Source organism: Carassius auratus, chromosome 7 (assembly GCF_003368295.1).
Source record: "Carassius auratus strain Wakin chromosome 7, ASM336829v1, whole genome shotgun sequence".
In the NCBI taxonomy this organism is placed as follows: Eukaryota; Metazoa; Chordata; class Actinopteri; order Cypriniformes; family Cyprinidae; genus Carassius; species Carassius auratus.
The window spans coordinates 7,369,926-7,946,641 of NC_039249.1; the positions used below are offsets into that span (position 1 = coordinate 7,369,926).

A 576,716-nucleotide genomic window follows, 5' to 3' on the forward strand; every position below is an offset into this window, starting at 1 on the left:
CCCCTTTCAACTAATTGCCCAATTGCACAGCCTTAAGAGCGTGCATATCATGAATGCTGGGTCTCATTTGTTTTCTGAGAATCTACTGAACCTACTGGTAACTTGTTTGCCACGTAGCAATAAAAAATATACTAAAAACCTTGATTATTCTGGTTAGTCACATTGTACTGCTATTATTTTGAACAATACTGTATAATAAAGTGACCTAAAAAGCCAAATTCAATCTCATATAACTTAAAAACAAAATATTTAAAACAATGTGGATTTACTTTTTAAATTGTAGCATACATTGGCATGCAAAAGTTTGGGAACCCATTGCAGAATATGTGAAAAATAATTTTAACAAAATAAGAGAGATCATACAAAATGCATGTTATTTTTTATTTATATAATATATTATTTACATATAGTCCACAAGACAACAAAAAAATGGCTGAAATTATTAAAATAGCCCCCTTCAAAAGTGTGTGAACCCTTGGTTCTTAATACTGTGTGTGGTTACCTGGATGATCTGCAACTGTTTTTTTTTTTTTTAAGGGTTGTTCATGAGTCGCTTGTTTTGTTCTGAACAGTTAAACTGAGCTCTGTTCTTCCATGTCCTGCAGATTTTTCAGTTTTTCCAGCAGTGACTGTATGAATTTGAGATCCATCTTTTCACACTGAGGACAAATGAGGGACTCAAACACAACTATTAAAAGGTTCAAACATTCATTGATGCTTCTTAGGGGTTAAAACTTTTGAACAAGATGAATATGTGCAAATTTTTCTTATTTTATTGAAATATTTTTTTTTCTTTTTTTTGAAGCAACAGAAGAAAATCACAAAATCATACAGTCACTGTGTGTACATAGCAACACTATGAATGCAAATGTAATGATTTCACTCAGCCTACAGGTTTTAATGAAAGCAAAGATGTCTGAAATGTACATCTAATTTATTACATTACTAAATAATAACCCAATTAATTACAATAAGTAATACATGTAAAAAAATGTTTTAAAAAATTAAAAATTTTAAATATTTTAAATAATACATTCTTAAACAATAATACACTAGCCATTTGGGGCCTGGAGTGTAATTTGAGCTTTCATTTAAAAATAAATACGACAACTTCTACTCAGTTTACATATTTTAAAAAATTTAAAACATTGATGTGTCCACAGATCCCTCATTAATAAATAGGCAGAACAACATACTCAGTCAAAATATATATAAATTTAAATGAACTAAATAAATAAATGTATGCAATTAGCAGACGCTTTTATCCAACGCAACTTACAGTGCATTCACGCTATCAATTTTTCTATCATGTGTTCCCGGGGAATCGAACCCCCAAACTTGGTTAAAGCTTGATAACGCACTGCTCTACCACTTGAGCTACAGGAACACTAAATGTAAATATACATACACCTCAGATGTCTCTGGGGAAAAAGTGATCTTTGAAAGGATATTAATATATATTAAAGTATATATATTTGTTAATGAGGGATCTGTGAACACATCAATGTTTTACACACACACACACACACACACACACACACACAGGGGTGTTTTTGTGTAAAGTGGGGACATCCCATAGGCGTAATGGTTTTTATACTGTACAAACTGTATATTCTATGGCCCTACACCAACCCTACTCCTAACCCTAACCCTAACCCTCACAGGAAACTTTGTGCATTTTTACTTTCTCAAAAAAACTCATTCTGTATGATTTATAAGCGTCTGGATAAAAGCGGCTGATAAATGCATAAATTAAATTTTTAATTTAATTTAATTTAATATATAAACACATACACGCGAACTGCAATGGAAGGCGCACACGCCGTTGCTATGGTTACTTCCTGTTATGGTTACTACGTGAGTGGCAGGTGCGTTTAATCTTATTAATACGTGTAAATTACATACACGCATTTGTAAAGCATTTTAAAGTCCCTCAGGCTTCCTTGTGAGACAGTATTATTCTGTAATATTTCCACCATGCTTCGGAAGCAAACACACTGAGATGTTTAGAAAGAAGCGAGAGAAGAAAGAAACCGTATGTTGTTTGGTTGAGGTAGGTCACATTCTTTACCGCGCTGTTCAACAGCTTGCCAGGGCTTATGAGGGAGGTGTGTGTAGCCCACAAAAACAAGATCAGTGAAGCGGGGGGGAAGGGGAGGAGGTGCGACTGTACTTACGGAGACAGGTTAGGAGGAGCCTGACAGGAGTAAATACTACAGACGGTGGAGGCTCTTAGGCCACTGGTGCTCTGGAGATCACCGGAGGCGCGAGCTGTTTTCAGCGCAGACATTCAACTAACGTTACCCAAAGGCGTTTAGAAGGAGTCCATGCCAAAACGATGCATGCTTTGTCTTTGAAAGCATTGAACGAGGAAGCACCAGCTATTTGATAGGTAACGTACAGGAAGAAGGAGACATTTATGAACAGGGTGTTCTCCTGCGTCGCGTTTTGGTTTAAACGGTATATTAAAACCTGGACAACCTTCACAGAGTGCAACAAACTGACTTTTTTTTTTAAGTAACGTTAGCGACTGGAGTATTATTGAAGTTTTTTTTATACGCTCGAAATTAGTGCTGTGTTTGGATTTTTAACGCAAGGAAAGGAAATTAACATTCAGTTGCATCGACAGTATCTTGCCTTATTTTAATTGTATTGTAAAGCCATTCACGGCTTGTCGCACATCTTTTACTCTGCCACTACACGCAGTATTTATTGACCCATGCTTCAGAGCAGCCTCACGTTGATAAGAAAGGAGAGATAAAGGGCACATAGCATATTTTGGGCGAGATAGTATACGGGCTGTATATGTGTACATTAGAGTCTCTATCTGAGATCTGACCAGCGGTACGCGGCTCTAGCATCACCGCTCAACATCAAGGACTGAACATCTCAATTAACAACATGACGGATGGACCGAGACAAAGAGGCAGCGCAGCCCCGAGCACCAGCGAGGATGCAGCCGCAGACACGGCCAATGCCGCAGGACAGTCATCGGTGGCGCTGAAGAAGGAGATTGGTCTCGTCAGTGCTTGTGGCATTATTGTCGGTGAGTGTTCTGTTGTTCCTTTAAATAGGCTATATATTTCATAGGGGTTTTTGACGGATGTAGTAGCATGTGCTTGATTGGATAATGCTGAATGAATCTGAAATCTTCCAGTCTGCTTCTTTCTACCCCCAAACCTAACCCAGCCCATAATATATTCCTAAAATCAGTGGAAAATGATAGCTTATTGACAAGGGTGTTGAAGACCCTATCCCTGATTGTAAGACTAAAACAGATAATTCCTGAAATGTTAAATCTCAATTTTGATTGGTTGATTGGAATGCTGTTACAGTTGAACAAAAACTATAGATCATTCTCTTGTAGTGAAATATTTACAATGTAATGATAACAAACACGTACATATAATAGAAGAATATTATTTACTCAAGCAACAATGAAACTTTCAACAGATTTGGGAACTGAAATGTTTTGGGGATGTTGTGGCCTAGTGGTTAGAGAGTTTGACTCCTAACCCTAAGGTTGTGGGTTCGAATCTCAGGCCAGCAATACCACGACTGAGGTGCCCTTGAGCAAGGCACCGAGACCCAACTGCTCCCCGGGTGCCGCAACATAAATGGCTGACCACTGCTCCAGGTGTGTGTTCACGGCGTGTGTGTTCACTGCTGTGTGTGCACATTGGATGGGATAAATGCAGAGCACGAATTCAGAGTAAGGCTGTATGTCACATGTCACTTACTGTCACTAGCCTACCTTTGCAAAATAGGCGTGTGCTTTTTTTCAGAATTGAACATTATGGTTTAAAATACATATGAAACAAGAATTTTACATTTGCACCTGCCAAACCTTTGCCAAATTAGTGTTCTTTTATTAAAAACAAATGAATAAATAAAGTCAGTCAAGTCGGTCGGTGGCAGAGAATCCACGAAGTAAGTTGGAAGTGAAAACAGGAAATGTGACTGAACTTTTGTTAAATTGTTGGTTATTGTCGAGTATGTTGCAGAGCAATTCTCATTTATTTCTTTAGGCACGCAGCATTAAGCTTTAATAATATATCTGATTTAATGATAGGAGTTGATGAAAAGTAAAACCAACCCAAAATAATCCCTACCCACTTTTTAACTAAAGCTATATATGATAATCCTCTTCAGCAATCTTGATCAGGTCACACATTCACATGCTCTCAGTCGCCCCACGTGAACATTATTATCAGGTGATTGCCACTTTGGATCCATCAAAGCTTTCATCAAGACTTTGTTCTTTGTGTGCTTCATTAAATTTATCAGAATACTTTATAACTGCTGCCATTCTCATCCTTATCAACCCCTTCAATGCGATATTGAACCCTCATTTACCTGGAAATAAAGCATGGACCTGAAAGTGAAATTTCTTTGGGTTTTGTTTAGCCCCAATTTTGCATGATGATTTTGCTGGATTATTAGAATGGAAAGGAGTGCCAGGAACATAATTTTAGAAGAGGAAAGGTTAACAAATCTTCTGTAGGTGAATGAAAGAGTAAGAGATTGTGAAATGCTACAGATATCAAAGTGCAATCTGGCCTCAAGTGTTACAAAGAGATTGTTTTCGGATTCAGAACATCATACATCATGCTGTATGTATGTATGTCAGGATAGATCAACTCAATTAATCCTCCAGTAAGATGATTAAAATAAAATCAACATGAAAATCATTGTCATATATAATCAGCATTGAATATAATTGGATTGTGTGCTCGACTTCAGCAAATAAAACTAAAAGTCTTGATCTTTACTGTCTTTCTCAGTTGCAGTTTGATGTAGAACCGAAAACCAGTGTTGATAGTATAGGGTTGAAATGAAACAAAGTTGAACCTATTCTATTTAATGAGAAGAGACAATGTTTTGTTCAAATGGCTTGCTTCATTTAACCCAGTCTCTGATTTTTATATGTGAATTTGTAAAAGGGAAACATCTGGCTAGCAAGGCTACAGACCCACAGAAACAGTTGGATCAATAGAGGCATGAAAGAAAATCAATAGGACAGTTGAGAAGGATTCACTTCAGCAATCATGAGAGCAAGAGTCATAAATAAATACATCACTGCACAATATATGAGCCATGACTCTGTACAGTGATTGACATGCAAATATGATAAGCTGATAGCAGTCAGTTCACTGTGGCCCCTTTAGCGCCACCATGTGCAGCTATAATGCATGTAGGCAATCAATGACCTAAATCCTGAACAAAGCTGCAGTCTTGTTAGCAAAATTTCACAGGCAAAAACCTTATTGTCTATTGTTAAAAGTGTAATGATATATGAAGCTTTCTGGTCATGCCAAATTCACATGACCAACTTAAACCATTGCGAAACCCATGTGAGGAAATCTTTTGCCCTCAAGTGAAATTCCTGATGTGTGGATTTGTTAAAATAACTGGATTTTGTCTGTGAAAATTGGCCAACAACTGCAGATGTAACGACACCTTAACAATGCTATAATAAATGTAGCACCATAATACGATATAAAACCATAACACAAAACAGTATTTTTTAAGCTGGTGCAGCTAAATTGCATGCATGTTCTATTTTGTCTGTGAAAATTGGCCAACAACTGCAGATGTGACGACACCTTAACAATGCTATAATAAATGTAGCACCATAATACCATATAAAACCATAACACAAAACAGTATTTTTTAAGCTGGTGCAGCTAAATTGCATGCATGTTCTATTTTGTCTGTGAAAATTGGCCAACAACTGCAGATGTGACGACACCTTAACAATGCTATAATAAATGTAGCACCATAATACCATATAAAACCATAACACAAAACAGTATTTTTTAAGCTGGTGCAGCTAAATTGCATGCATGTTCTATTTTGTCTGTGAAAATTGGCCAACAACTGCAGATGTGACGACACCTTAACAATGCTATAATAAATGTAGCACCATAATACCATATAAAACCATAACACAAAACAGTATTTTTTAAGCTGGTGCAGCTAAATTGCATGCATGTTCTACAGTAAAATGCCAAATGACACCTTTGTATAAAAGGGCTTTACACTGAAAGATGTGACTTCTATGTAGTGTTTGACAAGGCTTAGCACAGTATGATTAGATCAATGTGAGTGGATTGACAAACTAGAATGTTAAATCAGGAATTGCTGCTGTGTTGCCGGTGATGTTTGTGCGGTGAGCACTCACTAGGGAAGCAAAAGGATGCAGTATGAACAGGAAATCCATCCACATTTTTTTCCGCTTTAGTCAGCAAAACTTCTCAATCTACAAGTGTGCACAATAATCTATCAGCCCCTTTAAGGAACACATCTTAAAACGTGTTGATGTCCACATTTCACAGCTTCCATATAGTCAAATAATACTCTAGCTGGCTGAAACCAGATCAATCCCTACATGCTTTGGCAATAGTAAAAGATACCTCTGATTGTATAAAGTTGTGTAACTTGTACTTTGAGGTCATGGGACATGCTGAAATTTGTGATAATCATATCTTGACAGAGTTTTTTCACAACAGAGGTTAAAGGAGAGAACTGAAAAGGGAGTTCCAAAGACAGAAGCTGAATGATCCAGTCTAGTCATAAAGGTTTATGGATATTCTTTTAGATGAGATTATTCTGTGAATAAATCATGACAGCAGTGGTTACAGAAAAGAAGTCATCTGATTACTTGTTTACAGTGGCAATGTTTAGCAGACACTTGCTGTTGCTGTGATATCCCGACAGGAAAACCAAGATTAGTTCCCTTACTTAAGGGCAAAGAGCTTTCCAGCTCACGCATACAGTACCTGAATTTCCACATAAAGCAGTTTGTGTAAAAAGCCCAGATATGTAGTAGGGAAGATTAAAGTATATACCACATTTATAGTCCATGTGCAAAGGAAATAGTCACTCCACAGACTGACTCACACATTAAATCGGCAGGTTTTGCTTAAGAAATCTTTTTACCTCTATCCATTTTGCCTGAGTCACATGGGAGTTTACCTTTGACATGGTTTAAGAGCACTTCACATGGATTTGGTGAAAATGCACCTTTTTAGAAAAGTGTGACTAGTTGTGTGTGTGTGCCTTTAAATGCAATGGATTAGTTGTTTTAAATTAGATCTTGTTTTGTTGTAGAAATGGTGGTTTACATTTGCAGCTTATGGCATTAATGCAATGAATGCAGAATTCATTATCTCATAAAGTGCAGTGACCTCAAAAAGTAGTTGGATGCTTAAAAGTGTATGAAAATCTTTGTATTGTATAACAAAATATCTAACCACCTGGAATTTATTTTATATGACAAACACTCTTTTTAAGTATCTCAGCTCGAGATGATTGAACAAGAATAGATATATTTCCCAGAATTAAGACTAAATGTATTGTCGCAATTTCTGGTTGTTTTGTCTGCGTATATATGGAAGTATAAGTGAAATTAATTCACACTTTGTTTGATATCTTTTGTATCTAATGAAATGAAATTTAGACATTTTTATTGTGAAAAAAGTGTCTAAATATGTTTGGGGTCAATATATGTATCACAAACAGCAATGGATCACACATTGGTGGTGTACTACTGCACTTAGTGCACACGTTTTTATAAAGCTAGACAAATACACACTCCCCCATGTATTTGCTGTGTGTACTCGCTCCATTAGTCACACTGAATACTAACTCAGCAAATTACAGTCTGCTCTCTGTGAATCGTTCTCACCACCTGCTCTCTCTCTCTTGATTCTCCCACCTCCTTGCTTCTCTCTTTTACTCTGCCTCACTGACATTTCCTTTTGATTTATACACTGTCCTGCTTTTCTTCAGTTTTTTTTATATATCACCTATTTTCTCTTTAGTTTCTCTTTTGCTGATCTCTATATTTCCTAAAGTGTGTCACACTGTCATCTGATCAAGCCTTGCTATTATTTTATGGTGCATAAAAGTAGGGAAGTAATTGTATATTTATCAGCCAAAATTGGGAAACTATATGTGTCTGTCTATTTTCAGATTCAGATCATCATCTAGCACTAATTTAAAAAGATAAGAGATAGATTAGGACAAAAAAATCTATTAAAGAATGGTTTATCTTAAAGAGCACGCTGGAGTGAATTTCTGTGTGCACACAATTATAGTTTTGTGTAGTACTGCGTTATAATTTACTTTTTCCAGCAAAGTAGTGTAGATTTATAATATGGACCATACCATAAAAATAATTATTGACTTTAAAATGTATATCTAACACATTTCTACAAATACAAAATCTCTTTTTAAATCCTTACTCAAGATAAAGTCTATTTCATTCAAATGGCTTTTAAATTGGAGCACTTAAGTAGATTCAACCAGACATACATTAGGCATAGGTCTGTTACACTTCATCAGTGCTTTTTTGGAGTTCATGGTGAGAATTGAAAGCTTATATAGTGAGATGGCAGGTCCAGTTTTTTCTGTGTTCTCAACGTCTTTGTTTTACTCTTTTACAGGTAATATTATTGGCTCCGGAATCTTTGTCAGCCCAAAGGGAGTACTGGAAAATGCCAGTTCAGTGGGCCTGGCCCTCATCGTATGGATCGTCACAGGTGTTATAACAGCGATCGGCGCACTCTGCTACGCTGAGCTGGGTGTTACTATCCCAAAATCTGGAGGCGACTACTCTTATGTCAAGGACATCTTTGGAGGGCTGGCAGGGTGAGGTTTTCAGCCACACACTGGTTTTAATATTAATTCCAGAGGCTACTTCTAAACAGTCAGAGTCCGAAGTCTATATTATTTCTAAAAGCTGTATCCACTTTTAATTTTTAAGAAGGTGACTTATTATTAGTAATGGAAACCTTAGTGTGTAAGGTCATGACAGTAAGTCAGAATAAGTCAAAAATTCAACTTCAAGAAAGTCATCACGGACAAAATATTTGTTGTTACTGTGGACTTTTGAAATTGTAATGGAATGTGCAATAAATATTACTATTTTCATGTAAAATCATAAAAAGCGGATAGCTGAAAACATTCTGAATGAATGCCTGTAATCTCCTTTCACTGAGTAAGCACCATTATCTTTAATTATATTGTAATTAACTTGTTAACAGCATTAGCATTGCAGCTGTCAGGTGAAGTAGTTCTATCTGCCTTTAGAAATGTATTATTCCACTAATAGGCAGTAAGCAGTCAGTCAAACCTTACAGCCCTGGCTTTACTCGCATGCCAACAACCATTGCTTAGCACGGTGACTGCTCTAATGAATGATACTGCCAGTGAACAGCCATTAGCTGGTGACTCAGTCGTGACTCGATTTCACTCAGCAACCACAAATGATGGTGATAAAGAGAGTCTATCCTAAGAATAAAGGTATTGCTATATGCAAATAGCACAATGCCTATCACTAGCTAAAAAGAATCATGTTATTACTATTATGTGTTTTTTCTTTATATCAAACTAAGTTAAGTAGTTTTTTTAACATCAGTGTTTTTTTGTGCTACAGGTTTCTGCGGTTGTGGATTGCTGTGTTGGTGATCTACCCCACTAATCAGGCGGTTATTGCTCTTACCTTCTCAAACTACGTCCTGCAGCCTCTGTTCCCCACCTGCTTCCCCCCAGAGAACGGTCTGCGTCTGCTTGCTGCCATCTGCTTGTGTGAGTACCAGAAGGAGAAACAAAAGGTCTCATTGTCCTGTTATTTAGGAATGTTAGGGATTTTGACATGAATATCACAATGACTATTGATATTGCTATAAGTCCACCATTTAGAATTTAAAGCCTACTGTACCTAGTAAGCCTTGCCAATTCCTCGTCACCTGTCCTGGTAATGCAAATAATAAAATGCTGTTAAGATACCATTAACACAATTATTATTTTAATTTTTTTCATGTTAATGGCTGATATTATAATACTGTACTTTAATAGAATCAATCATTTTAAAAGCAATAAGTAAATAAAAAAAATTGGGTAGCACTTTATTTTACAGTCCTGTTCCTTGTGTACATACTATGTACTTATTATAGTAATTACAATAACTATGTAATAACTAGGTACTAACCCTGAACCTACCCCTAAACCTAACCCTAACCCATGTAGTTACCTTGTATTACCAGAACTTTCTTTGATAAATACACTGTAAGTACACTATAAATACATGGAATTACACGTACTGTAAAATAAAGTGCAACCAAAAATTGCATTTTAAAGAGGATATGGCTTTGATGTGAAAATATTTTAAGGTTATCTGAATGTTTTGAAATTTATTTAGCATAAATCCTGCATTTTGAATACATTGTTTGATGTTGTTTACCTCCCAGATGCAACAACAACTTACACAATCACTATTTCCACATCTGCTCTTGATTCACTTGTTCACATTTGTATATTTTAGACATTTTTCTCTGATAGCGCATACACATGTTGCTGCCGGGAATGGGAACTTCATTGCATCCTCTTATGTTTGACCATAAGGTCAAATCACGCTCAGGTGAAAAAACATTCAAAGCCAGGGCAAGAGAAACGGAGTTTGGGGACTGACAGAAAGAGCGAGATGAATTGATGTGTGAATGAAGAAGGCCGAGGGGTCTTATCCTGGGAGAGTGGACAGAAAGATTGTGGGAAAATGTGCAGAGGATAGAGAGGGATGAGAGTGAAAGAGAGAAGGATGTGTGAAGACGAATGGAATGATGATTTTCAAGGCGTCAAGAAGCCTTGAGCGTGGGCTTTCTGCAAACTTCACACGTGAGCTACAAATACTGCATGCTATATGTAGACAGACAAACAACAGAGACCCTATTAAAAGAGAGAGTGAGAGAGGTCAAGAGAAGATATTAAGTGATATTTCACCTTTCTTCAATAAGTTTACATTTTAAGAACATGTGCTTAGTACGTTTAGTTATTAATTTAATAACATTTCATAACCTTTGTCCTTTTATGAATCTGAGTCAGAATTATCTATTTAACTTTTTGCGTGTAAACCAGTAGAATCTCTTTGTCCAGTTTGTAGGGTAACAGAGCATATCCAGCATTCATTGTGTAGGCTCTTAATGTAGGGGGACTGTATCAAGATCAAAGTGTTCTGATCTGAAGTTTTATTTTTTTTACTGACCAGATGTGTTCAAGCTGTTCTGAAGCTTTTTTAAGAACAGCTGAAAGTTTAGCCTTTGTTTTGTTTAGAAAACGACAGGAAGTATATGAAAGGGCAAAAGTGGACACTATGGCACAGTTTTACAGTATGTCCCTACTCTTGTACCCTACTGCTTTATACCGTTTTACCTCCTTAATGCCTTTTGTGTCTAGAACAGTACAGCAATTCTGAGAAAAGTTTGTCTTTAAGTGTGCGCACAGCTCTCTTTCAGAACCAGCCTAATGGCCTAAAAGCCACACTCTTTAGACAAACACTGTTGAAAAAGGTAGTCAGAAAAACTGCAATGTAAGACAGATCAATCCATTTTAAGTTGGGATGCTGTCCCAACTTCAAGACAGTCCAATTGGTTTTAAAACAGAGCCCATTGCGTTCAACAGGCTGTTGAATGAGAAACGTTATTTAGCACATGTTTGTACTTGCATCAAATCCAGGATATAAAGACGATAACTTGTTAGTAGAGAAATTCTGGCCTTTGTGTGTGTGTGTGTGTGTGTGTGTGTGACCTCCACTGTAAGCAGCTTATTGCAGTAAGATTACTGTGGTCATAGGAATGTTTCTGCATGTTTGCGTTAGCACTGTATACTATGTAGTGCAGACTTCACTACCTCAATTCTGTAAAGAAACAGTCTGTAACTTTCTTAGTCCTGTCTCTGCTTATTTTTCTTTACCAAAAGAGTTTCACAAACACCACCTTCTAAGACATCCAATCTAGTCCATTTCCCAGAATGCATTTCCCTTATCTCAAGACATGACTAGGCTCTGTCAAAGGCACATCATTGCTCTGTACAGCGAGGCAGTGTTGCTTTTACACAGAGATAAGACATAAGGATTACACCTCCTTGCCCAAAGTTTTGTAGTGTTTGGTTTGACTAGTTCCCTTCACATTAAATTAGGCAGGGTGTCGCTTTGCACTGTTAAGCTGTTTGTGTCTCATTATACAAATAGTAATTATCAAGGATTTTGTGTAACAAAATACACCACTCCACTTTACTTGCAGTTGACTTGCATTGTAATGTCAGCGACTGTCGTGACTAGACGCTGTTCCAGGTGTAAACAGTTTGACACTGAATGAGAGCCTGTAATTCTCATTGTTTGGCCACACTTTACACAGTCTCAATTCACGCCCAGTTACACTAGTTTTGTACATAATTGCTCTATTGATAGGTTAATCAAATATACATAGAAATAATGGTCTGTTTAACTACCTATTTTGGTGGGAGATTTGAATTACTGCTTGTGTACAAGTATATCAATAGCATGTAAATTCAAAAGGACAAAGCTTAACTCTTATTTACAAATCATGAGGCAGCCTTTTTGCATGTCTTGCAATTTCTCAAAAGTGCAAGACTCAAAGTTTACTTGCATGCTCAGGTTTCTTGCGTCCCTCTGGTTTTATGACCAAATATGTCTGTCACATGCCATCAGAAGACTATGCATGTGACCGTGAGCGTTATTTATTAGTTAACTTTTTCATCAGAAGTTTAAATAAGTAAAAATTTAAATGAATGCATAAGAAAACATATTTTACATGTTGTAACTATAACTTTTTGTCCTGATTTTTAATCACCTCTTAATTTTTCAAAAGCACAAACATTTCATGTAATCTCTTTAAAAAATGTTTTAAATAAAAACATCTGCTTAATCAGTAAATGTAAAGGTAAAATATCCTATTATCATTATTTTGTTCTACCTTTTTTAACCTTAATTCACATGTCTGTCTGTCTCAGATGTTGTGGTGCATTCAAATGTTTATACATATATTAAAAAATGATCCTCAAGGTCTATTCTGAGCTTATCATTTGTGTATCATTTGATGAATTCCTCATAGCTGAAAGCATTATTTTATAATCCTTTGGCATACTAGACTGCTCAAACTGCAGGGCGCCATTAATCTCACCAAAGGCTCATAATGTGTGTGTGTGTGTGTGTGTGTGTTTCCAGCCTTGTAACCCCATGTCTTTGTGTTTCAGTGCTCCTGACTTGGGTGAATTGCGCTAGTGTGCGCTGGGCAACACGAGTACAGGATGTCTTCACTGCAGGGAAACTTCTGGCCCTCATTCTTATCATCATCATGGGCATAGTACAAATCTGCAAGGGTAGGCACCATATGCCTCATTATGTGTGTGTGCTTGTTATATATTACTGCCCATTCATGAAGGTCTGTGCTAAATGTCAGAGTGCACGCATGTGTACGTGTACGTGCTGAGCTTGTTCTTGTGTGTATGTTTGTAGAAGTGGGCATGTGTGACTCCCTTTCCTCTTGGGCACATTGCTTCATCTCTAGTAGCTCTGTAAAATCTCCAGAAAACTAAAAGCACAGCACTTCCCCTCTGTCTCGTTGTCTCAGCAGAAGTCACTGGGTTTAAACCATCTAATAAAAAATAACACTGATAATGCAGCCTTTACAGCTGATGCGTCAGAGAGGATTTAATAATGATCACACTGCATACGGTCTGTTAGCTCAGACGCTGACCTGATATTACTAGAGTGACAGATGTGATTCCACGCCAGATCTCTAAAAAAAACCTGGATTTGGGTTAGTTGGCACTGGCTTCTCTTTAATGTGGGTTTTCAGGGTCACATATATTCTCTCAGAGAGGGTTCAGAGAATACATGTGACCCAAAGATATGACCCTAGAAATGTGGAATTAATGCTATGGCTTAGGGAACAAAAAGATTGTAGGCTCGGAAAATCCAGCCCAAACCAGTTGTAAGTTTTGGAACATGGCAGCTGGTTTCTAACTGGTTCAGGCTGCTTTAGGTAGATTACTAGCTGGTGGGAATCTGTCAGAGATGGTAGACCATATTGATCACATGCACCTTTGCTCGTACCTAGTTTTTTAATAGTCCAAGATGGTCTCCCAGTTTAGCAAGCTTGATCCAGCTGATTTTAGCTTGATTTACATAAACTTACTACAATCACAATGATATTTTAGTCCAGAGAACTTGACCTTCATTTGCTGTTTTTGTGATTACTTTAAGCTGTTTCAGGTGAAAGCTTTTCTAAAAATAACTACGATAAACTAGCTAATAAACAAGGCATTTTGTAATGATTATCCCTTTTAAATATTTCATTCCTATTGTTCTCTTTCTTCTTTCTCCAGGCGAGTATTACTGGTTAGAGCCGGCCAATGCTTTTGAGCCGTTTCAAGAATATGATGTTGGTCTGATCGCTCTAGCATTTCTACAGGGGTCCTTTGCCTACGGTGGCTGGAATTTCCTCAATTATGTCACAGAGGAACTCGTCGACCCCTATGTGTAAGCCAATTCTCATCCAAAGAGCTTACAGTAATTTAACACTGTGTTCTCAATATTTAATTAGCATTAACAAGATACAAGTTTGTAATATCCAGCAGAGAACCACATAATGGATCAAGAGTTGGAATGGTGTGTAGTATATTAAACTGCACAAGTAGAAAATAGGATCACTGCATAATTTTACACAGTGCTCTGAAGTGGCATCTGGAATCTGCCTGTAGTTGAAATAATGCAGTGTAATTCTTCTGACTAATACCTTGTGTTTTTTATTTTTCCTTACAGGAACCTTCCCCGTGCTATTTTTATCTCCATTCCCCTTGTGACCTTTGTGTACGTTTTTGCTAACATTGCTTACGTCACTGCCATGAGCCCTCAGGAACTACTGGCTTCTAATGCTGTAGCAGTGGTGAGTGACCTGTGTCCATTCTTCCAACTCAGACACTACCAGATTGCAAACTTAATAACTGATTTGCTTTATGCAGATTCTTTGACATATCTACCAAAGTATCAATATTTAAAGTTCTATGATTGATACTTGGAATGAGCTTTTGATGCCATCCAGTATTCCATTCAAACAGATATATCAGACTCAAGAATCTTCTGCATTCAGTTCTGATGACTTTCTTAATGCGACAGCACAGATATAATGGACATGTTAATGCATGTATTCGACATGTTAATGCTCTGCTTGTCTCTCCCTCACCGCTCTGTTGCTCTCTCCCAGACGTTTGGTGAGAAGCTTTTGGGAGTGATGTCATGGATCATGCCCATCTCTGTGGCCTTGTCCACATTTGGGGGGGTCAACGGCTCCCTCTTCACCTCCTCTCGGTCAGTCCCTCCCTCCATCCATCCATCCATTCATTAATCCACACATCATTCATACACAAGCGTCAATTATCTATCTATCTGTCTGTCTGTCTGTCTGTCTGTCTGTCTCTCTGTCTGTCTATCTATCTCGTTTCTGTCTCTCTGTGTCTTCACACACTCGCTCTAATGACTATACTAGCATCCTAAATAACAGTATTCTTGGGTCCTCCCCACATTGTTCAGGTTGTTCTTTGCGGGAGCACGTGAAGGTCATCTACCTAGCTTACTGGCTATGATTCATGTGAAGCGCTGCACCCCAATTCCAGCCCTTCTCTTCACCGTGAGTATTATATATACCCCCTTCTCCCTCTTCTTTATACCTCACTCTCACTTTTCTTGAGCATGAATGGTCTTCATGATGTTGTGACATCAAACACACTCTCTTGCTCTCTTGCAGTGCATCTCAACACTTCTGATGCTGTGCACCAGTGACATGTACACACTCATCAACTATGTGGGTTTCATCAACTACCTCTTCTACGGTGTGACTGTTGCGGGGCAGATCGTTCTGCGGGTTAAACAACCAGATATGCACCGGCCAATTAAAGTAAGTCCTAAAAATGACTAAGAGCCAGTGTTAACAAAAACAATGCATATTAGCAAGTTTTCGCTCATTGCTTTCAGTAGTTGTTTACTTTTTGCAGAAGACTTACCATCTGTTATCGACCGGTTAATCTGTACAGCAAATGTATTTATATTGCTATAACCTTCGCATCATGTTAAGATTATTCAGTTCCAAGTATATATATATATATATATATGTCCCATATAAGAGAATTCTTCCTTCTGACTGCTAACGTTACCTCTGCTACTCACAGATCAGTCTGGTGTGGCCTGTCATCTATCTGCTGTTCTGGGCCTTCCTGTTGATTTTCTCTCTGTACTCGGAGCCTGTGGTGTGTGGCATTGGCTTGGCCATCATGCTTACTGGAATCCCTGTTTATTTCTTGGGCGTGTACTGGGACAACAAACCACAGTGTTTCAATGCATTTGTTGGTAAGTTGAACACAGTTCAAAGATTGAATTGATAACATCACCATATTACGTCTGATGAGAAACCATGTACCTGACACTCTAGTAATTTATACTTTTATGCAGCAAAGATGCATTAAACTGATTTATAATGATATAAAAGATTTGTATTTCATGTATTTCTATTTATCAAAAAATCCTGAAAAGTTGTATAGTACTTAAACTGAATTCCTTTTTTGTGTGTGTTTTTAGACAAGATGACATACCTGGGTCAAAAGTTTTGTGTAGTGGTCTACCCAATGGAGGATGAGAAGAAAAACGAGGAGTCCGTAGAGGAGATTGAACTGAAGGAACAGTCGGTTCCACTGTCAGCTGAGGATGAGCAGACATCGAAATCAGCTGACTGCTGAGCAGACATATGGAGACACACTTATTCACTCACATACGGGCAGCCAGATTTATTCAGATAGACACTGGAAATGATTTTTCACATACCTCTGTATTTTTCCTTTTCATAAAGAGGGGGTTGCACTGGAGTGCAGTGGCTAAGCTCAGGAGACGAATGAACAGAGACTAGCTGCTCCACATGTCATGTGGTTCTGCTGTAGTCGTCTTATACAATGTTCTCCGTTCTCTCCAGTTTGCTAGTCTCTTAGCAACTGCTTTCTACTCCATTGGCTGTGCAACAGAATTACAACATTAAAATGTGGGATGACGTAAAGCTCTAGAATGTATTACTTATAAACAGTGGTTTGGAAGGGTCAGCATTTTTTGAAAAGACCTTTCTGAAACATTCTTTTTTCTACAAGAATAAAATTCCGTTTCATTTATGCTAAAAATGCCAGAACACATCATGGCTTCGACTGAAATGGTGGCAGGGTTCATTTTATTTATTTATTTATTATTTAGTACATTCTAATGTTCTAATTCTTAACCCCTCTTTATTTTTTTTATTTTTATTAGTTATCTCCCAACACTCCCAGGAATAAATGTTTTTATAAGCCAAAGCTGTATTTTAATTTGACATTTTCTCATTTCAAGTGTATTTCATCCCACCAAAACACTCAGAAGCATTTCTTTTTATATATTTTGATATTTTTGATTGTCCTGTTCTAATCATATTCCTTTGTCATTATGATTTAAAAAAAAACACATTATCTCTCTTTATTGAAGGAAAGCTCTGGGATCTTTTTTAATCATCATATTTTTAAGGCCTATATAAGAACCAATTGTGGTGGTTCAGAGTAGATTTCTACAAGGTTACTCTGGTACATATACAATTTAAGCTCTTCTATTTGCCTTAAAACTTTTACATTAACGGTATAAAGTTATTATCACTGTTGAAGAGTATTTTTCTTTCTGATGTTTTTGAAGGTAAAAAGTGTTCAGTGAAAACTTAAAGAGGCCGTTGTGAAATGAAGTGTTGCAATGGTATCTTCATTCTGTGTGGACTTTACACAGAGAATATGGCTCCTGGAGCCACGGTCGTAACCCACAAGTTTGCTTTCATGCAGCTTAATTATTTCACAAGTATAAACACAAATATGTATTCAAAATTGCAGAGCGTTTGGTTATACGTGGTTAAAAAAAGAAAAAGAAAAGAAAAACAGTAGTGATGCATAGATAGTGTCTGTGATGTAGCTGAAAGCCTGTGAGAATGTAATAGTTTTGGTCCTGTCATTTATTATGTGAATATTCGAAAACTTGAAATCAGTTATGTCAGAAGAGCTTGTTAAATCAGTCTTATAATGCACAATATATTATAACTGTGATAGTAAATGTTAATGTAGGTGCAATACAAGGGACTAGAATCAATCGATCAAGCTAACAAAGTCTGGATGATTAAATGAATATACTAATAATTGAACTACACACTTTAATGGAGAGTCTTAAAGATAATTAATTTTCTAATAAAATTACTTCAGATATATTCATCTGTGTAAGTAAATAATATATGCTCAGTTCAAGAATACATGATTAAAGTGTTCAGTATGTATTTCACTTGTCCATACAAGCGTGTAAGGCTTTTTAGTGCTCACAGGGTCTTTTTATTGTGCCTCTGTATTGATGTCACACCTTTACCAACATGTGAAGACTATGGAAAAGTGCAAATTGTTATTTTTTATTATTATTTTTGCAGATCTGTAGTGTGTAGGCGCTGTATAAAAAGCAATATATATCAGTGAAATTCATTGCACATTCATTTTGCATGAGCTTTATCCCCCATAATCTTTAACCTTCATACTTAACACGAGAATCACTGCCTTTTGGTTCCTCTGTCAGGTAGCGAAGAGGTCTATAATCATCCATTATTGAACTGACTGCGTAAACTTATGTATCATCAAAGGTGCAGAGCATCTTTGGTTGACGTAAAGCTGCTCCTGAGCTGTGCCTCAGTATCCAGCACTGCCTACTGTGTGCTAAACACAAACACTATGTTTATTTTACATGGAAGCTGCGACTCTTGATTGTGCTGCAATATTTGGCTTTCCTTTCCACGCACACACTATCATACAGGTGATACCAAAAGCCATGCAAAATGAATTCTGTCATATATTTGATTGTCACATTTGTAACAAATGATTGATGTTAATATTTGGAATGTCATCACAAATAAAAATCGATACGAGAACGACTTTTATAGATTATATGTACAGTTTAAATTAAAGCATAAAGACTATAAAGCTCAAATGACCACTTACACATTACACAACGGGGGGTGAACTGTTTGTACCAGAGTCTTCTTGTTTACTATGTTTTGTATTTGTTTGAACAGTATATATTAAAATACAAATAAATCTATACGCTGAACAAGGGAAGGCTCGTTTATTCAGTCTGATAGGAAAATCTGTGCTACACTGCCACCTACTGCAAGTTAGGAGAATTTCAGATTGGGGTCATATTCAATATTTTCACAGCTGTCACATCTGTTTAATAATGTAAAGGTTTTTCAACTCATTTATTTACCACATGGGTTGCGCGTTACGGTTTCTCTCAGTCACTTTGGCTCATTTTGAAACAATCTTATTTTCTAACTATATGTGTAATTGTTTTATGGGACATCACAACTATAGTGCATGTCTGGAACATATAATTTTGTGCTTCAAAACCTAGCTATTGTGTCAGTAAATTGACCAGTCACCAAAATGAAAAGTTTTGTCATCATGTGGGCCAAACTGGTCAAAATGTTTAGATTTTTGTTTGTTTTTTGGTAGACAATCGGGGGTTTTAAATGTTTAAATCTTTGTCATATACAAATGTACTTTTTGTTTTACTTTTTTGTTGACATTGTAAGTTTTGTCTAGCTGAATGCTTCGGAGTATCACACTGACATTTTTAGATGCAGTTTTTAACAGTAGATAAAAAATTTGCAATACACCAAAAAATAATATGCATATTAATATATAATTTTTATGCAAAATATTTGGATGCATACATTTTTATTGGTGTGATATATGTAAACAAACTAAACATTTATAGATCTCAAATATATGTCTGACAGATTTTTCAAAATGTAAAGAATCATATTGCATGAGATTTTAATTTCACAAAAAATCTGTAAGCCATGTGCATTTAGTTGTTGTGCAAATAGTAGAAAATGGCACTAGCTTTTTCTGCAGATGTAATAAAACTTGTTGTTTAAATGAATAGGTGTGAACATTTATTGATTGTTCAGAAATCTGACTTAAAAACTTGAAAACTCTTTAAATGACGAAAGAATAATCACTGTTACATGCTTTAATGGTTGCATCCATTTTTATTGACAAACTGATACTTCAGTTTTACCTTGATTTTGAACATGTCTTGTAAACGTAACAATGATGCTCTTAACAAATTAACAAGGAGTGGCATAAACAGGAAAAAGCTGATGGATATTCCAACAAACAAAGAATGCAGTGGCTACCACTCGTCTTTCCCGATGGTTCAAATGGTTTCTGGTGACATGTGTGATCGAGTACATATCTAAGGTGGCTATGACAGGGCTGGCGGTTACACAGATGAGAGGAGGCTGCTGGGATGCTGGTGGACCCATCCACCTCTCAGTGCAAGAACCAGATGCAGCACAGAGCCACCCTGGATCTTGTAATCAGCTGCCGTTTTCTCATCATTCCTGAGGCGAAGAAGATTGAGGGTTTAGAATAAAACTACATAAATATTCAAGAACATGATTTAATGTGTGCATAAAATGCATTACATCTGTTTTCCACTGTAGATAAGTCTCTGTTGCTGAGGTGGGATTCCCTCTTTCTCCTCCACTCTTTCTTTTATTCTCTCCACCTGAATAAAAAGGACGCATCGGTGCTCTTTACTGTCAACTAAGGGTTCTTCTGTTAACATTCACTGTAAATCATAAAGTATTTTATTTGGTACCTTGTCTGTGGGCTCGATGTCGATCTCGATTTCTTTGCCAGTGAGTGTCTATATCAAGAATGACGACGATTAACGTTAATTCGTTTACGTTAGACATCAAATTTCACTCTGAATGGGTCTTTTTTTTATATAATTTACATACCACCGTTTGTTATAATATTATCTATATGTATGTCATACTGTAGTAAAATGTTGTTTGGTGAGAAATGCCTTGCTGTATTAAATTAAATTATTACACTAGCTCAATCTAGAAGCATCCTGAAGAACCGGATGAGAACTGTACTGAATGAAAGAACTGCTCTTCGTACATTAACGTTACTTACCTTGACTTTAATTAGCATTGTGGCTTCGTCTGTTTTAGAAATACATGCAGGGAAATTGAATGCGAATGTAATTAGGCTATGGTGGAAGAAGTTCAGACACCTCTAAATCAAATTATTCCCACAACTTCACCACCGAGCTTCCTGCGTCACTGAAAAATAATTCCTACCGTTCTAAGCGTCTGTAGGAAACGTTCCGAGGGTCCGTGTGGAAAATAACGGCATTCGCTGCCAGTTGAGGATATAGAACTAAGTAAAATTATTTAATTTATTTATAATTTATAATTTAAGTACAGTATCTTACCGATCTAACTCTAAATGACAAATTATTTCACTTGAATTTAAACTGACCGGGAAAATTTTAATTTGCGACTTGTATTACGACAGTACGCTGCAAATCAATCGTTGACTGTAGTTTTTCGCTGAGCGTTTGAACTTGAATTTGAATGCAACCAGTCAGCATAAAAACTACACTACACGCGCTAAACATCCGCCCTCCTAAACCGACCGCCTCCAACTCGGAAACCGGTTTCATTTTCTGCCATACCGCCTTTAAAGAAGGTGCTCATCTGCAATTATAGGTAACGTTAGGGCAATATTTATTTTGTAGCCTGTATATATAAGGACACGTGTAAAATTGTTTGTAATGAACAGAAAAAAATGTTGAGAAAAGAATCACAAGATGACAGAAAAACAGCACAATTATGATTTTGTGGCCTAGATTATCTGACAGCCAAGACATGTGCAGAACATAGAACCAGATGTGAAACATTTATGAGTCATTTTATAGTATTATTTTTTATGATGCATTATTTTTCTCTTCTGTCTGAAATTGAATAAATAATTGGTATTCTGAAATGTGTAATCCTAGAGTTAGAGTTTTTATATAATTATGAAAGAGGATGTTTCCTGTCTCACCCTTTATAACCCTCCCCTTCCTCCCTCCTCATCCTCTGCAGCTCTCATAACTGAAGGACGGAATGTTTTTCTTTCCTTGTCTTGTGTTTTCTCAGGCAGTGAGATACGGTTAGAGCAGTCTCAAGGTCATCCTCTTCAGCAGTCATGCCACGCATTGAAAATGATATCAAGCTCGACTTCAAGGACGTGCTGCTTCGACCTAAAAGAAGCACTCTCAAATCTCGCAGTGAGGTTAGTAACTCTAAGCATGCGTTTATTTGCATTCTAGATATCATATAGATAGAGGATTAGTTTGGTCTGTGGCCTCAGTTTAATTTATGTTTCATTGCACCCAGACATGTTGTGCAATGTCAACTACATTTTAGGTTCACTTTCATTACTTTTCGCACTCTTCTGTCCTTCATCTGTTTCAGGTGGATCTCATGCGCAGTTTTACATTCAGAAATTCAAAGGGAAGTTACCGTGGCATTCCCATTATAGCCGCCAACATGGACACCGTGGGGACTTTTGAAATGGCCTCAGTCTTACATCAGGTGTGAATGAAATCTACTCCAATTTCACTAAATTATATGATTTTTTGTGCTCTTTTAAACAGACTGCAGGTTATATGAATTATTGTATTTTTTTGTCATAGTTTACTCTCTTTACGGCCATCCATAAGCATTATTGTGTGGATGACTGGAAGGAGTTTGCATCCAAACACCCAGAATGCTTACAGGTGAGCAACATCTTTGCTAGAATATAAATCTACACAAAAATCTGAAGACTATTTATATTTCAATTATTCGTGGTGCTGTCTTTGTTTCTCCAGAGTGTAGCGGTCAGCTCGGGGACCAGTGATGGGGACTTTGAGAAACTGGGGGCCATTCTGTCCGCTGTACCTCAGATTCAGTACATATGTGTGGACGTGGCCAATGGCTACTCTGAACACTTTGTCAACTTCGTGAAAGACGTGAGGCAGAAGTTCCCTTCACACACGATCATGGTCAGTTACCCAACAACAGATCAACATTTCATTGACATTGTGACAGTCATCTTAATATTTTGAAATCCATTTGAATTTTGTAGGCTGGTAATGTGGTCACAGGAGAGATGGTCGAAGAGCTGATTCTTGCTGGTGCTGACATCATAAAAGTGGGCATTGGACCAGGTGACATCATCAGTTGTCTGTTGCCACTGTTTCGGATGGTGTTCTTATTCATATTACACCAGTTTCACACATATGTTCATGTGTGCAGGATCTGTGTGCACCACTCGTAAGAAGACCGGTGTGGGTTATCCTCAGCTGAGCGCAGTCATCGAGTGTGCTGATGCTGCACACGGCCTGGGTGGACACATTATATCTGTGAGAGTTCTTACATTAACCCTATAAAGCCTTACATTACACTAATTCTATAGCCTCTAAATCATCAATAAAAGCCTGTTACACATAGTCTAGTACAGTGGTTCCCAAACTGGGGTGCGTGCACCCCTAGTGGTGCGCAGACTGACCACCAGGGGTGCGCAAGAGAATGTTTGTAATGGCGGGGAAAAAGATCGCTCTTTATTATTTTTATGTATTTAACTGAGGTAAACTTTACATGCAAAGGTTTTATTAAGAAATAAAATTTCACATTTCACATTACACACTACATTACTGTATAAATTACAATTGATATAATTTCATTTTACAAGCACATTTGTGTCACAATAGCCCCGCCCTGTTCTTTTAGTTCATATTAGGTGCTAACTGATAATTTGTTCATTTTTTCACTTACTACATTCAACAGAATGGACACCTGGGGCCGGATTCACAAAAATCTTCTTAAGAAATAAATTAAAATATTAAAACGTTCTCAAATATATTCCTAAGAACATCTTAATTTTTTTTCTTAAGAAGAAATTAACAGCCGTTATCTGAATAAATACATGTTGCTGCTAAACTCACTCCTGTAGATTACCCTAATAATCATGATCATAAGCACGCACCAGACTGTATATTTTTGTTGCGACTTTGAATGGCGCTCAGCTTCATGTTTTTAATGCGGCCTGTTTTTGAACAGTTACTTTTAAAATAGCCTGTCTTAAGCTGCAGCAATATGTTTCATAAATTTTTGTGTCGTGTTTTTGCACTTTCATCTGAGTGAACGCTTCCGGTATTTTAGTCCGCGCTACAGCAAATGCATCCTGCGCACTCATATGCACCGAATATTGCCAAAGATGATGTATTAATAAGCTAAAATTAACCCTGACTCGTTTCAGGGTTGCTAATGAGTTTTGAAGTCAGCAAAAAGCAGCGTCACACACAGGCTAATCATGAGCGATCATGTTTACATTAACAGTCATCGCTGTCCCTTCAGAAAACTTGTGCACATCTCTAGTCCTCCTAGCTGTTGCTGTAATGTTCAAATATAACAATTAATTTCAAATAACCCAATAAATTAATTAAATAATTATTATTATTTGGATTTAAGACAAGTCTGGGGCTGTCCTAAATTTAAGAAGATTATCTTCAACAATCTTAAGAAAAGATAAGAATATTCTTAAGATGAATTTTTTTGGGAATACAAAATATCCTTAAGTTTTTTCCAAAATTAAAAAATAAGAAAATGGAAGTTGAGAAGAAATTTCTTCTTAAGAATGTTTCGTGAATCCAGGTTAAAAACGTGTATATATCATATATATTTAATGTATATGATCTGTGTGCAAACATGCAGGCCCATCCATCTCACAAAAAAAGGAAGTGATCTTTTATTATTATTATTATGTTTTCTAATTTACAGTGAATATTTGTATTTAGTTATTGCAATTAAAAGTGTGAAATCTAACCGGAGTAAGGTGTTGGGGGGTGCTTGACAGGTGCCAAACACTAGAAAGGGGTGCATGCTGAAAAAAGTTTGGGAACCACTGGTCTAGTACAAGCCTTCTGTCCTCTGATTGGTAGCCTCTGACTGAATAATTCTACAGCCATCTTCAGGATGTGTTATGAAGTAAACATAAGAATAAGCATAATATTGTTCTTAATATTTAAAGATGAGCGTTTATTGGACTGAAGCAGCTTAAGTTTACTTGGTTTTCCATATATTATGTTTTAGAAATGTCATGTTAAAATGTAGGTGTCAAGTATGATACAAGAAGAATGTTTTATTTTATTTATTATTATTTATTTATTTTATTATGTTTTATTTATCATCTTTTGATCAGAAAATTAAGCTTTTAAATGTCATTTACTATATCTTATTATTATTTTGAAATATAGTGACAACTGATATTTATTTGCATTTTATGTTGGGGTCTCTTACACTGTTTTTCATAAAAGCCTGGTGTATTAAATATAGACAAATATATATATATATATATATATATATATATATATATATACATATATATATATTTGTATATATTTAATACAAATATTATTAAAAAAATGTATTAATTTGAAAGTTCAATAAACTTTTCCTGACATTATGTCAGGCTTTATAGAGTTAACAGTGAAGAGTAACAGACCATGCTGCCTGTGTGCTTTGTTAATATATGAGCTTTGATCATGTATTTGTGGGATCTGTTTTTCGTCTCGCTGTAGGATGGGGGATGCACCTGCCCAGGCGACGTCTCCAAAGCATTTGGTGAGTTTTGGTAACAATGCATTGTAATAACACCATAAAACAAGAAAGCAAGACATTTCAGTAGCCAAAAATGTTGGATTCAGACATTACTTGTTGCCTTACTACCTTTGAATGCCACACTTTTTAGATGTTGCTCACAGCCAGTGTCACATTAGGCTTGTATTTGATCGGCTAAACTGTGTGACAGGAGCTGGAGCTGACTTTGTGATGCTGGGAGGAATGCTTGCGGGTCATTCTGAGAGTGCGGGTGAAATCATAGAGAAAAACGGCAAGAAGTACAAACTGTTCTACGGCATGAGCTCAGACACGGCCATGAAGAAGCACGCAGGAGGTGTAGCAGAGTATAGGTAAGATCACGAGAAACGCTCTCGTGCTGGAGCCTGTGGGTTGTTTTATCTGGTGGTTTGTAAACTACATCACACAAATATTATTTGGTAAATTAGCAGTCAAGTTATCATTAAATAGCACTTTATAAAATACAGATTGCAGCAATGCATTTTAATAGTAATATACAAGAAAATAACAGAATCAATGCTACAGATTTCTCCAAATATGATTTAAATTCTGCTGTAAGATGTTTTAAAAAGACAGTAGCATTCATCTCAAATCATTTATAGTATCAGAAGTCAGTCCTCATTATTAAATCGAATAGATAGTTTGATTTACAACTGCAATTTGATTAAAAAATATAACATTTTTGGACTTTTACCACTCTTGAGTTGATTAATATTTATTGTAACTTTTTGCATTTTCAGGGCGTCGGAGGGTAAAACGGTTGAAGTGCCTTTCAGAGGGCCTGTGGAGGGGACGGTGAGAGATGTCCTGGGTGGAGTTCGTTCCACCTGCACATACGTGGGTGCTGCTAAGCTTAAAGAGTTGAGTCGTCGTACCACCTTCATTAGGGTGACCCAACAGCTCAACACAGTATTTGGTAATGACAATTAAGCCAGTTTAACCAGGTCCATATTAGGCCAAATTATTGCCAAATCCGTGCAGCGGTCATTTTATTCTCTCTGCAGTCAGATGCACACATGCATATTCACTCACAAACACACATATACCTCACATCATCATTTAGTGTTATAACGAGTATTTATGGGCTCGCACAAAAGCTTTTGAAATCAAAGGCTTTCCCCAGATGCTGTATTAAGGCCTAAAGCAACTGCATGAATTTCAAATTATTATTTATTACTATTTGAAAACTTCTCATTTCGGAACTAACTGTTGAGTTTTTAAGGACACTGTAATACCAACTTCTTACATTTTAGTCTTATACTATATTGTAGTAACAGATGAGAACATACATTTAATTTAACTTATTACATTGTACTGATAGTATGTTTATGCAGTTGATGTTTTAGTTCATCAAAATCTTGAGTTTGTTTTCTGTTCATTTGTCTAAACAACCTCTGTTAGAGCCGTATATTTTATCCAGAAAATGCGGGTACAATTTTAGACTTTGTTGTAGATTTTATCTCAACGTCTCAATGCCTAATTTCTTATATTTATATGAGATTTTCTGATAACATTATGATTTCTCATTCTGTTTTATGGACCAACGCAGATCCTTGAAAGGATTATTAAAATATTACTGTTATACAATATGCTTAAGACCTCCATTATGATTATGAACAACCATTATATTATAAAGAATATATTTGAAGACCATGATGAAAGGGTATTTTGTTAACCCTTTTAATGGATTCTCCTGTGATTGTATGTACCGAAAGCGGTCATATTACACAATCTTTTCACATCAGTTACTATAAAAGTATATGCATGGTTTTATGCATTTTCTACTTGACTCTTAATTAACCTTAATACTTTTGACATTCCATCGCTGTTTGTGCTCTTATTGATTGTAATTTAAAGTTGCTGCTGGGGTCGATATGAATGAGTGTTAAAGAAATAAAATTTTCCCCACTGAAAACCATATGGTCATATCTTTATTACATGCTGTTAAATAAATTTTTATATTTATATTTTACAGAAGTTCAGTTACTTCAGAGGTAAATTTTTATAATATCATATCCCTGTATTGTATTGTGAAAATAAATAATTTTAAGCATCTCTAAAGAATGACTTGTGCAGTTTGCTTTGTAGGTACATAATGTTTAATTTATTAAGCAAAGGAAGTATTTGTGTATAATTTGAATACAAATAAATATGTTTGTGATTATTAAGCCTTTGTTTGTCAAGGTTGGTGTGAACATTCTTTTATTATGCTTAAGGTTTATGAGCCATAATTTATGCACAACACATCAGATACATAAAATGCAAATACAAATCGGATTCAACTGATTCCATAAACGTAATAGTAATGACTTTATGAATTTCTTCACTGATAAAATAGATAACTTCAGAAATACAATAACAAATATAGATTCTACAGTGTCTAATACTTCAGTTTCATCCATCGTACCCAAAGATAAACTGCAGTGCTTTACAACTATAGGACAGGAAGAGCTAAATAAGCTTATCACGGCATCTAAACCAACAACATGTTCATTAGATCCTGTACCCACGTAATTACTGAACGAGTTGTTACCTGTAGCAGAAGAACCACTTCTCGATGTTATTAACTCATTGTTATTTTTAGGTCACGCCCTAAAAACATTCAAGCTGGCAGTTATTAAACCTCTTATTAAGAAACCACAACTAGATCCTAGTGAACAATTTCATATCTTCCATTTTTGTCTATAATTTTAGAAAAATGCTAAATTGTGCTCCTTCCTGGAAAAATAAGATCTGTATGAAGAATTTCAGTCATGTTTCAGGCCCCACCATAGCACAGAAACTGCACTTTTTAAAATTACAAATGACTTGCTTCTTGAGTCAGATCAAGGCTGCATCTCATTCCTAGTTTTACTTGATCTCAGTGTTGCGTTTGACACTATACAGGTCCTTCTCAAAAAATAGCATATTGTGATAACAGTTCATTATTTTCCATAATGTAATGATACAAATTAAACTTTCATATATTTTAGATTCATTGCACACCAACTGAAATATTTCAGGTCTTTTATTGTTTTAATACTGATGATTTTGGCATACAGCTCATGAAAACCCAAAATACCTATCTCAAAAAATTAGCATATTTCATCCGACCAATAAAAGAAAAGTGTTTTTAATACAAAAAAAAGTCAACCTTCAAATAATTATGTTCAGTTATGCACTCAATACTTGGTCGGGAATCCTTTTGCAGAAATGACTGCTTCAATGCGGCATGGCATGGAGGCAATCAGCCTTTGGCACTGCTGAGGTGTTATGGAGGCCCAGGATGCTTCGATAGCGGCCTTAAGCTCATCCAGAGTGTTGGGTCTTGCGTCTCTCAACTTTCTCTTCACAATATCCCACAGATTCTCTATGGGGTTCAGGTCAGGAGAGTTGGCAGGCCAATTGAGCACAGTAATACCATGTTTCAGTAAACCATTTACCAGTGGTTTTGGCACTGTGAGCAGGTGCCAGGTCGTGCTTAAAAACGAAATCTTCATCTCCATAAAGCTTTTCAGCAGATGGAAGCATGAAGTGCTCCAATCTCCTGATAACTAGCTGCATTGACCCTTCCCTTGATAAAACACAGTGGACCAACACCAGCAGCTGACATGGCACCCCAGACCATCACTGACTGTGGGTACTTGACACTGGACTTCAGGCATTTTGGCATTTCCTTCTCTCCAGTCTTCCTCCAGACTCTGGCACCTTGATTTCCGAATGACATGAAAAATTTGCTTTCATCCGAAAAAAGTACTTTGGACCACTGAGCAACAGTCCAGTGCTGCTTCTCTGTAGCACATTTCCTGCACACGCCTGTGCACGGTGGCTCTGGATGTTTCTACTCCAGACTCAGTCGACTGCTTCCGCAGGTCCCCCAAGGTCTGGAATCGGTCCTTCTCCACAATCTTCCTCAGGGTCCGGTCACCTCTTCTCATTGTGCAGCGTTTTTTGCCACACTTTTTCCTTCCCACAGACTTCCCACTGAGGTGCCTTGATACAGCACTCTGGGAACAGCCTATTCGTCCAGAAATTTCTTTCTGTGTCTTACCCTCTCGCTCGAGGGTGTCAATGATGGCCTTCTGGACAGCAGTCAGGTCGGCAGTCTTACCCATGATTGCGGTTTTGAGTAATGAACCAGGCTGGGAGTTTTTAAAATCCTCAGGAATCTTTTGCAGGTATTTAGAGTTAATTAGTTGATTCAGATGATTAGGTTAATAGCTCTTTTAGAGAACCTTTTCATGATATGCTAATATTTTGAGATAGGAATTTTGGGTTTTCATCAGCTGTATGCCAAAATCATCAGTAGCCTATTAAAACAATAAAAGACCTGAAATATTATAGTTGGTGTGCAATGAATCTAAAATATATGAAAGTTTAATTTGTATCATTACATTATGGAAAATAATGAACTGTTATCACAATATGCAAATTTTTTGAGAAGGACCTGTAGATCATGACATACTCATAGATCGATTACAAAACTATACAGGTATTTAAGGGCAGGCTTTAAGATGGTTTAGATCCTACCTGTCCGATCGCTACCACTTTGTTTATTTAAATGGGGAGTCATCTCATTTATCACCAGTAAAATATGAAGTGTCTCAAGGATCTGTCCTAGGTCCTCTGCTATTTTCAATATACATGTTGCCCTTTGGTAATATTATTAGAAAACAAGGGTTTCCACTGTTATGCTGATGATAGTCTACTTTATATCTCAATGAGACCAAAAGCTATTTTATGCATTCATGACCTCTAGACTGGACTATTGTAATGCACCACCAGGGGGTTGTCCTGCATCTCTAAACAAGCTACAGGTAGTCCAAAATGCAGCAGCTAGAGTCTATTGCAAAGTTTAAGAGCTAAATGGAAAAAAAGCTCTACCTCTATTTTCTTGAGGTATAGCTTTTTTTCCATTTGGCTCCCAAACTCTGGAATAGCCTTCCTGATGTTCGGGGTTCAGACAAAGTCTCTTAGTTTAGATCTAGATTAAAAGCATATCTCTTTGACCAATTCTTGATCAAATTCTTTAGCTTGGGTTAAACAAATTCGTTTTCCTTGGTTGGAACAGCAGCTTTGCTAATTATGTCTCTATTTGTTTCTCTGTTTTGCCTGGTTACTAGGATGTACACAAGCTTCAGTCTGGATCCAGAACACCTGAGAAAAGATGATGTCACCCCCTCAGAGGACCTCCGATGATGCCAACCCTCAGACAACATACAGAACTACCAAATATTGCTATAAGTGTGATTGCATCGTATAATAATTGCTGTTAGTGTTCATCGTCTGGTTGACTATGTCGTGTAATATTTTTTTTTTGACACGTGCACAGTGAGGAAAAGGTGACACTATACGCTTTCCTTCCTCCTGCATTACACCACAGCTGCACTGAGAAAACACAAGACACAACACGTACGTAGAGGTGAGCAAAACATCTTATTTGTCAGTGAAATGAATTCCTTTTTAGGTGTTTGTTCCATTGGTGCATCACCCTTGCTTTCTGATCATGTAAGAGCAATTGTACTAAGGCTGTTATTTGAAAAGACACTTTCAAATTTTATTTGTATCTTCATGCAAATCTTTATTGTAATACAAATTCAAGTGTATGTTGTATTTTACGTCCCATATCAAAACCAGTTTGACAAGTTCAATTTGTTTAAAAAGGAGGGGCAAGGTATCTTGTGTGTTTGTACAATCATTTGGGTTTTTATTTTTCTCTCACCAGCGATGGCTTCTTCCGTCAGTTCCCAGGTTGAACAGTTCCTGTGTTCAATATGTCAGGATTTCTTCTCTGACCCAGCAACCATTCCGTGTGGACACAACTTCTGCATGGAATGCATCACTCAACACTGGGACAGCAGTATGAAGACTGAATGCCCGCTTTGCAAGAAGGACTTTCACTTAAGACCAGACCTTGGCATCAACAGAGAATTCAGAGAGCTCACTGAAAGACTGAAGAGAGGAGTAAGTCCTGTCCAACCTGGTGCAGTACCCTGTGATGCCTGCACAAAAATAAAGAGAGAAGCTTTGAAGACTTGCCTGCATTGTGAAGGATCTTTCTGTAAAACTCACCTAGAGCCTCATAACACTGTAGCAAAATTGAAGAAACACAAACTTATCGACCCTGTGAAGAATCTGCAAGATTATATATGCACGAAGCATGAAATGCCTCTGGTGCTGTTCTGCAGAGATGATCAGAAGTGTGTGTGCCTGTCGTGTGTGACGAAAGACCACAGAACCCACAACACTGTTCCTGTAGAGGAGGAAAGTGAAGAACGGAAGGTGAGAGATGATTAATCTGTGTCTGTGCTTCAATGGTTTTTCAACTTTGCTGTAAAGAAATTAACATTTTTGTCTACAGTCTCAGTTTGGGAGAAGACAAGTCGAGGTGTATTCCATGATTCAGAGCAGATTGAAGAAGATTGAAGAAATCAAATGCTCGGTAAAGCTCAGCAAGGTTAGTCTTGTTCATTGCAAGGTTTTATTTAATGTGGGAATGATCCCATTTATTATTTACATTTGGCAGATCCAAAGTGATTTCAATTTCATTTAAGGTATACATTTTAGCAGTTCATTGCACTCCTTATTCATACCTGACCTCCCAGTTGTGGCCAGAATCAGATTTAAGGTTTAGATGGTGGCTTTCAAATCTGGAACAGCACATCCTTACCTCAAACCTACAAGTCAAACCTACAAGTGAGCTAAGGTAGTCTTGTTCCTTCACAATGAGTCAAAAAGTCACTCTCCAACACCCTTTCTGTTCTTCTCTGCACTAGTATGAGCTGTGGAGTGTTGAGACCATCACATCTTTCAAAAAGTAGCTGAAGACAGACCTCTTCCACAAACACTTTATGCTGGTTGGAGAGTGACCAGTGCACTTAAACATACACTCACACCTCACAAAAACCTTCTCTGCATTTTGCCTCTTCTCTAGCTTGCATCCGAAATGAGTTAAGCAGTAATAAACCTCTTTTGAGAGCCACTTTAGATAAAAATGGCTGCTAAATGCATGAATGTAAATTTGGTGGCCATTTATATATTAAGACTGAACATACATTATCCTTTACTTAGCAAAGCTCAGAAAAAGAGAGAGCAGACATTGTTGAGCTGTTCACTAGTCTGATCCGCTCCATTGAGAGATGTCAGTCTGAGCTGCTGGAGGTGATGGAGCAGAAGCAGACAGCAGCACAGAATCAGGCTGAAGAGCTGATTAAAGAGCTGGTGCAGGAAATCACTGAACTGGAGAGAAGAAACACTGAGCTGGAGCAGCTCTCACACACTGAGGATCACCTGCACCTCCTACAGGTCAGTGTCTCTCTTACTGCTCACATCACAGGACAACACTTAACACGCTGAGAGATTCCTCTCTCTCTCCTCCTTTAGATTTATCCATCCCTGTGCAGGCCTTTAGACACCAAGATCTGGACTGGGATCAGTACTGACACTCATCTGAAGGAGGACGCTGTGAGGAGAGCCCTGACAAAACATCAAGAATTCCTCAGTAGTGCAATGGTGAAGATTACAGGAACTGGTGAGCATATGTTATGTTCAGTATTTTGTCTAGAATTTTTGAATATTTAATTTAATTATTTTGTAAGTATTCAACACCGTTAAAAGGTAAGACTGACAGTAATCAACTGTATAATTTTTTTCCACAGAGCTAAAGAGGCTTGAGAAGTTTACAGGTACAAGTCATCTATGCCATTTTCCTACATTCGAACACAAAAATGTTTACCTTTCTGAATATATTGCGGGCACTTTTAGTCATATGAACTATTAAAACTCTACTTGAATTTGTCAAACTATGTCCAGCAGTTGATATACATGCATGGTTAAAAAAAAATTCTTCAATGACACTGAAAAAATAATGTCAGTTTTAAAAATATAGTAATGGATATTCACATTTTAATACTGAAATTCTGGGATAAGTGTAAATCAATAAATACTGATGATGCAGGGCATTTGAAAAGTAACAAAAATCAATGATAAACACAGGGCAAAACATTTCCAAGATAATTTTAATGGGACGAATACAGGAAAAGCTGACAAAAGACCAATTTACTATTGTTTATTCCATTCAATGTATATGTTAAAAATGTCTGCTAATTATTTGTTCTGATCTCTCTCAGTGAATGTGACTATGGATCCTGAAACAGCTCATCCGAAACTCTCCTTGTCCGAGGATGACAAACAAGCTGGACATGGAGAAACACGGCAGATTGTGCCGGACAGTCCATGGAGGTTTGATACATGTCCCAGCATCCTGGGGAAAGAGGGATTTTCTTCTGGGAAATTTTATTTTGAGGTACAGGTGAAAGGGAAAACTGAGTGGGATTTAGGTGTGGCGAGGGAGTCTGTTAACAGGAAGGGAATAATAACTCTGAGTCCAAGGAATGGACTGTGGACTCTGTGGTTGAGGAACGGAAGTGAGTATAAGGCCTGTGACTGTCTGTCTGTCTCTCTCTGTCTGAAGGTCAAGCCCCAGAAGGTGGGTGTTTATGTAGACTATGAGGAAGGTCTGGTCTCATTTTATGATGTGGAGTCCAGGTCTCATATCTACTCTTTCACTGGTCAGGCTTTCACCGAGAAACTCTATCCATATTTCAGCCCAGGCTTTAATCATGGAGAAAAAAATTCAGCCCCACTGATCATTTCACCTGTCGGAAAGAACAAGTGTATTTTAGCCAATTATTAACCATTTGGAATTAAAATAAAATAAATGATGGAAAGAAGGAAGGAAGAATGACTGTCAGTGTAATACATTATTATTGTATTTTGCTAGTAAGACCACTTTTTTTGCGCAATGATGTTCCAATTTAAAATAAAGATGATACGATCTTTAAACTTACTGTTTTGTTGAGAATTTGTGATGTTTTGGATTTTTACATAACTTATGACTTATGTTTTGCTGTACATAAATACATATAACAATACAATAGCAATAGCATATAGCAATACATAAATTCAACAATATGTTCCATGGATAGCAACAATATATTGTGTAAAGTTTAGACACATTTAATTTTAATTTACATTTTTCTTCTCATACTTCTTCTCATCAACGATTTATATAAAAATAAATTTTACAACTTTTTAATAAACACGCACACACACACACACACACACACACACACACACACACACACATATATATATATATATATATATATATATATATATATATATATATATATATATATATGAATTTATATAAAATTAATACTAAAATAACACTGGTTGACGGTAAGTACTGGCATTAGAAATACTGAAAATGACAACACAATCGAAAAAAGTTAGCAGAGGATGGAAACCTTTCTTTATTCAGTAGAGATGGGATGTCAATGTGTCAAAATCTATACAGTGCAGAACCATTTTATAACTTTTACATTTCATCTCTATCACTGTCATCATCTGTATAGGTTTAAATGGTATTTAAAAGTTACAAATTAATATTAAGAACATCTGTATAAATCCTTGACCTTATGTTGTATTGTATTTAATTGTATTGATGCGGTGCCCAACCGCTAGATGTCAATCAAAGGTTTTTTTTCTTAAAGTTTTTAGTATTAAGAAAGTGAAACTAATGTTTTCTCGATTTTTTGTTACAGAATGTGGTAGTTTTAATCGGACAGATCATCGCTGGTATGTTTTTTAAAGATGACTCTCTGAACAATGAATTATAGTTAATGTTAATTGTAATGCCTTAATTGATGCCACATAACACTGATTAATAAGTTGTTTTATGAAATAATGTCAGTTTGCATTCGTGACAATGTCGGAAAATGATTTAATCGTTATTACAATGTGTGCCTATTAACAGAGCGAAATCTTTCAGCAAAATTGTAAACGTACTCGGTTTAATGCTTAACCACAGGATGACATTATTGAGTGGAAATCTTTTCTCGGTTGTTCTGTTTTAGTTGGAGGCATCCGGTTTCGGCCACACTGCGTATTTAGAATAAAATGCAGTTTGTTTTTCTTCCAAAAAAAATCTACCTTCTCACACTTTGCCAGAAAGTATTGGGTGCATGAAACTATTTACATAACAGCCGTCTTCCATTTGATTAACCTGTGATGCTAGGCTCGCTGGAAATCTCGACTTTTGAATGGACATGTCATTTATATAATTGTTTTACCTTGTCGTATTTGTCTGTGTCATTCTTATAACACAGATTAATTCTTTCACTTTTAACCTAACTAAATAATAATAACTGGTTATGATTATTGTGAAGGAGTGGGAAGGCCGACATCCATTACGTGAATTCCTTTAACAATTCCCCAATAGTATGTTCCTGCACAACCGGAGGCTGCAGATTCAGGACCGCAGATCTGGGCCGCAGTTCTAGGACCCTAGTTTTTCCTTACAGCGCCACCTACCGTACTGGCCAATATAGCGATGGCTGCAGTTTCAGGAACGCAGTTCTAAGTTACTTTGTATATAGCATCAATATATTAATCTCAGTAGCATGTTTTTAAATGTGATTTTTGATTCAAAATGCAGCAGAGTTAAATTACTAAGTGTGCTTTGAGTCACAATTTTAAATTTAAACATGAATTTACACAAAATATAAATGAAATATCAATTTTGTAAAATTGTTGTATATCAATGTTAAAGTAATTAAAAAAATTAAGAACCTTAAAAGTCTTGAACTGTCTCTTGAATTATACAGTATATTGATTGACTTCCTTAAGGTGAATTAGCTCATTATGAGGTAAGTTAAAGTTGGAATCAGCATATGGAGTCACTAAATTACTGCCAATATTTTAAAAGTTGTTGAGAGGCAAGACAAGACACAAGAATGATTCAAGAATGTTTATTTATATACATATTATATATATATATATATATATATATATATATATATATATATATATATATATATATATTATAGTTCAGACCAAAAGCAAAGAAGGAGAGTGATGGGGTGCTGCACCAGATGACCTGGCCTCCACAGTCACCGGACCTGAACCCAATCCAGATGGTTTAGGGGTGAGCTGGACCGCAGACAGAAGGAAAAAGGGCCAACAAGTGCTAAGCATCTCTCGGGGAACTCCTTCAAGACTGTTGGAAGACCATTTCAGGTGACTACCTCTTGAAGCTCATCAAGAGAATGCCAAGAGTGTGCAAAGCAGTAATCAAAGCAAAAGGTGGCTACTTTGAAGAACCTACAATATGAGATATTTTCAGTTGTTTCACACTTTTCTGTTATGTATATAATTCCATATATAATTCCACATGTGTTAATTCATAGTTTTGATGCCTTCAGTGTGAATCTACAATTTTCATAGTCATGAAAATAAAGAAAACTCTTTGAATGAGAAGGTGTGTCCAAACTCTTGGTCTGTACAGAATTTACATGTCATTTTTGTGACAACATCACAACAGCACCAAAGTGAACCCCTTTTCCATCAGTTGCTGCATGGATAGAATGGCTGTAGGCTTCAACTCTAGAGAAAGAGAGAGCGAGAGACAGAGAGACATAAATAAGAAACATTTGTTGGAATATATATATATATATATATATATATATATATATATATGAAAAGTGAAAGTCCTTGCAGCATGTGGTGCATCTCTTCAATTCGGGCAGGGATTTCCCTTTTTGATTGTTATATGTATCTTGGAAAAGTGAGAGTGTACTTGTTAGAATATTTTGAGATCATGAAAATATCCCTAGTGCCTTTTTTAATCATCTGTCCTACAATGAGCCTAATCGAATCCATAAAATCACTTCATATTGGCCATGCAGAACATGACAGAAACTAACACATGATAGCAATGTATAACTGTATGTGGAATAGACCTGCAGATTAGACCAAATTGTAACAAACTATTAAAATTGCCAAATGCCTAATTTATCATTGCAAAACAATGCCAAAACAACAGGCTAACACATACTGCAACTAGGCAGTCAGTGCAGTTTAATTCTGAAATATATTTATACATAAATATGGTAAAACAACGACTATTAAGCCAGTATTCACACTAACACATTAAGCTGCAGGTAAATCTTACAAACCTTACATCAACCATGCTCTTGTCATCTGATAAATTTAATTAATGTGCAGGCTAGATTCACTTATAATACTTCGTAATTAAAACACAATTATAATTTATGAAATCATAGCCACGAATTAACGTCATAGTAATTAATAAAACTAGCTCACAAATTCTTAATTTGGTGGGAATTAATTATTAATTCATAGGTAGCAGTTCTCACTATGTAAACTTTGCACCGTTTAAACGTTATAAAATAAAACTTAATTAAATATCGATACTCACCGTCTGGTTGCTGTCCACGTCGTCCATCTTTAATCAGTGTTGATTCAGTACAGTAGGTGGCGCTGTCACAAAAAACTAGGGTCCTAAATCTGCGGTCACAGAATTGCGGTCCTGTAACTGTAGCCTCCGGTTGTGCAGGAATACCCTTCTCCAATTCCTTCGTCATGTTTTGCTGCTTAATTTTTAATGAATATTTGGGTAAGGAGAATTACCATTATTATTTATTCCAAGTAATTTCCCCATTTTCCAGTTATGGATCTCAGCAGCATTTCTCTTCTGCCTGAGGAACACAAGTGTCCAGTATGTCTGGATGTGTTCACTGATCCAGTCTCCACTCCATGTGGACACAACTTCTGCAAAAGCTGTCTGAAACAATGCTGGGACAACAGTCAGGATTACAGATGCCCTTAATGTAAAGAAACATTCAGCAAAAGACCTGAATTAAAGAGCAACACAGTTCTTAGAGAAATTGTACATCTCTTTGAGAAAAACAGGACAGGTATGCATTTATTTTGAAGTTCAAAAGTTTTTTTTTTTTACATCCCTAGTCTCTAAACTTACTTTGGTGTGTCAAAACTAACTGTACACAGTATTTGCTAATTTCAGACCAGAAAATGTGCACTACAAAATTGAAATTAATGCATTTCTTTTGCTTTCAGCCCAGTAATGCATCAGCGGTCCATTATCTGCACTGTAAAAAGTTTAACTATTATTTACTCAATTTTTTTGGTGAAACATTTTTACACTCAAAAAAATTGAGTAAATTTTAAAGCTGTGAAATCAATGAAATATACTGTTTAAATTGAGTAATTGCCAGTAAAAAAATTAAGTAAATCTGAATAACTGAATTACTTTATATGAGAAATAAAATTAATTAGATATAATCAAAATTATAAAACACCACAACTGTAATTCTATGTAAAATAAACAAAAAATATTGAGTAGATATAATTGAAATATTGGATGAAATTTAACCAAACAAATGTGCTATGTTTACTACATGTAAAAGTTAATTTAACTTAATATTGGACTATAAATTATCAACATTTTTTACACTATTTACCCTTTATAATTAATATAATAAAACCAAATAAAGAAAGAAACACATTTTTTATTGAAAATTTATTTGTCAATTAAACATTAGACAAAGTCTAAAATCAACCTTTGAAACATTTTATCCATTTTAATATTCCAGTAGATTGCACAAATTAAAAACTGTAAAGTAGCCATAAGGGAAATGATTAAACCTTATGAAACATTTCATCCATCTTAGTATTCAAGTAGATTACATGTAAAATACGATAGCCATAAGAGAAATTACATCTTACTTTGTTCCTGGTGCATACCAGCCATTTGCAGTCACGCTCAACATTAAACCATAAAAAAAATAAAAGCAACACTTCAATATTAAAGGGATAGTTCACCCAAAAAGATGATGTTGTCATAATGTACTCGCCCTTAAGCTGTCCCAAATCTGTACGAGTTTCTTTCTTCTGTTGAACACAAAAGATATTTTAATGAATGTTGGTTAACAGATAGTTGAAAGTTGCCATTGACTTCCATGGTAGGAAAAAAAAAGTATACTATGCAAAGTCAATGGCAACCTTTAACTGCGTTAACAAACACTCTTTAATACTTGGCTGAATGTTACATCACTTCAATTAAAATATCTTTTGTGTTCAACAGAAGAAAGAAACTCGTACAGGTTTGGGACAAATTGAGGGAGAGTAAATTATGACAACATTTACTTTTTGGGTGAACTATCCCTTCAACAGAATTAATCCGATAACAGAAACACTTCCATCAGGAATACCCATTCTGTGGGATGATCATGAACCACTACTATACAAGAAGATAATTTTTTAACCTCTGAACATTAACAGAGTTTTGGAGGATCCAGCTCAAGAAACAGTTTTTGGAACAACTCAAGTGAGTACAGTTCCTTCTCAAAACATTAGCATATTGTGATAAAGTTCATTATTTTCCATAATGTAATGATAAAAATTAAACTTTCATATATTTTAGATTCATTGCACACCAACTGAAATATTTCAGGTCTTTTATTGTTTAAATACTGATGATTTTGGCATACAGCTCATGAAAACCCAAAATTCCTATCTCAAAAAATTAGCATATCACGAAAAGGTTCTCGAAACGAGCTATTAACCTAATCATCTGAATCAACTAATTAACTCTAAACACCTGCAAAAGATTCCTGAGGCTTTTAAAAACTCCCAGCCTGGTTCATTACTCAAAACCGCAATCATGGGTAAGACTGCCGACCTGACTGCTGTCCAGAAGGCCATCATTGACACCCTCAAGCGAGAGGCTAAGACACAGAAAGACATTTCTGAACGAATAGGCTGTTCCCAGAGTGCTGTATCAAGGCACCTCAGTGGGAAGTCTGTGGGAAGGAAAAAGTGTGGCAAAAAACGCTGCACAACGAGAAGAGGTGACTGGACCCTGAGGAAGATTGTGGAGAAGGACCGATTCCAGACCTTGGGGGACCTGCGGAAGCAGTCGACTGAGTCTGGAGTAGAAACATCCAGAGCCACCGTGCACAGGCGTCAGGGAAGCAGCACTGGACTGTTGCTCAGTGTCCAAAGTACTTTTTTCGGATGAAGGCTAATTTTGCATGTCATTCGGAAATCAAGGTGCCATAGTCTGGAGGAAGACTGGGGAGAAGGAAATGGCAAAATGCCTGAAGTCCAGTGTCAAGTACCCACAGTCAGTGATGGTCTGGGGTGCCATGTCAGCTGCTGGTGTTGGGCCACTGTGTTTTATCAAGGGCAGGGTCAATGCAGCTAGCTATCAGGAGATTTTGGAGCACTTCATGCTTCCATCTGCTGAAAAGCTTTATGGAGATGAAGATTTTGTTTTTCAGCACGACCTGGCACCTGCTCACAGTGCCAAAACCACTGGTAAATGATTTACTGACCATGGTATTACTTTGCTCAATTGGCCTGCCAACTCTCCTGACCTGAACCCCTTAGAGAATCTGTGGGATATTGTGAAGAGAAAGTTGAGAGACGCAAGACCCAACACTCTGGATGAGCTTAAGGCCGCTATCGAAGCATCCTGGGCCTCCATAACACCTCAGCAGTGCCAAAGGCTGATTGCCTCCATGCCACGCTGCATTGAAGCAGTCATTTCTGCAAAAGGATTCCCGACCAAGTATTGAGTGCATAACTGGACATAATTATTTGAAGGTTGACTTTTTTTTGTATTAAAAACACTTTTCTTTTATTGGTCAGATGAAATAAGCTAATTTTTTGAGACAGGAATTTTGGGTTTTCGTGAGCTGTATGCCAAAATCATCAGTATTAAAACAATAAAAGACCTGAAATATTTCAGTTGGTGTGCAATGAATCTAAAATATATGAAAGTAAAATTTTTATCATTACATTATGGAAAATAATGAACTTTATCACAATATGCTAATTTTTTGAGAAGGACCTGTATTTGTGGGTCTTGGGATATCTCAAATCCAATGTGACTCCCAAAAGATAGCAGCAGGCTCTGCTGAGATTCCCAAGATTACATCGCTGACTGCCCCATTATTGTTCCGAAGGATGTAGATTTTTATGACCTCCTCTGACAACTCTGCTTGTACGAAGACGGGTAGATCAGCTGAACCCTACAGGCATATTTTAAAGATAACTGGTTAGAGCAAACATTCAAACCTGAATGTTACAAGAAAGTGACAAATACACTAAACAATTAGCACCTGAAGAAGCAAAAATTCTGTTGGACCATATGATAGGTAAAATCTCAAACAAAGTTTACTAGGGGGAGGAGTTGCAAAAATTAACAGCATTCTTCTTAACAAGAGGACAGGTTAATTTTCTACATAGGGACATTTATTTTTAACAATAAACCTAAAAGAAAAATGAAAAGAGACCAACTGCGAGCTTCTATGCTGTAAATCAATGCTATAGGCTTTCATTGAGGTCCGCATTATTACAACCAATTTCTTTATAAAAATGTTTAATATTTAAGTAAAATGACTAACAAAATGACAAAAAAGCTTGTTTAATTGCACTACTTGAAAAAAAAAAATGCATTGCATTAACCCTCACACTCAACCCTTAACCCTCTAAATAATTATATGGCTTAGTAAATATTACAGTAATATTTAACTTAACTTAATAAAATCTCTGAATATCGTTTACTTGATTATACAAAAGATGGCTTTCCTGTAGCTCAAACAGTAGAGCATCGACGCTAGCAAAAATTTATAAGATTGTAAATGTGTACCTTGAAATGCAATGTAAGTTGCTTTGGATAAAAGAGTCTGCCAAATGCATAAATGTAAACATATTTACTGACTAAAAATACAACAGTTAATTTTATCTAAAATGTACAGTTATATTTTATTTTTTCTACTAAAACAATTTAGTATTTGACTAACAAATTGTTTATTTATAATACACATAATATATTTGTGAAATTTCTATCAAACTAAGGATGGTAAATTAAACTGATCTGTTTCAGGGAACAACAATATTACTTAATTCAAATCAAAATGAATATATTTAAACACACTCTTAAGAAATTTAGTAAGTTTATTCAATTAAAACAATGTACCCCTCCCCCAGCCTCCGCTGTCCTTCAATACCCACCAGGTCTGGATTTGTTGTGGAACAGCTGCAGTGACTGGAGTAAATGGAATGAAAATTCAGCTTTAAAATATATATATATATATATATATATATATATATATATATATATATATATATATATATATATATATATATATGTATATGTATATATATATATATATATATATATATATATATATATATATATATATATATATATATTTATTATATCAGTCTGACGAGTAACCCTAAAAAAATTACTAGCCAAATGGCGATAGAGGGTAGAGGGGGATAGACGGTTGTTTTTTCTGCATTTTTTTATTAAATAAATGCAAGCTTAATGAGCTTAAGAAACTTATTTTAGAAACATTAAAAAGCTTACTGTTTTCAAACTTTTGACTGATATTGTATGTGATCTAGGTTTCAGTGCACTAGAATGATTTTACAACGGAGCAGGCCTTAAACTGGCCGACTCCCTATAGAGGTCGGGATCGTTGCGTCACGTCGCAATGCATTGTGGGAATCTTGGTACAGAAGTAGATGTACTGTATAGTAGGCATTAGGTAACGTTGGTCATTTGGTCATTAATTTTGATTATTTTTTGGAAAATGGTTCAGTATTGCTGTATTGTGACCTGCTGTAATCGGTTTCATGATCGACAGGGCAAACACCTCGTGAATCATATTAGTTTTCAACATTTTCCTACTTGGAAAAAAAACACAAGGTGTCTGAAATCACCAAGAGGCGTCAGATGGCTTGGGTCGCCACTGTACGGAGGGAAACCATCACCTTCGATAATATTATAATACATAGTTATGGTGAGACATGTTGTGTATGGTCTCTCTCTCTCTCTCTCTCTCACATACACAAACACAAACTCAGACACAAGCACATTACGTTTTCTCTAGTTTTTGGCCAGTAAGGGAGTCAGTTTAGTGTCTGTATTTTTTGTTTAAACATTTTCTTTTGACCCAATCCTGAACTTAATTTGCTTTTTGATATTTTTGTGCTGACTGTATTTAACAAATTTGAAAAACTTGTTTAAAAAAAAAAAAAGAAATTGGAACGAACTTCAAAATAGGAAGTTACGCAACTTGTTTTGGTGAATGGTGGGCTGTGTCTGAGGTGAATGTTCGTCAATATTATACCGGATTACAGAACTACCGGATGAAAACAGTGGATTTTTGCAAGGATGATAGGTGAGTAATTACTCCTGAAGTGTAACAAACCCGCATAGACGAGCTTCATAGCTCGCAGAATCTGAGAAGTGTGTGTGTGTGTCACCACTGATGCTTGGTTAATGTTAACATTTCCTTAGTGAGAACGATTGTTTTCTCCACGTTTAATTTGCAGATCCATTTGTGATCTGCAGGTGAGCCTCCAGTGACTTAATTTTTTTTAATTGATCGGAGGTGTAAGCGCTCTCTCCACAGACCCGGTAGGAGAAATTATCAGGGAAACTGAGGCTTGGTAAACTTTCATGTGTTCATAGGGATTGATTCCGCCTACAACCTCTTTTTTTTTTAAGTAGCGTTGTTTGGCTTCATTATTAAGTTTGTCCGTATAGGTATAGGCAACTTTTTTTTGTCACGTTCTATAACTTTTTCTGGAGACAGGCTATTATCTTATTACAAACCTGCTTTGCGATGCCTCTAAAATGGCCGCCGTTACCCACAATGCACCATTCCATAACGTCTACGCCCGAGCTCTATAGTGGGAGCTGATTAAAACGCACCAGTCTATGTTATGTCCACGCCATTTTAAATACTTTTGCATGGCATATTTGTAGTGGTGATTTAAGAGCTCATACTTGAGTTCATGTAGTAATTATGATGTTTTACAAAAACGTGACAGCTTTTTACAAGACAGAATGTTGTCATTTGAAAGTTCATAAATGATGTGTACAACCTGTAAGTTGTACAGGTTGGAACCTGTACAAAATCGTTTTCCATTGGGCATGTATAGTTATAGTTGCTGGACCACGGTTATACTTATCGTTAGACTTTCAAATGGCGGTTGAAATAAACAGTGATCCAAATAGTACGAACGCTAACCCACTCAAAAAAAAAAAAAAAAAAACCTTACATACATATGGCTGCCCCACTAACTAACTTAGAAAACTACACTGTTATGTACACGTACACACGGTCAATGTTTAATCAACTTTTGAATAAAGTATTGCAAATATACATAGTTATAAAATGACTAACGTTACTTACAGGAAATTCGAGTAATGCTGTTGCTGAGAAAAGCAGTCCTTCAGTGACAGGTGCCTCTTGCTTGAGCCGCGAAACTTGTTAAACTTCTTAAGATGACGCAAAACACAATTGTTAGGAAATACTTATTAATTAACTTCTGAATTAAACATTACAAACATAATTATTATTAGCTGGCTAAATTACATAACGTACCAGGATATGCGAGGAGTGCGGCTTTGCCGTTGCTAAGGAAAGCCGTCCTTCAGGCGACTTCGATTAAGCTACGAAACTTGTTGAATATGACGTAAAATACAAAGACAATTGTTAGGAAATGCTTAATAATTATTAACTTTTTAATAAAGTGTTACAAACGTAAGTAGGATTAGCTGACTAACGTTACTTACCGGGAGTTGTGAGGGGTATGGCTAGTCGACTTAGCTGCTGAGGAAAGCAGATTTTTTTTTTTGTGATCACTTTAGCCGCGAAATTTACTCAATTTATTTAAACTGTCATTTATTAAGCTGGAACTTTATTTAGGAAAATTGATTGGAAATACTTAATAATTTTAGTTTCTAAAACAGATCAGTACAAGTAAATAATTATCAAATATTTCTATTAGAATTCACCAGAAATATTGAGGGTATATTAAAAATATAATTAGTTAGTTAAATACTTATTTATTTTCATTACATAAACTTAAATAATATATGTTAATTTTAGAGAAATTATTTTTTGGATTTTTAATTATTCTTTTTAACCTATCCCACTCAAAATATCACTTAAATCATTTCAAAAGATTTTATTAAGTTAATATAGCTCTTTATTTTTGTGAAATTTACTAAGCCACTGAATTATTTTTTACAGTGTGAGGAGCTCCAATGTTCCATCTGTTTGGATCTATTCAGTGATCCGGTTTCCGCTCCATGTGGACACAACTTCTGTAAGACCTGCCTGGAAATGTTCTGGGACAGCAGTCAGAAATGCATCTGCCCATTTTGCAAAGAAACCTTCGACGCATATCCTGATCTAAGGTGCAACACAGCTCTTAGAGTGATTGTGCAACTCTTTGAGAAAAGCACAGGTAAATATATTTGTATTTCCAATGCATTTTTATATTGTGAATTTTAGTTAGTAACATGCTTAATTTGATAAGAAACAGAAGTACGGTATAAAATAAGCATTCGTCTTGTGATATCATTTTAATATCCAAGAGATGACATATTTGTCCATGTACTTGAGACTTCAGAGTTCATTTTTGCACATTTCTAAGGCTACAAAAAGGAACCCGTGATGTTTGAATATTCACAACCGTTAGAAACGGAGGACCAAGAAGAGACTCTGTGCAAACCTTCAGGTAATCAATTATAGACATCTCCTATTTAGAACTAAATAACGGAGATCTCCTAATTTTCTTATAAAGATATATTTCAAATATAAAGATGCTAGTATTTAACATGAAGTATATCATTACATATCAAATTGGCTTCTTTGTATCAAACAGTTTGCGGATATTTTAGAAACATTTATTAATATAAAATTTGTATTGTATTTATTTTCACATAATTTATTACATTTTGTTGTATTGTTTGAGAAGTATTTTTTTCTTTTCTTTTCAGAAACGGCTTCCTCAAGCAGTGTCCTGACAGAAAACCTCAAGTGTTTGATTTGTCTGGAGCTGTCCACTGATCCCATGATGACCCCATGTGGACATACCTTCTGTAAGGCCTGCCTGAAGGAATTCTGGGAAGGCAGTCATGGAAACACATGTCCATGCTGTAAAGAAAATTCCACCAAGCGAGTGGATCTTAGACACTGTGAGCGTCAGTTGTCTCAGTCTGAAGTCCTGATGTGGCAGAGCTCTTACCTTGAGCCTCATGAGAAAGTCATAAACATGAAGCAAGTCATGATGCTTGACCGTGTGGAGGATATCAATCCTAAAATAATCCAGAAACCTAACTGAGCTCTGGAGATGTTCTGTGGAGGTGATCAGACATCTGTGTGTCAGTCCTGCACTGAGGGAGACCACGAGACTCACAACACAGTTCTTGTAGAAGACAAGAGTAAAGAGAAGAAGGTAACATGATCATTTATTTACAACAACAATAAACGGTTATTAGAAATCTTAAAACACACTGGATGATGTAAAGCATCTGTATTTTCCCTTCTCATCACAGACTCAGGAGATGAAGACGCACAAACTTGTGCAGCACATGATCCAGGACACAATGAAGATCGATCACAAAATCAAACACTCTGAAGTGAAAATGAGCAAAGTGAGTCTTACATCATATTAATTTTATATTAAAATGAATGTCAGTCCATATTCCCAAAAACTTGTCCTAACTAGGGTTGCAGGTGCAGCGTAAAAAAATATTTTATGATATACGTGTTTGATCTGATTACCACATTGAGCTCTGCACTGATCTGAAATACACCAATGAGAAATGTCAGGCAGGGAGATCATATAGATGTATTCTTAAAGCACTAGAATCATAAAGTCATTTCTGATATTCACAACACATTTTTAAGAAGTTTTTGATATTACTATATTGAGCTGTATGACTGTATTCACCCCTCTCACCACAGACTCCGGAGATGAAAATGCTCACGATTGTGCAGCAGATGATCCAGGTCACAATGAAGATAGGTCAAGAAATCAAACACTCTGAAATAGAGATGAGCAAAGTGAGTCTTACAACATATTATTCATTTATTAAAAACGTTTAGCTGTGATCCAAACCACTTGTCCTATTCAGGGTAAAACTATTATTATACTATGTATTATACTGTGTTATTATATAACTGTGATATTATATTGATTTGTGTGTTTGATTTGATTTTTAATTAGAAAAATGAAGAGAAAGAAGACAACTTTGAGCTCTGTGCTCATCTGAAATACTCCTTTGAGAAATGTCAGGTACTGAGATCAAGTAAATGTATCCTTAAAGCACTAGGATCATAAAGTTATTGCTGATAAACAACACATTTTTTAATATCATTATATTGATACACATTTACACAAGATTTAAACATGTTGTAAAGCTTATGTTTGTTGCTCATCTCTTACAGATGACATTTTTTGATCACTGGGGGAAGACCAGGATGTAATCTGTCATTTCTGCTTTCATCCTTTTCTATCTACAGAATGTTGCCTTTGATGCCTTTTTATTATGCCCCTTTTTACAATATTTAAGCTAAGTCTCTGGTGTCCCCAGAATGTGTTTGTGAAGTTTCAGCTCAAAATACTCCAGAGATCATTTATTATATCATTTTGAAAATGCCTATTTTGAGTGGAAGCTTATAGTTGTTCAGGCCTGTCTCTTTAAATTACAGCTCGGACCTGCTAGTGAAGTCCTTAGCAATGCATATTAATAATCAGAAAGTAATGTTTATCTATTTAAAGTAGGAAATTAACAAAATATCTTAATGGATCATGATAATTTTAACAAATACTATCTATTGTCTATTGCTAGAAATATACCCCAGTAACATAAGACTGGTTATGTGCTCAAGGGTCATTTTTTCATTCTGTTCTGTTTTAATGGTTTGTTCATATGTCAAGTACGTGATTGTTTGTATTTTTTTTTATTTTCAAATATGCTTAAGAAAAAAAAAAGAACAAATCATAAAAAAAAAAAAAAGCTTTATTGTATCTCAGTATGTATTAGCATGTATAGTTTAGATGAAGAGTGTAAGCACTGGCTTCCAAGCATTGCTGTTTGTCAGTGGAATGACTTGTATCTTGCTCAACTGGTCATGTCTGGGATGACGCCACCTGTTTTTTCCAAAATGAGTAAAGTGAGCAGGCAGAAAAAAATGTTTGAGAAAACCCTTTGGAAATTATTTTAGTTTGCATAGAAATTCCACACCTTGAAATCACTGTTTGATTGCAGCTGTTTTAGATTTTGCTTGTTTACTCACTATACTGTAACCACATCTGAAAACTTTTGTAATCTTGTTGGCTGAATAAATTCTAGGGATCACATTGCTGTCCACTGACTTTTGTATGCACACATAAAAGCGTTCCAAGACTTTAAATAATAATGGTATATTGATTTGTACATGAATGACTAAATAAGCAGAAAAGGGCTAATGGTTTATACAAAAATTAAATGTTTTACAATTAATTAATATTAAGCTTTATTTTTATATAAGCTATACATATTACAAAAAAATATTTAAATATTATAAAATGTTCTTTGATATTTCAACAGAAATCATTTTTTAAAGTGTTTAAAGAGTTAACGTTACTCCATCCCCCCAGATTTTTTTCTTTTATATTAATCACCCCCATGATGTAAAAACTTAGTTTGCCTTCAGAACACAATTTAAGATACTTTGGATGAAAACCTGGAGGTTGTGACTGATGTGGAGAGACAGAGGAGACAAATTGTTGAATAAAGTCATTATTTTTGTATTTCGTCGCGTACATATTTTTTTTTTTTACTTTTTGAATCCTATTATTTGTCCACTTTTGGTTCAACAATCAGTTCCTTCTGATGCATTGGGTGGGAGGCGTCTGTGGCCTGAATGAAGGCTCACTGGCAGCATGTACTCTGACCCTGGCTGATGAACACTTCCTGTAGATGAGCACTCCAGCAGACAGTAGAGAGAAAGCAGATATGATGCTCAGCACTGCTGCCACAATGACCTCTGCCTCAGACACTGTGACGGAGGAGCGATGCATGAAGCTGGGATGAGGAGTGGACATGTCTTTCTCCATCACATCATCACTACTATACAGAAAAGATATAATAACTTATAGAGACACTCAACTGCCATAGAAACATGTTGTGTTTTGAATTCTGTAACTGTTGACATATTTAGATTGCACATAAAACAGTTTTAAGATCTGAAAATAAAAGATTAGAATAACCTCTCAATGGATGTGCCCGCGTTTATTAGGTCATCTGCCTTTTGTCTTGATGTAGGAGGAGCTAAATCAGAATATTTACATATTCTGTTGTCTGGACAGAAGATTAAACCCTGATAACCAGACACCTACATGATTTGGAGACAGAAAGTAATAACATATAAAAAGGCAGCCGAGTGCTATGTAAAAAACAGTAAATGTTTAAGTCATTACGCATATCACAATGAGTTTTGTCACAAACCTCGATGCTCTTTCCTGCTGGACAATCCAACCAATCAGAATCCATCACCCGAATTTGATATTTGTTTATTCCTGTGCACCTGTGTCTGTAACAATGACCTGCCACCGCTGCACTACTGGTCACGTTATTCTAATAAAGGGAATGTAAAAACATTTTTACAAAATTAAAACAGCCTTTAAAAGTGAATCTACTGTTGTAAAACTGTATAATTTGACATCTTTAAACATTTATAAATATTTTTGTGAGATGTGAGAACATGTGGCACCAGTCTGGTGAGGTTGGAAATAAAACAGCGGCTGTCCGAGCCATAAATCTCTCCACTCCCTTTCATTCCACTCCCCTGATTCTCCTCTTTCCAGCACTCACTCTGATGGAGAAAAGTGGCATTACACATGAAGTTTAGTTATAATGACAACAAAGTGAGACACTTATGAAAGAGAAAGAGAACTCTAAACAGAACACAGCAGACTCACAGCATTACCCAGGGGTTTGAAAATCTGGCAGCCATCCAGGTACTGATCAGTAAGACACTTCCCCTTGTGGAAGTGAAGGTAATGACAACCTAATCCACTGGGAAGAAAAGCAAAGACAGTGCATCACATTCACTACATTTACTCTAAAAATAAAATAAAAATTATTGAAATATTTGAACAACTTTACAAAAGCCACAATTTCTTAACAAGCCCACTTTCCAAAACAGCAAAAATACAACTTCCTTTAAATACTTTACGTTTAAATATTATTCACAAGAGCATTATTTGTTTGATTACCTGTCTTTACAAAAGAAAGCAGAAGAATTGCAGGTAGAGACCGACCCAAACCGATGGCCTTCACCTAAAACAAACAGAAACAGACCAGGAATGGTAGATCAGTGGACACGAAAGTGGACACGAAAGTTTTGACTCTAGCCTCAACAAGTGCATAATATTTATCTTAATGCATGTCAACCAGCAGAATGGACTCAACAGTGGACGTCTTACCTTCTCCCCACACCAAGCTCTGAGCTCGACTGAAGTTCACTGAATACCAGCCCATGTCCTGGAGGGCAGCAAGTGTGATGGGATCGATCCGAATCAGTGACGGTTCCACCAGTAAAGCTGCCATAATGGAACCCTGAAGCACACGAGTCTCCCAGTGTGACGAGAGACCATCTGAACCAGCATCCTGAGAGAAAGAAAGATGGGGAGGGGATGTCATTAAGTATATCATCTGTGTTTTACATTAGGCAGCAGATGTTTACATCAAGAAAGGTAGATGCAATTACACAGAATGATAGATATTGTATATACCAAGTAAAATAGAACATATAGCATTTTGTTCACACTAAGCTTGAACAGTGATATATAATATAGATGCTACAGTATAAATGGAAATATGTTTTCTGTACCAAAGGTATATCATCAACGCAAAAATGAGCAGGAGGAGTGAAAATAGCTTTTTTCCACAAGTCTGTGTACATGCATGTTATTATAGTAACATGTTTTTATTTAAAAACCTTAGGGTACCTTGAAAATGCCATAATTTACACTACCATTCAAAAGTTTAGGGTCGGTAAGATTTATAATACTTGTGAAAGAAGTCTTTTACATTTTCAAAGACTGCAATTGAAATACAGAAAAGAAAATGTAATATTGTTAACTATTATTACCATTTAAAATTATTTTAAAATAAACATACTATGGCATAAAGTATTATGGCATATATCAAGGTATCGTGATGATACCATTACAGTGGCATGTCACTGGTACAGTAGGGTTTTGTATGCAGTGGGTACCTTGTTCTCTAGCGGAGCTCCAAGGTCAGGGTGGGTAGAGTTGAGGTGTTTCTGCATTTCTCTGATCACAGTAGGAGAATACAGTCTAACCTGGCCCATCTCATCTGTGCTGGTCACCTGACCATGAGACCAGCAGTATACGCCAGCTTCATAACACATACACAATGATGACCAGTAAATGCATAACATAACAGGGCTACGATGAACACCATACCTCTATAGATATTTAATAGATATACCCATTCACATAAAGAACATTTGGAAAAACTAAAGCAGGGTTACCTACCCTGAGAGGAGAGAGAACAATCCTTCCATTGGCTGAAGAGATCTTTACTGAACCCCAACACGTGGAAGAGCTCATGGATCACTGTCTGTACCAAAACAAAATAACAAAGAGTGAATGCAATCTCAATGTTTCTGTTTTTTGTTTTTTCAACAGTTCACTCTTGTCAGACACACTCACTGTCACCTGCACAAAATGCTCATGTGTGTATCTTTCCATACTGAGTGTCTCTCTACAGATGATCATGGCCCCAGCCACAGGATGCCCCTCTGAGTCGCTCTGACAGTGAGCAGCATAAGCCAGTATACCAGACTAAAGAGATAGAGGGGGAAAATATTACAGATATTGTGAGACAACCTGCAATAATTGTAATAAACTCACTATTTTATGCCCTAGTGAAGACCCTTTTAAAAAAAACTGTCATTCAAAACTGTCATTATTTAAAGACATATATTCTAGTCAAGACCAATTTTATAGAAAGACCATTTAAAAAAATTGTTCACTCAAGCCCACCACTCGCTTAATTACCTGCCTGTGCAAAACAAGGTTAACACAAAAATATACAGATCTGAGAGAAATCCCAGTGATCGTCTCTACCTCTGCTTGGCATTTCTCTGTGCTGTGAGTGAACACATACAACAGGAAGTCAGTCTCAGGAACTCCAGTCCCCTCTGACCTCAGCATTGTCCGGACTGGGTGCTCAGGATGTGGATAAACAGCACAGCCATTCAGGTGCTCATCTGGGATCTGTAAACAGGCCAGACTGAGCAATAAGAGCAATATTATGAGTAATGTGTGTCTATGTCTGAAAAGACTCACAATTACGCCAAGGCAGCTCTCGAATCTGTAGTTTTCATTGGCTCTGCCACATCTGAGGAGAATGACATATGGTTGACTAATTATAATAACACATTTTTTTAAGTCAGAAAATATCTAGATTCATATTACTACTACTTACAGAACAGACACATAGACATGCATGTAAAAGACATGTAAAACATACTTCATGTGGTTAACAGTGCTGCTGTTTCTCCAGATGAACTTGCAGTATTTGTTTATGTCTCTGTTCAGCAGCAGACTGTGTTGAACTGGCCTCACTATGAACAAAACATCCACATAAAGTTACTAAAAAGAAAATATGGGATAAATGTGGTATTTATGTTTCACTATACATGTTTTTTTTTGTACTTCAAATTAAAACACCACACACCTGACAATAAACTTGAAACTTCACCCACAGCCTCATCGACGGCAGGCATTAATCTCTCTGACTCCAATTCTGTGAGGGCGGGGCTTTCTGAGGGGACCCAGATCTTGATTCTGATTGGTTGTGGAGCCGTCATGGATTCCACATGTATCTCTGCTCTTTTAGGTCTTTGATGTTTCGAACTGTGGGGCGCTGGATTTTCCTCTGACGTAGTTTCTCTCATAGACCAATGAGCAGAGGCGTATTGACCAGTGGGCGGGGACACAACTTTGATTGATCTCTGAACTTGGTCAAAGATGCACTTCTCCCAAGTACATGGAAACCATGGCAACAGTAAAATGCCAATACAAATACGAGACTTAAAAAGCATTATTTACTATATTATAAAAGATAAAGAAAAGCACAATTAATTGATTAATTTTACAAATCCTTAAGTGATATTAGCAATTAAAAATCCATGATAAAAAAGAAAAAAAAAACTTGTATAGGAGATACTTTAAATTATAACCAATTATAAACTTTTAATAAATTTTCTTCGAAAAAGAAACAAGTCTAAATATAAGTATTAACACGACCGTCCAAATGTTTTTTTTGTTATCTGAATCTCTATCAGTATCATTACTCCAGTCTTAAAAGTCACATGATCCTTCAGAAATCATACTAATATGCCAATTTTATGCTCAAGAAACATTTATTGTTATTATCACTGTAGAATCAAGCTTTGCTGCTTAGTTCTTTTTGTGGATATCATGTTGCATCTAAGGGCTTTGATGAACAAAAAGTTCAATAGAGGACTTCTAAATGCAGCAATATAAATGTCTTACAGCCATTTTTGATCAAATTAAATTAATTAGTTTTTAACACCAATGTAATTTACAACATATGGAACCTTTTTTATCACAGAGAAAAATAATCAATAGATCTCTCACCAGCACAGTATCAGTCCTTCTGCTTGTATTTGGAGATAGTGAACTAGGACACCTGCATTTCTGTTTGTCTCTTTCTCTTGTGAGCCGAACGACCATGTATTCCTCCTCAGGATGTAAAGAAACTGAGCCAATGACTAACAATGCAGGCTTTGGTGTGCAAATAAGACAGTCACCTCTCATTGTTTCACCTTTCAAAGAATAGTCACCTTCTCCACCTGTAACACTTGTCTGAACATACAAAGCTTTCTAAAAAAACACTCTAGTAATGTTTAGATCTGTGTTGACCACATTCACCATTACTTTACAGATTATTATTTTATTTTTTTTACATTCACAGCAATTTTCATAAACACAAGAAACTAAGCCATAACATTAGAGTAGACACATTAAATCACACAAGGAAGAATAAAAGTGCAAATCAGTTTAATCTTTGCAAATTTTTCAGATGGTTTAGCAAATATATACAGTGAAATTCATCCTACTATCATCAATTAAGATAATTCCCACCTATGTCTTTCTAATGCGATCACCATTCAGCAGATGAGAGTTCAACATTTCAGCACTGAAAAATACATAGATTAAAAACAACATCAACAAGGTAAAAGGAGTGAAATGATTGATCATACCAGCAGTTGAAACAAAGTGACTATAGATATGGCACTACAACTGGTTGCCCGTTTATTGTCCACTGAGCCAGAAAAGAATGAAATCTAAAATTTTCATTATGTAAGACATATTAGAGTTATTGAGATATATATATATATATATATATATAGTGATGTCATTCAGGTTGGTGGTGCATATGGAGGTGCGAGTGAAACCTCCAAGGATTGTCTAAATTGAGTGGCTTACCACTTTTAGCTAGTTCATTCTCTCATAAACACACACACGCACACTCACTCACTCACAACACACAAGTCTTTATTATTAAGTTATTGCCACAGTTGCCATGCACTACCATATACATAGCAAGGATGAGTTCTACATCTGTGTAAACGTTTGTGCAAGTGTGTTTGGCCCTACGTGCAAGCACATACGCGCAAGCACATACGCAGTCACATACTGTCTAGTGATGTACAGGAAGCTCAATCAAAGGCACTTCTGAGGAACACACACAATAAAATATGTGGCCTGTAGCACTATGAGGTAAACTCACATGTATGTACATCGCACAACCATGTCTGCAGATATAATAATAAAAAAAATAATAAAAATCCTATTCTAACTAAAATCAATCTTTTTAACCAACATCGCGGCACAGGATCACACAGAGGAAGATTTCGTAAGCCAGCTGGGGGAGACTCTTTGTGCAAATGTTCGTCTATCCACACTTTAGATAAGTGCACAACTAACACAACAGTCTGCACACAGTCGCTTGTCAAATATCTCTGACACACATTAACGCAATACTTTTTCTCTTAGGTCAGGAAAACAGATGCTCTAATACAAGTTAAGGCACCAAGCAGCACAAGAAACAAACATGGTAACGCTTACGTGCTGAAAAGAGAACGCCAGGAGAGCAAGAACAAGATGAAGACAGAACCAAAAAGGACAGGAAAGAATGAGTCGCTCATGTTAGCATGGGCACATCATCTTCAGAGGTTGTGTCATCAGACAGAGGAATCAGCAGCACTTCATCTTCAGAGGAAGAAGAGGAAAAAGAGGGAGATGCAGAGAGAGGAAGAGAAGTAGGGGACGGTGAGGGTCTGAAACGGGAAATGCTCCACCCCAGACTGTGGAAGAGAGATGCCAGGTAAGGACTGCTTTGGGGCACAGTGACGGGTGGGGTTTGTTGTGTTTCAGTGACTTCGATTGGCTGGATAGAGAAATGAGGTGGGGGAGAGGGAGGAGGAGGAGGAGCCTCTGCTTGCTGCTGTGTTGCTGTCTGTAGGGATAAAGCTAGTTTTTGAGGAAAAGACTGACTGGCTGCTCCTGTAGCCACTGAGGAGACTCCAGAACTTGACTGACCGGGCTCAGTGCTAGAATTAGCAGCTTCTGTCTGTTGGGAGGAAGAGGCGGTGGTCTGTGTCGTCCTAGGGGCAGGTCGAGGAAGTAAGCCCCATCTTCGTAGGCGGCGCACAGCTCTGCGGACAAACCGAGGCCTGCGTCTCCGCCGCAGAGTGGAAGCATTGTCTTGCCTGAGGAGCTGTAGTATGCCTCTCAGGGAGAGTGAGGCAGACTGGGAAACAGAGAAAAAGAGAATTGTGGAAACGAAAACATGCAAAAGTGAAAAAATTCAACACAAAAACACACAAATAAGAGAACACAGGCTATAAACACTTCTGTTCATAAAAAAGAAAAAAGAAAAGAACAAGTGAGTCTCTTATGCTCACTCAGGATGAATTTAGTTAATAAAACTACAGTAAAAACAATAATACTGTCAAGTATTATTACAATTTAAAATAACAATTTGATATTATAATATACATTTAAAAATGTAATTTATGGCAGTGATGGCAAATGTTTCTTTTTAGCAACCATTACTGTTACATGATCCTTCAGAAACTATTCTAATATGCTGATTTGGTGCTCAAGTAACTTTTGAAAATATTTTATTATTATTATTATTATTATTATTATTATTATCAATGTTGAAAGCAGGCTCCTGTTTAATATATTTTATTTATATATTAAGCAACTGCTTAAAGATAATTTTGTTTCCAGTACAGTATTTAATTATTTGATCATCAAACACTATAAATGTATTTACATTTTTCAACTTAATGCAGATAAAAGTTGCTTAAAAATGTTAATTTCTTTAAATAATATATACCTTTATAGCAGAGATAGGCAACATCGGTCCTGGAGTGCTGCTGTCCTTAAGAGCTGTACTAAATACTAAAGCTACAGTCATGTGAGGTTTTTTTTCAGGGTTGGAGCTAAATTGCAGGACTTTGGCGCTCCTGGACCAACTTTGTCTATTTTTCCTTATAAGATTGTATAAAAATGTTATTAATTATGTTTAATTAATAATAAATTATTACATAAAAAACGTGATGAACTACATGTTTTTTTATCTTGATGCAATATAACAGTTAAGAGGGATCCCAGCCTTCTACCTCATTGGGGTTCTCAGTAGGGAAGTCTTCCACTGGTGGAATGATTCCCTGAGCAATCAGCTGACCGTAAGAGGGCGGGGCCTGCTGCTGGATCAGTTCAGCCTCTTGCCGAGTGATTGGTGCGAACATGCTGAGAAAACAAGGAAACCGTACACAGAAATACTGTCATTGAAAGCTACTATTATGACATAATGACATACTGATGCTACTTTAAAAAAAATAAAATAACTGACATTGTTTAAGAATCGTCCATCTAATATTAAATAGTTATTATCTGGTTTAGATTGTTTTACCTGTACTCTCGAGTGCGTAGGGAGTACAGCTTGCAGGTGCAGCCCATTGCGATGACTAGCAGAAGTCCACAAACTAGGCTTCCAACGGTAGCTGCGGTTATGACTTTTCGGGGCAGGGTCACAGTGCAGTTAAGCTCATCTGTGCCATCCTTACAGTCCACCTGTCCATCACAGCGCCAGCTCTCAAACACACACCTGTTGCAATTATTAAACATTGGCAGATTTTAAACACAGAGGCAATCATCTGGTTGGACCTGGTTTGGGTCAGTAATATATTTTTTAATGAAATTAATATATTTAGCAAGGAACAAAAAAAAAAAAAAAAACTAAAACAAACAAAAAACAAATGCTGTTTTTAAACTTTCTACTCATTAAAGAATTTTAAAAAATAAATCATGGTTTCCACAAAAACATTAAACATAACAATTCTACATTGATGATAAGAAATTTATCTTAAGCAACAAATCAGCATATTAGAATGATTTCTGAAGGTTCATGTGATCCTGAAGACTGGATTAATGAGTTGAGACATTTGCAAATATGATTAAAAGATGAATATGCGACAAAACTACAGAATGTCACATTTTATTATTAGGTCTTTCGACACATACATGTTTTACCAAATAAAAAGGACAGCTCTTTGATAGTTCATCCCATTATTTGATGTGAGCATAAGTATTGGAACAGTTGAATTTAAGAGAGATGTAAAAGATTAAAAGCTTATATTTAGTTGCAGATCCCTTGCATTCAATCAGAGCAGTGAGTCTGCAGCACATAGACATCACCAGACTCTTGGTCTTATGCTTTGAAATGCTTTTCTCCAGGCTTTAATGCAGCCAATTCCAACTGTTGCCCATTTTGGGGAGTTTCTGTCTATAGTCTCTTCAGCTGGTGAAATAAATTTTCAATTGGATTTAAATCTGGAGATTGATTTGGGCAATCTAAGACTTTACATGTCTTTGCCCTGATAAAGTACTTGACTGAACTGGCAGGGTGTTTTGGGTCATTGTCCTTATCCAATATGATTTGCTTTCTAATGAGTTTGGTGGCAAGCCAAGATGATTTTGTGCCATTCCAAATTAATTCGGCTACTGCCATCATACATTAAATCATCATTAAAATGAAGAGGTCCTGTTCTAGAGACAGCCATGCATACCCATGCCATGACACCACCTCCACCAAGCTTTACAGATGATGTTGTATGCTTAGGATCATTTGCGGTTCCCTTTTTTCTCCACACTTTTGCTTTCAAATCACTCATCTATCCAAGAATTCCATTCAAAAACTCTACTGGCTCACATTTATGAAGAATCCTGCCTTTACATTTCTTCTGTTGATCAGAGGTTTGCATTTGTTTTTCCTATAGTTCTAACTGACTTCCTCTTTTCTTTTAGCATCCAAGTTGCTTGCTTTTCTTTCAGAGTCGGCTTCCTAGTCTTCATCCTGGTTTGTGTATGTCATCATCGAATGCAAGACTTAGAATGCAGAAGGAATGGATATAACTGAGAAGACACATTCTCTGCTTTTAATATCTTAAGAATGAATGCAACAGGACACAGCTGAACACTTAGAAAGACCAGTAAGGCAACTGTTCCAATACTTATGCTCACGTCAGATAGGGAGATGAAACTCTAAAAGTGATGATCTTCTTAGATGGTAAAACATCTTTGTGTTGAATCACCCAAAAATAAAATGTGACATTGTGTAGTTTTGTCTCATATTAATCTTTTAACCATATTTACAGATTTCTTGACTCCACAGTAAACAAAACAGTCTTTACTTTTCCTATACTTATGGAGGGTACTAAGAGGGTACTATATATATATTATTATTATTTATTTTTTTTACAGGAGTGTATACTTGTTAATGCACATATACAAACCTGTCACTGTCGCAGTGAAATGTCCCAGGCTGACAGATGGTACATTCCCTTTCATCAGTCCCATCCGCACAATTAAGCTGGTAGTTGCAACGATCATGAATCGAGAAACACACTGTTCGTCCTGTCAGATGAATTTCTCCCATCCCACACAGGAAGTGCCCAGCCGGGCAGCCCCAGCATCCTTCCTCATCCAATCCTGTTTCAGGACAGTCCCAGTGTCCATCACAACGCTGCTTTGCAGTGTAACAGCCTCCCATTGATCCTCCACAAAGTTCTTCCCATGGAAGGCAGTAATCCTTGATGCGATAGGTCGCATTAAAGCCCCGCCCTTCCGCTGAAGGCTCCATATGGTAAATCAGCGAAAGCAAGCCGGTGTATGACTCCACCTCCACTGCTTGGTTATTGGATACATCGTTGATCTGTAATAGCCAATGAGAGGGGGTGCAAGACTTATCACAGGGCTAAGTGGAATGACAATTAAAAGAAACAAAAAGATTGGGATAGAGGAATCTGCGTTGATCAAGCTACATCATCTGTCACACAAAGTGTGAAACTCACTGTTTTGATGATGTTGCCTGTGCCGTGGGGCTGGTCTGTGATTGTGATCATGTCTTGAGGACCCAGCTCCAGTTGCTGAAGCTCTAATTTGAGTGGTCGTGAATCCTGGGGGTCAATCGTCCACACACACTTCACCGGATGTCCTGTTTGTACAGGCGGAGTAAACGAACCATAAAATGCTTCCAAGTATCCCCCACATACATCATCTATGGGTGGTTCAGGGCTAACATAGTTACATCCGTCCTCGTCAGAGCCAAGCTCATCACCCACACCAAGACATTCGACTTGTCCGTTACACCGCCACGATGCAGGGAGACAACGTTCACTGTAACATTCAAATTCCCATGGAAAACAGGGACCTGAGTCTAGAGAAATTGGGAAAAGATTAACGAACCCTGTTAAATACTTACCAAAAAGCTATTTAAAAAAAGGATTTTACAGTCTCTCTGGATAAAGGCAATGAGAGGAGAGGACTGTGTTTCACTCTACCTTTAATATATGAAAGATGGAACCCTGTTTCTGGGTAGATATGAGGGAAGAAGTGGTGTGTCACTGTAATGTTTCCCCCTGACATCTCAAATGGTGCTGGAAGCTGAGAACCACAGAATTTGGCTGGAGAGCCAGTGAGAGGAACCACAGAAACCCATTCCTGCCCGCATCTCATTTCAAACTGGGAAAAACTTCAAAAGAGATGGACACAAAGCAAATGACACATTTAAGGGATTGTTTACTTTGTACGGATCAAAGCAATCTCTCACCTTGTTAACAACAAATGCCATTTATTCACTTATTTACAAACTGAGATACGTTCATCATTTAGCTGACTTCACATTTTACATTCATATCATTCTGTACAGTATCACGAAACACAAAAGCTTCAAAAGGGTCATATGTTGCAATTTAAATAGTTTCTTTCTCTTTGGAGTGTTACAAGCTCTTGGTGCATGAAGAAGCTCTGTAAAGTTGCAAAGACTAAAGTCTTAAATGACTCTGCCATGCCCCCCTAAAACAGCTCATGGAAAGATGAAGCTCGCGATTATGGAAATGGGCATTACATTTCCGATTAGTGCTTGTGGTGTTCGGCTAATCACAATGCACTGGGTCAGTTGGCCAATCAGATCAGACTGGGCTTGTCGGAAGGGGGAACTATGCAGAAAATTATGTGTATATTTTGTAATACAGATGCATATGGGACACAAAACTGGAAACACTTCAGGAGTTTTGAAGTCATCATCGGTTGGTTGAATTCGACAGGATTTCTGGGAGAAATCCGTTTTCTTTAATGTTCCGCCTGGAAACGAAAATGCTTATACTTGTATACACTTATGTGAAAATATATGTGAAAATTATATGTGAAATATATAAAGTTTGCGGCATATAATCTTTCAAATACATGCAAGAGTTTTACACGCCAGTCTGTTATTGTGGTGACATTTCCATGCCCCAAAACATGACGCTTAACGAAAAACAAACTGTAATTGGTTGTTTGACATGTCAGTCATGACATGGGCAGGCCTTGCCCAATGAAAGCTGCCATGGATTCCAGACCTTCAGCTGTCAGTCTAAAGGTCTGGCTACACGAGACTACCCTATGACAAACCCTTATCCCAACCATATAGTAAGGACATATAGTTATTAAATTACTTATTACTTAAATGTACAAATACACTGTAATAAGGACACCTTAAAATAAAGTGTAACCAGATTTGGTTTAGGGTTGTTAGTTGCTTGTAATTTTGAGTAATTTTCTGTTATCACTGTAAGTACATGTAACACATTTAATGAAGACATTGTATAAAAACAAAAGTGTTACTGCTTTGATTTCTGGTGTATGAAAGATCACAAAAAAATGTCGATAAAATTCTGCTGGTACCTGATGATGACACGCTCCCCAACTTTTGAGGTTATCAACCAACTGCAGTTTGATGGATGGGAAGGCCAGGCATGGTGGGCAGAGTTACGAATCTCTCCTTGTCTGGATTTTAGTATTTTGGGCAAATGATCACAACGACCTGAAACTGACAGTTAAAGCAAAGACATCTTTAAAATTGTGTCACATCCCAAAGTCTTTAAATTTCTATGTGAAATTAAGAATTTGATTTATTGGAGTTCTTTGAGAACATAGTTTGCACATGAAAAGCTGGGATATAAAACAACAAAATACTCATTTAAATATATAAAAAACATCTAAAGACCCCCAAGCTTTCAAGCAGGAATTAAAAGCCAGTCATATTGGGAGAAAAGGTCTATTGTCTAATGTCATTTGCTTAGTTGATGCACACAGAAGCCACTTTAAAACCAATCAGCATTCTGTATTTTTATTGCTTTAAATACTTGTTGCAATACTTTCACAATGACTATTCTGGTTAGGAATGTTGCATATTTAACTGGGACATTGGGTGTGAATTAAAACAGTGTTCAGACATGTCAAGCTCTTACTTACCAGCACCGAAGGACAGCCCCAAAGTATAAGGAACTGTCAGAGCAAAGACACAAAAGTTGATCACATAAAAAACAAGGATTGCTAACAAGACATTTGTTCTGTCTATGCGTGATACACACTCAAGGACAAAATCATGATATCTTACCTGATAAAAACAAAACACATAAAACGTAAAGGCTGCGGGAAACAGACATTCTAACAAGCCAATGACTGTCGTTGTCTCATAAAACACAAATTAAAATACAAATATGGAAAAAAATATGGTCAGTAGATCCATCAGCTCGCCACAATTACAGGCACCATCATCACCAAAGCGTCTTGTTGGAAGTGTTCAGCTGTGAAGACAAAAATAAATTACCATAATTTACACAAACGACAAATGAGACCTGGAGCTCAATGCGAAGCTCGTTTTTGGTTTCCAGAAAACTGACTCAATCAGAAACTCATTGGAGTTACCTCGACAAATGTCAACATATGAATTAGACGTGATTGTCTGTGACTGACTAATAAAAACGCGTAAAACGTCTTTAAAAAGGCTGACTTCCTGTCTCGCTCTTTTCTCAACAGTGACGCAACTCTAGGCAGAGTAGCAATGCATTGTTTAGATACGAAACAGTCAAACTATTAAATGACATTTTATTCATATAGTCAAGACATGTCTTTGATGGAATTAACAGGCCAGACGACCAGCGTCTAAACTAACGCATTGTTCCGAAAGTTTGGTTTCCGACTTCAGCCAGCCGTTCTCACTCGCCTGATTTTAGCTAACGCTAGCTGGCTTCCTGCTAACTTGCTTTACTTCATAATAGGCCACTATTAAGAGCTGATGTCATGAAATAAACCATTCGTAGTTATTTAGCTTTGTTTCACTGGTAATATTGTTTTATAACTTCGTCTTTAGCATACCTTTTCTCCTTCTCTTTTGTTGACATTGGTTCTCAGATACTTCCGTACGTTATGGTCTGTCTGTAGGAGACAGTGCATCACCCATCTACGTCTCTGTGACGCTCGCCGCTTTCTGCTGGTAATTTTCAGCTTTTAACACTAGATGTCATTTAGCGCTTTATTTTCAGCATTGCCATAAGTTGATGCAAGTAGGCAACGCTACAATTTTTTACATCGATATTAAGTACACTTAAATTTCAAAAGTTTAAACGCAGCCACTTTATTCCACATATTGTGATATTAAAAAATAATATTTGCAAGAATAATAATTATTATAAAAGTGTTTCTGCATCCAGTGGCAGGGAAGATAGTAGCCTAACAGAAAAAGTAAGAATATAGGTCAGGGACAGCAGCCAGGAAAGTGTTCAAATCCGTGACTTTTTAATTCAATTCAAGTTTATATGTATAGCGCTTTTTACAATACAAATCGTTGCAAAGCAACTTTACAGAAAATTAAGTTTCTACAATATTTAGCATATCTATTGTGACTCATTTTATGTATATATGGCAGAAATGTACGGAAAAATCAATTAAATACATAATCAAACATACGATGAACACTATTAACAGCAATTATTATACGATGCAATCAAACTTATAGTACAATTTGGTAGTTCTGTATGTTATTTGAGGGTTGGCATCATCTGAGGTCCTCTGAGGTGGTGACATCATCTTTTCTCAGGTGTTCTTGATCCAAACTGAAGCTTGTTACCCTGTGGCAAAACAGAGAAACTGAAATTTAAAGAGAGAAAGTGTGTTTTATCCCCAAACATTATCAGGAAGGCAATTCCAGAGTTTGGGAGGCAAATGCAAAAAAAGATGCAGGACAATGCCCTAGCAGTGCATTACAACAGTCAAATCGGTCATAAATGCAGGAACTAGCTTTTCTGCATCAGAAACAAGTAACATGTTTCATAGCTTGGCAATGTTTCTAAGATGGAAGAATGCTGTTTTAGTAAAATGGGAAATATGATTTTCATTCGACAAGTTGCTGTCTAATATAACACCCAGATTTTTGCCTGTAAGTGATGTGACCTACGGCCAAGTATGGTGACCCATACTAAGAATTCTTGCTCTGCTTTTAACCCATCCAAAGTGCACACACACAGCAGTGAACACAGACACACTGTGAACACACACCCAGAGCAGTGGGCAGCCATTTATGCTGCGGCACCCGGGGAGCAGTTGGGGGTTCGGTGCCTTGCTGTCAGTCGTTGTCAGTCGGTTGTTCGTTATCTGGCTTGGCTCAGTGTTCATCTTCAGTTCTCTCTTCACTGCAGTTCAGTCAGTGTACTATTTGATTACATGAATTACTCCGGGATATTGGTTTGTTTGAACTTAGAGGGAGTGTCAACCACATTAAAAAAGTTAACAGCTTAAGTCATTCGTGAATTAATGCGTATTTGAGATGCAAACCGTTTAAAACGATTCAGTTCGATTTGGTGAACTGAATGATTCGTTCGCGAACCGGATATCCAGACTGCTTTGTTTTGAACTCTCTCTCACAACAGACACGGAAGAGAAGACAAATGCTGAATAAAGTCGTTGTTTTTGCTATTTTTGGACCAAAATGTATTTTCGATGCTTCAACAAATTCTAACTGACCCTCTGATGTCACATGGACTACTCTGATGATGTTTTTCTTACCTTTCTGGACATGGACAGTATACCGTGCACACAGCTTCAATGGAGGGACAGAGAGCTCTCGGACTAAATCTAAAATATCTTAAACTGTGTTCCAAAGATAAACGGTGGTCTTACAGGTTTGGAACAACATGAGGGTAAGTTATTAATTACACAATTTTGCTATCTGGGTGAACTAACCCTTTAAAACTCAAACTCCGCCTGAAAGTCTGGCCGGGCTCGATACTCCTCCCAGTGTGCACAGACAGATCGTAAAAGAACCACGTCTCCAAAGCCGTTTGTGGAGAGAGAAAGATCAGCGAACAAAAGAAAACGCAAGATGAGAATATAGAGCAAAACTAAGACAAATAAATTTCACCTCTGAAAATAGTTTTCTCTTTTTGGGATCCCTTTTTAATTTTTGACCATTCGTTAATAATGATTATTCATACTCCATAGGTTAGGCAGAAGTCAGTTATTGTTATTCTTTTGTACTTTTTGAGTTTTAAGGAAACATTTTCACTATTGGAATGGTCTGAGTCAGGAGAATCTGCTGGAGAAACTTAAACGAGAAAACTGTAAGAACGGTGCCTAGAGCATTTTTTTGTGTCCTTCAGTGTTTTTCAGTAGTCTCGCGCATTAAGGAATGTTAGCGCAACTCCAACCATTACTCGCCCTCACCAGCATATTTCTGGTGCAAAGTGGGAGCAGTGACAAAGAAGTCAGACCAGAGGTAATTCAACATCCACTGTTTTTACAGTATTGTGTGCGTGTGTGTGTGTGTGTGTGTGTGTGTGTGTTTCTTTCCACTGTCTGTCTGCATTGCTGGACACAGATGCGCTCAGATGTTTCCGCGTATCAGGATTTCCTTCATGAAGTGTATTCGTGTATCTCATAATTCACTGCTGAATACAGATGAGAAGAGCTGTGTCTATCCAGACCCCTAAATATCAGGTTAAAACAAAAAATGAGTGAGTCAGAGGCTCCAGGACTCCTATTTAGCTAGACAGGGTTAGTTATTAAAGTGGCGCAAGTCTAGTTTTGTGGTGTCTGTCCTGCATTTTTAGGATCTTGTGTTTCTTTTGTTATATCCTTTGACTGAAAAACGGGTAAGTTGATATATTAGTAGCTTTATCAGTTTGTTTATACACCCAGAGGCATCCTAATGTCTGCTTCAGAAATAGGCCTGTTAGACACATAACTGTGAGTGGGAGAGAACGACTGACTGTTTTTCAGGACGTTTTGGCGTCTCTGTTACAGATGTGAGCCAGGAAATCTGAATGGCCTAAAATAAAGAAAATAAGATCAGAGCGAGGATTTAAGACATTTTAATAACTGTCTTTAGTCATATCCCTTCATATCCCTACTCTCGCACTCCTTCACATTTCTGAGATGGTTGAGACATGTACCCAAGGATAGTATGGAAAAAATTCAGCTCTGCAGATTCCACCAAAGTTTTCCAAGATGATTACAGTCTCCTCATGTGAGGGTCGCATGATCGAAGATAAAGGTTGCACAAAGGGTTTAATCACAGATGCCAAGTGCAAGTGCAACTGCTGTTACTCTTCAGACTTTTGGTTTACCTTTAACACAATATAATATGCTTTTACCATAATGTGTATGTACAAACATTTTCCCCAAGCATTTTTTTTTTTTCATTTTGTTTCAGGAATTCTGAACGAATTAACTAAATGCATTAGGCCTACATTAGGTATATTATGACTTTTCCAGGAATTGCTAGGGTTTAACAATCCCTCAGACAACAGCCCTGCACTTTTGCTGTTGTTACAGGTGCTGTTGTTTTGAATTCTGTACTTAAAAAAAAAGTAAGAAAGAAATTCAGTTTTATTCCTTATGGAAAACAGATGGGTATTGCCCCCCTCTCCAGGCCATAGACGAGAGATGATGTATTTCTTTAAGTAGTATTACAGATGCAAAGCATCTGCTGAAACTCTGCTGAATCTTTCAGACCTTCATCAGCTGAAGCTTAATATGGATAAAAATAACTTTAGATGTTTAATAAGATATAAAACAATTAAGCTCAAACAACATAATCTCTCTTTTTTATAATTGTATAAATAAATATTTCCTTGGAAAAATGATGCAGTTCTGCACTATGATTATGTGAATTAAATATGGATGATAATCTCGTGCATCTGTAACTGCTGGAATTAGGCAATTCACTTCTGCTAATTGGTAATACATTTTTGCTGTGTTCTTAGATTAATAGCAATTGAGAGAACTGAAGTTTTTATGATTTTTGTAGATATGAGAAGTATTATGCTGTATTAATATTAGTTAGTTTGCTCAGTTAAATGGGTCAGTGATCTGATCCTCCACATGAAGATGCAGAGTGAGACACGGGCACTAATGTCTAAAATTTTCAGTTTTTTCCATTGGCACAGACAAAGAGGAACTACTGACTCAGTCCTCCTGTCGTGCATTCAGACTCACCTCTGCCCTCCTTTTCTTCTTTTTCTTCTTTCTTTTCTTCTACCCTTTGTCTTTAGAATTCTAACTTTTAATCTCTAAAATCTAATTTTTTCCCCCTTCAACCTATTTTTTCTCTCTCTTTAGCCATAGTTTGCTCTTTTCTTCCCCTTTCTAATACCTCAGGAGCAGCAGATCAGCTGTTAAAATCATAAACTCAGCTTTTCCCCCGTAAGCGTGGAAAGTTTGACAGCAATGCTTTCTGTAGAGAAACTATAAGAATCAGGGATCAGGATAGTTGTGGCCTTGTGGGCTGTGCACAGTTTAGTGTAATGTTAAAACTGCACACAGCCTACCAGAAAAACAACATGCTCCACTTTCCCAAAATGGAATGTGTTTTCCCATGTTGCAACACCATAAAATGATGAAATTGTTTTTCAGAAACAGCCATCTCAGGAAGCACATAAACTTCTTTACTCCATTAGTTTTAAAGGATAGCGGATTTATATTTTTAATGTAGCATTTGTTAGCCTTGCTGGCATGTGATGTCATAGCGTGTGCTTACACTTAACCTCACATCTTCTGAACCTGCCAGTCATTATCCTGTGTGAGTTAATGGTTACTGTTAAAATCTGTTCCCAGACCTGTGCATGATGGCAGTGTCTGTCTTGATTATTACATAAAGGCTACCTGTCTGCATGGTAATAGCTGATGCATGGCCACACAGTGACTCGCTCTTCCTCAGTCAGGGGAACGTTCTAAATAGAACCTTTGACGGCAACCGCTGGGAGTTCCAGGCCAGCAGAGCATGCTGGGATTGCTGGCAGCATTAAGAGAAGACCTGGGGCTTTTCGGGAGGGAGAAGAGTGGCCTTCAGAGGGAATAAGAGAGAGAGAGAGAGAAAAACGTTTTCAGTGTTTTTACAAAAAACGGGGTGCGTCACCACAGCGGAGCCACCAAACACAGAAAGCACTCATACAAAAAAATGAGGAATTAAATCACAGACTGAGAGAAAGAAAAATGGAGCAAAGGGTGACCAGGTTAACACTACACTTTCGTGTTATCCCAATCTAGACTTCCTCGACCGATATGGCAAGTGTTGACATGTCTCAGTGGAAACTCTGAAGTTGCTCTCTGGATACATTTCCTAATCAGTTCTGTATATATAATATGCTAAAGTATATATTAAGGCAGCTACACAGTTCTTGTGCAGCAAATTTTCAATTAGTAACAATCAATTGAAATTACAATAAATTGATCTATCATTTTGATATGCATATATTCAGACAGTTTATAGGACACTTAAAATGTGAAGTGAACTACAGTATGCTGTCTTTGATTAACATAGTTAAAACATACTTAACATAACATACAAACTTTGCTGTCAAGAGATATCCGGAATATAGTTGTAGAAAGTGATAAATCAATCTCAACACTGACAACAATTCAGGGGATTTCTGTTTTTATGTAGTTTCAAGCGATTCACATTTCTCAGTATTTGTGACTCAGAAGGTACTTGAAAGTACGTATTTGTAGTTTCTCTGCCATCATGGTCTTCCTTCTTTTTCTCTCTTGCCTGTTCAGAAGAAAGAAAGAAAGAGAGAAAGAAAGAAAGAAAAAAGAAAGAAAGAAAAGAAGGGAGGCAGTCTGAGGTCACAAGGATTACTGAAAACTGCTTGTAATTTTTGCTGACACTCTTTGTGGTTGGAATGGAGACATTGGCTGTCTGATCCTTAAAATGAGACTTTTACCACTGAGTCTAACAGACAGTCACTCCTAAACATGTAACTTTTGTGTAAACAGCCCAGATAAGCCCATTAGGTTACAGCTATAGCTATAATCAGGGCCATAACTACCAAAGACATGAAGAGGACACATCCCTCTAGTATTCAGAATAATGATTTGTGGGTTTTAAATAAATGATTATTAATATATATATATTATTATATATATTATTTGTTTTTGTTGCAAATGGACATAGTACTTAAGAAAGACTATAAACCAAACATGTTTCTTTAAATTTAAGTTTATAAGCAAAGCTTACAAAAAACAACACGTGAAACACATTAAGGCCTTTGTTGCTACATAATTACATTACCATTGTCGTCTGACTAGTTGTACATTTTGAGATATATTTAGATTTTATGTGTTTCATTTTTTGTTAGTGTTCCTTTTTTGGTCTCTATATAAATAGAAATGTAATATATTTAATATAAACTTGTACAACTGTATAACTTATATATATATATATATATATATATATATTCTTTGACGTATATAGATACAGTATATTAAATAATATGTAGTAATAGGTTCTTTGAAACCAAGATAGGCTTTGTCAGGTTTAGTGAAATTCTAGTGACTTTTCTTCAGCAAATATACCCCTAAAATTATAACTAGGTTGGAAACACACATACATCCTTAAAGTTAAATTAGGGTCATAAAGTCTCAGACACACAGTTACTCACAGTTACAGCACACACTCCACAGTTAAAGCCTTTAAGATTCTCGAGCATCCACACACACTCTCTCACCCACAAAAGTTTAACCAGGTCATAAGCACACACACACACACACACACACACTAACACACATCTTTGTGTTTGCACTGTGGTTCATCACTCATGTTTGTGGACTTTGGCAGGTTTGTGTACAATTAAATTTTATAAATTCAGACAGCATGTCATGTGGATGTGGTGCTGCACTGAGACATTTGGAACAGTGAGTACACCCACAACATTCAGCCCAAGCTTTAATTCGTTGAGGTCACCTTAAAAGCAGTGACACCTGCACTGTTTCATGCTCTGACACAAGTGATGTTTTCCAGAGAAACTTTTTTCTGTGTCTCTGCACTATATCACTTTATTGTTGAGTTTGGTTGATTACAATGATAAAAAGGTATTGTAGTGTAGCTGCATGTGTGCTAATGCGACGTTCATCCTCTCTCAGGCATGGCTCCAGCAGTATGGGTATCTTCCTCCTGGCGATGTTCGGGCTCAGGCAATCCGCTCTCCTAAATCCATCACCACTGCGATATCCACCATGCAGAAGTTCTATGGCCTCACTGTCACTGGCACTATGGATCCAGCTACTCTCTCGTAAGTCTAGCCCAATCTATCTCATACATTTATTTTTAGTTAATTATAACTGTTTTAAAATAATGTGCAATGCGTAACTCAATAGTTATATTATGTATGTCTTTAAACACAAATGGATGGAGTATGACCTGATAGGGCTAAAGGTATAGTTCACCCCAAAATAAAAATGACATCATTATTTTCTCACCCTCATGTCATCCCAGACCCAGAATTTGTTTAATTAAACATGAGAGGTTTAAAAAAAGTAATAGGTTCAATAAAAATAAATGACATTATTGGTGCTCACTAAGCTTCCATGTATACCAAATGTGTATGTTTATTTAGATGTAAAGAATAAATGGACAGAATTTATATTTTTGGGTGGACTTACCTTTTAAATATTTGATTTGCAACTGTTTTCTTAGGTGACTGAGTCAAATATTCTTGAGTGACTTTATGTCTTACATTAACATGACGTTGTCAGGGCCATGCAGCGGCCAAGGTGTGGAGTTCCAGATAAATTTGGCTCTGAACTGAAGAGCAATCTACGAAAGAAGCGCTATGTTATCCAGGGCCTAAAATGGGAAAAAAAAGAAATCACTTTCAGGTATGGAACTCTATTTGACAAACTAAGGAGAATATTAATGATACATTTAATGCATATACTGTTGCCCTCTATACACCTGCCATTAACACTTGTACATAAACAGTAACTGGATACGCTTTAGTTGGATTACAATTTACACATTGCATTACAATCCTTATTTAAACACTCAAAACACATAAATAATGTTAAGCATCTTAACTACATTAATCTGGTTCTTCTTTTACAAAAGTGGAACAAGTTATCAGATTTTAGGGACATATATATTTTTAAAACTGTTAGTTTCACTTCCTTTCCTAAAAACACACACACACTTAGCAAATAAGCCCAAATGTTTTCTTCTCAGTATCCAGAACTACACTCCTAAAGTGGGCGAACAAGCCACACATGAGGCCATCGGGAAAGCCTTCAAGATCTGGGAAGCTGTGACGCCACTCAAGTTCCGTGAAATCCCATACAGTCAAATCAATGGCAAGGTGGATAAATTTGCAGATATCATGCTTTACTTTGCGGAAGGCTTTCACGGAGACAGCACTCCATTTGACGGTGAGGGAGGTTTCTTGGCCCACGCGTACTTCCCTGGTCAGGGTATTGGAGGTGATACCCATTTTGACGCGGCAGAACCTTGGACAACAGGCAACGTTGACCAGGGAGGTGAGCAGAGAATAAGAGAATGTGGAAATGTATCTGTCAGCAAAGCAAACTTCAGGCTGGGCTTGTAAATTCAGTGATTATTTATATTAAGAGCATTGTTGTTCTGCCTTTCTTTTAGGCAATGATGTGTTCCTGGTGGCAGTGCATGAATTAGGTCATGCTCTGGGTTTGGAACACTCAGGCGATCCGTCTGCCATCATGGCTCCGTTTTACCAGTGGATGGACACTGAGAACTTTGTGCTGCCTGATGATGACAGACGTGGGATCCAGCAAATATACGGTAGTCAGTTACATTGCATAAATGCATTTAGTTTCATTTATTTATTATTATGTTCATTTCACGAGCCAAGTCATTTAGAAAAATGTGAAAGTGTATAAATTAATTCAAAAGAATAGCCAACATAAAATAATGTGTAATGTGTAATAAATTATTAAATTGCTAAAACAATTGTAGATGTCTAAATCATTTACAGTTAAGTCAGTATTTTTTTGTGAAGACATTTAAACAATGATACTACAGATGCAACAAATACATATTATAAATAATATCTGTTGATATCTGTTTCTGTCTTTGAAAATCTTTGAGTATTTTAAACAAATGTTGAATTAAAAGAATGCATTATTCAAAATATAGTACATTTATGAATACCTGCAAATAATCTACTGCAATCAGTACTCTCCAGTGTTTAGTATTTATGTATTTTTTATAAATGTATATTTGAATTATTTTCATTTTAATTTTAGATCAATTTGAATACTTTTGTATGTTTGGGAATTTTTATTAGTTTATTTTTATGTGTATATGTAGTTAGTTATTTTATTTATGCTCACCTGTGTGATTCAACAGGCGCTGGCTCTGGTGAGGTGCCCCATCCTCCGGCCCCCCGGCCCCCTACCCGCAGGCCAGACCGGCCTTCCTTTGGCCCTGACATATGTGAGGGACACTTCGACACCATCGCTTTTCTCCGGGAAGAGATATTCGTCTTCAAGGTACAGCTGCATGCAAATTAAGTTTGTGTGTACATACCATTATGTTTTGTGTGTTTTTAACATCGACACCCTCTCTACTCCACAGGAAAAGTGGTTCTGGAGAATGCGTGATGGTAAACCTCAGCAGGGTTATCCCATGCCCATCGGACATTTCTGGAAGGGACTGCCTCCCTCAATCAACGCAGCCTATGAACGATCTGATGGAAAGTTTGTTTTCTTCAAAGGTGCGTCCATCTTTTTTTCACCTCTCATTGCATTTCTGGTTTTGATAAGTGTCACAAATTACAATAAAGCTTATTTTTCTGTCCTCTATATAGGTGATAAGTACTGGGTGTTCAATGAGGCCAAAATGGAGGAAGGTTATCCAAAGACTTTCAAGGAGCTTGGCACAGGCCTACCAAGAGACAAGCTGGATGCTGCTGTTTTCTACACACCCACTGGCAACACCTACTTCTTTAGAGGAACCAAGTACGTTTCCAGTGTTTCTCACCATGTCTCATTCAGTGTAATTATAACTCCAATGATTTTGAGTCATATGGTAAAAAACCGCTTCCTCTTCTTTTTTGTGAACCTCTACCTTTTCTTTTATTTTCATCATTTTTCATACATGGCATTCTTTTCTCTTTTCTCAGATATTACCGTTTCAATGAGAAAAGCAGATCTGTGGATTCAGATTACCCTAAACCCATCAGTGTATGGCAAGGAGTACCAGATAACATCAAAGGGGCCTTCATGAGCGGAGATGGAGGTACAGCAGCATTTGTTCTTCTGTTTTCTTCCTGTGGGTTCTTCACCAGAACCCAAACTATTTGTTTATAAAGAACTTGTATACCATTTTAGAGGTTTAGAAATTTAGAGTCACTTTTACTGAATCAACTTCTTCCACGTTTTTTCAGCCCACACTTATTTCTACAAAGCCAATAAGTACTGGAAGTTTAACAACCAGCAGCTGAAGGTGGAGCCAGGCTACCCCAAATCGGTCCTGACTGACTGGATGGGCTGTGAAGGAGAAGAGCCCAAGAAGAGGCTTGGCACAGATGAGGAAGTGCTCATCATTGAAGTGGACGAGTCAGAAGGCGGAGCCATGGGAGGAGCCGCAACCATTGTCATCCCTCTCTTTCTTCTGGCCTGTGTGCTTCTCACTTTAGGGGCTCTGCTGTTCTTCCGGCGCTACGGCACCCCTCGACGCCTCCTCTACTGTCACCGCTCTCTGCTCGACAAGGTTTAGAGACAAACACGAAAGGCAGGGAAGAGACAAGAAAGAGGGATACAAGTAGATGGCGTTTGGAAAGATTTTGAATGGAAAAATGTTATTAGGATCAAGTGAAAATGAATGTCAGACTGTAAAGGTGTGCAAGCAGGGAGAGATGAAAAAGTAAAGGATGTGTATCGTATGCTTTTCTATTTACATGTACTTCTCTGCCATTAATAAAAAAAAATCAAAAATGTAGTGGGAGATAAGAGAGACCGACAAGAGCCCCCATCCATCTCTTACATGGTTACGGTTTATCAGTGAAATGCACTTTTGTTCCTTCAGCCTTCTTTTCAGTATACAATCCCTCCTTTTTCCTCTCTGAAAATCTCCCTCCCCAGAACCCAACTTGACTCCAGCCGGGCGGCTGTTTGATTGAAATGTTCTATATTCTAAATGATCTCACTTATGATGCATTAACGCAGATTTAGCTTTTTTTTACATTACTGATCAAGTGAAAACCTCCTGCACCCCATTACGTGCCTTTGCCATTGAATTAATAGTATGGAAGGACTATTATAATTGACCTTCCTTGCACCTTTTATTCACCTAAGATATTTGCACAAAGTACGGCTCGACTATAGAGACCTGCTGTACGTGAAAGGTCAAAGGTTACAGGTCAAAGTTCAGGGAGAGAGAAGCCGAGCAGCTTCTGGAGTTGGCCAGTTTGAAATACCCCTATAGAGCAGAGCTGACAATCCATTTCAACTCAAAATACTATTGTTATTGTAATGTGTTCGGTACATTTTACTATGATTAACTATGTCATTAATGATTTCCGTTGTTATTATAACTATGGTTATTGTTATTATTGTTCTCCATGTGTAGTCTTACCTATTTTAAATTGTCATTTCAAGTCCTGCTGGACACAGGCAGAATGTGACTTATTACAAATTAGCTTCCGATCTTTTAATGTCAGTATTAAGGTTGGAAAAATCCAGTTTCTATAATAAGGTGAGATTTTCTAGCTCTCCACCTGGCAGAAACAAATGGAGATTTATTTATGAACAGTAATGGTGCTATGGGTTTTCTCACTACAGACATCAGTATTAGACATTTCTGAGGTAATTTTAACAATGATAATGGTAATGATATTTATAATGATAATGATATAGAGTAAATGTAAAGGAGTTACTTTTTTTCATACTTTTTGTACCTGGAAATGAAAATGAAATAAAGTTCATTTTTAAAAATTATTCTCTCTCTTTTCTGGACCTTAAAAATACATTTTCACATTAGTATAAAATCAACTCACATACACTTTTTACTTTTGCTTTTCTGCTGAAAGTTCAGTTTTTATTTATTGATGTTTTTAATTTATATATTATTAACATCTTATTTTAAATCAACATTCAAGATAAATATATTGCTTATATACAAAAGCTCAATGGACACCTAAGTCATAAAGAAAAAAAGAGGTACTGTCCCAAAGAACATTGTTATGTGAAACTGTATATGAGATTTGAGGACCAAAACTTACAGTTCATGAATGTAAATATATCAATATAGTAATTAATGCATAGATGTTATTATGCTTGTTATAGAAAACTGATGAGTGTCTTATGTGTTCTCGTATTTGGGAAAAACAAGAGACCGGAGACAGTTGACTGTACTTTCTAGTGAAGGAGGAGCATTTGCTTCTCTTCAAAGTATCCTAAAACTGTTCCAGCTGACAGAGTCAGAAAAAACAGCGCCCTGCCATTTCCGCCTCCCTCCCGTCTTCCCCCTCCTCATTTCTCCACACAGCAAAATTGTTCTCTTTTATGATGCTTTTAAATGAACGGCCCACCACAAACATCTCTGAGCTGTTTTTTTTCTGTCCCCTCCCTTTCCAATCTCTTTCTCTTTCTCCCCCATCTTTGAATCCCCGTTCGCTGTGTTGCTCTTTGTATGATTTTTAATAGCTACAGTGGTGAGCAGGTATTAATCTGATACAAAATTGCCAGTTCGGCATAATGATGACATGAATTACCGATGATTACTCTGTATTTGTTGCTTTTGTTCTGTCTCTGGCACACTTTATCCTTCTGACAAAATGCCTGCAGAAAAAAAAACAAAAACAAAGAAAAACATCCGTGTTTGATTTTCTGGAAATTGTGGCTGCCCTTATTAACTTGTTCAGCAAGTAGATTACTAAAACATGCATATATTAATTTACATATTAGATTTCTACTGAAACTGTGTCATCTCTGTTCATGGGATGGACAGATGAGCTGAGCACAGGGCAGGAAGTCTGGCTCTGGTCATGGTGGTGTGAGAGAGCTCTGGCAGTCATGTTTGGTGAGATTTCGTGGGGTGGCCAGGGAAAAAGTACACAAACGCCCACATACACGCTGAGCTGGCGAACAGGACGTGGCCTGGACAGTTGCTTGCAATTCAGACTGTGTATATGTGTTTTTTGTAACCTACATTACTATAAACTTTACCACACACTGCTGACTGAGAGGTGAACAGAAGTCAAGAGAGGAGCAGAGGAGGGCAAGTTCAAACTTGTGTATATGGAAAAAATGGTAACCTCCAATTGTTACCTTAAGGACCTATTTCTACCCGATTCAACTCATTATTACATTTTTTTTGTTTGTTTCATGTATTTAGGTTGATACGTTCTGTTTAAATTAAAGTCAGATTTCCAATTTTTAGGTTGCCATTTTCCCCCCTTGTATGCCTATATATAACACTATTAGATTAGTAAGGTCTGAATCAGCAGCCACAGAATTATGTTGAAAAAAGTATATAGAAGGGCATGGTATTAACTCATACCCCTTGCATGTTTTTATATATATTTATATATTTTAATTTTTTTTTTTGGGGGGGGGGGGGGGTAATTTCATAATTATTCTTTTAATACAATGACAGTATACATTGGCCATATCTTCAGCTCTGAGCACTTTTGATTTTTATTAAAACTGAAAAAATTTAATACACTTTATTTCTTTTTTTGTTCTATGAAAGTCACATTAAAACTGGTTTAGAACGTTTTTTTTAACCATACTTTCATAATTTATTTGTGCTGCTTTACAATGGCCTATTTTTGAAGTTCTTTACCATGTCTTTTATGTATATATTTGACATGTCATCTTGAAACGTGGAAAGTCGTTATGAAATTATTTAGATGAACTAAAAACTATGAAGTCAAATTCACTTTTTATTGTATAAAAATAATTGAATAATTGAGAGCTATTTGTCCTTTAAATTATCACTGTTTTGACCTAATAATTTCTTTCTCTCTTTTTTTAATGAACCAAGAAAAAAAGAGTGTCATGACAAGAATGAGAAAAAAAGAGGCATAAGATATATGATGAAAATAAAGTGAAATCAAGATAAATGTCACTTTTGAGCAGAATATTTTAAATTGTGTGTCATTTATAATCAACCAAAATCTTTCTATCTCTGCCTTAGACATACTTCTGAAGTGTGTATTACTGTATCCAAACCCAAGGCCAAACACATAACCATAGCGTTGTCATATCCTGTTAGGACCCACTCCAAGACACATACAGGCCCCCAGTCTGCCATCCTGACACACTTTTGCCTTTTTCCCTCTTTTTTTTCTGTATGCATGCTAAAGGACTGCACAGTCACCTCATCTTTCGTCCCTCCCCTCCCCTCCCCTCCCTATCCTCTGCTCTCTTTCTCCTCCTGCACTTCAAAAAAACATCTGGATCTCATTCTGTGGAAAACCAAAACAACATGAGAGAGCGAGAGATAGAGAAAGGCGGAGAAACGAACAAAGGAAAAAATCTGTTGGTGAAAATCAAACAATATGAAAAAGATCAGCATATAAAAACTCGCCTTGATTTGTGTCAGTGCCTGTTAACAATAGTATTTTCTGAATGACACAGACCAGGAGACAGAGATGGATAGGGTCAATAAAACTTAAAACTATAAAATATATGTAATCATAACTGTGGTTTTGAAGTATTCAGCGGTGTGAGAGAGATCTGGGGTTTCTGTTGTTTTTGTCAGCTTACATCTTAAACAAAACTTTCTCATAGTGCTGACAAAAATGGTTGAATCTGATCCAGGGTCCAGTAAAACACCAGAGGAAAAAATCTGCAGTTCAGCAACTGGAGCCATAATTATGGAGAGAGGCTGCTGAAATCAGCAGGAAGACCTGTGTGTGTGTGTGTGTGTGTGTGTCTGGAAGAGAGAGAGAGAAAGAGAGAGAGATCTGATGTTTCCAACACATGTAGATTATATTATGCCGTATTTCTCTATTATATTACTTAGATGTATATTTTGCCTCTGTAAATCTAATACTTTATCTTATTTTATTTTATTTCTAACTTATATACTTACACCCATCCATTTTGCACTACATGCTTAAAACTTTTTATATATTTTTATTGTTACAATTACTATTATTTGTCTTACTGTTAATACATATAAGCAGCCCAGCTGCAACTGCTTTGGCAATACAGCTGTATAGTTTTTGTCATGCCAATAAAGCATACTTAAATTGAAACTGAATTGAGAGAGAGAGAGAGAGAGAGAGAGAGAGAGAGAGAGAGAGATCTCCTTTTATACTGAAGACCTAAGTACTAGAAAGAAGGCGAAGGTAAAGGCTACTGTTTAGAGAATATTAAGCCTAAAAATCCCCTATATTTCAGAGCCATACTGATTGATTTTCAAGATTCAGAGGTTCTCTGAAAAAAAAATAGGAAAGTGAAATGGCATTTTGCGGCTAATATAAAGTAGAGTCACTATAGCAACACCCTTAATTACTTTCTCAGGCAGGAGATGGTATGGCAATAGTCTCATCTCGATGCTAGTCTGTACCTTGGAATCCATTTTATAACTGCAAGTCTGTCAAAGAAAACAACAACAGATGGCCACAGAAAGACTAGCAAAAAATAATACAATTAAAAATATGAACACGTGGAAGCTGAAAGAGGGGGAACATGTCCGTCTGGATTATGTGCAGGAACTTTTTATCCCTCGATGGGAGAGACAAGGTCAGAGACAAATGGCTGCCAGAAGATCAGCAGCACGAGCACGGATGGAGAAACACTGCAGCCCAGTGGAGTCACAGAAGATCGCATATTTTTTGACACGTTTTAACTCTAAAATGTAATGATACATTTCAACCCCTTTTGCCATATTAAGTGTATGTAATACATACAGATTCAGTTTACGTAAATACTTCTATATAGGCTATATATATAACATTTCCACAAAACAATATTAAGTGCACAACTTAATAACGAAAATGAAAAAATAAATGAAGAAATAAGCGTAATACAATGATTTCTGATTCAGAACAATGATGTGACAATGAAGACTAAAGTAATGGCTGCTGAAATTCATATATATTTCCACAACACAAATTAAGGTTGACTTCTTTTGCCATTTAGTAGGCATATCACCCTGTAGCCCAAGACTACTCGCCCACTGAAGCTAAGCAGGGTTGAGCCTGGTGTGTACCTGGATGGGAGACCTATAGCCCTGGATTTCAGCCCAGGCTGACGGGCCTCAACTTTTTTACGCTCATAGGGCCGGGTTTTGGCCAATTTTCACATCATAGTTCAGGCGCGAGCTTATATTTAGACATCCATCAATTAGTATAGAAATGTTTTTTTGGAAAAAGTAATTACCGTGAGGGGTACATAGTAAGGAGATCTGAATTGTTTACTAGTGTTTTCTGAGTCCATGTGGCAAGGATGAAGTTGCTGAACCTGACTTGACATCTCCTTAGATGTGCTTTTAGAGAAAAGTGCATCTTTACGGACTATGATTATAATGAAAGAGTTTTTATTTTCGATTTCTTTTATTAAGTGATTTAAAGCATTTTACAGATATATTTGTCATGTCTGTGAGGCATGTATTTGTGGAGTTTCGGTTCATTTTTGTGAAGGTCTCCTATTAAAGACCGAGACGGCAGAAAGCATGGGTGTGCATATTAGAGCTAATCACCATGTTTAGAATGAAACCATATTTAAAAACATAATATTATTCATTTCATATCATAAAATATAATTTTGTGTTACTACTGTAAAGGTATATTCAATTATTATTGGATCTTCTTCAATTCTTTCTGAATCTTTACTTATTTAAACGACTTTGGTTGTGGATGTTTTATATTAACATTTTAATGACAGCATACGTATTGAAATTTTTTTTTTTTTCAAAATAAGCAGAAAATAGTACAAACTTTTCTAAAGTGATTGTTTTGAACAAGTATTAACTTAGACATTATATATAAAAATATTTATATATATATATATATATATATATATAAAGAGCAATGATACATAAGTGCTATAACAAGTCACAGTTAGTTTTTTTTTTTTACTTGTGACTAATGATTTATTTTCACACAAAACCTGTTGCTCCATTAATGTATAATATTTTATGTCTGCAATTATACATTTGACGCACTGAACGGCGCATTTTTTCACACAAACAATTGGATATAGCGCACTTCTATCTAGGTTTAACGTTTAAAAATTGTTTCCCTGCATTGTTTTATATTTGTTCTATAGATTTTATTTTAGGCAAGTCGTGATGATTTGAGAAGGCTAAGTTGATCAAACAGCTCACTGTCTGCCGCTGGCCTCTTGGTTGTTACTTTAAAAAATACAAAAACATATTTAACTAACAAAAATGCTCCAGACATTTTTGTTGACTTACAATAAGTCTTTACAGCTTTACAATAAAAAACAGTTTTATTTTCTACCACTATGTATGTATTGTTATAGTGCGTTGGTGTGTTTAACAATAAAAACAGAAATCACACCCAAGCTTTTTTGTCCTGAAGTATCTTTATTTTTTGTTCTTTAATAAATTTCCTTTAGGTTTTAGCAATAAGGATTTCACATGCTCTTCTTTCTGTTTCTCCTCTTCTTTCTTCTCCTGCCATCGCTTCATCCCTTCATCCACCTCTGCACTGAGATACACTGCTCTCCTCTAAAAGTACACACAAATGGAAACATGCGAAACATTTCAAGTGTTTTCTTTAAATGTTATACAAGCAGGAATAAAACAACAATCCAAAAACATAAGTCTTACAGCAAACTCTTCTCTTTGCTTTTGTCTGCGGATCTGCCCCTTCAATGGAGGTGCAGGCCTTCCATCTGAAAATCACATAATAATTTACACAAATCCTTGTCAGCGGATTTATATTCTCTTACAAAGATTCACTGCTGACAGTGTTTTGACAAATGCCGTATACAACTGACACATACAAAAGAACTGACAGCAAAACAAACTTTTAACAAAATATCAAATAAATTTCACCTGCATATGACCAGTCAGGCAGGTCTGTTAATGGCCCATATTCTGATCCACTGCGTGCCAAACCATTTCTGCAGACAAACAGGGAGCATGACAATGAAGCATGTAAGAAAACAAAACACAGGATTAACCATTGCTAATAAAAATGTACGCAAACGACCTGATTTATTCAGTATTAATTAAAATTGTATTCAAAACTGTATAAAGGTTTATTTAAACATTTCTCCATTGTATCACCAACATCCATATTTATCAACATCCCAATTAGGGTGACGAGACGTCCCCTTTTACTGATGACAGCAATGGTTTTTGGTTGTCCCTGTTTTATGGCATTTTAAAAAGTGCTCACAAATACAATGTAAATATAGAGTGTAGGGCTGACATTTGTGCAGTGATGTTACATACTAATTATGCATGTTAAATTATGCATTTTTTTTGTGTATACTACAAGAGGCATAAATGATTGCTTTGCACACAATATTAAATGTTCCTGAAACCTCCGCCGTCCGTAACTCCAATATGAATGATCAAATAAAAAAAAATAAAAAATAACTTATACAATTTGTAACTAAACAGTTACACTTGCAGAATTATATTTGCATTAGACACAAAATAGCCTAAAATGCTAAATAATTAGCCTAAATTAAGGCTAATAAAGATCCATTTCCAAAAGCATAAAGATAAAATAACTATAATTGTATACTTAAGTTTGTGAAAATAAAAATATTAGAAATGTTCTCAGTTAGAAAAGGTACAAATATTTGTAAATCACTGTTTTTTTTACCAAATGTTCTCAATATTATGGTTTTATTTTTGTAGTGTCATAATTTTTTTATAAATATATATGTTTGATTTTTGCAATAGTTACTATATTTTATTATCTGATTTTTTGTGAATTGTAGCAAAAACAGAGTGTCCATCTGATCCTCAAACATCATTATAGTTGTTAATTATAATATTAGTGTATGGAACCCACAGCAATTTAAAAACAAATGTATTGTCCAAGTTTTTTCATTTGTAGATAATCACAAGTAAGATCTCTACAGGTGAAATCACATGCGAGATCCACACACTAGGAAATGACCCCGGTTTTTATTTGATAAAAATCTGGTCACCTTAACCCAATCACATGTTTAAGAACAATTTGTTAATGTCAAACTGCAGAGGGAAACTCACTCCAGTCTCCACTTCTTTCCTGCGAGGGTCACACACGACGATGAGAATGGGCGAATAGACTGCCTCGACACTGAAAATGATAAGTGCAAACAAAAATGACCCATTAGGAAAAATTTACTGTTCACTTATCAGCTGTTACTTTATGACAGAGTACTAACACCATAGACGTTCATTAGCACGCTGGCTCATGGCTTGCTTTTACTACAAGAATAACGTTTAGACGCATTCCTCATAAACACAATGTATGTATTCCAACAAAGGTTCACAAAAGAAATATTCTGCTAAATATTGACTAATACATAGCCTCACCTGCGGTGCAAAACGTCCTCAAGGATGCTGCCATTTTGGACTATAGCAAACTACGGCAAGCACGAGGTACAAAATAGAGCCTCTGCATTGGAGTACGGCGCCGTGACTTATTTCTACCAGTAGATGATGCTGCAGTAACATTAAATACAACACAGACTCACCTGTTGAAAAAACTGCACTTAGTTTATTTTTAGTCTTTCTAATCAAAACTTGATCTGAGGACAAAAGATAACAAACTAAAATAAAACAAAGGCGTTAGAACGTGTAACCTGAGAATTCTTGTGGCGCTTTTATGTAAACAAATGTGTCCTTTTGGTGTTCGAAATAGAACGTTGAATGAACTTTAGAATTTTTGTTTTTAAAACCTGACTTGAGTGACTGACTGACGTGTTCTAATTCATTTAGCAGTTTTAAGATTAGAAAAGCTCTTGTAAAAACTCGACACAGAGGCGCCTCAGTCGGAAGACCGACCCTTAAACACCTTCCGCTTCGATAATAAATGGATCCCTTCATTCCTCCTGTGTACGGGCTCGAGCGCTGCTGAGTAAGCGCTGAAACATTCTCACGTGCGCTCCAGGACAAGTCCCCACTCGCTTGTGCGCGCTCCCACAAAACCGCAGGAGAAGCTGCAGACGAGACCAGAAGGGGAGGAGGGAGCTCCGGGGTAGGGAAAAAAAACAGGTTTTAAACAAAAGAACAGCACTGGGTCTTTTTAGGGTCTCGGTGGGATTGAATACAGTAACCATACGACAGCAGGTCAGTTGTCACCGGAATTTATGCCACTCGGTAACTATGGAGTAGTGAGAGGCATTTTCCGGGAGGGTAGAAAAGAAAAAACTGTTACATTGTTGCGCTCGCGAAAAGCACACACGCAGCCGACTCACGCTGTCCCAGGGAACTTAGTGATATCCCTCCGCACATTCCACAGCCTAAAGGCACGGCACGACCAATTAGGCCTTAGGGTTGGAAAAACGACACAGAAAATATGTAAGGTCTTCGAACCATTTGCATGTTTACAGGTTTCCGTTTTTTAAACGCTTTGTTTAAAAGTCGAATTAAATTGATTTTTCGTCACGTGTTGCCACATTACGTGTAATAAAACACAAGGTGTTATAAACAAAAGAGAGATGGTTTGATTCATGACTGCATTCTACTTTCGTTTGAGTTTATTGTCTTATTTACAGACAGTTGACTCGTATATATTTAAGAATTAAACCACTCATTCTGAGCCATAAAATGCTTATTTGTCTTTTTGTTTTAGTCATTTGATAAATGTGTGCGATTATGTCAAGGTTGTTTGTGTAAGTCCAAACAGTAGGCTGAACCAATGGGCACAGCCTGTTTAAGAAGTTGGGCGCTATTCATGCGCGCTGCCCGGGGGAAAGGTGTTCCGGTCGGGAAAAAAAGCCACAGAGGAAGAAGAAAGGGGGAGGAAGGGAAAAATTTGGAAAGAAAGAAGCTGTACGTTGAATATTTTAGCGCAGTTTTCCGGCGTGGAGTGCGCAGTCTGTGTTTATCTCTGCGAATATGTTTTGGTGAGCGCTATGAGAACTTCCTCCCTTCAACTCGCTGCAGCTGGTTTTGTATTGTTACACGCCTTTGAAGACTTCCACTTCTGGGGAATAATGGTCATTTTCTTTCAATCTGGACTGGGCAAAGTGGAAATCCTGCGGGACAACAGGAGGCTTTGATCTGCCTTGTACTTTTTTTTTTTTTTTGCTGAGGAATAAACGCTTTTGAGTTCCCGGATACGGACGGCTCATTTATCTGTAACGTACTGAGAAACTTTTTTAAGTTGCTTTTTTGAAAGCCGCTAGTTGAGTCAGAAAGAGGGCCGTGGTGTATCCCATAACCTGTGTGTTTTACTCCGACACAATCAAAGGAAACCGCGTTGGAATTTCTTCAGTATTCAGGCTCCTTTCTTTTTTTTTTTAAACAACCGGCAGCGACGTTTATATAAATCCACAAAGAACCAAGTAGTAATTATAAGACTTGCAAGTGGTTCCGACAACAGTGGAGCAGTGTTGCGGATGTGACTGCGAGACTCCAGCGTTTGAATGGATCGGTTCTGCGCGAGTCTGGGAGCGGAATTCAAGACCCTTTGAAGCCTGACGGTAGTTTTCACACGTTCATTTACTCACTGCTGAAGACAAGGCCACAAGTAGCTGCAAAAAGGATCGCAAACAAATGGATGAACATGTTCCTGTTCACACGCATGTTGAGCAAATTTATCACAAGCAAACAGTTTGGAGACAAACCGTTTGTTTTCAAGTCTAACTAGTACGTCATGTAGCCTGCGGAAAATGTCAGTGTTTTTATTTATCTTCAAAGTCACATATTTATTTTTGTAGAACATCAGAAAGTATTATTTGTTTTGCTTTTTTATTGTTATTTTGTTATAACCTTTGGATGTCACGTATCATCTGCTGTTGAAACACTTGAATGATGCTTGTGCCCACACTGTATTTCACTGTATTTATGTAGTACACTATTTAAACTGTAGTTGTTTTCAGGTGGCATCTAAGAGGAATTCAATTCGTACTTTATATTTTATATGATAGTTGATCGTACATTTAAAAACACAATGGAACGTTTTGGCAGCAAACTGAAGCAAAAGCTCAAACTGAGTGACTCTGGAAGTGTCAAATTCAGCAAAAAGAAAAATGACTTGGCCAATGCAAATAACAACAGTAACAATGCTAATAATGGGACCTTGGCCCAGATCAGTGCACCCGTGAGCACCTCTCAGTTCCCGCTCTCCTCTTCCTCCTCTGTAGAGGTGTGCGGCCAGTCAGCAGGAAGACCTGGCAAAGTGGCCGCTTCTCAGAGAATTGCACCCTCGAATACCACCTCAGCTACCGTACCTGAGGATTGCGGGCCTGGGATCGAACATCACCCGTCTACTCTCGCCCCTCTGCGGCGTCGGTCGCCCCATCAGCGAGCATCATGCTATTTACCAGAAGTGGAACGGGGCAACTCGCCCAGAGGTGAATGTGACCCACAAGGGGCGTACAGCCCGAATTCTCGTGAAGCCTTGAAGCAGCGGCGTTATTCTCTAGAGCTTCAGCAGCTCGTTCGCCGCCAGCAGCTTCTCGCCCAGCCTCCTCCGCTGTCGTCTGTACCACCTCCGTACCCGACCCACAGCTCGGCTGCCCGTTCATCCACAGTGGAGCCCAGCTTCCTCCACGAATTAGAGCGCCACAAGCGCTTGTCTCTGCAGGAAGCTCTGTTCTACAAGCGTTTGAGCTCGGGTGGTGAACCTTGGGACATCGGGCGACCTGCTTCCCTCTCGCACCCCCCGCAGAGGACCCATGACAGCAGCATAGGAGGGTTCTTTTTCCCCCCTGCACCAGCGTTGAGCCCCTGCTCCTCTTTTAGCTTACAAGAGTCTGTGTTGGCAAGCCCTCGCTCCAGTTTTGCGAGCAGTACTGCTAGCGGAGGAGGCGGAGGTGGTGGGAGTCCCATGGGAAGTCGGTGCAGCAGTAACCGGACCAGTGGCATTAGTTTGGGCTACGACACCCGCCATACACCTGTGCCCACCCAGCAGCTCCAGCTCTCCTCGACCCAAGTCGGTGGTGCCACCTTTGGTCAGGCGTACTCCATACAGGTGTCCGGGAAAACAGGAGCGCCCCCAATGGAGGTTTGGAGGGACTGTCTCGAAGGGGTGTCGGGAGTTGGAGGAAGTGCACAAGACAGCCGACACTCATATCCACCCGCGCTAAGCACAAACACTGTCACCTTCCACCGAGCAGAACCAGAATGGGGTCCCACTGACCAGCGGGGATCAAGAGGCGATGGAGTGGGCGAGAGGGCAAGACACTCTGACTTGCTAGGAACCCGATACCAGCAGGAGCTCACCCGCCTGCTATTGAGAGATGCTGCCCTGGAAGGAGAAGCTTTATTTGGCGGCCTGACTTTAAAAGAACAGCCCTTGTCTGCCACCATCCTATCCAGCTCCCTATCTACTCCAGCCCCAGGAGGAGCTCCAGGGACATCCCTGGAAGATCAGTTGGCCGGAAGGGAGTCAGTATCATCTGTGGATCGACAAGAGTACTTCGGTGAGATCTCAAACTCATCCAATTTGGCTAGCTTGTTTATGACTAATGATGTGTGTCTCTCTGGCAGTAGGTTGTGAATGCGTGTGATGTGGTGAGATGAGGACTGCTTCGGACCTGCTAAAACATGCAGACATTCTTGGAAGCAAAAAGCAAGACATGAAACCCATTCAGTCAGACCTTAAAAATACATACTAGCCCTCCATATTCAGGCTGTGTCTCTAACTGACCATTATAACTAACTCGCGAGTCACCAAGTGAATATATAACCCCTCCACCCAAGGCTACACAGAATTCTGAACCGACTCCAAAGGCAAAAATATCTTCCTAGAGCGAGCATAGTGATTATGTATGACCCCAAATTACAGGTTCTGTGATACATTGGTCATACCAAAGAGCTATGAGTAATACAGTAGGACAGGCTCAGTTGAAAGGAGGGTTCTCTCTGTGTGTGTGTGTGTGTGTGTGTAAGCGCTTTCGGCTTTCAGCCAGCCACAGTTTGAGTGAGGGTGTGTTCATGTGTGTTAGCGTGCACTAGCGTGTGCTGGCGTGTGCTTGTTTAGCTCAGGTATTTGAGTCCTGAGGGAAGGCTCTCTCACACACTCAATTGTGAGGGTTGGGTGTGTGTTTGTGCCTTCTGTGTGTGTAGCGCTTTGTTGCAACAAGGAAACCTCTCTGTTGTCTGAAAAGCACCTGTGTAAAGTTGAAGACATTACCTCATTCCGACACATTACAATGTCTAATTCCTGCATCCAACAGCCTATTAGTCTTTTTTTCGAGTAATGAAGGGGTTGCGGAGTTCAGATGCATTGATGTGTGTACTGTTACTACAAGAAACAAACCCACTGGCTGGAATTATGGGAGAAGAATGCACCAGTCATGCGGCACAGACACGTATTTTTGAGTCCAGACAGCTCTGCCGCCTGCGTTTTTATGTAATTGGTATGATTGGATGATGACCTCATTGTCCTAGATAGCCACTGCAGGTGTATGTGTGTGTTGTGAAGCCTCTGATGCATCTGTTTATAGTGTACTCAAACAGTGTTTGTGGTTGTATTCTTGTTTTCAGGTACATGTGTGAAGTGTAGTAAAGGTGTATATGGTGCAGATAATGCTTGCCAGGCTCTGGACAGTCTCTATCACACCCGCTGCTTCACATGCGTTTCCTGCGGTGAGTTATCAGTCTATAATGCAACACATAAGTCATATAACCAAAGCCAGTATTTCAATACCTCTTCATTTGGGTCTGTATCTCTCATGCTGCTCTGAACAGCTTCTTATCTTGTTTTTACTTGCAGGGCGAACACTCCGCAACAAGGACTTTTACAACGTCAATGGCTCGGTCTACTGTAAGGAGGATTACATGGTAGGGATGACTTCATGTGGTCTATTTCAGTACGTGTTAAGGGGTTGAAGCTACTCTGAAATGATTATTTTTATATTCATGTATAAAATTAAAATAATATTTATGAGAAAGATATTATCCAAGAGCACATCTGGTATTCCATCATTTTCCCAATCTGTCTTCATGACAGTTCTCAGGCTTCCAGGAGGCAGCTGAGAAGTGCAGTGTCTGTGGTCACCTCATCCTGGAGCAGGTAGGTGTTCTCTGCATGAGGTCAGTGTCAGTGTTAGAAGCTTGTCTAGGTTGAGTGTTAACTCTCTCTGTTTGTATGTGTAACTCAGATCCTGCAGGCTCTAGGGAACTCCTATCACCCTGGATGTTTCCGCTGTACAGTCTGCTCAAAGGCTTTGGACGGGGTGCCGTTCACAGTAGACTACCTCAACAATGTCTACTGCGTCTCTGACTACAACAGGTCTGTTAGTGAACCGTGTAACAAGTAACATGCCAACAATGCAATTTGTCTAACATTACCAACTGCTCTTATGCTCTTTCTGCTAGATTTGTTGCCATTTAGGTTTTGTTGCGAGCTAAAGAAAGCTGCAATTTTTTTTTTCTTAATAAATAGTGTGGCAACAGTGCAACTGATCTCTTGAAAAACACTCATTATCAAAGTGTTAGAGGCTAATGCATTACATAACGTGGATTATTTTTCTATTTACTGATAGAACAATTGAAAATATGACTATTCCCTGTAACATAGTCACTAACTGCAGCACAGTGTCTATATAGTGACACACAGTGCAAACAAACTACTGTTCAGAGCAATAATGGGCATGTCGTGCAAGAGGGGATTAAATTGTAAAAACCTCAGTGGGCAACACTGCCACATAGATGAACTTCTACCTACTGTCCAGTAAGAATAAAAAGAGAAATAATGATTTTTTTTTTAAAGGAAATTAATACTTTTAAGAAAGGATTCATTAAAAATATTGAAAGTGACAAAAAAATAGATTTACTGTGTTACAAAAGATTTCCATTTCAAATAAATATTATTTTGAACTTCCTATTCCTCAAAGGTTCCTGTAAAAAGGAAATCACTGTTTCCACAAAAATATTAAGCAGTTGCAACACTGATAATTATTTTTGATCATGAAGTCACATTTTAGAGTGATTTCTAAAAGATCATGTAACACCAAAAATTTGAAGTTTTTAGTGAAATAATTAAAATTCCATCAAATAGTAACCAATTTATTTGAATTTAAATGTTAGCAGCTAATAGTTTTGCCTGTTGATTTGAATAAACTTATTCACAAAATATATTTTCCTCTAGTCAGCCTTTAATTCCCATAATACCACGTGTTTGTTATCTCATTGCTGTTTGAATGCAACATCCACATCGGGCACATCCAAAACTTTTGCATTTACAAGGTTTTTTTTTTTTTCAGGCAATTTGCTCCCAAATGCGCTGCCTGTTTACAACCCATCTTACCTGCTGAGGTAAATGATTCCCTAGTAGTCCAGCAGATACTTTCAGATCAATTCAGGAGAAAGATTTTGATGGCATTTGTGTGTCTTTCAGGGCAGTGAGGAGATCCTCAGGGTGGTGTCGATGAACAAAGATTATCACTTTGAGTGTTATCACTGTGAGGTGGGTATTATGGAGAGTAGTTTGGATAAGATGATTGTCATCATTTGCTAGCATACCATGTTATGGCACAGGCTTGTAATGACCACAAACCTCTCGTCCTCTTCTTCAGGAGTGTGGGAAGCAGCTCTCCGATGAGCCTGGATCTCAGTGCTTCCCTCTGGATTCCCATCTCCTCTGCCACTCTTGCCACATGAGCAGAGTGGGCGTCACACATAACCTTCCCCCTCACAACACACACTGAAATGAGAACTAATGTCTCTCTCTTCTATGCCAGCTGTATTTTTTTAAGATATTGAGCGGGAAGAAAATGTTTTCTCTTGAGACTTGAGGTCATGATACATTTCAAATGCAAATCCCAGTCCTGATAGACTACATCACCCCTAGTGGCTGGGAAATGCAGCAACTGAATCCTGCTGAACAGAATATTTCTGAGTTTAAGATTATTTTTGCCTGCTAATTTCATTGCTAGAGGGAGTCGAATGATTACAGAACAGTTTTACTCCCATATCTGCTGTTTGCTGTAGAAAAACAAAACAAAACAAAAAACCAACAAGGGATATATATATTTTTTTGCTTAACATTTTTCTATATTTAATATCACTAGCAAATATTTTGCACTTAAACTTGTTTAACTATTAAGAGATTTGTAAAAGTGATTACAAAGAGATTAAAAACATTCCTGTATCAGTTTTAATAAATCTTTTCATGTATGAAGTTTTGTTTTTTGTATAATTCACACATTCAATTAAGAAATCAAATACCAATGACTTTTGTTTTTATGATAAAGCACCTAAGACTTACACAATATCTCGAACAGACACACTTGTATATAAGCACATGCAGAACATATGTAATCAGTTTAAGCTTGTGAAAACTTTAAAAAAGTGCTGCAGAATCTCTCATGACCTCGCCGTGTCTTAAATACACAATCTTCAGTCTATTTGATGTTACATTCACTCCAAATGCTGCTAGTTACTGCTGCAGCTATTCTTAGCATTTAAAGAAAAACACACACACAACAAATTCCTTCAGTTTGTTTTATTATTGTTTGTACATTCTGCACATTCAAAAAAAAAAATAATCCAAAAACAGAATCTTTTGAAATATATCTTCAAAACTACAACATTAAAATAATATTAAAAGGCCTCTTGCTATCTTCTCTATAAAGGTTAAATTTATACCTTGTCTGATTCACAGAGCTGAACAGTAAACAACTTCATAAGACCAGGTTGGGGGCGCAAAAAAAAAAAAAAATTATGAGAACAGACGAGGGTGGAGATGAAAATCTAGCAAATGAATCTACAGTGTGGTTCATAGCATTGGATTTCAGTAGTCATTTTAATAATTTTACACAAAATAAAAATAAGAAACCCTCAGTGAGATCAGTGTCGACAGCAGGACCGGCTCTTCAACTCAACAATGGCCAAACATCTGGACAGGGGACTTGATTTAACAATTTGGAAAAATATGAATTGAATCTGGATACAGTGAATAAAAAGAAACGTAATATATATATAAAAAAAAAAGTCAAGCCCCATAATTACACACTTTTATAAACAATCCACTAGGTAACGCACTAGGTAAACTATAGATACAAAGACATGAAGACTATAGGGTGGCGAGAAGGAAAATCTGATTTATATAGTCTCATATAGTTTCTTTTGACTTTGGTGCTTGTGAGCTATAGACAGCACACCAATACACACACATATCCATAAGATTATTTTGAACTTTGAAAAAAAACATTCAACAGCCCTTCATTATGTTTAGTCCAGTTTCATTTGAGATTTAAGGATAGACGTTTTGACCGTGCTGAGTGCCTGAGATGTGTGCAGATGTGCACAGCGGCGAAACACTGGTGACATTATCACTGAGAAGACAAAATGTTAAAGGGACAGTTCACTCAAACCAAAATGGTCATCATTTATTCACCCTCATGTCGTTTAATGCCGTTTTCCTCTATGAAATGCAACGAGTAAATATTTCCTTTGCTTATTTCAGAGAAACATTTTGTATCTTAACTGATACAAATAAAGTCAATGAGATCCAGTTGTTTCAACTTCCTTGTATGGATGAAAAACCTGAAACCTTCTGTTTTCAGTAAAAAAGAAAAGAAAAAAAAAAGTTAGGAATGACATGAGGGTGAACAGATGATAAAACATTCATTTTTTGGGTGATCTATCATCCACGAGGCATTCATCATCCTTGGAGCTGTCATGTTGAGGACTCTGATCTTCCAAACCCTTCTCTCTCTCTGCACTCAGTGTCGTCTGTCTCTGGAGGAGATGCTACAGCTCTGTGAGCTTCTGCTGCCCCCTGCAGTTTTGGAGTCGCTACCACGGCCCCTGTGGACATCTCTCCTCTTTTCTGCCTCTCTGCCCCTCTCTTTCTCTCTTTCCTTACCTCTGTCTCTCTCTCCCTCAGTCGAACGTCTCACAACACCTGCTCCTCCTGTGTTCCCTCCCTCTCTGTCACGGCCTTTTGCACGCTCTCTACGTTCTTCTTGTTTTTTGTCCTCTTCCTCCTGGAGTTCCTTCCTTCTCTTCTCGCGCTCTTTTATGCGCTCCGCACGCTCCAGAGCTCTTTGTGTTGCCTGGGAAAACAGGGAAGACTTGAATAAGGGGGGGCGGGTGGTGGGTTAAGTGGTCTACGTGACTTAGGCTAGAGTAGGGCTGGGCGATATGATGAAATATATCGTCTGGACGACAGAAAATGTCTATCGTTTTATATAAGGCTCTATCGTTTACGCCACGATAAGGCATTTACGGCAGAATTTTACGTCAAGATGCACCTCACGCAACAGCATGCACGCTGCAATACATAAACAAACATGGAGGAAGATGGTAGTAGACGCGGTTCAGACCGGGGTAATTCTCAACAAAATGACCAGCCAACCCAAACCGAGGAGCTTGTACCTAAAAGAGGGGCGACTTCTGTTGCATGGACGCCTAAGGGGCCGTTCACATATCGCGCCTAAAAACACGTGGAAAACACTAGGCACGCCGCTTTTTCCTTTCTTTCCAAAGCGCTCGGGCAGTTGCGCCCCTGAGGCGTCTGCCTTTGCTAAGGAACCATGACGTGCTCTCTCCATGAGGACGCGGAAATTTCAGCAAAGGATAAATGGATTTGCAGCTCTAAAAATCGCTTGCAGTAGCTCTGCTACTAAATTTATTTCAAAATGGCAATCCATATACAGCTATGATCAGCTGTTCCCTCATCTTAGCTGAGCTTTCAACGTTTTTACGGGAAAGGATGAAGCTGATTGGTTAGTTCTTGTCACATGACCCACGGTGCGCTTGCGGCATTCTGAAAAGTTGAAAGGTTTTTAACTTGATAAAACGGGCGCGTCGCACCGCGCTTCCATTATGACCGCGCATACCGCGCGCCTACATTGGAAATAACGAACTTGAGCGCGCAAAGGACGAAATATGTGAACGGCCCCACAGGCTTTTACCTGTGGCACAGCATATAGCCATAGCTCCCACAGATGGAAGGAGATCACTTCTGCTGTTGCCAAGCATATCTACACGGTCGATAATAGCGGGTTGAAATATTTTAATGGCAGGTGTTAACATGACCAACAGTCTTGCTTGAAAAAAAGGTTCTAAATAAAATAAATATCTAGTCCATACTACCTTTATTTGTTTTGTATATAATTTCAAACTGCATTTCCACATTGCAAATTTATATAGACTATTCATAAACTGAATTAAAAGAAAAAATGCTATATCGTTATGTTTATCGTTATCGGATTATCAAATGAGCTATATCGGGAAATGAAATTTTGGCCATATCGCCCAGCCCTAGGCTAGAGGAAGTCATACTGACCTGTTCTTCTGTGAGAGGTAACCAGTATATACAGGGAGCTGCTTTAGTTTTGTGGAATAGGTCATCAAGAAGTTTTACAGGAGGCTCTTCTGGTTTATCTGGAGATCAAAGGGAAGACAATGTCAAATTAAGCCAAAGTAGAAAGAATATGTGATGTCATTAAACATTTCAAAAGATTTCGTTTTTCTCACCTTTCTTCTCTGTTTTCTTCTCTTTGCTCTTGCCTCTCTCTCTGCGTTTTCTGTCCCGTGATCGTGACCTCCTCGTTCTTTCCCGGTCATCCTTCCCGAAGTCCTTGACTTTATCCCGGTCCCACTCCCGTTCAGAACGAGTCCTCTCTCTCCTCTCCATTGCTCTTTCCCTCTCTGCCCACTGGTCTCTCACAGCTGCAGCTCCTCCATCTCGCTCTTTTGCTCGTTCCTTCTCTTTTTCGTGGTTTGCAGGTGGCAGTGGGTGATGGGCAGCAGGGCGGGCTGAGGTTCCTGAGGCGTGAGGGTCATGACCTTCAACTGCACGCTCACTGGACACGATACCTTTATGGAAGTCCACCTGGAGACCGAACAAAATACAACAAAATGAGAATGGTGTAAAGTTTGATTATAATAAGAGAGGATGAGCATGACTACAATAAAGACAGGAGCAGCAAAGAAAACAGTAGAAACAGATATAGGCAGACCTCATCCTGCTCGCAAAAATCCACACGTAGTACTTTGGGATTACTTGTGGGCCATTTCACACCATGCAGTGCTTCTCGAGTGGCCACAGCTTCTTCTACAGTGGAGTACTGAGAGAATATGACAGATTTGAGGTTAAAAAACAAACTAATGGCATCAGGTGGCACAATATAATTTCACTAATGAATTATGAGATATCACAAGGATAAACAATGCAAAATAAATAACACTACTGCTGAATAGTCTGTGGTCAATAAAATTTTTTTAATTCAAGCCTCTTATGCTCACCAAACCTGCATTTTATCACTCATACAGGCCAAAAAAATAAATTGTAATTGTGAAATCACAAAATATCCACTTAAATTTAAAGCAATTTAACTGATTCCTGCATTTTCAGCAGTCTCTATTTAAATAAAAAAAAAAAAAAAAGGAAATTTCAATCATTTTTGTTCATTTTATTATGTCCTTTAAAAACAAAAAAGTGTTAGTTTCTTTCAAAAAACAAAATCTTACTGATTCCAAACTTTTGAACTTTAGTGCAATGAAAATATAAATAATAATAAAATATAATAATAACAACAACAACAACTTACTGTGACGTAGCAGTGAGATTTGATCTTATCGATCCAGAAACCCTCCTCCACCAATGTACCAGTCCGGTTTAACAACTCCTTCAGTTGCCCTAAGGTGAAAGGTCGCACCTACAGAGAAACAGTTCAAATCAGGGGTCAGAAGGGCAACTAAACCTCGAAACTCAATCTAAAAACACAACAGGTGAGCGGCAATATTCGTATGGTCAAATTATTTTTGAATCAAATTAACTCCAACTTCAGTGAGTAGTGAAATGACAACGTGATTTAGTGCTTACCAGGTTGCAGACGTGTATGATGTGGGAGGTTTTTCCACGAGGAGGAGAAAGCTGGCGACCAGTCCTTATAGGGTCATCAATAGTTATGGACACACCTGATTTCTGCTGACTGATGGAGCGTCGCACCAAAGAATCATTGGGAGTGACTGAGAGAGAAAAACAACAATGTATAATTACAATTCTACTTACTACTAAAGTATGTTAAGATTACTTAAAAAATGGAACCAGCAAATCATGAATGGTCACCTTTTTTGGACTCAGCCTCCTGTATTTCCATTGAAACATCAGGGGACTTCTCCGGTTTCTTTTGTTTTTCTGTCTCTCCTTTAGTCCACTTCTGCTCTTCTTCATCATCCTCCTCCTCTTCCTTCATTTCTTTCTGCCCATTCTCGTGTCCATCAGATGGGACAATCTGGACCAAAGATACAAAAAAGGTTCACTGAATAGTAGAAGCAAACCATGAACTTTAAAAGACGATGACAAAATGCTTTTTTACAAAAAGATCCATTCCAAAACCAATAAAGCATTTAACTTTTTAAGAATGATTTAAAGCATGTTTAAGTTATTACTGCAGTACTGTGCCCTGGTGTTCATAGTACCAAAGACAAACCTTTAAGGCACAGTTCACCGAAAAATGAAAATCTGTCAATTTATGAAGCCATACATTTTTCTAAACCAGTAAGAGTTTTTTAAACATAAAAGATGATATTTTGAAGAATCTGAATAAGCAAACAGTTGCTGGTCTCCACTGACTTCCATAGTAAGGGAAAAATAAACACTACAAAAGTCAATAAGGATTCTTTGGTCACCAACATTCTTAAAAGCATCTTCTGTTAATTTAAGCAGAGGCTATTAATTTATACAGGTCTGAAATGACTTGAAAGATTATTACTGTATGAGCTATCCCTTTATTATTTGTTTTGGCAGCTACAAGTGACAAGCCTTTGTCATGCTCACCTGTGTCACTGTGCGTCTGATCTTGAGACCCTGATCCTCTTCCGGTTCCTCTCGCTCACGAGGCCCAGGTGAGTCTTCATCCCCAGAGAGACGCCCCTCATCTGGGTGAAGCTCGACCACTGCTTCCTGTAGGGGCTTGATGTCTGGAATTAATGTCTGTAAAAGAGTTTTGTAGTTAACATGCCAAGTTAGGTAAAATTACTCTTATGCAGTACTAATACACAAAGCTGGACAGCAGTATGTCCAATGTCTATATATTTAATATTTACAACAATTAAACTTGAGAATACTACATCACTGAACCTGTAACACTGAATTTATTCAAGCAGGCAAGCAGGCTGTCAAAAACAGGTAGTGATTCATCATGTATCTGTTAAGGTAATGTGGGAGCGGTCTTGGATAATTTACCTTCAGCGATTCAGTGGTGATGCTGATTGACGGCTTCTTGGCAGTGACCGCTGTACTAGAACCCCACCTTCTTTTTCTGCTGGCTCCACCCACCGGCTCTGCCTCAGATGACGCAATCTCCGTTTTACCTAGTGCCAAGGAAAATTAAACACCAAATTGCACAACCTAGAAACAGATCCAGCTGTAACGGTTAAAAGAACATAGCAAAGCTTATTATTCCTAATTGGCCTTGTAACTTTTTTTTACTGGTATGGTACTGCAAATTAATTCCGCTTCTTTATGCAAAGAAGAGCATGCTTTATTGTAATTGGAATGGGGTTTATTTCAACAATATGCACATCACATGACGTTGCAATGCACTGCTTTCTTTGTAGAACCTAAATAATAGGATGGATTGATGTTGGTAAAATTTAATTCATTTTGCACTCAAGCCAGAATTATTGTTTGCACTTGAAAAAAAAAAAAAACTTTGTAAGGACAACATCCTGCCCCATTAACAGGTTAACTATTCAGATCGACAGGTTTTAATACTATTTCGTTGTTTTGGAGGAAACACGCCGAATGGGCTACCTGCTAGCTACCTGTCAGTGGACAACGGGACAAAAGTAGTAGCATTTTGAAGACACTTACTGCTCAGGGAGATCTTTCGGGCAGCAAACGATTTTACAGCGGAGCTCTGAAATGAAATAGAAAGGAGGAGAAACAAGATCCCAGTGGATGTGTGGAGGAAGAGCCAGACACAACAGACATTGGGAAAAGGAGGGGAATGAGAGAAAGGAGAAGGGGAAGAACAGATGCACAGCTATCAGTTACACCAATAATGTACAGTTGCATTGACAAACTGAGGCTTTGAGAATCCCATCATTATTATAAGCTTTCTGAACTTTAAAAGTCCCTTATTTTTGTTATTGCTTTAGTTTTTACTTTAACATGACTTCTGCTAACACATGCTTGACCAAATTCCCTACTTTCCCATATGTACTCTAAAATACAGGATTACTAACACCCTCTAACCTCATTATTAACAAAGCAAAAAACCTTCTTTCCACTTTAAGTAATTTAAAAACAAATACATCTTGGGAAAAAGGGTTTTCCTGGTACCATTGACACCTGATTCCTCTCTGGCTTGGCTATGGCCCAACCGCACAGCAGTGCGCACTGTATCTAGGCAACAAAGGTCCAATCAGAGGTGGCTGCTGAGTGAGGGCGAGATACGATCACAATTGAGTGTGCTGATTGACCAGCTGACAGGAACTGCACTTTGTCTCAATAGCTGTTTTTGGCTCTTGTGGTGAGAATTTGTTTAAAATGGTCTTTGAAAAAGTCTTTGAAGTTTTTGTTGAATGTTCAGGAAGGAACGTAAGTCTGTGGCAAAAAACTCCCGGTGTCCACGCTAGCCGGGGAGACGGCATCCACACTATGAAACAACAAGATCCATGTGACGTTTGACAAGCCAAAATCCTGGGTATAATCCGTCAAGGCATTTTATCATTGCCATCAAGTCCTTTGTACACACAGCCTGCCACAGCCTGTCTTAGGTTCTCACTCTGGTGCCGTCCACAAGTTCATCTGGGAATTTGGGTGAGTAACGGCAGAAAGAGGAAGGTTTTCTTTTTCTCAAACAGCCAGGTACAAAGTTCTTTGAAATATTCCATAAAGTCCATTTGTATTCCAAGTCCTTTAAAAAAAAAAGAAAAGAAAAAAGGCATGGCTGTCGATAAACTGATGAGACAAATATGGAAGGAAAAACTGCTTGTAGTAAATGAGTCCATAAGCCACGCTTCATTGTCTCAGATTGTTCGACTAACTGAGATCAGTCCACAGGCATGTGAGAAATAGCAGATGTCTGCGTAATGAGTCTCTGCAGATATCAGTTCATTCAAGTACTGAAGTGTGTGCAAAAATAGCAGGGGGCGTCAAGACAGCTGTGTTCCCATCATGTTGACAGGAAGAGTCCATCTGATGCTTGTGTTTGGCCAGTGTAAACGCTCTGAAAAATGTCTCTGTTGGTGAGCATCACTCTTTCTTTGGCATACTACGACTGACACCTCCCCCGTCTCACCAGCTATTTTGGCTTCTCTTAAGCAGTCCCATCAGGAGGCCACATCAGTTTTGTATGACGAGGTAGTGGCCAATGATCCAGCAGGTTCCTTCAGGCTAAGTGTGCAGTGGTGACTCTGGGGGCCTAGCTCAGGTACAGCCGAGACGCTTGGGCATAGCGGGGCAGGTGATGGAGGTGGTAGAGGAGAAGAGGTGGTGGCGGTATGCAGGTACCAGTATGAGCAATGGAAGAGGGGAGGGCACCTTCACAACAAAGCAATCAATGGGATTTTAAACCACAAAACAGTCAAACTACCAGATCCAGAGATAAAGACAAAGGGAACAAGAGTGAGAGACAGAGTGGAAGAGAGAGAGAAATAGCTGGAAGAGAGAGGACAGAGAGAGACTAGAACCTACATCTCAAACTACATGTTGCCAGTCTATCATACTGCGCACTACAACTCAAATACACACTGCGCTGTTTAACTAACACTTAGGGCACACTATGACAAGGACTGTTTTATAAAGGGATGATTTTAGATCTCAAAGGAGGGGTATTAGTCTGAAAACTTTCGAAAAGCAGTTGCCTCTCTAAACTTTTCTAAAGCACCATTGCTAAAAATATTTCATAAAATAAAAATCGTTAATCTCATTAATCACCTGACTAGTTTTAGACCATTTTAACTCATCTTGACATCTTTTAAGCAACAAAAGGATTTACATTAAACACAAAAAGGCATAACATCTAAATGTGTTAAACTGCACTTTTAAAATTAGCTCTGATTCATCCACGCTCACACACAATGAACTCAACAGTGTCTAATTTCACACATTATTAGCCATCCACATCCCCCACACACTGCTGCTACATAGTAAAAAGGAAAAACAGAAGAGGATAATGGCAATAATAGTCTAACATCCAGTCCTACATATAATCTAAAGACAGACAACAAATGTGAAATCACTTTGACTCCAAAAGATTCCCCTAGAACAGCCTTACAAACTTCAGTCATGCCTCCCTATATTTCAGGCTTATGGTTTCCACTGGATCTTCATTCTGTGGGCCTTCTTACCTCCTCTGGGCGGGTGTTGCTGGAATCTGCCCCCTGGTGGTCAGACTGTTGCATAGCACTCTCTGAATGAGAGTGGCCCTCCAGTTCCATGGCAACTTGGCCTGCAGGCTCAGAGAGAGCTTCCTGCTTTACATCCCTAGAGAAAGAGTCAGCGAACAAGAGTAAGGGAGATAGAAAGAGAGTGAGGGGTAAGGTGGCTGAGGCTGGTTGATCTGGGTCACTAACTATAAATAACTGCCTGGCTACATTTTTTGCATTATTGACACACTATTTTCTATTTAATACTGTAAAGTTGCTTTGACACAATCTGCATTGTTAAAAGTGCTAAGTAAATATAAGGTGACTTGACTAAACGACTCTCACTGCCAGCATCACACATACATACATGCATAAGATGATATATGCCATGGTAGAAAAACTTGAAAACATTGAGAGGGAAAAACAAATACATGCGTATCTTGCAATTGGCTGACTGTCATCAACACATTCAAAAAGACATGAAAAAATTAGTGGGTAGGAATTGAGACATAACTGAATTGTTGTACAGCTAGAGACGTAAAAAACTGAAGATTAAAAACGGGAATATAAATGCAGTGCATTTATTATTCACAATACCACAGATATGTAGAACAATATATACACATCTCAGTAGGTTCATAAAAATGTATCGTCACCACAGTCTATTAATAATTCAAAAGTTACGATAAAAATCAAGCAAATGGCCTCTTGGAATTATAGAGGTTCTGCTTTCTGGCCCTTGAGCATAGCACAGTTTTCAACACTGATAATAAAGGTTTACTCAGCACTAAAACAGCATATCCGAATGATCTCTGAAGGATCATGTGACACTGAAGACTGGAGTCATGGTTGCTGAAAATTCAGCAGTTCAATCATAGGAATAATTGACATGTTAAAATATTTTAACATGATTACCAAAGTTATTTCAACTTCTTTAAAAAAATATATATAATATATATATAATAGAAATAACCTTACTAAGCCCAAAACCTCTGAAAATTTAGTGTACATTTGATGACCTTCATAACAAACCATCAGCTCTCACAATAACATAAGCATTTAAACACATATAACGGACTTGTCTGAATTATATGAAACACTTATGATGTAAAAAAAATGTAAACCATGTAAACCATGGCAAACAAAGCACTGACAGGGAAAAAGATTCATTGTCTCCTGACATCGCCATAACATACAGGTAATACAATCAAATTCATTGTTCAATAGATAACCAATCCCTCTCTCTCACACATAAACACACCTATGCACCACACCTTGACACCGTGGTCTCTAGAGATACAACAGCCCTAATGCCATTTGCTCTGAAAAACTGCCACAGGATTCTCAGAGCACAAGGCTTTCCCTTTGTATAAAAGCAGTCAACACATGCTGAGGGGAAGGGGGACGGGTATCCAGAGCCCCCGTGGACAAAAAAGCCAAGCGCTTAGAATACTTAACATTTACACATGAATGCGAAGAGGAAAACCTGAAAGACGGCCTTAAACTGAACTACACTGGCCTCAGAGTTCATTTTCCATACATTAAGACACTTGCTAACAGTTAATGAGGAATAATTTATTCAGACTGACTGTCAAATAATAATCATATACAGAATGACATTTTTCAAAGTGTGATTTCTTTAGATAAAAACACATATCTGAGATTTTCCATCACTGATGTCATTGCTCACTAGGGAACATCCCCTTTCCCCTTGAGGACTTCCAATGCCTAGTATATGAATACATTTCTTAAGATTTGCTTCCTTTAAAGAAAATAGTTGAAACCTAATACACTTTTCTATATGGACCAAGCAACTATCATTTGAAAAACAAAACTTTTAGCACAAGATCATTCTTAGTGTTTCCTGACCACGCGGTTAATTTCAGCATTAAGTAACAGGTTTACTACGCTTAACTGCTTACATAAATTGTTACACTGTTAAATGGGCTTAGGTGAAATGCAAGCCGAGTTAACATTGTTTTATTCATAAGATGAGATGTTGAAATCCTTTTCATCGTGAACATGGGTATCTCCATGACTAATTTAACACTACACACATCTATCATGATTAAAAATTGCTGACATCCTTAATGAATACAAGAGCCTAAACAAGACCCCCTTCCTCCGATTTCATGACCAAAACTCCTGCGTTTCAATCCTTTTCAATCCAATCTACTGATATACCCATAAACATTCTTTTTTGGGGGAAAATATGCACCGTTTGATTCCATTAAAACGTTATGACGCCAAACATTATATCTTGGTGGGCAGCAAGCAGCTCACTGGGGTTTAAGACACAGCTAAAAGCCCTCGAGATTTCGAGAAGGAATCAAAAATAAAATAAAAATGTTTATTTTCACGTTTAACTGAAGACAATACAGGGTCAACAATACAAACACAATCGCTCGATCGATTGAGCTCATAGTTTAAATGTCCATCACCTAAACGATGCGCCTAAGCAGCGCTGGAGGGCATTTCTAGAAACCACCTCTCCCTCTCAACCCTTACCCGTTTTTGTTGCCGTCCGACAGCATAATGTCAGGCTGTAACCGGGACCGCGACGACCGATTCTTTACCGGTTCTGCCGGTCGCGGATGCGTAGGAAGAAATGTGCGAAGTGGACGCGCTGCAAGGCTGTGCTTTTTTTTTTCTTGTGCAATGCGTCGATATAGTCACGGCGGCGCTCACAGAGCAGCCATATTGAGCAGCGCTGGGGAAGTAGTACGAGCAGGACCCCTCCTCCGAGCCACGCCGGTTGATAGGCTGTCGTATAGAACGCCTGATTAAAAAATACAACCGCCCTCTTATTTCATATTCCAAAGTCAAATGAACTGTTACGTGGACTGGGTTTTAAAGGTTTTCATTTAGATTACCTTATTTTCTGACTGCTGAACGTTTCTTACAATTAAAATAAAGTTTGTGAACCCTTAAAGGCTCAGTTTTTAATCAAAATTATGTCATTATTTATTTTCGTATGCTACATAATTGTAATTTTTTTCCGCCCTCAAGTTGTTCCAATTGCTTATTGTGGGGACAAAAAAATAAATAAATATCTTAATTTTATTTTATTTTTCACAGAAGTAAATAAAGTCATTATTAATTTTTGGGTTAATGTATCCCTTTAAGAATTGTCTTATTTTCTGCATTTACAATAATTGTTATCAGCTCTTTATCAAGTACATAATAGCAATCCAAGTTAAACAAATATTACACAAATGTTTTCATATTCAACTTTTTTATTGACCACAACTGTTGACTGTTTGGCTGGAAAATAAAGTATTTTGTTAACACTTCAGAATAATGTTCTATTAGTTAAAGTATTAATTAACATGAAAAAAACAATTAACCATACATTTATTAATGTATTTATTAACCTTCCTTAATGTTAATGAAAATGCATTCAATGTTAGTTCATGCTAATTTACAGTGAATTAACTAATGTTAACTTAACAAGCAAAATTTTGATTTGAATAATGCATTAGTAAATGTTGAAATTAACATTAGGATTAATAAATGCTGTAGAATGATTGTTCTTTCCTTAGTTCATGTTAACTAAATTAGTTAACTAACATTAATTAATGGAACCTTATTCTAAAGTGCTACCAGTATTTCTAATAGGTTTGACGTCCAGCATGCTGGGTAAAAATGGAAACCATATAAGTAATCCATGGATGGAAACACATCACATAGTTAAGTATTATTAAATGGAGTAATTGACCAAATGTCCTGATCCACACTTCCACAAATAGCCAACTGATGATGACTGATCCACACTTACTGAAAACATTGAGTTGATTTCTGCTGCTAAAAGTGGGTTACTCCAGATACGCAAAGCAAAGGTTCAAATACTTTTTCACTCTCAGATCACTTTATAATGCATTATATATTTCCACTTTTTTGTTTTATTAGGACCTCTTTATTTGGCCAAATGACTTTGAGAACTGATCTCAATGTATATCAAATTTACGCAGAACTACAGAAAATTATTTAGCCTTTTGGGTGGTCCTGCATCTAGACAAATTACAGTGTTTCCATGGATGGCAAAGGGGAGACAATAGTTATGAAAATCAATGAGGTGTGAAAGATAGTTTCACTGAAATGTGTGACTTGAATGGCAAGCATCCAACACCTTTTGACCAATGAATTTTTTGCCTTTTCCAGTCATTTGAGCTAAAATGGCAATTAATAAAAAAACATTTAAGTTGAACCATGGTCCTAGTGCCGAACCGCGGTTCAACTTAAATCTGACACATCTGTAATATGGTTTGCTATAAATAACACATAAAACAAACAGGGTTCGGCTAATGCATGTTTCGGTTAATGGATGTGCATTCTGGCTTCCCTATACATTACAACAACAGCAAAAAAAAGAAAAAGAAAAAAAAAAGTTGACAATTTACTCAGTCTTGTTCAATGCAAATGCTGGAACTCATGTAAGCTTTGCCAGTTTAAACATTTAAAAGCCAGAAGACGTGGGTTCGCGCAAATATAAACAAATATAAAATTCTTTCTGAAGTATTGTTTAAATGGACAAATTCGCACAATTTTTTTTTTCAAAATGCCCATCCTGGTAAGTATCCTACAACAGACATAGCCGGTTGAACATACTTACATTGTTCAATTTCTGTACTTAAAAACTAAATGTTAGACTTGCCTAAAAAAAGAAAAAGAAAATCAGTTTTTTTTGTATCTTTACTCTTCTGTATTTATTTTTGCTGTTGCTTGTAGTTAGATTAGTCTTAAATGTTTGCCTAAAAATAGCACACACCGAACCGTACCAAAACTGTGACTCTACAACAGTGATACATACTGAACCACTAGTAAGTTGAACCTTTCCAACCCTATTTTGTAGCATACAGTCACAAACAGAATGAGAGCATCCACTAAAAAAAAAAAAGTCAATTGATATGCAGACTGTTGTTTATTTGAATTCTGTCTCTCTTGAGACAGCTTGTGCTGTGACACACCGGTCATCTGATCGCAACTTGGCGATAGACTTTTTGCACAAATAATTATTTTGTGTGTGTTTTGTGGGGAATGTGGCTGTATCTGTATGATTAGCATCTTTATGAGAGGACATTAGCATGTGAAAACTGACTGAATGACCTATCAGTGTGAATGCTGTCTATGAACTATCATAAGAGTGTGACTATTACTGACTATATGGCAGGCCATCTGTATTATTACCATCTGTATGACCGGCCATCTGCATGTGATTACTGATGACATACCCAGCAATCAGTGTGAATGCTGTATGTCTGGCAAACAGAGTATGTACTAGACATACAAAGCTTCTTTTTTTTTTCATTTTTACTCAAATTATTCTTATTGCATTTTTCTAGTGCTCAAATAAATCACTTGTACGAAGTCTAATTTATTTTTAATCCAAAAAGTATGTAGTGATATGTATAATGACTCAAGTAGTTTGTAGAACCCTTACATTTGTAAGTGTTACATTTTGTGGCTATTTTTCCTCAAACAGGGGGTGGGGGAGACTAGACATAGTCTCACAAAAATGGCTGTAGGAATTTAATTTTTTTTATGGTATCTTCAAATTTGAAATATAAACTCATGAGAAATATAAAAAAATTAATTAATAGGCCTATAATAAAAGTGACAAATTGTTTTCATAAAAAAAAAAATATGCGTAACATAGCCATTCGATCGTACTGGTGCCTTTATCAAAATAAAATAGTCAACCCAACATACAAAAGGTTACTGATCTAAAGGATCTAATCTAAAAAGGCCTACCGGAACACAAAAATCTTGACATTTTCTGGAACAGGATCCAGCAGGATCAAACTAAGTACTGGTCATAATACTCACACAAAAATGTCTGATGTGAGCAACATTGTTTTTTGCTTCATCAGCTCCGGTGGAAGTTCTCTGACTGTGCAGCACAACCACACGCGCCAAAGTTACGTTTGGGATAATTTTATTTTAAATGCCATTATGTCAGCTGAAAACACTGCAATTTCATTTTAAAATACAACAGCAAGCACAACAAAATTTCAAGAGGCACGTTCAGCAGTCTCCAATTCCAGAAAACAGTCAAAATCATCTCAAACATACAGCGCGCTCTCTTCATTTTACCAAATGATCATAAAAACATCTATTAATTTTATAATCCTGCTACTAGCATTTTATTTAAACTAAACCCCCTTTAATTCGGGTGAGAAAAGGTTTGTTTTTTTTGAGTGGGTTTTGTGCATCCTGTCATACCGGTGACTGCGTGTCGCTGCAATGGATGCAATTTTGCAGCATTAAGGTTAACGATTAATCGATGAATTGATCGATAATTTCAATGACGATCGATCATGGAAAAGATAGAAAATTGACATCATTATCGACTCCTAAAATGTCTTCTTTCCTAATTTACCTACCGCATTTTCCGGACTATAAGACACACTTTTTTTTCATAGTTTGGCTGGTACTGCGACTTATAGTCAGGTGCGACTTATTTATAAAAATTAATTAAACATGAACCGAGAGAAATGAACCAAGAGAAAACATTACCGTCTCCAGCCGCGAGAGGGCGCTTTATGCTGCTCAGTGCTCCTGTAGCCTACACTGAGCAGCACAGAGCCCCCTCTCACGGCTGGAGACAGTAATGTTATCTCTTGGTTCTAAATAAATGCGACTTATATATGTTTTTTTCCTCATCCTGACGTATTTTTGGACTGATGCAACTTATACTCAGGTGCAACTTGTAGTCCGAAAAATATGGTAAATTGAATGTGTATCACACTGTTGTCAGGAACTGTTACCATTCTTTTTTTTTTTTTTCAGGTGTGAGTGGGGGTGCAGATTAGCAGACTAATAAGCAAGTTGAATTATACACTGAAATAAATGTTTTTTTTGTACCTGTACAATACAATGTAACTGTGTCTATGAAAGACTTTACTGACCTTGAAGATTGAGCCTTTTTTTCATCATCTTTTCTGTTTTCTTCCTCACCCTGGTTGAAATGAAGAAAGACAATTTTATCAAAATTCCAATTAACAGTAAATTCATTGCATTATGTACTTTTTATTGTTTCTAGAACTCTCTGTGTTTGTCCTCAGATCACACTAGCAGTGTGAGAAGTTGAGCTGAACTCATGTACACCCAGTCTGATTGGTGCATCAGTATTAGCATGGCAGAATCATCATCAGAACACAGTAAAGGCAGAAGTAACCAGCAAAATTAAAATGCATAGGTCTGATATGTGGATAAGCCAATTACGCACCTTCTTTTGGGTGGTTGGGCTGGATTTATCCTGTGAAGGAGAGCTTGAAGAGTGAGAAGATGAGGATTCTGAATCGGTGTCAGATGATGATGACTGACGTCGTTTATGACCTTTCTCTCTCCGTGAATGGTCTCTTGTTGTATCCATTTCTCCTTCTTCAGATGTAGAGTGTGCAGATTTTAAAAACTTTTCACTCTCTTCTGCTGGTTTAGGTGACTGCTTCGGTGGCCCTTGGTCTAAAACTTTCACTTCTTTCTCTTCTTCGTGTTTTGATTCAGGTGTTGTTGTAGAGGCTTCTGGCTCCATAGCAACAACTTCAGAGCACTTCGGCGCTGATGTGAGCACTGACACCTGCTCAGGCTTAGAGGATGATGTAAGTGAATCAGGTGGTGGGACCTCTGAGAAAATGTGCGGCCTTCTAGTTGGGAAAGTGGTGGGTGATGTCAAATGTAATGGTGCAGAAGTCTCATCCACGTTCTCATATTCTTTTTCCTCACTTCTTTTTTGCTCATCTCTCTCCTCCTTCAACTCAGATTCTTGAGTATCTTGTTGAGCAGTGGGTACTGACACTGACACCTCTGACCCGAGAAGCTTCTGAGCTGAGTCTTGCACTTCTGCTTCACCATCCTCGTGCTCTTCAACTTCCATCCCTCCTTCGCCTTCCATCCCTGCCTTCTGTGCACCACCAAACACGCCCTCCGATTCCATTTTGCGGACCAGCAGGCTAAGTGGACCAGGTCTGCGTGTGGATGGGGGTTCTGGGCTACTGGATCTAGAACTGGAGCTGGACTCCTGTCTTTTGAGGGATGGAGGAGAGACCATGCCTGCCCCTGGAGCAGCACCTTCTGCTAGGCCTGCTGCCTCATCTTGGTCATGTGGGCTCTGTTTGGGAGTGTCAGGTAGCGGGAAAGACAGCTCTGGAGGTGGAGATGGGGGAGGAGTAGGTTGACGGAGCTGCAGAGGTGGCTGGAGGACTGGTTGAGGCTGGGGAGGGATGTGCTGCGGTGGTTGAAGCTTTCTGCGGGATCGTTGGGGGACTGCAGCTGGTGGAGTGTGTACAGGAGGAGCCCGGACGTTCTTTTTCCCATGTGAGGTAGGACCCCATTCATCGTCTTCATCACTGTCGTCATCATCATCATCCTCATCATTGTCATCGCTATCCACTTCAGCACAAGCTGCAGCCCTCGCGGAACGGCTGAGCTGCAACACTGAATGAGCAGGACCTGCTTCGACCGGGGCCGTTCCCTCTCTTTCCTGGGCACGGGGCAACATGAGAGGCAAGCCTTGACGCTCAGGTTGTCCAACGACACGCACAGACAAGGAGGCAACTGCACGTGGAGGAGAGGGTGTTGCAACCTCCTCATGGCCCGGAGGGAAAGAAGGATGCCAGATCCTCCCAGCTTTAGTGTCGGGTGACTCTTGAGACACTGGAACAGGGCCTGTATCCAACCTTTGTGATCCCAATAAACCCGGGTCCTGTGGCAACCCTCCTCCTCCACCTGCCTGGGTTGCAGGCAGATGAGAGTGTAAGATGTGATGCTGGAAAACAATGAAAGATCAAACACATCCATGAAAACTGTGAAGATGTTCCCAGATACACACTTTTTAATTAATTATTTAGTAGTGATAATGTAATGCAATCTAATAAGTAGGGCTGGTAAGTGATTAAAATCTAATTTTTATCTAATTCACGATGTGGTGATTAATCTAATTAATTGGACATCAAATTTGGAGAACTTACTCTGAAAAAAATCATTTAAAAGTCATTGTTGTGTAAAGCATCAAAAAGGTAGGTTCAGCAAGAAATATTTTGTTTTATAAAGTATATTACATTTATTTATGATGAAAGAATTTTAATTTTTGGTTGGGTGAACTATAACTTCAATAATTTATTTTCTCAATTTTATTATTTTTTACTATGAAAATGTTAAATTTAATGAAATTATACAAAAAATAATAAACTAAAACTACCAGCGGCATTACAAGATGGAAATATAGACTGGAAAATATATTTACACTTGCTCTATACCCTACTTTCATGACACTGACTCACTGTGGAGTTGAACGTTTTTATCTTAACAGCTCTTAACTCCGAAAGTGCACCTGGATGGTTAGATGCATGATGGGCTAGTATACATTTATTTATGCATTTAGCAGGCACTTTTTCTCTAAAGCGACTTACAGTGCATTTAGGCTAACATTTTTTACCTAACATGCTCCATGGGAATCGAAGCCACAACCTTTTGTGCTGCTAACGCAATGCTTTACCAATGAGCCACAAGAACACAGCAGCGCAAAATATAAGGTAATACTGTTTACTCAGTTACAAATTTGACTGATAAATGATAAAGAGTGATAGCCCCTTTTGTATTGCATTGCATATGAGGGATGACAGATTGATAAAAAAGACATGCTATTTGTGACTAGATATTTGATACTTTGCGGTAAAAGTGTCTCTCTGATCTACTTTGCCCTATCAGAGCGGCTCCCTTTAATTTTTTTGTAAATTGTGAAGACCTCTGACAGTCTTACAAACTGTATCCAGTATCATAAGAATGATGGGTTACATTTTGTTTTATGTAACCTTTTCACAGTTTACACAGGGCCTGCTGTCTTGTCTTTTTGGCTTGTTGTTTCTGATTGCACTTTAACCTCAAGGGGGAAATCCATATCAAATCTCAGAAGGTAAAATCAAAACAAAAAGTTACAACTTGTTCTTTGTCATCTGAGTAATGATTTTAATTAGGGGGAAAAAAATTTGGGGATTTTTTTTTTTTTTGCCATATCATCCAGTCCTAAATTTTAGGGACCTTTTCTAGGCTCCATCACGCAGTAAGTTGTTACCCTGCCTTATATTAGTCATCAATCGACTGTATGAAATGGCAGATGATCCACTTAGGTCTGGGGCGAGGCAAGTGTGTTAATTGCGTTATTTTTATCCTTAATTAATCAAATTAATGTGTTACTTACCAGCCCTACTAATAAGCAATAATAAGAGCAAACTTCCTAGTATTTCCTCAGAGCACACTGCAAGTGTGAGGAGTTTAGTTGAACTCACTTACACCCAGAGTGACACATTCAAACTCTGGTGCATCAGTATTAGCATGGCAAGCTCATCATAGGAAACTCTCTACTGAGTCTACATGATTGCATATATGTGGTGTAAATTCTAACTGCTTGAATAGAAAACCAATGCTGTCAAAGCAGGCAATGATTTTTCTGGACAGTTCCCTAATCAATACATCTCTAGTATATTACAAGCCACAAATCAAATCACCATGTGTATTTTCTGATCAAATAATTCTGATAAATAAATCGAAGGCACAACTACATCAAATAAGACTTTACTTTGTCCAAACATTTAAGTCAGTTTTATACAAAGACTAAGTGTGCTTACTCTCTCTGGTAGAAAGGAAGAGCTATCTTTGGTTGGTGTGGGTTCATCCTCCTCAGGACCAGCAGGACTCTGGGTCTCTGAAAGCAGCATATTGCAAAGGTCATTTATAGTTTATATAGTAAATATATATAGTTAACATATATAGTTATGTACTAAAGTTTTTTTGAATTTGAAAAAAAATGTAAACAACCTAAAGTGGCTGAAATTGAAAGCATAAATGCAGGAGTAAGTCAATGCCCCTATGAAATCCTTAATGCAGAGGTTAAAAATTTAATCTAATGAGCAAACAAAGAATACCACTGTTGGATAGCCATTAACAACCACCTAGAATTTCCTCAGAGCACACTGCAAGTGTGAGAAGATAAGTTAACTCACTTGCACCCAGACAGACTGGTGCATCGGTATTAGCATGGCTGGCTCATCACTGGAAACACTAAATTAGTGTATGAGACTTCAAACATTATGCATCACTGTATGTTATTACACCAGGCACAGATGGTGTAGTCGAGTCAGTGTTATAACCTGCGTGTATATGTTCATGTGAGTCTGCTTACCATCTGCCTCAGTGGCCTCCCGGGCTTCTCTCTCCAGTCTCTGTCGGAGGAGCTCCTGCTGTTTGGCCAGGTACTGCTTTATAAAGCTGTTCTGACTCATCTCCTCTCCAATCTGATACATACACAGAGAGCACACTCCAGTCAAGGTCATCCCATTTACAATTCTTGGAGCCAACAAGCATGACAAACTTGCGGTAGTCGTGTAATAGACGTTCAGACGTTATAAATGACAGATTTGTGTGCTTGATTTATGATTAAAATTAATAATTTATGTGATGCCCTGATGGAAGTCTCAGTAATTCCATAATTCAATTTAGCTTTTTATTATTTAGAAAAGTTGTATGGATTGTCAAGTAAACCGAAGTTGACTACAGGTAAATGTGTTCCTTTATTTAAAAACATACTAAAATGCCTATTATTTAATAAAAAGTAACGACTATCAGTCAAAGTGCATGTTGTATGCAACAAGTTTAAAACCATGTTGAAAATGTAAAAGAATAAGAAAAGAATACATCAATACAGTGAGCTTTATAGAATGCCGAAACATTTTAAACACAGAAAACTATAATTTTATAATCTATAAATGACGGAAATTAAATTAAAATGTCTTCCTTACCTGCGAATTGGGCTGAAGACCAGTTTGATGGGTAGATGATCGTTGGAGATTCTCCAACATAAGAGCCTTTAAAAACATAGCAGATGATGCACATTTAAATACAGATGTAGTCATGCACATTAAACCCAGTAAACGAATGAACAGTATTTTTTTATAAACACTGTCTGTTCCTAAATCCGATCAAGCATGTTTCTTGCGATACAAACCTATGCAATACATTCTTAATATAAAGAAAAGGTCCGAGAACTTCGAAAATATCTCACTTACCCGAGCAGCACACCATGACCGCTTTCGGTTTGATACACGAGAGAGACTGAAGACGCGTCGCTGAATTAAGTGTTTATATTAGAGGTGACAGTGGCATTAGCCTTTCACATTATTCGCTACATTAGCACATACTTAGCAGATGACTCCGTTAATCTGACAGTTTACCGGTCGTCATGCTAACCGTCGATGGAAAATAGGCACTGAAAGAAAAAGTCTCTCACGTGAATACGATTTTGATCAACTGAAAGTGTGAAATACTCCGACCCCCTAAAACGCGGCATTTATAACCAAATTAGTTTTAGTGATTTACATATAATAGCCCACAAGAAATGCCCAAACTTGATTAACGAGCGTTTGTATAATTGTAATTCCAATAAATGTAATTCCAGTTTACATATGTAGAAACTATAAACTACTGGTTATTTCTAAAATGTTTATAAATGTGCAAGTGTCAAACGCGAATCCAATAACACCACACTGACAAGCGCGCGACCCACTGCAAACATACGACGCGCGGGCACGACGTCAACTCCGAGACCTCGGCTTGTCATGACCCACAGACTGTTTATAAAGCACCCTTTCTGCTGTATTATCTCAATTACGTGATATAACTGCACAAATAAAGGAAAGCAATTGCCGTGCGGCGCGGTAAACGATTCAAACTATCCACATGCACGCGACGAGCATTCCCGCTCTCGAAGCAGCGATACTTGGCCTGTCTGTCGCTCTCGTCTCCTGCTCAACTTGACAGCAAGCGTAAGGTTTAAGCCTGCAATTTGACCAGACTCACCCCTTTCAGCCGTTTAATGAGTGCATTTTTCTGTCCACTTTTGGCGAGCCCTCTTTGCTCCAGGGCGGTTTTTAAATCCGCCACACGAAGCGAATGAAGCGGTTTGCCGTCTAACGTAACATCCTCGAGTTCCGCCATTTTGCTTCACGAACTTCTGGGGCCGTTCACGAGCGCACTATGCGCGCGTGACCGAGCACTGATCTCCGGAAGAGAGGGCCAGATAGACATGAAAACAGAAACAAGTGGCTGCGCTTGCAAAAACGGGCATGAACAAAGCTTTCAGCTCTGCTCCATGCGATTTGTAGTCTGCATCCAGGATATTTAAGTTACAACAACAGTTTAGAATTGCACTCATTGTGACCCCTGTGTCCTTCAAAACACAACACAAGCAGAAGCGCATGGCTTAATTCAGTTTCTAAAACCATCCTAGAATCTGTCAGTTTGCTAGTCTATCAGGTTGCTCAATTGCTGGATTAGGTGGGTTTTCAATATTGTTCACCTGGTAAAGGTTGGAAACCAGTCTGTTCACAAGATAAACCTCGACTGTTGGACTAGTTAGACCAGCAAAGGCTAATTATCACTGCAACATAATCAAGGAAACACATTTGTGACCCTTGACCACAAAACCAGCCATAAGAACCTCAAGTATATTTGTAGCAATAGCCAACAATACATTGTATGGGTCAACATTATAGATTTTTATTGTAATCATAAAAATCATTAGGATGATCATGTTCAATGAAGATATTTTGTAAAGTTTCTACCATAAATATATCCAAACGTAATTGTTGATTAGTAATATGCATTGCTAAGAATTTCATTTGGACAACATTAAAGGCGATTTTCTCAATATTTAGAATTTTTTGTTTGTTTTTTGTTGCTCCCTTTTAAAAAAAAGAGAGAGAGAAATTTGACCCTTAAGACTGGTTTGGTGGTCCATGGTCTAATTTTAAACAAGAAAAATACGACACAGGACAAAAAAACTGAAATAACCACAACTTTGTTCAGTAACAAAAATGTATTTTGAAGAATCTCAACATTTGACAAGTACCAAAGACTCCCTAAATGCAAAGTACCTGTGGAGTGTGTCTTACAAACAAAACGTCAAAATGAACATCGACATAATGTGAAGAAGCACAAAATATGCATGTCAAAAATACATTCTGGTACCAAATGAAAAGAAACATCACATTCTTAAAGCAAACTTTGAATTATTAATGCAAAGTCGCGTGAAACATCCCTGGTTATGTGTGCATATATTTCTTTAATAAGCAACTTAAAGCCATGCAGACATTTAACAAAATCAAATAAATATAACTATATAGGGCCATCAAATCTAAGCATTACTATAAGCACTTAATTTAAGAACTTAAGATAAATGAGTCTTTTGAGAGGAACGCTAGCTTGAGGACTTCTATAATTGAAATGTTTACATATACATAGTTATTTTTTTTTACAGAGGGACATGATAGCTCATTCAAAAGCATAAAATATGATGCCTGTCTGTCTACCTAGATGTATACTCTGAAGTACCTGTTGAGGTGTTGTATTTGTTTCTTTACTTATCCAAGTGGTTTGTGTAGTAATACTGAAAAAGTCCACCTGATGGCACTTCGAGTCAACTAACACACCAACACCAGAGGAAAGCATCTACATCAGCTCAGAATTCAATTCACTTGACTGGACTTTTCAGCACTTTTGAACCACTTTATAATCCACTTTATCTATTGTGATAGGACTGACAAAATAGGTAAAAACTAAAAAGGCCACTTTTTTTTTTTTTTCCAAAAAGGCAGTAATAAAGGGAAGGCTCCTTGAGATTTAAACTGACATTTTTCTATGGCTGAATTATTCAATCGCAAGAGCCAGTGAGTGTAAAGATGTAAACCGAACCAAAGTCGAACAGCAAGAATAACACTGATAGCATCGTACCGGTGGCCAACATGTAAATCCTGTATATAAAAAGTGGAGATGTGGGTATTTACAGAAAAAGATGGCGGAAGGAGTCATAAAAAGTGAGCGGATGCTGGAATTAACAGATGGAGGAGTGGGCCGAGATACAGAATATGAGGGTGTCTTGTAAACATTACGATACATTTATGACACCGCTATGATTTTCCAAGACAGGAGGGAAACAGGTGCATGTTTTAACATGTCTGAGCACTGTTCAATGGGTAAGATACACAAACTCAGTCTGATTAGACCCAAGCCTGTTTGAGTACAAGATACTGTAAGCACCAGCATTTCGACTGCCACTATGGAAGCTACTAGATATATATTGCCGTTTTCAGAAATGCTGCATAGCCTGTTTAAAAACAAAAACCCTGTATGATATTTATTGTGCAAGAGTTGTTGCCCAGACTGCTTCACCGTTAAGATGCCTTTGTGAGCATGTGAAAAAACAGACTGTGGGAGTGTGAGAAATATGGGAAGAAAAGATAAATGAGTGAAACAAAGAGTGTGAAGAAAGACGCTGAATGAACCTGACAGACAGGTTTATCTCTGAATCAGCATTGTGGGAAATTCTCTCCCAAAATTCAATAAATTGTTGTCTTACTCATTCAAAAAGTACCGTTTTCTTCATGTCTGTTTAAATAATCGAGCATTCCTTCTTGTTTATAGCATTTGAAACTAGGTTAGCTTTATCTGTTTTGGTTACATGTGCAGCACATCTGAAACCTCGTGGGCTGTCAAATTACTCACTTCAATCTCTATAACACCAAGGCCACTTCACATTTACAAACCAACTGAATAATTAGACCAGGTTACAAGAGCAGCCTTAAATACAGAGGATCACTTTAACCTCATGGACGTCAATATGGTTAAGGGGACAAAATAAAGCTATTAAAATGTGCCTGAGGTTACAAACATCTTCAAACAAAACATCCATCAATAAGTTATTAAAACCTGTAAGTGTGCTTGGCACCACAAAAAAAGGGGGAAAAAAGATATAGAGACCAGTATAAAGTGTAAAAACCAACACAGGCAAGCAGATACACTCCAACATATACTCACCAACTGTTTGATCATTTTATCACTGTTGAACTAACACAAGCAGTGACACACTTCTGATGAATCTTCAAAAAATGGTAATAATAAGGCATTCCACTGAGAAAACAAGGTTAAACCGCCCACAAATAACATCAAGATATCTCAGCTAATCGCTGCAAAAGCCCAGAGAAGCCAGCTGCATGCTGGGATAGATCAGCTACTCGGTCCACCATTTCTTGCGTAGCAGGGACCGAAGGATAATTCTGGGCTGCACCCTTAGTTGCCACAACAACAGCCTTCAGAGCTTGGCAGAGGCGTCCACTGGAGGTGGTGACCTGAGGAGACAAACAGTGTCTGTGTGTGAATGCATTTAAATAATGTCACCTGCTTATAACATCATCGCTGGAAACTGAGCCGTCAACATGTTTACCAAACGCTTGTCCACTTCATGCTGACTATTGCCCATGGGTTAGCAACCGTGAATCAAAATTTGATTTGTTGTGGCATGAATCATTAAGTTCATTCACTGGTAATCAAGAATTTGTGAAATAACATTTCTAACCAGAGTATCTATGTTCTAACCTTTGCTCTGAGGTCTGAAGAGCTTAGTAGCCGTGCAAGTGTATCCCCAATAAAGACAAGTTTGTGTGCGGTTACAATGAGACTTTTCCCCCTGGAGACGAAGACTCGGGGTGGTTGGTTCCCTTGGACACTTGTGAACAGAGAATCCATTGCATCGGCCAGGCAAGAGAGATGAGAGAGACTTTGGGAGGAGTAGAAAGAGAGTAGCTCTGAATCCTCTAGAGACAGAGAGACTTGAGGTGATGGACTCATCTGGAAAGAAACATAAGTAGAAGTTATTCCTACTAATGCACAAATGACATAGACCCTAGCCTCCTTGATGCCTAAAATAGCGTAATTAGAAGCCTACATCTGGCATTTCAGTGTGTTATACTTAAAGTTTAATTACGCTGAGTTTGTCATTTGGAGTAGTTTAACTATGACTTAATGAATGAGCTCTGTTTAGAGTTGAATTCCTGCAAAATGTAGAAAATATGTCTTGAATGTACATGTTTATAGTTCAAATATTGTCATTTTTATATCACTGAACAAAGATATATACATTTATGCATGTACAATTTCAAATAAAAATGTTTTTAAGTAGTTTTTTACTCCGGAAGTCTGGATTTATTTGATTAAAAATCCAGTCTATCATTAAAGTAATACAATTTAAAACCACTCTTTCCTACATGAACCTTGTCACATGACCCTTCAGAAATCATTCTGATATGCTGATCTGGCGCTCTTTAGTAACATTTCTTATTATAATCAATGTTAAAACAGCTGTACTTCTTGTTATTTTTTGTGTAAATTGAGATAAATGTATTTCTGGATCCTTTGATGTATAGAAAGTTCAAAAGAACAGAATTTACACGTAAATATTAACTGTCACTTTTTATTAATATAGTGTATCCTCGCTGAATTAAATTATTTATTCTTTTTTTTTTTTATCTCAATGAAACCAAACTTTTAAATGGTAGTGAATTGAGTAGATTGCAAAGTTTGATCCAAATCAGTCAGCAATGGTGTCTGATTAAGGTACTATTTAAGTGTTACTATCTTTCTGCAAAGGCTTTTCTAGTGTTTAAAAGACTTACTTTATTATCAGTTGCGGTGATAAGCTGTGAAGAACTGTGCTCTGTATGGGTGTCTGGTGGAGGCTCTGGCTTCCCCTAAAACAGAGCAACAAAAATCTAAATGTCCACAAAAAGAGAACTGCAGACCAGAGAAAAGTTTCAACAAAGACCAATACAGGCACCAAAACATGAACAGACAGTAAAAAGAGAAGTATTCAACACATAAATACCAAGTTGGCGTGAAAGTTACTTTGTTACGGTAACTGATGTTTTTGTTTGATAAGTACAATGCTTCAAGCTTCTGCCTGATAAACACTTTTGTTCATCCTTAAATAAAAACTGACACAATAATATTAGAGTGTAATGAACATTTTCTCTTTTTATGTTTGTATGCTCTAGTTTACGGCATTATATCCATCCACACTCCACAATCTTTTTATAAAACAGGTGTCTAACCTGCAGTTTGACGTATCCCACACTATCACCTACAGGATATGACGGCGGTGGTGTAGGAGTCAGGCCGATTCCTGCATACTCATTCCCTTGGTCCTCATCCTCCATTCTTCCCACAGTCTGGGCTAAAGAAACAGGTGCCGGGGCCATAGGGAAGGCAGGGGCTGGCGGAGGAGGCAGCGGTCGTTCCTGGATCCAGCTGCCCTTCCGTGATCCCATGTCCCCTGTGATTGGTTTGACCTCTGCCACCGGCAAAGCAGGAAGAGGTCTCCGGGACAGAGACTCCTGGGAAGGTAAACGAGGCCGTGCTTGACTCTGTAAAAGAGAGATGGAGTCTTCAAGGGCACAGCGGACCATCGTGAGCAGACCGTCGGCTGGAGGGGCAGTGCCACACACCGAAAGGGCAGGAAGGAGGTCAGAGAGACGGGACCAAGCCTGCTGGAGAACAGGAGGAATATCACCAACATGCCCTGCCTTCCAGACAGAAAGGATCTCAGCCAATGCAGAGGCGAGGTCTCGGGATGGGGTGGTGGCGACAGAGGCGGCGGTCAGAGCAGACTGGACTAGAGCCGAAAGAGATGCTTTCCACTGGATGTCCCCGGAGCCGGTGCTTGACACAGATAAACGGCATGTTGGGATTTCCAGAGTGAGGGCAGGCATGTCATAGATGCCTCCATCAGGTTCAGACACATCTTCGGAGGTTAAGTCTTGCTTTCTAGGACTGGAAATCGAATAGGTACGTCCATTTCCCACAGTCTCTGCAGTTAATCCCGGCATTTCGCTTGCCTCCAAGGGTAAACCAGGAAGACTGGGAACACTGTACACATCCTCATCCCCTGCATCTCCAGCCGCAGCAGCTGATCCTGGAATGTTGTAGGTTTGCTGCTGATGGTCAGAGGAGGAATTCAGGGCCAGAGTGGGAACATCATAAATCTGAAAGATATGAAAGTGTTACTCACTGTTTACTAATTCATAAAGCGTTACAAAAGATTTTGGAACCATGACTCCATTCAGCTGTGCAAATTGTGCCATAAAGCATGAATCAAGCTTTTTTATGACTGTTATGTGGGAGTCTCCGCTACTGTTCAATTTAAGACTGAAAAAATAGTGCATCATACACTAAACAACTGAGGATCACACACTACTTAACTGTCAAGTAATTCTGAACAGACTCATTCCTAAATGTGACTTGTTGCTAGGAGATGCATGACAAATAAAAACAACATGTGTTTCATAATCAATTAAAAATATTAAACAAGCTTGATACAGTCTGAAGCTAAAAAGTCTGTGCTTTTCATACACTACAGGATTTTGGATGAAATATGTAAACTCTGCCGGAATCAGTAAGACTAATTTGCCATGTGACTGGTTCCACTTTGACACTGAGTAATAGTAATAATAATAATAATATATATGGATTAAAAGAGCAAAAATCCCCTAGAAAACATGATTATACATCCGCTACATTTATTTACAGTTGATTCTCTTTCCACAAGCACCAAAATCCATTGCTGAGGATTCAGTGAGGATTAATAAGAAAAATGAGAGAGGGAAAGGGGAGAGAAAGATTGTGGGTGGAGGGCTTGAATAGAGCCACACGGGTCTGGCTGATCTGCCCAACCCGACAGACTGCTGTGACTTGTGTGAACAAGAGAAAAGTGTTACATGCCATTAGCTCATAGAAGAAAAAAGGTGTGGTTTAAAAGCAAAGGAATAGGAGAGGAGTGTGAGAATGAGACACAGAGAACAAGAAAAACAACAAGAGGAAAAACAAAGGAGAGATCATGTGAAAATTAGGAGATTGTATGTAAATGTAAAACCTCTGATATTTAAAAGTAGATGATCTTTTTAGCAATTTAATTTCAAAAACACATTCTTTTGAACTTTCAATTCATCAAAGAATTCTGAACAGTGAAATTAAGAACTTTTCTTTAGCATCAAAAAAGCTTATTGAAATGATTTCTGAAGGATCATGCGACATTGAAGACTGTCTGCTGAAAATTCAGCTTTGTGTCATAGGAATAAATTATATTTTAAAATACATTAAAAAGGAAGACAACTAATTAAAACTTTAATGATATTCGACAATGTTAATGTTTTGATTATGTATTTTTTTATCAAATAAATGCAGCCTTGCCTAACATAAGATACTCCAAACTGTTGGAAACAGTAGTGAAGACACATTGAATTAGTATTTGATTTCTATCAAACTAATGAGCATTGATAACACAGTGGCTCATGATCAACCTCAATGTACTACTTTAAATGTGTGGTAGTCCAAAAGAAATACGAGAGCTATGAAAGGAGGCATGATTTTCAGTGAATAAAAACGTAGGTTCTGGTCTGTTCCTCACACAGATCTATAATATGCCTTCCAAAGACATTGCATGGATAATTCTATTGTGCTTTTCGCCTAATTTTTTTTTTCAGGAAGACAACCTCTGAGAGCAAGATCAACATTCTGCCTTGCATTTGCTTTTGTGTTTGATTTCTTACCTCTGAGCCATGGTCGGTGTGTAGTGGTACAGCGCGAGGGGTGTTATAGATCCCATCATCCTCCTCAGAAGGCACTGCAGGAATTGGACGCTGCCACCTATTTGTAGGAGGTGTATCATACACCTGAGGAACACAGGGATAAGCATTAAACATTGCATACTCTCCATTATTTCCTCAGAGAAAAAACCTCTGTCTTCTGCAGAACTGCAACCTATTACTTTTTTCCAATCAAGTTCTCATTTATCTCACCTCCTCATCCTGAGAACTTGCACTCTCTCTCTTGGTCACTGTTTCACTGTTCTTCTTCATCTCATCCACTTGCATGTGTCCAGTTTTACTTCCCTGTCTCTCTTCCTCCAGCATGTTTGTCTGCGTGGGTACAGTGTTGGCCTGGAGTACAGGGTGGGTGATTGGAACCGAGTTAGACTGAGGTAAATCCTTCCTGGTCACACTTCTAACAGGGGGTGCTGGAGGAGGTGGTTTGCGACCAAAATTTGGGGACCCCGGGACTCCTGACTTTCCTGCCCTGGCGAGTAGAGGGGATTCTCTCAGGCCACCCTGGGCCAGTTTTCCTCGACTAACTGGAGGAGTTGAAGTACCACCCTTTAGGGGTCCTCGGGCCGGGGGAGGTGTCTGCTTCAGATTCTGGCCTGGGGTTGAGGCTCCAGACACTCCTACAGTTCCAGCGGGGTGTTTGCGGTCAGATTGAGGGGTCCTGGATATGGCACCTCCAGGTGGGGTTGGGGTTTGGTACATCCCTGGGGCATCCTGGCCAGTCTTACTCTGAGAAGGACTAATTATAGAAGATGGGCTGCTTTTAGGTATCATCCCATCTGTAAGTCTTGAAGTCATTCCCGATACACACTGTCCTGCCACTGGGGCACCACTTGTCGGAGTCTGATATAAATTCTCACTGGTCAACGCAGCGACAGCTGGTCTAGGCACCAAGTAGCATCCATCAGAATTACCAGCCCCTGCATCCCGTGGACTTAAATACTTAGCCTCCCCTGCTGTTTCAGCTGCAGACCTGGGAACAGCACTTGGAGTGAGGTACACTGAATCGGATGTCAGTGCACCTTGTGGTCTGTGCTGTGCTGCCACTGGCGCAGGTGAGGTGGGAGTCTGGTAGAGGGTCCCTGACTCGTCACCCCGTCCTCTAAGTGAGGGTGAGCGGGGTCGTGCCGCCACAGCCACATCCCCCCAGTCCGGACGAGGCCTGGTTCCAGAACTAGAATGTGATCGTGGTCTTCCTCCATCAGAGTGACGCAGCTCTCCAGACCTGGCTGGGACAGGAGCAGTCCCAGGGCTCTGGTACACCCCTTCAGCTACGCTGGGTGGTGAGAGATACACCCCATCTGGATCGTCAGTGCTCAGTCCATTCACCCTGCTCTGCTGGCTAGTCGATAGACGGACCGAGTCCACACTAGGAGCTCGTCGGGGATCTGTACCTGTGCTTGTAGCCGGAGTCTGAGCAGTTTTGAGGAGGCGTAAACGGTTGGCGGGGGCAATTCCTTGGCGGCCATGTAGGGAGCAAAGCCACCATCCTGGTCCGCCATCCTGCTCCTGGTCCAGAACCATCAGGATATCACCTTTGCGAAACGCTAACTCCTCTGGGCTTTCAGCAGCATTGTCAAAAAGTGCCTTTGCAAGCACCGTCTACAAGACAGTAAAAAACTACTTATCAGGAAAAGGAGAAGAAACTAAACAAAGTTTTAAATAAAACCGATAAAGACATAAATCACCTCTGGACTAGCTTATTTTTTAGTCTAGCTTTCTAGTAAACCTAGCACTTTACTATTTGACTACTGCTGGATCTGTGATGAATTGCTCAGGTTCTTCTACTGTAATTTGCTTCGGATTAAAGCATCTGTTAAATGCATGAATGTAAATGTAAATGCGACAAAGGCAGCAAAACATAATAAATTCCTGCAATGTCCTTCAATGGGAATAGGCAAGGACAGCAATATATTTCACTGGACTGCTAGCAACAATGTAATTCAATTGTTGTTTAAAGACAATGTACTCAGTTAAACTGAATTAATTTGAGCCTTCAACTAACATTCAGCTGCATTGTCTTAGTAAGGGAAATCAAAAAAGGAAATAAATAGAGGATCTAACCTGGCCACTTCAACCAGGTTCATCAACCTGTGTGACCAAAACAGTTTGTTTCCCCATTTACTTAACAAACAGAACTACCACATCATCACAACAACACAAGGACGATGAAGGCTATGGCCAACGCCAAAAAACCCTAAGTCTCATAGCTTTAGCATTTAAAGAACACACAAATATGGCTTAGATTAAGAAGCTTAAAAGATGGTCAGTGCATAGCAATTTAATTGCTGACCTAAATTCTTGTCATACATAGAGCCTACAAAAGAACTGCTCATTTAAATGCCTCTGAAAAGGGCAGTGCTTATGAGCTGTACAGTTAGGAGTGAGTGACGTTATGAATTTAATGGGTTGCCTCAAGGTCTTCTGTATTCAGGACACCACACTTCTGCCTTCATGGGTAAATCAATATTGATAGAGAGAATGCATAAGTAAGGGCAGAGGTCTGTGATTAAGGGAGAGAGAGAATTAGTGATTAAGGGAAAGAGGCGCTGAGTTGATGATAATGAGGAAGACTAGTGGGGGTGGGGCTCAACATCTGTCCCCCAGTTTTAGGGCCTTTTGTCATCTCCTTTTCTACCTCTAAATTTCCCTTTCATTCTCTCATTCCCCCGAGGGGATGTGGTGCTCTGAGGCAAGCTGAGCCCCGGCTCCCCCTCCTCCATATTAGCAGTGCATATGAATATTAAGGACTGGACAGCAGAGAGTGTTTTACAGTGCTGACTTGCACACACTTACCGAGAGGGACATGATTGAAGCTGGTTCTCCGCAGTTTCTGGATGTGTTAATTCCAGATGGGCTCACCACACAAACTGTATCCTGTTCACATGTGCACTGTGTGACTCATCTGCATGTTTTGCAGATCTGGTTTTCCATTAACCTGAACTGTGCAGTGGCGGTAAATACGATGATCCAAAAAAGATTAATTTCTCAAAACCATGATTGCCGTCCTATGCATTCTGTGATTTTCATCACATCTGTCAGTTGCCGCACATATTGAACCTAGAGGATCAAAATAAAGGCATTTTAGATTAATCTTAATAGTATAGTAGTAGTGTGTTAGTAATACAGAGTTCATTCTCAGTCAGCTGCAGCAGCTAAACTTGTCAGACCAGCTGTGGGGCTCCACCAAAAAAGATCTTATTTCATGGGAATTTGGCTGTTAACTTTTAATTACAGCTATAATGTGGTATTTAAATCTGCCCACCCTTACTGGACAGAGGATTTTTATAACTTAGTAATTATGAGTTAACATAAGTGAAGACGTTTTTTATGTTTATTTCTTGTTTATAAAGTTTTTTTTTTTCAGTTTAAAGGAATGAAACATAAAATCATTTCAGTAGCTGTGGCACAGCCGCCTACTAAAGGCTAGGACACTGGCCCTTTGATAATATGGTTATATTTATTTTTATTTATTAAAAAGATGGCAAATTATAATCATATCTACCTAGCGTATTTCAAGAAATTTTGCTAAATTAAACCACACCAGGCTGCAACAGAAAAAAAAATCACAGTCCTAAGCCACGTTTCGTTTTCCATCCAATACATCTCAAGGTTTCTTTTATGCAGTAGAACCCCAATGAGACAAACAGAGGAATACATAAATGAATAAATAAAATAAAGAAAACAAGAAAAACCCGAATTCTCCGGATAAACCAGTGCAAAAGGCATTAGGCATATAAATAACGTTCTTTCAAAAAACGGGTTGCATTTTAATTCAGTCACAAAGACGCAAACAAGCGGCGATCAGCCAGTGTAACAGCCTACGTTAACTAAATATGAAATGCTCGTCTTACCGTTCACATGTCTAGAAAAATCATCTGGAAAAACAAAAGTAGGAGTCAAACGTCGCAAATCATATATTCTCAAAAGACTGCAATGCACGGCTGTTGTTTTTCTTCTCTTTCTTTGGGGATACACGTCTCGCTCCGCCAGGCTTCGCCCTGCCCTGGCCTTCTTGGTTTTGAATTACAGTTGAGCGCATATGGTCGCTCCCCCTCATTGTGCCCAACACAGCACGATTCCTACAGCGCTTCACGCCCTCTAGTGGAGGACTCACTCTATCTATCTATCTATCTATCTATCTATCTATCTATCTATCTATCTATCTATCTATCTATCTATCTATCTATCTATCTATCTATCTATCTATCTATCTATCTATCTATCTATCTATCTATCTATCTATCTATCTATCTATCTATCATTTGTTTTTAGATACATTTGCAAATGCTGCTTGTGGTTACAGCTGCCTCTAATGTAAACTTCTGACCAATTTCACATTAAAAAAACTACACAGACTAGGAATTTACTCTTGTAAATTTCTTAGGATGTTTCTGTCAGATCAGAGAAAAGACAAAAAAACTAATCGTTACTAATTTAAAAATTAAAAAAAAAAAAAAACTAATTTACTAATCGTTTTAAGGTAAGAGGTTGCGATTAATTTATTTTAGCTACATTTAAATAAACTAATTTATTTGACTAACTTTCAACTAAGTTTATTTAAATGTAGCTAAAATAAATAGTTTGCAACCACTTACAATATATATATATATATATATATATATATATATATATATATATATATATATATATATATATATATATATATATATATATATATATATATATATATATATATATATATCTAGACTGAAAATGTTTAGCATAATAAATGTCATATTATCTGAGATAGACACCTTGAACAACAGGAACTGCACTGAACAAACACAAAGCTTTGTTACAGAACAAAAGGACAGGGTCGCTGCCAAGGTTTCTGATAGTGCTGTTTAAATATTTGTTGACCTCACAAAGTGCAAGTGATCAGGAAAGCACTTTTCTGTTCAGCTCCAACCATATCCTATTTTTACTAAAAGCACCACTGCAATAATCAAATTAAATGCAAAACCAGCAAAATAAAATACTTAACTAATATATGAGGTGGATTTTTAAGAATGAGTGGTTGATTAATTTTAATAAATAAATAAATTAATATTCCTTGAGACTAGCATCTTCCTCCAGAGGGCGCGTGAGGGCTCAGATGGATCAGAGAGTTGATTCCTCCACTGAACGATATTACATTTTTGGGGGGTATATTTGTACACTAAAATGTAAAACATTAAATCATTTAATTCAAAATCTTAATACCCGACATAAAAAAAGAAAAATATGGCCCATAAATTTATACGAAATCATATTTAAAAATATCCAGTCAAGCTTCCGGTAATCGCACTGATCTGTGATTGGTCAGTTCTCACAAGCGCTGTAGAAAGTTACAGGAACCACGCAAAATTCGCATCTACTCTCTACTTGCTTCTTGGCGGTGTGTGCAATAGTTTACACCTGATAAATGACACCAGAAAAACATTAGTATCCATCAAATTGCACATAAAATCAAGAATGACCTGCAATAGGATAAGAAATACAGAAGTGTATTTCCAGTCCAATAAGAGACAACTTCCGGACCGTTTATCACCGCCCTTTCTCAGACCCATAAAACACAATCTACCAGTTTATAATATTTCTACGGTAATGACGTCTGAGAGACGTTGAACTTTATTACTTGCAAAGTGCCACCAGAACAGCAGGCCTTCTCTGCTCGTAGGTAAAGCTGTATTTCTTCTTAAGATATATTTAACAATTCTATGAATATCATCAGTTTATCCAGGTTTAAAATAACACGATTCGCTCTTGGCTCACTTCAATAATAAATGCGTTGTTGTGCAGTTAACGTTAGTTCTGTTTAAGTAACATTTAAGCAGGATAACTTGATGGTTTTTGAAGTACCTCACATGAACTCTTTTTCACTTGAAATGCTTGTCAAGAAATGTAATTAATGTTAACGGTAAAACTATCCTGTGTTGCTGTAACTGTGTACACAAGATGACCTTTAACCCACTTAGAAATTATGCAGACTCTCCTTTTGTTTTTCTCAAGACAATGTTGAAGGCTGTAACCAGGTGCCTTTGGTCAAATCCTGTTGCTGGCAGAAGAATGATGTCCCATCACATACCACAGAATTTGTCAGGAAAAGTTGCTATAGTAACTGCATCCACAGATGGGTATGATTCTTTATTTACATTCTTGTCCAACTGTTCTTTAGTTGCACATCTTTGATATGATATATAAGGGTGTGTAGCTGTCAATACTAAAACATATGTAAATATGTCAACATGCATCCTAAATATAATGCTGACACACCCTTGTACTCACTGATCTTCTCAGGATTGGGCTCGCGGCTGCGGAGGCTTTGGGTCAGAGGGGGGCACATGTGGTTGTGAGCAGTCGACGTCAGGCCAACGTTGACAAGGCTGTGTCCCTCTTGCGCAGCAAAAATATAAAAGTAATAGGCACCACATGCAATGTAGGGAAAACAGAAGATAGAGACAAGCTCGTTAACATGGTGAGGAGTTTCTTTATCACTCTTTTTAGTAAATATTTTGTAAACATTTTGAGAATCATACTGGGGAATATAAGCAAATGTTATGAGGAGCCCAAAAGTCTGTGCAAACTTGCCAACGTATCATATATTTTGTGTAGAAATTTGATGTTAAAATGCTGTTATGTACTTTGTTGTTGCAGACAATTGAACAGTGTGGTGGTGTGGACATACTGGTGTCTAATGCAGCGGTGAACCCGTTTTTTGGGAACATATTAGATTCCACAGAGGAAGTCTGGGACAAAGTATGAAAAAGTTATTAGCCTTAATTAACTTTTTTCTATGGGTGAATGTCTATCAGTATTGACTTTCGCTTTATGTCTATCACAGATACTTGGAGTGAATGTGAAGGCTTCTTTCCTTCTAACCAAACTGGTTGTGCCTCACATGGAGAAAAGAGGGTGAGAATTCAAGGGTGGGGGTTGGGTCTATATATATATTTATTTTTTATAAATAACCTTCATATCTGAGCCTAACTAAGGATCTTTTCATTTCCAGGGGTGGGTCAGTTGTGATTGTGTCTTCAGTCGCAGGGTACCAGCCAATGCAAGTATGGTGTTTACTTGCTCTCATGTAAAATTTAATCATGCAACAAACCTTGTCAAAATGAAGTGATAGCACTGAAGTGGTTTCTTTAATTGGGTTTAACGTTATCGGCTGTTTTTCATTCAGCAATAGTTGATAGATCCCCTTGCTATCACTCTTTGACTCCTAGGGTCTGGGCCCCTATAGTGTGAGTAAAACGGCCCTGCTGGGTTTAACTCGAGCGCTGGCTCCTGATCTCGCCCAAAGTAACATCCGGATCAACTGTGTCGCCCCTGGCATCATCAAGACACGCTTTAGTGCTGCTGTAAGGATTTCCTACACATTTTTGACGGCTTTCATTTTCAGAGCTTCTTGGAAACTCGTCTTCATTTAATTTTAATTTATAACACAAATTATGGTCTTTACAAAGTTTGACTTTATGACCCTTTGCTTTTGTTCTTTTGTAGCTATGGGAAAATGAGGGTGTGCTAGAAGAGTTCTTGAAACAGACGAGCATAAAAAGGTTTGTACAGTTGCTGTAAGGACAATGAATGAAATGGCTTTTAAACTAATAGTAGAGGAGCTTCATATCTAGAATTGCATGAGCACGATAAATTGTGCCAATAGCATTATGCATCACAAAAAATATTACATATTATGCTTTTTTTTTTTTATAGGTAAAGTGTATGAATTTATTATTAAATGTCATTCCCATTACCTGTAAGGTAGCATTGCAGTAATTGTCCACAAGCTATTCCTTCCTTTTCATAAGCTTTCTTTTGTTGCTTTCTGGTGAGGGGAAACCTGATTCTTATGTAATGTCTTGATCTCTTAGACTCGGACAGCCAGAGGATATAGGTGGTGTGATTGCCTTCCTGTGCTCAGAGGAAGCCTCATACATCACCGGAGAGACCATCACTGTAACCGGAGGCATGAACTGCAGACTGTAAGAGGAGCGGAATGGAAGCAGTAACAGTAATCATGTACTTGTACATCAGACAGAAACCTTCTGATTCAGTGACCTAACGCAGCTGTAACAGCTGGTGTAGAAATTCTTAACACATTTACAAACGTTTAAATGTAATAAAATGATTTTTTCTGATTTTTTTATCGCATTCATTTAATCTTTTGATGTATACTTTGCCACACATTTCAACCAGTAAATTGGCTTTTCCAGTCATTTTGGAATACTGTTATTACTATTTTTAGATTTGAATGATACAAATGTTTACACTAATTTTAGCACGTCATGTAACAGAAATAGAAACTTACATGACTTAAGATGTTTCCAAGTTTTCTCTGATGGAGGGCACATTATTCAGAATGATACATTTCCAAAAAAGAAAAAAAAGAAAGAAAAATAGAGCAAATACATATTGCAGTAAGCACAATTCTTTATTTAAAATATGACATGTAACAACAACATAATACAACATGATACAGATAAATAAAATGAATATAAGTGATTATAATTATTAATGCGCACTTCGTAAAAGCAGGTAGTTTTCCTTGGTTGCAAATGTACTACATGGCAGAGACCTTGTTTTTTATTATATATATGTATAAAATCTAAGACGTCTGACTAATACATGCATTATCTATAACAGCAAACACTGCAGCATCAAAGTTTTTAAGCAAGAATGATGTTCCAAAAGTGCATCAATGTCTGCTTCCAGGAGACATATTGGAACAAAACACAGGATTCCAGAACTCCCGAAGTGTGGGCACATACGTACCATTCTTTGTTTTGCAATACTGCTGACTGAACACCTGACAGGACATTTCAAGAAAAAGTCAGATTCACAGTTCAGCCACATATTATAAACCTAACCCTAGAATCAAGAATTTGGAAAATGTATATATCTTAAAAGGCCATTTTGGTAAATTATCATTTACATATTGTTCAGCAATCAATTAATGCAATAAACTTGTGCAATGTCAATTTTATGGAATATGGATTATGCTGTTCTAATAGAACATACATGATTGGTTTAAACACTAAATAGGGCCACATACACAAAGCAAAATTTTCAAGCTGTTGCCCAGTAAATCAATTCCTTGGAACCGTTTGCTTGCCTGATTAACAATTCCACTTGTCGGTTCTCCTCGTTGCAAATGTGTGATGACATCACACACGCGCTGCATTGTTTCGGTTAAAAACGGAGAAAACATGGCATTGAGGCAGAAGCACTCTAAAGTCTGGATATATTTCACGCGAAAAGATGACAATACAGTCACTTGCAACAGTTGTAAAAGTTCCATTTCGCCGTGTGGGGGGTGGGGGGGGGACTACCTTAAATATGCAGAAACATTTGGCCACACAGCATGCAATTCATTTGCAGGACTGTCACGTGTTTGATACACTACTACTTAAAGAGACAACAAGCGAGTCAAGCAGCAGCGGAGCTAACGGGACGACATCTGTTATTAATGCCGAAGGTAACTTGTCTCCAGGCAACTTGTAAGCATTTCATTGTGTCAACATTTACTATACGGATAATCTCCATTTTCATTGTCCATCAAATTTAGATGATGATGATAATGTACAGTGTCTTGCTGGCTCGGAGGCTGCAGCAAGTATCTGTCGTGCACCTCTAGCTACTTTGAGTATGTGCTTTGTTTTGTGTCTTCTGATCCGATATTAAAGCGGGTTAATACAAAAAAACAAATTTGTACTTATTCCCTCACCAAATGAGAACTGATTAGAGAAACGATAAGGAATCGGACCGATGAGCAATATCGATAATGGAATCGGAATTGTTAAATTCTTATCAATCCCCATCTCTAGTCATAAAGTTTAGTTCATAGTACATAAACAGTTCTCTGTAATCTACCGCAGGGCTGGTAAAAGCAACTAAGGTGCAGAGACAGATTTGTAAAAAGAAAGACACGTACCTCCTTCTCTGTGATTTGCTAACACCACTCCTGGAGAACAGAGACACACATTGTAGACTCGCTTTCAGTGGGAGCGAAGTCACTGCATTAATAACTACTTGCTCAGTTTGGACCTGAGTGACACTAACATGGACTTAAGCATAACTACCAAAGTCCTCTGTGAGTAGATGACACAAGTAGAGTAACAACTATATTTAGCTAGTGTGTATGTGGCCACAAGAACCTGCTGTAAATCCTGTGCAAATACTCGAGAAGCTCTACAGGCTGAATTAGATTAAATCTACACTCTAGTTGCTGGTTCTACGTGGTGGAACACTTTTGTTTGGTTGTCTGAATCATGTAGATGCATTTACAAACCTTTCTCTTGACACTGTCTGTTCTCTCATCATCAGAATCACCAATGATGTCATCTGATGACTTAACTGAGGGAGACGGGGAATCTAAAATGAACGCAAAACTAAGTTACACCTCTGGCATATAAACCCCCCCCCCCCCAATTTTAATTTTTTATTTATTTTATGTACTTACCTGAACTACCGACTGGAAGATGCAGAACAAGGGGAATACACGGAGAGCAAGTAGAAGTTCTTAAGGAATAAGAAATTCAGATAAAGCTTAACAAAATCTTAATGGTTTCAAGTTATTATAATATTAAAATAAATTGAAATAATGTTCTTACGGTCTATTGACAGATAAAGTCATGTGTTTCTCCGGTGTTGGCGTTGAACCCATATCAATAAATTTCCTCTTGCGAGTCACAGAGTTGCTGTTTCCCACACTGTCTTTTGAAGCAGTCTTGCTTGGAGACTTCGTGTTTTCCTTCTCATCAGATGATAAATGATTCGGACAGACAGGAAGATCGTTGTAGTTTAATCTGGGAATGACAACTCTCAGCTGGCGCTTCATGCAGGAAATGAGGAGAGCACTCATTTCTGCTTCTTGCTGTGACTCGATGTCCTCAGTGCTTCTCCTAGTGGAATATTTCCTCGTATCATCTTGCCCTCTTTTTCCATTTCGGTTCTTATTTTCAATCTTTTTGGGTGGGTGGGTTGCTTTCTCACTACTCCCCTTCTTACTGTTTATTTCTTCTTTGCTGCCCTCCTCCTCTTCTTCGCTGCCAGATGACTGAGTGATCACTGTGACCGACATATTTCCCACAAAATACTCCTTTTCTGGATCCTTCTCCAAAATCTCTTTATTAGAACCAGATCTGATGATTTGTTTGCTTCTGGTAGTTCTGGATATCTCAGTAATGGTTTCAACTTCTTGTCCTGAACTTGCCACCTTCTCATTGTTTTTTTGGAGAGCATCATTGGAAATGGACCCAATCACAGGTGCAACCTGTGACTGGGTTTCCTTCGCTGTTCTCCGAGTGGTTCTGGGCGTTGACGGGGAGGGATTTGTGATCATGCTGGATAAGCGAGTGGATTCTGACTGGATGGTTTGCAGCACTCTCCCCGAAAGAGGAAGGGAAAGGGAAGAGAGGATCGCGTCACCAGTAGACGAATGAAGAGATGCTGAAACAGAGAGAAGTAAAGAAAACAGAGGACAAAACAAATGCTTAGTGGCATAATAGGAAAGAATTTAGTCTTGTGCTTCCAGCAAATACTTGATTATTCAATTTCCATGACTCACCTGTGCCGAGGTGTCCGAGACATCTTTCATGTTGCAGCAGAGTCCTGAGGAGCTGGGGCTGTGATGCAGAGCGCGCACATTCCTCCAGAACAGCAGGGGCACCACTGAGCCATGAGACTGTCTGAATAATACATCACAATACAAAATGGTAAGCATAAACAAAACAGTGTTCCTGTCCCAAATGGGAGTATTAGCCCTTGCATATATATGTATAAGTATATATATATTAATACAAACTAAAAATGATTTTTTTCTGAACTTATTATGAATTTTACCTGAGCAAGATCTGGAACTGGTAATAGTTTATCCAGTCGAATTAGAAACTCCCACAACAGCTTTTCTAAACTGGCCACATAGTTTCCTCCATAGTGAAGATGGAATTCTTCCTGAACTCAAAGATAAAACCATATCAGTTGGCGTCAATACAATTTTGCATTGGAAGATTTTTAGGCATGTACCAAATTTAGTCAAACAGTGGCAGATAATTTAGAAGTGCCTTCTGTCATTACCTTCATATCTAAGATGTTTATATAAAGTAATAAAAAAAAAAATTAACCTTGAAGAACTGTTTTCTGGCTGTTGCATTTTTCAGGAGAGAGTTCACCAGGGTCTGGAAGTTGCGTTTAGCTTCTTCCACCTTTTGATCCTTCCTCTGAGGATAAAAGAAGGTACAATCCTTGTTGGTGCATATAACTCTTGTGAAATTATATGCAAAAACCACTATTTTAACTTCTAAAGAAGCTAGGTGAGAATAGAACTATCAAAATATTATGAGACAAACAAGACTCAACACCAGTGTCAGGGCCATACTCACCGTTCCGATGGGAATGGAGGAATCCTGCAGCTTGTGCAGCTCCTGGAGGATAAGTTGAGCATCAGGAGGATCTGACTGACGAAGCTCTTCCAAAATCATCTTAGGTTAGCAGGATAAAAAGCAAAGAAATATTTTTACTATTTACAGACTATAAAAATAAAAAAGTCAAATAAATCTTTGAATACAACAATAAAGTTTCAATATGTGACCAAAGAATACTTAAAGTATGGCAGCACAAAAGAAGATCGCTGGAAGTTTTATTTTTTATGTGACGTAGTACTTTTCAGCAATCTCACCAGTGCCCGCAAACCCATTGTCAGCCTGGCCTGATGTCTGTAATGAAGCAACCCAGGTACAGTCTCACAGAGTGATGTTATGGTCTCTTCCAGCTTTCCATAATGCACTGCATCTCTCTGCAGCATCACCTTCCACATGGCTGCAGACATCAGGCGTAAAGGTGGAGCAATAAGTTGCAGAGCTGACAGGGATAGAGGTACATCTGTTGGAAAAAAAGAAGAAAAGAAAATATCTTAAGCAATTATAACAAGCAAAATTTACTGAAACTCATTATTATCATTATCATCAAATTAACTATATATACAGAGAGAGAGAGAGAGAGAGCAAAAATTTACATTAAAATAATGTCGTTTTTAATATTGATTTATATTTCGGCATTTCAGTGCTGAAAATATCAAATTAACTACCCATACATACATTCAAACACTGACTCTGTATATTTAAAGCTCTGGTTATCACATCTTTAGTTAGACGTGCGTTCCGAAGTAAACACATGAACTGGAATAAATCTGCACAGAAAGCCCCTCACGTCTAAAGACCATAGACAGTAAAATAAAGACAGCATATGGAAGTTACCACAATGAAGCAGATCAGGTAACTCTCGTTTTAATATTAGTTTATTACAAGCTACACTGCGCAGACCCACCTTCATTCATATTGTTATTCGCTGTTTTCATTGTCCTGTCCGTCCGGAAAATAAACAACTCTGCGGATTTGGAGATGGCTTTCTTGATTCCTGAACTTAATAAAATCTCTTACACAGATCAAACAAGCAGTCATCAACAACATTCAATTGAACAACACAACGTGATAACGCTTAAGCCTTCTGTTTCTTGATCTATATTTACAACAAACACGCTACGTTTATAAAAACAACGGATGATTAATAACAACGTAATGAAAGTCGCGGTGGGAAAACACTTCTCGCGCCAAAATGACGAAATACTGTTTCCGGTGTGAAGTGTACAAAGACGATTTATTTTTTATTTTTTTTACTTAGTGGGCACAAACGTTTGTAAAAACTGTCTTTTAATTGAATGCTGCTACTGATCTTGAAAATATGCCATGCTTTATTTGTTTTAAACTAAAGTTATACACTTTTTTCTTAGCTTTTTTGATATGACGTTTATATGAGGAAGTTGTTTTGAGTTTCAAAATAAAAGTCTTCTAATTTAAAGTACTGCAGAATCCAGATGAAAATGAAGCAGATGCTTCCAACGCATTCCATAATAATTTCAACTGACAAATAAAATATCTATCTATCTATCTATCTATCTATCTATCTATCTATCTATCTATCTATCTATCTATCTGTGTCTGTCTGTGTATCTATCTGTCTCTGTAATTTCAGTCTTAATTTATATTTTTTGTAAAGTTAAAAAATAGGATGCACAGACACATTAAAGCAATGGTTTCAACACTATCAGGTCTCACTGCTTATTACATCATTCAAACCTTGGCTCTGCCTGTAGTATACAATAGTGGTGGAAATTATGATTCTTTCTAGTGATTCGTTCATTTTCAGTTCGTTCACCAAAATGATTCGTTCAGAATCGTTCACTGATTCGTTCAGTGACCATTTCTTCGTATTACACAAAATAAGCCAGCAGATGGCAAAAAAAGTGTATTATGTTGTTATGTCTTAAGTCAACGAACGTATTCACTTGCTGCAAAAACTGATCTGGCTTTATTAAAATGTGTGTATAATCGCATTCAATATATAAAGTCTAATTAAGTTGTTCAGATGAACAAAGCACAAGGTTTTCTTGCCTAAATAGCATTTTAATTGTTTGGTCAGACAGTTTGTATATTATATATTCACATTCATCAATCGTGGATTAAACGTGGAGTTGCTAAATATCAAAACAAGCGTATGTGCACAGTACAGTACCTATAACTGCGCTTTGCATTTTTGCGAGATTGACATGCTAAATGGCAGACTGACCCGGTTTACTCTAATTCATTTCGTTCACGAACGAGATAAGCTACCAGTTCATTTCATTCACGAACGACTTGTATCCGTTCATTCAGCTCGTTCACGAATGACATGTGTGCCAGTTCAGTCATTTCATTCACGAACGAGATTTACTAAATCATTCAACTCGTGCACGAACGACATGTGCTTTGCCGATTGAGAAACGTGATTGGTAAACGGTTTGCCAGAATATACCCTGACCATCGGGTCAGTCATTTCATTCACGAACGAGATGTATCATTCAACTCGTGCACGAACGACATGTGTGCCAGTTCAGTCATTTCATTCACGAACGATATGTATCAGCTCATTCAACTCATTCACGAACGACATGGGTACCAGTTCAGTCATTTCGTTCACGAACGATAAGATATCTAGTTCAGACTCATATGAAACTCGTTCATTGAAGGGCGTATTCGTTCACTACATTCAACAAATCAAATACTCTGTCACATCTCATACTCGAAGGCTATTGGCTCGAGGTTGAGTAATTCTTTGACAGGATGAAACAGTTGTTACCCGGTTCACTGAGCTGCGCATGCGCTGCTTATAGCGCCGCGCTGCTGTGGAGGGAGGAACTTCACTGAACGGGAAATATGAGTCAGTGGATTACGTGAACGAGAACGATTCGTTCACCTAAAAGATTCGTTCAAAAAGAACGATTCGTTCACGAACGACACATCACTAGTATACAATCAGAGAGGAGACCTTGCCCAATGACACAAGCTTTCAGAGTAGATCATCCTGCAAAGTCAAAGTCCATTTGGCTAGCAGCACAACACATTATTGTCAAAAAATATATTCTCCAGTAGCTGTGACTCAGTATCACCAGTTTACTTCAAACAGTCAAACAGAGTCAGAAAAGACTGTAAACAACTGGCACTGAGGTGACAGGCAGAAGACCTCAACCACCAATCATAATGGAAACAACAGCCTCCCTGTTCAAGTAAGTAGCACTCATTTGTTGTTATTCAGTACTGCTATTTACAATAGATATATTCATCTTTAGAAACATATTTTGAGTAAGAAGCTGCCACATACATTTGATCAAAGTTATCAGTAAATATATACATATTGACATATTTAGTTTCAATGGTTTTGTCGGAGTTTGTCCTTGGCTTTAATACTGGACTTTAACGGTTGGTCTTTCACAATACTTTTGTTTCACTCTATTATCAGCTCTTTGGATAAGACAGAGTCTGATTACATCCATGCACTGTCTGTGCTTCTCTCACTTTAAAGCAGTCATTGATTATTATAGGAAAAGTGTTTTTTTGTCATTATTTTGTCATTATGAACTCTCTTTCTAACATGAAACAAAAAAAACAGGATTATGAAGAATCACATTGGTTGGTCTTATCCATGCAGTTCTAAAAAATGAGTAGGCCTAATGTTGATTTCAGACTTCAAACAAGACACAAAAACACCAAAGTGTTATAAAAGATATTGGATAGCTTTGTGTTATTACCAGATCGTAATGTACGTTATAACCCAATGATCTTTAAGAGATAATCTTTGCTTTTAGTGAGCTGTGATCAGATCAGTAAGTTACTCAAACTTGAAAATCAAGTAGTCTGATTTATCGGCAAATTATACAGACAAACTTTGTGAACTGGACAATTGAATGATAAAATAAAAAGAAACATTTGTTTACAAATGAGGCATACCACATGACAGTGTGTAAATAATGAAGCATTTGAGCATTATCGTGCTAACTGTTCCTTTAAGTGAAGTTCTTTTTCTACACCGACTCTTGATAAACCCATTTATGTACTCTTATTCTATTTCCTTTGGCGTTTTGCCTCCTCCTCATTCCCTATCGCTCTTTCTCTCAGGTCAGTGTCTCGGCGGGTTTGGTCGCCCCCTCAGCGTCCATTCAGAGTGTGTTCCTGGGACAGAGAGGTCAAAAAAGGGGTCACTGCTGGAACTTTAGAGGAGCTCAAAGAGAAGGTACAAAGCGAAACATCGTTCAACTGGAAGTTTTGCTACTTACCTTAAAGGGTCTTTTAGATTTAGAGACACTGCTTAATAATCTCACTTCTTGGGGCTTGCAGTGGTTTAATCTTTGTGAAGCACCCCCTACCCTGTGTTAAAGCTCATCCAGTTTTCTGGACATCCTATAATGACCAGTCACTTATCATAAACGCTGTTGTGCATTTGAAGATTTGGGGGCATTTTATACTGTGATTCTTACCTCAGGCAGCCCAGGCTCTCTTGATATCTACTGTGCTGACTTTGGCGTGTGAAGAGGATGGGACAGAGGTCGACTCAGAAGAGTTCCTCTTAGCTCTGCCAGACAACACTGTTTTCATGGCCCTGACACCCGGAGAGACCTGGAAACCTCATCCTGTATGTATTTTTGTTTATTTCAAATTTTCATCTGGAATCATTAGTTGCTTTTGCTTTTTCATTCACTTATGAATATTGTGTCATTTGTATCGTACCTTATCTTAACTTTACCAATCCCTCCTAGTTACGCCAAAGAGGTGGAAACAAACCAGGTGAGAGTAAACCAAGTACAGGGAAAGATATTGCTCAGATCACCTTTGACCTTTACCGTACGCACCCCAAAGACGTATTCGGCTCACTAAATGTTAAAGCCACATTCCAAGGGCTCTACTCTGTCAGTGCAGATTTTCAATGCTTGGGGCCAAAGAAAGTCCTGAGGTAAACAGACTACAGGAAAAAACTTAAGCATTGTTATGGTTTGTTTTACTATTTATTTGTTTTTCAAGCCACTGAATTGTATCATGCACTTTTGCTGTCTTTCAGGGAGGCCCTCAGAGTCATGTCCACTCTACTCCATGCTGCTGGACAATTATTGATCTCATCTGCTGCTGTAATTCGCCGTATTATCCATGGGGCAGATCTTCTTCAAGCCCAGCATGGCAAACCTATAGAGTATTGAGAATAACTGGAGTATAAGGAATAACCAGAGAAGTAGGACATCAATCCGAGATCACAAAAAATGTAAAGAGGGATGTTTTTTCTAAAATATTTCCTAGATAGGTTTATATGGTAACACCACTAAGGTTCATTTTAACATGAATGAATTAGGTATAATAAACAAACAACAGTTAATCTAGGCAAATGTTCATGTACACACCACACTTCAAATGTTTGGGTTCAATGTAATTTATTCCACTGATGATAAAGATTAATTTTTAGCCATTTTTAACATCCATACTCCAGTCTCGAACATTACAAATCATTTTTAGAAATCATTCTAATATGCTGATTTGGTGCTCAAGAAATATTTCTTGTCATTATCAATGGTAAAACTTCTGTGGGAATCATGAAGAGACAAAAGAACAGCATTTATTTGTTAGTGGATGCATTAAATCTAATGCATTAAATTATGTTAATGGACTTTATTGTAAATTGTGAAGTTATACTTTGCTTGTTTAATGGAATATTGCTCCAGTTGTTTCTATGAAAACTGCCCTTAATGAGTTTTTTATTATTATTATTCTAGGACTACCCAGTGTTACTTATTCTATGTGTTTGACCTTTATAAATGTTTATTTTAACTTTACCAATACTTTATTCATTATGTTTACGTGATGGACTGCTGTATAATTTTATCTTTCTCATTCTGTAAGTCGCTTTGGAAAAAGCATCAGCTAAATTAATATATGTAAATGTACATATGAAATTGTCATAACAGTGAATGTTTGGAAAAAGAAAAATGTTTTAAGATCAATTTATTAAGTAAAACCAAACTGGTACAAAAAGCTTCAGCACAAAAAAGGACAGTCTCTCTATAGTCAGCTTACTCAATGCATAGACTAATAAACTCCATATTAACACTACTTAAGATTATAATTAGTCTTCAAATAATAATAATAAATCACAAACATTTTGATTGGAAAAAAACAAAAAACAAATCAAGCACATAAATTGTGTAGTATTATGTCAGCATAGTGTTTCCATCAAAGAAACATATCGGTGTAGCACACTGTGAATCTAAAAGATAGCAGTTATGCTTATAACTTTAAATACAATTGACCTTTGTAAAAGCAAACATCTACATATCTAAGCTCAAAGTACAACTTAAACATGAAAATGGCAACACACATGCATTCGCTCTTGTTTAGTCACACCGAGAACCACAATGAATAGAACTCTGATAAAACAGGCCACAAAACAAAATACATTGTGCAGTCATTCAGTGCCTTGCCATACACAGTTTTGTGTCAGTTACTTTAAGGTACATATTCTAATACTAAATATTTTTGATTCAAGTAAGATGCTTAGTTTTGGAGATATATATTGCATAACAATGTTGTGAGAGGTTCTACCAGGCCCTGGATCATAGCATTAAACTGGGATGGAAATATCCAGACAGGTTAAAGGAGAGAGAAAAAAGGTTTTGTGTAACATCTTTGGCAGTGACGTGGAATTCATTTTCCACCTTTCTGCACAGCTACAAATGCCATCACAAACTGACTTTGCTTCAAAGGTCAGAGTTCACCCTCAGGCACAATTGGGATACTTCCCCTTATAAGTTCATTCCATCTTGCTGCTTCACCCAGTCCACCTCCGTTAATTAACGCAGAATCGCCCAAACTCAACCCAGAGCCCATGTTTTCAAATGAAAATCTCCCCCGTGAATATTTCCCGCCCCTTTTCTGTTGTTGCGTTATAACATTGATGATGCGTTCCCTCTCCTCTGAGGTCATCCAGCGCATCTGATTGTGCTTGACATGATAACGCGTGTCTCCATACCACTGGATGATTTCTGTCCGCGTCAGACCCGTCTTCTGCTGGAGTATTAGGTAGTCATCGCTTGTGGGCCACTGGCAGTCCAGGAAGCTTTGCCGCAAAATTTCTAACTGTTCCCTCGTCTTCTTCCGAAGTCGCACATTCGGTTCTACCCGACCGCGAATGAATGACGGAGAAGGAGAGGGAGACGGAGAGATGTCCGCAGAATGTTGTTGAACAGAAGCACTGCCATCATCAAACTCGCCTTCATCGCTTGCTACCTCCTTGGTCTCATTCGATTGGTTGACAGGTCCCTCATCATCAGCCAAGTCCACATCGACCTCAAGCCCCACCTCAGTGTCATCAACCTCATAATTGTTGTAAAAATCAGCACTCGGTAGATCATCGTTCTCCGGCTTGTTCTGAGAGTTCTGCTGCCTTAGCTGGAGTGACCGATTGTGCTTTACGAGCTTAGCTAGCCAAGCCCTGCCGTTCCTGCGAAGCTGATAGCGGCTGTCAGCGAACCATTTGCGAATTTCTCGCCGATTAAGTCCAGTCATTCTCTGGAGCCGCTGAACTTCACCGTCAGATGGCCAAGACTTCTGTACAAAACTACGGCGCAGGGCCATCAGTTGCGCTTTCGATTTTTTCCCTGGTAAGCAGGGTACAGACTGTGAAAGCTCAGGGAGTTCGGGGTATGACATTGCGGCGTGTTGGTTGTACGATGAACGTCCAAATGAATCTAGCAGCTGAACTTCAGTATTGCGAGGTGGTGGTAGGTTTCTACTGTCACTTTGGAATTGGGGATTCACTTGAGGAACTTGTGATGTAGGTGCAACGTTTTTGTATACAACATTATTGCAGAGCAACTGCTGTATGTCATTATTGGATTGGGAAGCATTATTCTGGCTAAAATGCAAGCGGTTTTGGTTGCTGATGATGTGCTGAGGAACAGTCCGGCTGGGTTTAGGCGTCTGGTCTCTCTGCTCTACATGGGCAACTGCTGCAGGTGGCAGTTTAAAAACATGCTGAGGATCCTCACGTCCTAAAAATTCCTCCTCGTCATTTATTTCCACACACTCCTCAGCTACTGCTCTTTTCTGAATGTGCCACAGCTTGCGTCGCGTCTCTTGGATGTCGTCGTCAGCCCAGCTGATCCCGTAACGTACCCGCTGCATCATGAACCACGCTTTAACTCGGTCTGGCGGTAACGCACACTTTCGAGCTAGAGCGCTCGCCTCCTGCGACGTGGGGTATGGGAATGCATTAAATGCTTCTACGAGTTCTGACACGGCATCCAGCTCGTGGACCTGCTCTGAGCGGACCCAGATAAGCTTTAACCCCTCGGATACCAGTGGAAGACAAACCAGGTTAGTCTGGTTGTGGGTCGATGTGCCAGAGGAGACTGTTTGCCTCTTTTGGCAGGACTTCTTGGTCCCTGAAAAGCAGGGTGACTTCTCCTGAGGTAACTTGGGGGATGAGCTTTGCGATTTTTCAAGAGCAGGTGAGTCATCCATCTTTTCTTCCTGTTCCTTGGGATCCACCGAGGATGAGGTCTCATTTGAGTCTTCGGGTGTCTGAAAGGCAGGAGATTCTGTTCCCTCAGTGGTGACTGGCTGAAAAGGGTGAGATCAAGACATATGAATATAAAATGCATCAGATAAGAAATCCTCTCTTATTGGCTTACAGTTACAACGGCACAAATGGTCATCTGTTCTTACTTTTCACTAGGGATGCGCCGATCCGATATTCATATCGGTATGGGCACCGATACTGCTATTTTTTTGTCGAATTGGGTATAGATCATGGCCGCGTTCGGTTACGACAGTTAGCTTGGTAAAGTTCACTCCAAGATAATTTTGTTTTCCCAGTATTATAATTGATTTGTAAATAAATATCTATGATTTTTTATAAACAACTTTATCTTCTTGCTGGCGTTTAATGTTGTTTTGTTACTTGCTACTGGGTGTCTGTGAGAACAAAACACAGGCGTAGAAAATACTATAAATAGTTTTTAACGTGCACAGTAACTGAAATTTAAAACTGTTAAAAGAAAGACTCAATAACTGTTGCACAGATGTATCACACTATGCATCAATTTATATTCCCTTTGTGTCTAGCACTTTTTAATGCAAAGCGATGAGTGCCAGGCAACCCTGGTCATCAAAACAAAACCTGTCCAATTGTGTTTTGAGGGGGGTTCCCGAAAATAAAATAATAATCATTTTTCGCCAGTGATCCTCCAGTAAAATTCTCATTCTAGGGGCTAAATATCACGTTATTGGGATCACTTCAAACCACGAACATGAAAAGCAACCCGCGGCAACAGTGTTAAAATAACCCAATTCCACGGGAAAACCATGAACTTGGTAACATTGGCGGTGACTCCATGTTGCTTCAAGCACTTCAGTCTGCACACCGGATGCACATATTGTAAGTGTATTTGTTTTGTCATATTGTATCTTTCATGTTTTACTGCCTTATTAAAAAATATGCTATACATTTAAAAGAAATCATATTTAGTGCAACACTTTTATTTGTTCCCCAAAAAAATGTTTTTTTCACTAAATATTTGGATTTCTAAAATTATAGTGCACTGATTCTTCTAGAATAAACTTTGCTGCCAAAGGTAAACATTGAAAATAACATGAAATTCACACATGAACGAGAACACATGGCTTTAAACTTCAAATTTTATATATATATATATATATATATATATATATATATATATATATATATATATATATATATATATATATATATGGCCTTGGACCACAAAACCTGTCTTGTGTGTAAATTTTTCGAAATTGAGACTTCTACATCATCTGAAAAGTGAATAAATAAGCTTTCCAACGATATATGGTTTGTTTGGATAGGATGATGTTTGGCTGAGATACAACTATTTGAATATCTGGAATCTGAGGGTGAAAATCACCTTTAAAGTTGTACAGATGAAGCTCTTAGCAATGCATATTACTATACAAAAAATGAGGTTTTGATATATTTATGGTATGAAAATTTACAAAATATCTTAATGGAACATGATATTTACTTAATAGCCTAATGATTTTTGGCATAAAAGAAAAATCTATAATTTTGACCCATACAATTTATTTTTGGCTATTGCTACAAATATACCCCAGCCACTTAAGACTAGTTTTGTGGTCCAGGGTCACACACATATAATTAATTTAGATTAAACACTCTAATATTCCATATAAAATTAAGCATTGGTGGCATTTGTGATTGTTTTCAAACAGGTTTCCCTGCTCACTCCACCTCTGCCATTGGTCAGTCAAACAGATAGCACCTACACAAATGCACACCACTGATTGAGCAAATGACATTTTACCACAGTATTTACACTTTTCATGTAAGAACAATATTCTTTGTCTAGTAAATCAGAAGGAATTTTCATTTAAACACATATGCCTGAACTCCATTCAAAGCATCTCTAGGTGTTCACACAACTAACACAAACTCATGCACATCGATACATGACAAAAGACAAAACTTTACTTACTTTATCGTTAGCAACGCTCTTTTCCAGTTCACCATTTAAGCAGGGTGTCTCCACATCTCCCACCCGCTCGTCCTCCGGGGTTTCACATCCCTCGCCCCTCACCGAGTCCGAGAGACTGGTGACAGGGTGAGCGGTGTGCAGGTGCTGGCTGAGGCATTTAACGTCTTGCGCTTTATAACCACAAATCCGGCACTCGTAAGCGTCCTTAACATCTCCTCCAGACTTTACCGCTGGATCTGGAGGTGAAGAGTGCGTCCTTGTGCTCTCGGACTGCGGAGCTGCGCACTGCTCCATAGCAACCTATGCACAACCGAGCCAAGACGCAATTCATACAAGCGAACACAGAGGATAGGCAGTTAATTTTCTCCCGAAAAGTCGGTATGCAATAGCCTCAAGTATGCAACGAGTTTCATTGGAATAAAATAGTTGTATTCGGAGTCAACATGCAATGTTAAAGGCTGATTCCTAATTTATGGCCACACTGGTCTGAATATGGAACAAAGGCGTGCTAGCCAACGTGCTAACACAAAATCTTGTCGTGCTGGCTTCGCACAGATGCATAAAAAGTAAAAATTGACAGTACAGACGCAACCCGGTTTATTTATTGGTTTTCTGATGTAGTTACTTGAGAAATAAGGCAATTAAAAGCGTCATTCCGTGCTGATCGCACTCGCCTTCGGGTCGCACACTAGCCCAGAAAACTGTCACAGGTTTGGTTTGTCGCATCCTAGGAATGTGAAGCTAGAGCAGCTTCAAAATAAAAGTTCATTGACAACTGCTCTCTTTTTTGTTTCAAGAAGTTTTTTTGCGATGGTAAAATAGCTTTTCTTTAACAAAACACCAGTAACTGTATGTGCATACACATTTTGCGCACATACAGACAGATACTGAAGATGAATTAAGAACTGGCTATATAACAGGCTTATAAAATCACCACTTTCAGGGATGTCCTCATTTACACTGAAAAAAATATATATAAACGCAACACTTTTGTTTTTGCCTTCTTTTTCACGAGCTCAGCTCAGAGATCTAAGACGTTTTCTATGTACACAAAATACCTATTCATCTCAAATATTCTTCACAAATCTGTCTAAATCTGTGTTAGTGAGCTCTTCTCCTTTGCCGAGATAATCCATCCACTTCACAGGTGTGGCATATCAAGATGCTGATTAGACAGCATGATTATTGCACAGGTGTGACTAAGGCTGGCCACAATAAAAGACCCACCTTCTCTAGTGCTTCTGACTAATCCTGTAAAATCAGGTTCCTCTTGTCAAAAGGCCAGCAAATGCTCAGCTCATGGCAAGCTTGTGGAATAACTGCCTGGATGATCGCGTGCTGGTGTGCATGTCTAGTGCCATCTAGGAAGGACATTGGCTGCATAACATGAAGACGCTTCAGACTGCCCATGTGGAGCTGGTGGGTCAACTGAAAGAAGACTTAAAAGCCATGGCTCAGAGGCAGAATCAGGCTAAACGGCTGGAAAAGTGGCACAAAGACCAAATGCAGGCTCTGTAGAACTGTGTTGGTCAGCTGATGGAGACTGGATCAACCATGAAGGATCCGGTCTTCACGTGTTTACAGACTTCAGTGTCAGCCAGACTGGGTGCACTTCAGACTAAACAGTGAGCTTTCAATTTGGCTCTAGAGGGAGATGATGATTTCAGCTTCTTGCAGAAATTTGCCAGTGTACATGAAGCTATGATGGAGGCTCGCACAGTGGATCTGAAACAGGGTTTGGAGTCAGGACCTGATCGCACTAAATTAATTAAGATGATCAGAAAGGATGGAGAAATTATTGTGGAGCAGGTGCACAAACTCCAGAGAAGGTTTTTTGCTTTTGCTGATCCTAAATTCCACTCAGTTATTCGGGATGATCAAAATACAGTCTCAGAACTGACCTTTGACCCTAGGGCCTGAGATGACACTATCTAAAAACCTTAAAATGGTATTCTTCAGCTTCTCTGCCAGAAACCCCTTAGTCAAACTGCAACCAGTGTTGGCCCGAATCTGACCCACATCTGGCCTGCATGGATTTGACACAGGTCAGATGTGGGCCGGATCGGGGTAACCCTACGTTGCTGTCTGGGCAGACCAAAGCCCAGGCCCGTACAGGAAACAGACTCTTTGTTGCCTGCAAACTAAAGAAGGTGTCAGTCTGCACTGGTTCCTTAAAGGGGGGGGTGAAATGCTCATTTTCACTCAATATCCTGTTAATCTTGAGTACCTATAGAGTAGTACTGCATCCTTCATAACTCCAAAAAGTCTTTAGTTTTATTATATTTATAAGAGAAAGATAGTCTGTACCGATTTTTCCCGGAAAAAAAATGAGCGGCTGGAGGCATGACGTGTGGGCGGAGCTAAAGAATCACGAGCGCCAGTAGGCTTTTGCGTTGAGAGCGTTTGGAAGCTGTGACATTACCGTGAGGAAAAAAACATCATCCAAAACAAACCTTGGCTAACAGTCAGATTCAGATGTATATTTAGGATCCAGAATCAGATCCAGAGGCTGAAATTTAACAAGAGCAGCATCAGCAGCAATGACTACAGCAGGACGTCTCTATGTGGTATGTACTGAAACTGTATATATTTGCTTAGCGGTTTTGGAAAATGACTAAGTTCCACTTTATGTCGTCTTTTTTTTTCTTTTCTTTTTTTTAAGCTGTACATGTGGAAAGTGCAGTTTGATGACAACATCGCATGTTGTTTACTTGATGTGCTTACGCGCTGATAGCTAAGTAAACAACACAGTGATATTTGAAGCAGTTTTACTCACCGCCTGCGGTTCCAACTCACGATCATGACCCTTTTTCGTTGGGATTGCATCATCCTTAAGAAATAAACGATACGCAAATCCGGCGTCAAACTGGGTCTTGTTTGTAAAACAAGCATCTTCGAAATGCAGGGAACAAACAAAAACACTTGCACAAATTCGTTGATGCTCTGTAAAAAATAAACTCCATCCACTGGTCCCTTAATGCTGTTTTTTTTTTTTTTGGTAATCTGTGCACGGTTGTCTTGCCCTGGCAACCAAAAACACACTTCTTTTGTGACATTTCGCGACGCTCTCGCTCTGATCAGTGAATGTCTGTGCTCTCAGTGCTCTGCTCTACGGGAGCGCGCGCTCTTCCGGCAGAAGTGCCTTAGGACTCATATAAGGAAATTCCGCTCCATCTAACGTCACACAGAGCCATACTCGAAAAAAAACTTTCCGTAACTTGTGACAAACCGGAAGAGGTACAATTTCAAACGTACAACTTAATTTTTGAAACTTTGTCCATGTTTAGCATGAGAATCCAACTCTTTAACAGTGTAAAAAAACTCCGTATGCATTAAATAGCATTTCACCCCCCCTTTAAGCTCTCTGAGCATTTTGACTGGACCATCACCTTTGTGATACCAAAGCCGTGAATGGGAAGTATTCAGTGGTGTATATGGACTGAAGAAACCGATAAATTCTCTCTTATCTTTAAAATCAGAAGATGCAACACAAAATAGACCGAAGAGATCTATTTTCAGACTTATTCAGAGTCTCCATTCCTCCGTGAATTCCATGTCACTGGTTCATGGAAGGTGGAAGTGATCTGGGACTATGCTTCAAAGCAACTAGCCTTTTACAGCAGAAATAAACATACCAAAGGTCTTTTACAGAGTAAACTAAGAATAGAAATACAGACACATACTTTGTCCCTTTATTACTTTTGAAAACATTACCACAACTCTACAAAACACACACAAAGAGCTCCATCGGATTGCTCAAACCTATCCCAGGATGTCTGAGGGCCAAGGCAGTTTTTATACAGAAATACTTTGTGTGCTCAAACAATAATCAGGTAGGTAATAATCAGAAAATAAAATGTCAAAAGTGTTATTGGTTTAATTTGTTTTTCAGTTGTTTTATTTATTTTGAAGAATATTTTTTGCTTTAAATTTTTTATTATTTGTTAATGTTTTCTTGCAGTAACCCATTTCTTGATTTGTGTTAAAATAATTTAATATTTTTTTATTTTTTTTATTTATTTTTTATTTTTTTTGAAAAGTCATCATGTAGGTTAGGTTGAGTTCATTTAGAATAATCATATATCAAAAACATAATTATATTATTGTGAAAATGCATACTAAATCCTAGTTTTCTATTTTGTCTTAAAGTGTATCCAGTTGCTTAAATGATAAAGGAGGTGAGGAGTTAATTATTACAACTGAAATATGCAATTATGAGCTCATTTTTTGCTTATATTTTTATTAGTCTAAACTTCTTGTCATCCACTTTCTGGACGAAGAATCTCTTGATATATGATATATTCTTATATATACAATGTATTTCCATCTTATTTCCAACATATAAATTTATCAGTAGACAATATGTAGTACTCTAGGAAGATGTGTAAAGAGTCACTTGAAAAATCCTCATATTCATAGTGGATGAGATTTCTTATATTTGTTGTGTCAAACTTTACACCAGTATGTCACTTTTGCTAAAAGTATATTACCAGTGGTGCGATAATTCTTAAAATCAATGATCATGTTTAGAATAAAATATTTTTTAAAAGTAAAGGGCAGTTACTCTTTCAGTCCACACACCACACATCAGTAAAACAAATTCTCAGTCATTCAAGAATTGTGTGATGTTAGCAGGTTGTATGTGGGAACTTTGTCTTCCACCTATAAAAAATAAAGTCCAGTTACAAATAAGCTCGTTTTGACACTCTGTGACCTGAGCAGATTTAAAAATTCACTGTTTTAATTATGGCTTGTTTATTAGGTTATACATTTTCACAACAGATTATACTTATGACTTGTTAAGGGACTAAAAACATCACATTGAAATGCACTTTACAATAATTTAAGAGGCAGTGATGAAAACAAGATGTCAGCAGTGGTTGAAATTTTTCTTTTAAATTAAAACTGATTTATCATACTAGACAATGCATGTACGTACTTAAACTTTTCTTTGCAAAGGCTGTAGTAAATTAACATGGGTTTAATTCCCAGTGAACGCAAGACCAGAAAAAAATTATACCTTGAATGCAATGTTTTTGATACATTTTATATAATATATATTTCAATAATTTTATTTTTATTTTACATTTATAAGTCAGTTTATTCACTCTTTGAAATCTACAGATGAGACGATCAGTGGGGCAGAGTATTTGTTTTTAATGTTTGTACATGGGTTTAAGATCGGATAGAGATCCTCAGTGAACCACTGATCAGAGAAAGAGTAGATATGAGTCCTGGACTCCACATCATAAAAAGAGACTAAGCCTTCCTCATAATCCACAAACACACCCAGCTTCTGGGGCTTAACTTTCAGGGAGAGAGAGACAGTGGGTCCTGCACAGGCACTATACTGGTTCCCATTTCTCAAGCGCACTGTCCAGTAACCATTCTGAGGACTCAGTGTGATCTTCCCCTTTCTGGTAATGGATTTTCTGGCCACTCCTATATCCCAATCAGTCTTCCCCTTCACCTGCACCTCAAAATAAAACCTTCCAGATGAGAATCCCTGCTTTCCCAAGACATTCCCACATTTATTAAACCTCTCAGGGTTGTCTGGGACATTCTGTTTTTTTTCTCCACGTCGCACTTGTTTCCCATCTTCAGACAAGATGAGACAATTATGAGCTGTATCTGGATCTAGTGTCACATCCGCTAATGAAAATGAGAAAATAATTATATTTACATTATGTGCATATTGAGAGCTGATACAAGACTACAGATGCCAATGGATTAAAAACAAATATTCCTTTCTTACTAACCTGCATATTTCCTTCTCTTTGCGAACTCTAAAGAGACAAGTTTAATTTTTATTTTAAATGTGTTTAAAATAAATCTGGTCCACACAAAAATTCCACAAATCACCTTAAGATAACGATGCATTTAACAAAAAAAATTATCATGAAATTAACCATTTTAGTCACAATGTCTGGTGCAATTGATGTAACATAAGCAACAGTAAATTCAAAGAATAAACCACACATTTAGATATTATATTGAATTGATTTGTTTTTGGAATAATGATGACCTATTAAAAACATAAGCTCACCTTTTTGGATCCTCCTCAAATAGCGTACTTAAAAAATGTAAAGATATGAATAAGATAAATAAACATTATAATTGTGCAACTATTTCTCAATGGTCAGATGCAACTACAAAATTAAGAGGCTTTTAAAAGCTAGTTATTTTTTGACTGAAAAAATGGACATCACCTCTTCTTATGTAAACAAAGGTAGCAACTGCAACTGCAGTAATGATGCTGAGAACAACTGTAATTGATATCCAAATAACCGATGTTCTCCAAATGTGAAAGATCTGACCTGTACAACAAATGTGCATATCTGTGAATAAACTGTAATGAATTCTGAATCATTATGACCGCGTGACATTACCTTGGAAATTTGAGAAAGACCCAATTCATACTTACTTGAGACAATAATGTCAGTTTGCACCATATGATGTCTCAGTTTGATTCTACACTGATACTTGGTTTCACTGTCACGTACAGTGATCCTGCGTTTCACGTTGTAGCCCTTTGCATCTTTATGTGTCTCTTCAGTATCAGAAGCCAAATTCTCTCCTTTACTGTCCAGCCACTGAAGCTCAGGTTTAGGGTTCCAACCTTCACATTCACACACCAGACGAAGCCCTCCTAAATGATCGAAATCCTCTACAATGATCAGTGGAGGAGTCCCTACAGCTGCAGAAATTTAGCAGAAGAATAATTCATTAATTGTACTTGTAGGGTATATCGCCTGCACTTTTGATTTCAAAAGCACTGTAGATCAGAGAGAATATTTCTGAGACTTGTAGTCTTAGTTATTGGTTTTCTCACCTCCAACATCAACACTAACAGTGATGTCATCATACCAGGAGTTGGACTCAATAAAACACTTGTAAACTCCTTCATCAGAGACTTGGACAGATGAGAGTTTGAGTGACGCGTTTCCATTCTGCAGTTCTGCTTGGAACAGTTCTGTTCTTCCTCTGAAGTATTGGTTCTGCTTCGTGATTTTGTTTTCACCATTTTCATAGAGATACACTATTGAGTCTTGTAGGTCAAGTCTAAACCATTCCACTCTCATGTTTACAGCACTGGTGTTGGGCTTGATGGAGCAGGGCAGGATCACATCTTCACCAGTGAGAGTAAAAAGAGGTTCTGCAGGTCCCACAACATTATACACCTCTAAGACAGAGAAAACCATGTCTGAATTGAACGTAAAAGGACACCAGTTCATTTTTGGATGTATAAAGGGTTGAAGTAAAGTAACCCATCTATTTCCTCGTAATGCTATATCTTCTGCATTTTACATGACTATAGCAAATACACAAATACATGCACACATAAATCACTCTGATCACAGAACAGCTCTGCTGTGGTTTTATTTGCAACATTAAATCTTGAAATGCACAATACTGTCTGCTTTTTCTTTAAGGTGAGAATGATTACCTGATCTTAAATCTGTAACTGCACAAAACATCAGCGCCACACCAACCAGCTTCATCCCTGCAAAGAAACAACTGCTCTACTATACATAAAAGAAACAGAATGCCTTTTATTACAAATAGTTTGGTACATGTTAAATAAAATAAACACAAATGATTATATTTAGTGAAATACTCACCTGATTTGTCTCTTGTAAATAGTTTTTAAAACACTTGCTATCACTTTCTCTTAGAGAAAAACCAGTCAAACCAGAAATCACACACTCAAATGCTTAAAGACACACACACATTCAACATTCAGCGCATGCACTCTAGATGCCTATACTTTTCGGTTTCAGTGACCTTTTTGTTAACAAACTAAAACTATAAAAAATGTGTTAAATGAAATAAGAAATGATCAGAAATGTAAACTAAAAAAACGTGAACAAAATGGAAAATAAACTGAAATAATTTTTTTTTTTTACAAAAAGCACAAAACTAAATGACTAAAACATAAGCTAATGTTAAAACAGATAATCTAAAACTAAAAGCTTATTCAAAATATTAATGAATATTATCACAGTACATAATATTAAAATGTCACTTGGTTTGTGCAATAAATCTTTGTTAATGCAAATAGATCAGTAATGCTTTGCTACTACTTTATGACTGATAAATCTATATGCTACTTATATTTTCAGTTTCGGAGCACTTATATTCATCTTTAGGTGAGGTTTATTCAAGCCAGCAAATAGAAAATGTACCAATAAAATACAATTCTGCAATAATTTATTCAACCTCTCTTGATCCAAACCTGTATGACTTTCTTTAGCATAACAGAAAAAAAAGAAAATTAGAAAAATGCTTGAACTGTTTTAGTTACTATGTAATAAATCGTATGGTATACAATTTGAGGAATTTAACAAGATTTGAGAAAAAAGCACCAACAGAACTGTTGCCTATTTAAACACCTCTTTGTATATGAATTTCTGACATATTCATTTTCAAAATATTGGACCAGTCTTTGCTTTTTCAGTATTTTGACCTGCTGAGATAGTAAAGAGGTCAATAAGCAAAGTTTTTTTCTCACTTCAGCAAATACTTCTCTTGAGTCATACAGTAATCTTCATATGTTTATTGAAAGCAACGGTTGTAACTGAACTGTCTCCAGTTCTTACTGATGGTCCCTCTAGGGGTGTTCAGTATTGTTTGCACCGGCTGGTGTTGCGTATTTTGAATGTAGGGAAATACGCTGGGCATGAATCTTCTGCATACACTTTTGCTCCAGCAGCAGTTGCTGTCGATGAGTCTGCAGAGCGTCCTGCTGTTTTTGTAGAGCTAGAGCTCTTTGGAAAAGGAATTTATACTCCTCATGCAGGCTTTTTTTCTCCTGAAACACTTTATTTATATAGGACATCAGGGAGTGAGATGCCTCCTGGGAAAAAGAGAAAGAAAATATCCTGACCTGGTAACTTATGGTGATGTAACTGTACAATTATACTGACTGAATTCACAACAGGAATCACTCACCTTGCTGGCTGATATAGTGAGAGCATGCACAGTGTCTTCTGCCTGTTGCTCACAGCTCTTCTTCTTTTTAATGAAGTCCGCCTTGAGAGCCACCAGAGACTCTGAATGATGACACTGCATGGTAGACAACTCCCGCTCCAGCTCAGTGATACGACATGACTGCTGCTCTTTTAGAGTCTACAACACATATAATACATAAATACATATGGAAAAAACAATTATTCCACATCAGTGCAGTATGAAAAATTATAACAATTTGAAAATGATGACACAAGTTTCAATTTATTTTTTTAGAAACTATTCCACAGTGTTAATGCAGGGGTCTGTCAATTGATCTCTCATATGAAAATGTGTGTTATAAAAAATGATGATGATTATTCAAATGGATATGCAATGCATTATTATATTTTATAGATATAATTTGTTCCATTTGTCTATTCATCAAATGATGCTTAGTTAAAAAAAGGTAGAAGATCCTACATATATAAAAATGGATGTGAAAATCCAAATGACATTAAATTTTAACCCCAGTACAAATGCACACAAAAAAATAAGAAAAAATATCCTGCTACCTTAACCTCTTTCAGGTCTGCAATTTCACTATTTAGCAGGGCCAGCTGATTTTCCGTCTGCAGGATCTCCATCTGCAGCTCTGAAAACACAACCAACACACATCTGAAGTGCAACATTTGATGTTTTATTAGCATCTAGCGAAGTACTGATTGCACCCATTTGTGAACTGATATGTAACCAAGAAAGCATGTGACAAATTGCGTCTTGAGACATTTACAGCACATTGTAATCACACATTTATTCTTCATATTAATTTCCTGCACAAATGAATTAACACTTGTCTTACCACTGCTCTGCTCCTCATGTTTGTCCTGCATGTTCTGTCTCTGTCTCTGGAGCTCCTCAAGTTCCTCGTGACTCTGATCACTCAAATTCAATATTGCATTCTGCCTCTTCTCTGCTCTTTTAGACATATATGACATGTACTCTTTCTGCACAGTACAGAGAACAAGAATGATCTGTAGTGTATATATCTGCGAACATGTTATATATAAGCAATTATGTTGATCCGTGTTACTTTTGAGAACTTACACTTTCAATACGGCTCTGAGCTATCTCAATCTGAAGAAATTCATTTTCTTTTCGTCTGGAGTTGATTGTGTGTTAAACTAAATAAACTTAGATGTAAATGGACACCTTTTATATCGGTCAGTTAGAGTTACTGGGCTGGACTGTATTAGGATTTAATCATTCCAGTTTCAAAATAATTGTGATGGTACACTGACTTCTAAAAATGGCTTCTGTTTCTTTCCCACAAAACTATATACAATTGCTTTAATAGTATAAAATGGTTAGCTTGTCTTAGCTGGTTTAAGCTGGTCTAGGTGGTTTTGCAGCCTGGGTCAAGATGGTTGGCCATCCCCAACCAGATGCAAGTGAACTCCTCTAAAACCAACAAACCAGACTTGTCTGGAGACAAGCTAACCACGTTAATGTCGTTTCAGTGAAGAAATATGTTTCTGTTTGTGTAAAAGGATACTTTTGTTCAACTCTCCTCTTCAGTGTGCATAGGTTTTCAGTTAGGGTCTCATATCTGTGGGTTACAAAGCAATATTAACTAGACTGATGTACTGTCTACATCAAAAGTGATTCACCATGTTCTTTACATCTCTACAGAGATAACTCACTCTCTGTGTAACAGCCTCTGTCTATCTTCCTGTCCATCGCTCTCCGCCGAGACATCTGCGTCCTGCTGGCTCTTTGACTCGCTTCTCTTCTTTGACGACATCCTGAAAACACCTAGACAAAATGTTTACTCGCATACAGCACGACAAAAGGACTTCTAATGTATTAAACGTTACTATCCCAACGAAGCTTACCGAGTCAGTCTAACGTCAGTTCTTCATTCTTTTCCGCTCCCGAAGTCGGTTGCACCGTGTAACCAAGACAACCATAAATAACATTCGCCGAAGGAGCCAGATTCACAGCATACATGTATACACGTTTGTTTTGATGATTTTTAATGAAATAAAATCGTACGCGATTCATAATCAAGCATAATTAAATGTTATTTCAGAAAATCAAATGCGAAGAGCATTGTTTGAAATGTGTTATGTTGATGTGACACAGACACACGCTGGCCGCTAGATGGCACGATATGCTCTACTGGAGTCTGGGTTGCCATGCCCGTATATTATAAGCTAATATGTATTTTTTTTCATAAAGTATTTTATTATAATGGGCTAATGCAAGTTTTTATCAGATTTACTGGACTCATAATTATTGAAATAATGTGCTTTGAATTACTTTCAGAAGTCATTTTCGACGCTTTTTGATAAACTCGATCACTTTAAGTAGCAGATTACATAACTGCAACTCTTATAACATAACAGAAGGATTTCATCCTTTGATGCGGATGCTAATAAAGTTTTCGTTTTTGTTATAGTTATCCTCAAAGTTATTGTTTTTGGTGTGAATGGATAAAAAAACATTGCCAATTTGATAAACTCGATCACTTTAAGTAGCAGATTACATAACTGCAACTCTTAGTCTTATAACATAACAGAATGATTTCATCCTTTGATGCGGATGCTAATAAAGTTTTCGTTTTTGTTATAGTTATCCTCAAAGTTATTGTTTTTGGTGTGAATGGATAAAAAAACATTGATAATTTAAAATGCCTTTGCTATCAGCCTCTGTTGCTGTTTAAGCCTAGCTCTACAACGTCGGAGATTGACTGAGGGTCAGATGTGAAATATTTTTATTTTATCTGTATATAGCTACGACATAGCTACTCATTGAAAATTCATCATTTTAACATTTTTGCCAATTATATTTCACTTAACCAGTGATTCAGTGATTTTGTATGATTATTTTAAGCTAAATTAAGTAGCTCTTGCTTATTTTAGACTTTTTACTTTTTTGTTTTTTTTTAATCGACTCCAAGGTTGCTTGTTTGTTCTTGTGTGATCTGGCAACATCGCGTAGAGTGCTTTGAGCGAATAGACGGGAGGAGGCAGAACCGAGCTGACAGAGACGAGAAACGTCCACGTTTGTCAGTTTGCCAATGTTTGATTACTAGAAAACAACGCATAACAGCAATAATAAACGCATTTCTTCTCTCATCTTCATGCCTTGCCGCTTCAGCTCGCATGCTCAGTGTGTGTCGGAGGAGAGGATGCGCGGCTGAAGACTTCAGTCCGGATGACAAGGCGCGGAGAGACTGAAGAATCCGCATCCTGAGCATCCCGACAGACAATCACAGCGATGATGGAGGGGCCACACGAGTTTTTATGCGGTGTTGTTGAGGGTAAGTTTAAGAAACATCATTTATCTTGGTGCTTGGGTGGGAGCCATAGATACGACCAAAGAGATACATGAGATTTATCCGTTAAATGTCACGTCTAACGTGATTTAGTGCGGTAATGTATTGTCAAACCGTTATTTACTCAAATTATTTACGGGAAAAAAAAAAACAAGCGCCAAGCTTTAAAGACACATATACTTAGCCTCTAAAATAGCCAATTTTCTAATTTATGGGCTAGTAGGGCAATTCATCTTATTAAGGCGCCGTGGAGCATCCTGGGTATTTATTTCCATATTTATACTGGACTGTGATAGGAAGCAGCTGGCCAGAGACCATAACACACACACACGCACACACACACTTTCAGTTACACACACATTTCCGTCCCCTGTGCACACACAGGTATGTTGTGCATATCTCCTAATTGGTCCCTTACTCTTGTTTGCAGCTCAGTGTCACATTATTGGCTCAGTGGGTGATTTGTCTTTTTTTCTCCTGTGGAAATGTCACCCTGCTGGATTCCAGTAGCTTTTTCTTACTGACCCACATCTGTTCCACAGCTGCAAACTTTAGGACCACACTGGCATGAATATCTAGAATATGTGGGAAAGAAGAGAGGAGACACACTTTGTGATCTAAAAAATAAAGGGATATATACTATGTAACAAATCTATGTCGTCATTTATATCATTACAAATTGTGAACAATAGTATCACCCAGCTTTCTATATAAAGTTAGATATCTAAGTATATCCAGCTATATCTGCATACATACATAAATACATCAAGTGATATATACTATACAGCAAATTTGGACTGTTGCAGAATGTAAACTTTATTATTACCCAACTGTAATTTGCTAAGTACAACTATAAAGTATGATGATATTAAGATATCATTAACATTAAGGTCATGTTTTTTTTTCTGTGCACTTGCCTTGACAAATCACTGCCAGAGGTGGGTAGATTAATGACAAATTGTAATCCATTACTGATATAACTATAACTGCAAAAATTGTAGTTAGTAACAGTGAAGAGCTGCAACAGATGCTGGTTTGTCATGTTACAGTGAAAAGATGATGAATGTAGAACATCCAATTTCAGTCGTACTCCCCAGTTGTGAAGTTTAAGTTTCAGACGTCATGAGACAATATGAGATTTCAACTGCATCTTATTTATATACTGAAAAGCACTATACAAATAAAATAGACTTGTCTTGACTTGAATAATCACATTAATAAAGCCAGACTGCTGTAAAATAAAAGATACACTGAGTTTCTAAATAGAATTTTTCATTCTGATGGCCAGAGCCATACATTCCATACAACATCTTTCTATATAAATGTATTCTATACAAATTATTGGTTTGTTGTTGTTCACATACCAGTAACCAGTCATGCTATATTCATAATTACTGAAGCAAATCAAGCATGAATATATGCGTGGTTTGTTTTTCCATCAGAATGGCTGGCAGCATGAATAATAAATAATAACCAACCGCTGTATTTCCTAATGCAGCAAAATCTAATCCTAGAATGCTAGAGCAGCGTAATGATGTGCGGTCCCAAACACTTGTCAGTGCCAAATTTTATAATTGCTACAATAATTTAATAAATATTAAATATATATTCATTTACACATAAATATTTAACTTCATGAATTACATGAATTCTGTGTATCTAAATATTTTACTAATTATTTTAAATGTTTTCTGCACAAGCAAACCATCAAACAGTGCACAATGTTGCAGCAAAAAGTCTGTGCTTGCTTCAAAAAATTTTTCTCATTTAAGCTTATTCTGGCCAAGTATTAGACGGAAAGAGTCCACGTGACCAACTTGTGAAATGACCAGCCATAAAGTATTCAGAGTGAATTCAAGTAGTGCCATGGCAGTCTTCATATTTAGTTTATTTGTTACAGAGTGCCTCAAACAAAGCTTTGCTTGGCTACATATAATCCTGCGGTGCTTCCCAGTGTCCACCCCTAGCGATGGCCCTGACTGTTATTACATAACTGGTCCAGTATAGCATGAAAGCTCCAAGCCCATAATAACAGTCTGCCCAAAATCCGTCTGTTTTGAGTGGGTTGCAGTGAAGAGGAGGCAGAAAAGAACCGAAATATTGAAGCTTTGTGTGATGGTTATGAAATTCTGCCTTGTATAAATGGAGAACAAATCACGTGTGTGTCTGCATGTGTTAAAGGTGTGATTTATCTGTATATTGTACTCTTTAGGTTTCTATGGGAGACCCTGGTCAATGGAACAAAGGAAGGTGCTATTTCAGTGGTAAGTATGGGATGGGATGACGGGATTTAACTTTATATGCATTGTATATCAGGGACACCAAATATTATATATCTGCATTTGTGTAATGTAAAATGGGATATTTATTTGGATCAACATGGTGGCATCATAGCAGTATGGGGGGCAGCACAGAGCAGCTGGTGCGGTGCAGAGGTGTAAAGTCGTGTAGGCAGAGAGACAAATGGCTTTTTATGACTAATGACTGGACACTGGAGCCAGCATGACTCCACTGAGCCAGTTTCACACTTCTTCATACATTAGCCATGGTGAAGTCAGTGGCAAGTCCATTTCGAATCAGAGCATGGGTGAAGTAGAAGAAAAGAGAGAATGTATTATTATTATTTGCTATATTCTTAAAGGAATAGTTCATCCTAAAATGACATTTTGCTGAAAATGTGCTCACCCTCAATATATCTGAATGAGTTTGTTTCTTTATTGGAAAAGAATTAGAGAAATTTACCATTATAGTGAATGTGTGCCATAAGAATGAGAGTCCAAAAGCTGATAAAAGCATCACATTGGTAATCCACACAGCTCCATATTTGTAATACATAAATCAATCATTAGGGTGTTTTAGATGTTAATTGATGGATGGAATGTTGTTTTTATTATCTGTTTGTACTTTCATTCTCATGGCACCCATTCACTACAAAGGATCCACTTGTGAGCAAGTGATGCAGTGTTAAATTTCTCCAAATCTGTTTCGATGAACAAACATCTTGGATGGATGGTGAGTAAATGGGAAGTCGTGGCCTAGTGGTTAGACAACTCCTAACACTAAGGTTGTGGGTTCGAGTCTTGGGCCGGTGACTTTACCACGACTTAGGTGCCCTTGAGCAAGGCACTAAACCCCTAACTGCTCCCCGGGTGCCGCAGCATAAATGGCTGCCCACTGCTCCAGGTGTGTGTTCACAGTGTGTGTGTGTTCACTGCTGTGTGTGCACTTTGGATGATTTAAATGCAGAGCACGAATTCTGAGTATGGGTCACCATACTTGGCTGAATTTCACTTCACTTTAAATATCCTGAAAATGTTCGTCTTGGGGTTAACTTTTTGAGGTATCTCTGCTGAAAACACCATCTTTTCATTATGGTTCAGCCTGATTTAGTGCTGGTCTAGCTGGTTGCCAATATGGTTTCCAACAAAAATGAAGCTGTTGGCCAAGCTGATTAACCTAGGAAGTCTTCCTGTAGGGGACAGCAACACATCAACACTTAAAACAAGTATTAGCTGCTGTCCCGTATAGAGTTCTTGCTCCCATTCTGTCAGAAAGCAGTTTTTCTCTCTCTTGCTGCAGCACTAATGAACAAGCTCACACTTTACTCAGTGAGCTGGCATTAACTATTTTCCTTCCTTTAAGTTTGGTAAAGCAGATTTTCTTAAAGGGGGGGTGAAATGCTATTTCATGCATACTGAGTTTTTTACACTGTTAAAGAGTTGGATTCCCATACTAAACATGGACAAAGTTTCAAAAATTAAGTTGTACGTTTGAAGGAGTATTTTTGTTCCAAAAATACTCCTTCCGGTTTGTCACAAGTTTCGGAAAGTTTTTTTCGAGTATGGCTCTGTGTGACGTTAGATGGAGCGGAATTTCCTTATATGGGTCCTAAGGGCACTTCTGCCGGAAGAGCGCGCGCGCTCCCGTAGAGCAGAGCACTGAGAGAGCACAAGCATTCACTGATCAGAGTGAGAGCGTCGCGAAATGTCACAGAAGAAGTGTGTTTTTGGTTGCCAGGGCAAGACAACCCTGCACAGATTACCAAAAAAAACCCAGCATTAAGGGACCAGTGGATGGAGTTTATTTTTACAGAGCATCAATGGAGTTGTGCAAGTGTTTTTGTTTGTTCCCTGCATTTCGAAGATGCTTGTTTTACAAACAAGGGCCAGTTTGACGCCGGATTTGCGTATCGTTTATTTCTTAAGGATGATGCAATCCCAACAAAAAAGGGTCACGATCGTGAGTTGGAACCGCAGGCGGTGAGTAAAACGGCTTCAAATATCTGTGTTGTTAACTTAGCTATCGGCGCGTAAGCACATCAAGTAAACAACATGCGATGTTGTCATCAAACTACACTTTCCACATGCACACCTTAAAAAAAAAAAAAAAAAAAAGACGACATAAAGTGGAACTTAGTCATTTTCCAAAACCGCTAAGCAAATATATACAGTTTCAGTACATACCAGACGTTGTTGCAGATGCTGCTCTTGTTAAATTTCAGCCTCTGGATCTGATTCTGGATCATAAATATACGCTGAATCTGACTGTTAGCCATGGTTTGTTTTGGATGTTTTTTTCCTCACGGTAATGTCACAGCTTCCAAACGCTCTCAACGCAAAAGCCTACTCACGCTCGTGATTCTTTAGCTCCGCCCACACGTCACGCCTCCAGCTGGTCATGTTTTTCCGGGAAAAATCGGTACCGACTATCTTTCTCTTATAAATATAATAAAACTAAAGACTTTTTGGAGTTATGAAGGATGCAGTACTACTCTATAGGTACTCAAGATTAACAGGATATTGAGTGAAAACGAGCATTTCACCCCCCCTTTAAACTTGAAAAAAGATTGCGATTCCCATTCATTAAACACATGGTATATGGCATACACACTATGTGAAATATTACTGATTTGTATATCTATATAGCCTGTTCTGATTAATGCCTTTGGTTGTGATGTCCAAATCAGTAGAATTTACATTAATGTACAATGGCTTGGACATGACAGAAACTAAAGTGTGTGGGAATCCATCTGCACAGGAAGAAAGGAGAGAAGCGAGAGAGTATCCCACCCACACACACAAGTGAAAGAGGCACTGGTCCAAACTCAACCCTGGATGAAAAGATTAATAGTGCAGGCGAAAGAAAGAGAATGAGAACTTTTACACGCTCGAGTGAGAGTGAAGCGATTGTGCTGATGCAGTAGATGAAGGGAGAGAAGGAGGAGAAAAAGGAAGTGGGAGAGAAAGAGTGAATGATAAATTCTGTCTGTGCATTAGCATTTTAAATAGGTTGGAGAGGGAGCGACCCAAAATTAGCTTTGTGTATGTGTGTGGGTGAGTGAGTTTGCACATGCTTGCTTGAGGTTAACCTTTGGGGAGGTTCTTTAATATTTTAGACAAGCACTAGCCTCAATCTATTTAGAGAGTCTGCTTTTCTCCTGAGACACACACAGACACACTCATTCTGTGGTAGGCAACGATGTAATATTTCATCTATAGTTAACTCGGTTTTTGTCTGAAATCTTGATTAAGATGCTAATCTGGAAGAAACCCATCCTCTGAAACAGTCATTTTACAGATCAGAGTACTTGTCTTATTGAGTTTTAGAAAATAACACTTTCATCACTAGTTTATGTAATGTCCACTAGCAATGTCCAACAGTTTATAGGCTAAACATCATGTGCCAGTTTGCAAAGTTGAATTAAATAATATTTTTTACAATAATTTCGGCAAATGTACAACTTGATTCTACATTATGTAGAATAATGTTGAATAATATCACTGGCATGTTGGTTACCAGATATAATAACTTTTGATATATTTAAAGGGACAATTGCAAAATTATTACTTCACTCATTATGTAGATTGTAAAAATTTAATATTTTATTTATGATTTGGCATTTTAAGATTTGGGTTTAAAGAATTAAATAATCTGGGGCATGGATGAAGCAATAAAATCTTAAAGCCATTTTTTATTTTAATTGCAAAAGCATGGCAAAAAGTTCTTAAGATTTCTTAATGTTTTATTGAGACCTTTACATCACAGAAGTTCCCATGGGACTTGAAAGTTCAAGTTAAATCTCTGTATTGGTAATAGTGCACATTTTATGCAGAAATCATGATCTTCATTTAATATTTATTTAGAGGCTATTGCCATTGCCACCAAAATTATATACTATATTAATATACATTATATTAAGAACAACACTCAAATATCACACTGCAGATAAACTGGTTCTGTTCATAAAAAGGTTGAATTCATAGATGGGCAGACCATTCACTTTTTTCCTCTGCAGAGGAATCGACCCTTTGCTGTTGTTAAACTCACACTCCTTCCCTGCAGGAAATGCGACCCCTTATATTATTAATGATGCAAGATCAATAAATGTCTCTATTTTCTTCCTCTCTTTCTCCCTGCTGTGCCTTGTGCTCTTCTTACACAATATTCTCAAAACATGATTGAAAATCTATTTGAAATTCTGAAATGATTTGTCTCTTAATGCACCCTTTCAGGATGCAGATGTGGAGTTTGAACACATATCTGTATGGTCCTAAAGATGATCTGAAACACAGGTTACTGTGGAGGGAGGTTTATTCAGCAGACGAAGAGGGTAAGTGTATTTATTTATACAAAATATTCATATATATTTCAGATTACAGTATATAGAAACACTGGGTTAAGGTGTTTATTTAATCTGTCTATTTTAATTTCATCCTTTTTTTTCCAGCTAAAGGCTTTAATTATTTTTTATTATTACTGCCCCCAAAATATTCATATCTAGAAAACATAATCTGAGCAATCAGAATATAAATGGTTGGTCGTCTTAGCAGAGATTGTTAATGTATTTCTAAGAATAAGATTCCTAAATTGCAACAAAATCACATTATTATACAAACATAATGGTATTAAATTGTATTTTGCCATCATATGCCCTTACAGTTATTGATGTGAGCTGCAGCTGTGTTAGATTTTCATATCTTAACCCAAATGCCTTTTTCAGATAATTACCTATATAAAAAGATACATTTTTGCCTGCATTCAGTATAACAGAAAGTAGTGTGATTCTAGTATGGTATTTGTGGCACCATTGTGGCCGTATCACACCTGAAAACCTTTCACGTTTTCATTCTCTCTCCATCTTTCTGTCACGGTCTCCAGCTCAGTTGAAAGCTTTGGTGTGTGAGGCAGAGTCGAGGGGTTTGACATTTGTATACGCTCTTTCTCCGGGTCAGGACATTGTCTTCTCCAGCTCTTGTGACCTCACACTGCTTAAACGTAAACTCAGACAAGTAAGCAAAATCGCTTCATCTCCCTCTCAATTTTATTTTGCTTTCTTGTGATGAAAGACACATTTACACTGTTGTTCTATTTGACTAATATGTGTTAGTTCATCATTGCCACTATTTCTCCACTAGGTGTCAGACCTGGGCTGTCAGGCTTTTGCCCTCCTGTTTGATGACATCGATCACTCCATGTGCCAGTCAGATACAGAGGCCTTTTCCTCATTTGCTCACGCCCAGGTTACCGTGGCCAATGAGATCTTCCGTTTCCTGGGGGAACCACCTGTCTTCCTATTCTGTCCCACTGGCAAGCTAATACATACATATGTCAAGCTTAGTTCATTACAGAGCAAAATTCAGTTTAATAAGGTGGCACATTTACTTAATGTTACCTTGAAGGAGTAGTTCAAGCTAATATTAAAAGTTGCTTAAGATGTATTAACCCTCAGGCTATCCAAGATGTACAAGAGTTAGTTTTTTCATAAGATTTGGAGACCTTTAGCATTACATCAGTTGAGTCCAATCCATCAATTAACATCTTGTAAAGTAAAACCTGTGTGTTTGTAAGAAACAAATAATTCATTGAGGCATATAACTTTAACCTATAGCTTTTGGCCAAAATATCCATAATCTATACTTTGTCCTTTTACATCAAAATTCACTAACATATATGCTAAGAACAGTTTTGTAGTGTTTTTGTTTCAGAGCAGTTCTTGATCTGTGAATATTTCTCTCCAATTTTCAGACTAGACTCGAGAAAGCAATGATTTAAAGTTAAAAATGCCTTATTGAAGGATTTATTTAATTAAAACACACAGCTTTTACTTTAAAAGACATTATTTGATGGACTGGAGTTAGGCAGATTACTTGTGTATTTTTGTGATGCTTTTATCAGCTGTTTGGACTCTCATTCTGACGGCACCCATTCACTCCATAGCATCCATTGGTGAGCAAGTGACGTAATGCTATAATGGTAAAGTTCTCTAAATCTGTTTAAATGAATTCACATTTTGAATGATCTGACACCGCTCTTCCCATCTTAAAACCTCATCCTCTGTGCCTTTTTCTTACATTGTTCACTCCTTCTTTCCCTGAAACAGTACTGTGTTTTCTCTCTAGAGTACTGTAGTTCTCTGTGCACTCCTAGTGTGTCAAAGTCTCTCTACCTTCTGAAAGTTGGGGAGGATCTTCTCCCTGGCATCTCTGTCATCTGGACCGGTGAGAGACGTTCTCAGTGTGATGATGCATACTCAATGAGTGTCAGTTTGTAACAGAAACCACACTTCTAACATTCACATATTTGATCACATCATTCTCCTACAGGAAATAAGGTGATATCACGGGAACTGAGTCCTGAATCACTAGCTGAGGTCCAGTCGGTGCTTCGAAGGCCACCCCTTATTTGGGACAACCTTCATGCTAATGATTATGACTCCCGACGTGTCTTCCTTGGGCCTTTTAAGGGCCGCCCCCCTGGACTCAAGGCCCATCTGAGAGGTCTGCTGCTAAATCCAAACTGCGAATTTGAAGCAAATTTCATCCCTCTGCATACCCTGGGAAGCTGGTATAAAGAAGGAAAGGAGGAGGGGAAAGGTGAGAGCAGAATGGAGGATAGAGAGGCTTATATGTTGTAGTATGGCTGTAGTTATGTTAAGATTATGAGATTGATTCCCAGGGCATGCAAAATCTGATAAAATGCGGATCTTGAATGGAATGTAAGTTGTTTTGTATAAAAGCATCTGCTGCTATAAATTAATGAATGTAAAAACGTAGAGCGTTTAAACATTGAATGAACAAACATACAGTAGCACTCAATAGGAGTATTAAATATTCTGCCCCTTGCTGACCTAGTGTAACCTCTGTAGGTGATGAAGAGGCCTATAGTGTGGATAGAGCGTTGTCATCGGCCTTGCAAGACTGGATGAAGGAGCTCAGCCTTCCTCTGCAGCCTGGTAAAGCATCCCGAAACATCTATTTAAAAAACAAAACAAAACTTTATTTATTTGTAATATATTTTCATTTTTATTTGTTAAGTCATAAAATTGAACAATGACTGAAAACATTTTTATTAACATTTTATTCTTTTATTAACATTTTAGTGCTATTTATAGTAATTAGTCATATTTGTAACTAGCATTTATTTTTTTTATATTTTAAAATTTCAGTTTTACTATTGTTATGTGATTTTGTATTTTATTAGTTGTATAAAAAAAAAAAAAAAAAAAAAATATATATATATATATATATATATATATACATATGTATTTCTTTTAAGCTTTAATTTCTGTTTTATTTTCACTTATTATGGTACTTAAACTTATTTTATTTCAGCTAGTTTCTATTGATTATTAACTGATTATTGTCACAAAGATCTGTAAGTGCTGACATTACTCACTGTTTCTTTTAGGTCGTCAAGTGAGGCCAACAGACCTCAAGCCCTTAACGCTCTCTGTTAAATCAAAGTCCTCCGATAGCTCAGACAATCAACGTGGAGCCCAGCCTAAATGTCCCATAACCTCTTCCCGGAGCACAGGGGCACTCGCTAGCGATGAAATCCCAGCAGATCCTCTTATGAGCCAGGATCTGAAAGCTGGGGAGAACCAGGTCTCCAGGAGCTTCAGCCATGAAAAGATCTCTAGAAGGGGATTGTGTTCTGGGAAGGTTCCTCTCAGCGAGGCCCAGGTCCAGTTGCTTGTAGGCCTGTACTACCTGCCTCATGAACATGGACCACCTGCTCAGAAACTGCTGCAGGACCTTACCTGGCTCAAAGCCAACTGTCACTGCGTCAGTGTCAATGGCAATGGCAAGAAGGCCTCACCACAGAAGGTGAAAAGATCCTTTAAAAAAAAAATATTCACTATTAATTAACTTGTCATTTGATATGTTTATAATAAAGTTGATGATATTGAGATTTTAGTAATGATTCATCATGAAAGTGGTATTTGGTTGAGGTTTTTGTTCATTATTTGTGCTCTCTCAGGTAGAGGAATGGCGTGACCGTGCAGGCCGTTTCCTGGCTGCGTGTGATGATGTGGCTTTACTTCACGGTGCTGTTGTGAACAGCATCAATAGGGCTGTTCTCTACGACCTTTACCCTTACATCTGGGACTTGAGAAACACCCTGCTGGTGGCCAAGGCTTTCATCTGCTGGCTAGGTGAAAGAGACAGTAGGGATGATTTGATCTTGATGATATTTTCCCGTCATGTAGGCCTTTTCCCCTCATGTGATAAATAAAAAGTGAGAAACCCATCTCCCATCTTCTCACAAGCATATTTCCTTTTCACAGAGGGACGTATACTGAGTGAAGGTTCTCCACTAGGCTCCTGGAAGAACTGCTTCCACTGTGAGTGTCAAACATGCATACATCCTATACACTGTAGCGTATTCATTTCTGCATATTTAGTTTTCTAAAGTCTATACTAGCTTTGTGTGAAGAAAAGAGAGAAATGTAGAAATGTTCAGAAATGAACCATGTTCTGGTTTCATGTTAGTGTACACTTCTTTTCAAATGACTGGTTTAAGTAAGTAAAAAAAAAAAGATATATTTAGCAAAATTGTTGCAAAACATTATTTCTATTCAACATTCTATTCAATTAAGAGTTTTGGAAAACAAATATTACAGTTTCCACAAAGTGCTTAAGCAGCATAACTGAGCATAAATGAGCATATCATAGCTTTGCAATCACAGGGATAAATTAGATTTGAAGATTAAAAAAAAGACATTTTTGTAATAATGTTTCACAATATTGCTGTTTTTATTTTATATCAAATAAATGCAGCCTTAGTGACCAATTCAGAAATAATGAAAAAAATTACCAACTCCAAGCTTTTGAACAGTAGTGCATTCAAACAGTAGTATGTTCAAATATCGTTCATCAAATATATGGTGCATCTAAAAATCAACACATTAAACGTCTTGTAACCACCTGAAATATGACACATTTGAATGTGTTCACAGTTAAGCAACACAAAATGATTTGTTTAAACCTACTGGTTCCTGCAGTGGATTGATGTTTGGAATTGTTCACAGGGTGTGGGGCTTCTTCGGGGGCGGAGCTCCATGGTGTGGAGGCGGAGCCATGGGTGTTTAAAGGAGGACTATCTGGAGAGGTGCAGGTAAGAATAATATAATTAATGCTTCAGTTACAAATTAGATTAGATTAGGTTAAAGGATCAGACTGATTTTTTGCAGTTTTTCACAGTCTTCCTTGATCTTTTCCTGTCTTGCTCTTGTTTTGTCTGTGTCTGGTGTTGGTGTGAATCAGATGCTTCTGCCTGTGGGGACCAGCAGTGAGTTGTTCAGTCACCCTCCCCCTCTGTTCCCCACCTCTCGACTTTATAATATACGGCCATTCCAGCAAAAAGACAAGGTGACTCGAGCACACTTGGTAACCACTTGACTCAATCTCATTACACATTTCTGACTATTCTCTTTGTTTTTTTCCCCACAACTCTAGGTGGAGCTGTACCGAATGGTGCGTCAGTTGCATCAGAGGGGTAAAGGGAGCCAGGATGCTGCCATCTCCCATCCAGATTTCATTGGGGACAGGCAAGAAAAGCTCTCAAGCATATTATATGCATTTCCTTGTTGTTTTGCAGTCATGAGGTATATGAGAAATATCAGCCTCATTCTGGTGTGTGTTTGTGTTTCAGGTGTCTGGGTGCGTCTCTGGCCTTGTGCCCAGAGTACAGCCTGGTTCTGGAGGATGAACTGGGTGTATGTGGTTGCGCTGTGGGTATTCTGGATGTCCGCTCCTTTGCCAAAAGATGTCAGGCCTCCTGGCTACCTGCTATGAGGGACAAATATCCTTCACGCCCCCATGGAGCGAGTGGACATACTGCAACAAAGGTAAGAGTTAAAGCTAAACACACAAGCACACTTATTATACAGTACTTTTAAAATGGTGCATTATAGTAACATCTAATCCTGACACTTTCTCCTCCAAACCTCTAGGAGATGCTGTTGTATTTCCACGAAGAACAGGACTATCCAGACTCCCTGCTGTATCATTTCCCATCTCAGCTCAGGCTCGAGGCTCTTCCTGAGCTGGTGGATTGTAGCGTCAGTCGTAGCCTCCTCACAGCCCTGCTAACGGCCCTTAAAGCTAACGGTGAACTAGACTGTTTCCAGACTGGCTGATAGTGTCATCAAGATTAGCCTTGAGTATTTCATTTCTCTTTCTTCCTCAGGTTCACAGGGTGTATTTTGCGAGGTCCAGCCTACAGATGGATTACGGATGGAATTTCTGACAAAGCTGGGATTTCTGGAAATCCTCCGTGGAGAAGCACGGCCTAGAGAAGGTGTCGTTTTGGGGAGGCTGTTATAAGCAGATATCTAAAACACACATGATCCAGCTGAAAGGAAATCAGATTTCAAATGAACATGTTGCCATGTTTGAAGCTGGAGCTGGGGTTATAGTTGTGCTTAGAAAAATGATTGGGCTTCGTCCTCTGGTGAAGCTTTAAGGTCTATTCCCCAAAACAATCAAATAAAAAATAAACTAAATGCATTTTGCATGCCAAAATCAAATCCCAGGTCAGATGTAAAAACCATATTATACTATGATGATCTGTTATTTTTGAAGGCTTTTTAAGCATTTGCATTTCAGAGAATAACACAAATTTGGCATCAGACTGATTCGTTTGGTTTGTTAAAATATTTGGTTTGTGAATATTTTATTTATAATAGTACAAGCCACAATAAAAATGTACAAACACATTTAACAAAACAACCCATGACGCTGGACAGTAGGTCTGGGCTTTAGAGAAATGTAGGTATATGGTATACGTTTACACTGAGTAGCTGTGGGACTATCAGAGATTGTCTATAGGCAGTTTTTGTGATTATTTGAACATTTCTTGACATGTATTCACATTGGTCTTAGTGTGAACAGGCCTTTAGGCTTTATGGTCGAAGCTGGGAGCTTTGTGAAATAAACATTAGGGACAAAATGAGAACGTAATAGTGATCACTTGTTTACAGCTTCATCTTCGTTAATCAGCATTCAGTGTGCTTTCTCGCTGAACCATGCATTTGGAGCTCTTATTGGTTCACATAAACTTTTGGTTCTGCATTTTGGGATGATAAAACTTGCTGTTTCTTATTGCGTGTGTCTGTGTTGCAGCTATGGATGGATGTAGGAGCAAAAAGCACAATTTTCCTCTTTTATATTCAGCACACACACACAAACTTCACCTAGCCAGTCATGGTCAGGCTCACAAAGCAGACTCCTGAATATTGTCATGAAATAGACATGAAATCCGGAAGCTCCTGGAGTGTGCTGAAGGGACCCTGACCTCCCAAGATCGATGAATCATGATGCATCTCACAGGGCTTTTTATAGATCTTTCTTTGAATGAACTCTCTTTTTCTCTCACACATACTCACTAATCTTCTGAGAGGCTAAATTATTGTTATCTCTAGCTACCTATCTTCTGTCTTTGTCCCTTCACACACACACACACACACACACTGTATGCAGGTCTGTCCACACATTCAATAATATGCCTTTTGATCTTTAACCAATAGCCTTTTTTAATCGCCATGGCAATCATAAAAAAACATAATAAATTAAATCTGCTTTTTGAACCATTGATTTGATATCGTTTGATATAATCTCACTGATTTGAGATTATTTGCTAGTTTTTGTACATTTATGGTTAAAGACATTTGATTTTGCATGCTAACTTTACTCTCCACCCATTTTAGAGCACTTTCACTATTTCTGCAGGTTTTAATGTTGGAATTGTGATTTGTACACTGAAAGGTTTCAGCTTAGATAGTAATATTTAATGTGAAATTGTTTGCATTTAATGTTTTTAAGGATTATGGTACAGTACAACTGCAGTTTTTGTAATAATGGAATAAAATGTGTTTACAGCATCATTAAAACCTTTCCTTTCTCGCAAAAGGTCTCCTTTTTTTCCCCTTTTTCCTTTATGTCTATGTTTGGTCCATTAGTATTTACAATATATTCATTTCATGACCTTAGTTAATTCAAAAGTCTGTGGTTGGTAAGTTTTTTTTTCTATGTTTTGGCTGCATTTGTTTGATAAAAACCAAGAGTATTGTTAAATATGAATTCAATTATATATATATTTTTCTATTTTAATGTATTAAAAATACAAATTATAAATTTTGATATCAGTAGAATTTTCAATCCAGTACTGCAGACTTTAATGTCACATGGTCCTTCAGAAATCATTGTAAAGGCTGATTTGGTGCTTAAGAAACTTGTGTATTATCAATGTTGAGAACAGTTAATATTTTTGTGGAAGTTGGTTTTCATGATTCTTTGATGAGCATTTATTTGAAATATAAATATTTTGTAACATTCTAAAAAATATTTTACTCTTTCACTTTTGATCCATTTAATGCACCCTTGCTGAAAAAAAGTCATTTCTTTACAAATGTCATGTGCTGTCACAGTTGGATATTTGTGTATTTATGTAAACACTATACATCAGTGGCATTCGTATTGGCCGCAGACCATTGCTTGTGTGAGTGCAAGTTCTGTTCTGGTGAGGCTACTTTTCCAGTAGGAATTCTGTATTCTTTGAGGTTTTTTCCTGTCAGCAACAGCATCAGAGTTCCTGTCAGAGTAGCAGCCCAACTGCTTGCTGGGAGACCCAACTGCACAGGTGAGAGGGAAACAAACAAAAACTGTCTGAATACAGAGATGAAACCCAGAGGGTGTGTTGGACAGAGAGTGCATATGTGTGTGTGTCCACTCACAACTCCTAGCAGGTTGCTCAAGGCGATGTCTGTGTAAGCTGAAAGCAAGGCTGAAGAGAGAATAAATAATTTAGCTGTAGAAAAATGAAACAACACTACAAAGAATGTTTCTGTGCATTTCTCACCATTTGCAATAGATAAGAGATGTGTTCTCCAGTTTAGTATGTAAAACACTCCTACAACCATGCAACCCAGAGCACCATTAAACCCTGAGAGACCAGAGTACAGAAAGCTGTGCTGCACTGACATAGACAGACCTGCAGAAGACAACAGAAAGAACTTGAGTCCATCCAGTTATTGACCTTGGCTTAGGGGGTCAGAGCTTTGCTAATGTTAGACTAATGGCTGGTCAAACCTGCTGCTTATTCTGGCCAAGAAAGACGCACTTTGACAGGTTTGTTTTCTTTCATGTGCAATTTAGGGGCTGGAATATTACTACAATAACAGACTGGGATGTTAAAAATAATTTAGACAGAATTTGCGATAGCCTGCAGCAGGGATGACATATTTTTTGTAGCCCAAACCCGTAAACAAGTTAGCATTAGAACTTCTGGTTCCATTATCCTGAAATCAATGGTTTTTAGGTTAAATGCCTGGTTATCATGATGAACAAAATGTGTAAGAACTTCACAAAGCTTATTTTCTACAATAGAAAAAGTCCTTTTGGGTTTTTGTTGAGGGAAACAAGGGTGATGCTAACTTCCAGGTTAGCCTACAGAAATATTTAGCAGCTGATGGTAGAGCTGTAGCCTGTATCATGCAAGCAAAATGCCATCAATGGCTCTGGTGATTGGCTAAAACTAGTTTGTGTCTGGAACAGAGTGGCCTGTGAGTGAATACGACAGCATCACATTCTCTGGGACTGCATGTAATAGACCTATTTGAGCAGCTTCCATTGAGGCAAATATGAATAGGATCCTACTCCTAAGAAACTCTATTCAGGTATTTTGACTTCCTTACCATGGTTGTATACTTCTAGCTGTATACTGCATAGTATTGACTGAATTGCCTACTATGCGAACCCGTAAACAATGTGCAACAATAAAGTTTTCTAAATGTATTATGCTTCATTGTCTAAAGAAGGTATTATGTATCTTATATGACATACTTGGTCTTTCTTATGGGTCAGTTATTGAATTTCTTTGGGTATTTTATAAAATAATATTTGATATCTGGTGTGCACAAATATATTCCGAGGTTTTGGGTCCTTGATTGTAGTTCTGATTGTGAACTGAAGGTGGCGATGTATATTCATTACAGAATCTAGTTTCCACTCTTTAGTTGCTGCCCATGTTCCTGTCCAAGCCTTCAGACTTCACTCACCGCCCACCATTCCCTAGAGCTCATCATCTCAATCTGTCTCTCTCTCTTTCTGCATTTTTCCACAGCATGAATCTATTCGTTAAAACTCAAGAACATGCCTCTTACGGTAACTGATAAATATATTTCCTTGGCTGCATGCTCATATTTGATAACTTCTTTGCCTAACTACACCATTAAGTCACCATTTGTTTTTCCTGACCATGGTACAGCTATACAAAACTTGCCTTTCCATGAATTGGGTATAGACTGGATCATTTTTTGTGAATAATTCTGTTAAATGCAACCATCCATTTGTCTATCTTCAAATGTAACAAATCATTTGATCATTTAATTAAATGGTGTTTATTGTTATAATCATGGATTTTAATAGACATATTCAGCATATCAAATATACACTATTGTACTAACAGCAGGTTTTTCATTAAGGACACATTAAATTGAAAAGTGACAGGAAAGACATTTATAATGTTGAAGCAAATACTGTTCACTTGACCTTATTAGTCATCAAAGAATGCTGCAAAAACAGTATTACAGTAAAGTTTACACTAAAATATTAGGCAGCACAACAGTTTCAACATTGATAATAATAAGAAATGATCCTTGAGCAGCAAATCAGCATATTATAATGATTTCTGAAGGGTCACGTGACACCGGAGACTGTGATAGATTCATAGCTTCGTCACACTGATAAATTACATTTTTAAATATATTCAGATAGAAAACTGATCAATTGTAATAATATTTCACAATATTACTGTGAATATTACAAATAAATGCAGCATTGGTGAGCATAAGAGACTTCTTTCAAAAATGTACAAAAATCTTACATCCCCAAATCTTACATTTGTAAAAAAAAAAAGAAAAGAAAAGAAAAAGAAAAATTGCTTAATTAAAAAAAGTCCCTGTTTCGTAATCTGTTCATGGAAAATGGCAACTTGTGAATGCAGGGAAAATGAGCTCCAGTGCGAAACATTTGAGTGCATCCTTCTGACTGCACTTTTGGGACTCTTTATGTTTCATTGTTTTATAGCGAAGGACTCCTAATAAAGAGCTCTGAGATGAAATCAGCAGCAGCAGGAAGAACACACCCAGAATTCTCTTCCCCATCTGAACAGAAAGGCCATGTCACCCAGAAGGCTTGTAGCATTTGTTCACTCTCTTTTTTTAATCAGATGTTTGTTTCCTTATTATAAACAATTACATATATATATATATATATATATATATATATATATATATATATATATATATATATATATATATATATACTGGTAAACATCCGTAGACAACATTCTAATAAAACAGATTGTGTTGTGTTGAAAATTTATATTTCTACTGTGGGGTTTCATGATTAATGTGTCACTTAAATAGTCTGAGATTTGAAGAATAGATATAAAAGATTCATTCTCCAGCACACACACACACACACACACACACACAAAATCTTGAGTGCAGAAGGGAATCAGGTCTTCATTTCCAATGCAAATGCTCTGAATCACAAGGCATGCAATATTTTTTTGGTGTTTCCATAACTCATCTCTGATCCGGTTATATAACTCTTACAATACACTATGCTGCAATTCTATAAACTAAATTTAACATCTGTGACCCAGAATGGATTCATTATATTCCTAGTTTCAATATCTCCATGGTTACGGGCTCCTCTTGTGCATCCGTGTGCGGGATCATCAGTTGTGAACCCGTGTTAACTTCAGTGGGTTTATACTGTGAGTCATGTAGAGAGGACAGCATGAACAGCCTATCGTCTAAACACCGGATCTCATTATCAGTGGACCACACTTCATGCTGCGGGACAGGATTACTAGTCCCCATTCAGTTTTGATTTAGTGAAATCTTTGGACAAACATATAAACCCCTTTTAGTTCGATTGCGTTTCTTATGTCTCTTCTTCTCTACAACTAAACCAAACCTCTGAACTTAATATCTTTGGTGTAGAGGGTCCTGAGAATTAATTGTAGACTTATTTTGTTTTGGATTAGACTTAGATGAGATGAGATGAGATGAGATTCATAAGAAACATATTCTTTGAAAAGGATTTTATGTCTTGATCTAATTGTGAAAGATTCATCAGGGCTCTTTATTCCAGTTAAACTCCTCAACTACCTGTCATACAGAAACTATTTTCTACACTTCAGTCAATTTCCAAAGATTTACGAGCTCATTATGGGTATAATGAGGAAAACTGTTTTGGCTTGTCCCAGAAATCATGCACTCTAAAAACGGCTGGGTTATTTTTTAACCCAAAATGCTGGGTTGAGTCTGTTGGGTCACTTTGTTGGGTTATTTAATTTCTTTTTAAACACTTTTGGGTAGTTTCAATTTACCAGGTGTTGGGTTAAACCTGCTGGGTTGCGTCGCTGGGTTGTTTCAGGCCAGCGCTGGGTTATTTAACGCGCCTTGAAGATGTTTAAATCGCTCCCCAACGGTCATTTTGGAAGAACAACGGGGCAAAGCCACGGCTTTCAACTGTTTTAAGGTAAGTTTATTTAATGTTTTCAATAATAATTATTTTAAATTGGCAGAATTATAACTTTTTTTTTGCAGCAACAATACTGTTAAACGTCTACAGGCCAACATTATTTACGTTAAATGATGAACTGTTTACCTCAAACGGCCAACCTACGTTACGCGACTCGCATAATCGTTAAGGTATCTGAGACGACAGATTAATAGTTTTATTAAGTTTCAGAAAGTGACTGATGGCTGAAATATGCGAATACCTGTGAAAATAGAGGAAAAAGTAGCTTCTGACACTGAAAAGCGAATTTGATATTTAAGTGAGTCAAATGAGTTCAAAAAGTGAATACGACTTTCTGCTCTAATGTAAACGCCTGCAGTTGTCCATATCGACATTTAAATCATACAAATTACGTACAATATAGTCGGACCGCAGGTCTAAAAGAACCGACGACCCAGTTCAAGTAAACCGGTTCAGTAATTCTCGAACAAAATGATTCCCGGAAAAGAATCGACGTCTCAGGGCATTTCAAAGTGCGCGCACGCACAGCGAGTGACGCTGGCCGCGTTAGTGAAGTGATTTGATGTTTTTGTGGTTTATAAAGTCTTTTTACATACAAATTATAATTCAAAATGTGTTTTTTTTTCCTGTCAGAAAAGCGCATGGATACATTTGTGAGAGAAAAACTGGTCGAGTGCAGTCTTATTGAGGCGTCTAACGGTAAGTTCGTGTTTATTATACATTTTACATAATTGTTTGTCTGTGATAATCAACTAACGTTAACCCTCACGTAACTTAAACGCACATATATTTTTATTTCGTGCTATAGTTAAAGCTGCACCAGAATGTACCTAATTTATGAGCGTAAACATCATATATTAATTTTCCAGATCGTGTTTTTGACTTGTCCTTATCACTTTGGTACATCTGTAAGTTTTTATTTATGGACTGTTTTACCTACGTGACTTGTCATAGAAATGTCTGTTTGCGCGCATGCAGTGTGATCTCCCTTATCTGTGCCAGTGACTGTGTGTGTTTGATATAGCCAGCATATTAACATAAAACTGTGATTTATAATGACTGGAGCATCCCATTGATTAGACAGTTTGAAAGCACACCTTTCAGCCAATCACTATATCATATTCTGCTTCTGTAAACCAACTCATAGGTGAATTTAACTCATAATCATGATGGGTCAATTTCATGATTAACTTCACACAGTTAATTGAACTGAATCACTGTTATTAAAACAATTTGTATTTTTTCTTTTTTTTCAACTTTATTTTAAAGGTTGGAACAAACATGGAATTCCTTAACTGAGCAGAGTCCACAAAACCCATGACAGCAGATCTCTCAGGCATTGATCATAATCAATGGACAGGTAAGGATATTCTGCACTATTTTCAAAAGGAATTGCAAATTGTATATTTAATTGTATTTTTCCACATGTGGACATATACATTGTGAAATAGTCCAAACTCAATTGAAAAGCATTTGTATTTCAGATGCCTTACACAGAAAGCTGTCAATTTGTGTCAAGGGTGGGACTATACTATGGGGCGTGTTTGTATTGGGAGATATTTTGTAGTTTTTACCCCAAATCTCTCACTGTTTGCACTCTGTTGCACGTCAGCAAACAACATTGCAGTTCTACTCTTATTTACCTAGCTGCATCTTACCCTATATTTTATACCTCAGGTGAAAAGCATTTGGTTAATGGTGAATATTGACTAATAGTACCATGTGGCTCTAACGGTTAGCGGGTGATAGTAGCTGCATTTGGGGTAAAAATGACAGAATTATTTATTGTGTGAGGTGCCCAGAATATAGGGAGATCCGGTCCGGTCTGTTTTTTATCACACATCTCTCGGAGCGGCAGCTGCCTTTAGTAGTGCCTTAACCTCCATTGTTCAAAGCATTTGGCATAGTTGTCTTTGAGTGACGTCACCTCCCAATACAAACACTCTCCATAGTATGGTCCCACCTCTGACAAAAATAGACAGTTTTCAATGTGAGGCATTGGAAATTCAGATGCTAAAGATTCCATTTGAGTTTTGGCAGGTAACATGTGCGACACAGTGAAAAAACAGACATGGTAATTCATAAAACCTCATGTACTTGTTCTTATGTTGCATCTATGCTAACATTAGTCTGTTTCTCTCTTATTCCAAGGTCACCGTAGCCACCAGATCCAGTCGGTATCCAGATCAGAGGGTCACTGCAGTCACCCCGATCCAGTACGTATCCAGACCAGATGGTGGTTCAGCACCTAGAAAGGACCTCTACATCCCTGAAAGACAGCGGAGACCAGGACAACTAGAGCCCCAGATACAGATCCCCTGTAAAGACCTTGTCTCAGAGGACCACCAGGACAAGACCACAGGAAACAGATGATTCTTCTGCACAATCTGACTTTGCTGCAGTCTGGAATTGAACTACTGGTTTCGTCTGGTCAGAGGAGAACTGACCCCCAACTGAGCCTGGTTTCTCCCAAGGATTTTTCTCCATTCTGTCACCGATGGAGTTTTGGTTCCTTGTTTTTCTTTAGTTGGGGACAATTAATATCAAGCGATATCATCCACTTGATTGCACAGAGGGACGATAAATCACTGAATCAATGACGAATTGACTTTAACTGAAAACTGAGTGTTTACTTTTGTCCCTTTGCATTATTACACACTATTTTCCTATTTAATACTGTAAAGCTGCTATGATGCAGTATTTGATCAATATGACAGGCTTATTACTCATAATACATGGAAAATACAGCTACAAACTGACTTTGTTTTTCCATTTGAAATTTGGCAGTCACTAAACTGAAACCGTAATTTTTGTTCAGTGTTTTTGAAACAGTGTTTTGTTCAAGATTTGCAATTGTGTTTGGATTGTCACAATTTGTCACATGTGCAAAACGCAATTGAAAATATAATTAGCAATTCCTTTTGAAAATTGTCCTTCCGTAGACAGGCTCTATAACGGAGTACACTGCTCTCAGGGGTAGATCTTTGCTTCAGAGCTTAAGTGTTTGACAATAGTTCACCCAAAAATGAAAATTGTCACTAATTATTCACCCTGGTCTGAAAGCTCTCGAATATCAACGAAAATATCTTAACTTGTGTTCTGAAGATGAACGAAGGGCTTACGGGTTTGTAACGACATGAAGTTGAGTAATAAATGACAGAATTTTCATTTTTGGGTGAACTATATGTTGAACTACCCTAAGCAGTGCACATCTACCTAAGTAGGAGTCTTTATATACTTGATTATAAATTTAAGGACATCTTTAAATGATTTTAAATTTAAAGAATGTTAATTGTCAATGTCATTTCACTGTGTATTTAAATAGCTAAAAATCTCAAAATGTAATAGTTAAAAAGCTAGACACAGGTCATTCAGAAATAATTTTCTTATTTATTGCAACTGTATTTCTGTGATTTTTATTTATTTATTTTGCATTTGCTGGAAACATAAAAAGGGAAAATTCCATGTTGTTTGTCATTGGTAAATATTTTTGAATGTCATATGGCATTGAAAATATTTTTAACAGTCTAAATAACCTGTATTCTTCATTATTTATTAGTCCATGATTGCTTTGTTAAGCAAAAGTGAAATGAGAATAACCCAGCAAGAATAACCCAGAATCATAAAAATGCAAACCCACAAATGGTAAAAATGACTCTATCTTGGGTTTTCTAAATAACCCAGCATGCTGGGTTAAAATGTGTAAACCAGCATGCTGGGTTACTTTAACCCAGCATGTGTTCTGTCCAATATTTACCCAGTGCTGGGTTGCCAATTGGGTTATTTTTAACCCAGCCATTTTTAGAGTGTGGCTTTAATTATGTTCATTACTTGAAAATATTAAGGAAATCTAAATTTAAGCTTTATTTAGAGCCAAATTCAAAGAAGGTTTACAAAATTACATACCTCATTTAAATTAATAGGAAATAAACTGTTTGTTTCAGCTCATGAGGTTGACCATCAACATTATTTAGGATATCAGATCAGAAAACAGTACCTGTACAATAGCTTGATCGTAATTGGGAAGAACTCTAAAAGAACACTCTTAAGAAGAGTGTCTGTTTCTCTGTAAGCTTCTTTCTGGTAAAATACAGATGTAATTTCATACTGTGTAAGAGGAGTTCTACACCAGGGAGAGAGGAGTGAACCATTAATCGATTAAAAAATGAGGAGAATGGGATGGTAAGATGAGTGCAGGGATAAGAGTGGTATTGATTGGATGGTGAGGATGTGTAGAGAGTGTGTGTGTGTGTGAGTGAGGGACGGTCTTCAGATAACGGGTCTTTGGAAGTCTTACATTCAGGGCGGGATTACAGTTCCCAGAAGTCCCTCTGGCACATGTCTACCCCTCATGCCCACACCCCCAACTTCTGAAAAAATATTATTTATTTTGCCCCCCAAAAAATTAGATGACGTTTTTTTTCATGTGCATTGAGAAAGGATTAATTGAATTTAATTAATAGAAATGTAAGAAATTCAACAGTACTTTATAAGTCTAGAGGTAAACTCTGTATGTGAGAGAGATGTGTGAAAAGCCACTTATGCTTACAAGACTGCATTTATTTGATCAAAAATACAATAAAACCAGAAATATTGTGAATAGTTTTGACTGTTCTCAGTTTATTATATATTCATTGATTTATTTTATTTAAGCATGTGAGACTTGATTCATGTAATTCTTCAAATCATTCGGATTTGCTGCTCGAGAAACATTTCTCATTATCATAAGAGTTGCATACAGTTGTGCTGCTTTTTTTGTTTTTTTTTGGAAAGTGTGATTTTTAAAAAAAATCATATCAGTTATTCAATCAGTTAAAGAACAGCGTTTATTTGAAATATAAATATTTAATAACATAATAAATGCCTTTTAATCAGTTTAACCTTTAAAGAATCCATGCTGAATGAAAGTATTTATTTCTATAAAAGACTTTTGAACAGCAGTGAATGCACCGAGGGCCGTGATGTTCAGCTTCGTTTATCAGTCTCAGAACGTGCGGCCTGAGACTTTAGAGGCCCCAGACAGTCTGAAGCACGGGCCCCATCGGCCCCATCCATAATCCAGCACTGCTTTCTCTCCATCTGTCTTCTACAGTTCAAACCCTCTAGCAATCTGAACCCTTTCCAAATTAAATTTAAATGTTCTGCTGACACACAGACAAGGTAAGAGACAAGGAAAAGGCAGAAAAGGCATTCTTCCTTTCTAAAATCAACCCCCTCACTTCTACGGGGAATAACAGACAGTTGTCTCACAAACACGGATATACTGCTGAGTCCCTGATAAGCCCAAAGACTCTTCACTGTTACTTTATGGAATATTACATGAGAGCTTTGAAGTTTGTGAGTGTGAAACACACTGCAGGCGATGAAATGAAACAGTGTGTGTTATGTGTGTGGGTGTTGTGCTGGGAGTGAGGTATCTTACATCAGTCTCTTCTACCTACTCCTCTCTCTCTCTCTCACACACACACACACACACAAAAAGTCTACCCAACCTCTGTAGTGTCTTTGTGTCTGCGATGACTCATATGTCTCTGTACGGCTGTGTATAGAAAATATTAAGGAGAAAGAAAGACTGTCTGTTTATACTAGAGAGAGAATGAGTGAAAGGGTAAAAAACACCTTCCATGGTCTTGAGGTGGTAAACGTGACAGTAAAACTGGCTTATTATCAAACGGCTGGTGCAAATCATTATCTTCTGCATAGTTGGCATTTGAGGAAATCTGTTTGCAGGCTGATTTAGCTGAGTAAATCACAGCTACACAGCCAGAATACTCAGCACAAAGCCCTGGAGAACCCAAGATTTGGCCAAAATGTATGATTTGTTACAATTATCTCTATCCCACATCCTTCCAAGCCACTATGCAGATGCTCCAAAAAACTAATTTAGTATATATTGCTACGAAGTGTCTCTTTCATAGCTCAAACGCTTTCTCATATTATGTTGAAGTAACAATTTTGAAAAGAAAATAGATACCTTTTTAGCATATAGAAACAGCATAGAGCTTTATAATGAATGTGGATGGCATAATTCAGATAATCTGGTCTTGGATTTTTTTCTGAGAAATGTTTCATATTTTGATCTTTGACTTGTCTGGTTTACATTCAGTCATGTTGGGGTCTTGGAGAAACCTTTGAGATATAATTTCTTCAAAACACTGTTCTGCTGATATTTGCTTTTAATTTCTGACTCACCTGCCATAGTGCTAATGCCAGAGCCCAGGAGGGCATAGACTGCCAGGATGGGTGAGAAGAGGAAAACAGCACCCAGGATGAGCAGAGACGGGCCTACAGTCCCACATGCAAAGATCTGCCCTACGCCCAACACCACCCCCTGCAGGAGCTGATGGGAACAGCAAACACACCTCTAGATGAAGCCTAAATACATTACCAATGTCTTTACCGTATTTTGTGGACAATAAGTCGCACCTGAGTATAAGTCGCATCAGTCCAAAAATACATCATGATGAGAAAAAAAAACATATATAAGTCGCAGTGGACTATAAATCGCATTCATTTAGAACCAAGGACCAAGAGAAAACATTACCGTCTCCAGCCGTCAGAGGGCCCTCTCGCGGCTGTAGATGGTAATGTTTTCTGTTGGTTCATTTCTCTCGGTTCATGTCAAATTAATTTTGATAAATCGCAGGACCAGCCAAACTATGAAAGAATATTGATATGATATGATATTACATATCAATGATATGATATGAAATATTATATGATATTACAAATCAATGCATATGAATGTAAATTTATCTTACCATGTAAAAATGTGGATTAAAATAAAATTTGAATGTTTTTGAAAGAAGTCTATCATGCTCGCCAAGGATGTATTTATTTGAATAATAAAAAAGTAAAGCAAATAGAAAGTTAAAGAACAGCATTTATTTGCAACAGAAATGTTTTGTGACATTCTAAATGCATTTGATAATTTTTGAATGGTAGTGTATCTTTTTATTATCTATATTAGTTTTTCTTAAAGACTATAAAATATTCTTTCCTGCTTTGATATATTTTCTATTGAAACAGGAAACCGACGACATATCCATTGTTATAGACATAATTAAAATTATCCTAAATTATGTTAAAAGATTGTTTTGTCAGCTTTTACAAGCATATAGATCAAAATCTTGCATGTTTACTGATATTATACCCATCTTATTCCTGTCACAATGCTGTGCATGAATCATTTGATGACTCCAATTTTAGAAGCCAATTTTAATGGGCTTTTAACTCTTTCACATTTAATATTTATGACAGCGAGAGATAAAAACAGATACATATATAATATAAATATAAAATTATATAAATATAAAAATTATTCTCCATTATTTCTGTCAGCCCTGTACACCCATCATTACTGGATCAAGCTGTTTCCATGGAGACGTGGTAAAATCACAGATACTATTTAGTGCAAAAATACATAAACAGCCCATAATAGTCAGCTGCTTTAGTGTGTCAGAGAAGGCAGATCAGCCCAATATACCCTAATGTCATTCAACAGACCAGAGTAATGCAATAAATATGATCATCATCATGACATAACACATCTAAACACACACACACACATCTCAGGAGAGATGTGAAATGGAAGCATGATGAAGATATATGGAGGAATGAATAGACCACTGTGTGTACAGATAAAGGAGGTTAAAGAGGCAAAACAGGAAGATGGCAAATAAAAAGACAGAGCTATGGCAGAGCGAGAGTGGACAATATAATTAAATCTAATCAATAAGATGGCAGGAAAGATATTTTAAGAGCATGAATGGCAAATAATTTTTGGTTGCCTTTTTAAATCACCATGTTGCTGCAATTCTGTTTCATCCACTCACCTGTGGAACATGGAGTTGAGAGTGGTTGGTGTTTTCTGGCGCCCCTGGTGGCTGGGCAGGATGGTTTGGAAAATAGGGGTTAGAAGTGCCAGTACAGGCCAGATACAGCAGGATGACTGTGTTAAAGGGGAAGACGCTCACTGGTAAATCCCAGCGATCCAGAACTGGAGCCAAACTGCTGGAAAGAAAAGTCCTGAGACAGGAGAGAAGAGGGTTGTTTGGGTTTGGAATGGTGAGCAAATATTTGTTTCGTCTTTTGAATGCGACAGAAGAGAACAAAATAACGTGTTTCGTATCGGTGAATTGGCTTGTATGCATCTTACGTTGCAGCTCCACCGAGACACACAGGCAGCAGAAGCCACCAGTACCAGTCTCCAGCCGAACTGAACACTCCCATTAGCAGAGCCACCAGCATCCCATTAAAACCATGAAGGCCACTGGATACCTCCTCACTGCAGGTTAGGATCACATGTCAGACTGGAATCAACATGTCTGCCATGTGCTTAGATAAATTGTGTTTTTCAATAGACCAGGGGAATACTTAGATGCATCATTAGATGCAGATACAGTGTGTTTTCTGAGATAAGTGTGTTTTCTGTGTGCATGTATTGCTTTAGAGTGTATTGCTTTAGAGCTGTATTATATTTATTCTTTGTTTGTTATATCTGCTTTGTTAAAATCATCTCATCATCACTTGACAACAGACTGTTTTCACACAACTGTTTGTCTAAGCCGCAGCTGTAAAAGCAGTTTGTGCCTCTGAGATTGGTTTTTGTAGGTTTGCATCTGTTGTAACTGCTTGTGTTTGTGCATTCTGTTGTACATAATATACATAACAATACATGTTTGTTTTGGCCTGAGTATACTTTTATTTGTGCATTTGTGCATGCAAATGTAATTTTGTGCATGTGTGGGGGTGAAAGTCCTCACCGGTCCTGTCCCAGGATTATAGCTGTGAAGGTGGAGGCCAAAAGGCCAAGCATGCCCAGCAGAGCCTGCCAGGGGCTCTCCAGCAGCAGCGCTGCCAAAATCAGAGCTCCACTCAGGGGGTTGTTTAGTAGAATCACACATGAGATCCCACGCAAAACCCACTCAACCAGCTGCAGCGGGAAGAATTTATCTGGGAGGAAATTGAGAATTCACCAAAAATATTCTGTCATCATTTACTGGTGTTTCAAAACCTATATAATTTTGTTTCTTCTGCAGAATACGAAAGATGGTTAGCAGAATATGTTAATAGCAGGTATTGATGCTCTCTTCACAAAATAATGTGGACGGGAAAAGTGCTGGGTAGTAACCAATTCCAAACTGGATTATTAGAGTATTACATTTTACAATGTTCATAATCAGATTACAGTTACATTTTTATGGATTACATGATTGCAGATTATTCACACAGTGGCAGAATTATTAATCATTTATTGATCTGAATGTTCTGTACTGTAGTGTAGTGGTCTCTTACCCTGCATGTGGGTATGTAATTGCTGCATTTCTCCAGTGCAGTACAGCAGGGCACTGACGAAACGCTGTTTTAGGCCTCCGGGCTGCTGTGGTGTGTTTTTTCCAAAATCCATTTAAATTCTGAAACCATGCGGCCACTAGAGAATTTCAGTCTGAACTCTGTCTAATCCAGACTTCCAATTTCCTACACTGTTCTCTCCCCTTTTCTCTCACCCTCTCCCCAGGCTTTTTCTTTCAGACATCCTATGTTCTGTACTCTCTCACTTCTCTTTTTCTCTCTTCACATGTGAAGGTTAATATTATATCTTATTGTAACACATTATCCCCGACTAGACAGAGATGGACAAAGTTCAGCTGTAGCATCTTCTGTATTTCTCTGAATCATCCATGTTTCTGTTACCCTTGTGTTTAGTGCATTTCTTTTAAGATCTGGTCTGTATTTCAAGCAATTGCAGCGTGAAACAACATATTGGTGTTTCTGCCTTAATTTTTTTTCATTTAACACTTCAGTTCAAATCAAACTAATTTTCTCATTTTTATTTGAATCCAATTGCCTATAAAGTCCTGTCTTTTAAATATGTAAAAACTAATAATGCAATACACAGCCCAGCCCATCTTTATAAATGAATAGAGATAAAAAAAAGTAAAAGAACAGAAACAGAACTTCATTCATGTGTTTGTATTCTGTGACTGCATTATATAATCAAAAGGGGCCCACAGTTCAGTGTCTTTGACATGTCTGTTACAACATAAATAAGTCCTGCCGGAACAAAAGAGGTTTACTTTTCAGCTTTCAAGGGGTCAGTGAGTAAGCAGTTTGTAGTCTAAGTGAGTCAGTCAACGAATGACGTAAACGTGTTTCTGTTTAGAGCTCTAGAGGGAGGCGGGGTTAAATAAATAGATAGATAAATCTCAATCTATCACTCATTTTCAATTTCTTGTTATTTTTTTACTCTCTGGTGTTCAGTCAGCGGTTGAATTATTGACTGCAGTCAAGCTGAATTACTGAGTGCCAACAGAAACCAGGCAGAAATACAAAGACACCCACACAAGCACAGAGAGGAAAAGCAGAGAAGTAATTGTCCAACCTCTTCTGATGCTGCTTATGGGATATTTGTGAATAGCATAAAAATGCCCAACATGGCCTGGACAATCACAGCCTGTCTAAATAACTAAAAGTCAACCAACTACTCACAGTCAGGTCTGCATGAAAATAACAGTGACTATAGGCATGTGTAAGCTTTCATTTCTCTATATGTAATATGAAATAAGCAAATTTGGTTGTATGTGCAGAGTTGTTTCCCAATCTCACTTTCCTCTCTGTTCACCTTTTAAACTCTTTTTTTTTTCAGTCATCAATTTTTCAGTAGGAGCATCTGTGTGTGTGTGTGTGTGTGTGTGGGTTGAGGAGACCCAGAAGCAAACACGCCCTTCCATTGATTGATAGTCACCCTGACTCAAAGTCTCTGAGGTTCTGACTGATGAAGAGATGGATTGTGGGAGGCAGGGAGAAATCAGAGCATATGTTGAGTGGAAAACGCTAGAGAAATCAAAGCAATGAATGCAAACTTGTTGTTTTGAGTTTAGTATGCATTTTGCACATGCTAATGATGGCTTAATATATATAGCAAATTTTGTGTATATGTTTGGGTGCGTGTGAATTCTTTGTGAGTGACACAGAGGACATTGTGGTTTGCGATTTGAGTGACATTCTCCTTGCGTGGACAGAACTCGTCGATACTCAGTCATTTACAATGTCTCAGGCACACACACAGACACAGAGGCTCTAATTGAGGATGCAGAGACTGTCTGGCCAGTTGTAGATCGTTAGCCCTGCATGTGCTGGAGTCAGAACACTTTTATCTGGCTGTGTGGTGCAGTGGCCTCGTGATCTGTGCTCCAGTTCACCCCACCCACAGAGCTCACATCTGGGTAAAGCTGCCATGGGAGGCCTCAAGTAAAGCTGTATGTGCTCTTTTCTTAAATGGATTTCAACCAATTCATCAGCCTCATGTCGTTCCAAACATGTACTTTCTTCTTTGGAACACCAAACATATTTTTGATAATGAACCTGTGTTTTGTTTTTAAGACATACAATAGAAATCAGAGGTGTTCATGGTTATTTTGGACCCCAACGACTTTCATTTGTGTTCTGCAGAAGAAGAAAAAAAGTAATTTCGATGTTGCAACATGAGAGTGCGTAAATGGTGACAGAATATTCATTTTTGGATGATCTATGTTTTTTAATCGCACTGTTTCTAACTTATGTGACATTTTAAAGTCCAACTATATGATCTAATCCATGGATTCTCAAACTTTCCTGTGAACCAAAGTCCTATATGATCTAACTATTTACTTGAAGTACAGAGATTTCAATTTAGTGTTTCAATATTTCAAGAAAACATTTGATATGCAGGTACACAAATATAATTCTTAATTTTTCATTAACTCACAAACTCTTGTAGTTCCCCCACAAAACCCCATTTTGGAAAAACTTGATCCATTCAGAGTGATTTGCAGTAGTGTTACTTTGGATTTAATTATGAAGAGATTAAACATTTCTCTATATGACATAAGTAAGACATATTGTGCATTCCTCTATGTGCTTATGTTTGTTTGTATAGAGGAGTGTAGGTGGTGTTGGTGAGTTAGAAAACACTAAGCAATTGACATTGTTTTACAGGACTGCTGCTTTTTAGTGCGCGCACACACACACACACACACACACACACTGTTCCTCAGTGTCATTGATTGAATAAGCAGCACGCCTTAAAGGTTACACTGACAAATCCAGACAAATGACATTGAGAGCTGTAAGAGTCTGGTTCTATTTTATGGAAATGGCTAAGCAAATGTTCTTTCGCATTATGTGCTTCTCTGAGTTTCTTTTTTCTTTTTCTTTTTAAAGAAACAATGTGCTTGTTATATATACCTGTACTCGACTTATATAATCCCGCACTGTTATATATTCCTTTATACTCTACTATTACATTTTTCTATGATGTACTTGCAGTTTGTTATTCAACAACATGAGTTTTCTTTTATTTTTTCTTCTTTTTTTTTGTACAAAATTGTGTTGTACCCTAAAGTTTTAAGTCTCATTTTAGGCCAATTTTGTGATTTATTTGTGTTTAGCCATTCAGCTCCACAGCCAGTGTTTGTGTCCTTTTAAAGGTCAGTCTTGCTAGAAGCACCAAGCACAAATTAGGTTCCATAAAGTACAAGGAAGAGATAAAGAAGAGAGGTTGGGCTGGCCGATAAGATCTGAGGCTAATCGATAGAGGATATATGATCTGGTTCAGTTTTCAGCAGCAGAGAGAGACTAATGTTTGCAGAGAGAGAGAGAGAGAGAGAGAGAGAGAGAGAGAGCATGAACGTGTGTGTGTGTGTGTGTGTGTGTGTGTGTGTGTGTGTGTGAGAGAGAGACAGAGAGAGAGAGAGAGAGAGAGTGTAGTTTAAAGAATGTATGCCACAGCCGCTGAGCTGACTAATGGCTGTTCATAGCAAGTCTTCAGATGACCACAGGGAATAGATGAGTTGAGGAGGAGAGATCGGAAATGAGATATGGATATGGATAGAAAGAGAGTGAGATGGTGTGAGAGGACATAAATTGTTCAAGAGTCCTTTTACCACAAGAGGAAACTGAGAAAACCGTTTAAACCCTGCTGAACTTTTCTGCCTCCCCCAATCTCTCTTTATCTTGCCCTTTATCTATTTTTCTTCACAGGAAATGAAGACAGTTTCTCTTGGTCTTAGCCTTAGACGACACATCCCTGGACTGACTGCAGTAGATTCACTGGTCATTTGATGCTTACTGCACACAAAAGTGACAAGTTTCAAATGGATTCGCTGACTGATGCGTAGCTTCAGGGAGTTGGAGGGCACAGGCTGTTATTTTGGAATCAACTTTTTCAGATTTACATGTCCCTAAATGTCACATAGAATTATATTCTCCTGTCTAGCAGGCAGTTCTTGGCCAGAATAAACTGCAAAGTGGGCCAAACTATTAGACTATTATTGCTATAATTCAAAACTTTCTCACTCTGAGACTCTCTTTACACTGCTCTAAAGAGAGATTTTTGGGTAATCTCAATAATCCACTATAAAAACTTTCATCCATTAAAAGCTCTGAGAGAATGTGGGGGTGTATTATGTCCCTTTCAGTCATGCAGAAGAGGGGCATCTGCCGTGACTCACACTGCTAGTTCTTCTGGGCAATGGGACAACTTCTCACAGATGTAGATGGAGCTGTGCTTCGCACAGAACGGGCTGGGAACCAAGGACACTTCTTATTCAGAACTGGCTTTATATAAAACAAATGAAAAATACTGGAAGTGAAATCTGTTTGGTCTTCGGTGATGCGGAGGAGAAGAATTGTTGTAAAAGTCATTGTTTTTGTTTTCTTTGTGCACAGAAAGTATTCAAGGCCTAGGAACATTGAGTTACATGGAGAGTCAGAAAGCTTTCGGATTTCATCAGAAATATCTTAATTTGTGTTTAGAACGACGTGAGAGTGAGTAATTAATGACAGAATTAGCATTTTTGAACTATACATTTAGGGTCATTGCTTGACTACGGAACAACTGACTCGTCTGGTATAGTGAATCAAGTATTGCTTATCAACCAAATCCAATTATTTAGAGGAAAAAAAAACATAGTAAAAATGTTTAACGTTGAGACATTTTAATTTCTTTAGCAATGTTGTTTAATATCTAGTTCTTATATGTACTAAAAGAATCATTAATATAACTGTCAAGAAACCAGATCCAGGGCTGGAAACATTCTCTATGATCCCAACTCTCAGATCCTTTACAAAACACATGGCAGATCAGCCTTGGAGAGCAGCCTGGGGTTTAGAGTTTTTATGTGAATGGAGAGGAAGCAAACAAATCCTGGGTGAGTCTCGTTGATTTGCCCTTTCTCTTTCTCTGTGTCTCCATCCTCTTATTCTAGTGACTGGCATATGCTTTCCTCGGAAGTGCAGCTGCCTGGTATTCAAATCACACACTATCATTATCGAAAGACTTATTTACCATTTTATGTGTGTGTGTGTGTGTGTGTGTGTGTGCTGGGCTGTTTGTGTGCTGGTGTGCCATCCATCATGTCTCCCAGCGTTTTGTGGGCGCAGCAACAATTTGTCATGTCACACTCCTGCTAGTTTGATTTTGGCCTGCCAGGCATACTTTCTCAGAGTAACGACTGCTCCCTCTTTTTTTCACTCACTCCCTCCTTCCATCTATCCTCCCTCCTTCGTTCATTTACCCTCTCCGTCTCCATAACAACCAAAGTTTAGCCTTGACAGTTCAGTGGAATGGTGTCTTTTCTGTGCAGAGTTCAGTAATTCCTACTCTCTCTCTCTCCCTCTCTCTCTCTCTCACACACACACACACACACACACACACACTCTCTCTCTCTCTCTCTCTCAAGTGCAACGGCTCTGCCTTGTATTCACTGAGAATCTCAAGCTTCTTTGCAGCCTATAGATCTCCTTCACACCGCATCTGACACACATACACAGAGCTTATGGAGTAGTCTAGATTCAATTTGTGCTGATACTTGCTGAAGCGTTTGATAAGTGTGGGATGGTTCATCTCTGAAAACTGGGTCAGCATAATTCATACTTGTCCCTCTGAGACATAACAACATGTGTGTGCATGTGTGCGTGTGTGTTTGCTCACGTTTTGCCAACATTGTGAGGATCAAATTTCCCCACAAGGATAGTAAAACCTGAAAACACCTTCATAGTCCACAAGAAAGATATCTTAATATAGATGATAAATAATGTCTTTAAGAATATGTAAAAAAAAAAAAAAAAAAAAAAAAAAGCCAGAAAGGTTTGCATGATATTTAATTTAAGGGATGTAAAATATTAATTCCGACATCTGCAGCTATCAGCCTAAACATTATATGTAATGAAGCCGGAAAATTATTCTTCATAAATTATTCTAAAATGTTGATTTTGTTCTCATGGTTCTCATTATCATCAATGTTAAAAACCATTTTGATGCTTAATATTTTTTGGAAACCATAATATATTTTGCCAGGATTCTTTGATTCAGAATTGTTTTTTAAATCTCACTCACACCAAACTTTAGTATATCATGGTTTTTCACAAATATTTAATTATAAAGTTTGTGAGGGATCATGCGATACTGAAGACTGTAATGGCATAATATAATGTATGTAATTCCTACTGAAAATTCAGCGTTACCATAACAGGAATAAATTACTTTTTTAAATATATGATTTTATGAAATAGTTTGGTTGCCATCTAGCCAAAAGCTAGAAGGATTCATCCTTTCAGTAGCAGTCTTTTGTAAAATGTCTCTAATTAAAGGTGGAATTGATATATTTCTTTGTGTGTGTGTTAAGAGAAGAATGAGAGCCCTTTAAAGGCTTCTGTGGTTGTTTAATTGTCATGGCCGTTGAAGGTCATGTAGTCCCAGCGGTATGAGTCAGCAAAGAGCTCATCCAGTGGCCCATCATCTGGACACATTCACCTTTAATTAACGACATTCAGACCAAAAAATAGCAAATCAGTTTCCTTCACTTTTCATTTACGTTTTTTTTTCCCATTCATCTAATTTGTCTCTTAGACTGTGTCATTTTTCAGTCAACCCATTTCAAACATTTTAAAAGCAGTTCAGCTTCCTAGAAACTCATTTTCCTGGAAATATAAGGCTGTTATAGAAAATGTGATTACAGTTTATTTTAAGGTCCAGTTCTTCCTAATAAAAAAAAACATTAACTATGACTTTTGCCTCGATAAACTTCACTTGTTGGATCCGTACAGCCAAATGTGACTTTATTTACTATCAAATCCTTCTTTAGTGAGGCACCCTCGGTGGTCAAAAAAGCTTTAAATTATTTTTACTCCAACAGAGTACAGGTGCTTCTCAATAAATTAGAATGTCGTGGAAAAGATAATTTATTTCATTAATTCAATTCAAATTGTGAACCTTGTGTATTAAATAAATTCAATGCAAACAGTCTGAAGTAGTGTAGGTCTTTGGTTCTTTTAATTGTGATTATTTTGGCTCACATTTAACAAAAACCCAACAATTAACTATCTCAACAAATTAGAATACTCCATAAGACCAATAAAAACATTTTTTTTGTGAATTGTTGGCCTTCTAGAAAGTATGTTCATTTACTGAACATGTAATCAATACTTGGTAGAGGCTCCTTTTGCTTTGACCACTGCCTCAATTCGGCATGGCATGGAGGTGATCAGTTTGTGGCACTGCTGAGCTGGTATGGAAGCCCAGGTTTCTTTGACAGTGGCCTTCTGATCATCTGCATTTTTAGTCTCTTGTTTCTCATTTTCCTCTTGACCATACTCCAAAGATTTCCTACATGGTTCAGGTCTGGTGAGTTTGCTGGCCAGTCAAGCACACCAACACCATGGTCATTTAAACAACTTTTGATGATTTTGGCAGTGTGAGCATCCTGCTGGAAAATGAAATCAGCATCTTCAAAAAGCTGGTCAGCAGAAGGAAGCATGAAGTGCTCCAAATTTTCTTGGTAAACGGGTGCAGTGACTTTGGTTTTCAAAAAACACAATGGACCAACACCAGATGACATTGCACCCCAAATCATCACAGACTGTGGAAACTTAACACTGGACTTCAAGCAACTATAAGCTTCTCCACCCTTCCTCCAGACTCTGGGACCTTGGTTTCCAAATGAAATACAAAACTTGCTCTCATCTGAAAAGAGGACTTTGGACCACTGGACAACAGTCCAGTTCTTCTTCTCCTTAGCCCATGTAAGACTCCTCTGATGTTGTCTGTGATTCAGGAGTGGCTCAACAAGAGGAATACAACAACTGTAAGTGTTTGAAAAAAATATCATCAGAATATCAACATGCCTAATAATTATGCATGTGGTGTAAAGTGTTACAGAAATTTTTTATACTTGTACACTATAGAGGATTTCTTGTACTTATTCTGTTTTTGTTTAAAAAAAATTTTTTTTCACAAATTAATTAATTAGCCAGTACATTAAAATCTGTTTTTGATTCACCTGGTAAAACACAGTAAGATAGCAATGATTTTTTTTTCAGGTTTTATTTGGTAGGAAATTTCGTCATTTACCCACAAACTGGGGTAAACTAAAGAACATGAGCTGCTGAAAAGCTTATAATTATTCAATCATAAAACTGTAAAATTAAAATTAAATAAAAACACAAACAAGGCCATTCTATATTGTGAATACTCTCTGTATTCATTATGACACAGTATAATTTTTTAGAAAGAAACATTTAAAAGAGAATTTTTTTAAAAATCTTTTTTTATAATTTAATAATAAAAAAATGATGAACAATTTACCCTTGTTTAAATAATTTGTAATCATGTAATCCATGGAAAAGTAACTGTAATCTGATTACAAGCATTTTAAAATGTAATATTTTCTAATTACAAGTACTTAATAAGTAGAATCTGATTACATAATCCAAAATACATATAATCAGTTACTACCCAGCTCTGTATAATAAAGCTGATACAAAAACACCTCTGCATCTCTCACTAAACCAGCCCCCAGCTCTTGTGTCTCTCTCTGCTCTCTGGTTCAGGCCAGGTGATCTCTAACACTCATAGTTACATTTCTGCTGATCTGAGAGCAGTTTTCCTTTTCCATTTTCGGTAATAATAGATCTGAATGGATGACGCAGTGCCTTAATTAGCATTTTACGTCCTACTCAAATGAATCTCCTGAGCTTGTGATGACAGTCTCTGGGGAAACTCGCCTGTGAATGAGAGTCTCTGTGTTGTGTGTGGAGGTGTTTGGGTGTCAAGCCTGATGAGACAAAAATAGAAGATCCAAAACTTGTAGATTTTGTGCACGGATGCAACACGACCAACAAATGTGTCATCAGTGAGTTTTATTCAATACCTCAAGGAACTGCTGTGTGTGTGTGTGTGTGTGTGTGTGTGTGTGTGTGTGTGTGTGTGTGTGTGTGTGTGTGTGGCCTTAGGCCCATATCACAGTGGTCCATATCTTTTCTGTGGTGTAATCTTATTTTCATCCATTTAATAATTGATTTCTTTGTCGAGACAGTCACTGGCTGCTCTGAATGCCAAGAAGTCAGAGCCGACCTCACATGTCTCTCTTGTACATCACCCTAATATTTCATCAGGATCCTCCATCAAACGCACAGACTCAGTGTTCTCTCATTTTCTTCATCTCTTTCTAATCCTTTCTCTTTGCCTTTATCTCGCTCCCTCTCTTTCATTTCCACCTTTCTTCTTTCTATCGGTTTATGACCATTTCAGTTCCAACAGTTCTCCAGTCAGAAAACCATCCTATTCTACTTGCACTTTGTATCCTTTCATCTATTTCTTTCATGTTTTCTCTCCCATTTAAGTTCTGCACTTCCAAGTTTCACTTAAGGTTTATTGACATGACAAATGACAGCATTTTGTATTGCAAAAGATGTAGACAAAAACCTCCTTGCTTCATTCACTCGCTCTGTTTCTCAGCAGGGAGACAGCAATCCTTTGTTTGTCATTTCATGATATACTGCCGCATTTAAAATGCATGTCCATTACATTTGAGAACTATAAAAGATCCCAGCGTGCAAACACACGCACACAGTCTGATTCACAGCTGGATGTTGGAGCTCCCGCAGAGCTGGACTGGACGGGGTGTGTCTGACGGCAGCAGCTGCTCTCTAATGTGGACGTGGCTGGTCTTTTCAGATACTAGCTTTGCTTAACATAGAGAGCATTTCATGGATTAATCATTAAAATCTGTATCCTGTAATTATAAAATAATTTCAAATTCATTTATTACAAAGGAAGTAAATCTATTAACATATTTACTGACATATCGCTCAAGACTTACTGATATAAAAATCAAAGTCAAATTTATTTTTCAGTATTTGTTTATTGTACAATGCACACTTTTAATATTATGCCTAAAATGTGTTTTAATGTCATTATTAGTGAGGATTGAAGGATCTTTGAATAATATCGGTCTTCTAAAGCAAGATATTTAAAGTATACCTGTAGTACACTTGCAATGGTTCCACTTTAGAACAATTAAATATACTTAAGTGTGTCTTTAGTTCGGACCTCAGCTCTACTTCTGTACAATTAAATTGCTTTAAGCACCAAATTAGTTAATTTAGCAGTCTTCAGTTATTCCAGTTTAGTATACTAAAAGTACAATTGCAGGGTAATGTTATTAGTACATAAATATGTAAATGTATTTGCAGTATATACTGTATACCATAACATATATGTATTTCAAATACATTTCAGTGTATTTACTTTTCACTAGGGTCCACACTTTTAAACATACAAAGCTTTTAAAGCATTTGACACTTTTTAAAACAACCTAATGTTCAAAGTCTTGGCAAACATTACTGATTAACAATATTGAATTTCTTTAAAGTTTAATTCATTTTTATATCTACCTCTTTAAATTCAAACCTCAAGCCTCATTAATTATATTAATGATTAAAAAATAGATATTAATTAAATAGAAAGAATATGTTGCTTCCTTAAAATATTTAGAAGAAAGTTACAATCCGATTCATTCTTTCTGTCTTTAGTCCCTTTAAATAAATTGCATGTTGCATTCAAACTAATATTTATAATTTACCTAATTCTTGTGTATGTTTGTACTTTTATGCCTAAAGTATAACATTGTTAGCTTAGCAAAATGTGCCAATTACAAACTGTCTGCCTACCATCTGCAATTCAGATACTGGAGATAGAGTCCAAGCTCTCTTTTGACATTATTCTCTCCATTTTGTGTGCTGACAGGTGTGAAGGCACATCTGTCTGATGGATCGGAGTTTGTGTGTGTGTGTGTGTGTGTGGTTTGACCATTGCCCAGCGCTCTTTATGCTGATCTATTCTCTGATGTACTGTATAACTGGAGAGACAACAGCTGACGCAAAATTGTATATTAACTTACGTCAGAACCTTAGTCATCTTACAGATTTGCATGCACAGCACACACACATATTTCACAATTCCTGTCACTTTATGATTTCCCCCTCTCTGCCTGTCCACTAATTTGTAACGTTTCTCTTCTAGCCTCAGCATGACATTTTCTTGAACTGTCACATTCATACAAACATCCGTGTGTTTATATCAGTACATTTCTTTTGCCTTCCAATCTTCTTTTTAATTGTCAGTCTTGAATACATTAAATGTGTCTTGTAGATAAATTTGACCTGAATTCGATAAACATAACTGCCCCTTTGCATCTTTATTTGAGTGTATGTTTGTCATTTTTGAGTGACTGACTCTTAGCTTTTTTGTCACTCTCTCACAAGGGTATGTGAACCTGCTTTTATAAACCTGGAGAACTGACACATCAGTGTTGTGCTCAGTGGACTGACGTTGATGGCTAAGAATAGAGCTTTAGCTCATTTTGCCACCGATCCAATAGAAACAGAACATTCAGGCTCTTCTTGGTATTCCAAGCCTTGGCAACCCACCCACAGGTTCTGTGAGGATAGAGTTCTTCCTGATGCCAAGACGCTATAATAAATAAATAATATTACAATTTAAAGTAATCGTTTATATATATATATATATATATATATATATATATATATATATATATATATATATATATATATATATATATATATATATATATATATATATATATATATAAATGTAATTTATTCCTGTGATGCAAAACTAATATCCTTCTGATGCTGATTTGGTGCTTAAGAAACATTTCTTCTTATTATCAATGATTGTGCTGCTTAATAGCAATATAAAACTTTTTATAGGATACTTTGATGTTTAGAAAGTTCAAAAGAACTGCATTTATTTGAAATAGAAATGTTGTGTAACATTAGAAATGTCTTTTTATAAATTGCTACTTTTGATAAGTGTAATGCATTCTTGATGAATAAAAGTATTATTATTATTTTAGTTTTTTATGTCAAATTGTTTCCTGAGAAAATGTTATGGATATTAGGTATTTTACTTAATCTGTATTTTTCTCTATAATGCTTATCACTAATATTGATTTGAATGTGATGTAAACCACTGACTCCTGCTCATCACAGTAAATAGTATTCTAAATTAATATTGCTCCATCAGATGGAAGCAGTTTAGATTAACTACAACATAGGAGAGACACTGTATTTCTTTCTCAGAACTGGATGTTTTATAGTAATACACATATACATCACTTCCACATTCTGTCTCACACTCCACTGGAAATGAACTAACATACACACACACATACACAGTAATGTACACACACACACATTCACACACACTGCATGCGGTCCTGTTCAGTTCGTGCAGTCGTCCTGCAGTAACACATCCGTCTCTGCTAGTTTGTGCCTAATTTAGGCTGCTTCCACACCATGTTAACTTACAAAAACGTCAAGCAGAAAACACAAAAACGAACCAAAGTTGAGAAATCAAGTATAAAAGGAAGAGAATAAAGGAATTTTAACATCTGAATAAACAAAAGATAAAAGCATCTCTTAAAAAATAAACAGGTCATTCAGTTAATTTACATCATCACATTACCAGGACTTTCTTTAATTTTATCGCATAATGGAGTATTATTGACAGTGAGTAGAGAAGAACAGCAATAGCAACATGACATTCCGTACTGTACAATGTGGTGATCGATCAGGTTTCGAATGAAGCATGAAGAAAACGGGCATCTGAGACAGTCTTTGGAATCATTAATTGGTCAGGTTCAGCTGCCGCCTCCCCCTTTAAGAAGAAGCCCCACCCCAATGATATGACTGAGATCAGTTGATTGACAGAGGACATTACTCGCAACAAGTCCACAGTTCAAATCCTGCCCACTCAACCATGGATTTCCAGTGACAGTTCCTAGGCATCTGTTGGCAATGAGACCAACAGAGCTAGTCTTCGGACAGCGCGTGCCACTTAGCGATCTGTCGGCGCGGGTGGTCGCAGATCTCGCGCCAGTGCTCGCCAGCGGTGCCGGGGGAGGAGGTGCCCAGGAGGAGTCGGCCGATGACAGGTGTACGGGACGATCTGTCGGAGTCCAGCAGGAGGAGCTCCACGCTAGTGTCTCGCAGGCCGTCTTCTGAGGGCAGGTCGAAAACGAAGAGCTCATTGAAGACTGGATTGGGGGCGCACTTTTTCACATGTGTCTTCTTCTTACACACTCGCTTCTTCCCCTGGAACAGGTTCACCTTCACATAAGGATCTAAAAAAGACAGCAGGAAGAGAAATAAACAGAGTGAGACAGAAATCAATTCTTCAGTCGATGCACAGAAATGATACATTGTGCACTGGAAGATAACAGACGATACAGCTTAAGAAGTGTTGATCATGGTCATTATAGTTGACTGAAACCATAGAAAACAACACGTTACTTGAAATGAAATAAATGTAACCTAAAATAAAATATACAGTATAAATAAAATATTTTAATTATTATTTAATCTAGCTGGCAAGGCAAAATTTCTCATTTACTTTTACTTTAACTATTAAAATGTAAAAAAAAATTCAAAGAAGGATAAACTGCAGGATCACCTATTATTATTTATATGTATATATTATTATTATCATTTTTATGAATGATGAAATTAATATTTATAATATTATTGATATATCAAAACTAACTTAATTAAAATGACTTTAATAAAAACCTACAATCAAATTGTGGTTATTATTATTATTATTTTAGATTTCCTCAGTAAGTATTGTTTCTTCAAAAAACATGCAGATCTTGAAATGTCTGGAATCTTTCTCTCTCTCTCTCTCTCTCTCTCTCTCTCTCTCTCTCTATATATATATATATATAAAGAATGGTGCTTCAGCTAATGACAGCTTCTATCTGACCCGTGCTTTAACCTCACCTGAGGGTCCGCTGGAGTCAGTCTTGGGCAGGTGGCGGGCTTTCAGTACCACTACAGTCAGAGTACTGGTGGTCGACTGATAACACAGGGATAGAAGTAGCTCTCCTCGACCAGCACTCCTCTGAAGATAAAGATAAAGAACCGAGACATTTATTTGTATGTTCTTGCAAGGTTTGGACACAATCAGCATCACAAAGCCCAAAACAACTTCTTTTTATGATTTCACATCTGGCCAGCTAACGCTAGGCAGGTTTGAGAAGACAACTTCTACGTGCGTTAGGGTTACGGGCAACTGACTGTGAATCATTGCCTTGGCACAACACCAATGTATGACTCCAATTATGTGTGAACACGGCAGCATGTTGCCTTGGCAACACATCAGCAGGGTTCTGCTGCTGCCACGGCGATGACTTGGAATGCTTCTCAACCGATGAGGCATAATTATGTGTGTTTAACTATATGCAGCCACAGTCACCAATGAAAGATAATAGCTTTCCTTTCATCTCAAATGGAGTGAATTCTTATGCACATAACAGTGAAATTGTGTTGCCAAAACAAGATTCTGTCAAAGATTATGACTTCTGCCCTGTTCACTATTATTTTAATAAGGCATGTGGCCTTTCAGTCCTCAACAAAGCCTTTAATGCATTTAGGAGTGCATTATATGTGACAAGAAAATTGGTGAAGACTCTTTGTTAACAGGTTAGTTCATTTATTATCATCCTAAATACATGCAGTCAGTATTTAAAGGCAGGAACACTGAGTCATGTGTGGTTCATTAGTGGGTCAATTAAAAATTTACAACCTGTGGGCCTTAAGATGGATGGATTTATTGACCCAGTGGACAAACAGACACCATTAATTGTTTCTCTATTCAGACTTGGGTGTGCCACTGACTGTCCGCAGTAAGCAAGACCAACTACTGACTGTCTTTGACTGTATCTATATATAATACATTGTTATTATAAAATAGTTTTTTTAATTTATTTAAAGACATGCATATTTCGGTATATAAATGTAAATATATGTAAAAAAATCAATAAATTTAAATATATTTAAATTTAAATATATGTGAAAATTTGATCAAAAGAAATATAATTAAAGCTTTTCTTACCCTGACATTCCTTTTAATGATGTCTCGGCTCATGAGGACGCGCCCCTCGGATAGGTCGATGTCAGCCAGAGGGACGAGGGTCTCTCCGATCACTTCGTCACGTGAAAAGCGGTCAAAACTCAGCACCATGAAGTGCAAAGCCAGCTGGGAAACTCTTGCATATGGGATTCCATAGAAGCTGAAGGTCTCGTCGAAGGCTGGGTCCAGAGTCTTCCTCAAAACGCGTGTCTTCACCTTGTGCTTCTTCTCAGGCAGCAAGGTCAGCTTGATATAGGGGTCAGAGGTCATTGACTGTTCATCCGTGGGAGACAATCTGTGTGCCTCCTTGATGTGAACCATGAAAGCCTTCTTCTCAAAGTTGTACTCAACCGAAAAGTAGAGTGTCCCCAGGCCACCCTCTTTGTCCTGAGATTTCTCCACAGCTGGTGTCGGTGTCTGACTGGACAGAACGCTTTCTGGAGTACCAGTCTCCTGGTTACCACCTGACCCAGAGCCTACTTGCAGAGAGGGGATGTCCAGGTCTGGGGAGCTACGCACCTTGAGTTGGAGGGTTGGTGACTTGGAAGGGAAGTTTCCGTTAAGATCTCGTTTCTCCAGGTCCAGATGGAGGTCTGATCGCCCACCGCTGGGACTGAGGGTCTGTTTTCCATGTGCTTCTGTTGTCTTTTCTCCTCCAAACTTATTCTTTCCATTCAGGCTTTCAGGATAGATGTCAACTCCCTTCAGCATGTGAACAAACTTATAGGGTGGGGTCTTATTACTAGCCTTGTTGGCTTTGCGCTGACAGCAAATCCATGCAAAGATGGAGACGCTGAAGACCAGGCCAAACACACTCACCACTGCCACGCTCACAGGAACCTCCGCTATTAATAAAACAGGAAATTGAGGGGAAAAAACACCAATAATTTATTTATTTAATAAATGGATGTAGACTTACTGTTGCCATGATATATTAAAATACCTTCAATGGGGGAAAGTACAGAGATAATATAAATTGTTTTGCATCTGAGGCAACACAAACACTGTCATATGTTGACGTTAACAGTTAAAGCCAAGTAAAACCATGCAAAGAAAAATAATGCCACTTTTTCCTCAGCGAACAAGATCTCAGGAGATCACAATCTGTTAAATAATGGCAGAGATTACTATTTACATTTACAAAGAACTGCTCATTTAGATTAAGCTACAAAAGCCTGACAAGCGTCAACCATGTGGTAGTGCTGTAGTGTCTGTGTATCTGGAAATTTCCGTTTTCGTGGTGGGTCCAGCACCTCTCCAGTGGATCAACTAAGATGCTCTGTCAGCCTTTTGTCTTTCTCTCAGAAAACAAATAAAGTACTCTTGTGTGACCAATATTTTATCACCGAAGGCTTCTAACAAACATCTCAACGCGGTTATGCATCTTCACCAGTGATGTCATAAACTACTAATATAATATTTATGCCTATCCTCGCGCATCAGGGAAAAGCAGTTTTTTAACCATGCACAAATACCATATGTTCTCCGAAAATGTTAAATAATAACAATTTACTCACCGAAATGTGCTTCTTCCGTAGTCACTGGTGCCATTGTATGCGCGCGCTCTGTCCAAGGTCCTGAAAAGATGCTTCCAGCTCGCGCTGCCGCTCACGATTCTTCACGCGCGTTAAACTCGCCCTTTCGCTTCAGGCGGAGATTAGAGACACGAGACTGAATGATTTAATGCTTGTAGTAGATTAAAAATTAACGTCTGTTTATTGTCGTTCCAAAATAAACAGAATGAGCTAGATTTCCCCCTTTCCCAGAGGTTTCCTCACACCCGCCCAGTGCTGATACTCGCTGCGCTATGAGTCTGCCTTACAAGCGACGCCCCTCCAGTGAGTTCATCGCTTCTGACGCAGTTCTGACGAACACGACGCCTGAAACCACTGCCCTGCGCACTGATACCAAACACAGGCCTCTTAATCATTGTGATTGCCAAGGGTTTATGGCGTATGTGTGTTTTCAAACGTATCTGAAGCGGTCTTTGTTGTGGTACTGTTAACGGGAAGGACTGAGCTGATGACACTTAATTTCATTTGCACAGGCCCATCACTCTGTTTGAATGGAGTAAACACATGAACTTATCTCTTTTATGTTTCCTGGAAGTGACATTTGATCATAATAATGTGGGTAATAAAGTAGTCTGCCTTAATAAATATCATTAATATAACCTTGACTTATCTGGTTGGACATATAAACTAATAGTGGACTTGTTTGTTTTTTGTTGTTTTGGCAGTGATACATATGGTCTGGTGTCTTTTAGGCCCTTATTTAATTCTTTAATAAGTTTGTCATTGGTAACAATGTTCCTGTCCTTATTTAACATCTGTTGAATATGCTCATCATTGAAAATCTGATTTATGGTGTCACACTCAGAGCTTTCTTCATCACTTTGAGGTTTTACTTAATAATATGCAGAAGGGACTCTACACAAAGACACAAAATGTATTTGGTTCTTCAGTGGTTCAATGCCTATTTAAGTCGCTATATAGCCCCACTGCCATACAATATTTAGTTAGAGAAAGGATTAAAAAACAACATTAAAATAAAGTGTATTTCCTGAAGATAATATGGTTCTCCACTTTTTTGCCCCCAAGGAAATATTCCAGAGCCCACACATGAGACTTTTTGACCTCAGAAAAGCATAAAAGTGATTCAAAACAGCTTTTGCCATTGTAGTAAATTCCCCTTCATAGCAACCAAATGAGAGTGGAGTAACATATCTAAAATGTAAGGAGGAGAATGGGGTCCATTTGGCAAAGGTGCTGTATAGCACTTACAATGGTTCTCTGATGATTACAATCCAGTGAACCACTTTTATTCATCTAAAAGGCATGCTGAGAGCATAAGATGTTAAAATTGTAAAATTATATTTAAATAATCTTACTCAGCTGTGATACAACGTGTAAACTGACATCATTTTATTAAGAAATTTATCTCATCCCCAATGCTTTTTATTTAAAAATCTTTTTCATCATAACAGAGAAAATGTAGCCTATTTGAGGAAGCTCTGAATAGACAATTGGTGGCTTTGGGGTCAAAAAGGTTGAAAACCTCTGGTTTAAATGAAGCCAGATGAACTCCATCTTGTATTTCTAACTGGACACTGATTACAACAACAGCCACCACAAATCATCATCAGCATGCATTCATTTCCTGAGTCACCTTATCAGCAGAACCTCCAGCCGCTGTATTAACAGCCAAACTATATTTCAGGCAAGCAGGTTGGTCTAGCACACTCTTTCTAGGTACAGAATTTATAGTAATTTCAGCTAAACCTTTTTATCCAGAAGTGAGTACACAAGGGCAGTCTGCCCGAAGCAACCTGAGGTTACATACTAAGCTCAATGGCATTGCTCATAGCTCACTCTGACTCAATCAGTATCCTTTTGATTAGCAAGACTACCATAGACTCTAGTCAGGGACAGAGTACACATTCATGTTTGTGCAAGAAAACAAAGCTGTGAGGGACAGATGTAGAGTCTGTTGTTATTGTCACAGCATATGCTTTACAGAGTTGTTAGTTATGAGGATTTTGTTTAATTTAATTTTTGTATTTTTATTGTTGTATTAGCAATCAAAATCAAGTAAAAAAACAAAAAATAAACACACATCAACCAAAAACCGAATTAGCAAAGAATTATATATGGCGTGTACGCTGACTAAGGTACATATCATACACATCTACTCCATTTTAGCATTGTACTTATTCAGTTTTGTTGTGGCGAGAGTTACAGAAATTTATCAATAAAAATATTTAGTGTTCAAGAACAAACAGTGTTCAGAAAACATTTACCGATGTCCTTCAAAAAAAAGTGAAAGTGACGTGACATTCAGCCAAGTATGGTGACCCATACTCAGAATTCATGCTCTGCATTTAACCAATCCAAAGTGCACACACACAGAAGTGAACACACACAAACCGTGAACACACACCCAGAGCAGTGGGCAACCATTTATGCTGCGGCGCCCAGGGATCAGTTGGGTGTTTGGTGCCTTGCTCAAGGGCACCTCAGTCCTGTTATTGCCAGCCCGAGACTTGAACCCACAACCCTAGGGTTAGGAGTTAAACTCTCTAACGACTAGGCCACGACTCCCCCCACCTTACTTAAGGGTATAAACATTGAACACTGGTGGTGTTGTATTGGATCATTTTAGTATGCAGAACAGAGACCTGAATCAATATAATTTAAAATTGAATTGAAGATTAATAACCATAGTATTCATCTATTTTTTCATGTCACCCTAAATGTATGAGATCATACTTATTTATTAAAAACAAAATAGCATTTACAAGGCAGAATCTTTTGTGGAAGGCTAAACACAATAGAACCATATTGACTCCACACAAAATACATAACATAAAAAACATACTTTAAATAATATAACAAAATAATTATAATATAAAGAAAATATAATTACAACAAGAAACAAACAAACCCGTTTTAATGCCTTGATTTTTCATTTTACTATAAGGGCATCTGAGAAGTATTTTACACAATTTCTAAGTATTATAAACAAATAAGGAGATTAAAAATATCTACATTTATGTATATTTTGCTAATATTATAATATTATTAATCAAATCGTAAAACAGGGCGCTATTCCGCACATTAGATTCGCACTGCTTTACAAAAAGACTGAGACAAATTAGATGTGTTCTGTATCTTCAAAGGAATGTTTGCATAAATGAATGTATGAGATCACACTTCTGGCTCGTCACCAACAGTCCACGTCACGGACAGCGCCTCGTGCTCTGTCTGTGGGTCGTTTAGGCGACACTGACATCTGCTGGTTGATTTGTTAAGTGACGAAGCCTACAAAACATAAGTTCACCATGACTACGGTACTGAATTTAAAACTAAAATACATTTTTTAACACATTTAATGAGATAATGAACAAATTAATACATCAGTGGATCACCGTTAGAAACACATGCCGTTACTTTAATTATGCAGGCAGAGCTCGCGCGTGCGTAAGAACAACGGGCGCGTGCGTGAAGAGGAAGTGAGTCTCTCCAAAATGGCGACGACCATAGAGGGTGGCAATGCAGGAGCTGCAAATAAGAAAAAACACCTCGGAATCCCCGAAGCAATATTTGTGGTCAGTGGGAGTATATGAAAAATAGTTAATTTTCATGTCCTTGCTGTCGACATTTTCAGTTGGTGTTTAACGGCTTTCTTTAGTAGAAAGCGCCCTGCTCTTCTCCTTATGAGGTTTAGGCTTTGCTTGCTCATATCTTGAAGGTGCAGTGGGCTTTGAGTGACAGATAACACACGATTAATCAGTATTTAAGTACTATATATATATGATGTGATTCATTTAAGGAATCCCATAAGATGTTGTTAATGATATGTGAACTGTAACTGTGCTTCTGTAGGAAGATGTGGATGCCTTCATGAAGCAGCCGGGCAATGACACAGCAGACGCCGTGCTGAGGAAGCTGGATGAACAGTATCAGAAATATAAATATATGGAGCTCAATCTGGCTCAGAAGAAACTCAGGTTTGGTCATCTATTCTACGCTGTAGAGTAATAGGCAATGATTAGATTCTGTGTCAGTGCTAAATGATGTTCTTTTTTTGCAGAATATGTCTGTTTGACTGGCTACTAGTTTCCTTGCATCATTGCAGACTATTGTTGTTCTTTTGTTATAAGGAACAAATAAACAGTGATTTATTACTGCAAAAAAAAAAAAAATCAATTTAATTGCTCATAGTATAAGCATAAAATATTATTGCTAATGAAACTTCACTGATATTTTTTGTTGTTGTATTTCTTAGGTTGAAAAGCCAGATCCCACAAATCAAACAGACGTTAGAAATCTTACGGCACATGCAGAAAAAGAAGGTGAGCCCATCACAATATCTAGCTCCCATATCTCCATATATGCAAATGGTTGGAGGAGAGCAAATCAAAGATTAACTCTCTAATGCCTAAACATTTGCTTTTAAATTAATGTTTTGTTTTCTGTCACTCACACTTTGTCCCATCTGTATTGTTTGTTTTCCTGTTTCAGGACACTACAGATCTCATGGAGACACATTTTCTGTTGGCTGATAACGTTTATTGCAAAGCCTCTGTCCCACCCACAGATAAAGTGTGTTTGTGGCTTGGGGTAAGTGTTGACTAACATGTGTCATTGTATTAATAGTGAACATGAAATAAGCAATTGATAATATTTAATTTCTTAAAAACACCAGTTTACAGATGGATAAAATCAGGCTGCTCTTGGTTATAGAAATACATCATATTATGTAAATAAAAATAGGGTGGCACTTGAATATTGCTGTTTGACACTTTCAGTTTTCAAATACTGCCTATATCTTTTCCTTTTTAGAATATTGTGCAGCTCAGTTGTGTTGTAAGAGGGTTTGTTAAGCTTAAGCTCCTCATGAACTGATGAAATATGATTGGCAATGTGTCACATGCCTGTCTGTTAATTGTTAATATGACAAACTAGTTTATAGCTATGTTTTTTGTGTTTTTGTGCCAGGCTAATGTCATGTTGGAATATGATATTGATGAGGCCCAGGCACTGTTGGAGAAAAACTTGGCCACAGCTTCCCGGAATCTGGACTCTCTGGAAGATGACCTGGACTTCCTCAGAGATCAGTTCACAACCACTGAAGTCAGTATCCTTAAAAAATGGCAAATAAATAGAGAGACTCAGGTTTGTATTTGTTCTTTTCAGTAATAATGTGCTAATTTTCTTAGTTCTTTACTTATAATATTTTAAATTTGTCTTAGTTGAAAATGTAAATGCCAGATCAATAGCGTAGATATACAGATTACCATTCAAAAGTTTGGTTTAAGCAAGATGTATAAATTATTTGTCTAAATATTTGTCATTTATTTGATAAAAAAATAAATGCAGTATTTGATGTGTGGAGCGGTGGAGAGCACTTAGACACTTCCTTTTGTTGCTTGTTATCAAATATGTAATTATAAATCTTGTTTAGAGTTAGCAATGAGGCCAGCTGTGAGAGATATGGAGTTATGCACTGCTCTAATTTGGTGGAAAAGAAGTAATAATGTCATAGCTATAATGTGATTGGAAACGAAGACATCTGTAGATTTCTTTCAAGGAAGAACTCCTTGGTTAAATCAGATACAGACCATAAGTGCCACCTGTTCTCACCATCTGCTAGAATCCGTCAGTGAAAGTTTTGTTGAAGACTCTTGTGTCATCTAAGTTTAACATGTTCTTTCAAGTGGCAGTGTGAGGAAATACTTGCCAACGTTTTCAGATCCCCCTTAACTGCTACTCTCCCAGATATGGCACGTGTTTACAATTGGGATGTCAAGAGAAGGAGCAAAGACAACCTCCTCAAATCTGCTGAACCGTCCTAATAGAGGAGGCTTAGTTTGGTCCCACCCAAAATACTTACCCATCAGAACATTCACCGCCATGTATCTGTTTGCACCAACACCAACTGTTATCTATTGATTTATTACTTTTTAAAGTATTTTTTCAAGTAAAGAGGTGGAAAAAAACAAACAAGTAATAATGGTAGTTTTCTTTTTTTTTTAATGATGAATTATTAGCTGTTTAAGAGGGGGCCTCTCTCTCAAAGGTCTACACATTTGTCTTCCTCTGTGCTCTTTTTCCTCTCATTTGTTGTCTGGTAAAACTCTGACATTTCTGTTCTGTTGAAGCGAAACGGTTTAACCTTCTATGGACTTCAAATTTCTTTTTGTTGATTTTTTCTTGCCAAATCTTGGTGAGATCTTTGTCAAAATGCAGCATGCAGAATATCAGGGGACATTCATTTATCAGCCTCCTTCCTTCTCCACTGATGTCTGTTTTTTCATCTCTTGTCCTTCATCTGTACTCATTTGTCACATTGAATCCATTAAACACTGAACAAGGAACTAATAATGAAGCGATTTGGGGAAAAAGGCACAAAATCGATGAGATGGTCTGTGTTTTTAATCTGCGTACAGTAGCTTTTTATAATTCCTCATCTGATTAAAGTTTTGGCAGTGATCGGGATGACTAAGCTTTGCTGAATCCAACTAATTAAATATGTGCCTGCAAATCTGTCCATTTCTTTCAATCTTTGACAATCACTTATGCAGTACTGAAACTAAAAATTTTGTCTTGCAATTCTACTGCCTTTTAATTACATGCTTTCGGAGCAGTACACCAGTTGTAATTATAATATCATCATTGAACTATTCAATGGCCCTCAATTCCTACAGGCCACGGGTGAAATGTCAATTAAGTTATAATATACAACAAGAACATTTTTTGCATGTTATTTTAATTTGTAGTACATTTCAAGTTACCTTGATGAAGAGGTACAGGGTGTCTTAAATTCACTGAAACAACAGTGTTTGTACAGCCAGTCCTTGCAAATCCACATAAGCCACAAAAAGCTTATAGAGCAAGCCAGTGGTCAACCCAATCCAAACTCCTCTTGTTTGACCCCGTCTCAGCCATGTTTTGAAATGGCTTCATGTTATCTAATGATGTGACAGATTAACTACATTTGTGCACTGTTATGGACAGTATCGACCAACATATCAGATTCGAGAAAGTGGCTATGGAAATATTTATTAGGGGTGAGAGTAAAAGTGAAGAGCAAGTCATTTAAAAAAGTAAAGATAAAGTTATAGATGAATAAAGTAAGGGTTAATTACGTGGTGATGCAATCTCTATAGATACAGATGTGAATGTGTACAAGGTCAATGGCCCTCACTGGGCACTTAGAAAACCTATAGGACGAGCTTGCTTTTTCACATTAGATAGTACTGTACAATCACAAGCTGTGACATCAGAAACACTCTTTGGGATAAAAGGTGTAAAGTACAACTGATTAAGGTTTCTTTGTAATTCTGGTGAGCACCAGAGGCCTCTAGTGGTAATGTGTGATAAGTGAAATGTTAATATTTGTAAAATAATGCATGTTTATTAATCCATCTTGGTCTCATGGATCTACTTTTAATAGTTACTTATGAATCTCAGCATTAGATCATAAAATTACTCTTTTGGGTGATATGATGGATTATCATTTCAGGTGACGTTTATCTCGCACCATTTCAATTATAATGGAAAATCTATTTTTGTTTCATATGGGAATCATGACAGATTGTGTGTTTCATGTAGTATATTGCAGTATATCTCCTTTCTGTTTGTCTTTACTAAAATAATCAGACATTTGACACCACCAGCAGTCAAATGTTTCAAGTCTGAGATCTTAGAGTCAACAGAAATGCATATCTCAGCATTCATCATTTAAGTCAGCAAGTAAAAATTGTTTTAGTCCGTTATCTGCCCCATGATACAACCAATAGAAGATACCTGGAACAAGCTTGTTCTCGATACTGCAATGTCTATAGCAAGAGCATCTTCATTTGGGAAGTCTAACTTTCGTGGCTCAACAGAATGAATGAGAGATGTTACAGTTAAAGTGCAGATATAGTTCTGATTGGCCTTTCAGCTGGAGTTCTGCAATAGCCTTTTATTCTTAACAGTTCAATTCGTCCATTTACAAGATTGTGGGATTAGGTAAATGAGTAAAGTAATATAGAAAAGTGAAGCAATATGGCATGGTGGGACTCATTTAGACATTCAGCAGGCAGGAAAGGGGTGATAATCATGGAGTTGAAGACTGACACTGTGATTGGAGGAAGTGGGGTTGTTTTGTCCACCAGGGCCCAAATGTTTGATAAGTACCAGTGTGGCGATTACTGACTCAGCAGAAACACCGGCGGTCACCCTTTGTCACTTCTTCTGACGAATGCACCACGTTCGGTACGAACCCGCTCTTCACTCCCTCCCAACCTTCCTGGATTGTAATCTCCCCACTCTTCACCAGCTCGAATATATCCTGTGTTAGCTCTGTAAAAGCCCTCTCCACATTTATGGCATCACGTGCTGAAGTCTCCACGTAGCGCATGCCATATGCAGCCGCTAGCTTCTCTGCCTCTTGCCGGCTCACCTGACGCTGTGGTTCCAGATCACATTTGTGGCCGACCAGCAGGAAGACAATGCTGTGGGGCTGCACATGGCTGCGTGCCTCTTCTAGCCACTCGTGAACGTTCTGGAAGGAGCGACGGTTGGTTATGTCAAAGAGCAGAAGACCTCCCACAGAGTTACGGTAGTATGCTCTGGTAATTGACCTGAAGAAATCATAACAAAATGAAACAATGTTCCTGAATTTGAATTGAGGTAATATACAGGATGCAGAATTGCAATTTAAATGTAAATGTAAATGTAAATGATTTATCCATGAATATGTATACATATTATTCTTAATTTTAAATCAGATTGTAATGACTCCAGCTTTTGGTAAAACAACAGATTAGTTGGAATTTTCACAACAATTGCTAGATATTAAAAGCCAGTCTAAATAAGGTTTAAGATCAACTTTAAAAATGCCCAGGTCAGTAATGGTGCACATATCAACAGGAAGCTTATTCCAGAGTCTTGGCCCAGCTAAAGAAAAAACCAAGTCACACCAGTGTTTATACTGTGACAGTGGGACTTCCAGTAAAAGGTGATTTGTTGACCTAAGAGCCCTGTTTGGCTGACGAAAAGCCAGCATCTTAGTTACATAAGGTGGGGCAAGACCATTGAGAGCTTTAAAAACAAACAATAACATTTTAAAATCAACTCTAAAAGAAACTGGAAGCCAGTGGAGCGAATAAAGAATTAGGTTTTTGTGCTCATGTTTGCGTGTGTTTATAAAAATTGGGCTGCAGCATTCTGCACCAGTTGAAGGTGCCTGAGGGATGAAACAACAGCATAAAGCGCATTACAATAATCTAATCTTGAACTGAGAAAAGCATGAATAGCTTTCTCAAGGTAAGAGCAATTCAAAAATGGTTTGACCTCGGCCAAAACACATAGCTAAATGACCATGCTGTCAATTTGTTTAGAGGCAGCATGTAAAGTGAAAATAAAATGGGTCTGAGAATAGAGCCTTGTGGCACCCCGCAAGAGACAGAAGTGGTGGAGGAGGACGAGTCCCCGATCACTACAGAAAAGGTTCTACTGGTCAAAGATGAAGAGAACCACTGAAGTGCGGTACCCTGAATGACAACAAAGTGATTAAGGGTGAGACAGAAGGACTTCATGGTCCACTGTAACAAAGGCCGCCGTGAGATCAAGTAGCACTAGAATAACAGGGCTCTTGACATCAACAAACCATGCAATATCCTTGTGCACCTTTAACAGTGCAGACTCAGTTCCATGTTGCAGTCTGAATCCAGATCGGAATTTCTCAGAAATAAGAGTTATTTTCTAAAAAACAAAAAAACAACTTTTTCTAAAACTTTTAAAAGAAAGTGCAGGTAAGAAACAGCTCTGAAATTAGACAAGACTGATGGATCCAGATTAGTTTTTTTTAAGAAGAAGCCTAATCACAGCATGTTTGAAAGAGGGACAGGTCCTGAGCTAAGACATATTAATGAAAACCAACAGAAAAGGCCCTACAGTGGTAAAAAACCTCTTTTAGCAGTTTGGTTGGAACAAAGTCCAAGGGGCAATTTGTAATTTTCATTTGTTGGACTACTTTATTAAGGAATGACAGTGAGACCAGTTCAAACTGTTCAAACACCACAGAATGTGCTGCAGAGACAGCTAAATCAGTTCCAGAGCTCTTACTCTTGAGTTGTCTGACAGATTCCACTTTATTAATAAAAAAAAGTGAAGAAAATTCTCACAAGTGGAGACTGAGGCATAAGTCAGAGGACAGGTGCGTGGGTTCACAATAGAATTAATTGTGTTAATCACCCCGGGACAATGCATACTATTGGTGATAATATTAGACAAAGATTTCGACTTTGCCTCCTTCACAGCCCTCTGATAATCAGAAAGACAGCCCCTTAATATTTCCAATAACACATGTAATTTCCCTCTTCCATCTTTACTCTACCTGTCTACAGCGCTGCCTAAGGGCACGGTGGCATCATTTATCCAAGGATTTGCTCTTAGCTTGGTAGATATGTGCTTATAAAAGGCAATAGAGTCCAAGATTCCGGAACAGGTGGAATTAAAAGATGAAAGAAGCATGGCATGCAGGAGAGAGATTCACTGAGGGCACAAAGTTTAGACTCCATAAAAGCAGCAGTAAATTCTTCAGCTGTTGAGGAGGTGAGAATACAACGATAAACATGGTGAAACAGGAAATTCAATAATAATGGGGAAGTGATATGAGATGGCAGTCTCAGATATTTCAGTAAGGGAGACAGAGAACCCATGAGAAATAATAAGGTCCAAAGTGTGTACAATAAGATGTGTGGGTCAATCCACTAATTTAAATAAATCAAAAGATGTCTGGAGTTATTTAAAATCAGTGGCCAACTGATCAAACAAACAACAAACATGGATGTTAAAATCACCACAAATCAAGAGTAAGATGATCAAACTGTGTTTATAAGAAGTGGAGTGTGGATGTACAACAGAATATGTCCTGTAAAACTAGAAATGAATCTAAGGAAAGGCGTTTGTGTGTTTGACAGGAGTGGATACAACAGGAAATGTAAACCTGCAACAGAAGGCAGAGATGAAAACAAGGTAGATGGATGTTTTTTTTTAAAGGCATCAGAGTGAGACAGTAAAAAAAAAAAAAAAAAGGTCTGAGCTTGTTTAGGAGTACTGCTGGATATGCACTGAGCTGTGAAGGGTGCCGAGGGGCCTCTGGATTTACTGACATCACTTTAAGTTTGTGACACTGTAGAAGGCAGTGATTTGCCTATATTTATGTTTCCTTTTTGAGTTCTGCGAAAAACTTTTGTTAGTAAAGAGACCTTGAGCTGCATTGATTATATAGTATCTGATTCACCTAGGGTGAATATATATATATATATATATATATATATATATATATATATATATATATATATATATATATAAAAGAATCAGTGGTGTGTGTATCAGCCTGTCATCAAGTCTGGGAGAAATACATCAGCACGGATACCATAGAAACACCAGTCAGGTTGATGATAGGGGCTCCTGATCAGATAAGCTTGATGCTTTAACTTAATAAGGTGGACGTTTCTCTTGATGTGTAAGCAACTATTTGACAATGTGCAATAGTTAAAAACAGTTATATTATTTATATATATGTACATCTTTATGGAATTTGGGGTCTATAGGATTTTAATTTTATGAGGTTAACCTCTTAAACAACTTTATATGTAGTCATCCTATGAACAATCAATAAATGATTGGACAGTCAGGCTATTTACAGTGATGCAGAATAATGAGAACGGTGTATAATGTAACATAATCCAAGATAAAGATTTACAATACCTGAAGCGTTCCTGGCCTGCAGTGTCCCAAATCTGCAGTTTAATGCGTTTCCCAGGTTCAATCTCCACCAGGCGGGAGAAAAAATCTACCCCGACTGTTGGGTCCGACACTTGTGCGAAACGGCCTTCTGTGAATCGCCTAATTAAACATGATTTTCCAACAGTGGAGTCCCCAATAACAATCAGTCGAAATTGGTAAAGCCAAATTGCTTCCATGTTTATTCAGGTCTGTCAAAGCAAAAAGAAGAGAAGTGAATTAGATAAGCGATGACTGTCCAGGGACAGAACAGAAAAGAGAAAGACCTGCATTCTTATGTAAACCTGCTTTACCAGTTTGCTTAAAGGAGAAAATAGAGCTTTTGTAACCTGTGGGAATTGAAGCACAAAATTATCCTTTCAGAGTTTGATTTTCAGGCCTGCATCAGTTACGATAAAGATCTAGTGGTGTATTCTTTATCTATCATTAAAATACAGCTTAAGATGTGACTTCTGTATGATTGCCATATTATTTTAGTATTAACAGAATGCTTTCTTTCAGAAAATGTAAGGATATAGGCTACGCATAATAATATGTTTTAATGCATGTGTTAGAATGTTCTTAGTCATGTGCAACTGAATACAACCCGTCTTACAGTAACATGACCTACTGACAGTAGGCTATGTGATGGCAGTTAGATTACTGTGATTTCACTGAGGCTCACCTTTGGACTACAGTAGCTGGCTAACGTTGGCCTTGTCCTAATAACGATTACTAATTTAACTGATTTAACAAGCGTTGTCTTTGTGTCGAAGCATCTGTGTAGGGTCCTTATTCGGTGCTCTTTACTTACGTTGTTTTTGTTTGGTCGGTTCAAAGCTGCCAAACGGCAGATTCCATAGTCTTTAAAGGATTGAAGCCTCTTTAGATACCGCAGGATGAAACGACGGACATAAACTATTTACATAACATACCGAATAATAAACAAAACATTCGTCTCTACGAAAAATCAGACAAACAGGTGCAAACCAAACAGCTCCGTGTAGGCGGTCTGTTTTGCTTAGATGTTGCTGAAGATGAGTCGGCGTGCTGTTGAAATGATCCCTGCCTTGGTCAAAGTCGCGTAAAAGTCAAAGATGATTTATGCCTGTCATGTTTTGGAAGATGGAGAAATGTTTGGATGTTTTGTGCTGATGAAATGGAAGCGACAGTAGAATCATCATATAGCCTGACTCATCCCGCATCAGCACCAGTACCACAATCCTCCTAATAGCAGTCGCAGACGGTAAATATTTCAATGCTTTCTTTGTTCGACTTACTTATGTTTTTTCATATATAATTTAATGCTGATCTTGGGGAACACAGGCCTACTTATTTTTTATTTATTTATTTATTTATTTTTTACATATAAATGCATCGATGATATAGGTTATCAGTTAGCCTGTGCCAGATTTGAATGTTTCACTAGACTACATCCTTTTGTTAAAACGTTACAAAAAGTAGTATAGGCATATTCTACTCCTTCTTGGTTAACTATCTTCCAGTTAGCCTACTTAGCTTAAGTAGGCTATACATTTTCTATACGTACAGTACAGAGGCATTTACTTTTCTTGTGCGCCATCTATTTCAAGGTTTACGAGCAGACGAACCAAATAACCAGTATGACGGGAGTTGTAGTTTATTCTCGAAACGAGACTAAACCCTGGACTAAAATCTCCAGTCCTAAAGTTCAGTTGGGCACACTGTGATGGGCTTCTTGAACAGATCAGCAGTATAGGATTTGGCTTGAATGACTCGACAGCGAATCCACAGCGCGATGAAAAGTTGTCGACAGTCAGACAAATGAAGTGCGAAACTTCTCGGCTCTTGAAGAAAACATTTTTTCAAACGCACTATTTGACAGCTGTAAGCGCGCGTCCTCGACTCCAAAAACACGCAGTGAATTTATTTATTTTTATGGTTCACGAAAACCGTTGTGAGAATTCCGTCCAGCACGAATTTAATTTTACATAACACAAAAGCTTTCTTTCTTTTTGGATCAAAGTGTCATGTACTCTAGGCTGCTGACATGCAGCAGGAGAGGTTACTCAAAGTCCTTGTCATTGGAGATTTAGGTGTGGGGAAGACTTCCATCATAAAGCGTTATGTACATCAGGTTTTTTCTCAACATTACCGCGCGACTATCGGTGTTGACTTTGCTCTGAAAGTCCTGAATTGGGATCACCAGACAGTCATTCGACTGCAGTTGTGGGACATCGCAGGTCAGTTGTTTAAGCTATGTTTAGTTCCTTGTCTTTGCCTGCAATGTTAATGATTGTCACTTCTTTATCTAAAAAGTCAACAGGCTTATGTAAATAAATGAGCATATGGGTAGAAAGGAGCCTTCTAGCGATGTGACATGACGTACTGCGTCTTAAACTATTCTACACAACATTTTCTGATTCTTGTATGGCTATTTTATAGTATTATCCATGCCATTTTGGACCTCAAACTCAAACATTAAAAGATCATGCCTATATGATATCTGTCAGCTACCTACATTTATACATAAAAGGCAGCTGTTTCGGTCGTCTTAAATATATCATCAAAAGAGTGCCAAAATCTACAGTAATCCACTTTGACTTTATATTTACTGTTGAAAAAAAAGGTCAGACAAGTTTCAGCCCTTTCTAACCTTCAGTTTCCTAGCACTGATGTTTTTTTATTGAATGTACACAGTGGAAATGCATCACATAACATTATTAATGTTAATCACACACAGTTAGCTATACAGAAAAATGGAAAGAGATTCTAAAAATGTTACTGGAGTAATGCTTTTAACACTTGGCTTGGACAATTCCCTACAGTCCATAACATGCCTTGTTTGAGATTTTCCTGCTCTCAGCTGGTGTATGTGATGCCACAGTGCTATGAATGATTCTCTGTGTTTATACTCAGAATAAACTGAACCAGGGACAGGAATCTGTCTCGTGTTTATATTCACTGGTCTTGTGCTTATATTGGTCTCATGTGAGGGTCCTCAGATCACCTCCTGGTGGAAAACACACAAACACATCAGCTCCAAAACAAAACATTCACACAGTCCATTTAATTCAGAATGCCTGACAGACTGGAAAACTCCGAAATATGTTAACATAATTCTAAAAAATAGAGATAGATTTTTAATTTTTTAAGGGTCATGATTAAAACAATTAATGTTAATTTAACAAAAACTGGAAAGATTTACATAAAGGTTTCTATTAGCATATTTAGTGACAGTATTATGAGTGGCCCCAGTGCTCCTGAGCTTGAATTTAACTCAAGAGTATCTGGAAGATTGCATGACAGTCATCCCTAATTGAACCCAGTAGTTTTATGACCTCACACAGGACCTCACACAAATTCAATTTCAAGGTACTCCACTGTGAACCCTGTAAAAGTCTAATTGGCCTCAGTTAGTCCTTAGTATTTGCCATGATAATGCATTAATACAGGTTAGGTCCATTTAAGATCCTCCATAAAATAACTTTTCTTCATTGTAAAACCTTGCCAATCCGGTCATGTCTTTTTCTATTTGGTGCTATGAAATCAGGATTAAAATGTATGTAACCTTGATGATGCAAGAGTTGGAAACAATGCGGCACTTTAGGTGAAAGCTAGTGCTCTGTGGAAAATGATTGTGGCGTGTTCAAATGGAAATGTACATGTCTGTTGTAACGGCCACCTAATGTTATAATGTTCATGACATGAATGTTGTATGCCTTTAAGATGACACGTTACAGATTTTATAAAAGAGTAGTGTGTTCAAGTTAAAGTACAAATTTAGCCATTCTAAGAATTTTTTTTGTGTGAAAATATTACCAATACCAGTACAAAAATGGAACAAAAATGACTTACACTTAGATGTAGACTGCTGATAAAAACATCATACACCAGTAATCCACACAAGTACAGTCCAAAACTCTGAATGTACATCATCTTTTAATTTCAAAAAATCATCTTGAATAAATCAGAAGAAAAATATGCAAATATCAAGCACCGTATACACCGAAAATAGGGAAAATAGTTCTAAACAATTATCGGTCCATGGATTTGTTGAGAGGACAACGGGGTATGGACTTTATTTACTAGAAGAAGCATTATTATAGATAATAGAAGTGCTGGTTTAAAGTTAAAAGGCCTAAGTTTGGATGTGTTTCTTACAAACATGGAACATGTTTTCCAGTACACAGTACATTAAAGTGACATGATATTCAGCCAAGTATGGTGACCCATAATCAGAATTCATGCTCTGACACACACACACCATGAACACACACCCCCAGAGCAGTGGGCAGCCATTTATGCTGCAGCACCCAGGGTGCAGTTGGGGGTTCGGTGCCTTGCTCTATCACCTCAGGGCACTTCAAACGTGGTATTACCAACGCAAGACTGAAACCCACAATACGGTTAGAAGTCAAACTCTTTAAACTCTAGGCCACAAATTCCCATTAATTAATAGACTGGAGTCTTGTGGATTATTGTGATGTTTTTATCAGCTGTTTGAAGTTTCATTCTGACGGCACCCATTCACTGCAGAAGCTCCATTAGTAAGGAATGGTATGGAATGGAATGCTAATTTTATCCAAATCTATTCATATAAAGAATCAAACTCATCTACATCTCGGATGGCCAGAATGTGAGCAAACTCTGAGCAAACGTTTACTTTCGAGTAATCTATTCCTTTAAATAACATAGAAACTATCTTAAAAAAAAATTCCCCTTTTATTCTCAGGACAAGAGAGGTATGGCAACATGACACGTGTGTACTACAGAGAGGCTGTTGGGGCGCTGGTGGTTTTTGACATGACTCGTGCTTCCACCTTCCAAGCTGTGTTGAAATGGAAAAAAGATCTTGATTCTAAAGTCGCCCTTGGCAATGGGCGTCCCCTACCAGCTGTCCTGCTGGCCAATAAGTGCGACCAACAGAGCCATGGTTTGTGTTCCAAACTGCCCAAACTCGACAATTTCTCCAGGGACCATGGTTTTGTGGGCTGGTACGAGACGTCTGCAAAGGTACTGATTATAGGCTATATATTTTAATATATTACCCTAGCTAGTGACTAGATGCCTTTTTGAAAAGACATTTCTATTCATATGATATTTTCCTATTTTTAACAGGACAACACAAACATCGATGCAGCCATCATGTGTCTTGTAGAAAATATAATGGCCATTGACACGGAGGCTGTTCCTGTGGAATCAGACCCTAGTGTACTGATCCTCCCTGCTTTTGATTATAACCTAAAAGAGCGCAGTGACTCTAGCTGTTCTGTCTGTACAACATTCCAGTCCAGCAGAAAACCCCAAAGTGAATTATAGGGTGAGAAGATGAAAAGAACACTGAACAGAGTGGGAAAGAAAAATATAGAGAGAAAAATAGAGAATGGTCACACCCTTAGTTGGGCCTTCAGATTGAGCTGATGTAAGATGTCGTGGCAAAGACAACACCATGAAGCCTTAACACTTACATGCACTTACATTTTCACATACCAAAAACAACAGTCATCAATAAAACATGCAGTGTTTACACAGAGTTTTCTCTGATAAATACTAAATAAGGCTTTTGTGGTTATACTGCAGCAGAGTAGCTGTGTGTGCACATTTACCTCAATTTTGTGTCTATTAAAGCCTCTGACTTGAACTCTGCCTCCATAAAAATGTGTGCATGCATTTGTGATCGCGTAGGGTGTGCTATTTTAAACAGTCTACAGCAAGCTTAAACACGATACTTGAAGCTCTAAAAACACAGTTAAATATTCTATTATTGCTTATCAACTTAAGCTAAATGCAGATTCCAGATGACAATATCTAATCTAACTATGTTTTTTCTTAAGAGATATACCTGGACCTGACAATTTTTCATACATAATAGCTGATACAAAATCATTTTTGTTTTTCATTTTGTATACAAGGTTTATATCAAGGATCAAGGATGGTGTAAGATCTTGAAATGATAGCGACTTAAATTCAAAGTTAAGCAGTCATGTGCAAGCAAACAAAATGAATTCCATTAGTGTGAATAATCAGCGGTGGATTCACACAGCCAAGTGTTATGTGTGTGCGCCTGCGTACATATGCAAAAAACTGAAAGCATCAGCATCAGACATGTAATTGCACAGAAGTGTCTCGGCTGACACTGAGGAGTCGCGTGCCTAGTGTTTAAATGTGTCTCTGACTGTTTGAGTGTTTTTCATGTCATGACCCATATGCTTACTGTCTGCTCACAGCAGTAATTTTGCACCATGTCTAATTTGTCTGACCTGCAGTGTTTATTCATCAGCACCTTCCATCCTTGCTCCAGTGCCCATAATTTATGGATCCCCATAGCTCTCTTACTAAATAGGTTTCACTTTTTGACATGATCTGAGCAGGTGTTTTGGACTGTGTAACTCTGCATATATCTTGTAACTATAATTTAACATCTCACAATACAGTCATCAAATTTACATTTTTTATTTCTCTCTGCTTGTTGGACTGCTTAAGTGGTCTTTGCCACGTAAGAGTATGCCACTTAGAGCATGTCTAACAGTGACCTTTACTAAGCCTACTTTTTATTCAGCAGACCTGATGATGAATATTTTTATGGCAATGTATACGTCACAGTTTGTTTCAACAAAAAAAGAAATGGCCTTGTGTGTCACTGAACACACTCCCCATTTTTTTCCATCTCCAGTCTTGCTGTATTAGCATGTAAACATTTTGATATATAATAATAAGAAATAATACAGTAATTAAAAGGTATGCAATTATTTTATATATTTTGATTTCTTTTTACATAATATTAAAAAGATTTGAAGTTGTGTCCCCAGATTATTCTGCTTTCATCTTAATTCCCTTTAAGGGGATGCTACTTTCTGTAAATAATAATTTAAGAAATGTTTTAGGCTTGTCAGAAGGAGGCAGTTTTAAATATTCATCATATTCCATTTTATACAACAAATAATCTGGTTATAATAACAGAGCTAGTTATTATAAATTACAATGCACAAACACAATCTTCGAGTGACTGATTTAATGATGGAAATTGCTCCATTTCATACAGTGCCTTTTTTGACATTAGTCGCTTCAGAAGAACCCTCAGAAAACCGTAAACTTGCGGGAACATTATACAAATTCTATGCAATGCACAACTGAGGCGTGATTTCATAGCGTTATGTGCAAATGAAGACTTAAGATGCTTTAAGACTTTGAGAGGTACTTGCACGTTATCATTTGGAACAGTATGGGGTGAGCTGCAAGGGCTAATGATCGAGAGACCATTATTTCACGCCTATAGGAGTACTGTGTTACATGTATTGTATTGGGGGAACGTGAATAGGCAAGCGATGAGGATGTTGCTCCTTCGACGGTCCAGCAGAAGGATGTGATAGTGTCGCGGCGCGTCGTCGTTACGGAAAGATCAAAGGGAATTCCGTAAAAGTGTGTTGGACAGCAATCTGTTTACAGCTTTCGTGATTATCGAAAGGTTAACGACCGTCGGGACAAAATCATCTTTAAAAAACCGCGAAGAGAGGCGGTGCAAGATGTTTTCCTGAAATCAAGTTTGAGCAGATATTTTGGTAAGTAGCACTTTTAAGAAAAACGTAATGTCAGAAAGGGTTCGTCAAAAGTAAATTGCAATTTGAAAAAAATAAAAAACAAATAGATTTAAATTGATGTTTTGCTGTGTTCCCAAAGATGATACAGCCCTGCGGGAAAGTCTCCATAATGTTGTGGAAGGATACAGAATTGCTGCTTCTGTTTATTTTTCCATTGATTTCAGGTACAGCATTGGATCCTCTTACTTATAAAATATTATTCATATGGTGTGTTTATTACTGCCTTTTATTAGACAGTCAGCTGTCTTGCTCTCTATTAATTAACATTTAATTAATAATTAGTGATATCTTGAAAGTATCTTTTTTTTGTTCATTAACTTTGTATCTTTAATATTTCATAGAAGTGTTAATCAATAAGGAGTTTCAGTAGATTTTAGGGTGGCTTGACAATTAAAAAGACCAAACATTCAAATGAAAACAAAATGTATTTCTCCATTATTACTTACACTAACACTAATACACAGTACACAATACATGCATGTTATATATGTATAAAAGAAGATGGCCCTATTCTTTTAAAATATATTAATGAGATACTTTATTGTGGCTGGTGGATATATTTGGAAAATATACACAGAATAATAAATGTGCATTATAAAATAAAGTACACAAACTGACAGGTAAAGGTTATTTTGCAGCAGAAGGAAAGATATTGCACACGTGATGCTATAATTTGTCTGATAAATAAAGTGCTAAATAAAACTAACATCTCATCTCTTCTCAATTCCCAGCCCAGAACTCTGAACTACCTGCAGTGATGGACAGTGACATTCTGACCGAATTTGCTTACCAACCTGGGCCATCGTACCTGAGTCTGATCCTGCTGGCTCTGACCGTGGGACTGTCCGGCAGCGTTTACCTCTGTGTGCTGCGGTACATTTGCACCGGCTGCTGCCAGCCTGTAGTTGTTGGACCTGAAGATGAGAGCATGTCAGGAGTGGTGTGATAGCAGCTTTGGTTTGATTCATGACTGTGAGATTGGTATGTGTGTTGAAGCACTTATGCTGGTCTTCTTGAGTGGTGAAATAGACATCAGTGTTCAGACGTTCACAAGGCTTTGCCATATTTAAGTAATATGGTTGAAAACAGTGAAAATCTGGTCAACCATTCCTGTTAATTTCGACATAAAATTGCAACTTATCAATCAGAGATCACTGAAAATCTCTGATTAAAATGTTATTGTTTTATTTTAGTTGAACAGCGTGCAGATTCTTGTTGCAGTTTTCCATTTCGGTTGTGCACCTGTTGAAGATGTTTTGGATTTGCATATTTCCTCTCTTTACACATTGGTTTAGGAATGTCCCTATGTTTTTATTTTCCATGTTCCTGATGAAATACTTAAATATAAATTACACTTTTTTTCATTCATGTAACAGAGCTGAAGGGTCATCTAAAGGACATCTGAATGTTTAAAATGTAGGATAGAAATTGTATAATAAATTGCTTATCGCTTGTTGCGCATTAGAGATAAAAGCAACTGCTAAATGAATACTTGGAAATGTGAAATTCACAGCTCTAAAGCCTGACTCTATGTTGGTAGTAAAGATCTAGGGAGACAAGCATTTAACTATAAGGATGACACAAGTGTTGACCGAATGAAAGGGAGAAGTAAACCATTTTAACAGGTTTTGGATGGTCTGTCAGTCAAGAGAAATTGCTCACAAATCCTCTGTAGTAGAACACACTGTACTTTAAATGAAGGCTATTAAGAGCTTTTGTAAAAACAAGGTAAAACAATTATGAAGCCATATGAAACCAAATTTTCAAATTTTTGGGGGCCATAGATTTTAGTTATTTTTTTATTATCTAATGATCCAGAATGTGTTTTTATAATGAAGTCATCCAGTGCAACTTTTCATTACATGTATAAGCCCAATTTGAACCATATTGTATTATTTTTATGTCAACATCTCTTGTTTAATTAAGTAGGATGCTCCCTGAGCAAGTGATGAGTCAGTTGCGGAAACTGTTGCCAAGGGCTACTGCTGGATCTAGTTGCCATGGAAATAGTTGCATCTGTTTTCCTCTAGATGGGGCTGTCACATCATCTGATCAGGTCAAATAACTGCAAGCCGCATTCAAAATATCTGCTACTTTAGATGTTATAGACATGCTTTTGTAGATCAGTTTAATGTTTTGTGTTTTCTAGTGTCAAACATTAATATTCATTGCAAATGCATTGTCTTTGTGTATATGAATATCACACCATGGATATGTTTTTAGTAATTTGATAGTAATTTTGACATTGATGAAGAAAAAACAGGTTTACTTACACAAATGTTGTCTTTGTTAATCATAAGCTCAGAGCTCACTGACATATATTTAGAGTGTTATCAGTTTTTAAGCAGACTATATATAGCCATAAGTTCAAATATTTACAGATAACATTTCTAGAATGAGACATGTTTTCATGTTCCTCCCAAATAAAGTCAATGCTTGACACCATTGTGGTTTTGCTCTTTAAACCACTTCCTCATACAAAGAGGTGTGTTTAAATGTTGCACTTCCCCTCTGAAACATTTTCTTTTGCTTACCTCATGTTTGACGCACTGGGTTTTAATTCTTTAGAGAAAGTCAGGTATTTATTTATTTTTTTAATTCAGGGTATTTTAACACTTCAATAATTTACTTGTTCACTGTTATCCACTACATTTGGCAGGCCTATGTATACATCTAATATAGACATAAAAATTGGAAGCAAAATGTGTAAAATGTTTGTCTGTAATTTGATGGCATTTGTGGAATATGTTGTGTTATTTTAATATACCTAACCCCGGTTTCACAGACCAGGTTTAAGCCTAGTCCTAGACTAAAATGTAAGTCTGAGCTGTTTTAAATGAAAGAAACTTGCAAAGACTGGTCTTAAATAATATCAGTGCCTATATTTTGTCTCAAGATGCACGTGTTTTATTTCTCCTATAAGGCACGTTAATAAAAAATACTAAGATGTCCTAAATGTAGTATGGCCTAATCCTGGTTTATATGAAACCAGGCTTTAGTGTCTTTTAATCACATTTTTTAAAATTAGTGTTTAATTTACAGATCACATGGTATTTGGGGCATCTTCGCACTTCTGTAATTGGGAATTAAACAAAGAAAACGACTCAGTACATCCTTGTGGACACTGATAGTTTCTGATCTTCATTTCCCTTCATGCTTCAGGTGTCATAACGCGGTGAAAAGCACAAGTCAGCCAGTCATTCACATGTGAATAGACAAGGGCAAGGACACCTGAAAGCTTTGTTGTGTTCTGAAACGGGTGGATGTCGTTTTCAGAGAGACATGCGGACATATAGGCTAGTCACATAAAAATAGGTTGAGTGACTGAGTCAAGGAATTTCTGTGACACATTCCGAACATATTTATACCTCAGAAGATAAGAATGTGAAAATCAAACATCAAATTCTTGAAAAGGAGGCTCGTGAGATTATGTTGACTAACAATTCCAAACAAACAAACAAGTTTAAAAAATAAAATAAAACGGATACGTTACATTTATTCAAAATGTAGAGCATTTTATGAAATCATCGGGGGCATTTATGCAAATTATTTATGGATCATCTGTCAAAAAAAAGAAGAAGAAAAAAAGAATCACAACAAGAGTCCAAGTGAAGCGCGGCAATGCTGTTTCCCACGAGCTCGTGAACGCCGACCAATCAGACTGCAGCTTTTCGTTCACCTGATCACAGCGAAGCCATTTTGTCCTGAACGGCTCCGCCAGCGCATTCTTTAGCAAACCGGAATAACGTAGAGCTGACAGTTCAAACCACAGCTACAGACGCGGCGTCAGACGGGGGGTTTACAGCTACACCACCCCTCGTTCAGTCCCGAGCTACTCGACGTCTCTCGGTCTAACCACAGGCGGAACCGTGTCGTTATCGCGGACTAAAAGGAGACTTTCAGCGGGACGGAAAGGAAGAGAACCAGGCATCCGGTTAGACGCGCTGGCTCACCGGGCTGGAGTCCAACTTGAGCCGGACACTTTCAGCTGTACTCGTCGGGATGCATGCTGGACTTGTTCTTAACAATATTTACTCCTCTTTTTGAATATTATGTGTTATCTAGGAATCGATTAGGCTCGCGCGGGATTGTTTTTGTTAGTAACGTTCGTTAGTTGTCTAATATAAGAGAAGCTTGGAGAGCTAACGTTAGTTCAGACGTGATTTATCTACTCAGCTGGCTGGGCAGATAGTTTAGGTTGTCGATCAGATAAATCGCCTAAATAGATTGCTTACATAATACCTTTGTTTTGTTACCGGTATAGTTACATTTTTAAGTTAATCCAGCTTTCTTACCGCCTCTTTGCCCAAGTCTTTCATAGGGTTTGGTTTGTGTGTCTATGCATATTTCTCGCAAGCAAACCTGTTCAGAGTTCTTGACTGGTTAGGGCTTGCTGCCAGAATAATAGTAGGTTTATAAAGACAGGAAAAACCACAGAACAGATTTGCCTATCTAATCTCAAGATAGTCTGTGGGTTCTTCTCATATCCAGTTTGTTTTCTTTTAAAAGGTCTGTATTGGTGAGGCTCAAGCTGGCTGGCAGGTGATATTTTCTGCCTGAATCCTCTGAGCTGGCCTGACTGATAGCTATGACATTTTCCAACAGTTGTTTTGTATCTTCAGACTTCAATATTTCCAGTTTCTGCTCTTGGTGCCAACGTTGTATTAGTAATATTAGCTAACAAAAGCTCAGTTTGCCCCTCCAAAGTAGTTACGGCATATCTAGTTGTGACATTTTTACTAGTTAGGTCAAGTTTTCCTTCCTTTTTTTGCTACTAGTGTGTGAATTAGTGCCAGCTGACTTGGTGGCTGGTTAGAAACGTATCAAACTCAACAGTTTGTATCGCGTTAGTGTATTTTTGTAAAACGTGGAAAGATATACCTTTTCAGTGAGACCAGGTCAAGTTTAGCGGTAATTTTTCGTATCTCAGAGTTGAAATAAAAATGTCAGGACAGTCCATCACCGATCGCATCGCAGCGGCCCAGCACAGCATGACTGGATCAGCCATCAGCAAAGCCGTCTGCAAGGCCACAACGCATGAAGTCAGTGGACCCAAAAAGAAACATCTCGATTGTGAGTATGCCAAATAATTTTTTTCTTTTTTTTTTCACACGGTCTCTCCGTAGGTATTCCATCCAGAGCACTTTTTTTTAAAAGCTCAAAGACTAACTGCATCCCTGGCATGCAGTTCTACTAGCCTTGCACATCCTCAGCTGTCTGGACACTGGTGATGAATTGGAACGTGCTCGTGATGGGAATGCTGATCTGTCTTTGGACGCGGTCAGTTCGAAGGAGCTGATGGCACTTTAACGTGTGCAGTATACAGTCATTCACTAGATTTGTGGCCCATTTGATATTTTTCTATAATGCTGTTTGTGTTAATTCAGCAGTGTTGTAGAGGGTATGTCACTGTGCAATCAACCTCAATATATTAATATCTGCTTCATAATAAGCGGCTGCTCCGACTTGAATCAGAGAACGCAGCTGTCAGGATTTTTGATGCATCGTGTTGAATTCATGCGTTGTGTGTAATGTCTTCACGTCTTGTGTGATCCCTCCTTAACAGTCATCGCCGAGACTGTGTAAGAGCAGTGAAGGTCAATACAAGCGTGTGTGCAGTGAAGCATTGAGTCATTGATTCTTTTGACAAAAGCAGAGTTAATGCAGAATGCAGCATGTCAGTTTCATCATCGCATAGGCAGTGTTACAGCATAGAGGAAAAGATTTTGAAAAAGTATTTGCACGACTTGTGTCTGATACTGAACATAGAGAAATGCATCTAGGTGTAAAATGCTCTTCATCAAGGGATTTGTTATTAGACCTTTAAAGGTGCAATAGGAGATCTTGGAAAATGCCAACATTAGCCTGATAAGCACCTGAATGCGAACGTCCCACCCTCCCTGCAATCGACATCCATAACCACGCCCCCTGAACGCATTTATGCTCACAGACCAGAATACCAGAGACAACATAGGCTACATCAGCGGTTTACATTTCCAGTCCATGTTCTGAAGTGAAGTAAATCCCTGCTCCGGGAGTAGGGAGTAATGAACATGGTGTAGGGATCATTTCAATTGGAACGCAGTTCATTCACGTAGCTAGAGTTGGTCATCTGAATCGGGTGTGTTAACTAAGTGAGACGTGTAAAATATTTGCGCAAGCACTGGAATTGGGAACCACTGGGCTACATCATGTGTCATTAACCAGCGAGGAAACTTTAAAAGTACTACAATTAGGGCTGGGATAAACTATTATTTTTTAAACAATTAATCTAGCGATTATTTTTTCGATGCATCGATTAATCTAACGATTAATTTTTTCAAACCGATTCGATTTTGATTATCTCCCCATTAATTGACTACTACCAATTTATACATGTTGATTTACATATCTGAATGAAAAAAAACATGAATTCCTTAACATTGCAATATATGTTTATTGCTCTTAAAATTACAATATAAAAGACTGACTAAGAATGCATTACTTTGCACTTGTATAGAGATAGCATTCAATAAAACTTTGAAGCCTTGAAAACACATAGCTTACTGTAACAAGCTTACTGAACACATAGGGCCTAACTTACTGAAAAAAAGTTCTTCTTTCAGATGAAAATAACAACAATTTGATGTCTGGCATTCAATAAAAAGGTCACCCAAAATACTTGTTTAGAGCAATTGAAAAAATACAGTAACCAATGTAAACTTGAGGGCTTTAAGCTAATACAGAGAGTGCTTTTCCAAAAAAATAAATAAATTAAAATTAACAGTGGGAGCCAGCAGCCTGTCATGGAGAAAAAAAAAAATCTCTGAATGCTCCACGTGAAACTTTGGCGTTACGCCCTTTTTCTGTCCTTTTTTTTTGTGTCTAATGATTTTGGTTAATATGAGAGAGAGAGAGAGAGCGCTCGTGTAGTTTGAAAACTGTGAGTGCGCGAGCGCGTGTGAAACTTGGGTGTTTCGCCCTTTTTATATCGTGTTTAATTATTTTGATTAATATGCACAAGAGAGCAAGAAGCGCTCCTGTTGTCTCTCGTACGCGCCCTGTCAGGCACGGCGATCAAATAAGGCTTTGACAGCCGCCAAATAAAAAGATCAATGCAGAAAAGCCCCTGGACTGGTTATATAACGTTGGACAGAATGTTGATCCAGCCATCGCGTATATTCAGCGCACATAAGGTAAATGTTTTGCAAACTTTTTAAAGAAATAAAAACAGGTCAACGAATCAATGCGCATATTTTGCGTCGACGTATTTTTTGCGTCGACGTCATCGATGACCTCGACGCGTTGTCCCAGCCCTAACTACAATACCAGGAAGGAAGCCCGGGTTGTTGATGTTTGTCTGCCATTCTAGCTCTTACTGCACAGCGTGCGTGAATGCGCTAATAACGTATTCTGTCTCTGCGTGAGCAGGGTGCACAGAGGTATGCAGATACATACATTTACAGGCAGGTAGGAAAGCTATTTAAAATGCTCTGACCGAGTGTTTTATTTGGATGGACATTTCTTGGTCCTACGCCTTCCACAGAATATATAAATACAGATAAATAAATTTAAACCACTTAACTTAATGATTGCTATCAGGATGTGAGGAGACTTTCAACCAGTAAAACAAAAAAAAAATTCTGAAGACAATCACCTATTGCAACTGTAACTGCAGGAGTCTGGCTGCTTTGGCACCTGTCATGCTGTAAAACCCCTGACTTGCTTGGAAATGATAAAGGCTGTTTGGGTTGTTGTGTGTTTGTGTGTCTGATTCATCAATGTTTGCAGAACACAGCTTCATGTTTAGTCTGGATTTGTTTCCTGTGTCAGCCGCCTGTTATGTGGACAAGCAGCAGAATGTTCCGATTATCCAGCTCCAGTGCTTCTGGTTTAATCTTACAAACACTGCATAATACTATATTTTTTATAACTTTAACACAGCACAGTATTATTGAAGGTCAATTGTTGCTAACTTCCTCTTTTTTGTTAAAGCAGAAAAGTATTATTATCCAGAAGCATTACTTGCTTAAACCAGTTTTCAGAATTGGGAAGTTTCACAAGCCTGACTTGACGTACGTTGTTTTGATTTCGTGTTATAAAGACAACATGCAGTACGTCATAATTATGTATTATGGATGCATTGGTAGCATATTGGTTATTGGCTGAAATATGATTTTTTATTTTTTTAATGCTCACTTAAATTGGAATTATCAGTTTTTAATATTTAGATTACTTTTGGCATTGTAATATTCAGTTAAAGTTAAATGTAACATTCAGAGAACCTCAATAAATATAGATATATTTTTAAAGCTATATAATTATGGTGTTAATGTATTGCTCAAATTAATTTATTGCATGACACGTTTTTTTATTTAGAGAAAATGGTATGCAGTTATTTATCAGTTATTTGCAATAACTTTAATGGCTTATGTGTATCAGCCAGATTTGTAATATGTGCATCCCTGTTATTTATTGTAGTTTAGAATAAGCCCTGTGTTTTTCCGTTGCTTTATCATTTTGGCTAAAGCAATCTGTCAGACTGGAAATGTAGATAGCTGACAAAGAAGTTATGGCATTTTTTTTTCTCTTTTTGAAGGTTCTATCTTTTATTTAGTTTTGTCCAGTTTGCATTCACTTTCCTGTTCTGTGCAAACAGCAGTGAGATTTTTACTGAGTCAACAAACAGATTTTGCACCCTGACCTCTTCGGAAGCAGTGAGTGGGACACTTGAGCCTTATTGTTCTGAACTGAAATCTGTGCTCAGTCTTGCATTCTAACAAATAAACTAAATGAGGAACTGTTTCCAGCTTTTTACAGCCATTTACAGGTCCTCTTGATCACTTTGTAACAGAAAAATGATAAAGGCTGTCTGTAATCAACAGATTATTTCTTTTTATGTACATTTGGGGTGTCAGGTTGCACTAGATTTTATCAGTTCCCTGGGAAACTGATTTGGTAAAGACTGCAAGGTTTGTGGCATTATAATTTTGAAACCATTTGAAACCATTATTAGTAAGCAAAATTTTCTCAAGTTGAGCTAGAAATGTATTTTGGAGTTGCATGCTTCTTAAATACGGAATAAAAACAAACCATATTAATTTCACTTTATGGTTGTTTAGCTCCTTTCTGCCTGATTGGTTTAAAGCTGTGCTGTTGCAGTCAAGCAAAGTTTTGCCTCTTTGTGGCCATCTCTGTTTAAAAAGCTGCAACTGTAACTGCTTCCTTGTGTGGATTGTGCTCCAGCGCGGCTCCAATGAGGATGAATCTAATATTTTGAGGAGTATGTGTGGCAGGAGTCAGTCACTGCACCTGTGTGGATATTTGCTGTACTTCGCGATCACAGATTCTAGCCTACGTCTTGGAATATATGACACAAATAAGAATTTTCACCAGAAATTGTCATCTTAACAAGTAACAAGTCTGCCATGTTTGTTTTGACCAACTGAAGAAAAAACATTACAATAGTTTGTGCTGACATTACCAATGGTGATTTGATTTACATGAACTCATATCACATCAAACCATGCAAATTATTATTATTTTTATACTTTTCTCAAATTATTAATGCTAAAAACATCAGCATTGCGTGCCTACGAGTATAGTGTGTATAAGCGTGTAGATTTAAATTTCTGTAAAGTCTAATTATTATTATTATTATTATTATTATAGCTCAAGTGGTAGAGCGTTGCGTTAGCAAGCAGGCAAGCGCAAGGTTGGGGGTTCGATTCCCCGGGAAACACATGATAGGTAAAAATTGATAGCCTGAATGCACTGTAAGTCGCTTTGGAAAAAAAATTTCATAAAATTTTTTTAATGTAATTATCATATTAAGAACTTCTTTTAACCCAATAAGCAAACTTTGCTCCCTTCAAACTGGTTGTCTTTAAAATACAAATCTTGTGTAATCCCTGGCTATCTGTAATCCGAAGCACATTTAAAACTGGAATATAATTAAATTTAATGCATATGTGTTTCATAAACACACAATCCTTTCTGGATAACAATCCACCTTCAAAATGATACGTTTAATTATTCTAGCTGCTGTGAGAAAAGGCTATAAACGATCTGCCACCTGCAGGATCCTCGCATGCGATTGCCTAGAAACTGGGACAACTTCTTTATGTTTACAGACGTGACGTAATGTCGAGGCAGCATACTCGAATTTCCTGTGAAAACCTACCCGTATCACTCAAATTAGAAAACATTATAAGATAACCGTTGTCAATCGGGCTAAAGTAAGGCGATAGTTTTGAACATGGGCTGGTTAACTTGCTCAAATATTGATTCCGGATAATTTTTAACCAAAGAAAGTTACGGATTGCAGCTTTATGTTTGAGAAAAAATAAGCAGTTTCCAAATAGCGGAGTAGTTTTAGAATGTTCTTAGAAATATATATTTTAGAACTTTTAGATCTTGTTATTTGGCAGTTGCATTGGATCTTGTGTTATTTTTTGCCTTGTCACGAGTGTTGCATTCTTATGACGCACAGGTTAAAAATGTCAGGTGTCAGATATAAACAGATAAATATAAACAGCCCCCAACTTGTTTAGGAGAAGCCGAAGGAGCTGCCTGATTATTGTATGGGACTTTTTGAAGTCTTTCAGTAAACCCACCAGACTGATTGCATTCAAATGTATAGTTTAGCACATGCTTAAACCAAGCTTTACAGCCCTAATCAATAATCGTGAGACTATTCAACTAGCAGCAATCTTAGTCTGGATTGTGTTAGGGTTAAAGGTGAAGTGCTGCTGATTTTGAACCAGACAGCTGAAATAATGCTGCGCAGCAAAGACAAAACAGCCATTCTCAAGCATGTCTGGGGAAATACCACCCAGCCATTCAGAATACAGATTACCCTTCAGGATGCTTGGTCCACTGTTTACAGCCATCTGCTTCACAAGAGCAATCTACTCCACAGATAAGTAGCTTTTACTTATGAACTCATTGTAATTTTGTGGATGATGGATGTAGTATTGCTTGAGAAGCAAGTAAGGAGAAATAGACTCAGGAGCTGAGGTACTTAAACTGATAAAAGAGGATGCCTTTGAAGTACAGTATTCGGTAATGGAGTTTTTTTTAGGAAGGAGAAGCAGTTGATCAATGTTTGCTAAGCATCATTCAGTGTGAGGACACAACTGCACCACTATAAGAGAGCTTATACCTGCTGCATGACACATTGCTTCTGTGCCTCTCACACTTCTAGTGCTGATGTGGCCTATTTATAGTTGCTGAGGGCCGTTGGCTCGGTTTGATAGCTTGTTTTGTACCTTATAAGAGCACCTTGGCTCTTATTCCGACATCTCTGCAAAACATGGGACTTTATTTATGACGCATCTCAGAGGAGAGAATTCTCAGAGCTCTTTTTTTGTTGTTGTCATGGCTATATGTCTAAAACTACATATTATCAAATTCAGAAACATAACTATAACATTTTATTGCACAAAACTATCATTGACCTCACAAAAACAGACTGACCCAAATAGTACGTTTGAAGTCTGAGAAGAATAATTATTAAAATTAGGATTTAGACACCAAATTAAATAAAAATGATTAAACTTTCCATAAGCTAGACAAATTGTCTTTTTTAAATTCATACCAACATTAATGCATCAGCAGTCATGCAGTTTTTCTGGTTTTCATTGCCTTAACATTTTCTCTGACTGTGTGAGAAATAAAGTGTGTACTGATATGATTGTGTGGCTTTCTGTTTTGCTTTTTATTAAAGACTAGAGCTTTACATAATTTTTCAAACTGTATTTCCAAGTTGCTAATTAGCTGTAAATCTGTGCTGGTGAAAAAGAGAGCGAGAGGGAAAAATATGGGAATGACGTGAGGAGTGGCTGCGGTATTCCACAGAACTGTTACTGAACTCACTGTCCAGGAATCCCTTATAGACCAGTTTACAAAAATGACACCGTCATCACATTTATGTTCTTATAGCACTGCTCAAAGACTAACCTCGTCTCACCATATTTCCGCTTGATTGTTACAGGACCATCCACCAAACTGACCCCAGATAAGCATAATTTACAATCACAGCAACAAAGGCCATCAACACACAGCTGGGAAGGAAATGGAGGCAGGGATACAGACATAGCAAACAATCTCTCAAAAAAGAACCCAGCTATTTTTAATAGAGGTCCCAGGTTCCCCAGACAGTGTGAGCACAGACGTTTATTTGGAGAATAATTCTCCTTCAAGCTAGCTGAAGCGGTTAGCCGATAAAAGACTGTGCGCTCATTAAATTCAAAACAGTTTGCTGTTCTTATCTGCAGGTTATTGAGGTTAGCATTTGTTTTTGAGCAGAGAGAAAAATCTCAACAGGTCTGGATGCCCTCTAATCTGAGTGATCAGCTTTTCCACAAAGGAAACCGCTATCCTTTTGATATTGTCTTTCATTGATGTAATAAACCTTTTTGTGCTCTTCCATTTGAGTTCCCTCTTGTCAGTAAACGTGGCTAAACACCACACAACAAAAATTGCCTAGTGGTTACATTGTTCCCTAATTACTATCCTGAAATCTGTTTTGTGGTCCCTTCAGATTCAGAATTTGAATCTTAGGACAGTTTTTGCTTTTAAAACAATGACAATAAATCTGGGGTGATGGATGCTCAAATGCTCATTACTGTTATGGGAATCAGCTTGTCAGTACAAATATTGACGTCTGGATCAGGATACATTAATATTTTAATTTTGTGTTGTTGTGAACTGAAATTGCAATCATTTAGTAACTAGCTTCTCATTCAGCTTCTTTGGACTTCACTACTTGGCCCAAGACGTACTGAATTGCTACTTCATCGTAGAGCAATAAAACTAGTGAGTTTGTACACAGTGATGTATACTATAGTTCCAGCATGTTTATTGTAGCACAAAAACCCTTAAGTTTTAAAGTAAAAAAAAAAAAAAAAAAGTAACATTTTGGTGATTACGTAGGTATGAATTTAAACACATTAGCATATCGTGACATCACTGACTGAGTCTTCAACCGGTGTCATCGGTGCAGCCTATATAGACCACAAACAAATTGAAATCTTTGTCAAAAACATGTTTATTGAATGAATTTCAGGTGCATTCATTTGAAGAAAAAAAATGAGGTACTGTTGTAAGCCTAGATGATGCCACAGGTTTTTATTTAAAAGAAAGAACGTCGCCTTCGTTTGTATGTAGGCCTAGGCAATTTATACATTTACAATACTTACTAAAATATAATTAATATTATTTTATTGCTTTTCTATTAGTTGTTTGAGTAAAAAAAAAAAATTGGTCTGTCATAACGCAAATTTACAACCGGGCAAGTCGTTCGGACTAAAAGCAAAAAAATAAAATTTGAGTCGGTCCTAAATTGACAGGGTCGTTCTGGAAACGGCAAACAAGAATATTTTTAAGGATGGCCTCAGCAGACTTGCACTGACTGCTGGTCAGTCTGTTTTGCCAAAAACACTTATTGAACTAAAAATATAGATTTTTAACTTAGACTTTTGTGCAATAAACCATTGCTATACTCTGAAATGTCAGTTCCCAGTCCACATTTAGTGCATTATGGGCCAGTTCTCCTAAAGTAGGGGGTCATGCAGGACTGACCTGGAGTCAGTGATTAGTACGGTTGGAACAGGTAATTAGCATGGCAGCTGTGACTGTTCAGAGGTGAGCACCAGCTATGGTCTTCTGGCTGACAGCTGGACAGACTGTCAGGCCACCTGGTCAATTTACTTCCTCATACACACACACTCACACACACACACACAAGAAAGGCTTCCTGCCAAACTTCCTGTTCCTCATCAAGGCTCAATTCTGATTAATTTGTAAGCCCGGGCACTGCAGAGAATAATCATGCTTTGAATCAAAAGCACTTTAATTTTGTAATTTTGCTCATTTTTCATTCTTGCAAAGAGCTGTTTTTAAATCAAAACCAGTCTCTTCCGGCCAATTATGGGTACGTGTGCATTGCAAATCCAAAAAGGATTTTTTAGCCTCTGTCATTTCCAACTGGTGGCAGGCTCAGCCCTGTATGGATGTTTTCAAAGGGTTTCATTGTCTGTCAGTCTAACAAGAAGACTTTGACACAGACTGAGTGAAGATGGGTGACCTCCTCGCTCATAGCCTCTTCATTTGCTGCACTGCAGTGACATCACTGGGCCACGATTTTCTTCCACCTATTCTCTTGGATTCGATTCTTGCCGCTGCACCTCATTTCGTGCACCGATGCACACATCTTAGCATGGAGCCGTGCAGGTGTGTGTGTTTGTAAGGGATAACGTGGAAGTGTTATTGTCTGTTTTAGTGAAAGACTGTCAGAAAGTCTATTTAAAGTCTGTGGTGTGAAGCGCTACCTTTTCTCAGTTACTCTGGGAATCCACTTTTATGATTACAGTATGTGACGCACAGAAGCCTTGCAAATTGGAGATTAATATCAATGTTGTGTAATGATTTAATTTGATTGCAATTGAAACTAGAAAGACCAAATCTGCGTTTTTAGTTTCTCTCAAGCAGTTTGCTTTGGTTTTGTCAAGTACGGCATCTCAAAAGCTGTTTCCTTTCATGTTGAACATTTTAATAATAATAATAATAAATAATAATAATAATAATATTTCCTTACAATTATATAGCGCTTTTCTAGGCACTCAAAGCGCTTTACATAGTCAGGGGGTATCTCCTCATCCACCACCAGTGGACACGTCACACGACTTGTTGAATAAATGTTTTCTTCACATACAAAAAGTGTTCTCGTCACTTCATAACATTACGGTTGAATCACTGATGGCAGATAGACTATTCTGATGATGTTTTTCATACTTTTCTGGACATTGGCAGTGTAATTTACTTGGCAGTTAATGGGACAGTCACAAGCCTCCCAGTTTTAATCCAACATATCTTAAATTGTGTTCCGAAGACAAACTAAGCTTTTACGGGTTTTGAACAACATGAGGGTAAGTGATAATTACAATATTTTCATTTTGGGTTGGAGTATCAGTTTAAGAAATAAACAGTACAGTCAAAGGGTTAATTGTAAACAAATAATATCAGAACTACTCCTCTACCTTTGAAGCTGGGGCCTGTACCAAGAAGCTAGATTAGCTGACTAGCCAGGTAAGTTTCAGGTTAGTTTGCACCAATCCTGTGTTTTAGGTACCAAGTAAGTGGTTTGGCTTTTAGCGACATTCATTACCATAGTAACTAGGGCTGGGATAAACTATTATTTTTTAAACTATTTATCTAGCAATTATTTTTTCGATGCATCGATAAATCTAACGATTAATTTTTTCAGACCGATTCGATTTCGATTATCTCCCCATTCATTGACTACTAACAATTTATACATGTTGATTTACATATCTGAATGAAAAAAACATGAATTCCGTAATATTGCAATATTTGTTTATTGCTCTTTAAAATTACAAAATAAAAGACTGACTAAGAATGCATTACTTTGCACTTGTATAGAGATAGCATTCAATAAAACCTTGAAGCCTTGAAAACACATAGCTTACTGTAACAAGCTTACTGAACACATAGGGCCTAGCTTACTGAAAAAAAGTTCTTCTTTCAGATGAAAATAACAACAACTTGATGTCTAGCATTCAATAAAAAGGTTAACCAAAATACTTGTTTAGAGCAATTTATAGAATACAGTAACCAATGTAAACATGAGGGTTTTAAGCTAATACAGAGAGTGCTTTTCCAAAAAAAAAAAAAATTAACCGTGGGAGCCAGCAGCCTGTCATGGAGTAAAAAAAAATCTCCCGAATGCTCCACGTGAAACTTTGGCGTACTGCCCTTTTTCTATCGTGTCTAATGATTTTGGTTAATATGCACAAGGGAGAGAGAGAGCAAGAAGCACTCGTGTTGTTTGAAGACTGTGAGTGGGAACGCACAGCCGCAGCTCTATCTCGTACGTGCCCTGTTAGGTGCAGCAGTCATTCTATTCTACATCACTCACTGAACAAATAAGGCTTTGACAGCCGGCAAAAAAAAGATCAATGCAGAAAAACCCCTGGACTGGTTATATAACGTAGGACAGAATGTTGATCCGGCCATCCCGTATATTCAGCGCACATAAGGTAAATGTTTTGCAAACGTTTTTTAGAGAAATAAAAACAGGATAACGAATCGATGCTCATATTTTGCGTCGATGACATTGATGACTTAACAATGTCACTAATGCAAAAAAATAAAAATAAAAACTGAAGTCTGGCTTTAAAGCTGCAGTCGGTAACTTTTGACGCTCTAGCGGTTAATAAACAGAACTGCTTGCATGTTGCAGAAGGACATTGTAGCCGGAGCTACTTCTCTCTGTTTATGTCTATGAAGAATCACAAAGGTACTGGGTTACTCTGCCACGGTACCCCTGAAGCAATCTAAAATAGTCCGAATGTAAACACTTATTATAGGTGCACCCTAGTGATTCAGGACAAGCTAAAAACACGGTTTGGAAAATGGATTCATGGTGTACTCGCTTATTATATACATTTTGTATACTTGTATACAAAAACAAGTTACGGACCGCAGGTCTAATTGGTCGTTTCTTACCGCCCGGTAAGAATCACTAGGGTACACCTATAATAAGTGTTGACTGACTATTTTAGATTGCTTCAGGGGTACCGCGGCGGAGTAACCCAGTACCTTTGTGATTCTTCATAGACATAAACAGAGAGAAGTAGCTCCGGCTACAATGTCCTTCCATATGGCCACCCTAAATTTGTCCTCCTTAATTTTTCATATGACATTTAAATTTGTCATATTCTTCAATGTCTTAACCTTTAGCAAAACCTTTAACCTTTAGTTTTGAATCTCATTGGGTCTCTCGCAATAAGTAAATCAAACTTGCTTTGTGTTGCAAGGCTCATGATTGGCTGTTCGCCAGTGATTTCACACATTCATGTGCACGTGCTCCACAAATTCAGGATCAAAGCCTGAGTTGACAAAGAAAGTTGATGAACAGCATCATGGTACCAACAAAGTCGGACTGGAGAGGTTTGGTTTTGTCATCTCAAAACTAATCCTGTAACTCTGAATTTGTTCAGCTACCATCATGGTACAGAGGCCCCTGGTCAGGTGGTACAAGTCTGAGCTCTCTGAAAAATTCTGAGTTTATAAATTGAAATTATGAGTTTAGTGAGGATGAGATGTAATTCCAATATTGCTTGACCGCACCCTGTGAGTGTGACTACAGCATTTTATGTGCAACTAATTTATCCACATTAAGCCAGTGTATGTTTTTAATGCACATTTTAGATATTTTATTGGCATCTTGTTTTTTTCATCTAGAAGTTTTTAATGCACTTGTAGTAAAATTCATATGTTATAACCTGACTGAAGAAGTAGCTCTAACTGGACTGGCAAATGCCTATTTAATAGTTTTTGCTTAATTAGGCAGCCTAAATGTTTAAGAATGCACTCTTAAAAAAAAAAAAAATACTGATGCTTACATTTAAATGATTGATACGATAGTTAATATAATATTGGTGTTATATATGCAGTGTCTCAAACTCATGTCCAAAGGTGTACTACCACATATATAGGGGGTGTGACGGTTAGTATATAACCGTGAGACCGGCATTAACAGTGTCATTAAAATATTTTTTACAAAATTTTTTATCAACATTTTTTAGATAGGATCATAAGATGCGCAATATATCGGGAGACATGGTTTTTACCACTTAATGAAGTTTTGTAAATCGTCAGACATGATATTTACCACTTCATTAAATTTTGCTTTGTAGAAAACCTTTCTTAAAAACGAATTTTGTTTTGTACAAATTTTATCTTAATTTTAATAAATGTTTCATCAACCAATTGCATGTATTTTAATAAATAAAAAGCAATTATAGCAGGCAATGATAACCGTGACATGGAAGCACCAGCGCGCCGCGTTCACTTGCACTGCACCGTGAACTAGAGCGCATCTCATCGTAAATGAAACTCAGCGTAGGCCTATGCCTCATACATTAGCATTGCATGGCTTTTTTTTTTTTTGAGGCTCGCATCAGCAAAGCATTGCATCGTCCATAGACCGCAAAACAATCAGCGGATGTCGGGCGGGTGCGGCTTTGAAATTTGCTCAAAAAACTTTGGCGCGGATGATGAGTTTTGTGACAGATCTCCTTAATAAACGGAGGTCTGAAATCTCTGCCCCTTTACCGATCAGAGACCCCCCCCCCCGATGGTTATGTTATGAACCGTCACATTTGACTCACGTCATAACCGTCATCACCAATTCTGAAACCGGCACACCCCTACACATATATTATCTTTGCTTCAAATTGTAAGCAGGAATGGGGAGTTTCTTGGTTATTTATGCCTCTCTCAATCTTTTTCTGTTAAGGACAGTGGACTTTGTGATCAATATCACCAAATGTGTTTGGTTTTATCTGATTAAATCAGCACATATCCTCACTTTAGACTAGTTTTTCACTCTCTTTCTCTTTCCCTCCTACTCCCTCCCAAAGGAGCCAATCAGCTCGCAGTCTGTCCTTCTGACCATAATAGAAAGCGAGCAAGAAAGAGGAAAAGAGAGACCGAGTGCTGGAGCAAAAGCCATGATGCATTTCTAGACTGGAGAGAGAGAGAAAGAGAGAGAGATGGGTGAAAACACTTCTGAACAGACAGCCATCTCGTAACTCATCCCCCAACAGGCTGCAGTATGTTTTAATAGTAGTCACACTGCGTGAATATGCATTAATCTTGGGAAGAGAGGCTGAATAACTCAGTGGAGTTGACTTGAATCTTCAGGATTGCACACATTTATTAATGCTGTTTGCAGTACTATTATAGTTGCTCACTATAAGTACTGGCACGTAACTCGTTTGTTCTATGGGCATGAATGATACCTTAAAATGTGCTTCTGTATGCTATTACTTTTCTAAACTTACAGACTTTCATTTTTTTTCCTGTGGCGGGAGATACCAAAGACATAATTATAAGGAGGGACCGGAGTCATATCTAGAGACCAGAATATCAATAGACTTAGGGCTGGGCTCTTTGCACTTGGGCAAGTAAGCAGCTACCCAGAATAACCTAGCAACCACCCACAACACCCTAGCAACTAGGGCTGTGTAAAGACTAATTTCAGTATTTGCAAACAGCACAGGCATTTTTTTTGTTGTGGGTGGAGCATATCTGGTGGAAGAAAATGGCAGTTTTAATGTAGCAGTCTACGGAAGCTATTTATATCTCAAAATTCTTATTTTTTTCTTGTATTTCCCAGATCATATCTCATAATTCTGGTAAGAAATCAACTCGTCTGCTTTTTTTCCTCAGAATTTTGTTTAAACTTGCTTCTGTTAACATTAGTTAATAAACCATGAACTAGCTTTAATGATAATTACATTTGTATTTAATATTTGTATTCATTTATAGCATAGTACAGGTTCAGTTTGAAAATGTCAAAACTAAACAATTCCAAAGATACTTCTATTGCATTAAAGGTATACATTTTATTAGTTTGTGGAAATCAATATTTATTTACAACCCCCAAGCACACCTTGGCAATATAAATGCCATTGTCTAGTACAATTTTTAGTTTACTCGCCTGACTGATATACTATGTTACACACACACACACACACACACACACACACACATATATGATTCCAATCAGCTTATCTTTGTAAAATGGCACAGCTTCTTAAATCTTAGCTTCTTAATCAGTCAGTCACGCATTATATTATGATATTAAGCACTATTTAATGATAGAATTTTAGTGATTAGAACTAAAACTTGATAACCATGAATGCATATTTGTCATTTTAACTGAACTTAAGACTGGTGGTGATGCTTAAGATATTTTTGGTCATTGGGGGTTTCTGTAAAAAAAAAAAAAAAAAAAAAGTATTCGATCATATTATTATTAAAAGATAATACTACTACTAATTCTAATACCATACTAATTATATACAATGCACTATTGATTGATGAGCTGCTGGGTTCATGAATAATAATCACTTTCTGATTAAGAACTGATTAAGAAGTTCTTTCTGTGTTCACTGCTTTGTGTGCACTTTGGATGGGTTAAATGCAGAGCACGAATTCTGAGTATGGGTCACCATACTTGGCTGTATGTCACATAACTTTCTTTTTCACTTTTTTCTTTGCGTTCGGTCGAACTGATTTGCTGAAATCAAAACGGGGATGGTAATAGCCAATTAAATTGCCATTTGCGCATTAGCTCCGCCCACTACCGGAGACACCGGCATATCTTCTGCTTGTTCTAAAAAGTTGAATAATTCTAAATGAACTCCATTGTTTTGAGAAGACAACAAAGAATATAGTTTACATGTAACTCGTCGATTCAGCGTGGTAAGACTCCCTCTCTCTCTGTGCATGTGCGAGGAACAGTGCTATCAGCAAAGCGACGGTGAGTCGTGCACCTTCACACAGAGTTTACAGAGCGTCAGATACAGGTGTACTGTGCGTCCATTGAGATGAATTGAAAAGTATAGATCGCTTGATTGAGAGCGAAACTCTGAAGCGCTCAGTCAGTGTTCAGCGAGTGAAAATGTGCTTATCTTATAATAGCCTTGAACACACACACTGGCGAGTAAAAATGCCAATGGCTAACAAAAGACATAATTTAGTCACCCAGAGTAAAATTTAGACGCATATGACATTGATTTACTCGCAATGTAGAGGGTTGATTCAACAATAACAAATTATTATAAAGTTCCTCAATGTGTACAGTGTAGTGCAACATATGCTCAATTTATAGGCCATTTGTACCTCACTGGCATCCTGTAAGTGTGTTTTGTAGATGTATAGCCCATACTAGTGTACCGTCTTTTCTGCCAGATCCTTGTGATTCATCATCAGACTCCAATTGGGAGCTGAACTACTTACCACTAGAACTCCCTATTAGAACAACAGACAGGCCCACAGGGCCAAAAACCGACAGATACGGAGGAGTCGTCTCCCTCATTACCTGCTCTGTGTGTGAAAAGATATTTCTCTCAAGGGAAGGGGGTAAAGAGATTTGCCTTTGAAGAACAAAAAAAGAACACTATGGGCTGTAGGAGGAATGTCTTCATTATGCAAACAGGACAGAACAGAAACGAGAGTTTTTGAGCCTCTGATGGCGTTCAAGAGATGCTGCTTTCGGATGCGAGTACGCAAAGCAAAACTGGGATGCTGCTGCATGTTTAAAGACATGACGTTCTTTGGATCTTCTCTTGTCTGTGACTGTTGCATAACAGAATGACTGGGTTAGAAGCCTGTTTAACCCTCTGTGTAGCGTGCAGAGGGATATTAAGAGCGTCCACTGAGATCTTCTTTCATTAACACCTCCTACAAATACTTTCATCTGTGTTTCTTGCAATGCAAGGGCTCTGCCATGTTTGTGTCTGTGCTTTGTTTATTGAAACATCTTGAGCGGGATCTTTGTACCATTCGATATGTGAATCAGTGATGTGTGTTGCTCTAACATGTGCCCCATGTGTGTTTTCAGACTTGATCCACTGCACCAATGAGATGAATGTGAACGTGCCCCAGCTGGCCGACACTCTGTTCGAAAGAACCACCAACAGCAGCTGGGTTGTGGTCTTTAAAGCGCTCATCACCACACACCACATAATGATGTATGGAAATGAGGTGAGAGATTCTGCCCTGGTGCTTAATTTTTTATTCATTTTAATGTGGGCCCATATCTTTATCAGATGACACCTTTCTACACTGTTATCATTAAAGAAATCCAGCTCGGTCAAATTGACCCTACATGAAAAATCACACCTCAGCAGTCACAATTTTCCTGTTTGTGACTGAGCAAGCCCAGCTACATGCATAAATCCTCATCCAGGCATGTTCATCATGTGCATTAGAATTACATTTTCTTAGTTCAAAGCAAGTGACCCTTTGAGACCTCAGTTATGTCAATATTAATATTTTAAATATTTTTATATTTTACACTACCACTCAAAAGTGTTGTGTGGATTTTTATGTTTTTGAAAAAAGACTCTTTTGCTCAATAAGGCTACTTTATTTTAAAATACAGTAATATAAAAATACATAAAAACTGTAGTATTGTGTAATATTTTGCAATTTTTTTTTACTGATGGCAAACCTGAAGGGAAGTGTATTTTTGCACAATTAAATGTAGGATAAACGATTACAGAAAGCTAGCATTAGCAAGTTAGCTTTGAAAGCAAGATCCCCACCCTCCCTGCATAATCACTTTAAAAGCCACGCCTCCCCCATAACACACACATGCGCTCAGGCAGACCAGAGACTAACCTGCGACACGATGAAAGATGGTGTTGGTGGAGGGTGGAATGCAACACTGTTAGATTACCTCATGTCTCATTCACAGATGAGAAAACATTACAATACAATTATTGTGGCTTTCTTTCTCATTGGACCGCACTGTTGATGTATCATGTCTGCACAAACAGGGTGCGCAGAGGTATGAAAATACATATTTTACAGGCAGACAGGACAGCCTATCATAATGTTCGGACTGAACATTTTCATTGGATGAACATTTTCTGGTCCTTTGCCGTCCACAGGTGATATAAACATGCAAATATAGACTGCTTAATTTACCAAAGCTACCGGGATTTCAACCAGCATAACAAAAACTGTTTTTGAACCAAAACACCTGCCCTGTCCTTTAAATCAGATGCAGATCCAATTTCTGATTTGAGCCACATTTAACCATACTTTTAGTGTGTCCTGTGTGTGTACATATAACATTTGATTTCACTAGTTCTTGTATAAAATCGTCATGAGGGACTGGTAGACAATATGTCAAACTCCTGTTGGATGTTTCTAGCATTTTGAAATTGAAATGAAAAACACTTGCAGCCATGTGCTGTTAGTACAATACAGTGTTTGAGTTTGAAAGTCTGCACGGTTTATAAATGCAACAATGAGAGTTAGATACTTCTATTCAGGCACAAACACGTAGTCCACTAATGAAGAACAGTGGGTAGGTTAGAACAAGACACACACATACACATTAATGATATATGCATTTAGGATGTGACCTAGATGTGCACGTGGCTCCCTTAATGCATTGCTACAACATGAACACCTTGCTACAGTATCTAAATGAGGACGTACCAAATATTTGTTCTCTTTTTATGAAAAGCTAATTGTAACTATTTTACACACTACTTTGAAACAAAATTAAAACACATTTATGAATACTTTTCACACTACTATTGTGCGTATCCCGAAAGGACATTTTATCAGTTTCGGATAACGTGTGGGGCTTCAGTAAAACTGCAGTTAATTCAGCTCTAAGAGATTGGGTAAGTTCAGTGAAGGATTCGTCTGCTTTAGATCAATAACTCATGAGTCATTTGCATGATACATTAAAAGAATTGCCTCAGTGTCATTTCTTTGTGAACTTGACTACACCAGTCACACTGTATGTTTGTTTTTAAGTGCCACCAGTGAAGAAAACACATCTATTGTATTGTATTGTACCATTGTTCTTTTACAGTACACAGTCCTTTTTATCTCATCACATTCAATTCAGACTGCAAGCTCACAACTCGGGTAAAATATAATTACAATTTCTGTAGCGCTGTAGATTCTGCAGGAAACAGCATAAAAACAATGGCAGCACTAGTGACTCTCATACGTGTCCTTCATCATTCACTTGGGCTATAAAATAAATAGTCCTTCACTTTAGGTTCACAACCCGCCAGTGTTAGAGATAGAAAATGTGCAGGACTGTCCTTCAGCACGCCCTGTTCTGCGGCATGACGGGGCACTAATCAGCCAGGGGTGGTTTTTGTTATCAGAGCTAAACGTCTGGTCCAGGTCGAGTCTGGTCTTAATCCTTTACCCCATTATGGCTTGAAAAACATAAGTTTGGTTATCGCTCTCCGTTGAGGAGCAGAGACGTTTGGAGGACATTTGTCTTGTCAGCAGTAACCCTGTAAGAGGGCACATGAGGGGCCACCGATAAGGTGTTGTTGATAAGGGCGTTTCCACATGCGTTTTTGCATATAGGAGAGAGATAGGGCGATGTCACTCACTGATGGCCTAGATGGAGAACACACAATTTGCTGTAGTGACGTCACTGGAAGCGTATGTTGTATAGGTTTGAGAGAGAGCGTGAAGGGGGGTTAAAGAAACATCTGTTTTAGGATCAGGAACTTTAAGAGAGACCGAGAAAGGCAAGGGACAGAAAGAGAATTGGTTGGATTTTTAATCAGCTGGTTCATGTGGGGTCACAGTGGACCAAATGCTTAACCTTGTATGGGGACACCACTACCCCGTCATCCATGGAAAACAGTTCATTTCAGATACTGAGGGAAGACTGAGTGGGCGAGCTTATACTTGAGATAGAGAGAATCTGTGATTGTGTGTGAGGGAAGTTCATTGGATCTAGTTAACACTGGAGGCTTAGCTAAACTTTTGTCTAATAAAGATAAATAACACCCTGTATTTAAAGAGACCTGCCTCGGTCTCTTATGTCTTTTTGGTTTCGACATTAACTTCTGAGTGGAATAGCCCATAGACAAAACAAAAAATTGTTCATATTCACAAATACATAAACACCTGACCAGAAGATTGAATAAAAACCTGATTGAATGTGACCAATTGAATATGAATGCAGAATATTTGTCACTTTAAAAGTTGGGATCATATCTATCTGGGATCATATCTATCTCTCTATCTCTCTCTCTCTCTCTCTCTCAACCGCTATCATCTCTTAAACATATTTTGGTAACACTTTAGTATAGGGCCAATTCTCACTATTAACTAGTTGCAAATTAGCATGCCTATTATTAACATGTCTATTTGCTTTGGCAAAATGTGTGAATTTTTATTTTATTTTTTAAATCTACTCACTGTTGTCTAATGCAGCTGTGTCTACAGAAAATCAAAATGAACTGTACTGCATGTTTCTGGCCTTATTATGCAGTGAAAAAAAAACCTGGACTTTTGAAATGTAATTAACTTTCACATCTGAAAAGTCTTTCTTGTACAGCTGGTGTCACATAGGCCACATGGGCTCCTGGATGTTAATCAATAGCCAAATAGCTGTAGGCATTGTTTCAGGCTATTGCAGTAATTAATGCAACCTTTCTGAAATATCACTGATAGTTAACACAGAAGATTAATGTCAACTTAAAACCACCAAAGAGCTTCAGTATTTAATAAATCCATGTAAATGTCAGTCTTGAAAATGCCTTTTTCTCTGTGAACGTCAACACAGGTGCTCAGCATGTACTCAGGGATTCAGTCTCTGATTCATACAGTGCACTTGCAGAAATAAGCTGCAATTCAGTCATGCTGTGTGATGGTTTAAATTAATTCGTTGCTATTTATAAGATCAGAATGTGCAATGTATAATCCATGGAGTTGTGTCAGTTGCAAGATCCTTCTCTGTTTCATAATTTCAGAGAACATGTAATTGAGCATAAGAGAATAATTGCTTCTGTTTTTTAGATGATCTATAAGTGACATGAAAAATGACTAGATATTATAATACAAATTCATACATAAAAACATTTGTTTGAGCATCCTGTAAAATTTGGAAAAGCGTCTCAAACTGCACAGGAAGAACAAATGGCGTTTCATGTCGAGTTTGAAGGCTTTTCTGAGATAGCTGTGAAATGGGCTGCTTAACATTCTGGCCATGTGCTGACTCGGAGTTCAGGTCTCTCCTGTGTGGGATCTGTTTGCATAATGGATGCTGTTTGTGAGTGATGTGCGCTAGGTAAGGTAATTATTACCTTTATGAAACATTCTCTCACTCCCCTGATGACTTTTTCTTCTTTACCCTGCAGGCAGGAATGCCAAATCTGGGCAGAAAACAAACGGCTGCTGCTGGTAATCAGTAATTCATAAGTAGGGAATACAGATAAACTACATGTGGGAATTGGTGACTCACCTTGTTGGATTGGACCATTGACTTCTTTTCTTTTTTTGCGGCAGTATACAAAGTGGTAGTGACATAGGGCTTCTACTCACAGTTATCCATGATGCTATTTTTCACTGCTATACAGTGTTGTCCACACCGGTGTGCAGGAGGGTCATTTTTATTGATCTTTGCATTTCTTTCTTTGATTGTGAGATTTTGTGAGCGTTAAAAATAGTACTACATCAGTTTTGAATGGTGCGTAAAGTTAATTTTTTTTTTGGTCACACATTTCTGTTTTGCATTCTGGTGCACAGTCAGTTTAGCTCTGAATCAGATTTGATTCCAGCTCTCTGATTTACAAACAGAATGGGTTTTGTGTTTGAAAATAATCGCTATCAAACAATGCACCCCTTTTCGCACCCTGTCATCATCTTTTTGTGCTCTGCGTTTTTCTTTAAGCCTTTATTCCTTCTTTCTAACCGCGGTAATTGCTCAGGCCGTATCCATAGAAACCTCAGAACATGTATGGATCGAGAGAGCGAAGACCAGCAGCCGGCACATTATCAGGGCATCATCGTGCAGCCTATTTGCACATGTTCCCTGCAGGGTTAACACACCAACATGCACACATTCAGATTTCACATAGCAGTTCCAGCGCTGCTTCTGGACCGGTTCCTGACTGCACCAACAAAATCAGTGGCTAAAACATGAGCAATCCCTTTTTCCAGATTGCTGATATCTTCCCTCAGCCTGAGCTGCTGTGTTAATAGAAACTGCTCTCTTTGGGAAAGAAAGCTCCCTGCCTTAATAATAAATGATGCTTCACTCTCACGCTACTTGAGGTTTGTTCTCACATTAATTATTTGCCAAGCAGAGAATGCCGGACCCTTTCTGGCCTATCAGTCTGTATTTGTCATCCTTACTTCTGACATCCATTTTGAATAACCTCAGCTATGTAAAAAAGGCATTGAGATTGAGGATTTTATGCAGAGAAGTAGGCAGACGAATGTGGATTTGCAGACTCCACTGAATTAGTAATCTATATTGATCTACGCTCTGGAATGAATGTTCTCTGCAGGTACACACTGGCTTGGCAATGCATTTTCCACAAGGTTTCTCTCTGGGAGTCATGGTGCCAGAGAGAACTAGCTCATGCTTCGCACAGCTGCCATCCTGGGGATTTTCGTCATGGTCTGAATATGGTACGCCTCACTCTGCTTCTTGTCTGGAAATCCCTAAGGATTTCAGACCGGTATTTGAGGCACCAGTGCAAAGCGGAAGTATCTCAGTAGTTTCTGTGAGAATGATTAGGAACACACTGTTAGAGCAGATTTTTTATTTATTTTTTTGATACCAAGAACCTTTGAAATTTTGAAAGGAATCCCCTTTCTTAAATATTTAGACATCCATAATGTATAATTTTGTTTATAAAGATTAATTTAAACGGTGTAAGGAAAAAATCTGATTTTGTGAAATCTTGTTAGCAAAATGTAAAATGTGGCTTTAATATTGTCATTTTACTAATAAAATTTAATTTATTGTCTGTTCTGTACAGATTCATAACCTGTAGATAAGTATATCCATATAAATGTTAATCTATTTCTGTAGAACTGCAAAAAATAAAATAAAATAAAATATATATATATATATATATTGTCCCAGATAAGCTTTGCAGAGAATATTTAAATATTTTTACAATAAAAATACTATTCCAAAATATTTTAACTGTATACAGATTTCTTTTCTTTTTCTGCTGATACTCTTTTTTTTTTTTTTTTTTTTTTTAAGCTTGCTGATACTTTCTATGCACAATATTCTTAGTCATTTTTTTTTCTAATTTGTTAAAATGCAGCTGCATTTTTGCCATTTGGCTGCAAAAATTCTTAAAGAGAATGAGGAACCTCAGGCAAAGCCTCAATCACATGACCAGGGCCAACTCAGGCACCATGAGCTCCCTTGAGATCAGAGATCAATCTTTCAAACGGTGTGTGGCCTCTTTCCCTCTATAAACACACCAGACTGTCAGCCACTCTTGATCCGTCAGCTGAAGCAGTGCTCTTGGAATGCGGCATTTTCTCTAAGCCTCCAAGTCCTTCAGATGCATTTTAGGAACCTTCTGTGATTTCAGTGACTCCCGACCTTTTTGCCACAGGCTGAAAATGGCCCCGGCCAGGACTATTTTATTCCTCTGTGCCAAGCAGATTTTGCTTAACTGCAGAGCCTGTCACCAGGTCCTCATGCTGGTTCTTCCCTGGGGTGAAACAAGCCTAAGGCTCCATCCCAGTACGTAAAAACTGTTTCCTGCTGACTCTTTTTCTTTGGTGTACTGATTTACCAAATAAGATCAAGGTTACACTTGCTGCATTCTGGTACAAACTCAGTGTGGAACTGATAACTTTGTAGTGTCTTGTAAATGACATTGACAAATACAGTTTCTAGGAAAAACAATTTGTTCTATTCAGATTAGCTCACTAATCGTTTGTTGTCGTACCAGCCTAAAGTGTGTTGCAAATAGGCACAGGCTATTTTTGCGCTTGCACTTAAAGGGATACTCTACCCAAAAATGAAAATGTTCTCATCATTTACTCACTCTCACAATGTCCCAGATGTGCCGTCCCAGTTACTTTCTTCTGTGGATTTTATTAAGAAATAAAATAAAAAGGTTATTAAAGTCCTTGAAAGTTGACTTCAAAAACCATGACTGTAATCCATTCAACCCCAGTTATATGTGAATATATGTCTGTTGAAGCGATGTCTAATATGTGTGTGTGAGAGAAATACTCATACCTCATTTCTAAATGCATGTCATTGATATTGTTAATGATTCATCCATGCATGCATTTATTTTTTTTACCTCATACCTTTTTAATGAAAACAATCTTTTTCATTTGGTGAAACTACATATTTATCTTTGGTGATGTATACTAGACTTCTCCAATTATTTAATCCGTTTAAATCCTGTCCTTTTCTTTCAGTCGACTGCAAGCTAACATTGAGTTCTGCCTCAATCCAATCAACAATCGAAATATATAACCCAGTCCCATCCTCCAGTTTTATTTTTTTATTGTTCTACTCTGTGCATCACAATACGACAGTTAAATATGTCTCTGCTTTAATTACATCACGATTTTAAACCGTGTGGTTGTTTGAGGGGGCAGACCTTTGTGTGTGATTATAGTGACTAAATGAGATGTGGTCACTTGGGTTTCATTTTCTAATCTCAGAATATAATTTTTGTGATCCGATCACAAAACATTGATTGGTGGTGAGCTCCGTGTAAAGGTAAAGTGAATGTTTGAGAGTCTGTTTTACTTCATGTATGCCACATACATGAATGAGGTCAGAATGCATCCTAGTTGTAGTAGATGTAAAAATTCCCATCATGTCTGTTCACAACAGCACCCAGATCTCTGTGTGCTTCTCTTTGCTCTTTTCCCCAACCCACAGCTGTGTGAGCTGATGGGACGGGGCTGGATGGAAGAGGGGAGCTGCAGCAGACGTATTTGGCAGCTCAGAGGAGTCTGGTCTTGTACAAGGTTCTAGGTTTCACACAGTGTACTGCAAATTCAGCAGCAGGGAGTTTCCGCACGTCACGGATCAAGTCACTCCAGCATTCTGACATATTAAGAGCTGCAGAAATCACATCTTGTATACAACCATATTTTGATTATCTCTTCTCTGTATCCGCAGCGTTTCATTCAGTATCTGGCCTCAAGAAACACACTCTTCAATCTGAACAATTTCCTTGATAAAGGTGCATTGCAAGGTATGTCAGAAACATGAACACCTTTCCTGTCTCTAAAGCACTGTACGCACACTGATAATAAAGCCCTCAACCTTTTCCTCAGGCTACGACATGTCCACGTTCATCAGGCGGTACAGCAGATATCTCAATGAGAAAGCCCTTTCCTATAGGCTGGTGGCTGTGGACTTCACCAAGATGAAGAGAGGGTGGGTAAACCTCAGTTCTGCTTCTGTAATATTGCCTCCCTACAGTCAAGATTGTGTTCAAACACATCGTCTCGGCAGGACTCAATCTAATCAGGCTAGCTGATTACTCCGATAATTAAGTTGCTTTTAAAAGCTGATTAAGTCGCAGATTTCTTTTAACTGCTAATTAAGATTGCGAGTAAGTGGTGGCGAGTTCTGATTGTTTGTTTATCTGTTTGTTGTGCAGTGTTGATGGAGTCATGCGCACCATGAACACAGAGAAGCTGATCAAAACGTTGCCTATCATTCAAAACCAACTGGACGCGCTGCTGGATTTCCAGGTTTGTGATTGAGAATATGCATGCATGCATGTATGTATGCATGTATGTATGTATGTATGTATGTATGCTTTAAAACTTACCAGTGATTCAAATCAATTCAGAAAGTATTTCTTTATTTGTAAAGAACTGTGTTTCTTTTTTCTTTTTTAATTTCTCTGGTAACATGCTTCATAATCTCCTATTTCTTAAAAAAAAATCCATGTAATGAAAGTTTGTGGTCGGTAAGATTTGTTTAAATGTTTTTTGAAATATCCTTCATTGCATTTAGTTGATCAAAAATGCAGTAAAAACAGTAATGTTGTGAACTGATTAACATATAAAACTGCTGTTTTCTATTTTAATATATTATCAAATGTCATTCATTTTTAGTAGTTAATTATTCTGTCTTCAGCATCACATGATACTTCAGAAATCATTTTAACATTTAACGTGGTGTACAAGTAACCTTTCTTATGTTGGAAACCGTTGTGCTGCTTAATATTTTTGTGGGAACCATGATCATTTTATTTTTTCATGATAGAAAGTTTAAATTTATACGAGATCTGAATCTTTTGCCACATTATAAATATCTTTACTGTGATTTTTGACCAATTAAATGCATCTTGCTAAATAAGTTTAGATTTTTCAAAGAAAGTCTTACTGACCCCAAGCTTTCAAATGGCAGTCGGTATGATGATGAAATGCAAGAACATTTACAGTATTAAAAGTCCCTTAGTTTTAGTCATTTCCACTTAGCTTGGATAGATTTGGCGGTTTATAGTGCAGATTGTTTGATTTGTGCCTGTGATTGAAGTTATAATCAGTTCCCTTAAAATCAAGTGACCCTGAATCCCCATGTTGGAAAACAGATTTTAACAGAACAACATTGATGTTTAGTCAGTCCAAGCTTTTTGGTATGATGTGTACGCTCTCCTGTGGATGTGTGGGTTTGTGTCTGTAGGCTAACCCTAATGAGCTGACTAACGGAGTGATCAACGCTGCCTTCATGCTGCTCTTCAAAGACTCCATCCGTCTGTTTGCTGCCTATAATGAGGGTGTTATCAACCTGCTGGGTAAGAGTAATCCACTCCCTTTCACTCTGGAGAGCGTCCTACTCTCACACTCTGCTTTAGGGGTTACTAACGTCTTACTGCTTTCTGAGCATAGAACAGTGCAGTTGAACCACAAGAGCTCAGGTCTTTCTGTATGCTATACATATTTATTACTAGTATTGAGATACTTTCATCCAAACTGAACTGCGTCTGTGTACCACAAATAAGTGTTATTAAATCAATCCTGCTGTTGGTAGAAAACGTTGTGTATATTTTTTTTAATTGCTTGGACCGTTTGTGACCCTGGACCACAAAAGTGTTCATTTTTCAAAATTGAGATTTATACATAATCATTTAACAATCTGAAAGCTGAATATATAAGCTTTCCGTTGATGTATGGTTTATTAGGATCGGACAATATTTGGTCAAGATGCAACTATTTGAAAATCTGAAATCTGAAGGTGCAAAAAATCTAAATATTGAGAAAATCACCTTTTAAAGTTGTCCAAATAAAGTTCTTACCAAAGTATATTACTAATCAAAATTACGTGTTTATATATTTACAGTATCAAATTTACAAAATATCTTCATGGAACATGATCTCCTATGATAATATCCTAATGATTTTTGGCAAATCAATAATTTTGACCCGTACAATGTTTTTTTTTTTGGCTATTGCTAAAAATATACCCCAGTGACTTAAGACTGGTTTTGTTGTCCGGGGTCACACATGATCTATAACCGCTGTTGAATAGGTCTCTCTAGACTAACCCTCAACTTTTCGCAGCATATTTTGATGCCTGTAACTTTAGCTTGTTACTTTTTGGTTGATTCTTATAAAAAGATTTAAATGAAGTGAGGCCAGATTTAGTTTTAGATTTATGAAAGATTAACATTTTATACAATTATTTTTATATATTTTTTCTGCTATTTTTTTTTCCATTTGTTTCTTGCCCTGAATATAGCCACGGATGCTGGCATGGTGCTAAATTATAAGCAAGCAAACATATACCTGAGCAAGTCTTGATTTTGTATCTCAAGAGGAATTGACATCTTCAGAACAACACTGTGTGCGAAACTTGTGCTTTTTTCTTATCTTTGACCTGATATTGCACTTTCATCCATTGTGTGACCCCCTTAATATTCTAGCAGAAACAAGGCTTTAATTCCTCTTCAGCTATTGCTGCGGTTTACTCTGTTTTAGCTCTAATTATTCAGTTAAGTTATTCATTTTTCCATGATTTTTATAGTTTTAATATTTTTTATGTTGTAACACGTCTGTTTAGGTTGATGGTCTAAAATGCATTAGAGTGCTAGCTCTTATATGCCCCTGTCTCTGTCAGACAGCCCAGAGTGTTTTGACAGTCCTCTGATGGGTAATTGCAGTCTTTATCTGTTTGAGTTGCTCTGCTAATCGTTCTGCTCTCCCTCTTTTCTATCTTTTTTTTTTTTGTCCTCCTGTTTCAGAGAAATACTTTGATATGAAAAAAAACCAGTGTAAAGATGCCCTGGACATCTATAAGAAGTTTCTGTACAGGATGACCAAGCTGTCAGAGTTTCTTAAAGTGGCTGAGGTACCAGTGCATGCAAACACACACACACACACACACACACACAGTGCTTTGATACGACAGGTCTGAGATTAGACAAGCTGTTCAAGGATCCCTCCTCTCCCACAATTTATCTCTCTCTCTCTCATCTCTCCATCCTACAATGCTCTGTCATTCATATTCAGTCTGATGTGTGCACAGATGCCATACATTAAGTGTTCTAGCACTGCAATGCATTGCACAGTCCTCATGGATTGTGTCCATATAAACATACATGTGCCTATCCTGCCAGAAGTCATTCGGATGTCACTAGGTTTCATCCTTTGTTTGAGTTGAGGTTGAACTGACCTCTGTTTTGGTTTCTCTGTAACAGCTCCTAAAAATATTGCAACTGGTAAAAAGAGATTTGAAATAAAAGCATAGCATCAATAAAGCATAACATCAGTCTGTTGATTGAGGGTCTCATTGGGTACAACTGTTTAAGTGTATTAACTTGCTAATTACCTGACATACACTACCGTTCAGAAGTTTGGGGTTACTAAGATTTTTTTCTTTTTAATATTTAACTTTTATTCAGCAAAGATGCATTCAGTTGATCAAAAGTGACAGTAAATAGATTTATTGTAACAGTACCAAAAAATTATATATGCAAATTATTGCTGTAAAAATCTTATTTTATGTCAAATAAATTTTGTTATTTTGAACTTTCTATATATACATTTATCAGTTTTTGACAAAGAAATGAAGCTGTGCTACTGCTTTCAACATCGATCAAACAAAGTATTTCTTGAGCACCAAATCAGTATGTTAGAATGATTTCTGAAGGATCATGTGACACTGAAGACTGGATGCAAATGAAATATTCAAAGAATTCACAACTCAAAATATATTAAAATAGAAAACTGTTATAAAGATTTAGAAGTTGTAATTATTTTTCACAATATCTTTTAAAACAATACAAAAATCTTACTGACCCCATATTTTTGAACGGTACTGTATGAAAATTAACCCCCAGCAATCTCCACAATGATTAAAAAAAATCTTAACTCTGTAATCATGAATGACAGGATAAGCTCTGGAAAATCCATGGAAAGTTATTGGTCCAAAGTGTGGGAACCCTGCAGAGAAAGTGTACTCCACTAAGTATGCTTTATACAGTGTGAAATAAGCTGTTTCTCTCCTGTTACCCGTTCTGCGGCCATTGGTGGCTGTTGTTCCTACTGTAGATTTACATGGCGTGAGAGCTTTAAAGTCTCTCTCTCCTTCTGGCCCAGATGTAGATCAGTTTTGTGTTAATAGGACTCTCCCTCGCTCCTCTCTCTCTGACACTGATGAATTCCCGTGCTGCAGCCTTCTTTCTCTCACTTCCCCTCTCAGTCCATCCAGCCAGGCGTTAGACTGGCTGGTCTTATTTCCAGACTGGCTCTTCTACTCAGGGATTCAATATGACAATAAGTCTCTGAGAACAATGTCCATCACCATGTGAGATTCTGGTCTAATTTAATTTCTTTATTTACCCCCATCATTTGTAAAAATCGTTTTTGAATGTTAACCACTCCACACTTCACAGTCAGTCATGTCGAACATTATCAATGTCTATGTCCGTTCCCATTGGTCCTCTGTGGCTCTCGGCATGCCACACCTATGTTATTTTTATTCCTTTCATTTTTAGTCACTGCATGAGTTAATGATCCTTTGTTTCTTCTTTTTTGAATTCCCTCCCCTCGTTTGTTTGTTTACCTTTGTTTTATTTATGACACAGCAAGTTGGAATTGATCAGGGTGACATCCCAGATCTCACTCAGGTCAGTGTACATTTCATTTCCACTTTCTGTTTCTCCTCTACTTCCTGACTACGCTGCTGCTGTCGTCCATTGTACCACTGCTCTCCCTTCCTTCTTCTCTCTGTGTTCCACCTGTCCTCGTCCTTTCTCTGGTTGTCTTACGTGCTGTTTTTGTACCCATGCTCACTGTTTTTTGGATGTTCTGTCTCTCGTTTTTGGTTTAAAATGTCAGGCTTAATATTAATCGCTTCAAGACTTGTGGCTTGACAGACGTTACCAAACACTCCTCTCTCTGTTTAGTTCCCTCTCAAATAGAGATGATCACACTGTTTCAGTATGACTTTGTGGGGTTGCACTAGACACAGTTCATATTTGATGTCTTTGTTTGAGTTTTGACATTACAGAATGGGGTTAACACACTATATTGAATGAGGTTTATTCCCCTGCGGTAACACATTGTTTATTGTTCCTTTCAGACGACTAGAGGATCTTACCTTGTAGGTGGTGGGTTATATGCACTGCTTGTATATGACATAACTCTGCTACTACTAGTGCTGGGGGATCGATCAAATATTTACAACATATATTCAATCATTTTTTGATGAAAATTAGCCAACATCTTTACTGCGGCAATTATTTTTATTTGGCCATCCAATTTATTAGAAACCCGTGCCAGTATTTCAGTTTGCACTCAGTATTATCTAAGTGCAGAAATATTTTAAAATGTAAAAAATATATTTTTTATTTAAATCAGGGGCATATAGCAATTAAACCTTAAATGACTCATAGTACACACAAAACTGATGGATGTTTCTGTTGAAAAATATGTGGGTAATTATTATAGTTTAATAATATATTGTTGCATTGTTCCATATAGTAGAACTGGAATTAAATCAAAATAATTTTTTATTTTATTTGCAAATAAATAATTGAATTATGTAACGTGTAATAATTATGGAAATATCAATCTGTTCTTTTGATAAAAACATTGTTAAAAACATGTTTATTTTTAACATCTTACTGTATTTTGAGTCTGAATCTTGATTTAGTCAAAGTAATTCCGTAAATGAAACGCCATTTTAGAGTTAAATACATATAGTATGTGTTGAAATAAAAAATCTTCAAAAAGTAAATATTGAGGTAAACTTTTTTTTAGCTGTATCTCCCAGCCCTAGTTTCTTTCTGAATGCATCATCTGATTCATCCCTTTAAAACCAGGCTAACTGATTGAATGTGGACCGAACCTCCATTCTTTTCTCTGTCACTTTGCAGGCATGGCTATACATCGCTATTTCTGCTGATCTGAGACCAGATGTTGTCTCTTTATAGTTTGATCAAATATTTAACTCAGATCAGCATAAAAGCAAATCTCCAGCTGGGTTGCATGACTGCTTCATGCTTGCAAACCCCCTGACCATCAAAGTTGGAAAAGATGGAGCTCTTGTGGGAGCTATATGATTTACCCAGTGCCCTGTTTCTCCTTTACATGAAAAAACTGCCCTAAGTTTGTAAGATTGTGATGAAGTACTCATGTAACCTCACTTTGTCCTTTATGTAGCTGCACGCATATCTAAAATGGAGTCATTTAATCAAAAGCCTTTTCGTGCCGTGTCTTCTCCAAGGAAATCAAATCAGACAGGAAGGAAGCAAATTAAAAGCTGTTACACTTTCATCTTTCTTTTTTATTTCACTTCTGTTGGAAGTTAGGAGTAATCTTTAGGCACTTGACGTTCCAATCCAATTCCAAAACGATTCTTGATCTACATTTTTTCCCCACACATGCTATTTGTGGGAAAATAAAATAAGCATGCTCCGAAGGGAGAATAGTGTTACGTCGGAGAATCTTTTTTTTTTTCTCCCACCTCTAGTGAATAGTGAACGTATGACAGAACTAGTAGTGCAAAAAAAAAAGGCACCAAAAGAAAATAAGAAACGATACATTTTGTAAATTAATTAGTCTTTACTGTTAATTATATCTATATCTTTATCTATATATTGATCGATCAATAGATATAATTAGATTTTGTATTATGAATAGATTAGATTATATATAAATATAGACAGAACGAATATTGGACAGCTTCCCCTTTAAGACTGAAGTCCAAAATACAGTTTCATATGCATTTTCTTTTTCAGCTGTTTACTCTGTCTTATACGGTGCCTGGAAATGACATGGTCAGTTCACATAGTTTTGTCATGGCCACAACACAATAACTCGTGGAAACGTGATATGTTGTGGCCATGAGATATTAATTAATGGGAACGTGATTTTATGTCGTGGCCACGGGATCATTTTGTTGAGGTAATAAACATCCTTATGTCGTGACCTCAAGATGCTATGTTGAGGGAATGTTTTTTTTTCTCATGGCCACAAATTTAATGCATAAACAAACTGTGTGACCATAGCAACCCGGGAATATCAGACATTTATTCATTAATATTTTACATTGAAATAAACAATAATAATAATTATTATGTATTATTAAAAGACCATAATTATAAATATTTTAATGTTTTGTTTGAATAAATCATTCACGTAGTTTCGTTTTGTGAATGAAAACACAACACAATTTATCATCACACATCGGCATAAATACAATCATAAAGTAAAAACTTTATTGGCATAATTGTCAGATTATGAGCGTGTTGTGTTTTCATTTACAAATGAAACTACGTTAATGATTAATTCTTCAACGAAACACTCTAGAATTTAAAATTATGGTCTATTAATTAGCCGAAATAAAATGAAATGCATGTTAAATTTAAACTGCATTCACTCAAAAACTCCAGTCAGCATAATCAAAGCTTGATTAGTATGTCGAGCATTTACAGTAGGCTATTATTTTAAAAAAGTATTCAGAACGTTGAGATCGAAATGAAGCAAAACCTTTTTATAAATTAATATAAAATACCAATAATAATAATAATATACAAATATTATGTGGAAAAGAAGATCAGTTAATGGACTTAATTTAGGATGGACAAAAATGTTTTCTTCTAGGCCTATTTTATATTATGCATTGTTTGTAATATTTATTAATGATAAACTTAATTTGAATGCTGACTATTGCATGTAATAAAGTCCGGTAGCCATGGCATATGGTTAATATAATAATTTAATAATGAATTATTTTCTATAATAAATAATATAAGTTCTTAATTCAGAATAAAATAAATAATAAATCTCATAATAGAAACCTATTGTCTTTTTATTTTGTACATCCGAGATGTATATCGTCATATCGCACAGTCCTATAGTGTGGAAATGATACATTTTCCCGCTTAGCTGAAAGGTTCGTTTTTAGTTCTTTTTGTGACCCTGGACCACAAAACCAATCTTAAGTGTTCCTGTAGCTCAAGTGGTAGAGCATTGCGTTAGCAAGCGCAGGTTGGGGGTTAGGACAATTTTTTGACTGAATGCAATGTAAGTCGCTTTGGATAAAAGCGTTTACTAAATGCATTAATTTAATTTAAGTGTAAATTTTCTGATAAATTTTCTGAAAGCTAAATAAATAAGCTTTCCATTGATGTATGTTTTATTAGGATCAAGGCCGAGATGCAACTATTTGAAAAACTGGAATCTGAGGGTGCAAAGAAAATCTAAATATTGAGAAAATGTTTTTAGAGAAAACTTTTAGAGTTATACAAATTAATTCTTAGCAATGCATATTGCTAATAAAAAAATTCAGTTTTGATATATTTACTGTAGGAAATGTACCGAATATCTTCATGGAACATGATCTTTACTTAATATTCTAATGATTTTTGACATTTAAAAAAATCAATAATTTTGACCCATATAATGTTATTTTGGCTATTGCTACAAATATACCCCAGAGACTTAAGGCTGCTTTTGTGTTCCAGGGCACATTTGAATTGCAGACTGCTGCATATGTGTTTTTCCTCTCTTTTGGCTTCTGTTTTCAGTGGAATGCATTAGACCCAATCTGCCCTCTCAGCAATGTGGAGAAAAAGCCAACCTAGATCAGATCCAGACACGTTGGCCAGCGCTGCCAGCAAGGCACAGTCAAAGAGCTTTCCTTACCCTAAGTCCATAAGAGCAGTTTATACACGGGTTGTCTGCTCTGAAAACTTGGCACCAAGCACCTGCTCTTTTCACCAACCATGAGCTCTGAGCTTGTCCTAACATTTGCTCTCATTTGAATGAAGCAGCACGGGGTGTGTGTGCTCTTAGGTGCTAACATACTCATCCTGTGTTTGCTGATGTGGGACCTGTGTTATGCTTCCTCTTGTAATTGTTGAGATAATTCTTTTCAAAAGAAACAAATCCTAGATCGATATAAAGGGCTCAGAGGAAGGTTTTAGCTAGATTTGCAATTCAGCACCAGAAACTCTTGCAGAAACCCCAGAGTACTAATTCAAAAGCCAATGTAAAAAGTTTAATGTCATGGTCCAATAATGAGTTATATCAGTGACCTCATGGGTATGTCTGTCATTTGAGGTTTGAATCTTCCAGTGTGCATGTCACTTCCTCTCTTTTGAATCCGTACTCTTCCTCTCTCTTGTTTTATGTGCTTGTTTATCCTTTGCCTGTGCGCCTCTTACTAATTGCTTAAAGCATGCTCCTGTTATTATTTGCTGAAACTTAGGTGGATCGAGTGGGTGAATGTGTAAGTGTGTTTGACCGTGAGAGTGTGTACTCTTTTAAACTGGATCTGTATGTTCTCCCTGGAGTTCTTGACCCTTCTCTTTCTCCTGCAGGCTCCCAGCAGTCTCTTAGAGGCTCTTGAGCAGCACCTGGCCTCTCTGGAGGGAAAGAAAACCAAGGAGCTCTCCGCCGACAACAGGTACGAAATCCTACAGTGCTAAAAATAAATAAATAAATAAATATAGCTTCACACTGTAAAACACTGTTTGGGCAAACATCTGTGAAGACATTCACTAAGACATTCTAAAATAAATCCTTATAAATTGAGTGGATTATTCCAAGTCTTCTGAAAAACATGATAACTTTACATGATTTAATGTAGTAAGTATTGATCAATGCATCTTACATAGAGCTCATTAGATACTGTATACACAGCCAATGCTCCACCAGTGAGGTCTGGTCTCGCATGTCCAACAAGCAAGGTAGCTGAGCTTCCATGTTTGCCATATTAATCAGTGAATTCGACAATTTCCATTCTTCATTTCCATCAGCAGGGGAACAGCAATGGTGCTGAACAGATATACCAAGAACATTTTTATTTATTCTTTTGCATTTTTAAAATGACACCTGATCTCCTGCTGAAATTCTAAATGAAAACATTTTAACATGAAAAACATTGATCTGTGAATTCCAATATTCACTGACATTTGTGTGTATATATTAATTGAAATGGTAACATGTGATTATTCCTCTTTCTTGTTATACCTGTTCATGCATTTTTGTATTCACTGCTATTACTGTGCTACACTGATAATAATAAATATGACAAATTAGTGTGAAAATGAATGTGAATGAGGCATATTGAGTAGTGGGCTAGGTTGTAATAACCTGGTGGTCATCATAGTGTAATACCCACTTTGTTTAAAATAAAATGCCTTTTATTAGGCTAATAAATCTCATTCTTCTAATGTGAGTTTACATTGTTTTGTTTTTTAAACATCAACCTTTTTTTATTACTTTGAAGATAAGACAAAATATGTAGTCAAATGCAAGTTCCTGTATATGCTGTATAAATCCTCTTAACGTCACAAGCCATATGTTGAAGCACTTGATACAGCAACAACAAACCATTAGCAAGAGATTTATGTACAGCCACATACTGTAAGATATGACTTTTATTGGCTTGTGTAGAGTGTTAAATTAATCGGGTCCTAAATAAAGAACTTATAGGAAAGTCTCACTTCTGTGCATATCTGTGTTTTTCTCTGTAGAGCCAACACTCTGTCCAATGCAGTGTCGTCCCTCTCCAACACGGGCATGTCCTTCTCCTTCTCGTCCAGCAGGATGGATGAGAAGGAGAAACAGCTGGCCCTGGAGGAGGAGCAAGCCCGTCTGCAAGCTCTCAAGGTGGGTTACAACCTATCCCATTATTTTCTGTGAATGAACATGTTCTAATTGCCAGTTAAGTTTGAAGTGTGGACAGGAAGTAATGTTAGCTGGTTCTATTTAGAGAATAAAGAGAGCATACAGTAAAGGCATATCCCAGCTCCACCCAGAGATGTTTGTTGCGACTGAGATTTGGCAGAATTCAAGCTGCTGTTCTGGGAACATTTTGTTCTACACGTACAAGTGTATGTGTGTTTACACATTACGCCCTTGTACCTTCAATGATTAGCCTGCAGCAGTAAGTGGTCAGCGGGGTTAATCGAACCTCTCCGTCCCCATCAGGATTTACTGTCATACCTAGTGGGACACAAATACTCACACCAACACACACACGCAAACTGGATGACAGGAACGTCATTGGTGTGGAATGTATCCTCAGCTGCACCACAGCTCTGTATCTGAATAGTTCAAACATTCAAAGCAATTTCAAAGTCCAACATCAAAGTATTTACACAGCCCATGTTCAGATAAGTTTGTGTGAAATTGAACTGGTGTTTTCTTTGTGATTGTCGTGTTCTCAACACTCCACAGTGCTGTCACTTTCTTTTTCTGTTTTCTTTTCTTTCCACATTTTCTTGTTGTTGCAAAGGGCATAAAACCTTGCCATGTCGCAACCTACTTCCTCTCTAGAGGAACTAGAATCTAGGGCTGCACGGTTTAAAGAATTAAATTGAATTTGTTTTTTCTGATTAGGAGTTAAAATCTAAAATGTGATTTAAAGAGAAAAAGTTTTAGGTTTGCTGCTTTATAGGGCTGTGCAATTTGGCCCAAAATGTTGTGTTTTATCTACCAGTATGATGATACTACTAATAATAATGTACACTTTTAATAATATAATTATATATAAACATTATTATACACAATAATTATTGTTCTTGTTGTTATGATAAATAGTTCTTATTGATCTTTAATTGTTATTGCTAAACAAAAATGATTGAACAAGATAAGTTACTATTGTAATATTTCACAGTAAAGGAGAAAATAAAAAAAATAATATAATAACTTTACAGTACAATTGTACAATTTAAATGACTAATATTTATGCCCATCTTGATTCATTTTCAGATGTTAATCCATCAAGCTTTTACTTTGGCAGAAATCCACAAGTAGCTCTTTTCTTTTGTTGACAACAGTCGGTTTAACTGTGCTTTTCTTTGAATTCTTGGGAAGATGGTTGACACATGTTGTATTCCCAAATGCATGATGAAAGTGACTTGAACTAAATGTAGAGAGAAAATGTAGAGGTTGTGTGGAGCAGTTTTTGCTGTGACCAATGTCACAGGATCATGAGCTGCTCACATGTAAAGAACAGTATGCCGGTAAAACCAGACTTGACTTCAGGTTTTGGTTGGAGGTCTGATGTCAAATAGTTGTGCTCTAGTGAGTTGCTTAGATTTATTTACTTTTTTTTTTGTTCTTTTCATATGGTTGGTCTAAGCTGTTCAGGTAGTTGATGTTTTTGAGTCGGTTGCTCGTTTTTGTCAAAGGAAGTATGACCTGGGAGATCTTCTCTGACTTCAGCCATCTCTTCTACAGTACACACACACACACACACACACAGAGTATATCTGAGCTGTAGCTGACTGGCACTTCAGCTGCCTGAGTGGCTCTAATCTGTCTGATTTCACAGAGCTCAGCTGAAGGAAATAGTCTCTTCAGTGACCATCACAGGAGGAATGAGCCGAACAGCCCAGTCTTTAAATGCTTAATGTTCTCTCTAAATGTGTTCTTCCTGTGTTTTGTTGTTGTATAGAATCAGCATCTGAAGGAGATCAGCATACAGACCCCCTCTGCCTCTCCCAGCACTCAGTCTATGGGTAGTGCCAACAACCACACTGCGGGCATGGACCTGTTCACCAACACCACAAGCCCACCTTCAACAAACAGGTCACTAACATGCTGTACAGGACTGCAAAACGCGTTTTGACACAAGTGTGTGTATTTAACCGTTCAAGGCCTATAAAATGGCAAAAATAACTTAAATACTCCTGCGCTCTATGAGCAACGTCATCATGTGCACGCGCCTCTCTGGCAGGATGATTTATAGTAAAATGAGTTCTCTTTTGTTGCTGATTGCATTTCAGTGGCTTAAAAAAAATAGTTTTAAACCGTTTAAAAATGTGTGCAGATGATACTGTACATTTTTGTGACCGTGAAGCACAGCAATGTCATGTGAGCGTGTAACTATGAAAGAGACAGTAGTTCAAAATCCTTACAGGGGTATATCGCCCACCCCTACGTACAGTAAAACAAAGCTCAGTGAATATATGCTATGCTATATGGTCTGAAGCCTGAGATTTTGGGATTCAAAATCAATTTAAATTTAAGATTCTATATATTACTTAGTAACTTGTGACATTCATAATACGAACTTTTAAATATTAAAAGTCACATTTCCTTTTCTTTTTTTCTTTTTTTTATTGAAGCACAAGATACTTCTCAAAATGTGTTTTATAACATGATCAAATTCAAAATATATATTGACAAAGTTATCTATTCATAAATAGATTTCCACTTTAAATATTATATTTATTTAGATATTAGTTCAGTGTTTCAACATCTTACATACTGTACAAAACTGCAAAGTTACATTTTGAAGTAATTCAGTAGATGTCTGGTAGTCCTCTAAACTCATTTGATGTATTTGACAACTGTTGGGTTGTTTGCTGGTTTTAAACCCTGTTGGCATCAAGAATCTCATGGTTGTGGCAGTTGCCTTGCTGATGATGCAACTCTCACAACAGGATGATTGTTGTAAGAAGTGAGCAGACCGAATCTTTTCAGCATGTCTGGCTTTTAACATTTATTTTGAGGTGTTTGTCCTTTTTTTTGACTCATAGAAACATGCCATTGGTGAGAATGAAAAAGCCTTTGTACCATGATTTAAAAAGACCAATCCGTGACTGTGCAGTGGGCTCAGTAGTATCTCTTAATGTAGCCTCCATTATACTTGTTAGATGAAAGAACTGAGCCTTTCTGCTTCAGTTTCCTTTACATACCCTTCAAAGCCTTTACACAACACGCAAAGACTGAAAAACAGCATATTTAGACTGTGCTTTACACTATGTGTGAGAGAGGAGGGAGTACTAGATGTCAACGTCTACAGAAAAAGGACACGTCATTTTGGGGTGAAATATCCCTTTAAATGTTTTTGAAAGAAGCGCACTTATGCTCACCAGTGCTGAATTTGTTTGATAAAAATATAAACAATATAAACAGTAATTTACAATTTAAACTCTATTTTAATTAGTTCTGGTCAATGATTAATCTTGATTAATCAAATCCAAAATAAAAGTTTTTGTTTGTATAATATATGTGTGTGTACTATGTATATTTATTATGTATAAATAAAGACACAAATACAGTATATATTAAGAACATTTTGTATTTGCATGTATACATTTATATTCATATAATTTATATTATATGTAAATATATTTAATATCTATTTTATTCTAAAATGTATGCATATATGTGTGTGCATTTATATATACATAATAAATATGCACAGTACACACACATTTTTTTTATACATAAAAACTTGTTGGATGCAATTTATTGTTGCCCAGCACTAATTTTAATATATTATAAAATGTTAATTATTTTTGTGCAAGTCATAATAGTTTTTTTCATGATTCTTTGATGAACAAAGTTCAAAAGAACCGAATTAAAAAAAAGAAACCCTTTTTAAAAGTATTTACTGTGACTTGCCAGCTTAATTGAATTGCTGAATAAAAGTTTTCAGTTCTTACAAAAAAAATAAAAATCTTATTGTCCTCAAATATTTGAAATGGGAGTGTTGTATTGTTGCATCCATCAGATGTCTTTTGATTCTTACTTAAAATCTACTGAATATATAGCTTGAGAACTTATTATTTTAATTGAAAACCTTCAAATATTGTTTAGCATAAAATGTTGATTGTATGAGATCTGTGAGGTAGAATTTAAATGTTTAACTTTTGTACTAAACTCTCTTTCTCTTGTACAGCATGCCGAACCTCAACAGTGACTTGTTTGACCTCCAGCCTGCCTTCATTCCTGCTGTGCAGAGCACTCCTATCTCCACCGCCAGCAGTGCCTGGGGAGGTACGGCCCACTCCACCCACACACATACACCCAATCACCGGTGCCACATCTATCGTTTTACCGCTTTAGATCACTGACCTTTAATTTAGTCCCTGAAAAATCATTAGAACAGATCAATCCTTTGTTAACTTGCAGTAAATGTTCATCTAATTATCTGTTTGTTCACTTGCTAGTTCATTCCTATGTTTCAAATACTGTTTGGTGAGATAATGGTATATAGATTGTTGGGCCAAATACAGCTTTTTATGTCATCAATGATGCCTCAAAGAGCCGAAAAAAGCAGCTTGCTAGGTTTTGCAACCCAACCAATGTTTTGTGATTGTGGTCTCCATCCATACCCATCCTTCCTGGGGTTAGAACAATGTTTTCTAGATATTCCCAAAGCGTGACTGATTTGGATGCTTTTCCGCTGAGGGATTATCGCTCTGGTTGGGAGCTGTGTTGAGTGTCAGAGGTTCATTTTCAGCACTTCAGCACATCTGCTGGGCTTGTGTGAATTGAGGACACAAGGTGCAGAGTGTAGACACACTGCCAGGATTTGTAGGTCACAGCATGCACTTGGAGCGTGCGCTTTACAGCTAGTTGGCAGGTGCGCCGAGGGCTAGCCAGATGCACAGCGAGACTCAGGTCTCCAGAGACCCACATATACTACTAACAGCGCAAAGACACAGCAGTGTAGACAGATGGAGGGATGAGGGTTTTGTTTTTTAAAAAAGAGAGAGAGAGACTGCTGAGTAATGAGCAGAGTAATGAGAAAGAGCCAGAGGCACAGATTTAAGCTGTAAATTATTATTTACATAAGAAATCATGGAATAATGGGAATCCACCAAAATTTAGGCAGTTTTAAGTGCTTCAGCTGAAAATGGTATTAAATGACATTTTCAGACAAAAACCCATTTAATAGCATTCTCAGATGGATGGAAACTGTTATCACAATCTTTATTGTAGAGGAAAAAATATGCGTGTAAAAAGGTCCAGGTTTAACTGGGCTGCAAAAAAAATTATATTGTGATTTATTTTGACACGTTGTGACATGATGAACATTTTTTGTTAAAAATTGTTTGCTGTTGAAGCAAAAAAACATAAGATTGCTTTTGAAATGGCGTCTACAAAAACGACAAACTAAATAGAGTAATAAACCATTATTAAGCCTTATTGTTACTCTGATTGTATTTAGATTAATTTTGCAGCACTCGAATCAATCTAAAAGGTGGCAACTTGCAAGACAAAAGGTCATGTATACTTCCATTCAAAAGTTGGGGGATTTTTTTTCTGGACTCTTCGAAGTACAGAAAGTTAAAAGTATGAATTATTTGAAATGGAAAACTTTTCTAACACTACATAAATATATTTATTGTAACTTTTGGTGAATCAAATTATTAAATGAGAATTACAAAATTATTATTTTATTATTTTAATCCTACTGACCCCAAACTTTTCTGCAGTAGAACAAATGAGACATACAATATGTTTGGTAATTTGAACTTAAATTTGAAATGATAATTTTGGTTTTGGTGCGTCACTCTCATGCAGTCAATCCTGACCTACTAAACAACTGCAAAAGTCATCAGAATTCATCTGTCAAAAGATGAGGAAACAACACAGCACAACAAGCATGTGTTGTGTGACATCTTTCCATCTTTACATGTTTTGTATGTGTGTGTTACTCTCAGGTCTAGAAAGCAGCATTCTTCATCCCATGACTTCCATGCCCACCATGAACGTAGGATTTGATGCTGTATTTGGGACTAAAGCTTCCAATTGTGATGTGAAGCCATCAGCTGGTAAAATATCTCACACGTGTGATTATTAATAACTGCGCTTATTAATCTCTGATGGTTTGACCCTTGCCGCGGTGCTTTATGACTGCAAAACTTAGTAACCTTCACCCTAAAACAAACCTCTTCTGCTGGTTTTGCTGTATATGGTGAGTTTGTGGAGCTTTGCCGCTGGAACGCTGAAACAGACTGTGCAGCCGGCTGCAGCACTTGCCCGTCTGACTCGGTTCTGGAGGGATTGGGAATGTTCTTTGGGGGCGTGCTCATGCTTTTTTCCTCTCCACTTACTCACTTCGCTGCTCTGTGGTTGAGGACAGTCTGTTATCATCCCTTCATCCATCTACTGTGTGTGTGTGTGTGTGCGCGTGAGTTAGTGGAGGCTGTGTGCTGACTGGCATTTTTCTCCATCTGTTAATCGCCTGTCGCCACGCTCCTTATCTGAACACAGAACAGACGCACACACATTTCCACTCACCAGTACATCCACTCTCTGTCTGCCCCATCTTCCTTTTTTTCTTTCTTTGGCCCCTCTTACCCTTTGCTTCCCCCCTCCCCGTTCCCTCTCTTCTCCTCTCTTTCCTGGGTTATGATGGCTGATCTGATGTGTTGAGTGAGGTTTTGTTTTTTGTTTTTTTTTGTCTTGGCCTCCTTGTTCCTGCTGGCGAAGCAGGAAGTAGAACTGTATAAATATGGCATGTGTCAGCAGACTGTCTCTTTCTTTCTCTCATTTATTGAAAGAATTTGCAAATAGATCAGTTTTTTTTTTTTTTTTAACATTTGAAACCAGTTGCCTCTTCAATTAATGAAACCTGTCAGCTGTTTGAAAGTCAACAGTAAATTGCATTCACAACAGTGTTGTTATTTTTAATATTTATGTACTGTTACAGTATTGTTACCATTTTGTATTAGCCTTTATTTTTATAACTTCAGTTTTCAGTTTAATTTTGGGTTTTGAATTTTTTATGTAGATTTTTCATTATTATTGGTTTGTTTCTATATTTTAACTTTAAGCATAATATTTGTTTAATTATTTGCCAAGGCAAAAGAAAAAAAATGTTTTTCCTCTAATATTTGAATTTTATTTCAGTTTTATTTTAGTTACCAAAAACTAGTTTCAATAGTATTTATGAAAATAGTGGGCAATCCCGGGGATAAGTTGTCAAAAAGGTTTAAAAAAAATTGCGCATACTGAAGGTCAAGTAAATTTTTGAGAGCATTGACGTATTGTAATCACTATTGGTAAGATTTTAGAAAATGTATGTTCGTCTGCAACAATATCTAAATAGCTGTTGGTTAACATTTAATCAGTAGCCTGTGTGCTCCAAATGAAAAAAAAAATCAAAGTCTGAGAGTTGTTACATTTTATTTAAAGACTTCAAAGGCATTTTCCTCTTTGAAATAACATGCACTGATTAATCATCCACAATAAGACGAGAAACATGTATTAAGAAAAAAAGAAGCAATTTTTTTTACAATATTATGTCTCCATAAGGAGAAGAGTAAGAATAAAGGGGATGACATAATTTTCCAGTTTCTTTAAGGAGCCCTGTTGTGTTATTTCCGCTTGGATCTCAGGGTGGTTCCTCCCGTCCTGACCTAATGTTCTGCTCTAGATCTCTACAGGTCTTTTGTCATGCCGTGAGTGGCCTCACAGAGGCTCATCCCTGCTGTTAGCATCATTATAAACATCAGCAGGACTGCAGCACGCTTTCTTTCGTCTCACTCCTGTCTCTCTGCTCTATAACACTTATGGCCTAACCAGGCCTGATGCGACAAGTTTCCAGCAACAAGCAACTTAAGTGCCCACATTGAAAGCATAACGGCTGCGTGATGTGATGCTGTGACATCCATCGAGAGTGTATTTGATGTTTAATGTACAGTGTACATATTGAGATTTTGCAATGATCCTGTTTTTCCTTCTTAAGTCTGATATCTAAACCAGCATGTGCTATTACAGAGTACTAATCTGTACAAATTACATTTTATCCTTTCAGCTAACCTTAACCATGACCAACACACAGAAACTAATTTGGTTTAGTCAAGTCTAACTGATATTCAATTCTTATAAAAAGGTCAGCAGTGCAGAAATATGTAACCTTTATTGCTGGTTGCTTGTCCTGTCGCTTCTGGTTAGGTGTCAGTCTGCAGCAAAAATAAATGGTTTGCCACTCTCGTAATATTTAACCAATGGAATAATAAAGGTTTTCTGTCTTTTTTCTCAGGCTATGATGCATTAGGCAACTTGATGAAGCCCACAGTGACGGTTCACACTCAGGCGCCGGTCATGGCTTCTCATACAGGCGGTAAACTGTTGGCCAATGACCTGGATTCGTCCCTGGCCAACCTCGTAGGCAGTAAGTCCCTCTTCCCCGCTGCATTATTGGTCTGTTTGTGTGGCTTTCATTATTTACTTGGTCATAAGTCCCAGACCTTCAAATTGCATTTGTGCTACTCTACTGAACAGAGAGTCAGCAGCCATATGGTGCTACACGCTATGTGTGTGTGTGTGTGTGTGTGTTGAACAGATATGAATTATACCCAACCTAGGGGAAATGAATAGGTCTCTGATGCCTCCAGTGCTGAAAGTCTTCCAGTATTACGCTGATGTTGGGCTGTTCTAACAGTCTCTTTCTTTTTCACGCTCTCTTTTTAGACCTGCAGTTTGGGGGAACACAAGGCAAAAAGTGAGGATTTACATTTAATTATTGAAGTCAGTTCATTGTAAAAAGAAGCAGTGTTTAGACTCTTTGCATGTGATTGCATGCAGGTCTGATATGTGGACTCAGCCTGGAGAGAAGAAGCTGACGGGTGGCACTAACTGGCAGTCAAAGACAATGAGCAGCACCACTGCCTGGAGCCCCGCCCCCTTGCCACCTGCTGCCATGCCACCTGCCGCCATGCCCGTGCCACACATGGTAAGAACACACACATGGACACACCAATCACCAAAGCTGCATTTATTTGGGGAAAAAAACAGTAGTCATACATTTTACATCTTAACTCCTTTCTGAAAATCTTTCTTATTATTTATGTTGAAAAGAGTTTTTGTTTAATATTTTCAGTCATACATAACAGAAATTTTTAACCAAAGTTCTGCATTTATTTGAAATATAAACCTTTTGTATCGATATAAAGTGTTAACTGTGACTTTTGATCAAATGAATGCATCCTTACTGACCCCTAAACTTTGAGTTGTAGTGTATATTGAAACGATAATACTTGATTTTCAATACACTTGATTTTGATTGGTCACTTGCAGATTTCTGCAGTCAGTTTGTTTCTAATAATGTCACTAAACTTCGTATTTGACCAGGCAACTGATTTCTTACATCTTTGTGCTTTGCGGCACTCTTTCTTCTCACATAACAATAATTTGCATGTAATATTTCATGTCCGTTTATTTATTAGTACTGTAATGAACAGTCATCTGGCCTTTATAGCAAAATAAACTACTTTAAAGTATGAATGGGCCTTCGCTTTGTTTCCCTGTGACCGAAAAACATTACATTTATCCATTACTTAATATATACAGACATTCTTGCATGCATAAACATTCTCATCCACATGCAAACGTAATTTCAAATACTCTTAAACTTACCAACCTGAAGGAATCCATCTGTTGTAAAGTTCAGTTCACACCAAATATCCAGATTTCATACACTAGAATTCAGGAAAATTTTTTTTTGCATGTTGTGCTATATTGTGTAGCTCCAGGAAATATGAGTGTGAGTGTGTTTCTTGTTCTCAAGCGGTGTGTATTGATCTAGTCAGGCAGGTGATGTGTTAGTCTGTTCTGAGATGAGTTTTCACTGTTTACATGTGTTTTATGGCCTCTCTTGCCCCTCTCTCAGGGCGTTCAGAGTAGATTGACCTCTGAACTGCTTGAGTTGAGAGAGAGCAGATGTCTGTGAATAACTAACCTTCAGTGTCTCTCTCTCTGTCCCTCTCTTCCTCCACCTTTTCTGTGGTCTGCATCTTTCTGGCCTGTTTCTCCTCATGTCTGACGTCTTCAACTCTCCTCGCTCTATCTGCTCTCTATGTTTCTGTCTCTCTCTATCTTTCTTGTGCTTAACCCGGCAGACTGGAATGTTCTATACTAGTTATGTAAGTACCTCCTATAACTGACAGTTCTATTATCTTGAGTATCGTTTACGCGGGATCGATTCTCTCTTACACATTATCTCTCTTATTCCCTCACTTATACATTCTCACACCTTATTGCTTGATTTCGGTCTTCACTTATTTGGTTCATTGTGTAAAATTGTCAATAAATTTTGTTGAATCGTGGGTGAAAATGGGCAGTTAATTGGAACAATTTTTGTATCTAAATGAAAAAAATCTGGTTGTACATGTGCTTTAAAGTGAAATACAAACCACTGTCAAAATATAATCTTGTCTTATTTGACATGTTCTTTAATTTATTTTAAGTTAATTACAGCACTATTGTATATATTTTAGATATCGGTGCATCCTTACCTAATAATACTAATAATACTAATAAATGATAGTAGAGCTGTTAATATATATGGTAATTGGTAGTTATTTATATCATATGCATAATGTATGTGTATTATATAACTTATTTTAGCTTGTTTACCACAGTGACTCTTGAGACTAATTAAAAACAATAGTTTGATGTTTCTCTGTAACTAGATTTCTCAGACTGTAGGAATGGGCTAAATTTCTACTTTGTGTGAAAAGGCCTTTACTGTAACTTCCAACGTCCTCCGACTTCCAAAACCCTCTATATTCCTGATAAACACAGAGAATGTCATATGTTGATTTCCCTGTGACATATGAATGTTTGTTCGGTCTCTCATGCCCTTTCTGTAGCATTTAATGTATTCATCTTTTTGGAGCTTTGACTTGCAAACCAGACTTGTGCAAATGTGTGCGTTTGGGGGCTGCATCTTACATCTTATGTAACCTGTTTACCATTCAAAACTGATGAATACAGTACATCATTTGTGCCAACAAATCAATGCTTGCCATTTTCTGAATAAAGTGCCAAATAAGGTTTTAGGCTTTTAAGTGAGTCTCCGTTTTTCAGGTAAGTCTTTAATTTAGGAAAAAAATAATTTCAGACATACTCTACCGTTCAAATAATTGAGCTCAATATTAATTTAAAAAGAACGGTTTTCTATTTTAATCTGTTTTAAAATGTAATTTATTCCTGTGATTGCAAAGCAAAATTTTTCGCAGACAGCCTTTAGTGTCACATGGTCCTTCAGAAATCACTCTGATGTACTTATTTTGGTGCTCAAGAACATTTTTTCGTTGTTGCAAGTGTCTTCACTCTCACTTCTAATCAGTTAAATGCGTCTTTGAACAGTTTAGTAAAATGACAGTTTTATTTTTTGTTTCATTTGACTTATTTGTTTTTATTTGAGTCCAAATGTATTAAAAAATAAATAAATAAAAGTTGTACTCATTGTTCTGTGAAGCTTTTTTAGTCTTGGGAACATGTCAGATCGTTGAATTATATTGTTTTACTTCAGTGTTGCATGTGTTGAATGGACAAGCCCAGAAATCAGTGCAGGCGAGTTGAAGTACTCCTGACCTGTCATGAGTACAAAAGAGAGTAATTAAATGAACCAGACATGATTAGAGAGCGGGGAGCTGTTGGATGTGTACAGTAGTGTTTGATCAGAGAGTGTGCCATTGGTCATTCGATCAGTGAAGCGTTGTTTGATCATTCAGTTCACTGATGGTTGATTTGTGACCCTTTTTTTCCCCTTTAGGCTCCTGCTCCTATGGCATTTCCCATGACAACACCTCAAGTGCCTGTGTATGGAATGGTGAGTATTGTGACCTTACAGTGGCTACATGGATACTGTGTAGATGAATTACAGTAAATGGTTAATAGCTCAAAGAAAATAACGCTGAATCTTGTGTGTGAGTTTAGGTCCCTCCTCATCTGGGACAAATGGGAGGGGTGCAAGTAATGACCCAACAGCCCATGTTGTACAACCAGCCTGTTCTCAGACCCACTAACCCTTTCACCCCCATCCCCGGAGCCCAGGTACACACACAAACACATCTGTAGTGGCCTCGCATACTTTTAATCATACCACACTGCTGTAATACACCAAACCTTTACCTTGTTTTTCAGTTTCACTAGGCTGAAATTTAATGTTGAAAGCATAATAGACCTTCTACTGTCTATCTAAACCATTAATATTAAACAAAAGAATCCAATAGGATTAAATAAAAAATTAACAGTATTGATAGTTACTTAATTTTAATAATGGTTTAATATTAAAGAAGACTTTATAAGATTTTTTTTTTTCTTTTTTGTTGAAGCAATCATTAAGTAATTGAGAAATGCTTCAGAGCTATATGACATTGTAATTGCAACTTATTTCTGTGGTTAATATTTGCAGTTTAATGTGTTAAATATAATGAATGCAATTAACACAACATCCTTTTTAGTATATTTATTGTGATAAAGTGCAAAAAAAAAAAAAAAACTTTAAAGTGGGGAAAAAATTGACTGAGCTCATTCAGATTTGTTAGCACATTAAGTTCACTTTAATTCAGATTTGTTATAAAAAAAAATTCAAGTTCTTTAATTATTAAAAATAATTATTAAAAATAATAATAAAATATTCAGAAAATTTGCAGTTTATACCTTGCTTTTAAATATAACTGTAATGTTAAATGGATATATTTACTCATTTTATGCCAAACAGTGAATAAATAACCAAAAAACAAAGAAGTTTAATAAAGGCATCACTATAAATATTGGTATAAGTGATACTGGCCTTTATTTGTAGGACCAGATGCCATGACAAATATTTAAAATAATTAATTTTTATTTTATTTCTGCATTTTTTGTTTTCATATTAATCACAGAATTTAGTGTAAAGTATGGTTTAAAAGTGTTTTAATTACAGAAAACGGATACTATTTTATCTTTTCATTTATTGACAGCCTTATATTTAAATTTTAAATGTTTCTATAAGTAATTATTATAGTATTTAACTTTTTAAATAAAGCATTTTTAAATAGCAGTACTAGTTTTTGCTGTAGTATTGAGAGTTCTGAAATTTCACTGTTATTCAAATTTCATCAGCAATTTCACTGGTATTGTATTTTAAGTATTGTAACATCCCTCACACACACACACACACACACACACACAAAACAAAACTGCTCCCTGCCTCTGGCCAAGTACACAGATGCTCCATTTACAAGAGGTTCAGTGCTGCTGTATTCACACGGTCATTACTGAGCGCTTCAGTGCGGTGTTGCTTATTTATAACTCTTTGTGTCTTTTTACAGATGCAGTTCATGTAAGTAGCACTTAAGCAGAGCGCCAAACAGGACGGCTGAACAGAACAACAAGCTAGTGAGAGGAGGATCCGACTACCACCAAATAAAAGGAGATCGAGACAAAAAGAAAGAGCGTGCATATGGAGAGGAATGTGTTTGTGTCAAGAATGCTTACTTCACTGTCTGAAACGGCTCACCCAGCACACACACCCCAGATGAGAGCGCATAGTGTGTCATTTTTCATCTCTTGAGGTTCATTTCTTTCCTGGGGCACGGTGTCTACTGGCAGGTGTGATACATCATAGAAATCGTGGATTTTATTGCAGATATTAAATTACCATGTACAGAGCACTCTTCTTTTTGTTTCTTTTTCTTCATAATTAATATGAATTAGATCTAAAGCCCAACACGGTGGACTTCCTGTTAATGTCCTCTTTTGCTCTGTTACGAAGATGCCCAGGCTGAGTTCAGGAAAACAGTGAATGTCAAAGTAAATCCCCTGAATAGTACAGCTTACTAGATCATAAACATGTTTGAATGGCTCATTAACACAATGCCCCGGCTCCTCATTTCAAAATAAGGAAGGAATTTGAGCCCTTATATAAGGTGCTCTGCACCCCCAAGCACTTTACACATGCATTTATGTGTAACATAGTATATAACATTGAGCTGGTCTCTTTTATCTACAACGTTAGTCGTCTAATGTTAACAATTAACATGTTACTGTTACTAATGGCTACTGTTCAAAATGGTCAGTCAATCCTTATTTGTTTATACTGGTTTAAGGGTTTCCGTTTCAGATGTGATGGTGGTCTTGCACATACATATGCACACATTGGTGTTACGTGAGCCACATGAAGAGCCCCCTCTCACTGGCCTCCCACCGTGTTTTGTCACTCCAAGAACACTGATAAACATATCTGCTCCTGCTCTTCTGTGTTAACCAAACATGTAATGCATTTACGACTACATCTCACACTCTGAGCCCACTCCCCCATGTACCACCCACCCTTGGGAGAAGGGTGAAGGGCATGTGACCCTATTCAAAAATCTGTTTTTAATGAGGGTTTTGTTTAATCCTATGTTTTTTAATCCTTTTTGTTCTAGAAAGCATGTTATATATATTTTATTATTTCAGAAAATGACATGAATCTTGGTCTGTGTTGCCAAATTATGTGCATTTGTGATTCGAGAAATGCCATAAGCTAGCTCTTGTTCTCGGCGCCTGACAACACGGTTCTTTCTCCGAAGGACGTGCGTATCGCTGTTTGCCAACTTTGGAACCAAAATCAATAGCTAAAATCTACTTTTGTTCTGTTTTTGTGCAGTTCCTCGAAATATGGGGCACTGTTAACAGGGTATCTTAATTTTTGCTTGTGCAGCCAAAGCATTTTCGGCCCTCCTGAAATCCCTTTAACCCTTTCTAGAGCAGGTTTCCACTTCAGCCTTCACATCATCCCATAATTCCTGCTTTGTTTCTTCATGCTAGATTTAGTTTTTATTCTGCATGGACTGATGGAATGTTACTGGAGATATGGTGTGGTTGCAGGTGTGCCATAGTAAAGCTTCATGGAGCTTATTGCTTTTTTAAAACGATCACTACCTATAGCTGGCAAGGTTTCAGAATGTAAACAGCAACAAACATTTATTGGTTACAAATAATAATCCTTCCCCTAAGGAATGCATTTCTTCTACAGTGTTTATCAGAAGGAGTTGCTTAGCAGTGCACAGACTCAGTGGTACAGTAATACTGATGTAATAAGGTCACAGGTGTGTTTAAAGAGCCCATAAAGGAATGGAATTTTCTATTTTGTAAGTGTGATTTTTCATTTGAAGTCTGAGTTTGACTTTCCATCAGTTCAAGTGTGGTCTTTGCTTTTGTATGTTGCTAAAGACATCACCACTGCAAGTTTTATATTGTCGCTGTAATGCGTGCCGTGTGACCGCCTGCCCGTTCCATTTGTAGAAGCAATGTGTATTGTGTTTCTCTGCTTGCTTAATTCTGTGTGGGTGCGCGAGTTGGTTACTAATTCTTTACTGAGCGTTTCTTAACATGCTTGTGAGTTAATTCTCCTTTGAGCGCTGTCAGGGGGTCCAGCAGGTTCAGACTGAAAGCTTTTTTATATGCAGGCTCAATGTTGATGCTCTCTCTGGGTTTGCAAGGTAACGGGGCACAGAGGAGCAATGCTGTTTAATTAGGATCTGTTCTATTATCCTGTCACCGGAGGCTTGAAGTGTGTGAAGTGAGCGAGTGAATGTATGATTGTGAGCTTCAGGGATGGTGAAAGATCTCAAGATGTACAAGGGTGCTATCATGAGCCAGGGTTTCCATGGTAATCTAGAGTTTCTGGTTCTTGGCACAGGTTGATGAACACAGCAGCATTTCCCTCTCAGTCATATTTTGTCTTTTTTTTAATATATTATTAAAAGCTCTGCATGCATTAGCAGCCCAGCCTGTAGTGAAGACCGTCTGAAGATGCAAGTTTCTTTGGCAACCTCGTGTTTTTGGATAAACCTATAGGCTAGTTGACTTGTTTCACTGGCGGCGGGTCATGAATGCTTTCTCTCTGACACACCAAAGGCTTTTTTTCAAATGGGTTTTGCTAAGTTGAGTCTTTCAAGGAACAAACTTTCATTTTTGTTTAGAATCCTTGCTACTGTATGTACAGCGAGGTTCTTGATTTCACAGCTCCCCCTTGTGGCTACTGTTTGTCATCTTTCATATAAACAGCTGCTACTGTAGTTAGTGTTCTGTTTGCTGTTTATGGAGCAGTTGTGCACACAAAGCAAAGCAAATGTCTGAGTGTATTGGACTCACCGCTGTACATTCGTCTTTTATTTTAGAGCATCCTGCCAGACTGAAGAGCAGCCAACTCCAGTGTACTTCTGAACTACTTAGCCTGATTTTATGTGTCTCAGGCTCGGCTCATTAGCTGGCCTGGAATACTTGGCTCAGCAGCAGCCTCTCAGAATCGATGTGTCAGACCTCTGCTGGGGATGCTTGGTGTTCAGGGTCCTTTTCACCTTCATGCTGTCATCGAGCTGTCCTGGCTTCTCTGGCTTTAATGATTTGGTTTTAGGTGGGTTATTTGTCTGCTACATTCTTATTAGCATCTTTTTGTCCTTATTTTCCTGTTACAGAGATATATGCAGTATATTTAGAAATATATATTCCAGTAGAAGCGCCATCATCCCTGTGCATCAGCCCAGGGGAGCAGTGCAGCAATCTTTTTTTATCCATTTATCATCAAATGCCAAAAAAGGTGAATGCAAAACCTCCATGTTTATGCTTGTTCCCCCACCTGTTTTTTATTTTTATTTTATTTATTCATGCAGACCATAAGGAGTTTATTCAGCATGTTGAAAATGTAAAGGCAGAAATTGTGGGATTATGTTTAACTTGTTTGTCTTTCATTCACATAAATAAAGCCTGTTTTTTTTTTTCTTGAGTTGTTGGTTATTTCTGTTTAGTTTCATTTTGTCTGTCATTTTATTCATCTCATCAATCATATTCCAAGCAGGAAAACCATTTCCCTCGAGTTCATTTTGGATGTCCGGCTCTCTTGTTTTCTCTTTTCTGGCCTCTTGAAATTGCACTTCATGCCTGCCTCGCGGCCCATAATGCAGGGTTTTTACAGTATGAACGCATGTTTTAAATATCTGGTCAAATTTGTGTAGTGCCGTGTTGTGTTGTTTTTGCGTCTGTCAGTGTGATTTCTGTTGAATCTATTGCACGAGTTTCACTGCAACAAGAACCACCTGATTATTTCTTTGTAGCACTTTTTGACAGTGGACTCAGAAACAGGAAAATCAACCAATGTTCTTTTGTGTATCTTCTGTTTAAAGACCAACTGTTTTGTCCAAACAGTTAAACGTGTTTGTGGAGCTGGTTATAATGTGTGGAAAAGGATGTACAGCAGCGCATACCATTTTGTGGTCCTTTTTTCCCCCCAACTTCTCAGCAAGTATTTGGCTGTTCAGTCCATCTAAATGATAAAACGGTTCTATGAGAGGTCAAATTACTCTCTAGTAGACTGTTTCCCATCATGCCATTAAGGCAATTCCTGGACTATGTGGCAAGGCATTCAATCTGATTTCACTAAGTAACTAAATCTGGTTTAGATTGTTCAATCGCTCTACTCTTCTGAAGGTTGCTGTCTGTGATTTGAAGCAGTGACTAGTGATATTCGCTTCTACATAAATTATTTGAGCTCAACCACATTCTATTTTTGACTTCTGTACCGTTGGGGAAAAGGAATCAGACATGCCTGGTTGTGCTTGTACATCAACTCTCTCAAGTCTGGTAGAATGCTTGTGAAACCTTTAATCTGTAGCTAAACCTGAATCAAACACCCTCTTCATCGACTTCTCATGTGGTTTCCCCGTGAGCTTCATGAAGCACGCAGCACTGGTTGAAGTCAATGCTCTTATGATACCAGTCTCTCCTGAACTGTCGCTTGTACGCCTGCAATGAGATGCTCAACCCAGGACCAAGAGACCTGATGGATTTAACTCCGTTTTCTTTTGATCGCTTTATAATTTGTACCTGTTTTCTTGCATGTTTTTTTGTATCTGACATGCCTGGGAAAGTGTCACAGTTCCATGTAACGTTTGCGAAGTTCTATTAAATATGGTGCTGTTTTTTAGTAAGCAGTTGTTGTCGTAGTGATGGACGGGTTCTGTGTATATCTGTTATTTTTATGATTTATCAGTGGTTGGTTGTGCTGATCTGGTATGTTATATTCCTCCTCGCGATTTTTGCTTGAGTCAGTTTTTGTAAGTTCTTTCATTCTTTCTGTCTAAGTCTTTGTTTTGTTGTCTGTATTTGTGAAGAAAATTTATGGTTGCAAGCCTCTAACCTGAACCATGAGTGAATGCCTTGTGAATAAATGGATTTAACGCTCGCGCTCACTGGTTTCTTAATAAAGGACATTTTTAACAGATTTCATCTCGCTGACTTATTCCCAATGTCTATTAATATTCATCTACACAGTCAGGAATTGTACCCGACTCCATTTCTCAAGGTTTCTCTTCAGTGGTTTATTGGCTGAATTGCCTTACTATTTTAGTTTGTGCCTGTTGTTTTGTTCCAAGATATAGTTTGCTATCAGTTTGTGCTCCCACTGTGCATGTGGATTGGTTTCTAAAACCCAGATCCCACTCCTAGCTGCAGAACACAACAGTATAAAACTGCATCTTCCTCCAAGTGCTACAATCTGACTATATATATATTCTTTTGTCCTCCTTTGTAAGTCGTTTTGGATAAAAGTGTCTGCTAAATGATTAATGTAATGTAAATGTAATATTTAAAAAAAAAGCACAACAACTAGCACTTATTTTCTTGATTTGTCAGCCATTATTTACAAGGTAAGTGACATCATAACCCAACTTTAGTGTAGTTTTGGGAAAGATGGGTTTTGGTTTATTGTCTGTCCTTTGTTGGTGGTTTTAGTGATTCAGCTGTGTCCCCTGCTCCCATCGGCCCCTCTCTATAGACCCCAGGAATGTCACACACTCTCAGACAGACCCCAACAGCTGTAAGGAGAGAGAGCACACATGGCACTGGCTATTTTTAGAGTTCATTCAGACTAGAACATCTCTCTCCTTCTCTTTCCCTGGACGTGGCTGTTCCTTCTGGATCTCTCCTCGGCTGAAAGTTCTGGAGAAGTTTCCCAGCGGCCGTGCCAGTTCATAAGTACCCGAGTCGAACACAGGACCGAGCATATAAACAAGGAAAAGAGTCCCAACGATTAAAGTGAAAATCAACCTGAATATCTAATAGGCCAACATGGCTCTAATGTGTTACAACAGAGGCTGCGGGGGTCGATTTGATGCTGACAAAAACTCAGAGGGTAAGATTTTAATGTATTTTTACTATTTATTAATATATAGCCTATTGGGGGAAAATAGTATATCTTGAACTGTATACATTTTAATAGTCCATGTGAAGGTCATGGCTAAATAATTACAACTCAAAGAGAAGTGCTTTATCACTTTCTAAACCAGTGAAAAGGTTGTTTTGGAAACAACTTATATAAATGATATAAATGAAAATTATATAAATGGATAAAGGAGGCGGCAGGGACTTAACTTTGATTTCATTTTGCAAAAAGACAGCCTCCATTTATTCTTCCATGTTTTATTTATACATTTTAAATCGGAAATTGTAGAAAATGGGATTTAGCTAGTGTCTGTTCTTAGATGTTTCTTGGATCCATGAAGTCTCAATCACATTTGGAGGTGTTCGAATCCAGTGTTGCTTCCATAAAATGACTTAATCTTTCTACTGTCTCCGCTGAGCATGTCCATAAAAATGGTAATGAGGATTTATTTCTGTATATAAACGTCTCCTACTAACTCTGTTTTCTCTCTCACACATTGAAGATGTCTGCCAGTTTCACCCTGGAGTGCCAATCTTCCACGACGCCTTAAAGGTGAGCTCTTTGTGTTTAGACAGCAGCGCAGACCGCCGGCTGCTCGGTTCTGTCGTTACTTGATAAGCTCGTCGTCGGCGTGTTTGCCTGCTTCTTAGGGAGCCTAATATCCATGTTTTTGTTTTATTTTGTTCTTGTCTGTCTGATGTGGTTCTTTGTTTGGGTTTTTGTCCTCAGGGCTGGTCCTGCTGTAAAAAGAGGACGACAGATTTCTCGGAGTTCCTGTCAATCAAGGTATGCTAATAAGATGCTAATCGCGACGGTTTCATCTCACGCTGCTCTTCACGCGCTGCACGTACAGTGGTACAGACTGAATATAAATCTGACATCTTCACAATACTTAAAATAATACTCAATTTCTTAACTTTACTTACTGAAAGTTGGCCTGTAAGTGAACATAAGCTATTATTGATCAAATCAATTTACAATAATGTCCATTGGTTAACATTAATCAATGCATTAACTCATATTAGCATTCAGCAATGCATTTGTTATAGTTGTTTATTCATCTTTGTTAATGTTATTATTAATAATGAATATATATTTACAGTAAGTTCCTTGGAAGTTTTCTGAGTCCCCCAGTGTGCCCCGGACTCCAAGTTATAATCCATTGATTAATAAAAACAAAAACTGTCAATAAAGTTAGTCCAAACAAAGCATGGACAAGAATTATATTTAAAAGTGTGGCAGACGTTCACATGTTTATTTTCATTTAGCAGATGCTTTTATGAAAAATTGACTCATCAAATGCCAAATTATCACGTAGCAGCCGATATTAGCAGTACTGAATGTCAAGCTAGAACAGATGTGTAAACTGAGAAATAAGTAATTACAGTACAAATAATTGAACTAATCTTGCCGTCCTTGTGATGGAGAGACTTTCACATTCACACAATCTCAGACATGTCATTTAATCTGCTCGGTGTCTGCTAATTATTTTCTCTCAGTCACATTCAGCTTCCTGTGCTTGTCCTCTCAGGGTTGCACTCGCGGGCGCCATAGTAATGAGAAGCCTCAGGAGCCTCTGAGACCAGAGGTGACGTCTGAGAAGGGAGATGTGAAGCAGCACGGTGGAGAGGAACTTATATACCAGGGACCCAAATCTGCAGAAGCCCTGGAAAAAGAGAGACCCAGGTATACAGAGTACATATGCAGCTCACTGTTTCACACCCCAACCCATTGCTCCGAATACAAAAATGATTTTCTTTCTCTGAAGCCCTCTTTTGTTTCTTTCAAAGAAGAGAAGTACAGCTCCTTCTGACTGTTAAATAAAAACAGACAGTGACATGTTTTTCGATTCTCTCCTTCCCAGCTCAGATGAGCCAAAGACAAAGGTGCGGGTGAAGATCGCTCCCTCTCTGGCTCAGATCGCAGAGAAAATGGAGATCACTGAGAGAGAGAAGAGAGAGAAGCTAGGTGAGCGGCTCCTGTTATTCCTACAGCTCAGGATCACCTGCAGCATAAGCACAGTGACACTAATGCATTGATTCTCTACTGCTTTTGCTAAACTTAAACATAAACATGTCCTTAAATGAATTAATGCATTAATAATAACAATGTATTCATAGTAATAGAAGAAGTTAGTATTCATATCATAATGTAAAAATATAAATAGATTTTTGTTGCTAATAATTCACAAAATGCATTGTACTCAGCACAAATATAGTTTAAAGGGGTCATGTGATGCTTTTTTTTTTTAAAGATCATTATTTTGTGTATTTGGTGTAACAGAATATGTTGACATGCTTTAATGTTCAAAAAACACATTATTTTTCAAATACTGTACATTATTGTAGGTCCTCTATGCCCCGCCTCTCTCAAACACGTAATTTTCTGAACATTCAATAGCAAATACTTAAACTAATAACGAAACATACTTACAGTGGCTGATCCAGAAGTGCCAGATTGTCGTAGCAAAGTCAGAATTATCTCCTCTCAGAGGTTCACGAAATGGTCGTCCATTAAATGCATTGCTCTTCTGTTGTAAGTAATCTTAAAGATTCCTAAATGCATCTACTTTTGGAAGAACAAATAAAGTGCTTTTGCTTTCTCCTAGAAAAACACAGCATCTACCTGACATGGAAAGAAACAATTGAAATTGCATCATATAGCCCCTTTAATGTTGCAGCCCATCATAAAATTAAACTAAAGTAACCTTTAAAATTAAGTGATAAAATGTATTTGTTTTAACAATGAACTTATATTAATATAATGGTTAAATAATGTGAATTATATAAATAATGCAAAAAAGGCTAAATGAAATTGATAAATAAAAAGCATTAATCTTTCCATGCCATAATATTGACACTGTTATTTTATATTAATAGTTAAAATAATGCCAAAAAAACTTTATTAAACGTCGCCAATGATTCCAGAATTGCCAATAATTTCCCAAAGGCATCGTGTTTAGCACAAAGCATGTTTATGTTGCAAGTGAGCCTGTATTTAATATAGTTTACATAAGTGGTTTTATTGTTAAATGGAGATAAAACTAAAACCATTTACAAAAATAAATAATTTTTTTTACTTGAAATAAAATGTTAAATGAAATCAAAATTAAAAAAACATATTTTGTCAATACCAACATTTAGTTTAACTTGACGTACTTAACTAAAACTAAATAAATGAAAAACTTCTAAATAAAAATTATGTAGATACATTTAAAAAAGCAAATAAAAATGACCAAAACTCTATTACTAAAATCACAAAAAATGAAATTAAAGTTAAAGTGCATGTAGAAAACATCTAATTTTAATCTAAAACAAAATACTAAGAAACTATAGTATATCAATGATACTAAAATAACACTGGTCCAAATCATGTTGTTTTGTTAATGTTAAGAGGACGGGGCATATTGCACACAGCCTGCCCAAAAATAAATAAATAAAGCATTTATAAGTTAAGAGCCTTTTAATTTAACTATTTTGACTGTGCAAAATGGCATGGATTTAATTTATATTTGTTTTACCATTTAATTAATTAATTTATTTTTGGCCCGTGAGTTCCATCGCTCTAGTGCAGTGTTATGTATTTATGTTCATGTAGCTCTTGGTTCTCCCAAAGCTCACTTCAGTCCTTAACAGTAGTTGTTGATGTGACTCCCACCTGTCTATAATGTCACTTACAGTAGGACCTCTGGGTAAAAACAGCAACACCCTTCTGTGTTCACACGTCTGCTGTAGGATACTTGTGGTGCTTTGTTGTGCTGCATGACTGTCATTTTTTATATAATGTGACTATTGCACATTTTGAGAGATCAGCAGACTTGTAAAGTTCCTCTCACAGTTGTTTTGTTTTCTCCTGTCACCTCTTCCCTCTCGCTGTCCTACAGAGAGTCAAGTCATCTTGGTTGGGGTGAAGTGCAAGAATGCAGGATGCAAAACAGTAAGTGCTCATGTAATATGTACATTACAACAAACTAAACAGCTGGCATTACAAAATATACAGTTCATGCCATCTAGTGGCCTTAATAAAGCATGACACTGCAGTGCTTCATGAAGAGACGGAATCCATGAAGAATCAATCCTGAACCGATGAGTGTTTTAGTGTAACAGTACTGATCCAGCATCAGTCTGCTTTGGTCCTTACGACTAGTTTCATGAGAACAGGAGGAGCAGAAACCGACACAAGTTTGTTGTAATGTTGAATGGACTCAGAGCAGAATTAATGACTAAAGCCTCCCTCACTGGGATTTGACCTTAACGCCTTCTGTTAAAGCTTCCCATCATCTTTAATGGATTAGTTTGCCGAAATCCCAAAAGTTCATCATGTTAATTACTCAGCGGAGCTCTTCTTTAGTCCATGTGAGAACTAAACCTGTATCAGCAGGGCTGGGTGTCATTCACAACTGAATTAGTTTCTCTTTATTTTTGTTCTTTACACAATGAATTAACTATGAGCATGTTATCATCGGTGGTTTGAAATGTCACCGGGAACTTAATTGAATTTTATATACTTCATTAAATGTCATTTTTGCACCATGGTCTTTCCATCATTCCCATTCATATTCAGTTTCAGCCCCTGTGGAAGCCAAAATCTAATCTCTTGAAGTGAAAGGAAGACAATTCTTCATTTGTGAATTGTGCTCAGTCCTGCTCGTCTGGGTAAAGACGTATAGCTCTGTTACAGCTTCCTGCTCATTTATCTATTTGGATGAGTAGAAAAATGAGTGTGTTTTCAGGTGTGAAGGTGGTAAACGGATGACACAGAGCTTATGCTGAGTTCAGGTGCATCAGCACTTTAAAGTTTAGTCCTGTGAGTGTTTCTCTGGAGCAGAAATATCTAGTTTAGTTTGAGGTACATCTGTGTTTTTTTTTTCTATGAATATCAGTTCAAATGATTTTTTTTTTTTTTTTTGTGATCGTTTGTGTGTTCAGATTTACCAGGGTCCAGAGACAGACGCAGAGATCTGCACATATCATCCCGGAGTTCCTGTCTTCCACGAAGGGTAAGAAACCTGCGGCATTTGGGTCTTTATTTAGAAATATGACTCGTCTGTAACTATATCTGCTGTAGACTTAAAATAGGTGCCCAGTTCCTGTATCTATTAAACATTTTGCAGTACAAGCAAGGCCTGTTTTCATAAAGCTTCTCGTTGTCAGAGAACTGATCTAGATTCACAAATGCAGTCGAATTCAACAAGAGAACATGAAAAAAAGTGTCCACATAAAGATATTGTTTCTATGAGATGAGCTGGGAGATGCATGATAATTCTCATCTGCTGATCATTTTCTAGATACAAATACTGGAACTGCTGCTGCATAAAAACCACCGACTTCAACGCCTTCCTGGATCAGAAGGGCTGCACAACAGGAAAACACTGCTGGATCCCCAAACAGGTAACAGCTAGTGGACTCTTTTAATCAGTGGATATAGTTATTTACATGGACACACGCTGTATAATCAAGAAACGATCTGAAATCTGGATGTTGTGTGTGTGTGTTGGGTTCTGCAGGACAAAAAGAAGGTGGCTTGCAGGCATGATTGGCACCAGACGGGAAACCAGGTCGTGGTCACAATCTACGCCAAGAACTCCAGTCCAGAGCATTCCTACGTGGAGGCAAACCGCACAGTGGTGAGTTAAAATCCAGCTTTAAAAAACTCAGCATTCAATGACTTTTATAAATAATCTTTGTACATAAATACATTCTCTGTCAATCTGCAGTTAACATGCCACATTCAGTTTGAGGGGGACAAAGTGTTTCATAAGGACATCCACTTGTGGGGGGTGAGATTGCTGCTGTACATTCACACTCTCTTATGATTTAGCAATGATTTATGCTCCTGAAACTTGGAAAGTGATATTTTTTTTTTTAGTTTAGTGCATAGGAAACAATTTACAGTTTTTGAAGTCAGACAGTCTGACATCTGTGTCCACCTCTGGTCTTTTAGGTGATTGACGTAAAGAGCAGTTTTGTGAACATGGTGCCCTCTAAGGTTGAGGTGACCATGCAGAAGGCTGATGCTGTAGCCTGGGGGAAACTTGAGGACCCCAAACACAAACCTGAGCCTGAGGTCAACGATGAGATGAGCGCTGAACAGGAAGAGGTCAAACCCGACTGGTACATCTCAGATGATGACATCAGTGAGTCTGACTGGGAAGACGAAGAGGAGGACAAGAAAGAGAGTGAGGAGAAAAAAGAAGAAAAACGGGCAGATGATGGACCCCCTGAGCTAGAAGAGTCTGCTGCTGTTCCCCCAGAAAAATGAACATTATTCTGAGATTTTTGATTCGTTTACAAGATCACACAGGATTTATACAAACATGAGGCTGCTGCTTTCAAACTGTTAGCCTTTTCTTTTCTTTTTTTTGCTTCTCACACTTTGTTTTTTTTCTACTGTATATTATTGTGTTTTAAAGGTTAGCAAAGTCTTAGAGATTTAAAAAATATTGCTTTAAATGTTTGGGGTTGGTAAGATACTTTAAAAATAGTTTTTAAAGATTTGTAATAACTGTTGTGTATTATATTTTAAAATGTAATTTATTCCTATGATTGGAAAGCTGAATTTTCAGGAAGTTATCCAGTCTTCAGTGTCACATGATCCTTTTTAAAATCATTCTGGTGTGCCGATTTGGTGAAACATTTCTTATGTTAAAAACAGTTGTGCTGATTATCTTTTCATTTTCCTGCCAATTTTATTGAATAATATTAAAGAAAAAAAAATCTTAGTGACCACCAGCTTTTTACTGGTAGTTATACTGACAAAGCAATGAATGATCTGTTCAATAATAATAATAATAAAAAAGTCTAAACACTGTAAGTATATTCCATGAAACTATGATAATAAAGTGCAATGAGTCAAACAGCAATGGCCACACTTTATTTTTGCGTCAAATTAACATCAACAATCCTGAAGTAGGTGATTTGCAGTCAGACAGAGTCCAAGGCCATAGAAGCTTGACTGCAACCCATATGGCAAAATACTTTAAATAAAAAGGATAAATAATACAGTTTAAAAGTAAACAGTAGTCTTGACAATGAAGAGGATTGGTACCTGTTTTGGTTCTTTTTCTCAGTTCAAAGAGAAAATTAAAAAATACATTTTCTGTTCATAAAATCATTGCCTTCCGCTTGTACCTGATTACCAAAGTCATAATCCATGTGCTGATACGCAGTGATGGTCAAAGTAACGTTTGCTATGTCAATCAAAATTAAGCACGCAGCAACAGTTCATCACAGATGAGGAAGTTTGAAACAAAGACATGCAAATTTATAATAAAAAAAAAATACAATCCAACTTTGAGGGGCACAATCAGCATTAAGACTGTCCAGAAACTTTCAAATCTAGACCTATTTGTCATTTTCTTTTTTTACAGAGCAATACTGCTAGACTTTGGCTCACAAGAAAACAATTAAGTTGTCCAGTATCATGTATATTATCTCTTTTTATGGAAAAATGTTACACTGTACCATCTGTTGATAAATACTGTTTGTGATCCACACATTAGGCAAGGTCAAGTTCTGCGTTCCCTCTGGGTTTCCATGTACACACTGACCCCGAAAAGGGGTGACAGTTGAAAAACATTCATAAATTGGATTATATACTGTCTTATATGTAACATATCCCATCATAGGGTTTCCATGAATGGGGTACCAGTTTTCATATGATAAAACCAAACACACAACCTTTTAAGTTTGCTTTTTTAAACATTTGTTTTCTCTATTAAAGTGCAAGGCGAGATAAAATACATCTTGAAATGTACGACATACAGCATCACTTTCTTTCACAAGATTTCCCTGCAGAAAAAAGTAAAGAAACAGCTCACTTTAAACCACTGCGCTCCATTTACTCACTTGGCACAAGAGTTACGGCACTGAAGCTTCTAGAACGACGGCTCAATGACACACTAGTGATACACTTGGCTGACGATCCGAGAGTAAAGAGAAAAAGTAGACCTTTATTTCCTGCATAAGGGCATGAAAGGCATGCAGAAACTAGATGGTCTTTGATGGAGAGAGATACAGAGACTAGATGCAGAATAACTATTCAGCCAGTTTGACGAATAATACAGGTCCAGCATACATTCATTCATCAGGAGATTCCTTTTTTGCATGTGTTTAATCGTCTTCATTTTAATACAATTGTTTAGTTTGATTTAGTTAGTTCCTTTCTTGTTGATCAGGCGGCGACAGGACGGGGCCAAAGAAATGTTTTTTTGTTTTTTTTTTGAAGAGCAAAGAAAGTTTATACAGTAGTTTGTGTCTGACGGCTTGAATACTAAGAAACGAAGAAAAAAGTAACAAGATCATAAAGCGAACAGATTTGGTTGCGCACGGGAAACAGAGAGAGATGATGGACGATCCACTTCCTGCTCTCTGATGATGAGCATTTCCCGTGACGCCTGCCGTCCGCAGGTGCAGAAGAAACGTAACAGAAGCTCAGTAATGCAGTGCCGGGCTGCGCACAAACACTGGGGTGGGGCATGTGTCTGCACAGGGGCTCTCCTGTCCTCCCTCACTGGGCATAAAGCAGCGTCCCGTGGCAGAGTGGGTCCTCATGACAAACCACTTCGGCTCTTCAGTTGCCTGCAGGATCCACATCACACATCCCGCCCTTGATATCCCAAGATCCTGAGCGGTGCAAACACGTGTTAGAAGAATAAGGTTGTGAGTTTAAGATACAATTAATTTGGTGCGATTAATTATTGTCTGGAATAATAGTCTGGAAACGATGTTCTTAATGGACTCTCTCATGCATACTAAGGCTGCATTTATGGACTCAGGAATACAGTAGAAAGACTAATACTGTGAAATGTTACAATTTAAAAGATCTGTTTTTAAAAAAAATTAATGTATTTCTGTGATGGCAAAATAAATGCAGCCTTGATAAGCATACAAGCAAGAGACTTGAATTTTCTTTTAAAAACCAAAATGCTTGAAACAAAAATTGAAACCATAATGTTTTGACAAGTACTGTACATTGCACAAGGAATTCTATGCAACACATGAGTTTATGAGATGATCGTACATAATTAGTTCCCAATCAGCTGGATATGAAGCAGCATGATGGTGAGATTATGAGGCTGGTCAGTGTGTCTCTTACCTGACAGAGAGCCGCTGGACCGCTGCTTGTGTAACCTCTCTCTCTCCTTCTTCCCCTTAGGCATGATTTTCAGCTTCATACTGCTTTTCCCTGGCACACGGGATGGGTCCTGGAATTAAACGAACAACAGGAAGACAAGAAGAGAGAGAGGGTGATGTGCAATGAAGTCCAAAAGGATGTATACTAAAAATAGAAAACAGCTTTATAGATTGTAATAATATTGCTATTCTACTGTGTTTTTGATCAAAGAAATGCAGTCTTCTTGATTTCAAAAACATTAAATTATTTTTTTTAAAAGTTGAAATCATACCATATCTAAACAACTTTTATTTGAAGTAAATGAATGTGCTTTATACTTTCGGAATCCAGCTGATGTGCTTTATAAATAAAGTAATTCTAACTACTGTACAATGCAAGTCTATAGGGACACACTCAAAGTTAAGCTCTGGAGACATGAATGCTGTGTAGGACAAACCTCTTCAGAGCAGTGCATGCTGGGACAGATCCAGTGAATGTCCTCCAGCTTGAGTAACTCAGCGCTGAGGCTGTCCACCGTGGAAAGAAGCTCTTCTTTTTGAGAAGGCTCCCACTGCTACACACACACACAGAAAATGTCTTTATCATATTTCAGACTGTGCTTCTGTACAAGAACAGGCCAGAGAGAGACAGTGATGGCGCTCACCAGCAGTTTCCCCTCCAGCAGCATCTTGGTCTCTTGCTGGAGAACTTTACTGCTGTTGACAATGTCTACAGCTGTACTGCGACTCAAACCCTGCAGAGGAATCACACACATGGTCACAGTTCAGGTTTAGTTTGACTTCCTGACAGACTCTTGCTGTTCAGTGATTAACACACAGCGTTGTTTAGTTCCTTCAGTTATTCTTCTATTGGCTGCTCAATGGAGGTCCTGTGGAGAACAGCATGAGCAGCTCAATAAGAACATGCTGAAGGTCTCAGCCTGAAGACTGGAAGCTGCACTAAAGCTTTAAAGCAGAGCTGAGCTGAGCTGAGCTGTTCCTCATCACATCCCTCACTGCTATGAGCTATGAATATATATACAGTGGAGCTCTCACTCAAAACATTTAAACTCATAGAGTGAGCAGAATGTTCCGTTTTTTTTAAGAATATTTGTGACATTAACTGCATCCTTGTTTCCGGATCGGGTTTTTGGAGTTTGTGGAGTTAATGTAGCTTACAGTAAATGCTGTTGTCATTGAAGCAATCATATTCACCAGTGGAGTCACACATTTGGACTGTACTGTATATGTTGTACTGTTCAAACGTTTGACATTAAGATTGTTTAATGGTTTTGAGGTTGCTTTGGTTACTTGATAAAAATACAGTAAAACAGTAAAATTGATAAATATTATCACAATGTGCACTATTCAGTATATTTTTAAATATTTATTCATGTGATGTAAAGGTGATTTTCAGCAATGTCTTTCCATTGACTTCCAAAAAGCATTATGTATTAATTTCTTTCAAAAAAAGTCCAAACCTTTCAACAATAGTGTTTATATACAGATTATAAACACATTATTTATTGAATTATTTATTATAAAAATTTGTTTTAGTAACATTATTACCCCCTACCATGTATTTTAATTGTAGGTGATGAAAAATTTTGAGCTTATATAATAATGTACAGTAATTATCCCATTCAAACAGAATGAAGCAGGTGGAACTGAGTTCAACTTGGTTGTTAAACATAGGTTAATGGTCCAACAACAAAACAGTTTAGTTCACCTCAGGACTGGAGGGTTTGGAGGGGAAGGCCTCACTCAGGACCGCAGCACTGGCATTGACAGAGTGAGCTAATTCCTGCTCCACCACCTTATGAGTCTTAGCCACCTCCCGAATCCTACAAAACATCATCACGACACAATCAGCTGCAGCCTAACACATGCTCTTCCTTCACATAAGCCTTTAATACATGCTAAAATGACTTGTGAATTAATACAAGGAAGTGGCACATTTCTGAGGATTAGAAGTTACAGTAATGGGTGTGGTTTCAGGTGAAACAGATACAGGACATTTCTTCAGTGGCCATCAAATAGTTATGAAATAGTTATGTTTCCCACAAGTGTATGCATTGATATTCACTGTGGCGTGACATTCCTGTTGGGTTACAAACTTAATTTGTGTGGATGTCACAGACTCTTCATTCAGGCACACACAGACACACCTGTTGATGAGTGTGTCGGCCACTAAACCAAGCTGCTGCACCTGCGCACACTCCTCCTCTGTCAGATACTCCATGGACTGCTGGGAATTCAGTCGGGGTCGGGCTGGGCGGCTTTCACCTTTCCGCTTGTCTTCCCATGATTTCAGCGTGCTCTCGAAGGCCTAGTGTTACAGCAACACACAATGTTGACACATCTGCACTACAGTTTGAGGTCAGAAAACGACATCTGACATTGATAATAATTATAGGAAATGTCCACTGAGCACTAAGTCAGCATATTAGAAAGATTTCTGAACCATTATGTGACATCGAAGAGTTAAAATTAAAATGAATAAATGACACTTTCAAATATTTGGAAATATAAAACTAAAATACAAACAATTTAAAAGATTTACTTTAGATTGTAATATTTCACAACAATACAGTTTTTGCTGTATTAAAAAAAATGCAAAACTTGTACACACTAATAAATGCTAAATGAACCAAACTTGAACTGACTTGAGCTGGATGATAACACTCTAGAACTGCTTTATTTCTTAAACATCTTTGTTTTATAATGGATACATTTTTGTTACTGAATTTTAACTGAATCAACACTGAACTGAACTCATTTCATAACTTTTAATTTTTACAGTTTATAAACTGAAGTAAGCAAGCACTGAACTGACCTGAGCTGAACAATTATTGTCTGTGTTTTACAAAATTATTAGAATTTGTATAAACTTGATGACATTTCTTCTATCTTCCTGTTAAGCTGCTTTGAAAAAAATCTATTGAATATAACAGTATATAAATAAAGGTGACTTGACTGCAAAACTAAGCTGATAAGCTTGTTTTTCTGGTGAAACTGGTTGACGAAGGAGGTTTTGCTGGTTAGGTTAGTCCAGTGGGGACAGTAGCTTATCAGAATCCTATACAAGTGAAAATGATCACGCAACAGATAGAGGTGATCTGATCAGTCAGTTATGAAAACATTTCTAAAAGACGAGAGAAAAGAAGATGATCGTGCACACACACACTGACCCGGTCTCTGGTGAGCATCTGAGCTCGGTTCCTGTGGACGATTTGGACGATGCCAGGAGGCTGGATCCAGGCCTCGCCGTCCACCTGCACAGGCACACCTTCATCACCCAGGATCGTGATCTTCACCTGCCGACACTGAGGAGACAGCCAGTGTCAAGTACATTCTAACTCATATAACTGATGTAAGAACAGTTCTAAATGAGGTTACAATCACCCAGGTGATGCATTTTATAAAACAATGTACCATAAATGACATAAATGAAACAAAACAACATTATATTACATGGTGGAAAAACACTTTTCTCTGAATGCTGTAATTAACCCTAATCTCTTAACTAAGTAAACAAAGTACAGTGCAATTAGTCAGACATTGTGTAGTCACTAAACGGTTGCATTTCTTTGAATTGCAATTGCAAGTCATTTTGATTATATTGAATTCAAATCCCAACATGGCTTCAAAGAAAAATTATTTTTCAATTATGTTTCAGTAAATTGTAGGCTTGGGTTCAGACCTGTGCGATGCGGTGATGCTGCAGGTTGATGACTCGAGACATGGCCATCTGCATGCTGCCGAACACAGCCACCACCTCCAACTTCTTATCATCAAAAGATGGAGCCCCGAAATTCTACATGAATACAACAGCAGACAGAATTTCAGAATGTCCACCACATTCTCATGATCTGAACATTTATTTACACAAGTCTATATTAATCCATTTCTACAGTATATCTGCATGTTTTAAGGTAAGAAACTATAACAAAATCACATGAAACCCAGGAAGGACCAGAAGTCTTATGCACACCCTGACTCTTGCTGGGAAATGACATCATGATATCCCTCTGTACTAGACAAATACACTTTACAGGAAAGAATCTGTTACAGTAATCCGAGTTGGATAGATCCGATGACAGAGTCACTCCAGTTAAGATGGTTATACTCTGTAATGTATATAACTTTTTTTGCACCTATTATACTGCACACTTAAGAAATATTCCATGAGCAAGAGCATAAAATGTATCTTTTTTTAGTCTTCAGTGTACTATATATTAGCACACTTATTGCATTTGTACTGTGTACAATGCTGTTTAACATTCTTATCTTGTTCTATTTTCCATCATTTGCTCTCCACACTGGTTTCACATTGCTTCTTGTTTATACGCCACAGCACACTTTATCGCACTGACAATTTGTTCTTGAAAAATGATGCTGAAAGGGAATTGATGGATTGATGAGTGGTTGTAAATGTGGTTGATGCATTCTGAAAGTCATATCTGTAGGAAGAAACTCTGGCCAGGAGCCACTGCTTATTGACATCTCAGAACATTAAAGAGAAGCACTGAAGATAAATGCAGGGCACACAGTCATCTGTTCAACTCTGGAAAGTAAAGTAAAGTTCAAGTGCTGAACTCAAATTCAGTTTCATTGATGGACTCACATTGTCCTCTTTGGTGCCACCCCAGAAATTAATGCCTCCTGCATAGCTGGGGATGTTCAAAACAGCAAGGCCCTGAAGACTCGGCAAGGACATGGGCACTCCATCACACTGCACACAAAGACAGAAAGAGAAAAAGAGAGTGGTTACATGATGTACAGTGTCTCAGAAAAATGTCTGAAACATGAAACCATGACCTCTTATACAGGTGAACAGTACCTGTGCAAGTACACATACTCATACACACAATGGAAGAGCAGCAGTGTGTGAAGTAAAGTAAGTGGCACAAAGAATGTTTTCTCTTTCCATTTAAGGTCAGAATGAGAGAAATGCATTCAGCCCAAATGTCAGCATCTTTCATTCTCTGCGCTCATACCTCCAGCTGGACTCTTTGTTCCAGGTTCTTATAGGTTTTCTGCACCAGTTCTTTGGTCCCTAGTACTCCATACCACATCATGTTTTTAGTGCGACTACTGTTAAAAACAGAGACGACATCTTTGACTAGTAATGCCACTTCTCTGCAAAACATTTCTATGGACTGAGTGAACACTATTCAGATATCATTAAATATTTTTTCGCTCTTACCTGCACTTCTTTGGGTGTTCGTCTCTCTTATTGTTAAACTCAAGAGATATTTTGGCATCCAGCCCAATGCCAAAATAGTTATTCATCACACACTTTTCTGTGCATTGGCTGTGGAACAAAGAAACAAGCAGAATGAATGTGTGTAAGCTGAGTCACTTAGGAATCAAACATATTTTTGGAGTGCTAAATGAACAGCGAAGGTAGTTGTGCTCATCATACTGACACTGTTCACAATAAACACATAGAATATCTAAATTTATTTATGTATTTATTTATTTATCTATAGATAAAATTGCAGGCAATGTCTCAAAGGTAAAAGGTTTTGTGTTTGTTAGACAAGTATATTTTAATGATGGATATGAAAAGAGCGGTGCTTATAAAAATCTATTAAGCATTATATAATATAATGTATATATGGCTGTACAAAAAAAGTTTGGGCTCTGTAAGATTTTTTTTTTTTCATTAAGAAATTAAAATAAAGCAAGGACACATTTGTAAATTGATCAAAATTGACACTTTACATAGTTACAAGATTTCTTTCTTCTTTCTATTCCTCAGAAATAGATCATGGGTTCCACATAAATATTAAGCAGCGGTACTGTTTTTAACAATGATAATAAGATTATCAGATGATAATGATTTCTGAAAGATCATGTGACACTGAAGACTGAAGAAATGGCTGCTGAATATATCGTTTTTCCATGGCTGAAATAAACCGTATTTTAAAATATATTAAAATAGAAAACATTTATTCTAAATTATAATATTACTTTACAATATTTCAGTTTTTAGTGTTTTTTGATCAACCAAATGCATCCTTGATGAGCATAAAAAATGTTATAAATACTGTATTTTTATATTTACTATACAGAGGTGGCAATGGTGAGTGGTCCCATTTGATCAGCTGTAGCCTTTGACCTTATATTTATCTCCACGGTTGAGTTTGGCTGTTTGGGGCTTCAAGATTTGTACAATGCACACAATATCATTATCACAATAATTTGAGTATGTCCTGATCTGCTGCCAATAATGTAATTCTACAGATGATGAAATGTGTAGATTTCCATAGTGTTGCAACGCCATGCACAGCAGCCTTTACTTATGTTCAGCTAATCTAAAACTGATCTGTATAATTAATTAAAAAATCCTAACATTGAAAACATGAGTCCTGGAAACACATATAGTATATTAGGCTGTGGTTAAAAACATAATATGTTGCATTTCTGGGCATCATATCAGTTTTTGAACTTTCAAATGCACCTATGAGGCCGACTAACACTGTCCAGACATGCAGTTCACTATAGGTTCCAAAGCACAGTCATAGAGTATGCAGTAACCAAAGATCATCTCTGAGAGTCGAATGAAGGACTCATTATGAAAACAGATTTATGTCCACTGAGACTGTGCTGGAATAGTGTGTCAGGGAGTGGAATAGCAAACACACTGTGGGATATTACATTGTCAACATGGTTTTAGAGCTACTGGAACCCCAGATGTCATTATGGCACTTCTCTGGAGAGAGATAAGAGCTCTTTAATGCACACGTGTGTGTGTGTGTGTGTGTGTGTGTTTGCTCAGCCTTACACAGAGTCTTCAGAGAAAAGCACAGGGCTGAAGCTCTCTGACTTCTCCAGTAAAATAGGGGCTGTAGTGGTTGGACTCAATGTGTTTTGACCTGTCAGTGAAATTAAGGGATAGAGAGAGATGCCGCCATTAGAAGAGAAAGAGAAATATTACACAAACACAATGATAATTAATTTGTTATTAATTAATACATTATAAAATGTATAAGTACTATGAACAGATTTAAAATGTACTAAAAAAGATAAACTACTAAATGAAACACTGAAATGTACTTGCTCTAATTCTTTTTTAACCTGAAAATTTTTGGTAGCCTACAGCTTTCTTTTAACTAAATATAAGAATAAGTTTAAGAAAGTAAAGCATCTATCACTGCAATGGCATATGCAGTTATTGCTTTTTTTAAATAAAGCAAAATACTGCAAAATTATAGACTTAATGTTCTTTATCTCATCCTAAACCGAATCACGAGCTCTACTCCTAAAACTCCTGACATCACAGAACATTAAACACTAACACATCTCACTGTGCAAAATCACACAAAACAACAGACAAATTAATTTCAACACTTACTCCTCATATATTTTGAGTAAAGTTTATTATTAAATGTTAATTTATTTTTCTATTTCTAATTGACAGAACAAACCCTTGTCAAGTGAAGCTAGTTATTTTCTTTGAAAAAGCTAATTCAAATGTACACGAAGAGCTGATTTTCATTTGTTCAAATGACTCAGAAACACTTGAATCAGTTTCATGTGGAAGTGATAAATGTTAAGTACAGTATTTTCAGTTGATATACAGTATTAAGTACAGTTAATACACTATTATCAAAAAAATTGATTATAAAATTATTTTGATAATGTCAGTGAAAATATAACTTGAATTAAATGACATAGAATTATATACAAACAAAGCTTAAGTTCTTATGGAAAACTGATTCTTTAGTGCTGCCCTTTATGTGAGCTAATGCAGTGTTCTGCATGTTGATATAGTGGATGTTAATTAACTCTGTTGCTCCTTCAAGCGATCCTTGGCCTTTTCCTTTTCCCCATCTCCCTGCTCACACAGACATGTCTGAGGGACGACCTTTTCTAGACAGTGTCTGGGGTGGATGATTTAGGTTCTGCTTCAATTTAACTGAAGCAATGGTGCCCACCAGGACATTCTGCACACATTTTGTTATTTTTTATCCCCTAATTTATACACCAAGTGTATTCTTTAGTATTAGTTTGTACAGCAGACCTTCATATTCACAATATGAGTAATGATCCTTTAACTTGTGCGGTTTCATTCAGGGACTTTGGTGGGTGGTTTAATAAGCCACAGGTTGAGGCCGACTGCAATTTGATTTGCTATTTTGTCAAGAACAGCTGGCATATATTCAAATGCCAATGGTTTGAGTAACATTTCAGAGCCACAGATGAGGAAAAACTTTGCAGTGAAAAGATTAATTGAGAAACTCTAAGGATCTAATTACCTGGTACCATCTCTACAGTATTAATATTCATAAGCTGAGTTTAATACTCACGTGGCTCCGCCTCCTTGAGGTCCTCACTGCTGCCTATTTTGATCGACGAGGAGGACGGCATTCTCTGCACCTGGGTGTGTCTGTTCTGCTCGTCCACCACTGAGAGAAAACAGTCCAATTAAATATTGTCTGAAGTGGTCCAGTAGCCACATGTACAGTAACATTGTGTCATTCCTGTACTGTACATCTGCAAACAATGGGCTTCAGTTTTACCTTATTTAAATACAATCAAGACAAGCACGGCAGAAACTAACCGCTAAAGTGTTTTTTATTAAAGCCATTTCATGTTGGGTGAAAAGCCCTGGGCATGTTTTGATGTTTTTTAACAATTATCTTAACGAAGTACAAAAGCTTTGCCTTACAATACTCTACAATATATAAATGTTTTGTTTGTCTTGAGGTTTATTCTATGTAATCTAATCCTAGCCCAAAAATCCAGTTACTTTCCACTCATATACGGTTAAGGATGAACCTTTTTCTGCCTGATCTATGATTTGTCGGAGTGCTTTCTTCAGGCTGTTGGCCCTCAGCATCAGCTGCTCTCTTGATCTGAAGGGTCTGGACTGATCAGTGTCGCTCTCGTCTGGTGAGATGGACCCGGATGGTACCAGCTGGGCATTGGCGTCTTCACTGAGAGCCTTGACCAAAGAGTCCAGCTTGTCATTCAACATGGCACACTGCGAGAGACACACCAGCACAAATCAAAACAGTGTTTTAGTTTTTTTCTTATAAAGAACAGGACTCTTCATTTGACTCTGTCTATTTATCTGTTCATTTAAGTAATCATTTAACTTCTTTTATGAATGTTCATTTAGTTTGTCTGTTCATCAAACTCATCATTTGTCTGATTATTTAACAATTTACACATTCTTTGGGCTCATCATTTAAAGGTTTAATGAGCCTCAAGATTGACCTTTTTTGCCATAGCATCAGCCTCCTCTTTATTCTCTGTGGCCCGCTCATAAGCTTTGCCGACCTCAGCCACGAAATCATTCACTGTTCCACACAGAAACCTGTGACAGAAAGACAAAAGTATTTTTAAATATGTTTTAAATCAAATAAACATAACCCTCACAACACATCCACACACACAAACCATCTTTATACTCACTTAGCAGATGATATAACGTCACTGTGTTTGTCAGAGTCCAGGATTTTGGTCAAGTGAGTGGCAACAGAATCAGCATATTGTGTAATCTGGATTTCGGAAACATAATTTAGAAAACTTGCATTTGAAATTCAAAGGTTGGCGTTTTTAAGATTGTTTATGTTTTTGAAAGAAGTTCTACCAAGGCTGCAATTATTTGATCAAATTACAGTAAAAATAGCAATACTGTGATTTCAAGATTACTTGTAAGGGAGAGTCTGATGGATCCTCCTCCTTTACGATAGCTGGAGTCTGTTTGGTGGGCACTTCATAGGTCATCACACTCCATCTGTGACATAACACACATTCAGGAACAGAGAGACAGGTTTGGTGAGAGTCAATCATCCACTCATTGGCTCCTTCTCATTCAGTCTTTCTCTTTTCCTCTGTCTCTCACCTGTCCAGCATCTTGGTTGTAGCTCTCTCCAGTTTCTCCAGTATCTGCAGCAGCTGAGCATCATCATCGCACAGTCCTCCCCAGCCCAGCACACGCGCCAGGTCATTTCCTGTGCCCAGCGGCAGCACGCCCAGCTGGCACTGTTACACACACAACACAATGAAGACGTGACCCTAATGCATTTACAGTACACTACTTATGTCTGTTAGATTTTGAAAAAATCTTCTATGCTCACCAAGCATTTTTTTTGTTCAAAAATACAGTAAAAGCAGTAATGTTCTGAAATATTATTCACATTTAAAATAGCAATTTTCATTTTAACATAATTTAAACGGTAATTTATTCCAGTGAAGTCAAAGCAGGATATTACAGCAGGCATTATTTCAGTCACACAACTCAGATTCAGAAATCATTCTAATATGCTGATTTGGTATTAAAGAAACATTTCTTATTATTAGCAATGATGAAAACAGCTACTTATTTTTATGGAAATCATGATCATTTTTGTCAGCATTCTTTGATGAATATAACATATTTATTTGAAACAGAAATCTTTTGTAATATAAAGGTATTCTTAGTCTTATTTGATGAATTTAATGATTTTTTTTAATGGTCTTGGTCTATTTTGACATCAGAAACGATTGTTTTCATTATCTTTTATTAAAATGTAAGAACTATGTTTTCTTCTGGTTATTCGGACCTGTTTGTGCAGGCTGAGTTTGTCCAGTTCAGAAAGAACCCAGCCCACGCTCCCATCTCCACCACACACCAGGATACGAAAGGTCTCAAACTTCTGGAAGAGACGAAGCCTGTATACACAAACAAAAACAAAAAACAACAAATATGGTTCAGAGTGCAAATTCACTTGGCCAACAAATTTCTATGTTAAAATATGTCAGGATACTATTGGTTTGAAAGCACATTTTGACTAAGAATGTTTCAGTTATCAAACAAAAAAGTTTGTAAAAGTTGTAAAAGCTTGTATAAGCTACTGTGACTGATTCCTGACAGTTTTATTGCTTAACAAAGCCTTTTAATAGCTATTGCAGTGTGTGATAAGCGGGCGTTAACCTCACCCCAGCTGTGGGCCACCATTCATGAGGTCAAAGACCTGTGCCGGGTTTAATAGCTGCCTAAACCTGCGCAGGAACTTCACGCCCTGGTTGTCACCACTCTTACTGTTCACCAGAACCAGCAGAGGACTCGAGCAGGATGGACTGGTGGCTTTCCAGAAGCCTGCAGGAGGCAAGGGATGATGAAGAGGGACAATGGAGGGATTGGAGAGGGAGGAGAGAGAGAGGCAATGAGAGAAGGAGAGGAGAGGAGAAGAACTTGGGAGGGATGTCACGTTTGGAAATGTAACCAGCTTTTAAACACTGTCTCCGTTGCAAATGTAGCAGAAGATAATGGCAATACAACTTAAAAAATTGAAAGTGCATTTTTAAATGTACGTATCTTGGCAGTACAATGAGAACATGACTGTCACAGTACTTTTGTTTGTTTGTTTCTTTCATTGTTTTCTGGTCATTGCTTTCAGAAAAATATCCAAAACGTAACCAGATTAAAGTCATCAGAAAACATTATGCTACAATTTGTTTATGTGTGTGGTTTGAATCTAGGTGGGATCAGCATCAAATATAATTTTTTTTTTTTTTTTTTTTTTTTTTTTTTACAGTCTTTATTGTCACTTTTGATATTATTTACCTCAAAATATGTAATAGTTAAATATTACATATTATATACAAGTAGTTAAAAAACTAGAAAATATTATTTCAGAAAGTCTATATTTCTTCAGATATATAATGGTTATATCTAACGGTCATAGTGACGATTATACTTCACGTAAATGATGTTATTTGCAAGTAGACACACAAAAGCGTGTAACAATGTATACAGGCATTATGGAGACAACTGAGCTGATGCAGTTGCCAGGGCAACCCTTACCGTCAGAGTCGATGCTGTTAAGTGCAGTGGGTGGAATGATGGAGACCTTACACTGACCCAGAGGACAAACCTTTCCCAACTGCTCCTTACAGCTGTTATGCACCTACACACAGACAATGCATAGAGAGATACATCACCGGCTACTCATACCCAGACACACTGGTTACACAAGGTACACACCTGTAGAAAGATGATGTCATAGTCTTTCCAGTAAACTCTAGGTGTTTACGCTGTATCTAGTTGTTATGGTTACAGAGTGAATTGGGTGTGATGTTATATTGTGGGTGTGGATGATATATGCAACACTGTGATCGGTTTTAAAAACTGAGCAGGGAGGTGACGTACGATAGCTTTGCACCAGAGACACCGCCAGTCCTGTAGTCGACGAACGCTACCGCAGTTTCGATCGCACACCACACACTTCGCGCTGACCGGCAGGTTCCCTTCCAACCACTGGTGTGGCATTGAAACCTGTACACACAACACATTGATTCAGGTACAGCACTGGATACACCACATGCATAATGTATAATTCAAAGATACACTTACTCCATCCTCATCTTCTATGATGTCATTTCCTATAGACGCCAGAGTGGTCCACTTACAGTTATTTGTGGATCGTATGGCACAGCGCTTGTGGGCCTTGAACTTACACACTAACGCATGCAGAGAAAAGATGGCATTAAACAGACCGTCACTAGAAAGTGATAACAAGCTGAGGGCAATGTTCCTCTTCATGACTCATTGATTACGCTATAAACAAACAACGTCATTGTTGGTTCTACAAGCAGAATAAATAACGCATGAAAGGGTTAATGGCACTGAAAAGTGAAATCCAAACAAACTGATCATTAAAAAAAGACTTAAATAATGGGAAACACGAAAAGCATAGACAACAATGAAAAAAGCTTTGTGTTTATGTTTACCTTCACAGGAAAGACCATGAGAGGTGACCCCCGGCAGAGCCTCTCGACACACATTGCAGAAGGTGGGCCGGGCATGAGAGCAGGCGTACCAGTTATGCATCCCAGAGAAGTGCTCCATGTTAAACTGACTGGCCTGTGATCAGTACAATCATATCAACGTTATTTTAGTAAGCAGGATACTATGAATATTTTGAATAAGTTTAAATGTGTATATTTTTTGTTTTCATTTTAATTTTACTTACAAATTTAATAGTTGTGTTAATTTTTGTTTTGTTTCTGACAATTAAAAAAAAAAAGTCTAATGTTTTTAATCATTTTTATTTACGTTTTCATTTGAACTTAAGTTACAGTTTTAATAAGTTGTTTTTTAACTTTAGTTAATATATATTTTATAAATAGTTTTTAATCATTTTTAAGATTTACTTTAGTACATAAAGTTAAACTAAATGAAAATGAGAAAATACAGTGTTTAAATATATTTCAGTTAATGTTTCATTTTTCAAGTAACTAATTTTTTTTATTTTTTATTGTTTTAGTTTAAGTTTCAGATACCTATAATAGTCCCGCTTCAAGATGACTTGCATTTTAATTTTCATTCACTGTAAATATGTGATGTACAGTAGACCTAGAAAATACAAAGACTGGCTTGGGATCATTTAAGTGTTATTAACGTTATTAAATTGTCTGCTAAGAAAGGCATGAAAGATTTAAAAAATCAAATGGATTGACATGCTTACTCTTTCACATCAATATTTCACCTAAACATAATAACAATTATAGCAATTACTTCAGCTGCTTTCATTTATTGATTACTTAGCTAAGAAATCCATGTAAAGGAACACCAAACTGGATAATGTGCAGCCGTAATGGGCATCAATGCACATTAACTGAACATTATGGAGAGGTCAAAGGTGAAGTTTTAAACACTAACCTCATAAGTCTCCCATTTCTGCACAGACTTCAAAGCGCTGATCCAGTCTTCCATCTCCTTCCTGCTCTCTGCACACAACATCAGCTTACGGAATGGAGTGATAACCTAGGAGAGTGAGCAAAAGACATATAGCTGTGAGCTATTAAACAGATGTAAATAATGAAGGAATGAATGAATGGGTCTGTCTCAAAATCGCTCACTAGGTTTTGAGAAACCCATTGAGAAGAGGTTTTTACTTACTGTGAAACTGTTGTTGATGTTCTTAGTGCTGGTCTCAGCCACGCTGGCATCTGAGAGGTCGACCTCATCAAATATTAGAGACTGCAAGACAGTAGCACGTTTCTGTCACCAAAAAAACAATGAAACAAGCACCTATACAGCACCACCTGAGGTTCAGTCTGCTCCAGAGGAACACAGAGACCCATGCTTTTACCTTTGAATCTTTGGCATAGTAGAGAGTCCTGCCTCGCAGTTTAAAGTATCTCCTCTTCCACCTCTGAAACGAGCTGGTCTGTTTGAGCAGAAGACCCTCCTTCACACTCTTCTACAAAACATATGCAAAGAAAGAGAAAAGAGATTTAAAAAAAGACAGCTAATGCAAATACAACAACTTGATTGTTTTTATAATAGTGTTCATGAGTCAGTGTGTGTGCAAACACGTTTCCCTACTGCCACATTTTTCATAATGAAGCATTTTTATGCCATGCTAGAACTGGCTATTTTTAGAAGCTGCTTCACGGCCCATCGGATTTACTGGTGTTCATAAATTGCTTCTTTTGCACATGCATGAAATTCAGTCTTCTGCTTGTTAAACTGAGCATAATAAGAAATGAACACACACAAACCCCTGAGGCTTCAACTTGCATTAACAATCCTGTAGTTCAATCCCAGTGGCTTATCACCAGTACCAGATGAAATTTGGAGCTTTTTCCACATTTTCTATGCTTTATTCACCACATTATTTATGTGGTTTTTGACTGTTCTAAACATGATAAAATGTGCTCTTTTGGTAGCTGGAAGTACAATCAAATTAGTCACAGAATATGTATTTAATAGGTTATTTGTACTGTAGATCTTCATAAATGAAAGGTATTTTTATTCCTTAAAAAGTCTGCAGAAATTTCTGCTTATAACTATAGTTGTTTTAATAATTCTGAGGAAAAGACTAATGAGGACTGGTATATTAAACTGAGTCTCTATCGGATTTACCATAACACTGAAAAACCAGTTAGATCACTTTCTAACGCTTCCTTTTTTCTTTGCAATGCTATCGCTTAATTGTTCACAAAAAACAAACAATGGTTAACCGTAAATGCATTACGGTAAGCTTACAGTAAAACCTGATCTGTCGCCTAGCAACATTTCTGACTCGAGTTCCTGAGAGAGGAACTGCCACATTTCCAAAGTTCACCGTGGTCATGTCATCAATTCATCTCTAACTTTCATCATAAACCTTGATATTTCAATCTTCTCAGAATGGCAGAGAAGCTATAAAAGACTTTCAACGAGTAATCAAATACAGCTGTTCTCCGTGGCACAGTAAAATATAAAATTATAACAGAGTCTGTCCTTGTCTAAACATGCAGGGGCATATTCTGTCCTCTCTCATGACGTGAGATGTGGATTTCATAAGTGGATCGTGGCAGAACAACGACAGTAGCTTGGTCAGCAGTGAGACAGGCTGACGGGACAGAAACAACAGCGTAACTGTCACAATGAATACAAAGAGAGTGAGAGTGTTGTTACTAAACATTAAGGAAATCAACATGAGTAATCTAGCCAGGCAATCTGCCAAGAGTAATGACGTACATACGAAGGGAGTGAATTCATTAACAGAGTTTATGGTCTGGTGAGAAATAAAGAGTGTGTGTATGTTCTGTATGTCTCTGTCTTTATTCAGAATAAAAGTCAAAGAGCCTGATTCTCATTATTACAGTCCTTGAGAAAAATAAATCTGCTTAATTGTACTGAAAATGCATTTACAGTATACTCCAGATATAAAATTAATGACACAGAATTTAAATAATTTACAATTTTAATAATCTTTTGTTGTGCTTTAAGAAATATTTACAGGATTTTTGATGTATCGACTAACACACAAAAGCCAATGTACTTCATTTTAATTTGAACTGCAATCATATTTAATATTTTAAATGTACTGAATTGCATCATGACCATTACACATGTATTTCAATACAGGTACATGACATACAAACATAAAAATGGAGAGTAAGTGGAGGGCTACGTCACATGTAAAATCAGATTTGAGCCACTTTCAGCCGCAATGTCAGTGTAACCTCTGAGTCACTTTTGCAGGTGATTAAATTCTCCACATGCCTTTCAACAGGTGTCTCATTTTCTCCACCATGACTCCCAGCAGAGCTCATAAATGTATGTGTCTGGGGACATAAACTGCCCTCAGAAGGTAGTTAAATCTGTCAAATCCTCCCTTTGAGGACATCTGGGGTCGTTTTCAATTAGAAAAACCATTTACAGAAGAATTAAATAATGGTTTCTTGGAGTAGATTTAGGGATTGTTTTAGTTTATAGTCATATTTAGATTAATATAAAATAACAGAAGTCTATTGTATGTATATATACTAATTTAGGAGATTAACGCTAATGTGTGTGTGGCTGAGGTTTTGCTATTTTTCTTGAAAACAAAGTCAATTACATTATGGAAACAAGGTAATATATTTGTATTTTATAAAATATAATTAGCTCAGAAAACAGAAAAAAGAAAGAAAAGAAGAAAAGTGTATGTGTGTGTGTAATAAAATGAAACAAATGTACAAAAATGTGATGGATGAAATGGTTTAAATGTGCGAGTCTAAACTTCTGGATATCTGCCAGTGAAGCTTCCCTCTACACTGAAACAAGCATCAGACCCAGACATCACTCACTTCATCCTTTCAGAACAGAGCTGGTTCCACATTCATAAAAGATGAGGACATCTTTGATCTGTCACAGTGTGCAAGCAAACACACACACACACTGTCTCTCTCTCACACACACACATACACACAGACAGTGTGATGTCAGCTGGTGACTCAGAGGAACTCGAAGGACAGACATTCTCACACAATGATTGCTATTTTTGTTTAATCTCCTCTTCCTCTTCTAATCCTCCTCCCCTCTCTCTCTTTTTTAGTTCCTCTCAAATCCGCCACTTCTGTATTCTCCCTGCTGTTCTCTTCCTCCTTTCTCTTTTCTTTCTTGCGTCATTCTGGCTCACCCTGTTCATTCCTTTCCCTGTTTCTGTCATTCTCTCCTCCTTTCTGTTTTATATCCTCCTTTTTTGTCATCTCTGTCATCTGAAGGACACATTGCATCTGCAATGCCCTACATAGAGCTGAAACTACAAATCCCATGATTCCTTTCAGCAAAGCTGATTAGATCCAAGTAGTTATAAAACCTAGCGAGAGCTACCCGTTAGCATTCCCATTTGTGTCAATGGGAATTACTCTGGATGCTGCCATTTCCATTTATGAGTACTGAGTTTATAAATGCTTTTTTAATTTTTTATTGAGCCAGTCACATGTACATGGCTACCTTTGAAAGAAAAGATGGTTTGAAAGAAATATGTTTGGCCCCATGTGGCACCATAATTATGTTATTACACCATCTACCAGAAGGAAATAACAGGCACAGCTAACCTACCAAATCTTGACCTCCGGAGGAGTCTGTTGTTCCCATGCAAATACCTGGCTTTGAGGTGCTGTTGTGGTGTGAATACAAACAATTCAGTCTTAGACGTTCAGTCTAATTACATTGCCCAGGTCCTCTCTGCTCTGAAATTAACCTACCTTTTGTAAAATATGGCTATGCAATCTTTGTACATTTAAAGCCTTAAAATACTACTAAATGTCTTATTTTTGTTTTTCAAAAACTATTGGGATGAATAAGTCATCTTCTGACCCTTGAATTCCTGTTAAAGTGGATCTGAGTGGCTTTTTAAGTCAAAGCAGTACGGCTATTAGGACAATCATGTGTCATTATACTCATAATATGACTCAATAACTCCAACCCAGCTCAGTAACTATGCAATCTATAATAGTGAAAGAGAGAGAGACAGAAAGATGATTCCACTAAATAAGCAAGGGAACAAAAGGGAAAATATAAAAGAAAGCATTACCTCCAAAATACTAAATCCCCTAGCCATAAAAGCGTCATTAACAAATTATACAACTCCAAGATATATTGCTTGTCCATTCAGGAAATGTCATCATAGATAAACAAATCACATGCAATAAATCTTTATTAAGTGTCCATTTAAAAGAAATCAACCTGATCGAGTAAGTCACATGATCCGCTGCCAAATGCTTACCATATGTAACAGTACAAACTTAACATGTTCCTATTGACTTTAATGGAAAAAATAATGCTGTTTGTATAGCTTACAATGAATGAACACAATCAGACCAATAACCCAATTTCAGCCAATCACCCTTATCCATCAGTTGCCATGGAAACACCAATGAGCTGTCAGCAAACACAGCTGTCATTCAAACAACCAGTGTTCCAAAGGCGTGGTCAAACACTGTGTGGCACTAACAGCATGCAGGGCCATGAGCTACACTATCCAGAAGCACAGGTCAACACTGTTGCTACATTTATCGATAAAAATTAATGAAGACACTTTCTTTGTTCAGCAAAGCCTGGTTAAACACAGATCTTATTCATCAAAACAACAGACTGTTTTTCCCTTAAGAAATCCCTTCTTGATTCAGATATAAAACCATCCCTTTTCCTCCTCCTAGACATTTCATAAATAATTTAAATCAAAAAATTAAGCAGAACTGAGCTCTCAAAAGCTTTGTTCAGACAGGCAGGAAATATTGGATGTTTTGGCCATATCTGACTCATCTGTCTGTAGCAAAGAATCAAACTAAATCTGATTTTTACAAACAGTAAAACATCTAATTCATAGTCATATCTAGTAAGAAATCTGATTGAAATCTACTTTTATAATATGTCTCTGAAAGGTCAGATCATATTTCAAGTAATAGCCTATTTGTTTTGTGAATGGTAGCTTTAAATTAGTTTTTCTTTCCACACAAAGCTTTTGTGACCTTTTTGTAATATCATACAAACTGCTCAATATTGTCTAGAGTTGTGTTCAAATACAACTCATATTCGCTCACACTTTATATAGAATATTATACCTGAAAGTATACATACAGTAATGCCTGTCAATTATCTTCTCTGATGTGCCATGTGAGTTCACATATGCAGAGGCACAATTTCCTGATGCAGATATACCGGATATTGACTACACTGTCTGAACAAACAAAATCAGATTGCATCACTTACTGTACAAAATGACACTTCTAAAGATCAGATGGGATTAATGTGCAGTGTCAACAGTATGAAAGACAGTTTGGGTTAGATGGTACAGTCTGGTTAAGGTTGAGTTAGAGCCAGATCAATTACCCAAAGCACCCACAGAGACTAAGGGTCCCTTTCACAGCTAGTAATTATCATAATGAACTGATTACAGCCCCTGCAGTAGAGCCTATGAGTGTGTGTGTGTGCAGCTAATTACAGACTAAATCACACAGCCTGAGAATTTACTACCTCTGAGGTGTCACCCTCAAGAAGCCAAGACTCATTCAGTAACGGTGTCAGATCTTACACATGCAATGTGCTAATAACGAGAACTGTTGCACACATACTGTGCAAATCACACACCATTTAGCATATAAGTTTTATTGAATGATTAATTAACACATCATGTGACACACTAAATCGCTAATATTGGCTTTACAGTGAGCAATTCAAAACCTTTATATTTGGTCTCATTCTAATTTTGAATATGGTTTAAAATTGGAATAGTTCACACATGAAAATGTACTCATCCTCAGGCCATCCAAGATGTAGATGGATGTGTGTCTTTATCAGAAGGGATAGCATAACATCACTTGTTTTGAATGGATGGGTGCCGTCAGAATGAGAATCCAAACAGCTGATAAAAACATCACAATAATGCACAAGTAATCCACATAGCTCCAGTCCATCACTTAGCATCTTGTGAATTACAAAAAAAACTTTTTTTAAGAAACAAATAAAAAATTAATCATTGCATTTCTCCAAATCCTTTCTGATGAAGAAAGAAATTCACCGACATCTTGGATGGCCTGAGGGTGAGTAAAGTTTTCATTTTTGAGTGAACTGTTGCTTTCCTTCAAACTTTAGTTGAACTAAAAACCCGTACTTAAAATTAGGGCAACATCACAGGCTGAGAAAAGGAGAAAAAACACTTTCAAGTCCTAAACGGGAGGAGGCTAGCCGCCAGACTGATGTACATTAAAGACAGAGAGTTCTTTGAACGTCAAAATGGTCAAGTGATAGATATACTCATGCACCCAAGAGAGCATCTAATGCTGCAACCATGTTAGTCTACAGTTTTAGATATTAATGTTTATTAGATGCTAAAAATGAATGCATTTTGAGCTGCAACCAAAAGGTGTGTTGCACCCCTCAAAGGGAAGTGCTGTTTGAGTGATATGTGCATGTAGACACACATGTGATCCTATCTACAGACCGCCAGGACACACAAGAACACTCAGTGGTCGAGGGTATGATGGGTTTTTGGTCGGCGACTGGATCAGTGGAGACGAGAGAGCTGATAAATGCTAATCCTACATTACACATGGCCACAGAACATCAGTGTGCATGCTGATCCCTCCATCAACAGGCTTTCAAAGATGTCTCCTCATTATCTTGTGACAAATGAAAAATGGAAATTGAGTTGTCAGGAGGCAGATATGTTCCTTTTTACAAAAAAATGCTAATTCATATGTCTAATAGAAATGTAATACTCAGTATTTTATAAACATTTTGAATTCACTTTCATTGTTTCATTTTAATTTGATTTTAAGTTGTAATAATTTTGTTACAAGCTGTTTCTGCTGGGCTTAATTACATTTTGTATCAGTTTCAGTTTGACTAATTTGAATCTGCTTGCTCAAGAGTCAATTTAGTAGCTTCTTCTTAAATAAGTGGCAATGACATGCAAAAAATTAGAGACATACAGTAGGATGACAGAGCTAAAATGATTCTGGTTAGCATAGCTCACATAATTTAGCGTTGGAAATATTTGACAAATGTTTTGGCATCTCTGCAAATCAGAGCACAGTTTGACATTACTGAGATATCTTCCATAGAGGATAAGGATATAAGATTACTAAGGTCTTTAGCATACTTAAATTGGGATTAATCTGTCAAACAAATGTTTCAGTTGCCATTATTAACCTAGGTCTAAATTATTTGATGTACATTATGTATATAATTAAGAAAGGAATTCATTAATGATAGGATCATACTCTGTGCTGTGCAGTCAGGTATAACATCATCTGTGGCTGGATATTCCTTATGGATTCATTTTACGTTTGAAAAGGACATGAACAGCAAGCTGTTATTTCACTAAGAAACTTGGCAAAAAGATAAAGGATGTGTTCTGTATGCAACAGACGTCCAAATAAATGAGGAAGCACGTCAAACAAATTACATACTGCAATCACAGACATTCCTGCCTGGGCTGTAATTTTTCCTGAAGTTGTGTGAAAAAGCACTGACATGTTTGAATTTACCTGACTCCAATTGAAAAGGGCTTTTGTCAAGGATGAGAAACCTGAGAAACAGAAGCCCTCATTTAATCTCATGTCTGTATAGGAGCAAGATTGAGATATTGAAAAGATCTTATCCGAATACAGTTCTGGCCTAGTGATGGTTCTGTGACAGATGCTTTAGACAAAATTTGATAATAACAGTGTCTGTGTGTCCAGACCATCCAGTTCTGTTATTTATTACAGGCTTTGCATTAATGCCTCGATAATCAGATCAGCACAAACGAGCATGTCCTGCTAACCCAGATAAACCTTATGACGTGCGCACACACACACACACACACACACGCACTGCATCATCTCACATATACAGTGAGTCTAACCCAATACACATATGCACAAAGCCAATCATGAATCAGCCAATCATGTTGACAGGAAGAGATCACCAAACGGATAAGACCAGGATGAGACATTCAGCCTCACAAGCCAAAAATAAATAAATAAACTACACAAAGTCAAGTGGAATTAAATGGAATAGCCTATCCAAACCTGTGAGAAGACACTATTGCTGATTGTCTGTCCTTCTGTTGTTCTCACTGAACTGTTGGAGGAGGTTTCCAAAAAGTCGTCTTCTCTTAAGTGGCTTGCATCTCCCTGCCCACCTCCATCACAGCCGAACAAGAGCGGGGCAAAACAACACACACTGCCTGGACACAGCCTGGGCATGATGGGTCCCTTCAGCCATCGACATGTACACACACACACTTACAGACACACAGGAACACGCTGAGTTCCTCCTGGCTGCACCTGAAAGACACACCTTCTTTTTAAAAAGAACTTCCTCTTACAGGTGAAGTGATAAGACCGCCCATCCTATTACACCCGGACCTACCGTCTGAGAGGCGTGTGAAGGTCTATATTTAGAACCAGATAAACTTGTTTGGTAAGCATCAGTATTAACATAACCACAGAAAATCCCAAGCGGCTATAGGCCAAGACAGATGTTCCTATTAGATTAACTGTGATAATGAACCATCCTTTGGGAACCAAAAAAAAAAGGAGATTGGTGAATGGAGACTGCTGCAAGATGTCTTTAGCTTGTCAGAATTTTTTTTTCTCCAGAAAATGAAAATAATAATCACTTATTTATTTGTAAGTTGAAAAAAATTTACTCTAAAATGCAAAGACACTTTATGCTATAGATACATTTTTATAAATATACATTTGCTAATTGCTAAATAAATTGCTAATAATTTTCAAAAACAATTATACAGAAACACACAGCAAATACCACACACCTTTTTAAGTGAAAAATTGTATTATCTTGTAAAATATACTCCATTTTTATTTACAATTTGCTTTTTTATTTCTCCTAAGGCAGGAGTTTTCAAACTTTTGAAAGTTGAAATATGATGATCTCTTTGAGAGAATTCATTCCTATAGTATATTTATGCATCTGTATTTACGTGTATAAAGACCCATTTATACCTAAAATTAAAAATAAAAACACTATAAACATGCATCATTCCATCAACTGGAAAATAGTTACATTATATATATATATATATATATATATATATATATATATATATATATATATATATATATATATATATATATATATATACACATACAGTATATAGTGCCTTTAACCCCCTGCCCTACATTAGAGAAAGATCTAAGACAAAATTGATGCTTTTGTCAATTCCATGAAAAGTTATGAGCTATGAAAGAGCAGCCGGTGAGGGATAAATATTTCCTATTAGACTTCTGAAGCATACAAGCTTGTTCCAAAACAAACCTACATGCGGAACATTCAGAAACATCTAGTAAACATCTTGACTGTTACAGAAACAGGTGGGATGTGGAAGAGATGAGCAAGATGCATCTGGTGAGAGGTGGAAAAAGATGGAAATACAGACCAAAATACACAGTGAAGCATGAAGGGTGGGCTCTGATCTGATTTTTTCTGTCCGTGCTGGAGAAGCAAACACTGTAATGAGCAAAACTATAATTGACAGCAAACACTGAGAGAGAAGTGTTTCTCTGTCATGTCTATGTGCAAACCTCCATCCAGACTCTTTATCTTCTCTTCACACATTACTGTCCCAGTCTCAATGTGTCTGCGGTTTTACAGCCTGGTAATGAGATAAAACATCTCTGTACTACAGCGCAAGGCTGAGTGAAGGAAGATATCATTCCTTATGGCTCTGTTTATGAGAAATAGGATGAATGAGTGCATTTGTGGATTGCAGTTCATATTAAGGACACTAGGAGGCAGTAGCTGCAGGAGCTAAAGCAGCACTGCAGTTATTTGTAAATTTCTGTTGCTGTCTCTGATACACTGATGCTGATCACACACACACAACCATACCACAAACATAGCATTCACACTGGCGCAATTTCACATGTGAAACACACATTTACACAGCTGACGTTGCATGGCGGCCCATGATAATATGATGGCATGCTGGGTTGTCATAGAAACTACACTGGCTGGGGAGACGGACTATCTAAAGGCCGGGCCACCAGGCCACACACACATCCACACTGTAAATCAACACAAATTCCCACATCAACATGCTGGTTGAAGGCGACCTGCTGCTGGAGAGGAAATGAAATGCTTTGTCACTTCCTGCGAGAGAACGAAGCGAACGCAGGGGGATTGGCAGAGTCACACAACATATGGGGTTGTGCCAGCTAATCTGCGTATGGAGAGACAGCCCAGTGCCAACATTAAACCTAATGAACCCAGGCGTCAGATTTAGTGTCTGCATCAGAGTCAACATGATTCCCTCGGTGGATGTAGAGCGGAAATTCTCCTCCGTATTTAGACTGATTAAACATGACTGGATCCAAGTGTAGATTATCTTCCTGCGCTATTATGATGAAAATTAGAAGAGGAAGTTGAAATGACACTTTGGGAAATTTGATAAACATATGAACATGCACAAACACACCATTGCTGTGGGAGATCGCTCTAATCTCATTGCAGAATTACTGAGGACTGCTTCCAGCATACGCCACAAATCTGAGACTGATTCACGCATAATCCTTTGAGTGAGAGAGAGAGAGAGAGAAAGAGAGAGGAAGAGAGTGACCAAGGTTCTTTGCCTTCTTTTCTTTCATTACAATCTAAGCTGGAAATAAAGGTAGAATTGAGGAAGAGAGTCTTATGATAAGAGTGAGCTGACATACAGCCATGTATGGTGACCCATACTCAGAATTTGTGCTCTGCATTTAACCCAGTGAACAGCAGTGAACACACACACACACAGTGAACACACACCCAGAGCAGTGGGCAGCCATTTATGCTGCGGCGCCCGGGGAGTAACTGGGGGTTCGGTGCCTTGCTCAAGGGCACCTCAGTCGTGGTATTGCCGGCCTGAGATTCGAACCCACAACCTTAGGGTTAGGAGTCAATCTCTTCCCTGCCACAACTTTCCCGATAGGACTCAAAACATTTACATACAGGATCAGCAATTAAAAATTTAAAGTAATGGATTGGTGTGAATATTTTACAAACAGTATTGTCAAAATATCAGTCACACACACAAACCAGTGTTAATTGTGACAGGGATTTTTGATTTAGTCTTGGTCTATCCTGAGACATTCTTAATAGTCTTAGTCACATTTTAGTCTTATATAGTTTTTGTATACGAAAAGTCATTGCATTTTTGTCAACTTTTAGTCATTACTTTTAGTCAAGCTGCAGTCACTAACATTAATTTTGGTAGTTATTTCTTCGAACAAAAATAGTTATTAATTCTTCTCTCTCTAGAACAATTCAATTAAGTTTATGATAAATTTGAATCAAGGATTGATTTGGAAAAACTTTAATAAATTATGAAAAGTTTCATTTTTGGGTGAACTATCACTTTAACAGTAGTGAAAAGGAAGCAACTTATAAAAATTATCGTTTTAATATATAACATATTTAATATATATAACTTATAATTTTGAAAAAAAAAGAAGCAGAATAAGACAATAAGACAAATATGAAAGAGATACAAATTCAACAAATTTTTCAGATACAGAAGGTTTACTTAAAATATATTTTGTTGGTTAACATTATAATGGCACGGATAGGTAGCAATGCTGTCCCTTTAAGACGGAAGGCATGCATGTAATACATACACACGTTCAGTTTTCACCCATCTGTCCACTTAATCCATTACTGTTTTTACATGAGATACTCCACACGATAGGCATTTGGACTGCTGTGTGTGTATTTGAGCGCTGAGAACTGATCGTGTGCTGTATATGAACATTGAAAAAGTGGAGCATGCGCGCAAGAGAGCACATCTATCAGAGCGATTCCGCCTATCCCGGGAAAAACGGACGTCTGGTCACCTCATGAAAAAAATTCAATACATAAAATATCAAATTTAAATAAGATGGAAGTAACGTACAAACAAGACTAAGTGAAGTGAAAGTGACATTCAGCCAAGTATGGTGAGCCATACTCAGAATTTGTGCTCTGCATTTAACCCATCCGAAACACACACACACACACACACACGGAGCAGTGGGCAGCCATTTTTGGCCAGGGAGCAGTTGGGGGTTCGATGCCTTGCTCAAGGGCACCTAAGTCGTGGTATTGAAGGTGGAGAGAGAACTGTACATGCACTCCCCCCACCCACAATTCCTGCCAGTCCGGGACTCGAACTCACAACCCTTCGATTGGGAGTCCAACCCTCTAACCATTAGGCCACGACTTCCCATTAGACATTAATGAACTTAATTAATATCCCAGATTAACAATCATGACTAAAACATCAGAAAGGCTATAAAGAAAGAGAAGAGATTATGACTAGAGAAACAGTGTGCATCACACAAACTCAGCGTGGATGGAGGCTAAAGGCGGTCGCACACCGGACGAGACGCGCCGCGTCGCGTCGCGCCACATGTAGGACAACTCGAGGTATCGCACACTGGACGCGCACATTAATGCGTGAGCTCAATTTCGCAGCAAGATGGGAGAGTTTTAACTTCATCTATTATTTTAATTTTAAATATATGATTTTAATTGATAAAAGCTGAGTTTTTAACGTTAATTAATGAAAATAATCTGTGTTATTATAATAAGTCTGTTATTGTTTTGTTGTAGGCTATCTGTTGTCTAGGCAACTGTGCTGCTGAAAACGTAACCAAACACTTTGTAATATGTTTTAATGAATGAAACAAGTGTGCTGTACTTTAATTTCAGTTTCAGTTTATAACATCTGGGTTTTTTAATATAAAACTATGCGGATGGCGCTCTGTGGCGCGGCAGAAATTTGAACAGCGTTCTGAGTCGTAGCTGGGCGCCGCGGACAGACGCCGAATGGCGCCGCCGGTGTGTGTACACCCATAGAGAATAATGTGTTCGAATTTTAAAGACGTGGCGCGACGCGACGCGGCGCTGCGCTTCTCGTCCGGTGTGCGACCCCCTTAAGGGAGAGGAAGAATAGGGACTGAAAAGCCCCACAGAGGTGACAACACCTATGGAGTGAACACCTGCTGCTCGTGTCATAAGCGGTGGACTGAACAATGGCTTTGTGACTGAAGTCCTGTCACTGCTGCTCCCTTATGAGACATACACTGACACTCTGCTCAGTCACGACACCCTCCTCAACACTGAGTGCTCTGCCGCTTGTGCCGTCTCCACAGGAACAATCCCCAGCCATTTCTGCGACAGCGGGATGAGTGGCGTTCCACTAAAGAGTTCCCCTTCACACACTCCTCCACACACAAGCTCCTGAACAAATCATCACATATATAAGTGGAATATGTCTGCTGCACAACATACGAGCATGAATTACAAATAAAGAAGTTTAAAAAAATGTTCCATGGAAATGTCAAGTCTTTCCATTGGATTTAGGGGGTTGCAACTGGTGTGGTCGCACCAGGCCACATGCTTGAGGGGGCCCCGCGGCGAACAGACCGAGGTATTATGGCATTATGATTGGTCAGATCACATGTCAATCAACCTCCTTGCGATGGGACAATGGCTAATTTGTAAAGTAAAGATCCCCTTTCACAAATTGTCTTGAATGCAAAACTATAAACCACAACAAGCTTAATCAAGTCTTAATAAATCCCTACACCACAAACACATGAGTCCAGTGGGAAAAAATATATTATGAACCACATACAGCTGTTGTGTATGTTAGTGCACAGAGAAAGAGAGATAACTGTTGCAGACTTTCATTCCACTTAACCTTTCTAGTAAGAGACACATGCACCTGACCCAGCACCTGTTCTGTGTGTGCAGGTCTCAGCTGTACACCTGGGTCATCTCCTTTCCTGACAGTGTTCATAAGTGAATGTTATTATATTTGAGCGTGTGAGTGTGCTCTGTGTGTGTGTGTCTCGTCAGCAGTTCTTCTCTTTACTGGCAGCACTTGACTTCCTCAGGCAGTGTAATATTTTCTGCTGAATTAATCAATCACAGAGCATGCTCTCTATGCAGATGAATCTCGCAAGATAAATGAAGAGAACAGAAAGTTTCCAAACATTCAAATTTAATCCTCTTAACGTCAGTTCACATTATGAGTAAGGCTTATAACGACTGAGGCTGTACTGTAGGCATCACCTGATCACAAACACACACACACATCAAATTTTCCACCATAATGGTGAGTCAGTGCTTGGCTGGGGATCTGAGGAACTGTCTCAGATCTGGTCTGCATCTTCACTGACTTTAGTTTTGAAAACATACAATATATTTTGATCCAAAATAATTTTATTTAGCATCTTTACACAGCTTAAAGTGCTTGCTATTGACACAAATTACACTTAAGATGACTGTCTTTGCTTCCTACTGATGTGGATAACTACTAATTACAGTATCTAGCTAATAGGTTGGTCATATTTTTAAAGGGATGGTTAAATGCCTTTTGTTTTGCCTCGGACGTCCCGCTTATAATGTAAAAAAAAAAAAAAACATAATTCAGAAGTAATAGGCTATTTCTGTCCTGTTTTAACCCCCCTCACCAGAAAGCTCTGTTTGAATAGGTGTGGCGGATTGTAGACTGGGAAGTAGACACCCACTGGTTTGATAGGCTAACAGTTATGCAAGTTTGACAGCCTACATCCTTCACAGATGGACGTATAAATACTCTGTACATTTTAAACAATCTGTATTAACATGCAAAGCAATACCGAGCACATAATAAAGACCCGCGTTCGCCTCTCTCATTATTTACATTACATGGACAAATCGGTGGGAGGGGATATGATGTAGATACAGGTGTTGATCTTCTGTGGAGGCTTGTTTAGCCACACTATTACCTCATAAAGTGGCACATTCCACAAACTGCCATTTTAGCAGGTTTTAAAGGGCACCTATTATGTCCCTTTTTACAATCTGTAATATAAGTTTCAGGTGTCTCCAGAATGTGTCTATGAAGTTTCTGCTCAAAATACCTGTCCCCGCCCTCTTTTTCAGAATAGAGAAGTGTCTTTACAGCTCATAACTGCAAAAACAAAACAAAAAAAAGACACCATCTGTTTGGTTTTGATTATCATGTCTATTGTGCTGAAATCACACATTTTAAAGCTATATGAGTTTAAACTTCTGATAAACTGTTTTCTGAGCGCAAACATCCATAACACGTTTATAGAAAGTGACTGCACAAGGCACGTGAGTACTAAGTTCTCTTAAAAACATGCATAAGTTACAAAGACACAGTTGGTTATGTTTGTGAAGGTAAACATCTGAGAAAGAAATCTCATGTTTACAGTACCTATACTGCTGACATAAGGAATAAAATTAAAGCAGAGAATCACTTACTGCTCTGGACTAAATAATGCCTATAGCCTTAATAAGAAGACATTTCTTACTTGAATGCTGCTTTGAAATGCTCTAGCGTAAAGATAAAGATGGCGGATTGAGTGCGGCTCACTAAGGGCGGTGTCTCAGCTAGATTACGGCAGGGTCAGTCAACAATCGTGGGTGGGGCTGGTACAGTGAATTGTGATGTCCAACACACATTTATGTCCAAACATGTGAAAGTGAATTTTGCATAATAGAAGCCATTTAAGTTCTGAAACTTACAGGATGTTTTTTTTTCTTACAGTATAATGGCCTCTTATAGATTAAAATATCAATGGAATTTGGGTTTCTAATTTCATGACCCATTTAAAATGTTTTTGAAATTATTCTTTTAATGTTTTACCAAAAATACAAATAAATACAAAAAATATAAAACAATTTATAATAACTGTGTTCAATTTGAATGCGCTTTAAAATGTAAATGTATTCCTGTGTTTGCAAAGCTGAATTTCCAGCAGCCGTTACTCCAATCTTCAGTCTCACATGATCCTTCAGAAATCATTCTAATATGCTGATTTGGTCCCCAAAAACATTTTTCATTTATATCATTGTTTAATTCAGTATAGCTGCTTAATATTTTCTAAAAGATTTTATACTTTTTTTTTTATCCCCAGGATTTTTTCATAAATAAAAAGTTCAATAGAACAGCACATATTTATTTATTTATTTATTTATATATGTCTATAAATTAAAGTGTCCACTGAATATAATGATTAATTTCTTTAAAAAAAAATGAAATCTTACAAACCCCAAACCTCTGGTAGTTTAATGTAATTTATGGGCAATGGGTTTAAGCAGCTGAAGTGGTGCCAGTATATCTGGCCCATAATTAAATTTGCTTTGGTGGAAAAGCACAGAATGGGCCCAGGCACTGGCACCCCTACCGCTATCTCAGCAGTGAAAGCTATAACACACATACATACAAACGGTGTGTGTCCAGCACCCTGTGATCTCTCTCTCTCCCTAGGAAACCATGTTGCCCAGTGTGACCAGCAGACAGTCCCAGCGGCTCATTAACGGATCAGGCCTTCCATTGATCTGCAAGCTAATTATGACTCACTCTCTCTGTCCTTTTCTTTCTCTTGATACCCAATACACCACCATATTAGTGTGTGTGTGATGAATACGTGCGATGCCATTCAAACTACCTATTTACCCATCCTTACGTCAGAGCGTATCTTCCATTGCTCTGGTCTCAGAAGGAGGATTTGTGTCGATATCATCTTCCACAGGATAATCAGACAGTATCATATAACCTGTTCCAGTTCAATTACAGTAAACCACTCCAATCAGCGGCCTCCAGCAAGAACACACAGCTAGTGACGTCCAGTTGGTATGTGTGTGGGCACTGGAAAACAACCTACACCTTCCCTACTTCAGCCACATCATCATTTCTCCATCTATCTATTTTCTTGCTCTCTCCACTCACAAAACACTACCCAAAAGTACAGTGGTATTACCATGAATTTTAAACATGCACCATTCCAAAGTACATGAATATAGCAATCATTCAGCACTACTGTATATACCAGAATACTGTAATACATCACACCATCATGGAATCTCAGCCCTCTATCTCTATCTCTGTCTTTATATAACAGGAACAGGTATGTAGGTGGATCCCTCAATGCCCTAAAATAGCCCATAATAAGGAGGACAAGAACCTCACCATGGCGACCTTGCTGTGCTTAACAGAAGAAAGAATCCAATTTTGAAGCATTGAAACATTAAATACATGCATTGTTGTTCAAATGTTAAGGGTCAGAAAGATTGTACTTCTTTTATATGGCAAGGATGCATAAATTTGATCAAAAGTGACAGTGATGACATTTAGAATGTTAAACAGGATTTTAAATAAATGCTGTTCTTTTGAACTATGTTCATCAAAGAATCCCGAAAAGGGCAAGAATCACATCAGAGTGCTTTCTTAAGGATCAAACTGAAATTCGATATGAAAATTCAGCTTTGCCATCACATAAATGAATGACATGTTAAAATATATTAAAACAGAAAACCCTTATTTTAAAATGTAATAATATTTCACAATATTATCTTACCTTTATTTCACCGGTCCTTAATATAAAGCATTTCAAGTAGCGACACAGTGGGGCTTTAGGATTTTGATGAAATTAAAAACAACAAAATGCTACTAAAAATAAACAAAATATTCCTATTTTACAATATATCTTGCTCACTAACAAAAAAGTAACATTAATCACTCTTTTACAGATGATCAAATGTTCTTGCTTCTAAATTTGTGGAGTTCAAGTGCAGCTGTCTTTCATGCAAAAGGGGAACAAACAAAATACAATACTAAAACGTTCTGAAATCCATGTGCATTTTTCAACTTTTGACTGAAATTGTTATGCTGATAATATAATTTGGTTTGAAAAAAGCCAATCTGCAGCAGGGAGTTCCTCTGTCATTTCAATGAGAATGCAGAGACAGTATTTCAACAGCCTGTGACAGCTTCTGTAAGCGGCAAACTCTGCATACAGCTCATTTGCATACCAATTTGCATATAGTCTCAGGTCAAACAGTCACGCTGTTACTAATAGATGTTAATAAGCAACTGTGTTAGTACAAGAGATTCAACACAGAGCCAAATCTGTGAGTGTCTGTGTACAGATTACAGTACATATGTGCTGGAGAGCATTCAGAGCCTCTTGAAGAAAGAACTCCATCTGTGTGTGTGTGAGTTTGTGATTAAGTGTGTGTGGGTTTACATGGGTGTAGAAGAGAACGTCTGTTGGATAACTGCTTTCATTTTTGCTTTAAGATTTACTATATTTTACTTATTTGCATACCTTCACTTTATTAGCACAACTTCTGAGTGTACGCAAACACGCTACAATACTTTGGTAGTACTAAAGTGCGTTTTTTTTTGGTTCTGCCAGTAAAACACTTAACTGAAAACTCTGTGCATATGTGTGTGTGTTTTGTGTGTCAGACTGCGTGAGAGTGTTACCAGGAGTATGTGTGTCCAGTGTGGTAGTCCTTCAGTGAGGGGCGTGAAAGGCTCTCCCCTTCTCCCGCTCCATCCACCATGCAAATGAGCCCTATACACAGCTCTCAATAACACTCAACACACAACCCGACACTCACCTCACCGTCCTCCCACCTACTCTCTGTGTCCTCTCTACTGTCACGCCATCTTTTCTGTCTATTTCAGGTCTGTGCAAATCACTTCATTTCTTTACCCATCTCACGTCTTTGTCTTTTTATACCTTCTTGTTTTCTTGAGTGTTCTTTATTTAGCGGAGCAAGGCTCTAATTTACATAGCCTCTGGCCACTGTGAGAGAGAGACGGAAAGAAAGAAAGAGGGAAATTCCTTTGGTCTTCTTGATGGTACTGGAGGTTGCATCCACATCTCTCTCACCATCTCTCCCTCCTGCAAACGCTCAACACAAGCCAAATAGGGAATCGAAGAAGAAAACAATACCGCTGCCAACTATCTCTCAGTGTGTGTCATCCTTTGCATATGATCATGTTGTTGCAGGCAGAGATGTTTTTTTCACTTCATCTCTCAAATAACTGACCCATGTCCCATTTTCTCTGCTCTACTTTGCATCTTGGGTGTTTTTAAAAGACAACATTGATATTATTGAAAATAGCCACACAATTCAAATCATATTCAAAACATACAGTTTGTGAATAAAAATAGCCATCTAAAAATAGCCCACATTAGAACACATGATATAATATGTCAAGGGCTGAATTGTTTCTCGGCCCACACACGTTCACCTTGACATGCAAAACGGACAGATTTACAAGTCAAATTTCAATTATATGAAGCCATCCCAGAGACAAAAAACACCATATGAACATCTCTTCATTGGTGTCTTTTTAACTTAAGAATTATTTGATTATTAGTGATGCTAGCTATAACATCACTAATATTATTGCTCATAATTACACTGCCATTTAAAATACATTTTTTCTTTCTACGAAATGAATAGTTTTATTCAGAAAGGAAAAAAAACAAGATCATGGCTTCCACAAAACTATGAAGCACCACCACTATTTTCAACAGTGAATACATTAATATGGACAACAATATTCAGATTTTAGACCGATTAAGACAATAATATGATTAAGATTCTACCATGTAAACAAAGATTTTTGATTACCTTAATCTGACTAAAATCATACTCGAAGTTAGCACAAACCAAATGAAGACATGTGGAGAATCCCTATTTTATTTGCATTATTGAAGTGTAGTATAGGCATGAACACACCTTTAATCACATTATTACTGCCGTGTAAGACTTGGCCCTGGCAAACACCCGTAAAAACCAAGTCACTGATGATCAAAATATTCCAAGAAGAATTCTTCATGATGTTGATTTTCTAAGAGAGGGCATGCTCAATGTGAACACATTTCTAGAAAGTGAATAAAAATAGACATTGCTAAGAGCTATAGTGAGTGAGAGGAAACAGAACTGTGTGTGTGTGTGTGTGTGTGTGTGTGTGTGTTCTCCTCCGCAGTTTGTTAGGGTCAGTGTGAAGAGCGCTGGTGTGTAGTGTGCTCTCTCTGGCCGCCCCCTCAGGCCCTGATGTTGTGTAACCACCGCATTGCAGTCACACACACAAACACATAATGACTGAAGTGGCATATATGCAGGATAACACAAGTGTCTTCATGCGTAACTATGTTTGGGTCAAGTTTTGTCAACACTGTAGAGACCAAATACCTTCATAGTGATAGTAAAACTTGAAATCATACTGTACAAAATATACTGAACTAAAAAATGTGTACTTCTTAGCTAGTCACTTTGGATGTTTAGTAGTCAAACATCCTCAGCCATAGTGGAGGACAGGAGATAGAAAATATCATTAGCTCAATAAAAAATCAATAAATCAATGGAGAACAATATATGTTTGTGTTTGTTTTGGTGTTTGGGGCTGGAATTTCCTTTATTTATTGGCATCTACAGTATAGTTCCATGAAGAAGCTTTAACATTCATGGAACCTTTCCACCGCACAAAAGGTAGATTATAACACTGATTTTAAGAACCGTTCATTAAAAGGTTATTTTGTGTTCTGCTCTGGTATTGCTTCAAAACCCCCCTTTTTTGAAGCCTTTATTTTAACAGTGTATGCTAAAAACTACAATGCTACATTCATCCCAGAGAGGACATCACAGAGAAAGTGGGCTAAAATCTGCAGATAAATATAGAAAAAGATAGATTGTTTTTGCTCACAGCAGGTGTGTGGAGCCTGGCCTGAATCTTCTGCTAAAACTCCAACAAGTGTTAGAAGAACATTTCCCATTGTTTTTTTGTTTCATCAAGCAATCATGGACAAGTGGTAAAGACTGAGAGGAGAAAATAATCTAACCACGGGAACACACACTCTTGTCCCTGAGGGCACTGTGCAACACACACAGCTTGACACGATTAGAAACCCAGTGGGAGACAAGTTAAAACAGTACAGATGGAGAAAGTGGGAAGGGGCTGGATAAATGGCACTCTGTCTATTTACCAGTGACATCTTTCCAATATCCAACAGCAGGTGATAAACAACGTGAAAATAGAAAAAGAGACAGAGGGAAAGGCTGCTTGAGTAAATTTAAGAGGAAAAACACTTTCTCTGCCACACAGTTATTTCTTAATATTATTTCTTCACCAATATCATGCAAACACACAGACTTTCAACCCTCTGTGTCACAATGTTGCTGCCAAAGAGACAGAGGCCATAGACCGGTACCAGCTTGAGAATAAATGTAGCTTGTCTAAACCAATTCCACCAAACTCTACAGTGACAACTGATCAGCAATGGAATGAGAGGGAGGCAACAAAGACAGATCCCAATAAACCTTGTTCAGCCCAGCAGAGGGTTGTGGTGAAATCTGCACATTGCAACAGGCCTCCGGTGTGCTCACTGCAATACCCAGCTCTTACATCGCACTCTTAGGCAAGTTTCTGAGAGTTACAAAATAAGTGAAATAGGTCAAAACATAACTGTGCTATGTCATTCTACTGGGCAATGGTGGTTCAGTTATTGCAAAATGTGTTTTCAACAAGTCTTTAACTTAAAGCCTTTTTAATTTTCAAAAGGAAAATTGTTTTAAATAAAGTCACAATTATGAGACACAAAGATTACGTATCAATTTAGAAGACAAAAGTCACAAATGTACAGTAAAGCCACAATTATGAGCAAGTTGATATTGCAATATATAGGTTCACTTGTGGTCAAAACAGGCTTCCATTATAACAGATCCATCAGGGGAGATAATAAGGAATATGCTGTCTTTTCTTTAATGATGTGAAGTTTTGTTAGAGAGAAAAAGATAAGAGGCTCTTACAGTATTTATACAAACTTTACCCAAAAATGAATATTCTGTCACCCTACTGCTGTTCCGAATGAAACATTTTTTAAAAATATCTTTGTTAAGGATCTATGAAGAAAGTTAAGTCATATAGGTTTGTAACATGGATGAACAAATGATGACAGAATTAGCTTTTTTGGTAAATAAAAACAAACGTTTGTGACGTTTTGAGCAAAGGAAGCACAGATGTGGTTTGTAGTGCAGGACAAAAAAGGCATACATGGTACTTAATGTTTTTCTCACACATGCACATATACAGACACAAATATGTGCAGCGATGTCTTCTTTTCTTTCATCTGTTTTTTTTTTGGTCTCTGTTTCTGTACTCAGATATGCTGCTTCCTTCCCAAACCCTCAAACACACTTGATTGAGGAGGTGTGTGTGTGGGTGGGTGCAGAGGGTGCTTCAATGCTTTCATCTCAGGGTGACACAGAATCCCTCCCCAGTATTATATCATCTGCACCTGCACTCAGTGTGTGTTTGCCTATGTGTGTGTTTTTATGCATGCACAGGGGCAACCACACCTGCCTCTTTAATGTAAACTATTGATGCTGACAATATCTTAAGATGGCAAAACACAAGGAACCCCCCCCCCCACACACACACACACACCACCCCTCACCACAGAGTATGAATCAACAAAGCTTTTTTGGAATGACAGTAAAGGGTAACAGTGTAGCTAAAACAACATTGTACTTCTGCATATTGTGCTTAAAACATAGTTCAAGGGATAGTTCATTCAAAAATAGAAAAGTTATGTCATCATTTACTCATTGTTCTCTTGTTTCTAAAATATATATTTTGAAGAATGCTGGGATACAAACAACATTGGACCCCACTGACCTCCATTGCTTGGATAAAAAAATAAAATAAAATAAAATAAGAAAAATAAAATAAAATAATATAAGAAAAAAATAAAATAAAATAAAATAAATAATTAATTACAGAATTTTCATGTTTGGGTGAAATAACCTTTTAAACCTAAAGAAGTTGAGTAAACGGACTACAAGGGCACAAAATGAAGTCTTTTTCACAATTCAGAATAAGAGTGCTTCATTTCTGATTGTCACAATGCCTCTTTCTAACCTTTTCTCCTTAAGTTTAAGAAATTTTTATGCCAGCCCTGTTTCAATGGCTAGACATGCTCATTCAGTCTGTACATGCTCAGAAGGAAATAAGATCCTCTTCCATTTTCTTTGTTTTTTTGTAAGGGACCTGGCATCCTTTCCAATCAATTAAGCTAGTTGCAAATTCTAAGAATAGTTTTGTATCCTAATGATCATACTGTAAAAAAAATGCTTGTGTTAATTTCATTTATTTATTTTATTTGATCTCGTAATTCTCAAAATGCCATAACTCTATCTTCTGGTGAAATTACATACAGACATCAGACATCTGTATCTGGTGATGTATAACAGACTCACAATTGGATCTGCGTCCATCCAATCAGTAACCGATGGATTGAAGTTTCTACTATATTTATATCTTTTCAACAATCTGCAATATTTTTTAAACAAAGCAGCAAAACAACAATAGCACAGTCTTACTCTGTATGGACAAAAGCTTTTTTAGAAATATATTTCAACAAGAGAACATTTTCTGTTAAGCTGTTTTAATTATGCACTTTAAATATGCATTTGAAAAGTGCACTACAGTTAAACCTGACATAAGTTATCAATTAAAAATAAATCCAGTTAAGTATGGCGTTCCACAAGGATCTGTCCTAGGCCCTCTGCTTTTTTCAATATAAATGTTGCCCCTACTTCCTCTACAGTCAAATCTTTTATTAGACAGCAAATTGTCTTTTGAAAATCATATTTCCAATGTTACAAAAACAGCATCCTTCCATCTTAGAAACACTGCCAAGTTACAAAACATGCTACATGTTTCTGATGCAGAAAAGCTAGTTTATGCATTTATGACCTCTAGACTGGACTATTGTAATGCACTGCTAGGAGGTTGTCCTGCATCTTCAATAAACAAGCAACAGGTAGTCCAAAATGCAGCTGCTAGAGTCCTTTCCAGTTCATGAAAACATGATCATATTACCCCCAATTTTAAACTATTTGCACTGGATAACTCAGGGCTCTAGAGTGCGACCAATTTTGTCACACGTGCGACCTATTTTCTCAATGGTGCGACTAAAAAAATATCATAGGTCACACCAGTGCAACCAGCCGTTCGAAGGGAAAAAAGTCTACGCAACTCTGAAAGTCTCCCTGTGGTTCAACAACAGACACTAGAGCCCTGCATTTCAGCCCAACCTTTTTTTATGCCTAAAAAGTAATTACCATAAATGTGACGGGGGGGAAATTAAGGAGATATTAGATTTTTAATAAACGTGTTTTCTGAGTCTGTGTAGCAAGGATGTAGATGCCGAGCCTGACTCGCCCCCTCGCACCTTTAGAAAGAAGTGCAACTTTACGGATTATGATTATAATTAAAGAGTTTTTGTTTTTGATTTTTTTCCGTTAAGTAGTCATTTAAAGCTTTCTTTAGATATATTTATCATGTCTGTGAGTCATTTATTCACTGAGGTTCGGTTCATTTTTGTACTCCTGTTAAAGACGAGACAGCAGAAAGCACATCATGTTTGTTTTCTTTATTTTATAAAAGAACAATGTTTTATTGATATAAAATAAAAGTAGACCCTTTACAGTTATGAATGATGCATTACTCTTACCTTAGCAAAAATGATGGTGTATCCACTGAAAAAAATGAGGTCACCTCAATGTCCTGCAAAGCGTCTCCGCAAAACTATTGTTAATTATCTATAGATTTGATTTTAGGCAAGTCGTGATGATTTGAGAAGGCTAAATTGATCAAACATAGATATGTCTGCCGCTGGCTGCTTGGTCGTTTTATATATATATATATATATATATATATATATATATATATATATATTGTGACGAGTCAGCTGCCTCCTCCCTGATTGTCACCGGCACCCCGTCCTAAATCGCCGCCCTTCACCAGGCTCCCGACTGGAGTGGGTGTGTGAGAGGAGGGGCGTTGGACGAGTCAGGGCTGGCGGTGTGTGATGAGGCACACCTGATGTGAATGGAGCCTCATCCCCGCCGCTGTTTAAAAGGCCAGCGCGCCTCTCCTCAGGAGACCGGTCTCTTCCCCGTGCATGCACACTGGTGTCCTCGTGGGTCCAGGAAGGGTGCGTTGAGGGACTCCCGCGCCACCAAGACGTGAGCTGCCGGACCCGCGATCCGGATGGGAACCGCACCCGTATACACGGCCGACGGGCCAGGATGCCGGGCCGTCCATCCCCTACCAGCGCTGCGGCCAACGAGAGAGACGCGGCCGCTAGGAGAAGCCGCCGCCCCTCGCGCCCCGGACCAAGGAGGGGAGCGCGTGCGGCCGCCAGACTCCGCCCCTTACCTGGACCCTTCCTCGATGAACACTGCCCGACCCACACAAACCCCGCAGCATGACGAGGACACCAGATTCCCTGTTATTTTGGACACTTTCCCCCTTTGGCCACTTTTATTCCCTGTGTTATTTTATGATTTCTGTTAATAAAAGCCTCTCCGAGGCCTGACGCCACGCCCACTGTGTCTGCCTTGTGCTCCTCCCGTGACACTGGTGGAGAATGCGGGCAAGGCGGAGCCTAGACAGCGCAGTTGGGAAACGTCTGGTGACCTCACTCCCTCTCGCTTGCAAACGTTCGTGAGAACCCAGACTGGGACGGAGGAAAACTGGGGACAGCCTCCCAGCCACACAAGGGGTAAGTGACTTTTCCATTGTCATTTTACCCTGTGGTTGGTTGAGGCTGTCACTAAAACCCGGTTTCTCTGTCCCTGTTCCGGCGCGCTGCGAGAGGGAGGACCGCCCGGAGAGGAATCCCCGCCCACTCCGACCGTTTGGAGTCTGGTTGAGGATGGTAGCACTACCGTGTGGGTGGCGCTCTGGGAACGGGGATGTCGCTTGGGAGGGGGAATGTGACGAGTCAGCTGCCTCCTCCCTGATTGTCACCGGCACCCCGTCCTAAATCGCCGCCCTTCACCAGGCTCCCGACTGGAGTGGGTGTGTGAGAGGAGGGGCGTTGGACGAGTCAGGGCTGGCGGCGTGTGATGGGGCACACCTGATGTGAATGGAGCCTCATCCCCGCCTCTGTTTAAAAGCCCAACGCGCCTCTCCTCAGGAGACCGGTCTCTTCCCCGTGCATGCACACTGGTGTCCTCGTGGGTCCAGGAAGGGTGCGTTGAGGGACTCCCGCGCCACCAAGACGTGAGCTGCCGGACCCGCGATCCGGATGGGAACCGCACCCGTATACACGGCCGACGGGCCAGGATGCCGGGCCGTCCATCCCCTACCAGCGCCGCGGCCAACGAGAGAGACGCGGCCGCTAGGAGAAGCCGCCGCCCCTCGCGCCCCGGACCAAGGAGGGGAGCGCGTGCGGCCGCCGGACTCCGCCCCTTACCTGGACCCTTCCTCGATGAACACTGCCCGACCCACACAAACCCCGCAGCACGACGAGGACACCAGATTCCCTGTTATTTTGGACACTTTCCCCCTTTGGCCACTTTTATTCCCTGTGTTATTTTATGATTTCTGTTAATAAAAGCCTCTCCGAGGCCTGACGCCACGCCCACTGTGTCTGCCTTGTGCTCCTCCCGTGACAATATATATATATATATATATATATATATATATATATATATATATATATATATATATATATATATATATATATATATATATATATATAAACTAAAACTTATATTTAACAAACAAAGAATGCTCCAAATGTTTTTCTAAATTAAATATAATCACTTTGCTATTACATACAAAACTGAACAATTTTACTAGCTGAAACAGTAATATAAGCTGTTTAGAGACTGTTTAGCTGTTCAAATCAGACACTAGTGCATCCCTTCATTCAGACACAGTCGAAGATTTGATAAGAATCAGTGTAGAGGGGCAAAGTCTGGAAGAATTTGCTGCTAGAGAGAGTGTGGAAAGCTGGTTTAGCAAAGGCCAAAGATCAAGAAGGCCAAACTTCAGGAGCTGGCCATCCGAGGGGCATGTGCCTGCAATGGAGGTTAGTCCATAAGACATTAAGCCATGAGATGTTCAGTCTGAAGCCCTTAAAACACTTAATTTAGATTTTCTTTTTATTTAATTTATCTTGAGATGTTTTAAGTTTAAATTTCACCTCAGTGAACCACTTTAAGCACCAACACTATTTCAGTAAGTTACCTTTCTTGTAGAATTGTGCTTCAAATAAAGAACTTTATATTGACCAGATTGTTAGTTAATCATTTACAAGTCAATACTACCTATATGGACAGCAATTTAAAAAAAAAAGTTAACTTGTAAAACTGCGGTGTTAAATGCGATGCTGTCAAATTTTGTGTTGTTGGACCTAAAGAAAAAAAAAAAACAGGCGCACCAGTGCAAAATGTTAGTCTAGAGCCCTGTACCTATTAAGTTCTGTATCAGTTACAAAATATTATTACTTACCTACAAAGCCCTGAATGGTTTAGTTACTGCGTACCTAACTAGTCTTCTATCATGCTACAATCCATCACACTCCCTATGGTCACAAAGCTCTGGACTCTTGGTAGTTCCTAGGATAGCAATGTCCACTAAAGGAGGTACAGCTTCTGGGTTCAGACACACTCTCTCCATTTAAATCTAGATTAAAGACACATCTCTTTAGTCAAGCATTCACATAATGTATCTCATAACCTTGTAGTTCAGTTACATCTGATCAAATGCACATTTTCACTCTTCTGCTTGGGTTGAACACATAATTTATTGCTTAGTTGGAACAGCAGCTATGCTAATTTCTCTGTATTACCTTCTCTGTTTCTGTCACAGCTTCAGTCTGGATCCAGTCCTTACAAAGACCTGAGATGACCTACCCCCAGAAGACCTCAGATGATGCCAACCCTCAGACAACATACAAAACTAACAAATTTTGCTATTAGTTTGATTGCACATAGTCATTGCTGTTAATAGTGTTTACCGTCTGTCTAATTACATGACATTAACTAACTGCTTGATTTTTGAGATTTGCATCGTGAAAAGCGCTGCACAAATGAACGTGAGTTGAAAAGAATTAGTTAAATGTGTTGAAATGTGAAATACTTGAATGCGTATATTTTGCTCTCTTCTCTAGATCTGTAACTGCAAATCTGAACTTATACATTTTCAAGAGGACTTTGAAGATTAAACACTAGAGAAATGAAGAGTGTTCAGGTCCTGCCACAGATTTTGAATAGAATAATTAGTTTTCAGACCGGGGAGTAACTTAAGCACCAAGGTTTGATTTAGTTCTGACTCTTCTGAGCTGCATGTTACAGTGTGTCGAGTAACTGATACATGCTGCTCAAGTGTTCACAGACAGGATGTGCTCTAACCTTAAGTACAGACCTCAGAGCTGCAGGCTTTTTTCAGAATAACTACACATTCACACATGCACAAACATAAGCGTTTAGCCTTAAACCTTGATAGCCCAACCCTAACCATAACCCTGTGTTTTCTTTCTCTCTGAGAGTTTCTTTCTACCTTCCTCATTCTCTCTGCTGCTCTTATTTTTTGTTTCGGTTACCTGAAACCTCTTTTTCCTCAATCCTTCCTTCTCAACTCTAAAAAGTCCTCGTTAATTCGCCATGCAACATTATACCCAAGCAAACACATTTTCTGTTTTTGCAAATTTTCACAAATATTATTAGGCAATGATCTCTTCATAGCATTATGTGCATGAGAGAGCGAGAGAGAGAAACAGAGAGAGAAACAGAGAGAAGAAAGAGAAAGTTCAACCTTTAAGACACTTTTGTCCAGTCTATGTAGGTGTTTGGTGTGTGGGTGCGTGGGTGTGTATGTATATGAGAAATATAGAAACTGAAAAAGCTCTCCTTCCTGCAGCTATAATAATAACAGCACTGAACAAAATGCTTTTTCCACTGTATTTATACAGCACAGTTCTGAATAAAACTCAATCTAACCAATACCTAAACTCATTCCTGTTTTAAACAACACAGTGTGCACATAAATTTGACCCTGAGAACAGAAAGCAACACCGTCCTACTTTGATCGGCTTCAGTTCAGCCCTCTAAACAATGAGAGACATGTCTCCAATCACACCGAAGAAACCTCAAGGAACTGATCGCTACAGACCATCTACAGTTACAGACATGAAACACAGCCCGAAGAGAGTGAAATATGGATGAGAGACACTTTCTCAAGTGCTACGTGTGGAAAAACGTGAAACAAACAGGATTGGGGAACTTGTAGAAAACGGCTCTGTGATTAAAAGTGAAATATGAGACATCATTCTAGACTCCACCTCACTGGCATCAGACCTGACAGCAGGTTCCACAGAGGGAGAGAGTGAGTATGTGTATCCTGTTCTAATAAGATTAGACGTTGAGATGGGATTAGTTTCATCCTGGCGACATTCCCATTCCAGGCTGCCCTAAAGACAAGAGCATCAACCTAGCTGCACTGTCAACATCTAAACTAATGATCACAAACAGAGCTTAACCTCACAGATGGCGCTTCATAAGAGTGTGACAGAAAAACAGAAAATATCCTTTAATAATCCAAATAATGTGTTTCCTCCTGTTAAAAGATAAGACAGATTTGAATTGGTCCTGACACACTGAGCAGTGATGCTAATGCAGATGATACAGATTAGAGCCTAGGCTGCAACATCTCTACCTTGCAGGAAATGTATGATATTTAATGCTGGCTTGGCACTGCTAAATTTGTAAAGACTCTGAAAATTAATCAATAGATGATTAAAAATAGGGATGCATCGATCCGATACTCAGGATTGGTATCAGCTTCGAAACTGGCATTTTCTGCGTATTGGGTATCGGTCAGACGAGACTGATCCAAATCCAATATTGTGCGTATACTATTATGTGTTATTGCTGAGCCCCACGAAAAGCACAAAAACATTATAAAGCACCTAAGAATTTTTGGGCACTATCGTTTAGAAAATGCCTATTTTGAGTGAAAGCAGAAACACGCTGTTTTCGTGCATGTCTCTTTAAAAGCAAATGAGCTACTGCTCCCACCCTCTTTTACAGAATAGGGCTGTGCCTCTACAGCTCCTACATCAGATGCTCTGCTACAAAAATATCTGCTTGGTTTTTATTATAATGTCTGTCACTTTGAAATCTAAAATTATAATATGAACCTACGTCACAGGAGAAGGGAATTCTGAGTGGCACATTATTTTTTACAAGCTTAAGGCTTACCAAAAAATAAAAATAAATTACTGGGTTGTTCATTTTCAGATTTCCTGGGCTGGTAGATAAACCCAATTATAGCACTTACACACGGAAAATGTCAGATTTTCATGATACGTCACCTTTAAAATCTGGGTCGGTCACCACATGTTCTATTTTTTGGTCTCATTCATAGTCACATTTATTTTTGTCACATTTATCATCATTTTCTAATTTCCCTTTCCATCATTTCTTCTAGCTCATGCAGTAACTATGACCTGCAAGAGAGCGTCAGTTTCACCTTCAAGGTGAATACAGGTAAAGTAGGACACTTGAACTTGAACTGTGTGCATATTACTAAACATCTGCATTGAGTTTTAAGCATGTCATATAATTGCATTCACCCTATCTATTAGACATGATGAGCAAACCTTCTGTTACTTCACACCTCCTGTCAACTGTAGCATTCTGGGAAATCTGACCACAATGTCATGGCACCCCGCTTGCTTTCAGTCTGTTTCCCTCATCTAGCCAAATCCTTCTCTCTATCTTTCTGTGCATCTCTCAGTATGATCACTTTTGGACTTGATTCTGTTGGAACGTCACAGGATATAACAAGCACACTAAAACCATCTTCCTGCAGACATGACCACAGCCACAAATAGACCTGCACCAGCATAAAAATGACTGACCTGCTAGCAATGCTTAATGGAGGAGAGAGAAAACAAGAGAAAGAGAGAAAGAAGAACAGTACGAAACTTCTTTGCAAATGAAACCAAAAACCACTTCCTGGATGTACTGATGACAATGGCCCAGATATAGACAGTGTTGGTGTAGTTACTCAAAGAATGTAATACATTACTCATTACTAGTTACTCCTTTCAAAAGAAATATTGTTACTTTACTTTACTTCATCAAATCACATAAGCTTTTAAGAAACGGTTTAATTTTCCAAAAAGATTTTTAATTACAGTAATATAATGTACCAAATGCTGATCAGAGGGGTGTGGGAGGGAGGGATGTAAACCATAGTAAAGTAAAGCCAACTTACACAGCAGTGATCAGATCATCTTTTCCCTAACACAATCAATATAATGCATTATTTCTATCTGCTGAATGTAAGCTTTTCCATATTCCCAGCTTGCCTGCTGCTCTGGGGACATCACATGCATGTGCGAGTCATGAAAATTATGACAATAAATCTAGGAACTATTGTTGGATTTTAAATCAAGGTTGAGGCATCAAAAGTAACTAAGCTGTTTTATGGATTGTAACTGTTACATTACTACTGAAATCTTATTAGTAATTGGTTACACTACTAGTTGCTTCAGGGGAAGTCGTGGCCTAATGGTTAGAGGGTTGGACTCCCAATTGAAGGGTTGTAGGTTCTAGTCTCGGGCCGGACGGAATTGTGGGTGGGGGGAGTGCATGTACAGTTCTCTCTCCACCTTCAATACCACGATTTAGGTGCCCTTGAGCAAGGCATCGAACCCCCAACTGCTCCCCGGGCGCCGCAGCATAAATGGCTGCCCACTGCTCCGGGTGTGTGCTCACAGTGTGTGTGTGTGTGTGTGTTCACTGCTCTGTGTGTGTGCATTTCGGATGGGTTAAATGCAGAGCACAAATTCTGAGTATGGGTCACCATACTTGGCTGAATGTCACTTCACTTTCAAGTAATATTATTAAATTAACTAAATTTCTTGTAATTAGATGCTGCCCAACACTGGATATAGAAGCACTGATCGTAGATGATCCGTGATCCGTACGGACCAGACCCCGCGGTTTGGCATGCATGCGATTGACGGATTAACTGTTAAATTAAACCATCACAGAGTTAAAGTTTATAGTTTGCATGTGTTTTGTCTTGCAAATTTACCAATTCAAAAATGTTAAACCATTCAAGCAAAAGAGAACATGCACACTGTTTTCTACTGCTACCACTCACATCCAAAGCAAGCACACACATAAAGAGAGAGAGAGAGAAAGAGAGAGACTGATTCACACAGATTGATTCCTCTTTCACTCTATTTGAACAGAAACATACAAAGTTATGTTAAAATACCCATTTGGGCAATTATTCTGGTAAACACAGTCAGTTATGTCTTAAGTGAACCAAAACAGCTGAGAAAGAAAGCGGATGTGTGTCAGTATATTAGGCACATGCATTTGGTCTTAAAGAGACAGCAGCCTATAAATACTGTACCTGCTTCTGTCTGCTATACTTAACTTATGCAGTGAAGAGCACCATTGGGGTATTTTACAATTATTGCATTTCTGCACCTGAATACTAGTGTTACTTACTTTATTAGTAACTTTATGTCATATTCATCCATGCATGTCATTTTTGTAATTTGCTGATCCCAAAAATTCTCAGATCCGTGACTCAAAATTCGTAATATGGTCTGAACCGTGACTTTTGTGATCCGTTGCACTACTACTGATCTCTACCTTGCGACCCAAAGAGCTCTATTTTGACAACATGTCATTGCTGTAGTAATGGGTGACCTAACATTGCTAAACCAGTTGGCATTGTTGCATGTGTTCAAACCAGACAACTCTAAACATCATCAAGATATTGATGTGCTTCTTTCTGAATCCAGATCGTCGGGGCACACATCTAGCTTGCATGCATCTGTGCTCAAATGTTTGTTTTCAGTGTGAATTAAGGTTTTCACACAGGTATATATGTGTGTGCGCAAGGCTTGCGTGTGTCCTCTGTTTACACTGCAGTGTTGTTTGGTGCAGTGCTGATGCATGTGACCACCACTGAGAGCTTTTATACTGGACAAGAGCTGGGCACAGAACAATGGCCTTTGATTAGAGAAGAGGTCTGTCTCTCTCTCTAAAACTCCTCATGTGGACCAGAGTGACGGTGTAAAAAAACGATAACTCATTCTTCCGTTGTGACCCCCCCCCCAGCTTTTTGCCTGCATGAATGTGTAGACTGTCACCATCAGGGGCATATTACTCTGTCACTGCCCATGCCCACAAAACCAACATTTTATGACGTCTAGATTAAGGTCATTCATCCCCACTTCAGACCCTCTGTGCCTATTTTTCAGAGCAACGGTGCAGATCTTTGATCTCAGATGTCTTTTTTCATAACCGGATGTTTACAAGAAAAGGACAATCTGAAACTGTTTATCTATAGTCGTGTTACTATATTAGCAAAAGTATCATGATATCAAGTAGCATTACGATCAGAAAAAAGGAAAAAAGATGTCGCTGGAGCAGTACCCTTTCAAAAGGTACTAATCAGTACACTTTAGGGACTAATACTGTATGTTTCACCTAGAGGTAAATAACATACAAAGATACAGCTTCTAGTTTTTTTTATGAGAGTGAACCTCTATAATTGTTTTGATCAACTTTTAAATGTACAGTTGTAATAAAAAATAAAAATAAAAATAAATAAATAAATATATATATATATATATATATATATATATATATATATATATATATATATATATATATATATATATATATATATATATATATATAGTTCTGTTTGTTTCTTTTAATTTCTTTACTTTCACAAATTGCAATTCAGTTTTCACAGAAAAATTAAGGGTAGATTTGTTTACAGTAAACAGGGTTCTCACACCTTAATTCACTTCATATTCAAGGACCTTTCAATGACTTTCCAGGTCCAATACACTCAAATTCAAGGACTTAATGTAGGGACATATTTCAAGTGAGAGGGAGGTTACATCGTGTTATCTTGTAAGAAATGTTGTTATAGTTTTCTTGTGTCAAACACAGCTATGCTAGAAAATAAATAAATACATTTGGCCATATGACAGAGAACTGATATTCTATTTGTTGTATTTCTGTTTTGCATAAAACTGAAGAATATTCGGGACATCCTAAACTGTATTTTAAAATGATCTGATATTAACTTTTGCATGGATTTTATTGAAAAGAGCTTAGGCTCATGTAACCAGAAGATTTAAGATATATGAATATGCTTTTAAGTTTTTCTTGCCTCATGGGTTTACATTATCTTAACAATCAAAGCAATGCAACATTAATTTCCGGGTGTGTCTGTGAAACATAAAGGTACCACCCTAGTAGTTTTGTGCGTGCATGAACCATATTGACCATATTTTTAGCTTTCCAAAAAGAGGACAGTGGGTGAGGGCGGGGGACTGGGGTGTGGTTGGTGGTTAAAGTAGTGCCCACAGTTGTGCAATGACCATATCCCAAATATATAAACGGAAAATATTTAATTTCCATACCTAAAATACATATTTTACAGTCACTATTATGCATATTGATCATAAACACAGCTTAAGGCTGATTTATACTTCTGCAACATACCTACACCATAGCCTTTATGCCATATTTCATTTATACTTCTGCGTTGTTGTCCTAGTCTGCAGTGTCCACGTGCATGTTGCTTTTGTAACCAGCAGTACCACGACAAAAGCCGAAGAAGAAGCGGCTTGTCGGATAAGGATTATAGCCATGATGGCTGGCAAATAAATATCAAATCATTATTTAAAACTACAAAAAGGAGACAACAAGAGAAGAACATTGTTGGACGATGTATAATGCTATGTATGCATGAAGTGCACATCAGGCTACGGTGTAGCTACAGAGACACTGCAATACTGCTGTAACATACAGTAAGTAAACTGTGCAGCCCTAATGCATACAGTAGTATGGAACCAGTGCTGTAAACATATTAATAACATTTGACAATAATGATTGAGCTACAGTCATATCTGACCTAGGATCAGTGTCCCTGCAAGAGCATTACTCATACCGGGAAAACCATCCGTGATCATCAATAGATCTGAGAGAAGAAAGAAAAAAAGAAAGAACGAACAAGTAAAAAGGCATTCAATGTTGCTAAAAAGGTGACTGATAAAAAAAAAAACACCTGACTAAACTCTGTCTACACTAAGTTGAGCTTCACTGTTCTGACTGAAGTATAAACCCTTGGACGCTTCCTGTTTTGTGGAGTGTGTAGCGTGAATCAAAACCCTCCGCAGCTATTTTTAGCAGCAAAAACATGCTCTGAAATGCAGAGAGTGTCAAAAAAGGAAACACAGAAGTAGACTTCCTTCCTGCTTCGGTTTTCTTCATTGAAATTATGAAAAGAATAGATGAGAGAATGTGAGTGGGCGTCAACATGGCCTGATGGCTTCCATTTTGTCCTGACTGGAGATGCTATTGCTGCTACGCGTGTGTCTGTGTGCTCATCATGACTGATGCTGTGTTATGACATGTGCTATCTGTCTTCATTAGCAAAGAAGAGAGATGGAAACTGACATGCACACTCTACTATCAATCAAACTAACAACCCAGTAGCTAATTCTTCCTCTTTTTCACGGACACACATTCAACTTTGTGACTGGGCTCATTCATTTCACTTCTTTCCAGTGAAGTTTCCAGCATTTAATTTTTTGAAAGCAAAAAATAAAGGCTGCATATAGTGACAAACTGACAGTCAGTCAAAACATAATTAACATTTAACATACAGTTACATGTTTGAACCAATGACAATTTCAAAATAGAAACCAAACAACTCACAAAGAGGTAGATTGGAGATTTGATTTATCACTTGTCAGTTTATCGCACCTGGATTGTGTGTAACAAAGAAGCTCAGTAGACAGCATGTGCTGGGTTCCCCTGGGCAGCTGTGATGATTAGAACAGAGCTAAAAGCTACCTGCTGCATCTGTGCCTCTCATTCACTTGTCCTCTGCTCTCTCTGCCACCTGTCTCTCTCAAACATGTGCCCTCACAATGTGAGAAAGACAGGGCTCATTACGGTGGACTCTTTCTCCAGAGGATAAAGGACTGCTAGTGTGTGCGTGTGTATGTGTGTGGATCAAGATGAGCAAAAAAATTTATACAGGTGTGTCTTAACCAATGTTACATCGCTTAGCGCTCACCGCTCACTATAACAGAATGATGGCAAGAAGAAAGAAAGAAAGAAAGAAAGTAAGAAAGAAAGAAAGAAAGAAAGACAGACCTCTAGAAATTCCAGCCCTCAAAATGAGACACAGCTAATATGACCACTGTATAATGATTCATGAATGATCAAATGACTCATATGAGCTGGTTCTTTTTAGTGAATCAATTACAGTACACCAAAACTAGTGTAGCCAGATTTCCAGAAAGAACGACTGTGAGCCGACTCAATCAAAAACATATAGTGATCAGTACATTCCAATCGATTAATGACAAATAAACATTAACTGACCAAAGAACTATTTTTTTAGTAAATCAAAAACATGAAGTCTAAAAAACTCATCAGATTCTCAAAATTAAGCACTCTTAGGAGAATTAATGAATGCTTGAATGAAACATTACATTTTGGTTTAAGTACTGTTATGTAATATAAAGCTGAGGCCAATTTTGGGACTGCAATTATGCTTTGAAAAAATAAATTTTATACATGAAAAGCAATAAAAAGTCTAGCCTGTGTAAACATTCTGCTATAATTATGTAGTCTTTTGGCAATGCAGATGCATTTTTTCATCATTTTGTTTTTCTCTAAAAAGTACTAAAAGAATCTTTAATCAGTTAATGCCAATCTTTAATGGATCGAAATCAGACTGCAATCATTAAATTCCTTACGATTTTCATCTCTTATTCCCGGTGCTCTTCATTTTTTAGTTAAAAACCTTTACATTAGTAAACACACATATCTCGCCCTCTCTCTCAAACACAGACACGTTCGACAGCTAGTCCTGTTATTTAAATGCTCTGCAGTCTTTCTGTTCCCTGAACCTTCTGGACAAACCAGAGATCCTTCAGGCCTCTGTCAGCCTCTCTTTCTCTCTCTCTCACACTGTCTCACTATCTCTCTCTCCTTTCTCTTCTCCCTCTCTCCGCTCCATTGCCTTAATGGACTGTCAAGGCAATGATGGACGATGCTTTTCTAATTAGGTTTTCAAGTTTAACCTAGAAAGAGAGAGAAGGAGAGAAAAAGAAAGGGATGAGAAGAGAGTGAAAGACAAGCTAGAATAAGAAAGAGATAAGTCAGGTACTGCAAGGTGAACGCAAAAAGTAAAACAAGTGTTAAATGATCAGGAGCTGAAGAAGGGCTTTGAAATTAGGATTTAGTTCATCCATGAATAAAAATCTGTTGACTCAATTAATTTATACTCATCATTTACTCATGTTATTCCAAATCCATATGCTTGTTACACAAGTTCATAGTGGCTGGGAAAACAACACAGTCCATATGATTTACTCTAAGCATTCTGAAGCTTCTGATAGGAATAAGTCAAAAAATAGCATAAAGATTTCAACAACATGAGTGTGAGTAAATAACTGATGGATTTTTGGGGGAGATATAAGGAGAATGAGTTCATGAAAAATATTTCTATGCATTAAAGTCTCCCATCTGCGACTTCTAGTTCCCTCTGTCTGTCCGGCATCTTGCTCTCTCTCTCTCTTTGTCCTTCACAATAACGTATTTGAGTATTAGAGTCTTTCTGTATAGAGACCCACAGAATCCACTGTGACAGGACATCAATACAAAAGGGGTTTAAAGCTTCTACTGAACGAGATGAGAGACAGAGATACATACATACAGGCTGTCTTTGCTTCTAATTACTTTTAACTTATTAAAGACAATCAACTTATCAGACAGCCTATAAAATATAATGCGATGTTAATTAGAAAACAAGGTTCTGTAATTGTTCTAATTTGATTATGACATCCTGTCTATATACAGTATCCTAAAGCTAAAAAGCCAGTTTAGACAAAATAAGTGGAGCAGAGATGATGGTTAGAAAGTTTCTTGAAAGCTCAGCTGTCACAGCTGTTTTCTTTCTGTCTTGGAAATATCTGACATAGTTTAGCAGGTGATACCAGAAAACAGGCAACCTTGGCCATCCAAAATTAACTATGAAATCTCATGTTACCCAAACCATTAAACAGCCATTAGTGCGAGACTAAACTCACTCCGGGTTACTCTCAGTCACACACACACACACACACACACACACACACACACACACACACACACACACACACCGTAACCCTTGACCTTTTCCTCCCAATGAATACAGTTGGTCTTCAGTGTCATCCACATGAATGTTCAAACAGAAACACCCAGGAGTCCAAGAAACATTCACAGTGCCCTTCAACATCAACATCCACATGGTCTGCATTTCTTAGTCTTCTTAAAAGACAGAGGACAACTGCCTCAAATTGTTACAGTGTTCTTGGACAAAGTTTTCTAATGCAGAATCACTAAAACCAGTAAGAACATAATGATGTGGCTAGGGATGCACTATTAAAATACACACCACACTATTTTTTCTATAAATTAGAATTGAATTACTTAACATCAAAATCAGTAGTGAAAAAAATCATCAAAACATTATAGTGTACAGCATGAAAAAAATTTGAACATTTTGGGATGTTCAGGATTACAATTAACAGTGCTACTTACAAGTGTTTTTAACTTAAGTGTTAGACAATGCCAAATGTAAATCTAATCTAAATGTAAAAATAGAGGAAATGAGGATGCACCATTAAAATAAATTTGCCAAAAATAGATAAATTTAAGATAAATTTGCCAAAAAAAAGTTTTTGACATAACCATAAACCACATTTAATTAAAAAATAAAATAAAAATTATATATATATATATACACACATACATACATACAGTAAAGTATATATTTATAATGTTATATTTATACATTTCCTCAGTGTCACACGTTCCTCTGCAGTGATTGTACAGTTTACTTCTCTTTTTTAAACTCTTAACTACAGTGTGCTTTCATTCCATGAAATTCTGCCCCGATTCTCATCTTAAACTTCGACTGAATTTGTCTTGTGTCATTCTGCCTCACAGCAAATGGACTGAATGGACACACTCTGTCTCTCATCTAACAAACACAAAACTCAACAACACACATACTTTCCCTTCTTGCCTGCCTCCAGTTTCAGCACACAAAATTAATGATAGCACTAACAAAAAGGTCAGCGAGAGAGATAGAGTCTTATGTAATTCTTAACCCCTTGGAGAGGAAGAAAGAGAACAGGGCCATCTAACACACAGAGAGTACTGACAGTGTGCACTGATAAACGTGACCCTCAGAGGAAACCTGTTACAGGATATATGTAGACACATCACTGTTACTCTCTTCTTTTTCCTAATTCATAAACACATACAAGACCCCTGCATACTTCCTCCTCTGTTTACTGCTATCTCATTTAGTCTCATTTTTCTCTCTACACAGATTTGTAAAGAAAGAGATTACTAGTGAGTACAGAGATTATTTAAAATAGTAAATGTGTTTATTAGATTTTGATTAATTTAATGCGCCCTTGTTAAATAAAAAAATACTGATTTCAACCTAAACATCATCTTATCTATTTTTAACATCCAGCACGTCAAACATACTGTAGTATATTAAAATACATGTTTAAGTTAATAAAATACATTTACTTTTCTATTTAAAGGTGATTATCAAAACACTCATATGGGGTAACTGTCTAAGACATTTACAAACTCACAACACGTTAACTGTGATTTTACACATTTAAATGTCAGTGTGTGCAGAGCAGCAACAGGTAACAAATGCAGTCTGGCTGAAATGACATGTCACACTTCATAATGCTTAGCAGGGTTTAACAAGTATGCTAATGAAGGGGAAATCACTAATGAGCAAGAGGAAGAAGCATGCAGGGTTTGCTGACATCAATCTAAGCAAACATACAATTAATTTTCATCAGGCACATAATGTACTGAAAGTCAAATTCTGCTAAGCAGCATTAGCCTGTCATTAGCCGCGCTCGACATCTGATGACCCTCCAACAGACCGCCGATGACCGTTTATTTACTGTCTGATGCTGCAGATAAAAATAGTAAGTGCTGACTAAAATCACCATTTCCTGTCTGACTTACTGGCTTTAGATGACCTCAGGATACAAGTACACACAGATTTTTTGAGTAGAGTTTGCAGTTACAACACATGCTTCACAGAGAATAATTCATTAATTCTTTCAATATGATCTACTGCGTGTAAATTTACTCCTAAATGATACATAAATCAAAAACCAACAGTGGTTGATCAGACGGTCTCTTTCTGTTGGTTTGGTCAGATAAAGCTGCGTTGTGGATCATAGTTCATGCCGCAAATCAGAAGTCTGGTTACACAGGGCTAGCTCGTGAAGCAGTGTACAATGATTCAGATCATTACATGCTGTGTACAAATCCTAAGGTCCGATAATGTAAAATATAGAGTGAAAGTTCTATGCCTCTCTCAAGTAATATGGTAAGTGCTTGTAAAAATATCCTTATTTTCTGTCAAGGTTTATGTGTATGCAGAAAAAGTAAAAATTAAAGATACAATTCGCAATTGATTTCTATGAAGTTCTATTTGTTGTATTACTTTTAAGTCTGAAAATTTCACAAACAAATAAAAAGCAGGCCATCAGTAGGTTTTTTCTTTTGGATGTTGTTGTGGTTTGTTTTTAAAGAACGCTGAAAAAGAATCAAGGTTTCCAAAAAATTATTAATCAGCACAACTGGTTACATTATGGATCCCAAACAATTTCAAATGTTCCAGGTTGTACAAAAAGAAAAATATAAAAGAGCTTTCACATCAAGTATCAGCAAAGTATTAGACACTATTTGACTAAATGAAAATGTTAACTTAATTGGCATCTGTGTAATTGCCAGATTCGATTAGTTCAGCTTCACTGGCTTGCTGATACTGACTAATATTCGGCTAATTTCATCAACCGCACTGTCAAGATAAATATGACTGACATGTGCTGATCTGGGATCAGGTTCATCTTATTATAACTATGATCTAAATGTCCATGTACACAAAGCCATTGCTTATTTGAGATCTGCTTACACTAAGCAGATCAGATGGTTTAACTGATCTGAGGTCAGTTTCAGCTTTTTAACAGAGATCAGGCAAAGATGAAACACTCAAGCAATGGCGTTTAAGGCCTGATCTGAGATCTGTTTTCAATGGATCTTCTAGAAATGATCCAACAAAGCTTTATATGATTTATTATGGTGGCAGTGCAATAAACCTTTGCACTCTGTGAGTAGCATTACAGAGTGTTAAATGTAAAAAAGTTGTTCAATGGGCCAAGGCCAAACAGTGTCACAGAAATAAATAGCTAGTTACTAAGTGACTGCTGAGCCTAACTGTAGAAGACAGAGACATCTATAACCTCACATTGTTCTGTCATAATGACACCCAACTCTCAGGCTATAAAACAGGTGGCCTCACTGTTCCAGTCACTTTTAACACTCACATGGGTCAAAGGAGAAAGGTCACCTGATACATGAATACTGAATTGTGGGGGGTGGGAACACAGGTGAGGTACTAAATTCTGCTACACTTTTTGCCTGCAGGGTCTGTATTCAAGTCTTATTCTTTTGTGGAAGCTTTCTACCACAGGATAAAAAATACAAAAAGTTAATTGCAACTTTTTATCTCACAATTTAGACTTTTTTTTCTCAGAATTGCAAGATATAAAAGTCACAATTGCACGTTAACCTCTGATCTTTACATCTCATTCATGTAAAAAGATATAAATGTGCATTTCTGAGAAGAACTTAGAACTTAGAAAAAAAGGGAACTGTGGTTTAAAATGACCCTTTTTTATTTGTATTTTTGGTGGAAGCGAAAAAATTGTGAGAATTGTGAGACAAGAAGTCAGAATTCTGAGTTTATATCTCTCAATTCTACATTGTGAGAAAGAAAGTCTGAAATTTGAGATATAATAAAAAAATAAGCAATGAATTGTGGGATAAAAAGTCACAATAACCTTTTTATCCTATGGCCTTCCATATTCTTCCGACATGGATAGCTATATATAAACATTTATATAGGGAATTTTTCACTCTGTCTGCTCAACAATTCGAACAATTCTGCTGTTCTCATCTAATCAAAATACAACACAAAGCTGACACAATAAACAGGGACGTGTGAGGGGTCAAGGGTCAGCTTAGCCCTCAGTATGTTCATGAACAGACTGACCTCTACACCAAATTCCCCTCTTTGTCAGGACATACAATCTTTCAGCTTCAAACTAATAACCAATTAATCAATAGCACTTGGGCTTTTGATGAACAAAATTACATGTGCATCCACTCTGTAGACTAGATGCGGTCTTGTGTAGCATAATAAGATTGCTCATGACTGTCTCACATCCTTTTGTCCTTTCAGTAATAAACATTAGTACAAACTGACAGTGATATTGTACATACACTGTACTAGTCATAGTATGCCAAGTATTGACTGATTCTGAGCCATCAGTGACTGTCCCCTGGATCAATATGTACTGCAGCTTTGGCTATACAATGTCTCTGTGTGTGTGTTTGTGCACACTTGTTAATGAGTACTTCATCTTTTGGGGTATCAAAGTGCGACTCCAGCCACTTTTCTCACAGAAAACAAATAAATAAATATGTACTAAGCATAATTGTAGTAGTAAAAAAAAAAGTGAACAACCTTGGCTCGAATCTGACCAGAAGTGGACACTTTTCGGATGAGCTTGTGCGAGGTCTCCTCAGGCTCCCCATCACTGTCCGATGATTCGTCACCCGCCTCGGCTTGAAGGTCCGGAGAGGTCAGGGACTCCCGGGGCTCGCGGACGTAAAGGACATTTGGATTGAGCTTCGAGGCCATGGCTGTGCGGTTGACACGGTTTTCACAGCACTCGTCTCCTCCTTTGTGCCAAGTCAGCTCTGAAACAGAGAAAGCATTGCTCAATGGCAGTTAACGGTATTGATTCCCAAAGAGACGACTTCTGCTTTCATTTTAAAGCTCTATAAACTATAGCGTTCATAGCAAATTCACTTCCTCTGTTTTGATTGTGCTGAGCATTGAGGCCAACAAAAGAAACCACAGCACAAACCAAAAGACGGTTAACAACAACAGGGGATTATTTAGTCTATTGCATAACAGCATTAAGGGTCATTGGAAAAGGATATCTGAGGTGATAAAAAGAATCTTCTAAAACACAAGATCTTGTGATCTTTGTGTTCATGCTGATTTCATGTATAAAACGTGGTCTAATAAACAAGAAAAAGTACCAACATTTTTAAACCTTGAATACCTCAAATTTAATTGTTATTTTCTGTCACAGAGAAAAACTGCAAATTGATTTGAAAAATGTACAAAAGTTTTCAAATATTTCACATATTAGTCAAATTTTCAAACAAATTTTTACCTTTTTTTTTAAATAATAACGAAACATTATGCTAAACTACTTCTTTTTAAAATGTCTTATTTTTCTAATACATCTGTTACTCCTATATATATATATATATATATATAGAGAGAGAGAGAGAGAGAGAGAGAGAGAGAGAGAGAGAGAGAGAGAGAGAGAGAGAGAGAGAGAATAGATACCATCGGCACCATTAGATTTTACTTTAAACCTCACAGAATCACATATCCAAATGCATTTTAATACATAAAGTGAAAACTTAGGCTTATCACACAAAATGCATCCAGGTCATACTTAGGAATTTATTTTTGCACAACAATAGATCCAGACAAAATAACGAGAGGCACGCCATTGGCCCTTAAGCAGACGGTGAAGCCCATTAGAGCTCAAGATCGATACAAGCCCATCTGACATGATCCACAGACGGTCGCTGTCAGGGCTTTGAGAGATGCATGAACTCGCTGACTGTTGCGCGTGTGTTCACAGCTGCGCATTCGTTGCGCTCACAATCATTCGTTTAGGCGACACTCTGTTATCACCTTCCTTGCCGTTAATGCAATTAAATCGCCCACTTGCCCCAAAACATTACGTTAACCTGTCTCCACAGAGAAAAAAAAAACCGCGACGCTTTCTGCATCGGACTTCAGTTTATGGCACACACATCTCCTGTAAACATGAAATAACTACCTGTTATGATGTCGCGCGTCGGCTGTCTACGTGTGAAAACGAGCCAGTCGCTCAGCAGAGCAATAAAGAGACGTTAGAGTGAATAATGCCATTACTAATATTTAAACCCATGCGTCTAATGGATTTGAGGAGATTATATTGACACGGATATCTCTGACTCAGTAACACACCAGCTGTGCTCTCGTGTCTTTCAGACCAAAAACAGCCGTGTTTGAGGCAGCAGTAATGCTGTACATACACAATTTCGCGATATCACGAGAGCGGCGTCCTCCGGCTCCTTGGTTTGAATAAAAGCGTTAACGGTTTGATTCATAGAATGCTCGCGGCGTTCGGTCACCACTTTCTGTATTGACAAATAGACTCAACTCATGATTCCGTGTGCCACGGTTAGTCCGACTAAATGTAAAGGTGGACGTGGATGTGGTGTTTTACCTCTATGGTGCGCTGTCGGTTCCCGTTGACCCTCGTTTGCGTGTTCTTGTTGCTCTCGGTGGTCTCTCGCGCAGCGCGGTGAGATAGCCTACTGTCAAATCTGCTCCTGTCGCGCACATACGCGCGCGTACGCATAGCATCGGATAAGATTTGAATCGAATGGGAGGGGTGAGCGTCTGTGTGTCAGCACATCTGGATGGCTCGACAACAGATAACGAAGAAATATTTGAGAGATTAATCCATCAGTATTATCTTTTACTGCTGTTCCCTATGCTGATATATAATGTTTCGCTTTTGAAACTTTTGACTCCGGGGTGTGAAGGGAAATCTTCGCTGAGGAAATAGCCTATGTGACTTGTTGCTACACGTTGGGCTGCTTGGCAATGTTCTGACCATTGAGGAAGGCACTTGAGTAATAATGGGTTAAGTAGTCACAGCACCGTCCACTGGACAAAAAGATCTAGTGTGCTATCAAGGATCTTGACATAGCCTTTTCTATGATAGAAAATACATTTAATTCCTTAAATCAATTGGATATTGGTTTACGGTGAGTTTTCTTTACACTGCAGTGGAAACATTATCGACTTTAGGAGCCTGAATACAACTGGAGAATACTTTTAACATGTCCACTGTAATGCATTTAAAAAAAAAAAAAACAAAGTAATGCAGTTAATTATAGCTAGCAACAGCACACTAAATGCCATTTATTTGGTGTAGCAGGAAGTGCAAAAGAAAAGAGTCTCGTTACACCAACTGCAAAATAGAGTACAACTCAACCCTAAATCTAAGCACATACTCAACACTTTACCAACCAAAACGAATAGAGCAGCATCATAGCTCATCTAAATCCCAATGCAGCTGATTATTAAATACTTCTCCTCATCTTGTTCCAAAAATAAATAGCCTAAACAATTACTGGATAACAAAGTTGTGTTCTTTCAACCTGAATGAATGATATAAACTGCTCAGACTAATACAGAATAGATTCATACTGATACATGTTGATCTGAGACCAGTTTTAGTCACTCTTACTCTCATGATATTACATTACAATCAGTAGGCCAGTGAACTCTCTAAACTGCTGTGATCTTCCCTGACTTCTCTTCTAACTATGATTTTACACATAGTCATTAAAATTAACTTTAGCATTCAATTTATGTTCCTTCTTTTTGTAATATAATTCTTGTTTTACATCTACTTTCACAATAATGAGCTCTAATGGTTATTAGCTCCTGAGGATTGCACATCCATAATACTGTAGATTGATGCTAATTTTCTGTCATTAGAATGATATGAAATTGCAACAAACTGAAGTGCTTTCATGTTTAATACACACCAAAGCTCTATACTCTTAATTGCCGAAATTAGTCCATTTACATTCACCTGCGGCAGCCACTATAATCAAACTATGGGCTTGTTTTTTTTTTGTTTTTTTATAAATAGAGTAACACTATAGTATAAATTACTATATACCTAAATCAGAATTAGAATAATTATTCTTCAGAATGAGCTTTATTGCCCTGTATGTTTACACATTCAAATAATTATTTTTAGTGACAGAATTGCCACAGTGCAACAGAATGACAGCGACAAGACACTGATAATAAAAAAGAATAATGTAAATATATACAATATAGACAATACAAAAAAAACAAAAAACAAAAAAACAATTATGGTGTACTGGTATGATGTGTGCAAATTTTAAATGTAAACAAGTATGGTTTTAAATAGGAAATGCAAATAGTGTTGTGTGATCCAAGATTATTGTAAAGTGTTCATGGGATGGATTGTCTGAGGAAAAAAAACTGTTCCTGTGTCTGGCCGTTCTGACTCATCATTTAGTAAATATATGCACCAATATCAAACAATTCTCCACTGATCATCTGGATAGCTAATACCAAAAGACTACATGTATCCAGTAATTAAAAAATAATTAAATTGTTGTAACTATTTTGTTTACCAGGATACATTATACTGGTTGAGGTATCCAAATTTTAATAGTCAAAAGATGTATACATTTCTTAAAAGATATATAAAGTAGTTAGTTAATGAGTAATAAGGGACACCCCACGCCCACAGACTATCGGCATAGCAATTATTTTGGATGTAGCTTTCTGCTGCCACCCAGCGGTACATATTAAATCACACTTGTCTGTTTGATGAAACGGGTCCCAATTAAATAATCATCAAGGTCACTGAATAATTATTTTCTGCTTCAAAGCATTACAACACCACATCCAGTGTATTTTATTTGTTTGCTCCAAATCTAAAAACTAGCAGCTGTTGTATGCACCAGTGAACACTCAAGAGCTGCTATGAGATCAAAGAGATGTTTCAGAAAGCCTCAGAACCCGGAGCTCGCGGAGAAACACTTTCGTGAAACACTTTCCGGGGCGGGAAGCTTTCGAGCCCCTCGAGGTCCGAGACACGTCATCCTTCGCGTATCCACGTGCATTTAAACCACTGCAGAGCAATACTGGCTGCCTAGGCTACCTGCCGCGCGCAAGCAGAGCCACGCACGGGGCTTGGTGATTCACATGCAGAGGGATTACACATGTACACTTTAAAAAAAAAACTTTCACTCTTATTTTTTTATTTTTTATTTTATTTTATTTAAGATAATAATAATAAAAAAAATCTGTCCCTAGTCTTTACAGAAATATTACACTTGAAAAAACACTTTAGGGTTACATGTTGTGTGTGTGTGTTTATTAAAATAAAACTGTGTTTTTTGAACAATTACACCTTCTTATGCCATCAATATGTGACAATATTTGTTTTTAATTAAACGTGTCCCCACAGCCATGTACAAAGGGAAAGTACATTATTTTGAGGTCAACAGGTTTTTCTACCGTTTAAAATACAATGGTGTATTCATAACTATAAAATATATTATATAAATGACAAAAAACTAAATAAAATGCCAAATAATATTATAAAATAGCCTATATAATGAAAGGGTGTTCACCTGGAGTTGTCACCAGTGTCAGAGTTTAACAAAAACAGTTTATTTTGAAATGAAAATCAGACTGATGACATCACTTGACATTTTTATTTCCTGAAGATCTATGAAAAAAGGCCCATGTTAAGTTTACTGTCTCTTTTCAGTTATCAGAAATGATCTCATTTATCTCATGATTTCATATCATGATTTCAAGCTTTTATTTGAAGTGACTGGTATGGCCGTATTGTTAGGGAACAGTTAAAAAAAAAACAACAACATAATTTAAACATGCTTCCACATGTCTATGTCAGTTTGTAACACCGCCCAAAGAGAGAATGCGTCAGTGTTGACAACTTTTTCTTCCAAAAGCACCTAGCAACAAATTTAGCCATTAAACATTTTTCTTTGGCAACTTTTAGCCATTTTTGTTAAGTGACTGAGACAATAAAAAGGCACACATTTCTTCGGAAACCAAAGATGTCTAGCAGTACACACATCAGGTAAATTAAGTTAGCTAGTTGCAATTGTTCAGTTTAATAATAATAATTTTATAATTGTTCATTTATGATACTCTTTATTAGTAGCTTGTACCTGTGATTGTTGTTCAGTAAGTACAATGTAAGAAAAATGAAAAAGATACTAGTAATTGTCCAGGACATTACCCATTATATACTGAAAACCGAAAACACAATGCATAATTTAAAATGCAGATAAAATACCAATTCAGAAAAACATAGCACATTTTGCCCTTTTTTTACAGACATTTCTTAGAGTGTAACATACAAAATAACTACTAATACACTGAAAGTTACATATATAAAGATTTTTGCTGAGATTTGATCATGACAATTTTGCATTGTGATAATGCAATGAGATCATCGTGAAATTACATCATAACATCATTTAGCAATTTTTAGCAACAAATCGACCTTTCTTTAGCAACTGTCTCTGAAAATTAGCTGGCAACACTTGAAGGCATAACTTTGATTCTCGCTGTAAGTATTGATGCTGCCGCCATGTCATGGAGATGCTGTGTCTTTCTTTGCGAAAGCAAAAATACTTAGTTTGGTTTTCCAAAAGAGGTTTTGAGCAGTGTAGAGTAGCGCTTTTTGTTTATCGTTTCTCCCATCACAAATGCAGACATTGGTTTTATGTTTATGCTGCATGATGCAACGCAATGCCTTCAAAAGACAGTATATGTAGTTATAATCAGTAGTTATGCCCCTCTGGATGCAACAAATGGCTCGTTTGTAATGGGTTTTATTGTTTTTGTCTTGTCTCGCTGGTGTTCTGACCGTGACACGCATCACAGTATGGTAAGGGGCATAACATTTCCTTTAAGGCTTAAAGGTACAGGTTGTAGAACCTGCCACGAGAGGGCGCACTACCAAAACAATAACAGTTGCATGATTTGATGATGCTAAGAAGGAGCGTGGAATGATGGGATTTGATGTCTTCTACCCAACCGCTGACGGCCATCAATCAGACGGAAAGATAAATCATGGATTTAACATGAGTTCAACGATTTGCGTGAGTAGATTACATACAATGTCAATGCAAAGATGTGATCAGACTATGGACTAGGTCTAGAGACACGATGCCCCGCGTTTGGTGTGTATGCCGCATAATACTAATCTTGTTGATCGTTATAATAGCATACGTTTTCTGTAAATATACGAATCAAAACAACTCACCTGTAGGGTAAAACACAAGCAAGATTGGCATCTCTTTCTAGTTGAAGTTTGTCGTGAAGCTACTTCCCCATTTGTCCACGACACTGTTGTCATGTGGTTTCTACGTCAGTAAAGGCAGTAACAACGTAATTGACAGGCGACTGCCCTTCCCCATGTAAATGTTTAGAATGGGAATTTTCTCATGATTTACAAGTAGTTGAAAACATTAGAGATATTGTTAGTAATCAGCTGGACAAAAATATGACAAAATATATAACACTAGCCTACTGGTTTTTGGATATTTTACTGCAAATATCTTACAAATTTTACCTTTAAGGCATTCGGCCAATCACAACGCACTAGACAGCTGGCCAATCATTGTACACCTCACTTTTCAGACAGAAGAGCTTTGTAAAAATAGACATGTTTCAGAAAGGCAGGGCAAAGAGGAGAAACAATAATGTAGCCTACATTATATGGAAATGTTTTTGAATCTTAAACCATATAGACACATTTATTATACCAAAAACACAAAATAATGTTCTTTTTAGCAACATCATATGGCCCCTTTAAGATTTAAAGGATTGCATCATTGCTTGTTTATAACAGTTTTTACAAATATTTTCACTGTTAAAGCAAATACATAGTTGCACAAATGAAATAATGAAACAGATGCAAGGAATTATATAACGACGGATGGACGGATAGATAGATAGATAGATAGATAGATAGATAGATAGATAGATAGATAGATAGATAGACTAATTTAATCCATTCCTATTCACTGACATGTACATCATTCTCATTTAAATCAGATAATGAAACGCTGGGACAGGGAGCTTCTTTTGATGTTCAGTGAATGAAGCAGGTTTGTTTGTGTGTTCTTGTCTGACTGTGTGCATCATTGATACAGATGTGATTACACATGTAGCCTGCAATTACTGATGCAAACACATTTGTACCATGCAGATTCCTTGTGATATATGCATTTCTTCTGTTCTTGTCCTCTTTTGTGTAGTCTTCACAAGGTGGGTGTAAATAAATATTTAAAATGTGTGGATTTTTGTCTCAAAGGAACTGAATACTAATTATGCAAAAGAGCACAACTGGAACAGGATTATAATTTTAACAGCAGCGCACAGGGGAAGTATGTAAGCAGAAACCGCTAATTGGTTCAACAGTTGAGGAATATTATCTAAAGATCAGTGAATCATTTAGAACAATCCCTGTGGACTCCTCAACAGAGTGAAGAACAGTCATTGTCCTTTTGCATTGACTAGAAATCAGCGTTGATATTTCTTTAGTAATCGTAGGATAAAGATGAGGCTAAGGGTGCTCCTTCCTGTTGTAGAAGCCGGAGCAGTTTTAGAGAATTAATAGCAGCACAAAATAGAAAATAGAAAAACAATCAGGCATCCAAATGGGGGAACAACAAAATTCACAACAGAATATTCCTAAAATGTTTTGCTCAAAGTAAACAGAATTAAAGAATAACAGATGTCATTCTGCCAAAATCTGCTTCAAATGTGTAGACAATCCAGCCAATGGTCAATGGTTAATGCACAGTTTCTGTTTTGAGTAATTTCTGGTTTAAGTAATTATTTAGGTACAAATTCCAAATTATTTGGGTTTTAAAGAGAGAAACAGACGAACAAAGTTCACACCAGAATGTTGCTGAAATGTTTTATTCAAAGCAAATCAAATGATGGATTAACAAGTCTATTTGTCTGTAATCAGTTCCAAAATATGCAGACAGCTTTGTCGATGGATAATGTGAAATGGATAAAGTTTTAAAATATTTGTATTACTTTTATGGTAAAAATTATCTGGATAAAATACTAATAACAATAATTTGGGTATTAATAAAAAAACTATAAAAAAAAATAATAATCCCTTTCACCATCAGTTGACCACTTCAAAATAGGGTGTAGGGTGAAATCTTCCCCATTTCACTGCAAAAATCCAAACATGACAAGACAACATCATGATGACTGATTAGGATCATTTTGTAAAATCCAAAAATATATACACCCCCATCCATGCCTCATCTGACCTGGTATCTTCACACAGTTCCTAGTTTCCTTTCTCATTTTCACACATTCCATAAATACACAAACGCCCAGACCCCTGCTGTCTCTCTCTTAGGGCTAATATGAAATGACATGTTCTCATCAGTCAGAGAGGCCGTTGGTGAAGGCTACAGAAAACTCTTTCCTGAGTGGATGCTAACACTTGTCTCTGACCCCCTTCGGGATTACTCTTCACACATGGGCACCTGCTGCTCACACAAGCCAGCCAGACCCCCACTGGGCACAAGTTAATCCCCCATCGAGTGAAGAAGAGATCTTGACATTAGCGAGAGAGAGATCGCACAGAAAAAGAAAAGCAGAGAGATAAACAGCAACTTGTGCCTATAGCTATAATACTTCCATTAATAGATGGAAAAACTGACCCAGTTAGATCCTTGGTATCACCAGCTCCAGCTTAAGGCAGAAATTAATGTAGGCATCACTCATACACACAAGTAGTGTGTGTGTGTGTGTGTGTACTACAATGTAAATTAAAGATCTTTTGGTGAACAATTCATCCATGCATGTTTCATTTTCTTATTTTCCCTTGTACCCTATAAAATGGCTGCATCTGTTGACCTCAAAATGTCATAACTGCATTATTCTGCCTAAACCCCATCCTACAGGCTTGTGTTTCTCTGTCTCCACATCTCAAAAAAAAAAGGCGATCTATAGAACCAAGTCACGCCACAGTATAGATAAAACTTGTTTGAGGTCAAGCATGTAAATCGTCCTTGAGGTTGAAGGTTTTTCTTCTAATGTGAAATTCAATTAAATCCAAATCCTTGCTCTCAGTCTGTCTGCCGCACTCTCACTTTGCTCTGAAACAGGAAACGATTACAGTTTGACACATGGAGATGGAGGAAAAATGAAGTTAAAGGGATACAAAAAAGGAGAAATTAAGATGGAAAAAAGGTCAATCCTCTATCCAGCAGACTATCACCTTCTGAAGATGATGGCTGGTAAAAAGCTTAAGTGGAAATAGCTCCAGCTTGCTTTTTACCTTTCTTGCATGTGACGTTTTAGACAAATTTCACCCAGGCTTGCTCCATAACTCATCCATAAATCAATATGCACTACAATTAACCGCTATTATTCACTCAATACACCATTACAAACCTCTAAACTGCAGCATTTTGTAGCAACTAAGATAAATTATGACATTTCACAGTCAATTCTTATATAACTGAACTTCCTACTAATCAGCCATCAGTAGTTTTGCATCACAGGCTCCAAACTATAATGCTGATTATTAGAATCTGATGAAAATGATAGTGCCATTGTTTAGCACAGTGTAACAATAAAACAGAAACAGCAAATACCAAACAGCCTTAATCTGGAAATCACTAACTACATCAAAACAATTACATTATCTTAATTTATTTTAAGGTAACATAAATTTTCTTACTGTATATATTCCCCTGGGTAAATCTTCACAGATTTGTTAGAGACTACTAAAGATCATAATAGGCCACATAAATTACAGCACTTCATAGAAATCCAGCTGACACAGGAGCCTCTTACTATGCTAAAATGATGCTCACTTACAGTAATTTTGAGCATTAAATCCTAGCCCAAGAGTACTGCACAATTGCCTTCAAAATGTGTAAACCTCAACAACTATACCATTTTTTTTTTACTTTGTGGTGTAGTTTGCTCACTCAAAAGACACACAGCAGTATCATTAAGACAGGCAGCTGAAAGAAGCCTGAAAGAAGCAGAGGGCTGCATTAAAGAGTCGCTCTTGCTGGAGACTGAAAACAGTTTTAAATTGGAGAGGGCTGCGACTGAGAAAATCACAGTAAATAAAAACTTCATTCTGAGAGTGTTTAAGCTGCTGCTGTCAAACAGACAGTGAATAGAAGCACACAGGCTTACTCTCAGTGGATAAATGCATTTGATGAGGCAGTCACATGCACACACATACTCACGCACACAATGCTACAGCATCTGCTGACGAGTGAGTTCCAGCATTTGGGAAGCGTCAGCAGGTTTTTGCGCGGTCGACGCAAGTTCAGTAATAGTCTTCTCATCTGAATTGAGGACATGCAATGCATTTATTTAATCATCAATACAGCATCTCTGGACAACTTAAGCACCAGATTGACATGCACATGTTCATTTAGATGGTCTAAGAGAAAGTGAATGGATCTTGGCTATAGATGCTTACACATAATGCACACAAAGATCAACAGAGCTACAAAACATACCAGGACACAACTGTTGGGTAATAAGTTCATTTAAATAAATGGATTGTAATAAATAAGTTTAGCTCACAACAGGATGAGTGAGCAGTGACTCACTAGATTGTTGTGCAATTGCATTTCTAATTGACATTGTGCATCAAAGAATTAAACGTGCAGACACATGCATGTGATAATGCAGGAACGTGCTGTAGATTATTTTTGTAACAGTGCATGCATACTTGTGAGAAAGGTATGAGAGAGTGATGATGTAATGGCTTACCCACAATCCTGCGCAGAGAAGATGAATGGGGGAGTGAGAGTGAAGGTGATTGGTGGGAGCCCCCATCAATGACTAGCCATTGCAGGGCCAATGCTAAACCAACGTTGAGGTTTATTGTAATTCTGATCACTGCTACTTATTCATAAGATTGTCTTTCAGGGAAAATGCAATAAAAAAAACAGCATTCCTTTAAACAGTTCAGTGCCCTCCTTTCTCTCTCTGCATGTCTCTATTTTCAGTACACAAACAAAACCCAATTTCAATGCATTGATCATTTGAACCTGTACATTTCCTTGTCCAGTTTTTGTTTTGTACAGTGTGCACAGGTTTTTGTGAGAGGTATTAGAACAGCCCAAAAAGTGCCACAGCAGGTAAAACCTTTATGCCATTCAAATCGAATTCTCATGATCATCTGCCCGAATTTGCTAGCAGATGCACAATTCAAGGAAATGTGACTTTCTAAAAATACACAGCCTTGTAAAGACATCTGCTGTTGGAGTATTTGACAGTGTCCTCAGTGGGAGACGCACGCACCACTGAACACTCATCCAGCTCTTGAATAAAACACACTCACACCTTTCACCACTACAATCAGTAATTTAAAACAAAAATAAAGGGCATCTGCTTTTAATAATTATAGATTGATTACGATTACATTTCCCCCCTAGAATTTCGGCGGCAAATATGTTGCGTAATATCACGTAAAAGACACATAGTCATAAGAGGGGCACCCGAAATGTAACAATAGACACACGCAAAGTAGATTTACTTGGACATCTAAAACAAGTGACAGCGGTGTTTTGGCTTTGTACAAGCAGGACAGTTTGGTGTGGTCGGTAATCTTGGAGAAAAATAAGAAAGAATCGTGCTGTTTTACGCAAAGCGGTAGCGGCTGCCGGCGAATCACACAGAGTGAGACGCGCTCGTCTCTTCTACCTTATAGTTAGATTCGTGTTGACTGAACGTGTTTTATTATTAATATTCCGTCCACAGCATCTCTGATTCACAGACTCGATCATGACTGTTGTGAGGACTCTTGACGTCAGAGGGGAGAATCATCGGTGAGGTCCAATGGGGGGAATATCAAGCGAGGCAGCGCTATCGTCCTACCAACAGTATTAGCCATGCTAACCTACGAGCACCTCGCCTTTCCACAGGACTTAACCCGCCAAAGATGACGGTTTTGCTCAGCTGCGTGAAACAAAGGGCAATTTAGTTCTTCTTTTATGTTGTTCTCCGTCTCTTTCTGGGTCCTCCATCTAGTCTCGTATGACAGGCACGGACTGCGCGCAAGCTCGGGGGAGAAAAAGGCATTGCAGCTTCATGGCACTGAGGTACCGTCTGCTGATGCGCACTTGTGCTGTCTTTTGTGAGAAAAAACCTTAGTTAAACGTGTCATTAAATTGCGATGATTGTTTTTTTAACCGGTACCAGTAAATGTAAACGAATAGCCGGAGGGTTGACCTCTCCAAGCCCTTTGCAGTCTTTTCTTTGTAAGTTTATATATAGCCAGGTCTGTGAGGTGGAAATTTATGAATGAATGAGTCAAAATGTGTCTGCGTCTATGGCGTCAGGTGAAAGCGCATCATTGTGGATTCTGAAAGCGTATACACGATGCCTTCATAAGAGACCCGTGCACTGAGGTGGCGCGTCTTATTTTTAGACAATTACTAAAAATAGAAACAAAGTGAAGTGCGTGCATTTTGTCGGGACGCTGCTTGATTAATAGCCTTTTTGCGATGAAATGCACATGCAGCAGCAAACTAAGCGAAATATTGTACATTTACAGGTTGCCTGGATGCAGTTTGCTACAATGTTTTGCTGCTTACAATCGTGATTATTAAGTCAGAACTTTAAGAAGAACTATTCAGTTTATAATTAACCACAAATCAACACTTTGCCAGCTGTTATGATGAAATCTGAATATTGTAGCTAATGACAAAATTTGTAAACACGTATCCTACTTTGCCTAACAATTTCATTCTTGACTGCCTAAGTATAAGAGACTGTTTCATCAGGTTCAGGGGGCTTCAGGCATGTTTCTATTGACAGATATGCTATTCCCACTGCCTTTCCACTGACATACACATTCTCTATCTTCACTACCGCACCCCTCTCTCTCTCTCTTTCACCCCCCTCCATACCTCCCTCCCCCCACCATCAGCTATGATTCACTCTCTTGCAGCAGCAATGAGCAACCAACTTCAAAACACCTCTTCCCTCTCCACGGCGGACACGTGGAATCTCCTGGATGTGCGGAACTCATCACCGGTGCGAACGGCAGAGCTGAGGCCGCTTTCTGTTAGCCCGTGGGACATTGCACTGTGCGTGACAGGCACGCTCATCTCCTGCGAGAATGCAATCGTGATAGCCATCCTGTTCTACACACCCACCTTGAGAGCCCCCATGTTCATTCTGATAGGGAGCCTCGCGTTTGCGGACCTTCTCGCGGGACTCGGCCTCATTCTCAACTTTGTCTTCATCTATATGCTGAACATGGAGTTTGTGACTCTGATCTCTGTTGGCTTGCTGATTGCTGCCTTCTCCGCATCTGTGCTCAACATCCTGGCCATCACGGTGGATCGCTACTTGTCCCTCTACAACGCTCTGACCTACCACTCGGAGCGCATGGTGACATTCACCTATGTCATGGTGGGTCTCATTTGGCTGGTGTGCATCATCCTGGGCCTACTGCCAATACTCGGCTGGAACTGCCTCCGAGACGAGGCCAGCTGCAGTATCTGCTGGCCGGTCACCAAGAACAATGCCGTGGTGCTCGCGGTGACGTTCTTGCTGGTGTTTGCCCTCATGATGCAGCTTTACCTACAGATCTGTAAGATTGCCTTTCGCCATGCACAGCAAATCGCTGTCCAGCACCAGTTCATGGCCATTTCCACCACAAAAGGTGTATCCACGCTCTCTGTCATCCTCTGCACCTTTGCTGCATGTTGGATGCCCTTCGCCATGTATTCGATTGTGGCAGACTCCAGCTACCCGATGATCTACACGTATGCAACAGTGCTGCCGGCAACATGCAACTCGGTCATAAACCCAATCATATACGCTTACAGAAATCCGGACATTCAGAAATCCCTGTGGTTAGCCTGCTGCGGATGCGTGCCGTCCAACTTCTCCTTGCGGCCAAGGACATCGAGCGATGTATAGGTCGGACTCACATAATTCGTTTGTACTGTGTCAGTGTTACTGATATGATGTCCTCCCTTGGTGGGATCCCAGTCAAACGTTGCTGGTTGTGCAGTAGGTGTTGTGATCCAAGAGGTCAACCTGCTATGTATAATTAGATGTATTTAATGCATAGTAGACCTCTATGCACAAAATTTAAAATTATACCAGATGTGAGACCGTTCCAGTTGAACATGATCAGAATAATCTGGATATTCTGAGATATGCATTACATGCCTAGTGACACAAATCAATATACTATTTATCTTAAAAAAACAAAAAAAAACAAACAAAAAACATCATTAATAGCTAAAATGATTACAAAACTGACCTGATACGTATAAAGAAAGCTGTAAACGGTAGACAGCTTTCGTGTACATGCTCATGCTATTTGGAGCTCTTTCAGCACCACGGACAGCAGCAGGTACAAAGCTATTCCCTATTCCCCGCCTCTAACACTTAAATCTGTGTTCGCTTAAAAATGTATGAATGACAGAGAGAAAACACGGTCCTGTGAGCAAAAATTATAGAGCTTGTGGCATTTGTTGCTTTACAGCCAATTTTATCAAATCACTTTTTTTTAGAAACTGAAATTATAGTGCAAGGGAAAAAAATTACCTCTTTTCATTTCAAAGTGATTATTTTTTGCTACACATCATTGGCGGTGAAATTTCATAAATGTAAAAATCCCTGAGAAAAGCCAATTTGTTTAGACATGCTGAACTGGTTTATTGTCTAACATCCCTAATGACATTGAAATATCTTCTGCCACGAAGCTGTAAGGCAAATCATATTTTCACACATTTTTGGTCTCTGGAATCCATTGAGCACACGTCTTGGTGTTGGTGCAAAATGGCAGGGTTAATGAAGGTCTGAGCGCGAAATGAGGTGTCAGCCACAACACTTTAATTTCAACATCAGGCAGCATCTTTCAAGGCAATTTTGTGTTAGGCCAACTGAGACATGAACGCTTAAATAAGACGAGTGCTTCTGAACTGAAATCCCTTCTGTCCCATTTTAGCTTAGTTATCTGATCTTTTAATAGGCCTTCATGCAGATCTATTTACACACAAGCCTGACCCTAACATTGATCCCTGATCTGATGGACTAATTGTACATTCTACACACTCAATTATATCTGATAATCACCAGGATCATTTTTCTGTAGGATTCAGCCAAAAGGACCTTGAAATAGCATGTAAGATTTAAAAACACATCATTTAATCAGCCAAATTGGATTTATACTATGCTACACAACCAAAAAAACAAACAACATAACAACATAAGCTCAAAGGACAAAACCGAGAGGAAACATCACTAAAACGTTGTTGTAATATTTTATATGCATAGATATTTGTTGAGCTTGACCGTAACAAAGCCTTGTGTTTTCGAGGGGGGTATGAATGTCAAAGCTGTTCTTTGATGACCCCTCATTTGCGGCAAATATCTTAATTTAGGCCTTACCTTTTCTCTTTTGCAATAACAAATTAATGTGTACCGTTCATTGATAGAGCTACAATCACAATGAGGCCATCGACAGAGCTAATTTTACTTCCTGACTTGAACATGATTAAAAAACAGACTGAAAATAGGTTTTTCAACTCTTTAAATCAAATGTACTGTTTTCTAAGATGTGCTTTCACATTATAGTACAAGCATTTAAAGTTGGCCTTGGGAGCCCATCCAGGTGCCCTCCAACTAACTACTCTTAGTGACCTGCACGAGATCTGATGGACTTTTACCTGGAGATATTTCACAGTCTGGACACTGTGGAACAATTTTTTTTTTTTTTTTTTTTTTTTTGCACGATTGTGTGATATGCCTGATTGTTTGTGGTTGTGTGTGTGAAAGTGAGAGAACCATTTGTTTATATACCACTCACTTATGTCAGGAGTGGGGTTCAGTGACCTGTCACACTGTGCCCACTTATAAAAAAATAACCCACCCCACATAGTACACAACAGTTGGCAAATATCAGTGTTTTTCAGCAAATCTCTACCGTTATGTAATGTATCTTCACTACAGTGTACTCAATGGGATGCCATAGATTCAGTTTGTTCAGGGGTAAGCGGTTATTTTTCTTATGCAATGCTGTATGGAAATGTATATTTTTATACACATCAGGGCATGAGTTTTATGATGTTGTTTTGGTGTGTGTGTGTGTATATGTGTGTATTCAGTACCTGTATTCTTATCGATGGTTTCCTAGAAAAAGCAAAAAAAACTAAAAACAAATGATCAAAAAAAGTGTTGGCAAGACAGAAAGTGCCATAATTTCACTTACTAGTGTCTTATTGATTTCATGCATTTATCAGATCAGTAAAAACAAGGATTATGATTTGTAACATCACCTGACTGTGTCGACAGTACCATTCACCTTCAAATTTACAGTGGTTGAGGCACAGATTGGTGTGTAGATAGTCGACATCTAGGCAGCTTGACTACTTAACACAGATAGGATATAATTTGTTTAGTAGCGGCTAGTTTGAACAGTTGGGTCTGAAAGTTAAAGCTCAGAAATAGACCCAGAGAACCAGGTGGTATGCACGTTCTATGCCAAACCAATGGCTGGGTTCCACTTTCTCTCTTGGACACTGGAGTCCACTATGGCTACCGACAGAGCAATGCAGTCCTCTCTTTAGCGTTCTGTTGGACTGGGACAGCCCTTTTGTGTGCCAGACTACAGACAGATGGTCCTCCCCCAGCCTCATGCTCAAAAGTGACCTATCTAATTACTAACACCGCAGATATCATCACAGAATTGAAGTATGCCAGGCAGCCAGCCATGTAGATTTTCACATATCTTGTCAGTAATGGACAAAATATAAGATGACTGCATTGCTCTGCAGTTACAGTACAGGTGACGGAGACTTATTTTTGAGAGTTACACAGAACAAAAATCTAGCGTGAGACCAGCGTACCTTAGTCTTCAGTTGTGACGTCAACGCTGGTGTACGTAAATGGAGAGAGGTCGTCTGAATGACGGCACCTAACCGCATGGAAGCACTATTACCACTTAATCAGTCCCTGCTAAAAATAACCTTGAAGAGCATGGAATGTTGCATTTATCTAGGGTACTTGAAATCCGTTTTCTGGGCCATTAAGCCGAGCTCTGTGTTTCCCATCAACAGCTACAATAGAGCGAGAAGGCGCCGTCCTAAAATAAGGGAGGGGAGAGAGACAAGCTTTTAGAAGATCCTCTGGGGTTATGTAACCACTGCACCCAAAATGTAGCTCATTCTCTGAAATCCTAATCTCTGTGCATTACAGATGAAGTCTCACTATGATCTATCACTTTTGCAATCATCTATAGTGCTAAAGGAATGTTTTTGTGTAGGTAAACTGTCAGCACAATTATGTGGCCCTTATTAGCAAGCGGTCAGAGATGTGGATGGGTGCTCTGATACTGTGATGTAATTGTTGTTGATTATTTTCTTGCTTTGTTTTTCTTTGTATTGTGAACTGAAATCTGACAAGTACGATGCACTTTATGAAAGGTACATGCTACACGTTGCAATGTAAGTGTGGAATGTAATCCTTCCTAAAAAATGATTTATTTTTATTACTGTAAATATGACAATACTGAAACAAAAAGAGAGTGAGTGAGTGAGAAGGGAAAAAAAACATCAACAACAACACGAGGAGATTACTTTGTCAAATAAAATTCTGCAAACCTAATCACAGTCTATGGTTTTTGGTGTTTTGTTTGTGTGTGTGTGTGAGGGGGAAGGACGGACTCAAACCGGTACAGGTCATCGTTTGAAGGCGGCTCTGCTATAAAAGGCTTGGGTATGAATTATTGAGCCTTTCCGTTTTTACGTAACGCTCTGTCAGGATCACGGTGAGTGTGGGATCTGAACGCCAGAGATCTTGTCGAGCCCACGCTGTGAGGTGATCGGCAATTCGCGCCTTTTTCTAAAGGGTCATCGAAGCGCCTGCTGTAGAACTACTAAGTTATGTTATATATAAAAAAAATCATAATCGATAAATAGGGGGACTCCTCAAAAAAGAAAAAAGAAAAGAAAAAAAACGTTAATATTTTAAGAATCTCTGTCAACATATTTTATTTAATTAATATTACTTGGTACTTAGATGTATAACTACACTGTAACAGGAACACCTTAAAATAAAGTGCAACCGAGCTTTTCATTGAATTAATGTGTAGGCTATTCACTGATGTTTGTGATATTATAACCCGCTCTCTAAATGAAGTCATCAATTATCATCTATGAAATTTAGTTTCTATATAGTTAGGACCTATGGATCATTTCTAACAACATACAATATCTGCATAATTATACATATTTGATTAGCTGTAAGATACTTCAAGAAAGCTTCAAATTAGTTTTATGCAACACGTTGATACCTGCAATTCAATATAAACATTGAATTTGTTGGAAGCTTACAAATGTTTATTTAATAATGATATAAAGATTATAATAACTGTAATAAGTAAAACAAATGCTAGGGCTTCTACTAGCAAACATGGGCAGACAAATTGTAATCTGTTACTGACTCTGAATTACATGACACAAATTGAAGTTAGTAACGTTATCTGTTACACATTTATAAATCAGACTACTTTTAGATTACTTTTGACCCAACTCATTTATCACATTGATTTAAATAGGATAATACTGTACCATATTGATAAATATTCAAAGAGTGAGAAAATTTTTTCCTGTTATTAACAGCATGAAGTGCATTAAACATTATATTACATCATGGGGCGGTTTGTTACGGAACTGCAGGGAGTTTTTAATGAAAAGCTGTCGTCATGCCAAATATTGGCTCATTTTGGATTTCATAAGACCTAGACATTCCAAAAAAGTTGGGACAGGAAGCAATAAGAGGCCGGAGCCGTTAAATCTATATATAAGGAATAGCTGGAGGACCAATTTGCAATTTATTAAGTCAATTGACAAAATGATTGGGTATAAAAAGAACCTCTCAGAGTGGCAGTGTCTCTCAGAAGTCAAGATGGGCAGAGGATCACCAATTCCCCCAACACTCAAAAAAATGAATTTTTAGTTTTGTTCACTTTACCTGAACAATTCATGTTGAATTAATGCCATTTTGGCTATTTTTCATTTCAACATGATTGTGTCATGTTAAACTGACTTAAACCTGTCTCTCGTTGGTTTAACATAAAGTTTTCATTTTGAAAGAACATGTTTCAATCAAGTCCCTCAAAATAAGTTTTACACTTCCCATCATGCTTTGCACAGGACTGGATATGGGGAGAGAAAATGTTGAAATAAAGTGTTATTTTATGCAGTTTTTAATAAAATGTGATAATAAGGAGACTTTTTCATGTATAATGCTCTATTATGTGGGCATTTTAAAAGACTTTATATTGGTGCATTTTGTGCGAGTTACCATTGTGGTGAAGTGTGGAGCTTGTGGTTGGGTTGAGGACCTGGTTATAAGAACGTCTAAAATACTTAATTTAAAAAAAAGCAACTTTAATGAGAGTGCTAGTGTATGATGTACACATAGTAACATCCTTAAACTGCAAACAATTAACATCATGTGTAAAGAAAAGTTATATCTTACTTGCTAATGTTTTTATAACACTTTGGCTAAACTTGCATGGACAGTGGTTCTACATGATGAAAACATATTATCTCTACTCAGATATTTCATGTAGGATGAACTAAAACAAACTGAGTAAACTCAACTAAAAGTAGACATGTCCTTATAACTTGATTTATTCATGTCCAAATAACATGGTACAAACATGTGGAACCACTGTCCATGAAAGAATCATGTTCAGCCAAAGAGTCATTTTTTTGAGTGAATGCTGCGGCGAAAAATAGTGGAGCAATATCAGAAAGAAGTTTCTCAGAGAAAAATTTGAAAGAGTTTGAAGTTATCATCATCTACAGTGCATAATATCATCCAAAGATTCAGAGAATCTGGAACAATCTCTGTGCGTAAGGGTCAAGGCTGGAAAACCATACTGGATGCCCGTGATCTTCAGGCCCTTAGACAGCACTGCATCACATACAGGAATGCTACTGTAAAGGAAATCACAACATGGGCTCAGGAATACTTCCAGAAAACATTGTCGGTGAAGACAATCCACTCTGCCATTGCCGGCTTAAACTCTATAGGTAAAAAAAGAAGCCATATCTAAACATGATCCAGAAGCACAGGTGTTTTCTCTGGGCCAAGGCTCATTTAAAATGGACTGTGGCTAAGTGGAAAACTGTTCTGTTCTTTTTGGAAAACTGGGACGCCATGTCATCCGGACTAATATACAGTGTGTGTGTGTGTGTGTGTGTGTTTGCATATAATATATATTTACCTGCATGTCATGTGGCAATAACCAACGTCAGACATCCATGAATCTGTGTCCAACATCCATGCAAATGTGATATTTAATTATTAAAAGATTTATTAAATATTATTAATAATTAAAGATGATTGTCAAAAATGCATCTGAGAGTGATTTACTTGACAGCATCCAATAATCGTTTATTGCGAAATGAGTGGCACTAAAAAACAAAAACTGTTAAAAAGCACAAAAGAAAAGTGCTGTCTATTTAGAGTTAAACATGATAAAACACTAAACAAACCCGTCCGGAGGTAAAAACTCGACACTTCCTTCTGCAACAATGTTAACTCTTGCCAATATTGTCTCAAACAAATACACACACACACAATGGAGAGAAATAAAACATTGGTGGACAGTGGTTAATGGAGTTCACTTGGTTATTAGACAGAAAGAAAACACTGAAATTGATGTCTCGAAAAGAATGAACTCACGAACTCTTCAACAGTAGACTAATAAGTGAGAAAGTGCGCATCCTGCTGGTAATTTAGATGAATCACAACCAATGAATGCGCGTAGAGGCAGGACAGTATGGTTTGCCCACATAACCTGCCTACTCATTCAGTCATTCGCTCACGAACACGCACACGGTGAAAAGCAGGGATGAGTCACCGGGCGCGCGCGCCCACGCATGCGGACAGAAAGTGAGAAGTGACAGTATCACCGCCTCAACAGCACTGAGTCACGCTACAGCAATACTGAGACTGTCACCACCAGAACTGCTCCACGACACAAACATATAGAACGCATCACACAACATGACCTTTTCTTACACAATGTTATTATTACACTTTCAATGAACTGTAACGAAGACAATAAAGACAGCAAGACTTTAACAAGCCACCAAACAAAACAGATTAACACTCTTGACTGGGATCTAATGCATCTGGTGCATGACTAGAAGCTCATCTGTTACTGTTTTGCCCTGTAATCTTCCCTGAATCATAATGAGTCTCCCTTCACTCCTTCTAAATGGTCTCTTTCTCCATTAGACATGCACACAAACAAACTTAAACAAGAAAGAAGACATACTAAACCATTTTCTGAGAACTCACTAGTAACCATTCCCTACATACCTGTGGAGATTTAATTTTTTTTTCCAGCAAACAGGCTCACTTTAAAAACCCAATTAGTTAGCTCTACAAAAAGCTGAAGGAGACAATGAGGACAGTGAAACAGGAGGGAGATGCGTCACAGATTCACACAGAGCTGATCATTCTCCTGCTGTAAGTCACGACTGTGACGGAGGCACGTCTGACCTTCCTCAAAGTTAAGATCAGGTGAACAAGACCCCGGTCACCCTCACTTCTCTGCCAATTTAGGAGGGATGAGAAAGCTTAATAGTAAAAAAGTAATAAATAAATAATAATAATTAAATGAGGGAAGGTGAAGGAGAAGTTAAAGTAAATTCTGAGGATCATGTAGCAACAAAGTAGGGCTTCTCAAGCACTGCCGGCCTCGGAAGCAATGTGATATAGCATGTGTAAAATGATAGGGCTAAACTGAAGGATATAATCCATAATTCAACAGAGACAAAGTTTAAGGAAGGGATGGACAGGCAGTGAGATTAAAGTGAAATGTAATGGTTATGTAATACAAGAAAAGGTACCGTACTTGATGCTTGCAGTATTAAAATATGTTTCCCACACACTTTAGCCAGTGAATGTCCATGACTTTGCTAGTCAATTGTGGTTACCTCAAGATGTGGTTACGTTATGATTTTCATTAAAATTTCATTACATTACTGGAGTAGATTTCTATTTCAGCATGGGGATCAATCCATGAATAAATAGTTATACATGCACAGATGTAAATAAGAAATAAATACCCTGCAATTTGAATGCGATGTATGGTGGAAAACGATTGCATATTTTAGATCAGTGCATATCTAGAAAATTATTCACACCATTAGAAATCAGAAATGTCAATTTTTCACAATTAAAAAAAAAAGTGTCCATGATTTTCATGATTACAAGAAGGTTCCTTAGATCATAGAAAGCCTGAAAATGTTTTAAGGTACACAAAGCAACAAATCATTAAATTGCACAAATCCAAGGTACCTTTAGACATTACTGATTCGACTTTAGTGCATGCTATTAAATCATTTAAAAATAGAATGAAATATAAATACCAAATGTTGCCATAAACCACACTGAGGAATGTTTTAAGAAGCATTTTAATGGCAGTCCATACATGCATGCAGCACTTGCCTACATTACATTGTGTGTGTGTTTTTTTAATACATTAATTTTCATACTGTTTCTTAACTATATAAATCAAAAGTTCTGCCATTTTAACAAAGTTCTATACATCACATTGTTTAAAACACAAATGACTTCATTCTTTACATACAAAACACAGGCTAAACACAGCTCATGATAGCTGTTAAAAGTTTGGAGAGGTTAACTTGAAGCCTCACTATTTGTGCAGTGAGTGACACATTTAAGCAAATAAATAGAAAATAAAAGCTGAAATACTGACGTGCTCTTATTCTGTACAAATTAGCATATATAGCATTTCAAATGCCTCCGAGGGCAAAATGATTCAAAATGGAAACACTTGCAAACAAAACTACAAACCAAAAATGCAAACCAGCTGTTCTTACAGAGCACATTGTTCATGTCTATTTATGTTTATGGGTACACATTACTAGGTCAAACAGGTAAGAGCACAGCAGTCTTCATTGTAGCCTGCTTAATTATGCTGTGTTTGTTGCCTTGGTAACAATGCAGTGACATCTACTGTGATTATAGTGAGATGACTGACAAGTGAACCGTTTGATCCTTCAGGGGACCGATGGCAACGCATTTAAGTATCCGTTTGAAAAGACACAGAAAACTAGTTTTTTTTTTTTCATCTCTTAAAAGATCAGGAGGGAAAAAAAACAAAGAAATTGATTCTGACAAGATATACAATCCATAATTACTATCACAGCACCACTTGTACCTCAAAACATTAAAGTATTGTGTTTAATGAGGCTATAGATGAATAAGAGCCCATTCTGTTGTCTATTGTAGTTGCACTACAAGTAATTGTCTACAAGTAGCAGCAATCACAATTTGTGTTTATGTATTGGTGGATTCAGAATGCACCAGTATAATAACAAGTCTTTTTACTTGAAGCCCAGAAAGCAAATGAAACATCATTCCAATCCATTAAAATGGGTAAAATTATTTAAATTAGTTACATCTAGTGAAATAGCATCACCAATAACGAACGTAAAGCATCACCACAAAGCCTCTCTGCATTTTTTAAAATACAGAAAATTTTATATTCCCAACTGAATTTGAATACATCCTTGATACAGTTTTCCAAATGAGATTGTCTATCCATGATATTCAATTAGTTGGGATATTTGGAATGCAAACATGAATAACTTTTATCAATTTTAATCAACAAAATAAAAATCTAACTAAACATCTACTGTGTGTTTGTGCTCTATTTGAGCAAATCGCTCAAGAATATTGCTTTTTAGACTTGCAATGTTAATTTCAACTGGTTTGCTATCTGCTTGATACTTGGTCAACATGCATTCAAGAGGTTTAAATGCAGCCGTTTGTTTGAGCTTGAATAGCTTTATTATTATTTTTTTACGTAAATGCTAAGTATATTAGCCTTAAATACATTTAAGTCTATATTCTCTGTCCTTCAAGTTGTAGTCCTGGGCGAGTAGGACTAAATTGAACATTGCATGTTCTAATAATTATGAGGTCATATTCTAAGGTTAGTGAGAGAGAGAGAGTGCAGGAGAGAGGACAGATGGTAGGACCACCACATTCAGAGTATGTGATGAATAGTGTCAGGCAGTGGACTCAAGCCCGCTGCGTAGAGGAGCCGATCTCTAACGGACATTGTTCTATGGGGTCAAAACTCTCATTAAACTTCAATGTCAAGGCTTCAATTTAAGATTGAAGAAAATGTAAAAGTTTCTGGTTCTGTCTCTTTGAGACTTTGTTTTGTTACATAGCCCCTTTAAAAAAAAACCAAAAAAAACACAGGAGCTGTGTTATATAAGTGCAGACAGACATCGGCATGCTACATTAGTTGTGATAATTCTGTTCTCTGAAACCTATGCTCTAGCGCTTACTTCAGGTTTTTTATTCTTCTATTGATGTTTTCCTGTTTTAGTCTGACCACTCATTTTCGTCCAGCTCAGAGTCTTCATCAGATTCGCTGTACTCCACGGCGATGCGACGGGATAATATAGTGGCCACGTCATTTCCAACTGGCTCCTTCTTTGCTTCCTGCTCCCGCTGCTCTTGCACTTTACGCAGCTGGATCCCTATTACAAAAAAAAAAGAAAACCTTAAAAGTGATAACCAGAGATACAAAGTTGCATTACCATTAATTAATTTATTATTAAAAGGATCAATCTCACAAAACCTCTGATGAGAAGGTAAGTATTAAGAAAATCAGTAAGAAAACTGATAAGAAATATGGCTCAGGTCATATTTCACACCATAATAATAATAATAATAATAATAATAAATTAATAGTGAAAAGTCTGTGGTAAGACTTTTAAAAAATGTTTTAAAGAAATCTCTTACATTCACCAACGCTGCATTTATTTTATCAAAAAAAGTATTATTATGGAATATTATTGTGATTTACAATAACTGTCTTCTATTTTAATAAATTTTAAAATGTAATTTATTCCAGTCATGAAACCCTGAATTTTCAGCAGCCATTATTTTAGTTTTCAATGTCACATTATCTTTCAGAAATTAATTTCATATGCTCAAGAAACATTTGTTAATATGAATGTCGAAAACAATTGTGCTGTTTAATAATTTAGTGGTATTGTGACATTTTTAAAAAGTTTTAAAACTGTGACATTTTAGAAATAAATTAAATATAAAAGTACGTTATAGTCACCATTCGACACCATAACACTCAAACCCCACTTTATGTGTGACCTCTGACCTCGTCTGATGGCCGCCAGCAGGTCGCTGCGTGCATCGCTCATTGGGATGAGAGGAACCTGGCCCTTCCTGGGGACAACCGGTGCTTCCGCAGGGGCAGCGGGCATGGTGTGGGAGTGAGGGTGCGGGTGGGGGTGTGTGGGCGGCCCAGGTGGAGGTGGAGGGGGGGCTGCAGGAGGAGGATGGGTTGGGGAAGGGGTATAGGAAGCAGGGAGGGCAGGGGTCGGAGGAGAAGGGTTGTAAGTCTGGGAAAGAGATGGCATGGTGCTGGCCGGGGCAGAAGAGGGGCCAGTGGGACTGTCAAAGGCAGTCTGGGCAGAGGGAATGAGAGGAGGAGGTGGAGGAGGAGCAGGAGGTACGAAATACTCTCGATGCTGGGACTGCTGACCACTGAGATAAAAACAGAGAAAAGAAATGAATCAAACACATTAACTGCACTCAGGAGATGAGCTACAAGCCTGAAGCAAAACCTAAAGTTAAACAAATTAAAGTACTACAATAGCTCAAACCAATCAATATAATTTAAAGATAAAAATGGCAAAAGATTTGTTTTGCAAAATATCTTTACCAAAACTAGAAACTGTGAGTCTGTGAGATTTCATTTCTTTTTTTTACATTTACAGTTAGCAGATGCTTTTATCCAAAAAACAACAACAACAAAAAAACAAAACAAACAAACAGTATTTTACCAGTATGTGTGTTCCCTGGGAATTGAACACACAACCTTTTGCGCTGCCAACACAATGATCACCACTGAGCCACAGGAACTCTTTCTTTTTTGAAGGACTATTGTCTTGTTGTGAGTTTTTGGTCATAGAAATGATGCGACTTACATTTGACACATGATCATATACGTTTTGTAGGCTATTTAGACTAAAGAAATACTAAATGATAAAATAAATGATAAACAGAGCAATTCCAAGAGAGCACACACCATGGTGCTCAGGCCCTATAAACGGAGCATTTAGACTAGGGTTTTGCAACCCCTAGGGGTTCATGGTGGAACTGCAGGACAGTGTTCATGGGACAAAGGGAATTGATATGCAAAAGCAAACTGAGTAAAATTCAATATAAAAAATAAAGTATAAAATTACTTTATTAATAAAATTAAATTTGAATACTCAAATCTTGCATACAAAATTATAAAATAGTTTATTTTAATTTTTAGAGGGTATTTCATGTAAATAATTTAGATGATTAGATAACACAGCTTTAGACCCTTTATATTACAGAGATTTACAGAATTAAGAGAAGCCGAAGAATAACAGACCTGTAGTCTTTAGCCTGCAGGGGACGTGGTCCGTTGAGAGCGGGGTCTGGGACTGCTTGGCCATGGGAGGTCTGAACCCTTCCAATGGTCTGTCTCCCGGGTGGAGCAGAGGAGGAAGCGGCCGGCCGATACCCACGGTCCAGGGACTGGGTCTGGACATGAGAGGGGGCCATGAGGTGCTCTTTGCCATCGGCAGCGGAGTAAGCGCTGGTCACGGCCATCTGCTGAGCCGGGTGACTGGGGCTGCCTGGGTAAGAGTGCTCACCCATGTCTGAGGCAACCGACCTGATGATGGAAAAGACACAAAAAAGGAAAAGAGAGAAATATTAAAATGCGATCTTGAGCTTTAAAAAGAGTACTATAGATTCCAAAGTTCAGCTTTATTGAAAGCACCTGTGTGGCATACTGTTTATTACAATAGATAATAATTTTCACTGTTGATTGACAAAATTAGCCCCTCACTTGACTTCCAAAGACTTCAGGACAAGCCACTGCCCCAGAATAAGTGTCAAAAGACACTATTTTAAAAAGCGATAAAGCGATTTTTTTGTTTGTTTGGTGAAAATACATTCAGCTCCAAGACTTTAATGAAATTTACATTAAAAAAAGCAATATTGGGAGCCACTACTCCAGTCTTCAGTGTCACGTGATCCTTCAGAAATCAGTCCAATAAGTAAACATTATATGTTCATTCTAATAGGATTATGAACAAAAAAACAAAGACCAGTACCATTAAACTACAGTACGTATTTTCGACATATAAATAAAACTCTATATATTATACTTAAATCTTTTAGATACAGTATGAAACATGTTCACGCAGGGATGAAAATGAATCAATGAATCACAGCTGATTTATTAAAAAGTTTAAACTGATTCACTGAATGAATCAAACTTACTACATGTTTAAATGTAACTTTTTAACATGACTGATATGAACAGCTGCTTTATTTGCTTAAATGTACAACAAAGAATGACTATGTCTTTTCCATTTGGAAAATTATTAACCGAATAAAAAAGCACATTAAAGTCATTACAGTATGCACACTGTAAAATAATTTGTCAATGTATCACCTACTTCAATCACCTAATTGTTTAAACTAATAAAAATGATTAGAAAAACTAACAAATAAAAGAATAGAATAGTATAATGATGTGATGCTTTAGATTGCTCTGGTATGACTCTACAAGAGTTGGCAGCTCAAAGTGTCAACAGATGGCAGTAGTGAGCTATGATAAACTGCAGCCCACTTACATTGCCACTGAAAAAAGTCAAAGGAAAAGAGACAACCAACCTGTTGTCTGGGGAAAGTGAGCCCTCAGAGGACATCCCGTGGTATGGAGAAGGCGTAAACCGGGCGTCTGGGCGGAACTCCTTATCGTACGCCATTACGTTCCACTCCTGCCTACGATTCCGAGCCTTACGAACCTTTTTCACCTCACGACTGGGGTCCTCCACCTGCTTCTGCTGCTCCTGAGGGAGAGAGAGAGAGAAAAGAATGAGAGAGGGAGAAAGAAAGACTAGTGTTGCAAAAAGCCCAGGGTTTCATCACAAATCACATTTGGTGAAAGAGGTTTAGACTGTCAAGCTAAAAGAGCAAAGTCGCACACACACACAGACTGTAGTGTCCACATCTTTCACTGAAAAGTGCTGTGAAGAAAGATTTCTACATATTTCAGGGGAATGCATTAAACACACACTCACACACTCAGTAGAAAAGCTAGTGACTGTAGGGAAAGAAAGTGAATGCACAAACTGGAGTCTGCAAAGTGAGGGACTGACAGATGAGAAGAAGGACTGACAGAAATGCAGGTCTCTTACGGAGGATAGGAGGGGGCTTCTGAGATGGGCCTGTCTGGAGTGGGACTTAGTCTGGTCTGAGTGAGTCTGGCCTGAGCCGCTGGTCTGGAGAGAGGGGGCAAAGTCTGGGGGAGTTAGAGCTCTCATTCATGCACACACAGAATTCACATCTACTGATGGGTTTCCTTCTGCTTTCTCCTTTGCATAAACACAAAAGCTTCTGGTTTGAGGAGAGGAAATCAATTGGAGAAACAGTTTTTACAGGGGACCCAGTGGTGCTATGGATGCAAAGGGGGTTTGTCTGATGTCCTTAGTATTGTTGATAAGTTCAAGTCAATCTTAACCATGTACAACACCACTTATTTTGGTATCAACTTGGTACCAAAGTTCCATTTGTGACATCCTTACAGCAGTATGTGATTGCGGAAAGTACACAGTGTAAAACAGGACGATAAAGTGCACACAAAAACATATTTATGCAGTTGACACACACAGACCTTCTGTCTTCTCTTTTCTTTTCTCTTGTCCTCTGTGGCTTGCAGCATTTTCTCCCTCCAGAGGATAAAAAAGTAGGAGGGGTCCGTGTAGAACTTCAGTGCATCCTTCTTATCATCTCTGTAGAAAGAAAGAGACAAATGATGGTTGCTACAATAGCATTTGCTCAGTGTAGAGCTGTAACTCTCCAAACAAACAAAACAACTTGCTAAAATGAATAGGGCTTTAAGGCATACTTGAGAGAGAGAGAATATTCTAGCAGAGCACACTTGATATGCAGCAAGTGATTTATCATTTTGTCACAATACACCCGAGGTGCACAAACAAAAAGGAAATAAAACATGCAATTGAAACATATCTTCATTTTTTAAATTGAACATTTTTAATATTGTAAAGTTGTATATAACACAACATTTACATTCAGTCCACAGCCTTTAATGAAGTTAGATTTTTGGCCCTTCATGGTAAAAAGTTTGGGAACCTTGAGACGAGTTAAAAATGCACAGGTTGAAGTGATGATGATCTCACCTGTAAGGGCTGAGAATATTGAGAGGGGGTGGTTTGTCTCCACGGTGGTAGAGCTCCAGCACAGGATTAGGGATGGAGTTTCTGGAAACAACTTGTTGGTCCTGAATGGTGGAGCTCTTGAAGGCCTTCCTCATGTTGATATCTTGCAGAGAGACTGAAGATGTGGGATAGAGGAAGAGTTCAGATATATATTTGTGTTTATGTTTACTATATGGTGAATAAAGGTTTGGTTTGACAAAGACAAATGGTCCCTTGATCATCATGAAGTGTTAAAGGGCCTTAAAGTAAAGCTGTGTGAAATCCCGGCTTAAGTCTCCTATGTGTTTGTTAAAGAAAGGAAGGAGCTGTCCATGAGACAGCAGATGGTCAATCTCTTATTCACATGATCTGCTTCTCACCCTAATCGGGAATGGCACAAACATATGATACTGCTGCGCATTTAAGAGCAACGTCACTTCTTTGCCTGCCCTAGAGCATGTGGAGCTCCTGCTTCACAATCCCATGTTTGTTTGTTTTATTTATTTATTTATTTTTTCAATAGACAGAGCGGTTTGGCAGTGACTTCAGATGTTTTGCTTGCACAAATCAAAAACAAGTATGAGATACTGTAAAGGTGATTAACCTCAACCCCTTATTAACATACATTAAAACTTGGGACATCACGGTCAGTCAAAAGATGTATGATAACCAATGACAACTGTTTAAAATGGCCTTGTTAATAGGTTTGTGACAGGTTACATAAATTGTGTGTATAATATATATATTATTAAAATTATAAACTCAACAGTTTTGTTTTTGCCCCCATTTTTCATGAGCTGAACTCAAAGATCTAAGAATTTTTCTATGTACACAAAAGGCGTATTTCTCTCAAATATTGTTCACAATTCTGTCTAAATCTGTGTTAGTGAGCACATCTCCTCTGCGAGATAATCCATCCACCTCACAGGTGTGGCATATCAAGATACTGATTAGACAGCATGAGTATTGCACAGGTGTGCCTTAGGCTGGACACAATAAAAGGCCACTCTAAAATGTGCAGTTTCATCACACAGCATAATGCCAAAGATGTCGCAAATTTTGAGGGAGCGTTCAATTGGCATCATAGGCTCATTGTTGTGCCAATCATCCACAACCATCACCTCATGTTGCAGCATGATAATGCACAGCCCCATGTTGCAAGGATCTGTACACAATTCCTGGAAGCTGAAATTATCACAGTTCTTGCATGGCCAGCATACTTACTGGACATGTCACTCATTGAGCATGTTTGGGATTCTCTGGATCTGTGTATACGACAGCATGTTCCAGTTCCTGCCAATATCCAGCAACTTCGCACAGCCATTGAAGAGGAGTGGACCAACATTCCATAGGCCACAATCAACAACCTGATCAACTCTATGCGAAGGTGATGTGTTGCACTGCATGAGGCAAATGGTGGTCACACCAGATACTGACTGGTTTTTGGACCAATATTTTTTGTATACATAGAAAAAGTATTAGATCTTTGAGTTCAGCTCATGAAAAATGGGGGCAAAAACAAAAGTGCTGTGTTTATAATTTTGTTCAGTGTGTGTATATATACATACCATCAAAAGGAAAAAACCATGACTAAAAATACATTGTATTGAAAATGAACAGCCTGCCTCTGATAGAAAGTAGTGCAAAAGCCGAAAAGAGCTGTTAGATATTCTGTAACATCAGTCATGCAATGATCTATGATACTGTGTGGAAATTTGTCAACTGTGGGCCACTGCTAAATTATTTATTAGGTTTTTCTACATTAGTGTAGGGGTTGTCTGTTACTGAGGGGGTGGGGCTTGTTTTGATGTAAAGAATGATGGACTGCCTCAATCGTCCTCTAATTAAGTATGCCACTGGAGAACACTCACAATATTGAAGCACTGGCTGTGCCTCAGGGGCCACTGTACTGCTTTACTGAACATTAATAATTCAAGACTGAGCATACAGGCTGATCTGATGGCACGAATGGGGTATATGAGGTCAAACCTGGGACAACTTATAAAACAAGGGGGTTCTGCTTTTCAAAATATGGACTAAGAGCCAGAACGCAATGCTGTTGTAATGGAAGAGAAAAGCCCTTTCCTAGCTCATTTAAAATACCAACAAACTGTCCGTCTAAAACAGCTATGACGTAGCTTACCCTTTCAATCTTACACCCAAACTCTGTCTTCTTGACTATTAAAATGGTCGTCTTTTATATTAATAAGCGATTCCAGTCAGATTAATATGTAATCATAATGACATCAATCCTAAAAAAAAAAAAAAACCTGAGCAGTGTTATTTTATTATCATTAAGATACTATTATAGTTTTTATAAATATTTTGAAGTTTTAGATTTTACATTTTAAGTTAACATTAGTATTTTTTTTTATAAAAATTTTTTTTATTTTAATTTTACTTTTTTTATTACACTGTTAAACTTAATGACAATAAGAAATTATGTTTTAGTAACTAGCTGAAAAAAGTTCGATTTTTGTTAGTTTTAGATAACTATAATAACCCTAACTCTAAGACATACTAATATCCAATGAGGCACTGCTCTACACAATGACTACATGTCCAATTTTATTAATTTCAGTTTTCTTCTTCTATTTCCTTTTTTCTCATTTTGTTTCTATCGCTAAATGTCTCTTTTGTCCTTGTGTGTAGTCTGTTCAAGTGCAAAAGAAGCTCAGTTTTAAGTCTGGATGGCTGGTTATAAATTAATAATTAGAATGGATGTTAAGAGGGGGATGGGATGACATTTTTGGATCAAACACAACCATGAATGCCAGAAAAACCAATCACCCTTTCTGGTAACAAACAAGCACACACAAACACACACACACACACACACACACACACACACACACACACACACACACACACACACACACACACACACAGACACAGACACACAAAAATACTATTCTGTCTCTTCCTCTCTGTGAGATGTCTCGATACTCAGACATTCTCCTCCTCCTCCCACTCTCCACTTCCCAACCATGCATTCTACATGCAGCACACAGAAACCCCAGATCACCATCAGGTCAGACACACACATTAGAGAGCTATAAACACACACACACACGGCCCAGAAACCACACTCTGCGCATTCCCAGCAGGTTTTGCTTTCGGCACAGGTGTGGTTGAGAGGTCATCGCTCACTGTGAATCAGGTGATAATGGAAAGCTCAGACTTTAAAAGAAACATCGATGTGTCATCTCTGTAAGTGAGGGGTCACGGGGGAGCTAGAACATATTAAATCCTCTTTATCGGCTCTCCAGTTATCGATCACAGCTGGGCGGAATGTTTTAAACAGACGAGGACATCGTTAGAACATGGCCCTAATCTTGATTTTGCATACAGACAGAGTGTTTACAGATAAGAATCTCTTCTCTTATGTCCATCAAACACACAGAATGACTTCAAAGTCTCCACTATCTGCTGCATTTATTCATCGAGACAAGAGATGGTGCAACCAGGCACTGGATTTTTCTATTCCGCAGAGAGAAGAACAAAAGAAAGAGATGATAGGAGTCGAGGGAGGAGTAAAGTGATACGGTCTGATGTCTCTCTCTTTCATGGCAAAGAAAGCTGGGTCATCCCTCTAACTACAGGCCAAAAGAAGACCATTATAGAGGACAGCACTCAAAGGCAGACGCATTCTTGCTACAGCTGAAAGCTTGTTAAATTCTGGAGATGATGCAGAGATTAAGCTTAATGCGTGATGTTACCCTCTTCCACGGTGGAGTCCAGCTGGGTGACTTTGATAGCCAGCAGGTCCACTCTCTCTTGCAGGTTATTCATACGCATGTAGAAACTGTTGGCTTCATTAAACAGCTCTCCAAAGATGTCTTCTGCATGACGACCTGCAAGACAGACGACGACAGAAGCTAAGAGGAAGGTGTGCTGAAAAGATCCATTGAATTTCCATGCTAGGTTGAGTGTTGGTCAAGCTAGTGGTCTAGTACAGTCATGTTATTCATCACCAAATCTTGGTCAAGCTGGTGGACCAGAATGATGCCTTCTGATTTATTTCAACAGACAACAAATAAAAGATTATATAAAGAACAAACAATTCAATGAAACTAAAAAAAGAGAGAAAAGCAGGGTGTCACTCACTCAGGCTGCCCAGTTGTTTGATGATGGCTGCCAGGGTGCTGTTGGTGACACACTCCAGTTCACTGGGCACCCCATCAGGCAGAGCTCCTCGACACAGGTGCTTGGGCTCGATACTCCTCTTCACCAGCGGCATGACTGACTACGGCTGAGAGACAGAAATAGGAAGACCTATTAAGACACTTAATGAACTCAAACACCACATGACATGAGGAGGTATATTTCCGGAATATACACACACACACACACATACAGTTAGGAGAAAAATATTTAGTTTTTAGAATGTGTCATCATTTGTAAAAGTGTATAAGAATTTCCTGAATAGACTTCAAAATTTTATTTGACTATATTTATTGTTTTTTTTAATTGTTAAAAAAGAATAACTATTAAAATAGCTATAAAAACAGATTTAACCTGAGTTTTGTCAGAGCAAATATAAAAAGACATTTAAGAGAATAATATATTTTTACACATTTTATTTATTATGTTTTTTTTGTTTTAAGTTCAGGATAGGTTTTATTTAGATTTCATCTTTTAAAATGTGTATGATAATTTCCTTTATTCACTTACAACAAAGTACAAACTATATTTTTCACTTAAACTATAATATACAACAACAACAAAAAATCGTACCTAAATTGTAATATCAAACTAAAACAATGGCATGCATTGCAAAATATGCGATTTGCTTGATGCTCCTAAGATTCCAAAAGTCATTTAACCAAAAATCATATTAGTCACTTAGATCACTATGTTCAATAATCAATATGTCACATAAAACCAAATGTTTAAGTTTGTATAAGTTTAACACATGCGTAAAAACAGCATTGGTAAAGTAAGTGACCGTAAAATCAACTGACCCAAAACTCTGCCACACGGCCCTTGGACATCTTCACTGTCTTTGTTCAATGAAAGTACAAATAAAAGCCAATGTAAAGGTAAAAGTGTTAGTATGAAATTTGAAATCAGTTCTACAAAATCAAATATCACAATGTAATATGGTTACATTGTATTGGCATTTTGTGCTGATTAATCATTCACATATATTTAATGCAGATGTCTGACATAAGTGGGCCCCTGTTTTAGGAAAAGGACCTACTGTGGTCTGTTCCTGTTTTCAGACCACCAATGACCACAGACAAATGCTAATAAAGACAGTGACTGGCATCACACACACTGATGCAGGAGTAATGGTTCAGTGACCTGGGCACACAGACAACATTGCCTGGCAACTAAAGCGGATGGGTATGCTGCTAATGAGACATGAAAAGAGCACTGTTACAGCCCGGTGGGACAGCAGACGTGTGTGTGTTCCCCTGCTTTCTTTGTGTGTCTTGTTATTATTTCGGTCTGAAAGTGATTGGAAAACCAGATTGTAAAGGTTAACAAACCTATTAAACTATTCAAAAGTTTGGGGGCCGTATTTTATAAAAAAATTTTTAAAGAGAAATTCATTACAAAAGATTTCTATTTAAAAATGAATGCTGCTATTTTTTAATGTTCGATTTATCAAGTAATCCAAAAAAAAAGGTTAAATGTCAAATCATGGTTTTCACAAACATTAAGATTTTGTTTTTTTCATGATCTTTTCATTCAATTCTGCTCTCACAGTGTGAAGCAGACACTGTGGCCTGACCCATTTAATCAACATCATGTGCATTTTTCCACCGGAGTACACTTGAAATCTCTTGAATTTGTAATTTTTTTTCAAACACAGGGACAGTTTAAAACTATTTTCTCCCAAATTCTTCACTTCTAGCTCTACTAGCATTTTTACTGTGTGGGAATATTTTACTGTGGGAATAAAACGCAGTTGACCAGATACTGTATATTTTATGTCAATAATGGAAGTTATTTTAAATTATGTGTCAATGTTTTTAAAATATCAATATGATAGAATATTCTTCCTGCTTTCCATCAAGGGCTGACACACACACCATCATAATTACACAGCTGTTCAATAACAGATCACTTTGCACTAAAACATTCACACTCTTTTTCAGTCTGTCTTCTCTGAGACTCTCGGTCTGCTCATGAATAAAGCAGCAGAGCTGAGTGAGAGTGTAGAGGCGCAGGGCTGTAATCCCTGAGAGAGAGAGAGAGAGAGAGAGAGAGAGAGAATATCTGTCTGTGTTTTTTGGGGGGAATGAAAGGACACATCAGAACTCTGTGAAGTGCTTGCCCACATTTACATTCATGCATTCTACAGACACCTTTTTCCCAAAGTGACTCTGACTTTCAGAGAATTCATGATATGATTTTATCAGCACGTCCCTGAGAATCAAGCTTATGACCTTGGCATTGCTAGAGCCCTGCCTAGGTAGCAGAGCTACAAGAATGCTACCTACCTAGACAGTTTTGTTTGCTGCTGACTCAGGACACCTCTATGATTCTCAAATATGCCGTTTAGGCACACAGATCTCAACAAATTAAGACACGTACACTTAATCCTAACACCATGTCCCAACCACTCCTAATCTGTCATGAAGTAACACATTTTATTGAAACTGATGACAGACAATCAGAGTCATTCCATGAGAATAAGTGTTTAATAAAACAGTTAAGTGGCTTTTGGACCAATGTGATTAAACCATGGGTAGGACTTGCATATCTGGCACTGGCATGCAAAAAAAATTGATTAATATGGAAGAAATAGCATTTACTGATATTCTGTTGTTTAAAAGTTAGAGAAATTTTGGTCACACTTTATTTTTAGGTTAAATTCTCGCTATGAACAAACCATTAACTGCGACTTTTGTGTAAATTAACTACTAATGTGTTGCTAATTAAAAGTTAGTATCTCGATGATACCATCATCTCACTTGATATATGAAACCCACTTGAATTCTTAGATACAAGCTCTTCAAATGGTGAGAATTATGGGAAACACACAGAGAAAAAGCAGTGAATGAAAGAGAGAGAGAGTGAGGGAGAGAGAGAGACAGACGGAGAGAGCCAAAAGTGTGCCACCTTGCCAGGAGGGGCCTTGGTGTTGTTGCCATGGAAACAACACTGAAACGGCTTCTGAGAAAGGATTTAGAGCGAGCTAGAGAACGAGAGAGAGAATTGAAAAATGGTGCAGAGAGAATCCCCCACTATATATCTCAACAACATGTCAAGAATGCAGCAGAGCCACACTCACTCTCTTATAAAGCCCTCCCTCTGATATATTATGGCATCCGCACAGAGATCTGAACATACACACTTATTCATTTAGTCATTTAATGACTACCTGAACACGTCTGAATTTCCCAGTCTCTCTCTGAAAGCAGGAGGGGGTCAGGGACCCCAGGGAGAGCAGCGGAGTGAATTCATGAGATTCTGTAATGTGTGTGGGGGGGATGTAAAGCAGTAACATACATGCAGAGCGCTAAGCATACATGATTCACCTCATTAATCAATGCTAAACATTTATCCAGTAGCATCGGATTAGGAGTAGAGACTGACATTTTTTCGGGAATCCCGTAGGATAGGAAACAAAATCACTATTAAATCACGTGATTGGGATGGGACAGGAGAAAAGGTCAGCGGGAGTGAGAGGGACCGGGTATCGTAATAAAACAATGATACCCAACTTTATACACATATATACCTTTTATATAAATAAACTACATATATTAATTCTGAACTTAATTTTAGTTGCCATGTCTCTTAATGTGGTTTGAAAATCCACTCCCGTGTCACACTTTAATTAGGAGCAGTCATAGTACAGCAGCAGGAGTCTGTGAGTGTGTTGTTTCTGTTTGCATAACATTACATGACAGAATGACCCACTTTTCTAGATGTGTAGGTCTAAGGGTTGTTTTTAATGCAAGTCAGTGTCATTTATTATCATTGTATGTGTGCAAAAGCATCTGCTCTTTATGAAACAGATGGCATTTATAATAGAATTAAAGGCCCAGCTCTCCCTCTCTACAGGCATGTGTTTAAAAGTCAATGGAACACTATCAAACTCGTCTCCCACTGTGAACCAAGAGCCTGCGGTCTGCTTGTAAAACATCACACACCATATCATTAGCCACGAACACGAACAAGTTCATTTTCAGAATAGGTTTTGATTGAATTCAATCCACCCAATAGATAATTCTACACAACTTACAAGTCTGCATTTTTTTGGGTCAAAAAGGAAAGAAGAAACATTTAGGGCTGGGCAAAACAATTGCTTTTTCAATCAATCATTTTTTTTTTTAATTATGCCAATTTAATATGTTTGATATTGATATAATGTTATAGTAAAACTACAAATCTGCACATGCACAAGGCGCCATGAACAAAAAAAAAAACCAAAAAAAAACAAAAAAACAATAGTACTACTGCACCACTACTAATAATAAATATTAATAAAACTTAATTTTAAGGAATAATAAAATTTGTTTTCTTTTTAATTTTAAACAGTAAACTTATGTTTTGCAGAACTTTGTTTGGCAAAAATAAAAGGGTTTAATTTTAATTTGATTAGGATAAATTAAATCACTTTATGCCTTCATTTGATTACCAGAAAAATTAATAAAAACATTTTATATGGCCCTATTATTGTAAAATAAAAATAAAAAAGGACCCTATACAAATAAATAATATGTTTAAAATACAGGTCTACCTCTCTTAATTTATTTTTATTAATTCACCAACTGTAAACTGAGGTTTAATGTTAATTGATTAGAGATATCAATAGCTTCTGTATTAAAACTATATTCACTGAATGTAATAAAAAAATAGAGAGAATTGAGTCAAGAATCGGATCGAATTGGGACATCTGAATTGATACCCAGCCCAAAGTAATATTGGGAAATATTTTTAATATCTAAAATAAATGTTTTCTATTGTAATGTAGTTTAAAATGTAATTTTTTCCTTTGATGGTAAAGCTGAATTTAAACAGCTATAGCTCCAGACTTGTGCCTCGTGATCCATTAGAAATTATTCACATTTCTTATTATTATTATCATCACCATCAGTGTTATCAACATTTGTGCTGCATTTGATGTCTATCACTTCTGATTAATTCAATAATTAATTAATGCTTGCTCAATAAAAATACAATTTCTTTAAAATAAAAGTCTTGACACCCTAATTTTGAACAATAAGGCGCATATATATATATATATATATATATGCACACATGCATACACACACACACACACACATAAATACATACATATACACACATTTATATAAGGACAACACAATCATTACTGCATTTCATTCATGTATATAAAAAAATCTACAACATTTAACATCAAATATCTCTGTAAATATTTGTAAACGCACACAAAACTAACAAATATCCTCTACCACCAGACTCATCACTGCCTCCTTTCTCTTCCCGGCAACAGTTTTCAAGAGGAAATTATGATATAAATGTCAAATCAAGAGAAGAACAAATAGCAGAGCTGCAGTTGCAGGTGGATCTGATGAGGAGACGTTTGTGTGTGTTGCTCAGATTCCAGAGCCCCGGTGCCCCCCCACCCCACCGCTGGCTCTACTTCACCTCTTTAATGTCAGGATCAACGCATGGGCTCTCGGATCAACCCCCAGCTAAAGCCACCAAACACCCCCCCCCCCAACACACACAAAAAAAGAAGGGAATATGATTACATTTTCTTCCCTTATCCCACATATCCAGAGCTGTTCAGAATACAGAATAAGAGTGTCATTAGTCCAGACTGAGAGGAAGTGTTGCCATGGTTTCCTTTCATGCCCCCTGGTTGTTGCTTGATCAAAAAAGAAAGAAGAGCAAAAGCCAAACACTTCGATAGACAAGATAGACAAACAGCTAGATGAGCAAACACTGTACATTAACCCTCTCAAGGTCAATGACTCCAGACCACTGCTGTTTTAGTATTATTTATATGCCATTATAGTTTGTTATTATATTTTTTGTTATATTTTAATTTTAAGTAATTTCTATATTTCTCTTTTTACTAGTTTTTTTAATATTCTTATTTAGGTTTCATTTATTTTTTTTATTTCAGTTTGGTTTTATTTTTATTTTATTTATTTTTTCAGTTTGTAACGCTACTAAACTTATTTCAGTTAGTTGCATTTGCAACATTTAAAATTTTCATTTAGTTTAAACGCTTCTATTATTTATATTTTATTTCAGCTTTATTTCAAGTAAAGGGTTAGTTCACCCAAAAATGAAAATTAGATTACTCACCCTCAAGTACTCCTTGGTGTATATGACTTTATTCTTTCAGACAAATCCAGTCAACGTTATTTTAAAAATTGTCTTTGAACTTTCAAACATTTAATGGCACTGAGCGGGTTGTTGCAGTGCATCAGTCCAAAAGAAGTTCGATAAAAAGCACCCACCCATAATAAAAAGTGTCTCACACGGCTCCGGGGGGTGGGAGTGAACAAAGTCCTCCTGTAGTGAATCGATGTGTTTCTGTTAGAAAAACAACCATATTCAAAACATAATAATCACTTTAATCTAGCTTGTGCTCACTGTTTTACATGGAAACAGCTCCATGCGGATAATGTATAGAGGTCTGCTTTGCACATGCGCCACTCAGAAGTGACGAACATGGAAGCACAGGAGAGAGATCAAAACAAAACAATGATCACCAATTAGAAGTAAACATCAAGGATTTGTAAAGAAGAATGTTGGAGGATTTCGATATAAGCCAAGAGAAGACTTTCCTTTGCTAAAGTAAGGAAACTTTGCTTCCTTTGCTCCTGTAAACAAACATTGGTTTTCTCAACAGTGAATGTGCAATGCGGACCTCATACATCATATGCCTGGAGCTGCTTCCGTGCACAACTGTTGGCGCAAGCTACATTAAAGTGATTATTAAGTTTTGAAAATTTATATTTTTCTTACAAAAAACGTATTGATTCGCTACTGGACCAGTATCAGATATGCCTTTTGCCAACCAAAAGGATTCTTTCTTCTCATGAATAATACAGCTTTAATGTGACATGATAAAATTAGTTAGATATGGGTTTCTCTGGTTTAAGAAAAGCCCAAGCGTTAACATTAAATAAGAGTATAGTTGTTAAAGTGGAATGGGCTTCAGGGTTAGTAACACTCTTTCTGTCTCTCTCCCATGAACTCTTCTCACTCCGTCACACACAATTAAATGTGCTGCATTCAGCACAATCAGGACAAATCAGCCAGGCGAACATGTGCCCTGGGGTCCCCATGCCACAGTGCACGAACCAATAGCTGGATAAGGCCTGGAGCAAAGGGGGTCACTCCCTGGAGCGAGTGCTTTGAGGTCTGCTCTGATCCAAGACCTGCTTTGTATCTGGAGCTCCATTCGTTTTTTTGAGGATATGGATGGGTCCTTCATCTGTGTAAATGGGGCAGGCTAACAAGAGACAAAAACTGGGGTGTTTGGAGAGACGGGTGGATTAACTGAAGAGTGAAATACAGCTGTGGGCTGAATAAAGATGGATGAAAACTTCAGCCCAGAGAAGACCTAAATTAATGATTACCTCAGTTTGATTAAAAAATAAAATAAAATTTTCTATTACCTCTACATTTCTAAATCTATTTTCTAAATGCATATTATTAATCTTGAACAGGTCCATTTTTCATTTAATTTGTACTTTTTTTTGAGCATGTCGTTTTTAATTACAATATCATAACTCAGTCTTCAGTTGAAATGACAGACTTTTATATGGCAATGCATGTCAGACTTCTCCAATCATTTAGTCCAATCAACAAATAGATAGAAGCAAGTAAAAGCGCCCCAAATTTTTTTTTTTTTTTTTGACAATGGGTTTTATTCAGATGTATGTCACAGTATAGAAGATGAGATCTGCTGAAATTAGAGATGTGCAAAATGTGTCTAAATCTTCTAATTACTGGGTTGTCTAAATGACGAAGTCCCTGGCATCCTGTACAATTAGATTGAAGGTCATTGCACAAAACTTATATAAGTATAAAACGTATAAAAGTCTTCGTCCTCACAAAAAAGTTGAAGACCTATGGAATCAGATGCATAAATGTATTTATAAAGACAGCAAATTTGTTACAAAAGTTTTTTTTTTTTTTTTAAACAAACTGGGTGTCCGATTCATTTTGATGTTGGACAAGTAATCAACAATCCAGAGGTCTACCCATTATCATATACCAGAGATAGCAGGAAAACAAACCTTACCATGCTGACTTACACTAAGCCTGCCTTTACACTGGCAGAAAAAAAAAATCAGATTTTTTTGCCCAAACCTGACATAGGTCGGAATTTGATGCATGTGTGTAAACACAAAAATCCACATGGGATCCGTCTTTTTCGCATCCGATCTGAGCCAATTCCATATGTGGTTTTAAATCAGATACATATCCGATATCTGGACATCCAACCTACGTCTAAACACACATATCGGATTCCCCGCAGAACTCCCAATGCAAGGGCGACACGTTTGCCCATAAAGATAGCGTTTTAATGCCGGATTACTGTATGGCTCACATTTTATTGAGGTGGAAACTTAAAAAAATTGCACATTCAGGAGCTCTGCCTCATGAATTTTATAAATACAACAGCTTCGCTACTAAAAACTACATTATATTTCTTAGCAAAAAAGTGATAAATTTTACTTGTTTGCAAGCTTCATACTCGGTCGGTCGTTCGTTTTTCCTGTCTGTCTCTCTCGCACTCTCATTGATTAAAATTAATTTAATATAATATCGGCGCTACTTTTTTTCACTAAAGAATTCTACATATAACGAACTGTATAAAATAGCATACCAAATGAAAATTACCATCATTTTCCATTATTTATCTGTTCATTGAGATTTTGAGCTGCAAAAAATCCATGACAGCCATTGTCCATGCTGGCATATAATAGCCAAATGGCCACTCGACATGAATTAATTATATTAATAATTTTAATAGTACGGCCTTTTAAAATCCGAGGATCTACCATGTACAATCACTCACAATCATTTTGGGTGGGAATTATGTAAACACATATCGAATACCAGTCATGTCTAAATTGAATGTAAACAGATGGGCCAAAAAAAAAAAAAAAAAATCGGATAAAGTCAAAAGATCAGATCTGTGCATTAAGACATGCAGTGTAAATGCAGTCTTATAGTCTCAAATTTAACTTTACTAATTTTATGTGCTTTTGTCATGTAGTTTTTGTTAGGTGTATATTTAAAAAAAAAAAAAAAAAAAGGAGAGAAGCCCGTCTGTCCATTTTCAGAGCATTTGAATAAAAGTCCCACTTCGATGCTGTTCTGGAAACTTGCTTTTAATCATAAACTCTGACAGAGAACCCATTAAACAGATTTCATATGAACTCCATGAACTCATAAGATCCCGGGCACCATCCAGACACACTGGGCTGAGACTGATGATAGTACAGCAGTGGATAGATTCACAACATCGATGATGACCACCGTGACAACCATGTCAAGTAATTGCAACAACAATGCATCATCGATCATGCCCTACTGCTGCCCAATATAGCAGAGTAAGCACGCTGGTAAAACAGGCTGTGTATTTAGGTGTGTTTTGGGGTTTGTAAACAGAACCAGACTCAAAGCATCTACTCATAGCTGTTGACAACTGAGATGAATAAATAAGAGAAAATGAGAGAGAGACAGTGGTTTTGTCCAGCTGTCTCATACCCTGTGTCCTGGAAAGGCCTTTACGGTGGGCTCAATAGACAAGCCATGCTTGCATTTTCTTTTTTTATGGTGGCAGGTAACAAAAGGCAAAGGCAAAATAGCAGCAAACAGCACTTTTACACAGCCATTGCTTTTCATTTGCACACAAACACACAAGAGAGGGGAGGGGTAGCCTGGTGTAGGCCAACAGATAATATACTAAACTGACTTTTAAAAACAAAATGCTATGTCTACTGAGACTCCTACTGTACATACTCTTTTTATTTACCTCCAGGACAAAAACCTATGGGTACTGCCCAAGTGTTGCTTAACCATCTAACACAGGCCAAGGCAGCGAGACACATAAACAGTGATACAGCTCTGGAAAACTCATAGGAAAGTGTGCCCAAACTACACAATGTGGCGGAGCTCCACATTCAACACACCGCTGGGTTAACTAACAACATGACACAACAACAGAACTTCACACAGTAAATTCTAAAACAAATTGTGGGCATTTAAGGCATAGGACACCCCAAAATGAAACTTCGGTCATCATTTACTCACTCTAAGACTAGTGCAAGAATGTCAATACACCACTCAATTTCTCAACATCTCTCACAAATAAACCGACTTGTTACCTAACTAGTAACCTACTAACTTGAGACTTGACTTGGACTCTCTTGAATAGTCTTTACTACTACTTTACTAATAATTTTATAATTTTGATATCACCCATCTACAAATTAAAGGCCACTTTAAAAGTTGAAAGCACATATTAATAACAACATGGTATAAAGGAGAAATATTTTTAGACTGTTTCAATTAAAGGTCTTTGTCATTTGCTTTAAAAAAATTGAAAGAAAAGAAAAGTAGGCATTTAGAAAATGAAATAAAAAGTTGTTTAGTGGTTCTTTATTTAGGAAAATGTGACTTTCCGAAAGAAGAATTTACAAAATATAAGAGACTTCACTTGGACTCTATGTTAAAGACTTCAAAATAAGAAGTCTTAATGTATCTCTAATAAAAAGAGATCATAATAAAATGTGACATTTCAAGAATGGTAAGCACACTGGACACCAATCATTTACACTGGCTACTATAAAAAATTTGACATTAACCCCCTGGAGTGTATTCCAGAAAGGAGGTTCAACAAACTTGGAGTTAAAACTTGAACTTTGAGTTGACGCACCTTGAGATTGGAAACTCTTTTTCAGAGTTTTCGGTTTCAGAACAGCCGAAACAGAGTTCAGTCCAATCGGAGTATGGTGACAGTTTAGCGTGTTCCCCACGACTATGAAAAGCCACGATCAATGGAGCTCCGAAATTACAATTCACCATTGCAACAGCTCCCACCAAAAAGACTTCCAGATACTATGGGATACGTAACTTTAATTCTAAATCAATATTATTAGGTGAAAACTGTCAAAAAGGTATTTTATTAAAATAATATTAATTTTCATGGTATCCCACAGGCATAAAAAAAAAGTGGCAGCAGAAAACAAATTAAACATAAAACCAATTAAATCAGGTAAAGCTTCAAGCGTAAAATGGGTGTAGGTTAATTGGACATTCAACAAATATCCTTTAGTGTATATCTATTTCAATCTATTTTTCCACAGTCTAATGCTTTTTCACATAAATAAATGTTATTTTATCCAACATAATTAGGGTAAGAAAAAAACATTTAACTTCTATTCAGCAGCTTCCATCTGGTCTCCTTCCATTCCATTTAGTAATCAGCTTCATTTCGGAAGGTGCGATGGTGAGAATGTGTGTGTAATCAATGCATCTAACTAGGGATGCACGATAATATCGGCACAACATCGGTATCGGCCGATAAAAGCTTAACATGACCATCATCGGTATCGGCCGATATGAATATTTCTGCGATGAGCCAAACCGATATTCTCCAAGTGAAATAATTGACCTGTTTTTCAGATGTGAATGTCTGTCTACATTTGTAAATTAATACATTTATGGTAGAATCAGTACAGAAGAGATACATGGATTTCTCTTCAGTAAAATTAAAGTTTAAATATATCAGTATATATTTGTATATATATCGATATCGTTATCGGCATCGGCCAAAATTATTTAGAAAATATCGGCATATCGAATATCGGCCAAAATCCAATATCGTGCATCCCTACATCTAACCACACTGCAAATCCTAAAGGAAATTCAAATTATTAGGTTACTTAGAGGTCGCAACCAGATGTTATCAATTTGTATTTGAAATAAGGCAAAAATCTCAGCAATAAAAGCGTGAACGAATGAATTACGTATTTAAACATTGCTTATGCTTTAAAAAGGGGGAGGATATCAAAATAAACTGGGTTTTGTGAAGAAAATCTGTTATTATAGATACATGAAACATGTTTTTATTTTATTCTAATTTTTTTCATGATTCCCAATTATTTAGATTCGCAATTTATAATAGTTGTGCAGTCTTTACATTTTTATTTCAATGTAGAAATTATCTATTCATTTCATTTTATATTTGGACAGATTTGTTACGTGACAGCATTAATGAAAGTTTCTTAAGGGTCAATATCATGTTATCTGCATCTCCTGCACTCCATCAAGCCACTCTTATAATAGCAGTCATCACTCAAAATAATGCACGACTCTATTATCTGTATAGCATGTGTGTAAGACACTAATAAAATTATGAAGTAATAATTTTATGACAAATAAATATTTCAGTGAGTACAACTGGCTGTGTCTATAGTAGGCTGTTATGGACTACACAGCATTTTTATATTAATTTTTTTTTTATTGATTATTATTTTAAATTATTGTCCCTGGATCAGTACGAAACTCTTGCAATAAAGTAGCGGTGGTAGCAGACATATTTTAAGTATCAGTTCTGGTTGAAAAGAAGCTATCTAATCCTGTTTACATGAAATAAGCCTGCTCCCGAGCAGGTTTAAGCTTACGGACCTGTTGCTATGACAGCAGCTCCGGGATGAGCTTCGAAGAACCAAACCATCCAAGATCATGCCAAATCGTCAACAATCAAATCCAGCTAACTGAGTTAGCGACGTACGAAGAACAGGTCCCAGGTTAGGTTACTATGGCAACTTATCGAGAGGTTTAGTTTTGTCTTTTGTTGGAACCGAAAACACTGAGTTTCCCTTTTCTGGGGTTAACAAACAAAGTTTCCAACAAAAAACACTTTCTGGAATACACCCAAGGGGCTTGTACCATGATGGTAGATGAACACATTCAGAGTTACAGAATTAGTTTCAAGTTGACAAAACCAGACCACCAGCTTTGTTGGTACCATGATGCTGATCATCAGTTTTCTTTGTCAACTCGGGCTTTAATCCAGAGGTTGTGGTGTATGTGCACATGAATATGTGACATCACTGGCAAAACAACCAATCACGAGCCTTGGTTAAAGGTTTTGCTAAAGGTTTAGGAGATAGAAAAAAATTATGAATTTAAATGCATTTGCAATAATCCCCCCAAAAAAAGACTTAATTATGTAAGGTCAGGTCAATTTTTAAGCATTATCTACTGATTCTACAGCTTATTTATTTTACATACAATCTGTATATATTAAAATTAAATTTATAACAACTGTTAAACTAAAATTGCTTGTGTGTAATGGATTAATGATAATACAAATCATATAAATTAACTAAGTAACGTTACTTATCATTAAAGGCAGATATTTATTTGGTACTAGTGACCTTTAATTTGGAGCAAGTTAAATTGGGGAGTGACTTTTTTGTGTCAGACATGCGTCACTTTGCTCACATCTGATTGGTTCATTTTCAGTTTGAGAACAATAACTCAGAACATAACTTGCCTGGAGAAGGTTAGCCGTGGAGTGTAGGTTACTTTGGCAATGAACGCAGTTAAAAGCCAAGCCACTTTCATGGTACCTAAAATCCAGGTATCATGAAATACTGTAACTTACCTGGCTAGCCAGCTAAACCGGCTTCATGGTACAGGCCCCTGGTGTCTGAGGCATTGTTTTGGGCCCTGGAGATGAGTTGACATGTATAAAACAGTATCAAAATGTAAATAACAATTAAAATAATTATTGATATTTTTATGTAGAAGTGCTAACCAAACATTGAGGTTCATATTGAAATGCACTTGACATATAGTTAATGCAAACTTTGTTAAACACCTCAGACCACAGGGTTCTATATTTACATTTACTCAAAGGCAGGTGATTGAGAAAACTGAGAGAATAAATGGTAGACAGACTTGGAATTCACATGGAATTCTGGAGATAAAATGGAATTCTGGAGACAAAAAGCCCTTTAGGCATACTAAACCGACGAATGATAAATTATGTAAACATAAAAACATAGATGTATTATGTCGCAGTTCCTAATAAAGTTACCACCCTCGTCTGACTCGACATATTATTTGTTTGTACCACAAACAATATAACGCACACCCCGTATTTTCACGGCACAACATTAATCCTCGTACCAGCCATTACACACACACCACACAACACCACACACCACAGCCTTTTCATGTGATCAAAACAGCACTTGCGCGCGACGTTAGCGTTAGCAGCTCAGCTTTGTCCATGCCCACGAGAGATACAAAACCGATTAAAAGCCTGTTTACCTGTATATACCAAGCGCAGGCGCGGCGTCTCTGTGATTTCAGTCCGTGTTTTGCTCTCCCTCTGTATTGTTACATCGCATGCATCGATTAACTGCTATTTTCTGCAACGACTGATTTGGATAACGGTGCGTGAGTCAGGTTCAGTTGTTTGTAAATCACGGAACGATGCGCCCAGCGTGCGCGTTTCCTTGACAGCGTCGAGTCTTCTGCTTGAGCGCGACAAACGCTGCCCTGCGCGCATGCGCATACCGAAGCCTTGAACACCTCCCACCAAAATAAGCACAGACTGGAGCAGAAGAGGAAAAAATAATCAACACTTCACCTCTGAAATCTCCACAAGGAAGTCAGTATAGATGTATAAATGTATGTGTTTTTCTAAACAGAAATTTCTCTACTTCTAAAATGCTAGGAACAAATTGTCTAAATTGAAGTTTTGAATATTAGAGCTGATAGTATGCATGATTTGCTTCCTATTCTGTGCATTCGTATTTCATCAGTAGATGGCAGCATCCTTGATGGTGATAGACTACATAAGACACATTAAAATGTACTTTTACAAATGTTAAATTTTAACAGTAATGTAAAATTCTTAAGTAAAAATGTTACCTAGTTAAAGGTACCTTTCCATATAAATTGAATATACATTGAATATATATATATATATATATATATTTATATATAAATAATAAATGAACACATCTGCTGCAAGTTCAGTTTAATTTCAATTTTTAACTTATGCTCTTTTCTTCATGTGGCCTGTTTTTTATCTGCAGTTTACAGCACCATTTTTACCATTTTATTAAATTTTTAAGGTATTAAACAGATGATTTATTGACATGATATTATTATCTGACAAATTAATTTCATGCTATCTCATAGGACTTAAAATTGTGTTTTTTATTCAGTATTTTGTCTGTAGATACCTGAACAGATGGCAAAATAGATGTAATTTCCACATAACCATTTTAAATACATGATTGTGTTTAACAGATGGCATTAAGAAATTTAGTCTGAAAAAATGTTTAATGAAGAAAAGTAAAAAAAAAAGATATGTATATATATATATATATATATATATATATATATATATATATATATATTTATTATTATTATTTTTTTCACACACTGACAAATTTGGTGCTGTCCAGGGTCCTGGAATCAATTTGATACCATTGCAGGTAGATGTACCCAAATTCTTCAGGATACACTTCACTTTATAAAACTTTACAAACACAGTGAGGTGTACTGCAGAATGATAATTGTCTTTTATTAAATAAATAGCAGCTTCACAAAATTATACCACTGTGAGGATGATGGCTTGTTTGTTTGTTCTTGTAACAAAAAAGGGATTTGGTAAAACATTCACAGGCTATATGGTATAAAAATGGGACTTTGAACAGGGGAAGGTGATACAGGAGAAATTCTAGAGTCTACACAGAAAACAGCAAGAATTTACAGCTTTATACATAATAGGTTCCTAGACATCTTCAAATGAACATTTTTTGGTCTTACAGACCAACATTTTTTGCCATGGACAGTTTGTCCATATTAAGTTAATTGTTTCAGTACTCTTGTCTGTTGTGCAGTTTTGTTTCTTCTCTCACTCTGTCATCATCACCTTATTCCCAACCTTACATTCACAGGAGAGCATGTTCCCCAGAGCTAGAGGTTGATTCCTTCAATACCTGTTGAAAAAAAATCCTTGAGAAGCAGTTTGGACTTAGACCAAAACTCAAACCATGTTTGTTATGTCTTAGAATAAGCTTTATGTTAAGTATGAACTTCACACCATTGTTCTTTTTGGTCCAGTTGTCTAGGTCACTGTAAGAAGTAGTTTGAAGAAAACAATTGTTCTGCAGTCCTTTCCTTCAGCAAATAAGATACAACCTCTGTGTTACTGGATTACTGCAACTCAAAGGATTCATCATATCATATTAGAGATGTTTACAAGTTACACAGACAATGATCTGACTTGCAAGTGTATTAAGACAGCATAGCTTCATCCATATTTTAATGCAACTAGCTTGGATGACACAATAACTTTTTTTGGCTTCACATTTTTTGTTGTAATTATTCAACTGACCACAAGAGGATGCTATGACTCTATCTGTCGAATATTTGCGTGAACTGCAGTCTCTTATGCTGCTTTAGTAAGAGACTGGGTGCTCATGCAGGACTTAATGGCATTCAAAAATCTGAACCTGTTAACACAAACACACACTTTACATTCCCTCTCCCATTTCTGACCTTGGTCAGATTATTGTTTCTGTAGCTGACTCAGCATACATTCTATGCTATGATACAGCTGAGGTTGCGTAGACATTCGTCATCTCCTAAACATCACGTGTAGCTCGTTCCTGTTTTCCGTGTCACACTAAAAACTAGTTTTCAGACAGTGCTGGTGTGTTCTATGTGGCTGTGACTGCTGCTGATAGACAGCTCTGATATTCCAGGTTTCAGCTCCAGTCCGGGGTCAGTGTCCATGTCGTGGGGCTCCAGATTTCGGATTCCATTGCCGTCCCCATTGCGGCAATTACTGTTCCGGTCAATGGAAACTTTCTCGCAGATCAGGATGGGTGTGACTACCGCATGGGATGGACAAGGAGTGTTTATAGCGATGGGTTTGAGACCCACCTGTCTATACTGGCAGTGCATGTAACTTGAAAATGCCCTTCGGTAGGTCTTGTTAAACAAAGTGTACACTAAAGGATTGACCCCTGATGAGATATAGCCCACCCAAACGAAAACATTGAGCAGTTCTGTAAGCACAGGCTCATTACAGGCTTTATGGCAGAGGACATACAGAACGTTAGTGATGAAAAAGGGACACCACATGACGAGGAAAAGGAAGAACACTACACCCAACACTTTGGATGCTCGCCGCTCGTTCTTGATGGCCTGCATCATGCCTCGTCGCCCATGGGTTCCGGCTGGGTCCCGTCCAGCGGGAGAATTCATTTGAGATGGGGCTTCTGAACTTGGGATTATTGAGATGGTGTCTAGGGGCACGGTCAGACCCAGCATGTTTCCATCGCTGGTGCTGATCCGTAGACAGTTCAGGCTGCTGCGGCGGGATGCCGGCGGTGGAGCCAACTGGGAAGTAGGTGGAGCTGGAGGTTGCAAAGGCTGTTGAGAAGAGGCTTTGCCCTCGTAGAGGAAGACTGAGGCCTGACGCTGAAGCGCTTGGACGGTGAGACAATACGTGACCACCATGATGACCAGAGGAATGAAGAAGGCAACAAAAGAGCCAACCAATATGAAGTGTTCCTCATTCAGAGCACAGTTGCCGTTTTTCAAGACCTTTTCTCTGTTATGGAGTCCGATCACTGGGATAGGCATCGAGATACCTGTTATTAGAAGAAGTAGGAGAATATCAAACAAACATATATAAACAAACATCAAAGAAACAGTCAGACTAGCAAATGAGAAAGGCAGCTGGAACGCAAGATGCCAGAGACAAAAGACCAAAGGCTTCAGCGAATCGTGCTCAGAGATCTATCCTCAAGACAAATCCTCTCTCTTATCCAGCTAGATCAGTATTCCTGATGGTTGAGAGAGGGGATCTTTTATTTCATTAGAGCAGATGAATGAGAGTGTCAAGGCTGATAGAAACTTAATGCTGCTTTGAATCCAGATAAGAATCAAATAAACATTGGGCTCAAGTTCAAACGGGACAGAGGTGAGATGTGTGAACACTCTGTCATCTGCACTGACAGTACTAAGTCTAACTAATATTAGCAAATGAGACATGAAGCCTCTGTGGAGACAAAGAGAGAGATAATAGGGGGATACATAGAAACAGTATTGTTTTCGTTTTTATGAAGAAAAAAAGACAAAAGCACATAAAGTTACTAAAACATACACTAAAATGTAAATGAACACTGCAAATAGAAAAATAAAAGCACACTCAACAATAAAAAGGAAAGGAAAGCCTGTGTGGGTGGAGAAAAAGAGAGACACCATGTCCGAGATATTGTGTGTGTGGGCTTGCATTAATAAAAAAACATGGTGAGAACAGTTTTATATTTTCTAGAAAGTTTAGTGGGAGACAGAGATGGAGAGTGAAAGCTAGAGAGTCTTTCTATACTTAAACACAACTATCAGTGATTTCACTGCAGACAAGTTTTGTAATAGATCAGTCATGGTCACTCTACACCATATGTCAAAAGTCGTACTCTAGATGGCGCTAATGCAGTCGAATGTCAATCCTTTGGCATCCCTCACACAAACTTTACTTTATTGAACAGTAGGTGGTGATCTTAACTAGATGTATCTGATTACCAAACCAATCACAAACATTCAATTAATCCAAGCATTTCGAGGCGCCACTCTGGGTGATGGAGAAAATCACCACAATCACCAAAACTGGTGCTTTTTTTACACAATGTAATTTCAAATAATTTTCAATGTTGCTGATCTGAGGGGCCTGTTAGACCCAGCTGGAGCCTTGAAAAAACCTCACAACACAATCTGCCATTCTGGGAGGTCCTATGAGATACAAACACATTCCAGTAATAGATTCAACAGGATTGCAATGGACTGACATTGACTTCAGTAAGAACAAATGCTACAGCTGTTCAATCTAAAGACCTCCACTGACAGTGAAAAAATTGTGTGTCTCTTTTCTTTTCTGCAGGTTTTCCTCTACCTGTTATCTGGGATTGATGAACATCTCAAGACATTTTTTTTGTTACATGTTGTTGTAAGAAATAATGCATTTTATACAATTTCATATTATCTGTGTTTTGCTGACCTATTGAAATAGTCCAAACTGCAGCAATCTTCATCATGGCCTTGGTGCGGGAGTTGAACCGACTGTGCTCGATTGGATTGCGTATGGCCACGTAGCGGTCGAGGGAAATGGCACACAGGTGCATGATGGAAGCAGTGGAGAAAAGCACGTCCAGATATATCCAAATAGGACAAAGAGCGCTAGGCAATGGCCAGGCATAATCTGGAAGACAGAGAGAGAATGCTTTGTAAATAACCTTTATGAGACAGTCATACACATAAAAAATGATGCTGAGAAAGAAAGAAAGAAAGAAAGAAAGAAAGAAAGAAAGAAAGAAAGAAAGAAAAAGAAAGGATATATAAGAGAAACAGAAGGCAAAGTGGTTTTTCAGATCACATTATAAAAGTCCAGATGAGCTAAGACGAGCAGAAGAGCTGTTATGTCAGAAGGCTTTAAATAACCAACATTAAGAAACAGTCAGGTTATGTAAAGAGTAAGTCATTTAGAGTTGTGTAGGCTCATGGATGAGAGCGAGAGATACAAAGTCATACTGGGGCGCAACTGCACATTTGCAGAGGGGTATGCAAGATCAGTGTTGGCGCCCCCCTGTATTCTACAGTAGTGGCCCCCAACAATAACTCCTGCAGAAAACTTTCTGCAAATCAGTGACCAAAAGCCCATTCACTAGCTTGTGCATAGAAGGATACAAACTTATCAGGAGTGAAAAAAAGTGGAAAGTAGAACATGTTTTTTTTTTTATTCATTTTTACTTTCAAAACACAAAACACACATATGATATACATCATTAATTTCCCTCAAAGTTATTCATATTTTTGCACATTTTATATAAAATGTGAATACTAAGTAAAATTTATATCTGCATTTTTTTATTTTTAATATTGAGAAAATTTGACATGCTAAATTGAATATTTCTGTTAAGATTTCACCTGGTAGAAAAACAAACTATTCAATTGAATGTCATGATTCCCATAATGACCACTAGATGGCAGCATAGCATCCTTAATTCTCTCATTTACCATTTCCACTTTGTAATACAGTTCTTTTCACACGTTTTGCTAATGGATTTATATTTAGACATTATAAAAATCACAATTCTGGCATTTATAAATCTTCTTTTTGTCAAAATTCAGCATTGTTTTGTACTGAAGTATGAAGTAGCAAGAATTTAACTCGTCAGATCTACTTGATACTACTAGCTAGTTTATATCCTTGTTTTCAATCCTCTCAGTTTCTCTCAAATGTAAATTGAATGCCCATTCACAAACATTTTTTTTTTTTTGAGCAATAGAGATACTTCGAAATGAACAGATATTTGCCCTCTTCGGCAGTGGTGGAAGCCAGGATGTTTTCATAGGGCTGGCCAGGAAGGGACCAGCAACCAGTCTGTGGTGGCACAGAAATCTTCACTATTTCAATATAGAAATGTATTTGACTATACTGGACTGTTTTAATGCCTAATAGTACCAGTGTAATAGTAATAGTGCCATCAATAGTAAAAGTGATGTTTCCTTTAGCTCTCTAAAAAAGAAAAAAGAAAAGAGTTTCAGAAGACTATTTATTATTCACCTTGAAATAAACAAGTGACATGACATTCAGCCAAGTATGGTGACCCATACTCAGAATTCGTGCTCTGTATTTAACCCATTCGAAGTGCGCACACACACACACACACACTGTGAACACACACCCAGAGCATTGGGCAGCCATTTATGCTGCGGCGCCCGGGGAGCAGTTGGGGGTTCAATGCCTTTCTCAAGGGCACCTAAGTCGTGGTATTGAAGGTGGAGAGAGCACTGTACATGCACTCCCCCCACTCACAATTCCTGCCGGCCCAAGACTCGAACTCACAACCTTTCGATTGCGAGTCCAACTCTCTAACCATTAGGCCACGACTTCCCCACAAAGAGTTGGGAACAAGTAATAATACCCTGTAATACAAAATTTCGAGCTTCAATTGATAGGCTTTTAGGTGACAGAAGTGACAAAATGAAAACGTCCCTGAGAGAGGACACGTTCTAATGCAGGGTCAGATACTCTTACAGAAAGGTCTACAGGGGGATGTCTGATGGTTCGGATGATATTAACACCACGTGAGGTGTGAGTCACTGTCAATTTTATGTTTTATTGAAGCCCAGGGCAAGTGCAGGCTCTCCAATCATGGGCTGAATGAGACTGGTCCAAATCCAGACAGCATTGTGGAGTTCAGAACACCTGGACCGAAGATGAGGGGAATGTCTGTTTGCCAAGTTAGCCAAATTAATGATAAGAGAGTTCTCTGCCGGTATGGGACCAGCAAGTATTCGGACAAAGAAGGTGAGCAAAGGGGTTTTCCTCTCCTTTTGTCCGTATCTCTGTGGTGGTCCCATTCATGTTCTACAGTATATGCAATTACACCTTTCTTAAATGAGAAAAAAAAAATTACAGCAGCAGATCTGCAAGGTTAGAGATTATGTGGTTAAATAAGGTACGAGAGAAAGAGATGAAGCCAAGTCAAGGAATTAGGTCAGATTCAATGCCTCAAATGAAGGTTTAATTCCTGCAGGCAGAAAGAAAGACAGCCAGTGGTGTGGAGTTACTAAAAGTAGTCATCACAATACATCCCAGATACAACACCAGGCACAGGAGAACCGGGAGAATTCCCAGTGGCCTGGCTGCCAATTTGGCCGGCTGCCCCGTTTTGTACTAAAGTGATTATTTCCAAACATTTGATAATAAATTTTGAATAAATCATTAATCGGTTAGTCGTGACTAACAAGCCTATTCTTTAGCTCATGGAGGCCGAACGGTTTAATCAATGCAAGAGACTCGAGAATAAGTGGAAGTGCCTAGGTGGTGCAGAGAGGCAAACTACTGACCTGTTTAGGAGGACGTCAAGTGCAGGTCAGGATCATGAATGAGTAATTGTAATTTTGTTTTTGTTTAAATAGTTAAGACTTAAACTCCTAGCAACTGTTAACAGCAGCAGCCCATTACTGATCACTCAAAATACTGAGGGAGCTATGGCAGACAACAACACAACCAAAAATGAACAATGATGTTATGATAAATGAATCCTAAAAACAATGGTTACTATTGTTAAACCATGGTGACCACAAATTAGCCATGATGTTACACTAACCACAGCTTAACAATGGAATTTGTAGTAAAACTATGGTCACAAATGGTAATCAATTCACAAAAATGATGGTTAGTGCTGGGAAGTCCAATTTATTTGAATTAATTCATTTGTTGAACAGTACATTTTAGTGAGAGGAAATTATTTTTTGTTTTTGTACAATTAACAAGTAAATCATTTTCTAAAAAGCTCTAAATAAACATACATACACACACACACAAATATACATACATATACATATAAAAGATATATTCTATAAGTCTCATGCGTTCACCCTACACTAAAAAGAAAGGTTCTTCATTGGCATTGAGAGTTCCATAAATCACCTTTAACATCCATGGAATCCATCTTTGTACAAAATGTTCTTTGTAGAGCAAAATTATTTAAAAAAAAATATTACTATTGATATATTCTTCACTAAGAAAAAAAAAACTTATTTTAAAAACAAGGAAATTCAAGGTTCATTGGTGAGCCCATAAATATTTTACTATATTGCTGTAAAAACCTCCTTTTGGTACCTTTATAAGTGTAATTGATCTCTAAAATAAGTAACTGATCTAACAATTAAAAAAAATATTCCTCTTTAATTACTTGTGTTTATCTCCCTTTAGATGATTTTACCCAAAGCAACTTACATTGCATTCAAAGTAAACATTTTGCCAGCATGTGTGTTACTCAGTAATCAAACCTATCACCTTGGCATTGGTGTGGTTTCGAGGCAGACCAAGAACTGCGAACTACATGATTAACATTTTAACCATTGTATTACTGGGGTTTAGGTGTTAATGTTTGAATTCATAGAGAAAATGCAAAGATAAAAAACTAAAAATAAAATAATGAATACATATAAAAGACAGACAAAGTGAAATTTAGAAAACAGACTAGGGGAAAATAGAATAGCAAAGTAGCAGCAAAAATAGAAACTTAACCTTAAGAGGCCTAGAACCGCTCTTTTGACACGAGACAGAATTGATTTTTGAGATGTCTATCAGTTTAGCACCATCTGAGCTGCCGATTATCAGTATATAGCTCATCTTAAACATATCCTGCCACTGTATGTTCCCAGAGGTAATGACTCTAATGCCTCTCTCTGATTTCACTCTATTGCACTGTCTCGCTCTTTCCTTGTCCATCTTTGTCCGATCCTCAGTGATATGGTTTCTATGCTTCCTCCAGACATTAATAGACGTGAGTAGGCCACACCACTCCATTATAAAACCCATATCTCACCCTCTTTTTCATCCGTTTTGGAGATGATGCACTGGAACTTAACACAGATTAAACGGACTGAATCAAGGTCAGACTGCTATATCTTATGAAACTCACATGCCAGCTCATTCACAGATACATGGTACACTCCCCCCCACCCCCACCCCCACCAAACACACAATCGCACACTATTAGACACCAACAATGAAATGAGGAGTGTGAAATCCATCATTGCCGCATCTACTGCAGTGGAAAACTATTTTTATGTCTTTGTGTGTGTGTGTGTGTGTGTGTGTGTGTGTAGGCACAGGCATGTCTGAGTTTATGAGCGTGAAAGCATTCGTATGTGGGTGTGGAAAGCACACGTTCACACATTCGAACAGTTGATGATATTTTGCTCTGACAGCTTCCTGGTAATGGCCATCACAGGCTCACTGTTTATGACAACATGCCGCTGAATCCCTCCACTCCATCTTTATCTGTTCAATCTGTGTGCTTATGTGTGTGTTGGGGGGGAGGGTGTGTATCATTCCCTGTCATCTGGTTGGAAGACACCCGAAACCCAAGAAACGTATGGGCACAACACCAAAGGTTGATGTTATTTAGTCTCAGTTATGTTTAAGAGGTTGAATGTATTAGAGTGCATGCTTGACTTTTTATAAATACACTTCAGTGTGGACTGTGTTTTTGTGCATGCCAAAGTCATAAACTAAGAGAGTGTTTATACAGTTTTCAACTAAAAACAGGAAACATTTTATGCGTTCTGGGCATTCAAACATAACAGTATTTTTGAAGCCTTTAAAATGTAAAAGTGCCCCTATTATGGATTTCTGAAATTACATCTGTTTTGCTATTGATTGTCGTTAACTTATTTGTTGTAATAGCATTATTTACTTTTCTTTTTTAGTTCAATTGAATTTAAGTCGTGGGGAAGTCGTGGCCTAATCGTTAGAGGGTTGGACTCCCAATCGAAGGGTTGTGGGTCCTAGTCTCGGGCCGGACGGAATTGTGGGTGGGGGGAGTGCATGTACAGTTCTCTCTCCACCTTCAATACCACGACTTAGGTGCCCTTGAGCAAGGCATCGAACTCCCGCCGCAGCATAAATGGCTGCCCACTGCTCTGGGTGTGTGCTCAAAGTGTGTGTGTATGTTCACTGCTCTGTGTGTGTGCATTTCAGATGGGTTAAATGCAGAGCACAAATTCTGAGTGTGGGTCACCATACTTGGCTGAATGTCACTTCACTTAAAAAGTTTATATTCTAAGTTTTATATCTCGCAAATTGTGAGTTAACATCAGCTTAAGCTGTGAATAAATTCATCTGAATAGTTAGATATAGATTCTGAATTGTTAGGAAAAAGTCTTTAGAAGAAACAATTACTTTTTTTTTTTTATTCCATGCTGGCAACAGGCTTCCTGAAGTTTAGAGTGAAATACTAAAATAACAAAACCAAAAACTAAAACGTAAAAACTATAACGACTATAAATTATAAAAATAAAAGGAACAAGATACAACATAACGGAAAATATAAATAATAGGAAATAGAAAATATATATATAAAAAACCATCTAATCAATCTATGTGCATGCATCCATGACCGTTTGTTCTCTCTCGCCACTAAATTGCCTCTTTTCTGATGCTCTGTTTGCTCTGAGGGTCTGCAGGCTGCTGTACTGGTCAATATCTCTTTGTGATCAATAACGTCCTTCCCTCTCGAACTGACAAATGCAAGCTCATCATGTGCACTATCTACAGCTGACAAGCAACTTAGATCATTTAAAAAGGTAGGACATCTTCCGTAATCAATATGAAGGGAGTCTGAGAGAGCTCAGCTAACCCACTCATGTCCAGAGATTGGCGAGGCGATGCATCCTGAAAGAGCTCCCCCATGGCTGAGGAGAGATGGACAGTGTGGCCCCCTGTACTGATAGCAAGAGCCAGAAATACTCTAAAGCAGACAGCTCAGTTGCTCAGAGGCAGCTGGACTGGAAAACGATCTGAATTCTGCCACAGGCGATATTTCTGTGGGCTTCTGAGCAAAGCAATGCCAAACAAGCTTCTGTCTCTCTCAATGTGCCCCCCACCGCCTGCCTCTCTTTCTCTCGCTCCGTGAAGGGAAATTTCACACTATACAGTGTTATAAAGCTATTAAATCTTGCCTCCTCTGGCCCTTTCCTTTCTGACTTTGTCAGTGCTCTGTACCATACATAATTAAACTCATGTACAGTCTCCCAACTAAATCAACCTAAACCCTAACTTAAAAAAAAAAAAAAAAAAAAAAACGTTATCATCTCTTGAGTTATGGTAGAAAGACCAATTAAATGTGTTATTTAACCAGAGTATATTCTATGGTGTCATTTGTATAATGAGCCATGTTATTTGGAGGAGAAGGACTGCCTTGCACGAGTGAAAAAGCTCCTGGGTCTTGTAGAAATGCCACTGATGTTATATTATGGGAAGTGTGGCTTCTCGTGATGCTATATGAATTATTTTAAAGTTTGCATCCCATTTGAATTTTATACACCCTAAAAGTCAATGCACATTGGCCTATAGGTCACCCTGGAATACTTTACCCACAATACACCACTCCAAAGTGCAAAACCTGATGACATTATCTGTGTCCTGCATCATTCGAAGGCTAAATTCAAATGGCCCTAATTCGAAAGCTCCTTCAAACCTACGTTTACCAGGTGATGAAGGATACAACTGATGGATCCTTCATGGCCCAGGCTATCCCAAGATTACTGTACTGATGATGACAGGACTATTTGAGAGAAAATACTGGATTACAATTTTAAATGTATGTATTGGGTCTTAGCTTACTTGAATATCTAATGATGCTAATATACAAATGTAATTTTCTTTAAAGCGGTTTACATGTTCCCATATCTTACTGAGACATGATTTTATAGATGATTTCTACTTATATAAATGAACGGACCCAGGTGAGCATATTTAGACATGTTTTGAAACTTGTTTTAGTTTTCAGACAGTTTTATTTATCATGAAGGATATGATATTTTTGGGTCTATGGCATTAGATGAAAATAAACCCTGTTAACTTACTATAGAGGCAATATTAAAAAAAATTTCCCCCTCCATATTTATAGTTTAAAATGTCAGGAAAAAAAATCTGAAAAATGAAAATTAAAAAGTAAATAAGTAAGTAAGTAAGTAAATAAATAAATAAATACAAATAGTACAATAAATAGGTCATATTTGGGGTCCATGGCATCAAAATTTTAACTCACCATACAGGATGTTAATGAGCGAGATAGGCATGACTAAGATGCCGACCAGCATGTCCGCCACTGCAAGCGATCGTAGGAAAAAGTTGGTTGCGTTTTGCAGCTTCTTCTCCAGCGACACGGCCAAAATAACCAAAATATTTCCTCCTATCGTCAGAAAGATAATCACAAGAATCAGCAGAGCTGGCCAGTTCTTCTCCTTCATTGACTCCTTTTCAACCCCTTGAGGAGAGAATGAAGAAGAGGAGGAGATATTAAAGCTGTAGTCAGTTGCGAAGAGGCTCTGGTTCAGGCTCACGGTGGTATTCCCAGGCCAGACCATCCAGCCAACGAGGTCCAGGGAGGATGTCGTAGAGCCAAACCCAGCCAGAACTGGCCCACCAGGTGCCCCCATCTTCTGATGTCTTTTCCTGTCACCCTGTATCAATCTGAGCTCCTTCCACTCATGGCCGCTGACAGCCACTTACAGGAAGAAGAGTTTGGAAGTTCAGGAACGTTGAAGTGGTCCACTCAAAATGCTATGTGAAGGAGAAATCTACAGCGCTGAGGATATCCATAGCATTTCCTGGTGCAAGTTTTTAGCTCATGGAAACTGTATCTGTAAAACACAACGAAAGACACACAATAGAGCAATGAATACCAAAAAATATCAACTCATAGATAAAAGGCACTATAAAAGAACTCTGAAAGGATATCACAGAGTTACTCAGATAAAATAATAACGGGAATCAAAGTCACAGAATTGAAGGTTGTGTTAATTTTGTACAGTACACCACCTAAAGAATGAATGACAGCACTGCTGAATTGATTCAGCTGTCATGCTGTGAATATCTCCATCATAATATTGGAGGAAGCACAAATGATCAGTTACAGGAATATCCATCCATTTCAGGCAAGCAGTGGTGCCCTTCTCCCTGTGGTAACAGAGGCTAATTGAGTTCACAAGTTAAAATTATATGTTACAATCCGAGTCTCTGCGAACCTGCTGCATTGTCCTACTGAGAGCAATAATTCACCAAATCTAAGGTTACTCTTCATTAAATTACCTGGTATTAATAACACAAGACACCTGTCAAAGGTAATGTGATGTAATGTCATTATTTTCGTGATGGACAAGTGGATAATTGTCACTTTATACAGCAAGTCACTTTGCGCTTGAACCGAAGGATGTCTAATAAGCTTCGGTAATTGCAGTTTTCACCCCATCGGTTAGGCTGTGCATTATCGTAGGTGTATTACGTGCATGGGAATAACAAGTACTCACAGTGCTCTGTGGCCCACAACTAACCACGTATGCTTTAATTAGGAGAAAACAGGCATTAACTGTAGATAAGCTGAGAACTTTCTCCACTCCTCCAATGGCTGTCATTTATCATGACTACCAGATCAATACGATGATTATTTCAGTATATCTTTATAAAGGTAAGATTATCAACTTTATTTTCATTAAATGGAAATATTGGTTGGTTCCCTCAACCAAATGAAATTTGTTGAAAGTAAGGTGAAAAGAAGAACCGCAGTATGAATCAGTAAATCAAGGTGAAACAAAGCCATTCCTCTCTAAACTGCAGAGATTGTCCCCTATAGATGGAAAATGTGAGTCACACAAAAAATATGACACAATCTTTCCCGGCTTACTTCTACAATGCTGAGAAACAGGTTTATTCACTGCAGAGGATGACAGTTTTCTCATATACAGACATTTTTCCCTTGCATCTAAATGGAGAGCAAAATTTCAATGCCCCTCATACTCAGAGTCTGTGGTAGTTCACCTCTTCTCTGGAGACTGCAGATAAAGCAAACCACAGCAAAAAGTAAAAGGACCCTACAATAAATAAATCACTGGATAATCACTTCCTGTGAAATCCACCTCACACATACACAAACACAGTAGCACCCTAAATGCAGTCATATACAGGTTCAAGGAAAGTGCATAAAAGCCACAAGACTTTGAATTTACAGGCAGCCCTAAATCTTAATATGACCCTTCACATCCCATTATAAAAGAACAGAACATCTCCTTTGGGAAACATGATGGTTGGCACAAAATAAAGAACACCATGGGCTGCAGCAGGCTAAGAAAAAATTTCAGCATTAAGGGGCTCTGTCTAAAAAGTTTTTTTTTTTTTTTTTTTACTACAACGTGAGCCCAGAGTATATTTTGACACCACACACTTACATAGAAATATTCACAATACAGTTCAAAAGTTTAGAGTCCGATTTTTTATTCAGAAAGGCGGAATTAAATTGGTATAAACAAACAAACAAACAAACAGACAAGTTAAATAATTAACTGCTGCTCTTTTGAACCTTTTATTCATCAAAAGTATTAACCCCAATCAGAAAATTAGAATGATTTCTGAAAAGTCAATTTTGCCATCACAGGAATTAGTTACATTTGAAAAAAAGTTTTTATGATAAAAACTTTTTTACTGTATCAAATACATGCATCCTATGTGAGCATAAGAGATTTCTTTAATAACCATACCAACCCTGAGGTGTTCAAATACTATGGAATCAAAGTATACATTGGAAAACTGCAAAAACAAGCCAAAACCTCATAGTTTTAATGAAAAGAACACTGAAAGGTGAACTCTGAGTTAACAAAGCTGATTGTGGTTCACCTGATGAGAATCTTAATCTCTTCAACTCTCCTTCTCTCTCTATTGCTCTCTCTCAAACGATCTCTTTTCCCTTCAGACACCTCTTCATCATCCATTAATGAAGTGGCTGAGAGTGCACTCACAAACTAAAGTGAGATTCTGCATGCCAACAAAGGGGTAATTAGCCTCCTCGGCGGAAGCCAATCAAGGCACTGTGAATTGGGATAAATTGGCATGAAATGGGACGACTACACAAAACAAGGACAATGCTCAAATACCTTCCAGCGATTCAAATCTTTAATCTGGTAACAATCAGCACTGGATTAGAATTTGGGTTAATTTGGAATGTTTTCAATGTGGGGAAATGTTTCCAAAGCATCCCGAGATTCCCTCATGATCCACCAAAACCACGAATAAACATTCATGTTTTCTTTTTTGAATAGGATGGGGGTAAATAAGAGACAAAAAGACAATAGAATATGGGTACAAATATGATTCAGCCTCAGAATGTTTCAGACACTGACCTTCATGAAAGTGTTCTTAGAACTGGCTGTCTCATTTCATATTTGAATTGGAAAATGAAATGCAGAATTATTTTTGCATGATGGGAATCGTGGGCAGACGAACCTGCCTGAGGGAACTAAAATTTCCACCCACTAAGAAAAGTTTAAAAACCCTTTTGCTTCCTGACAGGAAGGTTAAATATTCTCCTAAGCTAAATCTGAGCGGTGTGTATGTGTGTGGGTGAGTGTGAAATAAGGATAAGAAATGAATGCTGAGTAGTTAATTAGTCCTGGTGCTGTCGACCGATATCAACAGAGACAAATGAAGAAGAGAGCAAGGCATGCATTACGAGACTAAGATTAGATTGAGTGACTCTGACAGCACCACTAAGTGAAGGAATCTGTATGTGTGTGTCTGTGGAATTACAAATGTAATATTACGGCAGCAGTCGCTTTGTTTGATGATATAAATGAAACATAAAATCAGGCGAGCAAGAGTAGCCACGTGTGTGTGTGGGGTCTGGCACAAATAAACAGACTTACACTGATCCCCAAGGACCCTAATAACACAATGGGCAAGCGCTAAACATATGCATATCCAGATTTCTTCTCGGCATGTGGTTGCGAAATGGACCCCAATTGTTATCCCACAGAGAAGACTCTCACGTCTCCTAATTTATTGTTCTGTTTAACTCAGCACTGCTTTTCATAACTGAGACTTATCATTTTTGTCCATAGGGCTGGAAAGCGGTATATAGATTAAGAAAGTAACCAGCAGGCTTGAAAAGCCATTTGCTCAGTGCCATTCAGTTCAGCACTTTAATGGAACAGAAAATAAATTCCAGTCTCAATTTATCCTGGTAGAAAAAAAAAAAAAAAAAAAACGTTACATAAGAAGCGAAAACTTGTTTCTATGGAACAGAAGCCGTTTCAGGATTCATTTTTCAAGTGTGCCACGTTATGACAAATTTAACTAAACCAAACAATAAACAGCGAAACTTTCTAACTTTCACCCTTGGCCTTTTCTTTTCTCTTTATTTTGCAGTTAGCAGGGTGAAATACTTAGGGCAAGCTTTTTAAAGAAATTCACTAAACATCCTTAACACAGCAACAAATATTTTGTCTTTTTATACACAGTTACATTAGGCTACATGATTCATCTGCAGCTTGCGGTACATGACCATTATCTGTCTCTACAATCTGCTTTCGAAAGATAACCCAGACTAATGATTTGAAATCTATTCATATATGTCTATTTCGCCCTGCTCTGCACATCGCTGGAGAAGGTCATTCAGATAATAACTCAACTAATATGGGAGTGCTGTTACAGGAGTCTCTAAATCAGACATATGATTCTTGCTCCTGTATTATTCTGGCCGTTATGGAATCTAAAAGATGAGAAAGCCTATGTTATTTGTAATTTAGCAAAAAAAAAAAAAAACAGCAACAACATCGAAATTCTGAAATTAGCATGCAGCATGTTTATCCTGCACATTGGATATTCTGGAACAGATCCTCTGTGACAAAGGTTTAGACTCGCAGTAATTTGGTTACAGGACCATTTGACATGGCTTTTTGCTCATCCACCTGTTTTTCTTTGAATCAGATGCTAGTCACATGCAAGCCAGACTGCTAATGTGCATTTAACAGGCAGGAATCAATAACTAATCGATACTGTTTCATAAAGAGCTAATAATGAGGAGAATACACACATACGAATAGTATTTGAGAATATGAGAAACCTCTCTGAACCATGAAATGATGCTTTACTTGCTTGGCCTAACATAAGTCACTCTGACACTTTTGTGAGACAAAGCTTTCAGAAAGTCTTAAGGGTGTGATAGGAACACCCATCTCATTCATTAGATGCTTTCCTGGATGACTGAATATGTGGACAGATTTGATCTGAGAAACATGTGACACAACAACAACGGGGGAAAAAACTTTAAAATGCACCTGCAATTGTTTACTAGAACTGGTGTGGTTGATAGACGTGGTGTGGTTGATAGAAGTTTCATTTCAAATGCTGTTCCAGGGTTAACAGCTCGTGTGCTTATGCCTACAGCAAAACGCATCTAATATAAGGAAGAAAACGAAGGCACCACATTCCAAAGAACAGGCAGACACATAGCATGCTGGGATTTATTTTTTGTCTTTTTTGCATTCCATTTGAAAAACTGCATTTTTCTATTTATTTTTGTAACAATGGTGACTGGCATGCCTATGAGCAACACATCTGCCCATCTCCAAATGATATTTACCAGCAAAAAAAGTAAAATAAGCCTTCTGTGAATTTATGCATGAGGTCAGGCTGGATCTCTGATATCAGCACTCAACCACTCATGATCAGCTATTTCAGTGTGAGGTGGCAAAATTTTGTGTATCGGTTCTAAAAAGTGTTTTTAAGAGAGAGCATGACAGAGAGCGTATAAAACCTATTCGAAATATTATTTCCATTCTGAAGACAATAATGCTAAGTAGAAAATGTACAAGAAGAATCAGTGACAACAGGGACTGTATAATAGTTCATTAAAAGGTTAAATTGGTTTTTAATTTGAAAACCAAATACATACAGCATAAACAATTACATTTAATAAATTCCAAGACTGTTTTAGGTGTACAGAATATCCAATGATGAAATAAAAATACTTGAAAAAAACTAATCTTGTGTATGTATACACAAGTATAAAGCCTCTTTTTAATTTCAGAAACGAAACCTTATCTGGACTTTAGGAATGCTAAAATGAGATCTCTTTGCATTCAGTAGAATTTCAGCAATTAAAGTGTGGATATCTTCAATATTGCATTCTTCCTCTAGATTTTTGTTTTAGTTCAGCTTTTTTCTATCTACTTGCAGTATACATTTTTTCTTTTAATTTGTGCAGGCCTTGGGGAGTGGGAGGGTTATATTGGCATCCAGGGAGACAGTCTATTGATTTCCATCTTTCTTTCACTTCTTTCAAGCTTTTCAATTCTCAATCTCTGTCTTTCTGGCACATTTCAGGAGCAGTTGGTGAAGAGCCCGTAGAGGTGCTCTCTGCCCTTGACTGAGCACCATCAGCTGCAATTTCACCCCCTTTGCTCTCTTTCTCTCTCTAAGTATCTTCCCCTCCCTTTCCTTTATTTCCCTTCTCTTTTTCCATCAAACAGAGCAACACCTCTTGCTTCTTCTGTGGGAATGATGCTTGCTTTTTTCTTTTTCTATAACCTTTTTCATGATTTTACTCAATGTACTGTATGAACCTGACTGTTTATATAACACCTGCTTATTTTTTTTGTCTCCGAACACACTCACAACACACTATCACTTCTCTTTTGCACCATGTGGCTGACTGTTCCTCTAAGAGTTTCATTAGTATCTCTTCATCCTATACTCATATCTGAGTTAGTCTTATATTACATACCCTCCCTCCCGACCTGCTGCATCAGTCTTGAATAAACACTCATGATAATTGCCGCTCGTTTGCTATACTAACATTCAGATGAAAAATCACTGTGATGCTGAAGTATTTTGCTCTGCGTGATCTGTAATCTGTTTTTAGTTATTCACGATTATAATGCAATGTATCAAACATAAATAAAAAATTATTCTAGTCCAATTAATGACCACTTCAATTTCTTCGCTTCCTCCCGGTGACCCCACTGCTCACTGATGAAACCATGTGTTCGTCTATCCCTCGTTCTCTTTTCCGTAAAGCTGATTCAATAGCACTTGAGCTGCTTGGGTATTCAAGGGCAATCAGCGAGACACAATGACCCTGAGCGCTACACTGGCCTCTACAGCAAGGTTTAACCAGAGGAGTGGTCTGGCTTAATGTTAACGCCGCATAGATTGATGGATCAGTGGTCTTGAAGGATGTAAGAAACCTCAGAATGCCTTCTGCCGTCCTGATTGATCCATTAAATCATCCAGAAGTATTCACTAGAACAAACACGGAGTCATGTAGGGGAATGGTGATGATCTGGGCAGAGCTGGGCTTTGAATGCACGTCTTGGAGCTGATTGCATTCAGAAGCACCACCTTGCAATATGTTATAGGCAGCTTATTCTGCTTGATCAAACATTGATCAAAGACACTCTTAAGGTAAAGCAAAAGAAGTCAGCTGGGGGGAGGGGAGACTTCTCTGTCGATTACAATGAACAACAGATGATGGATGGATGGATGGATGGATCGGACGAACAGACAGACAGACAGACAGATAGATAGATAGATAGATAAATAGAACATATGAACATATGATAGAACCATCAAACTACATTCTTCTGCCCAGCCATTAACATATACTGCAGTAAAACAAAGGTTGTCTGGACTGAGGAGCTTTCATGCTGTCCTTCGGTCAATCCCCAGTGATGCTCCTAAAATAAAGTCAGTTACTGAAGCCTCTGATATGGCCAGCAGAAGAACAGAGAGTATGAATTCTCATTAGCAAAGAGCTCTTATCATAGGGCATCCAATGCCCCCCTGCACACTCCCTTGGCATGACAAAACAGCAACAGAACAAGGACACCTTGCATTTCATTAAGCATACAACCTGTAGCTGTGCCTCAAAGGGGATCATTTAGAAACCCAAAGATGGTCGAGTGATTGTCCTGCTAAATGTGAAGTTAATTTTATTTGTAAGGATATTCTTAGCCATCTATGACCATCTATGCACTTAATATTACCGGATATAATGAAAATGTGATTAGTTTTACACTGCAGAAATGCTCAGATGAAAAATTTACGTTGTGTTCCCTGTACAAAAATGTGAAACTAGGGTGGTGCAATATTATTATCAGAGAGCCATACTATGAATCAAATGAATTTGGTAATCATTCAATACCATGGGTATATATCAAATATAAAATTAATTTAATTTTATAGTAGTGGTATTGTTGGAAATGAAAAACAAAGGGACACTTCACTTCATATATATATAACTCCCCTCTCTTTTGGGATGTCATAACTTGTATCTCAGTGATGTTCTATCAAAAGCAGTGGCAGTTAAATAGTGCCTGTCAATATCATCAAAATGGGATGCTTAATGAGGGGAGAAAAATGAAATTAATCCTTTTTGTAAAGAAGGGCTGAAAAACAATAACTTCGGGAGTGGAATCCATCAATCAGCGTGAAACAGACAGATGGTGCAGTCGATGACAAGTTTCATCTCCCTCTTTGACTCTCTCTTTCTGTGATTTATGACAGGTGTTAATTGTTGTGATAATAGTTCAAGTCTTTGTGTGAGGATGAGAGTGGGAATGAGAGTTTTATCTAACATACATCGATACAAGCACACATACAGTACAAGTGCTCAGCAGTGTTGGGGGGTGCAGAGGCCAGGGACCCGCCATAAGCATTAATGGACTCTCACATGGAAAAATAAAAATAACTTAAGGGCTCCTGCTCTGTTTAATTAAGATAACACATTCAATTATTAAAATAACATCACCCTGCAACATTTACTAAATATTAATAAGCAGCAAATTAGGAGATTATTGAGGCAAAAGTTGTTCAGTTACTGGTTTGTTAATGGAAAGAACTGGACATTAGAATAAAGCATGACCAATTAATTTATAATACATTTTAAAGAATAGAAAACAGAAGAGATTAAATGCCAGGAATTTTTTTTTTGAAAAAAGAAATAAATAATTCATTAACAACAACAAAAAAAGAAAATAACAGAAAATAAATATTTCAAATTATTGCCCTGACCAAACACTTCCGCGCACACATGCAAATAAATGGATGTTTCTGCACTCAGGCCACATCTTCATCTTAAAAATGAGGAACAGACTTTTGGAGGATGTTCACAGTCTGTTCTGATTACCATGGCATCCCAACGCCCACGAATCATGAGACAAATCCCTGGAATTATTTATTTATTTATATTTATTCAGGATGCATAAAACCATAATTATGTTGTGTGTGTGTGTGTTTGCTGAGGAATGTTGTGAGAGACTATGGTAATTAGGATTTATCTGTTTGTTCTGTAACTTTACTTGCTGACACAAATCCAATGGCTTTCATTGCCCACACACAGACCAGCAAATAAATAAATAAATAAATAAACAAATGAAAAAACAAAAACAAATAAATGAATAAGAAACGGCTCTAAAAGTGGGCTGCTTTAGTGCTGAAATTCCTACATCTCTTTGAGTTCTTTCACTAAACTAGCCACTTGAAAAGACATCAAATCATTTATCAAAACGAAGGCTTTGACACAGTTTGTGTGCTCTGCATCATTTCTAACACATAACCAAGGCCATTTCTGTATACCCACTGTTGCTGCTTCAGACTTCGCACTGACCATTCAGCTCTGAAGAAAACCTTGCATGCTTGGAGCTTAGCTAAAGGGGAAAAAGCTGCTAATTCTTCAACTGAATGTACAGGCGAGCCAAATGTCGCTGAATTCAACACCATTCCCCGCAACTGCAGGCCTTCGCAGCTAAGATTAAGCCCTAATCCTGCTCTCAGTTACACAGTCACACATCCACCTATCAAGGTTGCGTATGGATTTTGGCTTTGTGGAAATGAAGTACTGAGGGAGAACAAGAGTCCCTCTTTCTTTAATTTTTTTTTTTTTGCCCTCTAAACAAACAAGAAAGTTAGCAAGAGTGCCAATTTTGAAAAGCTTTCTGTAATGGTTTGTCCTAACAGGGTCCCTGAGACTGTTAACGGGGGGTTGTGTCGTTCTGTCATCCTCTTCACCTCTTTGAACCCCTTTCTGGCCTTTTTCTGATAGTTTGCTTTCAGCAAGCTCATGGAGTTATTCTCACTTCATAGTTTCCATGAACACTGTCAAGGGAATACTGAATTGCCATTGGGATGAAAAGAGGGTGGAAGAATGGAGAAAATTAAGATAGCTTTGTGCAACAGCCTTTTCATTGTTCTTGCTCATCATTATTCAACATGCAGCATGAGCATAATTTCATTTGATGTCTGTCATGTGGTCACATTGTCATGAAGTGCGCAAAAGCGCCATTCACTCAGTAAACTACTCGTTTGTTTCTTCAGTCAGGCATTTGGCTATCCATTTACTCATTCGTCACTCTCTCATTTACATGCTTACTCATTTACTTGCTCCCTCATTCATTTGCATATTAATTAATTCAAGCTTGCTCACTCAGTGAAGTGCTGATTCATTTCTACGGTCATCAATCCATCCAGTCAGTTGTTTTCTCACTCGTTCCTCAAATTTCTCCCATTCACTTACTCACTCTTTGACTTATTTACCCTTTTCATTTGTTTAATCATTCAGTGACTGAATCACTAATTTAATCACTCAGTCATTTACTTATCAGTTCATTTCGTAGTAATTTTTTTTCACTTGCTTCTTCACTCACAGATTTAATTATATAATGATGGATGTACAATTTATAATAATTAAAATAATTATAATTAAAATATGTATGTTATATACAATGATTTACTAAATATGAAATCATTTATCATTTAATTAATGAATAAACAATTTATTTATACAATATCTTATTCATTCACACTTGTCAACATTCATTCTTTCATTTTCTGACTTGAAGCAATCAAAAACAACAAAAAGAGCAATGATATATAAGTGCTATAACAAGTCTCAGTTAGCTTAAATACAGTACACATAGCAAGGGCTTTTAAATAATATAATAAATAAAAAGAAAACAGATAGAATAGAAAAAGAATAGAGAAAGCTAGTGTTAGAGGTCTTTTTTATTTTTTATAGATAAATGTATAATAAAAAGAAAATAGATAGAATACAAAAAGATTAGAAATGTAGTTACATTTTTTTTAAGCATAGAATTAGAATAGTGAGTGCTAAAGTTAGAGGGTCAAATAAAGATGGAAGAGATGGGTTTTAAGTCAATTATTGAAGATAGTTAAGGACTCAGCTGCTCTGATTGAGTTGGGGAGGTCATTCCACCAGGAGAGAACATTTATTTTAAAAGTCCGTAAAAGTGACTTTGTGCTTCTTTGGGATGGCACAATCAAGCGACGTTCACTTGCAGAACGCAAGCTTCTAGACGGCTCATAAGTCTGAAGTAATGAATTTAGGTAAATGGGTGCAGAGCCAGTGGTAGTTTTGTATGCAAACATCATTGCCTTGAATTTTATGCGAGAAGCTACTGGAAGCCAGTGTAAATTGATAAACAGAGGTGTTACATGTATTCTTTTAGGCTCTTTAAAAAATTATCTTTATGTTACAGATATTATTTAATAATGTAATACAAGTACTAATGGTTAAATCACTCTTCATTTCATAGGTATTTTCTCACTTTTTCCTCTAATTACATGCATATTTGCTTGCTAAGAATAACATATATACATTTTTAGACCTTTCAGAATCTCAAGGTCACTTTACAAAACAAACAACAAATTCACATTTCTAAATAATTAAATCACTCAATGAACTGAATGTCCATTGATATATTGTAATAATTATTAATATAACAAATATAAATCTATTAATATTTTGTTGAATAAATATATATTTTAATGAATTAATGCATTTCTATTATTCTCAACCACTCATTCAATTCAATAATGACCTTATTCAACCACTTACCCATTAACAAACTCATTCTCTTATGGATTTTCTCATTCATTCAGTTCCCTCATCCATGCATTTATCCTGGTAATTACTAAGTTACAAAAACTGTCTCTATACATTGATTCATCCTACAGTATCTCATTCTGTGATCAATATTCTGCTCTAGTGATTGGAATTAATGCAGAAAGGACAATCTGTTCGTCCCTGTGGGCCTTTCAACCTGCAGTTTTAAAGAGTTCACCTGAGAGCTCCTACAGCGGACAGGACTGCAGGGTGAACTGTCAGGAGCTTATCCACAGTCAGCTGTCAATCAGAGCCGGCCGCTGTGGGAAAATATGCTCGCTCAGACGCTGCTTTTTTCCACCATCACTTACTCTTGTTTTAATCCTACAATGAAGTAACCCCACCCTCTCATGAATATTCATCCGATATCTTAATTAGATGCAAAGCGAGTGTCAAGGGGACATAATGAAAGACAAGCAATTAAAGGTAAACGGGAAAGTTAGTGGCACTTTTGCCCTCTCATTAAACGCCCAGGAGCCAATTGCTTTGTCAGCCCATTTCTGATTCACTTCCTTTTGAAACGCGAGTCATTAAAGGCCCGAAATTATTTGTAACAATTAAAAGGAGTTCCCTCTTTGAACGGTTGTGATCATTTATCTTCCAGGATGCTTTAACAAGCCTTTGGGGGACAACAGTGTTCAAACAGCTATGTAAATTAGAATGACTATGTGAAGCGGATGACAAGAGTAGCTGTTTTGTTTTAAGGCAATTTAACTGGCTTAAGTTTTTGTCTGCAGAGAGAACAAGCCCTACTTTTGGGAGTTTAAAAGGAACGACTATCTGTGAGGGGTTCAGAGTTAAAATAAAATTATATTCATTTACAGAATTACCGAAAAGAACAGCGTGTGAATAATACTCGTCTTCTGATTTCATGCCTGTCTAAAGATGAGAGTTTAGCAGGGAATGCCTTAGCCTCTCTCTCTCTCTTTCTTCACTGTATTTTTCATCATTCACTTATCTCCCTACACAGCTCATGCACAGGACAAACAACTCTCACGTTTTCACTGTCATATGGTCAACGGTGGGAAAAATTACCTTGCTTTTGAATAAATATGACTTGCGGTCCAACCCCTCATGCATAGCAATAATCACAGAAAACGTGCACACACAGTGCTTGGTGCATACACGCCTAAGGCTTTGCTGAGTGTGCATAATGAGTAGCTGGAGACAGCCAGAAGAACAGGATGCCAACACCTGCAAATCTCTGAGAAAACCGATCACATCATGACTGCATATCATCTTTATCAGGACTAGCACATATTATATTCTGTTAGAATTTGGAGAATCAACCAAAAAATGTCCCTACCACCTGATATTTTAAGGTATTATGTTACAAGATACAACTGAAAATGTTACCCTGAGAAATCACACTGGTCTCTATGGCTGTTCACACTAAAAACCTGGGTCAATGTCTTATTAGTCTCGGCCTCAGACATCACGCCCATGGACTGTTAGCTAAACGTCTGATGCATAATGGATACAAAAGTGGAAACACTTCAGGAGTGTCAAAGTCGTCATTGGACTGGTTGAATTATACAGGATTTCCGGGAGACATGTGAGCCGTGTTCTTTAAAGTTCCGCCTGGAAACAAAGATGATGTGCCACCAAACCCCCTCACAAAAGAAAGAGGCCGTAGTGTTTACAGCTGTGATCATGAGCACTTATCAGAGCACTTAACATGCCGGTCAAACGGCCTCATGGGCAGGCCTTGGCCAAAGAAAGCTGCCATAAATTCCAGACCTTCAGCAGTCAGTCTCTTGTCTTATTAACATCCCAGATAAAAGCTGGTTTTGATCCTAGGTTAACCCCTTATTGTGTAGAGTGAAACAATGCGGTGCTTAAATGCTGCAGTCAGTGTGTCATCATAAACTGCCTTAATGCTTACTTTATTAAATATCAATGTCTTACAGTCAAAGAAACGAAGCCTGAAGGACACAGCTAAAATTGCATTAATTGTACATTAATTGAAGTGATTAAAAGATGCTATTATAATTATTATTGTTGTATCAGAAGATTTAAACAGCCTTTGGATCAAGGTTGTTCAATTTCTACAGACTGACAAACCGATAAGCAATACATTTGTCCAATCTATGCCAATTAGATTATTAATCATGCTTATACTATTAAGAATTAATTATGGACAGTTTAGAATAACCTGAAATTACACTTACCGAGGGATAAGGAACAAACATTTATGTATTTGGCAGATGCAAAGTTGCTGACGTTGCACTCAAGAGATATGAGGTTAACAGGTTCAAATGCATTTCCATATGAAGTTTTGATTTCATACATGTATGCAGATTTGCCTAACTGCAAATTTGTCGTTACTGTAGCAATGCGAAGTGCATGTGTTCGATTCCCAGGAAATTCAATAACTGATGTATGAGTGTATATGCATTACAATGTCAATAATTCGGTTTGCATCCAGCCATTTCTAATGCTATTTAAAGTACAGAAACCACATAAAGTAGCTTTAGCCCATAAATCCTATAAACATGTTATTACATTTTTAACATCAAATCTTCTCTAACCTGAAACCCAAACACACCTGAAGCTCTGAGGGTTTCTAGAAATGTGATCTTAAAGCTGGCTGGGTCACAGATGTTTTTATGGAGCATGTGAATACAGCGAGTTGATTAAAATCCCAGCTCTGATGTAACAGGTGGAGGAAACGGCCTGTTAACACATTCATAAAGCACTTACGCAAGATCCACTAGCTCTGCAGGAGAGAGGCTCATGATGCGGATGTATGTGTGAGAGAGTAAAAAACTCTTCAATCAATCGAGAAAAACTATTTTTTATATACTTTGGAGACTAATGCTAAAACTGCCAAAACCTCAACATGGGTATGTGCCCTAGGATAAAATGATTATTATAAAACGGATAGTTCCGGTCCTTGATTCTGATTGGTTGAGCCCATTTGAAGCTTTAATTAATCATGCTACAAGCATAAACCTTTGTTTACTTCTGTGTGTTGCTCGGCAACCACTTTGTTGGAACCATAGTTGTTTCTAAGGAATTACATTGTTTCCTGGAAGCTGTTTTTATTTAGATAATTACACTTTATTTGCTTTTGCTTTTATTTGTTTTATTCTATGAAACCTTACTATTTACTGTATATGGAATAACGGTTTTATAAAAATAATAAGCCCAGTGAAGCCATGGTTTACAGTGAATTTATTACAGCTAAGGGAAGGCACGACACAAAGTGGAGTGTCTGTTATAAATTCACTGTAAACAAAAAGTTCTTGGGACTTATTGCTTTATTGTAAAACAGTTAGTTCCATTCCTCGATTCTGATTGGTCAGCAGCTGTTTTATTCACTATAGCACAGCTATGACCGAAACCCAACACCCTTAGCAACATAAACAATCAATAAATTAGCATCCAAAAGTTTTTTTAAATTAATTAATTAATTAATTAATTGTTTGTTGTTTATTTAATGAAGTATGAGTCCCCTTCCCCTTGTTTAATAAACGATTCTCATGCAGAGACGTGTTGATGTGTGTGTGGCGCGCATCTGTGTGGAAGCCTACCGTTTCCGAAGTGAGGAGGGAATATTACTGTAGTTATTAATTTTTTGTTTCAGGTATGATTCTGTATTGTCCATCAGTTTACACTGTAATGTGTAAAACATTATAAGTCTATAGAAAGTCCAGTTTAAATGAATAGTTTGAGTTTTCACAGGGTTTCTCAAATCTCTCCTACTGCAGACGTTTAATGATAGATTAGGTCTTCTTACTATCTACAGTAGCTCTGTCATGCACCTCTCAGAAGACATTGGCCAGTATAGTATCCTCTGATTCACTTCAACCAAAATCATTGCGATTTGGAACACACTGGATGTTTTGATTGTCTGTAAAGATGAAATGGTGATGTCAACCAAGTCTAGGGTGCAAGTGTAACAAAGATCAATTCTTTATAGAATTGCAATATTTTTTACACATGTATAATTAAAAATGGTTTTTTATTGTTTTTGTCTTGATTTATTGTATTTATTTTACATGTTCAAAATAAAGTCCAAAAAAGTGTTCTTTTATTGAAAAACATGGTTGGTGCATTTTATGTTTTGCAATGCTGAAACAATTTGAGGTTTAAATAAACACTGTTCGATTTGTTAATAATCTGTCTCTGTCTGTCATTGAAGTTATGTATTTATTGTAATGACCTTGAAAAGTGGATTCAGCATTGGGAAAAAAATTGCATATTTTTACTAAAAGACACTCATAATTAATTTCTAATGTACTTGTGATACAAAAAAGTACACTTTAATATCACTAATCAAGTATGTAGTTAGGCATATACTTAAAGTGTACTATAAGTATACATGAAGTTGTTCCAATTTAGCCTATAAAAGTACAACAAATACACTTAAAGTTATACTTTAATTTAATTACAACTAATATACAGTACACTTAGTACAAAAATAGTTTTTCAAAAATAACACACTTAAAGTTGACTAATCATTAACATACTTGAAGTACACTGACAATTAGTCTGGATGCAAGTATATTTAAAAAACTGTGTTTTGCTTTTTGCTTTTTTCACTAGGGCAGATGTAATGTAGGAAGACTAGATCACAGATGAACTGCCAACCTTCCCCTCTAATAAGAAATCAGTCCGGACTGGAGTTGGATTCTTTATTAAATCCATATGGGACAGACTTTGTCCATTATCTTACTGTCTTTCATCCAAACAGCTAGGAGAGCTGTGTGAACCTTAACATTGGCTGTTGCTATCGTTTTTATGTACACACACTGTATAGCTAGAGGCGACGGAGGCGTACACTTTGCCTGTGTAGCATTTGATTTTGTTTACAATCTGGTCAGTTGTCACAGATGGTTCACTTCAATCTGAATTGGCGCATGTGGTAAAAATACATGTCCAGCGTGAGAGTGTGCCTTGCTCTCCTCTACTGAAGTTGACATCCCTAGTAATGAGCGATAAAGAGAGAATCATCTTATATACATAAACCAAGAGGATGTGTGAGACAGAGAAGTTGGTTACGTAGGTTTGTAGCGGGTGTTTGAAGTAACTAATTAACTGCAGAGACAGATTTGACCTTTCTCTCAGTCTACATCGATTTACCCTACAGCACACAAAACAACACCACTATAACACACACACACACACAGATAAATAGGTGGATCGAGAGAGAATGGCACACTGTAGAACTGGCAAACACAAGATAGTGTGAAATAGAAAGTATCCAGTGAATGTGAATCCAAAAATATCCACAGTGAAGGTTGACCCATGAACACCCCCCCCCACACACACACACACACGTCTTTGATTTGCAGCTGTGTTAATGTTAAAGGGATTATATTAGTTGTTCTCCTGAAATCCACTTATAATGTTAGTCAAGGTTTCTTGCATCAAAAACAGCCATACTTTAATTTTACATTCATTACAGCATGCAGCGATGTGTTAAAATGAGAAAATAGATCTTCCCTATTATAGTCAACAAATATGTCTACACCCGAATCGCCCGATGATTTCGAGATGATGAACACCTTGTTCTTATTTCTGTTGTGCTGCTTGCAAATGGCCATTTCACTAAACCACTTTATATTCCCCATCCTTCTGAAACAAAATTATGAAGGTCTATATAGTACATCAAACTCTTTTATTTCATAGAGGAAAGAATATAGATTTTTCTATGATACAGTGCCTATAAGAAGTCTTGGTCTTGTTTACTGTGTAATGTTTATTTATTTTACAGCACTGAATCAGGGGAGATTACTTTTTCTTTTTTTTTTTTGCCACTGATTGACAGTGAAAACTAACTCAAATATAATAAATGACACATAAATATGATTTCACCTGGTCATTCATGTGTTTGGAACATTGTTCCCGACTCCACATGAATGCATTCATATGTCTTGCCAGTATAAAATTGGCTTTTAGTATGCACATCATTTTTCAGTGGAGATCACCTGTGAGAGATCAAGAGACTTAATTTGATTATAATATAAATGCAGCTTTGCCTGGAAGTTTCTGAATGACGAGTCTGTTTAGTTGTAAAACTTACAGCATGAAGAAGAAAGAACACTTGGAGCAACAATGTGGAAAAATAATTAAAAAGCACAAGGCATATACCAATACAAGAAGATTTCCAAGTCATTAAAAAACCCTTAGAGTACAGATGAGTCAGTAATTAAGAAAGGGAAACAGTACGGAACAGCTGTAAATTTACCTAAAGCAGATTGTCCTCAAAACCTGACCATGCCAGAAGGAAACTAGTGACAGGGCCCACCAACAGACCAACTCTGAAGGAGTTACAAGCAGCATTGGCTGAGTAAACCGAGCATAAAGTACATTAACTCTAGTCCAGGTGCTTCACAAGTCACAGATTAACAAGAGAGTGGTAAGAGAAAGCCTCTGCCAGTGTCTATTTCATGCACAAAATGTGAATAAGCTATGAGAAGCAAACATGCCAACAATGTGGATGCACTTCACGATGACCAAAAAGGATGCTAAAGTAACAATTTGTTCGGCTAAAATATAGATTTGAGGCTCGTTGCTGAAAAATAAAGACTGGTCTGAATTATCACCTGAGAGCACAACACCCCGGAAAGAATACACAGTGCAATTACCCAGTTATCAAAATTGAATTACCCCAAATTAGTTTTCCGTTTCCAGCTAAATTAAACCCTAATTGCATCCCTTTGTTGTTATTTTTGATTAAAAAAATCATTTTGGTGCATCACTTCTAAACATTCTCTTTGTTGTAAGCATGGTGTCAAGCCAAACACTGCGGATCAGAACAGAAACATGCTGTCCCTACTGTGAATCACACCGGAGGCAGCTTCATGCTGTGAGGAGGATCCCTGCAGCAGACCTGGAAGCCTTGTGAAATCAACACTGCTGAACAACAGGGAAATCTAAGACACCAGTTTAGGAAAACATGTTTTCCAGCAAGACAATGACCCCGAGCACATCCAAATCCAAAGATATGCAAGAATGACTTAAATACAATGCGTTCCCCTGTTTTACTGCTTGAACTGCAGAAGTGCATCTGAAATACATTTCAGTTAGGATTCATTAAGTTTAACAGTACGTGTTCTATCACATTTTTTCAAGCGTCCCTGCACCACCACAGGCCCCATTTATTATTATAATATCTCTATTTTATATGAACTAACATTAATCCATTAATTAGTTCAGGCGGGGGCTTAACGCCCGTGCCCCTCCTTTACGCAAAACAAGCTAAATCTTTTTACTTCTATGACTTTTGAAGGATTAGATAGATGTGAACTCATGAAATCTTGTTAAATCCATAACGCGTGTGACAGCAGCATCAGTCATGTAGGTCTACAGCAGGGTTTCACAAATGGGGATTTTGTGAAGAAACCACAGGGGTTCATGAGTTGATGAAAAGCTAATAATTAAATCAAAGGTACAATTTAAATAAATAAATGGGACTGCTCAATTAATCAAAAAATAAAATAGAAGCCAGATTATGCTGTAGCTCAGTGCTATTATCAAATCAAAAGCTCTGGTTTAATTAAAATAAGCGTAGTCTGTTAGAAAATTAAAGTTTGATTTGAAATGTAAAAACATCCTGATGGTATTGTGTGAATATTTGAAGTGAAGAATTTAAGACAAATATTGTTAGCCTGTAGTGTAAAATAAAATGACTTTTATAATACAGTACTCTAATTTACAACAGTATTATATTTGTCTTCATTTTTATTATTAGAGATAAAACTTCCACTAGTAATAAACTTATTTGGTTTTATCAGTAATTGTTCCTATATAAGTACTGTATATGGTTGCCGTGGTTTGGTCGCTGTGATTTTGTCAAGTAAGACATGTTCCTAGATCAACATTATTGTCCAAAAATACAGACTTAACCCAATCCCTAACCCTAACCTTATCCATTATTTATTCGTGAAATCAGAGGGAAATCATAGCTGATTAACAAGGGTGTGGAAGCACCTAACCCTGATCATAAAACCGATATTTGCTGAAAAGTTATATATTAATTCTGATTGGTTGATTGGAATGTTGTTCCAGGATCAAAAAGGATGATGATCCAGGAGCATGTTGTATTTGCCAAGTAAGACATGTTCCTGGATCAAAATTATTGTCCAAAAATACAGATTTAACCTAATTCCCTACCTCTAAACCTAACCCTAACCCTTATTTTTTCCTTAAATCAGTGGAAAATGATAACTTACTGACAAGGGTGAAGAACCTAACCCTGATTGTAAGCCTAAAACAGATATTTCCTGAAAAGTTATATTTCAATTCTAATTGGTTGATTGGAATGTTGTTCTAGGATCAACAAGGATGTTGATCCGGGAACATGTTGTAATTGGTGAAATCAAGCTCTCCATATGTATATACATGGGTGACATTAGGGGCCATATCCCTAATGTCAGCCCAGACCCGGTTGTACGGGAGTACTAGAGGGCACTAAATACCCTCAAACAAAAGGACAAGCAATTAAAGATCTGCAAAACATCCAGTGTGTATTTGTGGCATTGACCAATGTAACCAATCACAGACATCTGTTGATTACGTCAACGCAATGGCCAATCAGAAACGTAATTTCTTCTTTAAGAATTCACTCCCACTGAAAGCACAGGAGTTTTGCCGACTCGTGAATCATCTCATAAGTGCATACGTGATGTAAATAAGAGATTCATTGTGTAGTTTAGAGAGCTTCATTGATTATATTGGAACAATGTGAGACTGCAATGAACTAAGATGAGTAATGCTTTTAGTGATAATAATGGGAGTGCACTCTGCATGCTTTCTAGACCCATTCAGAATTTGTATGAAACTTTCGTTTTTTGTACATGCTGCAACGTTTCAGGAATGACATCTGCGTATCTATGCTGGGATTATTCTTGAAATATCAGTGACTGACACTGTGATAACCAAAGCAATTGACAGGACAAAAATGCCTCAGTGATTTGGTCCTGGCCAAGCTTAGACAGACAGCGTGCATCCTGAGCGAGGTCTAGTTCACAGACTAAAAACGTGCGTGAACTTTATTGAGATCGGGGCATTTTAACCTGTTATTTCATTTCCAGTAATGGACAGTAGAAAGTTCAGAAATGAATGGGATGCAATTAATGACAGAATAGACCCACAACTGATCGTTTTTTTTTTTTTATCCCTTACGTGTCTAACATTTAGTAACAATTCAAAACGGACACATGTGACACAGGATTTCAAATGTCACCTATGTGTATATAGTTACTGCTAAACACACACAATCAAAATAAAACATTTACTGAAAAAAATTACATCTTTTATCTGTTCACCTGCATATAATTTTGACATGAACCAACATCAAAACAGGGGTGTCACTAGCATTTTTTTTGCCCTATGAAAGAATGTGAAGTTGGGCCCCCACCGCACCAAACATACAATATTTACACTAAACTCATCACCAAGCACCAATGACTTATATATACATACATATGGACAATAGTATTGAGACACCCCCTTCTGACAACAGAGACAGAAACATACATCATTTAAAATTGTATTTCCAGTTTTGGAAGTGTCAAAAATGATTGTACGCATATGTACAAGTTTTTGGTGTTTGGTGTGATGAGTTTTTGGCTCAAGTTCTACGTTTAAAGTCACCCACAAGAGGTGTTCAGCTTGGATTAGGACTTTGCTTTCTGCAGACCAGTCAAGTTCTTTCATACTAACTTGTTTTTTTTACCTTGCCTTGTACACAGAGGTATTGTCGTGTTAGAATAGCGTCCTGTCCAACCTGGTATAAAATTAGAAGCAAACAATTCCCTAGAATATCATTATATGCTTAAACATTAAGACTTGTACTCGTGGAAATTACTAAAGCAGTCAAACCTGTTCATTAGTGTCACACTTACACTGTCGAAGGAATGAGGCGACAAGGAGCATGATTAACAATCTTTTAATGTCTTGAAATACTAGGGTAAGCAAACACGAGTATGGACGAAGAAGACCCAACAAAAGAGAGATGTAAAGACAGGAACTTAAATACTAGAGATAGTTAGTAATGGAACACGGAACACATGGGGAGGGAAAACACAACAAAATGAGTCCAGGGGCATGACAATTCGAAGGGGGGGTCCCAATACTTTTGGCAATATAGTGTACAAGCCAACCTAGCTATTCAAAATCTTTGTCTACAATTTAATAATATTGACCTATTACTTTTGCTATTGCTTTTGACCATTAGATATCATTAACATAATTAATTCAGAAACCTTTTTTTAATTAATTTGACTAATTAATCAGTTATATTTATAGAAAATGCTTCACTTGGGCAAACAAAAAAATTCCTAAAATAATAAATAGGATACGACATAGCAGCATTTCTAGCAGTATCCAACATTTCTCATTCATGAACTTATTCAGCAAAATGTGACTATTAGCTCAACAGCTGTTTTCCTTCTTTGCTGGCTACCTATGCACATACAGCATACTATGTTAAAAATGTTCTCCATTATGATCCTTAAGTTAACCCAAAAACCTTTAGCTTCATACAATGTAGATAATTGTGACCATATCTGTGGAAACCCAGCTAAAGTTTTTTTTTTTTTTTTTTTTTAAACAGTGGACGAGTAATTCACTCCTTGATTTGTTAATAAAGCCTCCTTTGAGAATATTTTGACAGACATGTTTATTGTGTATTATTTTAAACATATTAATTGCTAAGTTTAGTGTGATCTCACTCAGTAACTCTAAGCTATGTAGGATTGGACGAAACCATGCAGTGAATAGGGGAGATAATTTTACCGGAAATGTAAAATTAGCCATAATTTTGTTTTATTTGTAACTCTTTGGTAGAAGCATTTATAATTTCTATTACATTACTACTACTACTGTTACTATTAATAAAACAGATCTCTGGGGCCCCTAAAAGTGTGTGGGACCTTTGAATCATCCTAACCTCCCCCCTTAACGGCGCTCTTGCATCAGAAAACCATGAATATATGCATGTGTTGTTAAATATTAACTCCAAATCTTAGAGAGTAAACATCTTACATTAATGGGGTTCGGCTGACCAAAAATATTTTGGAACTTTTGGTCTGCAAGTATCATGGTGTAGTATAAAAGCAGCTGTTTTGTGACTGTGTGTGTGACCTGGGTCAAGATCCCCCATCACCATGTGTGTGTTCTGTTTGCTGGGGTTTCTGGGTTCAGTTGAGCACTGGTAGAGGAAAGAACGCAGTGACCTGTGGTGTTCTTATCTCAAGCTGAGCCCTCCGTTAAGTGTGTGTGTGTGTTTCAAGAGGAGTCCTCTGTTAATCTACTGCGAGACTGTGATTGTGAGTGAGTGTAGCCTGCTGTGAATCACAGATGTGACTTTGCATGCATTGCCCTCTCGTTCTCTCTCTCTAGCATGCGCACACACACATACACACACACACACACACACACACACACACACACACACACAGAAAGAGAGATAGAGAGAGAGACAGACAGATGTGTTTTGTCTGATCCATCAGTGATTATGTAAATAATCATGTGCACAGACTAGAGACCAGTGCTTAGCTGTATCCACCTGCCTGACCCTTTCCTTTCTTTGCTTGGATCTTCAAATGCACACATACTTCCATTCAGTCTTGTGGTTTCATAAAGTGCTGCATGTTGTTGTATGCGTATCCTAACGGTGTTTTGAAATTGATTAACATCCTGTTTTACTTTTTCACTTGATCTCTTTATATCTTTCTGTGATTGCGTTAGCAAGTCTATCATCCGTGCCAGCCCCACATATTGTTCCAAACCTGTATGCATTTCTTTTTTCTGCTGAAAATGATATTTTGAGGAATGCTGATATCCAAGCATGTCAACAGGAACCCAAACTGTTTATTAAAGAAAGAAATCCTGTTTTTTATTTGTATTATTTTTTTATTTCAGTTCTGGCTGTAAATTATTTAACATTGTCGTTACAAATATATCTTACAAATAAATATATATTTATGTCACAGATGTAAAAACCATTAAATTACAAAAAATTATATTTCTTCGTACCCTAACAGCCTTTGTGATTCTGCATGCATGATAAAGTGCTGTGTAAACTGGGTGTGTACTTAGATTGAATGTGTACAAATATGTGATTATCTATGAATGAACAAGTTTGTGTGCACGTCATCATCCAAATATGTATGTGTACAGCATGTCCATGCATCATTACCAGTGCAGTACCCAGGTCAGCATGTATAGCCTGCAGAATTGCAGCTGTCTTTGAAGAATAACAAGAGCTTTCTTTCTTAATTAGCCCAATTGGTCCAGATGAACACTTCTACTGAACTCCCTAATGAACGATTTCAGTCTTCTGACATACTCTGTCCAATTTTCAATTACTTCTCTAGTATTTTATCTTTCTCTGATGTTTTAAATGCTTTTTTGATAGAAAACCCTTGGCTCTCTTTGTTCTTATAACAGAAAACAAGATTCTTAGTTCTTGTTTGATGTTTAGTGTAAACTACTTTTTATGTATGAATCAGCATAAAGTCTAGTCCACTTTCAGATTTTTTTGACCGTTGAGAGAATCCTTAGACATGAAAGTTTTGTTTTTTAATCAGATTAAGAATGGGTTTATCTTAAATAGTAGCAATGACCCCAATATCTTGTAAACACATCAGCTTTTGCAAGACCGACAGAGTGCTTACAGTATCACTTTTGTCTCCATCAGACAGTCAGAAATAGCACACAAAGATGTTAACACTCTCTCAGTCTCAGGCAAAATCTAATCTTAGAAATTAGATTTCGGGACAAAAAAGATGTGCGGACCAAAAAAGATATGAAAAAAGAAATGTGTCTGTTCAGTAAATGTTAACTTTACTTTAAATACACACATACACCAATACATACATTTTGTGTGCCCCCAGACTCCTCAATTATTTCAGTTCATATTTTAGAGCCAAAACTCTAATTTACTCCAACAGAAAAGTGTATCCAAACTAACCTCCTTCACTAATGCCTGAATTTGTGCTGTTTGTAAAGTGATTTGTCTTCACTCTTTCTGTTGTCTTTGTTGGACACATCCATTTCCTGGCCCCTCTGGAGTATTAATGCAGACAGGAGAGACTCTTTCCTTCTAAGTGGTTTGTTGTTCTAAGTGATTTGATTTGTTGTTCCATTACTTTTCCCCACAATGTGTGTCTACAAAACCTTTGTCTTGTTTCTCTCTCTCACGTCTATTTATCTCTTCCTTTGTCACCAAACACTTCCTTTTATCCTCTTGGACATCTTTCCATCCTGCACTCTCTTAATCTTTAACCTTCTTGTCATCCATCCATCCATCCATCCAGTCTCAATATTATATTTCACTTGTGAGGCAGGTTGGGCTTGTGGTATCTCTAGGCTGACAGGTGTAATTTCCAGAGTATTGCTGGGAAGGAGAGCCCCCAGAGAGACACACGTACAGAGAATTCCTCTGTCCATCACCCTCACTTTCACAGAAATTTCCATTCCTTCATTTGGCTTTGAAAGATTTCTGATGTGTCGATTTCAAATTTAGACTGGTGTGCAACAGAATGTAACGATAGTGAATATAACAGCGTTTTTTCCCCTCTGGGGTAAAACTGCTGTTTGAAATGGAAATCTGCAATTCATTGATACAGGAAGAGCAAACACATGTACATGGTCAAAAAGAAAAAAGATCCCAATTCCACAAGAATAGAAATGCACACAAGTGAAAGAAATAAATTACCTTTAAACAGTCACTTGTTGAAATAGTTATGGTTTAGTCCATTACTGTCACTAGTGTTAGAGATTTGAAGAAACTCCTCAACATACACTCTTTTAAAAGAAGGCTCTGAAGGGGGATTTTCACAGTGATGCCATAGAAGAACCATTTTTGGTTCCTCAAAGAACCTTTCATCGAACAGTTGTATGACAAACATTTTTAAAAAATGTAAAATTCCGTGGTCCTTCATAGAACCATAGATTCCAATAACAAACCTTTTTAAATGTAAATGTAACTCATCCTGCACCTTTTGTGATTTCGACATGAATGACACCTTACATAACTTTGCAAGGACAATCTGGTGCCACTGACTTACAGTCTGTAAGTAAGTTTTCATATTTAAAGAAATGTTCATCAGGCACGTGATAAAACCAGATGAAAATTCAGTATCTTGGGATCAGAATATTATAGGGACTTAAGGATGAATTCTTCTGACTTCTACTATCAAGGAAGCACCTAGAAACCATCCAGAAGCAACCACAAAGCAAAACGCTGGGAATTATCTACAATATCTTAGCATCAGGGTGCACTGAAAAAAATGTTATGTTGAATTTACTTAATTTTATTACGTCAAGGGGTTGCACGAAATAAATTTATCTAAATCCAGATATATTTTTTAAGTTGAGTGAACTTATATTTTATAAGTTGAGTTTACTTATATTTTATAAATTGGTTGTACTTATATTTTATACATTGAGTTTATTAATCTCTTTCAGTAGTTTCAGATTAATTATATTCATAATTTTAGCTCAACTATTTTGAGTAGAATTTACTCAAATTTATTGTGCAACCATATCAATTTAATCGTTTAATTTCTACGTTAAAATTAATTTTTATCCAATATTTTTTTTAATCTATTGTGTCTTTCATTAATATTCAGACAAATAAAGCAAACCCAATATTTTCAACTCTAATTTTATTTTCCTTATCCAAGAGATTTTCGCTCTCCCAAACAAGAGTGCCTATAATGTAACTCAGTAGTCACCATTTTTCAGAGACCTCAATACATGGTACTCAATAAATAGTGTTTGAGTATAAATGGGTGATTTTGAGTAGAAAATGAACTTTAGGCATCACAAAAATGAATGTCACTAAAAGTAACATCAAAAGCAACCATAAAACTGTGTAAATACAACTCGAAAACTGAAAAATTTTACATTTTTAAATATTCATGCCCCAGTGCATGATGGGAAATATACATTGAAAAAAAATATTAATTGAATTTACTAAAAAATAATTTTTTTAGTAAATTCAATGAATCATACCATCATAATCATAATTCATTTAAAACCAATTAAAAAATTATTAAATAAAACCAAAAACTAAATTTACATGGATTAAACTAGCAAAATTGAATTACGCTTAATTTAATCAGGGCCATTTTTCTCAGTGATGGGAAACATTTCCATTCACAAATCTACAGTACTTTTTATTATCTCTGTCATTACTATCACCACCAACAACATTTTAGTCCTCTCACTTTCTCACTGTCATCTAATATGAAACGCTTTTCTCTTACAACTTTCTTTCATGTGTAATCAAATACTCTCTGCTCTCCTCCTCTTCACTTCTTCCTTGACTCTGTCTATTAAGAACAATTTCTTGAGCCAGACAAATATCTCAGTTAATAATCCTTCCTCTTCCTCAATCTCTCAAGGTGAAGAGCACCACTTCTCATCCATCAACTGCAATACTAAACTTTGCAATCAGCCTCAGATCATGAGTGTGATTGTGTGGCTCCAGTTTTCCTTATAGTGTGGGCAACACCAATGATATCTTTAAGAAATATGGCTTAAAAATGACAAAATATTGACTCAGAAAAACACTTTTAAATAAAAAAAAAAGTTTCTGAAGATTCTATTGAATTATATGTGAGATAAAATAGCACACTATAAAACCAAAAGAGTTGATGGAATGCCAGAAAAAAATATTTTTGAGATCCATGCACATGTTGGAATGCCTTTAAGAACATGTGTCTTCGTGCATTAGTGCATGGTCATGTGTGTGTTGTTTCATGTCCTTCACATCTACAGTATCTCAGTAGTCACAGCACACTGCTGTGTCCGAGACTCAACTCTAGCTCAATACTATTTTCCTCCAGAACGTACAAAAGCCTACAAAGACACACACATTCACATTAACTAAACCCACACCGTAGCTCAATACCAAAGCATACACACCATCAGAGTCAGTCATATTTGCAAATATCACACTCTATCACACAAATTGCAAACACACACACACACACAAACACACACATACACACACACACACACACACACACACACACACACACAAATCTAATAAAAAAATCAAATAGACAGCAAGGCTTTAACAATCACAGAGTGCATGGTAAAGAAAATCAGCAGCCAGGGGCCCAGCTGTGAGAGATAGGACCCAATATCGATCCGTGCTATCACATCCTTTCAGCAAGTAAGCTAGAGACAAAAAATCAAATAAAAACAACAACCTTGGTTAAGAACGTACTCCACCACCTAAATATGAAAGTATCAGCGGGCTCATGCCAATTTATAATTGATCTCATTTTAACCAATGGCACCTCGGAGGATATAAATAATTTACAGATTTGTTTCTTTTTTGTTTTTTTTGTTTTTTTTTGGCACAGCTGGTTAGAGACAGCCCTGTTAAGACTAAATCACGCAATACCCCCGATTCTCTACTGTCTGTGTTTAGAAGGATGATGACAAAGTTGGATAGCATTTCTGAGGTGATCTACAGATACTAGTATTTTAAGTGTAATTTGCAGAGTAATTTCTGCACAACTAGCCATGGCCATTTCGACACCCTAGGTGAAATCCCTATTAGCGCCCACCACCCCATTCCACTCCCACACAAGATAATTTAATATGACATACAAAATAACAAAACTGATTAGGTAAAAACTCAAATATTAAATAACAACATTGATACATTTGCAAATTATATTTCTTGTCACATTCAAACTGGTTGTTATTGTAATGACACTTATTTGTGGAGATTCAGCGCACTGTGAGTTCAACAAATATGAATGCATTATTTGTAAACTGACTATTACGATTCTTTTTTTTTTTTGCTAAATTTGATATCTGTAATACCATTATAGGCACTGTATGCCTATGTAACAATCCCTTGTTGTCATCACTCAATTATTATCAACTCAATTGTTGTCATACTGAATTAATTTTATTACATTTGGACAGTGTTGGGAGTAACGCCGTTTAAGTATAACGGCGTTACTAACGGAGTTACATTTTCAGTAACGGAGTAATCTAACTAATTACTTTTCCCATCATTGCAACGCCGTTATCGTTACTGAGAATGAAAAGTGTCGCGTTACTACAGTGGTTGAATAAAGCGCGAGGTCTCATGCTTTGGCTAGTGGCTACACATCAGCTACCTGACAAATCCGTTGCAAATCCGATGATGATTGGCTGGGTGGGCGGTGCCCTGCTCACTCTGTCTCACTGCACGCTCTCTGACAACAAAAGCTAACATGTTACTGTAATGAATATTTAATGCTGTGCATACACCAGACGCGACTTGCATGAATAAATCTAGTTTTAAAAGTATTTAATGCGAGAATGTAGAAAGAGAGAGTCCCACCCTAAAGTCACGCTATTGGTTGAGTTAATGTTGCTAAGCTAGGCTGGTTGGGTTTTTGGATAAACAGATCAATGGTTTGAAAGCACCCCTTGGTAAAATTCGCATTTTAGGGGATAAATATCACGTTATTGATATTGGGGTTGCTTCAAACCGCGGACATGAAAAACAACCGCAAACGTGGCAACAATGGTTGGCCATTTACTACACAGAGCCAACTAACACAAAATCACTAACACAAAATCGACTAACACAAAACTAACACAAAATCGCTTTCAAAATCGTCAAAGATTGGCCTCCGATTTTAAAATCGATTTTGTGTAGATTGTCAGTGAATTACGGCTCTGTGTAGTAAATGCCAACCAGTGTTGCCAAGTCTGCAGTTGTTTTTCATGTCCGTGGGTCGAAGCGACAATACCAATAACGTCATATTTAGCCCCTAAAATGCGAATTTTACCAATGCAACCCTGGCAAAAAAGGTGTATTTTAACCCCGGGAAGCAATTTTTTATCGGGGAACCTCCTGGAAACGCAATTGGGCTAGTTTTGGACTAGTTTTGAGAAGCAACTGGGCAGGATTTGTTGTGAAAACCTGGCAACCCTGATCTGAACGCATGTGCTTGAGATATACTTCTAATTACAGGATAGTCTTTACTGATGAGATGCGCATGAAATTCGCATGCGATTTTTTGCACAGCCCTAATAATAACTGTATGTGAAGACTAATGAAGTCAAAGGTAGCCAAAAGTGGTTATCTCTTATGAAATCTCATCCTTTAATTTATATTCACAAGGGTCAAAATTAAGACTTTTGCTAACCAAATGCAAGCAAAATGGGCTTTAGTGAGTAAATGAATGTAAATGTAGTTACTATATTACAAATCTGCATTTCTCTATACTCTGCCGTTTTGAATGTGTTTTCCCCCATACGGGGCACTCTGCAGTGCATTCTGCAATAAAAGATCCTATCATCAAAACTTATCCATCAGCTGAAAATATATTATCTGACATTTGGGTTAGATGCCAGAAATTCTTTTATGGTTTCTGGCTCTGAGCCTAAAAAATATTACTAACAAAATCTAGACAAGGCTTGTTGCTAACAGGTGTGGATTTAAAGAAACTGGTTTGAATATGGTGCTGCAGGCGACACAGATGTCTGCGCTGTTTGACGCAAATATGCATGGCAAAACAGCTTGATAATTATTTTGGAGAAATGTATCTTAATTATGCATTATAAAATACAGTTTTATATTTATCAAAATAAAATTTTAGTGGCTGCTAAATGCTCTCAATTCCCTCTCCATTGGTAGGTGGCTGGTTAAAGTAACATGCACGTTTTCAAGAACAAATCATTAGCAGAACAGGACTGTAAGAACTCTAACAGGAGTTGAATAGCAGTTCCCAGCATAATCCATCTGCACAGCAGCCTGGGACTGAACCTCCAAACCTTTAGACTGATAGTTTAATCGTTAAAGTCTGTTGCCCCTTTACCGTTCTATCATACTGATCAACATCTGCTTTCAACAGGGCCAGTCTTTCTGAGGTTCTGAAGAAGACAGCATGTGATGAAAGCAATTTGGAGATAATTTCGATCACTCTTGCGACTTCTGCAGTGTTGTGCTCGGTTTAATAATGTCATGTGTATTTCAATGCTTTTCATCTGATAATAATAACAACTCTTTTCCAAAACCTAGTGAGTTGCCATCTAAGGAAACATCCTAATGGGTGTAAGAAAAACATAGCACATAGAAATATTGTGTAAATGGTGTGCTTAAAAGGATAGTCCATCCCAAAATTAAAATTTTGTCATTAATTACTCACCCTCATGTATTTCCAAGACCTTCGTTTATCTCCGGAACACAAATTCAGATATTTTTGATGAAATCCAAGACAATAATGTAAAAAAATAAAATAAAATAATAATAATAATAAAAAACTTATTTGCACACAATTGATAATTTGTGTTCCAAAAATGAACTGTATTTCATCTTTAGTTATGAGTTATGGTTATGAGTTTGGCATGACATGAGGCTAAGTATAATGACAGAATTTAAAATTTTGCATGAACTATCCCTTTAATTTACTGTTGTTCGGGTGAAATATCGCTGAAAAAATCCTGTCATTTCAATAAGAATTCAAGCAATCAGGAATCTGCGTGAGGGCAAAAGATCTCCCCAAGCAGATTTCCAATTGGGTTCAATTTAACCAACAGACAGCTGCTTGGTATAAAAGTGACTTCGTTGCAAGCTGTGCTTCACACATCACTACACATTTGACAATTGACGATTGACCTTTTCTGCCTGCAAAATGTCAACAAAATTTCACTAATGTGACTGCACTTTTATAACGCTTTCTGGGTACAGAGCTTTCATTTTTCATGAGAAATAGTACCGCATGTCTATCTATTACTCTGTTAGGCCTAATACACTGACCTACACCCGCTCTGTCAAGCAAATGCAGTGCGAACATCGGTCGTCTCTCACTGCACTCAGCATTGACTTCCGGTTGTCAGGGTCATGTAATGACAGAGGGCACCAATGGGTGCTTACACTCACTGAGCTCCAGTTACACAATGCTGTTGTGTGCTAGAGAGAACAGTTAACTCCCTGAGTCCCTGTAATGAATTATTCAGACTGGTGGTTTGCGTATAAATGCCAGGAAAAGTGAATACTGGCATCATCCGTCCACAGGCATAAAGCACCCCAGAGCCCTCAATATGCCCAGGATCCTTGACAGCTCCCTCTCTCTCCCTCTGAGGGTACTGTATGCAGCCCAACTTTAAATACTTCTGCTCTCCTCTGTAGTAGGGTGAGAAGCAGGGTAAGTAGAAACAGAGTCTGTTGTGGTAAAGAGAGCTACAGATAACCATTTACAGTACATCTATCATTCGTCTTGAATGATTCAATCACATGTGAACAACATATGATGAAACTGTGTTTGTAGTTTAAGCATTTTAAGAGTCAGTCTTTATGCACAAACAAGCATTTTATATGGCAAGCTGCAAAAAAAAAACAAAAAAACAAACAAAACGAATAAAACAATTTGGATATATTCATACATGTAAAAGACTTCATGAAACCCTTCACATCAATGGAAATGCGTCTACCCTCTACTATTTTATAAATAAAGGCCAAAAATATTCCAAAAAATTACATTATTTTGCACAACTGTTCAAATTTTTGGGTCCATAAAAAAAACCATTGAAACATATGTTGCATAAGACCACTATTTAAAATAAGTGCCAAGTGTGTGTGTGTTTGTGTGTGTGTGTGTGTGTGTGTGTGTATGTATATATATATATATATATATATATATATATATATATATATATATATATATATATATATGATTTCATCACAGTTTACACGATAATATTAGGCAGTACAACTGTTTTTAACTGTGATAAAAAATTTTAATAAGAAAAATTTTTTGATCACTAAATCAGCATATAAGGATAATTTCTAAAAGAACATGTAATTGTAACAATTATTGTACACATTTTCAACATTACTGTTTTCTTTTAATTTCATGTATTTTTGGTACATTTTTAGAGAATAAAATGTCAAAATGTTCTACCTATGAAGTCTTAAGAGAATCATAGCTCTTCAATGTGTATAGAGTTACAGATGTGTGATCAATACACTGAAAGTGATGGAGCCTTCACCTGAGACTGATATGTAAACACACACACACACACACACACACATACGCACGGTCTCAGAGGAGAGGGGTGTGTCACGCTTTGTAACTGAGGTATGTTAAGACAGGCAGATGTGACAATTACAATCTTTTCTCCATTATTCCCCTGTCTCCATTTAAAATCCCCCTCTCTCTTTTTCCCTCTCTCGATTTCTCACAGACTCACACACATAGAATCAATCTCCATTCAAAATCAGCCATGTAATTGCTGTAAATTAGTCTGCTGTGATGAAACCCGCTTAACAATAAGAGACCTCAGGGATTCAATGCAGAGTTCATGAAGGGTGGTCAATGGAATCTGCGATCAGATAGCGACAGACCGACATAGCTATGCAAAATCCTCACTTTCTCAGTGTCTGTCTGTCTATCTGTCTATATACAAAAATATGTTATACACACACTACCAGCACAAAGTGTGGAAAAGCTACCTCATTCATATTATTCATAATGTGCTCAGAATAAGATAAACAAATCTATGCCTTACAAGACCTAAAAGCTTGCACTCTTCAAGGAGCTGCAGCTTTGTCTGATAAGAGCTTTGCTCACTCTTGGCATTCTCTCCAGCAGCTTCATGAGGTGCCACCTGGCATGCTGAAGTATATGCTGTGCTGGCTGCTTTTCTTTCACTCTCAGGTCCAACTTGTACATTTAACTGTCCATTCCAACTGACATCATTCTTTTTTTGTTTACGTTTTTTTTTTTTTTGTCTTTAGTGTCATTTAAATCACAAAGTCTATTAGATTATATTCTGTCCATCCATGAGTACAATATCACAATGGAAGAAAAAGTCTTCCACTTAAGTGAAGCATACTAGAAGTCTCTTATGCGCACCAAGGATGCATTTAACTGGCGTAAAATTAAAGTAAATTAAGTAAAACGACAATATTTTGAAATAGGATTGCAAATTGAAATAACTATTTTCAGTTTAAATGTATTTTGAAATTTGTCAAAACTTGGTACACAAAAAAAATATTATTATTATCACAGTTAATAACCGCTGCAATACTACTGTATATCTTTGTGGAAACTGGAATATATTTTAAACATTCTTTAATAAACAGAACATATAAAAAAATGCATTTATATGAAATATAACTTCATCCTAAAAGTCCAATCAGTGTAATCCATTCTTTTTGAATTAAAAGATTTCATTTATTTTTCATAATTAAAAAAAAAATACTCAACACAAGATATATTTATATTTACACCTATGGATTTAGCAGACACTATATAATCATTTGAATTGTTACAAGTAACCTGAATCTATTTGGTTTTGCCTTAAGCCTTGCAGTTTTTAAAAATAGATTAACACAACTTCAAATGTCTGAATTAACTATTAAAGAACGCTCATAAAGAAATATTTTGTCTTAAAAGTATATATAACATAGTCTTAATTTGTGTCCCTTGAACAAAATGCAGATATTTTGAGCTTTTCAGAAAAAAAAGACATAAATATATAGTATAATAGTATAAATAATCTGTTGAGGGTTTATTTTACTTGTGTGAAGTGATGTCCTTGGAGACCGTGTGGGAAAAAAGCATGAGAAGACATGGAGGAAAGAGTGTGAGCTGATTTGATGTGAGCAGGGCCAGACCAGAATCGTGCGAAAGAAAGAGTATATTGAGAGTGGAGTATTTCTTTGTGTGCAGGTAATGAAGTCTGTCTGCAGCTTGCTGACTCTCTGGTGTAAAGATCCTGATGCAGCCCGCTGAGCAGGTATGATGGACTAAATCTGTCACCGTTCACAATGGCTCCTTGGACAAAGATTAAACCAAGACCAAGACAAAGAAAGAACTCTCAATGGAGAATCAGCACTGACCACACGCTTTAATCCAGACCAGGCTTGACATGCTTCTGCTCCATTATGTACACATTACTCTCTCTCCCTCTCTCTCTCTCTCTCTCTCTCTCACACCTCTTTTTCTCATAACACTACCTCTCAAATAACCCCTTAGTCTATAAACACTTACAGAAGACTCTATGGTATTCTCTTTGGCTTGGGGGAAATGGTATTTATATGGATGAATGTCATGAAAAGAAAATGAAAAAAGAGGGTAAAAAGAAACTAAAATATTTATATTCAAGATATAAAACCTACTTCTCATTATCGTGATGTTTTATACATGAAAAAAATGAAACATTTATAAATTATAAATATTACATACCCCATGAGAACCAGGACTGACAATATTAGGGATTAAAAAAGAAAGAGAAAAAAAGAATTGTTTTTACTATCATTTATTAATAATACATTTTTTAAAATACATTAAAATACTACTAAGACACTCATATTAAATATATAAAACATACTTCTCATTATCATATAGTTTTATCTATGTAAAATATAGCTACATATGCTTAATAAGCCTTTTATTTACTCAGACCAATCATTACTAAAATAAATTTTTTAAAGCATAATACTTTAAAAAACTTTAACGATATCTATTTAAATATATAAAGCATATTTTTTATTTTCATAATGTTATATATTATCAATAAATATTAACAAATCATAATTACAATAATAGGAAGTATACTTAAACATAAGAAACACAACGCTACATTAAATATTTGGGGGTGAACTTTTTTGTTTTTGATATAGGCTATAATATTGCCCAAACATGTTCTTGACAGATAATACTGTATAAGATACATCCATATATCCCAATGGAAGTAAAAAAAAACGAGAGAGAGCGACAGTGAAAGAATGTTATGTTGTCACATCCAAAGTGTTACCTCTAGGGACATGATAGGATGAGATGTACTGTCTTCACCATGAAGTGGAAGATTTTTCAAATGCCCTGAGCCAAAGTTTCAACAGATACAGCAACCCACACACACTCAGACCAACACACATGCACACTAGCATTTTGAGGCGCTCGTATCAAACAAGAGGTAAAACTATGAGTCATACGAATGTGTGCGCTCTGACTGAGAGTCTTCAGACAGCCTCACGCCCAGAACCCATTATTACAAACAAGAATTGATCCTGTCAAACCAAAACTAGAGGGAAAATTACAGTCTTTCTGTTTCTGTCTACCTCTTTCTTCTCCCCTCTCTTTTTCCATGGAGAATGATGCAGATAACTGCTGTATTACAGCAATAGGATTCAATATTTAAGTGATTTTCATAAACATAGTCATTAGTTACTGAAGTCTGACAGGAAGGCCTTGACATTACACTCTTCCGGATGAACGACACACTAATTTAACGACTTCATTACTATCATTTGGTTCAGCTTTCTACTTACTTGTTTCAACTATTTTGTCATGTCATTTTTCCATGTAATTAGCATGTAATTTAATCAATAGGTGATTTTCCATAGTTACACAATGACTGCATCTGAATATATATAAAAGTACTTCCAAAATTGTCCTCAGCCTCTCTTCTGTCTGTCGCAGATGTCTGTGCTGCCGCCTCTGCATAACCGACTCTGCAACACAGGAACACTCTTAATTGGCCAGCGATTTTAGCAATAGCCTTCACATATTTTCTCGATGTAACTCTCTACTTATGCAGTCTGTATTTCATATGGCTCCTCATCTCTCTTTCTTTAAAGGATAGTTCACCCAAATGCTCTGGGAACTGATAAATCTATGACCCATACCCCACTCAATCACCCCACCCCATCCCATCCTAAAAGGATTGCATATTCAGTATGTGAATAATTCATCTTTCTCAGCATCCTTTGATCAGTGTTGCCCATACATGACAGCAGATGATAATCACTTATTAAGACTTACATACCCTGCGTAGCTCAGCCTGACTGGAATGTTTCCTAAGGGAATTTTTCTAGATTAATGGATTTCGGTTCGACAAAGGTTAAAGTCAACATGAAGCGCCATTCGCATCCTATTCAACAAATGTAATGTAGCATGAGCTCATTTGCACATTCCAAACTAACCGTGTCTTTAAAAAAAGCAACCTATATTTTAATAAAATTTATTTGTACTATAGATGTATTTCTATTTGTACATTTATCTAAGGTAGGCTTATATTTGATTTTTTGGATCAGCTTTTCTATTGATTTTTTGGCAACACTTTAGAATAGGGTAAACATATTCACTATTAACTAAGAGTTTTCCCTGCAAAATCCTAATTTGCTGCATTTTAATAGCAAGGTAGTTGTTAAATTTAGCTATTGAGTAGGATTAAGGGATCTAAAATATGGTCCTGCGAGGCATTAATATGTGCTTTATACGTACTAATAAGCTAGTAATAGGCATGCAAACAAGCAACTAGTTCCCTCCCCCTCTTAGTTACTGTTGCTCCCTTGGACAAACAAATGAAGCTGCTCACTCTCCTGCTGTGACAGTTGTCAATGTGAAATGTTTTTGAATAATTTTGGACACAGAAGGGCCACCATTCAAATGTGAATTAAATACTCCATAGAGGGATATATAAAATATTTTAAAATAAATACAGTAGATAACTTGAAGTGAGGGTTTACAGATCACAATGCAAGTGGTCGTTTCGATCTCTGATGACAACCTGCAGGATCAACACTGTTCGTGTACTGCAGAATATGATTAAATTAATTTACATTTAACCAGTTTAATATGAAGAGGCACTGAAAAGTAGACCTTCGTTTAAGTGTTTTTGACCTACACTGTACATGATGTGAGAACAGTCCGCTATTTAGGTTTGTACATTAGCATGGATGCACTAACTTTAACATTAGTTTTAGCAAGAGAGACCTTGCTAAACGGCAAGATGACATTAACATTCTGCTTGAGCAGATTAAAATTGTAACGAAGTGAGAGTATTTTTATGTTTTTGTCTTCATTTGGGGTTAGGGTTGAATGCTTAGGGACATTTTGCTCTGTTTTGTTTGGGTTTAGGAAATGTAATAAAATAAATTATATTGCCTATACAGGATACCTGGAATCAGTATTACAAGTACCCTGGGCATATCGTTTTTCCATTTTTGCAGCATGAACACTATCAAACCAATGCAGGCTTCCACTAGACATCTGTACCAGACACCCATGAGTATCAACTGCAAGGAGACGCGATTGCAAGCCTCACACTCTCGGATTGTTTTGTCCTGGAAAAATCACCAAATAGTTTGGAATGCCATGAAACACATAGTTTTTATCCTGTTCTTGTTCTGCTGACTGAACACACAGCCAACTCCAAAAATCTATTAAATGGATATTTTGTAATGGAGTGACTATAGACCAATTGCTTTTGCACAGTCTAGTATTTCAGCTCCAATACATCAATTATTTGTTGAGGAACTGGTTGTCTATGTTGGAAGACTTCCAAATGCCTTTTCTAACTTTTTCAGCAATATCTGTCTGTGTGTGTTAGAATGGTTCCAGAGGCTCAGAAGAAGGGTAGTCAATAACCAAGCTTGTCTTTCTGACAATACGAAAACAACAAAAAAAGAGGCTGTACAGAGGCCACAGGTTATTAAAAACAGTAAAAAATACTATTTAAAAAATAAAAAAAACCTTTAAGCAATTTACCACTTAATTAGTGATGCATAAGCATAATTTGGTTATATTTCAGACCAGGGGACTTTCAACACACTGAACCTTAAATATTGAAATCATTTTGCACATACAAGAATTAATCTTTAAACAGTGCAGTAAATTGTTGAGGAGACTTAATTAATTAAACTGATGAAAAATGACAGTGTATGAAAAATAGCAGCACAATGATTTTTAACATTTAGAATAATTAGAAATGATCATGTGAATCTAAAGACTGGAGTAATGGCTGTTAAAAATTCAGCTTTACCAATGCAGGAATAAACTGATTTTTTCTATTAACACTGTAAATCCTAAAATGTAAAAAAAAAAAAAAAACAGAACTAAAAAAATTTGTAACAGATTACACAAAAACATTTAAGTGTTTTTAATTGTTTTAAGTTTACATAAAATTAAAAATTACATTTCCAGTTGCCTTAAATTATCTCAGTTTTCTTATATTGATATTTCTCAACTTATAATTAGAGAGTAAATCACTCAAAGTTTTCTCTATTTTCAACTCATATAATGTGGGAAATACACTCAAATTTAGTCTTTTGTTGTCCATCTTCTTTGAAAAAAACATTTTAGCAAATTAGTTCAACAGGGAAATGTATATAAATAATTACAATTAATTATGATTAATTACAATTATTTATAGCAGCTACCAGTTGTAACAGAAGCAGAATTAATATTGTCATCAACTAATCTGTTTGTCAAGTGAACATTCAATGTAAGTTCATATCAACTCTAAGAAAGGATATTTTCTTGGCCACGGAAAATATCTTTCCTACATTATAAAAGCATTAGAGCATGTAGCTGGATCAGAATCGTAAAGGGACATTATTCACAAGCAGGATCATAAACTCATGTCATTTTTGCACAAAAGACATATTAACGAAATGCTATTTGCATATTTAACTGGATTGGCTGTTGATGCAAAGACTACTAAAGATTCTTAGAACACTAGCTAATATGTTGCATAGATGTAAACATATACACCCTCAATTAGATCACCCAAAGATAGAGAACAATCATGATATAGGTGAGATAACATTAACTAGTGATCTATCATAAGCATGCATAAAACAGTATACAACATGAAAAAAAAAAACAGTTGTACTGTATATATCGATATCTAGAGGGAATATATGAATATAGTATGACTTGAGTGGGCTATTTTGACTTTGACAACCACCCAGAACACCCCAGCAACCACAACGCAATGGCATCTGAACTTTACAGACCACTTTGTGAAAACAGCATGGTGAGTGAGCAAACCTTGATTGCAGCAATTCAAATTATTGTATCTTAATGATGAATTGCTTATATTATATTTCTCATTTGTAAGTTGCTTAGGATAAAAGCATCTGCTAAATGAAAAAAAGTACATATAAATGCATATAAATGCACTAAACTCACTCAGAACATCCTAGCAACTCCAAAGCGATGTCCTGGCAACAACATATAGTACAACGCCCAAGCACAGTGGCACCAAGTTTTGCAAGGTCAAGCACCACTCACGTTTTCTTCAGAGAACACAACATTAATGTGCTTCTAGTGCTACTCAACAGGATCACTGAAGTGTTTTAATGGGAATGGTGGGGAATGGAAATTATCTTTCCTGCTGACTAGGTACGACCTGTCATCCCAGTTTGGGTAACAATCAAACCGTGAAAGGGCACAGATCTGGGTGTACCAATCTCTGCCAGCGTGAAGATCAGCAGATGGTGCTTGACAGTGTGAAATTTAGATAACAGGTCTTGGAGAGTCAGAACAGAGTCACCCCGCCCTGACATTTGTCTGCAGTGAAACAAACACAGACTCAGGAGAATTATCAGTCACTCATCCTCCCCTCTCTTCAGGTGTCTGGAGCCGAGTCCCTGTTAGCCGTTTATCTGACAGCGTCAATCTCACTGCAGCCCACAAGGCCACATCAGCGCTTACTTTTCATTTACACGTAGCAGATGCTTTTATATTATTTAAAAGCATTACATTTATCTCATTTTGCAGTGTTTTCAATTCCAGAACATTACTCAGAACTATGACATATAGATTTGCAAGCATATTGCAGATGCTTTATTAAAAACAATGCATGGTGAATTTAAACTGTATATTTTATTACCTATTGAACAAATGGCCTTGAGGTTACTAGAAATATGTACACTGTAAATAAATACACACATACATTTATATATATATATGAATGTGGAGGCCATTTGAGTGAAGTGAACTCACTGTCATGTTCAAGAAACCAGTCTGAGATGATGTGAGCTTTGTGACATGGTGCATTATCCTGCTGGAAGTAGTCATCTGAAGATGAGTACACTGTAGTCATAAAGGGATGGACATGGTCAACAAAAATACTCATGTAGGCTGTGTTTAAACGATGCTCAATTGGTACTAAGGGGCCCAAAGTGTGCCAAGAAAATATCCCCCACACCCTTACACCACCAGCAGCAGCCTGAACCGTTGAGACAAGACAGGATTGATCATGCTTTCACGTTCTTTACACCAAATTCTTGTCCAATTTTGGTGAGCATGTGTGCTGTCTGGCACCAACAACCATTCCACGGTCAAAGTCACTTAAATCCCCTTTCTTCCCCATTCTGATGCTCGGTTTGAACTTCAGCAAGTCATCTTCACCACATCTAGATACCTAAATGCATTGCTGCCATGTGATTGGCTGATTAGCAACTGGTGTTACCAAGCAAATCAACAGGTGTACCTACAGTAATATAGCGGCCAGAGTGAAAAAAAAAATAATATATATATATATATATATATATATATATATATATATATATATATATATATATATATATAGACACACACACACACACTTAGAAAGCTACACTTGTGGTAACGTTACCATAAAATACAATAGAACCATTTTACATTTAAAATGCTTATAATACAAAAAACTTAAATTTATTCTAAAAAAAAAAAAAACATTAACAGAATTAATTAAAATCTATTTTAGCATTAAACTAACTGATATCCACCTTAAAAACAAAGGTGGTAATGAATAAAATATCCACATGATAAATCACGGCCCATCACAAGTAACTTTTTTGTAACAGAAACACATTAAGGTTACGTTCACTTTGTAATCATTGTGTTGATGTACAAACTCTTACAGACACACAGAAAAGCAGAGCACAGTGCTATTTAAAAGCAAATAAAGTTACACCTCACACTTTTGTGACTTTGGTCATCTTGCACTTCCTCTCAAGGGAGAGAAAATAAAGGGATGTATTGGAGGAAGGACATATTTGAACTGGTGCTTCAAACAAACTACCCCAATGAATCATTCTGCCCGGAACATCTCGCTTCCAATCAAGGCTGAGGCTTGAGCTCTATTACCTTTAAAAGCAATGTGACCCTCAATAAAGAGGATGAGGGCCATGGGAAAATAACCAACATGGAGGAGGAGGGGGGGGGGGGGGGTTATTTATTTTATTATATCTAGAAGGCAGGAGGCTGAGTCAGGTTTTTCAGTAGAAATGGTGGCGGTTAAAAGGTATTGAGTAGTATATTTTGGAGAAAATGAGCATTGTCTTTATCAATATGTGGACTTCTACCAATAAAAAAGGACATATATAATATAGTGTGACAAGACAACCATGATAACATAACTAATATACTGCTACTTAATCTACCCACAAAAAAAAAAAAAAATGCAGTAGTGTCTCACAAGAGAAACAATACAAGAATGCTTATGATAAAACAAGCTGCCTTTGAAAACTTCTTATAACAAAATGATAGCACTAAAACATTTAACTTTCGATTTTAAAGTTTATGTTTGTATCAGAATGTTGCTTTCAAGTAAGTTATTTAAATAAAAAGTTCAATTCATAAAAATCTTTTCACATATGATATTGTAAATAATAAAGTATTTGGAGTCACTGTGAAGTGTAATTTGGAATCAGCTTCATTGTAAAAAGGCTGTTTGAGCTTTAGCTATTTAAAAAATCTTTTTCATTTAAAATTTTAAACCGTTCAAAAGAATCATGAATAAATGCATTCTCGCTTTGAGATTGAGTGCAGACTTTGATTAAACAGATAAGAGACTCTGATGAAACACATTTTATTATTACACAAAAATTTTCCCAATCAGCCATTTTAATGAAATAAGAGAAAATAGGTGTCTGAAAACATCACTTTAACTGAAAAAAAAACCACTTTCTTTGTACACTGATAATTAGTTGCAAACCAATTTCTGAAGCTGCCTAAGTAAAACCCATCTTATAAAAGATAAAAATCGTTCTTAGATTCTGTATAAATGAGAGAGAGAGAAAAAAGTCAAGCCCTACATTAATGAGGGCAGGAGTGTACCGAAATCTAATTATCTTCCCCAGGCTACATTAAGACCAACGTACAACATAATGGTCACTGAAGTCAAAGTTGACAGAGTAGTAGTGTTTGTGCTTGAGCTGGTTTATCTGTTGTCTCTGAGTCCCCTGGCCTCCACATTGCAGGCGCTGTGAGGACCAGATGGAAGACACACAGCATGCACAATGAGGAGACCAGAGAACCCCAAATTGGACGTCTGGTCAATACAGAGTCTGCAAAAACATTAATCAGCTTAACTTAACTTAAACTTTATTGCGTAATGTTTTTAGGTTTATATATATTTTAAAATGAAAGTTTAATATTTAAAATGATCATTAAATTCTGTTCAAGTATGCATGCAGATAAATAAAAGCAGTCAAATGTCAAACAGTGTATTACTTAAAGCACATAGGATTATCATGGCTTCAAACAGTCATTGCAGATGACCTTCAGAAAACCTTTGATTGGCTTTTAATGTCTATTAATGTATATCCACCAACATAATCTACAAACCCACATAAAGGTCCTTGTGAAGCAATAAAATGAAAGAAATACAACAAAGGTACAATAAATATGAGCGCAATTTTCCGAGAACATATCTTCTACTCAGCTAAGCAGTATGGTTCAGTGCTCAGTCTCAAATGGACCGTGAATTAATTATAACATGCTCGTTTACCCTCCAGTTCCATTTAGCTCATAGTCAATGAATCAATATTCGATTCAGTAATGGATATCTTTGCGTTCAACCTTCAAAGATCCTGCCACTGTAAATATTAGACTGCAATTATTCAGAAACATTAAGTCTATTGGCAATGTTTTTCTTAAATTGTGCCACTGCACCGAAACAAGTCAAAACAGAGTTCATTCCACAGCCTGTTTTCTTTCATGACCTCGGGGTGTTACTTGACACGACATGACAATTATTGACATTTTAGTTTTTAATTGGAGGCCAGTGTCACTCTAGTCATGACTGACCTGTTATTACCATCAGAAATAAACCCACCCACTTTTTCCTCCTGAGTGAACACTTAATTCCACAGAAACACAAAGCTTATTGATTTCTTCAAGCATGTTTTTTCCATGTATGGTAGTATTAAGCGTATCTATGAGTAAAAACAATTTTTTATGCCAAACTCTTTGGTAAATTATTCTTGTGAACGGCACATGAAAGGAAAAGAAGTCTGCATACTTGGTTAGTGTTTAGACAGAGGTGACAAAAAAAGCAATTACTTTGTGAATTTTATGTGTGTCCGAGTTTATTGGTAATACTTTCCCTGGTATGGTCAGCAAACACATTGTGAGCCTTTTCTTTTTTTTTAACGATGACTACAAAAAGTGCTGAAATAAAGAAAACAGCTTCAGATACCTGTAGTTGTTAGTTTTGTGTGTGTGTGGTTGTTGATAAAAGTTGACTGAAATACACTGAAGCGAAGCTGACACATAATGACCCACAGAAACACGTAATTGAGACGAAGCTTCTATGAGTCAGTCCTAACACCTCAACCTCTTATGCCATCCAGTCACCTTCACTGACCTTCTGGAACTTTCTGCACCTTCTAGAGTTTTTCATGCAGAAATCAAGCCAATCAGTCTTGCATGCTCACAAGGGAGTAATAAATCAACCACACATCATAAAATCTGAAAAAGATCTGTGGTTCATTTTTGAGTGCATAGTCACCTTCTTGTGCACTTTTCTATTTCTTTTTTAGCTGCTGTCAGACACTTCAGAATGGAGACAGCTCCAACGCCTACTCAGTCCATGGGCAGCTTCACACTGACACTCAAACAACAACTAATGAAAGAGAACAGCTAGCTGTCTTCGCTGATAACTGAGGAGCCGAAGGGGGTACAAACCTAACAGGTAAAGGGAAGCTCTACAGGAAACTTATTTAAATGTGTGTATGTATGTGTGTGCGGGTCCATCAAAACACAGTCAAAATTTTCTCTGAGAGGTTTCAGTGATTGAAGGCATAGACAGTTATTAGTGTCTGAGGACCATAAAAGAATCTACAGAATCTACAGGTATTCACAGAATCTGAAAGCTTCAAGAAGGGGTTTCAAAGTAGGAGGCCAGAACTCCTCGGGGGAATGGAATTTTAATTTTTTTCTCTCAAGGCTGTCAAAGTTAACAGCAAAACTGCTACAGACTGATGTGTATTGTGGAAAATGCAATTCAAACTGTACATCTGAAATGAACTGGATCCTGCTTTTCATCAGGTTTAACATTAAAAGAAGCAGAAAAAAAGAGATAATATTTCAGTATTTGCTTTGACTTCAGTACAGCAACATAGTCAGTTGTAAAAGTCAGTTATTTAATTTAGCAAATGTGATGCAGTCTTTATTATGTCATATTTTTCCTCACACAGAATAAGTGGGCCTCTATACACAAAAATGCATAGTTATGTTTATATTGTGGGAAGGGGGTCCTTTTCAGGGTTGTTGGCAGTTAAAATGATAACCTTGAGAAATAGAATTACAATTAAAAAAAAAAACTAATTCTGTTTAAAATATATTTGAGAAATTCAGCTCATTTCTTTGATAAGAAAGCTGAATTTTCAGCAGTCATTGATTCAGACTTCAGTGCACAGATTTTTTTATTTATTATTATTATTATCAATTTTGAAAAGTTTAAAAGCAGTGTATCCAATCCTGTTTCTGGAGGTCTACTGTCCTGCAGATTTGAACTCCAGTCCCAAATAATGAAACCTGAACCAGCTAATCAAGGTCTTCAGGATTGTTAAAACCTCTCATGTTTGGACAAGCTAAATGCTGCAGGACATTGGCCTTCTAGGACCAGGATTTAAAAGAACAGCATTTATTTAAAATAGAAATCTTTCAAAACATTATAAATCCACCTAATGCAAAGCATATCAAGTATATCATACATAAGTTTATAAAGAACAATATAAGGAAAACAGTTTTTTACACTTTTGAACATTTCCTTTTTGTTTCACTGCATTGTTGTTCTGCAACCAAAGCAACCTGCAATGCCGATAACCAGAAAATGTTAAGGCTGATCTCGAGCAAGGTGTCTTATCAACTCGCTTAACCGGCAAGCATTTATTTGTCCACCCAGCTTCATCTAAAAAAAAGACCATGCTCGTCTAATCCCATAAAACACCAGACGCATTACAGTAAAATCTGCTGACTCCTCACAGAGTTATAAGTCAATTATAATAACATTAAAAAGAACTCTGAATCTGTTTTTGAAAACCTTTCCCACATACTGACAAATCACCACAGAAGCGACCAGATGGAAAGAAAGCACTATGAGTAAGATGAATATTCAGAGGAAATCCTCGCCGTTCCTTCTGTCAGAAGAAAACAATTCTCATTAAATGCAAAGTGATCATGGTACAAATTTAATTAATCTCACAGTATGGAGCACAAATACTGCTGCTATCAACCAAACGCATATGTTGCAGCGGATCATGAGTGTGGAGTTGATATCACATACAAACACTCACATGCTCTGTAAATATTAATTGCATTATGCAAGCATGTATCATGGCGTGACCAACACCACAGAGCAGATGGTGCACAAACTGGATCTAGTACAGTGTCTCGTCTGAGTGTTTAGAGATTATAAAAAATCATACCTGATCTACTTCACACACTGTGTCCACTTCAGTGAAATCCCATGAGATGGATATCAATTATTACACAACCATTCAGAATCTACACATAAATGCCATTCACAATCGAACAGTACCATTTTTCTTACTATATATTACAATAAAATTGCACATCCCGAAGGTCACAAAAACAACCGCCTCCTTCAGCAATAATCGACCTGCTTCACAATGTCACTGGAATGACAGAGTAGAGCTACGGCTACTTATCGGCAATCCCACATCGAATGATATTGATTAGCACATCACTTATCATGTTAATGAATAGTGATGTTGACACGGTCTAGGGAGAAGATGAAGCATGGGGGACAGAAAGGAAAAGAGCAAACAATTCCTTCTTTTCCCCAGACCACTGAGCACAATGTGACTGGTAAGGACGCTAGTCATTCATCTCCTCGTGGAACCACAGAAAATCATTAATAGTGGAGTCTGTCCCGCTCCTTTAAGCGAATCGTTTAATCACAGAGTGGAATTGTGGGCAGGCAGAATAGATAGATGGATGCAAGAGTGATTCATCTGTTTTGTTTGGGAGCCTGCAGGATGAAAGAGAGTCGAATCGGACCCACTGCAAAAGAAATACAACACAGATTATTCTTTCGAAAGAAATAAACAAGGGAAGAGAGAAAGAAGAATAGACAGAACTAAAGACACACCAAAAGGCTCCCAAACCTCTCACTGATTCAAGCCTGCGGCAAACACTGCACCCGCTCCCCACTGTGTTTCTGATGCTTGGGTGTGTGTGAACCCATCTGATGGATGCCTCGTTTTCATTTACGAGTATTAAACTATGTCCATCCACTCCAGAAGCCATTGAGAGTCTGCATTGTGTAGTGCATTTTAGTGTACCTGCCAAGCACTTAAATGGAATAGACTCCATAGAAAGGGTCCTGTTTCACAGACAGCGCTTGAGATGACCTTTCCGAAATCGTGCAGTTGTTCTACGTGTTCCACGAGAAAACGACAATGAAATTTTAAAGAGGTTATTCTTGGACACTGAGAGAGATAGAAATGTGAGAGATTATAGGTGGAACAGAACAAACATTTTATCTTGGACAGTTTCTACTGACCCAAACACACCCATTCCATTAATAGACACGGCACCTTCACAGTGGGATGCGCACTTTAGGTCATATTCCATCATCTCACACCTGCGTGCACATATAGCACACACGTGCACAACCACACACTCCCTTTCTGGGAAAATCCTGTCAAAAAAAAAAAAGCCTGTACAGCTGGATCTCATTAGTATTCATACATAACCTTCACATGTTCGGATGTACAGTGAAATGTCAAAATGGTTTTGACAGCATCTAGAATTTAAAGTTATTCACGATAAACTAATTCTTTATATTGTATTTCTATCATACATTTGTCACTTTTTTATATTGTACATATTTTTGAGCCTCTAAATCTACTCCAATGTGCTATTATAGAATGTTTAGAAATTATTTTAGATTAAATTTGATTTCATTTCGTATGAAAATGTATTATGTTATTATTGCCACTATTGCAATATTGTTTTATCCCCTCACAAACATTCTGCACAGTTTAAATATACAATTTATACATACATGCATATATATGGCAGCCAAACTATAAAATATTTGTATTTAATTAATTACATGAAGTGTCAATTAATTATTCGTATTAATTGCAAATTACATTTGTCTGTGAAAATACCCCAAAAGATTATTTAAAGCAAGTTTTCTGTTAAATAAAGAAGTATTAAGTATACATTACAAATGGAAGCTTTAGAAATAAATATTTTATTTGATTTAACATAAGATGTATTGCACATAAACGCTTCGGTTTCAACAGCCTGATAAACTATGGAACATAAAAGAAGATAATTTGAGAAACATCTATCTTTTTTTTTTTCATGTAATGGAAGTCATTAGTAACCAAAACAGCTTTGTTACCAACAGTCTTCAAAATACCTTCTTTTATGTTGCACAAAAGAAAGTAAGGCATTTAGGTTTGAGTAAATGATTCCATAATTAATTTTTTTTTATGAAATAATACACTATATAAGAAACTAAAACTGCCAGCAGCTGGCAGTAAATGTCTTTTTGTAATGAATTAATTCATTGGTTCATTCAAATGGCTGATTAATTCAGGAATGGACTTTTGAATCATTGGTCCACAAGATTCATTCAATATTGAATCTTTGAACTGCTTCGAACGAATCCTTTGAGAATCGCTGGAAAATTAGGTGATATTAAATGCATATTTTGAGAAAACTAAAGCATTTTTTGACCTTGCATACATATAATCCTATTGTAGGAGACTCCCAAAACAATATAAGGAACCTTAAAAATTGTATAATGGGGCACTTTAAAGCTAAAATTTTTGTTGGCAAAACTGAGCAAAAACAGACAATATTGTGTTTCAAATGTAACACAATGTTAACTTCTTATTTACTGAACTGTTGTATAAAATCACATTCGCACTAAAGGTTTTCAGGCATAAACAGCACTTGTGTGATTGCTCTCAATGCTAGTGTGATAGGGCTTATCATGTAATATAAATATAATTATTTATAAATAGCATTTTTACACCCACTCTCTTGAATTTTAGGGCATAACTGCATTTTTTATTGCCCTGCATCATATTTGTCAAGAAATATAAGATGAAGAACAGATCTGGGGGCGGGGCCAGTCCACTAACTGCATTAAAATATTTTATTCATAACTAATTAATTAAGTTAACGCATTAAACTGACAGCCCTAATATAAAGCGATACATACATGTATACATACATTTGTGTGTAGTCAGGTCCATATATTTTTGGACACAGGCATACTTTTTTATTATTTTAGCTGCTGACCATAACATATTCAAGTTACAGTTATTTAATGAAAATGTAAATTGCACACTCTGAGCTTTAATTTGAGGGTATATGTTCATCAAAATTGCAGGAAATTTTAAAGAATTACACATCTTTAATATGTACCTTTTCCCTTTTCCCTTTTCATTTGCATTTGGAACCTGTTGCTGTGAATCCATTTCATGCGGTCAAAGGAGCTCTCCATGCAGGTAAACCAGACAATTGTTAGGATATCAAAAAAACATCTAAACATCTAAAAAAAAAAAAAAAAAAAAAAGCCAGACCACTTCTGCAAAAGCATTCTTTGGATGGATGAAATTAAGATCAACCTGTACCAGGCCGACAGGTAGAAAAAGAAGGTGTGGAACAACTCATATTCCAAAGCATACAACATCAGAACATTTATCACAAGCGCTGTCTGGGCAGGGCAAGAAACGTCATCAAGGATGCCTCACCCTAACCATGGACTTCTCACCCTCCTTCCATCCGGCAGGCGTTACAGGAGCCTACGCTCTCGCACTAGTAGGCTCAGGAAGAGCTTCTTCCCCGATATGTGACACAACTGAACTCCTCACCACCAATCTAACCTGCACCTGCTCTCTTACTGCACTGGTCACAGTACTTTACATATATATATTTGCACTACTCATATTTTGCACAGCCTACACACTATTCTAGCTATTACTGTAAATTGTTACTGTAAAAAGCACAGTAAACTATTTCTATAAAAATATCAATGCACTTCAGTTATTTTGCATATAATACATTGTTTAACAATACTTTTGCACACTCATCCAACTGTATTTATTACCACTGTTCTCACGTTGCTGCTGTTCATAATGTGTATATAATCCTACATTGCTCTGTTCATAATGTACTGTACATACAATCCCTACATTTACATTCATATTTATATTCTGTATATACTCTGCTCAATACTGTAAATAGCAACTCCACTGTACATTCTGTATATCATAGCTTCACTTACTCTGCACCTTTATGTATATAAAACACTATATTCTTGCACCTCTGGTTAGATGCTTACTGCATTTCATTAGCTCTGTACTTGTACTCTGCATAATGACAATAAAGTTGAATCTAATCTAATCTAATCTAATCTAATCATCTGTGAAACACGGCGGAGCAGTGTGATGGCATGAGCATGCATGGCTTCCAGTGGCACTGGGTTACTGGTGTGTAATGATGACGTGATAGAGGACAGAAACAGCCAGATAAATTCTGAAGTGTATAGGGATATACTCTCTGCCCACATTCAGTTAAATGCAGCAAAGTTGATTGGGCGGCGCATCATATTACAAAAGGATGAGGACCCAAAACATACAACAAAAGCAACCCAGGAGTGGAATATTCTGCAATGGCAGAGTCAGTCTCCTGATTTTAGAAAGAACCACAAACAAACAACAACTGAAGTCAGTTGCCATAAAGGTCTGGCAAAGCATCACAAAGGAGAAAACCCAGTCTCTGGTGATGTCCATGAATTCCAGGCTTAAGGGAGTTACTGCCTGTAAAATATTAAAAATGAACATTTTATTTATAATTCTATTTATTTGTCCAATTACATTTGAGACCCTGAAAATGAGGGGAATGTGTATAAATCTGGTTGTAAAAAAATTTTTTCAACCCCTTGAATTAAAGCTTAAAGTCTGCACTTCAATTTCATCTTGTTTTATTTTTAATTCTGTTCTGGATGAATAAAGAACTGAAATTATGAAAATTGCGTCAGTGTCCAAATATATATGGACCTTACGGTATACACACACACACACACACACACACTGAGAATAATGGAAATGAATAACAAAACTCAATAAATAAATAAATAAACCAATTACAGTAATAAGGATTTTGTGTGATAATGTGCTGCTAAACATTTATGACATTAATGTCACAATGCAAATATCCTAAAACAAGTTTTATTTATGCAAAGTATATTTTCTATCTTAGGTTGTTCTTTTGATATACAGGTTAGATTGACTCTTTAAGACATACCTTATATCTAACATGCACAGACTCACACACACTTGTTTTGTCTTTCTCTTTCTTTTTCCCTCTCTCCTGAAAGCGCTCACCCTCTTGCTTACAACGACACACATACACACACCACAGGAAACAAAGAGTAGCTGAAAGACAGATGAACAGCTCCTCTCTTTTACCCTTTTCAAGTGTTTCAGTCTCTCTACTGGTATTGCTGGCCATCCTTCCCACCAAACCACAGAGGAAGAACACATTTGTAGACAAAATCCTTTAAAAGCATCACTCACCAGCCACCTCTGGGAAACTTACTGAGGAAGCAAACTTATCTGACTATTAACAAATACCTGGAGTATTTCCTTTAAATTTATTTATTTTTTTTTTTTGCTGGATCAAATAAAATAGATTGAAACCAACCAGGACTTATATTAAACAAGGGGCTCAAGCACCAGCTTACAGTCTTTGTTGAGGATTTTTGTAACTTAGAACGTATAACCATATTGTATATTAAAGAAACCCTAGCTACCTCACCATAACATTCTTGGTAGCACCCACAACAGACATGGGCAAGCACTATTCACACATTTTGAGAAAATGCAAAAATCCAGCTGTAAATGTGTTATAAGTATATATGTGAATGTATATATGCAGTACATAAGTTCGAAGGGATATACAAAAGGCTTAGCATTAAAATGGACCCATTAAACGATTACATTACTGAGCCATTACAGAGAATACTTCATTGACTGATTGAGAATTCATTGATCTCCTGTTTTTCAAAGCAAGTGATTCTAAGTGATCTTAATGAAATGACTCTTTGCACATGTGTGGAGATTCATTGAGTATGTTGAATTAGCAGTCTCCTGAATTATCTTTTGCATTAGAGAGCAGATTCATTTTGTGCGAGTTGTTTCTGAATGACTGTTGGGTGACTCTTGGCACTGAAGTGTGATGATTTAAATGACTCCTGAACGACTTTGTGCATCAGCTGGCTGATATAGTGGGCGGTGGGGCATAGCAGTGTGATTTCAGGAGCTAAATATATATTCAACACACACACACACACACACACACACACAAGCAATGTTTGTCTTAGAAAAAATGTAAATGTACATTTTAAAGTTAAATGATTATATCTTATGTACTTTGAGAGTTCAAATTTGAAGGGTTACTCCACACATAAAATAAAAATGTACACCCATATAATTCCAAACCCGTAAAAGCTTTGTTCATCTTTGGAACACTATTTAAGATATTTAGGATGAAAACTGGAAGGATTGTGACCGTCCCATTGACTTCCAAGTAAGATACACTGTCAAGGTCCAGAGAAGTATGAAAGACATCGTCACAATAGTCCACCTGCCATCAGTGGGTCAACCCTAATGTTATGAAGTGACAAGACTACTTTTTGTATGTGAATAAAACAAAAACAACAACTTTATTCAACAATTTATCTCCTTGTCTCTGTACATCACCATAGTGCCATTTTGGAGAACATCCACTAACTGAAACTGCGTACGCTATTATGTATCAGCCGTGACACAAGGGTCCGTTTTCTACATGTATTTATGCTTAGATCTGAAAGAAAACGATGTATCCCTGTGGCACAGCTGACACAGAGGAGCGTACGCTGCTTGCATTCAGCTCATATTCTTCAAAATAGCACTATGGTGATGTGGAGAGACACAGAGGAGAGGAATTGTTTTTTTTTTTTTGCATACAAAAAGTATTCTCGTTGTTTCATAACATTATGGTTGAACCACTGATGGCAGATGGACTATTCTGACAATGTCTTTCATACTTCTGTGGACCTTGACAGTGTATCTTACTTGGAAGTTAATGAGACAGTCACAAACCTCCCGGTTTTCATCCAAAATATCTTAAATTGTGATGCGAAGACAAATTAAACCTTTACGGGTTTGGAACGACATGGGGGTAAGTCATTAATGGCAAAAATGTTCATTTTGGGGTGAATTATCCCTTTAAGAGCTCCAACCCATGTTCCTAACTAAGAATTTACTTGTATCTGAACATTAAAGGTGACTCAACCCTCTTTTTAATTGTTCTATACTGTCTCAGTCTAAATTATATTCACATTTATGTTTTAGTAAGCCAACAATAATAATAATAATTGTATATTTTTGTTATTCCTATGAAGTAATAACCATATATTGCAAAACAACTTCACTGTTAAACAAATGAAAATAAATATTTCATATGTATATTATTTTTGCTTTATACTACAGTAGGGAATTTACAATAATTATTTACTAATTTATACACTTGAAAGAGATATTTTGAACTTGGACTACATTTAAACCGCTAGCTTTCAAATATTCATACTGCAATTTTAATTAATTTATGGCTGACACGGCAGTATAGTTTTTATTTTGATGAAAAACTCCAGCTTCAGTGAAAACATGCTCACAAAAACACATCTCACAACAAAAATAAAGCATAACTGGTGGCTTTTGTGTTCCCAAATGCATGCTAAACTTGCAGCACATGCAATAAATTAGTTCACTGCATTTGTTTACTGTGACTGGAGCTGTTCTGAGTTGCGGAAAATGAGCTGATCGCCTGAACAAAGTGCACACTTCGCTTTGAAATGCGCAGCAAAAACAGCACTTGATAAAGGGATTAAGCCAAATTGTGCTTTTGGTTTATTTCATTTTACAGATTTGGCCTTGCCTCATTTTCTTTGAAGAACATTTATCAGAACAAATTTTTATTGACCACACCCCCAGATGTTCGGGTCCATTGGACCTGGGGCTAATAAAAGAGTGAAAATCTTAAATCCTGTGTACCTATACTCTTTCCTTCTACTGTCTGGGACTGCTATTAGTAGCCTATGTCTATGTGTGTTTATGTGTGTGTATCTGTGTAACAGAGAAAGAGAGCCTGTGAGAGTGTAAGTGTGTACACTCTCACACTCAATGCACCCAGGCTGAAGTAGTTTAGGTCTTTGGTTCTTTTAATTGTGATGATTTTGGCACATTTAACAAAAACCCACCAATTAACTATCTCAACAAATCAGAATACTTCATAAGACCAATAAAAAAGTTTTTTAGTGAATTGTTGGCCTTCTGGAAAGTATGTTCATTTACTGTACATGTACTTAATACTTAGTAGAGGCTCCTTTTGCTTTAATTACTGCCTCAATTCAGTGTGGCATGGAGGTGATCAGTTTGTGGCACTGCTGAGGTGGTATGGAAGCCCAGGTTTCTTTGACTGTGGCCTTCAGCTCATCTGCATTTTTAGTCTCTTTTTTTCTCATTTCCTCCTTACACTACCGGTTCAGGTCTGGTGAGTTTGTTGGCCAGTCAAGCACACCAACACCATGGTCATTTAACCAACTTTTGGTGCTTTTGGCAGTGTGGGTAGGTGCCAAATCCTGCTGGAAAATGAAATCAGCATCTTTAAAAAGCTGGTCAGCCGAAACAAGCATGAAGTGCTCCAATATTTCTTGGTAAACGGTTGCAGTGACTTTGGTTTTCAAAAAATACAATGGACCAACACCAGCAGATGACATTGCACCCCAAATCATCACAGACTGGAAACTTAACACTGGACTTCAAGCAACTATAAGCTTCTCCACCCTTCCTACAGACTCTGGGATCTTGGTTTCCAAATGAAATACAAAACTTGCTCTCATCTGAAAAGAGGACTTTGGATCACTGGGCAACAGTCCAGATCTTCTTCTCTTTAGCCCAGGTAAGACGGCTCTGACGTTATCTGTGGTTCAGGAGTGGCTCAACAAGAGGAATACGACAACTGTAGCCAAATTCCTTGACACTTCTGTGTGTGGTCACTCTTGATGCCAGCCTCAGTCCATTCCTTGTGAAGTTTACTCAAATTTTTTATCGATTTTGCTTGACAATCCTCATAAAGCTGCGGTTCTCTCGGTTGGTTGTGCATCTTTTTCTTCCACACTTTTTCCTTCCACTCAACCTTCTGTTAACATGCTTGGATACAGCAATCTGTGAACAGCCATTTTCTTTGGCAATGGATGTTTGTGGCTCACCCTGAAGGGTGTCAATGATTGTCTATTGGACAACTGTCAGATCAGCAGTCTTCCCCATGATTGTGTAGCCTAGTGAACCAAACTGAGAGACCATTTTGAAGGCCCAGGAAACCTTTGCAGGTGTTTTGAGTCGATTAGCTGATTGGCATGTCACCATAATTGGTGGAGATAATTAATTGGAAGGTTTTTGTTAAATGTGAGCCAAAATCATCACAATTAACAGAACCAAATACTTAAACTACTTGCGTGTGCGCGCGCACACACACACACACACACACACACACACACACACACACACAGAGGGAGACTGTTTCTCAGAGTCTGCACAGATCAATGGTTTGTCATTGATGTCATCCATCTCTTCTGTGACAGAGAGAGAGCCGGAGAATGAAGGTATGTGTGATAGGCTGTCTAAATCCACACAGTGCTGCAGCTCAGTCGGGGGTTAAGGTTGGTTGTGACACATCAGAGTGACAGACCCGGTTCAGCTGACAGGCAGCATGTGCTTGTTTTTAAGTGTCACAGAACGTGATGCCTCAAATGTGCCTCTCTGGAAAACAACAGATTTCTGACTAACAAAATAAACCCTGGAGAAAATAAAGTTGTGTATCAATCTAAAACTTCACTGGCACTAACCTGTGTCTCTGGGTTGCATTGGGGGCACTGCTAAAGGGAATAAGGTGTGACACCATGAAAGGGATGTGAACAAATCAAATTTGGCAGTGTGAGAAGAAACTTTTAAGCAACTGAGCGAGAGAACAGCTACTGCTGATCGAGATGAAAAACCGCACTATAAAATAAAGAAGCAGAAAGAGAGAGATATGGGATATGCAACATCTCAACCATTCATATTGTTATTGTTGTCCATTCAAATGAATGATCTTTTAATTTGATTCCCCCAGTTCTTACTTGGATCAGAGGCATGTTCTTCTTAGTTCTGCATTGTCACCCAAATTAAGCAGTTCACATCAAAAAGATGAATTTGGAAGAAACAGAGAGCTCAGAACTAGTCAAATTGAATGAACATTTCGCACACACGAAAGAAAGTATTTACTCAGCGACTTTCCAAAAGCGAATTATTTTGTTTGGAGTAACCATTTGTACCTCTTTAAATATTTAGTGAATCAATCCCAGTGAGGAGGAAAGTATACCAAGATGCTCTATGCTTCAGTGACCTCTCCAACCACACTGCCGCCTTCAAGCAGGCTTCTGTCTTTATTACTCCTGCTTTAAATCGTCTCATATTTTGTAACAGTAATGAAAGTTTGTTCCCCCATAAAACTGACATGATTTAGTTTTGGCTTGTGATATCTTGGCACACAGTCATTTTCTGATCCAGTATTTTTGTCTTGTTTTAAGAGAATAATTTTTTTAAGTATGTATATTACGTTTTTGATCACATTATATGTATATATACATATTAGCGCTGCAGGAAGGGAATCTGGCGTAAAACGTGCCATGTGCAAATCACTCCACTGTGGCAACCCCTGATAAAGAGAATAAGCAGAGAGAGAGAGAGAGAGAGAGATTAGGGATGTCAATATATATATATATATATATATATATATATATATATATATATATATGTATATATATATATATTAGGGGTGTAACGGTTCACAAAATTCACGGTTCGGTTCGATACGATACACTGATGTCACGGTTCGGTTCGGTTCGATACGTTTTAGATACAGCAAAATGTAAAAACATCTCAACTTTTCAGAATGCCGCAAGCGCACCGCGGGTCATGTGACAAGAACCAACCAATCAGCTTCATCCTTTCCCGTAACAACGTTGAGAGCTCAGCCAAGATGAAGGAACAGCTGATCATAGTTGTATATGGATTGCAATTTTGAAATAAATTCAGTAGCAGAGCTACTGCAAGCGATTTTTAGAGCTGCAAATCCATTTATCCTTCGCTGAAATTTCCGCGTCTCATGGAGAGAGCACGTCATTGTTGCTTAGCAAAGACAGACGCCTCATGAGCGCTTCTGCCCGAGCGCTTTGGAAAGGAGGAGAAAGACGCGCTTAGCGTTTTCCATGCGTTTTTAGGCACGATATGTGAACGGCCCCTAAGGCGCTCGCTCACTCAGCACGCGCTGAAGGCTCGTTGCAAAATGTCTAATGCATTTAACAGACCAGAAATATAAGATCCTAAAATAACCAACAGGTCTGGTGTTTGGGTTGGATTCCCTGTAAGCTATAGTGTCTAAATGCTGCAGGGATAGTTTGCTGCGTGCATGTTTCTCCTTTTTTTCGTCTTTTCCCAGATAGTACTGACGCATATATCCCAGATATTCCCGCTGTTTTTTTTTTTGTTTTTTTTTGTAATCCCGCTGGTGTACCCTGTCATGTTGCAGATGCGACATACCGTTGTTTTTTTATCCACCACTCTCTTGCCATCACCATTATAGCTTAAAGGGAATCCAAAGTGCACCCAAACACCAGACCTGTTGGTTATTGGAGGATCTTCTCATTTCTAGTCTGTTAAACGCATTGGCTATTTTGCAACGAGCCTTCAGCGTGTACTGAGTGAGCGAGCGCCTGCTGAGTAGCCTAACATAAACATATAAGATGGTGTTTTTTTCCTCTTCGGGAGTGTCAGGGGCGTTGCCTGTTACGTTGTTTGGGTTATTGGGCTACCTTGTTGAACGCATATCATTATATTTCTTTCTCTCTCTTTTTTTTTTTTTTTCAAATATAATTAATTACTCCAACGAACCGTTCGGTATACATAATGCGTACCGCGTACCGAACCGAAAGCGTCGTACCGAACGGTTCAATACGAATACGCGTATCGTTACACCCCTAATACATATATATATATATATATATATATATATATATATATATATATATATATATATATATATATATATATATATATATATATATATATATTTAAATCAAATTAAACAATTTTTATGAATTTATTAAATTAAGCATATACCAAAAGAATGAAGGGTGGTTCTTGCAAAGCTGTATTTTTCCTTTGTTTTGGATTGATTGTTTGGCAATTATTAGACTGAAAACTATCTAAATAGAGTTCCGAAGACGAACAAAGCTTTTAAGGGTTTGGAACGACATAGGAGTAAGTGATTAATGACAAATTTTCAATTTGGGGTGGAATATCCCTTTAAAACAAATGTCTACGATGCAAGCCATCCATCACTGTATACAAATGTTCTCTTTCCAGGCTTTGTACATTAAGCATTGTTTGGCCCAGAAGCAGTAGAACACAAAGGATCTTGGATTTGCATTTACATCTTGTTACACCAACTGGTAAGCTCATTCCTGGTTTATGGGTAAGTCATGCAGTAGTTTCTAAGATATCACTGAAAAAAAAAAAAAAATCTTTCCAGTAATTACACTCTTTTACCTTCCATAAAAGTTGTGCTTTCTTTTGCTATGTTCAGAATTCCAAATGCATGGAATTTCATCCATTTAATGTTATTTATTTGGGATTTCACTAAAAATACCACTTTTTTAGCCCACAAACATTTAAGATTTAAAGTCCTCTGAACATATAAACTTCTTAAAAGAGGTAACTGTGCTCCATCCATTCTATTACAAAACAAGGGAACAAGTACTAGAATACAGAACCATGTTTTCCCACAAAATAAATAAATAAAAATTTACTCTACCTGAACTAGCCCTTTCTTAAAATGCATCCAGGAAAACAGCCCAGTGAGACATGAGATCAAGTCCAAATCATGTCCAGGATGCATTTCATTCCACATCTGAACAGCGGGTCATTCATCAGTTTGACAGGTCTAATCCCTTTTGGTCACATTACAGAAATATTTGTGGTTTGATGGCCACTGAGAAGGGAGCACCAGAAATGGAATTCCAAAAAACAAGATTTACTGCTGCCACATGATGCAAAAATCACACTGCAGTCTACGTGTAAGATGTGGGAGTATGTTTCCAGTGTCAAGGTGATTTTTTCCCCCCTTAAATGATCGCTTGAATGGGAGTCTGCAATGTCTGGCACATTCTGTCCACATTTACTGAAACAATGTCTGTGTACTATTCACACAAATGCACTCATCTGCAATCAATACTCCCTCCTGTGTCAAACCTTGAAGCAAAGTAATGAGAAAAAAGGATGACTGCAGGTTTTAATAGAGACATTTCAACACCAACACATGAAGACCGATGGCTATGGATTTCAGTGTAGTAGAGAAGACAGGTGGTCCAGGGTTGGGGAGTAACGGAATACATGTAATGGCGTTACGTAATCAGGATACAAAAATCCAGTAACTTTAATCCGTTACAGTTACGTAAAAAAAAACGTAGTAATCAGATTATAGTTACATTTTGAAAAAAGGGGGAATACATTCAAAATTACAATGGTTTCATTTAAAACTAAATAAATCAGTATTTTGGCTTAATAACACTATATTAAGCACAGCTTGATTAAAGACACACGGTCACGGTGTCTGTTCTGTGTTTCCCTGGGTGTCCACTAGTGGTCTCACTTCCCCATAGGCACCTCACCGCAGGCACTCCATTTCCCACAAAGCCTTTTCCCTTCATCACGGTAATTTCACACCTGTTAATTGCACTCAGGTGTCTTCACTTTCATCGTCATTATCCTGTCTATTTAAACCAGTCTGTTTTCTGTCTGTTTCATGGAGTCCTTATTTTCCGTCACCTGGTTTCCTCGCGGTCCCTGTGTTTTGAGTTACTTGTTTCCTGTTTGTTTGTTTCTGGACTGATTTATGGTTATGACCCCCTGCTTGTTTTGATTCAGATTTTTGGATTAACCATTAAACACACACTGCTCTTGGATCTCTCGTCTCCTGTGTCCTGTATCTGAATGTGCATGTCAGGTCAGCTAAATGTGATATAGTGGTATATAGGGCTGCAACAACCCTGCACTCGAGCGAGAGAGACCGAGTGTGTCCGAGAGCGGGTGCACAATATTTAATTATTCATTTTAATTGTATTAACTGTCCTTATAATGTTAGAAAATCATGAAAATAAAAAAAATGACATGACAACTTATCGTTATAAAATCATTATTTATTTTATTAAAAGTTAAGAATTCAGGTTTGTTTATCAGTACCATAGCAACGGCAACTTCTGCTGGAATTGTCGGATAGGAACTGTCCGTAGCCTTTTGCAAGAGTTCAATTTTTGAACGCATCTGGATGACCAACGGACACAATTTTTTTCGCACCACACTCGTTCAGACCCGATTCGAAGCCATTCACATGCGGTCTGCGAATCTCCATAGGAAATGAATGACTTCCGGTCGTTTCGTAGCCATATTGGAGAGGATTTCAACTGCCAGTGTGAAGGCGGCGTTAGAACAACTTGAGGGTAGTACAAAATATTAAGTAAATAATTACTAAATTTTCATTTTTGGGTGAATTATACTTATTTCATGGCAATCAAAATTGTGCCACAAATGCTATCAGCTGAGTTCAACTTATACTGAACATGGAATATTCCTTATTGCATAACACTGGAAAAGAACATGTCTATCACCATAAGGTTCCTCAGAGACACAGTGCTGACTAGCCTCATGAGCAACAGCAAAGAAGCTGCCTACAGGCGGTCCGTCAAACGGTGTCGGAACTGGAGCTGTTACAATGAACTTTTAACACCATCTTCACTTTAACACAACTTCAGGTTGATAGGACCCATAATTTCACAGAGCCTCAAGTGGGAGGCAATCACTGACTCTACAGTAAATATAAAAATCACGACCCAGGGGATTGACTTTCTGAGACAATTAAAGAAATTCAATCTTCTACACACCACACTGCGACCACCTTACCTCATCTATAACTGTCTGAAACAGACTATCACATCGGTTTCGGCAAAGAGCTTAATTGGCTTCAAAATCACTTTTTATAGATTGATTAGATGCATGCCATAAATATCTGCTCAGTGTATACTGTTTACATTCAGCTGACAATACTTCACATGCAATTTCAGTAGACAGATGAAAAAAGTGAAAGTCGTGACATTTGCCAAGTATGGTAAACCATACTCGGAATTGGTGCTCTGCATTTAACCCATCCAGGTCACACACCATGAACACACACCCAGAGCAATCGGCAGCTATGTATCCAGTGCCCAAGGAGCAACTGGGGGTTCAGTACCTTGCTCAAGGGCACTTCAGGAATGGGCATTGTGGGTGGAAGAGAGCACTGTTCATTAACTCCCCCCAATTACAACTCCTGCCAGCACCGAGACTGGAACCTGCAACCTTTACGTTACAAGTCCAACTCTCTAATCGTTAGGCCACAGCTCCCCCAATTCTACATTAGGGTTTATTCTATAGGGTTTAAAATTAACAGATGAAAATCAATACTGCATTTCAACTTAAATTATGTACTATAACTTTGCATGCCATCGCTATCAGAGTTTCTCAAATAAAAAGAGCATCCAACATCAGCAATTAGCATCAGCACTTGTTTACTGAATAAATATATAATATAATCTCATATAATTATTAGATTCACTATTGTTGTCTATTTGATTTGATTTGATTTGACTTGATTTTGGGTCATAGCCCATCTGTTGAGATGTTTATTTGTTCTGTTTACTTATTTTCAAGCCACTCAAGTACAAACTTTACAAATAAACTTGTGATCAATCACCTGTCCCACATAATGAATAACAAATACTCTACTATTTGACATCCTCTGTCTCTTTGACACAGACACAAGCCGACAAGCAAATGACACACCGTCAGAGAACTTTACGTCCCATAGCCCTCAGCGGGCTGCTGGGTGAAATGCCACTGTTGACTGACATTAGGAGGAGAATGGACATCGCAGAATCAGCGAGGTGTGTGCATGTTCATGTGTGTACATGTGTGCCGACCTAGAGCCATTTTCCTGGTTGCATTTGCACAGTCAGTAGAAACGCTGAAGTGATGTAACCCAGTCTACAGCATTGTCCCTTTATCACTATTTTCCATGTTCGCGGAGGTAGTGTAAACCGTGTGTTTCAAAATGCCGGGTGCTGGTGTTTCGTATTTGTATTCAGTCACTCAACATACACTTACATCACTGGAAGCTCCTATTGTGCTGGTTTAGACCCTACTTTAAAGTAGGAGCTAATTTAGTACCCTCTAAAGGCATTCCTATGGCTAAAATCATTACCAGGTCCATTTCAGTCGTTCACTCTCGACGTCGGTGACAGACGAAATGGGATATCTCTTTGATAGACCAATCTACTTCAAGTGTAAACTAAACAAGCCAATGCACATTGGCATGCAATTATTGCATCCAGCTGCCACTGATTATAGCGTGAACATAAGAAGGCAGCAGGTACAATGCATACCAGCTTTTCTGTTCGGAGCTGAGTGACAGTATCGTTCTGCTCACCAGTGTCTACAGTGAACTACAAGTTCAGCACGTTCTCTGAAACTTCCTGTGTTGGCGAGATGGCGCTTCAGTGGTGGTTGTTCCAGTGTCGAGTTGATTGCACAATTCAGGCTGCACTACCCCCTGTCGTGTTGCAAGCGGCCATCTCCCCTGTGCACCTCAGCACTAAAAGAGCATTTCCTATACAGCAATTTTTCCATGGGTGCATCTTTATAAAGAGGACGGATTGACCTTATAAGGATGCCGTTTCACCCGTGCATTTCTGGGTGCAGTCGTTACCTGGCAATGGGTGATGGTCACGATCAATGCCTCACGTGTCTGGGCGAGCCCCTGGAGCAGATCTCTAGGCATGCTGTGGTTTACATGGATGCCTCCACCACCAGCTGGGGGGCCACATACAATGGTCATGCAAACTCAGGGGTTTGGACGGCCCCGCAGCTGCATTGGCACATCAATTGACTAGAGTTTTTAGCGGGGCACCTTGCTCCGAACCTAGTGCTGAAATCAATACCGCAGGACCGATTCAAGCCTTTGCATTCAGTTGAGCTAAAGTTTCTTTCACTGAAACCTCTGAACCTGCATGCACTGGGGACCTGCATGCATTTTCGGTTGAGAATTCATGCCAAGAGTTTTGGCAGGCAGACTCCCAGGTAATCCTGAGGCCCCAACCCGGCTACGTGCCCAAGGTTCCCATTACACCCTTCAAAGACCAAGTGTTGAATCTGCAAGTACTGCCCTTGGAGGAGGCAGATCCAGCCCTGGCTCTGCTCTGTACTGTCTGAGCATTGAGATGCTATGTAGACTGGACACAAAGCTTCAGGACCTCAGACTAGCTCTTTGTCTGTTACAGAGGCCGGCAGAAGGAGAATGCCGTCTCCAAACAGAGGATGGCCCACTGGATTGTGGATGCCATAACCCTGGCTTATCAGTTACAGGGTGTGCCCTACCTGTCCACGTTGCAAGCTCACTCAACTAGAAGTGTTGCATCCTCCTGGGTGTTGGCTCGTGGCACCTCGCTGACAGATATTTGTAGAGCTGAGGGCTGGGCGAGCCCCACAACATGTTTGCTAGATTCTATAGCCTTTGTGTAGAGCCGGTACCTTCCTGTGTTCTCACCTCAAATGGGTAGTGGCACTGAGAGGCCCCGGTTAGTGTCAGCTAGCTAAAACTGCTCCAGAGTGTCTGTACTGTAGACCCTGTTGAGATCCTCCATCACCCTTGGCAGCTGGATAGGGTGGAACGTCCAGTGCCAGGCCTTCATGATGAATCCATGAGAACCATGGAAGGCTGGTTTCCATATTGAGACCTAAGCGGTACATAAATATGCGTATAGTCTATGGTATAGCCTTGGAGCCCGTGTTTCCCCGGCAGACCTCTGCCTTTCCAAGAGGGTTTTAATCACCTCAAATTCCTCCATTTCTCACAATGGTGAGTGGAACTACTTGTTCTGAGCCCCGGCCTACACTGAATAGGGGCGCAGGTGGCTTGCACAGGGCACTGGAAGGGGCAGCACCCATGGTTACATACAGTATATGACATCTCCATTTCCTCCTTCAGGGAACGAGGGTTACCTTATGCAATGAGACGTTCCTGTGGTGTGAACACTCCAAAAAAGCTATAGCTACAGGAACTCTCAAAATGCTCCTTCAGTGTGAAAGCTCCTCAAGCCAGCAAGGAGCCTGTTTCTCCAGGCTCATGATGCCAGAATATGTGTATTTGTGTATGAGAGGGAGATTTCTGTGTGGGCGCATTGTTTGTTGCACAATATGCTGTAAAACAGATTTCTTCCGAACTGTTATACAGCAATCCCAAAGATTCAGAGTCTTCCTGAGACTGTGGTGCAGAAGTCTTCATTCCTCACTTTGCTTTGTCATCCATAAGACCCCAGATAAAAAGATCACAAAGCAAAGAGGATTATAAGAATAGAGGGCAGCCTCATGGTTTGGATCAATTGTAAATATGTATGTGTGTGTGTGCATTCTGGACAAGATTTGTGAGGCTTTCCTCACATATTATCATAAACTCTCACTGCATGAAAAACACATTCACAGACAGACTGTGAGACAAACTATATCCTTACACAACTTAGAGGTCTGCATGGGACACCTTGGAATGAAAAACTCAAGGTCTGACCTGAGACCAGAGTGGGTTTGCCTCGGATACAGGCCAGGTCTAAGATTATACTGGGTCTTGGTTAACTTTTAAACATTTTTTCTTGGTCCCAAGAAGAGATTAAAAAAAGAAGAAACCATTATTTGAATTCCATTATTTGATTCAGGTGTATAAGAACATGCAATTATTTAAAACAAATACATTTTAAATAAATCTATAACAGTTTCTTATCTCCTACTTCTCTGTTCTTTGTCAGTCTGTGAACCTGTGTGTAAATGAGCATACTCTCCATGATACTGTTGCGCACTGCAGTGGTAGGAGCTCCACTTAAAATGTGCTATGCAATTCCTTGGCCATTTAAAAGAATGAATGCAGAGATTTGCTTATTAATTTTAATATAAATATACATTTTCTTCTCATTTGAGGTTCAACATAAAGCTATTAGCAATTTATCTACTTGTAATTGGTCGCCCAAGCAGAAAAACTATGCACTGTTGCCAGATATTGATTACAGAAAACCATTTGAATGCAGTTAGTGCTACTAATCAAAATCAGATTACATACACTCATACAGTACATGTTGATGTACACAAAGTTAGGCTACATTATCTGCCAACACGGCTTAAAAGTACAGCTAATGTAAAGGATCAGAGAATGAATATCATCTACAAATAAAGTAGGAAGAAGGCCATACTTTTAAATCTATAACTGTCATGGTGTTTCTTATTCGTCTTCTTTGATTTTGGAGGGTAATACCAGTTGAAAATCACTGCTCTCCACTGGTACTGTATGGAAAGCTGCAGGCTGTGCAGATTTCGCTGCATTTTACATTCAAGTTCAGTTGGGTTTGAAATAACTGTCATCATGTCAATTCAGACTTGGATCTAATTTTATCAGTTCTGTCATAGTTCAGATTTTCTTTGTCTTTTAAGTTTTTCTAATAATGTATGCATGTCGGGTTCAAATAAGTATTTCAGGTTTGGTAAAAATTTTTGGACATGAGACCTCAAATATACAGTTCACTGCACAGTGATAGTACGGTGGCCGAGAAAGCTCAACACTCTGCAACTTACACATGCAAATAATAATAATAAAAAAACACCAGCAAGTTGAAGAAAACATCTTCATCAGTTTGACAACACAAGTGTTGCAAATCATCACAACATATGCATACAACAAAACGCGCTGCAAATCCTAACAACACATGCATGTAACGAAACACGCTGCAAATCCTTCACAACACATGCAAATTAAGAAACGCTGCAAATCCTCACAACACATGCATATAACAAAACGCACTGCAAATCCTCACAACACATGCAAATCAAGAAACGCTGCAAATCCTCACAACACAGGCATATAACGAAACGCGCTGCAAATCCTCACAACACATGCATATAATGAAACGCGCTGCAAATCCTCACAGCACATGCACATTAAGAAATAATTAATGAAGCATTGCAAATTTATTTTCATTAACCTTGAAATTATATTTAGCTGAGGATTTTAAAGTTAGCCATCTTAAGTAACGTTTTACATTTAATCATGTAATTATTCATCTTATTTAGGCTAATAATCTCCAAAAGATAAAGGAATCATGCAATCAGGGTGTTAAAAAAAAAACAAGAAAACTCACCTTTCAGTTCACCAACAACTCCACTAACCAGTAGCCACTGCACGATAAGCAAATTCCAGCCAGGTCCGACACTTTTCGGGGTCTCCTTGAAACATTTCCATTGTGGTCTGTGCTTTTTGCAGCGTGTTTGTTAATTTGCATGTGTTGTGGGATTTTGCACCGCGTTTCGTTATATGCATGTGCTATAAGGATTTGCAGTAGCTGACATGAGAAAGGTATCTTAAAAAGCAAACTGATTTAAGCCCCGTTCACATCAAGCATGATAAGTATAAAGATAACTATAAAGATAACGATATTAGCGTCCACACCAACAAATGATATTGTCTGTTTATTCTGAAGACAATATATTTATACTAATTAACTGGATATTAATTGTGTAAGCTCATATCCCCTATTCTTACATTTTTCAATCATACAATGAATCATCTCTTGTGATCCAAAGGGAAAAACAAAACCCATGCTTTGGACCAACATAAGGGTAAACTTTTTTTAAATACAGTCTTGAGTAAATTTCAAAAGGAATATCCATTTTTAATCCATGCATTATAAATGTTGTGTTGCCCACATTAATTTAAACAAAATAGGGTAGAGTTTTAATATCAGCCAAACATTAAAAATCAGTTTCTGATCATAACAATAAAATAATAAACTTATTAGCATCAGACAGATTCTTTATAACAGTGCCACTGCATAATATCAATATCCAAAACTGCCACTGAAGTTCCTTAATAGAGCAGGCACCATTCTGAGGACAGTTAGGTACATCTGATTAAGTGTGCAGGTATAGAAAGAGGTAAACGTGTCTTGATAAATGGCCTTTCAACAAGGGATAGAGGCTGATCTGGATACAGACTGACCCTCTTTATTCAATATCTTCTTTGATGGCTGGCTGCCTTCCTGTCCTATAAACCCCCCACCCCCCACCCTCCAACCCCCTGTCTGTCTCGCTACTTCACAGCATAAATTCAGTCTCAGACATACCCTTGTGTCCTGTTTTGAGGCCCTGAACTTTAGACAAGCAAAGATTCCTGCCCTTGACAATGTTAATTTGTGTTCTCCACACTGTTTGAATCTCAAAGTCACACAAACCCATATGAAAGCACACACTGCCTGGCACATTACGGTGATCAGTGACTCATGATGTCACAGAGGGCACACAGCGGGACAGTAACTAAACATGCTGGATCTATTGATGCCACCCCGGAGAGAATGTCAGTTCCCCACGAAGACACAGAGACTAGATGTTTATCAAGAAAGAGAAACCTTTAAGGCTGAGACTTTTAAGCACTGATATCAGGGTATCTGCAGAGTTCTTAAAATCAAATTGAAAACCTTTTAAGACCTGGACAAATAAAATTAATACAGAACATACAGAACAAACCCACACAATCTCGAAATTTTTAATCGTTCACCAATAAATGAAAATGAAGTCATCGTTTACTCACCCTTGTGTTATTCTAAATGCATATGCACTTTTTTCTTTTTCAGACCACAAAAGGAGATTTAAAAAAAAAGCCCTATTAGCAATTGAAATTGGCAATAGGCAGGATTTTTAATTATAAACTACCCCAAAATACGTTGGGACTCTTATTTTGTTAAATATTTAGATTATAGCCTTTTGAAATTTAGGCCATATCCTGTTTTTTGTTCCAAATTTAAGACCTTTTAAAATGTTAATTAAGACTTTTTATAATTCTATAACTTGATCAAACTGAAAACAAAAACAAAAATGCAATTTAATGCAATTTAATTCATATAAACAAAAGCAGCAGCATATGCTGGGTACTGTACTTCAGAATGAAGTAGCAAACTCTATTATTAAATAAATAAGTGATTTCTCTATTACCACACTGATTATTTCCTTAACAGCCATAAATTATAAAATGATTAATAGGAGTTAGCTATAGAGAATAATTACAAACTCAATCATGGTGAAATTGAATTTACATGAGGAGGGGATCACATTTACATCCAAATGATAATTAATCTACATGAAACCCAAACCTCGAACCACAGCTATAAACTGCAAATCATCTGGATTAAGTCCAATTAAATCTACTCAGTTAAGACACTGAACGGAAAGTATGTGTGAACCTTTTTTTTTAAACAGTTGGTGAGTAATTCACTCCATAATTTCATGTTGCTTCATAAATGCCTTTTTGATTGTGTTGATTTTTAGTGTGTTGATGTTTTCTGCTGAGTTCAGCATTGTTCTGGGACGCCTTCGGGGTGCAGCACGACGTGGCTTACCTGTTAATGTAGGAGTTGAAATAAAAATAAACCACAGTTTATATATGACACAAGCCGCAGTTTTGCAACTGTTAAATTAGTGCATTCACAATATTTATCAAAAATAAATGCAATTTGATTTTTTACGCTTTGCACAAAAACTCACATGTAAAATTGATGTAAAAACATGTAAAATTCATAAAAGTGAATTTAGAAAAGAGAAAGAAAATGGACAGCTGCAGGGGGTAATGATTGGACTAAAGTGAACCGAAAGGCCTTGTGTGGGAGGATGGATGTTTAAATGGCCCACACCTCCTGTAATAGTCTGAGAGATACTTCTAACACCGTGATCGTCCGGGTTTCTCAGTGTGAACAGAGGACCACTTCAGTGCTTTTACTGTTTGACACAGTGTACACACACACACACATGAACGTACAAAAACACACAAACACTCTAGAAGTCAATGACATCTGACCCTAAATTTCCAAAATATCTGGTGTGGTCAATATTATTTCAGTTGTTGTTAGTAAGGCAACGATCGCTATCATTGCTCATACTTGAGGTACTTCACTCATGATAAGTATTACATTTTAGCAGATGACATTTACATTTAATCATTTAGCAGATGCTTTTATCCAAAGCGACTTACAAATGAGAACAATAGAACAATCAGACCAACGAGTTATCAGACCAACAACAAGAGTATACAAATGCAATAACAAGTCTCAGTTAGTCTAGCGCAGTACACGTTTTTTTTTAAGAATAGAAAAGAAAAGAAAAGAAAAGAAGAGAAGTGAAAAGAAAAGGTAAGTGCTAGTATTAGTTGGGCCAGTTCAAGATGACATCATAGACTTATAATTTTCACTTGCTGACAGACAAATAAATACTTATTAATATTTATTACATTTATAGATTTGCTTTAATGCTTACATTGCATTCAAGTCATACATTTTATTTATCCATGCGTTCCCTGGGAATCGAAGCCATGACCTTGCTGTTGCAAGCACTATAGCTACTATTTGAGCTACAAGAATGGTATTTTATAATGAACACGGTCGGATGAAAACGAAACTTTAGGAGACGCTGTTTTGACTTGGGTCAAAATTGTAGATAAATACAAAGCAACCTACAATATTAGCAATGCACTGACAAACACTCAAAACACCCCGCCAACCATTCTGAACGTCCTTGCATTGTGGGAGCCATTTTTGCAATGTAAGCCCCACTCACATTGTCTTTAAAAGGTTTGAATGCACTTTCTAATGAGTTCTGGAGCTCGTCTGAGAAACACTGTCAGTTCAGAGCCCTTTTTTGGAGGAATTTGTTTTCGGAAACTTTTACAAAGTCTCTGGACGCCATAAATGTCTGCAGCCACGCACAATAAAAGTAATGACTCTACCTGGCCCTGCTCCATGCTTCACAACGTTATGGGTATTAAGCATTTTCTGCTTCGTAAATTAAATATACTTGCATTTTTACGACTACCGGGACACTCTACAGGTGCAGCTGTAGCACAGAGGCTTCACTGTGAGCGTGATATGACGTTTGTCCGTCGTGACAATGCACTGTGAGGGGAAGGAAAAGAACTCAGCATGTTTTAGACAACAGAAAGCAATAAGCATGCTGAAAAAGGCCGTATTAAACCAGCCTGAACTGGTCTTAGCTGGTCTCCCCTCTGGACTCAAACTTTTTTTTAAAGAACTGTGATGGATTGCTACTGATGTGCTATATGATGACATATATGTGCACACAAATATAAATGTATTCATTTACATTATACCTTTTGTATGCTTTAAAATCTTCAGCTAATTTCAAATATCTAACAATTCCTACCAGAATCTGTCTGTTTATTGATGAGATGCGTTATCTCCTTATCATTTCAATTCAGCACTGCCACGCAAATCAATCAGATGTGTGTGTGTGTGTGTGTGTCACTGTGAGTACCGTGGCATGCTGCATTTATGTTCCAGCTCAGATGCATTCCAGGTGCCAGTCGGCGATTTATACACATTTTGCATACGCAGGGTCCAAAGCCACATGCGAAGCTCTGTGTGTTTTTCCACAGCCAGAACTTCAGTCCTCACAGTCAGAGACAGACAGAATGCATATGAGGAATTGCCGTTGACACCAGCTGAAGTATTTCCAGTAAGTATTATGGAAACAGAATGGCCAGATTTAAAATTAGAACATGATGAAAATAGAACATTAGAACTAAGAAAAAAATACATAGTCGAGGCTATTGTTTAGTTTAACGTGTCATGTACATTTTGAAATTAAACAAAAGAGAAATCAAGCAAAAAAAGCCATCTGTAGCACTTCTAAACGTACTGCTGAGCTACAAAGACTACCAATTATCCACTCAAAGTTCACAAATACAAAATGGCCATGTGTTGTCAGTAATCTAGTCATACTCTTCTTATAATAAACAACTGCTACGAGTTTGTCAGTTACAAGAACAAAATGTGATTTAACTAGTTAGTTTTAATACAGCAGATTCCTAGAATTCAAACTCATTTGCAATGCAGTAAACAATAGTGTTTCTGTAGCACAACTCTCTAGCAGTGCTAAACTATTTAATCTATAGTTCAGGGGTCTTCAGATTTTCTCAGATCCCTTGGTTGTATTTGGTTGTAGTGAATTTAAAGCTGTAGTTTACCCAAAAATGTAAATAAAATAGTTAAATCGGAGTGCAGTAACACTGCAGAACAAAGTGCTATTTAATTTAGGACTTTCATATAGCCTGCTGACACTTGAAATGTGTTTCACTGTTCTTTGTAATAGATGTTATCGTGCGTACAGATGCAGTGTGTGGGGATATACAGTTCAGGACTGGTATAAACTTGCAAATACACAAGGCCACAACGAAAATGGTTTATGTTCCTGTTTACTGTATATTCTAAAGGATTGCTAGAAGCTGGAAAAACAGGTTCTGCAACAAAACAATACCATGTTGTTGTGTCTTAGAGGGAAAGGGTCACCTCTTCTGCATGGATTGTGCTTGCCTCGCTACTTTGCCTGAATTAATTTCTAAATATTTTCAACAACTTCAACCTGAAATTCTACTGTACTAAAAATAAATCCCATCATGTTGTCTGAGTCTATTCCACATACACATTGTCATTACTCGTTTGAGTGCATCTCATTCTGTACACACAGTTTGCTTATTTAGTGTGACCATTGCATGATCTATTGTCTGAAAAATTCAGGTCATGACAACCTAATTTTCATTATCTATATTATTAAACTCTCACAAACTAGAACTGAAGTGAGAAATACTGGCAGTGATGCCACTCTAATCATGGACACTGACAGCGTGTCTCGCTTCTCCAGGTGCAGTGTAAGCAAATCGCAGAATCAGAGGGACACATCTCTGCTTATTTGCATATTTTCATACCAGTCTGTCTTTTTATAAAGTACTTGCTACCAACCTCCCTAGAGTCTAGAGAAAACCCACTCATATATATTTCATAGGAGAGTTAAAATGCGTTAGAATAGGGGTTTCATGTCAGAGATGGCCAGATATTTAATGATTAAAAAAATTGTATTTGGAGAAATGTCTCAGGCTCTTTGATCCATACAAAGGAAGTAAATGGTAACTAAAAAAAGTTTTATCAACATTCTTCAAAATATCTTTGTTTGTGTTCTGCAGAATAAAAAAAGTCATACTGGTCTGGAATGACATAAAGGGAGTAAATGGTGATAGAATTAAGCGAAAGCCAAAACACTATATTAAAACATGATCCAGCAAATATTTGCTTTGTTTTAAATTGACAGCATAACTTTTTTTCTACTGACTATTAGCATCAGGTCAGATAAATCTGAAGAGAAACATTTTCAAATGAATACAACTGTATTATTATGTTACCTCTCTCAGTAAATATTGCAGGAAATCAGTTTTGCAGATAATACAGTTTACATATTGTAATACATTTTACCCCCATTTCTTAGAGATAAAATACTAGAGCTGCCAATAGAATAAATAATATACTCGTTTTTAAAAAGCAGAATGAAACTATAATATAAAATTTGATGCATGACTTTAAAAATTATTTTACGCTAAACATATACAAAAATAATAAAAAAAAATCACATAAACTTTGGTAACCCTAAAAATTGATGTAGTATTTGTTTCCTAACACCCCATGCATGCATCCTGAGATACATAATTTTGAAAAGAAAAAAAAAAACACCAAAACATTTCTAGTATTCACCTTGCTATAGTATTTTGTCACTTTTAAAGCAACCTTCTAGTTCCATTTATTCTTTTGCTAATAAACTGACTGCTGTATAAGCTATAGTATATCAGGCCAATACTGTATTCTGCTATGCTTGCTGAAGTTTGATCTGAACTGCTGACACCACTTGCACAGTTAAAGGGTGTAACAACTGCAAACAGGCTGCTGGAATGGGTCTCCATAGACATGTCACTTCAAAAGAACACCTCACCTGCCAAGTCATTTGAAAGGAAAGAGAGAGGTGCACTGACAGTGCCAAAAACATTATACACTCATGAATACTGAGCAACTGAAGAGAAACTGGCACTAGATTTTTCTCACAGTGATCAGTCAAATGTCTGCCAACTCATGAAGTGTAATCCTGAACGCAAACTTAACATCTACCAAACTCTCCTGAGAAGTTGTTAAATTTCTCTGTTTTAGATATATTAAAGATATAGTAAAGCCTATAAATATTAGCAGAACCTATGCCTCTCCACTCAAACCTTTAGAAATACACTATGGTTTAAATATTTGAGGTCAGTTAGAATTTTTATTGGTTTTAAATGATGTTTCTTAGGCTCTCAGATTTTTTTAATGAAAAATACAGCAAAATCCTCCAGAAAATATCTAATATGCAGATTTGGTTCTCAAGATTTAATTCTTGTTCTGACATTTGAAAAAAGTTCTGCTGCTTACTATTTTGGTAAAAACGTTTTTCAAGATTCTTTGATATAAGTGACCCTGGACCACAAATCTTAAGTCGCCAAGGTATATTTGTAGCAATAGCCAAAAGTACATTGTGTGGGTCAAAATCATCATCATTAGGACATCAAGTAAAGATCATGTTCCATGAAGTTATTTTGTAAATTTCCTACTGTAAATATGTCAAAACTACAATTTTTATTAGTAATATGCATTGCTCTGTAAATATGTCAAAACAAAAAAAAAATTATTAGTAATATGCATTGCTAAGATCTTCATTTGAACAACTTTAAAGGTGATTTTCACCCTCAGATTCCAGATTTTCAAATAGTTGTATCTTGGCCAAATATTGTCCTATCCTAACAAACTCAATGGAAAGCTTATTTATCCAGCTTTCAGATGATGTATTAATCTCAATAAAATAAAAAAAGACCCTTATGACTGGTTTTGTGGTCCAAAACCAGTCACAAAACACACACACACACATATACATATATATATATATATATATATATATATATATATATATATATATATATATATATATATAAACTGCATTAATAAAATAAAAAAGAAGAGCAGAAATACGTCTTTACTGTTACTTTTGATGAATGGAATGTGTCCTTGCTAAATAATATGCATTATTTATATAAAAACAATCCCACTGACCCCAAAAATTGAAACAGTAAATGTTATGTTTAGTCACAAGTGTGGGTAATGTGACCTCTCAGAAAATCTAAATGCCCCCTGTGATTCATCCCAACACAGATGCCGCCCAGGGAAGAAAAGTGGCATATGGACTATCTCTTGTATTTCCACACCTAAAAAGAGACAGACTTGGGGGGAGGGGGCAGAGAAACTCCCCATGCTGTGGCACTGAACCTGGGATGTCTTTAGTCCCCAGGGTGGAACACTGTGACAGGTGGGTTGTTTCAGCAGCTTGTCTCCGGGGCTGTGATCCAGGGACATGGGCACGAGAGTACACCAAGACAAGATCAGATGAGATGAGGGGATGCGAAAGACTGACAGAGAGGAAAAGTGAGAAAAGGGCAGACAGGCAGAAAGGGAATTTTCCCCTGTGAATGCACACAATGGTTTCCCTGCACTGCGCACATGTATTTATCCATGTGTGTTCGATGCCTGTTTGGACAGCTTTCATTTTGCATAAAACAATTAAAGAACACAAAATGATTAAGAGGAGGATCTTCTAAAACGCATGGTTTTTGTCAAACTAACAAATGAATTTAAACTGGAGCAGGTCAGGTCACCGGCTTAAGATTATTGACGTTCTTTATCCCACTATCTTTGTGTGCTGGTTGTTAGTAAAAACACGCATCCCACAGGTGCCAACAAATGCAACAAAAACCAACTAAAGTTAAAAAAAAATGCAACCACGATCCCAACCTGAATACTACAAACTGTGTTTCATTCATGCTGGTGAGCCATTCCCACTGGGAACAATCAGATCTGACAGAACACCGACTAAACACGGTTGAGGGCCACACCGACAAAATCCTAATGCCTTCACCAGGAGGCCAATTCATATTTATGAGAGCAACCCCACAGAGAATCAGAACATTAAACACAAAAACAAAGCACAGAACACATGCCAGCACAGTCTCACATCATGAATTTCTCTCCAGGGTGTTGACACAGATCAGTTGTCCACTTCAATACATAACCTAATGAGATCAGAAAGAAAATTATAAAAGCTGATTCTATGTTAAGTCACACCGCCAATTGTGCCACAATTATGCTAGATCCAGCACAAATACAAACACTCGTTTCTATTATACAACATACTGTTTAGCTCTCTATCGTTCCCAAAAGGCAGACTTAATGCAATCTTTGAACGACGCCTCTAAATGTGGCACAATTACGCATGCAACTCTGATGTCGGATGATGTCAGTCGTATTGCGTCATTTCATCTTATTATAGCGTCCACTTTTCGAACCTGTTCGCGTCCTCACTCTTTCTCTCGGACGCGCGCATCTCCAAGTCCCCTTTACGCATTCCTCAAGAAGCGGGAAGCAAGCTGAAAGAAATCTGGACACATCGCGTCGCAAAATGTCACCAAACGAAGCCAGCAGTCATAAATTCACAGCTAGACTCAGAGTGGTCCCACTTATTAAACTGACATAATCAATTAATCATCCATTTCAATTAGCTCGAAGCAAGCTACACGTCTGCAACAACAAAGAAAGTGCCCCGTGCTCATAAATCTGTCTCTGCATATCACTGAATCTGTCATATAAAACTGGATTTCTTACAGCAAAGACGCCGCATCTAAATGCCACTGGAAGTGGATTCATTTGACACTCTTTGACATTATTGACAGTGAATTGCCAATAATTGGGGAAGGATTTGCGTTTACGATTCTATTTCATGCAAATGTTTGACTTAATGTGTTTAATCAAATTATTAATAAGATCTGTAATGGATCTGGAGCGATGCGCAAAAGAAAAAGCTACATTTCTGTTACACATCACAGCGCATTTCAGTACAATCTGTGAGAGTCACATTCAACTAATAGCAAAATCACCATCGGTGCTGTCATTATAATAAGATTTCATAACATTTACAATGCGTTGCCTTCGCGCGCAGGATCATTGCCAAACAAAGATAAGCCAAATAGTGTAATTACTTGCAATGGCTTAAATCTACATTTTTAAACGTATAGGAACTCATTCACTTTTCCAGCTCATACTCGTTTTCATAGATAAGTGACTGTAATCACTTAAATCAGACTTTTGTATACTTTTTACAGATGAGTCACGCAGAAACGCTTAGAGAAAATACAGTTGTTAAAAAAATACTTCACAATGAGAAGAAAGAGATATATCCGTTTAAAACTAAACAGATAAATAGACATAGCTACAAGTGTTTCTTTTCAGCCGTAAAAAGAAAAAGAAAAAAAGAATATATGTTATTTATCATTAACTCACCACCGTCTTTCTCCTCTGACCTGCCGGCATTCTCGCGTTTTCGCTCTCCTGTTTAGTCTGCCTTCACTTTCATTGATGACGAATTCCTCAAGAACGCAAGCCTGTGGCAGGACGAGGATCGTGCTCATTCACACTGAAGCGCGGGTGGAGGGAGGGAGAGAGAGAGAGAGAGAGAGAGAGAGAGAGAGAAAGAGAGAGACACACACAGAGAGAGAGAGAGAATGCCTGCAACCAGCCGCTTACCAACAGCGCGCGAGGACCCACCGGCTGTCTGCTAATGCAGCTGCGCTCTGGCGCGTGGCCACGGGGAGCAAGGGTGGTGGCCAGCCAGCGTTTATCTGTAACGCATTTCTCAAGACTCGACGCTCCGGTTTAATTACTTTGAATGTGCAATAAGTGGACTACTGAGCACTTTTCTCACCATGCAGAAAATTGAAAGACACAGAGATCGTTTCATAATAATCGTTTTACGAAACGACTCTGGATGAGGTGGATATGCAGTGCCAAAAGTAAGTTAATATATCAGACGTTTGATTGCCCAGTTTTGTAAATGTGACTACTTCATTATATTAGGTGTCTTTAAGTACTATATTAGAAATAAATAAATCAATCAATGTATAACAACAATTTAACGTGTATAACATTGTAATAAACAAGTTGGGCTATATGAGATGCTAGACTATTAATTATGTCCTTCATCACAAAACCCCACAAAAATCTGTGATAAATGCTGTCAGCACCCTTAATTATCTTTGATTATGTGATCTCTCATCAATTTGCCAAAACCAGATGGCTGCAATGAGGTATCTGTGGTTATATAACTTATCAACACTAACAGTCTTTAACATTCAAAAACTTTAACAGTGCTTACATTCAGTATCATTCTTCCCTCTAGTCAGTGGCAGACTCACTCATAAGTGGCACAGGCTGGCGCTGTTCTGTACACTACTATACAGCTGCTCACAGATGCACACTTCATTTCTTCATGTCTCATCAGAAAGCTCTCCGGTCCAGTGGAATCATAACAAAAAATGCAATCAGCCACCTTAACATCTACTGGTAAACAGATGGTAGTTGTTTATTAAAGCAAAACTGTCAATCAAGAAAGATTTAAAACTGCATCCTCTACTGTAATATATATATATATATTTTTTTTACAAAAGTTTAAGTGATAGTTTACCCCCCCCCCCCCCCCAAAAAAAATCCATCATTTACTCACCCTCATGTTGTTCCAAACCTTTATGTCTTTCTTTATTCTGAACACAGCAGAAGATATTCTGAAGAATGTTGGTAATCAAATACATAGTTGGTTGTATCCATTGACTTTCAAAATATTGGGTAAAATAATATGGAAATCAATGGCTCCTAGCAACTGTCTGGTTAAAAGAAGAAAGAAATGCCATTTGGTTGAACTATTTTCCTAAATTTTCCTCCCAAATTCCCATGACTAATTTATGGATCTTTTATTATTCACAATAATAACGTTCATTACAGAAATACAAAATTTGTGGGTGCTAAATTGTCATAAAAAGTGCAAGACTATCAACAAAAATTCTTGTGACTTAAACGCAGTCAGGCCTCTTGTCTGCTCTCTTATGGGGTATGATTAAAACACCTTTTCAAAGACCCAATTATGAAGGACTGCATGGTGCTGTGTGGAGCAGAATACGATTAGATGAGATGTGCAGTTGCACATTTTGGCACCAGCCCAGTGCTGAGTGCTATGTGTTAAATTATACAGACCCAGCACGACTCCTTCAAATGGCTTCGTTGTGCCTCTGACATATCATTTGTGACAACAGCGGGGACCTGAGCTTAACCCTCAAGCTGGGATAGGAGAGATCGACTGAATGCACAGAGGCCAAATGGAGCTCCACAAGGGCTGGAGTGCAAGAATGGCAAGAAGAACAGGGCAATAAAATAGGCGGTTTATGATATGAATGAAAATTATGGATTTGAAAGGTCATTCAGATCCAACTCAAATGTCTCAAGTATAATCGTAAAAGCCAACACTCATTACTGGGTCTGCCGGGGTTAGAGATTACTGAAATAGGACCAGGAAGTTTAGGGGGGAGAAACTCTACCTTAGAAGAGCATAAAAGCTCAACTCCTACCTTTAGAAGTTCTGCCCTCCATCAGTGCCTCCTATGTGCTTTAGCGTCTGTCTAAGTGGCCTTCATGTGAGTTGATGGGCCCAGATCTCTAGAGGAAAGAAATTCTCTCGTCTCTCACCCAGGCCAGCTGTAAGTCTAATGGGCCTCACAGGAACGTCCCCCACCACACACACACACACATACACAAAAAGCGTAATCAAAATAGCTGAAAGGTAATCTGGCTGCACCTCTTCAACTTTGCCAGCAGACAGGATCATTAGACTACTCAACAATGACGAGGGATATTGGAGGCACATTTCCCCCACTTTCAGGTAAAGTACGTTTGGATAATGTCAAATGATGACTTCTGCCTTTCCACACTCCCACATATGTCCGGCCGATCCTCTGCTGCATGCACACCTATCATTAAGGGCTTTGTTGAAGGAAAAAATAGAAGAGAAACAAGGAAAGTGATCATAACCTTTTTTTCCCTGGGTTCCCAATCTTCCTGTCATATATGTGGCACTAAATAGAGCTTTTCTAAGCCCGCATTCTTTAAAAAACCTGTTAAGCCCTGTGGGGGGAACAAAAATTCACACAATATGGCACCGCATCATTCACCCTGAGGAAATGTAAAGATGCCTAGGATTGTAGAAGATGAGGAATAATGGCTTGTAATAAACATGGAGGTCAGAAAAGCCACTGAAAAGCTATGTATGCTGTGACTGGCCTGAGGCTTTTTTCTAAAGCTCCCCCAAAGCAGTGCCAAAATAATGGAAATCTAAAGTGGGAATTTTCAAAAATGAAAATTCTATCATTGATTACATGCCTTCATGTAATTTCACAACTTATAACCGTACATTTCATTAAGGCTTAGTTGACCCAAAAACAAAAATTACCCCATGAATTAGTCACCCTCAAGGTGTATAAGTGTATATGACTTTCTTCTGTCAGACAAAATCAATTGGAGTTATATAAAAAATTATTGTCTTTGATCTTCCAAGCTTTTTAATGTCAGTCAGTTGGTGTTACAGTTCATCATCCAAAAGAAGTAAAAGTTTAAATCCATTTATAATAAAAAGTGCCTCACATGGCTCTGTTGGGTGAACAAAGGCCTCCTGTAGTGAACTGATGCATTTTTGTAAGAATAATATCCATATTTAAAACGTAACAATCACTTCAATCTAGCTTGCGACAACAGTTGTACACGGAAGCAGCTCCGGGAGGATGACATATGATGTTGGCTTTGTGCATGCGCCGCTCTGAAGTGACGAACACGAAAGTGCAGCGAAGAGATTAAAACAAAACAACGGTCACTTATTAGAAGTACAAAGCGAGGATTTGTAAAGAAGAATGTTGGAAGGTTTCGATATAAGCCAAGAGGAGACTGGTTTTCCATAGCTAAAATAAGGAATCTTTGCTTCCTTTGTTCTTGTAAACAAATGTTTTCACGAGACTCACCGGCGCAAGCGCATTGCTGACCTCCAAATGTCATTCCCCCGGGACTGCTTCTGTGTATAACTGTTGGCACAAGCTACATTAAAGTGATTATTATGTTTTGAATATGGATATTTTTCTTACAAAAACGCATCAATTCATTACAGGAGGCCTTTGTTCATTCAATTCATGGGCATATTTTCATTTTTGGGTGAACTAACCCTTTAAGTTGTATAATGTTAATATACCGAAGTACCAAATTAATTGTACCATAATATGTACTAATTACCACCAAAGTCATACAGATGGTACAACTGGAAACCACATGATGAATGATGAGTTTATAGAAAGTGGTCTGTCCAAGACTAAACTCCATTAGTTTAACACACAACATTAAAATGATGCAATAAACATGGACCAAACATACACATATACACAATCATGTGTCATGTGGAGACTTCCATTTTCACCATAATTTTATGATAATTAAGTTTTTATTTGGCACAAAAACCACAAAATTCACAGGAAAAATCATATATAATTCAATGTAATGTTAAGTTGCCATAATGGGTTAAGCAAATTACAGTTAACCAACCAGTTTTTTTTGTTTTTGCTTTTCTGTAAAAACTGTACTGTAAAAGTATTCTTTACAGTGTTCAAAATATTGTCTTTGTGTTCCACAGAAGAAAGTCATACAGATTTGAAAAGACATGAGGGAGAGTAAAGGATGACATATTTTTCATTTTTAGGTGAACTATACCTTAAAGCACAAGAAAACTGTCTCATGTCTAAGAATCTGACAAATAGTTTTTGTAAAAGAAGAAAACAGAAGCTATCCTAGAATAGAGATGACTTGAGCTCCATTTTCTGCCATTATCCTTATTTTTGCATCTTCTTAGCATAACAAATCATGCCATTACAATTAGATGTGCACCTCATAAAGACACACAAGCATGTCTTCTGAGAACATGGCATGTATATTCTTCATTCACTTAGTTAATCAGCATTTTTTTTCCAAGACTCTGTGCAAAGTCAGTGCCCTGCAATTCTTTATTAATGGTGTTTTATTTTCAGTACAAAACCCATGGACTTGTTTCATGCTCAGCCATGAGAGCAGAGCACTCAAGCATTGAGGATTGCATTTGGACTCTGAATCAGACCAGGGCTGACTGTTCATGTAGCTCCTCTTAAATGCAGATCTGGGCTCAATTTTACAGACATTCGTCCACTGATTAAATGTTCAGAGTCAGGTTAGCAGAGCTGATTCTGGAACAGCCTTTACCAGACAGTCAAGACAGAGCCCTAAGGGTCAAGTTTCATCCTCCTCTCTGCAGAAAAACGTTATATATATATATATATAAGTCCCACTGACCCCCAACACCTTCTTCATACACAACAGCAAAAAATGCAGAACAAAGCGACACCCTATTTAATGGGTCTCCTCACTGATCCAAGTGTTTTCAGCTATACAGTATGCAATGATTTGTGCTACAGAGAGGCTTCTTATTTGAACAGGGCAAGCTTGAGTCTTCGTAATTGGTAGTCAAAATGCAGAGAGGGGCATCATTGGGTTAATATGCAAGAGAGAGAGAAAGCATGATATTATTAGCGACAATGCAAATTTACCCCTTATCTCCCTTCCACCATAGACAACAAGTTTTCTCACATGCAAATATTTCAGACTAGAGAATTAAAACAGCTGTCAGCAAAGCCTCCATGTATGTATGTAAAAAAAATAAAAAAAAGCAAACAAATTCGCAAACATACACTCAGCTCAGTGGGTGGTGGTTGTTCTTATGACATGTAAGTGCAGTAAGAATTGAGTATAAATAGTTTTTTTTATTTTGACAAAGATAATAACGACAAGAGGAATGCTGTGCATCATGACGATAATTTTAAAAACTCCTCTAAAGATTATCTTTGAGGTATGCAAGATATTAAAATATTTTTTTTTTTGTAAAAGCTGAAGTTCTTAATTTGATTTCCACGTTTTCAAAACCATGTGTAATATTTTTTAAAACAGAAAAGTTCATAAAGAATATTGTTTTGAATAAAAGCTAATCCACTGCTATACTCAGTTTAACCCAATTTTAATTTTTTAGCAGAAAACAATTATAATGCAAGACATAAAAAATGTATTAAAGGGCCATGCACACAGTTTGTGCATTTAAAAACTTGAGATGCAGACCCTTTTTTTTTTTTTTTTTAAGTGTTTTACAAGTTCAGGCTCTTTCAGCTTGAACGACGTTACTTAAAAACATTCTAGAAAGAAAACTGTTTTAAACAAATGTGAATGAACAATGCTAAACATAACTCATTTTTAACCCAGTTTTATTTAATTTTTATTTCAAAATTAAACTGAACACTGACTCATTTTCTAAAGTTTGTTTTCATCAAAACACAAACGATGATTTAAAAACAACTCTAAAAATGAACCCTGCAATTAAACCAGTGTCCTTCATGACTCCTTTCACCCTCTTTCTCATTTTCCTATCAATCTACACTTCACAATTAATTAAAATGAATTTTAAAAAACCCAATAAATGAAAGAATTTCATCAGGATGATCTGATATTGGACATGTCGTGATATTTGGCTGACAAATGTGTCATTTATCTGGAAAGTTGTACCAGTGTTCCCATGAAGTTGGTTACACTAAAGATGATATGCTTTGAAATGAAAGGTAAACTTCACAGGCAAATGATTATACTTTTCATAGCAGGTAAAACACCTCACACAAAAAATCTTTTGTTGCCTACCAGGAAATATTCTACAAGTGAAACTTCTTAAGTATTTGACAGTGGGTCTCACTTTAAGCACAGAAGAACTTCACATGAAACATTTCTGCCTAATTTGTTCTAATCCTCATTCTAATGTTAATGAATTTGGATTGTTTTAATTGATCAACAGCAAGCCCAAGGTTAATAATTTGCATAAAACCCACCCAAACCATGTCCATATAAGGGCTTGCTGTGCATTATTTCCTTTCCTCTGACACTTTCTAAAGACACATTTCCACCTGAGACCCTCGAGCAATGACAAGTGTACCATCCTCAAAACAAGTTCAAAAACACAGAGAAAGGTTTTTATACAGACCCAGATTGGAAACCTCTCATTAACCAGCTGTACACGCGTCTTTGCATCTTCTTGCAGTTCAACTAATAACTATCTATATACAGCCTATTTTTGTTTTTCATAAATTTAATTTTTGAACCAAGTTATTTCTGATTTTTCGTGAAAAATTGTATCTGTAGATTTCATGAACAAATTTGTGTGTACAGTACACACGGTTAATGAATGAGAACCAGTGTGATAAAAAAAAATGCTGTATATATTGATTACAAACCAAATTTTTGCTAATTCATGCAAGCACCTTACTAAAGATATATATTTTTTAAACGTACTGTATGAACATGAGTAAAATTATTTCAGAATTTTTTTACTAAGCCAATCACACTGAATAATGAATAAGTATTAATTAAATTATTGATGAAAACACTACAAAAATCTTTTTTTGTTTGCTTTTTTGATAGTGATAATGAAGATGAGTAACGCTGGGCATTGTGGTGATTAATTTACAAATGAAAACATACAGTTTATATAATATACGAACAATTATAATGCATCACACATTACACACAAAATGCATTTATTTTTGCATGTAAAAACATTATGTATATGACACTGAAAAAAAATAAGAAAAAAATAAGAGCGCAGCGTTCAAAAACTCATAGAGGTGAAAATTTATGAATTTCCCTTGAAATGTCGATCACTCGGAGTCACAGAGATTCAAATTTCAATTCATTCTAATCTATGCCATCTGATCCTAAACTCCAGCCTTGACTGTGACGGTGCACCCAGGTGGACTGGGGAGCAGAGCACATTGCTTCTGCTGGAAGCAGTATTCAAGGACTGGAGGTAAGAGGTTTAAAAGCAAAGCTCCCTGAAGCCAAACATCTGAGAGCTTGACTGATCGATCTGCTCTCCTGCCGCAGTGAGGGCTCTTGTGTGTGTGTGTGTGTGTGTTTGTGTGGGATTGCACTGGATGGCTAATCAGATTCTCTGGCTCATAGAAGATGAACTGGAATAGAATTATTTATTGCATGTAACCTTAAATTTTATTTAACAGAATAGTTCATTTAAAAATAAAAGAAATTCTGAACATTTACTGACCCTCAGGCCATCTGAGATGTAGATAAGTTTGTTTCGGAACAGATTTGGAGGAATTTAGCATTACAACAATTGCCCAATGAATCCTCTGCAGTGAATGGGTGCCGTCAGAATGAGAGTCCAAACTGCAGTTAAAAACACCACAATAATCCACAAGCAATCCACATGAGTCCAATCCATCAATAAACATCTTGTGATGTGAAAAACTGTGTGTTTATGAAGAAACAAATCATTTTTACTTTAAACTGTCACATCTGGCCAAAATACAAGTTTATAACCAGAAAAAGTCCATCCCCTGTTGTCCTCTTACATCAAAATCCACCGATATAAAACATGTTTTGGACTGTTTGTGCTTGTACTGTAAATGGTGCATATTTCTCTCCTGATTCAAATTAAATAATTGTAATTTTTTTTAGAAAGAAATATAATTGATAATGGACTTGTATTTGAGCCGGAATCAAATGTCTGAAGTTAAAAAGATCTTGACGGATTTGTTTATTACAAACAATCAGTTTTTCACTTTATAAGGTGTCAATTGATGAACTGGAGTTGTTCGTCTTATTGTGATGTCTTTATCAGATGTTTGGACAGACGGCACCCATTCACTGCAGAGGATCCACTGGTGAGCAGGTGATGTAATGCTATACTTCTCCAAATCTCTGTTGATAAAGAAACAAACTCATCTGCAACTCGGATGGCATGAAGGTGTTAACTTTCGACAAACACCACGGTCTGATATTAATGCATACACAACAACTGAATAATCTGAGAAAAGCTGTCACAAGGAACACTGAATGAAAGTCTTGTATGAAAATGCTGAGCTTCAGCAATATCTTAACCTAGTACACTCAAAATAAGGATTCCACCCTTTTCCCAGTTCAGCCACCATGTCCAGTCTAAGTAATCCTCTCAGACTGCAGATTATAGTATATTATGTGGGGCACCTATGGGTAAACCATCCTATTTAATCTCTATAGAGCGATACATCTGAATGTTCTTAACCCAAGGAAGGAAACTTGCATAAGTCACTATTTATGTGTTTGGATGAGATTTGCAATAGCTGTATTAGATTAAAAATACCTGATTTGCTCTCACCCTGTTTAACTTGCTAATGCCCTAGGAAGAACTCTGGCCTCACTGAGGTAAAGTGTTTTTTTTTTTTTTTACTCTCACATGTGAATGGGTCACTACATTATCTCAAATTGTCCACAGCAGAATTTATATAGAAGAGACTGTCCTAGTTTCTCTTCTGACGGAAAAATAATGGAATAAAGAGAGAGAGGGCCAAACACATTAAATGTATCTGAGCAAGAGTGGGGGGGCACCTTCCACACAGGTTTCTGGGGCAGACGTTGGTTCATCCATGAATCGCCAGTTCTTCTTGCCACTAAGGACCATTTGCACTTCCTGAAGAATGGGAGAGTGCTTAGAGAAAGACAGAAGAGAAGTAAGAGAAAAGAGAAAGAAGAAGACCTGTAAATAGCGAAATCCTCTGCAGGCACACTGTGGTGTAATTTGGTTTGCTCGCCTAGGACAGACTCACTAGTGCAAGAAGAGAAAATGAGATTAAGCAACATGTACTATTAAATCTGACTACACAGGGGTTTATTCAGTGCAGACACCAAATGCCGCCTTTTTCCTATCCAGGACTCAAAGGAAAGGGCAAAAACGTTTATCTAGCTTGAATTGAGTTTGCTTTGTCGTCTGACCTGATTTCAGTTAGCTGAATCCATGTGCACAGACACACATGTTCACAATAAGGGTGTGTTTGCCTAACACCCTCATTCTGGAAATCTGCTGATCTGCTGAAGCAATAAGAAAAATGTAAACAGGTTGTGCAGAATGGACAAGAGAGTGAGAAATAGCAAAAAATACATATGATATATTTAGTAAAAATTACAATTATATATATTTTGACAAATAAAATGATATAATATAATATAATATCATTACAGTAGCAAAAAATATTTACTATATAAATATACACACACACACACAAAAGATGCAAATATTATTAAATTATATTATTATGCCATAATAATTTTACTATAAAACCTGATTTTAAATAGGATTACTATTTGCTACTAATATTATACTATATTATTTATTTATTATTATATTTGGATTTAGACTTTTCTGCATTATTTACTCACTTTTCTTTTGTTGCGGTTTTTGCACTGTGGTATGGCAGCATTGTATGCAGCTTCTTCATTCCTGACTGCTGACAACTTCCTTTACTGTTTACTAATCAATTCTCATTCCCTCTCACTGTCTGTTTCTTTCTTCCTCAGGCAAGATGACATTAATTGATGAAAAATATAAACCAGTTCCAGCTTCTTCTTCTTTTTTTTAAGCTGATCACTGTCCATATCCCATCTTTTAGCATGCTAACACGGCAGCCAACCTCAGTGTGAAAGCATGATCTCTTATCTGCAGAACACCACGGCTACCTCTGGCCAAACACGCAATGTGTCACACAGACCACAAAGACCACTACAATCCCCATAGCCATCCTTTCTACCTGAATAATGGCAGTGAAAAACAATGACCCAGCACATGCTAAAACAATAGCAGCTTCAACTGTCATTCTCAAAGTGAAACCCAGAATCCCAGGGTCCCCCAGGGTGAGAGCCAGACCCTCCTGCCTGGCTGGAGATAACAATTGTGACAAGCTCCAGTAAACCTGTGCCCTGCAGAGGGACAACACAATCTAGCATGCCTCTCACCAGCATATAAAAATAAAGAAGGAGTTTAACATGTAAGACATGCAATATTTATCAATTTACACATGATGGTGCTCCTCAAGAATGTGATTGTTTCACCATATTGTTTTGTTATTGACCGGCTTGTCATAATATGTTATCTCGCTGACTACATCTAAATCATGTGACATTGTGTTGTCTTGCCACATGCTTCCGGTTCTTTATCCATTTGTTGCCTTCCTAGAGCTCCTTGCTTCTCCTTTTCACCCCGTCTCTCTCTCTTTTCTTCTGTATTTCCATATCTTTTTCCCTCCTTTTCTCTCAGCTCCCAGCAGGGGCATGACAGGTCTCCGGGAGCCGCTGAGAGATTTAAGTTGCTTTGCTTTGTCTCAAATATTTTATTCTGAAATCCCGCAGATAGCATCCTACTTCTAACAGAAGTTAATTGACTGTGACTTTTTGATGTTTGAGGTTTTCACAAATAGGATATAGCAGAACCTTTCTGGAGATATTGCAGATTAAAATCAGGTCTCAACAGTGTTTACACAAATTGGATATTCCGCTTTTGTAAAGCCTCCATGGTACATGGATTTGTTGATCTAAGATATACTTTTGGTATTTGTGCGACATAGCACGAGTATGACTCACTCAGAGGAAAAAATGGTCAGAATCATGAAAGCTTGAAACAACACTGAAAACATGTGCATACAAGCTTACACAAACACTCTTTTAAAAACATTCATCTAAGTGCAAAAGAACCGGTGCAGGCTTAGATTTGGGTGCATTGTGTAGAAACAAAGGCTTTTGATGCTCTTCAGATGGTGTGATCCAGCTGCTGGCTTCATACATACTGTAAGTGAGGAAGGTGAATCCCTGAATCTTGGTAAGAGACTGTCAGGACATGGGAGGTTGTGACAGGAAAGGAGGTTACAAAAGGAATCACTCTACACTGCTGAAACACATTCCGAATTTCAGTCAATCCACAAGTAATTATGGGCAAGTGCCAACTGGATTTGCCTGGTTTTGTATATGAGATAAAATGGCGCATACCAGATCTTATAATCTTTTGTGATAATCTCTTATCTCTGACTTATTTTACTCTTGGAATTGGTTAGAATATGAGTTTTTTGATGTAATTGTGGGTTCTTGTGTTCACTGATGAGGGCATATACTGTATATTGACTGATACTTGCAAACCATGATCGGCTATGTAAGTCTTTTTTGGTGATGGGACAACATTGTCTCAGACATCATTTAAACAGGACCTATACTGCTCTTATAACCTCTACATTTTATTTTGATTTGAATTATTTTGAATTCAGCCTATTAGAATGATTTCTGAAAGATCATGTGACATTCAAGACTTTAGAAACGGTGGATGAAATATATTATATTAAAAAAAAAATATTGGAACAGAAACCTGTTTTGTTTCTATTTTGTTTGTTTTTTTGTTGTTGTTTATCGTAATGTTGTTTTCAGAACATTGTGAGAGCAAAAAAACACGTATTATTATTACCACACAACATGTATTATTGCAGAACCTGATTTTACCAAGTGAGACATGTTCCTGGGACAACATTGTGATTAACCAATCAGATTTGAAGAACCAGTTTATAGATTTTGTGAAGTTTACGCTTAAAATCACTGTTTGTTGCTTGTACATCAGTGTCATTCATCTATCATTTCCTCTGATTTTAGGGATTACTCATGGTTAGGTTTAGGTTTAGGTGTAGCGAAATGGTCAAGAATATATTTTTGGAGTAAAATGTTGTTCCAGGGTCAACAAAATATGTTGACCTAGGAACACATCTAACTCAGCAAAATCAGGAAGTGCTGTATTATTACCATATATCTTTAATCATTGTTACAGTATTAAATGCTTTTTAATAGACCTACAGTAACTGAATGGGAAGCTTATAAAGCAGTTTCGTTATATAACACGTTAAACCTACAGTGTGCTGCGATGTCAACTACTCTGAGATGATCTTTGAAGAATGGAACAATCCAAGACCAAGTCAAATAATCAATAATTATTTGATTTAATGTCAATAATTAAATCAAGATAACTCCATAATCAGCATTCAAAGAACAAGACACTCTTCAGTATTGTTGACTGTTTGTCAGATTCATGGTTCTTGCTGCCACCCTATTCACTGGCAAAGTCTACAGTAGATGCGAATCTCACAACTCATTTACATTTAGATTTAAATTGTAACCAAGCAACTTCAGCAGGCAACACCCAGTCGACTTCTCCTAGTAATAATTTACAAATCAAGGTTATATAAGCAGCATGCATACTTTTTTCGCATAGCAATCAAAGCAGCAGTGCAAATAACCCAACAGAGTCACAGATGGTTTGTTGTATCGGCTGAATGATTCTAACCCTAATTGTCAGACTCGGTTAGGAAAAACAGTTTAGGCACAAGTCTAATATATATTATTCATGTATGAAAGGTTTTTTGCAATCGGGTCTAGGGAGTTAAAAGTTTTATGTTTGTTCCCCAGCCAAACTTAGGGACACATTCATACAAGGCCAAACATTCGATGTGTGCAATCGCACATTTCACAGTGAAAACTGCTAGTGACCTGTGTGAATATTGTAACAAGATTCTCCATAATGCACCGTCCAACTCTTGTCAATCTGCCTCTGAATATCATTACTTAGAGCTTAAGCATGAATGCAGTTGATTTTTAATTCATTTCATTCACAAAGTGCAGTAAATGTGTTGTGACAGTGAACACCAATGGACACTCAAAGGTAAGCTACAGTATAGAAGGTAAGCCAAACAAGAGTCTTCCCATGTTAATCACAACTAGGAAATGACTAATGAAAATATTACTGCTGAAAGGATCTATGATAATGAAGACAAGACAAAACACGATGTTTACTAAACTACTTTAATTATAATATTTTAAATATAGTATATTTTTAATTATGTCTGACTGTCATTGATAGTTTTCGCAAAAGTGTAAAACTAACGAAATAAAATAAATGAAAAGTTTAAATATTTGTATATATGGTTCATGATAATTAACGAATATGAAGGCAAAATCTGCTGATCTGATTGATTCTTGCCTCTTCTTAGCAAACAGAAGAGCACAAAAACAGACTTGACTGCTACAAACAAGTTTCTGTCTCATTCAAGTCTCTTTCTCTTCAGTGAAATATTCACTGCAGTCCATCTGGACAACATCCTAAAAGCTAGCTCTTCAAACAGCCTGTGGCAGCCTGTATGACGGGAGGCAGAAGTGAGAGCAGGAAAAAAATAAGAGACACAAAGAAAGCAAGAAAATTCCAGTCTAAGTTCCCTCAGGTGCTCATGGGAATCTTTACTGGTGTGTTGGAAGCATAAAACTGCCTGAGATTTTCCTGAGAGGGATCTATGCTGTATGAGGGTTCTCTACAAAACCTATAGCTCTCACTGACAGGTGTAAAACAAAAGGACAAAACTCCATACTCCAGCCATGATCTAATGTCAGGACTCGAATGATGAACGTGTCATTTTTCAGTTATTTATTTAACTTATTAATAATTGCAATTTAAAAAGAGAGTTTTTTTTAATCTCCATTACAATTACATTTACACTTAAGAACGTAATGTATTCAATGCAGGACTTGTGTTTAAAAAAAGTGTTGTATTTAAATTGGTGATAGAAAAATAGATTTTTATTTCAAATAAATGTTATTCTTTCATAAATATATATCAGTGCTGTCAAAAGATTAATCACAATGAATCACATCCAAAACAAAAGTTTTTGTTTACATTAGATGTGTGTGTATTGTGTATATTTATAATGTATATATATAAATACACACACATACAGTATATATTTTGAAAATATTTCTATGTATTTACATGTATACAATAATATTCATATCATTTATATATTATATACAAATACAGCATATTTTTCTGAAATATATACATGTGTATGTATTTATGCACTATATACATGAATGAATATACACAGTACAAATGAATATACACAGTACAAACCTATATTATGTAAACAAAACTTTTATTTTGGATGCAATTAATCGCAATTAATCATTTGACAGCCAATTATGTGTGTGTGTGTGTGTGTGTGTGTGTGTGTGTTTCAAATAATGCCATTCTTAAACCCGTTTTCATTTTTTCCCCAAAATATTAAATAAAAGCAAAACATATGGCAAATCAACAGTTTTCAAAATTGATAACTGATGTTACTTCATCTTCAAATCAGCACATTAGAATGCTGAAAAGGAATAAATAACATGTAGAACATACTTGCTCACATAAAAATAACTTAACACTTCTTCACTTCCCATTAAAAAGTAGCTGTCCCTATGCCCAAATATGCCTACTACTCTGTAAAACAGTGTGTGAAAAGCAGTTTGTCAAACGAATAGCCTGTCTGAATTTGCAGTACTAATAAAACAGTGGGACAGGAAATGGTCAGGAACAGTAACACGGCTCATGTAAAAGGTCATTATGTAGTACTGTATTCATATGCAAACCTACTTTTTTAATGGTCACAAAGCAAGTTCTTCATCAGATGTAGACATGACACAATTCAGATGCAGCAAATGTAATGTTACTTCTTATAATAATAAGCATTTCAATATTACAGCATGTTACTTTTATAAATAACATGCCAAGCACTGTGAATGGTTGTGTTTATGTGTCTAAACAGGCAATTCCAGACTGCTGCTGAGATACAATAAGTAATATCTTGCTACGGGAACTATGCCTGCCCACACATCCTCTCAAGAATTCAGCAATATCACCTCACAACACTGTGAAAGTGAAGCTATTAAAGCTGTGTCTACCGGCAGCGATCCAGAGTGTTGGACTCTTCTAATCTAACACATTAGAGTGATTTCAGCAGGGCGTTTGATCCACCTGTGTCAGAGTGGTGCTAGTCCAAGTGCCAGGAAATGTCTTGAGATTACCGACCGTCACTCATTAATTATGCGGTTCATTGCAAACTGGGAAACGTGATTCCCTGCATTGATTTCGTTGTGTATGGTGGGAGAAGTATTTTTGCGGTTTGCTATTTTAGTTCTTATATTGACTCGAGGTTTCTTCTGGATCCGTGTAAATAAACAGGTGTTGGAAAACTGATTCCAGCCAAGAAAGAAGCCAAAAGCATGGACATGCTTACTGGACAGCAGAATAAGGCCTGCCATTAACATAATGGAAATCTGATTTACAAGTTTATAGTTAGTGGCCAAGATATACACACAGAAAGCATGCTGTGAACACACTCATAGAAACGCTGCACACACACAGGGCACTGAGAGCTTGACATGGTAGCCCATAATTGGACAGGACACAAAGGTCATGGCCAAAAATCTGAAATGCATTGGACAAAAACCCGGACTGTAATCCTACAGCCAAAATAACCTCGATTCTTCTTTTTCCTTTGCCTCTGCTCTTTCTCTTCTCTTTCTGACTCTTCCCCTACTGACTCCTGCTGCACTTCTACTGCTAAAACATTGTGTTAAGACCTTAATTCATCTCTTTTAATAGGGATGGGTAATATATCAACACTGATGTTTACTGGAAAAAAATAACACTGAAAAACCAATGTTGCCAACTAATTTTCAAGTTGCTAAAGGAAGGTTGATTTGTTGCTTAAAGATGCTAAATGACTTGCACGATGAAGTCATTACATAATCACGACACAAAATTGTCACTGCATCTATATAACATTTTATATGTCTTAATTTAGATTTGTTCGTAAAATAATATAAATGCATAATATAAGATTCAAATGTAAATAACTATTTTTAAATACATTACAATTTTGGAAATGTACATGTTTTTTAATTTAGTAAAGAAAGTAAAGAAAGTAAAACTACAGATTCTGAACAGTTAATAGTTTTAAGCAGTGTATTAGTAGTAAGTGTGCTAAACTCTAATATTAGTCTGTAAAATAGGGCACAATCTACTAAAGAATTTTCTGTATTGATTTTTCCACAGGTCTTTTATTTTTATTTTTTATCTGCATTAATTAAGCATTTTTCTTACAATGTTCCAAATGATCAACAATCATAAGAACAAGCTACTAACAAAGTGTTTTATAAATGAACAATTATTAAATGACTTAGTTGTTTTATTATGATGTAATATTTTAATAAATTGTATATTATTAGTTAGGAAAATCATATAATACTATAATTTTTCATTCATGTTTCAATTAATAAAGTACTGTATAGCCTAACATGCTTTTAAAGCTTTCCCTGTGGAGTTTATTTGTTCACATTTAGTCTTGACAGACAAACATGGAATGCATTTTCTTTCCCATTAAGGTATGCAACATCATGACAAACACTGATAATGAATGATATGGGGAAAAAAAAATATTGTGATAATATTTTTGGCCATACTGTCCAGCCCTTCATTTAACCTGATGAGTGACATCAGTCGCCTGTTTCAAACAGATGTTATTTTGAAAAATACTTAATCCATGTCCTTCTCACAGAGCATTACAAGTGTTGCAGTGTTCAGTAAGTGATATATTCAAAGTTAACCAGTGTTTAAAGTAATCCTATGTTCGATATAATGATGTATCATCAGAGATTTGATGTTACGCGTGATAAAACTGGCCCTGTATCGATATTATTGCACCTGTGCAGTAGTGGACTGTGCTTAATTTGAATATAAGAACAATGTTTAAAATTAAGATTAAGAGTGTGAGGTTGCTAACAAGTAATGTATAGAGCATAATTTGTACGCTACAACAAGGTTTAATCTGGCCGCAGGGGAACACAACTGGGTTGCCTGATAAAAAGACACCTAATTCCCACTTGCACAATATGGAAATATCTGCTAAATTTGTAAATTATCTCAGCAATTAAGCAATTTAGTTGATCAAATTATGTGGCCTCTGTATCGTGATACGTATCGTATCGTATCATGACTTTGCTGTTGATACACAGAGCTAATTTAAAGTAGTGGTTTCCTTTTGATGTTATGGTAGCCATTGATCTGCATGAATGTGATGATGTACGTGAAATGAAAATTTCACAGGTTAAAAGCATCTGACTGCAAAGATTTCATCTGCATGGAAGCACTGCTCTGAAACACAGGTCAGAGTGAAATGTATTGAGAGGATGAAAAGGGGGAGAGAATGCTCACCAGCCATTCTGTGCAGTCAAACATCTCAAGGTCGGTGGCTGAGAGTAAGCTGGAGAGCTGCAGGGCAACAAAGGCCACAGGTAACACAGGTTACATCACTCAACAACTGTAATAATCCTCACAATCACACAAATGATTGTGAGTACATGATCTGATGATTACTATGCGGAAAGATTATTTCAGGTTACTCCAGGCTGTTGAGTCAAACTTCTGTTCTCAAAGAAACCATTCACTCTTAAAAATACACATTCTTGATTGGCATTCATGGTTCCATGAAGAACCTTGAACATCCACGGAAACTTCACAATCCACAAAAGGTTCCTGATAGTAAAAAAAAGGGCTTCTTTTGATTATTAAAATGTTCTTCACACTAAGAAAAAAATGGTTCTTTTATCAACTGTTCACTAAAAGGTTCTATGAGGAACCAAAAATGGCATTGCTGTGAAAACACCCTTTTGGAAGCTTTATTTTCAAGATTCTCTCTTACTGTTCCAAAAGAGCTTTGCTGATTGGCTAAATTAAATCTCCAGTCAGATCTTACACAGTTCCTGTGATGTTAACACAACAAGTTTAGTACAGATGCTTTAAATTGATTAAAAGTGAGTGTAAAAACTTCAACATTGTTACAAAAGATTTATATTTCACATAAAAGCTCAATAAAACTAATAAAAGCTTAAACTAATTCCAGACCACTAAATCAGCATATTAAAATGATTTCTAAAGAATCATGTGACGCAGCTTTGCCATCACAGAAATAAATGACATTTTAAAATATATAAAACTAGAAAACCGTCATTAAAAATTGTAACGATATTGTGCAATATTACTGTTTTTACTGTATTTCTGATCAAATAAATGTGGCCTTGGATAGCATAAGTTCAAAAACATCCCAAAAAATTCCTACCCTAAACTTGAATGCTAGTATACTTAAATCACAGATCGCATGCAAGCTATGCAAATTAGTTTACAGTTCACTTACAGCCATAATCCTTTGAATTGGAATGCCAAAGCAGGTCTTTCCGGTTCACAAAGTTTATGATCTGTAACACTGATTTAATGTCAATTGAATAAAAAATAATTCCTTGCTATGAAAATCCCCAGGAGTGCCATTTACACAGAGAGAGAGAGTTTAAAAGTACCTCACAATCGCTGCAACATCGCACTGCTGAATACGTTATGTAGTTGAACTGAGAAGCTCTCAACCACTTTCCTCCTTAAGAAAATGTTCCATATAATTTTATACACCTTGAATCAGTGGAAAGCCACACAAATAGGATGAGAGAAGCTAGGCTAAATACTCAAACTGCTTCACACATTCGGGAATGAGAGAGTAACCAAGCATACCTGCCGCAGCTGAGAACAATCACAAGCCGCACCGTCAGGGATCTCGCTTATACGCTACAGACAGCATACTAATGCAGAAGTAAACCAAGGATTGCGGTTCTGCCAAAGTCCAGGATCAGTTCTGGCCTTCCTATAGGTTGAGGAAAGCAATTATATGCAGGATCTAAAGAGGTTATGGTTTTAGATCAGCACATTTACTCGGGGAATGCAGACAGATGCCTGACAGACAGGACTTTTTGTAAAAGGGAGAAAGAAAGAGAGAAGTAAAAAAAAATGTGGAATAGGAATACAGAATGCTTCCTCAAATTAGTCTCTCCTGTTTAAATAAATCATACAGAGTACATCCGGTTACAAATTTGAATAAATTGGTTCTCATTCAATAGGCCACTCGGCAGAGGTGAGTAATCAATACAAATATCCATATCCTAATAAGCTAATCAATAATACTTATGGCAGTTTATTCAGACTAAGGAAGCTCAGATAACTGTGATGTTAGTTTCCAAGTACGGAGTACGGACATCACCAAAATGATTCATTTATAGTTGTTGTATTCCTGAGGGCTCTCATTAGGGTACAACTAACCAGAGGGAAGGTGGACAACATTGCAAAATGGCTTTTGTAATAACAGTAAGGTTGAAATGAAAAGAGAAGAGCTATGAACGACAAAAAATAATGAAATAATGATAAAAAAGTATGAAAGGACAGATAATCCTTCCTGTCCTTTTACAGTTTTTTTTTTTTTTTTTTTTTTTTCAATTGCTGTGACATTTTTTTCAATACTTCTAACAATTTTCCTAAACTCTTAATGCACCAACACACCTACAACACAATTGACAAAACAGACTCAAAATCACACATTGCAAACTAAACTCAGACACTAATTTTCAAATTACAATAATACACTAACACAGTACACTACATCTACCAAAGCACTGCATAACACCAACACATGTTCTCTTTCATCAGGAACATTTAGTCAATCATAGCACAATATCATAAAAACACTAACATCAAATGGAATGACAGAATCTGCATTATTTTAGGTGTCAGGTCTGACCTTATACAATAGACAGAATATTGCTTCATCATAGATTGTGTTTTACACTACAGTTTCTTTTTCTTTTTGGGGTTTAGTAAATGCATGTATTTTGTTTATTTTGCTGCAGAAATTCAATACAAAAATCGAATGACCCATCTCAGAGACATACAGTGTGAAAGCATTCGAAATTTTTAATTAAAATTACAATGTTTTGTTCTTGGTTGAGCTTGTGTGTAAACAAAGTTCAAGCATTTCAAATGTGTGTTAACTCTAAGCAGTTTATGTCAAAGCAACTAGAAATGTGTTAATTGTATAGCCTACACAGATGGATTTTGTGAAAACTGTCATAGCAATCGTAAAAATCTGTACTATCATATTCATGCTCCCACCTGAGGTTAAACTGCAATTATCTAATGATGAAATTCAGAAAAATGGTCAAGCCCTTGAGACACTGATGGCCAGAGAAAGGGAAGGAAGTAGAAGAGAGAAAGAGAGAGAATGAATTAAGAAATATGCTACCTGCTAATTTTCAGTGAAGAGGCTTTCATTATTGAAATAATCAGTGCTGATATATGTCCCTTTCTGCACAATTCTTTATTAAAATAAATAAAAAGACTGAATGTCACAGCCATCATCATAAAACCTCATTCCACCCTCCACTAGCCTAAAGTATAAGAGGTTTAATAAATCACCATTTATTGTGTGATTCATCAACTATTTCACAGAAACCAAGAGCTCAAAAGGTTTTCACACAACCTTGTAATGGACATTTTGTTTTTCTTAGAATCCATTAGCAGTCACACCACAGACAAGCTCATATAGGGTCCATTTGCTATGTATGTATTGTATACTGACCATTAATTTGCCTTTCAGAGACCAGCATTGTAAAGGAAAAGAAAAAGTCCTGACGTTACTGTTTAAGGACACAATGGGATATAGATGTCAGAGCTGCTCTAATAAACTTAATTATTTACAAAAAAAAAAGAAAAGAAAGAACATCTCTGCCTTTCATGTACACTCTAAAAAAAGATCCCCTAAAGGCATAATCAATATTTTAACACAATGTTCCACAATAACGCATTTAAGTCAGCTATATGTCATTTAAACACTCTCAATACAATGTAACAAGTAATAACATGAAACATTAGCAAGAAGGGTAAGTGTTTTTTTTTGACTCGTAATAATAGCAGAACTCTTTCTGGTTCCAAACAGAAGTGTTTTTATGAGGTTCCATAAAGAATCACCCTTTCAAAGTGCCATAAGGAACCTTAATGGAGTTAAGTATAATAACAATGGAATAAATAACATTTAATCAATATTTTAATTAATATTAGTATATTTATAATATTAATGTTGTTTTTCTCCCTTCTGTCTGCATGGTCTTATAATGTTTTGTAGAATATAAAAGATTTTACATGAAATTTTTTTTTTTTTTTTTTAAATCTATGTAATGAAGACCAAGTTCCAGTGAAATACTGCATCTTCCCAATCATCTATGAATGATGCCTTTAAGCCTACCAGATTGATGTAACTGAGTGGCATTTTCTCTCTTCAGATGATGAGGTTAGGGGCTATGACAGCATCTGAAGTACACAATTGACCTTTCGCAAATTCCCACCCCCCTTCATTAATGTAACGTTGGACAAACCATGGCGCTCTCACGCCACACATCATGTTGTCACATAGTGGAAAATACATCACAGTGCAAAAAGGACACTGACAACACACAGACATAGACAAGAGACAGAAGGTTAAAGTCTCAGCATTCAAATTTAGACATTTTCTAAGAAATGTAAACAATATATACATTTTTTTGGCTCTTTAATGTGTTGTGACAGATCACTGTAGTGTCTCAGTTCAAGTGGCACATGAACCGATAATCTCCTGTCTGATTTGTTTGTCTGACAAAATGGCAGATTTGGCATTATGATTGGTCAGATCGCCTGTCAGTCAAACTCCAGGCGAAGGGTCAACTGAGTTTAGAGTGACTGTGATTCTCATGAAATTTGGATGAAAGGCATGAGGTGAAAAATAAAATGGATGAGATGGAGGAAAGTACTTTTTGTACTGGTTCACTATTACAAAAGAAAAGGGTATGAACAAAAAAATCACAACATATGTTGGACATGATCATTAGGTTATAAAGAGGAGCAATTTTCTATGCAATTCAAATAATTACCTGCCATTGAGATGGTAAGCAACTTGTTCTCCAGTGCCTTGTCCTTAAAGGGCAAAATTAACCATTGTAAATGGACAGTATGTAAGCCCTTGACAATGTCAAAAGTTGCAAAGTCATAGGATAGCTTTGATGTTTTTTTGTGATTAAGTGTAATGTATAATCCCAAATAATAATAATAATAATAATAATAATAATAATAATAATAATAAATTGGTTACTTTGTATTCTCTGTGAGAGAAATAAAATGTATTGAACAGAGCTGGTCACACTTACATGTTTTACTTTCATCTATCATTGATAGAAAACAAAATAAAATTTTTAAGTTAAAATATATAGACATTTTGTCTATAAATTTGCACTATGGGTGTCCCGAGTTCGAATCAGAGTTAGAAAAAAAAAAAAATCATAGAAATGTACCTGTCAAGAGAGTGTTGACGGTTTTTGTAGTAGGATAGCTGAGCTCCAGAAAATAAATAATTAGGAGACTTCAACTGTAACAGATATTAAAAAGGTAGCAACACAAACAACCATTTCAGCATTAAATGGTTTTTCAGTACAACATGGCTCTGAATAGAAATGTTACTACATGTTAAGAACCTTTCTAAAACATCCCTTTTGAGAGTGTATAAACCAAGCCACTTTTTATTATCTCAGTGTCAGAAAGTTGTCTTAATTTCTTTCTAATTCCTTTCTAGAATTCTTCCCACACTCCTTAAATAAATAATTTAAAAGGAAAAACTCATCAAACAGCCAAATAAGAATAAACAACTCCCCAGATTTAACGAAGTAAGAAATGATTAACCAACATAATAGGAGCATATGCTGCATTTGATAAATGATACTGACACTCTTTAATTTACTTTATGATAAAAATGACTTCAGGCCCAGAGATATGGCTCATTAATTAAATTATGTTGTTGTTTTATAGGCTCACACTTCTCATATATAACCTGTGCATTGAGAGTAATATAGCTTTATGTTTCCTAAAACTATTTCTTATCTTGCAGCTGACAGCATGAAGTTTTGGGGTTTAGTGTAGTTGACAGGGTTAGCGCTAGAGGTATTAAAATACAAATCTATCTGTCATTTGCAGCTACAATCAATCTTTGGAAAATTAAAATATTAGCCTGTGTCCAGTTAATCCTACATAAAACAGTTGATTAATTCAGAGAGCTGAAGAGACATCGTTATGACCATATCATCATTAATAATCCATAAATCCTGCTCTTATCTTCCTCATCTTTTTCAACAACTCAAGACAGGCTTTCTCTGGACATGCTGCTATGTATTTTTTTGTTATAAATAAAGTACCAAGGTGTGGAATAAATGGCCAGTTTTTCTAGTCAGTCTGCTTCTCACACATCTCATGCAGTGCTCAAATCATAGTTCCAGTGCTGTAATGCGTGCATGTGTGAGATGAGAGAGAAAAAGAGCAAGAGCTAATGAGTGATGAACCGGCTAGCATATTCATGTGACAGTTTGCATGTTTATAGCTGCCAAAACACAAGGAATAAAATTTGATAATGCTTTTTTGTGACACTAAGCCTTCAGACTTAGCACTGAGAAATAGGCGACAAACCAAACTCTGTTCCAGACTTGATTTGGCAAATCCGTTATAAATTTACTGAAAAGTGATTTGGCTGTTGTGCTGATCTAAAAACTCTGATGAGCACAGACAGGTGACTTCACTCTTAACTTTTTTTTCTACTTAATATTATCTCCACAAGTCATTTTCAATTTAGGATACAAATATAGCAAAGCTATAAACAAGTCTTCATAATAGGCTTTTCTGTATAAAGGTCATGTTTGGACACTAAACGGATGTCTTTGGAATCCAGGGGATGTTATTTGGGTCTGGGCCATTTAAGGTCAGTGTCTTGAAGAGATATAATCTACAGCCTGATTTTACAGGAAGCACCATAGCTTTTTCATTCTCAATATACATGATTGATCACACTATAATGTAATTGCATGTCTGAGTTTCATTGTCACGGCAATACAAAAGAACAACATATAGCTGGCTTCTTCCCCCAGCCCACCCTCTAAGAACAGCATAAGAGCCAAGAGTGAGACTGACTCAACAGACGGAATTAAAGAACCTTTCAGTGCACAGTTTGAATTGTTGCTGTGATGGTAGTCTTTGATCTATCTCTGAAATACACAGATAAACTCCAGGAAATGGTTGCAGCATTTTGTTGCTTTGAGTGAGATGTTTTCTGTGTACAGAAGTCTGGTTTCTTTGAATTTGCATCAAAATTAAAGACTTTCTAAACTTTCAAGAAAAGGAAGAGGATATAAAAAAAAAAAAACAGAAAACAAAGGCAGAATAAAAAAGTTGTACCAAGGACGTTCGGTTCCATATGCAGTGGTCTAATAAAGAGAATGGTCAAACAGGCAATGATCAGAGAAAACAGCGTCAAGGATGTCAGGGATATCCAGAATCAGCAACAGTAACAAGCGGAAGTCAGGGCAGGCGGCGGAGAATCAAAGTTGGTATAAACAATCCAAAGTCAGACACAGGAGGAACAAACACAAGGAAAAATGCTCAGAATTGACAGAATAGGCTACAACAAGACTTCGCATTATTTGAGAGTCCAAACACATGCTGAGTCCCAATTCGCATACTATCCGTCCTAAATAGTATGCGAAACTAGAATTAGTACGTCCCAAATCGTAGTATTTTGAAAATAGTATTCCAAAGATACCCAGATGGTCTACTACTTCCGGTTAGAATTCGAAGTGCAGATCAATGCACACTCTAAGTGCTAATATTGCCCACAACCCATTGCGTACGGGAGGGAGGAGCTTTGCGATGGCTTTGTGGTGATGTAAACATGGCAGCCGGGTGCAGCAGCGGAGATGCGCCCTCAGCTTTTCAGTGTACGAATTCAAATGTTTAACCCTAATTAAAGTTATATTTTATTTCGTTACACACATTGCACATGAACGTCAGAACCAGCCGCCTCACAAACGACCTGCGTTTGGTTCTACGACGACGCAGCCCTGCTTCCTCACTCCTCAACTTGGTAGAAGCACACATAGTAAAATGTATTGTGAAAAAAAACGATGAGAAAAAATTATGGGAATAGTAAATAAAATTTTATTGGACATAAAGAATGAATGAAACGTTAACAGTTGTGGTGTGCGTAACTAGTCAACCACGTTGTCGTTCATGTTGCATGACGTCATCGAAGTATGTCCCAGAGCGTGCATACTCTTTTGCTACACACTGAAAAGTATGTACTTTTCCCTCACAAAAAAAGTACATACTTTTAGGTCATAGTATAAGTAGGCGAATTGGGACTCAGCAACAGTTTATATAGGGGAGTGTTAATTGGGAACACCTGGTAGTGATTAACCCTAAGCACGGGATTCTGGGAAATGAAGTTGGAAATGGGTCCTGGGTGAGTCCAGAGTGGAGTGTAAAGGAAATGTATAAGGATTAAGAAAAGTAAAGGGAAAGAAAAAGAAGACAATATAATATGGAAACTAATAGGAAGACAAATGGGAAAATACAAAGAAATAAAAGAAAAGATTAGAAAATGAAAAGAGAAGTAAAAAAGAAAAGAAAAATGGTAAATATGAAAACAGAGAAAAGAGGGCAGAGAAAATTTTAAAAAGTTAAATGAGAAATATAAAAAGAAATGGTTCACAAACTTGATAGATCTTGATAGATCTTTATAGAGTTGTGTTTCCCAAAATCATAGTTAGTGAACTGTGGTTGTTAAATATTGAACTATAATGACATTGCTTGCGACCGTGGGAAACAAGCCCCATCAATTTTGACTCCACGATTCTTTTGGTTGGATCACTTCTCCATAGAGAGGATAATCATCACTTAAAGTTTTGTCCATTCATTAAACAAATTTATTGTATAACCTGTTTTGGTTACTTTTATTATGTGTCTGGTCATAGGCAGCGGAGGGCCTGAAGGGCACAGGCCCGCCCACTCTGATGACAGGCCCCCGCAGTTTATTATACAAATATAATATTTGTTAAATAATTACTGTAACATATAACTGTGTTGTTATATGAGGCTGTTTCGGCCATGGCAATGTAAATTCGTGCATGTTCACCCATTCGGTTGGACTGTAATTTGCAGCTGTGTGTTAGAAAATGTTAGAAAAACAGCAGCAATGCATAATTCTGTAAAAAAAAAAACACACAAAGGTCCGCAAGTAACGGTAAGACACATGCGAACCGGTTCATTCTGTGAAGTAAAGAATTTGAGACAAGCTGTTGCCAGTCATCCTCACGATTATTAAGTTGCTTTTATACTTCAATTAATATTACAATTGTTTTGCCCCACAATAATTTCATAGTGCATCACTGCAAAACTGACACTGCGAGGTAAAGATTAGGCCAGCTAACTACTTATTGAAAATGTTTTTAAAAAGGTCTTTCAAAACAGGTTTATTGATTATAGGTCTCTAATCAAAATGATTGACAATGCAATCATAAAAATAAATAAATAAATAAATAAATAAAGCTTATTTCTAGCACCAACTTTTAAAAAAGACTTGTTTTACACTAAATATATATTTTTTGTCAGATGCCGAAAGCGCCGTCAGTTTTTACTTTCACTTTCTAGTAAAGAGGTTCACTTCAAGATTCTTGTGCAAAGTTTGAACATTGCTTTTCTGTGATATCCATTTTCTCACCTTACTGGTTTAAAACAAATAGTTACAATGTTGCGACATAACCAGCCCAAACCCCCCACCCTCCCAAGTTGCGGTTGGGTGCATTGGATTTGCTAAGTTAGCCTAGTGCCCACTCACTTTTGCCCAGGCCCGACCAAAAATACAATTATGGCTACGCCACTGGTTTGGTGTGTCATAGAAATTCTGTGGAAAACTGTTGTTGTTAAAGATAAAATGCTAAGAAAACACAAATCTTATCACTTTTATTTAGAGTTGGAAAGCATAAAAAAACCAGACATCCAGTTAATATGTTCTTTTGTGTGTTTCATAGCTTAAGTATTCCAAAGTATTCTAAAGTATTTAGATTAAGTTAACTATACCTGATTAATCTAATGAAATACATTACTGATTACCTTTTAAAGCTTGTATTTTGTCATCTGTAGTGAAATACATTTTAAAAGTAAACTTTAATAGACATTTGGTTATTTCATTGGTCGATACCTTTGATCAGAACATTGGTTGGCATTCCTCACCCTCCTGAGGAAATCTGACCTTTTCTCATTTTTTTTTTTAAATGCCTACAGGGTGCATATTTATTTTAACAGTCTTATCATTTAGTTGGCGAGAGGAAAAAAGCTTTTTCATGCTGCCAAGGTTATCAGAGCCATCAGATCAAATATTTACCCATGCTACACAGTAAACTGCTGCGAAGTAAATCGAGGCGAAGGTAAAGCAGCATTTGTGGTTAACAGGCTCTTCCTGGAGGCTGGAATAACAGACTAATCTTGGATCGGTTTCAAAGCACTTATCGGCTCAGCACTCATGGTTTGTGATTGCCATATGTTCCTACGTCATAAATAATAACCTGATCTGAAGATGTGATTGAGGGTGACTACACAGGACACCACACTGACTTTGTCCTCCAAGTCTGTCAAGTTCCTGTCAACTACAAAAAGCTCAATCCTCTGAAGGCATTTCTATCAAATCCCGAATGGCCAATTTTGATGTAATCAATAGCACAAGGCATATTAGAAAAGCCTATTAATCTCACGAGCCACAAAGGAAGTACAAAGCCTCATAGACTAAAATGAAAGAGGTGCATATTGCTAATGGCTTTTGATGACATAATTGGCAGATGTTTTATAAGACACTGAACATTATGATTCTGGACATGCTTCAGTTTCAGTGTAATGACTAATGTTTTAGTCAATGCTTCTTTGCACAGAGGAGATAATATATTTCGGGTGCAGATGATTAAAACAGGGATAATTGTGCAGCTGCTCGACTCTGAACGTCAAATGTACGTTCGCAAATAAACCAGCTGTGATACCATATACTGGTCAAATGTGGATTTTTGAAGATGCGATAATTGTGAGACGCATGTTCAGAGCCAAAGTACAGAAATATGAAAGTTTTCTGCCAGACTCAGATGGCGAGATTTACTTTTAATGACTTCTAGGGATCATTGTTAAAATGACGCATCAGACATACACAACTGGTAAGTCTGATTAATCTGTGCCTATGCATTTCAAGATCGTGTTAACCCGGCTGTTATCACTTTCTGCCACTGAAAGACTTTAATTAAGATGCTTCTGATAACTCCCTGATAGTTTTATTCCTCTCGTCTTGCTGTGCAGAGCTTTTCCCAGGGTATGAAATCAGCAGCTTTAGATTTCTGACCCGTTGACAGCGGATCGAAGCAGCTTGAAGTGACAACCATGTCTTGACTACCTCATTGCAGACTCCTCAGTGAGCGAGTTGAGTACATTAGCTCAGTGGAGCTCCTGATGGAGAAAAACAACAGGCGAATTAGCATTACACCATTACAAACGCACTTTAACAAAATAAGGTATGATTTGCACCTCGCTCCCGACTGCTCCCAAATTCTTTTTAATCAGTTTCATATTTTTGCAGCTTGCTGGGAGGGAGGTGTATGAGGTGATATATGTAGGCTGCAATGGTTGTGACAGTGGAACAGAGGGGGTGTCTGCAGGAGGCATCAGTTGTCTAATTAAGGTAGAGAAAATGGTTGTCATCTGCACAATTGTGTCCACGGGCGAAAAGAAGGTGAAAGAGAACGAGACACTGGCTTTGTTATGAGGGGCGGGTTGGTTGTAAACAAGGCGGAAAATAGAAACTAAATTAATAACATGCATGGGACAAGGGCATGGTAAACAAGCACGTCTGTAAGATATTAATTTTAACAAGGATGACAAACAGAGACTGAGTGAGACAGATTGATAGAAGTGTATTAAGCAGGAAAAATCAATGCAGAGCATTGGCAATGAAGACACATCAAAGTCGCCGAGTGTTTTGCTTATGGTGCGTTTCCTCTAATGTGTATGAAAAACCCATTCTCACACTGGCATCACATTTTAAAGAACTGGGTTCCTCTTTACCATTTTCAGCATGCAGGGTACTTTCAATGAGAAAACCGCCATTATGACATTTACAGGGGTTGGACAAAATAATGTGAACACCCATTATTATAGGGGTTAATTTATAGAGCGAAAAACAAACATTGCGATGACCTTTATTTAACTGACTATATTCTCTAGACTATATATCAGTGCAATATATGTTGTGTTCAGAACAACAGTCTTTACAATTATAACTGTGTTTACAAAGCATGGCAAGACTTCATCACCGAGGAAGAATGCTAGGCAAAAAACGAAAGTGAATGATATGGACCATCGATCAATAGGAAGTATTGTGTGCAAAGCAACACAGCACCACTGCAGCAGAATTACAACAAACTTCAATATTCACCTCGAAGAAACTATTTTTACAGAGAACAACATCCATAAAAGAGCTGCAATTGCTAAAACTTTAATCACAGTGCACCAATGAAAGAAATATGAAGTCATGATCATAAAACCCAGACAGTTGGAGCATCGAGATAAACTTCAACATTTGCCTTGGCAAGATAATTCACCTGATTTTAATAATATCAGACTACTATTGGCAGTTTTGGAGAGAAGAGTGAGATGCAAACATTAAGAGTCTTCCAAGCCTTTCCAAGATAGATTTCTGTGAGGAACACAACCAAAAGCGATCGCAGTATCCAGCCGTAACTCTCAAATCACAAATACATTTGACTGAAGAAGTGTTTGATTGTGAATTTTTTTTTAAGAGATTTTAGATCATTTTCAATTATTAAAACCTTAAGTTTCACTCTGCTCCTCAAGTAAAGATATCGTATGGCTTTAGTAAACTTGAAATACAACACAAGTTTTATACTGTCTGTCAGTTTTTGCACCTGTTACTGTACATTTATTTGCCTTTTATGTGTTTTATCGAGCGCAGTGTTAGTTCAGTCAGGCCACAGAGGCATAGGCTGCAACCAGCTGATGAGTTCAGTTGTCAAATAGCTCCAATCACTACCATTCTCCAATTAGACACGGGAAATATATACATGGCACTACTGCTCGGTAAGTATGCTCAAATGGCTCGCAACCCTCCCTCCCTCCCCATTATAAGCATGAGCATATTACCATTCACCTTCTGGTTGTCATCTCTTTGTTTCAGATCACTAAGTCCCCGTTGGCATGGATGTCACTGCTGAGAGACACTCATCCTCATAACCAAGCTACAGGATAGATGTCCCACTGCCACATCTACACAATTACCACTGTTTGCTTTTAAAAACATTTATTAAGTGTCTTAATTGCCATAGATTTCCAAGCTGATGGTTCCAGGGGGTTAATGTTTGTATGTTCAATTAATTTGGGAGCAAGAACCCCCATAAGAAACATACCGCCAAAGATAAATAGTGTTCAATAAACTCAAGTAACGCCAAAGTGGTCCTGTCTGAAATATTGTTGAGATAGTAGGAGTAGGGTTTGGTGCTAAATAATATTTGAAAGCATAAAAATATATAAACAAATTATTTCTACTATTGCAAATTACAAAAGCAATCAAAAGCAAAAGAGTATCCTGAATGTTGAAAAATTATGCTAAAGGCATACTCGGTACATTACAAATTAATGATGGATCCTAAGCATCCATATGTGAGGAGTTAGGAGTCGGAACATGTTGTTATGAATGGTTTGCCCCCAAGCAAATAAACCAGCCAAATTGATGAAACAGAGAAGTAAAAAAAAAAAAAAAAGGATAACTTCACATTTAAAGGTTGAATGAGAGTTATGTTTCACACCATGACATTTACTGGAGACATTAATCTGGACCTGCTCCGATGCCAAAAAATAGTGCTGGTGTTACCAGGGAGTTAAGCCAGCTAAGAATAAATACAACAGGGCAAAGAAAGCTGCTAAAATCATCTCAATTAATCTGCTCTCATGAGTCACAGCAAGCTTCAGGCCAAATGTATCTGCTCATGCTTATCGTGATTTTTGAATCTGCCTTGCCTACCTTTGTTTTTAGAAATTAAAGAGGAACAGCAGGTCACATCATAATGGGGTAAATGCCCATTGCATTGCACACACTCTTTTTTGGGTAACAATACTAAGAGGCATGAGCTGAACAGAAGTTGGTGGTCACGGCCAATTGTGTGCATAATGCATTTGCGTATTTATACTTTATTGTGCCAGATTGTTCAGAGCTGTAGAGAATCATGTAGGAGGACGCATTGTTTGTTCATTTGCCTGATTACTGTTTGTTTTTGTGTGTCCCACTCAATACTAGAGAACCAGTTGTTTGTCTCATTCAACTCTAAACAACCCCGTGAGTCGACTAAGAATTAAGTGGAAAATGCTTGAAAGGATGAAAAGAATGGGATAGGGAAAAAACAAAGAGAAAGTACAAAAAGGCAAGGAAACGAAACAATTCCTTGCTCATGCTTAGTCACCCCCTTTTACATAAAAGACTCATAGCACAGTCTCATAATTTTTTAGACGCATCCTTGGTGCCGCTATCAAAATGCACAGTCACATGGAGAGTAAAGGAAGAGGCCCAGACCATCTTCACCCTAACCAATCCACCAGCTATTTCCACAAAAAATCTGCCCCAGAGGTTGAAAGGTGGCAATAAAAAGCAATGACCCAATTGTGCCATGATCTTGTACTAGAATTTCAATGACCATGTCCCTGTCGACCCCAGAGTGCTACTAGATATACTGAAAATGTGACATATTTATTATACGGAAGACTTAAATTTTGGTCATAAAGGTTAAATCTGAGTCTTACAGTATGTGCTGCTATTTGATTGACTGCCATCAGAATAACAAGTAGAATATATAAATTAATTAGATAATATTACATAATAGCTTATCTGTGATTAAGATCAGGAGTACTGGTGTAGTCCAAAATCCAGTTGATTTTAAATGCAAACCAGCTTCAATGCAATCCAGTTGATTTGTATTAAAATCATTTGCTTTGATGCTACCTATTACATTTACATGTACCCTTATTAAGGCAGTAACTCTAACTTGGAGCTCATACTGTGATTATGATCATCATTATGTGGAACACTGTGGATTTAAATCACACTGTTCTGTCATGTATATGGTGTAATTGCATTTCTTCCTCTCTGACCATATGGCACATATGTTAGTGCTACAGACATGTTAAGCTCAGGCACAGATTTAAACCATGGAAGAAAAGAGGCTGCACTTAAGCTCAGGAATCTGTGAGTAATTATTGACAGAATGTTCATTTTAGTGTGAATCGTCACTATAAGTTTCAATGCTAAGGATTGTCAAGTTAGACTGTCTATGGGACATTTTGCTTGTACTTTTTGAAAATGACCTGTCAGAACTAGCCATTGACAAAAGTATGGTTAAAACAAGCTTAAGAAAACTAACCAGTGACAGAACTAACAGACTTAAAAAAATAAAAAATAAAAACTCTTTGAAGAACTCTTAACTATCTGATCTCTATAAAACAGAACTGTACTTACCAATTTAACAATTTAAAAACCACGTCAGAGCTGTGTGCAGATTATTTATATTCTAAAACAGCTTAATATAAAATAGCTTTGGTTAAAGAGGTACATTCTCATTTGGCAGTGCAGGTGCAAACTCTTACATTCTTTTTATATCCTGTTGTGAGCAAATTACCCAAAAAATGTGCTGCTCAGTATAGATCTACGTCAATTCACAAAAAAATGGTGCACCATTCCTGAAGTCTAAAATGTAATTCCAAATTCCAATGCTGTAAAATCTACGATGAGAATCTGATGTTTACGACTGCAGAGCTCTTTTGCTCAGGCCACCTGTCTGAACACCCATCGACGGTTTGCTCTAGAATAAGTTCTCCAACAGCTGTTTCAACTTTATCTACAGAAAACATCTTTATAATCTGCTTTTAACACTCTTTCATGTCACTGTACGTCTATAAAAGAGTTTGGCTTCTTTCATGTCACCAATGTGTTGACATGCACCATTCAACAAAAGTAACAGTCATGTGATGCAATCCTGGGCTTCTGTGTAGAAAATACATTTTTGTATACACTCGCAGTATTAGCGCTGTCATAACCTCATCAGTCAGTTAAACCATTTTACTTTATATATTTTCTAGTTTACCTTGTTTAACTCTGAGGTCTCATGGAATCATTAACACTTTGGGCTTTGGGGGGAGATGGCTTCGGAAATCTTGGTTACATAAGGCCAACTAAAATGACTAGAAAGTATCAAAGTTAAAAAGACTACTAAAGAGTGGGTTGATAGCAAATAAGAAAAAAAAAATGACACTCACATTTCAAAACACCAAAGACTAATCGAAATGATGTAAAAAATGAAATGTCCTGGCAAACTCCTGTAGTGCAGCTCCTGCTCTGCAGATGACAGCTCTGCAATAGGACTTTACTTCAGAGAGAGAGAGAGAGAGAGAGAGAGAGAGAAGTGGGGGAAGAGAAAAGATTAGCGAGCATCTTGTTGAAACATGGTGGCATTAATATTCATGTGACGAGCACCTCCGTCAGCCATGTTGTCAGACCTGGGAAAGAGAAAGAGGGAGGCAGAGAGTAAGAGGGAGATTAAGAACACAATTGTTCCTTTCCTCTTTTCCACCTGGGTCCTGTGAACAATTAATCAGGAGTGGGCTGCTGATACCAGCACCACTAGTATGATAGAACACATCACTCAAAACTTGGTTTCAAGCTAGTATTATGAAAGGAGGATTTATGTGCCGGGATCCTGTCAAGTTCCCTGACAAACAAATAAAAGGACTACGAACGGAAACTTCTATGTCACTTGAGACTATAGTAAAAGAATGGAGGAAATGATTGCTTTTTCTATTTTGTGATGCAATATAAAACATAAACTACCAACACTGAACACACAGACTGAAAACAGTATATTGTAAATTGAAAAAAGTGAAATTGAATGTAGTCAGGAGGACATTCAATTAATAAGTGACTTTGGCTACCACTTGCTTCATTTTTGCAGTATGCAACATTTCGGTACACCCAGATGTACTACTACATTTACATCGATGTGCTGTACACAACTGAAGCATCCCACAATTAAATGTGGCAACTTGACCTTCCATTTCCATTGTGACTTATCTAATGGTGGCTAATTCGTAACATTACTTTATCAGACTGTCAAAAGTAAAGACATTTCAAAACAAATTGAAATTAAAAATACTAAACAGTTGTATTTTATGCAGCTGAATTCAACTTGCTGGATAAAACATTTAACATAGTAAGTCATGTGACAACTATGTAGCATTTCACTGTTTGTAATAGTGTATAATGCATATGAAGTCTTACATCACCAGAGAGAAGTCATTATCTCTCTACTTGGAATAGATAATGACTGGATTTGAGATTGAGTTATGACATTTTGATTAAACATTAGATTTAAAAAAACACTTAAGAAATTACTGATAAGGTTTATACAAAATAGATAGGGTGAATTTTCATTCCATTGTGGCTAATAGTGTATAATGTAGAAGTGCTGTGAACAGCACAATAGGATTCCGTTCTGAACAACTGTTTGTTTAGCAACACTTTCATACATTAGTTTTCCCTTGAAGACACACACACAGAATTCCTCATTCTCATTATCACTTTATGGGTTGTACTTGGTTTGTTAATGAACATAATTAAAACCAGCTGTAGCTGAGTCTTCTGCCCCATGTGGATAAAAGTGGTTATAAAGACATTCTGAATTATGTTGTTGTGGCAATAGGGAAGAATATCTTGGGATATGACGGCTAATCACAATGGAAGGGAGGAAATTCCATTACTGAAAGTGAATCCTTTTTTTTCACTCTTTCACCTTTCTCTTGTCTTTCTGTAGTTTGTAAAGAAACTACTGGCAGCATCTTTCAACATTAAATGGCACACCTAGCATTCGGTCTGGTGGCACACTTCTCATTTTCCCACTGAATCTCATTACCCACTGAAACATGCACTAATTTGTTAAGCAGAGGAGCAGATTGGTTTTGACATTTTGCTTATTTTCTTGGAGCGAGTCCCTGCTCTGTCCATTTATGAACACAAATAACAGAGGTTTAGCCACTAAGCTGATAGTATTCATTTAAAACAGTCCCTCTAGCAAAACGCAATGCCTTCATTATTAGCACCCTGCACTAACAACCGCAAAGAAACTTCTGAGGCTATGCTGAGTTTCGCTAACAGGTCATCGATCTGTCTGATTAGCTTGGCCTGGCTACAGGCAGCCACCAGTTCTATGTTTCCACAGCATTAAGAGGGAATATCCTGCTCAATGATAACAAGTCAAGAGGAAACAGAAAGCCTTTCTATAACAGAACTAATAGGGATTTAAGAGGTTCATTGCTTATACTAGTGACCATGCTGTAAGCTGCCCTGCAGAACAAAACAAAAGGTTAATCAGATGGTCTTAGAGACCTTTAAGCACTTAATCTGGCTAGCCAAACTAACAGATCACCAGCTAGGCCTGCTTAAGAACATCTAAAACAGATTTAATATGATTTAAGATGCATTTCAGCAAAGTTAGATGCTTGCCATTGCCTCATTCCCTTTTTTTTGCAGACTACAAAAACATGTTGAATTCACTCAACTGATGGTGTAGACTGGTTACAGATATTCTCTGAAAGAAAAAAAACAAGAGAAGTGGTTAAAAATGTATTCCGGGAAAAACAGAGACGAGACTGCTTCCGTATGAGCTGTTCACTGCACAAAATCAAATTCTAAACGGGGGTCCAGCATCAATATTTTATATAGACAGATTAATGGCTGAATTATTTGGTTGAGGCAAGGTCATAAAGCTAAATATAATTGAAAAAGTTGTTTAGGAAAACTCTGGGAGAGATAACGCTGCACTCCAGCTATAATAAGCTAAAAGGCACCACAGTTTGATGCCAAGACCGGTAAACACGGCAATAGATGCACTAAAATGAGCAGTTATCCAATTACAAGAACACTGCTTGAAATCGTTGCTTTACTGGAAAACCTTTGTCATCACACTTTTCAGATGCATTAAAAAAACTATTAAATGTCATTTTACAAAAATACCACAAAAAATAAAATAATTCAATACAGAAAGAATACTGGCTTTATCACATTTTAAAATATGCAATAAATTGCTTGAGCACACAAAATTTCCTCAAAGGGTTTTTTTTTTTTTTTTTTAAGGTAACTCAACGTGACGGGATGTCTAGGAAAAGCTCATCCCATTTGGTCTTCTCCTGCTGAGAAGCCTGAAATATACTTCTGCTCACAGGCAAGCAGGATGAAATAGATGCTGGGGGCTCGGGAAAATATGATCTCCAGTCAGTTCAAAGAATCAAAAGAGAGAGATGTTAGGCTGTTGAGCAGATTTACCCTTCAAAGTGAATGAGTGCAAGAGACAGGTGACTCAGCAGCATCATTGAACTGTCAGTGTGCATCTCCTTCACGAACATGCACCCACACATGTAAATTACACATTACCTAGCATCTGCCGTCTTCTCTGTTCCCCTCTTTGGAGCGACGCCACATACCACTCTGCAACAACCTCTGCAAGAACAAGGTCATGGCCATCAGAGTTAGAGACTGCAGCTTTCCAAGTTTCAAGATACTTATTTCAAAGTAAAAGTAAACAAACTCTAGTCAGGGTATTCTTGTGCAAAAGAAGTTAGCTACTATCAACACAATGCTAAGTAACTGAAGTTACTTGTACCACATTATCAATTCAACATAAGTCCCTTGCCAAATCTGCTCATATTTGATCAAAAATACAGTATAAACCGTATTATTATGAGATATAATTTTTTTTAAGTAACTGTTTAGTATGTAATATATTCTTGTGATGGCAAAGATGAATTTTTAACAGCCATTCTCCAGTCAAAGGCACATGATCCTTCAGTATCAGGGAGTCTTTGTGCTGCTTTACAATGTAAAGACTAGAAAAAAGCCTACTCACACACTTTAGAATCTAAAAGTTTAATGCATTACTATACAAGTGAAAATTCATCAACATTTAGGGGAAATATAAATGTTTTATCACCAATTAAAGGGAAAGTTCATGCAAAAATTAGTTTTCTGTCGTAATTTACTCACCCTTATGTTGTTCTAGACCTGTATCAATTGTATTGTGGTAGCCATTTCCTTACATAGTTTTTTGGTTAAATATATTCTTCAGAATATCTTATTTTGTGTTCAGCAGAAGAAAACAATTACAGGTTTAGACTACTTGAGGGTTTGTAAATTACGACAAAACGTCGGTGAACAATCCCTTCAAAGTTGGTCTGTTCTTTCATTGCTTGTTTGAAGAATGTATGTCCTTTTGTTGAACAAAATACAAATAGTTCTATAAACTCAACAATAACAATATGGATTCAAGTACAATAAGCGGTCCCACTTTATGTTAGGTGGCCTTAATTACTATGTACTTACATAAAAAAAAATAAGTACAATCTACTTATTGTGTTCATATTGTATTGTAAAACACTTTTGCTTCGATAGGGTTAAGGTTAGGGAGAGGGTTGGAGGTATGGGTAAGTTTAAGGGTTGGTTAAGGTTTAAAGTATGGGTCAACAGTGTAATTATAAATGTAATTACAGAAATTAAATACAGATTTAATTAGTTTTTTTTTTAATATAAGTACAATGAAAACATGTATGTACACAATAAGTACATTGTACTAAATTATTAATTAAAATGTAAGTACATAGTAGTTAAGGCCACTTAATATAAAGTGGGTCCCAATAAGCTTGCATTTCAAGTGAGGGTTATTGACATTACATAATAATAGTGATGCAGAACTTTCTTAAAAATCATGTGATTCCAGGATCATCACATGAATAACTGTGCTTAATTAATTTGTGATCACACTTGTCAAGTAGAATTATAATGGAGTGGGAGTTAAACCCTGCAGAGAGAGATAGAGAGACCCCATGAGTGCTTTAACATGCCATTGTTTCTCATTCATTGACATTTCTAACGTGCGAGTAGTTTTTAACTTCACACAAACTGAGTCTTCTTCAGATCCTATTGGATGGAGTGTGGCAGTTCCTGATTGGTCTTCTGTTAATTGCTAATTAGTACCATTATATAAGTGTGTTACCTGTTGCTTAAGATGGGCACTCTGTGGGATTGTTTCTCTGGAGTGGCGCTGGGTTTCAACATGTAAGAGATTGTTGATTATGTTACCCTTTGTATTTCTTATATCATGTAGTTAAAGTTCTGTTGTTAGATTTATTTCCTGTTATTACCCTAGAATTATGTTTATTATTATCACTGATTAGTTTAATACAATAAAAAGTATTTGCATCAATATCCTGTGTTGTTTGATCTCTCTTTTATGTTGCGACTTTAAAACGAGCAGGTCATAACAAAATTGGGCGCTCGTCTGGATGCAATGATGCAATGGTCGTACTTAACTGCCAGTAGCAAAATTACAGTTTCTGCTGCCATTATTTGAAAGACAGAGACAAAGAGGAGGGAAAGAGAGGGAGAGGGAACGGTGTTCACATGTTATTATAGCGGCAAGGGAAAGGTCATCACTCTCGGTATAGCAATCTAAAGCTTTTTATGCAAACAAACACCTACTCATCTCCCACTGGTGCAAATATTCAGTCCTCCCTCTCTCAGATTATTAATGAAAAGTGCTTCTTCGAGTTGCTGTGATGGAGTGCTTTTAATTCAGGAAATTACATTTAAAATGTACCGGGGAGAAATGTCACAACAGCAATTTCCCAACATGAATGGGATGACGGTGAGTATCTGAGCGGCAGATAGGTGCCATTGTTGCCACTTCACTCAGTTATACTGAATATAGTTTATACAGGGAGGTAAAATATAGACATGATGCCATTGCCATCTCAGCAGCTGGAAATACAGTTCAACGGTCCTCAAGCTGAATATTTCATATTCCACTGCAAATCCAGGGTGGATGAGCAACTGACAGTTAAGCTTACAGGTACTTGCTTAGCTTTTGCTAAATTAAAACTTCACCACATACTATAAATGAACTATACATGTGAAGAACGTCCCTTTAAAAGCATCAAAGTTGAACAACATAAAAAGATAAATTGACAGCATGGGGGGAATAGCAGTTCCAACACCATTCCTTAAAATGCCCATAGAACCAACAACTGGCATGCTTTCAAAGAGTCTAGTGTAATTTTGGCATTGAAGATATAACAAAACACATCACTTCAAACCCACACATTGACCCCGCTCTGCTGAGAACTGTGAGATTCCCTTTTATAGATGCAGCAGCACACCTGCAGCAAATGAGAGGCGGGAGTGACAGCGCAGTTGAGCACGTGCAGAAGATAATACACAAATTGGGTTATTAAATAATCAAATCACACCACAATCAGAAAATGAAAATCAACAGCCTACACACAGTGAATAAAAGCATTAAGGAAACCCAAAAACCACTCAAATAATGCAATCACTCTGCCCAAATACTGATTTGGTCACTTTATCCCAAAACATTAAATCAAGTATTTTTAGGGGCAGAATCGACTGGCACACATTAAAAAGCGACAGAAAATATAGCCAGGCCTAGATGGTTGGTTAATATGGTTATTCGTATAGTAAATTAAGACTTTTTGTCGAACATTATTTATCTTTAGTTAGATTTTGTGACATTATGACTAAAGTTCATTTCTGGTAATTAGAAGGTCGCTCTCTAGAGAGTCATGATCATTGAATATGATTAAACCCTAGCATCTCACTCAAAAATGACCAAAGAGTACCATGGGTGCAGCAGGTGCAATTATATTACGCAGTGCCTGAAAATAGTCCAGCAACTCAGCTATTGCTGCAACTACACAAGCATGCTGTTATTTTCAGGTGCTGCGTAATATCACTGAGCCTCCTGCACCCATGGTACGGCAGCAAAGTTTTTTGTTGTTGTTGTTGGTCTTAGTACACAAATGTAACTACAGAAGAGTCAAGTTTTAAATAGGAAAAATATAGAAACTCTTTGGTCATTTTTGAGCGAGATGATAAGGGTCTAATCAGATTCAATGATCTATACTAAGTTAAGCTAAAATGGCTCAATGGATTCGAAAATGGTAAAACTCAACTGTTTAACTCTGGGGGAGTTGAAATTAACCTATTTTGGAGTGTTCCCCTAACCTTAATTTGCTCTAGGCTTCTGTAAGAATGAATAAAGGCATCAAATCAATGAAGTGAGGAAGGCCAGGGCTTGAGTGAGGAATGGTGAATCGACAAAGGAGTGGCCAGGGGCAATTTAACGTTCGTTCAATTTAACCGGTTCTTCTTAGTGAACTGGTTGAACCAGTTCACCACATCGAACTGAATCGTTTGAAACGGTTCACGTCTCCAATAAGCATTAATCCACAAATGACTTAAACTGTTAAACTGTTTTTTAACGTGACTGACACTCCCTCTGAGTCAGAATAAACCAATATCCCGGAGTAATTCATTTACTCAAACAGTACACTGACTGAACTGCTGTGAAGACCGAACTGAAGATGAACACCAAGCCGAGCCAGATAATGAACAAACATGCCCATTGCTGGAGCATCGGTTGCATCGGATTTCGGATCATCAGTACACTCAACCGAGAATCGTTTCTGTCGGACGCGTCCGAATTGAGAACCGATGAACTGATGGTACTGCGCATGCGCGATTCAGCGTGAAGCCAACTGACTCACAGCATGTCTGAACCGATGTGATTCTTTTGGTGATTGATTCTGATTCTGTACTAATGTTATGAGCGCGGGTATTTCGAGGGCTTGGATGAAGGGCAATCTGGCGAAACGCAAGTTCATTTAATAACAAATACATCGCAATGGATTATGTTTAGTAAGTGGATCATGGTTTCTGCGCTGATGACACCTAATTTATTTACTTTATATCTTCAAGACTTAAATCCTCATATGCACATTATTGCTGTTACTGTATTTGGGTGTTGTTGCAAAATTCAAATGTAAACTTTTCATGATTATGAGGTTTTTAACTAACTAAAGTTATGATAACTGACTTTATATATTTGAATGTTTGATAGACGTGATGCCATTACGTCATCGCCAATGACGTCATTACGTCGAGCGTAAAAGAACCGTTGAACCGTTTTTTTTCAACCGGTTTATTGAATCGAACCGTCCGAAAGAACCGGTTCGCCAAAAAGAATCGAACTTCCCATCACTACCCCTTTAACTTCCAGTGCCTTTATAGAAGTCTGACATTTCTGTTGTTTTAGCTATATTGCTCCAACCTTGAGGGCCTTGGCATATCAACTTTTTTTTATTGTTATTTTTATATTGTTTTATTGTTTAATATTACCATAGAAATGTTCTGGGGTCATTTTTAATTAATTTCATTCTCTTCATTCATTCAGATCTGATGAGCTGTCTTGGGCACTGAAGCCTCTCTTTCTGTCCAAACCAAATGTGTGTGTATGTATGTGTGTGTGTGTGTGTGTGTGTGTGTGCTTTCCTCCCAAGAGGTGGTCATTTCTTTGGGTTTCTTAAAAAGCCTGCTGTGGAGATAGTGTGGTCTTAGTCACATACACTTCCTACAGATGGTTAAAAAACCATTATACTGAGTGGGATATGCAGAGAAAATCCTATGGGAAGGCTTTTTCCCTAACACACAGCTCTGAACGAAAACACTCAGTTGCTTCTAGCGATTTGCACTCAGTGTAAAGACTCTGACAATGTTATAAAATCTTAAGAAACATGCCTAAAAATCTTTATTGTCATGTTTAATAAAACTAAAATATTTGGAAAAAGCCAGTTAAAAACACATAAAATGTCTTTGTATATATCAAAACAAGGCATTCATTTTAAAGACACGTCTGTATCAAAATTCACCCATGATTGTTAGGATACAAACTACAAAGTATTTTTTGACAGATTCTGAACTTTGCAGAACATGTTAACATGATGAAGCACCAGTGTTTATTCTGTGTAAACTTGATGGGAACAGACTTAATACATCCATTTAAAAAAAAAAGACCACCTAGTCTTAAATAATTAAAATAATGGCTCAAAGTAATGTGAGATCTAAGAAAGCTCCAGCATTATTTGTTTGCAGATGCCACATGATATTTTCCATCTAATGCAATGAAACTCAAACATTTTTGAGGGTGGATTGGGGTGTGTTTACACAGTTTGGTTCTCAGTAGTTTGGGTCCGGACAAAAAAAGAAAATGATACATTTAGTCCTGTTTTGCTTAGCATTAAATGTGCTTGTTGAATGTGTGTACACACTGGTATTTTTTACCAACTGATAACCCATATAATGCTTATCAAATGTGTACAGAAATAAGAATTCCTCCGTTGCACACACAGAGATCTGCTGCAAGGAGATAGCACCTCCAACACCTGTATCAAACTGTAATGAGTTCATTTTGATCAAACCAGACATGCCAAGTCTAAACAAGTCCTTAAACGTGACCAAACATTTATAGCAACTATAAAACCAACTACAATTTAGACCCAAAATGAACACATCAGAGCGAATTCAGAACACATGTTCAAATCTGAGTGCACTGGCTTATGACTGCATAAAAAATCAAGTGAATTCTGTTGGTAGATGTATGAGTCAGATTTGCAGAGGTGCATATGCTATCACCAGAACATTGTTTATTAGTAGTAGAGGGAATGTGGGCGGCTCAAGGGCAAAGCTGATTATAAAATGATCAAACTCACAAAGAAAGAATATAGAACTACAAGGAGTAGTTCTGCACATACTACAGAATGTCTACAATTATTTTTAATAAATAATTTCTGGCCTGCCCTACAGTCGAAACAACTAATCTTGAGGCTAGTGTGGTGGTCAGTGTTAAACATCTGCAATGACACTGCTTCAGATTATTCTGCCTTCAATTAAGCACATTTTCTATAGGTAAAGCGTCTGATGTGCTGTTTGCTAAAATTTTTAATGGAAACACAGAATACATAGACATGCACATTTGTGGCATTGTTGTGGTTAGGGACCGCCCTGTGGAGAAGCATGACAGCAGACAGATACATTAAGGCATCCCGCAACGATGCCCCCTACATGTGTTTGCAGTCCCTTAAGCCCATAGTAAGAGATACTTCAGCTTTAATGATATTTTAAAACCACTTAGTGTCAGTGTTTCGTGACAGCTGGGGAGGACAAAAGGAAGAGAGAAGAAAACACAAAGACATGAAGAAACAAAGAGCTTTGAGTATTTGTATTTTTGCATGGCTATGTATTTTAGGGCTGGGTACTGTTTCCCCTATTTGATTAAAAAAATATATAAATATATATTAGCATGCATAAATTACCATTCAAAATTTTGAGGTCAGTAAAATTTTATTCAGCAAGGACTTATAAACTACAAAAAGTTATATTTCAGATAAATACTGTATTTTTTAACTTTCTATTTTTCAAAGAAGTCTGACAAAAAATGAACACGGTTTCCACAAAAGTATTAAGCAGCACAACTGTTTTGAACATTAATAATATTAAGAAATGTCACTTAAGCAGGAAATCAGTATATTGGAGTGATTTCTAAAGAATCATGTACATATTTAGCTGATGCTTTTATTCAAAGCAACTTACAATTGCTACATATGTCAGGGGTCAGTGGATTAAATAACATTTATTTAAATACATTTTATTTCTTTCCTATAAAAATGCATGCTATGAATGCGAAAATGCAGAAAATCAAACCGGTTTAAATTTTATTTATTTATTTTTTAATGATGGATGAAAGTTTCAGAGGTAGTGTGTAAACATGATTGACGCAATGTGAGGTCATATTTATTATATAACGTACAAAATTTTGGTCTCAATGTGCAAAGACTTTGTGTATGTGCATCTGTATGAGCGATGCTTGCTATCATATGTCACCAGAGGCAGCTCAATGGCTTTCTGCAATATTTTGCCGACACACACGCAGTGCTCAACTATCGCTCTCAGCCAAATTAATTTCTGTCAGATTACATTAATCACTGAAAATCCCATTTTCGGACCAAGGCCAGTGTTTACAACACATCTCATTACTGGACGACTGATGCAAGTCCAAATTTGGCCCTGTTCCAGCTGAGTGCTGGGAAAGTTTCACACTTTCAGTTTCAATGTAATGCGAGATTAGTTCTTTGGTTTAGCCTTTAAATGGTCAAGGTTAGTAAAAACCACCCACCAGCGCTCAATCTGTATCTCACCAAAAAAGATCCTTGATCAGCCGTTTTTCTTCTAAAGCACATGGCTTATGGATTCCAGCCTTTTTCCATGCAAAAATATTTAACCCTGACATGAGACAAGAATCACTGGGCATGGCTGCACTCTCTAAAAACCAAAATCAAAAGGCCTTATGGGTAAAGGAAGACAAGAGCAATATACATTACAGTCTATGTAGTCAGAAGCAAGAGCTAGATGAAAAATAGATAGACACACTCCATTAGCTTCTACTAGTGCAGTCACGGCTCAGTCTGATGACCCATGGGATGAGGGGTCCGATATATCACCGTTGCTGTGCCAAGGAGACAGAACAGTAATGGATATTTTGACACTGGGCATATGGCTGCTCACACTCCATTTTCAAGACCTGCCTCAAACCTGAAAAAAGCCATTCTGTCCCCTACAGCCAAAATTAATAGCCTACATATTGGCTAAACTTAATTTTTAACCAAATGTCAACATCTGCTAAAATTATATTTTGAAGGAGAAGGCAGTCTAAATTTCTTTCTAGTACCTAGCTGGCTGTCATGAATTATTTAAGAAGTGAAATATAGCTTTTTATGACTGAACTAAGTTTACAAGGAGAGGAATTTAATCCCAGTTCAAAAGTATGGAAACAGTCCTAAGGTTAGCCTTGAAGTTGGCCACATTCTCCAGGGCTCAACAGTAAAGATTTTTTTCCAGCTTGCCTGGTAGGGTCAAGGGTTAAATTTTCTATTTGCCCAGCCAATATCTTCACTTGCCTAAAACAAGTACATTTAAAATCATATAAATTACATTTAAACATTAGAAATGTTCTAATTTATTTATCTGAAAAGTAATGTTTAAATAATTAAAAAAGATTTTTTTTCTTATGCTATTTTTTTCACACAATGCTTTATATTATTTAACATTTTGTATACAAATAAAATCTACAATAAACTAAATCTACAAATGATAAAGTATAAAATAATATAATATAGAAAATATAAATCAAACAGGAATTTCAAGACCATAAACACATAAAGCCTAAAGATAATAAGTAATAAATGGTAAAGATGAAAAACAATAAATGGCCTATTGAACTCCGTTTTCTCTTTACATTAAACACATTAAACACTTCGAACTAGAAGAAATCCATTCAAATGCTACAGATGAATTCTGACATCACAACATCATAATGTTCAGTATGAAAAATGACATGGAATATGAGTATGTATAATAAAATAATGTCTAAATCTCAATCTTTCCTTTGGCTACAATATGTAAAACCATGATGGCTACATCTGGTCAGTGTCTTCCAACCATGAAACATGTTTCCTTAGACAATCAAAACCAAGTTAAGATGTCAATGCTGACATTCAAGAGGGCTATGCTTTCCATAGCCAGTCACTGTATACTCCCCAGGCGTCGGAAGGGTCATAGAAGGTCAGCAACATTGACAGACACTGCAATGTAGCTGAAAGTGATTCTTTAACACAGATCTGAGGTCTGCCCTTTTGGTTGCTGCTCCACAAGCTCAGGGGCTACACATAAAACACACCACTCTCTGATCTCATATTTGTCACTGATCTGTGCTATTCTGAGGAGCATCTTCATGTTGGTCATACCCCATCTGCACAAGCAACACCCGCAGGGGCCAAGTTTGGTCAGCGGATGACTTGCAGGATGGGGAGATGTTTATACATGAAGATGACGTGCAAACATGGAAAAAGAGAGTTCTTTTCCTAGTCACACCACCTGCAAGTTTTCTGCATCAGTGAGATTTGCTCTTATTGAGGTCAAGGTCATTCTTATTAATATGTGGGGAAGTGTGAATAAAAAGTGTCCTTATTAACCGTGTCAAGGCAAATATCCAGAGGGAATGTGCACTATCACTCTTTCCGAAATTGCTTTGCAACTGGCTTTGACATTCATGGCCGACTTTGGTGCTGATGAAGACAAAGTGGTAATAATTCCTTGTAATATTGTGGCTCTGGATTAGAGTCCCAGTGATAAATTCATTCGATAATTCCCTCTGACTACAGTTTGTCTGTGACGGTGGTTCATGTAGCGTGTTTGTCTGTTTACACACAGATGCCTGTTTGACACTGCCAGATTGCTATTAGTAGCCATTTGTGTAATCTAGTAGGTTAATGTATAAAGGCTGCCCATTTTATTATAGTTATAGTTTGATCTGAGTGTCCCTGGCCTTGTTATACACCACTTTAATAACAGGAATTTCCCTTTAAATTATAACTGCTCTTTTTCTGACACTTCTATAGGCTTATGCTTATGTGATCTACTGAGAGAGCATTCGTGTGTCAGTAAGTAACCTTTACTTTCTATTTTAATCAACAGTGGAAAGAGCAAAATATTTAAAATTGTAATTCGAGATGGTTTAATTTTCTCGTTGAGCGCATTTGCTCATTAGTTTATTCCTAGTAGAGTAAAAATGAATGCTGTTAATAGAAAATAATTTTGTCCCTTAACTGATTTTACATTTTTCCAAACTGTAAGTGCATTGTACCAAAAGCAATTAAGACCGTCATCTGAACACTTTCTAATTATTGTAAATGGTTTGACTTATTCATGATTTCATACAAATTACGTCTAATTAATTGACACAATACACACACATTTCTCCAATTCAAAGTTAAAGTTCTCAAAATGTTAACAACTGAAGTAAAATCAAACTGATATTTGCTATTAGCAAAACCCTTTAAGGCAAGTCGGTTCACTCAGTATATATTCATAACACCCCTGGGCAATTATATTTCTAGCCATGTAAGTAGAGCTTCTATCGGTTTAAATTGGGAAAAACAGAAACCTAAAAAAATCAAATTTAATTATACTGAAATCTCTGTTTCAGTAGCATATTTCAAAACAGTTGAAGAATGCCTTTTGCAAGACTAGGTCAATTTCAATAGCCATGAGGACAACATTTCGGTTGTGTGCAAACCTGATGAGATTAAGCAAAAGTTGTATTGCTATAGTAAGCTTCCTCAAGCTCTTTGTAGAGGAAGAGCAGAAACAAAAGGAAAACTCAAATGTAAGAGACCTGCAGAGATAATGAGCCATATGCATGCAGGCATGGATTCAACATTCATGCTGTATTTTATTCAAACAATCAAAAACTGATTGAGAAAACATATTGTGAGGAAAGGATTAATTAATTCAGTCAGGGCCGGCCCGACCAATTTGCTGCCCTAGGCAAGATTTTACCTGGCGCCCCATGCATCACAGCCCATTTCACCCTGTCATTGTGTTCATGATTTAGCATATATATATATATATATATATATATATATATATATATATATATATATATATATATATATAAAATATATATATATATATATATAAAATATATATATATATATATATATATATATATACACACACACACACACACACACACATTACGGCAGAACTGTTTCCAACACTCATAATAAATCATCATATTAGAATGATTTCTAAAGGATCATGTGATAGACTGGATGTCACATGTGACACTGAAGAATGGAGTAATGATGCTGAAAATTCAGCTTTGCATCACAGAAATAAATGATAATTTAAAGTATAATAAATTGAAAACAAATTATTTTAAATTGTAATAATATATCACAATATTACATTTTTTCTGTATTTTTGATCAAATAAATGCAGGCTTGATGAGCAGAAGAAACTTCTTTCAAAAACATTAAAAATAGTAATGTTTCCAAACTTTTGGCCTGTACTGTATCCCCCCAAAACTGCACAACTGTAGAGTAAAACATTAATAAAAAAGTGATAATAAAAAATGCGTCTTAAAACTGACATGATTGTACAAAATCACAGTCTGGGGACTCAGAACTCAGAACAACTGCTAACATTAAGTTTAAGGTAAAAATAACTGCCATGAAATTATAGTATCTTACTCCTATGCAATAAATTGTTCTTTACCTACATCTCTTTACTTCTGTCTTTATCATCTTCTCTTCTTTTTGGCACTGTATCTATCGCAGACTATGCTCATTTATAATGTGTCATGTAAATTCGAACTTCCGTCACAATCAGGAAACTTTCACCGTGTCTAGAACTGGCGCGAGCTGCCAGGCCCGTTTCTACGAGCTTTGTGTTAATAAAAGCAGTGCTGTCTACATTGGATGCGGCGTCGGGCACGCTACACAACAAATGAAATTACCAACAACTGATCGTGCGCGCGCTCTGTTTCTGACGCACTTCAAACACTCGATGGGCGGGGGAAGATTTAAGAGCCGGACTTTTTTTTTGCTTTATTTGGTAGTATTTCGAATTAATGGTTTTTAAATAGCAGCCTATTATAAAAAAAATATGTACAAAAAAAAAATCACTCGTTCACTCATTCTGGCGCCCCTATGGATGAGAGGCGCCCTTAGCATTATCAATTATCAAATTATCTAACCAAAACTTCTGAACTTAAATTTTTGTCACTACAAATGTATCCAAATTAAGCATTTAAAAGTAAATGCTTTTCTTAGATTTAGAAATAGACTTATCCTCATGCACACAGTAAAGCAAACGTTTTCAATCACAATTTAAAGTCATTACTAACTGTTGTGTGAAATTGTTAAACAACTACCATACTATGTGGTAAAAGTATGATTTAAGGTTGATGGAAAGTGCATACATTTTTGAAAATTATAATAATAATAATAATAATAAATAGTTTGTGATACTGATTCTAATCTTTTTATAGTCTTACATAATACATTTAGATACTATGACAATTGGGAAGCATTCAATCTTTCAATTACTCTAAAAAATAAATCTGATTGACTGCTTCGTCTGTCCAAGAAGACTCCGGGCAAGGACATGTTGGGACATTACTATTCCTAAAGTACCATCCAAATGAGTTACATAACTAAATTTCATCTGAAATAAACGGCAAAATTTATGAAAGTGCTTTAACAAAAATGTAAGTTTCACATCCCTGCCTATATGTAACATGCAGGCTTTCAATATAAAAGCAGCCATTATAAACATTTTCTGTTGTTTTACAAAATGAGGGACAAGTCACATTAATATTTTTATGATCAACCAAAGACTACAGATATTACAAGCAAGGTTTTAAAAGTAAAACCCCCAGTTTTCCTCCCATGATGATCTGCCAAATACATACGTTGTACTTTTACTGTAACATCTAAATTTAATTATATAGCATAAAATATCTATATTTTTTCCATTGAAAATGCAATTAAGAAAAGGTATACCATGTCTATACTTGTGTAAAGTTAAAAAAAAAACACTAAATTAATACTTAACATTAGTTGACAAACATCATTGAATGAATTCACATTTGAGGTATTTAAAGGTTTTTTAATTTAATTTTGTCATTAATCACTTACCTCCATGTTGTTCCAAACCCATAAAAGCTTCATCCGTCTTCAGAAAACAATTTAAGATATTCTGGATGAAAACCGGGAGGCTTGTGACTGTCCCATTGACTGCCAAGTGAGTTACACTGTCAAGGTCCAGAAAAGTATGAAAACAATTGTCAGAATAGTCCATCTGCCATCAGTGGTTCAACTGCAACGTCATAAAGCGACGAGAATACTTTTTGTATGTGAAAATAACGACTTCATTCAACAATTTGTCTCTTCTGCATCACCACAGCACCATTTTGGAGAATATCCGTTACAGTCACAAAGAGCTCAGTAAAAATGTCTGGATTCTCCACATCTCATAGTAAGGGACTGAAATTCTGTCTGGCAACAGTACACTTTTTGATGAGGCTTATTTTTGTCTGAATACTATAATCTGAATATCTGTTTGGTGTAACAAATGTACTGCAACCTCTCCGACCTCTTATATTGCTTGATAACATTCTGCACATCCGACACAATAGAGGAACATCATACATAAACAGTTTTACCACTGGGGATTTTTACTGAATCAATGTAAGAAGGAGGAAAGGAGAAATAGTAATAATTTAAAAGGACATACCAAAAGTCCTACAGAAGAGAGTGGATGAATTTCCAATTGAAGTCCTTTGATTGACTTTGAACTAACAGGAAGAAATCAAGTGAGGACATGCATCCGTGGATATGCAATTTCACTCTGACTTAATTTATCTGAAGTTTGAAGTTGAAGGTTAATTGTTCTGCTTAGCAATACATTCACTGAATTGATACAGAAAATATTTCTCTAAAATTGATTTTTTTTTTTACTTGGGGGGGGGGGGGCAAATGGAATCTTTTAAAATATATATTTTTGTTAAATACAAAAATCATGGCTTAAAAGAATCTTGATAGAAATATCCTATTATAGTGTGTATGAGGAGCCAATTATTACTTTAATATCTAAAAGAATGGTAGAGTCTACAGATGAGGAACCTGAGAAGTTGCTTTTGACACTCATATTTTGTCACAGTATAGATTAAGGTGCTAAAGCATCACCCTATACTCTCCTTAGTACATCAGTGTCTCCGTCATCATACCTTTAATCCTAAAACTCTACAGGTCCTTCTCAAAAAATAAGCATATTGTGATAAAAGTTCATTATTTTCCATAATGTAATGATACAAATTTAACTTTCATATATTTTAGATTCATTGCACACCAACTGAAATATTTCAGGGCTTTTATTGTTTTAATACTGATTATTTTGGCATACAGCTCATGAAAAGGTTCTCTAAACGAGCTATTAACCTAATCATCTGAATCAACTAATTAACTCTAAACACCTGAAAAAGATTCCTGATGGCTTTTAAAAACTCCCAGCCTGGTTCATTACTCAAAACCGCAAACATGGGTAAGACTGCCGACCTGACTGCTGTCCAGAAGGCCATCATTGACACCCTCAAGCGAGAGGGTAAGACACAGAAAGAAATTTCTGGACGAATAGGCTGTTCCCAGAGTGCTGTATCAAGGCACCTCAGTGGGAAGTCTGTGGGAAGGAAAAAGTGTGGCAAAAAATGCTGCACAACGAGAAGAGGTGACCGGACCCTGAGGAAGATTGTGGAGAGGGGCCGATTCCATACCTTGGGGGACCTGCGGAAGCAGTGGACTGAGTCTGGAGTAGAAACATCCAGAGCCACCGTTCACAGGCGTATGCAGGAAATGTGCTACAGAGAAGCAGCACTGGACTGTTGCTCAGTGGTCCAAAGTACTTTATTTGGATGAAAGCAAATTTTTCATGTCATTCGGAAATCAAGGTGCCAGAGTCTGGAGGAAGACTGGGGAGAAGGAAATGCCAAAATGCCTGAAGTCCAGTGTCAAGTGCCCACAGTCAGTGATGGTCTGGGGTGCCATGTCAGCTGCTGGTGTTGGTCCACTGTGTTTTATCAAGGGCAGGTCAATGCAGCTACCTATCAGGAGATTTTGGAGCACTTCATGCTTCCATCTGCTGAAAAGCTATATGGAGATGAAGATTTCGTTTTTCAGCACGACCTGGCACCTGCTCACAGTGCCAAAACCACTGGTAAATGGTTTACTGACCATGGTATTACTGTGCTCAATTGGCCTGCCAACTCTCCTGACCTGAACCCCATAGAGAATCTGTGGGATATTGTGAAGAGAAAGTTGAGAGACGCAAGACCCAACACTCTGGATGAGCTTAAGGCCGCTAACGAAGCATCCTGGGCCTCCATAACACCTCAGCAGTGCCAAAGGCTGATTGCCTCCCTGCCACGCCGCATTGAAGCAGTCATTTCTCCAAAATGATTCCCGACCAAGTATTGAGTGCATAACTGAATATAATTATTTGAAGGTTGACTTTTTTTTTTGTATTAAAAACACTTTTATTTTTTATTGGTTGGACGAAAAAAAAAATTGAGATTGGAATTTGGGGTTTTCATGAGCTGAATGCTAAAATCATCAGTATTAAAACAATAAAAGACCTGAAATATTTCAGTTGGTGTGAAATGAATCTAAATATATGAAAGTTTAATTTTTATCATTACATTACGGAAAATAATGAACTTTTATCACAATATGCTACTTTTTTGAGAAGGACCTGTATATGACAACTGGACCCTGAAGCTAGAGCATTTGAGATTGAGGAAAAGAATGAAGTACTTTTGTATATCCATTTATGTTACCTTTAACAAAAGAAACATGCAGAACACCACCCTGTGACCTACCTTCATTCATGTGGTAAAACTTTGCCAGAGCCTTCTTTTGCCTACATACTCTCCCATTCCCAAGAGTGAAAGATTTTAGAAACCCTTTGCTTTTATTCAAGGCCACCTGAGAAATGCATTAATGAAAGCGTTTTGAAAATGGGGAATAGAGACCGGGGCTAATCAAGCTATATTAAGACTGCCCTGCTCTGAGCGTAAGTAAGTGTGTGTGTGTGTGTGAGGGCGATGACTCCACTTTGACAAATTAAGGCCGAGAGATCTGACCTTGAGTCGAGTGTCATCCGAAGTCTTTGCCTCGTATAGCTTTCCATTTGAGTTCTGACTTGCTGACTTCTTGCGTATTCCAAAAGAAAAATTGATGCTTTGAATCTAGCTCCATAAATACTGTTAACATGTTTAAAGTGCATTTCAAATTTTCAAGGGCATGTCAAAAAGAATTAGGCTTGGTAAAACATCCACTAGACTATAAGTTGCTTGCAAAGATAGAGAAATTACTTCCTAAACAGTGACAACAGCATTAGGCTCTCCAGCTGCTTTCACCAGCTCTGGATCTTCCATGTACGACACAACAAGTCTTCTGGAAGATAAGTATTTTATATTTATTATATTTAATATTTAATATTTGCATTATTCTCCACCCAGCAAAGTAAACCTGCTTAAGTGCTCAAAACAAAACCGCTGCCATCTCCTCTGAGGACAGCACACACACAGACACACACACACACACACACATACACACAGTCTAAGTTTCATGTCATGTTTACTTGTATCAGAAAGACAGCGATCCACTGAAACTGCCAAGTAAATGAACGACCTCATCACCCTTGTCAACAAATTCGCAAATGGAAATAGAGAAGGAAGCATGGAGAAAAAGAGAGCCACTCTGAGAGTGAGTTTGCATAATGTAGCCTACTAAATAATGCACAACAATCATCCAATTATTGGAGTAGCATATATCTGCCTCATTTGGGGGTGGGTTTCCATTCTTTTCTCCCTTCATTAACGGACTAAATGTATTTGGCATAATGATCAATTGTCTAAGCCATAATTGTGTGTTTTCAAAATCATACCCACGGTTAGTTTTAGTATAATTACAGTAATCTTTCTAAATCATGAAGCCCATCTTTGTTTTATTAGACCCTGTACAGACATTACTAAACAATTATAGATCCATAACATCAAATGTCAAATGACAAAGACAAAAACAAAGTCAAACTATGTGAACTATGTGACATCACTTTGGTGTCTGCCAGTCTCGTCAAACCCCGTAATAATAGATTCTTGAGAACAATTTGCAGAAAAGAAAAACGAATGATTTGATAAGTATGTTGCATATTTTTTCAGCTTAAAACACTGCTTATCTACAATGCTGGAACAGGAACGAATTTCTTTGTCTAAACATGGTCAGTCCAATCAATGTTGCATTTTTTTTTCAGCTTAAAACACTGCTTATCTACAATGCTGGAAAAGGGACTAATTTCTTTGTCTAAACATGGTCAGTCCAATCATGTTGCATATTTTTTCAGCTTAAAACACTGCTTATGTACAATGCTGGAACAGGAACTAATGTCTTTGTCTAAACATGGTCAGTCCAATCAAGTCACATCTTCTGCAGCTGCTTTATACATAAAACAATCTATAGAGTGTTTATACTCATACTCTTGTAACTTTTCACCTTGTAGATTTAAATAGAGATTGAAAGAGTTGTCAGCAGTTTAGTTATGACACTCAAGTTATGTCACTGTTTTGTCATTTTTTATTGGATTTAGCTTTTTTATTTTACTTTTGGCTGTTTTTAAAAAAAGAAAAAAAAAAGGTTTTAATTGATTTTATTTTTTATTTGGTGAATTAGTTTTTTTTTTTTTTTTTTTTATGGGTTGGTCTGCAAAATGACATTAAAACCACAAAATAGTCACTAGACATGTATGTAACCCTGATGCACTACATTATTTACCAATATTAACAAAATTACCACAAGCATGTTTTAGGCTTACACAATGAACTACTAAGTAGCTAAAATCGTTTTCTTCCTTATTTGGTTATTTTGTCTCATATTGCCTTTGGCACGCCTCTGGTGCCTCTTCAAAGAAAATAGATGGCAGACGCTGCTGGTATGTCTTTGATTTTCACATACATGTCCCTTTTTTATTCTGTTACATTTCTTATTCGGTCTTCATACAGTCACATCAAATACCGAGTGAGTCACCGAGAAAGAGAGAAAAACGTGGAGGCAGTGCCTTTTTTTTTACCAGGGAGGAGCTAATCCTGTCAGTCACCTCACAATAATATACTGTAAAAGCGACTGCTTACCTTTACTCTTCCCGGATTCTTCCACTTCCGATTTTTTTCAACTTCAGTTATCTTCAGTAAATTAATTATTCCTGGTGGGACCTTTGAGCTCATAGTGAGTTCTCTAATTATAATAGGGATGGTCCATTTGTCGAGCAGTCACCCAAAACTGCATGCTTATTTAAGGTCTCGTGTAAAGGGACTTTTTTCTGGAGGCAGTTGATCATTCTTGTCTAACTTACTTGCTTGTGAGTCCCGGGTGACTGTCAAAATACCGCAGATGACTGATTTAAAAAAAGGTTGGCATTCAAATATAGCACAACAATCTGTTAACCGCTACAGTGGATGTTGCACGCTCACAAAATAACTTTTCTAATCCAACTGTTTCGAATGCGCGGCTCAAGCGCATTATTGTGCGCTCGGAATGCGCATACACAGGTCCTATGGCGATCTCTATCCACCTTTTTACTACAAACCATAACACTTTGACCGAGTATCTTCTGTTAAATTGTAGGCAGTCCGTGAAGGGTTTACTCTATGAACGCAAAAATAAGCGTTTTCAAAAACTTGAAACGGTGATGACTGAATAGAGCTCTTGTCATAGATTCTTGTAATACCATGTCACATTAAATTACCAAGCATTATGTTATTCTCTTTATGTATGAAAATAGAAAGAATATTTGAAGGAATATTTACTGCACATTAAGTCAGTATTGTGTGTATCGCAACTTTATGATTTGAAATTATTTTTTTCTTTCTTTTTGAGTGAAACTTTCCCAAACCGGAAGTGCCTACCATAATTTAAATGTAATAAGCTAATTAGGGGAAAAGATGGATTGGAGATGATAGGCTGCGTCTAAAAACCTAGGTAACCTTCAAAATGAGATCAGAAGAAGGTACCTCGATCCGGAGACGGGAAGTAAAGCAGAATTTGGATTCGGACATGCCTTGATATGCCTTCCTGCATTAGAATGCTGCTTCTGAAGGGAGCATTTTAGAGCTTTTGGACGCAGCCAGAGTTATTATGATTTTGTGTGAGAACATGTTAACTATTAGGTCTAATATCTGTTACCAAATTGAAGGGCTGAACACAGAATGCATTACTATAGCCATAGAACAGAGGTCTTAAACCCCACTCTTGCGGGACCTACTGTCCTGCAAAGATTATTTCAAATCTGCTTCAGCACACCTGCCTGTGTATTTGCAAGGGATCCTGAAAAGCTTTATTAGCTGGTTCAGGTGTGTTTGATTAGGGCTGGAGCTGAACTCTGCAGGACAGTGGATCTCCAGGAGCAAGGTTGAAGTCCTCCGATATAGAATACTGCTGCTATTTGCATTTATGGGAAAAGAGTGAAATTTCCAAAACTGCTGATTACACTTCTCTCAAGATTGCCTTTGTAAATGTGCCTTCTATTGCTGAAACAGGCTTATATTGTTCAAATATAACTGCGACAATGCTGCCATCCAAATCTTGTCCTGTATTTCCTTCCATCATTTCTACTGGTATTATATTACATGTCTAGAAAAGTCTTCAAGAACATTGTGTGAGAGCGAGGCAGAGAGAAAGTTCAAGTGTAGGGAGATGACAGAAGGACAGATAAACTACAATGGCAGAAGTTGAGAGGGCAGGTGGATGAGTAATACATTGAAGCATCTGAAACTAAAGTGATTAGAGAGGAGCTAAAGAACAGAGTGAAAGGCAATGAAAGAATATTTTTCCGATTAAGATTCACTCAAAAGCACCTCTGAGCTTCTCTTGCTGTCAGGCACGTAATTGTTACTTCACAGGTTTAACTGCTGCTCTCTTCGCACTCCTCAGATGAGACAGGAATTATTGCACACAGCACTTTGATGCTTTCCAGCTTACCTCATACAAACTCAATCTCCAGCATCACAACAAACACACCTCTATCTGGACAGTAATTACAGTGTGTGTGTCCATTTGTGTGTGAGGCTGCTATGATGGAGCTTTTGCTTAGTTTAATAGCAAAGCTCCATTGGGTACTGGCTCCATTTGTCTCTCTCTTATCGCCACAGACTCACATTCGTTTGGGTAATGGACGGCCATTTGGACCGCTAGATGCACTGATGGATGTCAATTAGCATTTAGTCTGTCATCTGCTTTTCATCAGCATTTTAAATGGTACGTCTTTTTTGGTGTTTATCTGTGATTTTCTCTTTTTCCTTTTCGCTTTCATGATATGATATGAATTTAATTAACACTTTGTTTCTTTGAGCTAAATGGTTATGATTATGTGTTGTCATGACACATGTTCCACATGAGACCATAATGGTGTTCAGTTGAAGATCATTAGCATTATGGAAGAACATATCATTAACAAAATCTACGAATGATTGCAGGTTCTTTGAACTGTCACAAAAATATTTATTTAATAATAATACTAATTGAACTTAATTCAGTGTAACACACTGTAAATGGGATTTCTTTACATTACACTCTAAATAACTAAAATTACATTTAAAGTAACCTAACTAAATCTCTATTCAGCACATATTAGCATCCCAAAATTGTTGTTTACCTTATGTAATGTATGGGGTTGGCAAGCAAGGAAGAGAAATCTGGCCTCCTCAATAGAATTTGCATATTAATTGCTTCTCAGTAAAACAACATAATGAACCCTTCCTCAACCAGAGCATAAGCTCCATTCTTCACCACAGCGGAAACCCTCAAACCACCAAACATAACAAAATAAGTCTAAATCCCAACATGACAGAACATTAAACACTAACAAGTCTCCCCCTTTTCTCATATTGCTCAAAAAACACATTAAATAACACTTAATTTAATCATATATCTGCCATGCAAAACATGCTGGGAACAAAAAATCCCTTGCCGGTATAAAGTAATGGCAAATATTTTTGTAGTCCCAATACAAATTGATTTAGCAAACATCCATTTTTGTAATTGTAAATTAATTGTGAATGAAAAAAAAATAAAAAAACAGACAAGCATTGTTGCATTAGCTCATTTTAATAAATTGAGCAAGCAGCAACATTCAATTTTATGAAGGGGTTGAATAAGGGTTTATATTTAATAATATTTTATAAGTCCTTAAAAAAACACATTCTCCCTCAGAAGATTTTACAGTCAGAAACAATATCATCTCTTTAAATGTATCACCAAACGGGGGACAGAAAGATGGATGATGACAGAGAATAGGAGGGAGTGACACAGAAAACGAAGAAGTGAATAAATGGGGAAATGCGTTAAAAATCGCCTCGAGGCAGCTGATACAGCTGCAGCTCTGACCATCTGCCAAGGTCACTCACAGCATCCCCTTTGGTTGGATCTGAGCTGCCAAGTCACAGTGGCCAATCACCTGTGGGCATCTGGGTGGAATGCTCTGGCTGAGCCCTCAGCGTGGTTAACATCAATTACAGATCCTCTTCACACGTCGGCACAACTGAGTCACCTCTCTGCAAAGCGAATGAGGCAGAGTGTTTGTGTTCCTGGGATCGAGAAAAAGGACCACAACGCATGGATGAATTTATTAGCACATCACTGGTGGAAAAACATTTGGTGATTCGTCAGTCTCACCTCAGTCAGAGGAAACGGATGAAACAACAGACAGGAAATATGTCCACGTTCACTGTACAAGATAATAACAGCCACAATTTCAGTTTAGATATGATGTGCATAAACATGAAAGATCCAGTAATTTATCAGTTCAAATCAATTAAGGTGATCAATAAACAAACTTCCTTCCATCTTCTTTTTAGAATGACATTAATGGTTATTTCATTATTTATTATTCAAATGATGGTTTCATTAATTATAAGTGAAGAACTTTTTTAAATATTTTCATCGTTCTTTTCGTGTACATTTTGGAGTCATGTTACATCCTGTGCACTGATGTCTGATTTTCCATTTGCCTCTTAGTAGTTCTTTCCTATCTCCTTTTTGTTAGTTGAGCTTTTTTTAACAGTATCCTCCTTTATGTCTAATTATCTTTTGCCACCTTTTCTTACTTGTCTTCCTCCTCATGATGGTCTATAAATTAGTGGTGGCACAGTGAATTGAGACATCATCCTGATGTCAATTGGACAGAACTGCCTTTATTTATACCCTCAGGCTCATGTACTGGATACAGATAACTCTTACATGTTAAAGACTTTCTGTTAAACCAGCTAAGACATTTTGACATATTAGTGGTATCTTAGTTTCTATTATTGTCACATTGTACTGCAGCCCCACCCACAGTCAAATATAATTGGTCCAAAACCATATATCTGTATATTCTCTCATTGCTCCAACACTATAAAATTGAACATATTCTTTAATGTGGACATAAAAAAGGTGCTAATAAAATTGGATTCTGCCATTCTTAGCCATATGTACAACTGAACCAGAAAAAAACACTTCAAAAAGCCATACTCCCATTAGATTTTAATTTGCTTTGACTCCTCCCATAGTTTTGAGCCTTTTGACTCGGTTCTGACATTCTAATGTACTCATTCCATAGTTTTTAACCTGAGATCATATCTAGCACCGCAGTAATTATATAGCAGCTATAGCGGTGACCTTCAATAAAATCACAAATCATCAGACTGTATTTTACATTTTATATCCTGTCTCTTTTAAATGGCTGGTAATTTTGTGTGAGGCATTTAATGTTTGACCATGGGTTAGTCACTGTGACTAAGTTATTAATACTATATGCTTATAATGTATAATGTCAATATACCATGCAACATAACCAAAATGGGACAATTTATTAACATATGAAAAACACAGTTATCTTTATATCAGAAAAAGACTTTTGAAAACATTATAAAAATAACATTTCTGGTACATTAACAGGTTCAAATTGTCTGCATTGTCAAACATTTCAAGTAAATACTGGTAAATACATTAATGGTAGATACTTTGAAAGATGTTCAAGGCCAAAACATTTTGATGTTTGGACGTTACGACAAGGCTAAAAAGCTGCGAAGAGATGTGCAAACAACATCATAAAGTGTTTGCAGTGCTGTGAAAATACATCAGTTTTATCAAGTGCATAGGATACAATGTTATCTAGACCTAACACAAAACAAGGATTTTACAACATAGTTGTTCTTCCACCCAACACATTTAATTTTTATTAGAGTCATTGTTTCCCAGACTAGTTTTTACATGGGATTTTGGATTCTGAAAGCTCAGTTCAGAACTCTGTTTGAAGTAAAAACCATCAACCCCGTACATAAGTACGTATGCATGTTTCACTATTTGTCATCTCTAATATGGTCAAGCATTTGATTTATATGACCACATAAATAACAAGAGCTGTCACATACCTGTATAGTCACATCTAATAAATCATACCCAAAACAAACACTCACAAGCCAAGGAAGAACTGTGTCATGTCATAATACATTCACATTTTGTGTAGTTCAATATATTTGCATCAGTATGTTACATAAGTAAACAAATAAATATAGATCCCAATGATCAAATAAAGAATATAATGAAATGCACTGTCAGTGACAGCTGTCTAGAATGGGGTTATGCTTTCTCTACATGTTCTCTGAAGCAATATTTTCATAATGTGCCATTTTTCTGCACTAGCCCTTTCAGCGAATTCTAATATGTTTTTAATTAAGGCCTGGACAGTAGTTAATGAACAGACATGTACCTCTGGGAAAGACAAACTGTTAAAGCTGCTGGGGAGCGGTGGACAAAAAGAGAGAGACTGTTCAGCGTACTGCTTTGAAATATATCTAATTGACTGTGCCAGTTAGAGAGAGCATGTGGGGTTTGAGCTGGAGGGATCACCATTTGTCCTTTCTGTCATTCAGGCCTCAGCTGCTCAACAACAGCACTCCCATGTTGCTCAAAAGAGAACCAGTCCAGACGAGACGATCACAGATAGACAGCCTGATAGCAAATCCTGACAAGGAACAGGGATGTTTGGTTCACTGAGCATTATCTGCGACCATTGATAGCATTGTTTGTTTGCACACACTATGTGTTAAGCATCAAATTCACTAAAGAAACTACACAAATCCAGGGAACAAACATACCGACAAATTTGGAGATGCTTGTGCAATCTAATCACAATTTCCACTGGCTAAATTTGCAACAAGTTAAATGTAGCCTATACATTGATGCAAGACCACATAAACGCGCAAATATAATGATAAATGTTGATAAAATTAAAAAAAGGATTCTTCTGAGACAACAAAATGATTCATTCAAAGGAGGAAATCACATAAAAGGCGCTATACTATAAAAACTGTCCAGAGGAGTACAGGCTAGAATAAACAAAAGAAATAGATGTTGCAAGAATAGAAAAGACATTCATATATTTTGCATGGAGTGCAAGGAGATTTTACATAATGTATGCATGTACTGTATATATATACTCACCTACAGGATTATTAAGAACACCAGTTCAATTTCTCTTTAATGCAATTATCTAATAAACCAATCACATGGAAGTTGCTTCAACGCATTTAGGGGTGTGGTCCTGGTCAAGACAATCTCCTGAACTCCAAACTGAATGTCAGAATGGGAAAGAAAGGTGATTTAAGAAATTTTGAGCGTGGCATGGTTGTTGGTGCCAGACGGGCCGGTCTGAGTATTTCACAACCATTTCTAGGGTTTACAAAGAATGGTGTGAAAAGGGAAAAACATCCAGTATGCGGCAGTCATGTGGGCGAAAATGCCTTGTTGATGCTAGAGGTCAGAGGAGAATGGGCCGACTGATTCAAGATGATAGAAGAGCAACTTTGACTGAAATAACCACTCATTGCAACCGAGGTATGCAGCAAAGCATTTGTGAAGCCACAACATGCACAACCTTGAGGCGGATGGGCTACAACAGCAGAAGACCCCACCGGGTACCACCCATCTCCACTACAAATAGGAAAAAGAGGCTACAATTTGCACAAGCTCACCAAAATTGGACATTTGAAGACTGGAAAAATGTTGCCTGGTCTGATGAGTCTCAATTTCTGTTGAGACATTCAGATGGTAGAGTCAGAATTTGGCGTAAACAGAATGAGAACATGGATCCATCATGCCTTGTTACCACTAGGTTGGCTGGTGGTGGTGGTGGTGTAATGGTGTGGGGGATGTTTTCTTGGCACACTTTAGGCCCCTTAGTCCCAATTGGGAATCGTTTAAATCTATTTTCTTTTATTCTGTTTAACAAATTTAAGGGGATTAAACATTAAATAAAAAATGAGTTGTGACAAGAATTGTTTTGTATTAGCTTGATAAAATCAAGTTAATTAAATTTAATTAAATTTTTGTTACTTAAAACTTTACCCCAACCCAATCGCATCTTATATCAAAATATTCTGGTCTTATCATGCCTAGGGTCTCTGAGCACAAACTGTGGCTGGTTAAACTGGATTATGGATAGTATGCAGGATTTTCCACTGTAGTAGCGCAGCAGTTAGTGAATTTGCACCTTGACTGAATCTGCCACATTGACAGCTGAACGTGTACCACGGGCCACTGTTCCTCCCAAAGCCATCATCCTCTCCTGTCCACCCCTGTGTCAAGACTCGTCTCTGCAGTGCCAGGTTACAGCTTGTGCCAAACGTCCCATAAATGATGTGTTCATCAATTAGTCCATGGTCTTTAGCAGAGCTGTCAAACTGAGAAATCAATTAAGGAAGGTAAGAAGTTACACAAACATTCAAGTCATCAGGTTGAAGGTCTGTAAAGAGTCATGAGATGAATAATGCACACACAAACACAGCACTACAAACAAAGAATGCTAATAATACACTTGGGAACAAAACTTCACTAACAAACATGAAACCTATGTCGCACGAAGGAGACTTTTATGGAAATCGAGCAGAAAACTTTCCTTCTAAATTACTAAATTGCAACACTTGGCATTTTCTGGCAAGACCTCTGCTTGTCTGTGTCAGGAGAGTTCTCTGAATATAGAATATGACGTACTAGTCACCATTAAAAAATATTATTTGTCCAAAACCAAAGTGGGAAAATCATACAGAAAGCTGTTGAAAGAAAATCATTGCACGTTGGCTTAACTCTTCTAATCCATCAGGGATGAAATAAGTAGGTTAGGTGTTCTACCAAGACCTTTTATAAATCCACATCCACCACTTAATGGTGTGCTTAATTACCAGCCTTTGTTGGAGCGCGTGCATCTCCTCATCTTCTCAAGGCTGTTATTCAAATGAAGACTCATTATGATGCCATTTAGGGATTTGTTGGCCAGTGCTATACGTGCTTTGATTTTGATAACCCACCCACCCACATATGGACATAAAGATGTTCATTCATTTCACAATACAGTCCAACTGCACAAATCAACACACTCAGCACCTGTCATATTTTATCACATGTCTTAATTGAAAAGCCGGAGGGAGGGGTGGTAACAAATTGCAATTCAAAAACGCTTCGATGCATCACCATTAGAGATGCTCTCGCAATAACACCAGGAAAATAAATAAGTCGAGCAATGGTCCCTGAGACGGTAGATCATGTGTTGGTGCAGAAACATCCTTTCCTTGTCACTGGGGGACAAATGCATACACTAATAATTGCATGATGAAATAGTTTTTTGGAGGAAAGAGAAAAAACCAGTTACGTGAAAATATACATTTATAAAAGGCACTTTTATATATTTTGTTTGTGCACTCTGAACAAGTGTAGATGCTTCATGCACACAAGTGACAATCCACTGTTAACCATTCAACGTTCAACAGTGAGCTCCACCCTTTAGGTACTGGTCTTCTGTGATAGGTACCCCAACCGAAGGGTCCCAAAACATTGGTGCGCTACAGTACTGTTCGCTATCATGGTATCATTCACAACTTGGAAACAATGGAAACGAGACTAGTTGTGCACTGTATTATACTGTACTGAACTGCTTGGTGGAAACGAGGCTAATTTCTCAATATTTTAGCTTATTTTTTCAAAACTCTTCACACAGTGAGCACAACTGCAGTCTATGTGGGCTAAATTGTGGATTAAATATCATTGTATTAGATCAAAATGCATTCAATTATAACTTTTGTCTAATCACATGAATCTTTTTCTCATTCAGACACAAACACCATGAAAACTATGTGAACCTACAGGCCAGTTTTCATGTTGACATACTCTTTTTAAAACTGTTACACTTAATTTTCAAAACCTTACATAATATACAACTGAATAAAACAGCAATTTGCTACATTTCCACAGTAATATCCTATTTAAATATCCTATTTTAATATATTCAAAATCTTTATTAAATAAATACTATCAAAACAATTAGTTGTAGCTGAACACCTACACATTATTTTCTTTACAATTACAAATAAATTAATCAATTTTATTACAATCTATTAGAAAAGAGTACAACTTCCAGTAACTAAAATTGCTAGGACCCATTTCTTAATACTTGGGTAATTTTTTCAAAACTCTTCATTGTAACAAACTCTTAACTTGGCACAGCAGATCATTTTACATTCAAAATGCACTAATACTACCAAGACACTTCATTCATGTCTCAATTCATGTCATTCTTCCATAACACTAGCAAAGCGTGTCACCAAAGATGCATACTTTGTTACTCATAAATATATTTAAAAAAAACTGTAAGAATACTTTTGTAATGTAATGTAAACGTGAACATAAACATGTAACATATATTGCAGTAAATTCAAAACAGCTGAGAGGTGTCATTCCTGTTTTATAAAGAAATTTTACAAAATAAATAATTTAATGCTACCTTCTGTTCGTGGTTTTTAAGTAATTGATTTATAAGTGACAAAGTATGCTTGTTTGGTGACAAGCTTTCCTCATGTTATTGATTTGAAACATCTATGAATTGTTTTTGTACTTTAAGTGCATTTTTTATGTGAAATTAACAGCTGTGCCAAGAACTGTGGACATATATATATATATATATATATATATATATATATATATATATATATATATATATATATATATATATATATATATATATATATATATATATACACACTCACCTACAGGATTATTAGAGTTTTAAAAAAATGACCTACGAATTGAAAAATGGGTTCTAGCAATTGTAAAAAAAAAAAAAAAAAACTAAAATGCATTAGTCAGCTTCTAAATTTGTCCTGCCCTAGTGTGCAGACACACACAAAAAAAGTAAAAAGCCAGATGATACTTTACAGCAGTGGCAACTTTCACCTCAATCAGAGTGGCAGGAGGAGCCCTCAGAGACAATCAAACGCAATCAAGTCAGTGGCAGTGAAAAACCTCTGGGAATCTATGACGCAAATTCCTCCTCATCCCCAACATAAATGATACTTATGACTGATATTTTTTACAAGAGAATCCATATGTGGATTCCGTCCCGTTCTATCAGGTAAACCGGATGGGTGTGACCAGCCTGCGGGAGAGATAGTGAGGGACATCTAATCTGGACCATTAACGCCACAGAACGGCCTCTGCTGACAAGCAGATGACGAGAGTGGAAAGATCATTTTTCACGTTAGGGCTATCAAATTCAGAGAGCGGCACACGGAGGCAGAGGTCCGATAGAACATCATCACCTATATAAACAAACCCAGTGTTTTTGGATTGCCTCCAAATTGAGTTCAGATGGGCGGGAGCAGAATTCATCACAGTGCTCGCTGGACGCTCTGCTCTGAAATGCCATTAGAGCAGCTTAACTCACTCTGCCAGTCATCTGATATCAAACAGGGAAGGTGGCATCAGATGTGAAATACACAGTGGCAACAAAACCTCTCCAACACCTCATGGGAATATAAAGAGTAACTGAGCCATATGTTTACACTCAAGTCTTGCTACACATGTTGGACAGAGACATGACGTGAGTGAGCACTTAAGAGCAGAGCTTGCATTTGATTTGCCATATTGAAAAGCTGCAAAGTGGTTTGGCATGGCTTGCTATAGGACTGACATTTAAATGAGAAAGATTGCTCTTCTTTATGCAGAATTCGGTTTCTGGTCCTAATTAAACACAACTAAATCAGCAAATCGATCAATAATACTTGGGACAGGTGATCATTAGCATTCCCATTCATCTCAATTGAAGCTGCTTCGACACAAATTGACAGTTCTTTTCTGAGATAGTCACCTGAGTCATAAATGTCTTGCAACGATCGCTCTGGAACCAGAGGAAAATGACGGCATGTCAAAGCTGTATTTTCAGCGCCCATTACTTCAGTCTTCAGTTTAGCCTGATTTTTCAGAAATCAGTTGTGCTGCTTAATATTTTTGTGGAATCTGATAACTGCAGTCTATATCTCATGATGGAGTACATGATTGTGGGGCTATTCTCTCTAATTATTTTTCATTTTGTTACATGTACAACCTTTTAGTGAGTGAAAAATGACTGAGCAGCATTCTAAGGGCACATTCTCTCTCCTATAGCTGTCTTTGTCCATGGAGTTTGATCACATCAGCAGATCAGGCAGTTTAATGATGCAGACCAGTGGGCATTCATTTCAATCATCATATTCATCTCAAGGAGATCCCATCCCATCACCCCTCATTTTTTGACCAACATCCTGGATCATCCAAACCCAATCACTAACCATCAAATAGCTATCAAATCAGAAATGATACGTTGGTGGAAATAAATAAATATATATTTATATATATATATTGGAATACTGACAAGAAACTAACTCTTTAACTTTAATACTCAAATAATACCATTAGTGGAAGTGTAAGTTCACAACAGCACAGCACACTTCAGTACTGACAGTAAAATGTGCCGTTGTTACCATCACTGCCAGCATGGGGAAAGAACTAGTTACTGCACTTGTCAAAGTTTGCATGCCTCATGGCACTGTATCTTTGAAATATATTAGGATTTTGTTAGAGGCTGCTTGTATCTACTGAACAAGAAACATTTTCTTCATTTTGTTTTTGCCACTTACAAAAGGTGTGGCTTGTTGTTCTACACGTCTAAATGAGAGATGCCTTTTGACAGAATAGAGCTGTTCAGTCATGTCATCAATTTGCTGGCTGACCCAGAAGGCTAATTCACCATGCAATCCCTCTGGAATTTCGAATAGGTTTTCAAAATAGTGGAAGGAGACTTCTACAACATACAGTGATACCTCAAACGTAAGGTTTTCCATTACATTACTTGCTGTGCATTATGTACAACACATCCTTGTGGTAGGTACTGCACTTAAAATATGTTCTATAATAGATTTTAAAGCAAACAGCAGTTTCAAATTACACATTGTGGAATGAGTGTGTAATTTATGTTGTATAAGAAAATGTTAGGTCTCTTCCAGTAAGTTAACCACAGGCCTTCCTTTACTCATGAATGGAAAACCATTATACCAAAACCATTTGAATGTCCATGGCTCAAAAATGAGGCCATTCAGCAGTAATTGAAAACTGAAAATGTAAGACATTTAATTTGTCAATCTATTTATCCTTTATTCAAATTAAATGCAATATGTAAAACTACAAGTTCACACTAAAGTTATGATGAACCAATTACAAAAACAGGCATTTTCTTTCAGACATCAGAAACATGATGAGCAGAACATTTTTTTAGCTTTGCTGTTAATATGACATCAGTTTGCATAATGCTTTATTCGTAGTGGTTGTTGTTTATAGATCAGGACCATCTACTTTGAATAATACAACTAAAAGAGAAAAGATTCAGTCTCTAGGTTTTACCTCTAGGCATCTGGCCAGCTGTGGAGAACATCTGCACTCTGCTGATTCGATTATCCCTCCTGAAAACAGAACAAATCTCCTCATCACGCAGGTTATACAAAAGTGCTCATAGTTTTCGTGGTTACATGCAGAAGTGATTGACTATTGAACATCTAAGATTTGAAAACACTACTAGGGCTTAACTTTTTAATTTACACCAGGGGCGCCATGTGACACACAGCAGCCACAACAGCACTTGTGTTTTATTTCTTTTTTTCCTTTTTATTCGAAACATTCCCAAACACATTAACTGAATTATCATGAAATATCTTGCTTCTCACCTTTATAGATTATGTTGATCTATAGTAGGCAATGGTCAAAGTAACCTAATAATGTAATCAAAAATGTATATTTAGTTTATATTTAATGTGAATTTGACATTGAAAGTTCATGTGAATAAAACCATGCAAGTTAGGCTACTAATCATAACACTTTCATTTACATTATCAAAGAACATCTTCACTGACAGTCTAGTTCGAGCACTTTCAAAAACGCCCATTAAAATCACTGAAGTCGTTTACACTATAAAATTAATATCTTACAGATTCGTACACACATTTGCACAAATAGAAAATATTAATTGGCTATTTTTGTTCGTTTGGAAGCTGTATTCAAAATCCACTTGGCTCAAAAATCTGAGGGGGCATGTGGCCTCTCACTTTGAATGGGCATTACATCTCTGATTTACATGCTATTACTAATGCCATTAAATTATCAATACTTAATTGGTTTTGGGTATTGCAAATACTGCACTGTATTACTCCTACTATAATGGACTGCAGTTAGCTAGTATTTGACTTGGTTGAGGAGCCCCATGTGGATGACCAGAGCTTCAATACATCAATTATTTTCTGTAGAGCTCCATTAACATTTTATTTTCACTATTAACTTATTTATAGCTGTGCCATCACAAGGCTTTGTCTCTGTATTAATATTCATGTACTTGACACTCCAACCTATATTAAACAGCTTTGAGCAAATCAATTATGGTAATCAATGTTAAATGTATGAATGTAACGTCCAATTAGAAGGTCACTTGAATGGTCAACTACGACAAGAAAATCAATTTTTAGGTTCAACTGAGGAATATAAGGAAAACCAGCTCAGAAGGGATGTGTTAAATTGATAAAAAGTGATGCAAAAGATTTGATATTGTTACAAGAAAAAATTCAAATAAATGGCAATACAACTGTGTTCAAAATTGATATCACAAATCAGCATATTATAGTGGTTTCTGAAGGATCATATAACACTGAAAACTGTAGATATTATGCTGAAAATTCAACTGTGTCAGCACATTAATACATTTAAGGTTAAGATATATTAAAATATATTTTTAAATATTTTAAATTGTAATAATATTTCAGAATATCACCTTTTAATATTCAATTAAGAACTCTGTATCCACTTGTATCAGTCCAAATTGTTATATTTTAATTTCCCTTCATCTAAAATTTAATCTCAGAAGGGTTTTTGAAAAGGGTATGCATGCCAGTGGAACAGCTGGTATTGCTTATCACCGTCTACTTTACTCTTGCACTAATTTATAAGAGTAATGCAACGCCACAGATTTCTCAGGGAAATGGCAAGATGCTATGAATGGGCAGATGTGTCTTAGCTAAATCAGTACATTCCATTCTCACACGTCAGTGAACACCATGCTTGCAGCAAGGTAAAAATTGTCTTCTTTTGTGCATTACTTAAAATAAAAGAAATACATAAGCATTGTTTGAAACAAATGGTATAAAATAATACAAAATCGGTGGTGCATGGACAAGGTGATGTTTCTAACTGCAATGAGACATCAATTTCATCTTAATAAGAAAGAAGCCCATCTCAAAATTATTGATTTGTGATATCATATGGGTTCTGTTTTGTTGAATTGATGTGAGCACTATTTCTGACGAACTGCAGGGGCCAAACAATTTTCTGACCTCACTGTAATGAGCCTTCAAATTCACTGCAGCCTCGGTGCACACACACACACACACACACACACACACTGAATAATACATAGACAGATGAGGGGAGTCTGCACTGACACCCTGTCTCAGATGCAACATTCTTCAGTCTTCACCAAAAGCAGCTTAGGTGCTCCTGTACTTTACGAGTACTCGTAAAAATGCCCTGATACCACACAGAAACACTGACAACAGAGAGTTGAATGGAGTTGTTAGAGATTAATGATGAAGTACGTGTAAGTAATCAATATAATGTTAAACATTCATTATTAACGGCTGTATAGTGGATGCGTTCGAGCTGATAAGCAGAATCTGAATGGATTGAACACGCGGCGTAACAGATGCGTGAGTTTGTTGATTAAATATCTAACAGACATCACTGGAAAGTTTGTGGTTTGGTCGGATATGTCAAAAGCAAGTAAGTAAAACAATGCACAAGTTACTAAAGTTATTTGACAGTAATGACAGCGAGAGAGAGTGAGCGCGCACTTCTGTTGCATGATCTTGATTGCTGTTCACTCCATTATCGCATGCATTTGGATTAAAACTAAATCGTAAATATATCCTTTAAAAAAATATAGGGGCATTTAATATAAACAACATTTATTTTAAATCTCAAGCATACAGAATTTTATTTAAAGGTTTCCTATTATGCTTTTTCACTTTTTCAAGCCTGCAATGTTGCTGTTTGAGCATAAAAAAAAGAACTGCAAAGCTACGAAGATATTTTATTTAACAGAAATTACTTAAAAAATGAAAGGCTCGTTTGGACTACAACTCATATTTTCCGGGATTTGTGATATCACAAATACCGATGAATGGGATGAGACCTGGTTGAGATCCACTAGAGAAGGCAATGAGTGTTATCACTTTGTCGGAGATATGCTAGCTTTTCCAAGGCAGACAAACTTAGAGTTGTTACAATCATCCAGGTTTAAATTGCACTCAAATTGTTTTTATTTTGACGCAATATTTACAATGAAGCTTGCAGGCGGCTGTGGTAAGGGGCAGGTCAGTCGCTAGTGAGTTGAAAGGTGGTGACGATTATAGGGGTCCCCCTGGCGATTCAACCATCTTCCCAAGACCAGCATAAAAAGACAGACTTGAACGTTGTCACAAAAGCTTATCAATTGCACGTGTTTTAAGTCTTGCCAATTTAAACATTCAAACACAAGGCGAGGATAACCTCAACTGAGAGTTCACTTGCTGAGTTCGGTGAAGACATGGAGAGTCGCGCAAACACAGAACCGAGCTCTTCTTTGGTTCTTCCCGTGCCTAAATGAACGAATACACGTCACCAGTTTAAATATACAAACACAAAAATACATGAAATGCTTATTTGAGCACCTGCATGCTGTTCTGTGCGCACCACACACACGCAGGGATCTGTGTCTACAGCCCTTAAACACAGAATTGAGTGTTATAAACAAAAAAAAAACTCTTCTTTGTGAGTATCCTCTCAAAAATTGTCAGCTATGTCTTAAGTGAAAGTTAACAGTTGAGGCTGTCAGTGTCCTTAATGTTAATCCAAGATATTAAATTGGAGAAAATCATTTACTGCTCTTTACTCAATTACTTTGTAGTTTTAACAAGAATTAATCTATGTTTAATTTATACAGTGAAGAATATGCAATGCTACTTACATTTGATTATTCATTTTCTATATCTGGACACCTACAAACTTGAAAAGACTTAAACATTGTTTGATTTTACTCAAATAAAAAAAAAAAAAAAAATTATTTATCCAATTTCAAACAGGGCCCATGGGTACAACCTGAACCTGAGCCCCGCAAACCCCAGCTATGGCCCTGCTTTCACAAGACATAACTGACAGTTTTTTCGAACACACTTTACAAGACGGGTATTTTGACATATTTTGTATGTATTTGTCGGAACAAAGGCAAGAAGAGACAGATTCTTTGTTTAAACGCTTTGAGACACGTCTCTGTGTGCGCCCTGAACACCAGAACACCACGGGTGCTGAATTGGGCTCTTTCACATTTTTTTCAGTTTGTTTAAACTACGACGTGAACTTCCTGAAGGAGAGCTCGGTTCAATGCTGCTGTTTGTGAAACGTGGCTCTCTGCCTGTGCACAGAACACAGCATGCGAGTAGCCTACTCAGTTGAGCTGTCCTGCTTCTTGTGTTTTAATGCTTTAAACTCTTTTAAATTATTCAATTGGCAAGGTTTAAAAACACATGAAAACTATAAGCTTTAGTGACAACACACAGCAGTGGCCCGTCAACTGTCCTGATCATCTTTTTAGGCTGGCCTCAGCTAGACGGTTGAGATCGCCGGGGGCCCCCCTCAGCCGTTGGGCCCTTATAATCGTCACCACCTTTCACTCCACTAGTGACGTACCTGAGTGAAAGTAAACAGTCGAGAAAGAAATCGGATGCCGGACAGTCTGAAGTGTGGGAGGTTACTGGAAGGAAGCAAAGGGGGCAAGACACAAAGTGACATCTCAGCCCTAAGAACTGCCAAAACACTGCAGAAGTCAGAGCCGAATCACTGAAGAGAAAAGGAAAAGGACCAATAACATTTCTAAAAGTAGACGTGTCTCCAAATACTGAGCGGAAAAAAATCTGACGAATACTGTCACTTTTTAGAAAAACTGGTTTCAGGGTCAGTGGTTTGGATTTGCCAAAGTATTTTGGAAAGCTAGCAAGGTCAGTTACAACATTTCCACCTGACATTCCCTCAGGTAACCTGTAAGTAAATAAAGAAATGCTGTTTTTTTTTCCCATCTCATGTCCCGTGAAAGTAGTCTGGCCAACTGGTTGGTCCATCTGTCTGTGCCTGTGGCAAGACCTCAAGGCAAATGCTCACATATACATCACACCACCTGTGTGGAGTAGTTATGTTATTCAACACACACACAATCATTTTGAAGAATTACGGAGCTTTCAAAGCAAATCATGCCCTTAGTGACTAGTGGGCATTCAGAGATGCAGTCACACATTCTCTCCTTCACCTTATTTGTCCTAAATGTGTCGGAGCTGTAAAAGAGAATAAAGTGTGTTAAAAGAAAAGTTTACTAATAAATGGAAATTCGGTCATTATTTACCCTCATGTCAGTGTTCCTGTAGCTCAACTGGTAGAGCACTGCGCTAGCAAGCAAGCAAGCGCAAGGTTGGGGGTTTGATTCCCCTGGAACACATGATATGTAAAAATTGATAGCCTGAATTCACTGTAAGTCGCGTCTGCTAAATGCATAAATTTAATTTAAATTTAATTGTAAAACTGTCAATGAATGTTTCGGCAGTAAAAATATTCTTTTGGTTTCCATTGAAAGAAATATAGCAGCAAATATTTTTGAAGAATGTGTATATTTTATTTCTAAAAGCAAGTTTACACTTAACACACACACATATATATATATATATATATATATATATATATAAATATATGTATATATATATATATATATATATATATATATATATATATATATATATATATATATTTATGTTAACTCGAAACTTGCTTTTAGAGATCATAATAAGCTTCTGTTGAACATTTGAGCCCTGGCCCATGAGGATCTATTGATTGTTGCTGTTGAAATGGCAGGGAGTTCAAACATTCTCAAAGCCTATTAGAGAGACACAATTTCTACAGGAGAGCCGATGCGCATCCTTTGTTGTCCCAGAAGTAAAGCCTCAAATGTGGAGTGTGTGTCAGTATGTGTGTTTGAGTACAGGCAGAATCTCTTAATCTCTTAAAGGCCTCTGTTTATCTCAAGTCTTTTTAAGTTTATCTTAAGTTCATCTCAGTTTCTAAGTTTTGAAATGCAGTCCATAACTATTACTTGGAAACTAACAAAAGTAATACAACAAATGGGATTCAAAATACAAATAACACTTATGATCCTCTCAAAAATGTAAAAAGTCCATTAGTCTAAAGGGCCAGTCTAAAGATTTTAACCATGCAAAATAATTTCAGACCCTGTAATGAATAAGAACAACATGATATGTTGTCATACTCTAGTCTAGAGCTTAACTACTAAACAAAAAAGTACTTTTTTCTTTCTTTGGCAGGTCCAGTTCTTTTTTTTATCCCTTGTAATCATCAGTTCCATCTTTTTCGTTTTCTCTCATCACCAATCCACTCTGCATTCATCCTCTCCCCTTATCACTTACTCTTTCTTACATCCCATTTTACCTCAGTAATCCTCCTTTCACTCCTTCCTTCTGTAAATGTGAGAGAGGTCACTCGCTCTAGGTGGCAAATCCCTCCACTTCTGTTCAGGACTGATGAGGAGTGGATGTCTGTAATAAAGAGAGATACTTTCCCTGTCACACAGTAGAACCGAACTACACACCGTGAAAAGGGCAATTCAGAAAATCCCAAATATTAGAAGTACAGAAAAACTGAGATAGATTGACAGACAGACATATAGATAGACAGTTAGATGCTAAAACAGACTGTGACGGTGTCAGTAGAAGTCAGTAGAAGCCTTTTACTCAGATCTAAAATGTCTCATCGCTTACACTATCCACAGAGAAATCTTAGAAATGGACAGCCTGTCCCAAATCAGTTCAAACAGGTGTCATTCAGTATGAGTGGTATAAAGTTATAAAGTTCTTAAGATGCCGTCAGGTAAAACTGATTCTGCTTTTAGCAACGATTGCATCAAAACTTGGATGCTGTTAAGTCTCTTTTTAGTGGACAGTTCATCAAAAAGTGGAATATCTGTCATCATTTATTTACTCGCATGTCGTTCCAAACCTATATGACTTGCTTTCTTCTGCACTGCTCAACTGTATACAATGAAAGGGAATTGCAACCATGGTCTGTCAATCAAATTTCTCAAAGAATAACAACTTTTTGGTCTATTCCTCTCACAAATCTATCATATGGCTTCAGAAGACTTTGGCTACTTCTTTGGTGCTTCTTTAACCTGACAGCCCCTGTTTGTGTTCCACACTGGTTCGGAATGACACAAATAGGCTTTAATGTTCAATAAATGCTTATTTTTGGATGAACTATGCCATAATGCATTATATCCTCAGCTGGTGGTTTGGGGACAGACCGTAGGCGGTCACACTAGTAGCTCGGCAGCTTCCCTTGGCAGTCTTGATAACAGATTGCATCCATACGTGGATGACAAGCTCAGAGGAGCTCTGAGCATTTATGGTGGGGGGGAAGCAAATGAGAACTGATGCAATCACGAGACAAGCCCACTGTGTGTGAGGAGAGAGGGATAAAGAGGAAAAAATGGAAGGATTTGGGGGGGGGGGGCAAATTGCTTCTTTATCAGAAAGAAAGACAGAGGCGGGTTGGAATGTTAAGTCTGTCAGGAATTAAGCAAGGAGGCCATAAGAATCGGTTTTACTTCTATGAGAGTCTGCCTTAGTAGTTGCTTCGAAAGGTTGCACCGTCACAGTAATTATAACTTTGTTTATTTGTCATTTTGTCTTTCCATTCCCAATAAAGGAGGTGAGAGAGAGACAGAACGATGACAGTACAGAAAATAATTATCCCTTATCTCCAAGGAATGGAGTCTCAGAAGGTTACATGGTGTTTTAGGAAAATAAATAACATCCCTTTAGGGGGATTTTCTAGTGAAATAAGCATGTGTTTTTAAATAACACTATATTAGGCACTTCAATTGGCACCACCAATTTTCAACAAAACAAACTCAAGCGTACTCATCTAAAAGACAATTGCCCATCAGCTCTTTTCCGTGTAGAGCAGCAGGAAGTGATTATGAAACTGAAACTCTAGCAGTTTACATTCCAGCATAACATCCTTTTGGTTGTTTCGTTGATTTTTTCAGTTGGCCACCCATTCCCGAGAGACAGTGAGCGTGTACTGATTAACAGTCACCCTGAATGCACGGTTCGCACAGTCTGCCAAGTAATCAGTTTCATACATGACACCAGCAGCAAGTAAACATCGCCCTGAGATTAGACCCAACTCAGCCGTTATCAAGCTTCTGAATGCATAATGAGCACAAAATGCTTAGGTTCTGAATGTCTATTAGTCCTTTTAATACATATGATCAATAAAAAAAGATAGAGGAGCTTTTTATACGACCTTTGTTTTTGTTTTAGATTAACTGTGTATGTGTCCTGTGTACGTTGAGCTTGAGCTTCGGTCGCAGATGAATGAAGAGGTTAATCTCAGCTCTCATCTCAATCCTCTTAATCTCCAAAGCCTGGAGCAGAGCAAAACACTCCACAATTCCACTCCATCTCTCCTTAATCATCAAGGTCAGTGTTCATACGCCCCTCTTCTCCAAAGGAAACTCAGAAAATCAGAGCGGGAGCCGGAGCCAGCCAGTGAGACTGGGGGAGGATCTGACAGTACTGCATCTGTTACAGCAGAATTCATACTTCAACTGCACATCCTCAGATATCACTGATCACCATATTCAGCGGATGTATGTATGACTGATTCTGAAAGAAAGAAAGACTTAAAAAAGTGATGTATATTCATCATTCTAGAACTTTCTCAGGCTCAGAGAAATACTTCACCCAATACTTCTATCCCAGTAGATGAATCAGTGTCTTCTGAGGAGAAAAGACAGGTATTTGTATAAAAGAACACTAATATTTTAAACTTTTTAAACTATAAACTATCACATGGCCAACTGTCATTATAAATATTATTCTTATAAAAAAACCTATTCATTCACTTCAGAAGACATTTCACTGGGGTCATATGAGTTACCACAGTTATCGTTTGTGTGGTTTTTGAACTGTCAACTTCTAGGTTTCTAGGTTACTAACCACTCTAATTAGTAAACAACACAGAGATTGAGTGTTTTTCTAAAAAACTTGAGTTTATCTGAAAAATAACATAATAATGGGTCAGCATGAGGTTGAGGAAATAAGATAATTTTCATCTTTGGCTGGAGTTTCCCTTTCTAGTTCACCACTAAGTGAATATTCATCTCTCGTGAATTCACCCTAAAGTTGTTCAAAACCTGTATAGGTTTCTTTCTTCTGTTAAGCACAAAAGAAGGTAATTTGAAGAAAGTTGGTAACCGAACAGACAGTTGCCACTGACATCCACAAGTACTGAAAACAAAAAAATAGGAAACTAAAGTCAGTCAGTTGCAATGATGATGATGATGAATCATTGATTTTTTGACTATTTTGACAATTAATTAAACTAACTACAACAGTAACTAGCTATAAAAGTTTCAGCTGAAAGAAAGAAAAAATTACAGTCAGTCATAGTCCACCCAACGTTGAAACTGTCAGCTCTCTCCAGAGATGAAATGCTGGATGTTCATGATCATTTTCAGTCCTGTTACTTTTAGGTCTCTTCAAGTTCCTCTGTCTTCATGTAGGCAATTTCTTTAGTACGTTTTGGCTGCAAGTCGTGACAAACAAAAGACTGCGGAAATGACGAACGCTATAAAACTATCCCTGTGTCCCAATGTGCATACTATCCACCATATCTGCCCTAAATAGTATTGAAAATTACTGGATAGTATGCACATTGGGATGCAGGCTAAGAAATCGCTCACGTTCATCCATCACGCTCTCAAGGTTTCGGCTTCCCTAACATGGACTGCATGTTTTGTTTGAACTCAAAATCTTCCAGTCTGATCTCACGGAAATTCGCACATATTTAAGAGGTGGATAATTTGAATGAATTTGTACGACCTCACTTGTACAAATTAATACGATTTGTGCTAAATTTTAAATATTTTTCAAGTTGCACAATTCATATGAATTTATACGGATAACCTACAACTAACCCCGCCCCTAAACCTACCCGTCACTGGGGTCTAGACAAATAGTACAAAACCATACAAGTGAGGTCATACGAATTCATACGAATTGATTTTCTGCATACTATTCAAATAAAATAAAAAAATAAAAACTTACAGATACCTTTATTTGTTATTTGTTGTATTATAGTACAATATAGACCTATATTGTTGTTTTATTTGTTTTAACTTTTTTCTTTTACGTTGCATTTTTATTTACTCTTGATTTATCTACAGTTCAGATAAATATTACTCTGACAGACAAAGCTACAGTAAATCTGATTTTGTATGCTGCACATTCCTTATATAAAACTAAATAGTTTAATACAAAGTAGCACTAAACAAAACTGAAAACCCAACAACAATGATATACTGTCCTTATAAAAACAGTCTGGCCCAGGCCTACTTACAAGGGTGCCAAAATTTTATTTTGTCTTCCATGTCTCATTCAAAACCTAATATTATATTTAAAACCACATCATTGAAAATATTAAAATTAAGACAATTCTAAAAATGATAACATTATTAAGCTTACTTATTTAAAATGGATCAAAGGAGCAAAAATTATAACATGAAATGTACTTCTTTTTTTTCTCAGTTGAGAAAAATGAAACGATGAATGAAACTATTAGGCCATAAGTCCTGCGACAGATGCATCACTATAGCATCTTCTATAGCCTGGGCGTTGACTCTGGTAATTATTGTCTTGGAGACAGATGTGCAGACCAGATGATGTTGGGTACACATCATTGACCTCTTTCATGTATTTTCCATGTCTATTAGACAGATTCATGCATGCATAATACACGCATTAGTAAGCTGCACAGCTTGTCACAGTGTCATCATGCTCTTAGCTTGATCTTTTTCACCTCTCACTAACACAGCTGCTGCAGGCTATTATGTAACTGCCATGTTTATGTGTCCCATCAGAGCTGCATGTGTTCGCAGCTGAACGTAGCCAACTCGATTGTAATGAATTTTCAGATGTAGTTAGCTGGCTAAGGTAAACACTTCTGTCTTTGAGGGAATTTGCTCCATGAATCGTTTGTGGCCCAAATAGCATATCTGGCTCCACACTCATGCATTTGTTTTTGGGTGGAAATTATCATGGATACAACCCAGTTGCCTCGGGGTTCAGAGAAAATGACAGGAAAATTGTTTGTAAACGATAGTCAAACAACGCAAGTCTGTTTAAGCAAAGATAAACAAGAGGTCGCACACAGAATATGGAAGAGGTGAACAGTGATGTGCCATAAGAGAGTAATTGGTTCAAAACAAGCTAAAAAGCTGGAGGTTATGTATAATTTTGCATCACTGAAATTACAATTACTTGATATCGCACTGTTTTAACAAGTAGCCTCTTGCTCTGCCATTCTCACAGCATTAAGATACAAGGAAAATGTCTGTAACCATGGTTAATTGTTTTTTATGTAGCAAAGCTGCTCGAGATTCTCCTCAAGATCACAGATACGATTCTTTATATAGAAGCCCATGAAAAAAAAATCAATAAAAAATCTAATTGAGACATTTTATCTCACAATTAAGACTTTATCACTAGAAATTCTGAAAAAGTCCGAATTTTGAGATATAAACTAAGTTCTGAGAAACAAATATTCTGAAAGCGGCAAGATAGATACACTTGCGATTTTATATCTCACAATTCTGCATTTTTTTTATTTACATACTGCAGTTTTTTTTGTATGGATTCATCCATACATGCATTTAGCATCTAACTATTCGGTTTTTGTCTTTTCTGCTAGAGAAGCATTATATACCCCCCCCCCACACACACACACAATAGACCTTAATCAGGGTTGCACCATTTTTGATTATTGAAAAACAAGTACAGTGTGTTCGATAGACTGTGCCGTTATTTAACAACGTGTGGATTGTTCAGCTGATGCACCTTTCCAAAAGACTTTCAGTGAAAAAGAAAAACTCCAGAAAACATTTTTGAAAGTTTGATATGATCTACGACCATTCCATTGTAAAGACTGCAGGTCTATCCCTCACATGCAGCCTTGTTTTCATCCATAGTAAATTCAGTATGGTATATAATCTGACTAAGGTCTATTGCAAGCTTAAATCTCACAATTCCAACTTTCCTACTAATGCTTGAAACTTGCAATTCTGAATTAAAATCTCAACAACAAAAAAAGAAGAACTGTGAAATTAAGTCACAATTACCCTTTTTATTTTTTTATTATCCTGTGGCAGAAACAAGCTTCCGTATTTTTGTCTCTTGATTTCACTGAAATGTGGTTTAGGACATTTATGAACTGGCATTATTCTGACAGAATATGGCATAAAGATGAAGTATTATTCAACAGATGGCTCTTCCATTTTTACTCCGCCAGATATTGATGTGTTGGCCTCCTTATCCCAATTAATGGAGTCGCCACAGACACTTATCCACAAATGTTTAAGCAATCCGATTATAAATGGCATCCTTTAGCAGTAAACAAATTCCGTGCCACTGCTAATGAGCAATCAAGATTTGCATGTCAATTCTGCAGTCAAACTTCAGGATTCACAGCACATAAACAAGGCCCAGGATCCAATCGGTCAGTGATCGGAGGGACGGAACGCACAAACCTCATTGAGTTGAATATGATAACAAGGATTAGAAACAACAGCAAACTTTAAACCCCGGAGGACGAGCAATCAGATTTCTTCCACCCTAATGAGCAGGTCCACAAGACTTCTCAAAAACACTAATCAAAGTCTTGTCTTTTCCTCTTTCAGTCCACATCTAAACCACACAGGAGAACCTAAGAGAACACAGCAAAAAGAGCAAACTCCAGAAACAGCTCCGAGACATTTGTTGTTCGCTTTTGGCCATGATGGATTGGACCGGCTCACAGCTGTGACTCAGGCTGCATCCAAAAACGACCAATAGACGTCAGAGACTGTTTGGACACCAGAACCCCAGACAATCTCTTCTGATAAACAGGAGTGGTTTCCTACATTCAGTTATCACTGGGGCTGATGTGTGATGGAGGATATTTATTTGTTTTCTATAGGTGCAATGATTGAGTGTAGTTGAAAAGACACGCAGTGCATGGAAGTTGAATGCAGACACACATTAGGGATGTGGTGATGGAGGATCTGAGTTCACACTGCCTCCTACTGGTTGAACTGAGATATTACATCTTTTAATTACATTTATTTCACATAAAGTACATGCAAGAATCAGGCAAATATCCAATACTTTTTTTTAATCAACCAGTGTTTAAAAAAACAAAACACTTTTTTTAATTAAGAAAACATACAGACATGGCGAACTATACAAAGAGGTACAACAAAGACAAAAAACAGATGTATATATAGATATGTACAAGATTAAGCATTAAAATGCCATTTTAGTAACAACATTCAATAACACAAATCTAATTACCTAATATATTGAACCATTGAAACGGTTTGTACTTTATCAGTTTTGAAACACTTATAGGGTCACTGCTGTGTGTTTTTCTCAAGAATAACATGGTTTGTAAAAAACAACTGAACAGCCAAACGTACAATGGAGAACATGCATATACATGTAAATTTACACACAAACACTTTATTTCAAAATATTAAAATATAACATTAAATATAATTATTTACAACGTTCGAAACATTACACCTATTCTTTCGGGTTATTTCAAAAACCTTTCCAACGTTTCCAGACTCACTGTGGGGATCAATGCAACTTCAAAGAAAACCCTGTAAAAAAACGTATAAATAAATAACTTAGAATAATCAAATGTCACAATCTGGAGTATTTAAATATGAACAAACTGCTTCATTAGTCCAATGCTTTTAAATTGTCAACATCTGCTGTAGGCAGGCGTAACATTAAATATCACGTCAAAATGCCAATCAGGTTTGGGAAGAGCTTCAAAACAACCGAGACTCAGATAAGCAAACAGAATCTAAATTTTCTAAACATGAATTACGACTAAACTTCATCCATCTAAACTTCTCAACTGAAGTCAAATTTGTCCCAAATGCTCTCTTTACAAGGCTTGCCAACAAACGTAGCATGATGAAAAAGCACATGATTTATGTATATAAAAAAAAAAAAAAAAAAAAAAAAAACAGCAAACAATTCAGAAATGTTTAGACATAAACAAACAGAGCAAGAATCCTTTAAGTATTTGAATGGCTGAGATAAGCTATATCTTTGAACACTGTTGTACAGTATTTTGAAGTAATTGAAAATAAAATTAAAAAAAATCTAGGAAAAATTCTAAGAAAAGAAAGAAAACTTTAGAAACAGCAAACAAACTAAAACTGTTCAGAGCATAAACATACACCGCAAGGAACCTTCAAGTCAAACGTTTATATTTGAATGACGGAGATAAAAAAAAAAAAAAAAAACTAAACATTTAGCATTTTTAGATTTAGGGAGTAAAAGTAGACACAAAAAACCTACTAACTACTAAGTGCAGAGTTTAAACTGCATTGACTTACTTGTGTGCATACTTGCTCCTGACGACGGCGAGTTTACTGTCCGGCGGGCTGATGAGCATTTCATGAAGTTTTCTGACCACGGGTGCCAGATCCTCCACACTGTATCCAGAGTGAAACTCCAAACACTTTGTCTGGAAACAGAAGTGGCACATCAGTCAAAACCTACACAAACACTGAAGCGTCATTGTGAAGCTCGGAGGGGTCTAATGACTGTTACATAATGGATGTGAGACTTTAAGACTCCTGCCAAACATTTCATGTGAGAAGAACATGCCCCCGAGCTGTCAATAATTTGAGGATATGCTGGCAACAACATCCGGAGAGAAAGTAAATGAATTCAGAAGTGTGTGTGCGGTGTTTTTTTAAGGTAATTGAACTTCTCCGTAGACTGACACAGGACGCAAACCAATTACTCAAACGTTGGTCAACAAAGTCCAGCTTCAGTCTCATTAACCAAAATACATCTGCCAGTCTTAAAGGACAAATCAACCCACTACTTTAGAGTGTGAATGTGTTTGTGTGTGAGTGCAAGGACAGAAATTAACATCCGTAATGAGCAGGTACCAGGCCATCACGGAGCTGTCATCAGTGTAAGCTCATTTAGTGCTATCGGAAGAGCACAGAATACCCAAATCACAGCATACACGGAACTCACTGTGAAAGTGTGTATCACCAAGAAACGGTGCCATTTTGTGAAAATAAACTGTATAATTCATGAGCTCTGTGCTTGTGCATACATTTTAGAAGCATAAAGGTAAACACATACCCATCCTCCAAGATCCTTAGTAACCAGAGCGATGAGCACACAGGCAGAGGAGAGCAAAGATGCTCTCACGGGCACAAACTCCATCTCCAGCAAACTCAGCTCACAAATAAAGCGTGCAAGAGTCAGTGTGTCCATACCTGCATTCACACACTGCCGGGAGACGAGAGACCGTTAATCATCACACACCACAATGAGCATCCATACACTGACAAACTGCACAGAGGTGAAGTAAAGTTTTATTCTCACACACACACACAAACACAGAGAGACAGTGCCAGTACCTTCAGGCCACGCAGAAAAAAAATATAGAAAGCTCATCCAACATTCTGCACTTTTCATTCTGTGTACAGTTACTAAAAGAGGTGCTTCAGTGAGCCATAGCATGAAAGCATTTAAATGGAAACATCTGAAATGTTAAATTTTACTAGCTTGATTTTTCAATAGTTCATCCAAATGTTCATCCAAACAAAATCATTTTTGAAGAATCTTCCGGCATATCTTATACAGAAACCAATTCATAGTGACCATTGCTGTTTAGCTAAAAAAAATATATAAAGAAGAAAGAAAAAAAAGAAAAAAAAACAAATGAATTAATAAATAGAAAAAATACAGTGTGCTTAACAGCAATGGACATTAGGAACTTTGGAAAAAAACTGCACAAACATTCTTCAAAATGTCTTTTAATATAACCTACCATTATGAAATTTGGAGTCGGTAAGATTTGTAATGTTTTTGAAACGAGACTTTTATACAAAAATACATTAAAATAGTAAAATTGTGAATTATTATCATGAATTAACAGTTTTCTGTTTTAAAGTATTTTGGAATGTTACACAAAGATGATGCAAAGACATTCCTCCAGTCTTCAGAGTCACATGAATCTTCAGAAATCATTCTGGTATGTTGATTGAATGCTCAAGAAACTTGTTTTTTTATTATTATAAATATTGAAAACAATGAATAATGCACTCTATATTTTTATGGACTTATTTTTGTGGAAACCACGATAAAAAACAAATTAATTCTTGGATGAACTAAGTTATTTGAAACAGAAATCTTTTCTGATGTGATAATGCCTTTGCCTTTATCAATTCAATGCATTCTTGGTGAATAAAAGTATTAATTAAGCAAAATATGAAGAACAATATGAAGGTGGGAGAAAGTAAACTATCCGTTTATCAATAAACACAGTAAAGAATCACTCGAAAAAGAAAAAAAAAAAAGCGCTGTATAAAGTCCCTAGATAAAAGCTTTGGCATGAATAAATGTAAGTGATCTTCTTTATCTGCGTGCTGGTATTGCTTCTTTTTTTCAGAAGCCTAAGCCACCAATTAAAAAGGATTTTATTTTTATTGTGTTATTCTCTTAACTAATGTTCTTATAATTGAATATAATGGTATTATTTGTCAAATGTGCACTTTGCAGAAAGAGCAATTAGTAAAACAAGCCATTCTGCCAACAAATAAAAACACACACAAAAAGAGACACATTGTTAAATCGCAGAGCTTTAACTAAAGCTCAATTAATTCAGCTGCTGAAAATGAGAATGGATCTGACAACAGCAAACAGCAACAACCAGTGACAGCTGTTCATACACACACACACACATTCCTCAGGGAATAGAGAGGAAACAAAGAGGTCACACCTGACAAACACAAAGACATTCAACGCATGCTACCCTGCATGGTCTTTTTTTTTCTGATTTTGACATACACATTTGATGTTAATCCTGGTGTGTGTCATCTGACTCCAAAGGAGTTGCACCTGTCTCTTCAGTGAGGGTATATGCATGTGTTATCTCTCACCTTGGCGTAGCGACGGAGGAAGCGGTATGGAACCGGAATATTGATGTCAAAGTTCAGCGCCTGCAAGATGCTGATTTCCATGGCGATGAGCTGAGAACGCTTGTAGGCATCATCACAAATATACAGGAAATCATCCAGGCAAGGTGGAGCTCGCTCCTGTCGGGATACACCAGAGAGATGATGGGTAACAACTGACAAATCATACAGTACTCACTGTTTTGTTAAAGCATGCAATATGTATATTGTGCATAGTATGCAAAAATACAGCACACTATGCAGCTACTGCAACCCACCATGCAAAGTCAACTTGACCTTTGTCTAGTGAGAGGGTTGGGATTCTCAATATCCATTTTCAGATCTACTTGATCGAACTAGCAAAAGGCATTTTTCACACAAATAATGCACAAAATAGAAAAACGAAATTAAAATAAAATAAAAAAACAATTTCTTAAAATTATGAATGGATGACAAACATGCAACATGATGGTGATAATCAACCTACAGTGGTTTTTAAATGTATATATATATATATATATCTACATATATGAATGAATAAGAAAAAATTTGTGTGTGCCAGTACTTGTCACATACCTCAAAAAATAAATGGTATAATAATATACACTCACCTAAAGGATTATTATTATTAGGAACACCATACTAATACTGTGTTTGACCCCCTTTCGCCCTTCAGAACTGCCTTAATTTTACGTGGCATTGATTCAACAAGGTGCTGAAAGCATTCTTTAGAAATGTTGACCCATATTGATAGGATAGCATCTTGCATTTTATGGAGATTTGTGGGATGCACATCCAGGGCACGAAGCTCCCGTTCCACCACATCCCAAAGATGCTCTATTGGGTTGAGATCTGGTGACTGTGGGGGCATTTTAGTACAGTGAACTCATTGTCATGTTCAAGAAACCAATTTGAAATGATTCAAGCTGTGTGACGTGGTGCATTATCCTGCTGAAAGTAGCCATCAGAGGATGGGTACATGGTGGAAATAAAGGGATGGACATGGTCAGAAACAATGCTCAGGTAGGCAGTGGGATTTAAACGATGCCCAATTGGCACTAAGGGGCCTAAAGTGTGCCAAGAAAACATCCCCCACACCATTACACCACCACCACCACAAGCCAGCCTAGTGGTAACAAGGCATGATGGATCCATGTTCTCATTCTGTTTACGCCAAATTCTGACTCTACCATCTGAATGTCTCAACAGAAATCGAGACTCATCAGACCAGGCAACATTTTTCCAGTCTTCAACTGTCCAATTTTGGTGAGCTCGTGCAAATTTTAGCCTCTTTTCATATTTGTAGTGGAGATGGGTGGTACCCGGTGGGGTCTTCTGCTGTTGTAGCCCATCCGCCTCAAGGTTGTGCGTGTTGTGGCTTCACAAATGCTTTGCTGCATACCTCGGTTGCAAAGAGTGGTTATTTCAGTCAAAGTTGCTCTTCTATCATCTTGAATCAGTCGGCCCATTCTCCTCTGACCTCTAGCATCAACAAGGCATTTTCACCCACAGGACTGCTGCATACTGGATGTTTTTCCCTTTTCTCACAATGCTTTGTAAACCCTATAAATGGTTATGCGTGAAAATCCCACTAACTGAGCAGATTGTGTAATACTCAGACCGGCCCGTCTGGCACCAACAACCATGCCACACTCAAAATTGCTTAAATAACCTTTCTTTCCCATTCTGACATTCAGTTTGGAGTTCAGGAGATTGTCTTGACCAGAACCACACCCCTAAATGCATTGAAGCAACTGCCATGTGATTGGTTGATTAGATAATTGCATTAATGAGAAATTTAACAGGTGTTCCTAATAATCCTGTAGGTGAGTGTATATATGTATATATAAAATACATTATAATAATTATAATATAATAATAAAACATAATATGCATTAGGTGATAATTTGATACATGTATATTTTTTTAAAAAGCTAAAAAAAATATTCTGGATAATAAAATATATTTTTTATAGGATTTAAAAGAACCTGGATTTAGTCTTTAAATGCACACTTTTAATGAGTAATTAAATTTCTATCAGGTTTCGTGTGTGTGTGCGAGATAATGACTGAATGACTAAGTCTTTGAGTAATTACACCTAAGCTCAGAAAAGTGTGGTTCTAAAGGAATGGCTTTCAGCTATCATGAGAAAGCATATGTCTTACCTCAAACTTAGAAGCAATGAGCATGGCAGTGGAACCAATGAGCTGTAAAGACTCCCGCTTGGCCTGGCTCACAGCCAGATAATGATCCGTCATTTTCACAGCAAGGTACAGAGTCTCATGATTCAGCTCAAAATTCTCCTGCAGAATAAAGAGCAAGAATAAAGCCACATCAGAAGCCAACTACCCTTTACTAGACTTATCAAAACAGCACATTTGACACGAGGCCAAACACTGACACTTACCTGGACCTCCACCAGCCAGTCCACCAGAATCGCTCTCATATTACTGTTTAGATTTGGCTGATCGGCCATGTAGTCATGTAAGACAAACTTTTCCTGTGAATAAAACAAATACAACACTTCAGCTTGATGTCTGTTCCTCAATTTGCAAGCTCATTAATGACCTACTCACTACTAAACCAACCTCTCTGCTCTTGAGGTAGTCAAAAATATCTTTAGCGTACTCCACTGTATGTGTAGAGTCACTGAGGTGCTCTGAATCAATGTCAAACTCAGGAGGAATCTGAAAGATTAGAAAACAAAGTTTGTTTGTGTTTAGGAATCTGTATACATGAAGAAAAAAATTAAGCTCTTGATAACCCCCCAAATTTTTTAAAAATATGCCCAGCCGGAAGAATTTAATGAGTGATCTTTAATTACATTAGCATTCATTTGAATTTACTTTTTTATTTATGTTTCTACATTTAAAGGGGTCATACGATGCAATTTAAAATTTTCCTTTCTCTTTAGAGTGTTAAAAGCTCTTGGTGCATGAAGAAGATCTGTAAAGTTGCAAAGACTAAAGTCTCAAATCCAAAGAGATTCAAGAGACTCTGTCACACACCCCTAAAACATGCCCCCACATATTTACGTCACTATGTGGAAATATTTGCGTAATGTCGCCCAAATGTCCACGCAAAGAAAGTAACCACAGTTAGTGTAGAAGCAACCATGTCAGGGAGATGCTGTGTGTTTCTAGGCGAAAGCAAAAGCACTTTATTTTGCTTTCCGAAATTAGATGCATCTAGGAATTTTTAACAGCAATGCATTTTATGGATGACCGTTTCGTAAACATAGGAGAGAAAGTAATTCACATACGAGCTTCATCACTGTGTCGGTCACGCGATTCTGTTCCCCTTTCGGGCTTCAACTGATGGTAAAGGGTACATGATTAACTGTATTTACATTTATTTTGAAAGATGAATCTCGTGATAATGGAAAGCGGTGTAACATTTCTGACAACTGCTTGCAGTGTTCGAGCAATCATAATGCACTGGGTCAGTTTGTGAAAAATTTTGTTTTTTTGAACACTAAAGCATGTCAACATATTCTGCTACAAAGAACCAAATAATGATCTTTAAAAAAGCATCATATGACCCCTTTAATGCAATATGTCTGTGGGGTATCTTTGGCAGTAAACCGCTCCAAACTTTTAAACACCTTGGAACAACTGGGTATTTACATTATCATAAATATTTGCATCCCTGCCAATTCTGTCATGGTGTAATAATATCCTGATCTTAATAAGTATGGCACCAGTGCTGCAGACCTAGGCCTTACCTCTGGAGGCTGTAGGTGTGGAGGAATTGGAGCTTTGGAAGAAGGTTCTTCCAGTTTCTCAATCTTGAATTCCGCATTCTTGAGTTCATCTAACTTGTCCTCTGAATTGATCACAGATCTGAGAGAAGAAAAGATAAACAATCTGAATATTCTGGGCCAATCATTTCAAAGTACATGCAAAAAACCTCATTGTAAGGTAGGGTAAAGATAAAGAGCCAATAAAATATGACTTACTTTGAGTTGACATCATTCTTAGAAAGTACTGAGACCTTCTTCTGCAGTTTCTTGACAGGATCTTTCTTCTTGATGGGGTTGCTTAGCTCAATCTTGTGTGCCTTAACAGAGGTGCATTTTAACAGTTTAAAAGAGTGGATTTTCACTAAAGAACAATCTGCTGAGATTTTGTTAAAACTAGCATGAGTCACACAAAATCAATCAAATTGGTTGGATCTGAGATCAATAAGAATGAATAGAAGGTGTTAGACAACGGCGAATAGAACACCATAATTTGCATTTGAGAGCACCTCACCTGGAAAGCAGACCCACCAAAGGATTGCCCATCTGAGTTAATAAAAGGTGAGATCTCCTGCTTTTGTGTACAGTCTGTAATTTACTGCTTGAGCATGAATGAGATTTCAATGAGCTCATGCCGATTTGCATCATTCAAGAAATCTCCTGGTGTTAGTGGGGTTACAAGATAGACGCTTAACACTTACTGGTCTGACATCATCAGAATCAAACCGAGGGGCCAAAAAACACTGAGAGACAGCCTAGTCAGGCAACACAAAAGCAACAAAACTGTGGTGCATGTATACAAAAGCATGGATGAACAAGAAGTTTAAATAGCACCCGTACATTGGTGATGTCCACGAAAGCAGTTCTTTTCTTAGGGGCCCCTTGGGGAGAAGAAGATGAGCGCTTGGTCTGAGGGCCATCCTGTTTAAACACATCAGTACAATACAAAAATCAGATCAACAACAATCAAATCAGCTAAGATATAAGTTGTTTTCATATCTGATCTAATCTCGTTGAATAACTGTTGTATAACCTGGTCCTCCAGTCCTTTGGGGTGAAGTTTGGGGATTTTACTGGTGGTGGGCTTCTTTCCTCTCGAAAAAGGCATCTTGTAGTTCTGATCCTTCACAGTTATATCCTCTTTAAAATGTGAAGTATACAAAGAATGAATGAAAAACTAAAGATCGCTGCACCAGTGCACACTTCGTTCAGAAAAAACACACACACACACACACACACACACACACACACACACACTCGTTGTGCTCCACAAGATTACTAAACTTTCAAACAAAGCTTGGTATAGAATTGTTTTGAGCGCAGGAAGCATTAAGTCCGTCGTTAAACAACAACACGCGAGCGACTGTTTCGTTTAGTCTTGCCACAGATTTCATAGCTGCACAAAAATGAACTTACCCTTTTTCACGATACGCTGAACAACCTCAATTAAACCAGGAAAATATTTTGAAATAGAATATGTGCAAACATCCACGAAAAGTACAACGAAAAGCTATCCAGACTGAAACAGACACACGACTACGGTCTGCGTGCGTCCAAAACTACACGCAGAGATTTGATTGGCCGACTGCACCTCGCTGTAGGCCAATGAGCGTCGAGCTAGGATGCCGTTGTTAAGGGGCGGGACAATAGAATTTTCAAAAACACCCTAGCAACCAATAGGAATAGAGCTCGCCTTCTTTTGACGTTTGAGTAAGCGGACGTTGAGAGGAATGTGCATAATGACACCCACAGGGGTTTGTTTATTAGATAAAATAATTTGTATAATGTTACGTAATAGTGAACAGTATTTCTATTATTGTCTTCACAGTGAAGCCACACCTCCCAGCCACCCACACGCACATTGACGCAGTGCATGTCTTTAACAAAGGAAATCAACAAGTCTGCAAACTCAAACTGTCTCTGAGCCCATCATTCACAGACTCAAATCTATCAAGAAGAACTTGTTTGACTGATATCCCTCGACAAGGTATCGTATGGAGAAAAAAAAACTGTATTTTTACAAGTGTATGAAGAGGTGAATTTATTTAATTTTTTAGTTTAGTTAATTATCATCACTTATATTATAAATTTTTTATTATTTTCATTTTGCAAAATTAATATATATATATATATATATATATATATATATATATATATATATATATATATATATATATATATATATATATATATATTGCCCTCTTGTTTGTCAGCATTAGAAAGTTATTTATTATGTGTAAGATCAGATGCCATAAAATATGGGGATGAAAAATCATATTATCAGGCATTTTAAATCCATTTTATGTGACATTTGATATTAGCTTGCATCTATTACTGGTAATATGTTTTTCATCCTCTTAGCAAGTGTTTTGTACATGCTTTTACTTCTTAATATCTTTTAGCAATACCAGGAAATATGATGAATCCCACGCGCTACAGCTTTTATTTAATGGGGCATTTGATGTCAAAGAGCATCGCATTTCCTTGGACCAGTTCGATCACTCATTTTATTAATGCCTAAAACTTCCATCATCTGTGGTTTATCAGAGTCTGCTTTGAGTGTTTCATGTTTCCTTTGAAAATGTCAAAGTATTATAAAACATAAACAATAGAGAACCAAAGACCTTTCAAGGTGATGTCCTGCACAACACCACCCAGGAGACCTTTTATTTCCAGTTCTCTTTAAATACTCAAAATCTAACTTGGACCGACTGCAGCTAACAGGTTATGCATGTGTTGTAGCGTTCATTGCCAAATGAAATAAATATGTGGGTGCTGCCACTGACTCAAAGTGCTTTACAAGTGTTAGTCTGAGCTGATGTTTATCAGAGCTGTAACATACATCCTCTCACAAGCCTCTTTTTCTGTTTCTCTTCACACTCATATGGCAACCTTTGTTTCGTTGGGTATAAAGGTTGCCTGATGATCTAGAACAATTATCTTTCATATCAGTCTTAATTATTAAGGGAAATTCTGCAGAAACATTTCTACCCTCATACTTTCCTGTCAGTCACATGACCTATTTCCTGTAAGAGCAATTCTTTGATCACTTGTGGTTTTCAGTTCCTTTTCTGCTCATTTAAGACTCACTTTTCTTTCATTGCTCTCGGATTAGTTTAGTTGGTAATATACCAAAGTTTTGCATTTAAATGTACTTTCTTTGCTTCAGTCCCGAACTCTACTGCCGCTATTATCAAATGTTCAGCTCTCATGATGTACTAGTCAAACACTTTACAAGTTAATGTTATCTATGGATAAAATAAGGGGTCTATGAGGTGCGACCATATACACCATCACAGATAGTAAAAAAAAAAAAAAACAGTGCTTCTTTTGTCCTCAGCGATAATTGAATAATAACATGTAACAAACATGCCCTTGAAGATCTACCTCCAAAGAATCACATCCTTCAGTTTGACTTCATTGACAATCATTGGCAGGTGTGTTAGAAAAGAGTTGGAACAAAATCATGCAGATTATGTCTCCAAGAGCATTATTAGGCAACCCTACAATATCGACGTACTCCTGTTAGTCTGTTGTACAAAATAGACTTATCATGGCTCAATATATTATTATTATTATTATTATTATCATCATTAGGGATGCACTGATATTAAAATTGACTAATAGTGATAAGCTGAGTGATTATTAGTCAAATATAATTAGATGTTTTGTGCAATAACTTTCACAAATTTGTGTAAATAAATGTGATTAGTTTATGTATTTTTTTTTTACAAATATATTATAACTATTTTTTTTCAGATGATTAATGAAGATTGGCTGTGCAGCTCATTAAAGCTATGTGATCTAGTCACCACTTCAGAATCTGCTCACTCTGATGTAAGTACAGAAAGTTTTGCTCAGTGTTTAGTATAAAAGTAAATGAAATCAAAACACAGTTCTAAGACGTTTTATTCTCTTCGAAATTTAGTTTACAAAGCTTAACATCATCGAAAAACAGCTAAAATTGAAAAGAATAATTGTTCACTGTATAAATTGTATTAGCGACCAGCTCAAAGTGAAGTCTCGTTTTTTTTTACCTCAGGACTCTGCGCAGGTAGTAATTAACAGTGATTCATGCCCACAACCTGCTTATAACCTATCATCAATCCAACACACTCTGGAAACATACAGCCATTTGCTGGATGTAACATTAGAACAGAACTTAGAGCCCATTCAACACTTTGCACAGATGACTGCCAAAACTATTATAGATTCAGCCATCAGGATCAGAGACCCAAGAGAATCCATCAAGCTGAGAGGGGACGACGTTGAGATGCTGGCTGAAGAGTTAACTTTACAAGTCTGTTGCAAAGCATTAGAAGAGATGGAGAGGCATCATTACTCTGATGATCCATCTTCCAAAAGTTTGGATGATAAAGAGGGGACTCATGGAAATGCATCGGCCCTGTGCTCCTCAGGCTACAACTGTGACAAAAACACATCTGAAGTGGAAACAGACAACAAGATGGAGGAATATGATGGCACATCTGCCACTGTATATGCTACTTCATTGAAAAGCATGGCTAGTCTGGGCTCTATTGAGTACCCCGATGCTCCTCCAAGCACCCCTTTACTTCCAGAGATGATCAGGAGTCGAGCCAGTTTCACAAGGAAGCTCAAGGGAGGACTGGCTAAAGAGTTCCTTCCTTCACCCCCTCCTCCGACCCCCAAAGACCACATGCAACCATTAGTAGAGAACCAAATGCCAGACGCGTCTGCTGACTTCATGGTGAGACTGATGCGCTCACTTTCACTGGAGTGCTGTCGAAATGGAGGTCTGGACGAAGACAAGAATGGAGAAGTCGAAGATAGTGGACTCCAAAATGATGTTGCCAGGCTAACTGACTATGCAGCTCAAATTTCTGCAGACATCCTTCATTTTATCACCACAAACGAGATCAAAGTAAAAGATGAGGGTGGTGTGCAGAGCATGTGGGCTATTGCTGACCAACTAGCGGGTGAGATTGTCACAACGGTTCCAGCAGAGGTGATGGCGAGAGGAGAAAGAAAAGTTTTGGAGGAAGAAACAACATCATACTCAACATATAACACAAGGTCTAAGATCTCTATAACAGACGGGGTGAATGTTTTAGCTAGTGAGCTAATCATTAATGCTATGCTTCATGCTTTTGCTAAGCTAGAACAGGGTGTGTTTAAACATGGCACCCAGCCCCATCTTTCAGGCCAAACTGTAGAACCACAGCCATGGGAAGAAGGAAGATATTCAAACACACTCTGTAAAGACTCGATCAACTCCCACGAAGCCAAACCCTTCAGATGTTGCAGCGATAAATCAGAACTGAGACCTATTACAGATGATGCCATAAAAGTGAAATCATCGGTAGACACATTTGCCAATGACTTTGCAGAAGACGTGCTTCAGCATTCTGTGTTTGACGCTTCCAGCTTACTGTTTAACTATAAGCAATCTCAGAGAGCAGAATTTGGCCCAGAGAAAGATGTTAAACCATGGCTAATCAAAATGTGTGCTGGGGAAAGTCCTGTCCAGGAACTGCAGTGTGCTCTACTCTGGGCCGCAGCGTCTCACAAAGGGACTAAAGCACTTCAGTTTGAGCTTCCAGACAAAAGCCTTCAACAAAAGGTACAGAATATTACAGTTTTCACAGACTGACTTTTATATAGCCTAATAACGTTTTTCTTTAAGGCCATTTACACCAAACACAAGAACTATTATGATTACAATAAAGTTTTAAACATCATTTTAATTCTGTGAAAATAGTAAAGTCCACACAACAGCTATAACAATAATAACCCAGGAAAATAATTACTTTGGAATGATTTTTTCCAAGTCATGAACAATAAAAATACTGATAGCCAATCCCTCCGGTTTTAAAGAGCTCGAACATTTAAAGCAGCAGATGAACTACCATGGACTTATAAATTATGTTAGCACCCATTGGTGTGTATGTTAATATAATCATTCTTGGTAAGAACAGGTCTTCAGCTATGATGTGAAATTCTGTATTCTCATACAATTTAGTATGCTTATTAAAATGTAAAGCTATCGTTATAGTTATGGTTTTTAGTATGAATGGGCTCAAAACATTAACATATTTTTGAGGTGAGTTGTAAGAGTAGATCAGGTAGGTTACCTGTGTTATGGACTTCAGTTTTAATTTTGCACATGCATTTACATTTCAAATCAAATTTTGATTTGTTCAGTATTATTTTTATATCAACCCTCAATCCTTTTTGGAAAAAAAAAATATCATTCATTAATAATCATATTTAGCATTTTAGTTGAAAATAGTACGATTTTTTTTTTTTTAATCCTAAAACAATTTTTTAATAAACACATAAAACATAGTGTTACAACTCACCCAATTTTTGCAACTATTAGTTGCTGAAATAATGAGACAATAGCTTTGGATTTATTAACATCCGTTTGGAAACCAAATTTTACTTGTTCAGAATTATTTTACACCAACATCCAGTCAATAATTTTTAAGATCATAATTCAAAAATTTCAGAAAAAGGAAACATTTTATCACAAAAAAATGGTTAAATAAATAAAATAAAACATGTCAGTAACAATAGCATAACAATTAAAAATATTTGCATTGAGGTCGCAGTATAAGTAAATACAGAAACATATTCATAAATCAAATTAAAACCGAGAAGAGAATTTAATTGATTTTTCTTTCTGAAAGGGATTTTGTCCTGTCTTGTAAATCCTTTTTAATAAACCGACTCATCACATTTTACAACAATCCTAGTTACCATCTTATACAACAGCTTTGAGTTTATTACAAGAGTATAAGGAAGCACTATAATTATTTGATGCCATTCATTATACTACCCATACAGGCTGAATAGCTTTAAAAGAGCCAATCATTTTATATTAAAATCCTCACAATGAGTTCTATCATTTTCATTGTAAAATTATTGTATTACGTTTCCTTACTTTCCCGTAGCTTGGCAGCCTCTCTCGGAGTGCCCGTCTGAATGGCTGGACGGTGGGTGCTTTGATGGCTTCTCTCCATGAGTTTTGTGACGTGCATCAAGAGACCAGCAGAGGGCTCCATACGAGCTCTGATTCTCTCCTGGAGCATCTGCAGCACCTGATTGATAATGTGCATTTAAACTGATCTTAAAGCTTTACTCTTGCAGAGCTGATCAGTGATCCATGCAACACCCCCTGAAATAAAAAACGGAAAACCACAGACATTCATCTTCATCTACACATCCCATCTTTCACATCCCAAACATTAATAAAAGGAGACAAAGCCATAACAAAGCATAAACAGTTATAATCAATTTCACTCTGGCCCATTGAAAATGAGCCCTTAAAGACGAAACAGCTGCATGCACGCGGTCTGTTTATACCGAAATAAGATTTGCTCTCTTGGTCCAAGTGCTCAAACCACAGCCATTATTAGGTAAGCGGAAATCTGACTACAAATCAGCTTTGGAAGTTACAACCACCCAAAACACACTGACACATTCTTGATCCTGTATTCTGTATGTCCCCCTGCTGTTATTTTTTCAAAAACATGTCAAGTATCTATAATAAAGTGTGTCTGAAAATGATAAACAGTGAATGCTGTATTGTTGAAGCTGTTTTATGATGGAGCTGCAGGCCTTTGTGGGGTGTGTAAAAAGCAGGACTATTTTACTGCATCCCATTAATACTCCCCAAGCACTGATACCTAACATGGCAGGAATGCGCTTTAGCGAAAACCTGCATCCCACTCACTCCCACTCTTGGCGACCACAGCTTGAAAATCAGGGACACGCACACAAAATCACACATACTCATTCTTTGACCCTCTGCCTCGCTATATCAGTCTCCCAGACATGCTCCTTCTTTCACTTTCTCTCTCTCCCGCACACACGCGCATATTCTCATACACACAAGGGGGACTGACTTCACAGCTGCAGTGTCAGTGAAGACACAATGGCTTTCAGTCCAGCCCCGTTATAAGCATCTGGAGAAGTGTTTGTTCCAATGTCTGTGGAACCATCCCTGCCAAAAATGAGAGACGGCGAAAAAACGTGCATAAGGAAAAAAGATAGCAGGGGAAGAGAGAGAAGGGACGAAGTGATTGCAACTGAGCTGACACATATAGAGTCAAATGGAGTTCTGGAAGATCTCCCAACACCCCCCACCCTTTTCCATTTATTCTCTACAATGAGAGCCAGACAGATGTAAAGGAATTCCTTACACTGAACAGGCCTCATAGACTTAATGTACTCATATATTTTCTATACGTATCGTTCAAGCCTAGCGAAGCACTGAAGCGCTGCGACTTAAGTCAACAGGGATGGTGAGCAATCCTTCGTATCTGTATGATCAAACGGGCCATGAAGGAGCCGGCGGAGAAGGGAGAATGCATAAAAGGTGAAATAAATTAAAATAAAACAAGTACAATACATTTAACATGTTTGCTCTGGAGAATAGGGATGTGTGTGCAGGTTTATGGAGTTTTCACTCTTTGTAGGCCCTATATCTATCATGACGATAAGGTCGTCGCGTGTAAAACATGACATCAGAAACATGTGATCAACAGTTTGTAATGTGATACAGTGAGTGTCAGTTTATATTAAAGGGATAGTTCACTTAAAAACCAAAAACTCATCATCGTTTACCCACCCTCATGTTGTTCCAAATTCGTTTGAGTTGCTCTCTTTCTGCAAAAGAAAAAAAAAGAAATTATGATTTCCTAAAAAAATTGCTCTGAAGTGTTTCTGTCCGTTTTGAGATCCCACTGACTTTCATTGCATGGACAAAACCCTTTTGGTCATTTTGTCCCATAACTAGTGGAAAGAAAACATCTTTTAATTTAAAAGTTTTTTCTTTCTCATGCACTTGAGCACTTACACCAAACTCTGTGCTTTATTCTTATCTATATTAATAATGTTTTTTATTATTTTTAATAACATAGTTTTTAACCACTATGTGTCTTACTTTTCAGATTCAAATGAGAACAGTCTACCTTTTATGTAACTGACTTTACAAAGTCAAGACCAGTCTTGAAAAAATGTGATGACTAAATATTAAAACCATAAAGCAGTTAATTCAACCAGCACCAGCTCTTTTTTCTGTTGACAGCACTAAATGCCACTGTTAGAAACCATTTAACAGACAATCAGTAGCAGACATGAGAGATCCAGCCCTGAGGAGATGTCTCACATCTATTTATTGCTCACCCCTTTCAGTGCACTTCCATAACAGAGACCAGCAATGATCTCCGGTCG

General features: G+C 37.3%; 32 protein-coding genes, 1 long non-coding RNA gene and 3 other non-coding genes across 58 annotated transcripts; 15 read left to right on the plus strand and 21 right to left on the minus strand.

Moving 5' to 3' along the window:
* Positions 1-1,941: 1,941 nt before the first annotated feature.
* Positions 1,942-18,997, plus strand: LOC113105702 (large neutral amino acids transporter small subunit 2). The gene is made up of 11 exons (XM_026266942.1): positions 1,942-3,046; positions 8,451-8,655; positions 9,443-9,594; positions 13,057-13,182; positions 14,191-14,344; positions 14,627-14,750; positions 15,069-15,172; positions 15,395-15,491; positions 15,609-15,758; positions 16,030-16,207; positions 16,436-18,997. The coding sequence occupies exons 1-11, from the start codon at positions 2,902-2,904 to the stop codon at positions 16,591-16,593; spliced, it is 1,593 nt and encodes a 530-aa protein (XP_026122727.1). The 5' UTR covers positions 1,942-2,901; the 3' UTR covers positions 16,594-18,997.
* Positions 18,998-19,912: 915 nt separating this feature from the next.
* On the minus strand, positions 19,913-21,053 carry nedd8 (NEDD8 ubiquitin like modifier). The gene is made up of 4 exons (XM_026266944.1): positions 20,878-21,053; positions 20,555-20,602; positions 20,379-20,461; positions 19,913-20,294 (listed from the first exon to the last, which is right to left on the minus strand). The coding sequence occupies exons 1-4, from the start codon at positions 20,893-20,895 to the stop codon at positions 20,174-20,176; spliced, it is 270 nt and encodes an 89-aa protein (XP_026122729.1). The 5' UTR covers positions 20,896-21,053; the 3' UTR covers positions 19,913-20,173.
* A 303-nt stretch (positions 21,054-21,356) lies between these two features.
* Positions 21,357-27,500, plus strand: gmpr2 (guanosine monophosphate reductase 2). Its single transcript, XM_026266943.1, has 10 exons — positions 21,357-21,455; positions 21,888-22,023; positions 22,206-22,325; positions 22,427-22,510; positions 22,604-22,777; positions 22,861-22,942; positions 23,031-23,137; positions 25,355-25,397; positions 25,585-25,744; positions 26,153-27,500. Exons 2-10 carry the CDS (start codon positions 21,937-21,939, stop codon positions 26,340-26,342), a joined length of 1,047 nt encoding a protein of 348 aa, XP_026122728.1. The 5' UTR covers positions 21,357-21,455; positions 21,888-21,936; the 3' UTR covers positions 26,343-27,500.
* Positions 27,501-30,664: 3,164 nt separating this feature from the next.
* Positions 30,665-34,225, plus strand: si:ch211-216p19.6 (E3 ubiquitin-protein ligase TRIM39). Of its 2 annotated transcripts, none has more exons than XM_026266950.1 (7): positions 30,665-30,813; positions 31,117-31,673; positions 31,753-31,848; positions 32,463-32,696; positions 32,775-32,922; positions 33,050-33,076; positions 33,521-34,225. In XM_026266950.1, exons 2-7 carry the CDS (start codon positions 31,119-31,121, stop codon positions 34,084-34,086), a joined length of 1,626 nt encoding a protein of 541 aa, XP_026122735.1. In that variant the 5' UTR covers positions 30,665-30,813; positions 31,117-31,118; the 3' UTR covers positions 34,087-34,225. The 2 variants fall into 2 exon arrangements, with proteins under 2 accessions (XP_026122735.1, XP_026122736.1); XM_026266951.1 differs by having other exon boundaries at positions 30,672-30,803.
* A 3,701-nt stretch (positions 34,226-37,926) lies between these two features.
* On the plus strand, positions 37,927-48,458 carry LOC113105371 (E3 ubiquitin-protein ligase TRIM39). The gene is given in 10 exon segments (XM_074559918.1): positions 37,927-37,974; positions 38,169-38,173; positions 38,350-38,361; positions 45,340-45,554; positions 45,744-45,827; positions 46,090-46,547; positions 46,648-46,746; positions 47,060-47,158; positions 47,322-47,390; positions 47,543-48,458. Coding segments are annotated over 10 exon segments (1,128 nt in total). The 3' UTR covers positions 47,582-48,458.
* Positions 48,459-48,873: 415 nt separating this feature from the next.
* cirop (ciliated left-right organizer metallopeptidase) lies at positions 48,874-53,269 on the minus strand. 4 transcript variants are annotated; one of them, XM_026266948.1, is made up of 14 exons: positions 52,855-53,268; positions 52,648-52,741; positions 52,464-52,515; positions 52,242-52,391; positions 51,831-51,956; positions 51,648-51,732; positions 51,362-51,507; positions 50,568-50,751; positions 50,358-50,421; positions 50,061-50,157; positions 49,853-49,954; positions 49,588-49,716; positions 49,350-49,474; positions 48,874-49,206 (listed from the first exon to the last, which is right to left on the minus strand). In XM_026266948.1, the coding sequence occupies exons 1-14, from the start codon at positions 53,219-53,221 to the stop codon at positions 48,960-48,962; spliced, it is 1,968 nt and encodes a 655-aa protein (XP_026122733.1). In that variant the 5' UTR covers positions 53,222-53,268; the 3' UTR covers positions 48,874-48,959. The 4 variants fall into 4 exon arrangements, 3 of the variants coding, with proteins under 3 accessions (XP_026122733.1, XP_026122731.1, XP_026122734.1); XM_026266946.1 differs by having other exon boundaries at positions 48,874-49,209; XM_026266949.1 differs by lacking the exons at positions 52,648-52,741; positions 52,855-53,268 and having other exon boundaries at positions 48,874-49,209; positions 52,242-52,407.
* Positions 53,270-54,186: 917 nt separating this feature from the next.
* On the minus strand, positions 54,187-63,036 carry lrp10 (low density lipoprotein receptor-related protein 10). The gene is made up of 10 exons (XM_026266945.1): positions 62,922-63,036; positions 62,161-62,350; positions 62,016-62,048; positions 61,446-61,590; positions 60,062-60,252; positions 59,573-59,937; positions 59,015-59,433; positions 57,133-57,327; positions 56,840-56,969; positions 54,187-55,959 (listed from the first exon to the last, which is right to left on the minus strand). Exons 2-10 carry the CDS (start codon positions 62,207-62,209, stop codon positions 55,351-55,353), a joined length of 2,136 nt encoding a protein of 711 aa, XP_026122730.1. The 5' UTR covers positions 62,210-62,350; positions 62,922-63,036; the 3' UTR covers positions 54,187-55,350.
* A 1,801-nt stretch (positions 63,037-64,837) lies between these two features.
* mmp14a (matrix metallopeptidase 14a (membrane-inserted)) lies at positions 64,838-74,325 on the plus strand. Its single transcript, XM_026266952.1, has 10 exons — positions 64,838-65,316; positions 69,963-70,111; positions 70,575-70,697; positions 71,041-71,348; positions 71,467-71,628; positions 72,196-72,338; positions 72,424-72,562; positions 72,656-72,806; positions 72,971-73,086; positions 73,235-74,325. Exons 1-10 carry the CDS (start codon positions 65,230-65,232, stop codon positions 73,564-73,566), a joined length of 1,710 nt encoding a protein of 569 aa, XP_026122737.1. The 5' UTR covers positions 64,838-65,229; the 3' UTR covers positions 73,567-74,325.
* Positions 74,326-80,332: 6,007 nt separating this feature from the next.
* mrpl52 (mitochondrial ribosomal protein L52) lies at positions 80,333-82,469 on the minus strand. Its single transcript, XM_026266957.1, has 5 exons — positions 82,309-82,469; positions 82,000-82,069; positions 80,827-80,894; positions 80,599-80,663; positions 80,333-80,496 (listed from the first exon to the last, which is right to left on the minus strand). Exons 1-5 carry the CDS (start codon positions 82,340-82,342, stop codon positions 80,353-80,355), a joined length of 381 nt encoding a protein of 126 aa, XP_026122742.1. The 5' UTR covers positions 82,343-82,469; the 3' UTR covers positions 80,333-80,352.
* A 2-nt stretch (positions 82,470-82,471) lies between these two features.
* Positions 82,472-90,070, plus strand: ajuba (ajuba LIM protein). The gene is made up of 8 exons (XM_026266955.1): positions 82,472-86,366; positions 87,433-87,534; positions 87,662-87,729; positions 87,899-87,961; positions 88,050-88,180; positions 89,154-89,205; positions 89,288-89,356; positions 89,466-90,070. Exons 1-8 carry the CDS (start codon positions 84,863-84,865, stop codon positions 89,595-89,597), a joined length of 2,121 nt encoding a protein of 706 aa, XP_026122740.1. The 5' UTR covers positions 82,472-84,862; the 3' UTR covers positions 89,598-90,070.
* A 309-nt stretch (positions 90,071-90,379) lies between these two features.
* acin1b (apoptotic chromatin condensation inducer 1b) lies at positions 90,380-112,247 on the minus strand. Of its 2 annotated transcripts, none has more exons than XM_026266953.1 (17): positions 112,075-112,247; positions 111,018-111,083; positions 110,402-110,513; positions 109,848-109,924; positions 106,451-107,989; positions 106,131-106,180; positions 99,205-99,340; positions 96,722-96,767; positions 96,092-96,219; positions 95,684-95,839; positions 94,973-95,138; positions 94,727-94,872; positions 94,452-94,559; positions 93,861-93,968; positions 93,376-93,733; positions 93,185-93,282; positions 90,380-91,949 (listed from the first exon to the last, which is right to left on the minus strand). In XM_026266953.1, exons 1-17 carry the CDS (start codon positions 112,210-112,212, stop codon positions 91,617-91,619), a joined length of 3,765 nt encoding a protein of 1,254 aa, XP_026122738.1. In that variant the 5' UTR covers positions 112,213-112,247; the 3' UTR covers positions 90,380-91,616. The 2 variants fall into 2 exon arrangements, with proteins under 2 accessions (XP_026122738.1, XP_026122739.1); XM_026266954.1 differs by lacking the exon at positions 112,075-112,247 and adding an exon at positions 111,285-111,391.
* On the minus strand, positions 106,278-106,378 carry LOC113106670 (small nucleolar RNA U6-53/MBII-28). The gene has a single exon (XR_003292543.1). It is a non-coding gene; the product is annotated as a small nucleolar RNA U6-53/MBII-28 (small nucleolar RNA).
* On the minus strand, positions 109,463-109,575 carry LOC113106668 (small nucleolar RNA U6-53/MBII-28). The gene has a single exon (XR_003292541.1). It is a non-coding gene; the product is annotated as a small nucleolar RNA U6-53/MBII-28 (small nucleolar RNA).
* LOC113106669 (small nucleolar RNA U6-53/MBII-28) lies at positions 110,178-110,277 on the minus strand. Its single transcript, XR_003292542.1, has one exon. It is a non-coding gene; the product is annotated as a small nucleolar RNA U6-53/MBII-28 (small nucleolar RNA).
* An 830-nt stretch (positions 112,248-113,077) lies between the features above and the next one.
* Positions 113,078-123,755, minus strand: efs (embryonal Fyn-associated substrate). Of its 3 annotated transcripts, XM_026266959.1 has the most exons (9): positions 123,560-123,754; positions 122,502-122,765; positions 119,994-121,307; positions 119,901-119,960; positions 119,652-119,774; positions 117,159-118,088; positions 116,724-116,798; positions 115,648-115,899; positions 113,078-115,400 (listed from the first exon to the last, which is right to left on the minus strand). In XM_026266959.1, exons 2-9 carry the CDS (start codon positions 122,511-122,513, stop codon positions 115,218-115,220), a joined length of 2,949 nt encoding a protein of 982 aa, XP_026122744.1. In that variant the 5' UTR covers positions 122,514-122,765; positions 123,560-123,754; the 3' UTR covers positions 113,078-115,217. The 3 variants fall into 3 exon arrangements, with proteins under 3 accessions (XP_026122744.1, XP_026122745.1, XP_026122743.1); XM_026266960.1 differs by having other exon boundaries at positions 117,192-118,088; positions 119,901-121,307; positions 123,560-123,755; XM_026266958.1 differs by having other exon boundaries at positions 119,901-121,307; positions 123,560-123,753.
* A 1,455-nt stretch (positions 123,756-125,210) lies between these two features.
* Positions 125,211-127,831, plus strand: dhrs4 (dehydrogenase/reductase (SDR family) member 4). Its single transcript, XM_026266963.1, has 9 exons — positions 125,211-125,367; positions 125,700-125,824; positions 125,988-126,165; positions 126,345-126,446; positions 126,532-126,602; positions 126,700-126,751; positions 126,917-127,051; positions 127,194-127,249; positions 127,562-127,831. The coding sequence occupies exons 2-9, from the start codon at positions 125,703-125,705 to the stop codon at positions 127,674-127,676; spliced, it is 831 nt and encodes a 276-aa protein (XP_026122748.1). The 5' UTR covers positions 125,211-125,367; positions 125,700-125,702; the 3' UTR covers positions 127,677-127,831.
* Positions 127,832-128,102: 271 nt separating this feature from the next.
* tinf2 (TERF1 (TRF1)-interacting nuclear factor 2) lies at positions 128,103-133,320 on the minus strand. 2 transcript variants are annotated; one of them, XM_026266962.1, is made up of 11 exons: positions 133,014-133,320; positions 132,367-132,569; positions 132,071-132,169; positions 131,813-131,908; positions 131,532-131,642; positions 131,257-131,377; positions 130,301-131,138; positions 130,150-130,208; positions 129,979-130,061; positions 129,622-129,651; positions 128,362-128,496 (listed from the first exon to the last, which is right to left on the minus strand). In XM_026266962.1, exons 1-10 carry the CDS (start codon positions 133,042-133,044, stop codon positions 129,640-129,642), a joined length of 1,653 nt encoding a protein of 550 aa, XP_026122747.1. In that variant the 5' UTR covers positions 133,045-133,320; the 3' UTR covers positions 128,362-128,496; positions 129,622-129,639. The 2 variants fall into 2 exon arrangements, with proteins under 2 accessions (XP_026122746.1, XP_026122747.1); XM_026266961.1 differs by lacking the exon at positions 129,622-129,651 and having other exon boundaries at positions 128,103-128,496.
* A 1,753-nt stretch (positions 133,321-135,073) lies between these two features.
* cideb (cell death inducing DFFA like effector b) lies at positions 135,074-137,781 on the plus strand. Its single transcript, XM_026266965.1, has 5 exons — positions 135,074-135,288; positions 136,178-136,292; positions 136,542-136,691; positions 136,816-137,009; positions 137,115-137,781. Exons 1-5 carry the CDS (start codon positions 135,263-135,265, stop codon positions 137,248-137,250), a joined length of 621 nt encoding a protein of 206 aa, XP_026122750.1. The 5' UTR covers positions 135,074-135,262; the 3' UTR covers positions 137,251-137,781.
* Positions 137,782-138,015: 234 nt separating this feature from the next.
* Positions 138,016-143,313, minus strand: homezb (homeobox and leucine zipper encoding b). Its single transcript, XM_026266964.1, has 2 exons — positions 142,573-143,313; positions 138,016-140,662 (listed from the first exon to the last, which is right to left on the minus strand). The coding sequence occupies exons 1-2, from the start codon at positions 142,864-142,866 to the stop codon at positions 138,806-138,808; spliced, it is 2,151 nt and encodes a 716-aa protein (XP_026122749.1). The 5' UTR covers positions 142,867-143,313; the 3' UTR covers positions 138,016-138,805.
* Positions 143,314-147,615: 4,302 nt separating this feature from the next.
* On the minus strand, positions 147,616-150,440 carry LOC113105285 (butyrophilin subfamily 1 member A1-like). The gene is made up of 8 exons (XM_026266338.1): positions 150,195-150,440; positions 150,020-150,098; positions 149,405-149,755; positions 148,997-149,269; positions 148,782-148,889; positions 148,619-148,645; positions 148,332-148,358; positions 147,616-148,224 (listed from the first exon to the last, which is right to left on the minus strand). The coding sequence occupies exons 2-8, from the start codon at positions 150,072-150,074 to the stop codon at positions 147,677-147,679; spliced, it is 1,389 nt and encodes a 462-aa protein (XP_026122123.1). The 5' UTR covers positions 150,075-150,098; positions 150,195-150,440; the 3' UTR covers positions 147,616-147,676.
* A 674-nt stretch (positions 150,441-151,114) lies between these two features.
* Positions 151,115-153,688, minus strand: ccdc166 (coiled-coil domain containing 166). The gene is made up of 8 exons (XM_026266339.1): positions 153,417-153,688; positions 153,225-153,336; positions 153,077-153,130; positions 152,629-152,683; positions 152,384-152,528; positions 152,097-152,176; positions 151,525-151,701; positions 151,115-151,429 (listed from the first exon to the last, which is right to left on the minus strand). The coding sequence occupies exons 2-8, from the start codon at positions 153,323-153,325 to the stop codon at positions 151,184-151,186; spliced, it is 858 nt and encodes a 285-aa protein (XP_026122124.1). The 5' UTR covers positions 153,326-153,336; positions 153,417-153,688; the 3' UTR covers positions 151,115-151,183.
* An 820-nt stretch (positions 153,689-154,508) lies between these two features.
* LOC113105718 (protein O-GlcNAcase) lies at positions 154,509-169,053 on the plus strand. 3 transcript variants are annotated; one of them, XM_026266967.1, is made up of 18 exons: positions 154,509-154,591; positions 154,684-154,846; positions 157,074-157,125; positions 161,374-161,471; positions 162,020-162,150; positions 162,277-162,448; positions 163,261-163,359; positions 163,465-163,734; positions 164,007-164,093; positions 164,549-164,967; positions 165,122-165,308; positions 165,429-165,485; positions 166,173-166,258; positions 166,408-166,512; positions 166,600-166,691; positions 166,796-166,991; positions 167,097-167,253; positions 167,333-169,053. In XM_026266967.1, exons 2-18 carry the CDS (start codon positions 154,804-154,806, stop codon positions 167,467-167,469), a joined length of 2,388 nt encoding a protein of 795 aa, XP_026122752.1. In that variant the 5' UTR covers positions 154,509-154,591; positions 154,684-154,803; the 3' UTR covers positions 167,470-169,053. The 3 variants fall into 3 exon arrangements, with proteins under 3 accessions (XP_026122752.1, XP_026122751.1, XP_026122754.1); XM_026266966.1 differs by having other exon boundaries at positions 154,524-154,846; XM_026266969.1 differs by having other exon boundaries at positions 154,524-154,846; positions 165,122-165,296.
* A 453-nt stretch (positions 169,054-169,506) lies between these two features.
* On the minus strand, positions 169,507-183,313 carry si:dkey-183c6.7 (urea transporter 2). Of its 2 annotated transcripts, XM_026266970.1 has the most exons (8): positions 182,998-183,312; positions 182,466-182,655; positions 181,859-181,987; positions 181,536-181,728; positions 179,893-180,040; positions 170,003-170,134; positions 169,878-169,927; positions 169,507-169,775 (listed from the first exon to the last, which is right to left on the minus strand). In XM_026266970.1, the coding sequence occupies exons 1-8, from the start codon at positions 183,107-183,109 to the stop codon at positions 169,599-169,601; spliced, it is 1,131 nt and encodes a 376-aa protein (XP_026122755.1). In that variant the 5' UTR covers positions 183,110-183,312; the 3' UTR covers positions 169,507-169,598. The 2 variants fall into 2 exon arrangements, with proteins under 2 accessions (XP_026122755.1, XP_026122756.1); XM_026266971.1 differs by lacking the exon at positions 170,003-170,134 and having other exon boundaries at positions 182,998-183,313.
* Positions 183,314-195,114: 11,801 nt separating this feature from the next.
* syt4 (synaptotagmin IV) lies at positions 195,115-199,786 on the minus strand. Its single transcript, XM_026266972.1, has 4 exons — positions 199,474-199,786; positions 197,939-198,801; positions 196,825-196,945; positions 195,115-196,169 (listed from the first exon to the last, which is right to left on the minus strand). Exons 1-4 carry the CDS (start codon positions 199,505-199,507, stop codon positions 195,859-195,861), a joined length of 1,329 nt encoding a protein of 442 aa, XP_026122757.1. The 5' UTR covers positions 199,508-199,786; the 3' UTR covers positions 195,115-195,858.
* A 3,140-nt stretch (positions 199,787-202,926) lies between these two features.
* On the plus strand, positions 202,927-205,951 carry vbp1 (von Hippel-Lindau binding protein 1). The gene is made up of 6 exons (XM_026266975.1): positions 202,927-203,063; positions 203,341-203,465; positions 203,744-203,810; positions 203,980-204,078; positions 204,457-204,595; positions 205,237-205,951. The coding sequence occupies exons 1-6, from the start codon at positions 202,983-202,985 to the stop codon at positions 205,311-205,313; spliced, it is 588 nt and encodes a 195-aa protein (XP_026122760.1). The 5' UTR covers positions 202,927-202,982; the 3' UTR covers positions 205,314-205,951.
* A 172-nt stretch (positions 205,952-206,123) lies between these two features.
* On the minus strand, positions 206,124-212,466 carry rab39bb (RAB39B, member RAS oncogene family b). The gene is made up of 3 exons (XM_026266974.1): positions 212,054-212,466; positions 211,225-211,451; positions 206,124-208,088 (listed from the first exon to the last, which is right to left on the minus strand). The coding sequence occupies exons 2-3, from the start codon at positions 211,437-211,439 to the stop codon at positions 207,662-207,664; spliced, it is 642 nt and encodes a 213-aa protein (XP_026122759.1). The 5' UTR covers positions 211,440-211,451; positions 212,054-212,466; the 3' UTR covers positions 206,124-207,661.
* Positions 212,467-212,896: 430 nt separating this feature from the next.
* zgc:162171 (Rab32_Rab38 domain-containing protein) lies at positions 212,897-216,862 on the plus strand. Its single transcript, XM_026266973.1, has 3 exons — positions 212,897-213,461; positions 215,954-216,234; positions 216,340-216,862. The coding sequence occupies exons 1-3, from the start codon at positions 213,269-213,271 to the stop codon at positions 216,538-216,540; spliced, it is 675 nt and encodes a 224-aa protein (XP_026122758.1). The 5' UTR covers positions 212,897-213,268; the 3' UTR covers positions 216,541-216,862.
* Positions 216,863-222,512: 5,650 nt separating this feature from the next.
* LOC113105726 (phosphatidylinositol-binding clathrin assembly protein) lies at positions 222,513-275,886 on the plus strand. 6 transcript variants are annotated; one of them, XM_026266980.1, is made up of 21 exons: positions 222,515-223,892; positions 240,238-240,380; positions 248,299-248,374; positions 248,457-248,559; positions 248,786-248,879; positions 249,820-249,931; positions 251,378-251,484; positions 253,223-253,264; positions 253,720-253,740; positions 257,966-258,051; positions 259,124-259,259; positions 261,052-261,185; positions 263,287-263,384; positions 265,058-265,168; positions 267,385-267,516; positions 267,816-267,846; positions 267,930-268,077; positions 269,243-269,266; positions 270,904-270,960; positions 271,068-271,184; positions 272,447-275,886. In XM_026266980.1, the coding sequence occupies exons 1-21, from the start codon at positions 223,763-223,765 to the stop codon at positions 272,459-272,461; spliced, it is 1,917 nt and encodes a 638-aa protein (XP_026122765.1). In that variant the 5' UTR covers positions 222,515-223,762; the 3' UTR covers positions 272,462-275,886. The 6 variants fall into 6 exon arrangements, with proteins under 6 accessions (XP_026122769.1, XP_026122765.1, XP_026122768.1 ...); XM_026266984.1 differs by lacking the exon at positions 265,058-265,168 and having other exon boundaries at positions 222,513-223,892; XM_026266983.1 differs by lacking the exon at positions 253,223-253,264.
* Positions 275,887-277,505: 1,619 nt separating this feature from the next.
* Positions 277,506-285,039, plus strand: LOC113105727 (cysteine and histidine-rich domain-containing protein 1). Its single transcript, XM_026266986.1, has 11 exons — positions 277,506-278,289; positions 278,822-278,871; positions 279,049-279,105; positions 279,851-280,005; positions 280,184-280,287; positions 282,203-282,255; positions 283,248-283,318; positions 283,607-283,709; positions 283,826-283,945; positions 284,036-284,098; positions 284,263-285,039. Exons 1-11 carry the CDS (start codon positions 278,226-278,228, stop codon positions 284,578-284,580), a joined length of 1,158 nt encoding a protein of 385 aa, XP_026122771.1. The 5' UTR covers positions 277,506-278,225; the 3' UTR covers positions 284,581-285,039.
* A 266-nt stretch (positions 285,040-285,305) lies between these two features.
* On the minus strand, positions 285,306-345,625 carry LOC113105725 (diacylglycerol kinase delta). Of its 3 annotated transcripts, none has more exons than XM_026266977.1 (29): positions 345,306-345,625; positions 343,469-343,704; positions 301,529-301,639; positions 301,336-301,416; positions 301,096-301,200; positions 300,165-300,297; positions 299,788-299,894; positions 299,584-299,709; positions 299,239-299,341; positions 298,371-298,530; positions 297,995-298,103; positions 297,295-297,434; positions 297,102-297,186; positions 296,862-296,947; positions 296,664-296,763; positions 296,223-296,427; positions 295,751-295,849; positions 294,226-294,316; positions 292,642-292,749; positions 292,433-292,529; positions 292,060-292,167; positions 291,136-291,249; positions 290,624-290,758; positions 289,601-289,761; positions 289,162-289,276; positions 288,098-288,187; positions 287,891-288,007; positions 287,416-287,524; positions 285,306-286,943 (listed from the first exon to the last, which is right to left on the minus strand). In XM_026266977.1, exons 2-29 carry the CDS (start codon positions 343,643-343,645, stop codon positions 286,891-286,893), a joined length of 3,225 nt encoding a protein of 1,074 aa, XP_026122762.1. In that variant the 5' UTR covers positions 343,646-343,704; positions 345,306-345,625; the 3' UTR covers positions 285,306-286,890. The 3 variants fall into 3 exon arrangements, with proteins under 3 accessions (XP_026122762.1, XP_026122763.1, XP_026122764.1); XM_026266978.1 differs by lacking the exon at positions 345,306-345,625 and adding an exon at positions 344,874-345,130; XM_026266979.1 differs by lacking the exons at positions 343,469-343,704; positions 345,306-345,625 and adding an exon at positions 309,213-309,473.
* Positions 345,626-355,248: 9,623 nt separating this feature from the next.
* Positions 355,249-361,365, plus strand: LOC113105729 (G-protein coupled receptor 12-like). The gene is made up of 2 exons (XM_026266987.1): positions 355,249-355,791; positions 356,622-361,365. Exon 2 carries the CDS (start codon positions 356,624-356,626, stop codon positions 357,620-357,622), a length of 999 nt encoding a protein of 332 aa, XP_026122772.1. The 5' UTR covers positions 355,249-355,791; positions 356,622-356,623; the 3' UTR covers positions 357,623-361,365.
* Positions 361,366-366,137: 4,772 nt separating this feature from the next.
* zgc:109889 (WH2 domain-containing protein) lies at positions 366,138-391,532 on the minus strand. Of its 3 annotated transcripts, XM_026266989.1 has the most exons (11): positions 391,279-391,532; positions 377,976-378,014; positions 377,119-377,263; positions 376,731-376,865; positions 372,994-373,147; positions 372,468-372,585; positions 371,992-372,075; positions 371,465-371,643; positions 370,170-370,454; positions 368,901-369,289; positions 366,138-368,259 (listed from the first exon to the last, which is right to left on the minus strand). In XM_026266989.1, exons 3-11 carry the CDS (start codon positions 377,249-377,251, stop codon positions 368,102-368,104), a joined length of 1,635 nt encoding a protein of 544 aa, XP_026122774.1. In that variant the 5' UTR covers positions 377,252-377,263; positions 377,976-378,014; positions 391,279-391,532; the 3' UTR covers positions 366,138-368,101. The 3 variants fall into 3 exon arrangements, with proteins under 3 accessions (XP_026122774.1, XP_026122773.1, XP_026122775.1); XM_026266988.1 differs by lacking the exon at positions 377,976-378,014 and having other exon boundaries at positions 391,279-391,531; XM_026266990.1 differs by lacking the exons at positions 371,992-372,075; positions 377,976-378,014 and having other exon boundaries at positions 391,279-391,531.
* An 889-nt stretch (positions 391,533-392,421) lies between these two features.
* Positions 392,422-479,917, minus strand: LOC113105731 (5-hydroxytryptamine receptor 2C). The gene is made up of 4 exons (XM_026266991.1): positions 479,775-479,917; positions 403,605-404,199; positions 396,032-396,232; positions 392,422-394,625 (listed from the first exon to the last, which is right to left on the minus strand). The coding sequence occupies exons 2-4, from the start codon at positions 403,993-403,995 to the stop codon at positions 393,667-393,669; spliced, it is 1,551 nt and encodes a 516-aa protein (XP_026122776.1). The 5' UTR covers positions 403,996-404,199; positions 479,775-479,917; the 3' UTR covers positions 392,422-393,666.
* Positions 479,918-506,747: 26,830 nt separating this feature from the next.
* Positions 506,748-534,718, minus strand: LOC113105732 (uncharacterized). Its single transcript, XR_003292392.1, has 3 exons — positions 534,378-534,718; positions 516,320-516,385; positions 506,748-508,284 (listed from the first exon to the last, which is right to left on the minus strand). It is a non-coding gene; the product is annotated as an uncharacterized LOC113105732 (long non-coding RNA).
* Positions 534,719-559,820: 25,102 nt separating this feature from the next.
* LOC113105735 (G2/mitotic-specific cyclin-B3-like) lies at positions 559,821-569,074 on the minus strand. Of its 2 annotated transcripts, XM_026266994.1 has the most exons (13): positions 568,914-569,074; positions 568,531-568,637; positions 568,338-568,418; positions 568,199-568,252; positions 567,717-567,817; positions 567,483-567,600; positions 566,347-566,445; positions 566,166-566,258; positions 565,924-566,061; positions 563,744-563,899; positions 561,939-562,088; positions 561,173-561,303; positions 559,821-560,422 (listed from the first exon to the last, which is right to left on the minus strand). In XM_026266994.1, the coding sequence occupies exons 2-13, from the start codon at positions 568,603-568,605 to the stop codon at positions 560,356-560,358; spliced, it is 1,263 nt and encodes a 420-aa protein (XP_026122779.1). In that variant the 5' UTR covers positions 568,606-568,637; positions 568,914-569,074; the 3' UTR covers positions 559,821-560,355. The 2 variants fall into 2 exon arrangements, with proteins under 2 accessions (XP_026122779.1, XP_026122780.1); XM_026266995.1 differs by lacking the exon at positions 568,199-568,252.
* A 133-nt stretch (positions 569,075-569,207) lies between these two features.
* Positions 569,208-575,059, plus strand: LOC113105733 (uncharacterized). 2 transcript variants are annotated; one of them, XM_026266993.1, is made up of 5 exons: positions 569,237-569,251; positions 569,326-569,484; positions 571,257-571,334; positions 571,540-573,099; positions 574,433-575,059. In XM_026266993.1, the coding sequence occupies exons 3-5, from the start codon at positions 571,257-571,259 to the stop codon at positions 574,604-574,606; spliced, it is 1,812 nt and encodes a 603-aa protein (XP_026122778.1). In that variant the 5' UTR covers positions 569,237-569,251; positions 569,326-569,484; the 3' UTR covers positions 574,607-575,059. The 2 variants fall into 2 exon arrangements, with proteins under 2 accessions (XP_026122777.1, XP_026122778.1); XM_026266992.1 differs by having other exon boundaries at positions 569,208-569,484.
* The last annotated feature ends 1,657 nt before the right edge of the window (positions 575,060-576,716 follow it).

Excerpts from the sequence above, each read along its gene's own strand:
- LOC113105702 (XM_026266942.1), top strand. The coding sequence starts at position 2,902 with ATGACGGATGGACCGAGACAAAGAGGCAGCGCAGCCCCGAGCACCAGC. Across the intron at positions 8,656-9,442 it reads ATCTTTGGAGGGCTGGCAGG|GTTTCTGCGGTTGTGGATTG; the intron begins GTGAGGTTTTCA and ends TTTGTGCTACAG. Across the intron at positions 16,208-16,435 it reads GTGTTTCAATGCATTTGTTG|ACAAGATGACATACCTGGGT; the intron begins GTAAGTTGAACA and ends GTGTGTTTTTAG.
- nedd8 (XM_026266944.1), bottom strand. Across the intron at positions 20,462-20,554 it reads ACATCGAGCCCACAGACAAG|GTGGAGAGAATAAAAGAAAG; the intron begins GTACCAAATAAA and ends CTTTTTATTCAG. Across the intron at positions 20,295-20,378 it reads ATCTACAGTGGAAAACAGAT|GAATGATGAGAAAACGGCAG; the intron begins GTAATGCATTTT and ends TCTTCGCCTCAG.
- gmpr2 (XM_026266943.1), top strand. The coding sequence starts at position 21,937 with ATGCCACGCATTGAAAATGATATCAAGCTCGACTTCAAGGACGTGCTG. Across the intron at positions 22,511-22,603 it reads AACACCCAGAATGCTTACAG|AGTGTAGCGGTCAGCTCGGG; the intron begins GTGAGCAACATC and ends TTGTTTCTCCAG. Across the intron at positions 25,398-25,584 it reads CGACGTCTCCAAAGCATTTG|GAGCTGGAGCTGACTTTGTG; the intron begins GTGAGTTTTGGT and ends ACTGTGTGACAG.
- si:ch211-216p19.6 (XM_026266950.1), top strand. The coding sequence starts at position 31,119 with ATGGCTTCTTCCGTCAGTTCCCAGGTTGAACAGTTCCTGTGTTCAATA. Across the intron at positions 31,674-31,752 it reads AGGAAAGTGAAGAACGGAAG|TCTCAGTTTGGGAGAAGACA; the intron begins GTGAGAGATGAT and ends TTTTGTCTACAG. Across the intron at positions 33,077-33,520 it reads GAGGCTTGAGAAGTTTACAG|TGAATGTGACTATGGATCCT; the intron begins GTACAAGTCATC and ends GATCTCTCTCAG.
- cirop (XM_026266946.1), bottom strand. The coding sequence starts at position 53,221 with ATGCTTTTTAAGTCTCGTATTTGTATTGGCATTTTACTGTTGCCATGG. Across the intron at positions 52,742-52,854 it reads AGTTTCAAGTTTATTGTCAG|TGAGGCCAGTTCAACACAGT; the intron begins GTGTGTGGTGTT and ends TTTTGTTCATAG. Across the intron at positions 51,508-51,647 it reads TTGTTCTCTCTCCTCTCAGG|CTGGCGTATACTGCTGGTCT; the intron begins GTAGGTAACCCT and ends TGTGTTATGAAG.
- lrp10 (XM_026266945.1), bottom strand. The coding sequence starts at position 62,209 with ATGTCTGTTTCCCGCAGCCTTTACGTTTTATGTGTTTTGTTTTTATCA. Across the intron at positions 60,253-61,445 it reads GGGGAGCGTGTCATCATCAG|TTTTTCCCAGTTTGAAATGA; the intron begins GTACCAGCAGAA and ends TCTCTTTTGAAG. Across the intron at positions 59,434-59,572 it reads CAGGCAACATCATCAAAACA|ATCAACGATGTATCCAATAA; the intron begins GTGAGTTTCACA and ends TGGCTATTACAG.
- mmp14a (XM_026266952.1), top strand. The coding sequence starts at position 65,230 with ATGTTAGCGCAACTCCAACCATTACTCGCCCTCACCAGCATATTTCTG. Across the intron at positions 65,317-69,962 it reads ACAAAGAAGTCAGACCAGAG|GCATGGCTCCAGCAGTATGG; the intron begins GTAATTCAACAT and ends ATCCTCTCTCAG. Across the intron at positions 72,807-72,970 it reads TACTTCTTTAGAGGAACCAA|ATATTACCGTTTCAATGAGA; the intron begins GTACGTTTCCAG and ends CTCTTTTCTCAG.
- mrpl52 (XM_026266957.1), bottom strand. The coding sequence starts at position 82,342 with ATGGCAGCATCCTTGAGGACGTTTTGCACCGCAG. Across the intron at positions 80,664-80,826 it reads GCCTGACTGGTCATATGCAG|ATGGAAGGCCTGCACCTCCA; the intron begins GTGAAATTTATT and ends TGTGATTTTCAG. Across the intron at positions 80,497-80,598 it reads AGCAAAGAGAAGAGTTTGCT|AGGAGAGCAGTGTATCTCAG; the intron begins GTAAGACTTATG and ends GTGTACTTTTAG.
- ajuba (XM_026266955.1), top strand. The coding sequence starts at position 84,863 with ATGATAGTTGATCGTACATTTAAAAACACAATGGAACGTTTTGGCAGC. Across the intron at positions 87,535-87,661 it reads CTTCACATGCGTTTCCTGCG|GGCGAACACTCCGCAACAAG; the intron begins GTGAGTTATCAG and ends TTTTACTTGCAG. Across the intron at positions 88,181-89,153 it reads TGCGTCTCTGACTACAACAG|GCAATTTGCTCCCAAATGCG; the intron begins GTCTGTTAGTGA and ends TTTTTTTTTCAG.
- acin1b (XM_026266953.1), bottom strand. The coding sequence starts at position 112,212 with ATGGCGGAACTCGAGGATGTTACGTTAGACGGCAAACCGCTTCATTCG. Across the intron at positions 111,084-112,074 it reads TCATTAAACGGCTGAAAGGG|GCTCTTATGTTGGAGAATCT; the intron begins GTGAGTCTGGTC and ends ATGTTTTTAAAG. Across the intron at positions 91,950-93,184 it reads TACCTCTCACAGAAGAACAG|GCAACACAAAGAGCTCTGGA; the intron begins GTCAGTATGACT and ends CTGTTTTCCCAG.
- efs (XM_026266958.1), bottom strand. Across the intron at positions 119,775-119,900 it reads CAAGTTCTCAGGATGAGGAG|GTGTATGATACACCTCCTAC; the intron begins GTGAGATAAATG and ends TGTGTTCCTCAG. Across the intron at positions 115,401-115,647 it reads CTTCAGACCTCAGAGCAAAG|GTCACCACCTCCAGTGGACG; the intron begins GTTAGAACATAG and ends TTGTCTCCTCAG.
- dhrs4 (XM_026266963.1), top strand. The coding sequence starts at position 125,703 with ATGTTGAAGGCTGTAACCAGGTGCCTTTGGTCAAATCCTGTTGCTGGC. Across the intron at positions 125,825-125,987 it reads GTAACTGCATCCACAGATGG|GATTGGGCTCGCGGCTGCGG; the intron begins GTATGATTCTTT and ends TGATCTTCTCAG. Across the intron at positions 126,447-126,531 it reads CAGAGGAAGTCTGGGACAAA|ATACTTGGAGTGAATGTGAA; the intron begins GTATGAAAAAGT and ends TGTCTATCACAG.
- tinf2 (XM_026266961.1), bottom strand. The coding sequence starts at position 133,044 with ATGAAAACAGCGAATAACAATATGAATGAAG. Across the intron at positions 130,062-130,149 it reads TCTTCCAGTCGGTAGTTCAG|ATTCCCCGTCTCCCTCAGTT; the intron begins GTAAGTACATAA and ends CGTTCATTTTAG. Across the intron at positions 128,497-129,978 it reads CAGACAGTGTCAAGAGAAAG|GTGTTCAGTCAGCAGTATTG; the intron begins GTTTGTAAATGC and ends ATGTCCTGTCAG.
- cideb (XM_026266965.1), top strand. The coding sequence starts at position 135,263 with ATGGAAACAACAGCCTCCCTGTTCAA. Across the intron at positions 135,289-136,177 it reads ACAACAGCCTCCCTGTTCAA|GTCAGTGTCTCGGCGGGTTT; the intron begins GTAAGTAGCACT and ends TCTTTCTCTCAG. Across the intron at positions 136,293-136,541 it reads TAGAGGAGCTCAAAGAGAAG|GCAGCCCAGGCTCTCTTGAT; the intron begins GTACAAAGCGAA and ends TTCTTACCTCAG.
- homezb (XM_026266964.1), bottom strand. The coding sequence starts at position 142,866 with ATGGAGCAGTGCGCAGCTCCGCAGTCCGAGAGCACAAGGACGCACTCT. Across the intron at positions 140,663-142,572 it reads AGAGCGTTGCTAACGATAAA|CCAGTCACCACTGAGGGAAC; the intron begins GTAAGTAAAGTT and ends CACCCTTTTCAG.
- LOC113105285 (XM_026266338.1), bottom strand. The coding sequence starts at position 150,074 with ATGAAGCTGGTTGGTGTGGCGCTGATGTTTTGTGCAGTTACAGATTTA. Across the intron at positions 149,270-149,404 it reads TGTTAGTGTTGATGTTGGAG|CTGTAGGGACTCCTCCACTG; the intron begins GTGAGAAAACCA and ends AAATTTCTGCAG. Across the intron at positions 148,646-148,781 it reads CTTTGTTTACATAAGAAGAG|TACGCTATTTGAGGAGGATC; the intron begins GTGATGTCCATT and ends ACATTTTTTAAG.
- ccdc166 (XM_026266339.1), bottom strand. The coding sequence starts at position 153,325 with ATGTCGTCAAAGAAGAGAAGCGAGTCAAAGAGCCAGCAGGACGCAGAT. Across the intron at positions 152,177-152,383 it reads ACATGAGGAGCAGAGCAGTG|AGCTGCAGATGGAGATCCTG; the intron begins GTAAGACAAGTG and ends TTGTGTTTTCAG. Across the intron at positions 151,702-152,096 it reads CAGACCTGAAAGAGGTTAAG|ACTCTAAAAGAGCAGCAGTC; the intron begins GTAGCAGGATAT and ends TATGTGTTGTAG.
- LOC113105718 (XM_026266967.1), top strand. The coding sequence starts at position 154,804 with ATGATGGAGGGGCCACACGAGTTTTTATGCGGTGTTGTTGAGG. Across the intron at positions 166,259-166,407 it reads GACTATCTGGAGAGGTGCAG|ATGCTTCTGCCTGTGGGGAC; the intron begins GTAAGAATAATA and ends GGTGTGAATCAG. Across the intron at positions 166,692-166,795 it reads CCAGATTTCATTGGGGACAG|GTGTCTGGGTGCGTCTCTGG; the intron begins GCAAGAAAAGCT and ends TTTGTGTTTCAG.
- si:dkey-183c6.7 (XM_026266970.1), bottom strand. The coding sequence starts at position 183,109 with ATGGATTTTGGAAAAAACACACCACAGCAGCCCGGAGGCCTAAAACAG. Across the intron at positions 181,988-182,465 it reads ATAATCCTGGGACAGGACCG|TGAGGAGGTATCCAGTGGCC; the intron begins GTGAGGACTTTC and ends CCTAACCTGCAG. Across the intron at positions 169,928-170,002 it reads TCTCTTATCTATTGCAAATG|CCTTGCTTTCAGCTTACACA; the intron begins GTGAGAAATGCA and ends TTCTCTCTTCAG.
- syt4 (XM_026266972.1), bottom strand. The coding sequence starts at position 199,507 with ATGGCACCAGTGACTACGGAAGAAGCACATTTCG. Across the intron at positions 198,802-199,473 it reads TACGGAAGAAGCACATTTCG|CGGAGGTTCCTGTGAGCGTG; the intron begins GTGAGTAAATTG and ends TTTTATTAATAG. Across the intron at positions 196,170-196,824 it reads TGACTCCAGCGGACCCTCAG|ATCCTTATGTGAAGGTGAAC; the intron begins GTGAGGTTAAAG and ends TGTCTTTTTTAG.
- vbp1 (XM_026266975.1), top strand. The coding sequence starts at position 202,983 with ATGGCGACGACCATAGAGGGTGGCAATGCAGGAGCTGCAAATAAGAAA. Across the intron at positions 203,811-203,979 it reads GGCACATGCAGAAAAAGAAG|GACACTACAGATCTCATGGA; the intron begins GTGAGCCCATCA and ends TTCCTGTTTCAG. Across the intron at positions 204,079-204,456 it reads AAGTGTGTTTGTGGCTTGGG|GCTAATGTCATGTTGGAATA; the intron begins GTAAGTGTTGAC and ends TTTTTGTGCCAG.
- rab39bb (XM_026266974.1), bottom strand. The coding sequence starts at position 211,439 with ATGGAAGCAATTTGGCTTTACCAATTTCGACTGATTGTTATTGGGGAC. Across the intron at positions 208,089-211,224 it reads GCAGGCCAGGAACGCTTCAG|GTCAATTACCAGAGCATACT; the intron begins GTATTGTAAATC and ends TGATTTCTTCAG.
- zgc:162171 (XM_026266973.1), top strand. The coding sequence starts at position 213,269 with ATGCAGCAGGAGAGGTTACTCAAAGTCCTTGTCATTGGAGATTTAGGT. Across the intron at positions 213,462-215,953 it reads GCAGTTGTGGGACATCGCAG|GACAAGAGAGGTATGGCAAC; the intron begins GTCAGTTGTTTA and ends TTTTATTCTCAG. Across the intron at positions 216,235-216,339 it reads GGTACGAGACGTCTGCAAAG|GACAACACAAACATCGATGC; the intron begins GTACTGATTATA and ends TATTTTTAACAG.
- LOC113105726 (XM_026266980.1), top strand. The coding sequence starts at position 223,763 with ATGTCAGGACAGTCCATCACCGATCGCATCGCAGCGGCCCAGCACAGC. Across the intron at positions 253,741-257,965 it reads CGACTAGAGGATCTTACCTT|GCTCCCAGCAGTCTCTTAGA; the intron begins GTAGGTGGTGGG and ends TTTCTCCTGCAG. Across the intron at positions 265,169-267,384 it reads TGATGTGAAGCCATCAGCTG|GCTATGATGCATTAGGCAAC; the intron begins GTAAAATATCTC and ends CTTTTTTCTCAG.
- LOC113105727 (XM_026266986.1), top strand. The coding sequence starts at position 278,226 with ATGGCTCTAATGTGTTACAACAGAGGCTGCGGGGGTCGATTTGATGCT. Across the intron at positions 282,256-283,247 it reads AGAATGCAGGATGCAAAACA|ATTTACCAGGGTCCAGAGAC; the intron begins GTAAGTGCTCAT and ends TTGTGTGTTCAG. Across the intron at positions 283,946-284,035 it reads TGGAGGCAAACCGCACAGTG|TTAACATGCCACATTCAGTT; the intron begins GTGAGTTAAAAT and ends GTCAATCTGCAG.
- LOC113105725 (XM_026266977.1), bottom strand. The coding sequence starts at position 343,645 with ATGGCCTCGAAGCTCAATCCAAATGTCCTTTACGTCCGCGAGCCCCGG. Across the intron at positions 295,850-296,222 it reads CATAGATCAGGCAGAAAAAG|TGGTGGACGAGCAGAACAGA; the intron begins GTTCATCCTTAA and ends GTTTTCTCTCAG. Across the intron at positions 289,277-289,600 it reads GCCGACACACTCATCAACAG|GATTCGGGAGGTGGCTAAGA; the intron begins GTGTGTCTGTGT and ends GATGTTTTGTAG.
- LOC113105729 (XM_026266987.1), top strand. The coding sequence starts at position 356,624 with ATGATTCACTCTCTTGCAGCAGCAATGAGCAACCAACTTCAAAACACC.
- zgc:109889 (XM_026266989.1), bottom strand. The coding sequence starts at position 377,251 with ATGCCGCTGGTGAAGAGGAGTATCGAGCCCAAGCACCTGTGTCGAGGA. Across the intron at positions 372,586-372,993 it reads AATATTCTCAGCCCTTACAG|AGATGATAAGAAGGATGCAC; the intron begins GTGAGATCATCA and ends TTCTTTCTACAG. Across the intron at positions 370,455-371,464 it reads TCACTTTCCCCAGACAACAG|GTCGGTTGCCTCAGACATGG; the intron begins GTTGGTTGTCTC and ends TTCCATCATCAG.
- LOC113105731 (XM_026266991.1), bottom strand. The coding sequence starts at position 403,995 with ATGGGGGCACCTGGTGGGCCAGTTCTGGCTGGGTTTGGCTCTACGACA. Across the intron at positions 396,233-403,604 it reads GCTCATTAACATCCTGTATG|ATTATGCCTGGCCATTGCCT; the intron begins GTGAGTTAAAAT and ends TCTGTCTTCCAG. Across the intron at positions 394,626-396,031 it reads AGTTTGGACTATTTCAATAG|GTATCTCGATGCCTATCCCA; the intron begins GTCAGCAAAACA and ends TTCTAATAACAG.
- LOC113105735 (XM_026266994.1), bottom strand. The coding sequence starts at position 568,605 with ATGCCTTTTTCGAGAGGAAAGAAGCCCACCACCAGTAAAATCCCCAAA. Across the intron at positions 567,601-567,716 it reads AAGAATGATGTCAACTCAAA|ATCTGTGATCAATTCAGAGG; the intron begins GTAAGTCATATT and ends TTCTTCTCTCAG. Across the intron at positions 562,089-563,743 it reads TCCTCCGTCGCTACGCCAAG|TGTGTGAATGCAGGTATGGA; the intron begins GTGAGAGATAAC and ends GTCTCCCGGCAG.
- LOC113105733 (XM_026266992.1), top strand. The coding sequence starts at position 571,257 with ATGATTAATGAAGATTGGCTGTGCAGCTCATTAAAGCTATGTGATCTA. Across the intron at positions 571,335-571,539 it reads CAGAATCTGCTCACTCTGAT|GACTCTGCGCAGGTAGTAAT; the intron begins GTAAGTACAGAA and ends TTTTTACCTCAG. Across the intron at positions 573,100-574,432 it reads ACAAAAGCCTTCAACAAAAG|CTTGGCAGCCTCTCTCGGAG; the intron begins GTACAGAATATT and ends ACTTTCCCGTAG.